Source organism: Marmota flaviventris, chromosome 1, assembly GCF_047511675.1.
Source record: "Marmota flaviventris isolate mMarFla1 chromosome 1, mMarFla1.hap1, whole genome shotgun sequence".
NCBI lineage: Eukaryota > Metazoa > Chordata > Mammalia > Rodentia > Sciuridae > Marmota > Marmota flaviventris.
In genome coordinates, this window is record NC_092498.1 from 75,594,775 (window position 1) to 76,171,490 (window position 576,716).

At 33.2% G+C, this 576,716-nt stretch overlaps 2 protein-coding genes and 2 non-coding genes across 4 annotated transcripts; all 4 read right to left on the reverse strand.

The window, feature by feature from the left end:
• Positions 1–2,955: 2,955 nt before the first annotated feature.
• Agmo (alkylglycerol monooxygenase) lies at positions 2,956–330,274 on the reverse strand. The gene is made up of 13 exons (XM_071608010.1): positions 330,149–330,274; positions 328,538–328,668; positions 319,130–319,281; positions 220,072–220,175; positions 190,133–190,228; positions 168,975–169,041; positions 166,820–166,885; positions 166,649–166,728; positions 162,924–163,058; positions 161,251–161,367; positions 143,878–143,960; positions 143,228–143,333; positions 2,956–3,450 (listed from the first exon to the last, which is right to left on the reverse strand). The coding sequence occupies exons 1-13, from the start codon at positions 330,272–330,274 to the stop codon at positions 3,376–3,378; spliced, it is 1,338 nt and encodes a 445-aa protein (XP_071464111.1). The 3' UTR covers positions 2,956–3,375.
• Positions 330,275–387,840: 57,566 nt separating this feature from the next.
• On the reverse strand, positions 387,841–452,782 carry Meox2 (mesenchyme homeobox 2). The gene is made up of 3 exons (XM_027932776.3): positions 451,929–452,782; positions 402,258–402,430; positions 387,841–389,182 (listed from the first exon to the last, which is right to left on the reverse strand). The coding sequence occupies exons 1-3, from the start codon at positions 452,440–452,442 to the stop codon at positions 388,958–388,960; spliced, it is 912 nt and encodes a 303-aa protein (XP_027788577.1). The 5' UTR covers positions 452,443–452,782; the 3' UTR covers positions 387,841–388,957.
• A 40,408-nt stretch (positions 452,783–493,190) lies between these two features.
• Positions 493,191–493,320, reverse strand: LOC114090543 (small nucleolar RNA SNORA42/SNORA80 family). Its single transcript, XR_003582373.2, has one exon. It is a non-coding gene; the product is annotated as a small nucleolar RNA SNORA42/SNORA80 family (small nucleolar RNA).
• A 74,142-nt stretch (positions 493,321–567,462) lies between these two features.
• Positions 567,463–567,535, reverse strand: Trnav-cac (transfer RNA valine (anticodon CAC)). The gene has a single exon. It is a non-coding gene; the product is annotated as a tRNA-Val (tRNA).
• Between the last annotated feature and the right edge of the window lie 9,181 nt (positions 567,536–576,716).

A 576,716-nucleotide genomic window follows, 5' to 3' on the forward strand; every position in this document is an offset into this window, starting at 1 on the left:
TATATGTCTAACAAATAATTTGAAAGAATTTCTCTGGCATTGGTTTCTTAATTTAGAATACCACTCTTGTCATCACACTGTAATACACCAAAATTTTGTTTTTATATTACAGAACAAAAATGTTGTGATCCTCATAACATAGCATAAATTTTCTTGAAGAAAAATGCAATACCTAATTGATTAAATATGCATTTTTAATGGGGGGTGCTCATCAATGCAAATTTGTAGTCTGGTGACTTTTTGCATCTTGTAGACTACTGTACAGGCTTAAGCAAAACTTTCTAATGTTTTGAGTGATGGCTGGGGCCATGATTAAATGATTTTTTAACATCTGTTGCCTTTCCTGAAGGAGCTAGCTGTTCTTAGGGGCTGAGTGTCCCATCTAGCATGACTTTACCAGTGAGTTAAAATGCATTTGTGTACTGTCTCTCAAAGGGAGGGATTGTGCAGGCTATGAGTTTGAGAAAATAAAAGGAGACATAAAAAAGGGGGCTCATTTAATTACTACCACTGCTTTCTAGTAAATCATATTCTATACACTAACATGTATGTACCATACCTTAAAGATTGCCACTCAGTGGTCCTATTGCAGTTCCTTCTTAAGCATTAAATTATATGTCACAAGTAGAGTGAAATTTGGAAACCTCTAATAAACAGTAATGCAAACTGATAATGTTAAATATAATGAGGAAATTCATACATTTTGGTCATTAATTGAACATCTGATACACAGTTATGGATTGACATATTGTTGAATATCATGTCCCAGAAATGATTTAACTAAGTTTAAAAAAGATGATTAGAAGAAATGAGATGGTGGTGAAGTCAATGACATATAAATGGGAATAATTCTAGAGAAAATTGACAAACCAAGTATAGGGATGGCTTTTTCACATACATATGGCAAGCCTATTAATAAACTAGGGCATTACCATTCTTAAGTAGGAAGTTTAGAAGTGCAGAACTCACTTACTTTATTAACTAATCCTAGAACCAAAATATTTATCCTTCAAACTTTATTTTGTACCTTGAACATCAAATTAAATGGGAAATACTCTGAACAGAAAACCCTGAAACCACAATTATAAAGATTTTTGCTCTGGCTATCTGATAACATGAAACATAGATATACCATGAACTTTGAATTCAGAATTCAGAGAGTTTAAAAAAAAAATGGCCATTTATTGTATTTAAGTTATTTAACCTATTTCAGATTCAGAATTCTCTTCTGCAAAATGGTATTAACAGCACCTAAGTAACAAGGTTTTAGAGGCTAAATTAGATAAACATTGTTAATATACTACTACTCAATAAGTAAATGCTCCTTCCCATTTTTATGTACATTAGCAAAACTGTCCTCATTTGCAAACGCTATTTGCATCTCTCTATTAGAAGTGGCAGGTTAGTGATGGGTCCTATTTTTAATGCTTTTCTCTCGAGAGAGAAAAAAAGGAGAAAAAATTAAAATTCTTCCAGTCAACAGTAAACATAAATTACATGGTATCACTCAAGATCAATTTACAACATTACTAATAGTTATATTATCTGTCATCATGTGTTAAGAGCTCTGAAAGAGAAAACTAGGCAGGAAAATTAGCAGGGCTGAAGGTGAAGAATAAAGTGCACAGAGACCATAGGGACACTATTTATCTGGGGACCACATCTACTTTCACAGGCCTGGAAAATCTGTGGCTTGAAAATATCTGCATTTCTAAAAGAAGACTATTCACAGTCATAGTGAATAAAGGCAAGAGAGAAAAAAGAAAATGTGGATAAGTTTGATCTTACTCAAAGAAAACTGAAAAAAGGATCTTTTAAATTATTTATTTCCATCATTAAACCTATTTTTAGATTAGTCCTATAAAGCCCATATATCAAGCATATATACATATTTACGCATCACTTCTGGGGAAACCATTAAACTTTTTTGACTTGCTAAAATTTCATTTGAAGATTTGTGGAAAAGTCTCTCTTCTTTGTCATTACTGAATTATGCTACTTATTAGCTGAAATGTCTTTAGAATATAGAATCTGGGTCTTGACAATTTTTTATACTTTATGTTCAGTAATTTCAAGCCAGTAGAGGGCTCCCTGCTGCAATGTGATTCTATAAATGTAAAGTCCAGCAAGAATTGTTAGTAATGAACCAAAGTAGGATTTAATATTTGTTATGGGCTTAACTATTTGCTCTAACTCTGTGTTTAATTAAGAAGTATAAAAAAGATGAACGAAGTAAAACCAAACCCTACTTCTGATGCTTGAGATATAATTTGGTAATTTTTCCATCATGCAAAATTTAATCTTTTATTGCTATTCCAATTTGAAAATTAAATATTCATCAGTCCTGCATCATGAGCCTACATAGACACCTGCAGTCTGATTCTTTTAATAGTTCCATACTTATTTTCTGTTCATTGTTTGATAATGTATTTATTAAATGAGGCTAACCAACTGATCAATCTCCTTAATCCAGTAATCAATAAAATCAAAGCTCAATGAATGACAACATTTTTTTCAGTTTAGTACTGGTTCCTTTTACTATTAAATTGTAACTCAAATCTAAAAAATATTGGAGAAAGAAAATACTTTTTTTCCCCAACATTTTTTCAATCTTTTTTCTCTAAGCCTCATTTTGCATGAGTCTGTCAGTTCCCACCTAGTGAAATGCTTGGCAATTTTTGCATTCCCAATAATCAACATACACACAATGCCTTGTGCAGATTTACTTAGAGAATTTTATTAACAATATTTTGACAATTTTTAATAACATAGAATTACTTCATGCTCCTCAATCTTCCAAAAAAATTGAGCAAACATATTAGACATATGTATCACAAATTAGTCTGTTGAACAAACCAATTCTGTCAGATTCATTCATTTCCATTTCAATGATGTTTTTCTGCATCATGACACTTGGCATTACATAGTTTGCAAAGGCAAATGGAGTCCTAGGCAGATAACTATTGTAGTATGTCTTTTTGACTACAAATCTGTATTAAGCATAATTTTACCAAACATAAAAAAAAAGAGCATCCAACAATAGAACAATACAAATTCAATATCCATTCCTCTTTACTGTTGGTAAATTTCCTCCCTTCTTCTTATATGCATTGTCATAGATAGTACCAGTAAATATAACATCAGTATATTTGAAATCATTTGCTTTTCAATGGTAGAGCAAAAGGAAAGTAATTGTTAATTGACTTTAATAGAAAATAATAAATGTAAAAAGCAAGGATAAGTAAGTACATTTACTTTTCATTAGAGAAATCATCCCTATAAGCATTGTATAATATAATTGCATTTCCATATTCAGTGAAAGTATGTTGTGGCTATGGAAAATTGATTAAAACAAGAGTGCTGTGTACACTTAGGTTATTTCCCAGGACCAGTGGCAAGAAGTTTCATGCTTCTTACTCCCCAGAATGTTATGCAAATGGAATAAAAAATCTAAAGAAATAAAACATAAAAAGAAAAAAATTGAATTAATACTTTTGTTCCACTGAGTTGCAAATATTTCCTAGGGGAAAATAAACATAAACATTTTAGACAGTTAAATTAGTTAAACTAAATCCAGAAATTGTTCACTCACAGCTTTTAACCAATTTAACTTAAAACATGTTATGTGAAGACAGGAGTGGGAGTAAAATGTTTTGTTTTTGTGTTTTTCTTCTCCCTTATGCTCAGAGATCTGGGCCATTTCAAGGGATGGGCCTATCTGAGTAAGATACTGAACGAAATGGAACTTTGTTCTGGCATTTGGGGATATTGCATGTTGTATATGTTGTATGAAAAGCTCTCATTGATTAAATAGTTAAGAAGCCTTTAGAAAAGGAGAAATTAAAACATTGTTCCTCTTGGAGGCAATATAATCTAGCCTATTATGAATTCCATCCAATATGAATTTGGTTTCAAGCATCATGGCTGATTTACCTTCTTTTTTTAAAAAAATCTTATTAACATAAATCTAGCTGTAAAATTCTTTTTAAAGTTGAAGACATAACTAAATTATAATAGGTAACCTCAGAGTGCATCAAGTTTGTTGCCTTGCTTTCAAGTAACATCAGACACTCACAATAAATCACCAAAAATTATCCATGCAATTCTCTTGGTTTCTAGTTATCTTAGCAAGAAGCAGTACACAATCCTCCTCAGAAAGAATTACAGTTGTAGGATTTTTTTCATTCCATGTAACCTGAAAACCATGACCCCATAATGCATATATCTGTGCATTGAGGGTGGTTTTTGTACCATCAGGCTTTCACTAGACAAACCTTTCCTCTTGCCTCTCCCTACTTTCCAATAAGTAAGCTAAAATTACTTCATGATCTCCATTTTATGTGGGTGAATATTAGAGAGATGATGAAAGAGAGCAATACTCAAACAGCTAGCTGTTAGGATAGGTGTTTGAGAGTTTCTTCATGTGTAAAATTTTTGTGTGTATGCAAAATACTTCTAGCTATTACAATATGGCCAGTTGCCTCTGGCTAGGAAGATGATAACTATGCCTAGAAGATCCATGGGAGTGCACAAAGGAAGAGCACTACTAATAAGACGGAGGCATGGAGCGTTCTGGGGTTAGAGACTGAGATGAAGCCAAAGCCATTAACTGAAAGCCATTAATACACATAAAATATCTTAAATTGCACAGTGCTTCCTATTAAGGCCTGAATAGGGGAAAAGAACATCACCACCACAACTAATAACAACAAAACCCTGCCAAACACTAATGTTTAGCTTTGTGAACTGCCCGGTTTCATCTGAACCTTATGGTTCTACCTTATGGATAAGGCAACCCTTATCCTTCACATCAGACAATTAGATGATTTTCTTCAAATCCCTGCATTCCTTTCAGATTAAAATACCCATAATATGAAAAAAATACTAAAAAAGAAAGCCAGCAGTTATATTGAAGCAGAAGTCAAGAATAATATTAACATTATGGAGTTGTCTTGGAAGTCAAGTACAATATATTTAAAGGCTGGTTTTCATTTTGTTACTCTTGACTGTAATTCAAGAGGAATGACCTCATGGGATTCCTCATGGTAGTGCCAGGTAAAATAATACCAAGATTAGGGTAGTATTTGTGAAAGCTCTTAGACCTGTGCAGTGAGTTGCTCTTGTCTCTGAAGATGGTTTACTGATGACAAGATAACCAAGAAGACAACCTTTCAAAGGGGACAGAGATGACAAATCTATAACATCAAATCTATAATCAGTTTGGATCCAGAATATTCTTTGAGCAACTAATAGGTACTTTGTATTGTACAAGTTACTGAGACCAAAAATATATTTGGCAATAAAAGCTTTTATTAATTTTGAATATGGTGTCTATGGTCACAGGATTATCTCCATGGGGGGAGGCTCAGGAGAACTATTTCAGTGAAACCTGAAAAACTGTAAAAGTTTGTATGTCATATTTTCCTTTTCACCACTTCCAAAAGAATGGATAGTCCCTTTCAGACTATCTGTATCTGGATTTAATATTCAACATTATTTGGATTCCCAGTAATAGTTAAAATTCTGACCTAAATACAGAATGAAAATAGCAATTTTAGCTTATGTCTTTGTTATTAGTCCTCCACTTTACCACCAAGTCTTTCCACCTTTGAAACTATAATTACAGTCCTTATTTCCTGCAGTCCTGATCCCAAATACACTCACAAAGACCTTCCCTTTTTTCAATTTCTCCATCTTCCTACCAAAAATTCAGGGTTAAATTTGCAGTTTTATTCAGTTGGTTTGTTTATCTGTTTCAGGCTCCTGTGCATTATCCCTCCCTAAAGACGTAAAGCAGTTGAAGCTGATGTATCAGAATTGGATGACAGTAATGTGCAATGGTGATCCTTGCTTAGGCCAGTCACTGTCTTGGGCGTCTTTAATAGATTATGATACCTATCATGACAAACTTCAGTGAACTGGTATCAAGTTTGTTGATGAGGCAATGGAAAGTCAACTTTTAAGTAGTTTATTGAGGAATCATACAACTACCAAATATTAGAGCTGGGATCATGCTTTACATTTATAGTGTCTCACAGAAAATTTAACTGTGAGACACTATAAATGAAGTCCATTCCATAAATATGAACATTCATAGTGAATTTATTTCCTTTTTTTATAGTAGTCACCTGTATTTGCTTGAGTATAATAGGGATTGAACTAGGGGTGTTCTATCGCTGAACTACATCCATAGCTCTTATTTTTTTTTTTTAATTTTGAGACAGGATCTCAATAAATTGCACATATACCCTTGAACTTGTGAGCCTCCTGCTTCAGTCTCCTGAGTAGCTGGGATTACAGGCCTGCACTACCACACCCAGGTGCTTAGATTTTTTTTTTTTTTTTTACATCAGTAACTTCTAGGTTTCTGAGACCTTTTCATAATATCTTGAGGATACAAATTAGAATTCTTATGTATTGAAACCCAGATTGGTATGAAATGATAGAAATAAAATATCCTTCTAAAAATATATATGACCCTGAAATGTTCACCCTGTGCTATTAGAAATATTCAAGCAAGGAATATTTACTGCTTTTATATTTTTATATATGCATAGATATGTAAATTTAAATATGTTACATATGTAATTTTGAGTTAGAAAATTATTTAACATGGGCCCAACCATTGGTTATTGTAGGCGCTCCACTTAAAAATGTCCCATGTCTAACCTTTCTCTTGCCTTCATATTAAGTTATTCATTTTAGGTTTCCATGTTTATATTAAATGTGTCACATTAGATAATATTTCATTAACACATATTTCCATCAAATATTTGTAAAATGAAGCCAGCAGAATCTCTACTTTGGTTAGTGGAAGAATAAATGGAAATTTTAGCATTTAAAAAAATGTTTTTTTGCAATATTCTTCTCTAATCTACAGATATGTGGTCCAGATACATACAAACTCAATGCACACTTTTTTCCCCCTAGGACTGGGCAAGTCCCATGATTGTAGCAGCTGGATGCAAAATATGAAACAGAGGAAGTTCATTGTTAGAGTCAAACTCTCCTTGCACTAACACATCATTAGTGGCCCTTGTCTTCAGGCTATTTCCTTGGCTTCCCAGGGATTTCAACTCTGATGCTTGAACTCTGGCCTCCACAGATGCTCTCTCTGTTTCCACCACCTCTTTCCAAAAAGTTCATCAATTGGCAGGTGGCTAATCTGAGCAATAGTCCATATTAAAACCAGTGGGACCTGGTGTTATTCTGTAGCTCCTCCCAGTATGTCTGTCTTTCAGAGGCCTTATTCGATATGGCGCTTATGAGAGCAAATCAGGCATCCAATTGTGAAGGACAGAGAAGAGAATCAGAGGAGGTATTTGTGTGCATGTGGCCTGCCCTCAAATTTTAAACCTTCAAATTACAAATAAAGCTAGTGGATTTATGTTGTGTCTATGTACATATGTGTGTTTGCTGGTTTGAGTAGACATTCTACTTATTAATAAATGACATAACAAGAAAAGAAAAAAATGTTACCCTGAGCAGTGGGAAGTTTCAATTATGTAGCAAAATCCCATAGCTTTTATGGAGGTGATAAAATAAAAAAGGCTTCTTATGTCATTTAACCTTTACAAAAACTTACAAGTCTAATGAAAACTTTAAAGTACCTGAATTATTCACAAGAGAAACAAAATATCTGAAAAAGTTAAATTTATTTTGATTCTCAAGCATGTATTGATTATCATAAATATTTAAACAGAAAATACTGAGATGTCTCATTTAAATGTATGCCTACTGGCAGCAGCAGTATAATTGTATATGCATCCTGAATTGGCAATAATAGGAATGAATATGTCAAATGAGTGAAATCATTTTGTTGATAGGTAGAGCTGCTTATTCTACTTGTCAAGGAAGGAACTTAAATCATTTTAAATATCAAATAGCATTCTTGGGAAGATTACAGGATTAATCACTTTATAAAAATCATTGTTTAATTAACTATAAATTTACAGCTAAATTTGAATTTTTATATTGAATTACTAATATTCCCCTGGAATATATATTATCTCTAACAAATCATATATTGCCCATAAATACCAGAATATATTTTACCTAAAAATTATTTATTTGATACAATGAGGTCCATAACACTAGGTAACTGACTACTACTAAATAGGACTATAACAATCACTATAGCAAAATCTGTTTTAATGAAAACACATTAAACATGCATTATTTTTGATCAAATTTATTCAAAGTAAAATAAAACCCACTACTTTCAAAATATAATTTTTAACACAATGTTTTGGCCTTGGTAGAGGTGACCATTATCTGCTGTACAGTAAGAACTCAAAGAGAAATCAATCCTGAATTGCTACAAAATATCTCTATTTCTTATTATTTCAAAAGAGCAAATAAACACAAATATTACTGGAACATAAATTGAGGCCAAATGTACTGAAGGTCCTTTTGAAATTAAAACATCAGAAAGATATTAGGTAGTGACACATTTTCCCCCTAGGATTTTGCAACAACTTAGCAATAAATGTGAACTAAAAAGAAATTGAGAATTTTTTTCTTAATTTCAGTATAGTATATAGAAAACCAAAATAAGTCATATGAGGAAAGAGGCAAACAAAATTCTAAGAGAAATAATTTCCAGACACTATACACAATTTTTTTTTCTTTTTGTGTATTTCTATGCCTTATTCAACAAAAATACAATCACAACTATTTTAAAAGTAAAATTGTAGGAGAACTTATTACTTAATTTTTTAAATAAGCATTTTTAATGTTAAATTTTAAATACATATTAAAGTTCTTAGTTGAGGAAAAGCAATATAAAAAGAAAGTTCATGTGAATTTCCATATATATATATATATATATATATATATATATATATATATATAAACAGTCATAAAATATCTACTGATCCTAATTTTTAAACAAGAGAATATACTAGATATACCATCATCAAGCTTTATAAGAACACAAAATAAACTTTAGAAGAGAGTTTTAAAATTCTTTAGATGACTTCTAAAAACTGAAAAATCCAATATTTAACTATTTTACTACTCAGTAGAGACAAAGGACACATCATTAGAGTTAAAAAGTATCCTCTTTATTTACACAACAAATGCAGTATCATTCATTTCAACCACTTCTTCAGTTCCCCAGAGCTGAGTCTCTCTTTTGGAGGATAGTTTGTTCACTTCTAAAAGTCTAAACTGCCCAAGAAGGTCCACCCTTTTCAACAATATTCCTAAAGACTATCTTGTCTGTGCAGAACACATTTGAGCTACCAGTGTAATACTTGAAAATCATAAACATTACTAGAAAGATTAGAGATCACATCGAGGTCTCTAAAGCCCACCTACAATCCAGAGAACATATTTGAAGACAGTTGGCATGAATTAGCTACCGTGCATGCAAACCCATCTGGTTAAAATTGTATAAACCATAATTAGCATAAAGTGAAAATACATGCTACTTTTCTCAAAAACATCTGTGGAGTTTTCATCTTTGAATTCAGAGTTTGAATAAAAGTATCTTTACTGATGTACAACTTCAAAAGTTTCCAGTATTGCCAACCCTTTTAGAGTATGGCAATGTGTTAATCTCAATTTTAACACTGTCTTTGATTAATCACTGGATTCTTACTTTTCCTTACAAACAATGATACATTTCAATTTTGATTTTTTTCCCCAGGAAAATTTCTTTACATTTTGATATGTATAGTCTCCATATCCTGGTGTCCTCCTCAGTTTTTCCAGGTTAGATTTTAGGTTTTGTTGTTGTCATTGTTTTTAAGTTTGAAGTTTGTCAAAAGGACAAAGAAATGCCTAGGTCACCTCAACTACCACATAGAGAAAAATTAAGAGAGAAGCAAAGTCACTGAGACAGGATTTATGTTCACTGGGTGACCAGAACATGTCCCATGTTAAAACTTATGCTTGATTTTATGTTTCTAGTTTCTAATACCTTAGAAGAATAAGACCTTGTAGCACCATTTCTTTAACTACAGGAGAGAAACAGTAAGGATACATAAAGAGAGTTTGAATAAAGTCAAATAAATAAAGGATCACGTATCATTTGTGAGGAGAGAAGTTATGGGGAATGCTGACAACTGTGCTGGGGAAATCAGGAAAGATAGCATATTTTCCAGAAACAATCATTTTTCTATAATAATCTTTCACTTGTACTCACCATAGAGCCTCATTTTTTTCCCTTTTTATAGATTTGAGAATGAAATTTTAGAAAAACAAAAGGCAATTAAAAACCTTTAAGGATGGCCTGTTTAGTTTATTAAAAGTTGGGAACAAAATAATAATAGAATAAATAACAAGGCACTTAATTACTATTACCTAGTTTGAGTCTGTACTAAGACTTTATTAAAATTAGAGATGGGTGAACCATTCAGAATAAAACAATTCCATGCTCTAAAGCTAAACCCCGAACTTTTTCTTTTTTTTTTAAGTATAATTTAGTGAATTTAAAAATTTATTATTCAAATTTATTTTTACTTCCATATTCCTGCAAAAATGTTATGATTACAATTTTAAGTAAAATTTTATTTAATTTTTTTGAGTATGCTTACCATCACAAAATTGTTTTGTGTCCCACATGCTTTGAAAATAAAAATATTTGAATAAAATTAGCTACATTAATCATAATCCTTAAGGGTCCTAATAGAACTTTCTCTAATGGTGAGAAATACAGTGCATAGCTTAAAAATCAAAGTGATAGTCCTTTCTCAACCCTTTTATTTCTGACTACATAAATTTAAAACATTTATCTTCTAAAATTGGAACTGTTTCGACAAAAATTATCAATGATATCATTCAGTCGTAATTTGCCAAAATGCCATTTATGTGCTAAATGAGTGGCAACCAGCCCTTTCCCCCAATAATCCTATCACAACAGCACGTTGATCTTTCAGTGTATTCAAAGCAAATGCTTCTAGCATCTCTGACATAAAAAAAAGAGCCTAAGTTTTCTCACATAGATAACGATTTTTAAAACTTGATGTGCAAAAACAGAATGTAGAAGAATGTGTGTTTACACATGCACAATACCATTCAGTACTGCTTATCCAGGATATTTACTGTGTCATCAAAAATTTTTTTTTTTGTATTTGTCTTCTATCTAGGAAACAAAAAGAACATCTCTTAAAACAAATTCATTTTTAGAAGAAAAAATGTCATGTTTATAGAAAAAAATAGTGATGTCTAGTTTTAAAAATAGGATAGTCTATCTTGGAAAGATGTGTTTTGAAAAGGCCCTTTCCTAGTGTTTTTGCTTGTGTCAAAGGGATGATTAGAGTATATGGGAACCTCCCAGAGTAGGCTAATAGAAAGCCAACAGCCCACATATGGCTTGCAGGTTGGGGGAATTCTCTGTGTTCTGCCAGAGATGGGACTGCCCAAATGGTTTCTCAGGTAAGTCCCAAGTCATAAACTGCATCCTACTAGGCCAGCCATGCCAGAACTGGACCCAAGGGTATACACAGTCTTGGCTGATGGGAAACAATGACTGCTTCCTAAGGAAGCCACAGCTGCTTTTCTGAGAGACACCCCAGATGCCTGAATTTTCCCTTACTTTCCATTTTTGACTACCTGTTCTGGCAACAGTTCCAACAAAGGGAGAGGCAGGCAGCAGGCACCCAGCTGTTTTCAATAAGGCTTGGCAACTTAGGTACTGATTATATAAACACTACAGACATCCAGAGAGCATATTTTCTAGCTTTTAAGCTATAAAAAATGTGTGAACCCATACCAACACCCCACGTTTTGTCTGTTCCAAATAAGATGATGAAGAAGAAGATGATGATGATGATAAGACCTTTAATTATGAAACAAAGATTAGTAGAGGCAACATGATATTGCAAACTGTTGGGAAGAAGTTCAAATTATACAAAGTTTTGAAAAGATATGAAATCTCCATGTTTGAAGGACAAGGAGAAACATAAAAACCACTATTATATATTCTTCCATTCTTCTATTATCTACCTATTATAATAATCTTCCACATTAATATTGAATTCCCTATATCTGAAAAAGTTCAACATAATTGTTGTATTTACACAGATCTTCATCCAGGAGGATCCTGAGCAACCTAATGAATACAATATATAGGCATTTCTTTAGTGGCAGTGTCTCTTGAAATATTCTTTGACATATGTAGAAAGAAATACATTAAGCAATGCTGAATTAATTCTGAGAAATACCAACCAACATAATGGAATGATAAATTTTTAAAGTAGGCAATCAACAGCAAAACTCCAAAAGAAGAGATGAAATTTGAAGGACATAATGAAGGAAGGAAAGTAAAATATTACTCAGCCTTAAAGAAGAATGAAATTATGGCATTTGCAGGTAAATGGATGCAGGTAGAGAATATTATGCTAAGCAAAATAAGCCACTCCCTCCAAACCAAAGCCCAATGTTTTCTTTGATATGTGGATACCAATCTATAATGGGGGAGGGGTGGGGCTCGGGAAATATGGAGGAATTTTAGATTGGGTAGAAAGGAGTGCATGGAGGGGTGTGGGTATGGGGGTAGGAAGAATGGTGGAATGAATGGATATCATTACTCTATATATACATGTATGATTGCATGAATGGTGTGCCTCTATATCCTGTACAGAGAAATGAGAAGTTGTGCTCCATTTGTGTACAGTGAGTTGAAATGCATTCTGCTGTCATGTGTAACTAATTAGAACATTAAAAAAAAAAAAAAGCCTTTTGAGGGCGGGGCCTGTGGCTTATAGGTACAGAGCTTGCCTAGAGTGTGCGAAGCCCTGGGTTCAATCCTCAGCACCACATAAAAATAAATAAATAAAATAAAGGTTTTGTGTCCAACTACAACTAAATATATATATATATATATATATATATATATATATATATATATATATATATTTTAAAAAGCCTTTTAATAAAACATTTGCATATGAAACATTTGCATATGAATAAAACATCTACACATATGAAGTATGTGTAGAGGCTGAAAAGGAAAAACAGGGATAGATACCCAAGTCATCAATTCCTAGGTATCAACATCTCTAATTAAAAAAAAATAAATAAAACTATACATAAATAGTAGAAAGATCAATAGAATAGAGGGAAGGGGACAGAGGCTGGAAGAATGGGGAAGGGAAAGGAAAATGCTGGGGACTGAATTCTAACAAATTATATTCCATGCTTTCATAATTATGTCAAAATGAATCCTTTTGTTATATATAACTAAAAGAATCAATAAAAATAATTTAAAATAAATGATCTTCAATCTCCATGGACACAAGCTGGTCTCCTGGCATTCTTCTGCCTGAAATTTTACAAAGTTAGGGCAAACTAGACTCATCTTTGAAAAATGACCTAGTGGTTATTGCCAGAAAGATGAGAGGTAACATTTCAGCAGGGACAGTGATCCTCACACTTTGCAGAGAGGAACATACTGAAGAAAAACAAGTCATGGAAAATTGTAATGGTTATTGGTAAATGATGGTGAGTTTTAGGGACAACAGAAATTTTGGAGGTAAATATTTTGCTTGTTTGTCTTTATAGCTGAAGAAACACAGTTTGTACATTAAAATACTGTCTTGGTTGCTTTACAAAATAAAAACTTCAAAATGTTTACCTTTTATCTAGTCCATAATTTGTGGATGCTTATTTCATTGATGAAAGAAAGGAGGGAAGGAGTGAGAGAGAGGGAATGAATTACTAGAGTTCTTAAAAATAATGATGTTAAAAATAAGCAGGAAAGTTTTAATATAAAATGTTGAATAAAGGACAAATTATACTTTAGTACTGTATGAGTGTTCAGAAAGTGACTTTGTAGCTTCAAATTTGTTTATCATTTTGTCAAATTATCTTTTATGGATTCTGGGGAAATGTGTTAATAATTGTGGTGAATAAGTAGGGAGCAAGTGGAACCTCCTTGGTCAGCTTCTGAAGTTAGCATGTGCAACAAAATTGCCCAGATTTCAATTACCCTAGAAAATCCTTAAATATCCCCCAAAGCACAATAAACATGGTTTGGATACACAATCTTATGGTAATTCTTTTACATACTCAAGTTTGAGAACCACTATGCTAGACTGAAGACATTGAGCAAAGTAAAATCTATACATAGATGTGTGTCAGCTGAACATAATCCTGACTGTAAGTAAGTTGTAAAATTCTCATCAGAGAACAGAGAAATGGATAATAAACTCTAGCAAGCTTCTGTTTATGTGGAGGGTTTACTCAATTATGTTTGAAATTGTTTCTGTTACTCTAGTACATGTTAAATGTATGTAATTGTTTTGTGAGGATCAAATAAGATAGTGGAATACGTCTTGATGTTAGTGGTAAATTCCAATTTCTGAGAGTAGCTTAATTGTGCAAATTATGTTACTGTACTTTATCTTCATATCCAGGAGAATATTCAGTTTGGCTTCTTTGATGTAAAAAATTCTGTTTTAAAATGATGTTTTAACTGCCTGTATTTTTGTCTATTGCTACTTCTGCATCTTTGACAGCAATGATCCTATAAGAGCCTAGGCAGGCAGAAGTTTAATTTCAAACATTTAAATGAATAAATTCAATATAAATTCTGTCACACCAAATGTAACATATCAAGAATTTGTTATAAGCAGAGTTAGCCAATTTTAGATCCTCTGCAATAATCCAGTCTACCAGAGTGTATTTACTTCAGGGATTCCCCTTTTTATAAAGCAAGAGTCAGAGAGAAACTTCCAGAATCCTAGCACAAAGAAATTGCTGTGATCCTTAACAATTTCACCAGAATAAATATTGATTAAATTGCATTATAATGGGTTAAATTTCTCCATACTCTAATCAAAAGAAAGAACACATTCAGAAATAGTCTTTGTAATTTTTTTTTTTTTTTTGTGGTGAAGTGAGTTACAAGCTCCCATAAGACCTAAAGACTCAACACTGCTTGGGTATAGACCAGAATTCTCCCACATGGGTTTGGTGGCTGGGTCAGTCAGAATGATATTAGTATGTTTAATTTTCAAAACACATACAGTTGGAACAGATGTGTTTTATAAGGACTGCAAAATGAAGTTCATGAATAAGGAGGCCTGGGTAATGTTTTAGTAAAATATGGTTAGAGATCACTCTATGAAACTAATTCCTGCTGATAATCATAACTTGCCTCTGTGAAAACTAGTTTATAATATTTGTGTATAGCACTATTGAGAATATCAAAGCTACCAAGATTTGAAACACTACAGCAGGAGCTCCAGAACTTTATGTAAATTAACCCCGCAACATGGAACACATTAACTTGAGGGTTTTTGGAATTTGGAAGTCTGAATGCCTAGGATGTGGGTTTAATTGAAATGCAGTATTATGACAATCAGTTTTCCTCTTGAGACAGAAGTTTTTAAGGTGCATGCAAATGTATAATTGAGCATTGACATATTACATCATGGCGATACATTTTAAACAAGCCATACCTGCTTTATAATATTTACTTCATGAAATACCCCTGGATATTCAAAGATTCCTCCTTTAGAGTCCAGCCGTCTGAATAAATGAACAGTGTGCAGAGGTGAGCCAGTCAATTCTCAGATGAGGCCAGGCCTCAAAGGCTCACACAAACACAAAGCCCTTCTTCTGGAAAAAACATTTCTGGGTTTTCAACATAAATCAAGGTCAACACATAATACAATCATATTCTAGTGCATTGAAAAGCTGGAAAGCAGTCTAACTGGGACTGTGATGCTTCCAGAAAACTCGTAGGGCAAACAGCAATCAGAAAGAGAATTCAGGAATTTGTGTTCAAACCCCATGCCTGTGAAGGGGTTGCCTGCTCTCCTGGGGAAATTTAAGTGGGTGTTAGAAAGGGACACTTACTCCATACTTACTCCATGGCTAAGATTTTACACACTTTCTTTTTCTTACTTAAAAAAAAGGGGGGGGGGGGCTGGTGATTTGGCTCAAGCGGTAATGCACTCGCCTGGCATGTGCAAGGTGCTGAGTTCGATCCTCAGCACCACATAAAAATAAAATAAAGATGTTGTGTCCACCAAAAACTAAAAAATAAATATTAAAAAATTATCACTCTCAAAAAAGAAAAAAAAACTAAACTAAACAAACCCCAATAACAACTGTGGACACAGTGGGAGGTAATACTAAATTCCAAGAGCTTTGATTTTCACACTGAAAATTAACTAATACTTTTGTGGTACAAATCTTTTGGTTGTAATCCTATGTGCATCACTCACAAAGAGTGGTAATAATAAGATTGAAAACAGTGACCAAAAATTTTGAAGGGTTACAAAAATTCTATGTAATAATAAAAAACTATGCTTGGTAAAACTGCATACTGGATTCAACTATATGGCAGATAAACTAAACATTTTTATTGTTCGATTTAAAAATATAAAGCATCAAATTAACAGTTGCTTATTGCACTGTAGAATTAAAAGCTCTATGATCAATAAACAAATATCTATTGAGTAAGCACTATATTCTTAGAATCTACTAGAATGAAAGTGACAGAGAAATTTTATATCCATATTCCAAAATACTCTTGACAGTGTTGAGAAAATGCAAGATATAGATACATCGCATATTAAGAAAAGGACTAGGAATTCCTATAAAGTGACATATTACATAGTCATTTTTTTTCTATTACAAGTACATTGAAATGCTAGATAAAAACAACCTTTGAAGACCTAATGTATACCTTATCTCAAAAAAATAAAAAAATAAATTCTGGATTCTAGGCTGAAAGAACAAGAGATGAAAGGAACAAAAAACTGAAGCTTTGATGCTCTGATCAGGCCATGAAATGTAGCCGTGATTATTGGGAAGTTGTGGTAACTGGAAATAATCCTAAGAATGATCCTACAAATAGTCCATGAAAAGGTACTATAAAAACAACCACTGGCCCAGAGAAGTAGTGAAGAAGTTTTTAGTTGACTCCATGCTGCTGATGGGGGAATTTTGTGGAAACCGAAAAGCTGAAATTTTCTACAATGGGAGTGAAAATTAACATAAATTTCCATCTCTCACATGAAATTGCTGAGGACCAGAAGAAAGAAATAAGTGCTAAGTAACAGAGAGATCTTTCATAAACCAAGGCATATAAGAAGCCCAGGGATATAACAATCCCAGCTGAGTATGAGCTAATATAACATGCCTGAGTGCATGTGAGCACGCACAAAGACATCATAAGGGAGGATTTAACCTACGGGAAAATGGAGAATTTAAGCCACAAATATAAGAAGTGATGAGAAAGTTGGAAATAGAAATTAAGAATTTTTAAAAGTTTTAAAGAGATCCAAAAATAATAGAAAGAGGGAAAAACAAAAAAAAAAGTGATAAAATAAAAAGTAATAGGTACATTTAAACAAAAACCAAAATACCTCAAAATGTAGTTGTTAAAATGAAAGTCAAAAAACAATAAAAAATAAAGTTATTAATTTAGAAGATAAAAAAAAATCACCAAGAGTTAAAGAAGATATGAAAATGAGTTGGAAATATGGAATTTAAATAAGAAATTTAGGATGTGTTAAAGCTCAAGAGAGGAAATAGAATGTTGAAGAGGTAACATTAGAAGTGATAATGGATAGTAATATTTCAGAACTGGAGAAAAAAAGGAGACAAGTATCCCCTTAAAATGAATTCCAAGAAGCTTAAAAAGAAAGAAAAAGTTCAGATATATTTTAGTGAAACTACAAGATGCAGGAAAAGAGGATAAATCTAAATGGAAACCAGACAGGCATATTATATTACCAGAAAAAATATAAATATTGCTATGTAGGACTTTAAGTAAGAAGGACATACTTTGAAATCTCCACACATCTCTTTAAATTTCATGTGTCAACCTGAAACTCCACAGCAGACAGCCTGAGAAAGATTAAGGGCATACAGGGAACATTTTCAGATGAACAGAATCAATTCGCTAATCACAAACCATTGCTGATTAATTGCAGAAGGATTTATACTTCAGAAAGAATGAAGTTAAACAGGAAATAAAGATTAGAGATAGAAAATAGAAAAGAAAAAGAGGAAATCACAATGCAATGGGCGAGGGGAGATTTTGATAAAGCAAGTGAATCCTGACTCATTTATAATAAATTGAGCAATAAAATTCAATAGTAACTAGTAGAATTAACACTAGGTGGAATTAAATACTACAATATTGAAGAAAAATGAATTAGACTTAAAGCATTACTAAATCCACTGAACATTAAAAATGTAAGATTAATCACTAACAGAATTGAAATTATGACTTCCAAATTAGTAAAACACAAGTTTATAAACACACACACACACACACACACACACACACATACACAAAGCATAGTGAATGTACTATATTGTATGATGCAAGGAGGGAGAGAAATAAAAGTACAGAAAATGTATCACAGGTTAAAATTGAAAAACAAATTAATAGACATGATATCAAATATATTAGGGATTGAAACATATGCAAATGAATTTTACTTGCCAAATAAAGGAGATTCTCAGAATCTCAGATTGAATAAAATTTTTCTAATCATATGTTTATCATGTGTATATGTATGTATAAACACAGATATATAAAATACATGTATACATATATACATATGTATATATGTATACACCTCATAAAACAGATACCTGTATATACACTTACAATGATGTAGAAATGCTTAAAGAAAAATGACAAACTATGTTAAGACAATTGAGTAAAAGAATATCAATAGAATATTCAAAAAGTTAGATTTAAAGCAAAACATTTTAATTATAGAACATCATCTCTTAATATTACAATGTTGAAAAAGAACAATTATATATAATTCCATCCTGTATCTGAATATGCCAAACAATATTAAATCAATGCACACAAGATAAAAATGAAAGAATTATAAAAATGAATCAAGTTCCTAAATAACTGGAAATTTTAGCATATATTTCTCAGAAATGTATATTTTTAGCAGCAAGAATTCTAATAAGAAAATAGATTTAGGCATGATTAAACCCACATCCATATATACTCGTGTATGCATCTATTACATATATTTAAAATTCATACTAAATAATAAGAGAATATTATTTTCAAGCACATGTGAATTATATTTTAAAGTCCATGTAGTAAGAGATAAAAGTTGTTACTTTTAAACCAAAAAGAAATATACAAACAAATCAATTTTATGCACATATGAAGTTGTTGAGATGAACCCAACAACTATGTATAACTATAAACCTCTAATAAAAAAAACAATGTATACATAAAATTTTTAAAAAGAAATATACAGATCACAGTTTCTGATAAAATGAATACTAATATAAAACTATTACAAAATTAGTAAAAACCAAATGCCACTATCAACATACTGTTATTTTATTGTTCTGTATGATGTACAAGAGGGTATTATAAATAACTAAATGACAAATTAAATATCAAATATCAAACTTATAGGATGCATCTGAAATACATAAAGGAATTATTATACTTAAACCAATAATAAAATATATATAAAGTATGATATACACAACCAATTAAATATTGCAGGTTAAAAACTAAAATTTCATTTTTCCAGAGTGGATAAATTTTAATAATAAAGTTGAGTGGAAAATATAACTACAGTGTCATTTGTGCAATTGTTTTCTTTGCTGTCAGTGTGGGGGTCCTCAGATCCAATGTCACTCTCAGGCACACAGAAGTATTACCTGTGTCTAGAAAATTTCCTGAATAATTCAGAGCCTCACATAGGCTAGGCAAGTGCTTTACCACTGAGTCACATCCCAGTCCCTGTATAATTTTTTAAAAAGTAGAATACACTGCTATATATTAAGGTTATATAATGAATGGAACCACATTATCATGCAGATGAATGGGAAACATTAATATCACATTGACTATTATATGCATTATAAAAATTTTTGTTATACTATTTGGAAGACATATGTTTTAGTTCTTCTAAAGGTTAGTCTTTCTATGACTCTTAATAGTTTGCAGAGTGACTACACTACAAAGAAAAGAAGATGAGATTGAGGGCAGAGAGCTCCAAGTGTTCAGATAAAATGTGTATTTTCCTTAAATAATCTGAACAAAAAAAGTAGCTGCTTAAATTTGTTTAATGTCAAATTATAGATATTTTGTTTTATTTTTCTATTTTTTAAGCAAAGTATAGTTTAAAAGACTTTAATTTCTAATTAATATAAAGGGGCCCAACAAGACTCATAAAAGTTCAGGAAATCTTCTAGGGACAGGTAATACATCGGTGTGCCTGCGAGTGAGATTGGATCTGAGGTGGATAAAGGAGGACTATCCTGGGGGGGAGGCCCAGTGCGTAGAGTGCACTATCAGCCATGTCAGGAAGGGCTTGACTTGACTCTCCATGGACATATTTGGGAGTAAAAGGAAAAAAGATAAAGGAGACATTCCATAGGACAATTCCATGCCAGACTAAATATCTCATTTGATATTTTAGGTAGAATGATTCTAATAAAAGCTAAAAATAGGTGTGATGAATTGAGATCAAGTTAGGAAAAGTTGGTAGAATCATGTTTGGTGATTGATTGCCAAAGCAATGTAGCTTTGTTTAATTTATTGATCAAATTTTTATTGAGTACTTCTACACACACATTATCCACACAATAGTCATCAACATAAAGATGGTAACAAATATATTCATTCAACAGATAATTACTTATAAAGTAATATTTACCAATCAGGCCATTTTGACTATTAAGGGGTTTGAATTAGAAGCAACAATACAGATTGCTGGGCTGGGGTTTTGGCTCAGTGGTAGAGGGCTCATCTCGCAAGTGCAAGACCCTGGGTTCGATCCTTGGCACCACATAAAAATAAATGAATAAAATAAAGGTATTGTGTTCAACTACAACTAAAAAAAATAAATACTTTTTAAAAAATACAGATTGCTGTGCAATCACAATGTGCATGTATAGCAGGGACACATAGGACCACCTGGAAGACTAAAGTGTCTTGGAAGAATTAAGTATACAGAGCATGACAGTTGCTCATTTAAGAATTTATTGATGAATGAATACATAATCACATGAACTAATACTTAAAACTAGACCGGAGGAGTGATGGGGAATTTGCTAGTTGAAAAGTAGGAAAGATTGCAGGGCAGAGACAACAATCCAGAGAGGGGAAAAGAGAAGAGACAACTTAGGAGAGGAATGAAGAAATACTTGGAGAGGTCTGACCCCAGTAAGTTGCAAAAAGGGAAGGGAGAGATGTGTAAGACAGGGTAGGGAATTGAGGGGCTCTCACCATGGTGTCATGTGATTGGATTTGTCCTTAAACACCTAACTGGTATGGAGAACAAGAGGCTGGCAAACTGTAGGAGGGGAACATTAGGACCCTTCTCAGGAAGATGATGATGACAGTGGCCGGAATTAGAGTGGTATTGGCCTTGGGGTTGGAGAGTGAGGTGGATTTAAAGCATTTAGGGGATTATACAATGAGAATGAATGAATGATTTCTGCAAGGACTGTATTCATACAATTTTTATCTTCCTTTGGTAATTCCCTGACATCTTTACAGACAAACTAGACAGTGTGTTCCGTGTTTCCTGAACACAATCCAGCATTTTTATTGGATAGCTCCCTTCACACTCACTTCCTTTAATTCCGTCTTCCTCCAATTCCATTTCTTTTCTTCTGATGGGCCTCAGTGATTCCTTCTTTATGAAATCTTCCACGATCTCTACAAAGTCTCTTCTTCCTCTAAATCTCCAGAATTTCTTTTACCTCATTTTATTTTATACTATTTACAACAAATTGCCTGCTATCATGGCAATGGTGCATCTTATATGCCTGCTCAACTGTTAAGGAAAGGGAAAATATCAGACACAAGTTGTCTTCCTCTACCACGTTTGACATGTTGTCTTAAGCATTATCAAAAATTTAGCACTAATAACGTACGTTATTAATTCAGACATACTCCGTTAAATTTGGATTTACAAGTTATTTCAATAGAAAATTAGCCTTATTTTAAAGTTATTGCAATTCAGCACTGATTGTAAAACTAAGTCTAGAGCTAACAATTGGTTGATATCACTATATGCCATTATTACTATAGTTATCATATATAGATTTTAATCTGTCCTCTGAATTCATGTAATTTTTAAATAGTTCAAAGACACATAGGCTGATAATGATGATATTCTCTGTGATGATACTCAAAATCATATAAGGTATTAAAACTAAAATATTAAATTGTTAAAAAAGTTGGAAAAATAAAATTAAGCCATTGGAATGCTTAATAGGATGGTATAGTTTTATACCCCCAAGATCAGGAGAAAGAGGAAAAAAGCATAAACATTTTTTTTTTTCCTGAATCAGTATGTTTCCTTGGTACTGTGCCAATAGTAAACATAGAAGAATCATTTGGCCCCTATTTGGCTTCTGGATATTGAGGACATGTGTGTTGGATCAGAGTTGCAGGGTGATTTCCATGAATATATTCCAACCCCTCTGGAAGAAAACTCCATCTGTCAGTTCCTTGAGCCAGAGCTGAGCTCTTGAACATCATCTATCAAAACTCTGGAATCTGGATGATAATGCTGACGGCTGCAGAGGTGATTTTCATGAATAGCAACTCTACCTACATCATAATTTCAGAAAGGGAGGGGGAAATGATGATTTTTAAAAATCCCTTCTTGTTTTTCCTTTGAATTCTTTATTTCCCTTGCTGAGACAAAGGGCAATAGTGGCAACTGTACATAATCCCCGCTTCCCCTCAAAAATCCAAGTACAGAGTCTTGATTTCATAGCAGTCAACTTGTATTTTTTTTTCCTTGCTGAAGAGCAGGGTATGTTGCCTTGCCTTTGTTTGCATTCACACTAGAAGTAAGCTGTAGAATCATTTATAAAAAGACAATGAGCATATGGAAGCTCTTTTTTTTTTGGTAAAACTATTGTTCAACCGAATGTTAAACATGCCATCCATGAAATTAAACTTAAGCATTTGCTTCATTGAAAGAATAGCCACTTGCCCTCCCTCTAGAGAGAAACTCAACAAAAAAGTTTTGCCTCTTTTGTTTTAGCTATAATCAACTAGCAGTTGATTACTAGATATATGGATGCAGTTGTGGCAATTTCATAGAAATTTTTGTCAATATGAAGGTCAAGGTTTTTAGTACTATATAGCATTATCTTTTTCACTTTAAAACAATATCAGACTTTACAATGAAGTGAAACATAGCTTACATAATTATCATGTAGTTAATTAGTCAGGTGGAGAGCACAACTTCTAACTAATCCTGAAATTTCCTTTCAAAATATTTTAATCTAAAATACTATTGATGAAAGAGAAAACAAGATGCAAACTTCCAATTTTTCCATTGTACTATTTATTAATCCCTCTATTAAAGCATTTTGGAAAGAATGTTTTCAAAACATATTAGGTCCACATATATTAACAATCTGATAACAAAAATTTTAGAGTCTAGATAAATAGAATCCTGAGGTTACTCAAGAATTGGTGGTTAGTTTAATTAAGTAGTGTACAGATACCTGTAATGTAGCCTTAACTTTGGGTTTGAGAAATCAGAATAAACTCAGACACAGCCTGACTAACAGAAAACTTAAATAATAGGTTCCATATATTTTGAAAATAAAATGGAGAAAAAGACAATAAGAGCATGAGGTAATTGGGGTTTAATGGTCTCTAAGAGTCCACCAAATATTCTCTTCAAGCAAAAGACTTTTTTCAATAATAGTCCTGTGTTCAACTTACTTTATGTCTAGTTATGAGCAATAGTTAGTAGATACCAGCCATGATAGCTGAATACTGCTTTAGGGAGGAAATTTATTACAACTATGGTACTATTCATTTTATTTGATAAATTACTTTTCCCTCCCTCTTATAATGAATATTTTCAAATTTAAAGAAAATAGAAAGAATAATATTACATGTATCTCTGTATGAACCTTTACATCTTTCATACATAAAATACTTGCCCCTCAGTGTATGTGATGGATTGATTCCAGAATGCCCCCTGTGTATTAAAATCCATGAATACTCATTCCCTTACGCAAAATGTGGTAATGTTTGCATCTAATCTACTCAATCCTCCAGTATACCTTAAGTCATCTTGGAGTTACTTAAAAGTTGCTATACTATTTTGGGGGTATAACAACAAAAACTGTGTCTGAACATGTAGGGAAAAGATGTAATTTTTTCTGATTTTTTTGATCCCAAGTCGGTAAAATTCTTGGAGTTCACAGATATGGATAACTGACTTATAGTTTATCATATATATGTACTCCCCCCATCACAACACTTCTAATATTTGAAGTTGTTAATAGATAAAAATTTACCTTACATACTTTACTATGCATCTACTAAGAACTATAACTTTCCCCTACATGTTTACAAAAATATTATCACATGCAAAGAACTTAATACTACTAATAATTATGTAATACATCATCCATAGCCAAATTTATCTATCATGCTTCAAATTATGACCTACATAGGTTGTGCATGCAGACCTGTGTGCATACAGGTCTGCATGCACAACGTGGACATACACAAGAATCAAGCATTGCATTTGGTTAAATTTTTATATAATATAAACACTCCTTTAAGATTTTATGGACATAAATAAAAACATAATAATTAGAATCCAGTAACTTCAAAAATTTAAAATGAGTGGTTCAAAGAAAATACTAAAATTTAGTTGCTACCCAAACTTACATGATTTGAAGAAAACATGAAATATCACAATAATAGGAACTTCTTACTTTATCATTAGTGATGTTCAATTTAGTATCGAAACTGTTACTAGAAACGCTACCATTATTTAATATACAACACACAGTGATCAGACAACAAATTTTAATCCAAATATAGTTTCAGTGATATGTTTTACCAACATACCTTATCTTTACAAAAAGATAGTTTTCAGAAAAATGTGATTCTCATAAATATAAGAACAATAATTTGTTAAAAATCATATCCAGTGAGGAAAACAGAAGTTACAACTTGTTCAAAAGAATGTGAAGGACAGACATATTTATAGAATGTGAAAATAAATGTTCAAAGGGAGGCCAAATTGCCTCCTCCACAGGGGCATGGGTAAGGCCAGATAGAACAGAATTTATGTCCATGGTTAAGAATTATGTTACATCGCTATCAGTTATAAGTAATTTATAGAGTTGTAAAGTACCTTCTGTAGAATTATACTCTGTTACCCAAACCAGTCTTCTCTAGTGTCTAGACAATGAATAATTTTGTTTCACTGAAGCACATATATTTATTAATGCTTTCTCCCATCCATTTAATAATTTTTACAATGATGACTGCATTAACATCAGAAGAATAACATCACTTTGCATTTGAATTTTTCTAATCCATGCAATTAATGGACTCTTAATAAGGGATCATGAATATGCAAATTCCTAAACTGTTTTCCTCAGCAACTTCATTGGGAAACTTACTAAATATAAGTACTCCAAATAAACACAGCTGGAGAAATCTCTTTTGGGCTGTCAGATAGAAAATTTATTAATTCCAGAAATCTTTGATATATAATCTTTTATTCACATTGATGCATCAGGGTTATTATATATGGGTAATAAGAACAAATACAGATCTAACTTAAACAGAAGTCAGGCATCCATTCCTTCTGAGGAGGAATGGTGCAGCTCCCTATTCTGAGGCTTCCAAAGAGTTCTAACATATGATCATAGGTTAAAAGAAAAATTAATCATACAGCTAGATTATTTTTAGAGAATCTCTGCATTCTGTTATGGACTGAATTTTGTGAGCTCAATTCCCACCCCTCACCAAATTAGTCACTGAAATACTAACCCCATTGTGATGGTATCAGGAGAAAGTAGCTCTCCTTCTCTCAGCAGTAAGGGCACCTAGCCCACCATCTGACACAAAGAATATTCTCCAAAGTAATTTTTGAATGAATGAATGAGACAAGTCAGCTTCTATTGCAATGTGTGGATTCTCACTGAATATTCTACATGCCTAAATGTGGCCAACATTTGTTCTTGCTTTATTTGGCCCAGTCCCATTCATCCTAAGTCCTAATAAAAAACAGCCTTTCTCACATCAGATATTATTGAAATTGGGTATTATTGACTAAAATCTTATCAAACCTGAGTCTGGAGGATGTCCAAAAAAGCAGAACTTTGAACTCTATATTACCTCTTCATAATACCTGCTAACACATTCTTTATTTCAAATATTACTAGAGTAGATTCCATATGTAGAATCACACTAATGCACAGGAAAAATAGTTTTACATCTTGATTACAGGGACTTGACCATATGAGATATGACTTTAGAAGTTACTTAAGCTATGAGATGGCACTTTTTTTCTGACACAAATTCTGAGGACAGTCTGTATTTACTTTTAATGAGAAAATAGTGAATATAAAATTAACCACAATACAATTTTCTATTGTTTGCATACTAACATAGTCTTTGCTAGCCTATGGTGTGACTTAGTTTATAGAACCATGCTACATTTTTGAAGAGTGGAAATATGGGGTCAGAATTTCTGTTTAGGCAGATCTAGCATTTGAAAAAAAGTAATATCTCTACATAGGACCTTTATTTATTTATAGCCCTGGAGAAAATAGCCCTGGAAAATGTCATATTACACAGTGACCCACAGCAAATCATTCTGGCACCTAATAGCACACTACATTAGCCTCAAACCTCAATCTGCAACTATTTTTACATTGGATCCTGATCATTGAAGATAAATCACAATTAAAAACATTTTCTGAAGAATACTGTATCAATGAAAAATGATTAAATGGAGTACTTCATATCAGATCAATTAAATAATTAAAAACACTTCCTTCACATGGGATATCTCTGACCAAACATCATATATTATAGGAAGGTGAGGACATTTAATTACACTTAGGGAAGAACATTGAATTATTACCTAATTACCTGAAAAATCTAGACAACTGAAAAATGTCTGCCTTAATTGCATCTGTTTTCCTAGAACCAGCTTAACTCTATTTACAGGTTTCCCCTATTGTTAGGGATAAAACTCATGTTTCTTTCCATAGTGTTTCTTTCCACGGAGAATCAAAGTCTATGCTTTTCCAACAGGCAATAGTATAAGTCTCTACTTTGCGGGCAAGTGATAAAATGTATCTTAATAGGTAGCTTGAGGCACATGGGGTCAAAATCTGGATTTGAACTTTCCAAATGTTGAAAGAAGACTTCATGCAGGGCTTGGAACATCCTAAAGCTCATAGAGGAAAGGTCCACCAACTAAAAAAAAAATTCAAGCTGGATAAGGTCTTTAAAAAACAGAGTACAAGGAAGGAGAGATACATGGAGAGACAGGAACAAAAGATTGCAGAAAAGGGGCTGAAAGAATATGAGTGAAAAAGTCAAATAGAATAGCCAGGGTGCCCAAGTAGAAAATAAAATGATAAGAGCTAGGCAGAGTCATATATTGGAAATGCATGCATGGCAGAAAAGTGAAAGAGAAAGTCACTAGGAGAAGAAGAGGAAGGGAAAAACAGAAGGAAACAAAATCACTAAAGGAAAATAAAGAAGAGACACCAAGAGATATAAATGATCACTTAAAAAGCTATCTGGCATTTATTCATGTTTTGCCATGGTAATTATCTGCCAAAGCTGAAATTACAGTATTCCTCTGTGATTCGCCATAATAGACTCAGCCAGGTGCATTATCTGTAAGCATTCTCATCCAGGAGAAAAAGTAGCCAATCACGGATCTGGATGTGAATTTAAGGGACAAGAATAAGTGAAAGCTCTCCAAATGATATTTACGTAGTGGTCCAATCAAAATTGCATAAATTACTGCATTCGATTGCCAGGAAAAGGGGTTAAATTTAATACAGCGAGACAGCTGAGCAGCTGCTTTCATGATTTAAATAAAAACAAGCTGAAACCCTTGCTGTCAGCTCAGTGATATATGACTTGTAATGGGATGTTTCCAACCTTTACTTCCATATGGCCGCCTACACTTTAGGTAATGCTCCCTGCCTCCAGTGCAACCAACTTTCCAGAAAACATCTGGGTCCCATTCCTGTCTATTAGCAACCAGGATGCCTCCTACAAACACAAATGATTCATTGGACAACATCCTTTTACTTCAGGATCAAATTAGAGAGTTTCATTGATAATTTTATCATGTTTACAACCAGAGATACTATATGTAAACTTGGCATGCTTTCAATCCACACAATCCCTTAATATAGTGTTCATACTCATATAGCTAATGTATCTAAATGAAATGTGAATTTTAATCATTGGAATTTTTCAAGAAATTAAAGGCTATCCCCAAAAGGGTACAATTTTTTTTTCTTTGCTGCTTTTACTACTTTATCCTTGAAACTTTCCTTCCTCTACATATTCACCCTCATTCTTCCAAAAATATGACAAACAGTACTCTGAAAAGTACATTCAGCAAGGGGAAAAAAGATAACTTTGCCAACTTCACAGCACTTGCAGCCATTTGAAGTTAAAAATAAAGAATTGGTTCCCTTGTAAGAATTAAAATGTAAGAAATGCCAATGCTTATGGAAAAAATGACAATAAAAATACTCATTTGAACTTGCAAATATTATGCAAGCCAAATAGGAGGCTACATTTTCTAATAAGATATGCATTGCTGTAGAATCCAAAACATGCGAAATGATATTCTGTAAAGAGAATGAGAAATATCCTCTTGATACTTGATAACTTGTACAATTTACATTAATTCTTTATTCTAAAAAATTAAATATTTACATAAAAGCACATAAAATTTTAAACCAAGTTTTCTAAAATGATCATTTTCCCCATTAAAAGATGACAATAACAAAGATAAAGGAAAAGGAAGAGGAAGAAAAAGTGGAAGAAAAGTGGGAACAGTAGCAGCAGAACTTTGAAGAATTTTGTGCCGAGAAAAGGGGAAAAAATGGCAAAAATTGACCATTTTCTTGCATAACAAAAAGGACAAGTTTCCTGCATTTTTTCCCATTAAACTTATAAGCTTATTTGACACTATGCAAAATTCACATTCAAAATTCACCCATGAAGATAATTGAGCAATTGGGCCCCTGGTGAAAACACTTTGTATAATTTTTCAGGCCTGAACACAGGAACATAGAAGCTTTATCTGAAGGGGCCTCAATGGAAAACTGCCCTCCTGGCACCAGGCTTGGTCCATAGCCAGTGCATGGCAGCTTCTAAAGGTATTTCCAGGAAAAAAAGATGCAAGGCTCCAGTGGCCAGTGAGCTCTTTGACATATTTACATTCCCAGTCTAGGCCTCTTCATTCCAGGAGCTCCTTATCTGAGGACTTGGACAGGTCTTCTGCTAAAACCTCTGTATGGAGGGAAGAGGAGGAATTCTTGAAGACACTACCCTATTCTGACTCAGCACAGTACTTCTCACTCCCACTCCCAGCTCGCTTTATTCTCTCCCTACCCATCACTGACAAAACTGCTGAAGCCTTTTTGTTCAGGGACTCTCTCAACATTGACATGACCCCCATGTCTGTGGATCCACCTTGCCCTTTACCAGAGCACTGTTCCAGCGGGGAGAAGGGAAAGGGAGTACCCAATTTCTATGATTTTAGACTTCCACTTAAGTCATCATAGTTTATTGTTGTTGTTGTTGTTATTATTATTATTATTATTATTATTTTTTGCCTTACAATTCTTAATACACCTTTATACCACAATTTATCCCCCCAAAAACAAATGCTGAATGTCATCATAGTTTAACTACCTACCTAATTCTTTCCTTTTTTGGCTTGTTACTTCAATCAGCTCTTCCAGTGCATGGTGGCTCAGGTATATGCAGAGTTGAGCTCCACATAGTAAAAAGGAGCCCAATCAACTCACATTGTGATTTAGAGCATCATTGGAAGAGGGTTTTTTTTTTTCCCCCAGAGCATCACAAAATACCTGCTCTCCATATTTTTCTAATCCTTGAATATATCAGTTTGATGGCTATTCTACAGCAAAGAAATTGCAGGAGAACAGAAATATGATCTCTACTTTTCTACAAAAATGGGAATCTTACTTGATTCTAATAGCTTCCTGTTGCTTTTATTTTACAATTTAAACCCATTAATACGTTAAGTTTATGGGCTCTGCTTTCCCCTTGGCACAAAATTCTTCAAACTTCTACTACTTATGCTGTTCTTACTTCTACTTCCTTTTCCTTTTCTTTTATCTTTGTCATTGTCATCTTTTAATGGGGAAAATGATGATTTTAGAAAACTTGGTTTAATATTTTGTGTACCTATGTGTAAACATTACTTTTTTAGAATAAAAAATTAATATAAATTGTAAAGTTGTCTTTCATTGACCCCAGTGATATAAGTGGATGTATATTCTCCTAGTTCTCAATTAGGTCCCACGTAGTGGAAGACATGGATCAGATTGGTATCTTTCATATTATGCACTTTGTTGGGAGTCCCCTTTCTGTTTAAGATAATTCAAGTTTTCTATTATATTTTATGCTAGGTTTTTTTGGAGATAAGATAATGTGTTAAAAATTATGACATGAAAGCAGTCTTTATTCAACAGTTTTATATAAGAAATGATAGCAAACAATGGACATGCATATTCCAAGTTTCAAAGCATTTCTCCCTCCTATCCCAATTATGCATTTGCTCATTCTGTACAAAAAAGGACCAAAACTCTAGTCATGCCAATCATACATGGGTTAGGATTTTAGATCAGGTAGGCATTCCTAACTTATCTGTGAGGATAAAGTTACCTGCCTTGCAGGATTCTGTGAGGATAAAATGAAAGGTGATCTTCAACACCTATTTCTTTTCTTTCCTCTGAACCTCTCATCACATGTAGGTGGTAAAAAGCTATGCAACTATTACAGTTTAGATATGAGGTGTCCCCCAAAACCTCATGTATGAAACAATGCAAGAAAGTTTAGAGGTGAAATGATTGTTAGGAGAGCCTAAACCTAATCAGAGCATTAATCCCTGATAGGATTTAACAGGGTGGTAACTGTAGGCATGTAGTGTGTGGCTAGAGGATGGGTCACTTGAGACGTGCCTTTGGAGTTGTATTTTGTCCCTCCTGAATGGAGCTCTCTCCTTCCTGATTGCCATGTCCTGTGCTCTCCTCCACAACAGCATGATCTTTTGCTTCATCTCAGGCCCAGAGCAATGAAGTTGGCCATCTGTTTACTGATACCTCTAAAACTGTAAGCCCCAAATAAACTTGTCCTCCTTTACATTGTTCTTGTCAAGTGACAAAAAAAAAAAAAAAAAAACCTGACTAAAACAGCAACATTAAGGCTCAGATATAGCACAGGGTATCACCAAAGTAACACCAATCTGACAATGAAAAATAATGGAGCAGTAATTTATGTATTTAATGCAGACTCAACAAAATACCAAAGGGTATCCTACATAGAAAACAAAAATGCTTTAAAAATGCTCTTAAAAAATACTGTTTTTTATATCTTACCCCGGTCATATTTGTGATATAATTTTATCTGCTCTCAAGCTTTCTCACAAAAATCTGCAGAGTGACTTTTTATTTTTCCCCCTCCCACCTGCTGAAAGTGTTATTCTCTTCAACTAGCAAACTGGCCTCTTTGAAGCATTTCTCCCTTCCATCCCAATTATGCATTTGCTCATTCTGTACAAAAAAAAGGACCAAGACTCTGGCTGGCAATTGCCTGGGTGTAGAGGTTCATGAATATCCACAAACACTTGGAAATTAGGATGTGTGAGGCTTAGGGACTTGCACAAGGTAACATACTTCAGAAGAAAAAGACAGCTTTAACATTCACATATTCTTCCCTTTCTACCACTCCCACTGTTCCTGTTGCAGTGTTGTTTTAATAACCCAAACCAACTAATCATATAGGAACACATCAGAATACATGAGGCATAAAAATGTGGGTCTTGCACGGCCGCTAACTTGAAGGGCCAAAAGTTTGATGGAGTTTTCTTTTCTGAAGAGTAGAGCTTTGCCTTTGTAACTTGGAATGTCTATGCAAAGATTTGAAGATCATACACTAAACAACAGTAAATGAAACATCTGCCAACAAATAGAGTCTAAGCCAAAGGAACTTCTACCTAACAAAATTATTTTAATTACAGTTCAGCACTTCAGTACTCTATAAAAACACAGTTAAATACTCCAGTATGTAATATTAAACACACAAATCACAGATACACACATACAAGTAAATAAAAGTTCCATTTCAACCTATTCTGAGATTAGGTTTTTCTAAAAATAGCAAGTGGAAGGAAAGGAATGCAGAATAGAAAAGGGAGACGGGAGAGAACAGAAGTTCCAAGAGAAAGGTAAACAAATAACTTTAAAGAATAAATGGAAATTACAAAATAACAAGTGGTGGCAGAGATGGAATTTTGTACAATTATTTGTATACAAAAAAAATCAGACTGCTGTTCTAAATAAATAGCCATTTATTTGATTTAAATCAACTGTCCCAAAAGAGAAAGAAAAAGGCCATCATTTTAAAAGTTGGAGACATTAGCAAAGGAGAAAAGCAATGAATATTCTTTGAATCTACAGATTTTTACATGAGCATTTTACCTGTTTGTTTGGGGATACTATTAAGAAAGGCTTATTAATATGTATAGGGTAAATAAATCTACCCAAAGTGGTAGTCACAGCTTGGTATTAAGAATGCTTGTCTGTGTGGGTTTAAGAAGCTACATTCTCTTCCTGGAATCTTAATGTGTGTCAGAGAAGTTCAGATAAGAAAACACAGCCTATCATTGGGGAGATTGAAGGGAGGATTTGAACATGTTGATCGTACACTTAAAAATGGTCAAACTGGTAAACTTCATATGGTATATATTTTACCACAATTTAAAATAAAAGAAAGGCTGGAAGTATAGCTCAGTGGAAAAGTGCTTGTCTAGTACATACAAGACCTGCATTAAATGCTTAGTGCCACAAAATAGAGAAACAAATAACATCATCATCATCATCATCATCAAATAAATAAAGGAGCAGCCAATATAAAAAAAAATGTGATGGCAGAGCATGAAAAACAACAGAAGGTGATGGGGCAAATTTAGAAAATAAGAACAGCAGATTAGCTGTAGCAAGAAGCCTTTGCTACCTAGGATGGAAAAACCTGAGGAAGGAAGGATGGGGTTACCAAATTCGGGGAGCCAAAGTTCTAGCATGAACCACAATAGAGGCTCCTGACAAGAGCTGGGATCCTGAAGGAGACACAATCACTGATGAAGATGCTGAGAAAAGGGTAAAAAAATCTGGCTTCTCCTTTTCCCCCCAACTACTAATGTCTACTGGTGACTTACAGTGGCCCAAACTAGGCAGAAGACTGGAGGTTAAGAGGTGTGGCAATGCAGCTCGCAGAGTTTGGTTCTTGCAATAGGGTGTAAGTACAGAAAGGAAGATAGAGGAAATGGATCTTGGAGCAAAAACGCACTTAATGCTCATACAAAATATATCTCTGCAGTGTGCAGTTGGGCACATTTAAAAGGATTCTGATGAAAACGTTATATGTATTTGACCAAATTATACAACATACTGGAGAAAGAAAGGTCAAAATAAATCTTCACTGGAAATCTGATCACTAACTACAACTTGGAAATGGAATTTTTAAAAAAATTCTTCCATCCTCTTATCTTTTTTGACCACATACAAATTTATGTTTATTTATTAAAAAAAATCATTGAATCTTCTAATTTGACATTCTTTCAATGTTGCCTTTCTTAAGAGAGACCAGTCTGTTTCTATGCTATTTTTTTTTTTTTTTTTTTTTTTTTTTTTTTTGCGGAGGTGTGGGGGTGGTACTGGGGATTGAACCCACGAGCACTTAACTGCTGAGCCACATCTCTAGCCCTTTTTATGTTTTATTGTGAGGCATGGTCTCGCTATGTTGCTTAGGGCCTCACTAAGTTGCTGAGGCTGCCCTCAAACTTGAGATCCTCCTGTCTCAGCCTCCCAAGCCACTGGGATTACAGGCATGTGTCACTGTACCCAACTCTATGCCATTTTTAAGGACTTTATTCTGTGTGAATGCCTCTCCCTCCCAAGGTTGTTATCACACTTATTTTTTTTTCATATCTTCCACACCTTCCAAACCCAGGAAAGTTCCAAAATATATTTACTGATGTACTTTTACTATATATACTTGTATACTTACTTATCACTGATCTTGTTTATAAACTATTTTCAACATATGCCATGTAAGAGAACAGTTGACAAAACAGCTCTTACTAAGAGACATTCTCACTTTTAAATTTCATCCATAGTTTTTTTCTTATAATGCAAACTCTTAATGCAAACTCTTGTTCATAGCAGGGGGTCAGCATAAAATATCTAGAATTTTCTGGAAAAGGCCAGATAGTACAGTCCATATTGTCTCTGTCTCAACTACTGGACTCTATCATAATGCAGAAATAGCCAAAGACAATCTGGAAATTAATGAAGGTGACTATGTTCTTATAATGTTAGATTATTCAAAAATGATGTTTTGAAATTTGAATTGTATACCATTTCATATGTTCCAAAATATTCTCTTTTTTTAAACTTTTATTCTATTTAAACATGTAAAAATCATTCTTAGCTTGCAAGCAGTGCCAAAACAAAAACCAGGCTGTATACCCTGGTTTATAACAAACTCTAAAGTCCAGCCCCTACTTACTTTTGTAGTTGTACCTGTTCCCACCTTCACTCTTACCTTATGATTCAGTTACTCTGAACCACTTGCAATTCTCTGTAGCTCATTATGCTGCATAATTCCTCTGCTTGAGTAACACTTCTTTCTATGTATTTTATAAATCCATATTGAGAGACCCTCCTCAGAGGCCTTTGAGCTCATTTATCCAGTAGTTTTCTTATAATCACTCAGGATCTATAATCTATATACCTATGTAAATATGATTCTCACTGTATTGATATTACTGGTATATATTTGTTTTCACCACTGATTCTTCACAAAATCAAGACAAAAATCTTGGTTCATTTTTCATTCCTAGAATTTTGCAGAATTCCTGGGCTGCAACAAATGCATAAAGAGTACTTGTTCATTGAGTGGAATTTTAATTAAATTTAGCGATGTTTTCTCATCCACCCACTAGTAAGTTTGGTCCAGATAATCAGAATTAAAAATTCTGTTCATAAATAACTAGAACAATAACAGGAGTTTGGTGGCTTCTGCTAGTATGGCTATAATAAAAAAAAAAATGACTTGTGTTTTTGTTTTGTTTTCCAAAAGATTAAGTTAGTTATTGCTTTAAAACACAGATCCTAAAGAAGAAAAATAGCAATTTGGATCACAATAACCATGAATAGCAGGGACACTTGGAACCATGCAGTTACAATGCTCAGAAACCCCACCGGTGACTTTTGTCAATTCAATACTCTTTAGATAGGAGAAGGAAATAATTCACTTTTGAAAGTAATTTAAAACATTACTTTGATGGAACAAACTGGTAAACAAGGCCATATTGTTTCAGAATGCAAAATCTGTATGATTTTCTTTTAAAGGGTAATTTAGGAGACTATAAAGGTTCTCCCCACCAAAAAGTGGTTTAAAGAAAGATTCGTAGAAACATTGTGTTACTGGATGAAGACTTCAAGAGCAACCTCATAACAAATGCTACAAAGAAATGGTAAGTGAAGGAAAATTATATGCTATTCTCTATATACTGAGCAAAATACATAATAAGCATAAGGAATTCAAGTTATACTTTGGTAAATATTACTAGGATACAAAAATTTAAAGACATTGGAATAATTCCTAAACTGAAAGCAATAATTCTGAAGGTTTTAAAGAAAAACTTATATGAGTGTGGGGTGGTTGGATCATACGGTTTAATTAACAGGATTTTATATAGTAGGATAACAGTAGACTTTGTTAAAAACTACATTTACTTGCTGATTGTGCATAGGACTTCATTATATGTCTATAAATGTAAAGGAGACACATAATGATCATGTACTTACTAACAAAATTATTCAGTACAACAAAAGAAAAAGGATTTTGATAAGTACATGTAGCAAAGGAAGACAAAGATCCCTGTTTTGAACTGTCACATTAGATATTAGAAATGAAAATGCTGTTTTAAGATTCCTGCTTTGACATGGACTTAAGAAACATGTAAGAAGAGAATAATTGATTCCAGGAGTGAAGTTTGTATCTCAGTAGCTTGAAGAAGCCAATAATAAGGTGATATAATTGGAAGGTTCAACAAAGATAAAGACAACTAAGATGTGGTTGAGAATACATAATTTAAAGATGAAGAGATTTGTGGTTGCAGCTCTCTTGTATCCAGTGAAAGTTGTGCTAATTAAAAACAGAGAACTGGAATCTCATTACAAGTTAGTAGTAAAATGTTGGCCTGACACTTTTTAGATGCCTCAAATTTTCATGCCATTTTTTTCACTCCATCCTACCAAAATTCTCTTAACACTTTCCCAAATGCCATAATTGAAAATGTTCAATTTCACTATAAATGAAAACCAAACACTAAGGTACTATAAGCATATCCATGAACTAAATTCTGGTCAATGGTCATCTAAGAAATAGAAAATGTTCAAATCTCAGTTAAAAAAAAAAGTAATGAGATTTTTATGACTAAGGCAAAGAAAGACTCTTTGAACACTTTTCTTTTACAACCATTGAAAAATCAACTTCAAACTTGCCCTGTAATTCTTGGAACTTCTCTACTATTTGCTCTGTGTCCACATCATATTCACAGCAGACAATGGAGAGAGAACAAGAAGTAGCTTCCAGAAGCAGCAGCTGAGATCCAGAAGCTGTGGGTGGAAAAGTTATGTCTACCATGTTGTGTATTCTTTCTTCTTTGGAGGGTCAGGCTTGTGTCAGAGTTTTCAAAGACATTCCTACCAGAACAGATGTAAGAAATATGAAGGAAGGGAAGAATCTCAGGCAGGCTCTCTTTCTTCATACTTTTCCTATATTCTTTTCATTGTGAAAATTTTTTTTAAAATATTCTAGGTGGTATTTAAGAACTTGTCTAAAATTCTATGATATCACCTATGTAATATTTGATTACACTTATATTTGGATTACACTATGATTTGGATATGAGACTGTGTCCCAAAGTTTCTATGTATTGGAAACTTGGTTCTCAGGGTGGTGATGTGAAAGGTGGTAGAATCCATAAGAGGTGGTGCCTAGTGGGAAGTCCCTTAGGTCATAGGGGGCATTTCCCTTGGAAAGGATTAAGGTTATTCCTGTGGGGCTCCTGCATTTATACTTGAGAAAGCAAATTTTAAAAGCTTGACTTCTGTTTTGTGATGTAATCTCTTGCTAATGAATGTGGTCCCTTCATTGTGATGTTACCTGCCATGCAGACTTCAGTGTAGGTGAGCTGATGCTGGTGTGGTGATATGCTCTTGAACCTCAAGAAATAGGAGCTAAATAAAGTTCTTATCTTTATAAAGTTACAAGCTTCAGGCATTCGTATGGTAATGAGAAAAATAAAATAATACAGGTTAGATCTAGATAAAGTTTTTTTTTGTTCTCTTTGCATGTAGGATCATTTAAATTTGAACTATGCCCACAAAAACCACACAGCATTTAGAGTCCATTTTAGAAATTAAAGGGCAGGAAGCCCAAAGATATGCTTTCATAAGAATAACATCAAGATAAAGTTAGGATATATTAGTGGCAGGTATAAAATATCTGCAGTTGACCTTTAAATAATAGTTATATACATACATGGATGTATTCATATAAATAGACATAGAGACAGTCTTAATATTCCCCTCAGTTTGACCAAACTTTAGACAAGTTTCTTCCTGAACATATGCCCAACCTCCCTCCTAACTCATATATATATTTTTTTACAGATTTTATTTTAGAAAAGTTGGCATTATAATTTTTTTCTCCACCTCTCTGTGATGTAAATATTTTCCCACCCAGTTTTACAAATCAGGATTGTCTTTGTGAGACCTGGGAACTAATTTTAGCTATCTACTGCTAAACACAAGTCCTTATCTATCCCAGTTTCTGTAGGAGGGTTGGAGCCTATCTTTTTTATTATTTTTTTAAATAAATTACAGTGGAATGCATTACAATTCTTATTACACATATACAGCACAATTTTTCATACCTCTGGTTGTATATAAAGTATGTTGACACCAATTCATGTCTTCATACATGTACTTTGGATAATGATGTCTATCACATTCCACTATCCTTGCTAATCCCCTGCCCCCTCCCTTTCCCTCCCACCCCTCTGCCCTATCTAGAATTCATCTATTCCTCCCATGCTCCCCCTCCCTACCCCACTATGAGTCAGCCTTCTTATATCAGAGAAAACATTCAACATTTTTTGGGGGAGGATTAGCTAATTTCACTTAGCGTTATCTTCTCCAATGCCATCCATTTACCTGCAAATGCCATAATTTATTCTCTTTTATTGACGAGTAAAATTCCATTGTGTATATATGCCACATTTTTTTAATCCATTCATTCACTGAAGGGCACCTAGGTTGGCTCCACAGTTTAGCTATTTTGAATTGTGCTGCTATAAACATTGATGTGGCTGTGTCCCTGTATTATGCTGTTTTGGAGCCTATCTTTGACAAGAGCTAAACAAGAAACAGAGATGGCCTGATTGCATTGACCAACCTCCCCTTTAATGGCCTCCAGTACTAATCTGTTTATTCACGTCATCATATAAAACCCTTCTGCCCCAGTTTAGTGGAGTTCTGAAAGTGGCATATTGAGTTTTTTAATCACTATATAAGAAAAGATTATATATTTAATGGCTTAAAACAATACCCATTTATTGTTTCAAAATTTTGTAAGTCATAAGTTCCTTTTAGGCTTAGATGACTTCTCCGCCTAGGGTCTCATAAGGTCAAAATGAAGTTGTAGGCCAGGCTGGGCTCCAATATGGAGGCTGTAAGGGAAGAATGGACTTTTAAGCTAGTAAAGTTTGTTTTAATGTAGTTTTTTGAGATTTTTAAGACAAAGGTTTCTTTTTTGTTGTATCTGTGAGCTTCTAGAGGTGCTCATATTCCTTGTTACATCTTCCCTTCCTATTTCAAGCCCAAAGTAGGTCCTGGGAAATTCTGAAGGTTAGCATTTCTGAAATGTCCTCATCTCTCACCAGCCAAAGAACCGTTAAAACCTTGTTTTAAAAGTGCTGGCACAATTAGATTAGGACCACTAAAATGTCTTTCTTTCAATAAATACAAAATAAAATGATAAGTAGACTCAATTATATCTTTGCCACATATAAATTGGTCATGACATCTCATATTCACAGTTCTGAGATTAGAGCAGAAAATCTTAGAGGACCATTTTAAGATTCTACCTACTCTCTATGACATCTTGGACTCCAGAAAATATGTGCAGTGGTGCATGGTGCAATCCCAGAGGCTCAGGAGGCTGAGGCAAGCGGGTCACAAGTTTAAAGCCAGCCTCAGCAACAGTGAATTGCTAAGCAATTTGGTGAGACAATGTTTCTAAATAAAATACAAAAAAGGGCTGGGGATGTGGCTCAGTGATTGAGTGCTCCTGAGTTCAATCTCCAGTACGCCCCCATAAAAAATATTCAAGGAGTTTAAAAATGATCTAGTTCATGGATAGATCTTATAGATTGAATTGGATTCAAATTCTAATTCATCCATAGACAAGTACTTTATACCATAGGGTTCTAGGGATGAAATTAGGTATTGGATCTAACTTATTTTTTAACCACAAGTTTTAGAATCAAATTATGTGTTGGTAATTGGAAAATAAATAGTCTTAACTAAATGCTACAGTAAAATATAAAAGGCTTATGAGGCTGTGTATATCAGTTCCAGAACAAAATAGTTAAATTGATCAATTAACAACTGAATTACAAATCATGTTCATATAAAAGGAGTATCACTAAAACTGAGATTGTATTAGAAAAGGACCTACATATTCATGTGATTACCACCTTCCTCATTATAGAGTAAAAACTTTCAGGATAAAAAAACACATGATAAGCAAAATATGTAAAATATAAAATAAACATGTGAATAATAATCAGGAATAATGTCAGCTAATAATTAACTTATCTGAGCTATACTAAAATAATAAAATAATTTATTAAATTAAAGAAGTCTGGTAAGTGAAATTATATAAATATATGTATATGTAAAATAATAGACAGTCTTGCAATATTTACATTTCAGTAATTTAAAATATAAGACAATACCAGAAAACTTCTAGAATTAATAAATGAATTCAGCAAAGTAGCAGGATATAAAATCAATGCTCCCAAATCAAATGCATTTATATACATCAATGATGAATCCTCTGAAAGAGATATTAGGAAAACTACCCCATTCACAAAAGCCTCAAAAAACAATTAACTAACTAAATAAAATCAATCTAACAAGAGAGGTGAAAGACCTCTACAATGAAAACTACAGAACACTAAAGAAAGAAATTGTAGAAAACCTTAGAAGATGGAAAGATCTCCCATGCTCTTGGATAGACAAAATTAATATTGTCAAAATGGCCATTCTACCCAAAGCACTATAAAGATTCAATGAGATTCCAATTAAATTCCCAACATCATTCCTCATAGAAAAAGCATTCATGAAATTCATTTGGAAAAATAAGACTGAGAATAGCCAAAGCAATCCTTAGCAAGAAGTCTGAAGCAGGACGCATCACAATAGCAGAACTTGAACTATACTACAAACCTAAAGTAACAAAAATGGCATAAAATTGGCACCAAAATAGACATGTAGACCAATGTTACCGAATAGAAGACACAGAGGCAAACCCACATAAATACAGTTATCTCATATTAGACAAAGGTGCAAAAACATACATTGGATAAAAGATACCTTCTTCAATAAATGGTGCCGAGAGAACTGGAAATCCATATGTAGCAAAATAAAAATAAACTTCTATGTCTCACCAAGCAGAAAACTCAACTCTAAGTGGATAAAGGACCTAGGAATTAGACCAGAGACCCTGCACTAATAGAGGAAAAAGTAGGCCCAAATCTTCATCACTTTGGACTAGGTCCAGACTTCCTTAACAAGACACCTAAAGTGCAAGAAATGAAATCAAGAATTAACAAATTGGATGGATCCAAACTAAAAATATTTTTCTCAGCAAAAGAAACAATCAATGAGGTGAAGAGACAGTCTACATTTTGGGAGCAAATGTATGCCACACACACGTCAGAGCGAGCACTAATCTCCAGGATATATAAAGAACTCATAAAACACCTGAAAAAAATTAATAAATGGGCTAAGGAGCTGAACAGACACTTCTCAGAAGATATACAGTCAATCAACAAATATATGAAAAAATTTTCAACATCTCTAGTAATTAGAGAAATGCAAATCAGAACTACTCTAATATTTCATCTTACCCCAGTCAAATGGCAGTTATCAAGAATACAAACAACAATAAGAGTTCGCGAGGATGTGGGGGGAAAGCACACTCATACATTGGTGGTGGGACTGAAAATTGGCATAACCAATCTGGAAAGCAGTATGGAGATTCCTTAGAAAACTTGGAATGGAACTACTATTTGACCCAGGTATCCCACTCCTTGGTCTATACCCAAAGGACTTAAAAATCAGCATACCATAGTTATGCAGCACATCAATATTTATAGCAGCTCAATTCACAATAGCTAAACTGTGGAACCAAGCTAGATGTCCTTCAATAGATGAATGGATAAAGAAACTATGGTATAAATACACAATGAAATATTAATCAGCATTAAAAGAGAATAAAATTATAGCATTTGCAGGTAAATGGATGGAGCTGGAGAATATCATGCTAAGCGAAGGAGGCCAATTCAAAAAAACCAAAGGCTGAATGTTCTCTCTGATAAGTGGATACTGATCCATAACGGAGGAACTCCGGGCAAAGGGGAGCATGGGGAGCATGGGGGCAGGAAAGATGGTGAAATGATATGGACATCATTACCCTACATACATGTATGACTGCACATATGGTGTGATGCTAAATCATGTACAACCATAGAAATGTAAAGTTGTGCTGCAATTCTGTACAATGAATCAAAATGCATTCTGCTGTCATATATACCCAGTTAGAGTTAATTAATTAATTAAAAAATTTAAAAAAAGACTTCTCTGAAGATCTGGCCCTTGCCATGACAGTGCTAAACTAGAGAGAATTCCCTTCACTCACTGGCTTTTAATATCTAATGTCTGGGGAAACTCACTGGCTAAATGCTTTGTGTGGCTTTATTACACCTAAATATAACAGCACTTTCTGCAACTCTATTAGGATACATTTTTCATGTGTCAATAAATGAATTATGCCATTTTCAAAATAAAATATAAGACATTTTAAATTAAAATTAAGCATTATCAGTAGAGATTTGTGGAAGAATGTGTGGGTAGAAGCTGCTGAGAGGAGTTTCTTGTAGTACTTTAAATGCCTATTCTATTACTTTATATTTATAATTATATATACTCTTAACAAATAGAGAATTAGATGAAATAAGTCTTATATTAATGTGCAGAGAAGGATAGATCTCTATGGATTACTTTTGTAATTCTACTCACTAGATTCAAAACATTAGAAAAATGAGCATCATCAAATTAAATCCATGTAGAGCATCTTTATAAAGTTGGGTGGTAAGCATTTATCAAAGTTTCTTTGTTTTCCTAAGCAGCCACACCTTTGTTATTCTCTAGACTATCCTATTATTTTATCATCTAGAGACCCAGAAAAGCATCTGATTAAAATAATCTTTTATCAGAAGATTTTTGGTTACATAGAAATCCTATGAGCTAGGTTTTTTTCCCCGGAAGATAGAGCAAATATCAAATCAACCCAGATTTATCTAGTTTACTTACTTTTTGGGACTTGGAAGAATCTCTCTTTCTCTAGTGTTGGCATATGACCAACAACCATAGATAGTGTAAATGCCATTTGACACTAGGCTGAGATGAGTTTACAGAGTTCATGGCTGGAGAGCTTCAAAAGGGAAGTTATACAGTGATCAAAACATATGTCAATTAACTTTTAAATTGGATTTTAGATATTCTAAGTAGTAACATCAAAACCATCAAGTTGTTTAGACAAATGAGATGTTAACAGTTATCAAAACTCAGAATGTCTATCCAAGGATGCACAATCCACTTATTTTTTCCAGGCACATGAAATTTTAAGCAAAAGTGCCCACAATTCCCCCTAAATCTCTGATCCATGTTTGTCTCTCACTACCTTCTCCATTTACAGTGCAGAAACCTAATTGAAAATTTCTGACAATTCCTTGTACTTCCACCTTCCTGCCGATGGGCTTTGGCTATATTTTATATATGGACTGCTTTCCCCTTCATCTCCATATTTGAGGTCATAAATCAAATAAGAACTCTTCCTTGGAATATCCTCAAGTCTACTGAGCTAGAAGTAATTTTCCCCTTTTGTCTTTTCTAAAGAATTTTGCTTAGACGTTCCAGCAAACTTTATATGAGATCAAAATGGCAAATGTATAATAAATTAGCCTGTGTTTAAAAAAAGGGAAAATAAAACGTATATACATATTTATTTAAATTTTCACAAAGAAATAGAAGGATAGAAAACATAATTTGAGAGGGAATAACTGTCCTCCATGTGTAGATTTGTCTATAGTCTTGACTTTTAGAACAGATTTTAAAGTGTATTCAAATATTTAAACATCCTCTCCCACACTTTTATGTAAGTTTCCTTAGAAGAGGGACTATTCATTATTGATCCTTGTGTCCCATATTTATTTATTTATTTTAGTTTATGCATCATTAAGGGCATCGCAAAACACCATCACCCCCACTACCCCTATGCAGTATATATTCTGGAACAAAACCTAATAACAAATTTATTAAAAAACAAAATCTTCCCATTCTATTAAAGTAATAGTTTATACTATAAATACATTGGTGATGAGGTTAGAGATTCATTCCTATCTTAATCAAACACATTAGAGAATGTATTCATGCCAAAAAAGAATGAAAACATAACTAATTTTAATTGATTCACTATCTTGAAAATAATATTAAATGTCATTATTAGTCTATAAAAGAAAGCCTTTTAGAGTATGAAGAATTAAAAACAAATGTTAGTGTGGACTCCAAGGATAAAAATATCAACAGTCTGAGTATTCCAGACTACTAGGAAGTGCTAGTCCACTAGTAGATCATGATATTCTATATGATGCATTCTATTACAAATCTTTGTTTCTGTTTCTGTTTTTTGTTTTTTATTTATTTTTTAACCACTGAAAGGTTCCCTCCTTCCTAGTTAATCTCCTGTTTTACCAGATTACCAATGTCATCACTCCCAACTCCCATCCACAAGCAGCTCTGGGCTTAAGAATAGACTTAAGAATATACTTCTCTTTCCCTTTTGACCTGGGAATAACTAAATATAGTCTAAATTGGAGCCTGAGCTAGCCTAGTTGACTGAGAGGGAGACTGAGATTTGCAGCCTTCTAAATTAGCCCTAGATTCCTAATTAGCTCAACAGGGAACAAAATAACATTCAGCCTTCCTTCCTTCTTCTGATCCTCCCCCAACTTGGCAAGACAATCTGTAACCCATGAGGCTCAGTAAAAATAAATCACCATCACAAAGGTATTGTGCACCATAAATATTCAAAGCTTTACAATCGTGAACCTACAAATTGGAAGGGTTTCATATATATGTCCCGAATTATGGATCATTTTCTCTATTAAAAAGGCAGAAAATGTCACAATGATTACTCATAATTTAACCACTTTATTTTTAGTTAATTAAGAATATTATTTAACTCTTAAGTCTAATTTGCCAATCCTAAAATACTATAAATGCTTGTTATTTTCTTCCTAGGATTATAACAGAAACCAGAGCTTAAAGGAATGATAGAGGAAGAGAAGGGAATCCCCATAAGCATTGAATAATAGGTCTGCATCTTATAGATCATCATCCCCAGACAATCAGACACTACATAAATGTTTCCATTGTTCATTTCCTTTATTGCACATACAATGAAACTGTCCAGTATGATTAAGGGATGTCTTATCATAGAAAATAAAAACATTTTCCTAGAATACATCATTGATGGCATTTTTTAAAGCTGATTAAATGGCTCATCTGTTTCATCACAAACCTTCACTTACTGAAGATAAAGAAATCATGCAGTGATTTAAACTGTATTTTTAGGGATTAAGTTTTATGCCAAAGTGATTACATATTCCTGCAATAGCTCTCCAAGGATGCTGGTTTTGCAAAATAGCTTCCAGTGGTTAAAATAGATAAGCATTTCCAAACAGAATATGCTACATTTGGTATGCAATAGAAATTTGTTTAATGAATAAATTTTCTCTGTGACCTGCTGTTAATTAAAGTAGGTCCCTAAATGATGTACTGTATATTGACATTTATAGGCAACACTACTGGTTAAACCTTGTATCTTATATTTCTTCAGAAAACAGATTTTTAAAAAAATGACATTGGTGTTAATAGACAATGACATGGAGTTTATTCACAGTCTACCCATTATGTTGCATTCTTTTCCAGCAGAAGATAGAAGCTATCTTAAATCCTTGTGACCCCACAAATACATATTCCCAAGCTTTATGTTTTAGTATCTTTCCTTTCCTTCCCATGGTAAGAGGGTCTTCAGTTTGTGGTTCAAACCCTTTGCTCTATACCCAACTCCTTTAATATGTACCTGGATGCATATCAAATGCCATCTTATGTTCTTGATGCAGAGCTTCTCATTTCTCATCACACCTTACCCCGGCTTAAGGTTCTCTCTACTCATCCTTTTTTTTCTCTTTCCTCTTGAAAACTATTCTTCTGTAAAGCATATTCCATAGTCACTGTCCTACTTTCTGCTTCCCATTATGCCTCAGCTCCCAATAGAAATCAATTTCCCATCTCCATCCTAAACTTCTCAAGAATGTTTCACCAGTGGCCCCTTGGTCATCTTGCTGTCTTTAAAATATGTGACCTCTAGGATGCATCTGCCATTGGCAACAGAAACTCATCTGTTTGGTTTCTGGAAATGATTCCTGTTTTTCTCCTGATCCTTTTAACAACTCAGTTTCAATTTTCTTCAAGGACAAATGCATGTTTTAATGACAAATTCACTGGTAATTAAAGAAATAAAAATTAGAATATCACCTATAATTTGTGCTGTGGCTTGGATATGGTTTGGTTTTGTTTCGTGAAAGTTCACATGTTGGAAATTTGGTCTCCAATGTGATGATTAGAAGTGGTGAAACCTTTAAAAATAGGGGCCTAATAGAATATAATTAGGTCACTGGTGGCTCTACTCTCAGAAGAATAGTTAATGTAGTTCTCATGAAACAAAATTAGGTCACTGGAGAGAAATTGTTATAAAAAGAACAAGCCTGGCCTTCTTGCTTCCTGTTTCACCATGTGACTGTGCTCTTCCTCTTGCATGTATACCTACTATGATGGCATCTGGCATGTTGTGATGTAGCTAAAAAAACTCTTACACCAAAGGTGAAACCAGTGGGACTGCCTAATCTTGGACATGCAGGCTCCAAGAACATTAGCTAAATAATCCACTTTTCTTTATATTTATCCAGCTTCAGACATTTAATTATAGCAAGTAAAAATGGGCTAAGACATGTTTCTAATAAAACTTATATGAAAAAGAATTCATACATAACTAGTAAGAATAAAAATTGAAATAATCATTTCAAAAGGCAATTTGGCAAAGTGTTTTAAAAATCTAAAAAAGACCTATAATCCTTGAGTTAATATGATTTTATTGTTAGGGTTAGGGTCTAAATAAAGAATAATGAACATTTGAAATACTTTATTTAACAGAAAATTTATGTCACAGCAGTATAAATTAATAAAGAACTAATGATGGAGAAAGAGTTATAGTTTTTCAGTACAAATAAGTGCTAAAAACTATTTCAATGCAGCAATTATATTTGCTTATATTCACATTTTCAAATTGAAAAGACAGACAATAAAACTATGTTAAATATAATCTTGCTATTTATAAAAGAGCATGTACACAAACAAAATATTGGAAGGGTATAGATCCAGTCATTCACTGTTATTTCATCTGGTTGATGGAACTACTATTGTTTTAATGTTGTGATTAAAAAGAATCCTACAATAAGCAAATAATTAACATGTTTTCAAAAGTATTTGTATTTGAGTAAACTAAAGATAGTAGTGAATGTTTAATTTGAAACATTGAACATTTAAACTTGAATAAATGTATAGGTTTTTTTCAGACATATGTTTACTAGTTAATAAGTGATTTTTAAAAATTTTCATAGTGCAGCAAATAGTATTTTAGAATATGTTAACTAGAACAGGGATGACAAAGAGTTTTAACTTGAATGCCTATTCCTAGTAATCAGATATGACTGTGTTAAGAAAAATTCCCATCCCCATCTAGACCACTGGTAAGGCCATGCAGTGCCCTGTGAGCCTTTGTTCTATCTCTGAAAGATGGAAATTTCAGAGCTGCTACCAAATCTACTAAGAATGAATGGACACTAAATTTGAGAGTGGTAGTACATAAAATTTATGTTGCCTTGTGACTATTTCTGGACCACAACATAGGATGTATCTGGGAGAGTGACAGGAAATAATGCTGAATGAATGGGCAGAAGCCCTAAGAAGTTTGCTCTATGGTCCTCAGGAGTCTTGAGTCAGCCAAGTACATAGCCATACAGGGGACCAGCTTTGAGGGTGCATGCCTGTAATCCCAGCTAGTCAAGAGGCTGTGGCAGGGGCTGGGATGTGGCTCAAGCGGTAGCGTGCTCGCCTGGCATGCGTGCGGCCCGGGTTCGATCCTCAGCACCACATACAAACAAAGATGTTGTGTCCACCGAAAACTAAAAAATAAATATTAAAATTCACTCTCTTTGGGGAAAAAAATAAAGAGGCTGTGGCAGGAGAATCACAAGTGTTTGAGGCCAGCCTGGGAAACTTAGAAAGAACTTATCTCAAAATAAGAATAAAAAAGGGTATGGGATGTAGCTTAGCAGTAGAGTGCATATGGGTTCAACCTCTCGTTAAAAGGACAACTTGATAATTCCCTTTCTACAATGAAAGTGAATAGCATGATATTAAATGCCTTGTTTTACTTCTTTATTCCTTCATATACCCTAAAACTCCTTGATAACAAGAGAAAATGCATATTTCTGACTCTGCAGTGAAATAGTCGATTTGTTGGAAGGATATTGACAAGGTTCCTTTCCAATATTTAGCAAAACAAAATTTAAGGACAACAAAGAACCTCCAAGACCATGGTGACTCTAAGAATGAAGAACTGGACAGAGAAATAAGACACCATTAGGTGCCACAGAAATAAAGAGCATAGAGATTATTTTTCAAGGAGGAATTAATATTTGTGTAAAAATCTTCAGAGCAATCACACAAATATCTAAATCAGCCAGTGAATTTAGGAATTGGAAGGATAACACTGACTTTAATGACTGAATTGAACCCATGATTTCTTTGTCGATGTTCTAAGAGCAGTGGGTTCAGAGTGAAGACATAGGTGACAAGGCCTGTAGCCTATTTCTGTGTATAGGTGTGGAAAGAGAAAGAATGGTAACTAAGAAAAAAAAAGATGAGGGTAAGTTCATTTAATTAATAATGACTTCAAGATTAGAGCACCTATAGAAAGATGCAAAAATATTTCATATAGTATTTTGTCTTTGCTTTCCTGATAGTCCATTTATTTTTGTTGAAGAAATGACAGGTTTTTAGTATTAAAAAAGATATTTAAAAGGTAATATGGGCTGGACACAGTGGTGCACACCTGTAATCTCAGTTATTCAGGAGGCTGAGGTAGATTTGAGACCAGCCTGGGCAACTTAGTGAGATCCTGTTGCAAAATAAAAAAATAAAATAAAATAAAAACGATTGAGGATGTAGCTCAGTGTCAAAGCACACCAAGTTTAATACGCAGTGCTAAAAAAAAAAAAAAAAATCAAAAAGCCAGGTAATTTGGGAAGCATGGCACTCTTCCATGAAAAGCCATCCTTTAGCTGAAGGTAGGCCTGAGCAGAATGTGCAGATCAAGGGACAGAACAGAGTGAAGGCAATGGGCATTGGTAAGAAGAGTTCCCAGAATGGGAAAGAGGAAAAGAAAGAAGATGGTAGGATGTGAAAGATAAAGTACTTCTGTTTCCGCAAATTTCCTAGAGCTATCCTTGTGTCCTGGAGATGGGTAGGAGATTTCCTTCTCCAAAAACATTTTTCCCAGATGTGAAATCAGGAAAGAATTATGACCTAATATCATAAGTTTAATGGTTTCTAAAATTTAGCTTGAGAACTTTAGACTTGCAACATTTTCTCTTAGGAAAATGTCCAAAGAAAGATTTTAAATCTTGACTTAGAAAGTATCATTTGATAAATAGCCTTTTACAAGGTTGCATCTGTCAGGATTTATTCTAGGCTAGTAGACAAGTGATTGCATTCCACTCATGGGTATGTCCTCAATCTTTTCGTAATTGTAGTTGAAGTCTTCAACAATTTAATATAATTGTGCTGTTACCACAATTTGTAAGATTATTAACTTAAGTCCAATATTCACATTTGTTGGCTGACCTAAACTGCCCTAGATGATCCCTGGAGAACAACATCTGTAAAGTCTTGTTTTCAACCATCATAAGTTATTAATTTTTCTTAATAATCAAGTTAGTTGTCAACAAAAAAGTGTTTAATGATATTCCCACCATTGCAGGAACAATCCTAAGATACTCAAGAAGTGGCTAGATTTTCTGGGTAAGGAAATCAAACTTATATACATGAAAAACTAAAGCACACAATAGTAAAGTATGTGCTAATTATGAAAATTAATGACCTGTTTATTTTATACTAGGTAGAGCCACAGTCTGGTAGCATTCAAGCATTATTCAGACTGTCTGATACTTTGGTAATATTCCAGTAAGTAGAAGGCACAGAAGGAAATGAGACTGAACGGAAATTAAATCACACACACATGCACACACACACACACTGGTTATGTCACTGAATTGATTTGCAGATAAAAATCTAAGGCTGAAGAAACCCCAGAGATGACCCACTTAAAAACATTTGAAAAGACTCACCTTGCATTACACTGTGAGGTTAAACAGAGAAAGTTCACTGAGATGAGTAAGTGAAACATGAATACCTGAATGTTTTAGCCAGCAAAAATTGTTTCTGAATCAAGAAACTCTGTTCATATGTATGTGCTTCTTTATTCAGGGCTGTTTTCCTTTAATAAAGAAATAGGATATGTAACAGCTCAATTAGAGCATTATGTTCCCTAGCCCAGCTCACAGTGCTCTCTCTTTGAGATACCCTTCCCCAAACCCATCTGTCACACCCTTCCTGAGTGGCTCCGTTTCTTTGTCCATACCTAACAAAATCAGACATGGATACATGGCCAAATATGAACCATTGAAATTCTCTCTCACAGAGATTTGGAATTAGAACTTAAGCAGAGACTGGGAGGTTTGTACCAATCAGGTTCCTACCAGGGAAATAAAAACTATCCTGGGTAATTAAAACAAAGATAATTTAATGCAAGAAATGTGTTACATCTGTAATGAAAGAGCAAAGAAGCCAAATGTGGGGGAGTGAGTCAATGCAGAAAGGAAGTTGCTGTATCCCTAGACTGAAGGGAAAAAGGAGAGGCTGGTGTTTTTAGCACCAGTTGGGAACAAAAGATTTAGATCTTCTCACCCTTGTGAAGTTAATGCTCTACAAAAGGGAGACAATAATTACACAATATTATTGGGGGACTTTTGTTCTCTATTAAATATTCAGATTCAACAGACTACCCAGTCTACACAAAAGGATATAGGACAGTATCCAGAGATTGCTGGAAAGGCAGTATCAGACATTCCCCCAGGGGAATCCTCACACAGCATCCCTGTAACAGATAAGGTCAGTGCCAGGAAATGATGTTCACGAGGGGTAGATGCAGAAAGTGGCCAGCATATATCTGCCTTACAATTTTATGCAGCACAGAAGTTATTGTTGCCCTTAACAAGTCCATAAATATAATTTTCACTTTCTCCTGCAACGGACATGCTATTTGAGACTCCTGGGATTCAGACAAGCTCAAAATATAATACATTTATCAAGTATTTATAGTTCATTCATAGATGATCTCATTTTTATGGAATTTACCAATCAAGGGTCATTATTGGTATAAGCAATGGCACTTCACAACAAAGTTGACACCATTTTTAGGTCTTTTCAGAGAAACAGAGCCAGGAGTTTAAATGAAGATCTGATTTTGATGCAGTGGAGAAAGAGGATTTGTTAGATTATCTGCAATAATCAAAATGAAAAAAAAAGATACAATGTATTATTTGTTGATAAATATTATGTACAAAAGTGGAAAAGGATAAGGACAGAAGTTCAAGGTGGGTACAATGATAAGTAGGGTGGTCCAGTGTGATGGGCACACTGTAATATGGGCTCCATGATTCCTACTTTCTGGTACTTGTGCCCTTGTGATATCCCCCCCCATTAAGGGTGGAGGGAACCTGTGACTTGTTTATAACAAAGAGCAGGGTGGAGGCTGCAGGCTGTTACTTCTGTGATTATATTACATGTGATCGCAATGCCTTCCCTTTTCTGGTTTTTTGGAAGAAATTCTTCACTTTGGAAAGGCCCATGTGGAAAGAAACTGGAGGAAGATTTGAGCCAAGAAAACAAGGCCCTCATTCCAATATCTTATGAAAAATCGAAAGCTTCAAACTGCCATGTGAGCAAGGAATATAGATTCTTTCCCAATCAAGTCTTGGATAGGATTGTAGGCCTGGCTGCTTAATTGCAGCCTTGAAGAGGACCAGGTAAAACCATTTCTGAATTTCTGGCCTGTAATAATTATGGAAGGAAAAAAAAACATGCGTTATTTTAAAGTCTTAAACTTGTAATGATATTGTCATGCAGCAGCTAATACATCTAAACAGTTCTCAATGATAAGGTGCTTAAATATCATGTGATTCTCAGAGTGAAGAGCATTTAGGGCAGATGGAAAACAGAATGAAAAAAAAACACTAAAGAAGAGTTTAATATTCTAGCAAGGAGAGAGACAGTTGCAATTGAATGAGCAGGAAGAGAGTAATAAGAGAAAAAATAGAGGAATATATAAAGATTTATAAGTGATAGTAAAGAATTGGAGTGAAATGGAGATGGCGAATGTTTTGAATGAACTAGCAGTCTATGACTTTACATTGTAATAGCTGCATACTTCATATATTGAAAATAGGTCAAAATAGCAATAAAAGAGAACTGATAGGTGATTATCACAATAGTTTAAGTGAAAGATGATGATGACCTGGAACAGAGTGAGTGATAGAATATGTGGTGAGAAATGGCTTGGTTCTGGTTATATTCTGAAGATACCATTAACTGGAATTCCAGATGACTTTAATACATAGTGGAAGGGGGAAAAAGACTCAAGAATGAATACAGGTTTGGGGCAGAAAACCAAAATAGAGAATATTGTGAGTGAAAAGGATTTTTGTATTGCTTTAGTTTTTATTCAGAAGGAAAAAAGATTGGAAGTTCAACTGAAGAATGAGATAACTTTAACTGTCTATTAGACTTCTGGCCAAAGTGTTATATTGGATGTATTATGGTATTAGTAGCATTCAGAGGGGAGGTGCAGTCTGATGGATACGTTGAGGTATTTGAAGCCATGAGGCTAGATAACCTTCTAAAGGAGGGACTGGAAAGACGAGGTGGCAATGGATTAAGTCTTGGAGCATTTCAATTTTAAACAATTTTCAATAAATATAGAATTAGTAACAAAACCTGAGAAAAGTGAAGCAATGAATTAAAAATAAAACCAAGAGATTGTGAGAGACAGAGTCAAGTGGACAGAACATGCCTAGCATAATGATTCGATCCATGGCAAAGGCTGGTGAGAGATAAAAAATAAACTGAGTATTGTTGTATGTATGTACGTGGCCATATAACCAATATGATCCTGCAACCTGTACATGTGGAAAAATGAGAATTCATACCCCATTTGAATCAAGTGTATAATATGTCAAGATCATTGTATTGTCATGAGCAACTAATAAAAAATAAATAAGTAAATAGAGAATCACTTAATTCAGTTGAAGTCATTGATAAATTTCTTAAGAACAGATTCAGAAGAGTGATGAGATTAAATTTGATAAATACATAGTAGGTGGGAGAAAGAACAAATATTAGTTTGCTACTGTAATTTTGAGATAAGAGGAATGAGGATATTCTAAAACTCCAACATGGAATAGAGAGAAAAATTGCTAGAGTTATATTTGTGTGTGGATGGGAGAGGGTGGATTATTCTCAAAAGCAAAGTCCTGGGTAGGAATAGAAGTAAGATTTTTTTTTTTTTTCAGAGCAGGACACATGGCAGTATACAGAGATAGTCATATTGGTGGGCAGGAACTTACTAAAGTTCTTTCCTAATTACTAGATATTTTCAATTAAATAGGAAGAAAGAAAAATATCCAAGAATAAGCATGAAGGGAGGCTGTTGGCAGTTCAAGTAGAAACTAGATGTTATTGAATAATCATTCTGCTGTCATGTATAACAATTAAAATAAATAAGTTTATTAATTAAAAAAACATCCTGGAGAATGGGAGAGAATATGAATGTGAAAGAGAGAATGATATCAATTTTCATTTTCTGATCTTTAAGTTTAGATGATTCAGGATGATATTTTGTATTTTTGGTTTTCTTCTGTTCCATCCAGCTGGTCAGGTACATACAAGGATGGGTAGGAATTTAGAATTAACAAGGTTTGTGGTGCTATAAAGTACCATGAAAGAATAAAGGTAATAAGAGTATAGAGAATATATATAAAATGTGGAAAACAATGACTGGCTATAGGATTTAAACTGAATAACAGCAGAAATATTGATATCAAGGATATGAAGATAATGAGCAGGCAATGTATTCCATCAAGCCAATGTCATAGTGTAATGGAAAGACTGCTACAGTTGAGATACTAGAGGTTGTAATTTCATACAACAGGAGGTGGTAGTCAAAGAGTAGGATTGTGACACTGAGAATTTGGAGGTATCAGCAGTTACTGGTAATGACAAGATTATTGGATCTAACCAAGGGAGTAAATTTCAAGCAGGAGATATGACTAGATCATTGGAAGAGAGTAGGCCACCATTTTGGAAAGAATATCTTCCTGTGTATTAAAATTGTCCAGAATTTGGTGGGATCGGATAGGGTGAAGATATCTGGGTGATAACAAACATTAGAAAGTGAGTGAGTCTGTCCTCGAAGCCTACAGAAGGCAACTGTGAGGTGGTGGTGTCTGAAGCAGTGTAACGACATGAGAGTAAAAGCTGAGTGCTTTTATGGTGGAGAGAGGTAATGGGTTCAAGTCATTGGTAAAGAGCAAGGAAATCACCTCACTCACCCCTACACTCACTGGTTCATGGCTAAGAAAGAAATAAGAGCTTCCACCTGGAAGTGTTATGGATGAAGCAGAGTAACTGGCTTCGTTTAGACCAAGAAAGTGAAATGAATTTTTCATATTGGTTTGTTTTGATATTCCATTTTACAAAGTCCCTGGTACCTCCAATTCATTCTCCATAGCATGACAAAACGATATTTTTATAAAATAAGTATAGTTGTAGGAATACTTCTTTAAATTATTTTACTGGCTTTTAATAACTACCAGGATAAATTCTGAACCCCCACAGCCAAAACAATCCAGTTCCATCTGGCACTTGCTTACATTTCCAGCCTCAACTCCTAGCCTCTTCCACACTACATGTTGAATACAACAAAGTACTTCAAGTTTCTTGAAAACTCTACCCGTGTCCCCTGCCTCTCACTCTTCATAAACAAACCCTTTCTAAATCTCCCTGTTCCAAAATACCTATCACCCAATTCATTGTCAAGATCCCTTGAGTTCCTAGATTTTGAATAGCTAAAACATTAATATCTTTCTTCCATGTTTACCCACCAACTGGCCAGTTCAGGACCCTCCTATGTACTTCAAGAACAGGCACATCTCCATTTACATCATTTCACATAGCAATCCTTAAATTTCAGGAACAGGTAGCATATCAACATGTTTATTCTTGTAAACTGAACACTGAGCACCTTTCCAAGTAACAGATTCTCAGTATGCACTTGTTATTACATTACAAATGGCTGATAAACTCTACATTGGTACATTGATTTTAAAAGAGAAAAGTGAGAAAATGAAAAAAGTGCCCCAAATGTCCACTTTATTTGTATTCAAATAAATACTTTGCAACAATAGAAAAGATTATAAATCTTAATTTGTTACTAACATATTACTGTACTCACAGAAAACAGTGAATCAAAGAAATCCAAAGGAAGGGAAGGCAGGGGATGTGGGGATAAGATAGATAGTAGAATGAAACAGACATTTCATATATGTATATATGTGACTGCATGACCAATGTGATTCTACAATATGTATACTCAGAAAAATGAGAAATTATATCCCATCTATGTATGATATATCAAAGTATATAAGTGCATTCTACTATCACATATATCTAATTAAAACAAATAAGAAATTTTTAAAAAAGAAATCCAATTCTAAAACATAGTACAAACAGTTTTGCTATTTAATTACTTGAGCCCAAGAAATATCCAAAGACACTAGAGAAAATAATACAGGTGCTCTAGTATTCATCACACAATCTTCTAAATTAATAAAAATCTTACATTTCTAAGATTCTATATTTTTAAAAGGCAAGAATGATTAAAAGTGATTTTGCATTTAACTTTTAACAGATTTTTTTGTGAGGTTTAATTTTAGCATAAATTTTACTTTTAAAGAATCCTACGAATCACAACACAGATGATAATTCATGAACTCAAAAACATTAAAAATGCTTCAAATATGTTATTTACATAAACAATATGGACAAATATGAAATGAATGGTGAAGAAAGAATTCTATGTCTAACAAGAAATCCTTTCTTGAGTAGACTTTATATAATCTAAATATTAAGCTATGAATAGGATACCTATTACAGATATAATAATAGATTAATGCAATTATTGCAAAATAAAATTGGGGGGTTATTTCACTGAAATACTCTATGCTCTTCTCATAACAAAGAATTAAGCTGATTCTTAATTTCCATGATTATAAAACATAAAAAAATTCTACTTATTTAATTCACAGGATACTTTTAAATTTTTTCTCTCTAATGACTATAATTTCTCTAGGGCACATGAAATTTTAAGACTATCCAATGTAACAGGAATAATAGATGTAACCAACATTTGACCCAGCTATCCCTCTCATTTGTCTATACACAAAGGACATAAAAACAGCATACTACAGGAACAAAGCCACATCAATGTTTATAACAGAACAATTCACAATAGCTAAACTGTGGAACCAACCTAGATGCCCTTCATAGATGAATGGATAAAAAATATGTGGCATATATACACAATGGACAGTTACTCAGCAATAAGAAAGAATAAAATCATGGCATTTGCAGGCATATGAATGGAGTTAGAGAAGATAATGCTAAGTGAAGTTAGCCAATACCACAAAAACCAAATGCTGAATGTTTTCTTTGATATAAGGTGTCTGATTCATAGTGGGATAGGGAGAGGGAGCATGGGAGGAATAGATGAACTCTAGAGAGGGTAGAGGGGTGGGAGGGGAAGTGAGGGGGCATTGGGTAATTAATTATTATCCAAAGTACATGAATTGGTGTGAATATGCTGTGTATACAACCAGAGATATGAAAAATTGAGCTCTATATATGTAATAAGAATTGTAATGCATATTAAGTATGTTCATGCCAAATTAATGCCATTATACATAAGCTCTCTTTTTTTGCATTACAATTCTGAATACACCTTTATACCACAATTTAATAAAAATAAAAAAAGAATTGTAATGCTGTTATATGTAAATAATAGAGAAAGTTAAAAAAAAAATTCATTGGTACTTCAAAATCAAAAAAATAAACAAATAAAATAAAATCTGGTGGGAGAGAAAAGACAAAAAAAAAAAAAGAATAGTAGATCTAAAGAATATTACATTTTATTGATAAACATAATTTACCTGAAACACTCTCTGTTCAGGAAGTTATGGTAATATAGAAGGCAATTAAAAGCCTGAACAGAAAGGACAAGGAAGGACAAAGAAGAAAGGCCTCAATGGCTACTCTGTCTAAATCAAATCATATGCTTTCATACTACTTTCTAAAACGTCTGTGTACAACTGTTGTGGGCAGTGGAGATTACCACGCATGTAATAATTTATGCTAGAACATAAAACTGCTGTTAGTACCACACCCAATCACATATCCTGAACAGATTTTATGTTATGGAATCTTTCTTTGTAGTTAACCAAAATTGTATTTAATTAATCTGTTTAGCGTAATATGAAAACCCAGAATAATAAATCAAAAACACATGGTTCTCCATTCTTCTTTAAATTTATAACATTCCTAACCAGATGATCATCTCTTCATAGTTTGATTTATTCTATTCATATAAAATCTTTAGTTTCAAGGTGCTATTTTAGGTTGTGATTTTGATAAAGGTGTCATCTTTAGTTATAAGCCAGTGTTTCTACTTTGTTATGGCTCCTAATTTTGAAGCATTCAATATGAATCAAAAGTTTAAAATAGGTATATGTTTATGTGGGACTAAAGATAAGTTTTCTAGTTAGAAGGTTTGAATAGTTTGTTTTTGTTTTTCTTTTCTCTTTTAATTTTAATTAGTTACATGGCACTAGATGGCACACACTATGGTGCATTTAAATATATTGATCCCCTAAAGTTACATTTTTAGTATGCTATAAAAATCTCTATGTCAATCTAGTGTATCTTTTGTAACCTTTATTTTTTATCCAAAGTGAGATCATCATGGGTTTAAGTGAATTCTTTTTGGAAATTCCTGCAGATTTCCTTGATGAGTATAACATCAAGAAAACACAGAAATTATTTCCAAATAGAGCCATGAAAGGACTTATTACCATGCAGGCAATTTCCCTGAAAAAAAGAAATGAGGGTATGACACAAAGAATTAGAAGATTTAATAATAAAAAGATAAAATGGATATTTGAAATATCAAAAAAAAAGGAGAAGAAAGCAAACATTGTCTTAAGAGTATATTTATTAATTATGTGTATGTATGTAAATAATGCGTAAATAAAAGTTGTTAAAATTGATAATCACACATTTTCAAATAACAATTATAGGAAAGCTCAAAAGATATTCTTTCATTCCTTCAATCACACTCAGTCAAAAAAACTGACATAAAAAGAATTTCCTCATAAATAAATGTCATAATTCTATCTTTTCTGCAGTAAAACCAAAATAGTGGGTTAGCCAAAAAATAATTCAAGTTTACTTTGGAAAATGTAGTTTGTGCTACCTGATCAGCCATGTTTTTCTGAGGTATTAATTAGTATTGAATGTAATAGTTTGATACTGATTGCTATTTATATCACCATTTAAATTGTAATTTTCATTAACTTCAAATGGGCAATTATTATGGAATATTTCTTCTGGTAACTTCCTGATATTAAATTTTTACTAAGTGGAAGCTTTTCCTCTGGACAGTGATTTATTTCTCTATCTGGGTTATTGCTGCTTCTAGTTCAGTTCATACTCTGCTCAGTATTTGTAATTTTCTAATTCTTTTCCAGGAATTCAGTTTTCTAAAAGTATTCTTGAAGAGTCTACCACACAGATATATACTTTTAATATGTAAGTAGCTTTCTTTCATAAGTTTGCATGAAATAATTATCCTACTAATATAATACAAAGAAAACTCTTCCTTTATTCTTTTGTATTTATTTCCCTACGACTATCAAAAAAATCAGGAAATTCCAAGTATCTTACTAGTCAGCAAAAGACATACAGATGGCAGAGCACAATATCTAGGGCAACAAAATACTCTTATCTAATGAAGTCAGTAATCTAAACAGGCAATTTTGGAAACTCCAAAGAAGGAGAAATCTTCGGGTCTGACACATTGATAATAATACAATAATAACCCCCTTTACTTTTCCTAACATTGTAACTTAATGGAAGAAAGAACACACATACACACACAAAAAACTGTACTTTCTTTCACTTCCAGATGAAATTGTCCCATTATATGTACTTACTTTGTTTCAAAGAATTGCAGTAAGTGGGAGGTTTCTTCTCATCAAGAGGAAAGAAAAAACTCCCTTGAGGGTTAGTTTAAAACATTTGCCAAAAATATTGTAAATGCCAAAAAAAAAAAAAAAAAAGAAAGAAAGAAACCTAAATGTTTTATGTGTTAGAGCTAATCTTCATTATTTTCTTACTTAGAAAAAAAACTATTACTTTCATTATTTCTCCTTTGTTTTTTATGGAAAATATATTATGACTCATTACACTGAGATACATTGACTACACTGGAATGTGTTCTATATATTGATATAAAGATGGAATCATAATTAAATGAAAAACAAAATAAATTCAAAGTATTTTCAAATATCATGAAATAAAGTGAACTTCTCAAAGTGTTAAAAGTACTTAAAGATGAAAAGACATCAAAATTATTAGATTGATATGCTCCAACAACTGTTCCATCCAAACCAATGTATATTTATCTCTATTGAGTATTTTACTTATGGTTAGGACTGTTGTCTAGGGACAAACTGGATTTTACATTTTTATACAACTGTTCACATCTCTGTTTTCCATGCCCATTTTTCATTTATCATTCATTATGGCTCTATATTCTCAAAGAGTGTGGAATACTACTTCTATCTGCTTAAGTCAGTAACACGTTTGGAAAACAAAAGTGTACTTATGAGAACAAGCTCATAAACAAAAACTGATAGTGTTTAAGAGTAGTCATTAAACAAATTGAAGGCAAAAACTTACATTGGAATGGGAAGTGAAATTGCATGATTTTCTCCCTAAAATGCTAACACAGTACATCCCAATATATTATAAATATTTCCAAATTTAGGAATATAACAAATTTGTAAAAATTATAAGTACTGCCAGAGGCAATATGTAATAAGGTATGATCAGTCAAATAAATTTTACTCTAAATTAAGTTTATATATTATTCAGCTGAAATCTAAACCAAATATTTATTGAACAACTAATATGGGTATGATACATAACCTGCATGATCATCAAGAATAATTTGTTCTCAACAGAAGCATAGATATAACCATACTTTGTGGTATTTTAATTCTGGATCTGCAATTGAGAAAACATGTTATATTAGTATCCCTTTTCAGTTACCAATTATTGTTAATATAATTAGAAAAAAATTCACCCTGATCTTAAGTTTTAGTAGCCTTATGTGGACAATAAGGATATAGATCTGGATTGTGTTTCAAAATCCTTTGAGTAACTAATTTTCTAAGTTAGACTTTCTTCTAAGATTATTTATTTTAAAAGCAAACTTTCTTCCATCTCTAATTCTTCTCTCTGCTCCTCCAATGATTTATGTGATTACTAGTATGGTCCTCCTAAGTCTATGAAGATTTAAATAAGTATCTTCTAGCTATTGCCAATATTTCAAAGAGAAAAATGTATTCATGCATTCCATATGGTCATTTAATTATTAGGTGTTTTTGGTTGGTTGATTTTGGAGATGTCTGGAATTATATTAACTCAGTGTGTCTTTCAAACAATAATTTAAAAAAAATAGTACATCCACTATGGAACCAGTATGGAGGTTCCTGAAAAGGCTTGGCAAGCATCCACTGTATGACCCAGCTATACCACTCCTTGGTATTTATCCTGATGAATTAAAGTCATCATACCATAGCGATACATGCATAACCCATGTTTATAGCAGCACAATTTATGATAGCTGAACTATGGAACCCACACAGAGTCCATAAACAGATGAATGGATAAAGAAAATGTGGTAGATTTTCCTCTTGAAAAAAAAATAATTTAAAAATGTGAAAATGTATATATATTATATATAATACACACACAATGAAGTTTTATTTTGGCATAAAGAAAAATGAAATTATGTTATTTTCAGAAAAATTATGGAACTAGAGACCATAATGTTAAGCGAAGTAAATGAAACTCAGGTCAAGGGCTGTATGTTTTGTCTCATACAGAACCTAGAGAGGAAATAGGAAAAGAAAGGTGGGTGCAGATCTTATGGCAATCAAAGGGAGATTAGTAGAGGAAAGGAACCAAACACTGGGAGACAGTGAGGGATGGGGGCAAGGTTGGGAAGTGATACTGGCCAAATTATATTATAATATATATTGTGTGCACGCATGAATTTTATGTAACAACAAATCCCTATAACTTACCAATTAAAAATGTTAAAAAATAATTTTAAAATAGTAAACTGCTTAATAGTGTTCTTATAAAATATGCTCTATCAAAACATAAAACCATACCACCAAATTAACAGAAAGTATCAAACTACCAGGAAAAAGACAACTGAATTTTTTCGGACTTCTATTAAGTGTTCCATGTTTGATATTTATATTTGTCTTCTCTTTGACAGTAGGTCTTCCTCCTTACCAGGCAGGGGGATATTTTTTGTCAAATAATTTACTGTGTTTAAGAATATAAAACATTAGCTCTGAAGTTTTCTATTTGACTCTCAAGACAATTCTGTTGGTCCTGTATCCGGCACAAGATAGATTCTGTGTCATGACTGATTTTTGTCAGTTTATAATTGGGAGAGATCAAATGTTGAGAATACATAGAGTCAATTTTAAGAAATGAGTTGTGTCAATTTAATCTAACATACACTGAGAACATTTCTTCAGTATGTATATAGTTAAGAATACTTATATGAAGGTCTCAGACTTTTAAAAATAATTCCAGTGACTTATCAAGAATTCTTATTGTCAACACTGAATATTTTAGATGCATTATAACAGTTAAAAATAATTTTTCATATGATAAATCTGGCATTTTAGACTATCTTGGTTTACCAATTGTGTTCTCAATGCAAAAAGTTCTTTCCCAGAATATGTAAGTTATTAAATAATTATTGGCAATTAAATTACTGGCATTTTGAATCACTCAGCAGTTATTTATCTATAATATTCACTTTTAGATGCTCTAGAAATCTTGGATATCAAATTAATTCAACTAGGTTTATTATCTCCTTTAAAAATGATTATTATTTTGAAAAAAATTTGATTAATGCTTGTTTCAACATATAGAAATATACCGTCTTTAAACATGGTCCACTCTAAACTTTAAATTATATGTTCCTTAATTTTGAAACTTAAGATGTACAAATGCAAGATTTAATTCTACTCTATGAAGTTTATCTGGTGAGCTGGAATTATATGTGGATGAATTTCTTACCATGATTCCTTCTTTTCAATAATAACTTATGATATAATAATCTTCATGAAAATTATGGATTGTATCTTATTTTCTTTTTTTAATTTAATATTTTTTATTATTAGTTGTTCAAAACATTACAAGGCTCTTGGCATATCATGTTTCATACATTTGATTCAAGTGGGTTATGAACTCCCATTTTTACCCCGTATACAGATTGCAGAATCACATCGGTTACACATCCACATTTATACATACTGCCATACTAGTGTCTGTTGTATTCTGCTGCCTTTCCTATCCTCTACTATCCCCCCTCCCCTCCCATCTTCTCTCTCTACCCCATCTACTATAATGCTCCATAAGTAGGAAAGGATACATTAACAGTTGTATGAACTGGTAAATGCAGAATTCTTTGCATTCACATTGATCTTCACACAAATTACTAAAGAATGTATTTATGAAAGGAAAACAGAAATTCTATCTTGAGCCTTAAATATTGGTAATTTTCTTATGCCTTTATAAAGATTCTGATGCATAACTTTTATTTCTAATTAAATCATATCATCTATTATCTCTCTCCAAAATAAGTTTTTTAGTGTGCTATCCTAATAGATTTTAGGAATTAAATCATCCTGGAAAATAAAAGAAAAACTATGCATGGAGAAGAAAGACTATTTCTATCTTTATAAACACAGATTTTTTTTAAAAAGCATTTTTAGGGGCTCCATCAATTCTGGCAAGCATCACACAAGTTTCATCCAACTTCTGAAGCTGGAGATGATCCAAAACTTTTGGTAGGAAGATATCTGCTAAGTGTGTTGTTGTTCTATTACCTGACATTTTTGGCTCCATTTGAAACTTTTTTAAAAATTATTTCTTCATATTCTTTTCCTATTGTTGTTGAATCTTTAGAGTAATGGAAGAACTACTTCATTTTTCTTCTTTATTAAAGATTATTAGCACTGTATAATCATACACAAAAAAATATTTAGTACTGTAACTCCACATATAAATGATCTTCATACTGTAGCCTCATACATGAACCAATTCACTTGATTCATAATTCATAATATGGATACATTTCTGGCTCCGTTTTTGATTATGCCAAAACAAGGGGAATTATAGTTTCAAAAATCCTTTCAACTAGTTGCCTAAATTAGTGTTATTGTATTCCTTTACAGAACTCATGAATTATTATTTATAGCATTAAAAAAGTAAATTTATCTCTGTGATTAATATTCTGTTTATTATTAAATGACACATTTTATGAATATTTAGTACACTATACTTACACCAAAAAAAATCAAATATTACTAATAAGCACCCAGTTTTACCCCAATAACTCTGGCTTAGCGATTACTTTGATAATATATGCTTCATAGTGTCCCAAGAATATATACAACCTGAAAAAGAAATTTAAGCATCTACTTACAAATCCATTTAATAGAGACTATTGAGTCCATCTGTCTTCAAGCATTTATATTATTTCATGAATCCATAAATTATTTATCAGTAAATTCTGACACCTTAAGAAATGGAATGCACATAAAGGAAAATTCAAGAAAGAAGTAAAAACTGAATTCTGGCATTTAAAATTAATTTTTCCAGTGTCTCACTTGATTTGTTGAAACATAAAATAAACTATGCTAAAACATATCTAAATTCACTATAATAAAAAGTGGACAAATGGGTATTTTCCTTGAGATCTATATGACTAATAATTTGCCTTAATTTTTTACTTGTTATCTGACACATACAAGAATATTATTTATTGTAGAATTTTCCAAAATATGACTCTTCGAGCATTGTTTCCATAGGTATTAACAGATGTTGATGGTGGAGAAACCATTGGGCTAAATAAAAATCCTTGGAATTTTCTTTCTGAAGGACTGCTTACAGCCTAGAAGATAATCAAAAGCAGACTAATCAATTCCTCCCATGCTCCCCCTCCCTACCTTACTATGAGTCAACCTCCGTATATCAGAGGAAACATTTGGCTTTTGTTTTTTGGAGATGGGGAATTAGCAAGGATGGTGGAATGTGATAGACATCATTATCCAAAGTACGTGTATGAAGACAGGAATTGGTGTCAACATACTTTATATACAACCAGAGATATGAAGAATTGTGCTGTATACATGTAATAAGAATTGTAAACCATTCCTCTGTCATTTATTTTTATGTGTTTTTTAAGTCAATAAAAAAAGACAAAAAAAATAGTGAACAATATCTTGAAATTACAAACAAAACAAAAAAAGCAGACTAATCTCTTATGAGATGCTGTTTAGTGCCTCTGTGTGCTTTCCATTGTTCTAAATGACTCAGTCTTGCATATAAGGAGCAGAGTTCAGGCCTCACTGGTGAGCTGGGTTGTCATGATTTTGCATGTTATAGGAGGAATTCCCTATAGAAAAGGTTTAGATAGGATACTTCCCAGGCGCACACATTCGATTATCAAACCATTTAAAGAAAACAACTTAAATTTTACTTCTGTGAACAATTCCCAAACTTCTATGATAAAAAAATTCGTTTGAATTATGACTAAAAACAAAGATTTCATGATCTTTCTGATTCAGAATCTCTGGATGAGGAGTCTGGGAATGTGTAATTTTAACTTATTCTTTTCCAGGATTATTATTAAGAAAAATAGAGCTAGGATATAATCTGTAAGAAAAGATAACAGAGGGTTCTTAACATAATTTAGCTCTTTATTATTGACAGTAAATTTTATTTATTCTCACCTATAACAGATCGTAAGCTTTACAAAATTTCTGGTGCAGCCATTCCTCTAGTATTTAGAATATCACAATATGTACAAGTCAGATGATATATACAATTTCAGATGGTGCACATTGTACTTCTTATAACATGTGAATTTTTATTTTATTTCAAATATTTGTGGGGGTTTTGTTTACATAAAAAATAAGATAAATACATAAGTATATAACAAAACAAATGCTTTGTCAACTTTTAAAAAAATATTTGTAGTTGCAGATGGACACAATAGCTTTATATTTTTTCAAATGGTGCTGAGGATCGAAACCAGTGCCTCACACGTGCTAGGTAAGTGCTCAACCACTGAGCCACAACCCCAGTCCTCTTTGACAACTTTTTATTCCCTGAAGAAGAAAAACCTTATAATCCCATTCATCACATGTATATATTTCTGAAAATGTGAATATTTATGCAATGCAGAATTTCTTTAGGTCTGTTACATTTCAAACTTTACAGGAATACAAGTATTCTCTGTTTAATTGAAACAAGACAGCATATTTTAACAGTTATTAATTCAGTTGATACAATTTTTAAGTACAAATAATACTGAAGATGATGATAATGTTATTAATAATAGTAATGATAACTCAGTTAGCCCAGGGTTTTCTATGTGTCAAGCACCATTTAAGCACTATTTAATTTAATACTCACAGCAACCCTACCATAATTATTATGTCTTTTTTTTTTTTAACAGAAAAGGAGCTCAGGGAACAGAATTCCTTTGCCAAGCATGAGTTGCTGTCATGTAACATAGATGAAATTCAACCTCAGATCTCATGAAAAGAGTCTGTGTTCTTTATCATGTACATTTTGCTTGAGGGCAGACAGTGGTCAGGATGTCTATTCTGATATGTGTTTTCTGGAATTTGCTTGTTTGTATAAAAGAAGACTGTTCTATTGTTCTTTTCTGTCCTACTGTACAATCAGACCAGGGACACTAGTTCTTAATGAAATAAACCTTCCTCCTAAAATATGACTCAGTCTTTGTACTACAGAAGTTTTTTAAGAAGAACAGAAAATATTATAATTATTTATCTATATATTAAGGACGAAGAAACTTTTTGCAAGCTATAAAATTATCTTTTTTAAAAAAATCATTATTCATCAAGACAAAAAAAAAAATCATTTGTACAGTCTTTAGATGACAAGAACCATGCAAGGGCTCAACAATGGAGAGGTGTAACGAAAGAGTCCCTACCCTAGAAATTCTGCTTAGTGCCAAAGACATGCAGACATACAATAAAGTATCATGTGACAAACACCAAGGAATTCGGAAGCCTGTGAGCACCTAGGAAGAACTTACTTACAAAGAGCATAACTTTGAAAAGATGGAGTAAAGTCAAAGTCATTAGATGGAGAAGAAAGAGATTAACATTCAAGGGGAAGTGGGGGAAATGTGAGAATTGTGAATGGGCTTGAAGGGTTTGACCTGCAAAGACTGTGGTGACAGAGTATGAAGCATGAATATGATCAGGCACTAAGATTAAAAGGTAGACTCAAGGAAAGTAAGGGATGAAACTTATTAAAAGTCTTTCAGGTGAATTTGGAGTCATTTTGTTGTTTTGTTTTATTTTTTTGCTTTTGGGGGATGAACCCAGGGGCACTTAACCAATGAGCCACATTGGTTATATTTTACTTGTAGACAGGGTCTCTTCAACTTGCTTAGGCCTTGCTCAGTTTCTGAGGCCAGAGTCAAAGCTTTTTAAAGAATAGGGGTAGATGTGAGGTTTGGGATAAGGATACAAATTAGAAGAGGCTGTGATATGCTGGGCAAGAGAAGATGAGGGTTTAACCAAAAGCACTGAGATCCATTGTTCTTCATCTTGGCCGAACAACTGAATCACTGGGGGTACTGGAATAATATAATGTCCTGAATATAATCCAGACCAAATACATAAGAATATCTAAAAGGGGTGGAACTTTTATCAGTATTTTGAAAGCTTTTCAGATAAGTTTTAACATGAAGCCACAACTGATAACTATTGGGTATAATGGTCTGAAATGTAAGTCATGAGATGAAAGGAAATATCAAGATTGACTGTTGAGATTTCTTACTGGAGGAACTGAGAAAATAGTTAAGTCTTAATACTGATAAAAATATTAGAGGGCAGATATAGTGAAATGACTATGGGGTTCAATTTTTAATATTTTGCATCTAGAAATAGGCATTATGCAGTATTGTATAGATTCCTCTTGCAGTTGCTTGTGAAATTTTGTTGGTTTCAAAGAATGGGAAAAGTCCTAAGAACATAAAGAAAGTCAGGGAAGAATTGAAATATTAAGATTTCCATATGTACAGTGTTTGGTTCTTCAGCCTCCACTTCTGCATTTAACCTAAGTTTTCCTTTCCTTAAATCTTATTTGAATATATAATCACATAATCATTCTAAGCCAAGTTTTGTGGTACTATCCAAATAAAAATTTAGCAGGAAGTCTAAGTAAAGAGATATTGCAGAAAAAGAGAATTAGGAGCTTAATGTTGGCTAACATTATAATGATTTATGAAGAGATGTCTTAGGTCAAAGCATTTATATTTAAAGAATAATTAACATTTTAAAGTTAAAAATCCTGAACGAATTCAAGAAAATTAGGTAGAGCTATCAAACCATGTGACAAGCAGCCAGCAAATGCTACTTAAATTAATAATATAACATAGTTGGTATTTAGTCATAGTGGGACAGATGTGACCTTTAACAAATTAGTTTTTCTTAAGATCTTGGAGCATACAGTACAAAATCACCACAGTCTAGGCATAATAAGATAAATTATTTAAAATTGAATCATGTAGATATATCTGTTAATACGTTTAGATGTCCTTAAAAGTATAGTAAGATATTTAAGAGAAATGAGAAATGTAATTCTAATTGCAAACTTGGAATTACAAATGCAAGAAAGTAAATTGTTAGTTCACATAACTCCAAATTCATAAATTCAGAGCCCATTAAAATTACTAAAATGGTCAATAAATTACCAGATAAATGTATACTAAATTTCAACATATCAAAAATATCTGTGGCTGGAGTTGTGGCTCAGTGATACAGCGCTTGCCTGGCATGTGTGAGACTCTGGGTTCAATCCTCAGCACTGCATATAAAAAATAAAATAAATACGATCCTTTGACAACTAAAAAAAAATTTAAAAATCTGATTATCAAATATATAGACCTCAATTGTAAAAGCAACAAAAATATGAACTACATTGAAATTATACTAACAAAATTGTGTGATATATAAATATATAAGACAATATTTTGATACTACTAAAATATTTTCTTAAGAATATGAGTAATGTAAGACAAATATTAATCTGGGAAGACAGGAAAGTTGAATGTTTTTAAAATGCCCTACATTTTCACATTTATTTAGAAGCTGAAAACTATTCCCCTATTAACAGTATTGGGAATCATTGGAATCTTACCAAAATATTTTAAAGTACATCTCAGGTTTCGTTCTAATCAATAAGAAAACCCAATAAATGGAAAATAATATATAGAATTAATATGATAATTTAATACTTCATATAGTAAATATAAAAGATATAAAAGTCATGGAAGTGCCTCCAAAGTGGCCCAGTAACAACTATAAAAACATAACTTTAAGTTCTACACCATAAACCTAATAAATTAATTTAAAAATATTGGAAGAGACTAAAATCTAATAGAAATCATTACCAAAAAAAGACTTCAAAAAAAGAAAATCAGAGCTGGGGATGTGGCTCAAGCCGTAGCACGCTCGCCTGGCATGCACGGGGTGCTGAATTCAATCCTCAGCACCACATAAAAATGAAAAATAAAGATGTTGTGTCCGCCAAGAACTAAAAAAATAAATATTGAAAAATTCTCTCTCTCTCTCTCCCCGCCCCCCACCTCCCTGCCCTCTCTCTTTAAAAAAAAAAAAAAAAAAAAAAAAAAAAACATCAAGGAGAAATTTCTAAATCTTGTGATATGGACATAATTGTAATTGCAAAAATAAAGATAAGCAGGTATTTGAGAATTTAAAATATTTATAAAGACAAAAATTAATATACAATTAAGTACCAAAAGACAAACTAGGAAAATATTTTCAGAACATAAAATATAGAAGATTTATATATTTGTTTTATATCGGTTTCATTCACATAAAAATGCACATATTCTTCTGAAGATAAATGGGCTTAAAATGTCATCAGAAACATGTAATTAACCAAATATTTACTGAATATATAGTACATGATAAGCACTGTTATAAGTCTAAAGAAAAGTTGCAAGCAAATAAATAATAAAGTATTACTATTATTAAATAATAATAAAAATAAATAATAAAGCCTAATGCAGGCTAGAGACATTAAATGAGGTAAATATATTTTACTGTTAGATGGTGTTAACTGCCATGAAGAAAAATAATCAGGGGGAAATAATAAGAAATTTGGAGTGGGAGGGAAGGAGGAGACCAGAGTTTATAGTTCTAATTAGTCAAAAAGTGCTTTAAGAATAACAATATTACCTAAAAGTTAATCCTCACTATTAATACAAAAATCTTGAATTAAGATAATATATAGATGTTTTGAAAATACACAAAATGAGCATTTCTCACTCATGTAAATGTATGAAATTTTAATGGTCTTAGAAAGCAGAGTGGCATATTTTTCAGAATTGTTCAGAATGTACATAACATTTTCCTTGGAATGCCAATTTTGTAAACATATCTGAAGAAAATATAGAAATAGCCTTTAGGAACAACAATGCTGAACCCAATTTTATTTATAACAGTCAAAATTTGAAAAAACAAAATTAGAAACCTGAACATCCATAAGTAGTGGATGCTTACAAAGAACTCAATGACATTATTACTTATTTTTGTGATCATTAAAAATTATGCCTTCAAGTCCTATAAACATGGAAAATATAAACAAAAATCAGAGTATTTTATTACATATGAAATTTTCTTCAATTATCTCTATCATAAACATTCATAAACAAAATATTTCATGAAATAAGATATACAGAAATAATCTGACTTAAAATGATAGTGCTTTTTCAGATTCCCAAATTTTCATAGTAGAGGGATTATATAATCAACAATTTTAATGTCCCACCCATAGAGAAACCATTCTACAATGATTCAAACACCTTTTTGATAATATCAGTGACAAAAATTTGCTCCACTTTAAGAACAGACTTTTACGTAACATTCCATATGCCACAAAATCCAGAGTTAATCTAGCTGAAGAACAACTTTCATATTGAATTCATGTAGGTGGGAATCAAACAAGCTGATTTATCTCATTTGTCTAATGAAATAGGTTTCCAACTATAAGTTCTGATAGTAACTTCTTCCCCACAGTCCTCTTAAGATCCATAAACTAGAAGAAATCTCTCCTTTCCCTGTTTCTCTAACATATTTTGGACTAACATAATTTACAGATTGTTGTATATTGTGTGTATCTATGTGTCTTGAGATTACAGATACCTGACTTTCTCTTAATGCCCAATTACATCTCTCTCTCTTTCTTTCTTTCTCTCTCTCTCTCTCTCTCTCTCTCTCTCTCTCTCACACACACACACACACACACACACACACACACACAATCAATAGAGAAAAAATGCTTGCTCACCAAAATACTTCTGAACTAATATAAAGAGAATATTTATTTAATCTATCACCATTAGCATTTCCCAACATTTCTACTTCCAGTTAAAGATAGCATGGGCAAGAAATCCTGGAATATACCATCGAAGACTATTCACATTGACATGAGACTATAAAGAATGTAGAGCAGTGAAAATGGAAAATATTTTTAATACTTCTAAAGGACAAGGGTATATAAATCCTAGGTGGTGCTACATTTTACTATTGTAGCTATTGGCATTATGGAATACAGTTTTCAATGGCCTTTTTTCAAGTCAAATATCTTAATAGAAATGGGGATATAACTGTACAGTGTGGTATGTTTTCAGCATCTAATGACTCATGAATACTTGCCAAAAACCTGCAGATTTAAAAAGAAAAGGTTCACCTCTTTCTGAATTTACTACAGAGTAAATCACAGGCAAGTTGGTGTTGCATTTGGCCAGGGAGTCAAGAATAAAACATACAAATCAGCAAAAAGAAAAATATCTAACTAGCATATTCCCTTCCCCAGGCAACACTGATCATTATTGTGTGAGGATGTGAAAGGTTTTCAAATGATTATTATAGTATTTGCTCTAAGAATATTCCCCTTAAATCATTGTCACGTAATGGAAAGAGAATTATGTACATTAACAAGTTGATGGAACTTTGGCAAACACATGTGAATGATCTGAGTATTAAGAATAAATAATAAATATTGAACTAACACAAAATCCAATAGCCAAGAAGACTATTCTAATTGTTTAAATATTTCTTCTTAGGTTGGATGCTGAATACAATATTGACAGGAAATACTTTAGCTTAATGGTTAGAGGAGTCCCTTCTAATGGGAATACTTTAATTCAAGATAAGTCAGTAAAATATTCAAGTACATTTAAAATGCAGTATTTGAATATGTCAAAGAAAATATTTGAGATGTAAAATATCATGTCCTCTAGGCATGGACTATTTTTAAGGAATTATACTGGTAGACAATGTGCTAGCCAACTTTTCTTTAAATTTTATTAATGTGATATAAAATGCATTAACACTATTAGTTCACTGCAGACTTTTTACTTTATCTAGTTCACTGAATTTGCTTTATTTCCCCTTCATTATTTCCCTTCACAATACTCCAGTCATGTAAGTCTTATCTACTTTTTCTTCTATTTCATATCTCTTTCATGTTTTTTTTTTTCTGTTATAAAGTCACTCACACATTTCAGCTACTAAGTCTTTTAATTTTCACATTTGCCTTCACTATAAAGCCATACAGCAGCAGACTCTCTCTCCTTGGCAAAATGCCTTGACCAATGTATCCTGCTTAAAATTCATCATTATAAGATAAATATATAAATGTCCATGCATCAAGCGCCCTCTATGATTTTCTTTCTAGTGCATCTCTCTAATTCATCCCTCTTTGTCTCACTTGCACTGAACTGTTTTCATTTTACCTAATTTCCCCTGATGTCTGGTTATTGTCCATGAGGCCTTCCTACTTTGCTATTTCCAAGCATCTTTCAAGACTCAGCACAAGCATGACCTCCTCATGGAATTATTCTCTAGCTACCTTCATCATTATCCCAATCTGTTAGGTTCTTCTTTCTATCTTCTAGCTAGACCTGAAATTCAGAGCTTGTCTTTGCTGTTTATGGGTTACTTACCCTGATCAAGTAAAACTCTTTGAGCTTCAGTTTTCATATCATGTACAATTTAATAACAATACTGTTTCAATGAAAGTTAAATACAGTATCCAGAGTATTTAGTTCCTTTTCTCTGTTCCATGCTCCCTGTTCATATCTCTATGATAACACTAATAAGAATGCTTTGCCAAAATTTATTTGTTTGTTTGTTTACTTTGGTGTTCCCAAGTAGATTCAGAATGACTTGAGAGAAGTTGTGTAGTATTTTCCTCAATTCTGTATCTCGGCACCTAATCTAAGTGTAGCTAAAAGCTGATAGTTAATCCTTATGTGAACATTTATTAAGCACAGATGCTGTGCTGAGTTTTGTGGGTTAGAAATATATATTCAATTTATCCTTTCCACTTACTTAGCAGATAAGCACATGTAAAGAAGAGAAGATGTGAACAAACCGTTTTAAAACTGTGAATACCATTAAATTTTGACCACCAAGGCATGGGATTTAAAGAGGAAAAAAAAATGCCTCCACTTTGGTCAGGAAGAACAGGGTGTCGGGAGACAGAGGTTGAATTAACTGAGAAAAAAATGAGGAAGATTTTAAAGAATCTGTAGCATTTCAGTTAAGACATGGAAAGTTAGGCTTTAAACATAGAGATACCCTAGAGGTAAATTTGGCAATATCAAGCACAGGAGTAAAATACTGAGCATGCTGAAGTACGAGTAAAGAGCACTCCCATACACAGTGCACAATAGCCAAAGTGAATAGAGTCTTCCACTAGTAAGAATGGGGCCAGGATTGCTCGGCTAGGACCTTAACTGGATGTGGCTATGTCAAATCTCAGGCAGAGCAGTTATGTGACAAGATGAATTTATCCTACTAGTGTTACCATCTTTGATGTCTTGAACTACTAGCACTGTTAATTAATAAGGGAAATAAACACTCAAAAAATTTCAAGAAAATATTTTGCTAGAATTATCTTAAAATCTAAAAAGAGTCAAAGCACAATAAGAAATAATCTTCAAAATAAAAAAAAATCAAAATTTTCTTTTTTTTTCCTTTTTTTTGTGGATATCATTTATATATACTGCTCATAGTACATTTAAATTTGAATAGTACTAGAGCATTACCTCAACTGATGAATGGTAGAAGCTATTTTTCTACCAGTAACTGGCATGAGAAATAGTCAGTATAACCTCCTGGAGGAAATTAGTAAATCTTAAAGGTGTGGATGACATTCTGTAGCATGACTTGTCCAAAAAAAATGACAGAAATTATGGCAGTGAACTCTAAAGCCAAACAGCAGCAGATACTCTCTCCATGGCAAAATGCACATTTTTCCAGGGATTAATGGCCAAACATGCCAACATTTTTTTTTGTGTTATTTTCATTTATTACTATATTTTTCTTACATTATTTTACTTACATTAAACAGAAATATTCCTATCATTCTTTTAGTATACTTTATTTACCATAAAATCATTGCCACCACATTAATGTATATTTGCAAGTATTCTGTGCATCTCAATCTTGCACCAAAGACAATTTAGTAATAAATGATTTTTAAGTAATACCAGCAAATTAAAAAAAAAAAAATCTTCACATAATCATTGCAAAAAATAATTGGCATAAAATCTGTGACAATTATGTTGTGAAATACTGTTATGACTATTTAGCTTTTGAGAAATATTGCAACTGTATTATTATACGATATATAATCATAATACTATGATTACATAAATATTATCACTGAAGAAGAAAGATGTATGATTAAATTCATTGATTTATAAAAACTAAAAATCTATGTCATTAAGCCCATCATATTCAAAACAAAGATTCCAGGCCTAATGCTATGTTAGTTTCCCTTTCTGTGCTGTATTTATTCCTCATTCCATCATTTCACCTGTTCATACTGGTGTCATTTGCCTATCTCTCTCCCTCCATCGCTTTCTTTGTCCTTCCATTTCTCTCTTTCTTCCTCTCCCTCTCTCCCGCTTTTTTTCATGCCAACATTTTAGTGTATTTTTTCTGCATATTATAAGTTACACTTAGAAAAAAAAAAGACTCAACTAACACCTGTCTCTCAAACACATATAAACACACAGAGATGATTTCTATACTGGAGAACATAAGAAAAAGATTTCTTCTGTTCTATGAAACAATAGGTTACTAAGAAGTCTTTCTCATACTTAACATTGTTTCAATGATTGCAAGCATTTGTGGGGGTGAAATTTAAAGTGTCTTTGGTAGTACTTTATCCACACACATACACAAAAGACAGATTTTTAACAATGCCTGCACATGAGGAACAAAATAATGAGACCAGTTGTCAAAATATCCAAAATCCAATGATATAACTGGTAATTCAAGAACTAATCATAGATAAATAAAAAAGCGAGAACATAGGAATGTTAAGGGCTAAATTTGGGGCTGATTGTCCTATAGGTACAAAAGTCACAGTGCTGAGACCCTATGATACTTTTAGAGGATCATGTAAATGTTTTAATTTAAAACCAAAGGGGAAAAAGTTAAAATACTAGTAATCAATAAAAAAACACAAAAATTCATCTTTATACCAGCATGATTAAATATAATTTTAACACAGTTAACGTACTGATGTAGAAATGGGCTCAAGAAAGCAAGTGCCCAGCGCAGATGAAAGTCAAAATGTAATCCTACCTGAAGTTGCTGAAGTAGGCAAATGGTATTATATTAAAGAATAGTATACAAACAGAGCTTTTCAACTTGAGTTTATAATATTTTATTTACTTTAAAATACCTGGAGCAGACATAGCATAATGAAATTTGATAAAACTCATTTTAGTACCTCAAGTTTTCTGGGTTTTTTTTTTTTCTGTCATTTTATTTTGTTTTGTACTAATTCACAATTAAAATATTTATAGTTAATCTTTTGTTCAATAAATATTTATTTATCATTAGATCTTTTTCAGGGTAAAATTTTAGAATTTTCTTCAAGATAAACGGTTTTTTGGTCTTCATAATTTTTTTTCATCTGTCAAATAAAATTTCTGTGGAAAGATATAGTTTATTTCAAGGGAAATGTGACTTTAATTTGCAGACCTATTCCTCTAATTGAAAAATTAGACAATGGAGTTATTTTTTAAAATCTCTTTGGTTATGGATTTTTATAGGTTATGAATATTCTCTAATAAAACAGACATGGTGAACACACATGTATGGCGTTCTGACAGATTTGTTATCTCAAAATGCATTATTTTGTTTCAACTTCAGAATGTAATAAGAACTAATTTAGGAAAATAAAATAGATGGGAAGGATAAAATATATCAAAATTAAAATCTTCCTATTAACTAACATTACAAATACATTTAAAAAAAGTACTGTGTAGGACATTTGGCTCAGTGCTTGTTACAAAGCAAATATTTATTTTCTAATATGTTTTCAATTAGAAAGTCTATTTTCACTAGACTGTAAGCTCCATGAAGAGCAGTCTTCTGTTTTGTTCTGCTCATGATCTATCCCCATCATCTGGAATAGTACCTGAAATTTAGTAATATTTTTCAACTAATATGTACCACATGAGCCCATTAACTACAGTTGATCTTCACAAAGATCAGGTTTAAGTCATGACATTTTTGTTCAGATTAGTAATTTCTGTAGATTATATCATTCTTTCACTACTCCCTTTTTGTTTGTTTGTTTGTTTGTTTACTAGGGATTTAACCCAGGGGCATACTTAACCACTGAGCCACATCCCCAGACCTTTTTTAGTATTTTATCTAGAGACAGGGTCTCCCTAAATTCCTGAGGCTGGCTTTGAACCCGTGATTCCTCCTGCCTCAGCCTCCCGAGTTGCTGGGATTACAAGTGTGAAAACACCACATCCAGCCATTCACTACTCTTATCAAAGATAAACTGGCAAATCATTAATATATGAGTAATTAGTGCACAAATCCTGTGAACTTGATTGTACCATATATATTCAATGAGAAAATCTGAAGGATCTCAAAAGACCCAGGGTATTTGGCACGTTCAATCAAGAGGCAAGAGGCCTAATCCACACAGGAAGAACAAAAGTAAACACATTCTTAGAACTCCATCTCAAAAAGTGCAAAATGCAGATGGTGATGAAAAAAAGTTCAGCCCACAGATGACATTAAGATGGCGACACAGAAGCAGAGAGAAACATACTCAAATGACTTTATAAAAATGCTGAAAATATCACAGGCACTTTAGGATTATATATACAAAGTGAAAAAAAAATAATCTATTCTCTCAAGTTTATCTAAATATCTGGCTTTCATGTTTGTTTTTGGTATCAGTGTTTGGTTTGGGTATTTAAAATACATTAGGTAGAAATAAAGATCACTGCTTTACCAACAGAGTAGGAGATAACTAGCAAGATTAATGTCTGAGTATGTGTGTTTGGCTTCCAACAAGGAAGAGAATGAAAGAGAGAAAGAGAGAAGGGGTGGCGAACATCTGGGGTGGTTTCCTTTCTAGGAAAAGGAAAAAAGGTCGTATCCCACCCAGTGAGAAGAAGTGACCCCCTAAAAAATGTAAGTGATCTTGCTTGACCTGTGACGCGAGCACAGGGACGACCTCGGCTGTTTAACTGCAATGTGTGTTTCTTGTTAGAAAAAGTGAGAGAGTTGTGCTCTGCCATGAAAGAATGTGAGGAAAATGAAGGTGCTGAAAAGCAGAAGAAAAGAGCAGAGCATTGGGAACTGGATGCAAGCTATGGAAAAAAAAAAATTGGAATATTACGTTGGCCCTGATCTACAAACATTAGGTAGAAAAGAAAAATAAGAAGCATGTGTACATAGGCTTCTAAGTGCATGTGCGTGCACCCAGATTTTTTTTGTTGTTATTTGTTTGTGAGGATTGATTCTCTAATTAATCTTTTACATATATCATTAAAATAATGATATTTATCTGGATGAGAATAGGTCTGGGGAAATATCTCCAATAACTCAAAATACTCAACAATATGTTCTATGAATTCCTAGAGTCCCAAGTCTAAGGTAGAAATCAATGTTAGGTCTACTTTCAGGTTTTTTTTTTTTTCCTCCCCAGATAATAATAGTAAAGTCAATATCCTCATCTAATGTTTGACAGGATCCTTAGAACTTTTTATTCTATAAAATAAATAGGCTTTCTTCTCAAAGAACAGAAAATCCCCACATTACAATATAAATGAAAGCAAACTTCAAATGTCTTGACCTACATAAACTCTAAACATTTGTTTCATCTTTTAAAGTCTCTTTCATCCCTTTCTCTTTTTCAGCTCACTCTGTCCATGCAAGTCCCTTGAGTCTTCTCCACAGAGCCCCATTATTTAAGTAAGAATGCATCCAGTGAACAGCTGTGGAAGGGAAGAGTTGGGCTGAAGTTCATGGCCAAAGTCAGAAATTTGGGTATACTCTAAAATCGATTGGCATAAGAAAACCTAAAAATGCTTGATATTTAAATGTTATTATTGTTAAAAGATGGTGATGTAAAATGCTCTGTAGCCTCTGGTTTATTATGGAAATAGAGGGGAGGATTTAGAATTGAAGGATTTGACTTTCCCGTTATTTTATAATAAAATTATTATTTATTCAGTTATTGGTTATGAGTCAAGGGTTCTGTTTGTTTACTGCAAATGTCCCTGATTGAACCTTTAGAAGTCATGGTTTTTTAATAGTCCAATGAAATCAAGAAACAGAATTTTTTATTTTTATTTTTTAGAATACTGCCTGAATGAGCAAATATAAAACTATTAATGAAGATATTTAAACAGGACTGGGAAGTAATAGGTCTTCCCTTACCCAATTGCCCAAATATTCTCATGAAAATGAGGCACTGTTACTCTTTCAGTTACAAAAATCATTTTAAGAAGGAAGTCAGCACTAGACAATGATTTAGTTAAGCCTTGGAAAGTAGAGTGCCTAACAATTTTTTTCTTGTTTTCCCTTTCCTCTGGGATTCTCTCTTGCAATATTAAAGCACAGTGAGCCAGTTGATATATGGTAGCTAAAATTAATTTAATATTAAGAATAGGGCTTTATTTTGAAAAATACAAATAAAATTCTCACTAAAAGCAATCACCCAATTACTTGTGGTGATACCTGTCTTCAGTACTTATTCATCATCTCTCCATGACATTTCTGCCATGTGTCTTTCTCCTTTACTTTCTTTTTATTGTCCTGCTGTTCTCCACGAGAGGGCAGGCAGGGACAAGGACAAAGCAACCCTTTTTTGAAAATCTCATTTAAAAAAACCTGATAGGACAGGAAGTAAAAAGTATTGTCTAAAATATCATTTAAAGATTATCTGCAGGGCTGGGGATGTAGCGCGCTCGCTTGGCATGCGTGCGGCCCGGGGTTCGATCCTCAGTACCACATACAAACAATGATGTTGTGTCCGCCAAAAACTGAAAAATAAATATTAAAATTCTCTCTCTCTCTCTCTCTCTCTCTCTCTCTCTCTCTCTCTCTCTCTCATTCTCTCTCTCTCTCTCTAAAAAAAAAAAAAAAAGATTATCTGCAGATTTTTTATATTCTTCCATATCCCCTTTTCTTCTTGACACAGGAAAATGAAAATAGGCATATTATTGGAATAAAGAGTTCTCTGTTTGGGTTCACTGGTGACACATGCATGATCCAAGTTCACTATGCTGCATCAATTCCTTTTCACCTGGCAAAGCCAGTGACTGTGCCAGTTCTTACACATTGTGATTTTGTAGTTGTTTCCTTTGTGTCAGATGGTTATATTAAATAAATCATAATATTTCACAATTTTACTATGAGGGAACTTACTTCCAAAGTCAATTCCTATATATGAGTTGGTACACGTGGCCTAGAATTTGGAATGAAGATCCAGACTCTACTGTCCTCATGTTGCAAATTTACTCGCATCCCATAGCAGTTCAATTTTTCTGCTGTGTCAGTGTAAATGATGGCAGTATAGTTCTAGAGAAGTCAGAGAGAGGATTCTATGAAAGAAACACTTGGTTTCTTTCATAGAAATGTACTAATGATATTCAGTGTATCATGGGTAAACAGCATTACGGATATGTCACTGGGCTAGAGAAACAAGTTGTATTTTCAAACACAGTTTTTCATTTTTGAATTCTGGGAAATAAAAAAAAAATTGAAGCAATTAAAAAAATCAAGGATCTTTTCTAGAATTTTGTAAGTTCTAAGCATTTAAAGATATTTATTCTATTGTGATTAGTAAAAGAAAAAAGTATGATTCCATCAAAGAAAATAAAAGGTCAATTTAAAGGCTATCTGAATGCATTCTCTAATATTCTGTTTTAATTAGCCAGCTTCCATTTTCCTCCTTATATTTCCTTTCACATCTTATTGTATTCATCCTAAATAAAATGGAATCTTTCCACATATACTCACATTGACTTCATTTAATATAAAGTTTTGACATTTTTTTAGAAGAATTTCCTTATTCCATCCTAATAAATAGAAGGGTTTTGAATTTCAATGGCTGAAAGGAAGTCAGATTTTTGTTATATGAATCCAGGGTAACTTCATTCATGGATCAAAAAAGACCACTTGGGGCTTACAAAATCTTTATTATTTTCAAGCTACAAGAAATAGTTTGGGAGAGAGCTAGATAATAGAAAACATATTCTTCTACAATCAATCCACTTTAGGGTGCTTTCCAACTGTGAGACAGTCCTTCAAACTTAAAAATTCTCCAAAGTTCAACTTGGCCTAAAGCCCAAATTAACTTCTAACAGACTAAACTGTGGGGAAAAAATGTACTGCAAAATATAGCAATTTTTGTTGCCTTGATAAAAAGTTAATATGATTTATGACACTAGTAAGGGCTGTTAATGCTTTACACAGTTAGATTTTAATGTTTAGAATTAGCACAATTTAAATTTTCACCTACTATTTTAGATTGTACTAATTCTTATAAGCTCAATGATATGCCCCTGAACTAAGATTTCTACTTCATTATACCAAGTATACCTCATTGAAAAGGGCTATTGAAACAGAATTTATACATCTAGCACATAAATTATTAAAATAAGTTATAATAAAAACAAAGTCAATGAACTCCTTTGTAAAAAGTAGTATACCATTAAAAATCTATAAGTTATAATCAATAAGAATTAAAGCACATTGGATTTGGGGATGTTTAATATTAAAAAGTTGTCTACATTAAATATTATTCAAATGTAAAATGATGAGGTGATTCCAAAAGTTATGATACAATATTTTATAATTATACAATTCTATCATTAGTAAGACAAATCTAACACTAATGATGTTGAGACTTACATACTATACTATTTTATTGTCTAGTCTAGTCACCTAACTCTTAATAGACTTGTGAGAGACAAAGATATAATTTATTTCCATTAAAACAAACTGCTTTGGGCCTTTAAAATATGGGAATTCTTGTTTGACAAGTCTTGTCTTCAAGCCAAACCCATTTATTTGAAAGAAATCTTGAATTACCAATTTTATCACATAGTAAAATGTTAAAACAGGCATACACCTTTACTTCAAATTATAGCTCAACATAATATAAAAGCGACAACGCCATTGGTAGATATAGAACTGTTTAATTTAGAAGGACAACTCAATCCAAAATCTAAAATAGTATGACTCTTTAATCAACTTATTCTAGTGTTGATGCACTGAAAAAAAAAATCAATGAAGTATACTAGATTTGCTCTCTGATGATGTTATAGGGAGAAAACTTGATAATTACCAACAATATAGTTACACCAAAGTGAGGGACAATTAAAATTTTCCAAGATGATCACTTTAATGCATGTGGTTTCAATCACCATACTCAGATTCATGTTCAAATCTACACCTTCAGGTCTGATATATTTTTTCTAAGCTTTGAACCTGCAATTGAGATTCAATTTCACAAGTACTTCAGTATAAATGTGCAAATAAATAAATTTAATTTCTCTCCCTTCAAATCTTTGCTTTTCCCAGGTCTCTATTTCAGTAAGAGTATGAGCTGTTCAATCCAAAAATTAAATAAGAGACCAAGACAGACTCTTCTATCCTTCACTCCCACCTTTGACCAATGAGTAAACAAATACAGTTTCTCTCTTATGTGTCTCTCTTGTCAATCCTATTTATTTCTAATGCTTTCATATAATTCAATTTTATTCTTGATTTCTAAGTACGTAGAACTTCCCCCCACAAAATATATACCTCTATTCTTGCTTCTACTTTTCCTCACTTTTCCCTTTCAGCTCTTCATCCATCACCATAGGCCACCAGGAAAATGATTGAAAATAAATCTATTATATCCCTTCTCTATTAAAAAAAAAAGTTCAATTCTCCTCACAATTTCAGAATAAATTCGTCTTATCCTGTGTGTACAGTCCCTAAATATCAGACTCCTCCCACTCCTCATGCAAGCTCCACCATTCCAAACTACTGATAGTTCTTTTTCATACAGAGAACTCAGCACAACTTTGCATGCTTATCTTTCCCATTTAAATACTTGTCTAAATCCTCTTCCTCTGCTTATTTTATTCTCATTCTTCTTTGTTAAGCTTTAGATCAAGTTCACCTCATTTGAAAAGACTTTTTTGAATTCCCAAAATTGAACTTCCCTTCTATATCCAGTACATTTGCTTAATATCTACCTACATCATGATGGTTTTCACTATATATAGTACTGAAAACATATTGGCTTATCTCAATTTCGTATATACTTCTCAAGTATAGGTTTAAGCTTTAATTTTCTTTTCAAAGTTTCCTGAATAGGTCAAAATGTTAAAACAAATAAAATCACATTAATACTCACATCAAGTGCTTTGATTTTCTTATATCTGTTGATATTATTATAACATGTAAAATGAGAATATAAAAAGAAAGATAATATGTTTTATACCCTACAACAGTCTTCACATAACTTTAGGAAACAAAATATTTTCTATATTTTATGAATAAGGAAACAAAGTTTCATAATGATCACATAATTTATCCAAACACATACTGTCAGTATATGGTAAATCTGACCTTCAATGCAATTTAAGTTTGACTTCAAAATCACTAACTTGATCCAAGAAATTAATTTGGCTCCCATTTACAATATAAAAGTGGAATAAAATTAATAGTACTATTAATATTCATAGCATTACACTTATCCTATTATCCCAGGTATTCAGGTATTAGGCTAAAAGTACTCTTTGAAAAGCCACATTAAGCAATAGTTTTTTAGAACCAGAAAAGTTCAGTATAAAAGGGATATGGCCTATTATATAAAGTCAAGTCCTACTAAAAATCCTTTGGTGGAACCTCTTAATTGCAACTGCAGGCACACATTAAGAAGAACCATCATTATCCTCACTGAGCAGTTTCACAGACAGGCAAGAGGAATGCCAACATTTTTTCCATAGGAGGACATCTTCAAATTTTTGAATAGGTACCAATAAAAGAAGATCACCAGAGGGAAATACTTTATACTTTGTAACAGCTCTCTACAGTAGTATGATCTCCAACTATATCAAAAGAGCCATAAACAAACGCTCAGGATGGAAAGAACCTAAGCCGACATTGAAGTCCATTGCCCTAACCACAAGGAAATATACCTTTCTCCATCTCCCCCTCCACAAAAGATCTCATGTAGCAATGCACTTAAGATAGTATTGTCATTAACTTTTATTTAAAAAAAATATTCAGAATGTTAGGAAAGGGTTCTAATTACTGTATTACCTACAATATCATGTGTTCATAAGTGTGTGTATGTGTGGGTGGATACACATTATTTAATGTAGAATATTAGGGAAGAACTTTAGTTATTATTCCATTTATTCCTGATTATTTTAGAGATAATACAAGTAAAGCCAAGAAGAGTTAACTGTCTTGTCTAAGGTTGTTCAATTACGAAGCAGCATGCTATTTAATTAACATTGTTTATTTAATAAACCTTATTACTTATTGGAACATCTGCCGATTCCAGGATCAGCGGAATTAAAATCTAATTCTCCCAATGCCATCTTTACTGACACTATACACATATACATCCCTAACAAAATATGCATCTATATTTTTTGAGCTTCATTTAATTTTCCAATGAAAACAATGTATCATATGCTGTCTGGAGGAAATTTCTGCTCATCATAATGTGTCATAGAATCCCATTCCCAGGCTCCTCACATGCTCTGTGCCAGTCCTTTTAGGATTAGCAGCTGCTATGAGCAAATACATAGCAGTCAGGCTTAGTAACTTGGCACACTTTAAATAGATCAAGTTTGGTTTTAATTTAAAGAATAATTTGATTCAGTAATGTGATTTAAACAAATGTAAAATCTCTCTCAAGAACTCACATGTAGTGAATGATCAAAGCTGTGATTATTTAGATTGTTATTTGTTAAAAAAATGTCAAGATAACATTTTTAGCAAAATTCTCTATTCCCTTCTTAGCTATAACTTTTTAGTGTGGGGCCCAGCAAAAATTTCAATTTCTATCACTTTGCCAGAGATGAGTATATTTGGTTACCATTTGGAAATTTTTCTTCTTTTGGCTTCAAATAAATAAGTATTTAAAGTAGGGTGCATCAATCACTATTACAAAAAAAAAAAAAAAAAGAAAGAAAAGAAAAAACAATTTGTTAAAAAATTGGATCAAACAAGCAATTCCCTTATTCTATTTGTTATCACACCATAATATGTGATAGTGTAATGTTTTAAATAATAATGCACTTAAAATAACCAGAAAGATGGAATAGTGCTGCTATTATCATCTTATTTTAGTATTTAACTACACTCTTTACAATATATGCAGGATCAGCTTCTAGTAAATTGGATATATTGTTGTCCTATTGCTGCTATTGTATGTTATCACAAATTTAATGACTTAAAACAGCACAAATTATTATTTTCTGATTCTGGAGGTGAGTAGTGTGAAGTGGGTGTCCCTCTTCCAAATTCACAATGTTGGCAAGGCTGTGTTCCCTTCTGGTGTCTCTAAGGGAGAATCTATTTCCCTGCTTTTTCCAGCTTCTCCAGGATGCCTGCATTCTTTGGCTCATGGCCTTCTTCCATCTTCAAAGTAGCAACAGCCAGTTGAATCCTTCTCACATCCCTTCACACTGACTCTACTGCCACCTTTAACTTATAAAAACACCCGTGATTACATTGGGCCTACACAGACAATCCCCACTGTTCTACAGATCTCAGTTTCAACCAATTACCATCCATAACTCCATATGCCACCTTAACTGTTCCTTGTCATATAATCACAGGATCAGAGAATTTCAAGAAAGACATTTATTATTCTGTCTACCACACGGAGTAGAACAACTCTGCTAATCAAAACAAAACCAAAAATGCTAGAATTTTTAAATTTTCTATTGAAAGTTTTGAAAAGTTAGCAACTGAATTACAGAACCAAAAATTCAAGAGCAATTGTAAGTCAGAGAGTGCAGAAGCTACTTTGGGACCAAGGGTATCTATCTGTGCTCTACCAAATGGGACTTGTTTATATACATACTCACCTGGGTGAAGCAGGACATACATGAAAATCCGGGAGACACACAAAGCTGGGAACTTAACAAAATCCTCCCCACTTTAATCTGGAATATCAAATGCCCCACCCCATTTTTAAATTTTTAAACCCAGGCTACTACAGAGAAAGTTCCTTAGACCTTGAACAGAGATGGAAAATAAATGTCAAAAAATAGTAGCAATCACAAGCCACTAAGTTCACATCATTTAGGTAGATCAAGCATCTGTTCCATTAGAACCCCAAGTTACCTTACCACAGAAAACACAAATAATCTTTGAAGGAAGATGCCCTTTTCCTAAGCCTTAATGAATCATTATAAATAATCTCTTAAAATTAGTGACAACCAGAATAAAAAGTAATCAAATTTACAAGAAAACAAAACATCTGAGCACATACCCAAGTAGTAGAAAGTAGAAACTTCTTTGTTGAAATTACTACACATTCTAATAAAACTCTACCATGTTCAAAGAAATGATAAATTTAAAGTATTTCAGAGAGCCAGGCACAGGGATACACACCTGGAATCCTAGTAACTCAGGAGGCGGAGGTAAGAGGACCACAAGTTCAAAGCCAGCCTCAGCAATTTAGTGAGATCATATCTCAAAACAAAAACAAAAAAACAGAAAGTGGCTCAGTAGTTAAACACCCCTGGTACCAAAGTAAATTAATTAATTCATAAAAAAATAAGTATTTCTGAGACTAAGAAACCAGGAAGTAATATATTTTAAAGAGAACTTCTAGGAATAAAAAATTTATAACAAAAAAATTTGTAAACTACTTGCATCGTTTTAACATCAGACTAGGCACACATGAAAAAAGAATTCGTGGCTGTAAAAGAAATTATCCAAATGCAGCAATGGGAAGGAAAAAAAAAAAGAAGGAGAGAGGAAACCAACTTGAAAATCATGAAACAGAGTGTGAGGGTCTAACATATTTAATCAGAGATTCAAAAGGAAAGAAAGGAAGAATTGGGTAGAGGCAATAATTAAATAGAAAAAGGGCTAAAACACAATTTTCTGTCTTCAAGTCAGATAAACATGAGCATACTAAATAAAAAGAGAATCATAATAAATAAAATATTAACAGACAAAGAGACAATACTTCAAATTGCTAAGCTGGAAGGAGGATAAAAGGCAGGCTTTCTTCAAGTAACTGACAGTTGGGATGAAAGCTGACCTCTCAACAGCAGTAAAGGAAGTTGTAAGATAATTAAATATACATTTAGTATGCTGGAAAAAAAGGGCTGCCAAAGCAGAATTCTATACCCAGCATGTTCAGGGGTAGATTGTGGTAGAGATGTTTCAAGAATAAAGTTGTGAAATAAAGCTATTTTAAGACATAAAAAACTTGAAAATTCACTGCCAGCTGACTCTTACTGAAGGAAATTTTGAAGAATGAAATTCATAAGAATAATAATAAAAAGATCTGATAGCAGGTCAGAGATGGAGAGAGAATACAGAGAAAGGCATTGAACTACACGAACATATCTATGTGAACATTACTGTGTAAACATAACTGTGCTCAATGCTTTGTGGGATTGAAAATAAAAGCCACTTTTTTAAAAAAAAAATATTTATTTATTTTTTTAGTTGTACACAATACCTTTATTTTGTTTATTTATTTTTATGTGGTGCTGAGGATCGAACCCAGGGCCTCGCATGTGCTAGGCAAGCGTTCTACCGCTGAGCCACAATCCCAGCCCCACACCAGTTTTAAATGCAGAGAAAACTCTTCCTTGATTTGCCTTCTTCCATGGCAACAAGCTTACTTTCTTCACTAACCCCCGTAATAATAGTCTTCTTCATAAAAATAATACCCTCCCTCATTGACTTTCTGTTAAACTATATTCTAAACAGAGGGGTAAACATTTTATGATCACTATCCACCATCCTACTAGGTAGGTACAACTAAAGTCATTTGCAAATGAGGAAATATGACAGTGAAGTTAGAGTAGAGGAAGATCCTAAATCTAGTAAGTACTCAGGATGACATTCAATCTTACTTTCATTGCTTTGGAAAGCCCATGTCTTAACAGCAGGGTTTCCTGAAAAGGGCTGGGCAATTTTTACTAGCAGATGTGTCTGTATTTTGGAGAGTCAAGGAATTTATTCTTGTCAAACACTAAATTTGATTTAGTAAAGGAACTGTTTTGTGAACTCAAACAAGAGAGAGCTAGGAGATAATGACATCATAGTAATATAATATTCATAATTATGCACATTCTCTGTTCAGTAACGTAGGAAAAGCAAAAATAACACTCAATTGTGGTATGCGTGTGTGTGCTTAAAGTATGTCAATTTTATAGATCTAACTTTCAGACTTTTAACCAGATTCTGTTGCATCTAAAATTACCTGAGGTTCTTAGTTCATTAGATCATAGACTGATGAAAGTTTTCTTGGCTTATTCCGAAAATTTAATTTATGACAAGCTAAAACACAAAATACAAAAATTTACAACATAATAATGACATGGTTTGGATAATGTCCCCCCTAATGATGTCCATGTTCTGCTCCCCAGAAGCTGTAAGTACATTAATTTACATAGCAGGAGACATGTTGCAGATATATATAACTACTGCCATAAACCTTAAAATAGAAGATCAGCTTGAATTATTCAAGTAGACCCAATCTAATCAAGTGAGACCTTAAAAGCAATGAACTTCCTATGATTAGAGGCAGAAGAGAAAAAGGATGTGGAAGAAGGAAAAAAAATCAGAGATTTTCAGAATGAGAAGAACCTGAATGCCATTGCTGGCTCCAACATGCAGTGGACACAGGGTAAGGCCTAGAGGGAGCATTAAGGAGATAGTTGCAGCCCCCTGGTTAACAGAAAGCAAGGAAATGGGAATAAGGTTCTGCCAACAACCTGAATGTCTGAATGGAGTGAACTTTTGATTTTGCCCTTGTGAAACCTAGAGCAGAGAAACCAGTTGAGACAAATAAACATCTGACATACATAGGTATACAATAATAAATTTGTACTCTTGTAAGTCACTAAGTTGTTATGGTAGCAAATGAAAAAATACAGCAAATCTTTTAAGTAAAATTTAAATACAAATCAAAAGAAAAGCAAAACATGGATAAATATATGCCACATATTTAACAGATTGTTAGCAACCATTGCAAAAGGAAAAATAATGTCTAGCTCTAAAATTTAACAAATGCAGATATACATGATATGAATATTTTACTCCAGTTTCATAGTTCACTTTATTGAAATCAGAAGAAAATTCTCCTTCATAAGGAAAACTACTCAACAAAACCCTCAACTACATTCATGGAGTAAAACTGTTCATCACACAGTTCTTCATAATTTTCTTAACTATGGTTAACTTCACAATTCTTAAGCAGATCAGAAAACGTCAAGATCACAAGATCTCTGATATCTGAAATTTCAAGTATATACAAGAATAATTTCTGAATGATGTTCCAAGAAGCTTACTTTTCAGAGGTAGCCTGAGGAACAATTATACCAGGCAGAACACCATGCAGCAGTTACCAGTCCCAGAGGAGGACCTTAACTTCATGGATGATAATGCAGATCATTAAAACAGCAGCCACCAAGAATATAAGTCTAACTACTTCTGATCATTACATCTTGGTATTAGAGTCTCCAACATAAACACAACATAGGTATGCAGTGAATGGAAAAATGCTTTTACAGAGAAAAGCAAGATCAAGAGGAGCAATATCAGCTCCAGTGGTGTACATGGGTCTCTCATTAATAGCAGACCTCCTTCCTCCACTCCTCCGGACTCTCTCACCTCATAATGTTTCAGCTACTGAAGGAGAATTGTCTTACATGGAACCTCTGACTACAGGAATTGATCCTCTGCCTGGGAAGTATGAAAAACTGAAACCTGGGGGCACACCTGATGGCCATTGACTGGGAACAAATGAGTACTTACTGAGTCTGAAAGGAGGATATTCCTACTTTTAGGTTTATGGATAAGGTTGGAATAGGTCAGAATAGGTAACAAAGTGTTTCAGCCTCAAGACCCATTCTCATGTGACCTAAAGTGAGATCTGAAGACTGTTCTCATGAGGATACCTTTTCCAAGAAATTTGCTAACAATAAAAGTCCATTAGATAATTAAGTCAAGAGAATCTCCATAAAGTGGGCATTTTTTTTTTTTGCTTTAAGACATGCAAAAGTCTTTAATAGAATTAAAAAGCTACTGTGTATATTAGCCTAACTATAAACAATGTAATTTCAAGCAAAAATATCCAAGATAAAACAGTTATGGGTTTTAGTATAGAAGAAAAATGTATTTGTAAATTTATTGACTATTAAGTGAAATACATTTAAATTAATGATTTTCAGTGGTTTATAGACAGTATAATTCACTGTCTGCCAATGGCAGTTCAATTTTATAGCAAAAAAACTCAAATTGTCTTTGTTAAACAATATTCAGGTTTTTGCTCTCTATGAATGATAGGATGAACATAAACAAATGGAAATGCATCAGTCAGATCCACACATGTCATTGTTATTAAAGTAGAAACCTTTTTAAAAAGAGTAAGTTTACAACTGTTTTCCCCTCTTATCATTCAAGTGAATCTTTAGGACTTCCACCATAAAAGTAGAAACTTTGACTTTCAACTTATTAAATTCTGTTGTTATTTCACACAAAACAGGGCACTATTTCAACATCTTCAATATTAACTTGATCAATAATAACTTGAATCTTCATCCTTTAATTTTTTTCTGATGGGAACTGTAAATATTATTCTATCTAACCTATATAAGGTATGAATTTATGGCCCAGAAAAGGTCAGTTCCATAATCCCAAGACACTGTAAACACTTATTTAACTGTAACCTGACCATTGACAGATGTCTAGATGAAACCAGATGCTTATATTTAGTCTTGGGACATAAAAATAAGTACAGACTAGAATAAATCATGATAGAGGAATACAGCTTTCTTTATTAAATCAGGAGTGGGGATAGGCAAAGAGGGTCAAATTCCACTCACGTTATTGGATATAATATCACCTTGAAATTAGAGATGTTTCCTAACCTATTGGTTGGTCTAAAATTACTTATCATTTTAAACACCTGTTAAATTTCCTTAAGAACTTGATTGGAGTTAACATGAACACATTATTATTATAGCTACTAATAGTAAAAAAGTGATTTGAAATAAGTATCTGGTATAGCACACAATAGAGGAGAATTTGCCATCCAATAAGACAATAGCATTTAATAGAAAACAACATTAAATAATTTTCTCTAGATGGGATTTAGAAATGTTTCCATTCTTTTCATGTATACAGTAAAAAAGTCATGAAACTTTACAATTATTACTTCTATGAATTCTGTCCTATTAAAAGTTCATCAGTTTCAAATTTCTGCCAAAAAGGATAGGATCTTAGATGGAGGGCTGTCACTCAAAATGATATTAATTTAAAATGGATCAGTTTAAAAATAGAACATTTTACTGATTTAAATCTGAGTCTACATGTTCAAACAAGCTGATATGCTCGACTCAGATGAATTCCCAAGCCAGTGTCTATAGATATTTCACGTGTTCACAGAAATTACATATTATGAAATATATTAAAATACAGAATATCTAATACTCTCATTCCTTTAACCCTCTCAAAAGGTTCTGATAAGCATTATATGTGGGGTCTATTTATGAAGAAATTTTATTACAGTTTAATCATGCTATTATTTAATTAATCTGTATTTAAATGTGTGTGCTAGAATTACATTCAGCATTGACCCAGAACTTTTTCTTGCTCTTATACAACTTCTTGAAGAAGTTGCCAAATGTAGTTTTTATCTAACTAATGCTTTTGAAAACCCTGAAATCAGGTTTATTAAGCTGCTCACATTGAGCTCCCTAAAGCATTCCTAGATATAAATGTGATTACATTTTTCTGAGGATTTATATTATTTGATTGTTCTTACAGTGTTAATCATTGACCATTGACATCTGAAACTCTCCTTTTGCCTTCCATGATTCCTTCCTATTCCTCAGATTATTGTAAAAGTCCTTCACTGGGTCTTTTTCTTCATCCCCTCTTTCCACTACTACACCTGCACTCTTCCAGCTTTCTCTCATCCACTTCTCTCCTCCACAAAGGTGACTGTTGTTGCCTTACCATATGACTGCCTTTTGTGTAATAGCAAACTTGGTAACTAACTGCCCCACTGCTGGGAGCCATTAGCCAAGTAGGTATGACAATTTCCTTGCCAGCTACCCCATGTTGCAGTGACATTGAATGTAGGTGACCTTGCTCAAGGACCAGGGCGGATTAGGGTGTTCCCGGTTTAGGATAATCGGGTTTAGGGCGTTCCAGGATACGCCCTATTCCCAGCAGGAATAATCTTAAACCTGGAACGCCCTAAACCCCACCAAAGCTACAGAGGAGGGAGAATAATTTTAAGTTAGGTTTATGGGACATCACTGAATGCTAAGGTGGAATTACCAGAGCAAGAAATGAAAGAGAACAGAAATCCAGAGAGATGAGTTCAACATCCAGGACTACTTTACCCTCATGGAACTTATTAGCTGAAAGAGGCTAGAGGAGCAAAAGCAGTCTGGGGTCTTCTAAAGCAGTGACCCTGTTGGGGCAATACTGAACTTAGACTTGGACTCCAAAGGGATATACCCCAGAAGTGCTCCAAACCCTAGTCTTTAGTTATATACATATAAAAACCCATATTATAAGGTTGAACTAACATGACTTGTCAGAGATGATGGTCATGCAAATTTAAAATAATTTTTGGTGGAAAAATGACATTTTTTTTTCTTAGGACTAAACTTATTTCTAAATGAACCTTTAAATATAATGTTCATCACACAAGGATGTTCAGTAGCCAAAAGAAAAAATGCCATGAGTAAGCAGCAAGAGCAGTGATAGACAATAAAATAAACTAATAGGTACTTCTAACTCAAAACTAAAATAAAAGAAAATTAGAACTAATGACACGTATTTTATATATAATTATTCAAGATATATACAAAAACTAGACACACACACACACACACACACACACATACACACACACATGTTATACTTACTTATATATTATTAATGAGATAGATGCCAAACTTTAACCTTGGAAGTAGAATATAAAGTTACAGAAAAGATTTAGAAAAGGATTATATAGAAATTATAGAACTGAAAAATAAAATAATTAGTATTAAATATTTAGTTATTTAGCAAAAAATAGACATAGAATTAAGAATAAATGAAGCAGAATATAAATAAATAATCCAGAATGAAACCTATAGCAGGTGGAGCAGAGATAGGAAGACAGAATAGAAGGGATTGTGAAAGGATATATAAACAAAGTGTTTAAAATGTCTAATTAGAATTTCAGAAGGAGAGAACAGAGGATGAGGCAGACATATTTGAAGAGAATAAACAAATATTTTTCAAATTGCTGAAAAACATTAATTTACATTTTTCAAAAAGTTAAAAAATCTTAAACAAGATAAGAGAAATTTAAAACTAAATGTATTTCAGTAACTACAGAAAACTAAAAGCAAAGCCTTTAAAGTAGACAGAGAGAAGCCCTACCATAGTCACCATACATCATGAAAATTCTGGATTCTTTCCCAAGTATTCTCATGTCAATTTGGTAACTGCTTAGATATTTTCTTCTAAATATTCTAAATAGATTATGGCTAAGTTTACAAAAAGTGAAAAAATAAATTTCTCAATCATTCTTCATTCATGCATTAAAAGGTTCACACTCCATCTTCATAGTTGGGAAAGAAGAAAAAGAGCATTAAATACAAATTTACAGTTGGTTTTCCGAATTGTTAGATTTCAGAGTAGCTGAACATTCTCATTTATTTTGTCTGTGATGAGAAGCAAACCAACAACAATCATTAAATGAGATGATAATGTCACAAAATATTCCTATTAAGTGTATGGATATGTAAATAAGCTTGATAAAACCTAACTTATAAAAGAAAAAAAAGTCTTTCCCTTTTTAATCAAGGGCATCAAATGGAAACAACTGCATTTAACTAACTTGTCAAGTATATGTTACATATGGGTTATGTAGCTGGGCCTTTTAATAAGCAAACTTCAGCTGTTAAATAACTTGTATAAAGATTTTAGCTAAAAATAGTCTCTCACATCATATCTACCTACCTGTTCTGTCCTAGCAATAGATGGAGAAAGATGGCAAAACTCTTGAGTGTGTGATACAAATTTATAACTATTTTTCTACAATTATGAAACCCAAAAGTTCTGAATTCTAACTATTTTTTGCTTTGTTTCCATATTTGAGTTGGCCATATTATCTAAATAGAATTTACAGAATCCTACTTATATTCTCATTTAGATAATTCAAGGGTAATATTCATACAATTTTAGACAACAAAATGTTGATTTCTCGACAAAAGGGACTGACACAGACCCCATAAGCATATTTCACAATACGATTTACTTTTTTTAACACTCTAAAGTATACCTAATTCAAAACCCATCTAGCAACACAGGTTTCCAAGATGGATTTTTTTTATACTAACAATATCAAGAATCTATGAGTGAAAATGTTTCTGAAGACATCACTTCAAGCAATAATAGGCACGTCCACAAGAAAGAAGTTGTTGAGGATGTTTTTTAAGGGGACAAGGGACATAATGCAAACAAGATATAGAGAAAGATTCCCATCTCCACACTTAACCTCTGTGGATAAGACAATTTACAGTTTTTATCAGTGCAATATATAAATATTTTAGTGAGCATTTCGCTGCTGTGACTAAAGGAGAAGAACTGTAGAGGAAGAAAAACTTATTTGAGGGCTTACCGTTTTAGAGGTCTTAGTCCATAGAAGGCTGGCTCCATTCCTCAGGGTTCAAAGTGAGGCAGAACATCATGGTGGAAGAATGTGGCAGAGGCACGCAGTTCACATGACATCAGAAAGCAGAGAAACTCCACTCTCCAGACACAAAATATATACTCATAGTCACGCCCCCCAACAACCCACTTGCTCGAGCTACACCCCACCTGTCTCCACCTGTTACCACTCAGTTAATCCATCAGGGGTTTAATTCACTCCTCAGGTTAAGGCTATAACCCAATCATTTCTGCTCCAATCCTTCTTGCATCTTCTCACATGTAAGCTTTTCGGGGACATCTCATAGCCAAACCATAACACTAAACATTTCTAAGGGACAGATTATCACTTCTACATTTAGAAGACAACTGCCAAGCAAAAAAATTATCTTTAAACTTAAATAGAAAATAGAAAGATATAAGAGGACTGAGGCTTTTTTTAAAAAATAACTTGAACTCCTGAACATTCCAAAAATAGGTTATTGTTCTCCATCAAAAAATAAATTGCCTATTTTGTCTACTTTAACCTTTATAACAGAGCCAATTCTCAGATCCCAAATCTTAAAACATGCAGTATAAAATCAAAGTTCTATTTAATATTTTTTACTGTAATATAAATTAATTGCAAATGAAAATAACCAAATGAAGTTAGGACAAAAAAAAAAAAAAAGATTCTAGTTTCCAGAGGAATTTTACTTCTTTGTTAAGCAGGGATATATAATAAGAGAAGTGAGATGTGAAAGCACACATCATTATCAGATACCATTCATAAGCACTTTATATAAACTTGGCAGGAAACAGGCAGATGTATTGCATGCCAGTTAGGAAGGAGTGGGACAGCAAGTGGTGAAGAAGATAAAAGCACAAGTTACCAAGACTGATGACCCCTAATTTAAATATATACATTGATTTTAAAAAATTGTGTATAAAGAAAGAGTAGGTAATATACACACTACCATGAAGGTCATCTTGTGCAATTGAAGGATAGAATTAGCATAACTAATATTAAAATAAACATGTTTAAATAATAGTTCAATACTTAGAGTTATTAGAATTCTTTTCAATTTTCAATATAAAGAGGCAGTAAGCAAGTGTATAAGTACAGAATGATCTTGTTTTCCATAATTTAGATTAAGAATGAGATAATTTTATTTGTTGAATAACTTGAACAGATATAGACAATTTACTCTAAGAAAATGTTCCAATGGTCACAGGCAAATTAATTCTGACTGTTTGATCTTTTGTTTTTACATTGTATTTTTACTGCTTTGTTTTGCTTTTTAATTGTTTAAGATGGAGGAATTGGAGGAAAACAGATGAAGGGTGAAAATAACCAGAATGAGAGAAATTCCATTACTTTTCTTTTAAGGCAGAATAAGGAAAAAAAATAAGAGGGGAAATACAGCATATACAATGTAAACAGTTCTCAACTAGATAGAAGGGATGAACTCAAAATTGCTCTCATCTTTCATTTGTTTTGGAATGCTATTTGTCCTTTTTGGTTTGTTTCTTTTAAGAATCATATATCTCCAACTTCATGCTACAGAAAACCAAAGAAACATTCAGGTGGGTCACTGAAACACTACCGATTTCCTGTAATGTTCATACACAGAATAACCTGGAGAGTCACTGATCTTTCATGGATCTCTCTTCAGCGTGACTTTTTCCAGAGCAAGAAGCTGTGTGATAGAAAAGCTTTCTTCCAAACTTCTAGCAGCTTTGCAGTTGATAACAAGGCAACAATCCATCGTGTTGTACTAGGAGCATTGACTTATTTTTACTCATTTTAATGAGTAAAAAAAACAAGATAAAAATAGACATAGGAATCTGTCAAATAGGAGATTTGCTTTGAGCTCATTTTTACTGTAGAGAAGTATATTAAAAATGAATAATCTTGTTACTACCCTAGAGTGAAGCAACCTTAAAACTCAAGGCTGCAGCAGACACTATTATTTTTCCAGGACAAGGCTTTCTGTAAAATTGTATTTCATATTTCATATTCATAATCATGTGTACGCATGATTACTGCATATAGAATTATAAATATACGTGTAGTAGGGTACGACTACTACAGGCACCTGCTTCTGTTATTGTGATCATCACCCCAGGGCAGTGCCACCACTGAGCAACTCCAAGTGACCTTCAGAGGAGGCTTTGCCCATTGATTCTCCCAAACAATGATAGAAATTACATAGTACATTGAGGCAGAAAACTGCCTCAGTTTCTGGGATTTTATATGCTGCTTTCAGGCAGTTCTTTGTTTTACTTGCTCCTTGTCTTACAAATTCCAAATCTCAAGTTTCTCTTGAGTTGCTGATACTCCACTTCTTTAAGTACCCATCCTGGGTTGTTCCCACAATTCTATCAGGATCTTTCATGGCATATTCTCTGTAGAGGCATTGGCTCTTTGGTACAATTAGGATGTCTTGGAAGTCTTTTCATGATTTCTGTTTTGGTACCTGACTTCTGATCCCAATATGTCCAATGAACCCATGGTTTGTTTGTTATTCTTCCACTTAAAGCCCTTAACCCCTGAAGTTTTTCTTTATAGGCTACTTTGAATCAAATCCAAATTTTGTATCAAAATAAAAACGACTTTATTTTTTAAAAATCAAATAACATTTTAACACACTTTGAAAATCACGCCTAGAAACACTTTAATTATTTCCTATTGATAAGTAAAATTTGAAGGAAGAGAACTTTATTATATCCAATTTTAATTTTACTCCTTGAGAAATATATACTGGATATACCCAGTTGCTCCTTTGCAGTGATGTTTAAATTTTATTTCCAAATTAAAACACATTTTAAATTTACAATGTTATCTTTATTGGGAAGGTATGAAGTCAGTAATTATAATTATTTTATCTACTATATTTTCACATATATACACTTAATTGCGTATATCAGAAGTTATTCAATATGTAAAATTTAATATATAATTTTATCTGTAATAATTTAATCAGTGAAAGTATAATGACATCTCAGATTAAAAATTACAATAAAAAGCTTATGTTAATTTTTTAAACTAAATATCTCACAAAATTCAGATCCAAGCTCTACTCCAGTAAAGTGTAAAGCATTACACATATTCATTGCTTTAAATAATACTGCTTTAATAACACATCAGATTTTTTTAAAAAAAAATAACAAAAGAAATTATTTGAAACAGGGGAAAAAACAACATTTAAAGAAATGTTATGAAATAGTAAAATGTTTAAATTGAAAACATGGTATTTGTAACATTTCAAATCCCAATTTTATCCACTCATTTAAGATTTTTCATCCAATTTTTTTCTAGCCTCATATTTGTTTTATTTGTTATTGTGTTTTTCTTTTCTTTACTTTTTTTCTTTCTGGGACAGGGTCTTTCTATGTTACCCAGGCTTACTTTGAATTCATGATCCTCCTACCTCAGTTTCCTAAGTAGCTGGGACTATAGGCACACGTCACTGAGTCAGGCTTTATTATTGTTTTTGTAAGTTTTGCTATTTTTGTTATACATTTGAGGTGTAACTAAGCTTGTGAAATTTTAAGTTGGTGGTTCTGCAATTTTTCTGTTCTCTTAAATGGCGAGAGAGAGAGAAAAAAAAACAATGTACTAAAAACCTATATAAATGAATATTCATCATAACAACTAAGTCAAATTTTATAAAACAGAATATATAAAATAAATATTCTCTTTAGAAGTAAAATGGTGAACACAAGTTTTAACATTATAAATTATTCTTAGGATGTGAAACTTAGAATATGAAGCTCAAGATACAAATTCTGTTTATGACTCTTGAATAAAAGGACTTTTTGTTTAAATGGGAGAAACCTACAGTGATTACCACTAGATGGAGCCCAGGCATCTATATGCCAAACTTGCTAAGTTTACATTTACACATTTAGCTGTATTGGATGACTGACAGAAACTGGCAAATGAGCAAGATAACCTGAAAGGGTGGCAGGCAGTAGCTATTTCTTAGAGTAGCTTTTTTTAAAAAACTAATTAATTAATTTATTTGTTCTAATTTGTTATACATGACAGCAGCATGCATTTCAATTTATAGCACACAAATGGAGCACAAGTTTTCATTTTTCTGGTTGTACAGAAAGTTCTTAAGAGTATCTTAGCAAAATGCTAATTAATGAAAATTAGACATTGCTTCTTTTCTTGAGGGTAGTCTTCCCCCAACGCTGATTCTCCTCCACACAGAACACACAGACCTCTCTACTATTTGTGCCTGACCCTCCACATTCTGTAAAGGCCCCTCTATAATGATCAATATTGCTCTTATTCCAGCTCTTACTCTTTTATGAACTCGCTAATCATCTGAAACACTCCTTCTTGATTTTTATCACATATTTTTTACATGTGGTTATAATGATTTCAATTAAAGAAATGACCTTCTCCCCCATGACCAAACTCTGATCATATATATTGACTTGGGACAAACAGATGTCATCTATTTTTTTGTATCTCTAGCCTCTGAGAAGTCAGGAAGTCATAAAGGATGGGTTCCTATGTACAAAAGGTGTGGTGAGAAAGAAGTCACTAGAGAGGCAGTGCCCCTGCCTTTAGTCATTAAACTGATCACGCTTCTGGAAAATACCTTGGAACGGTTTCAAAAACTAACAACTCAGGACCAAGAGATAGTAAAATTTTGTAGGTTGCTGGAAAGTTTGCAACTTTCCACCGAAAAGAATTTTGGCATTTGTAGTTTTAATGTAAATTATTTAAATTGTTCTTGATCAATGCTGAAAGTTCATGACATACAGTATTTGTAATGTCATACAGGCAGAGATCTGAATCCCACAGTCTGTTGCAAAGCCTTTGTGCAAGGAATGAGCCTGTAAGTTCAAGAATAAGTTTAATTAACTAATTTGGATATGCATCAAAACTTTTCTCTGTTGTTCTCAACTTGCTATTCATGAACAAAATGGTTTTGGCTTCATCTACTAAATCTCTTTTTATATTTGTGGATTTTTATCTCTTTTTCCTACTTGCAGTTAGTAGGAGAGTCATAAGTTTATAAAGGATTGAGTTTAGTCTTCAGGGTAGAAGACAACAGTGTTGGAGTTGACAAGAACCCTGCAATAGAAAGACTATATCAGCTAACCAAAGGAGCGCTAGGTCCTGGATGCCAGAAAGGAGCAAGAATGAGAATGACTAGGCTGAGTCTGAGGAATCTTCCTGGAGTTTCATTTACTCACAGGGCAAAAATGATTTGTTCAGCACCTACAGTATCAGCCACTGAGTTAGGACTGTTCTCTTAAATGGCGAGAGAGAGAGAAATATATAAATATGAGACATCCATAAATATGAGACAGTTAAGAAACTGAGTTTAATGAGACAAGAAAATTAGAGAAGAGACTATTATAGCAGATTACATAGGAAATGTCAATGACAACAGAAGACAGTAGAAAGTTTACCTACCTTTGGGGTATGCATTGTTGACAAGAAAGGTAGAGAGAGGGAAAGAAGATTCCATGAGAGTGTGATAAGCAGATTTCTTAAGTTACAAACAATTTAGGTAAATTAAAGAAGAAGCTTGTGATTGGAGGCCTAGGAAAGTCTTCCTACAGGATCAGAGTTAACTATGAAAATATTAAATATTATCTCTTTAAAAAGGGGAAGAACAGGGATAATTGAGAAAGCAATCCAATAATAGATAATCTAACAAAAAGAGTCTTATTATGCCATGCTTAATGTCCAGAAGCAGCTATGAAGGGCTTTAGATAAGAGAGAGGAACTCATATTTTTATTTTAAAATAGTCAGTATTCCTTTGGAAAAAAAATGAATTGCAGCTGTGCTCTGTGACCCATGCCTGTAATCCTAGCAGCTCAAGAGGCTGATGCAAAGAGGATAGCAAGTTTGAGGCCAGCCTGGGCAATTTAGTGAAACCCTGTCTCAAAGGAAAATAAATTGAAAATGGCCAGGGATGTAGACCAGCACTTAAACCAAAAAACAAAAAACAAAAACAACAAATGATAAGTTGCAGGCTGATCTATTGAAAAGTCAATCAATTCACATTACTCATCCACTCATAAATCTCCAAGTTTCCGACATGCTCCTTATACTGTCAACAAGTCTGCACAGATTCTCTTCCCTGTGCTCCATCTTTGACCTGTCTCCTACTCCACTGCCCTTGAATTAGTTCTTTCCATCATTTGCAGACAAGTTGATCTTCTAGCTCTTTCTTGATCATGCACTAATCAGCCCTACCTTGGAACCATCCTTCTCTCTACCTTCCTGTTCCCCCAACAGCAGTGTGGCTGGCTCTTATGTCTTTCAGGCATCTGCTCAAGTTCACAGAGATCAACATGTGATACTTTCCTAAATGACCTTCCTCTCCTGCGTCCCAGCTTTTAGTCCTTGTTTTGTTGTCCCTCACATATGACTTATTACCGAGTAGGATACTCTACATTTTATAAGCTTATCACTTTAGTCTTCCTCTTTTAGAAAATAAACTTCCCAGGGGCTTTGATTTTTATCTGCATTGTTGGTATATCTTTAGAGCCTAAGATAATTCCTGACCCTGACTTGATGCTTTTTGAATTTTTTCATTGAATTAAATTGCCATTGGTGCAAACAAATGATTAAAAAGTTCTAAAATCTAGGAAAAAAAGGTAATGATGTTATCCAAATCAAATTTAGTAATTCAAAGAGAAAACCTTCCATGATTAAATGGGAAAATCCTAAAGGCATATCAAGAGATGTTTTATCCTTATGTAACCCTGGACCAGGTAAATAATAAACACTTGCTTGATGGGAAAATATTTGCTTTTAGAATTAAAATGATAAAAACAATTCAAATATTTGTATTTGAATTATCAGACAGGAATAACCAAGGAACTAGAAGATACCATTTTTATATAGGTAACATATAAACTTCATTGACAATATAGGTGTCACTTATCAGCACTTATATTACCTATATTCTGTTCATTATCATATTTAACACTATCACCTGCAATGACATTTTCCTATTTTCTGGAAAGGAAAAGAGAGATCAAGTCACTTGGTCAAAAGTATGGGTCAGGAAGTGATAGTTTGGAATTCAAATCCAACTCTGGGAATTCTGATGGTATTTGCTAAGAGGGTAAGGGAGTTCCCTATCCCATGAACATTTCTTCTCTGCTGTTTGCTAGAGAGAAGAGCTCTAGCTCTCTAAAGTTAATGAAGATCAGCACTGTGTTTTAGATATGAGGACTGAAAAGTGAAAACCACACACATCTTGTACAAGCTCAAGGAACTTACAGTCTGGAACTTACATTACAAGATGTAATGGAATTATTTCTTAAATATTTTTTAATCTGCTGCTTTTTAACAACACATTATTGGTAGCGCTCCACCAATGATAAGCTGAATTGTTTCAGTGTTTTAAAACTGATACATGCATCTGTCAAACTACTATTAGCACTAAGAATATAGACTCTTGCACCTATACTTTAATTGTGAGCCCCACACTTGAAACAGTTGGTAAATATTAACTTTATCTTAGGAGGAGAAGGAAAAAATGGAACAAAGTTCAAAATGAACATGATACACTTTGAATTCCAACTCTGTGATCCTTCTCTGTTAATTTGAACATCAAAAATAAAACTGATGACTTACTTAGTATTATAATCTGTATGTAAAAAACACATACTTTTAATAATCATGTGTGTTGTCATTTCTGGTTATGGGTTACTAGAAAGTTTTGAGACTTTTTTTTTTTCTTCTGGTGGTTTATGTTAACCACTCCCTTTACTTCACATTATGACATCCAAACAATTTGAATTTCTACAGAAGCCTTCCAATCTTTTTATGCTCATAAGATGCACACATCTTTTCTGGGAAGAACACATGCTGGCATGATTCACTATCCCAGTATAATTCTATGGGTAATTAACATGAAATGGGATAACATAAATGAAGCAGGAGATCCATAAGAGTGCCTGGTACTTAGCAGATGCTTAATACATAATATCTATTATTGTTCAAAATAGAAATTACTTACCAAAATGGCTTATGTTAACATCAAAATGAAAACATATTTACTTTTTTTGATATATAATAATATTTTAAACCCTACACGTTCATATCATATACATAATGTAAAATATTTGTAATATTCCAAATCTCAGACAGCAACTACAAATATTTTACATTACAGTATATATTACATGATTTCTAGGTATATGAATATCAAATGAGTTAATTCCTTTTTTGTAGAGTTTTTCATTTTTTCTTAATTTGAAATCTCTCTGGCAATAAAAACCTTTCGTGAACACTAGAAGGAAAAGCTTCAGTCCAAACATATAAGCAGAAAATTGAACTCAACTCTACTTTACCATAATATCCTGCACTAATGTGATGATACAGCTGACAAAATTTAACAAGCTTGCTGATATTTATTTCAGAGGACCACTTTGTAGCCTGAAATGGATACTCATCCCAGCAGGTGTCAAGACTCAACCACAATCCACTTTCAAAGTTAAATGCAAATTACACACTGGAATTCTACAGAGAAAACAACTCCACTCCTTAGACCTAAAAAGCCTTCTTGTGTGCTATACACTAATGAGAGCGCACTTAACTGATAGACTAAGTAAATTAGAAAACTGTCTTCTGGTCTAAGAAACATTAAAGTCCATTTTACAAATAAAAAATAAAATGTGATTTCCTTTCAACAAAACAAACAACTTGATGATGATACTTTTCCACATCAACAGGGATTTAGAGTCCTTAAATTCCCTTTGAACTTGGTGGAAAGTTTCAGTGTGTTTAGCATGTTGATGTTAAATATAACCTTGTCAAGTGCTAATGTATACCCTTTGGATTACTTGATACTCTATAGAGATGCACTACTGGATTAAAATGAAAAAACAAAACAGAAGAAAGAATAAAGTTTTTGCCCTGAATTCAAACATTAGCCTGTAAGGAAAATGTCAAGAAAAAGCTATCAACATTTAAAGTATTTGGAACAGTATTGATTATGCAAATTATTTTCCAGTAATCTATACATCACAATCAGTAGTCCCCAAGATGACTGCAATGAATATCTGTGAAAAGCAGATAAAATAATTAGTTTGGTACTAAACAGTTATTTTCTTTGAAGAAGTCATCTCTTCCGCTACCCATCTTGATATAGCAGTACTTGTAATGCTTTTTATACTTTAAATTTTACATACAATTCACTATAGGATATAAGTAAGCACAAGTAAGTGTGCAGGAAATAATTTATCAAAGAAAGGAGCTTCCCTAACATTATCATCAATGTTCCAGCAGATAAAAAGGAAGTTTCATAAATGCCTATATCTTCTTCTTATCATCATTTATATGCAAAAAACTAATAACCAATGACTCTAAAGCACAAGGGAAAAGAGGCAAAAGGGAAAAGAAGGATTCATAAAGCAAATTTAAAACTCTTTACATCATAGTGAAATGACATATTGGAATATAGAATGAATGAATATATTCATATCATTCTGAAGTTATTAGCAATTAAAAGTGATCAAAAATGTTTTATTCATGTTCTTACTCATTTATTTTAAGGACTATACACATGGTATCTTGTTGGTTTAGAATGACAATGACCTGTTTTCAAAAAGTCCTCTTTGGAACATTAAAAAATTGTCACTTAATTCTATCTTTTGTGATATCAAAGTGACTGAAATGTAGTTGATTAGAAAATAACAATCTGTTGGAACTTCAATGCCTTGCTTTCCCCTGGGGCAGTGGATTATTCCTTCATCATAATATCTGTTAGTTAATACCAAAGGCTTTGCCCAACTTCAAAGCAGAGATATTAAAGGCTCACTTTCCACTACAAGGCAGGTGTATTTTTATTAGCTTTCTCTTTCAAAATTGCTATGACTTCACTTGCGGATATCCCGCCAACAACCATTATTGAAAGCCTTACTATAATTGCTAAGTTACATGCAATGTCTGAAGCCCAAAACCAATGTCACTTGCAGCCCTCCAACAATTGACTGAAACCAAGTGTTACATCATTAAAGCTGAATTACAACACACTCATGGCGTGTTTTCCATGTGTGCTATATTTTAAACAATGGTAGAAGAAAACCTAGCTATAAATTCACAGATTCCCCAATTTGTTCAAATTCATGAACAATAAGAGCTGTCCGAGAAACTTTTCTGGCTCAATTTTAGTCAGAAATGTCATGCACCAAAATTAAATGTCTGTTTGGATTTTATTGGAGGTGGAAATGCTAGTTTTATGTTGTAAATTTAAACAACCTGCCACAAAGGGAGACTCACATTTGTATGGCTTGGGAAGAGCTATTCATCTCTAAATTGCTTAGGGTAACACAAATAAACGAATGTAAAGTGTTCCATTTCTTAACTAGTTTTGTGCAGAATAAATCAGCTGAAGTGATGATGGCATATGTTTTCAGTAGGTCCACATTGGATTTCATTTTTTTGATAGAGTTGGGTGTGGACTCTATGCATTCATCTATTGTTAATGATTAGGAAGTTTCTGGAAATGCATGAAAATTCAATAACACAGTCATTCATGCTGATAAAAACAGTATTGGCAGCACATTTATAGTACTCTTTTTTGTTGTTGTTGTTTCCTAATTAGGTTCAACCCATTTAATTATTTGGTGATCTAAGTGGAAATATTTCTTCTGTCAGAGTGGTATGCGAAGCTATTACAATTACTTTTTTAGAAAGGTCGACAACTTTTTTTTTTTTTTATTTGGCTTCAGTGATTTTATGGTGCCTAGATTCCACCGGAAAATATTTAGTCACTCGCTTACTTGGATAGAAATCCATCACCTGGAATAGAAATCATGGTAAGCGTGCCAGCATCTTTGTGCAGACAGCCCTGAAAATATATACTAGGCAGGGCCACTGCCAAATGACTTGTGTCTGGCCAGAACTACCTTTGAAATGTTCTCTGCATACCAGTTACTGTTAAGATTTATTATACCATGTGTAGATAAATATATTTTTGCTTTCATATCCATAACTTGGATAAGACAGTAGCAATCCATGGTCTATATATTACATCTTCAATTGTGATTTTAATAGAAATTCATAATATTCAGATTTCTTACCCAAATTTAATAGTGTTCTTCATATTATTTTAAATAGATCACACTCAAAGGTAGAAATTTCCAAATAGTTTTACTAACCCATAGAGAAATTAGTTTAGTTTTTTAATATGTCCCCATATGAAAAAACACATAGTAAATGAGAGATCTGCTCTAAAATACCTGGGAGAACTGGGGCCCTGTAAAGTATACAATAATGTAAAGCTATGTGGTTATCTACTATGTGAGTTTAAGTCAACTACTCTGCTCTTATACTTTCTATTATTATGTGATTGTAATCATTTAAAAAGTAAATATGCAAATTCTGCAGCTCATCTCTTGTAAGACAATAATTCAGGGCAAAAATTATGACAGTAAAAGAAATGTATCAGACCCACAGTGGGGTATGCTCTTACCACAAATATAGGTCCACTCAGTTCTTTTCTTTATTTAGAAAAATCTCAGTGCCAACTGAATTAAGGCAGTCATACTATTTTAAGGTTTATTTGTTTTCTTTAAATCTGGCGGACATCGTTCTTTCCTATTAAATTGGTTGACTCAGTACGGAAAAAAAAATACACCATTAACTTTCCACATACCCACTTACAATTCTTCAACTTGAAATTCCCAAATTAATCTTACTGGCTCATGTAGAAGGATGACTGTTGAATGAAAAATATTTCATGAAATTATGCATTCACAGTTAATGATTTGTGGAATTTTCAAGTTTCATTTAATTGTGTCATCAACAGTATTAATGAAATTCTTTACATTCTAGGATATGAACTGTTATGTTTATCAAGTATTTGTAATTCTGCTACTTTGTGTGCTTTGATATGCATTGAGAGTCATAGAGAAACTTAGGTGTGTCATTTGCAATTTATAAATTGCTAGTAAGTCTTTGGCTATAATATTTACATGATTTGAACAGCATTAAGTAATTGTTTATCAAATCCTACATATATTTCAACAAAAGTATGGACTAGATTGTATTTACATTTAGACTATAGAGTAGTTTTTCCAAACTGCATAAACAAAATCATTTTGACACCTGGTCCTTTAAAGTTCATGAACTTCAACATCTAAAAACACGTGTGGAATTGTCAAACATTCCAGTGTCCTCCCTGGGGGCACCCAAACATATGTAACTGTGTATATCACAATGTCATATGCCAACAAGTTTTCTTGAAAAAAAATGACTGTATCCTTTTATGAGGGCAGCAAAATGTCACAGCTCTGAATCTATGAGATAAGGAGAAAGGGTTTCTGAAGGAGGAAGAAGTTTAACTGCAACCATAGTCTGCATTAAATATCACTACTCTTCCCAAATTCAGCATTATTTTCCAAATATTAATGCTGTATGGGTGCAAAAGAGAAGATCTTATGTTAAAATCACATTCCAATAACATAGTATATTTCATAATTGTGTAATTAATATTTCCAATCATACCAGGAAGGGAGTGAATCAGGAAAAAGGAAGACAATAAAAGGTGTGATTACTCATAAAACAGGGGTATGTCTGATAGCTTAGCACAACTGAAGGGGACATTTAATAAAATCCACCCCAGCTACTCAGCTACTCCTCTCTTCCTTGTCAGAGATCTTCCAGCTGAGGGAATGGTTTTGGAAAAGGGGGCAGGTGGAAAGGCTGATTAAATTCATCACTACCTGCAATGCATAAGCAGCATTTCCCCAGAGAAGAGCTCTTTATAATTCTGCCAGGGGAAATGGGAGAGCAAATTTTAACCCACCTGCTAACCCTGAACAATCTTAATGCTCGATAGTAATAGCTTCACAAAATGCAGCAGCAGCTTTCAAGGGGCAAAATCTCTTTAGCAGTCTTTGTCCACCTGTCTTTGAGTGCAAGGAGGGGCTGAGTCCTGCCAGCTGTTTCTAACATCTACCAGATTGCTAACCCTTTTGACTATGGGCAGATAAATCAAGCCACCTGGGTTCCACCTTTCCAACTTGAGTTGTAAGAGGAAACTTCTCTTTAGTGGATTTTAGCCCCAGCAATTAACTGAAAAGGGCGATTAAAGGAGCCAAGACAGACATAACAGAAGATCTGGGGTTGTAATTTAGCATTTAGTGAGTTAGGATGGCTGAAGAGACTATGTCACAAAACTTTATCTCAGGTGGAGAAAACTGTTTTCTAAAGCACTTGATGAATACCTTGATGTACAAGAATAAATGAAGAGGTTTTTATTTTTGTACTACCTAGAGAAATTTTACTATGGAGATTTCATGTTTCCTCTGTGTAATATTATGTTTAATCTTTTTTATTGAGGTGCAATTCACATGACATAAAATTAATCATTTTAAGGTACATAACTCAAGGGCGTTTAGTATCTTCACAAAGCCATGAAACCACTACATCTCAAGTTCCAAAACATTGTCATCACTTCTAAATAAAAAAGTGAATTTTACACATTCCTATGATAGACAAAACGTAAAAGCATAAGTGAATTTAATTTTAATTGTAGACAAGGATAACTGCATTTTAATCTTTCAGATTATTGTCAAGTAAAGTATTTTTCAGCTCACCGTCCTGAAATCTGGTGACTAAAACTCTGTAGGTCTCCTGTTACCTCAGTGCAGTCTGCTTAAGAACCAGGAGACTTAGCACTTCTATGCTTTCCACAAATTAAACCAACTTCACAATAAATTAATGAAATGTAGATAATATTCCTAAAGATTTGTCTATGTGCAAAAAAGGGAAGGTATGAAGGGTTGTGTGCAATTAGCTGCATGTATTCCCGGTATTGTCATTGTACTTGTCTTGCTCTTTTGACCTCTTCTAGCTGGTTTTACTTTTTCTGGAAAGGGGGCTCTGATCCTGGAACATTTCACCTTTACCTTCAATTTACATATCTTACTCATCAATAGATACACAATATCTTATCATTTCAACTGAAAAAGAAGGCATTTCTACCTTAAACAGCACAAGGGAGTAGAGCATTTGTTGGCAGGTGGGGAGCAATCTCAGTCCTCTAGATACATTTCATACCTGGCTGAAAAATGGAATCATTAGGAAAGTTTGTGTCTATGGGTCTTTAGTGTTGGAATCAGCATCTTATACTTTATCTCAGTAACTGTTGTTAATCAGCTTTCCATTGCTGTGACAAAATACCTGAGATAATCAGTTTAGAAGAAGGAAGTTTTTGTTGTTGTTGTTGTTGTTTTGTTTTGTTTTTGTTTTTTCTATTGGCAGTTTCTGAGGTTTCAGTTCATTATCAGCTTGCCTCATTGCTTCTGTGCTTTTGGTGAGTCAGAATATCTAGGTCTGAGCTTGTGATGAAGCAATGTTGCTCACCTTGTGGCAGCCAGGAAGCAGAGAGAAGGGCAGGGATCTCAATATCTTCCTCTAGGAAAAGCCCCCAATGACCTCACTTCCTTCTATGAGGCCCCAGTTCCTTCAAGTTCCATCCTCTCCCAATAGTGCCACCATCTGGAGCCAGAAGTTTTAACACATGAAACTTTGGGACATTTTAGATCCAAAATAGAGCAACTGTACTGACGACTGCTCTTTAAATGTGGAAAAGTGCATTAGGCTGGCCATAAATAAAGCCCACAAGAGAGTCAGGGAGAGGGGTAGCAACAGGAGGAGTGTTATAGGTCCAGATTATTAGTTGATAAGCTGTTGCTGAGAAGCCTGCAAAAAATATTTACAGGGTCAATGCTGTTTGTAAGGAAGGCAAAGATCAAATACTGTTGTAAGGAAGGCAAAGTTTGCATAAAATCATAGTAATTACTATTTACAGAATTAAAATCAGAATGAAATGCTTTCTTTTTTTTCTTTAAATTTGAAGTAGGTTGCAATGAATGACTTATGTAAAGATAACTGCCATTAGCAGGCATACAATCCCTGCAATTTAATTTATATAAGAATACCTACACTTTATTTTTTTTCTCTATATTCTAGACATTGCTGCATGCATTTTGGATAACGGCCAATGGTTATATCTGTCAATTCATAATCTACAGAGACAGTGTGATATTATTTGTATCCTTTTATCTATCCAAACCCCAAATATAATACCAAAGTAGGTCACCTAGCTTTATTTCAAAAAGAGGCTACCCCAAGTTTTGTTAACTTGTAACACTGTAGGGAAGAGATGAATTTTTATTATTGAAAAATGGAGCACACTGACTGGCATGATGAATATCAGAAGTAGACTTCCCACAAAGAAATTAGAAGTATTAGAGATCTAGCAAATGGCTAACAGACCTTACGTTTCTATACTTGTATAGAAATGGTATAAAAACTAGCAAGTTTTGTAACCTTTTGTCCTTTAGGAAAATACCTCAGGCAAAACCTCCTGTAAAGTTTCTCTTAATCCAACCAAGTTGAGTGAATGTGAGTGTGGAATTTTTTAAAGTCTTCTTTCTAAATTGATATCAATTATTGATTATATATCAATTATATACTAGCAATTGCTGAATTCATTTTTGAGAATTGGGCAATATTAATATTTGTTAAATTACTAATTCAGACTACAAGTTATAGGATATCTGCATGAGACTGTGACCAAGTTACAGATGGGATGAATATCATAACCCAGATATAAGTACAATGACTCTTAGACTTTATATCACCTCTTTAGAGGTGCCCAGGACATCCTGCTACATACCCAAATATTTATCAACCAAGATACAAGAGAGATCAAGAGTAAGAGATAAAGGCAACCACACACACAGTATAAAATATTTAAAACTATTATTAGTGAAGAGTATCATGTGTTATCATACTAATGCCTATTATTAATTATATTCTACTTTAATCATTTATATTATTTATAAACTTGTATGTATATATTAGTTATTTATTATGTGTTTTTTTTTTATAATTGTGACTTGAACCTCAAGGTAAAAACCTTGTTTCTCTTATTTCTTTCCTTTTAAAATAAAATTAGGAGTGGTCATCCTCTACTTAATCCTTTTACAAAGCTATATTTCAACAACAACTTGATTTTCTTACTCAAAGATTCATCTTTAACAGGTACTGTCCTTCATGTATCACCCTATGGTAGTTACCCCTTAGGAATATTCTCATGGAATTTCCACTGCTGCTGCTATTGCTCAGTACCCATGTCACACTAAGGACTGTCTCATTAAATTTAACAACTTCTTTCAATGTTAGTTATACAATCTCTTCTACTAGATGGTCATTGCTTTGCTTTCAATGTTTAAAATAGCATTTGAGATTTTCAGGACACAGGGAAAACTGTCTGACACTATGAAGGCTTGCCAGTTACTACTTGAGTTGTAAATGAATGAAGGAAGGAATGAATAAATGAAAGTTTGTTTAACAATAGAGTAAATCTCATTACCACCTGAACTGTATTTTTCATTAAGTATGTACAACACATGTTGAATCACCTTCAGCTAATCGCACTCCCTTTAAATGTTTATAACTGTTAGATCTCTAATACTGATTGGAATTTGGTTTAGGAAACAGAATCCCAGATGCTTGATAAGAAATTAAAGAAAAGGAAATGACACCAAATTGCCTCATCATTCTCTTCTATGTAAATTAGTTATGCTGTAGTTTTTAAAAAGCAAATACTAACTGGTAGTTCTCAAATTGTTTAAATTATAACTAATCATTAAATAGCCTCATCTGGCAAGAAGGGAGGGAGAAACGAAAAGGGGAAAAAAGCTTAATTGGGCTCAAATAGATAAATTCAAAAAAGTGATAGGAGTTGGTGCTGAAATGGCTTTGTTTGCATTTTGTACTTAGGATAAAAAAAAAGAAGTATACCCTATCTCTCCTTACTTATTAATTCTCATGCATCTTTAATTAGATTTCTCCTGACTTTGCATCTCCAGTTAGAGAACTATCATTTCCATGACAATATGTGAGCTCATAGATATGGAATTAGTGTGTATATATACATATATACATATATGTATATATGTGTGTGTGTGTGTATATATATATATATATATATATATATATATATATATATATGGGTTTCAAAATGAGGTAGCAGAGCAGGGTACATAAAACTTTATGTCAGCAACATTGAGAAAGCATCTGAACACATGGACTGAGTTGAGACTAGTAACCAAGAGGATTATGTGCTAAAACACTAGGTAAGTTGGGAGTTGGACAGAAAATAGGCCTCCAGCAGCTGAGAAGGAGTGGACAGGAAGGCACAAATAACCATCTGCAGGTATTGTCTTGGAAACCTGAGGGAAAGAGGAAGGAGAGAGCAGTCTACGCTGTTTCTCTTCATGCCTTCCAAATCGCCCTCGATTTAACCAGAATTTACTCATCCTTAAAATCCAGTGCTGTTGACTTCAGTGGTAACCTCCTCTGTCCTCCAACCCACCTCACATGTCTGCCATTCGTCAGAATTGGGTTTGCCACAGTGGATGGAAAGATTTGTATTCAGCCTCATCAGATTATTTTTTCTCAAGGTTGAGTCAGGTTCATCAATAAAAATGCTTTGTAATGGAAATATTCAATGATCAAGACATCTGAGCTTATTGTCCTGATCTGAATTTTTAGAAAAGTAGCTTATTGTATTTAATGTATATATTTAGAAAACAAATCATCTGTATTAATAACACAATTTACATACTTGTGATTTTTATTTTGTATCTGGATGTATAATATAGCCAAAAAAACAGACTGAAATGGATCTGACTTACACTTTATAACTGTATGAACTTAGACGAGATAATTAACTCTCTGAGACTCAATTTTCTCATTTGAAGAGTGTGAATAACAATTACTAAAAAGCAAGGTAAGGAATAAATAGAAACATACTTAGAATGGAATAAAAATTTGATAAATATCAGTGTCCTTTTTTATGAAGGCTTTGTTTTTATATTTCATGTGCTAGGTATTATTGTACTTTTACAAATAAAATACTTTGAGAAATTTCACATTTTCCTATAGTAAAGATTGAAACCTGAAATGTATAAGGTATTCAATTAGGACGCCATGAGCACCACATACTAGGGTGATAGTATTTCTTACCACTCTCCATTGTAAAGCCATCATTTCTATTTATTAATAACTATGTGCCTTTAAGTGTAGAATATAATGGTGACTTTTTCACTTAATACTTTTTTCTTTCTGTCAGTCAGGTCTTACTTTATCATTTGCCCTATTTCATTTAAAAAGCAGATTTTGATATCATATTATAATAATTATAGACTATATTCTGTCAGATAATTAATGAATTTCCCATCCTAAAATACCAGCATACCTCAAAGTAATGTGAAATGTAAGGCAGATAGTCTCAAATCTTGGGATTAAAAATTTTAGAAAGAAAGAGATTAGGAAAATTATTTAAATAATTTTTAGTAGATACAGGTTTACTTTTTGGCATTCATGATATCTTAGTCTTTCAGGGTTTAACATGGAGAAATAAAAAAAATATATATAATTCAAAAGCTCAAATTTCAATGGCAACAGAAAATTCTGAATTGCATACCCAGCCTGTCTTCAGCCTGCTTGCTCCACCTCACTGCTGTTTTCGTTTTATCTGTATATGGTTGAATATGACAAGATCCTTGTGGTTTCAGCTTACATTTTGCTAGGATATTAACCACAAAGTTTCATATGGTGGTGCTAGTGTTTACCTTCAGCAATGACTCTGGATGTGAAAGAGATCTGACCCATCCATCTATTACAGTGGATTGAATTAAGTGATAAAACTTGCCCTTTTGGTAGTACATCTTAAACAAACATAAAATCTGATATGTCTACTCACTTATACACATAAGTAAAAAAGAGATTTCAAAATATCCTGTTTTTTTCTTTAGCAGTTCATAGAATTCACTGGAAGACACTGGCTATGATTTTCTTTTTGTGGATGTGGGAAATTAAAAACAGAAAACGTACCTGTCACTGGGGTTGATACAAATTTAAAAGATATAATTCAAGGGGAGGGAAAAGGGAAGTAGTGGGGCTGAAGTGGAGCAAATTATATACCATGCATGTATGCTAATGTCAAAATGAACCTCAATATTATGTATAACTATAACCCATGAAAAACATTAAAAAATTACAATCCCAAAGTGGAGAGTAAATAAAAACATTTCTTAATTACTCACTTAGAATATAATACATATGTTTAAAAACATATACCAATGCAGTTATTATAGTTTTTGTTACTGTTAGTCACTCAATAATATTTTCAGGATGCATAAATTTCATAAACATATATAGGTATATTTGTGTACTAAGTTTCTTATGCAGTTTAAGATTTTCTCCATAAAGTAAACACAACCCTGGCATAGTTGATTTTGTAGCAGGACCAATTGTTTCTGATCTAGATTTCATCTTCATAGTAAAAAAAAAATATATCTTATAATTTGAAGTTAAAAATGTGGATGCAGATTTTCTTGGCTTTTTATAGGAGACATTTTCTTCTGAAACAAGTTAAGGCTACCTGAATGTTATACTTTTTCAAAGAATGAATATTTCTCTAAATTTAAACAAAGCACCTTTTAACATTCTATCTGAATTAGTGGGTTTATTATTTTTCTCCTATTAGTTTTATATTCTTGGTAAATCATCATTTTCTTGAGATTAAAAAGAATGAGTTAAATCATCCTATATCTCTCAGTTTCCAGACCCTATGTCTCTGTACTCACAGTGACTATACTAGTTTATGCCACTGTCACATCTTAACCAGGATACTTCAAGAGATGCCTAATGTTTCCATGACTCTTACCCATTCCACTCCAATTTCTTCCTTTTGAAACAATTTCAGTGATTATACTAAAATTCAAGTTTAATAAAATGTCTCTTCTGCTTAAAATTCATCAACAACAGCTGGAGTGGTGCATAACTGTAATTCCAGCTATTCAGCTGGAAGGCTGAGACAGGAAAATCTCAAGTTCAAGGCCAGTTTGGGCTACTTAGCAAGACCCTGTCTCAAAATCAAAAAAAAAAAAAAAATCAAAAGGTCTGGTGATGTAGCTCATGGTAGAGTGTCCCATGGGTTTAATCCTAATTTCAGTTTCAATACCTCAAAAACATTACAGTGCCTTGAAGAAAAAGTCCTACACTCTTCTTGTATATTTCTGAAGTATACATATATTTTTTCTGATGTTATTCTTGTTCATTTTTCTGGTATTATCTCTTGACATTCTTCCATTCTCAACACTGTAGCCATAAGGATCCTCAATTCCTCAGAGTGAGAATTTCTCACCTCCTAGCCTTAGCTCAGGTTCCTTGGTCTGGATGCCTTCTCTCATACCCTTCAGTTGTGAAGGAAGCTTGGAGAACTTCTACCACCTCAGGAACTCTTATCACATACCACTGCAAAATGAGCTACTTTTCTATTTTATCTCAAACCATGCTATGTATAACTTTAACATTGCATTTGTTAAACTCTGCTACAATAAGAACTTCTTAAAGACTGGGATGATGTCTAATTTTTCTTTTCCCCCTATATTTCTCTCACTACTTGGTACTGAGGATATTCTTATTGTTGCTTCTATCATCATCAACAATCAGAAATTGTTCAAAGTTTTTACTATATAATATTTTCTGTCATATAGCATGCAGAAACTGTTAATATTTACCATGTACTCTAAGGATTTTTTTAAAAAATATTCCATTAACTTCAAATTAACAATTATCTCCAGAAAGATTAAAAATGGTACTTACCAATACCTACACATCTGGTAAATATCAAAACCAGGATCCAAACCAAATCATATAAGTCCAGACCTTTTATTCTTAACCACTATGCCAATAATTTCATCAAAGTTGACACTTAATACATTTTGAGTATGTGTGTGGTGATGGGTCTACATAATCCAAGCGAAGTACTCATGAAACATCAATGTTTGCTAATTCTATTCTATTCAATGTATGCTAATTCTATTGAATATGTTAATGCAATTATTATTAAATACAGCTTAACATTTTCCTTTGAAATAAAAGAGTATACTTCATTGCTAATATGAAGAAAGATATTGATTTTTTTTTGGAAGATACAGTCAAAAATGCCTCAAATTCAGGTAAATTTTGGAACCAAATGACAGTATTTTTGCTATACAAAAACTATATTTTCCAGTTTGGAAACAAGCATCTCAGAATGGCATATACTGTATATTAGCTTTCAATCAGCAATGTAAACAATGTAATATGAGCATTACATGGACTCTACATTAAGATAAACCAAACCACTTTTGCCAAGACAGATGTAGTCGTTCAAATTCCACTGGGAAAGAAGTAATAGCATTATTTGGTCTAGGTCCCAAGTACTTTATTTAGTAAATAACTTGGGCTTTGTATACTCATTTCTTCATAACACCTATTTCCAACATTTAAACAACAGTGTTTCAAGTATTCTTGGCTTAGGGTTCAGTTGTAAAACAGACACATGTTCATCTTCCTTCATTGAGCCATTATGTAAAACATAATATAGTAACAAAAATAAGTTACACTCTGAAAAATTCAACAATTTGACTTTAGTCAAGATGCTAATTTTAAAGTGTTACTCAGGGTTAAAGTTCAAAAATTGACTTGACAATATGCAGCAGATGACTGTAAAAATTTTACTACTGACTATAAGTACAAAACCAAATTGTCTTAATTGAACCACACTTCATAATTATCAAAATTAGATTTGCTTGTTTAAATTAACAGAACATTTTCAAATAACTATTTTATATATGTGAATTCACATGTTTGATTTGTTTCTTATGCACTCACAGAAAATTTACTTTTGACTGTCCATATAGGTTCTATTTCTTTCTTTCTTCCTTCCTTCCTTCCTTCCTTCCTTCCTTCCTTCCTTCCTTCCTTCCTTCCTTCCTTCCTTCCTTCTTTTTTCCCCTTTCAATTGTCTGCAGAAGATTGTTAACAGTTTTTATATGTGTATTTCCTGACAAATTTTCTTAACGTACAACAAAGACCAAGGCTGTCAAGGTCAAGCCCTAAATCTCGGGTCTTCACTGTCCATGTATCTGTACCAGTCACTCAATCTCTTTGATGCAGTTCCACATATGCAAAATGAAAGTGCCAAAATAAATGATTAAATTTCTCCTCAATCTAAGATAGCACAGTGATGAAAGATGATGAAGCAGCTTATCTCTCCATTTATTCTTTTAAACATGCTTCTTTAAACTATGGTAGGAAATCTGGTCATTTTCTTCTGTGTCTTAAAAGCACAGGGATTTATCTTATCTGTCACCTCTATTTGTCTGTCCAACTTGATGTTTTATGGCCTGAAAGAGATAAATATCTTGCCTACAAAATGATTCCTCCACTCAAAAGAGTCCCTCAGCCCCAACTCAGTGATGACATGGGGAAGTGCAGGCTCAGGGTGGCCAGATATTTTTAAAGCCCTTAATATCTAATATTATTTTATTTAATATAAACTGATAACATAATACAGTGAAAATATGATATTTTGTTATGAATAGAAAATATGTTTTGTAGTCTTAAGACATTCAGTAAGCATTGTATTAAAGTTAGGAATAATTTACACTCAGGCAAAAATTACAGGTAGAGAGAGTTGCAAAAGAAAGAAAACATGCCTACTTTTGCAGTTCTTTTTGTATCTCTTTTGCAACTGCATTAATAAACAACACATTTTATTCTGATGTGTGCCATGAGTTTTTTCTGTCAATTGTACATCTTTCTTCCTACACTCACAGTACAATGATCAGGTGACAGCTCTCAGCAGTTGACATTGGTGGGAAAGATTAGCAGGAGTGTTGACTTTGACAAATAAGATACAATTGACCTTTGAAATTTTCAAGAGAAACCATTTACATAGGTTCTTAAAGTCTTTTGATTTAAATATTTTATCAAAATCAAATTTTAAATGAAAAACAATTAGTTCTATGCAGATCAAACAAAATCAAGGATTGAAATTGTGATTCCTGAGTTTATTTCAAATTAAAAATCAGCTGACTAGTAAGTAGACAACTAAACTAAACTCTGTTACTGCAATTCTTTGACACAAGATGGAGGATGTTAATGGGAATTAAACCTATCTTTATATTAAATGTAGCTACTTATAACTTTCTTGCCTTTACTCTTAAAAAAAAAAGTTATCTTGTATCTTTTATTCCAGAAACATTTCCATGAGGTTCACTATTTCTCTTTCTGACTTTTGTTCTTCCAGGATACCTTTCCTACTTATGTTGTCACTGAACATACACAATGTTTCATCAGAAGTGGGAAGAACATAGATGCTCTCTTGACCTGTGAGTCAGTGGAGTACAGTTTAACATTTCACAGTCTTGTACTCTAAGAGCTTGGGTTCTAATGACCTGCTCCAAAGGATACCTGAATTTATTAATCTATATCATGTCTGTTGGCAGAATCTCCCATCAACATACATCTTCAGAGTACAAAAGCTAAACAAAAGGTACTTAGAATTATCCTGTACAGAGATAAGCAAGTAAATAATCAAAGAAAGAGTTTTGGTATTCACAGCTAAAGAAAACGTAGGAAAAATGTCACTGTTAGAAAAGATTAATTGAGGATCAGATGAAAAAAGGCTAAAAAGAATAGAAAACTTAGATAAAATGAAGTAACTTAGAATATGCTCTATGGCTTTTGAAGAACAGTACTTTTCAAATGTGTACTATTCTCCTATAACTCTGACTTGATTCCTTTGTATCTGCTGGTTTGAAACAAAGGAATATTTGTATAAAGTGTTTATTTGTTAGGGATCATTTTTACTTGAGTTCAATATAAGTAAAAAAAAAAATCACCCCTGAAAATTCTCCATAGGATGATGGAAAAATCTCAAGATAAAAGTACCACTACACAATGAAGTCCACAATTTTAGTTAGAGGGCAGGGATGGGTTAACAGTAAAGGGAAATCACATGCAAAAATATTTATAGCCTTCAGCAATCATCTTAAGAACATTTAGCAATGTAAATAACAACAACAAAACAAGTTTTGCATAATGATTTCCACACAGTATCACTAATAAAAAGTGGAATTGCAAATCTCAAAAGTTCTTTAAAATTATCCGCCTAATGCATTTAGATTAAACACTTCCACATGCTTATTATAAACCAGTAATGTGTCTCACGTTGAGATTTCTTTCTGTGAGTGACATCTCCATGATTTATATGTACCACTTTATAGGGAAAAAAGTAGAAGGAACATATGCCTCTGGTGCTGCCTTTACTCAGGCACATGGGTAATAACTTAATCTTACAGCTATCATCAGTTCTTGGCACAAGGATTCTCAGAGAGCCTTCTTACAGGTTTGTTGTCATTTACATCAAAGATATTGGCTTTAGTGTTTTAATATTCAGTGTTCTCCCAATTGCACATTTGTTCCTGGCTCCTCTAATAATCTTAATTCATTTCCATAGAACTGGAGCCCCTGTTAGTCACATCCTTGCCAGTAAATGGGTTTGTCTGAAAGATGGATTTACAGCAAGCAAACTTTTAAAATCTATTTTGATAATTCATTTATTTTGACTGACTTTGTAGTGGTCACAGTGCTGATAACATGTCAGAATAGTTAAATTCATACTAGGCACAATTAAAATCACTATTGTGTCAGCTTTGTCTTTTATGTGCTCATATACTAGAAAGTTTCATAGACCCTGTTTCTATCCTCATTGCTCACAAACTCCTTGGAATCCCATTCTCCGTGAGATAATTGTATAAATGGTAACCAATAATAGCTATTTAATCTTTTTAAAAATCACACATTTAGTATGAAATCTTAAAGGCTGGAGTAACATTAGAAAGTTACCTCATCCCTTTGACTGAACAGATGATGAAATGAGAACTGAGTGACTTTCCTCACAGTGGTAATTCACAACAGCCATGGCCCTGGAATCTGAGTCCAGTTTTTTCTCTATCTCATAAAATACGTGTTCAAGGCTGGTCCAAGCCAGTCCAGATACTGGCTTGTTGAAAGTGTAAAGACCAAACACAACTTAAAACAAATACTACCTTGATTTGCTATGTTCTTGGTCCCAGAAAATTATTTCTCACCATTTTTACTTGAGTTCAATATAAGTAAAAAAAAAAAAATCACCCCTGAAAATTTTCCATAGGATGATGGAAAAATCTCAAGATAAAAGTACCACTACACAATGAAGTCCACCATTTTAGTTAGAGGGCAGGGATGGGTTAACAGTAAAGGGAAATCACATGCAAAAATGTGTTCTGATTTCTGTTAACAATGTGTTTAGTCAGTTTTTTGCTGCTGTGACTAAAATATCTGAACAGAACAATTTTAAAGTAGGAAAAGTTTATTGGGGGGCTCATGTTTCAGAGGTCTTAGTCCATAGAAGGCCATCTCCACTCCTTAGGGTTTTAGGTGAGTCAAAATATCCTGGAGGAATAATGTGGCAGAGGGAAGCAGCTCACATGGTGATCAACACACACACACAGAAAGAGAGAGAGAGAGAGAGAGAGAGAGAGAGAGAGAGAGAGAGAGAGAGACTGACTCTACTTGCCAGATACAGATATATACCCCAAAGCCATGCCCCAATTCCCATCTCCCTCAGCCACACCCCACAATTTCAGTTACTACTCAGTTAATCCTATCAGGGATTTATTCACCGATTAGGTTAAAGCTATAACCCAATAATTTCTCCTCCAAACCTTCTTGCATTTTTTCATACATGAACTTTTGCAGGACACATCACATCCAAACCATAACAAGATGTAAAATGCAGTCAACATAAAAGACATTACAAACTGGGTAGAAAATCCATATTAGCTTTTAATTTTTATATCTACCACCTCCCTTGGATTATGTCAACTTGTACAGAGAGGAAACTATTTAAAGAGCAAATTTATGAGTGGCAGTGAAAGTTTCAAGCAGTAATTCAGCACCAGCCAGATGCTTTTTTTTATTTTTCTGATATTGTACATCCAAGTAGTTATTAGAGAGGTTCCAGTCTCACCTGCAGAACAAGCCCTCATATATGAGAGTAAGAAAGAGTAGATTTTTGCCTCCCCCCCAGCACAGAATGTTTCAACTATCAATATATTTAATACTAAACAGGTTTCACTCTTAAATCTGAATACACTTAGAAAAAGCTGGCAGGCAGGATGCTTCATCTCAGACAGAAGGAATGAAAAAATTATTTGACTTTTGCTTTCTTTAACAATCACAGTGAAGTAAACTCTAGAATACAGATAAAGATTGTGTATAGCAGTTTTTCTTTTTTTCTTAGTAGAAGGAAGTTTGTCTCATCAATGACAGGCTGAGCACATGGAGGACATCAAGAAAAATATACTAGGCGTTATTTTTGAAAGATGGTAATTAAAGATTGTTCAGCCTTGTTTCTTTTTGTTCTGGATGCTGTTGATATGTGTTAACTTACTGAGGGAGGTTTTAGGCAAAATATGACTTTTTAGCCAACTTTATCTCATTGTGTCATGCTTCTAAGTAACTGAATTTTTCAACCTACTTAAGATTATTTCATGGCAATAATGAAATTTTAGGAACACTTAACCGGTAATACAGTTAAATTCACTCCATGTTACCATTTGTTATCTTACTATAGACAAAAATCTGTACAAGAAAAAAAAAGATCCTTATAAGAACACAAATTCAAACATGCCTTTGATGTCTAAATACATAGATCATACTAGAGGAACATACACAAAAATTCTTCTTATTCAACTCTTGGCATGTGTGGGCAGAAATTGCAACACTTTAAGGGAAAATAGCAGGTGCTTAGAATTTCAATTTGACTATAGAAATAAGAGGTAATTGTGGGATCTAAAACTGCATTGAGTATTTGGTGGCAAGGGGCAAGTTAATAGTATTTTTTGAAGGTATGAATGTAAGTTTAGTGATTAAAATATACACTTGAAATTGTGCCTATATTTTAGAAAGCAGGAGAAACAAAACAGAGCTACATGAAGTATGTCACATACTAGAAGAAAGAAATGGCCATGAAGCTTGCCAAATAGACATACTTGAAAAGAAAAATAAATTCTAGTAATCTTTAAATTAAATATCATTCATACTTACACACACACACACACACACACGGCTACAGAGAAAGAAAGTAGGCAAACATTCAGTGGGTAATTTCTAAAGATGCTTAACTTACATGAATCATTGGAAAAATGTTATGATACAAATGTGAATACTAACACTATGAATTATATGGAGTATATATTGCTATATAGCAGTATTTGAGTTGTGTAACACTGGCAAGTTAAAGACTAAACAGCATATACATTAACATCTGCAAATAAATAAGCCATCTGTTAATTCATATATTTTCAGAAAATGTGTTCTGATTTCTGTTAACACTGACTATCTTTCCTTGTCAAGCAATTAACAGGACTAAAGAATGCTTCCCCCCACCCCCCTTAACCATTAACCTACATCAAGGGAACCCTTTTTCCAGTATTTATAACCATTGGACACAACCTATCAAGGCAAACGAAAGATCCTCCAATCAAAGAGAGCTTCACTTTGCTCATTGTGGATAAAATAAATACACGATCTAAATTTAACCTCACTTTCAAAGGCATATGAGACGGTATCCCGACATGTTTTGCCTATTTAAAAAATTTTCATGATGGTAAATAAACCCTGGAAAATTCCTTCTCAGATTTAACCACCTGAAAATGCAGCTGTTGGCTGCCGCTATCAGAGCTGCACAACTCCAAACTCACGTGCAAACCTCATCAAGGGCAGACATTTCTAATTGATTCCAGAAGTATTTCTTTTGCTTAGATCAGGGGGCAAAAGAAGAATAATGAGCAGCTTTTCAGAGGGAATTGGGGGTTAGGGTGTTGAGGGGTGGGGGAGGGGAGCTTTTAAAACCTCAGCCTTGGCCAGAAACGCACAGCAATTTTACGGTCAATTGGTGAGCGCATCTGGAACCAGGCATTCTGGCCTCATAGTTGATGGTAGTGAAACCAGCTTACAGGCAACAGCAAGGCCCTAATGAGTCCCTGTCATGTACTAGTGGAAACCACGTTGGTCGGCTGCCAAATATCCCTGCGCCTTTTCCTCAGTGACAGGATTCCTCTGGAGCTCTGGTCTAGCATCTGCAATCCTCTCCATAGTGGAGCTTCACCTATTTCAATCGTTCTTAAAGTCAATGTAAAAGAAAAGAACACAACTCAGAACGTGTATGTGTTGGACTCCTTGTGTGCTGACAAGGCTTTCTATCAGAAGACTGTGTTTGCTTTCATTTGAGGGATATATTTTCAAACGCAGCGGGCCATCTTGTTAGTGCATGGAGTGTCAGATGCTCAGGTCATAAATCATAGCACAGAGCGTGGCACACTCACAAGAGAGGGGCTAAAGTGTGAGGCTCTTTGTTATTTCAAATGAAGCACAGGTGATTATGAGAAAAGAGGGGCATGGTTTCCCTTTTAAAAGCCAACCAGAAAACCAAGAGTGATATGGAAATAATTTCTTGGGAGTAAATGATGTTTATTTTAAGCTGCTGCTCGTAATTCACCCTGTGGACTCTGTTAGATTACACCCACAAATAAGTCAGGTAATAGGACAGCCATGAAAAATGTAGAGATGTGAGTCCACAGGGTGGAAACTGGTTCACTGGTGCAGAATGAGCCATGCACAAAGTAAGACTTCTATCCAAACATTGCAATTAAGAGGAATTGTATCCATTTGAAAACTCTTAAAATTCTAAAGTCAGTGATGCTAAATTCAACATGTTTGCCCTTTTAGTTGATCTACCCCTTGGCAGGAAATCGCTTCCTATTTTCAAACAAAAGTAAAACAATAAAAAATGCAAGACAAAATGAAATGAGCCAAAAACCAAGCTTGGAAAAGAGAAAGGGGTGGAGTGGGGAAGAGGGAGGAAAGTAATGTGTTTGGAATGCTTTCTTTTGAAAACCCTTTTTTTTCACTGCAAAATTTTTCCTTAAAATACCTATATTTTGATGATCTAGTATGGTCATCAGAAATACAGAACTAGTGTTATCCAAACTACATATAATGTTAAAATGCACAAGATATGCTAGATGGTGAACATCTATTTGAACATAAAGTATGTGCAAAAATAACTACACTTGATGGATACCACCACTAATACTATTGAAATAAGGGACTAAGGGAGAACTTTTAGGTGGAAATGAATATAACCTATATTCAGCCCTCTTAATTTTATATTATCTAAAAGATGATACATAGAAAACTACCATGCATTAGTATGTTCATGAATGTGGCTTCAATATTTTAAAATCCCCCAGGAAGACCACTGAATTTTAGGAAATTTTATGTGATCATTTATAATTTATTATATCAAAACTAACCTCATATAAACCAGAACATGAGTAATATATTCTACTATTCTATTTTATTTATGTAGTACTTTCTTGTTTATGGGGATATAAGTGATTATTTTGGAAGAAACATAGGAAGGGGACATTATTCTTTTAAAAAGAGAAACTGCATATTTTTCACCTCAAATCAATTATTTTCATTAATTAACCTTGTACTTGACTCACCCTACAGTTCAGTATTTTGTACTGCTTCTTTTGAGGATTGTCTGTTTAGTTTATTTGCCTAATTAATAATTGAGTTATTTGTGATTTTGCTATTAAGTTTTTAGAATTGTTTATATATTCTGGATATTTATCCTCCACTGGAAGAGCATGTAGCAATTTTTTTTTCTCATTCTATAGGTTCCCTCTTGACATTTTTATTGTTTTCCTTTGCTGTGCAGAAGCTTTTTAATTTGACACTACTCCATATATTAATTCTTGGTATTATTTCCCAAACTTAAGGAATCTTACTGAGCAAGCTGTTGCCTAGGCCTATATATTGCAGTGTTGACCCTACGTTTTCTTCTAGAAGTTGCAGTTTCTAATACAATTCCCAGGTCATTGATCCATTTTGAGTTGACTTGTGTGCAGAGTGAAAGATAAGGTTCTTGTTTCATTCTTCTACATGTGGATAACCAGTTTTCCTAGCACCATTGGTTAGAAAAAAATTTTCCTTTTATGTATGTTTTTGGCACTTTTGTCAAGGATAATATGACTATCTGTGTGTCTTTTGTCTTCTATTCTGTTCCCTTGGTCTTTGTGTCTGTTTTTATACCAGTATCATGTAGTTTTTGTTACAATACCTCGGTAGTATAATTTAAAGTCAAGTGTTCTTTCAGCAAGTTTTGTTTGTTTTTTGTTTTGTTTGTGTCCTCCCCCCCTTAAAATTGCCCTGGGTATTCTGGGTCTTTTTTCTTCCAAATTAATTTTGGAATTTTTTTTTTTTCAGTTCTGTAAAAAAAGTCATCGGTACTATGATGAGTACTGCATTGACTATATATATTGCTTTTGGTAATATAACCATTTTAAGAATATTAGTTCTGCCTATCTGTGAACATGGGTAGACTTTTCATCTTCTTGTCTTCTTTGGCTTCTTTCTTCAGTGTTCTTTTGCATTGTAGAGGTCTTTCACCTACTTGGTTAGATTTATTCCTTGTTTTCTGTTTGTTTCATTTTGGGTTTTTTTCAGGGTTATCATAAATGGGACTGTTTTCCTGATTTCTTTCTCATCAGACTAATTGGAATGGGAAACTTGTTGATTTTTGTATGTTGATTTTGTAACCTGTTACTTTGGTGAAATTTTTTATTAGCTCTAGTTGTCTTCTAGTGAAGGATTTTGGATCATCTAAGTATGGGATTATATCGTCTGAAACAGTGATAATTTAAATTCTTCCTTTCCTATATTTATTCCTTTTATTTTCTTCTCTTTCCTAATTGCTCTGGCTATGACTTCTAGTATTATATTGGGTACAAATGGTAAGAGTGGACAAAATGTCTTGTTCCAGATTTTATAGAAAATGCTTTCAGTTTTTTCTAATTTACTTGACATAGGCTTTAGATTTGTCATATATAGCTTTTATAATGTTGAAGATAGATCCTTATATTCTTAGTTTGTTCAGTGTTTTTATCAGGAACGGGTGCTGAATTTTATCAGATTTTCTCTGTGTCTATGAGACGTTATGTAATTTTTGTCCTAATTTCTATTTATTGGTGAATTACTTTTATTTATTTGTGTATGGTAACACATCCTTGCACCCTCCCCCCAAAAAAACCAACTTGGTCATTATGTGTAATCTTTTTCATATTTGTTGAATATAATTTTCAAATATTTTATAAAGAATTTTCACATTTAAGTTCATCATAGATATTGGTGTACAGTTTTATTTTTTAACCCCCTTGATATTTCTGTATCTGGGTTTGGTATGTGTGTGATACTGGCTTCTAAAATGAATTTGAAAATGTTCCATCCTTTTCTATGTCATGGAATAATTTGAGAAGCATTGGAATCTGTTCTACTTTAACAGTCTGGTAGAATTCAGCTGAAAATCCATCTGGTCCTGGGGTTTTCCTTATTGGAAGGCTTTTTTAATATTGTTTCTAACTCATCGCTAGTTTTTGGTCTGTTCAGATCTTCTGTGTTGTCTTTATTCAATTTTGGCAGGTTATTAATATATAGAAATGTATCCATTTCTTTTAAGTTTTCCAGTTTGTTAAGTTATATGTTTTCAAAATAGTCCCTAATGAACCTCTGGATTTCTGTGATGTCTGTAGTTATTTCTCCTTTTTCATCTGTATTTTTATTAATTTTGATCTTCTCTCTTTTTTATTGGTTAGTTGGGATAAGAGTTTATCAATCTTATTTATCTTTTCAAATAATCAATTCTTCATTTCATTGATTCATTGCATTGTCTTTTTAATCTCAATTTTATTGATTTCAGCTCTGCTCTTAGTTTTTTCTTTTTATCTACTGGTTTCAGAATTGAGGTTGTCTTGTTTTTCAAGGGACTTTATATGGATCATTTGATTGTTTATTTGGGATCTTTCGAACTTTCTGAAGTAGGCCCTTATAGCTACAAAGTTTCCTCTTAGGTCCACCTTGGTAATGTCCTATATATATTATGACATGTTGTGTCACTATTCTCATTTCAGTCTAAGAGTTTTTTAATTCTCTCCTGATGAGCATTTGAAAATATCTTGTTCAATCTTCATGTGTTTAGTTTTGTACTTTTGTGTGTTAATTTCTAATTTTATTTCTTTATGATTGAATAAGATATAAGAAATTATACTGATTTTTTAAAAATTTGCTAAGAGTTGCTTTGTTGCTTAAAAAGTTTCAATTAGAGGAGATGAAAGTGAATTTAGCTGTTATTGGATGAAATATTCTATAGATGTCTGTTAATCTATTTGGCTTAATACACACACACACACACACACACACATATCTGAAGAGTGCTTACTGAACTTATGTATGGATCACCTCCCCAATCTATTGGTGAAAGAGATACGTTGAAATTATCCACTATTGTTATATTGGGGTCTATCTCAGTCTTTAAGTCAAGTAGTGTCTGTTTTATGCAATTAGATATACTGACATTTGGAACATAGATATTTACTATTGTTATGTCTTATTGCAGAATTTTTCCTTTTACCACTATGGAATGACCTTTGTCTATTCTGATTAATTTTGGCTTAAAACCTTTTTTGTTGGCTATGAGAGTAGCTAATCTTGCTTGATTTTGGCCTCCATTTTCATGGTTTATCTATTTCCATTCTTTTACTTTCTGCCTGTGGTTGTCATTGATTTTAATGTGAATCTTTTGTAAACAATATATAATTGGCTCTTGTGTTTGCCAAAATTGTCAGTTTGTCTTTTACTTGGAGAGTTGAGATGATTTACATTCAATATTAGCTACTCTTCAAATAAGATTTTTCCCCATTTGCATGCTACAGAGTTTATTTTTTCTTTTGTGTGTAGTATTTCTTAAGTATTTTTCTGTAGGTTCAGCTTAGTAGTGATGAGAATTTTTTTCTAGTTTCTTTTCATATTGGAAGATGTTTATTTGTCTTTTGAATCTTAAGGATAGCATTGCAGTATATAACAATATAGGTTTACAGTTATTTTCTTTCAGAGGTTGGAACACATCATCCCAAGCCCTCCTCGACTTCAAAGTTTGTGCTGCGAATCAGAAGTAATTCTGATTGTCTTGCCTCTGAATGTGACCTGATATGTTTCTCTTGAGATTTTTAAAATGCTATTCATATTCTGTATATTAGGCATTATAATTATAATGTGTCATGAAGAGGTTCTTTTTTGTTCTTGTCTATATGGGGTTATGAATGTTTCCTATATTTAGATGTTCATCTCATTCTCAAGGTTTGGAAATTTTCTCTTAAGAGCTTGTCCATGCCATTAATCTGCATTTCACAACCCTCTTCAATTCCAATAATTCTAAAATTTTGTATCTTAACGTTGTCCCAGAGTTCTTATATATTCTGATTATGCTTACTTATTTTTGTTTCTTTAATACTGTCTGAATGTTCCAGACAGGCAATTTTGTCTTGCAGCCTTAAGATTCTGCCTTCATCATAGTCTACTCTATTATAGAGACTCCTTCCTTCCTTCCTTCCTTCCTTCCTTCCTTCCTTTTTCTTTCTTTCTTTCTGTATATATGTATTTTATTTCCAAGATTTCTCTTTGGTTCTTTTTCAGCATATCTACTTCTTTATTGAATTTCCCTTTGATATTCTGTATTTACTACCTTAATTCATTCAGTTATTTTTCAGTACTCCCTTGGAATTCATTGATCATTTTTAAATCATTTTTGAGTTGTTTATCTGGTATTTCATCCACTTCAGTATCTTCATTATATTTGCCGCCAGTTGATGGTGAATTAAACTTTAAGAGGCTTTATGTTACCTTGTTTTCTGATAGTTCTTGCATTTCTGCATTGGTTTTATGCCTTTATTTGGATGTATTTTTCTTTAACTCCTATATGTGGGCCTTTCCATGGCACAGCCTTCTTTTGCCAAAGTGTTCTGTGTTATCAGATTGTAGTAGACCTTTTAATGTATTTCTAAGAGTGTTTTATAGTATAGTTTCCATGCTAGTTCTTTGGTGATAATTAGTGTATTTTGATGCAGTATATATTGTGTCAGAGCTTGAAATTTCTACTTTCCCTGTAGTTCTGAAAAGAGTAGATGTGTAGATATGGCAATCGTGTGTTATATAGAGCAGGGCATATGTGGTACATGCCTCTGTGGTTGCTTTTCTCCACTTACTAACTCTGTGTACTCAAAAAGTATAAAGGAGTGATCTATATTAAGATCACTTGTATGTGGTATACACAGTCTTTGTGCTAATTCTCCCTGTTTTCTGCTTTAGGAGTGGATGTCCATATGTGTGGCCTGGGGAGACCTCCCCAGTCATTCCTACTTGCAACCTTGTCATTAGTGGTGTTTTTTCCTCTTCTATTCATTGTATTACAATTTGAATATGATTAATTTGTGTGTACAGAAAGGTGCACTGTCTCTTGGCTGGGTTTTGCATTGTAGTAGTTCTCTATCCTGTAAACTTTTATTGTCCTAGTACAGTTTGAGCACCTCACCAAAAAAGTGGGAAATAATAGCAACAACAGAAGTAAACAATATAGCATCGAAACAAATACCCTGTTGCCTACTATGAAATCTACAACATGAATTACCACAAAAACAGGAATGATGTTGTCAGGAATTGCTAATAGCAAAAACATCTAATAGCTGTAAACTAGATATGGTTTTAATGTATATAGCAGGTGTCAACTATAATATCCACAGAATTAATAGCTTCAAAAACATGAATTTTGGAGCGCAGGAAGTACATAAACCAAATAGTTCAAAAATATAGTAAAATGAAGTTCATTAAGAGAAAATAAATGTGACAGGAAGGTAACAGAAACTTTTTAATGTTCCAAATGTGAAGAGAGAAAGCAGAAGAAATGTATAAAGTAAAGATTATAAAGGGGGGGGGGAATGAAGGAAACAAACTAAAGAGATAGAAAGGAAAACAAGAAAAAAAAGCAGCAAAGGAAAAAAATCTCAAATAAACAAACAAACAAAAAAATACTCTTAACCCTCAAAAGGGAAGACAAAGAAAAATAACAATAATAAAAAATTCTAAAACTGAGGAAAAAATTAATATGGAATTATAAGTGGGGAGTCCCAGGATTTAACTCTAATGAGGCCTTTGAGGTTTTATCAGGTTGTTTCTGCTCAGGAGTTATTAGATCAACACATCCCTTGGGCTGGTCAGATGCTGATCTCCGTTGGAAATGTGAACCTCAGGAGCCTCTTGAGAATTATCCTTATAGAATGAGGGAGCCATTCCTTCAAGGTTCTCTACATTCCACTGCCCATGAACATAGCCTTCCCAGGCTCAACCCCCAAGGGTAATGACACCACCTTCTCAGTTTCCTGACTCTCTTTAGCTAGTTGCTTGAGCTGCCAGACTCAAAGGGAAAGTGAGTTCACTCCCCTACATATCTCTGACTAGAATCCTCCTGGATACAATTTTCTCTGTGCCTATTTCAGTCTGTTCTGCTGGACACACCCTATGCCACATGGTAGGTGCTTACTGAGGCAGTGTATCAATATTTGTTACTGTCTCCTGGGTTCCTGCAGCCAGAAGTTGCAGCATGGCCTCCTCAAAATGGTTCCTGGCCTCAACTCTCCATTTGTGAGTTGAGAAACATGGAACACTTTTCAAATACCAGTTCACTGTGTAGCTTCTGCTTCAGCTAACTTCACACTACTTTTCTATTCTACAGGTTTTTCATATCAAATTTGTTCATTATGTTCCTCTTTCTGCTTGAGTTATCCCTCCCCTTTCCAGTGAAATAGCACCACGTCAGCTGTTGCAACTGACTTGGCTTCAGTATACTCTTTTTTAGTCTTTTGTTCAATGCACCAGAATACTGAGTCTGATATTGGATTTCAGTGGAATCTTTCTTTTACTTACTTCACTGAGAAGCAGTCCCATCATTGCTTGAACTACCAGCTAAGAAGCAACTAGAAATGCAACCTTCCTCTAAAATGCCTCATTGAATCTACTGACACCACATATTTTGACTGAATATTGTAATAATGGACATCTGAATATGCATTCATTATAATTTAAAGTCAGTAAATATTAATCCAGCTTTCTATTTAGGGTTAAAGTTTTGGAAATGTGCTCACCTCAATTTTTCAAATTTAATATTAATGGAATAAATAAATAAATATTGAAGAGTCTTATTGATATTACTATGAGTTTTGGTTTGTATTCTGTATATAAAATGGTTGACAGGTAAATTGCTAACCTAGGTTAATATTTTATCAAAAGAGTTGTCCACTCAGGATAATAATGTGGAATGATTAATGAGAAGGTGTGATAATTAGATTCTAGATTTGTAGGTCAATTGGCATGTTTCTTAAAGGATGAAATGTATACTAATGGTGTGATTTCAACAGAACTCAATTATGTAGCTAAAATTCCTGCCAAAGATTCCCTCCTGGGATGTCCTTTCTGTGGTCAAAACTGAACCAGTTCCCAAGGTTCTTGAGACCAGAAGTTCTATTCTCTAGCTTAGTGGGAACTTGTACAACCATGAGAGAGCATCCTATACCAAACTGCCAGATGACTCAAATCCAAATATCCTCTGATATTGAAAGGAATGTCCAGAACATGACCTCAAAGTGGAGTTATTATACACAACATTACTGAGAGTGAGACACAGAAATTCTCTGTGACTTTTGAGACTGTATACTTGCCTTAACTTTGTGTGTTTGTTTTGACCATATTCATTGAAGTTTTGAAGATGATCACTTAAACATGAAATTTTTAAAAGAAAACAGGATTTGGAGTAAAATATATGAATACTAGAAGTGGCTTGTAAAATGTCACTGAGGTAAATATCCATATAATACAGATCACATTCAATGCCACTTTTACAAGAATTTTATTTTCAGATATGATAATTTGAGAATTAATTATATTTTTTAAAATTTACCAGTCTTTCTTTTATTTTTACTCATAAAAATAAAGACATTTTAAATTTTGTGGGGTATTTCTATTTGGGAGCATTCAAATTTATTGTTTTCAATTATTGTATTTAAAGGTCTTCCATGTAAAATAGATATGCTTACATTTTAAAAGATAAGAAATTTTAAAAAATTAAGTAGAATCAGTGCTACAGGTATGCCATTTTATTTTTTGTAGAAGTATAGTTTTTCTAAGAATTTACTACGTATAAAGCCAATAAAAAAGTTAATATTTCTCAAGACACTATTAGGAGTCACATTCTGTATATTATAGTCACATTTTCTATGTTAAAGCAATGACTTCTTTTATCTATTTATTTTCTTTATAAACTTAAATTTCCAGATTAGGGATGTCTACAAATGTTTTCAAATGGCAAATTTCTCAGGTACTTTTAGACCATGGTAAAAAGTTTGAATTTTATTCTGAGTGCAATCTAAATCCATTAAACAATTTAAACTAAGTTTAATCATATATGTATATATATATGATAGTAAGTTGTCAAGAATAGAAGTAAGGTGGATACTACAGTATCTTCTGTTGTTGTCCTGGCAAGATATAATGCTTTAAAGTAGAGCAAGTTATAAAACGTTAAAGTAGGATCATAACATGTGAATTTAATAGGAGATATGTCTTGGAGTAGGAAAAAACAGAAGTTTTAGGGGAATAAGTGAGTGGAACAGAAACATGTTAAAACAGGATGATTCTTAGATCTGTGGCATGAGTAACTGTTGATGATAAATGGTTTTTGAGGCATAAAGTCTTGAGATACAGGATGGTTAGAAGGCTCACTTTTAGATATGCTATTCTGTAATGTGCCTATCCTGTTCAAAAGCAGACCTTACTCAGGTAGGAGAATGTGTGATTCTACCCTTGAAGGTGGAGGAGGTCCTATGCAGATAAACATGTGAGAGTCACCGTTCATCCATGGTTTTACAAGTGATAAAAATAAACAAAGGTGGGTAGATGAGAAAGGTTGCTTCAGGCTCAGGCCCCATGGAGTTTTAACATCAATGAACACAAGATTCAGACAGTTCAACTTGTAATGCACACTCGAGCTTGCCTTGTAAATATATGGGCTTCAGAGCCACACTATGGAGATTTGAATCCTGTTTTACCTACATAAAGTACTGGGGCCTTGGACAAATGACTTCAGTTTCCTCATTAAAAAAAAAGCAACTTATAATACATTCTAAGGTTATTATGACTTAAAAACTAAATTAATAAATTAACAAATTAATTGATATTTGCTAACCATGTAGAACATGAACTGCAGTACTTAAAATTACCCATGACATGTATTTGAAATATTTAAATAAATGATAATGCATACAAAAACGACCACATTATGCACAAAATTCAATTGAAGCTTACTGAACTGATCGTTTTCATGAGCCATAAAGTCAACTGAAATTCAGTTCTGTCCCTGTCTTGTTGAGCCACATTACACAACTCATTTATTGAAAATCACAAAGTTAAATGTTCAATTTCTTTTTTTATGATCACTAATCATGATTAATTTTATTATATAAAACAATGGATATAAAACACACCCAAACTTTGCATAATATACTGTATTTGAATGATTTAAAAATTTTAAAAAATAGTATAAATCTCTTTTTCAAAGACAATTTGAATACTCAGAGAAAGCAACTGGGGGGAAAATAATTTTAATTTCATATTCCACTATGTCCCTTATGAAGAGCTATCTCAAACACCATTCCTAATCCAGAGGAGTTAGAAATAAGTATACAAAAACTATAGTAACTGATGTTTTAAAATCTAGCAGTTTTCAGATCAATAAAGATCAATAAAGAAATAAGTATACAAAAACTATAGTAACTGATGTTTTAAAATCTAGCAGATCCCAGATCAATAAAGACTGTATATCCTCATGTACACATCTAAGACAACATGCAAATAAAATTGGCTTATAATACCCATGAAAATTTTTAAAAAAACATAAAAATAAACAAAGCATAGATAAGAAATCAAAGTGTAATCCTTCTGCCTTCTTCATCTTAGTGAAGTTTTATAGCTGGAATTCTGATATTTGTGGCTTAAAATAATTCTAGATATCAAGATCCAGACAGTTCTTATGATAATTTGGATATGAGGCATCCCCCAAAGCTTCTTCATTAATTTAGGAATGTCTTGAGGTGAAATGATTTGATCTCAAACCTAATCAGAATATCTGAGTTTGAATGGGCTAACAGGGTGGTAACTGTAGGCAGGTGGGTCATCACTGGAGAATGTAGATAACTGGTATCACACACTGGAAGCAGTCACCTTTCCTATGGCCCCTTCTCTGTTTCCTTTCTACTTTGTGGCCATCCATGAACAAGGCAGCCCTTCTCTGCTACACCCTTTTGCCCTTCCATCACGATGGGCTGCTTCACCTTGGGCCCAAAGCAATGGAGTCAGCCCACAATAGATTAAGTTCATAATAGATTATGATACCATGAGCCCAAATAAACTTTTCCTCTTCTAAGTTGTCCTTGTTAGGTACTTTGGTCACAGTAACAAAGACTTACTAACACAGGAATTGGTACTGAGAGGTGAGGTTATTGATGGTAGTAACCTGGCCATGTTGTTCAAAAAATTTTGGAGTTGATTTATGGGAAGAGTTTGATAAATTTTGGAAATTGAGGATAGGGAAGTCTTAGAATGTTGTAAGCAGAGCTTACTGGTGATCAGGGTGAGAGCACAGAGGACCAGAATGCCTACAGAAATGTGGACTGTGTTCTTATGTTTTCAGAGACAAATGAGAATTCCGTTGAGAGTTGGACTAGAATTCATTCACACTATATTTTGTCAAATAATTTAACTACTTTTGCTCACAATCTAACACTTTAATTAAGGTTAAATTTAAAGGTGATGGACTAATTACTCTGGTGGAGGAAATTTCAAGGAAGCACAACATTTGGGAATGGCATGGATATTGTTTTCAGCTTTTAGTCAGATGTACTATAAGAATCAGAAACAGAAAGTGGGATGGAAGATATTTAAAACTTGCACTTTGACCAGAAAAGTGCATGTAAAACTTGGGCTGATAAAGTGTGTTTGTTGAAGAGATTATAGTTGCTAAGGATATGCTAAGTACTTTGCAGAAAAATAATAGAAAAGGTGGCTTGAGGACATCTCAGAAATTTGGTGCAGCCACTCTGAGGCTACTGCAAACTTAATTCCAGTGAGCTTGACTTCTGCATGAGCTAGCAGCAGACCTTAGTATCTATGTAGTGCTGGTTCTAACTAATGTAGAATACTTGAGTTAGGGTTCATGGAAGCTTTCACTGAGATTTCAGGAGAAGACCTGGGAGGCCAGGCAAATTATAACAGGGTTGGTGTCTTTGTGTGTGTCCCTAAGAGGGTGATCCTTGAAGTTGTATAGGAAAAACTGAAGCTGGAATAGAGATTCCGGTAATTAAGAGATTCCAGTAACATGACTGTCTGCCCAGAAATGCCGCTGGCTATAAAGACAGCCAAGCTAAAAGAGAGACCATGTGCTCTACAAATGGCAAGGCCAAGGGGTGGGGCCATTCAAGCCCTTTGGGGACAAGAACTTGCTACCAGGGTTTAAGTCTTGCTTTGGTTCCATCCAATCTTTCTATGACTGTATTCATGCCTTTTGGAAAGGAAATATTTAATCTATGGCATTGAATATTGGATATATATAAGTTGTTTTTTTTTAATTTTTACAGGGGTTCACAGTCAAGATTTTCCTTTTAGTCTCAGAAGAGACTTTGGACTTGGACTTGGGCAATGCTGAAACTGTTAAGATTATGGGACTCTTGTAAATGAACTAAATGCATTTCACATTGTTGTACACACATGAGATTTTGGGAGCCAGAGATGAAATGTTAAGATTTGGATATGAGTTGTCCCACAAAAATTCCTGTGTTAATGTGGAGAATTTTAGAGGTGAAATGATTGGATTTTGAGAGCTGTAACCAAAAATGTCCATCCTAGTTTGAATGGACTGACAGGGTGGTAAACATCAGTAAGTGAAATATGGCTGCAGGAAGTGGTAACTGGGGACATAACCTGAAAGGGCTCATCTTTCCTGTGGTACATCTTCTCTTTCTCTCTGCTTCCTGGACATCTATGAACAAGGCAGTGCTTCTCCACCATGTCCTTCTGCCCTTCCACCATGGTGTGCTGCCTTATCTCAAGCCCAGAACAGTGGATTTGGCTCACCATCTTTGAAACTGTGAGCTAAACTACAGTTTTGTTTCCCTGAATTAATTTCTTGTTAGGTATTTTTGTCACTGTGATAAAAAGCTGACTAACACAAGGCCCAAGAACATTGATATTAGAAGCAGGTTCCCTGTACAGTGGCCCTCTCCATCATTTTCAAAAACAGGGTAGTGTCTTGACGCTGTGACAACTCTGGTCTTCCAATGATATTTTCATTTATTCTTTTGCATTTGAACTCAGGGTCTCTTAACCACTGAGCCACATCCTCAGCCCCCCACCCCTTTTTAATGTTTTATTTTGAGACAGGGCTTAAGAGGATCTTAGGGCTTCACTAAGTTACTGAGGTGGGTCTCAAACTTTCAGTCCTCCCACCTTAGCCTCCTGAGTCACTGGGATTCCAGGCATGCACTACCATGTCCAGCTCTCTCTCTCTCTCTCTCTCCCTCTCTCTCTTTATGTGTGCGTATATATATATATTTTTTTTTTCTCAGCACTTAGTATAAAACTCTGAACATCAAATATTAGCTGAAAAAAAACTATGAGGTAATGAATTAAATGTCATATAAATTCATTAAAGAGTACATGAAGAAAAAATGAGAAAGGAAAAACATTTAAATCACAAAACATAAATAGAACCATTAACAAATCGTGGGCCTATGTTCTTATCATCTATTTTGTCTACATTGAATAATTAATTTCTGTATGCCAAATGTATTAAAAATTATGTCTAGAAGAATATAACTACGAAATCAACAAACACAATCCTTCCAAATGAAATAGACATACCACCTTTCACTCCTAGCTCTTTCTCCAAGAGTTTCCCATCCCAGTTCATGGTGATTCCATTGTTTCATTTCCTTTGGCCAAACAAATCCCTTGCATTCATTCTTGACTCCTCTTTTTTTTTCACACTCCTCATTTGACCCATGAGAAAAACTTACCTCCTATACTTTAAAGTCAGCACCTGAATATGATTACTTCCCAAGTTCTCTAAAGTATCATCCTAGGACACCAACTCTGCTCATCTGCCTGCTACCTTATATTCTTGCTTCACTTCTTGCTATGCCCCTTTCATTTGTCCTCAACCCAGCAGTCAATGTGATCTTAAAATATGTTAATTCATATACTTCCTCTGCACAGATTCTTCAGGGTATTCTCATTTCACTTGGAGTAAAAGCCAAGATAAGCACATTAACCCAAAACACCTACATGTTACTGTCCTGATCTTACTTGCCCTCTTGCTTACTCTAGTTCAACCAAGGATCCCAGGTACTAAATACTTCAGTACGTTTGCACTCAAGCCTCCCTTTACCTGAACTTTCCCAGGAATTAACATGGATTTTGGTTGAAATAAAGTCTGTACTGAAATGCCACCAGACATCCCTGGGTACTGTTTGGGGTTTTGTTTATTTAATTTTCTAATTTTGCCTCTTATATCCATTTTTCTCTATAGTACTTACCATTACTTAATAAACCATACTTATGTAGGCACATATACATGAATATGTATATAAATATTTTTCTAAGTTATTTTCTACCCTCTCTCATTACCACTGATAGAAACTAGGTGGCTCTGTGATTCCTACCTCTGCTATTTATGACCTGTCACTCTATATAATCCCCTTTTCTTGAATGTAGATGAGACCCATGACTTGCTTCTAGTCAAAAGAATAAGGCAAATATTAAGGGATATTACAGATGTTACCAAGGCCCTAAATCTGTCTATTACAAGATTATCCTGGATGAGCCTGACTTAATCAGGTGAGACTTTTAAAAGAGAGACTGAGTGATCTCTGTAGCAAGAGGTTATTCTTGCCAGCTTGATAAGTAAGCAGTCATGATTAGGAAGGCCATTGGGTGAGGAGCTGCAGGCATGCTTTGGGACCTGAAGGCCACCTCCAGTCAGAAGCCAGCAGAAAGCTGGGCCCTAACCCATACAGCTAAAAGGAAATGAATTTTGTCAGCAACCTGAATGAGTAGGAGAGTGGATTTTTCCTTAGCTGAGCCACCAGATGAGTGTGCAGTCTTCCCAGTATCTTAAATCTAGCTTCTAGATACCATAAACAGAGTATTGAGGTACACTGACCTCTGATCCACAGAAACTGTTAAATAAATTTAAAATGTGTGTCATTTTAAGCCGCTAAATTTGTGTTTATTTGCTGTTCAGCAATTTTGAAAATTAATACTAACATCCAAGCTCCACAAAGATAGTACTTCTGTTGTATCTTTGGTGAAACAGGCATTTAATATGTATTGGATAGACTCTTCTGCATGCCACTGAAAACACCAGCAAGTTGGATTTAAGTTGCATGAGCTTTTATTTGTCTTTCCCTGGGACCCACGTTTTGCTCTGTTGTTGCTAGGTTCATCTCACCCCTTGCACAGCCATGGTCAACTTTGCTTCTCAACTTTTCTCTGCATTCTTTCCCTTCCCTTCCACTTGTTCAAATTCTCTCCATCTCTTGGTGCACATTTTCAGATGATACAAGTTGATTTGTCATTTAAGGGTGATATGCTCTCATTTTTCATGACCTATACTAAAAACTGAAAGTCAAATTTTAAAAACAGAGTTCTAAATTTAACATGATCACATATAATTTTGTAATCCAATTACTTTGACACCAATAAGCAGATATTCTCAGGTTTATCTTTTTATTGCTCAAAATATTATTTCTCAAAATATTATTTTAAATGTGTGTGCAGGTGTACGTACAGTATAAATCAGGAGATATAATTATTACTAATTGTGCTTGGTACTTATATGTCAGATACAATGCTAGATTCTATAGGCCATATCTTCTTCATTCTTTTGAATCTCAAGACAACCTCTTAGAGTTTATATTTTCCTTTTTTTGTGAAGAAATTAAGCTAAGAGAACTAAAGCATGGTTATTTTAGATAACTTTTTAAGGCCACACAACCAATTAAGTTGCAGAACTGAGCCTGACCCACAGATTTATGTGAGTAAAAACCACTGAGGCCTTCATGACAGATTAAATCATACATTATCTCCTTTATTAAACTCTGTTTAATTGAATTAAAAGTTATATGAAACAAAATGTGCATAAATAACAAAATGTAAGAAAGTATCTTCTCATTTTATATATGCATATAGATTTTCTTATCTTTTGATAGTGGTACATCCTCATAAACCCATCATAAATTGAAAATATAATAAGTCCAAATAGCCTGCTAAATTACCCAAAAAATACTCATCTTTCCTGCACAGTGGAATGATGGTTTTTCAGAATCCTGATAGTGCATCTGATTGGAAGTTGCACCTTGTAGCCAGTGTTCAGCATCCCAAGAGATCATCATGCCACACACTATTGACCAAAATTCAAAATTTAATGGATAGTTTCTACTGAATGTGTACCACCTTCACACCACTGTAAGGTCTAAAAATCATAAATCAAACCATTGTTAGGTCTGGGATCATCTGTGTATTTATCCAAAATGACTTCTCAACTTGGACCTTATTTTATTTTCTTTATTTTAAAATTCACCAGGTTAAACATTTAGGAAGCCACTGATAAGAAAAGCAAAATAAATCACAAGTCCACAGGTGTATCTTACAGCAAATTACATGTGAGCTTACAAACACAAAATATATGAGTGAGAAATGAGTGAATGAAAGAATGAACAGAGTATTCTTCTGTCAAGTTTCTTATAAAAAAGCAAGCTTTGGAAAGGTATGGAAGGTGGCGATCAACGTATTTGCCAAAGCAATCAAAGCAAAAAGTCCAAGGCCTGAGATAATCATTGCATACACAGATTGGTGGTTATGTATTCACTCTGTATTACCTTTATAAATAACAAGAGCCCTTTGCCCTTATTCAGTATTCTTGTGGTCATAAGCTAAAAGAAGTAAATCTTTAACATACAAGTCACAGTATCAAATTCAAATAATACCTTGTATTTCTGAACCAGAATTGTCATTACTCAATCGCAATTTTGTAATTTGAGTGAAAAATAATTTAAAGCCAGTTTTCCAGTGTGTGTGTATGTGTGTGTGTGTGTGTGTGTGTGTGTGTGTGTGTGAAAGAGAGTGAAAGAGAGAAAGAGAGACAGATATTCAAGTTGTAAAATGTAACTAGAAGTGTCTTTTGGTATAGAAGAACTATTATGAGCAAACTTATAAAGTTTGACTAACATAATAAAGCACTGTAAGAAAATTTCCAGTCAGCCTTCTAGATAAATAAAGAAGAGTCACAGGGCTGCAAGCTGATGTTGCCAATATATACAACACTGATTTATAAGAGAAAGGCGATTAATTGCTTCACTGACACGGATTCATGTGATAGCTTCAAAGAAAAATGATGAGAACATTATGTCCTTATAGTCTAATGACTCTAGTCAGTCAGTCCTAATTCATATTGAATGGAGTCACTGAGGCCATTTATTAAGTTTCTATACTCCTTATATGGGGCAAAGAACAGTTTTATTAAAACTATGATGAATGACAAAGATTTACATAAAGTTCTAATAGATAAGAATGTGAAAAAAATGCAATTTTGAAATGTACAATTTTTTAAAATATAAGAACTGAGACTGACAGTAATTTTTAATGCATTGAACTTTAAAAGGAAGCAAAAAAAAGAAAAGGCTACTTCACAGGTAAAAATACCCATGGGAACATACTTGCCCAGTTTTTATTCTGGCACATATGTATTGAATTCTGATCACAGAAGACTTGTTCAGGTTTAACCATTTGGAATTCAATGGCTTAGTTTTAATAATTGTCTTAATGTAACCAATGATAACAACCAAATTTTATTGAATGCTTCCTATGTCCTTTGAGGCATTTAATTTTCCACACAGCTGTATGTGTTAGTCCATTTTCAATTACTCTAAGGAAATACCTGAGGCTGGGTACTTAGGAAAGAGCTTTATTTAGCTACAGTTTTGGAGATTGTACAGCATGGGTCAGCTCAACTCTGGCAAGAACCTCATGGCAAATAACATCACAAATGACAGAAGCATATACAAGAGGGAGAGATGATATCATCAGACAGTCAACCAAAGAGACTAGGGAGTGGTCAGGCTTATTCTTTAATGATGACCCTCTCACAAAAACTGACTCAGAGGTTCCATGAGACCAACATTAATCTCTCCAAGGGCACACCCACTTGACCTCCCATTAGGCTCCATCTATTAAAGGCCCACCACCTCCCAACATTGCCACACTGAGAAGCAAGCTTCAGAACCAATGCCTGACTAAATGCAAAAACTACATACAAACTACAGAGCCATGTGATGTCAATGTTATTATGCATATTTAATAAAAAGTTTTAATGGCAAATTGCAGGCAATGTCTACTTTTGAAGAACTAGTTATGTGCATGCCAAGATGTACAGAAAAATTCTGGAAAAAGGAGGTAAGCACCCAGAGAACATGTGTCATGGTTTCCTCCCTTCTTTGAATAATAAACCAAAGATAATTCAGAGGTAAATTATTCAAACCACTTGTTTTTCAAAAGTACCTTTGCAATTAAATTTAAAAGCCATTTATTATAGTTTTTTTTTCCATTTTCCAAGCTCTTACTGCTATATTGCATCTGTCTTTCTCATCTGGAACCTTTAGGGAAGTTGAGTACTGCTATCATTACATAGAAGAAAATGTTCCTGGATGATTAAGAAATATGGTGTCAGGCTCCTAAGTCTGTATCCTGGGTTGTTCCCTTACTAGCTATGTGTATACAAACAAATTATATGCATGTGTGTGTGTGTGTATATATATATATATATATATATATATATATATATATATATATATATACACATACATACATAAATTTGGATTTTGTATGAGGATTAAGTGAAAAATTACAAGTAAAACATTTGGAACACAATAAGGGCTCAAAGGATTCAAAGGATGTTATCTCTTAGTAAACCTGTTTTATAGATGAATAACCTAGTCACAAAGTCCAATGTCATACAATGAGTTTCAGACTAAAAACTAGATTTTTTGTTCAACATTGTTACTTTTTCCCACTTCTCATACTAGCTGACCCTAAATATGATTAGTGTTTCTTGAGACAAACCAAGCAATTATTTTGAGGATCTTCATGTTAATATAAAATAATAATACCAACATCAAAAATAATAATAGCACCTAATATCACTTATTATGTGTTAATTGCTGTGCCAAATTTCTTACACATATTATCTCATTTACTTCTCAAAACCTTATTAGATAGATGTTATTACTCCCACCTTTTACAGATGAGGAAGCTAAAGCCAATTATTTAAGTGGTCAAGTGGTTTCCCAAGGACCCACACCAAGTAAGTTCTCAGAGTGGAATCAAATTCAAGCAGCATGGCTTCAAAGCTCATGTTTTACTCATTCACTTTCACCTGTTACTAAATTAGGAAATTAACAGCATATCAACTCAAAAGCTGCATATACTATATTGCTCTCTACCACTCCATCATTAAAGAATTCCAAATGCAATAAAGTTTTGTAAATATATACTCCTATTTGATTAAAACCAGGGCTAATTTAAAGAACCCAGATACTTTATTTGCTTCTGGAGCATGCAAGATTAACTATTACCATATATCCAACAGTGGGGTTCATTAAATGGAATTAATTGCTTTCATGCCCATAATTAGAATATGCCTCTTATTTAAAGTTTGACAATCTATTTTGTTTGATTATAAGTCTTATTTTGGTATGTAAACTTCTGAATTTTCCTAAACATGTATAATTTATGCTTCTGAATTTTTCTTCTAGTTTATAATCTCAAGAAACAACATAGGTATGATACTATGTAAACTTTAATGTCTATTTTAATGCAAATTATATTACCTTAGATTATATCCAAAATCCTGTTACTAAGAATTTGCCTCATTATCTAAACATCATTTTTTTTAAAAGTGAAATATATTCCCATGCTTCATAAACTTTGTTTCCAAAGAATACTAATTTGAAGAACTGTTCTTCAATTTCTTTCTTATAGCTCATAATTATCATTCCCTTCATACAGAAAACCGTTAGGTATACTTTTATCTTCCTAGATATATTAATACACATACAATAAAATACATTTATATATGTATATACAGAAGTTTCTCAACCTGTTTTTATATTTGTATACATTGTATGGTAGAATACATCATATGTGATTCAGTATCATGTATTATTTCATACATAATATATCATATATTATTGCAATTACTCTTGATTTGTACTAAAGAGTTCTTTATCTTTATTTTCTAGACATTTTTTTAAATAATTAGATTTTTTACAGTCTAATACCACTACAAATGATGTCCCAATGAATAATCTTTCTATGCATCAATGTACATGTGTGAATGTACTATTTCTGGAGTATAAATTACTAGAAGTAGAATGCCAAGTCCAAGGGTATTTGTATCTGCAATTTTGATAGATATTTTCAAATTTCTTGTAAATGAGTTTTCCGATTTATAATTATTTCTATGTCAGTTTTTACTTTGAAGTAGGGTGATATGTTGTTAGCATTTTTTTTTCCTTAAATAAACTTTCATGTTGCACATTCTAGTGATACTGGCAGGTTGCTCCACACCAAAATTAACAATATAATTCTAGATTTTGAAAACACACTATTAAAATACAAATGATAAGAAAAAAATTTAACAGTTGCCTAAGATCTGAAATTCCAATGTAGTTTTGGAGAAATAAGTTTTATTCATAATATATCATATTTATATAAATTTAGTTGTAGGAAAATCTCATTTGACCTCTATTAATTTATTTATATCTTTTCATTTTAAATCATCATAATATAGGGATGCAGCCACATTAATATTTATAGCAGCACAACTAATAATAACCAAGCTATAGAACCAGTCTAGATGCCCTTCAACAGATAAATAGACAAAGAAAATGTAATAAATTAGATAATGGAGTATCATTCAGCTATAAAGAACAACAAAATATTGTCATTAGTTGGAAAATGTATGGAACTAAAAATTATTATGCTAAATGAAATAAGTCAGATCCAGAAGGTCAAAGGTTGAATTTGTTTTCTGGTATGCAGAAGCAAGTCCACAATGAAGAAAAGAACAGAAAAGTTTTGAGTGATTTCATCAAAATAGAAGATCAGTGGAGTAGAGTAAGGGGGTTGAGGGGAGTGGAGAAGGATGGGAAAGGGAAAATGTGGAATGAATCTGACCCAACTTTCCTATGCAGATATATGAATATACTACAATGAATCTCACCACTATGAATATCTGTTAGGCATTAATTTTAAAAAACTGTAAATAAATAGCAGAAAGTTCAGTAGAGTACAGGCAAGTGAATAGGAAGGAAGAAAGAGGAAAGGAAAAAGCAAGTACTGGGGACTGAATAGAGCAAATTATATTTCATGTTTTTACAGTTATGTCAAAATGACTCCTAATGTTATGTATAACTAAAATGAACCAATTAAAAATTTAATAAATTAAAGTTTTAAAAAATTCTCAAATAGTAGAATCCTTGACAAAAATTTCTTATAAAATCACTTTTACCACTTCCTTACAACATGCCATATGTCTTGACATTTCTTTATAAAAATTATGCAACAAAATTTTTCCAAAAACTATATAAGCTTAACAATATTGATCCAAATTTAGGGACTAGAAAACTGTGGCTCAGCAATATTAGCTAGCCCAAAGTAACACAACTAACAAGTACTGCTACTTAAGTAAACAGACACAAATTCTCACAAGTACTTCTCACAAATTAAGTAGAGAGGAGACATCATATAATGAATGAATTAAACATGCAATCCATGTATAATCCATGCTATAGCTGCCTATGGTGAATGGCTTACCTCAAAAACAAATGATAAGGCGGGGACAAGAGGCTTAATGTGACCGAATCTGTACAGCATCAGGATCACCAAGCAACGGAGAGTTTCCATAATAGCTGCCTTAGGTCTGAAATGACATATCAATAACTTTCATTAGCTTTAGCTAAGCTCTTCATATGTATATATTATAATTAATATATAGATTGCATTTTCTTATGATTTTCAATAAATATGTAGTATTTTAACATATTTGAGATGTCCCTCTGAAGTTTTTTTTAAAAAATAGGCATTAAAGTAAAAAAGAAAATTTATTTTTTTAAGAAAAATCTCTTCTTTATCAAATTTTGGCTTAGTTAAAGCATTGATGGGTTAGGAAGAAGCTTATTTTCAGCTAAAATTAAAATATTAGACAATTAAATTGTAGAGCATAATGTAAATGAGTCCCCTCACGGATCCAGTGTCTTTTACTTTACATTAAAAAAAAAAAAAGGTTTCTTAGGAGAACTGACATATCTATCTATTCTAAAATAATGAAGGGTAGTTATCAAGGTTTCATGTTTATTTTAAAACTATATTAAAAAGTTACATAACATACTATTATTTTCATGGCTTTATGGAAAATTCTTAATTTTAGTAAAAGAGAAAAATAATGAAAACATTTCAGTTCTTACCTTTGATCCAGAAGAAATCCAATGGAGGTCAAGGTCAGGATGATGAAGAGAACCCTCAGAAAGAGAGTTACCTGTGATAATGCCTGTAAACAAACACAGAGATCAGTGGATCCTTCAGAAGAGTTATTAGAGGAAACACTAGGAGTTAAAACTTACAAGAAAAAAGCCCCAACTGTATTTTCTGTTATGTCATTTGTCACTTATTCTCTTCATGTAGGTTGACTAATAGAAGATATTTTGCTTTTCCTAATGTCACTTAGTTACCCTGTTGAATGTTTGGAGAATGAATCAGATAATTTCATAATGATATCTGTTTAATGTGTTCTTTCTACAAGTTCCCCTTTGAAGTTTTAATTTTTATATTATTTGAAATGTGTTAAACCCATGTGTCAAGAATTATCATTCACATTATTACAAATAAATGCTACATGCCAATAGCACCTCATTTTTTTTTTTCTGGTACCATGGATTGAACACAGGTGTATTAACCACTAAGCTACATCTCCTGCCTTTTTATTTTGAGCAGGGTCTTACTAAGTTGCTTAGGGCCTTGCTAATTTTCTGAGGCTTTTGAACTTGGGATCCTCCTGCTTCAGCCTCCAGAGCTGCTGGGTTTGCGGGCATGCTCCACTGTATCAAGCTCCAATAGCTATTTTTAATGTCACAAATTATTTGTGTTTTTTACATCCAAAGCTGTCTAATTCAGAAAATATTTAAAGGAGAATGCCCTTATGCATGAGAAGACATATTTGAAAGAGATTATATACATACAATCACTCATCTCTAATGAAAACTAAATATTTATATGTGCATATCAAAAGTTGCCTTATAAGTAATTGTCACAAAATATTTTACTATCAGACTTATAAATTATTATGTATTTTGTTTACATGTCAAAATCTAACAATAGTGAATATTGGACATCTGCTGTATTGCAGCTTCCTATACTGTGTTTCTTATACTTTAATCCTTTTTATGTACCCAACAATAATTCAGAGTAGGTGTCTTCATATTTGCTTTATATATATATATTAAAACCTTGGAAATCAAAGGATTATGTAACTTTTCTATTATGACACAGAAAATAAGCTGTGCTTCTAAAATTCAAAATAGATCTGCTTGACCCTAAAGTATAACAACAATAGAATACAAATGAGTAAGAGACTTAAAGGGGTTGGTGGCAGAAATATTGTTATAGTTTAGATGTGAGGTGTCCCCCAAAAGCTCATTATGTGAGGCAATGCAAGAAAGTTCAGAGGATAAATTATTGGGTTGGGAGAGATTTAATTCAACCAGTAAATTAAAATCCCATAATGAGATTAATTGAGTGAAAACTGAAGGTCTGTAAGGATGTGGCTGGAAGAGGTGGGTACAAGGGGGCATGCCATTGGGGTACATATTTTATATCTGTCTAATGGAATCTCTCTGCTTCCTGATCATTATGTGAGCTGCTTCCCTCTATCACACTCTTCCACCATGATGTTGAGTCTCACCTTGAGCCCTAAAGAATGGAACCAACTGTCTATGGATCAAGACCTCTGAAACCATGAGCCCCCAAATAAACTTTGTCCTCAAATGTTGTTCTTGTCAGTTCTTTTAGTCACAGCAGCAGAAAAGCTGAGTAAAACAGATATAAGTTAATGTTACATAGCCAATCTGTAGGGCTGGGTGAATACTGCTTCAGGTGAAAAGGGAATAAGTAAACTCATAGGTCCAGAAAGATTTCCCTAATCAGCAAATGTGCTTGAATTTCACTTTATGATAATATTAGAGATGTGATAGAAAAGATTGGTAAAATAGGTATCTAAATATTTTTCAAAAACTTTTTCTCTTTTTTTCCCCTAAAATAACTTTAATTTTAAATCATTAATAGCAAGTATCCCTACCTACAATTACAAATGTCCAGAATCATAAACAATATAAATATAATTATAAATAATTATAAACAATAAGCAAAAGCTGCTTGCAATTCCTAGTCACATGTAGTAATCTGGCTCCTTATTATCACAAACCAACCCTGTTTCTCATGGCTAATTTCCTGGGATGACAGCCAGAATTGTAAAGGGATTTTTACATCCTCCAAAGCAATAGTTCAGTAGAAGAATATTGCTGAGTGGTCAAAAATCTAAATAAAAAGTGTCAGAACTTTGAGGGATATGGGTTATAGTAGGTGTCTGATACAGGGTGGGAAGCTCAATGGAAGTCAGAATGTCTAGGAGGAAGGCAGGAGAGACATATTTTTAGGTATGTGAAAGCCAGCAATAGCTGCTTTGGGACAGTAAAGCACAAATGAGCAGAAAAATATTTTCTCAGTGGTAGAAGTAACCAAGGTGTGCTGCAGTACACTAATGTTCAGTTAAGGGAAACATTTTGTCTTTAAAGAAAAACACTTCTTTCATCATATTGCTTCATTTTTATTTATAAGAGAAAAATCCATATGGAAGAGAAATGGTTTGTGCCAGAAAACTATGGTATGATTGCAAATGCTTTATAAAAACATACAAATTTTGAGGGGTTGCACAAACCTATAGGCCCTGTAACCACAGGCAAATTATTTGACATTTCTAGGACTTGGATACACATGAGGTACATTTGAAATAAAATATGACTTTGGGAAGGACTGAAATAAAACATTGAGAAGAGTGCTTGGTACAATGAAAAAAGTCAATTAATGGTCATGATTACTATCATTGTTACTATGTTCAGGTGCTTAGGCTAATCTTAATTAATAACAATAAAATGGAAATGAGATACTTGAATAAAATGTTTTTTACCTCTTCCAAGTATCAAAGGAAACTCACAGAGCAGAATAAAATAGATCTTTTGTTTTGGTTAGGAAATTTATGATCCATAGGCAAAAGAATGAACTTCTCTTTCTTAAATTGCTTCCTGACTACTGGGATCAGAGAGGAAACCAACTTAATGCAGAAGCTAGCTGCCTCATCCTGGGCTTGGCTAATATGCGTCTGAAACTTGGCATGTCTAAAACGCAGCATTTGTTTTCCTCCTCTATACTACAGGTTCCCCATTTCCCTCTTCTTAGGAAATGTCAACACCAGGTTTTCAACTACTCAAGACAAAAATCTGTGACTCCTCCTTGACACACACTCTCTCTCTTTCTATTTACCCCTGTCTATTTTTAACATATCAGAGATATATGTTGGTAGTTATTGAGTATATCTCAGTCAAAGGCAATTGGCATAAACAGCATAACTAATCCTCTGTTATCCCAGTATGATCTCCACCACAACTGTTGAAATATACTCCTAACTGGTTTTACCACTTGTGAAACTGTCTGTCCACCTATCCTTCCCAACCCCAGGGTGCCGAATTATACTTTCAAAGTGTAAGTCAGATCATATCATTTATGTTCTAATTTCTCTAGGGACTACAGATATCAGTCAGAATGAAGTTCAAAGCCATTATTATGGCCTATACATACTCTCTTTTATGCTTAAGCAATATCAGACATTATGGTGCTCCTCAAACATAATAAGCATCCTCCCCACTCAAATCTATCTTACCTACTCTTCCTTCGGTTGGGAATGACTTTCCAAAAGAATCCTTATGGTTCATTTCATTCAAGTATGTATACAAAAGAATCCTTATGGTTCATTTCATTCAAGTATGTATACAAATGCATGCCCTTTTCCACCTTAAATAAACTAGTACTTCTTCATAGTTTCTATAAGCACCATGCTTTTTTTATTTTTGTCCTCCATATGAATTATCACTTCTACACACATTGTTCGTGCATTCTCTACTTGTTGGCCATAGAGATGAAAACTCCATGAAAGCCTTTATTTCTCTTTCTCTTTTCACAGTGGTGGGGATCTAACCCAGGACCTTGTACATGCTAGGCAAACATTCTATTGCTGAGCTACACCCCCAGCCCAGGTTTGATCTCTATTCGCTGTTGTATGCCAACTGCCTGGAACATTGCCTGACACATAGTACCTAATATATGTTTGTTCAAAGACTGAGTAAATAATTTGTATTTTAATAATAATAATTTCATTAAAAGTGGAATTCATCAATAATTTTATATTATATTTACTCATAAAATTAATATTTTGAATCATTAAGTTTTAAAACAAATTAATCACCAATTTATCATTAACATATTAAATGATCTTATATGTTAAATATTTAATGTTAAATAACTTAACTTTTATTCATTCAATCCCACAAAGAACAAAATTGAAAAAATAGTGTTTGAAAGAATGGAAAGAGGGAATTCAATACAGAACACATGTGCTTCCTTCAGAGAGTCCATTTTCATATTAAACTCAGAGCATGTTCAAACAGCATGCTTTGACTGATTAATAAAGATTAGTTGATTATGTATTTTATATGTATATGTGATATATATGCATAAAATATATTCAAAGAACATTTATTGAACATGTGTTGGGTTCTATGGTAAATATGAGTTTAAGAGACTGAGCAAGAAGAACAAAATCCTTGCCCTTGAACCCAATATCACCTCATTCCTCTACATAGAATCACAGGTCAGCTACAAAAGAGCAAAAAGTGGAAAAAATAGAACTTATTATCCTTGGCCACTGTAAATATTTATTCTTATGCATTCAAAGAGTTTGTTCAATCAGATATAGCTTATGAGTTTTTCATAAAAAGAAAAAAAATTATTTTTTATTGGGTTGACCATGATTTCACATCATCCGTTGCTTATTTTTCATATCAAATATGTCTGTCCTAAAGTGCTAAAATGGAATGATTCTACATTGAACTCAGTATATTATTAGGCCTTATCATAAAGAGCATGATAAATGATATAACCATAAAAATTTATTGTTCAATATTTCCATGTTACCTTTCATTAAATAATAAATTTAAAAATTATTTTTAAAACTTTATGGTGAATGGAATTATGTTTTCCCCTTTAAGATACCAAGCATTTTCAGTTACCCTTTCTTCAAAGATTTTTCCAGTGAGAGAATGTAGTCATAAATATGCCAAAAAATACTACCTACCTACCCTTTCTTCAAATAGATGTAAAAACATACATAGGGACTTCAGAAATACATGAATGATGATGCAATGTTGCTTAAACAATTCATGTACATATAAGAATCCTTCTTTCACCCACAGACAAAGTGAATAAAGCCCAGTGGTTCTTGAAGAGAGCTATCATCCTCTTACTTTTCCATGGAAAAGAGCTGGTGGTTAACATAATTACCTTTCTTATTTCTCCATCCAACATATCATACAAAGAGAACTACCAGCCCCATATACTAAGTCCGAAAATAATAGAATGCTTCTATATAAAAAGTTTTTTTAAATATGCATTATCAATGATAATTTGATAATATTTTCCATGACTTAATTCTAAAGATTTAGAAATAAAACATATGAATTTGGTTATTATTTTAAAAAGGTGGTGCATTTTTAGAAGTTTCTCTAAGAGGTGTCTAACAAGACCTATTGGAGTCATTATTTTGATTCAAAAGCCCATCTTCCAAAACATATGCAAAATGGGATTAATACTGATGAACATGTAATCCTCTGAAAACTCTTACTTGAAGACAGCTGACTGGATTTGCTGGCACACCCAAAGGACTGCCCTCCTCATACCTATTGTCTGAGGGCTCCACCTTCCAGATACCTTTAGATTCTGAATTTGTCATGTTGAATCTTTAGGTTTATGTATGCTTCCCAGTACTGCATCACAAGCCCTGGCAGCAGAACACAATATAATGAAACTTATAATTCTATGTGGGTCTTAAGAATCCATCTTAAAATAATATCTTGCTTTTTTAAAGAATTTGTGAAATTGTCTATCATGTTCCTTTTTTCTTTTCGACTAAATTTTCAGAATTCTTTAGTTACTGAGGCATACTAAAAGGAATATGACTGAAATAAAAATTTTCCAGAAAAGCAAAATTAATACATGTATTAAGGCTGAAAATATATTGTTTAAACAGGATATTAGTATGCACCTCACAAACATTGAATTGATAGTGTCTACAAAAATTTGTAAGAAATAAAAGCTAAAAATTGCATTTTAAAAACTTTAATACAGAAAGATTAGATATATTACAGTTATATTTTAAAGTATTACTCCACTCCATTAAAATATGGGTGTACATCCAACAATATGTAGAAATAGAGGTTAGATTTTCCCCTATGTTCTTAAAAAATACTACAATATCTGAAGCAATTATTTTCAAACACTGGACACCAGGCAGCAACAGACAGTGATGTCAGAGAATGATCCTTTTTGTCTGAGCTTATGACTTTAAGACTTTTTAGGTCATAGCCCAGAGGAAACTCAGAGAAGCCTGATGAACTCCTTGAATTGAACAGATGCAGCTGGGACTGAAAGAAACCAAGAAAATATTGTTTGGAAGACAGAGTACCATATGTGAGAGAGTGGCAGAGAGAACCCTGGAAGTCTGCAGAGGATACTGACCATGTCTTTAGTATATCAGTTCATGCATGTCAATAAAACATCTAAACCCAGGAAATTTTATATCTTACAATGCTCAGCTCTGTGTTATACATATTGCCTTCAGCAAAGTAGAAAAACCTCATGATCCACAGACACTGACTAGAGACCATGCAAGGGTCATTCTTTAGTATTGGGTAATAATCAGTCCAAGACTGAGCACCATCAGCAATGAAAGATCCTACAACTGTTGCTGGAAAATTACCATATTGACATATCATCTTCCTGAATTCTAAGTAAGCCTATTTTGGGGTCAGTGAATCCTCCAAATAAACAGAGGCTTGAAGAGTATATTTGCCTTAAGATCTCACTGAAATCAGTACATAAACTTTCTTTATACTACCTATAGGATACTTGTTTTTTTCACTGAGAAACAAGTGAAGATATGTTTTGTAATTCTTAGGTCCCCCCACCTTCAATAAAAAATAAAAAGAAGTTAAAAGACAGTTTTATCCACAGAGATAAACTTCCTTTTTATATAGATTCCTTTTAATAAGTAAATATGATTGCTGTCACGTTCTGTGATGTACACCTGTAATCCCAGTGGCTTGGGAGGCTGAGGCAGGAGGATTGTGACTTCAAAGTCAGCCTCAGCAATTTAGTGAGACCCTGTGTCTAAATGAAGTATAAAAAAGGGCTGGGGATGTGGCTCAGTGGTTAAATGTCCTGGGTTCAATCCAGGTACTAGAAAAAGAAAAAAAGAAAGAAAGAAAATATGACTCAATGAAAGTTGGGTTTAAGAACATGAATACAAACTGAATTAAAATGCTTAACTGCTACATATATTTAATAAGTCAAAACAAGATTGAAATTCAAGTTATAAGCAGTGTGTGGATGATCATGTTTATTATATAATAACTTTAAAAGGAGCTGATACTGAACAATTTTGGGGACAATGCTAATGGATACTCCAAAAGTTAATATTTCATTATTAGATGCATATATTTTAAAATGTACAATTTTTCACTTCATTGTTTTATTTCAATATAGTGTATATATATATATATATATATATATATATATATATACACACACACATATATAAAATCCCACATATATATATATATATATATATAATCCCATCTGTGTGTGTGTGTGTATATATATATATATATATATATATATATATATATATATATACACACACACAAATCATCACCTCTCTACATTTCTGAAATATTTGCTGTTGTTTTCAATATGGAGATTGAACCCAGGGCCTTATGCATGCTAGGCAAGTGCTCTATCATGGAGCTACATCCATACTGCTTTTATAATTTTATTTGTTATTTTGAGACAGGAGCTTGCTAATTTCCCAGCCTGACATTGTAGTTACATTCCTCTTGCCTCAGTTTCCCAAGTAGCTGGAATTAAGGCATGCAGCACTGCACCTGGCTAGCTAATATCCTTTTTGTAATTCCACATTTATTATGTTCATTTCATGGCTTTAAGTTATAATTGATGCTCATTTGGCTCACATTTACTTTTTTCACATCACTGGCTACCTAAAAACTTTAGGAAATTAAATGAAATCTCAAAGGCCTGCACTGGAGAATAACAGTATACAATGATGTTGACTTGAGAGTTTTCATGTGAGTCCTAAGCTACATCTAATTTACACAAGGAACACTCCCTGTTCTGAGAGTAGAACTGAGTATATTGATTTTTTTTTCAGGGGGTCTATTTAAAAATGTCAATATAAAAACATTAGTTACAAAATTGAAGTGCCCATAATGTTTTACAGAGCTCTACATCCAGGGCAACTCAAAACCATAAAAATCTGCTCCCAAATTTATATTGGAAACTCTCAGATGACTTATTAACTTGAAAAACAGCATCAAAGTAATCCGTGTTAAAACATATTTGCACTAACTTTATTACACACTCCATTATAAGACCTTATTAAATATTCAAACTGTTTGTGTCTAGTAAAAGGTAGCGTTGCCTTTTCTGTTTTGGTTTGTAGAACATGCTAGCACAGCCAATATTTTTATTTCAAGCATGCATTCATGATATCACCCCATGAAGTAGACCTAGCAGCTGAGGAATTGATTTCCCAAGCATTACTAAACCAAAATCAACATAAAAGACTGTGGGTCATATCACTAAACTAAACACTATATATTTAAATCTATGCTGCACTAGTTATAGTAAGAAAGGAATGTGCCTCTTACACCTTTGTGGTGGCCATCAAATCGCTTTTTTTTTCACTCCAAAAATTATTTATATAGAACTTGCACCCATAAAACAAGTAAGTATTTATCTACTCTAGTATATGCATAAACAGAAAAGGCCGTGGGACCACAGCAGGATCCTCAATTACAAGTCAGCCACAACTTCTCTATGTGATTATTGGCCACAGTGAATCTAGAAAAAAAATATTGCTGTTGGATTTCAAAGTTTTCATATGCTTTTAGACATCCCTGAGACTAGAAAGGCACTATAGAATTTTTCAAATAAGCAACCTTTTTTTTTCCTAGTCACACAGCATGTTTTAAGCAAAGAAAAACACATGTGAGAAATAAGCAAATGCACCTTTCAAATTTAATTTGTGTCAATAGAAAAGCTGTCTCCAAGTCTAATTTCAGTTTGAAAAGGGTTTCAACACTTGATATTTCTCTTGTCAATATAACTACATGAGTTTCTCATATAGTTTTTTTTAATGACAATAGAAAAATTCTTGGGAACACTATGGTGTAAGTCACATCTCTTAATATATACAGTACCTACCTATGTTTTTACCCAGGAAGCATTCACACATACTCAAGCATTCAAATCTTTTGGTGAACCCAGTATTAGGCCTGTATTTCAAAACCAAGCTGGAGACTGGAATAGCTTAAAATAAGTAAGTTTACATTTTGGATTCTATGAATTAATATAATTTATTCAGAGATTTTATATAGTATAATAAAAAAAATCAGTACTGTAAACTCAACATTGGTTCACATATCAAGAATTTCATAGTTTAATGCACATGACCCAGCTTTTCTTTTGGCTTCATGCAACTATCTGTACTCTATTAATGCACATAAATCTTACTGCTGCTTTGGGTGAACATGTTTAGATCATGTATAAGCATAAGTAGTGAGAGATAAATTATGTAGTATTTGAAGAGATGATTATGAGACCATAGGTTAAGCAACTACAGTGATCCTTTTATAACTGTGGGTTCTACATGTACAAATTCAATCAAAAATAGAGGGAAAATACTCCAAAAATATTGTGTTTGTATTGAATATGTACAGACATTTTTCTTGCCATTCTCTAAACACGACAGTAAAGCATTAGGTGTTATAAGTAATCTGGAGATTTTCAAAGTATACAGGAAGAGGTACCTATGTTATATAAAATAACAAGCCATTTTATTTTATCTTGTTATTTATTTATTTTAATTAGGTCTATATGACAGTAAAATGCCTTTTGATTCATTGTACACAATTCCAGAACAACTTTTCATTTCTCTGGCTGTACATGATGTAGTGTCACGCCCTATGTGCAGTTTTACATGAATCTAGGGTAATGATGTCCATCTCATTTCCACCATCTTCCCTGCACCAATGCTGCTCCCACCCTCCTTCCCCTTTGCCCAATCCATGGAGACATGCCTCCTGTCTCCTTGTTTTGGATTAGCATCCACTTATCAGAGAGAACATTTGGCCTTTGGTTTTTTTTGGCATTGTCTTACTTCACTTAGAATGATATTTTCCAACTACATCCATTTACCTGCAAATGCCATGATTTTATTCTCTTTTCATGCTGAGTAATATTGCATTGTGTATATATACCATAGTTTCTTTATCCATTCATCTATTGAAGGGCAGCTAGATTGCTTCAACGGGTTAGCTATTGTGAATCGAGCCTCTATGAACATTGAAGTGGCTGCATTACTATAGTACGCTGATTTTAAGTCCTTCCATCATTTCATCATTTCATCAAATGGTGGTTCCATTCCAAGTTTTCTAAGACATCTCCATACTGCTTTCCAGATTGGTTTCACAAATTTGAAGTCCTACCAGTAATGCATGAGTGTGATTTTTCTCTCACATCCTTCCCAACATTTTTTGTTGTCTGTATTCTTGATAACTGTCATTCTGACTGGGGTGAGAAAAAATTTACAGTAGTTTTTATTTGCATTTCTCTAATTACTAGAGATGTTAAACATTTTTTATATATTTGTAGATTGACTGTATATCTTATTCTGAGTAGTGTCTGTTCAGCTCCTTAGTCCATTTATTGATTGTTTTTTTTTAAATTTTTTTTCAGTTATACATGGACACACTATCTTTATTTTGTTTATTTATTTTTATGTGGTGCTGAGGATTGAACCTAGTGCCCAACATGTGGGAGGCAAGTGCTTTACCACTGAGCCACAACCCCAGCCCCGGGTTGTTTGTTTTTTTGATGTTAATTTTTTTGAGTTCTTTATATCCTGGAGATTAGTGCTCTATCTGACATGCATGTGGCAAAAATTTGCTCCCAAAATATAGGCTCTCTCTTTACATTATTGATTGTTTCTTTTGCTGAGAAGAAGCTTTTTAGTTTGAGACCATCCCATATATAAATTCCTGATTTTATTTCTTGCACTTTAGGAGTCTTGTTAAGGAAATCAGGGCCTAATCCAACATGATGAATATCTGGGCCTATTTTTTTCTCTGTTTGGCTCAGGGTCTCTGGTCTAATTCCTAGGTCCTTGATCTACTTGAAGTTGAGTTTTGTTCCTGGTGAGAGATAGGGGTTTTTCTTCATTTTGCTGCAAATGGATTTCTAGTTCTCCCAGCACCATTGGTTCAAGAGGCTATCTTTTCTCCAATGTATGTTTTTGGTGCCTTTGTCTAGTATGATATAACTGTATTTATGTGGGTTTGTCTCTGTGATTTCTATTCTTGACCATTGGTCTACATGTCCATTTTGGTGCCAACACCATGCCATTTTTGTTACTATAGCTTTGTAGTATAGTTTAAAGTCAGGTATTGTGATGCCTCCTGCTTCGCTCTTCTCTAAGGCTTGCTTTGGCTAGTCTGAGTCTCTTATTTTTCCAAATGGATTTCATTATTGCTTTTTCTATTTTTATAAGAAATGACATTGAGATTCTAATTGGAATTGCATTGAATCTGTATAGTACTTTGGGGAGGATGACCATTTTGACAATATTAGTTTTGCCTGTCCAAGAACATGGGTGATCTTTCCCCTCTTCTAAGATCTTCTACAATTTTTTTCTTTAGTGTTCTGTAGTTTTCATTATAGAGGTCTTTAATCTCTTTTATTAAGTTGATTCCCAAGTATTTGATTTTTTTGAAGCTATTTTATTTAATTTATTTTTTAATTTTTTGGTACTGGGGATTGAACTAGGGATACTCGAACACTGAGCCACATCCCTAGCCCTATTTTGTATTTTATTTAGAGACAGAGTCTCCCTGAGTTGCCTAGCACCTCGCCATTGCTGAGGCTGGCTTTGAACTTGTGATCCTCCTGCCTCAGCCTCCCAAGCTGCTGGGATTACAGGCATGTGCCAGCATGACCAGCATCAGGGCTATTTTAAATGTGGTAGAGTTCCACATTTAAAATATGGTCAACTGATGTATAGAAATGCCTTTGGTTTATAGGTATTGATTTTATATCCTGCTACATTCCTGAATTCAGAAAGTTTCTGGTGTAATTTTTTTGATCCTCTAAGTATAGAATCATGTCATTGGCAAATAAATGATAGTTTGTGTTCTTCTTTTCCTATTCACATTCTTTTATTTTCTTTCACCTGTCTAATTGCTCTGGCTAGAGTTTCACAGACTATGTTGAATAGAAGTGGTAAAAGAGGGCATCCCTGTCTTGTTCCAGTTTTTAGAGGAAATGCTTCCAATTTTTACTATTTAGAATGATGTTGGCCTTGGGGTTAGCATAGATAGATTTTACAATGTTGAGGTATGTTTCTAATATCCCTAGTTTTTCTAGTGTTTTGAACATGAAGGGGTGCTATATTTTGTCAAACACTTTCTCTGCATCAATTGATATAATCATATGATTCTTGTCTTTAAGTCTATTGACATGATGAGTTACATTTATTTATTTCCATATGTTAAACCAAACTTGCATCCCTGGAATGAACCCCACTTGATCATGGCACACTATTTTTTAAATATGTTTTTGTGTGCAATTTGTCAGAATTTTATTGAGAAATTTTGCATCAATCTTCATCAGGGATATAGGTCTGAAATTTTCTTTCCTTGATGTGTCTCTGTCTGGTTTTTGTATCAGAATGATACTAGCTTCATAGAATAAGTTTGGAAGGGTTCCTTCCTTTTCTATATAATGGAATAATTTGAAGAGTATTGGTATTGATATTTCTTGTAGGTCTTGTAGAACTCATCTGTGAAATCGTCTGGTCCTGGGCTTTCTTGGTTGGTAGGCTTTTGATAGCATCTTCTATTTCCCTGCTTGAAATTGATCTGTTTAAATTATGTATGTTCTCTTGCCTCAGTTTGGGTTGATCATATATACCTCTAGAAATTTGTCAGTGTCTTTGAGGTTTCCTATTTTATTGGAGTATAAATTTCTATATTATTGGAGTATATTTCCTTTTTCATCACAAATTTTGTAATTTTTTAGTTTTCTCCCTCCTTCTTTTCATTAGAGTGGCCAAGAGTTTGTCAATTTTATTTATTTTTTCAAGGAATCAACTTTTTGTTTTGTCAATTTTTTGAATTGTTTCTTTAATTTCAATTTCATTGATTTCTGCCCTGATATTAATTCTTTCCTGTCCTCTTCTACTTTTGGTGTTGGTTTATTCTTCTTTTTCTAGGGCTTTGGGCTATAATGTCAGGTCATTTATTTGTTGACTTTTTCTTTTTTTTTTTTTTAGTGAATGAACTCCATGCAATGAACTTTCTTCTTAGTACTGCCTTCATAGATTTCCAGAGATTTTGGTAAGTTGTATCAGAATTCTCATTTACCTCTAAGAATGTTTTATCTCCTCCCTGACATCTTCTGTTATCCATTTGTCATTCAATAATGTATTGTTTAGTCTCCAGGTGTTGGAGTAGCTTCTCTTTTTAATTTGATCATTGATTTCTAATTTCATTCCATTATGGTCAGATAGAATGCAGAGTAGTATCTCTATGTTTTTTTTTATTTGCTAAGACTTGTTTTGTGGCATCACATGGTTTATTTTGGAGAAGGATCAATATGCTACTGAGAAGAAAGTCTATTTGCTCGTTGATGGATGGGATATTCTATATATGTCTGTTAAGTCCAAATTATTGATTGTGTTATTGAGTTCTATAGTTTCTTTGTTTAGTTTCATTTTGGAAGATCTATCAAGTAGTGAGAGAGGAGTATTAAAGTCACCCAGTATTATTGTGTTGTGACCTATTTGGTTCTTGTATTTGAGAAGGGTTTGTTTGACATACATAGATGCCCCATTGTTCAGGGATAGATATTTATGATTGTTCTGTCTTGTTGATGTATGAATCCCTTAAGCAGTATGAAATGTCCTTCTTTATTCCTTTTCACTAGTTTTGGCTTGAAGTCAACTTTATCTGAGGACTGAAACCTCTGCTTGTTTATGAGGTCCATGTGAGTGATACACTTATTCCCATCCTTTCACTTTCAGACTGTGGATGTCTTTTCCTGTGAGATGAGTCTCTTGAAAGCAGCATATTCTTGGATCTTTTTTCTTAATCCAATCTGTCAGTCTATGGCTTTTAATTGGATGAGTTTAGACCATTCATATTAAAGGTTATTATTGAAATATGATTTGTATTCCTCAACATTTTGGTTTATTTTTGGTTTTTTAACTTAATTTGGTTTCTCCTTTGATTAGCCAGTTCCTCCCTTTGTTGATTTTCATTATTGTTTTTCATTTCCTCCTCCTGAAATATTTTCCTGAAGATGCTCTCTAGTGCGGGCTTTCTCACCGTAAAGTCTTTTAACTTTTGTATATCATGAAGGTTTTTATTTCATCCTCAAATCTGAAGCTTAATTTTGCTGGATATAAAATTCTTGGCTGGCATCTATTTTCTTTCAGAGATTGGTATATGTTGTTCCAGGATCTCCTGGCTTTGAGGGTCTGGGTTGAACAATCTCCTGAGATATGAATTGGTCTCCCCCTATATGTAATCTGATTTCTTTCTCTTGTGACCTTTAAGATTCTATCCTTATTCTATATGTTAGGCATTTTCATTATAATGTGCCTTGGTGTAGATATGTTGTGATTTTGTACATTTGGTGTTCTTTAAGTCTCTTATATTTGATTTTCCAATTTATTCTTCATATTTGGGAAATTTTATGTTATTATCTCATTGAAGAGATTGTGCATTCCATTGGTTTGAATCTCTGTGCCTTCCTCTATCCCAATAACTCTTAGATTTGGTCTTTTGATGCTGTCCCATAATTCTTGGATGTTCTGTTCATGGTTTCTTATCATCTTCACTGTGTGGTCAACTTTATTTTCCAGATTGTATACTCTGTCTTCATTATCTGGCATTCTATCTTCAAAGTTATCTAGTGATGCTTTCTATTGAGTTTTTAAATTTGGTTTATTGTTTTCTTCATTTGAAGGATTTCTGACATTTTTTTTAAAGAATTTTTCTTTCTTGAAGTAATCTTTTGCTACCTATTTGCTCCCTTATCTGTTTGTTGGTGTGATCAATTGTTGCCTGTATTTGTTCTCTTGTCTCTTTTTTGGAGTGATCAATTTTTGCCTGTATCTGCTCATTTACGTCATTCTTTAATTCACACATCATTTTAATTATGTACATTCTGAACTCCTTCTCTGACATTTCATCAACTGTACTGTCAATGGGTTCTGTTATTGTAGTATCCTGGTTTGTTTGGGGCACTTTCCTCTCTTATTTTTTCATGTTGTCTATGTGTCCTTCTTTCTTGCAGTGCGGATCTGACATATTATATTGTCTTCCCTATAATATTCTAGCATCCATGCAAAATTATCTGTACCTCACCTTAAGGGTTGGGCTTCCAGACCCTGCTGGTGTCCCAGGATGGCTGCTACTTCAAGTATAGGTGGTGGCAGCAATAGCAAAAGTAACTGGAGATATCAGTGGAAGTGTCTAAAAATGAATGCAACCACTATCAAATGAAAGGGTGAGCCTTAAACTGGCTTTGGGATGCCTGTTCTGAGATGCAGCTGCTTCTAGGCCCTGTCTGTCCTCCCATGTGGAGGTTACTGAGTGGAGAATGCCATGGCAATGGCTACAGTGTCCCAAGATGGAAGTGGGTTAGGCCTGGGCTCCCAGGAGTGAGGGGCGGTGGACCTTTGTCTACCCTGAGCCTGGACTCCCACACAGGTTGGCAGGGGCACTTCTGGGCCCTGGCCCTGGCCTGAGCTCCAGTGTGGGTGTACCAAGCCATTCTATATAAGTGAATTGAGCATCCACAGATATTGGTGTCCACAGAGTGAGGGGATGATTCTGGAATCACTACTTTGTAGATACCCAGGAACAGCTATATAAACTTTAATCATTTTAGTAGTTTGATATCTGCATGTTACTCCTAAAAAATGAGGTGGTTCATGCTGCCATTATGACAGCTTTGCCCCTGAAAGGAATTCTTGCATGCAAATTTTGTCTTTTTGGGGAGCTAAAGACAAACCAGCAAGGCACAATGTGTAATTGGTTTTATCATTAGTTAAAACACATATAAGAGGAAATAACAAGCATGTATATATTCAGTAATAATATTTTCACGATATTTCTTGTCACATTGCATTCTAGTTTGTAATGGCACTTAAGAAAATGGAAATTAGAATCCAAATCATTCTTTTCTGCTACAATCAGGAAAAATCTATTAGATGTTTCCCTGTAACTTTTTCTTTATATTTCCTTAATTACATATAGAAAGAGAATACATGCAAAAATATCTATTGTCCAAAACTGAGGTCACTAAATGGAGAAATATTTGGTTACTAAAGTTGAATGCAAAAATATAAATAAAAATTTAAAAACACACACACATAAACAGACACACAGGCCCCCAAACAAACAAAAACCCAGAAATACCTATATAGCAACTGTTATGGCTTGGATTTGGGGTGTCTCCCCAAAGCTTACATTTGAAACAATCCAAGAAGATTCAGAGGAAAAAAATTGTTGTATACAGTTTGTATCTGATGACTGGAGTCTCTCTCTCTCTCTGCTTTCTGATCATCACGTGAGCTTCTTTACACTACACTCTTCTGCCATGATGGTCAGCCTCACATTAAGCCCTGAAGAATGAATCCAACTTACAGACAATGAATTCATGTTTATGAACTGAGACCTCTGAAACCATGAGCCCCAAATAAACTTTTTCTCCACTAAAATTGTTCTGGTCAGATCTTTTAGTCACAGCAGCAAAACAGCTGACTAAAATAGAAATTGGTACTGAGAAGTGGGGTTGTTGCATGACAAACTGACCTTGTGGTTCAGAAGCCTTAGAATAATATAAATGCTTTAGATTGTTTTAAGTGGAGCTTAATGGCCAATTCTGGTGGGAGTTCAGAAGACTAGAATGCCAATAGTACTGTGAATAGTGAAGGTGGAGCTCAAAAGGGTTCACAGAATTGAACTCTATTGGAATTTAGGTTAGAGGCCGTTTATGGTTTTATTTGGCTGAGAAGTATAACTTTGAAAGTATATTTAATGCAATTGTGAAATTTACATGTGGAAAAATTTTCTTATTTATCAGATTGATAGTATAAGATTCGACTAATATGTTATGCAATAGTTTGGATACATTTAAGTCATTCATATTTACTATTCAGAAGGATTAATTTACCTGTTTAAATGTGAGATGTTTCCAAAATTATAGCAGACAGGTAGAAAAGAATAGAGCTAAGTCATAATGGATAACTTATTTTCATTTTCTAACAGAATGACAGAAAACTTATTCACACCCAATTTTAAATGGATATTACTCACGGCAGTATTTGCAAAGGTCTCTTCATAAAATGCTAGCATCACAGCAAACTGTACAACTGTGTATATCTTTAATAACTGAGAGGCAGATGATGAGAAGAGAACTTCTTTTCCTGTAACCTAGATAGAAAAGAAAAAATATTTTATTTTGTTCCAGGACTTATTCCTCTTACTGAAATTCACACTAACTTAAGAGATGTGTGGAAAGTTCTAACTAAAATAAGATATAATTCCATGCTTACATAATTATATCAAAATTGACTCTGCTGTCATATATAAGTAAAAATAACCAATATATCTTAAAAAAGAGATATGCAGAAAGAAGTGGAAGTATTTGCCCTTTTTAATTTTTTTCCAAAAAACTCGAATATTCATCTGTCTGGATAGCAAAATGTCTGTAAGTTGCTAGACTAACAGGTCTCATGGTTTGAAATTTAGTCTGCCTTAAAGATTAAAGTAAGAATTGATTCAACAATCTATGCTAATGACAAAGATTTCACAAAAGAATAGGTCGGATTTTCTGCAAATGGGAATATATGCCCATGAATATATTTAATCAAAGAAAAACATAAAAGGAAAAAAGGAAGTTGATTCTCAGTAGTGTAGGGAATCATGCCTCAAAGAGAAACATAATTTTATTGGAAGAAACTTTCTCTACTACTGATTTTCCCAGAAATGCCACACTTCTATTATTATAATGCAGACTTCAGCACCTACATAACCTTAAAATATTAACTTTGAATTATATACTAGAAAGAAAAATTATAAATGGATCTTTTCTTACTAGGTTTTTAGATCTTTCCTTACTAGATTTTTTTTCACTTATCTCAAGATTCCTGCTTTATAAATAATTGTGACTATAAACAAAACTATATGGAATATTTGTAAAATAATGCTCTTCAAATGAAACATGAGTTTATTTCCTTGAAATATCATAGGTTAACTTTCATACTTAGTATCATCTCTGAGATCAACAATAGTTTGCTTTCCCTATTTTTCCTGTATTTCTATTTATAATATTTATTCAATGAAAAATTATAATATGTATCCTAAATGGTTGAAAAGAAATTCTTTTTCTTTTCTAAAGGGGGATTTCAGATAAAAATTGAAATTTTCTTTTGGTTTTCAGGATGTTTAAATCTTTACAACTTCATTCTTGGTTTTAAATGTTATTGCTGTATTTAATGCTTCTATTTTACTATCAAAGGAATATAGTCATGGTCTAACCCAACAATGACATTGTCTTGATGTGCCTTTAGACCTATTTGGGGTCCTTGAATTTTCATGAGCAAAACCAAGGATAGACCAAATGATTCCTAAGGCTCCCTCCATCTATAGTGATCCAGGACTCTCCATGTGAGCTGCATGAATTTGTGAAGTTTTGCTCTGCACATAGGTCATTGGCTTCAGGCTTGATTGGATCTGATAACTAGCTTCTGTTGCTCTGCTCACCAAACTGTACTCTTTAGAAAGAGCTTATATCCAACTGGTTGAAGAAATCCCTCTATCATCCCTTTGCTGGTGTCCACTTTTTAAGTTATGCTCCACCACGCTGCATCTGACTAAGGGAACATATTTTAAGAGTTTGCATGACCATAGCATATATGCAGACTCGCTCTAAACTGAACAAGATGACACTAATCTCCACCATCTCCAAGTCTATGAAGTGTATTTACCTCTGGGATCTCTTCACTCAGCCCAAGTCTTGGTTTACCTGGACCCCAACCAGGTCCTTTAAATATCACAGAAAACTTATGGAAGAATCCAGGTGTAGCCCAAAATGTAGTCCAAATGTAAAATAAATGGTGGAACTAGAAAAAAATAAAATATACCTATTTAAAATAAGGAAAACATAATGAAAAGGATTAAATATAAATATGTACTATGCTATTGTTCAATATAATTTATATATTTTTCTTCAGTACAGATTTCATGCGTGATTTGATTAACACAGTTTAATATGCAATTACATTCCTTATTGTAATTTGTCCTATAAATTCTGTGTTACTTGTGTTCTTGTCAATATTTCTGAAGTTTAACTCAATGTCAATTTTGAAATAAAAAATAGAACAAATGGTTAGAAAATGAGCAAAGTAAAAAAGGCAAGTTATGAAGTTATGCCTCAAGAGGGATTAACTAGCAGCCTGTATACTCAACATCTTTGTCTAATGACACCTTTTCTGAAGTCTAGCTAAGTGGATATTTGGGTTAAACTTGAAAACATGAAAAGATTGCATAAATGTTTGAATATTTAAAATAAAATCTCTGAAATTTCAAAGCCATTTCATATGATAGACTTCTGAGTATTAAATAGCTCATATTCTGTAACTAGAAAATAAGTTTTTACTAAGAAAAAAAAAGTTCTCTTTCAGTCTCACAGCAGGAATCCACATTCTTTAAATAACTTACATTTGACATGTATAGAAGTTAAATATATGCCTACACAAGGGTGTTCAATAAGTGTTAGCTCTTAGGAATTTTGCTATATATCCCATATTTGCCATAGAAATAAAATGTTCATAATGTGCCATTGGAATAAAAATAGTCCTACAGTGTGGACATCAGCTACAGACTATAGAGATAAGTTCCACAGTAACTATAGAAATGTATAAATGGAAAAACAAGTTTTGGCTTTCAGAATTTGTGGTCTTACTGATACTTGCACTTTCTCTGAAAGAATTTAAAGTGTGTGTTTATAAAACTGGATTTCAAAATTGCTTGAAATATTACAATAAGGAATAAGAAGCAATTAAGGAACTACATGGGATTTAATAGATTAAATTTTGAGGACAAAGCAAACATTAGATGGAAACTTAACCTGGGACTTTGTATTCATGATAATACAGAAAAAGTAACGTGTTTAGGTGTTAAAACATATATTAAAATAATTACATTTTTTGTGATTTTTGAAAACTGAACACAATTTTGTTGTATCATTCTGGATGGAAGCCATGAAAAATACATGGTGATGTTTTAAAATAGAGTATTTTCTCATTTATTTGGCACAACCCAATGCCTTGAAACTTTTGGATGCCAAAGAAGACCAAAATAAATGATTTGTACATCATCATCATCATCATCATCATCATCATCATCATCATCATCACCCTCTATCTAACACAAGTCCATTCCAAGTTGTTTTTGATGCCCCTTGATGATAAGTGAAAAATTTAGCTGTAAATAACTGAATAAAACTAAAAATAACTACATTTTTATACATTTAAGAACTCTTAATTATTCTAACTTGTAGACTTGACCTTTCTGACAATATATGAGAGCATGTGGGATACTAAACCTTGGTGATTTCTAACTAAAGAAAGGGTTTATATAAGGGCAGAGATCTGGTAAATGTTCCTCTCACAGATTCACCAGTGGCTTATAGATGCCTGTGTCTTGCTGCAGCCTGGCTGGCTGGGCAAAATAACCGGGGGGTGACGAGCAACTTGTGTAGATTGATACAGCAGGAGTGGGTGCCCTTTATTGTAGGACTGGAGCGATATTTATACATTCCACACAGCTTATCTTAATTAGCATAAACTAGATACAGCAGTCAACCAATAAGAAATCTCCACACTTAATGGCTCTCTGGCATTACTTCACAAACCACTCCCTCTGGCAAAATGCCAGGCGCCATCCAAACTTGTTTACAGACCTTAACATTAACCACTCCCTCTGGCAAAATGCCAGGTGCCATCCAGACTTGTTTACAGACCTTAACATTGTCTGTCTCACTATTGTGCCTCATCAAGACCTAACCATCCAGCTCTTAGTGCAGCTCTCACTGTATACAATAGCAACTCTCTTATTCTGTCTCAAATATGAATACTTTTCCTCAGCAAGAGTGTACATTTCCAAGGCTTACTACTTACAGATTCATTTATCAAACATCAGCATTGGCACAATCTAGGAACTTGGTAGAAACAGAATTGTAGAACTTAGTCCTGCTGGATGGGGTCTACATTTTAGTAAGATTCTGCTGTGATTCACATGCATGCTAGATTTGGATAGCTCTTTCATAGAGTACAGAGATCAATTGTCTACTTTTTTTGTTTGTTTTATTTTTAATCTCCACAGTAAGGAAACAAACCCTTTGTGAAGTGAAGGAACAGTAGCTTTCAATGTATTATTTTTAACTTGCTTTAAATCATATAAATCTTATCATTAAAAAGTTTCTTAAAATATTTGTTGTTCTCCTGAGAGTCATATCATGTTCTTAGTAAAGTCTAACCAAGAGAGACAGAAAGAAGTTCAATGTAGTTTAGAAAAGAGATAATTAGCTTTTCTTTTTTGGTGTATGTGTGATAAAAATGCCTTTCACTTAAATGTGAAGGCAACTTGAGACAATCTTTTATGTAAAGAGGCAGTATAGGGTAAATGTTAAATCGAGTCTTGGCATTGGTCTACAACCACCTTGGTTAAGTTCGCAATTGACAAGCTGTGTGAACTTGGTTGAACTAATTAAATCCTGAAGAACTCAGTTTCTTCCACCAGAAAATGGGAATAAAAAGAGCTTCTGTCTCATAAGATTTTAGTGATGCTGACATTAAATATTTGTGCCGTGCTATTTGCTGCATGCTGCACATAGTAGAAATTCAGCAATGTTGACTTTTTGTTATTTCAACTTTCTGTGAAAATTTGAAGTAGGTTTGAAAAACAGACCCAACATGAACCTATAGTTTTGTCAGTTACTGAATGCTGTAACCAGTACCTTGTATAGAACTGTTGTTAACTAACCTATTCAGTTCTTTGAGCATTCTTATCTTTTTCTTATTTGTGAGTCCCTAACCCCAGGAGTCTCTGTGATGGTCTGATGCTGACATATCAGAGCCTCACAGACATTCTTGATTTCTCTAGTGCCAACCATTGAAGCTGGTGAACAACCAATACCATATGTCTAACAGAAAACTCGACCAGTCCAACAAGTCTTATCAGGTGAGGTAATGTCAGACCTAACCATTCTGTAATAGTTCTTGACACTTAGGTCTAAGAAGAGCAGGGCAAAGGCCTCATGTTGAATTTCTAACTAGAGACATGCATCCTGGAAGCAAAAATTGTTCTTACTGCAAGATCAGCTTTAATTCTACACGTTACTACTACTTCTGAATACATGAATATATTTCAAGTCTATTCTGAGAAAGAGCATGTTTCCTAAGGAGAAATAATTTTTATAATAGAAAATAGACATATTCAAAAATTCTTATAATGAGTTGTTTTTAAATGTATTTGCCCAATTTTATTGAACTTTTTGCTTGAGTAACAAAGTCCCACTCCCAAATTCTTTTACAGTTAAGCATTTTTGCAGCAGTGTAATATACTGCCATCTTTCAATAACTGATTTTTCTCTTAACTATATATTTATGAAATAATACAAATTCAGAATGAGTATGACCAATCTTATTACCTGCACCCTGAGTGGGTCAAAGGTATTAATTGGATGTGTAAGACCATATATAACTCTTTCTTTCTCTGCTTCAAAAGTCCCTGGAAGACAAACATTACAAGGATATTATCTTTGACATTCTGTGAATAAAGAAGTAAATTTAATTGTTTGATTTTTGTATGTTTTACTTACCAAAAATTCTATCCCAAATAATAAGAGTGCCACCATAGTTTTTGTCTATGCAGTAACGATTTTTGCCTATGAAAGAAAATAATAAACAATAATTTTTCAATAAAAAGGAGCTTTGGCATTTTGAAATATTGTTTTCTTGTTTTTAGAACAAGATTTTAGTGATGTTGACATTTTGTACTATTAAACTAAGATTTAAGTAACAGAATAATATTTCTGAGAGTATCTTGGGCTTGACGACAACAACAGATTTTTCCAGCAATGGAGTTTCATTTTATTTATTTTCAGTTAATTTTACTAAAAAGAACAAGTTTTTTTTTTTTAATTATATGCACTTTCCACAAATTTCAGTTTAAAAAAGTGTAAGATAAATCTACATGGTTATTTTTTCAAGACTACTAATAAATAATTTAAAAAGTAAATGGGTACAGAGAAAACTGGGAAATAAGGAAATAATATATGTATGTTTTTTATTTTTAATTTTTGATGTGTCACATCATTTGTCCTTTTCTCTACATCTGTTTAAGAAGAAAATTAGAATAAATCTTGTTTAATTTTAAATAACTTTAATAATTTAATTAATAAAAGACATAAGTAAAATTTAAATTGCTTTTGGCCTTTTTAATTTAACATATGATGCTTTTCCTTATCCAAAGTACTCAAATTACAATTTGTTTAATATATTTTTAATTGACATGATAATATCATTATGAATACAAATCTAAAAAAGAATAGAAATCCACCAAGCCACTACTCCAATAAACTTAACTATCTTCACGTGTTCTCATTCCCTGACAAACTTTTCTTACATGAAAATATACATTTGAAGCATAGATAAAGCAAAAATCTTCCTCACAGCAAAAATAGAATGAGATTGGCAGTAAAGACGCTCAACCCATCACATGGTCTAAACAATGGCTCTCTTTTGGATGAGGGAGTGTTTTGCCCCTCAAAGGACATTTGACAATATATGGACACATTCTTGAAAGATACAGCTCAGAAGGAGCAGCAATGACACCTAATGCACAGAAACCAGTGCCCAGAATAGCCCTCCAACTAAGTATTGGTCCACAATGGTGAGGTTGAGAAACCCTGATAGAGAGCAGTAGAAGTAAGAAAGTGAAGTCAAACAAAGGGAACCAGCAGCTATTTGTTTTTAAATCTAGACTTGTTTTTTTCCATTGCTTATTTTTCCTTCTATACATAGGAAACTGCAAGAATATAATGCTCTTGACCTCTCCCCCTCTAACTCTTCCTTGGGAATGGGAGAGTGACAGTTGGATTTGGAAGAGTGTGACCCATTCTCTCCTCTGCCTGTGGGAGCTTGTGCTGCTCTGTCCCCTGTTCTAGAGGAAGGATGTACCTCCCTTGAGAAGGCAGGACTGCAGTGCTCCTATGAAACCTGGATATATTAAAAACAAAGCTTAGTTTTTATTCCTTTATTATTAGCTTTCTTCTCTCAACATTATGTTTGTAAGATTTAATCATACAATTGAATATAGCAATTATTTGAGCATTTTTATTGATAAAAATGAATTTTCTATAATTTATTTACCTTTTGTACTGCTGATAAACATTTGAATTATTTTTTTTGCATCACAAATAATGTTGATATGCACATTCTTTATAGTTCTCCTGGTGCACAAATGTAAACATTTCTATTATCATTTAAGTTGTTGTTTCTAAACATTAGGCACTAGCCACGTGGGATTTGCTCCTCTGGTAAATGAAGCTTATATTTAGTTTGTTTATAGGAGTTCAGCAGGAGAGAGGAGTGTGGCTTATTAGACTCTGTACAACTCCCAACAATTTTCAAGACTAAGTACTCTCTGGTTATAGACAGAAAAGACCTTCAGAACTGAGCCTTCAAGACACTGCTTCAATACATACAATGTTATCTCCTCAGCTGATTAACACATTTTCCCTCTACAAGGAGACTGAGATATAATAAAGGGGGGAATTCAAGAGCCAGATGGAGAAAGTGCTGCCCCACCACAGACCATGATTCAAACCTGAGACTGATCTAGGTATAACAGAAGAAATATAGCTATGTAGACAATGTGTGCTGACTATATGGGAGATTTACATGAATTGAAGCAAGACAAAATAACAATTATAGAATTTTTAAAGAAATAAAGAAGAAATAGAACTTCCTTACCATGATGAACCCTATGATGGCTAGGAGTATTAAGAATCAGTTCCAAAGGACCAAGGTTATTGATGATCTGTTTAAACAAAAGAAATATTTCCACACATAGCTATTATTAAGTGAGTTTATAATATACAAATACATTTAAAACCCACACAGTTTATGAATTATACCAAATTTTGAGGTTGACATTAGAGAATAGGAAGAAGTCTCCTTGTCACCTGGAGTTCAATAAGGAGACTAATGTTTGCACAACTCCATTCCCAGAGGCAGTATGGTAACATGGTGAAGAGCAAGACTGCCTCAGTTCAGTTCCTAAATCCACCACTTATAACTCTGTGATCTTGGAGAAATAGCTTAGATTTTATCCCTTAGTTTTCTCACCTTTACCATGGAAATGACAGTAAGTAGATAATGATATGTTTCTGGGATTACAAAGGTTACTATATTTATGCATCACTATTGGCAAGGAACACTTCCTTCAAGTTTCATGCTACTTTGTTTTTCACTTTTCATCTATGGCTTTATTTATGTTAGCAGAACATCATTGGGTTGGTTCTACCCTGCAATGAATCATCTAACTACAGTTTTCTATTCTGGTAATTACTGATTACACTAGGGTAATCATGCTTATTCAACTGGAATTCTGAATGGAGTTTTACCTGTAGATGAACCTTCCACAATTCCATCTTACAGGTGTAATTCAAAGTTTGGTTGAAAGTCAAGTTACTTACAACAAGATCTGGTCCCTAACTCTTTAAAGGTCTCTCAACATTTCTCAGGAGGAATACCCTGTTCCTCAGTCCAAAAATCCTGAGATAATAGAAAACAAATAGGTGCCATTAAAAATGTACAGTAAGCTTTATGTAAGACACTTGATGTGTTATACAAATATTGAGTAATGATAAATCAATTTCTTGTTACGGTATTTCAAAAAATAAAACACCTTTAGAATTATTTTCCACTTAAGTGACTTTTGAGGAAAACAGGAATAAATTAGGTGGTGTTTAAGGGGATGAAATAGCCACTGATAAACATGACTCTGTTGTGAATTTGGTCACAAGTCAGGAGAGCAGGGGGAAAATAGGGAGATGCTCATGTTTAAGAGAACCAAACATAATATATGAACCCTGTTTGAATACCCACTTGAACAAATCATACATAAAAGATATTTTAAGCAGTGGGAAAATTTTATTATTATCAGAATATTAAATGATAAAAAGGTTTTATTGGGAGTTAAAACAGGATTTTATGCATGAAAATGCAATTGGTTTTAAGAGTTGTGTAACTGAGGAATACATAACACAAGATCCAAATTTTCTTCAAAATATTTTGACAATAAAAATGTAAAAGAGAAAAGGATAATTTATGCAAATGAAGCAAAATCTTGATTTGTGAACAAGAGCAAAAGAGACATAAATTCATTCTGTTTTTCTATTTTTATGAGTGTTTGGAAATATTTAAGATAAAAATTTAAATAAAAGAAATTATACTATTTTAATATAGTGTAACATGCACAAAGCCAATTGAAAGTATCCAATAGATCTCCAAGTTCCAAACCATACCTCCAAATCGAAACTCTTTATCTACCTGGGTTTAATTATTTTTTGGCAAGCTCTTACTTTAGAACACCAAATTTACAATTTCTCTGTAAATGTCAGCAGCTAGGGTGGCCACACTGTCCTTAGTTTGTGGCCTCCTGTACCCTCTTAAGAGGAAGCCGTGACAATGCTGCCATAGAGTAGCAGGCATCCTTCAGAACCTTCAGATGCACAGGTGCCACCAACATGTCCCTATTGTCCCACTGTTCCCAGATATGAAAGAGACAGTCTTTGCCTTTTGCTCTGCTGCCCAGCTTTTAAGGGTTTCTCAGTTTCTATTACGTACTGGACAGAACTGTCTGCCTGCAGGGTTAAAAAATAATAATATTATGTACTAGATGATAGTTGAGTTCTCTCTTTTCTCCCCACTGCTCCCTTTTTCTTACCTGGAGTCTCATTCACCATTTTAAAGTTATTTCTATGAGAAATGTATTCTGAGCTCAAACAACAGACTTTTTAAATAATTCATAGAATAAGATCTCTTTTGTATACCAAAGACCATCCGTATTTTTAAATTTTCAATAGTTCAAAATATTGTGAACATATATCTCATTTCAGACTATATTCCTATGAAATAAGGCAAAAAGTATCTCACAAATACTATATTAATGACTGGGAGTTGGGAAAGGGTTATGTAGAAATTGTATTACATTATGCTCATTGGTGGAAAAATATTTGTAAAGAAGAATGGTAGTGGACAGAGAACAAGAAGGTGGGGGTTCCTCAGCAGTTGGAACATTGAAATCTGATGTTTTGGTTGGACTGTGTATCTCTGGCAGACAACCAGATGTAAAAGGAGAGAGCCATTTTATCCTCGTTTGTCTCTTTGGTGCCTAACATGTGTTACAAAAACAAACAACAAAAGGGGGTGGAGGGCCTATGCTGACCAGCTCCTGCTACCCAGATGCAGCTCTGATCCTTGGTCCTGGCATGTCTGCAGCCAGATTGAAAGCCACAGAAAGGGTGAGTGCATTCAGATGACTGGAGCCTTGGCTGAGGGCATTATTATTATTTTTTTTTAATGTCGAACTCTTCCTTGGAGAAAATTTTTTGCTCTTGCAGGCAAAAACATGGTGATATCAATATTAAAAGTCCCCCCCCTCCATTTTTTATTAAAAGCCAAGTATAACACCGTTAACCACAGTTAAATTTCCTGGTAGGGCCTATGAGTACCTTGGAGCTTGAGAAGACCACCTCAGAGGGGGATATGATTCATCATTCAGACAGCTGGGTCAGAACCCCTCATGTAGAAAACCCTTCTGATTCAAAGTCATGGAGAATTCATTAATATTTAATAAGGGTTGAGCGTAACGATTTAATTATCGCCCACATTTGCAAATTCAGCCATTTAGTAATTCAACCACATCTAGCTTGAATTCACTTCCTGAAAATGTTACTCTGGGAATAATTGCAGCTATTCTTCTTTGTTAGAAAAAAAGTTATTTATTTGTCTTTATTAGATTTAGATGTGGAGTTCATTTAAATTATGGGCTTTTAGAACATATAGGGATCCTCAACATAGTATTATTCAAGAGTCTATTTTAAAAAAAGTGTAAAACTGAAACTCAGAAAGGTTACCCTACAAGTATATAGTAAATAGCAAATATATTATTAAATGCCTATTATGAATTTTGGTTGTAATTTTTTTACCATTATATAGTTCTCAGGTATTTTCTCACTCTCTGCCCTATCTGAAAAAACATGCTTCTGTAGATCTTTCTAATTTAAATCGAAAAAAAAAAATTAGACTAGAACTCTATAAAACCTCAAGTTAATTATTCTAAATAAGTTTACTTTTATAAATTATTTCTTAAGAAATTAACCTCTTTCATTTTGTGTAATTTTGAAATATGTAAAAAGAATCTTTTGATTAGAAGACATTGACTGGGCTAGATTTCTGAAGCCCAACAGAAAGTATCAAAGCAATAATCTAATGATTGAGTTACAGGGCAAAACATGATTTTAAGAAAAGTATTTTGATAATTCAAAGCAAATTATTTCAATTGTTAAATTTGCTCAAAAATTTGCCTTGTCTCACTTTAATCTGACAACTGAGGTTGGAAAAGAGACTTTCTAAATCTAATAATGAAATGTGTAACTGAATTCTGTTCACAAGTTTTAGAAGAATAATGGGAATATCACACAATATTTCTATCCTTTGTTTTTTCATCTGCTAATGAGTATGAAAAAGGCTAAAATATGTTGAAAAGTCATATCAGTATTTAAAAGTGCTTACTTTTTAGAAAGAAGTTATGAGCTTATAGTTAATTGTAAAGTTAACTCTAAATTAGAGATTCCTACAAATACTCATGTTTCCTTTCTGAGAGGGAAAAATCTAATCAGGATAATATGTCCTGAGATGCTTTACTAGAATTCTTATTATAACAGTGAATGTGCAAACAATATGACTGAGGTGTGACTGGGTTGAGGGTGACGTGAAATGAAATCTCCATTGCAGGAAAAAATGCCTGCATTCAGATGAGCACAGGTTAGAGTGATGACATTGGTGACATTGACTACAACCAGTCAAGACTTTCTTTACAGCATCGTGTATGATTGATGTTCCAAAAAGTACTACACCACTGTGGGTCTCCTTGTTTCAGTGCAGTCGGTATGTAAGAGAAACACTAAGCCAGTTCCTCATACATTTATCATCTAAAATAAAAATCATTGTCATACAGGATTTAATTGAGAAAGATATGCCTCGAGAACAGTTCAAAAGTGGCAAAACTGTCAGATGAGAACAGTGACAAGATTCTGTGCAAGCCTAAACTAAGATTAAATGGACTAATAGTTAAACCATGATTAGCTGACTTTTTCTTGGCCAATCTTCCCACTTCCTTTCCTATTCTTTCTCTTTCTCTTTGTCTTCCTTCTTTGTCTCTCTCTCTCTCCTGTTTTATTCCTTTATACATCTAACTCAATTATTTTTATAACTACCTACTTAAACATGTTTATGTGCATGTATAAAAATGTAGAGAATCTTTTCTTTGGAAATATATCCTTTACTACAAGCTCATATATATCTTTTTGAAAAGTGAGTGGTTGTAAATATTTGTTTTTGAAATTTATTATATATATATATATATATATATATATATATATATAACAATAGATTATATTTTGACATATGTATACATGGAGTATAAATTTTACTAATTAAGATCCCATTCTTATGGTTATACATGATATGGCGTTTCCCTGGTGGTGTATTCATATACGAACATAGGAAAGTTATGTCAGATTCATTCTACTCTCATGAATCATTTACATGGTTCATTGTAAATATTTCTATGCCATTTCAATAATATATCCCTATATTTAGCCTAATTTATAGAGACTCTGAATAACAAAAATATTAATGTAAATACCTATATTTATCCTTCTTAAATATATTTATCATACATGTTAAATATTAAATATATACTCAAATTCCAAAGAGCTATTTTAAGCAACAAGCTAAAAATAAGAATTTTCTGTGAGCACTAGAAATAATCAGAGCATTAAAGTATGTATTTTAAAATCTTATCAGAGTCTCTTATTAAAAGCTATTTTCATAATCAACAGAGCAAGAAGTCTCTCCTCAGCCAGCACATTCATTTTACAAACATTTATTGAATATTTAGAGAACTTCCTAGGTTTTAGAAGCAAAATGAAATAAAGTCACAGTCACTGCCCAAATGAAAGTTATGTACACTCCAGTGGAGTCTCAAATGAAAGTTATAACTATTTCAGAATAAAGGTATTACTAAAAACGTTACCTTTTTCAAGTAATTTTTTTTCCTCTTGGGACCAATGAAAAAACCATTCAATTAAAAAATCAATTATTATTGCACAATAAAGGCTTAAATTTATACTCAATTTGAATTTATAATTGACATACACAAATTATCCATTATCATATTGCATTCCTTTTCCAAATTCCAAGCTGAAAATTATCTGGTAGTAAAGATGCATGCTTTTCCTATTCGTTGTTTTTTTATTTTGTTTTTTTATCTCCCTGTAGTACAACTTTGCAAGTAGCCCAAAGGACTGTTCTCAAAAAATATTTTAGAAAATTCAGAAGTTCATAAACTTCTTCAATGGATTACATAGAAATCAAAATTATCTGCATGGTTTCATTTATTCATTTGATTTTACTGAAGACATGATACTGTTCTAAGACTTTGAAAGGTCACAAAGTTCAACAATGGAAATTACAGTTTAATATCAGATAATTTACTGTTTCTTAGAGGTAGAATGAGTGATGGTATAAACTTTGTTCTTTAAAACAAAAAATATATATATATATGTATGTATATATATGTATATATAATTCTCATTTAAAGTTTTGGGGAGAAAAGTATAAAATCCATGAACACTAGAAAGTCCACATATTAAAATCATTTTATTTTTTGTGCTAAATGAGTTGATCTTTAACATTGTTTTCCTTGTTAAAAGCTTAATCAATCTGAACATTTATGGATGACTTTATGTTGTAGAGCATCTGGTGATGAAATGTAAAAATAAAATCTTAATTACATCCCCCACTAGTTCTGCTATGTTAATTCAAGACAACACACTCAAGTGTTTAGACAGATGGCAGAGGCGGCCATATTGGCCCCTGATTTCTCTACAGGGAAGTAGGAGAAAGCAGAGCTCCTAGGATATGTGCTTGTCTGCCTAGTTTCACACTTTGAAAAACTCAACAAATGCTGATTTATTCACAGCCAAATGTTTTCCTACCTGATTAGGCAGTTTTCTACTTCAGTAAGCATGTAATATGGAGGTAGCTGAATTTCCACAGCAAGGAGTGAAAAAACAATATTTATAGTTTGGAAATGAAACAATCTCGGGGAATCAAGACTGTTGGGATCATAAAGAGCTTCATAGGGAGTAAAGTTCTGATGAATCCACACCACAGGGTTAAGGAGCTAAAGGCTTGGTTTTAACAAAGACTGGGACTAGGCTATGTTTATATAATAAACAACAGTTTTAAAGAACTAAGTTTAAAACAAATTATCTGGAAGGCTAATTCTTGTCACTGGTGATTACATTATTCTTCAAACAAGAGGTTAAATAACACTTTGATTTCTTTTTGGAAAAATAAATACAAGGAAATGCTAAACATGTTCCTTCAAAGGGAGGTGGATTCCAAATGACTTATTTTTAAGACCAATTTAATTGACAGAAGGAGAACTGAAAACATCCATAATCATAACCATATAAATTTCATTCCCTTTGTCACATCATTTTATATTTCTCTATTTGGGCAGCCAATAAGAAAGATATGCATGATATTTTAAATAATATTAACTCTATGTTAAAAAAAAGCAATTGAAAAATGAGAGGTAATCCATGTTTAACAATTCAGTCCAAGTGATCTTATAATACATGCCCATATTTCTGACTCATCCTAAAACTCATTATATTGTGATCACTTAATCATCATATTACCAATTTAACATGTGACTTCCATGTTTATTAACCAACAAATATTAATGAGTTATTAACCACATGCCAAGCATTCTCTAAGCATTAGATATTTTAGTGAACAAAACAGATATGAATATCCATCTCAACTTCCATTTTCAAATATTAAATCTCTTTATTGCCATGCAATACAAATTTTGGTCTGTTAAAAACATTTACAGATACTAATCTTTTGAAGGCAAATATACAAAATATGTTTTCAAACAGTAGAATAGAATATACAAATACCTGTATATCTTTAGTCTCTTTGGCCTGCTATTAAAGTCTACTGTGAATACTTTCTTCTTATTTTTCCCTCTGCCCTATCACCTATCCCATACATGAATTGTAAAGAATATAGTTAACACAATCAATCAATTCATTCATTCATTCATTCAAAAGATGTTTATGTTTAGTTATCTGGACATTGGGGAAGTGAAGGAACATAAAATGTAGACTTTGTGTTTGTCCTCAAAAAGTTTACTGTCAACTCCATATGCCTGATATTCACACTTTATCACATCAATGTTCAGTCTAATCTCTTGAGGTGCTTGTTCAACATACGAGTTCTGAAGCTCAAATTCCAATCCTTTCACAACAGACATTTTAAAATGGAAATCCACGAATTTGTAGACAGTCCTCAGATGAGCTTGGAAGCTCAAGAAAATTCTCAAAATTTTGTTATTTTTGTTACTATTGGGAAAGAGTCACTACAACTGAACAGATTCTTGAAGCAGGATGTGACCCTCAAAATGGTAATGAAAAAAACTGTCAGTTCAGGTCAGAAGTTTCAAAGATTCTTTGCCGGGCATTACATTATATATATATATATATATATATATATATATATATATATATATATATATATATATATATATATTACATTTGTATAAACACTAGAAATTTATACATGAGAAAGTTGAATTGGGCAAAGTCCAATTTCATCTTCTTTTCATTAAGTCATGCTAATAAATCCGTGATTCCTGTTGAATAAGCATTTTCCAAAACATATATTTTGGAATATAATTTACTTTTCCACCAAATTCCCTTAAATCCAAACTATGTCATCATAAGCCTGAAAAACATACACTATTAGGGGGAGATATGGAATAAATATATTTATGACAAAAATGTAAGTACAAACATTTAAACACACATAGATAATACAATGTAGTTATTAGTAATTGACACTAAAAATAGTATTAGTAATAAGTATTATTTAAATGATTTCACAGATATTATATATATTTTTTTTAAATTTTACATAAATACTTTTAAGGTATTTATGTAACCTCTCTAAAAGAGGTTAGAGAAAGTGCCTAATGTTACAGCTCGTTAATAGGAGATCTGTGATTTAAAGCCTGATAAGCAATTCTTTCCTGTACACTGTACAAGTGTACAAACAAGTTTTAAGAGAGTGCAAGAATGTCCTATTATCCATCAAGCCAAAAAAAAAAAAAAAAAAAAAACAGCATTCAGCAGCACAGATCCAGGCAATATGGGATATATAGACACTCTAGCTCTAAAAGATAAAATTAGTAACACAGGATTTCAGAGGAGGGGGAAAAATTGCTGATCAGGCTTTTAATCACAGATTTTCTATTAACTAGCTATAACATTAGGCACTTTATAAAACCTGTATATACTTGTTTCCCCCACTTCAAATGGGGACAAGTGTTATCTGGAAATTAAATATGTAAACACAGTCATCCCTAGGTATCTGTGGGGAATTGGTTTCAGTACTTTCCTTTGCAAATACTCAAATATGTGGATTCTAAAGGACTTTATTTAAAATGGCATACTATTTTCAAATAATCTATACATATCTTTCTATACTAAATTTCTAAAATCACCTAGGGATTTCTTATAGTACTTAATGTAGTGTAAGTGCTATGTAAACAGTTGTGATTCTGAATTATAGAGGGCATGCTGACAAGAAAGGTAAGTCTGTAAATGTTCAGTTTGAAAATAATATTTTTCCAAATATTTTTGATACTTGGACTTTTGAATCATGAATGTAGAACCTAAGAATACAGAGGGATCACTGTGTGTGTAAAATACTTAGTACAAGGACTTATACATGGACTGAGCTATGTAGGTGTTTGCTTTTAATAAGGGAAAGAGCTTATGAAGTGGAGGAATTGAGATGGATCTAGTTTATGTTCTAGTCTAACCATCAGAATGGTGCTTGACACAAAGAAAGTTTTAAAAAATGCTGTTAGTATTATTTGATATAACTATATTTTTTAAATAGATACCTTGATTATTATATGTAGTGTACTATGCATCTCTAGACATCATTATGACTATTTATGTGCTTTTTTGTGACACAATTTTAATGTGATCTATATTTTAATATAAATTAACAACATAAAAAGTTGAAGTTCAGCAAAGAATAAAAATTAATGGAATGTAGATCAGGAGATATAGGTGTGCTGTCATTGAATACAGTTTATGAAGAACATAAAATGCAAGACATTTTTAATTTATTCAATAAGCAGCAGAACATTATCAAAGGATTTGCGTCAGCACTGGCATCTAAAAATAGGTAAGATTTTTAAAGGGAACAATAGGAGTGGACAAAGGATATGTAGTTGTTTGGTACAGGTGGGACTAAAACTGAGCTGTCTTAATCAATGGCCTTGATCTTTTCACTGTACCATATTGATTCTTCATAAATTCTGCTGCCATTCATTGTGGTATACTGTTAAGGTCTGTAAACAAGTCAGGATGGCGCCTGGCATTTTGCCAGGGGGAGTGGTTTGTGAAGTAATGCCAGCGAGCCATTAAGTGTGGAGATTCCTTATTGGTTGACTGCTGTATCTAGTTTATGTTAATTAAGATAAGCTATGTGTAATGTATATATACCTCTCCTGTCCTACAATAAACGGCTCCCACTCCTACTGTATCAATGTACACAAGTTGTTTGTCACCCCCCGGTTATTTTGCTGGGAACACAACAGGATAAATGTATTGCTAAGAGAGTAAGTGTGCAAGAGGAGTAAAGCTCAAAAGTCATCTCTGAAGCCAGCTATTGTCATATTAAGTAAATCACAGAATATCAATATTCTTAGCTTTAAAATGATGGTGTTTGCTTACAGATTTTGATGAATATAAAACTTCAATTTTCTGAAAGTTTTTCTATTACATTTCAGAAAAAAACTACCTGCAGTATGAATGACTATATATACCATTAATTTAAAGGCCCATTATTAAGATACTGTGAACTTAAATTCATTCTTTTAACCTATTAAGGTTTAATTCACCTTTAGTGTTTCAAATTATTCTGTGGAAATTCAGTGAAATTTTTTTACTTGGCTCATATTGGATGGTTAACATGGTGGGTATTTTATGACAATGTTAAGACCTAAGTGTGCTGTCTCAAGGGAAGCTGCAGAGTGTAAGGAATGACAACAAGGCATCTGGAGTTTGAATACTCTCCCTGCAGGAAAACTCCATTATGACACTTACTAATTGCGCATCCCAGGGCAGGTTACTTAGTATAATGGACTTAAGGTAATATTACTACCCATTCCAAAGAGTTTTTATAAAGATGTAAGGAGGTGACATTTGTTGAAATACTTAAGGTACTCCCTGAAAAATGTGAGTGCTAGGCAAGTATATGCTGCATAAAATAAAATAGACAAATACAAATGGCATCTCATGAAATATTTCTTGAGACATGTCACACAATGACAACTATATATAACAGAATTCTTGACATAAGATGATTGCAACTTTTTGCTAAACTTCAGACCTGGTTTTGGTTTCAGATTTTTGGTTTTGTATATTCCTCAATATCCACAACTTTTCCTTCATGCAGAATATTATAGCTTATTATTCTACCATTTTATCCTTTTTGTTCATAATATATACATGACTAGGAATGCCACAGAGACTGAATAAATGTCTGAAGGATATAATTGAAGTATTTAATTTGTCAAATTTCGTAGTTCCTATATTAATCAATTTCTGAATTAGGAAAAAATACTAAACATTGCACTCATTATCATAATCTCACACTCATATTTACATATGCATTTTTCTCAAGTAAATTTGCACATTGATCAATTATTTTTGATTTTTAAGATTTTGTTTATTATATTGGTTAATTCCTATTAAAATATAGGCTATATTCCAATTATATCACAAAATGTGTGTAAATTATCATGATTGTGGCTAGAAATGGTTTATAATTTGCATACAACAAAATAGACATCTAGTTTTCAAAAAGAACAATGCTGAAAACATTTGTACTTTCTATGTGTTAAGAACTATTCTAATTGTTAGACTAGAACATAAACCATCATCTTTAATCCTCAATGCTATATATTATGATTCTTTATTTTACATATTAGGAAACTGAGGTACAGGAAGGTAAAGTAAAACTCCAAGTGCATATTTAGAATAGCAGATAAAATCAGGATTTCAACTCAGGAAAATTGACATCAGAAACCACAAAGGAAAGAATACTGTTTACATTATAAAAATGGTATTGTTATTTGTAGTTAATCTTGATTAAAAAAAACACTCAGGGAACTAATTGTGTGCTTCTAATATTCAAATTTAAGTTTTCATAATCATAATATGTAAAATATTCCCATGTCTCACCTATCTTTACACAAAGTAAATATTTGTTAATGAAAAATATATGCTGACGTAATAAATTCAATACATCTCCCACCTACACAAGGGACAAAATAACCATGTTTCTTACAAAATACCTATTTTTCTCTGCCACTGTAAGTTAAAATTCATATCACAAATATTTATTTTTTTCAATAGAGTAATAAAATAATAAAATAAAATGAAGCATCTACTTAAAAACAAACCTTTACACATGACAAAGTTTTAAGTAGACTATAAGGTTTTGGAGAGTAGATATACACTTCCAAAGATTAGGAAACTGTAATTTTGGGGAAAAGGGCAGTAATCAAAATGCTGTATTAGTTGTGTCCTTAGGACTCATTTTTCCTACATTTCTGCCCAAGCTGCTACCACCCTATGATTTTTGCTGCTTCTAATAGAGTAATATTTTAAAATTTTTATTTGTTCAAATTAGTTATACATGACAGTAGAATGTATTTTAACACATCATATATGAATGGAATATAACTTCTCATTCTGGTTGTACAGGATGTAGAATCACATTGGTTGTATAATCATATATGTACATAGGGTAATAATGTCCAATTCACTCTACTATCTTTCCTACCCCTTTACTCCCTCCCCTCCCTTCACTCCCCTCTACCTAATCCAAAGAATCTCTTGTTTTTTCCTAGTCTCCTCCCTTATTGTGAATTAGTGTCTTACCAGAGAAAACATTTAGCCTTTGTTTTTTTTTTTTTTAGGATTGGCTTATTTCTCCTAGTATGTCATTGTCCAGCTCCATCCATTTACCTGCAAATGTCTTAATTTCATTCTTCTTTAAAGCTGAGTAGTATTCCATTGTTTATCCATAAATTTGTTGAAGAGCATCTAGGTTGGTTCAGTACTTTGGCTATTGTGAATTGAGGTTCTATAAACATTGATGTGGCTGTGTCACTGCAGTATGCTGATTTTAAATCCTTTGGGTATAAACCAAGAAGTGGGATTCCACATAGCATCCCTGTAGTTCTATATTTTAGTTTTTACTGTTTAAGTCTCTCATAAATATATTCCCAGATAAAATATCTGGCTGTACTTATTGCTTGACTACGGAGTGCTGAAGAATTTGTTTTCCTCATAACTTAGCAACTAGGTCACTACATGGGCAGTGTGCCTTGCAGATAGAGTTCTCACAGTAAGATCCTATTAGAATGCTTAAGACATGTCAGACTGCAAGAAGGGGAGGCAAACTCAAAGAGTGCCAGTTTTACTAGATTAGGAGCCAGACCTCGAAGTTTGTGAGTATGAAAGTGACTGGAAATTGAAAGAGGAAATCTCAGAAAGGAAATAGACACACAAAGGGAGCCACAATAACTGCATAAGAATCTCCTTCCAGCCTTGGCTGGCTCTTGCATAGGACTTGACACTGAGGAACTTGATGGAAAGCAAGGAAGGTGAAAAGCCAAAGAAACCCTGAGCAGGAATTTTGATTGCTGCCTCAGGCCAGCAAGAAAGAGAATTTAGAGTTTAAATTCAAATGAGAGGGACTTTGTAAACAACTCAGGAATTTCATTAAGAAAGAAAGAAAAGAAAAAGAAACAGGTCTTGCCCTAATATTCTAGACAGGGATAAGGACATCTTAGGACTAAAAACAATGACAAAAGGCACAACTCCAGACACAATCTAAATTAAAGTTTCCAAAATACAGAATAGCTAGCCAATTATTTCAACACCTCTTAGAATAAAAAATTTAAAGAAGTGATCAGAGGACCATAAGAGAATCTAGAATCTCTATAATAAATGTGTCATAAATTTAGCATATAATGAAAATAAATTACTAGACATACAAAGAAAAAGGTAAATGTAATACATATCAAGTAACAAAAAAGTAAAAAAAAAAAAAAAAAACAGTTGATTGAAATAAATCTGAACATAACCCAAATATTGGAATCAGCAAGAACGTAAAAATAGCTATATAATTAAAACTTAGAGGAAAAGATAGTTGTAACGAGTGACAGAGAATTTCAGAGAAATAAAAACCATTAATATATAAACTGAAATTCTACAATTTAAAAAAGTATCTAATGTGAAAATTATACTAAACGTGCCTAGTAGCAGATTGGAGAGAGCAGGTAAAGGAAAAATAAATTTGAAGGTAAGTTGATGCTTTCAAAAATGAATATGAGAAAACATAAAATTTTAAAAATTAACAGCATTCTTGGTCTCTGAGGCAATATAAAGAAGCCTCAAAATATTAATGTCTGAAGACAAAGAAAGAGAAAGGTACACAAATAATGTTTAAGGAAATAATGACCAGGTTTTTGTTCCCAAATTTGCCTTAAAAAGTACATAGCTATGCAGTCTAATCTATTTGATGTACGAAAAAATACATATGAAACATCATAGCAAAGAAGAATATCAATTGAATTATCTGATACCAAGAAAATATCCAAAAGTGAAGAAAAAAATGGAGATCTCTTTTAAAAAAAATACAATTTGAATAAATTTGTCGGTACAAACCTCCATTAGAAAAAAATGGCAAAGACTAATTCTTTTTTTTTTTTTTGTTTCTTTAAAAATAATCAATTTATTAAATTTAGAATAATAAAAATATTTTGAAATTTATACCATATGAGAATTTGTCATGGAAGAACACTAGCCAAAAGTTTGAGAGGGCTTTAATAGAATTATGCTTTAAGACCATCACATTTATGATAAGTGGTATTTATATCAATTTAAGATAGAATGTCTGCTAAATCACCAGAAATACAACAACTACTCAATGCACACACATATGTGCATGTACACACACACACACACACACACACAAGCAAATCAGTAGAAGCTGCCTATATCTTTCTATAATCACTTTGACCTTATACTATAGCTCCTCAACAGAGCAATAATAAAAAGAAACTAGTGATGTATATACAGAAAAGAAAAAAATAAAATTGTTTTTTGTTAAGAGTATAATAATTTTTATTTGTTCTAATTAGCTATACATGACAGCAGAATGCATTTTATTTCATTGTACACAAATGGAGCACAACTTTTCATTTCTCTAGTTGTACACAATTTTGCATCACTTATGCAATCATACATTTACCTAGGGTAATGATGTCTTTCTCATTCCACCATCTTTCGTACCCCCTCCCCTTTTCCCAATACAAAGTTCCTCCATTCTTCCCATTCTCTCTCCCCCCATTATGGATCAGCATTCACTTATAGAGAGAACATTCAACCTTTGTTTTTTTTGGAATTGGCTTACTTCGCTTAGCATGATATTCTCCAACTCCATCCATTTATGTGCAAATGCCATAATTTTATTCTCTTTTAATGCTAAGTAATATTCCATTGTGTATATACACTACAGTTTCTTTATCCATTCATCAGAGATATTGGTTTGAAGGGCATCTAGGTTGGTTCCACAGTTTAGCTATTGTGAATTGAACTGCTATAAACATTGAAGTGTCTGAGTTTATGCTGATTTAAAGTCCTTTGGGTATTGACCAAGGATAGAGATAGTTGGGTCAAATGGTGGTTCCAGTCCAATTTTTCTAAGGAAGCTTCATACTGCTTTCCAGATTTGTCGCACCAATTTGCAGTTTCACCAGCAATGTCTGAGTGTACCTTTTCCCCTACATCCCCACCAACACTTTTTGTTGCTTGTATTCTTGATAATTGCCATTCTGACTGGAGGGAGATAAAATCTTAGAATAGTTTTGATTTGCATTTCTCTACTTATTAGACAGGTTGAACATCTTTTTCATATATTTGTTAATCGATTGTATATCTTCTACTGAGAGATGTCTGTTCAGTGCCTTAGCCCATTTTTTGATTGGGTTGTTTTTTTGATGATAAATTTTTTGAGTTCTTTATGTATCCTGGAAATTAGTGCTCTACCTGATGTGCATGTAGTAAAGATGTTCTCCCACTCTGTGGGTTCTCTCTTCATACTATTGATCATTGCCTTTGCTGAGAAAACGCTTTTTAGTTTAAATCCATCCAATTTATTGATTCTTGATTTTATTTCTTGTGCTTTAGGATTCCGGGTAAGGAAGTCAGGACCTAATCCAACTTGATGAAGATTTGGGCCTACTTTTCTTCTATTAGGTGCAAGGTCTCCGGTCTAACTTATAGATCCTTGATCCACTTCGAGTTGAGTTTTGTTCATGGTGAGAGATAAGGACTTAATTTCATTTTGCTCATATGGATTTCCAGTTTTCCCAGAACCATTTGTTGAAGAGGCTATCTTTTCTCCAATGTATGTTTTTGGCACCTTTGTCTAGTACAAGAAAACTCTATTTTTTGTGGGGTTTTTTTTCTGTTTCTTCTATTCTGTACCATTGGTCTACACGTGTATTTTGGTGCCAGTACGATGTTGTTTTTGTTACTATAGCTCTGTAGTATAGTTTAAGGTTTGATATGATGCCTCCTGCTTCACTCTTCTTGCTAAGGAGTGCTTTGGCTATTCTGGGTTTCTTATATTTTCCAAATGTATTTCATAATTGCTTTTTCTATTTCTATGAGGAATGTTGTTGGAATTTAATTGAATTGCATTGAATTGTATAACAGTTTTGGTAGTATGGCTATTTGACAATATTAATTCTGCCTATCCATGAAGATGACAGACTTTTTTTTCATCTTCTAAGGTCTTCTTCAATTTCTTTCTTTACTGTCCTGTAGTTTTCATTGTAGAGGTCTTTCACCTCTTTTGTTAGATTCATCCCCAAGTATTTTATTTTATTGAGGCTATTGTGAATGGAGTAGTTTTCTTAATTTCTCTTTCAGAGGGTTTATCACTGATGTATAGAAATGCATTTTATTTAAGGGTATTGATGTTACTTTGCTGAATTCATTTATTAACTATAGAAGTTTTCTGGTGGAATTTTCTGGATCCTCTAAGTAAAAAATCATATAATCAGCAAATATGATAGTTTGAGTTCTCCTTTTCCTATTCCCATCCCTTTAATTTCTTTCACCTGTCTAATTGCTCTGGCTAGAATTTCAAGGACTATACTGAATAGGAGTAGTGAAAGAGGCATCCCTGTCTTGTCCCAGTTCTTAGAAGGAATGGTTCTATTTTTTTCTCCATTTAGAATGATGTTGGCCTTGGGCTTAGCATAGATAGCTTTTACAATGTTGATGTATGTTCCTACTATCTCTAGTTTTTCCAATATTGTAAACATGAAAGGGTGTTGTATTTTTTTCAAATGCTTGTTATGCATCTATTTGAATGATCATATGATTTTTATCTTTTTGTCTACTGATGTGATGAATTATATGTATTGATTTCTGTATGTTGAACCAACCTTGCATCCCTGAGATAAACACCACTTAATCATGGTGCACTATCTTTTTAAGATGTTTTTGTATGTGATTTGCCAGATTTTTATTGAGAATTTTTACATCTTTCTTCATCAGAGATATTGGTTTGAAGTTTTGTTTCCTTGATGTGTCTTTTTCTGGCTTAGGTATCAGGGTAATACTAGCCTCATAGAATGAGTTTGGAAGTGTTTCCTCCTTTTCTACTTCATGAAATAGTTATAGGAGTACTGGTATTAAGTATTCCTTGAAGGTCTTGTGGAACTCAGCTAAGAATCCATTAGGTCCTGGGCTTTTCTTGGTTGGTAGGCTTTTGATGGCATCTTCTATTTCATTGCTTGAAATTGATCTGTTTAAATTGTAGATGTCCTTCTATTTATGTTTGAAAGAGTATAAAATGTTGCAAGAAGAAAATTCTAGTGGATTGTAAGCAAATTATTTTATAAACTGTATAACTTATTTAAATAAATAATATAATAACTATATTATATTATAAATAATATAACAATTATAAACAATATGATAACTCTGCTATAAATTATAGTAATACATAAAATATGGGATTGATATAAAGGAAAACAAATCAATGAAAGAGAGTAAAATGAAAAAAAAAAAGATCCTACCATACATGGTTACTTTCTTTTCAACAAACACACCAAAGCCATCCAATGAACAAAACTATCTCCAAATAAATGTGTCTGGAGCAAGTGGATATACACATAGAAATAACTAATCTTGTTCCCTACCATATTCTCTATATAAAGATAATTACAAGTATGTCACAGACCTATAGGTGAATTCCAAGTATATCATAGGCCTAAAGGTAAAACTCAAAACTTTAAAGTTTCAAAAAATATTCTAGGAGAATATCTTTCAGAGTTTGACACAGTTAAAATTTCTTAGAAAATTTTTTTTTAAAAAAAAGAAAAAAAATAAGAAATTAAAATTTTTCTAAATTCAGTATTTCTGTTCATCAAATTTACAGCTGCTCAGTATCATTATTAAAGAAATAACAACATACAGAGATCACATTTTACCCAAAGTATAATGGTTAAATTCATATTAATGTCTTACTCTGATTTTTATCTCTTAGCGATCCCCCAAAAAAAAACCCTCCTACAGGAAGAGAAATGGCTACCCTATGTCTTTCTAAAGGCATTTTACGTATATCTGAATATGCAAAATATATAATTTTATGTCTTTTAGCATAAATATTAGCACATAATATACATAACACATACTATATACTTTGATTTATTTGGTATTCTATTCATATCAATATACAGAGATTATTCATTATATTTCTTTTTTTTTTTTTAGAGAGAGAGAGAGAATTTTTAACATTTATTTTTTAGTTTTCGGTGGACACAACATCTTTGTTTGTATGTGTGCTGAGGATTGAACCCGGACCACACGCATGCCAGGCAATCGCGCTACCACTTGAGCCACATCCCCAGCCCTATTCATTATATTTCTAATATTTGCATAGTGTTACATTTAGGGGTTTCAGTTTAGTATTATAAAAATCATCAAATAATTTGATTCAAATCTTCAATACTAAAGTTTTAAATAATTTTGTTTGTTATAACATTTTTGTACTCAAGTATCATGTGATATATACATAAAAAAATAGTAAATTTATGATCAAAGGTAGCAGTTATTGTTAGTAATATTACTGCACCATGTAAAATCAGCTAGCACCCAAATAATGAAAAATATCTAAAACTCTAAAAATGTTGTAGTTACTAAGTTAAAAATATATATTAGATAAAAAGTTTCTTTTATTGAACTCAGCAAATTCATAAGAAGTTACACACACTTTAGATCAACGAACAATCTACAAACAAAATGTCTTCACAAAAATTAAGCAAGAGAATATAATTTAAAGCAAAATGTTTTGTAACTTTCAAAAAACAATATGTGACTAAGAATCTGTTGTGTCTTCATTAAAGTACCCTAAGAGTAAACAGAAAATTTCAATGAACTATTCAATTTGTTTAATGACCCATTTTTTTTCTTCCTATAAACAATTTTTTAAAAACATGATTTAAAATTGTTTTTATTTTTCCTTCCTCTCATCTTAACTGGGTTGATTGAAAGGAAAAACATTTTTCTTCTTCACTTTTAGAAAATCCATACCACCTTAAGACTAGTTTACCCTGAGAGTGAGAACTGATCTTCATGAAGGGAAAGAACTGAGAGTCACTTAGGATAGCACAAATTGCATTGGCCAACACTGTCACATCTATAGCTCACACATGTCATTTCTGTGCCTGGTCAGCTATATCCAGGATGCCTGATCTTAAACAGTGTGCAAGTAACTCAGCGGGGTTAATACTTTTTCCAGTCATAAAGTAGATATTTTCCTACACTGAAGGTTATTGTTTTCAGTCTCCATTTTTATTTCCTAATATGGGTATTAGCATTATATGAAAAAGTCCAGCAAACACATGTTAAATTTTTTTTTTTTTAAATAGTTTAATCTTCTCCTTACTCCAGTTCTTCCAGTTCTGTATTCCATTTACCCAAAGCAGCCACTATGAAAAATATCTTGATTCTAACCCCTGGAGAATTATTCTATTATTTGTAAACAAATGGTGGTATATTATGTACAATAAACTAGTGACATCACACAGTTGTGAAAAAAATTTCAGAAATGTATCCACAGCTAATAACTTGAATTTTGAGGATCCAAACCATCACTTCCATAAAGTGTCTTCATGCCTCTCAGGCCAGTCCAGCTGTTGTAATTACACATGGCAAAGTACTTTCAAAACTAAGAAGTAGAGCACAAGGGAGAGATTCTAAGGCACTGCTTTTGAACTGGAAAGGAAGCCACCTGGAGGTTCATTCTGAGCTTAAAAGAAAGAATTTTCACCACTGGCTTTTCCTCACTCTCAGTCTCCCACTTCAGGGAATGGAACTGAAATCCTATTCAGGGACATTTCTGAGAGACAGGAAAAAAAAATGGAAGTTACTTAGGCACCATTGTTCTGTATCCAGACAAAAAGCTGACCAACACGTGGCACGACCTGGGGCAGAACTGCTATAAAAGTGTAATTCTCCTTTAACCCCTCCATGTAAATCATCAGAAAGTTTCCATCCACTGATTTAAACAAATTTGGTCCTTGACCTCTAGAGTCAGAATTGGCCTCAACAACTCTTTCAGATGGTTGTAGTATTGACTGTTTGATGTGTGTCAACTATCATAAAACACAATAGTATTTCATGAGCGATCTTCAAAAAATGCAACATATGTTCAAAGTCAGGGTAACAGTCTCTTTATTCCAAGCAAATCAGTAGCAAGAAATATTGCAGATTAATGAAATAATGCTCTTTGTTGTATCAAGATTTGACATCTTATGCAGCTGTGATTTGTGATATTTTTCAACCAATTGCAACACCTGTCAATGTGCTTCCTATCGTAACTTCAAAAGGCTTCCAATAAATACCAAATGCTTGAAAGGGTTCTCGAGTGTATAAGTAGGAATTTTTCTGGGTCTGTGATTTTTGATACTTAACAACAAGATCAGTACAATAGTTCATAAACCAAACAGTTGCTTAATGATCTATCTGCAAACATTCAAGTCTGACAAATTGAAATACCCCAGAAGAAACAAAAAATTCTATTTGTTTAATTTTTTAGAAGACAAATAAAGCCTTAACAATATATTGAATGCCTTTAAATAAAACGTAAACTATATAATTAAAATAATATTTTCCAAAAAAAAAGTATTTTTCTAATTTGCATAAATATTAATTTTTTCCAAGGAGTTTTCAAGAAGTTTCTACTGATATATCTATATAGATGTCTCTAGATTTTTTAGTATATGAATATATATAAATATATATCTATATAAAATGTATAAAAATTTATATCTCCAAATTGAAATAAATTTTAACATCTCTTAGTAATATTTAATAAACTGCAATACAGGTAGATATTGTATTGAATATAGTATTAAAATGTTTTGGTACTTAATAGTTCAAAAATTGTTTTATTTAATCAAGACCAACTGGCCTCATTGCTTCTTATAAACTTTGCAATATATATTCAGAAAAAAGGAATAAAAATGAACAGATGTTTCTCCTTAAAGAAGGCAGACAAAGATTTTTCTTACACAATAAATCAGCTTCTAGTGGATTTCCAGGACATTACTTCAGGCTATTTAGATATAAAACTTAAGGGGTAAAAAAAGTTACCTCAGTATGGATCCAAAATTGGTAAAGTAGATTGAACTGAAGATGAACAGCATATACAGAGGGTGGTATGAAGAGGGCCATGGGAGAGTAGAAAATCTTAAAGATAAAAATAAAAAATAAAAAAAAAATTACATACAGTATTTCTCAGCATAGGATTTATCAATGGTTCAATATTCTAAATATACATTTCTTTATAAAATATACCTTTGTCTATATATTTTCTTATTATATTTGACATTGTGGCATCAATTTTTCACATTGTGATAAAGTTGCAGACAAATAGTAGCTAAATCCACTAACCTTCTATTTTTGCATTTAAGGTTGTTTAGTAAAAATGCCATATGTTGTGTATATTATTTGCTTAACCTTGAAAAGCTAGATGTGTTTTCTGCACATAAAGAAATTTCTTATACACATAAAATCTTACCTTATGTAAGTAAAAAATTGTAGAAACATGTGCTTTTGTACCTTTGACAACCCCTAAATTCTGTGTTATCTGGCATTTTTAATAATAAAATGAGATACAATAAACAAAAGTGTCTTTGAATAAAGAAAGGATATAATATATTTTTCATTTTAAATATTTTTTATGTAACTGATTAAAGGTATCATAATTTCTAATACTTGGAAGTCATTAAGGTAGGAGGTAATATGTGGTGGCACAGTGGAAACAAATTCTGAAGTCCATATTTCCTAACAGATGGAATGCCTCTGCCTTGGAAAAACAAAATCTTTTGCTTAAACCACAGAACTGTTTAGAATCAACTAAAAAGCGTGATCTACTGTGTTCTCCTAATGACTTTGATCCCCAAGAATGGTTTCATGTTGGTAGAAAACATTTTATTAAATGAAAAAAAAATGAACAACCAAAGAAGAATAAGAAGAATCTTACATGCACTTTATATTTCTGATATGAGAGTCCACATTTCTAAAAGGCCAGATATATTAAAAACATTTCTTCTAAACATTACAACTTGATTTCTAAATTATGCACTTGAAATTAGATATTTACATAAAATCTTCTAGCTTCTGATTCTAAACTTAAGTCATGAAAAATATGAACTATTGGACTGGGGTTGTGATTCAGTAGTAGAACACTTGCCTAGCACATGTGAGGCACTGGGTTGGATCCCAGAACCACATAAAAACAAAACAAAATAAGATAAAAGTCATTGTTTTCATCTTTAACTAAAACAATACTAAAAAAAAATCAACTATTATCACAAGCAAGGTCAGTTTAATTATTTATAAATGGGTTCCTGATAAATGGAATAAAGTGGTAAGCAAATAAAGAATATAGGACCCTTACTCAAGAGATCATCTTTTAAGCTGTGGTTCCACTGTAGACTCTCTTTTTTATATTCAAAATTTTCTTAAGCTTCTCCAGGACTCAATTTTCTCAGACTAGTGGAGTAGTAGAACACCATTTGAAATCTAATTATCCTTGGGGTTCCAAAAGATCTATGTCTTTATGACTTTTATAATATATTATAATAGGTTAATAATAACCATTGTTTACAACACATTTATGGCCTATGACAAAGGGATAATCTGGAAACTACTCTTTAGTATATGAGAAAAAATGTAAAACAAATTATTTGGGTGCTTAACGAATAGTTCTGTTTTTTTTTTAAATAATAAATGGCAGATTAATCAGATTAATACTTATAGTTAATTATAATTTTTCAAATTCTGGGGAATAGTCCCATGAAATATTAACAGCAGTTATGGAAAAAGCAGTTCTACAGTTAAGAGGTAAAATGGTGGATTAAACAGGTGAAGTTTCTTTACAAAGAATTTTGAGAGCCTTTACCACACCTGTTAGCCCATGGAATAATTTCTTGATGAATTTCCCAAAGGATTAGATTTCCTAAAAACTCATTTTATGAAACAATATCCTAAACCTTACCAATCAGTAAATATAATGATGAACTGACCATTGGAAAAATGAGTTCACCAGGCATTAAAAAACAATCACACTTTTAATAAGTAAGAGTATAGATTGTCAATAAGTCACATTCATTGAGTGATAATTTTTGGGATTAATATAATGTTACAAAAAAACCTAATTATACAACCAAGATCATAATTTTTAAGATTCAAAGGAGTTTAGTAAACGTAGACCAATTAGGAGAATTCTCACATATCGTTTTTGTTATTGTTGTTTGTTCTTTCACTTTTAAGGTCTGGGAATCAAATCCTGGGTCTCCCATGTGCTAAGCAAGGACTCTACCACCAAGGGATATCCCCAGCCTACTTATCTTCTTTTCCACCTCAAATCTTAGCACTCCCAAATCGTCTATAGCCTTTAAAACCAATGAAAACTCCATTTCCATCATAAATCCTTGGTTGTACTAACTTGACTAAGAAAAATTTTTCTTCCTCAGACTGAGTTTAGTAACAGTAACTGGGCCAAGGGACAGTATACTGTTTACCAAATATATCCATTCTTACCATTCACACCTATGGCATTCTGAGGCCAAGGCTCTTTAGCCCTGTTATACTGTTTGCCCTGAGTTATTCTCTTACCTTAGACAGAAAACATATATAATAGGGTCATAAAGATGGAATAACCCAGACAGATCTGTACGTGTGAGGAAAACATGTGAGTAAGCCTAGAGGTGTCCCTTATCTAACAGAAAGTAAGCAGATTTTATCCATTAGGAGTGAAGCAAGCACACCTGAGGTAATATCAGGGTGCCAGGAACCACATGGCCTGTAGGGGGCACTGTAAGTATTTCAGCCTTGTTGAAGGTGTTGGAGATAGGGTAGCAAGGGACTGGATTGGATTCTGCTATTTCGGGGCAGATCCCAGGAAGTTCAGAAACCCTGAAACCATTACAATAATTTGCATTGTTCTAAAGAAATTATCCATCACTCTTATTGATTAGGGAGTTTCCAATGTGCCGTGACTCACTATAGAAAAAAAAAGAAAGAAAGAAAAAGAAAAAGAATTTAGAAAGTGACTAAATCAAGAGGGAAGGCTTTTATTACCATTCTAAGTAATGGACATAAGGAAACAGTTAACATTCATCTTGTTAAACATGTAAGAAAAAAACAAATATAAAAATATGTTTGGAGCCTATTTCAAAAGCCCAGTAGAAAATGATGTGTTTTTAATCACATCAGCAACTATTTAATCATAGGAGTAGAGGGTGATAAAGAGGTATAAGACCATATCCAGATTTCTGGCTTGCAAACCACCAGAATCTAGGTGAGGGGTCTAGAAGTGATTCTCCCTCAGAGTATTCACAGTGAACAGGAGGAATAGCTAATGAAGGTCAGATTGGGGAATGTTGTGTTGAGATATACCCCCAGGAAGCTACGGAGTGAGCAGTTGGAACTGTGAGTGTGGAATCAAATATCAAGGAATCAGAAATTATCTGGGTTAAGCTTGCTGATGTGGTACCATGTAAATATCAATTGTATTCAAACTAATGAAGGTATCCACAGTGAGAAGATAACAGCCAAATGTGTAACTCCATGAGCACTTAGAAATAAGAGAGGAAGCAAATTAGGCTAAAAAAAGGACAGTTACGAAGATGGAAAAGATTACTTGGTGTCATTAGACACAAATGAGAAATTCTTACAATGGAGAGAAGATTCCCAATAAGTGTCTAAATAATAAAAGAATTTTTAAAAATTACACTGGATTTTCAGGTGTGATTAGAACAGCAGTAGACTTGAAATCCAAACCTCAGTAAGTATAAGAATAACCCAGAGGATGTGGGAGATAATACAACAGAGGGAGAGATCATCACTTGCTTATCTTTTCCCTGAGAAAAAGAAAGAAGAAACCTAGAAATATTCCTAGAATAAAACAATGAATGATGAAGGAAATTTTGTATATTATGTTCTAAAATATGAGAGACATGAATATATTTATAGGTTGATATGAAAGACACCATTGAGAGGAAAAGAGATAAATGTGCTGGTGGGACTGCAAATTGGTGCAGCCAATATGGAAAGCAGTATGGAGATGTCTTGGAAAATTGGGAATGGAATCATTGTTTGACCCAGCTATCCCTCTCCTCGGTCTATACCCAAAGGACTTAAAAACAGCATACTACAGGGACACAGCCACATCAATGATAATAGCAGCACAATTTACAATAGCTAAACTGTGGAACCAACCTAGATGTCCTTCAGTAGATGAATGGATTAAAAAAATGTGGCATATATACACAGTGGAATATTACTCAGCAATAAAAGAGAATAAAATCATGGTATTTGCAGGTAAATGGATAGAGTTAGAGAAGATAATGCTAAGTGAAGTTAGCAAATCCAAAAAAAAAAAAAAAACAAATGCCGAAAGTTTTCTTTGATATAAGGAGGCTGATTCATAGTGGGATAGGGAGCAGGAGATGAACTCTAGATAGGGCAGAGGGATTGGAGGGGAAGGGAGGGAACATGGGGTTATTAATAATGGTGGAATGTGATGATTATTATTATCCAAAGTACAGGTATGAAGACATGAATTGGTGTGAATATACTTGGTATACAACCAGAGATATGAAAAAATGTGCTCTACGTGTGTAATAAGAATTGCAATGCATTCTTCCGTCATATATAAATAAATAAATTGGTAAAATTGGAAAAAAAAAAAGAATAGCTTATTGGACAAAATCCAAGAGAGGCAACCAGAGTCAGGTCACCAACCTACAAATTAGACTTGTTGAAGAGAGGTGAACATTTTCTCTAAAATGAGAGGTAAGAAAAGCATGTTCACCTGTGAATTCCCGAGTCTTAATTGAAGACAGGTGAAAAGAAAGTAGAGCCAGGGAACACTGGAAAAACTCACGCTTCTCTGTGAAGTTTTAAATATGTTCCTCAGGCAGCAGTGGAGAAGAGATGTTGAGGGGGCTGTGAAATTCTAGAAAGGCTTTTCCAAGGCATAGAAAAGAAAATAGAGTGGCCTCATGTTGAGCAGTCTCATGTTGCTGGCTTGGAAGGCAGTGTGGAGTTGCTGTGTCTGGAAGCCATACGTGGAAGGGCACCATCCTGGCCAGTGTTGGAGGATGTCCCCAGCACTCAGCAGTCTGGGGATGGGAGGGAAGATTGTGGATGGAGCAGTCCTTCATGCACTGGGGACTTCAAGGCAGATTAGCAGAGAATGCAGGACAGGCTTGCCAGGGTCATGGGAATTAAGCATATTAATTTGTCTGAGGCAGGAAGTAGAGCCAGAAGGAGATGACAAACTGGGAGAAAAGGCAGACTTTTAGAGAAGAGAGTCTTTCACAAATACACTGCAAAAAGCAAAATGGTTGAAGTTTAAGGGTATAATTAGTTTGAAAGAAAAACAATTTTTTGAGCTCCAGGATTCTTTGTCTACTTTAAGTAGTTGAATCAACTTTTGTAGTGTCTCTACCTCTGGGATTCTCAATTATTTTTAAAACATTGTTTCACAGAAAAAAAAAAATTTAAATTTTCCTTCAGACTTGAGACACTGATTGAAGAATCAAGTGATAAGTCCCACCTTCTTTAATCTATGATTTTTAGTGACAAAGAACCAGATTCTTGAATTATAGAGAGTACTGATCTCTATCCTTAGAACATACCTACTTATATTTTACGTGTTTGGAATTCTTAGTCATTATCTTAAAGGAACCTAGGCCTATGTTCCTGGACCCATGCCTCTTCTCTTACCTACTTCCCCTTTACACAATCCACCTTCTCATGTGTTATGGCCATAATCATACCACTATGGGTGGCATTATGTCTTCCCCAAAAGATATGTGAGACCTTAGCATCTAGTAGCTCAGAATGTGGACTTTTATGGAAATAGCATCTTTACAGTAGTAATCAAGTTAAAATGAAGAAACTTGGTGGATCCCAATCCAGTATGACTGTTGTCTTACAAAAAGGGGAAATGTAAATATGGAGATAGACATACAGGGAGAATGTCAAGGGAACATAAAGGTGGGAACCACAGTGATGCATCTACAAGGCAAGGAATGCCACATGCTGCCTGCAGAACACCAGAATCCAGGTGGGAGGACTGAACTGCTGCTCCCTCACAGTCTGAGCAGAGAACTGGCCCTGCTGACAGCTTGATTTCAGACTTCCAACCTCCAAAACTGTAAGACAATACATTGCTGCTCTAAGCCACCAGTTTTTGGTCCTATGTTCCTGAAGCCCTCAGAAAGTTAACACACATACCACACATGTACTTTGTTCCTCATTAAGTTTATCATATTTGTCCATAGTTTTGTGGTTTTGGTTGTGTGTGTGTGTGTGTGTGTGTGTGTCTTTGTGTACCAGGGATTGAACTCAGGGGCACTCAACCACTGAGCCCCATCCCCAGCCCTATTTTGTATTTTATTTAGAGACTGAGTTGCTTAATGCCTCACTGTTGCTAAGGCTGGCTTTGAACTCGCGATCCTCCTGCCTCAGTCTCCAGAACTGCTGGGATTACAGGTGTATGCCACCATGTCCAGCCATAGTTTTGTGTTTCTATAGATATTGTCCCTCTACCTTTAATGTTTCATTTACAGAACCTATGGCAAAATTTTACCAATCTTACAGATCTGACTAACCATTATTTCTTCTGTGAAGCTTCACTGGACCCAGAGCCGTTCTCAGTAGCTTAACAGTTTGTAACCACAGCTATATATTTACCTGATTCCCTCCGAGGAAAGCAATCACCTTGAGAATACGAATTCATACTTTATATCCTCAAGTGGATGAACTTCTTCAATCAAAAATAACATGTAAAGGAAGTAGAATTTTTAGCCACTTGTAAAATGTTTAAATGTGACAAAAAAAAAAAAATAATGCTACCTCAAGTACAACTATTGTTTCATTTTATTCGCCCTACACTGAAAAGATTGCAAATGACTATCAGATTTCTGTAAAGAAAGACACTGATAATTAGAGAATGAACAGTATTAGTCCTACACTTTAGATGACTTGATAAGCTACAGAATAATTCCATTTTCCTGATGTGTGCTAGATTTGAGGCTCTGAAAATATTTACTTCATGGGGGCTCAAGGTCTGCTTTCATTTTAAAAAGAAGACTTATGAGAATTTTATCCTCAGCACATTCAAGTGCATTACATCAAAATTGTTAGTTTTTTGCATATTTATATAATCACATTTGTCTTTAAATAACTCCAACTGCAGCAACTGAAAAACACTTTGTTTATGTAGTTTGGCAGAGAGTGCAATGTAATAAGAAGATCTGAGATTTCACAGAGGTTCCTCTGTATTCTTATATGTAATATAAAAATAATATCATACATGAGAAATATACTTGATATATTTTGCAGAATTTCCACACTCATTATTTAAGGTGCTATTCAAAATAACCATATGAGAAGTCAGAGCAAATATTAATAGCCCCATTTCATGCATAAAATCATCAACACTCAAATGATTGATTGGCTCAGAGTGGCAAAGCTAGTTAACAACAGGACTAGGGCTGGGATCCAGATTTCTTTATTTCTAGTCAATTTCTCTCTACTATTTCCTAAAAGTAATGAAGGTTTTTTAAAAATTAGTATCCTCGCCATGGGCAGTGATGCAAACCTGTAATCTCAGCAGCTTGGGAGCCTGAGGCAGGAGGATCACAAATTCAAAGCCAGAAAGGCCCTAAGCAATTTAGCCAGACCCTGTCTCAAAATTAATAATAATAATAATTAATAATAATAATAATAATAATAATGAACAGACTGATATAGTTCAGTGGTAAACACTCCTGGGTTTCATTACTTGGAACCAAAAAAAAAAAATAGCACCCTCAAAAATAAGTCCACAAAACCAGGCACAGTGGCACATATCTGTACTCCCAGAGACTTAAGAGGCTGAGGTAGGATAATTGCTAATTCAAGGCCAATCTCAGCAACTTAGTGAGATCCTTTCTCAAAAGCACCAAAACTGGAGACCCACTGAATAGAATAGAAGACAAAGAGACAAACCCACATAAATATAGTTATCTGATTCTGACAGAGGGCCCAAAAACATATTTTGGAGAAAAGATGGCCTTTTTAACAAATGGTCTTGGGAAAACTGGAAACCCACATGTAGTAGAATGAAATTTAACCCCTCTCACCCTTCATAAAACTCAACTCAAAGTAGATTGAAGACCTAGGAATCTGACCAGAAACTGTACCTACTAGAAGAAAGTGTAGGCCCTACACTCAGACATGCTGGCACAGAAACCAAGTTCCTTGACAAGATTTCTAAAGCATGAGAAATAACATTAAAAAAAATAAAATAGACCAAGAAGGGGAATAGCTGGGTCAAATGGTGGCTCCATTCCCAGCTTTCCAAGAAATCTCCATACTGCTTTCCAAATTGGCTGCACCAATTTGCAGTCCCACCAGCAATGTACAAGTGTACCCTTTTCCCCACATCCTCGCCAGCACTTGTTGTTGTTTGACTTCATAATGGCTGCCAATCTTACTGGAGTGAGATGGTATCTTAGGGTGGTTTTGATTTGCATTTCTCTGACTGCTAGAGATGGTGAGCATTTTTTCATGTACTTGTTGATTGATTGTATGTCCTCCTCTGAGAAGTGTCTGTTCAGGTCCTTGGCCCATTTGTTGATTGGGTTGTTTGTTATCTTATTGTCTAATTTTTGGAGTTCTTTGTATACTCTGGATATTAAAAAGAGCATGCTACAGTGACACTGCTACATCGATGTTCATAGCAGCTCAATTCACAATAGCAAGACTGTGGAACCAACCCAGATGCCCTTCAATAGACGAATGGATTAAAAAAATGTGGCATTTATACACAATGGAGTATTACTCTGCATTAAAAAATGACAAAATCATAGAATTTGCAGGGAAATGGATGGCATTAGAGCAGATTATGCTAAGTGAAGCTAGCCAATCCCTAAAAAACAAATGCCAAATGTCTTCTTTGATATAAGGAGAATAACTAAGAACAGAGTAGGGACGAAGAGCATGAGAAGAAGATTAACATTAAACAGAGATGAGAGGTGGGAGGGAAAGGGAGAGAAAAGGGAAATTGCATGGAAATGGAAGGAGACCCTCAGGGTTATACAAGAGGAAATGATGGGAAAGGGAAAAATAATACAAGGGGGAGAAATGAAGGTCTGTAGAGGGGGTAGAGAGAGAAGAGGGGTGGGGAGGGGAGGGGAGGGGGGATAGTAGAGGATAGGAAAGGCAGCAGAACATGACAGTCACTAGTATGGCAATATGTAAATCAATGGATGTGTAATTGATGTGATTCTGCAATCTGTATATGGGCTAAAAATGGGAGTTCATAACCCACTTGAAGCAAAGTGTGAAAGATGATATATCAAGAACTATGTAATGTTTTGAACAACCAACAATAAAAAAAAAACCCCTGAAAAAAAAATAAAATAAAATAAAAAAGTGGAATGGTATCAAATTAAAAATTTCTGCATAGCAAAGTTAACTAAAAGCATGAAAAGAGAATGGGAGAAAATGTTTGCCACCTGCTCCTCAGTTAGAGTATTAATATCCAGAACATACAAAAAACTAAAAAACACCAAAAAAAACCAAATAACCCAATCAATAAATGAGCAAAAAATCTAAACAGACACTTCTCAAAAGAAGAAATGCGAATGATCAACAAATATTCAACATCTCTAGCAATTAGAGAAATGCAAATAAAAACTACACTGAGATTTCATCTCACTCCAGTCAGAATGGCAATTACCAAGAATACAAGTAATGATAAATGTTGGTGAGGATATGGGGAAAAAGGCACACTCCTGCCTTGTTGATGGCACTACAAATTAGTGCAACCACTCAGAAAGCTGTATGGAGGTTGCTCAAAATAGTAGGAATGGAAACACCATATCATCAAACTATTCTACTTTTGAATAGATATCCAAAATATTTAAAGTCAGCATACTATAATGACACAGCCACATCAGTGTTTATAGCAACACAATTCACAATAGCCAAGCCATGGAGCAAACCCAGGTGTCCTTGAACAGATGAATGTTTAAGAAAATGTGATATATATATATATATATATATATATAAAATGGAGTATTACTCAGCCATTAAGAATGACTATGACATTTGCTGGCAAAGGGACAGAACTGGAGACTGTCATGCTAAGTGAAATAAGCCAGTACCCCAAATTCAAAGGTGTAATATTTTCTCTGATATGTAGAAGCTAATTCAAAATGGTGGAGGGGGGCTGTGGCTGTAGCTCAGTGGCATAACCCTTGCCTAGCATGTGTGAGGAACTGAGTTCCATCCTCAGCACCACTTAAAATTAAACAAAATAAAGGTACTCTGTTCATCTACAACTACAAAATTAAAAAAAAAATAATTTGGGGCTGATTTTAAAGAAAGAGAGAGGGGTGAGAAATTGGGGTGGGGATTTCATCCAAATAGAGGAAGGATCATTAGAGTAGGTGAATAGGATTGATGAGGAAGAAGAAGGAATGGGTGGGGGAAGGGAAGAATAGTGGAATGAATCTGACCCAGCTTTCATATATGCATGAGCAGATGTGGCATGGTATATCTCAGCTAATTATAGAAACAAAAAAAGTAAACTATAATTGGATTGAAGAAGAATTGGTGGAATAGAGGGGGGAAGGAGGAGGCCAGCAGGGTGAGTGCTGGGGACTGAAGAGCAGGTCGGGGTCCATGCTTTCAAGATTAAGTCAAGGTATATCCAGATGTTGTAGCAATCTAAAAAGAATAAAAAGGAGGAGGGGCTGGAACTTAGCTCAGTGAATGACCCTGGGTTTAATCCCCAATACTAAAAAAGGCCATTTTATATTTATATACATATTTTCCAACTTACAATAATAAAGCTTTTAATAGAAGTGTTCTTAATTTGATGTTATGTTTCCTTTCTCTTAAAGTGAGTAAGATTTACCTCTCTTAAGATTACTAATATGTGGTATTAACATTGTATTCATTCTTATAAAATTAATTTCAATACTAACCTAGAGAACAAAGCAGTTTTACAGATTGAGAGACAAGACAAATCTAAAATATATTCACACTAGTCATTTAAATTAAGTGCATTCATCTTTAGTTTACTATACTTTTAAGAAAAACATACTCAGGTCTTTGAAGGTACATAGTTGAATATTTCCCACTCAATTCTTATACTATATATATGAAAGAAATACTTTAAAATATATTTTATTGAAAAAGGTAAATAAGTCATATCTTAAATTCTAATTTTTGGAAAGCATATTAAATAAAGAATTTTAAATGACTGACAAATATTTTCATACCTTGTGCCTTTATCAGTTTCACATTGGCCTTACCTTAGTTAATTTAACAAAGTAATTCTGTTGTCGCATTTATTTTGACAATTACAATTTTTTTACTCCATTCATTCAAGTAGCATACACTTCTTGAGCACTGACTGTGTAGTGAACACTTTATGCATACTAAGTGTTCAGTGAAAATAGCAGATTTAGAATCTTGTCTCTTTATAGGCTATTATGAAAAACAATAATGAAAGGCATTAAGTACAATTGTAGATATATGCAAGGGCTTTAACAGACAAAACAATAAGAAAGAGATCTGCTCAAAGCTAGGAGGCATCTCTCTGAAGAGCAAATAGTGAAATAAATCATGAAGAATATACCAATCAGAGGTAAAGCAAAGAAAAATTTCCAGCTAGTGGTAACTCATGTGCAATGAACTGCCAAGGCATCATGGTATGGTACATTCAGAAAATTGAAAATCTACTTTTAATTCAAGATGGGATGACAATGAAGTTTGTGGAATGACCAGGTTTTGACTATCTCTGCATGTCTTAAGGAATATATTATATTTGTTCTCAAAACTATAGAGGGCTTTAGTTTGATGAGAATTGTGTTCTGAAAAGGTAATGGGGAGTTGTACTGTGGGATTAAGATTGAAAAAATGACGATTTTTTTAGATTAATGGCCAGTTGAAAATAGCACTGGCTGATGAGTTCTTTATGACAGCCTAGGGCTCCCAGGCATCAATGTCTGTTTTGATGGCTTGCTATAATTTTGTTTTCTGGAGTAGATAGATAATCTACATTGACTCTGAGTAAGAAAATGTATATATGTAGTTGTGCTTCTAGTAACCTATTTATTTTTTAATATAGTTAAGACAAAGAGTTGGAAAGGTAACATGGCATTGTCTGTGCCCTTCACCTAGCTCTGTTGTTTACACACTGCTCGGCAGTATTTGCCACAACAAAGAAATCAACATTGGTACATTAGTATCAACAAACTCCAAACCATGCTTACATTTCACTAAGTGTTTGGTGTAGTTTCCTTCCTTCCTTCCTTCCTCCCTCCCTCCCTCCCTCCCTCCCTCCCTTCCTTCCTTCCTTCCTTCGTTCCTTCCTTCTCCCTACTGTCTTGTTTCAGTTTGAGGATCCCATCCAGGACACAGTACTGATTTAGTCTTTGTATCTTTTACTTCCCCTGATCTGTGACAACTTCTGAGATGTTCTTCGTGTTTCTTGAACTTTAGAGTTTTAAGGAGTACTGTAGAAGTACTTTGTAGAATGTCCCTCAACATGAAATCAACACATCTGCTATCATGGTTAGATTGGGATTATGGGTTTTAACAGATAAAACCATAGGGCTGAAGGGCCATTCCATCTTATCCTACCCTGGGCGCATGCTATTGACATGTTATTACTACTGATGTTAACTGTGACCTAAGATCATATTTGCCGAGTTTCTTACTCTAAAGTTGCTCCTTTTCCACACTCAGTCCAAACTCAGAGAAGGGAAAGCTAATTAAGCCTCACTTCCTGTAAGGTACAATATTTGCATATAGTATTTGAAATTCTTTTTTTTTTTAAATTAGAGCTTTATGCATGTACATAGTAGTTGGGTTCATCCCAACAAACTCATACAAACAGAAATAAATTTTAGCTCATGAATCCCCATTTTCCTTCCCCATTTCCTTTCCACCCCCTCCCAATCTACTAGACTAGTTTTTTGCTCTTCTATTCATTTATATTTGATTAGTTCCTTATGTTATCTTATTCTTCCCTCCCCCTTTCTTTTATTTTACTCTAGCTTCTGCACATGAGAGAAAATATTTTACCTTTGAGTTTCTGAGTTTGGCTAATTTCACTTAGCATATATTCTCCATTTCTATCCATTTACCAGAAAAAATGTCATAATTTCATTCTTTTTAATGTCTGAGTAAAACACCGTGTGTGTGTGTGTGTGTGTGTGTGTGTGTGTGTGTATCAATCACACTCTCTTAATCCATCCATCTATTGATGGGCATCTGGGTTGCTTCCATAACTTACCTATTGTGAATTGTATTGCTATAAACATTGATGTGGCTGTATCATTGTAGTATGCTGATTTTAGATCTTTGGGGAAAATACCCAGGAATATGATAGCTGAATCATATGGTGGTTCCATCCCTAGTTTTTTGAGGAATCTCCAAACTGTTTTTCCAGAGTGGTTTCCCTAGTCTTCAGTCCCACCAAAAATATTCAAGTGTTCCCTTCTCCCCACAACCTTGCCAATATTTATTGTTGTTTGTATTCTCCATCATTGTCATTCTGACTGGAGTGAGATGAAATCTTACTGCAGTTTTGATTTCATTTCCCTGATGGCTAGAGATGTGGAACATTTTTTCATGTATTTATTGGCCATTTGTGTTTCTTCTATTGAGAACTTTTTCTATATTTCTTTTGTCCATTTATTGAACGGGTTATTTGGGTTTTTGTTTGTTTTCAGTTAAATTTTTGTGTTCTTTGTATATTCTCAATATGAATCCCACTATTAGAGGAGTAGCTGGCCAGAGATTTGCTCCCATTCTTTTGATTCTCTCTTCATACTCTTAATCATTTCCATATCTGTGAAAAAGTTTTTATTCAGTGGCATCCACTTTGATTCTTGGTTTATTTCCTGTGCTTTGGGTTCTTGTTAAAGAAGGGTGTGACAGCAACTATATGATAGAAAATTGACACTATGTTTTTTCTAGTAGTTGGAGGGTTTCCCGTCTCATTCCCAAAATTTTAAAACATTTTGATTTGAGGGTCATGCAGGGTGAAACGTAGGGGTCTAATTTCATTTTTCTACATATAATTATCCCATTTTCCCAGCACCATTTGGTAAAAACATTATTTTTTCTCCAGGATATATTGTTGGTACCCTTGTCAAATATCAGAAGGCCAGAGGTTGTAGGTTTTTCTCTGTGTCTTCTAATCTATTCTATTGGTCTTCATGTTTATTTTGTTGTCAATACCATGCTGTTTTTGTTACTACAGCTCCATAGTATAGATTAGGTATTATGATGCCTCAAGCTTCACTTTTCTTGCTTAATATTGCTTTGGTTATTCTGGGTCTCATATTTTTTCCAAATGAAGTTAAGAATTGTTTTTTTTTTTTTTCTAATTTTGTGAAGAATGTCATTGGTATTTTGATGGGGATTGCATTAAATCTGAATACTGCTTTGGTATTATGGCCTCTTTTTCTTTTTCTTTATATATATATATATATATATATATATATATATATATATATATATATATATATATATATATATAAAGCAAGGACTGAACTCAGGGGCACCTGACTACTGAGCCACATCCCCAGCCCTATTTTTGTATTTTGTATATTATTTAGAGTCAGGGTCTCACTGAGTTGCTTAGTGCCTCAATTTTGCTGTGGCTGACTTTGAATTCTCCATTCTCCTGCCTAGCCTCCCAAGCTGCTGGTATTACAGGTATGAGCTACCGTGCCTGGCAGTATGGCCATTTTGACAATATTAATTCTGCCTATCCAGGAACATGGGACATCTTTACATTTTTTCAGGTCTTTTTCAATTTATTTTATCAGTGTTCTATGATTTTTATTGTAAAGCTCTTTTACCTCCTTGGTTAGATTAATACACATTTTTTTTAGGTTATTGTGAATGGAATGAATGGAATGGTATTCCTGATTTCTTCCTTGACTGAATCACTATTGAAGTATAGAAAAGCTATTGATTTATGAGTGTTGATCTTGAATCCCACTAATTTCATTTCTAAGTAATGGAAGTCTTCTCCTGGAGTTTTTTGGACCTTTTAGATATAACATGATATCACTGGCAAACAAAAATAGTTTGACTTCTTCTTTTCCTATTTGTATACCTTTGATTTCCTTTTCTTGCCTTATTGCTCTAGCTAATATTTTGAGGACTACATTGAATAGGAGTGGTGAGAGTAGATCACCTTGTTTTGAATTTAATGGAAATGCTTATAGTTTTTCTCCTTTTAGTATGATGTTGGCTTATGTTTGTCATAAGTAGCCTTTACAATGTTGAGGTAAGTTCCTTCAATTCCTAGCTTCTCCAACACTTTTAATGTAAGTGGATATTGGATTTTATTAAAGTTTTTTTTTTCTGCATCCACTGAGATGATCATGTATGTGATTTTTGTTCTTTATTCTGTTTAAATGATGAATAGCATTTATTGATTTGCATATGTTGAATCAACCATGCATCTCTGAAATAAAATATGCTTGATCATGATATGTATCTTCTTGATGTGTTTTGAATGTGATTTGATGATATGTTATCTAGAATTTTGGCTTCTATATTCATCAGGGATATTGCTCTGGAGTTTTCTTTCCTTGATGTGTCTTTGTCTGGTTTTGTTATCAGATTATACTAGCTTCATAAAAAGTATTAAGGAGTGTTCCCTCTCCTTCAATTTCATGGAATAGTTTGAGAAAGACTGGCATTAGTTCTTCTGCAAAGGTCTTGTAGAACTCTTCTGAGAATTCATTGGGTCTAGGACTATTCTATTTTAGAAGACTTTTATTGTTTCAATTTTGTTACATAATATGGGTCTGTTTAGGTTTTCTATTTATTCCAGGTTCAATTTTTGATAGGTCATATATGTCTAGAAATTTGTCCATGTCTTTGTATTTTCCACATTACTCAAGTATAAATTTTCAAAATAGGATCTGATAATCCTCTGAATTTCAGAAGTCTGTGGTGATATCTATTTTATCATCCCTGATCTTGCTGATTTTCTTCTTCTCACTCTTTCTTTAGGTTAGTTTGGCTAAGGATTTGTCATTTTATTTATCTTTTAAAAGAATCAACTCTTTGTTACATTGATCCTGTGTATTATTTTCTTATTTTCAATTTTATTGATTTCAGCTGTGATCTTAGCTATTTCCTAACTTCTTCTGATTTTGGAGTTAGTTTGTTCCTATTTTTCTAAGGCCTTGAGGTGGAGCATAAGCTTATTTATTTGAGATCTCTGTATGTTTTAATTGTAGGCACTCAGTGCTATAAAAAATTGTCTATTAGAACTGCTTTTATACTGTCTCAGAAATTTTGACATGTTGTATCTTGGTTCTCATTTGTTTCTAAGAATTTCTTGATTTTGGTTCTCATTAGATCTTTGATCCATTCTTCATTTAAGAGAGCAGTATTCAATCTCTGTGTCTTTATGTGGTTTCTATTCTTTTTCTTGATGTTGATTTCTAGCTTCATTCCACTCTAATCTGATAGAACACATGGGATTATTATTATTTCTAATATTTGATAAGATTTGCTTTGTATCCTAGAATATGATACATTTTGGAAAAAGTTCCCTGCATAGATGAGAAGAAGGTAAATTTAGCTGTTCTATAGATATGAATTAGCGCCATTTTATTTATGATGTTGTTGAGGTGGTAGATAACATTGTTGATTGATTGTTTTGAAGGTCTGTCTATTGGTGATAAGGGGGTATAGAAATTCCCCAGTGTTATTGTGTTAGGGTCTATGTGGTATTTAATGTCATGGAATATTTTTTCCATGTATTAGGTGGATAGACATTTGGGCATAAATGTTTACTATGGTTATATATATATATTTTTTTTGTTGGAATGTTCCCTTTACTAGGATGTAATGGCCTTCTTTGTGTCTACTGACAAATTCTTGTTTGGAACCTACTTAATGATAATAGCTATTCCTGTTATTTTATTGGACCATAAGCCTAGAATATTTTTTGCCATCCTTTTACCTTCAGCTTATGGGTGTTTTTACCTATATGATGGGTCTCTTGTAGAAAGCATATAGCTAGATTTTGTTTTTTGATCCATTCTGCTAATCTATGTCTTTTAATGAAGGAGTTGAGACCATTAACATTCAGTGTTAGTGTGAATATGTGGTTATGCTTTCCTGTTCTATTGGTTTTTTGCTATATTTTATTCTGTCATGATTCTCATTTAGTGGATTATTCTTCTATTAAACAGCCTCAGTTTGTGTGCTTTGGGAACTGTATTTTAGTTTCTTGGTATGAAGTTGTTCTTTGGGTACTCTTTGTAGTGCTCCTTTGGTGCTCATGAATTCTTTTAATTCATTCTTGTCATGTTTTTTTTCACCCTTGAATTTGAAGCTGGGTTTTGCTGGGTATAGTAACTTTAGTTGACAGTTGTTTTCTTTTAGGTTTGGAATATCTTATTCCAGGCCCTCCTTGATTTTAGGGTCTGGGCAGAGAAATGAAATGTGAGTCTCTTTGGTTTGTCTCTAAACGTGACCTAAGGTTTCTCTCTTGTAGCTTTTAATATTCTTTCCTTCTTTTCTATGTCAGACATTTTGATTATAATGTGCATCATTCACTTTCTCATTTGTTTGGGTCTATTAGGGGTCCTGTAAGCCTACAATATGTGGATGTCTATCTCATTCTGATATGGGAGAAGTTTTCTGTAACTATCTCATTGAAAATATGCTTTATACCTTTAGTTTATATCTCCATGTTCTCTTCTATCCCATTGATCCCCACATTTGGTCTTTTTAAGTTTTTCCAGAGTTCTTGTATATTTTGGTCATGTTCTATATTTTTTTCCTCTTTATTGATTCTGTGTATTCAAAATCATATAACCTGGCTTCAGTGGCTGAAGTTCTGTCTCAAAGGTCTGAGGTTCTATTTTCTATACCATCTAGTCTGTTATTGATGCCTTCAATTGGGTTTGTAATTTGAGTGATTCTATCTTTTATTTCTAGGAGTTCTTCTTGTTTTATTTTCACTATGTTTCTTTCTTTATTAAAATGGTCTCTCATATCCTGTTCTTGCTCTCTTAATTCCTTTCTTAGATCATCTTTTACTTAATTGAACATTTTGATAATCAATTTTTTAATAACCTTTCTCTGGGTTTTCATCTACTTCACTATCAGTGGGTTTATGAACTTAGTGGGGAGTAGAATTTATTTGCCTGTTATCTCATATTTCAGAGGTCTTGGTCTTATGCATCAAGTGAAGTAGTTGTCCTCTTTGGGGGCATGTCCTTTTATGTGTATTTATTTTATTTGTTCTGGACGTTCTCTCTGTTTTTGATGTATGAGTAGAGGTCAATGGGTGGGACCTAAGTTTCCTGTCTACTTGTTCCTCCTTGGGTCCTTATTGATGGTTTGGGGCTTTTGTCTCCTCCCTTTTTTGATTAAGAATACTGTGAGGGAATGTTTACTTCTGCAGCATAATCTCTAACCTGTGAAATTTTAGTGTCTGTCCCTGTAGGTTCTCAGTAACTCACAGAATATGGGAAAAATAAACAATAGTAAAATGGTTGTAAACAACAAAGAGTATTAAACAGTGTTAAAGTAAGCACTCAGAATCTACTACTTCAACATTAATTGCCACCAACCAACAGGAATTGTGGGTTCAACAATTGTCAGCAGTCAAAATAATAACCATGAACTAGTTCTGGCTTTAAAGAAAATAGCATGTGTCTGTTATATAATCCAGAGCAGTAATGACTATATTAGCATTGATAGTGCGGGCAGGGGATATATAAACCATTTAGTTCTGAATAATGGTAAAAATATGGTTAATTGGGGGGAAAGAAATGTGTTAGAAAGTTAGAAAGAACTCACAATTTCAGAAAGTGAACAAAGAGATGCTGAAGAGCAGTATCAGGTTATGTTTATACAGAAGGAGGGGAAAAATAGGAGAAGCACAGTATTGGGAGAGAGTGAGAAAGAACAATAGAATTAGACTGAAAACAGAATATAAGGTTGAAAGAGAAATAAATACATAGAATTAATACAAGTTCTAACTAAGATATACAATCCAATGTCCCATCACAAGACAATGCTAAAACAAAAAGATAATTACACTAAAAAATGCAAAATAAGTGCATGTATAAATTATCAGGGCCTAAAACTTATCTTTTAAGGGTATATATATATATATATATATATATATATATATATATATATATATATATATATGAAGGGTGTATATATATTATGTATAATATATATACATGAAAATATAATATATGAAAAAAGAAAGAAATCTAATATCCTGGTGCAAAGTAGTCAAAATAATTGACCAGAATGGGTGGTCAATGTCTATCTTCAATATTCTCAATTATTCTTAAGTTAAATACTGATAGAGAAATCAAGGGGTAGGAGATATCAACCATTTATGGGTTTTTTATTGCTCTCAGTTACCAGTAGCAGTGGCCTAAGATTGAAGCTGTCTGATATAAGACTCCGTTTTCTCTCATTTCTCTCCCATTATGTCAGCCACTGCCTAGGTCTGGTACTAGGTGCCTGCTGAAATACAGTGGCTGTGTGAGGCTTTTTTTTTTCTTTTCTTCTGCTATTTCAAGTCCTGTTAATGTCATCAACGGTGAGCTAGCCACCAACTTGCTCCTGCTCTCTGTGACCAATCAGGACACAGTGCATGTTAATTAATACCCAAGTGTGCTTGTCGTGAACCTGCATTGTTTGCTATCTATTGGTTCAGATAAGTTCAGGTAGTGTTTTTTTTTTTTTTTTTTAACATTTATTTTTTAGTTTTAGGTGGACACAATATCTTTATTTTTTATTTTTATGTGGTGTTGAGGATCGAACCCAGCACCCCGTGCATGCCAGGCGAGCATGCTACTACTTGAGTCACATTCCCAGCCCCCAGGTAGTGGTTTTGATCTCAAATTTCTCTGCACCAAGACATACCAGGGTGCTGCCTGAAATGGGGCTTTGTCTTGTACCCCTCCTTTTGCTCATGGTGGGTTGGCTCTCCGCCACTGGCTTTCTTCTTTAGTTTATTGTATCCAACTTTCTAAGCCTCCACCCTGCTTTGAGTGTCCAGTATCAAATCCCAGTGAAATCCCTCTTTCCCCACCTTACTCAAAAGCAGTATATCTGCTACCTCAGTCTCACGCCATGGAGCAAATTGAAAAGCCACCTCCTCTACTCTGCCATATTCCCAGAATCTTAATGAAATTCTTTAAAGAAATTTGTCTCCAAATTTTTTGTCCCCATTTAGTTTTTCAATCAATCATTTATAGCTAATTTCAAGGGTATTTATTTAATATTTTGGATTATAACTCTGTTATATATTTTATCTTTTAGTTGTTTCATATTCCTGCCATTGGATGATCTTTTCAGGTGGATCCTATGTCCCTTTGGCAAAAATCCCATTTTTTATTTTTCAAACACTTCTGTCACTGTTTTGAAAATAAAATTGAAGTATTCAGATGTTTTTATCTATGAAATTAGAAAACAGTGAAATGTTAACCTTGACACTATTATACATTAATAACATCCATGGGTCTAAACCTATTTTATTATTTTCATCAAGGCATAATATTAAGATTTATAATCAAAGATTGAAGTGTTTTACAAAACAAGATATTACAGTATATAGTAAATAAAGAGGCACTTACCATCTACTTTAAATAGCACTCTATACACTGCAGCTCTTTTTAAGATTAAATTTCATTTAAAACACATATAATATGGCTATAAATTCTAGAAAATTGAATTCGTAACTTTAACTTATTTACATGATAGATCTGCCACTCTGATTTTTATGATAATATGGAAGAAACATACTCCGAGCTTAATTTTTCTCTTCATTTCACACATTAATTTTCTTTTCAAAGACATGACTCATTTATTTTTTGTTGTAAAGTGCATTGTTACCTGGGTAACTGCCAAATTGTAGGCTTTCTATACTAGTGCTGATGAGGAGAATCTTACAAATGAATCCAAGAAAATGAAGAGACCTGAAGTCTGCTCTTTGATTTTAATATCTTGAAATATCTATTACATACCATTAATTATCAGGGCCTAAAACTTGTTTTTATCTTTTAAGGGACATAATAGTGATGGTCAAGAATCCAGGGCTGGGGTCCTGGCTCAGCGGTAAAGTGCTTGCCTAGCACATGGGAGGCCCTGGGTTCGATTCTCAGCACCCATATAAATAAATAAAATAAAGGTATTGTTTTCAACTACAACTAAAAAATAAATATTAAAAAAGGATCCAGGTTGACTTACAACCCCTACAATTCATTGCCCTATGCTCAAGTTTGCTCATCTCCATCTTCAAAATATTAGCATCTTATGATAAATTCCCAATGCTCATTTCCTTATTCTGTACTTTTTTTCCATGTGCCTGACAAAAGGGAAAGAGATTATAAAGGGAATATTTCCCCAGAAATAAGAAAGGGGTGAATCTGCATTTCACTTAGATTTTTAATTATCTGTAACTTTGGATGCCATGACTCTATAGCAGGAATAATGTAAGCGAAGCCAGGATAAAAATTCAAAAAACTGGCATCAGGCATCTAGACTTGATTTCCAACCCAGCAATGTTCAATATGGTGTGACATAGTGGAGTTTTCTGAGATTCATTTTTTTAGCCTTAAAAATAGATGACCTAAATATATTATATCCATGATTTCTTTAAATTCTGAAATATATGACGCTCTAATAAATTTTTCCTGTGATGATTCCTCAGATATTAAATTCACGGAACATGTTGATTTGCCCCTAAGAGAGACAAAATGTTTTTCAGAATATTTTAGTAGACTATATATTCAGCCTATTTTGTACAAGATTACAAAAGACTGTATTAATACAGGTATTGCCTAAAAAGGGAGGGTGGGCCTGAGATTGCATCCATCTGGTCTGTGCAGAAAAATCTACAACTAATAGTACTTCTCATTTTACCCTACATTATACTGGGGAGAAGAGAAGCAGAAAATTATTTGAACTAACTTCAGTCTGAGGAAACTCCAACTGGCAGTCTGGTAAGCAACACAAAAAGAGAAAGGGGTTAATGACCACCCACCCCTCACTCACAGTGCATAGCCCATGAAGAAATGGAAAGACAGTCAGGTATAGACAGTTCTTTCTATTCTCATTGACTATTTTGACCACTTCAGTGGAAACAATTCCTTAATTTTTCAATAAGAATCATTTTTTTCTTTGTTTCTGTTTCTGTGTGTGTGTATTTTAGCTGTGTTTTTGGTTCATGAACATATATAATATACATATTTGTTTCATTTTTTACATTTTAGCATTTTTAAAATATTATTATTATTATTATTATTATTATTATTATTATTATTATTTACCTTGACTATTGAGGGTTAGGATTTGGGGTTTATATATTTTGATTGTGTTTTATATTGTTTTTCCTTTGTTTCTCTTTTTCTCATTCTCTTGTCTTCTGCTAATAGCCAAATTCTATTATTCACTCCTTCATTCTCCATTTACTTTGTTATTTCTATTATTTCTGATCCTCCTTATGACCATAAAAAGATACATCTCATCTGCATTACCTGTTTACTTTTTGAAATTACTGACTCTTTTCTACCTTCCTGTCACATTTTCTTTTAATTGACTGTTTTCTTACCATCTTTTAATACTAATTGATTTATATAACTCCTGCTCCCACCATTAATGTTATTGCAATTATTACTGCTATGGCTGATATAGTTGACACTTGTTCTTTGCTTTAATGCCAGATATAACTCATAGTTACTTATTGTTTTTTGGTGTTGATAATTGCTGAGCCTACCATTTCTGGGTTTTGTGGCAATTAACATTATAGATATCATAGTATAACCCAAGTATTTAGTTTAAAACTGTATATTCTTTGTGTTGGTTGTTACTATTGTTTGTTTCCCCGGATTCTGTGAGGTGCTGGGAACCTATAGGGACACTATAAGTTCATAGGATAAAAACTCTGATGCTGAATGCAACTCAATCAAAAGACATCACACCTTGTTTCACACACAAATTATTGACAATCTTCAGCTATACTCTAATGCAAAGAAGAGAAGAGGCCAAAATACATTCTAATGACAAGGCCCCAAGTAGAAACAATTAGGGGTAGGCATCCAGATGCCACCTACAGTTATCCATTGCTATATCAAAAACAGAGAAATAATGAAAAGGCTATGGACACCACACCTACAAAGGGGTCTCAATCCAGATGATTATAGGATATTTTGGAAAGTGAAGACTGTGCCTACATAGTTCTACACATAAGAAGAGAAATCCCTTTCGAGAGATGCAGAAAACCTTATAAATGGATACAAGAAATATGAAGAATCAAGCAAACACAACACCTCTTAAAGTTCATGATTCACCAGCAAATGACCCTCCAAATATTGAAGTAGATGAAATATCAGATAGGAAATTAGAAAGAATTATTATAAAAATGATCAACAAATTTCAAGAGAACATAGAAAATTAACTGGATAAACTAAGGAAGTCAGTTTGAATATGAATGTGAAATTCAATAAGGAGATAGAAATACTGAAAAAAGAACCAAACAGAAATCTTGGCAATGAACTACATACAAAAATCAAATAAAATATTTAACTGGAAATCTCTCTAGAGTAGACCATGCTGAAGACAGAATCTTAGACGTGGAAGTTAGAGTGGCCAGTCTTGAACATTCAGACAGTATTAAAGAAAGAAAGAAAGAAAAAATAGCCATGATCAGAATGTACAAGAAATTTGGGATAACATGTAAAGATTCAATTTAAAGCATCACTGGAATTGAGAAGGGATGTAAAATGTGGGCTAGTGGAATGGATAAAGTCGTCAGGGAAATAAGAACAGAAAAATTTCCCAACCTTCATAATGAGATGGACCTATCTGAGATGAATTCAGAAGCCCAAAGAGATGAGATCAAAAAAGAACATTTCCACAATACATTGTAATAAAAATGCCAAACCTAGAGAACAAAGATAGAATTTTAAAAGCCTCAAGAGAAAAATATCAGGTCATATTTAGAGGCAAGACAATCAGAAACACTTCTGATTTCTCAGCACAATTTCTACAAGTCAGGAAGAGTAGCAGTGATGTGTTCTAAGCCCTGAAAGAAAATAATGTCAATGAAGACTGCTACAATGAGCAAAGCTGTTATCCATAATTGAAGATGAAATAAAAACCTTCCAAGAAAAGCAGAAAATAGAAGAATTCATGACTACTAAACAGGAATTTCAGAACTTATTAAAGAAATACTGCACATGGAAGAAATAAAAAGTAAACCTCAGAACTCAAAAAGGAACAAATCTCATTTGAAGAACAGTTAAGCAAGTAAGAAACAGGACTAAATTAAACATGATAAGTAAATCAAAATGTCAGTAATTAATAAACAACCTCTCTATGATAACATTTAATTTAAATGATCTACACTTTCCAATTAAGAGACATAGGCTGGTGGATAGACCAAACTATATGTTTTTTTGCAAGGGATGCACCTTACATAGACAAGCTGAAAGTGAAAGGATGGATACTGACAAACCATGTGAATGAAGCAAAAAAAGAAGCAGGAGTGGCTAGTCTCATTTCAGAAAAGCATATTTTATACCAAAATTAATCATAAGTGACAAAAATGTCATTTTATATTTGTAAAGAGAACAATACAACAAGAATATAAAATAATAATAAATATTTAAGCCCAAAGCAAGTGTGCAACTAATTACATAAAAGAGACACTACTACTTCTCAGGTCTTCTTCAATTTCTTTCTTCAAAGTACTATAGTTTTCATTGAAGAGATCTTTGACTTACTTGGTTAGAGTTATTCCTGTTTTGTTTTTTTTGAGGATACTATGTACAAATATGTAACAATAAATCACATCAATATGTATAACTACACTTCATCAAAAAAATGTGAAAAAAAATTATTCAGAAAAAAAAAGAGCAGACATCTCCTCCATCCCAAGACCTTGTCTTCCTTCCATTCAATAATCTGGACATTTATTAAATACATTGCCATATTTATTAAATACAGCTATAAAATAAACTGTATTTTCTTCTGTGTTTAACGATCCAGAGTTCCAGGACAAACTACAGGTGATGAAAATATATGTTTATTTATTTTCCATGTTTACTTCTTAAAGTTATGTTGTGTATTCTACTGTACTCCCCTCCCTCAAATTTACACATTGAAATCACACCCTCTACTACCCCAGAATGTTACCTTGTTTGGAAAAAGGGTCATTGCAGATATAATTAGTTATTATATGGTCATACTGGAGTTAGATGAGCGTTAAATCAGGATGACTAGTGTACTTATTTAAACAGGGGAAATTTAGACAAAAAAAAAAAAATAGGCATCATACTATATAGCCACTAGAGTTATGCATTTGCAAGCCCAGAAACTACTAGAGCTTAGAAGAGAAGATGCACTGTCTTGTCAATATCCTGATTTTGACTTTTGGCTTCTAGAACTGAAAAGCAATAAATTTTTGTTTTTCTAAGCCAGACAGTTTGTTGTGTTTTATTACAGTAGTCCTAGGAAATGAATCTAAGTTTTAACACAGGTTTGTGTTATGATGGGTTTGGGCTGGATTTCTTAGAAGATCCATTCCAACAAATGTATTACTACTATAACAGGCTTATAGATTTGTTTTGCCTATACTCCTGTGCAAATTTTGGGGTTATCACCCGTGCCATTATATCTTTTATCAGTTTTGAAGCATTGGGTTTCAAGTACTTGACTTTTTTCTAACTAGATGTATAATTCAACTCATTGATCTTCAGTTCCCTGATGATAATGATATTTGACCTAGAAAACCATAAACTTATTTATGAGGATCAAAAGAGATAATAAGCAAGCCTCAGCAATTTAGTGAGGCCCAAAGAAATTTGGTGAGACCCTGTCTCAAAATAAAAAACATAAGAAGGGCCTGGGGATGTGGCTCAGTGGTTAAGTACCTCTGGGTTCAACATTCATTTAAGGACAGTGTTTTGATAGCCAAAAAGAGCTAAGCAGGGGAAATCACAGAAAAGGATATTATCAGGTAGCTCAGGGTTGTCCAGTGAGACAGAAAAACCTTAGAACCAGAACCTATTTCTAGTCGTGGTTGTTCTTACTCCCCTTGTGTAAGGAGTTTTTAGAGAACTTTGTTGAGCATTGTATTAATCCACTGCTGTCACTACAAATAAATACCCAAAAGAAAAGATGACTTATAAAGAAAAGATGCTTACTTATCTCACAATTTTAGTTGCTGGAAATCCAAAAATATGATGTGGGCTCTGCAAAGCTCCTATCTTGGCTGTGTAAGCTCATGTCAAAAATGGATGTGGTAGTAAGCAATCACATTCCAGACAGGAAACCAAGGAGAGCAAATGGGGATCTACAATTCCTTCTGGGGGCACACTTCCAAAGGATTAAATACTTTCTACCAAGCTTAAACTCTTAAATGCTCCATACAACCCCAGTATCACCACCATGGGGATCAAGCTCCCAACACAAGAGCTTAGGTGTACCATATCCAAACCATAGTAAGCATCTTACTAATTGATGTAATATGATTAAAAGGAAAAACAAAAACAAAGGAGACTGTCTTTCCAGATGTGCACTCTAGGTACTGTTATTGAAAGTCAGTTGATCTATTTGTGGACTTATTTCTGGGATTTATATCCTATTCTACTGGTAATATGTCTGTTTTATGCTAATACCTTACTGTTTTGATTACTGCAGATCTGTAATGTATTTTGAAATCTCTTAGTGAGATGCTTTCAGCTTTGTTCTTTTGGACAAAGACTGCTTTGGCTGTTTAGTGTATTTTATGCTTCTACGTGAATTTTAGAATTTATTTTCTGTTCCTATGACAAAAGACACTGGAATTTTGATAGGAACTTTATTGACTCTAGATCAATTTGGGGAGTAGAAAATTATAATATTGATTCTTCTAAAAATCTATGAGCATCAATATCTTTCCATTTATTTTTTTCATTGATGTTTTATAGTTTGCAGTGTAGAGCTTTCACTTCCTTAGTTAAGTTTACTCATAAAGTAGGTTGTATGTTTAATTCTTTTTGTTGCTATTATAAATGGGATTTTTTCTTAATCATTTTTTTCAGACAAATTAGTGTTAGCTTATAGCAATGCTGCTGAGTTTCATAAGTTGATTTTATATCCTGCAACTTTACTGAATTTGTTTATCAATTCTAATAATTCTTGGTATACGTAGTATTTTCTAAATATATAATAAATGTTTTCACAGAACAATTAAAGTGGATCTTTATATAAGAAACTTGGAATGGGCTAAAAACTTAAACATAAGACCTGAAATTATAAAGCTAATAGATAAAAATATAGGAGAAAGCCTGCATGATATTGGTCTGGGAGAGATTTTTGAATAAGATTTCAACAGCACAGGAAACAAAAGTAAAAATAAACAAATGATATTTTATCAAACTAAAAAGCTTCTGCACAGTAAATGAAATACTAGAGTGAAAATACAACTCACACATTGGAAGAAAATGTTTGCAAAATATATATTACATAAGGGGACAATATTTTATATATAAGGAAGTCAAACTATTGAGTTTGAGTTAATATAAGATAATATAACAAATAGCCCAATTAAAGATGGGCAAGGAACTGGAATAGACATTTCACAAAAGAAGAAATAGGAATGATCAACAGATAAATGCAAAAGTGTACAACATCTCTATTCAGAGAGAAATGTAAATTAAGACCAAAATGGGATATCAAATGAATTATCAAATGATTAAACATAAGAAGTGTTGGCAAAGATACAGAGAGAATGGAATGCTTAACACTGTCAGTACTATTGTATATTAGTAGAACTATTTTGGAAAACATCATTGAAATTTCCTCAAAAAATTACAAGTAGAATTACCTTATGATCCAATAATCCTGCTACAGGGATTATATCGAAAGTAATTGAAATCCACATGCCAAAGAGATGTCTGGACCCACATATTTATTGCAGCATTATTCACAATAACTAAGATATAGAAACAATCTAAGTTTCTATCAGTGGATGACTGGCTTAAGAACTGTGGTACATACACAATGGAAAATGATTCAGCCTTAACATAGGAAATTTTGTTATTTCTGACAACATGAATGAACCTAGAGGCAATTGTTATGGTAAGTGGAATAAGCCAGACACAGAGAGATGAATAATGTGTGATCTCACTTATATGTGGAAGTTAAAAAATTAAAATGGAGAGTACAACAGTAGTTAACAGAAGAGGGGCATGTCAGTGTGAGGGTAGAGGTGGAGAAAAACATGTAGGCACTTGTCATCTGGTACAAAGTTAAAGAAGCAATTTCTGGTGTTTCATTCCTTGGCAAGATGACTATATTTAGTAGTAATATATTGTATATTTTTAAATATCTACAAGAGAGGGTTTAAATGTTCTTCCCTTAAAGAAAAGATAAATCTTTATACCTATGGATATGCTAATTTCCATGATTTGATAATTCTGAAATGTAAATATGTAAAGAAACACCACATTGTACCCTATAAATATATACAGTTACTATTTCTCAACTAAACAATGTCAAAAAGCAAGGGGTTGAAGTAGATGTTACCTAGGCATGCAGAAATAGGAACTGACTTTTTAAATTGCTCTTAAAAGTTTCTAATGAAAGCTGTTTGTATGTATTTGGATTGGGATACATTGTTTGTACATTACCTTACTAGTTGAGAGTAAATTTAAAATGCCAGTCACTTTCTCATATTGCTGTATATGTCAAGGTGTGTTTTTAAGCCAAACAAAAGACTGCCATTTGCTTCATGTGTGTCTGGTCTTGCAGAGAAGAAAGAAACGTTTTAGGGGCTGACCTCACAGAGGAAAATTTTGTAAACATCTTCTATTAGTTTAATAGGAGGAAATAGAAATAGTTGAGCCTAGCTGAGAGTACTTGATCAAGTGACTTAATTGCTTGAGTCACCAGATGATTTTTCTATAGATTGAGAAGTTTGGACCCTATGTTTCTCAAACTAAAATACTCCTAATAAGCATTTTACTCCACAATGTTTGCTTTGATACACAAACGTTTTAAATTATTTAGCATTAAGTAAAGAAGGTATTCCAAGAAAATACTCCATGATTTTTCTGGTGACTTGACATAGTCCCTAACATACCGTTTAATTTCCTAATTGTAATAGTATAAGAATAGGTAATACAATATCCCTCTGGCTATAAGTTTTTGGTAATTTTATGTTTTTCTAAATAACTTTTTTGGGTTTTCATTTTTTAAATGTTCATTTTTTTTAAAAAAAATTGTAGTTGTAGATGGACAGAATGCTTTTATTTTATTTATTATTTTTTCTTTTTTTAATTTATTTGTTTTAATTGGTTACACATGACAGTACAATGATCTTGACATATTATGCATTTGAATCAGATGGGATCAAGTACTCTCAACTAGACACTAATAGAGCAGTGTCAATAATGCAGATGGTTTTATACCTATTCCATTACAAAACACCAATCAAAGTCATGAGATATTAAATACTAAACCCTAATGCCAAATCACAATCTGTTTTCTCTTTGCATGTAGGGTTTCTTAGAGCTTTTATTTTAATCCCTAGAACTTTCCTTTTACTCCATATTACACCATGCTTACAACCTGAAGCTAACTCAAAATAGTATTCTATACTCTTTTTTAAAATATGTTCAAGGGCTGGGGTTGTAGCTCAGTGGTTGAGAACTTACCTCCCATGTGTGAGGCACTGGGTTCGATCTTCAGCACCACATTAAAAAAATAAATAAAATAAAGATATTTTAAAAATATATGTGCAATGTAACATCAGGTACATCCTTAAGAATTGGACTATAACAATAAAATCTATTCCATGCTTGTATAATTATTATATCAAAATGTATTCTGCTATCATGTATAACTAAAAAGAACCAATAAACTTTTTTAAAAACGGTGGAAAAAAAGAAATAGTTGAGCCTTAAAAAACCAATCATTATATCACATTTATTCAATTTCATATAACTTACCCAGGAAGTATATATCTGGAGGACAGATTGCCTCAGTGCTGTGGACAAGTTATAGTCCTCAGAACTGTGGTGCACTTGGTGTCCAGCCCAAATAATGTTAACCTCTGCAAAACACATAATTTGAAAGCAGCCATGAGAAAAAGAACAAAGTAACTTCCATGTCCAGTTATGCATGTTTCTCTCTTGAGTGAGGATGAAAAATCTGGAATATCTCTGGAAAAGCTAGCCAACACCATGATAATTGAAATAAGGCTGCTCAAATCATTTTTTGGAAACAGGAGCCAACAGAGTATAAATAAATAAAAACTTGAAACGTAGCCAATAAATATGCATAGCATATATGACATAATTAATGCCTCTAGCAAACTAAAATAACTTCTGAAATTTACACTTTACTAACATATTACAATATGACAGATCATAAAAGCCAACTGGAAATGGGGTAACAATGTAGTCAATGGATAGTGATGATTTTTCAGTATGTGATAACATTTCTAATTAAAGAAGATTCCTGATGGAAGAAATTAGTACATAAATTTTGGAATGAATTATTACATAATATTATTTCCTGATGGCTTTTGAAAAGTCTTAAAAAATGTTGAAATAAGAAGAAAAATAGCAATATTCGGTCCTAAGATTTAAAGTTTTCCTTTTATTTACAAAAATACATTAAATAATGGTTATATAGGGTTCTTCCCATACCTTACAAAGATAGTATTATATTTCTAAAATTTTTCCAAATAGTAGATATTGTTCTTATAATAAAGAAGACAATGAATGTTTTTATTTTTATCACACACACACTCAAAAGGAGAGTGGCTTGTTTTGCCTACAAGTATGACTTCATAATGACCCTTCAAAAAAAAAGGAACAGAAGAGGCCAAGTGACTTTGTATTCTGCCCATATTTTTCTCTGTGTAGATATTTTTCATCTTAAGAAAATCCCAGTTAAAAATGTCACATTATATATAACACTCAATTAAAAACATGTATTTGTTCTTACTTAACTAATTTATGTTTGGTCTTTTGCTACAAATCCAGGAGATGGAATTAACCATATGATATGATCATTGTATCATCAGTATAGATAATAAATTAAAAAGCTTAGGATTGGATGTATGGGATTGTAACTATGGACCTTAATTGTGAAAATACCAGTCTACTGATCTGGGCAGTTGCTGTATGCTCTCTGACCACTTTGTTTAGGGAGTTACCAAACAAAACATGGAAAGCAAAATTATCTTAGTCAACAAGTGATAGCTCAGAGATATAAGAAGAACTTAACTTTGTGAGAGTGAAAATATTATAAACAGGATTCTGAATAGGTAGGCTTATCAGATTTTTTCTATAAAAGTATTTTCATTACCCAGCTTCTGATAAGTAACTTATATACTGAATAATTAATGTTTTAATCATTTCTAAAATTGACACTATATTTCTACCCAAGAAATTTAGAAAATTGTTCCTATACAAATGAGGACTAATTCACCATGATGACCTCTCAAACTTCCCTGCCATAATCTTTGAAATAATTTAGAAGCAAAATCTCTGGCTTATTGATTAATACACACAGCTATATGTAAGAGATATAAGAAACTCTGTGGCACTGTTTCTCTTCCTGTGTTGTGGGGTGTGAGTTCAAGAGGTAATAAAGTTGATGAATATCCTAAGGTTTTAAGACTGTTTACAGATTGAACACTTGAAGCAATCTAAACACTGTTTTCCCTTTAGAACATACTCAGCACCATGCTTTTCAGAACTTACTACTTATAAATCTTCCTTATAAGTCAACACATTGTATATTTTTGGACTTCTCAGAATTTAATTTTAAAAATTCATCCTAATGCATCCATAAAATAATAACAAGGGGATGACCTAATTAGATAAGGTTTCATTAGAGACTCATAATATATATTGGAGCTACTTCCTTATAGTCTCTACAGAAGAGAATGGTGGAACAAAGAATCCACAAAGGTGGAGGTTAAAGACCTGTCTTTTTAGTTGTTTTAAAAGCATTTACTTCCTATCACAAACTGTGTGTAACACAAGCCTTCCTTCAATGAAGTACAGCTGTATAAACAGGGTACAGTAACAGGATCCTACCACCTTACCTCTGTCACTTTTTAGAAATGGGAAAAACAAGTAGGAAAACTGGACTTTATTATTATTTTTTTTTTTGCAATTTATATTCAGCCTGGAAGAAAGTTAATTTTAAAAAATGTTTACAAAAATCATTTTATAAAAAAACTGTTCTAATAATTCTTTTGAGAACTAAATGAGAAAAAGTTAATTGTGCATTTACATGTTTATCTTCCCTAACACTTGCACTGACAAATTGTCTGTTGTAAGGAAAGAAAACAAAAGAGGGAAATACATTATTCTGAATGAGCTTCTTTCTATGAAAGAATTAATTAATATAATTACATGTTCTTTTCAACAACAATATTTTTCTTTTCCTATAAGCAAATTATAGACTGTATAAGTTATACAATGTTATTATAATTTTTCAATGACATAATTAGAAACAATTATACTGTTTTCCAGTGAATGTCAAAGTGTAGATTTGCATAAATATATATTATTAATACTTAGTCAACAATTCCATTAATTTGGCCAAAATTTAAGTAACATGCAAGTGTACTATATTCTTGAGATGTTAACTTTTAAAATTTTTAATAAAATATAAATGACAATAAAAACTATCCTTTGAATATTCAGTTTTATAAGATTTTAACAGATACATCTATGTAATCACTACCACAGTCAAGATGTAATCAGTTTCATCAACCCCAAAGTCTCCCCAACCCACTTTGTGGAGGAGGGAGACAGAATCTAAGATGGTCCCTGACTCAGATGATGATATCATGAACTTAGAATTTATAATGCAATAGGGCAGAATTTTGTGACTTTGGGAGAGGCCAGAGTCCCTTGAATGCGGAGGAAATATGAATGAGTGGGATTCAGGGAAGTGTTGAGGGGATGTTCCCTGGTAACTCTAGCCCACTGGTAGTCATGCTGATTTATAATTCTCTCCATTTGGGTGTGAGCTGATTTAGCAACTCCCAGAGAATAGAATGGAAAAGGTAATAGGGTGCCCTTGCTGATATTAAGTTGCAAAAAAAAAAAAAAAAGACAGTAGCTTATGTCACAGTTGCTCACTTTTGCTTTTGCATGCTGTCTGAGGAAAGCCAGTTGTATGATGTGAACTGCATTTTTTTAATTTTATTTTTTTATTTCATCTGTTTCTTTATTTTATTTTATTTTATTATTAGTTGTTCAAAACATTACAAAGCTCTTGACATATCATAGGAAGGGCAGCAGAATTCAACAGACACTAGTATGGCAGTATGTAAAAAAGTGGATGTGGAACCCATGTGAATCTGCAATATGTATATGGGGTAAAAATGGGAGTTCATAGTCTGCTTGAATCAAATGTGAACTGCATTTTGGAGAAGTGCAGGTGACAGGGAATTGGGAGAGGTGTCTGACTGCCCAGCCAGGAAGGAAATAATCTTCTGAGTCCAAATGCCACAAGGTACTGAACCCTGCCAAGAATTGGTATGGGGTTTGGAAGCAGATCTTCCCCGAGTCAAGCCTTCAGATGGCACTGCAGATTATTGACAGCAGCACCATTGAACTGCAACTTTATGAAGCTTGAGATAGAGGAATATCTCAGCCATCCCCATGTTCTGACTCACAAAAATCATAAGGTGATAAAAGTACCTTATTTTAGGCTACTAATTTGTTATAAAGCAATAAAAAATTAATGCAGAGGTCTACTCCGATCTCTACTCTCTGCCCCTGGCATTTACTTATTTGTTTTCTTATAGTTTTACCTTGAGTATGTCATATAAATGGAATCATAAGCATTTAGCTCTTTGGCATCTGACTGCTTTTGTTTATCATAATATGTTAAAAAATTCCCCCATTTTGTGGTGATTATTGTAGTTTGTTCCTTTTTATTGCTGAGCAATATTCCATTTATATAAATGTGCCAAATTTGTTGTTGTTGTTGTTTTTATTTATTCATGTGAAGAACATTTCAGATGTTTCCTGTTTTCTGACAATTACACATAAAGCTTCTGTCACTATTGTCATTGAGATTTTGTGTGAACAGAAGTCTTTACTTCACTGAGGAGTAGGATTGCTAAACTGTACAGTATGTTTACATTTAGTTTAAGAAACCATCAGATGCTTTTCCAAAGTGGCTGTACATTTTTGTATTAGCACCAGCAGTGTGCAAGTAGTGTTCAAGTTGTTGCACATCTCTGGAAGAACTTGAAATCATTAATTTAATTTTTATTTATTTATTTATTTGATAGTCATTATGATAGGTATCCCATTGAAATGTTAATTTGCATAGCTGTCGTGGATAATGATAATGATTCATGTGTTTATTTGCTATCTGCAATCTTATTTTTGAAGTAACTATTAAAAATGTATGCCCACATTTAGTTGTATTGTTTTCTTCAGGAGATCTCAATATATTCTCGATATAGTCGATATATTCTGCATACAAGCCCTTTATTAGATATGAGACTTCCATCTATTCTGTCCTAGGCTGTAGTTTGACTTTTCATTTTGTAATAGTATCTAATAAAGAACAAACTTTTTAAAAAATTTTCATGAAAGTTAATATACATACTTGAGAATTGTATTAAGTTATAACTGTGTTTAACAGAAAACAAAGATTATTTTGGAGAAATGTTTTAGGATAATGTGAAATCTGTTAGTGTCTAGAAGTTAGTTGTCTATATAGGCTATACATCTAAATATATATATATCACTCTCAGTTCATATGTTGTCACCTATGGATTGGGGAGAAGTGACCCTTTAGGTTAATTCAAGATATAAACACGGGTCTACATAGAATTTCTACACTTATATATGACAGCCATTTAATTCCCAATACTGGGCAGGCCAGAATGTCTTAGGGCATCTTTGGATTGATGGTGTTGCCTTCACTCATAGACTGGAAAAAAACAACAATAACAACAACAACAAAAAAAAACAGTATGGGGTCTGGGGTTGTAGCTCAGTGGTAGAGTACTCGCCTAGCATGTGTGAGGCCCTGGGTTCTATCCTCAGCACCACATAAAAATAAATAAATAAAATAAAGGCATTGTGTCCAACTACACCTAAAAATAAATGTGTTTTTTTTTTAACCCAGTTATGAAGACAAAAGATGTTACAGGAATTGGGCAAAATGTTAGTATTCTTGGCTACACTAAAAACATGTAAGTCATATGTTATAAATCATTGGCCTACTCTTCAGTGACCATGGAACATACAAGCTGTGTCTTAGACCTTAGTTTTGTTCTGCTATAACAGAATATCTGACAGTGGGTTATTTACAAAACCAGAAATTTATTTCCCATGATTCTGGAGGCTGAGAAGTCCAAGATCGAGATACTAGTAAATTAGAACCCATTCTCTCTTCTCCCAAGATGGCACCTCTGAATGATGCTTCCTCCTAAAAAGTGGATGCAAGTGTTCTCATAGGGCCCAATAGAAGAAGAGGGCAAGGGCAAATATAATCCTATAAAACCCATTTCATATTTGTGTTAATTCTTTCAGGAAGGTGGAGCCCTGCATGTCCCAAACACTTCTCAATGGAGACCACCTCCTAACAGTGTTGCATTGGGGATTAATTTTTTATACCTGCATTTTGGAGGAGATAAAAATATTTAAACTATTGCGAGCTGCAAGAGTCTTTAGGAGTCATATAGTCCAAACTTTAATTTTATATATAAGGAAAATAAGCTTGAAAAGGAAAATGGAAAAAGAGTTTCATTGAAGTAGAAATTTTTTTCTCTCTCTCAGCAGGGATTTATTTGATTCACTCTCCCCTAGGATTTTATTTCTCCTTCAGAAATGGAGATGACTGGATTCACAGTTCTATTAGAGTTAGATGGCACATCTTTGGTAATTTCCAATATGTGAAAGATATATGAAACTCAAAATATACTATTGAATGATAGTGCTAAACCTCTTGAATTGAATCAACTGTGCATTGTCTTTACCAAGAAATCTAACAATACACCAAACATTTCACTTTTGAATTTTTTTTGAGAGAAAGAGAGAGAGAGAGAGAGAGAGAGAGAGAGAGATTTTTTTAATATTTATTTTTTAGTTTTCAGCAGACACAACATCTTTGTTTGTATGTGGTGCTGAGGTGCGAACCCCGGGGCTGCACACATGCCAGCGTGCTACAGCTTGAGCCACATCCCCAGCCGTGACTTTTGAATTAAAAAAACTGCCACTGTAAATTTGGGACTAATCAGCACAAGTGAATTATTGAGAAGTCCATTCCATCTCTTCCCAGTAACTAAGCAGGATTGATATATCATTTCAAAAAATTAATTGAGCTAAGCAAACAAAATAAAGCAACTGATGCAAATTATCAAACTAAATCTATCCTGAGAATAACAATGAAAATACTCCCAATACATTCCATATCTTCTGCTCTTTGACTAATAATGTTATCAATTGCATTATCCCAATTTCAATGACTTCCCAATGTAGCAAATGAAGTTATGATGACAAAATCGATGATATTGTTAATTATTATTATTATTTTTAGTACTAGGATTAAACCCAGGGACACTTAACCATTGAGCCACATCTCCATTCCTTTTATTAAATTTTAGTTAGAGGCAGTGTCTTGCTGAGTTACTTAGGCTGTCACTAAATTGCTGTGGTGGCTTTGAGCTCACAATCCTCCTGACTCAGTCTCACAAGCCACTGGGATTATAGGCATGCATGATGGTACCTGGTTTATATTGTTAATTTTTTACCAGTAAAGCTTGACACTTCCATTTTTTTCTAAGTTTTCTTCTGCCCACTTAATATTAAAACACAAACTGCTGAGTATTTATAAAATAATCAATTAGAATAAAACTGGTAAGTTGGCTGTACCTCCATATTTTATACATTTTTCATATTTCCAAATATTCCATCATAGAAACCACTCATCTGGAAAAAATGAGCAAACTTTTTATCTTTTATCTAGACGTATGACCACATGTAGACATTAAGTCATCTCTCTAGAGATAGTAACAAATGAATGTACTAAAATTGTCATGAATACTAAACTGTCCTTCTAATTGTTTTGGGAATCACACTTTAATTCATTCCTTTCTTTTTATTTAAGTTTAGTGGAAACTTTTAAGTCCTAAAATGCAGAATTTTAAAAAAGGCTTTTCCATTTGTTTGACTATGCACTTTCAAAATTTAAACAAGATACAATAAGAAATTGCTTTTTAACATAAAGCAAAAAATAAGAATTTGTCTTTCCAATCAACACTTTTGTTTCTATTCAGTGTAAAAGTAAGAAGTAATGTAGGGCTCATCATTGACTTATGTGAACAAAATGCTAAAAAATACAAATTGCATTGATAATTATGTTATTACAACCTAAAGAATTCATTTGTTGTTTTCTCTGATAAGTAGATGCTAATCCATAATGGGGCAGGGGGTGGAGCAAGGGAAAAATGAAGAACTTTGAATTGAGCAGAGGGGAGGATGAGAGGAGTGGGAATGTGTAGGAAGGAAGATGGTAGAATGAGATGGATGCTATTACCCCATGTATGGGTATGATTGCACAAACAATGTGAGTATACATCTTGTACAACCAGAGAAATAAAAAAGTTGTGCTCTATTTGTGTAAAAATTAATTTTTTTAAAAAGAATTAATTTGTATTACAGATAAAAAAGTAATTTAAAAATATCAGAATTTCAACATATGCTCATTTTTGTCCATTTTGTTCTATATTAAAACCATTTTACAGGGTTTAAAAATTAAGAATATATTTTAAAAGACTATATTTCATGTGTGAGTTTCTAAAAATTAAAATAGTTTTAGCACTAGTTTATTGAAATTCTAGCATATACAAATCTTTGCTTACATATTCTAAAAGATGAAAGCACAGAATAAAAGAACAAAAGCAAAATCTAATAGCCCTCACAAGGCCTATCATAAGATAAAAACATAAAAACCAAATGTATGTCTGATACTAGAAAGAAATAATTACAACCTATTAAAATAAAAATTCTATGTAAATTGCTTGTCTTGTGTCACTTTATGGGATGCCACATATAACCAGGGCTTCCTAGTAGGAAAGAGTACATTAGTTACTCTATGCCTAATAAGGCTAAATGACCATTTCCCTGTCTTTCTATTTTATCCATTCTCAGAATGTCCTAGCAATGAAACTGCAAAATGTCTCATGCATTCAAATTTGGGTCATTGCCCTAATTGTCCCAATAGTTAGAATTGTCATAAAAGTCATTCTGTATCCTTATTCAAATATGGAATTAAAAATAATAATTATAATAACAGCAATGATCATAAACCCAAAGAGCACTTAGCATGTACTAGGGAATATTTTAAACATTTTCCATATATTAACTTATATATTTCCCTAAAGGTGTCATTTTATAGAAGAGGAAATGGAGATACAAGGAGATTTAATAACTTGCAGAAGGTAATTCATTGTTTTTATTCCTATTGCATATTAATAATTTTTGTTATTAGTTGTAAAGTCAGTGTTTTCTAGCCCCATTGCACCTAAGTGAATTTATAGGATCATTTCCTAATGTAGTGTGAGTGGAAATGCTGTGTGTCATGTGATTCAAGGTACAAATCCGGTGTGCTCTCTCCACACTTTCTCTCTTCTCTAACTGCAAGCAAGATGCAGAGTGGTCAGTCGAGGACACTAAGGCCCTGGGACATACAAGGACACCAGATGGAGGGATTCTGGGTCCTCGAAAAGCAGCAGGGAGAACAGCACCCCTGTTCTGGGATGTGATTGAAATTTAAATCTTTATTGTGTTAAGTCACTGAGATTTGTTCTCTTTTAGTGAACTAACTTTAATACCTCCTCACAGGTAATTTTTCTTCTTAATACAAATGAATGTGATGTAATAACCACACAAAATACCAGTGATTGCACTACATCTGTGTTCTACCACTCAGTGTTTCTACAGACTGACTTCGATAGGGAAAACACTTTATTAGATGCCAGGCAAACTCTTATGTCTTAAAGCCACTTTCAATTAGCATAGCTAATTTTCTTATCACCAACTTCCCAAAATGACTGCTACAAAGATATGGCTCTAAGAAATCCAAAACTACCCTGTGACTTTTTGCTCCCTTTATTCTGTTACCTTGAATCATCCATCACTTCATTCTAATGAGGAGATTAGCTTTGCCTTGAAGCAGTTGATTATAACAGGACTGAACATACCAAGGAAAGAAAAAGAAGACTTGTGTTTTATTGTTAGCATGTACAACTCCAGCCCATTCCCATTTTCTGCCCAGAATGCCCATTGTCTTTTCTAAAATTATTCCTGTTCTTAGACCTTAGTCCTTTTATCATTATCCTGCTTTAGAAAACCCAAGTCTGACTTTAAATTTTTTTTCAAAAAGATGATGAATTGGATTATTGTTTCTACCATTTTATTAGATTCATATGTAACATTTTTTTTTTCCTTTTACTATCTAAGTGTGTAAGGGATAAGGTGGCAGAATGGGCAAGTTGCCAGGTCAAGCGGTAACAACTCCGAAAGAACTTCAGCAGGATTGAGGGGTTGTCTTGACAGCAGCAGGAGGGAAGCTATATGACTGCTTCTATTCCCTAGGAGACAGAGTAAAATGCTAGGGCAGAAGGTCCCAAGGCAAGCAAACCTATTAGGGGTGGCAAGGGAAATAGGTCCTGAGGAGCAATAGAACTGGGGTGGGGTGGGGTGGGGTGGGGATGGGGGTGGGTGGGAGGGAGGGTGGAGACCTGAATGAATGTTAAGAACAAGGTTGAGATTCTGCTACATATTGGATGTGGTGTGTCACTAAAAGTCCATGTGAAACTTGGTGTCCAGTATGTTGATATGGGAGGTAAGTGAACTTTGAATTCGAAGGGCCTAGAGAGAGGTCTTTTGGTCAATTATTGGAGAAAACGCTGAAGGGATTAAGATAGTTCTTATGTTATTGTTAGTATATCTCATGAGAAGGTTATTAAAAAATCTGACCATGGCCCTACTCAGCTCTCTGGATTCATGTTTCTTGATGTGATCTGTTCTTCATGCTCAAGGTCCTGTTATTAACATCTACCATGTTGTAATGCAGCCAAGGAAGGTCCTCACCAGAGCTGAGCCAAGGCTAGCACCATGCCTTTGAACTGCCATATAACTGTTAGCTAAGTCTATTTTCTTTGTAAAGTTAGCCCATCATTGATATTTTGCTATATCAATTTAGTCAATACAAAATTGACTAAAACAGACCTCTATAGTCTCTTACTTCCGATTTCTCTGAACACTTTATCATCTTTAACCAATTCCAACTTAGAGTCCTTGTCCAAAGCCACAAAAAATTCAAACCAACTATGTTTTTTTATTTCTATTTTTGTTGCTGTTCTTGTTGCTGTTACTGGGGATTGAAACCAAGGGTGCCACATCCTCAACTCTTTCTAATTTTATTTTAATACAGGCCTCCCTAAGTTGCTTAAGTCCTTGATAATTTGCTTAGGCTAGTCTTGAACTTGTGATCCTCCTGTCTCAATCTCCTGAGTCACTGGGATTACAGGCTTGCCCTACCATGTCCCCAAACCAACTATTTCTTGAAATTAACTCCATATTTCCCTTATCCTGCATCAGGAAGGTAGAAAAGAAATTAAGAGGGAGTTTATCTCCTAAAAAGGCAGGGAGAAAAAAATGTTCCTTGGTTTCCCAAATGGAAAAGCAGTTCTCACAGTATTATTGAGTATGGTATTTACATCACATAGTACAGTATTTCAGTTTCATGATAGTTATAAATCTGTATACCAGCAGATCTGAGAACCTAAGCTTACAAAGATACTTTCTTTAAGAAAAGATCTTTCAAATAACTAAAAAGCCATTTTGCAACCACGATTTCTGGCACTTTTTCTTTTTAATGCCAAGGATCTAACTCAAGGCTTGTACAATGTAGGCAAGGACTCTACCACTGAGCTCCACCCATAACCAAAATTTTTAAATACCACTCATTCATAGCAGGAAAGTGTTTGCATATATGTTTTTGGAACTATAAAAAGGGAAGGATAAAGGTATATCTATGAAGTGAAAATGAAAAAGGGAAGATTTGGTACATTTTTTTTCAAAAACATAATAAGACAGAGAAAAGATACAATGTAATTTTCATATATAGGCATGCATGCTACATATTGTGCCCCTGTGTGTATTTATGTATATTTGATAAGATACATGCTTTGATAGCCAATGAAATATATAAAGATTTATATTTCAGTACTATAGATACATAGTATTATGTTAATGGTTTTACCAATGGACAGAAGGTAACAGTGTATTATTCAGGCATGAGAGCAAAGAGTGCCACTTTGACCCACAGTTTGAAGCCACTGAGGTTTACTGCCGCTTGTCAGTCTGTATATTCTATTTAACACTTTCAAACCATGAGATAAATTGGCTGCCTACTACCCTAAGAAAAATTTATAATATTTGACTATATTATCTATTTTATTAAAGGTGATTGTCAAGGTTGACTAAAAGTCATGTTATGAATAAGAGAGTCTGATTTTAGTAGATAGTCTTCCTCTTCTTTGTTCCATCATTCTGCATTTATTTCCTTCTACTGCCAGTCATTCTGAATATTAATACTGAACAAGATCGAATAATCATCTCAACTTCTCTCAGTTCAAACGTATGTGTCCCTAGACCCTGGCCACAAACCCCTGGGGAATTCTGCATTGTATATCTGAGGATGTGTACCAAAAGCTCTTTTGTCCTCAGGAGAAATATGTGTTGTTGAAACTAAAGGACTCTTAATTGTTATGAATACTGAAATTATACAAAATGCAACAAATGTTTTAGCTTTTTTCGCTGCTATGACTAAAAGACCCAACAAGAACAATTTTAGGGGAGAAAAAAGTTTATTTTAAGGCTCAGGATTTCAGAGGTCTTATTCCATAGAAGGTTGGCTCTATTCCTTGGGGCTAGAATTTAGGCAAGACATTTTAACAGAAGAGTGCGGTAGAAGGAAGCAGCTTACATGATGGTCAGGAAACAGGGAGAAACTGTACTCTACCCTACAGCTACATCCTCAATGCCCACCATCTCCAACCACACCCTACCTCCCTTTAGTTATTATTCAGTTAGTCCCCATCAGGAGATTAACTCACTGATTAGGTTAAGGCTCTCATAACACAATCATTTTACCTCTGAATGTTCTTGCATTTTCTCATGTATGAGTTTTTTGGGGCATCTATTATCTAAACCATACTAAATGAAATATTTCTGGTTAAGATGGATTACCATACTTCTCAACCATGGGGAAAACAAGCTCTGTATGCAGAAAAGTTGGCATCGTCGAATAAGAGAAATTTGAAATCAAATTTATCTATCGGTATTAACAATGTAAATAATGATGAATTTGACAATTTGTGTATCTCATGAAGTTAATTTCTTAATGAAGTGAAAGTGCCAGACTAGATCAGGGCTGAATGTCCTAATTGAAACAGGTCAGCCTGTCTTCATTGTAACCCTCAAATCCGAATGTGTGTCTGATTTAAAAGGCAGGATATGCACCATTACTGGTTCTTGTTACAGGTGAAGAAAGAGTGATAGTCCTTGACCTTGGGACACTGAGGGATGGAAATGATTATTCAGAAGCATTGCCCCAGTAATTATAACAGGGGTAACCTCATATTCTACTTCTTTTGTCCCCCCAATCCTAACCCCATTTCCACAGATTCAACTCTAAATCTTCTTTTTTTTAACTGATTCATTGTCTTCTGTTAATATTTATTAGTTTGGGTTTGGTGTTTTAATATGACTATTAAACCTTTTTCTAGTCTTTCTAACTGCCTTCAAGATCCATATTTGCTTCCCTCCATCCACTGTGTCATGGATATACTTCTTTCCCATTCCATATTTGCTTTCATAGATTGAGGCCTCTTAGCTTCAGTACAATCATTATGCAGGCGCTGGGAGCTAACTGTGAGTCAGATGTGCTGCCCTCATGGCATTCAAAATCTGTGCAGGTCTTGATGAACATACACCCATGACCAAATCTAGCCCACCACTCGATTGGAATTGCCAGCAAGCTAAGAATAGTTTTAAATTTTTGAAATGGTTGAAATAAAATAAAAACAATAGCTTTGGACACATGAATATTATGTAAAAAAATGCATATCTTCCTCTTCCTCTTTCTCACAAACCTGCCCTCATTCTCTGGTCTCTTTGAATACTCTCAACATTGTCATAGTCCTCTATCTTTGTGTCACCTGACAAAATATTCTTCATTTTTTAAGAACTACTGCATCTGTCATTTTCTTCAGGAAACTATAATTATTTTTTCCCCAGACAAAATTATTCCACAATCATTTTCCTTAGACAGGCCTCTGACAACACAAATGCTCTACTATTTTGTATCTTACAGTATTTTATGTGTATTCTAATGAGAGGAAAACAGCTTTGTAATTTATCCATCTTTTTAATTTGTCCATTTTTGTAATTTAACACAGTACCTAACCATTGTTTCTTTGGATAATACATACTAATAATTTTTTTCTTGACTAAACATACACTTATTGGATAAAACTGGTTCATTTGAATGATCAATAATGAAGTTATATGGTTTATTTGATTACAAAATCAATCCCTTTTCTAACTTTTCTTTTCCTTTATTATGATTCACTCTAATTTCAATCCTATCCAAACATTCCATTTTGTGAAGTCCAATCCCTTGACCCTTCCTTTCCCTAATTTGTTTTTATCTCAAACATTTGAAAAGGGTGGATTATTTACTTCTTTACCCCCCCCCATTCATTCTTAAACTCATTGTTAATGTCACTTGAATCTCTCCAAAAAGTTATTGTTGTTCTCTATATTGCCAAAATCAAAGGCCTCTTTTGAGATGTCATCCTACTTGAACTTTCTGAAATGTTTGACCATCGTTTCTGTTTGAAAACTGGAAAAAAATAATTTGGCTTCAATAATATTGCCAGCTCCCTGCTTCTCCCCTCTCTATGTTCCAACTATGTACATTCCCCTGATACTTCCCTTGTTTTCACCCACTGTCAAGGGATCAACTCTTGTTTTTCCTAACTCCTCACTCTTCTTGTTTTTCATGGTTGTGCTATCACCTACAATGACTTCAATAAGCACTAGTCCAAATGTTGACCTCTCTCAAGCATAATCCCCCTTTAGACATCCAGACCTGAATTCCTTTTGCAGATTCTATACATAGGATTCCCTGAACTAACCTCATAGTCTTCCCACTTGTCCTGTTCTTCTTTCTTGCTTGATGGCATCACCATCACCTTGGTCACTCAGGCCAGGGAGCTAAGAGCCAAGGACAGCTTCTACAGAAGAATTAGATCTTTTCTTTCTTTCTTTCTTTCTTTCTTTCTTTCTTTCTTTCTTTCTTTCTTTCTTTCTTTCTTTTTCTTTCTTTCTTATTGTTCTTTGGGTATTTATGTATTTAACATATAATCAGGACAAAAATTAATATTACTGAATAAATAAAATTTAAAAGATAAATTCACACTCCTCTTGCACTTGTCTTTAATATACTGTACTAAATATTACCCAAAAGTTTGGTTTGATAAGTAATGGGAACAATTGTATATTTAAGGAAAATATTAAGAAAAATGTGGGATGAGAGATTTTTAAAAAAATATTTTGTTTTTAGTTATACATGAACACAATATATTTATTTTGTTTATTTATATTTATATGGTACTGAGGATTGAACCTAGTACCTCACATGTGTGAGGCAAGTGCTCTGCCACTGAGCCAAAACCCTAACCAAAACCCCAGCCTCAGGATGTAGGATTTTTGATATTTTAGAGGAAAATTTATAAGGAAAAGTTTATGAAGGACCTCAGAAACTATATTAATATATGAATATTCTAAAGAGACAAGATAGCTCTCATACTAAAAGATATTTTCTCTAGTTCTAACAAAGTTCATCCAATATTAGCACATGGTATATTGCTGTCTCTTTGGTCTCAGAGATTAGACTCTCAAAATTGGATCCAATCCAACTGGATGCTGCCCTTAGATTTATTAATACTTTTCTGATGCTGATGTCACTATTAAGGCAATGTCACTTGTTCATAATAAAGGTTATCTATAGTAAACTTAATATTTCCCTGAAGATATACATCATATTGTTTCTAATGTACTTTTGAGGTTAGAAGAATATGAAGATGATACATAGCACTATCAATCATATTTTCTCTCATGAAACATTTAATATGAAACAAATAAAAAATATGGCTACACAAGATCTCTTAAACATTTGTAAATCCCCAAAGAAAGAAGAAGGAAATGGTCAAAACACAAAGGGATGTCCTGTCCATGTGTTCTGTAATCTCTGCCTGCTTTTAAACTCTGGAGGAAGTCAGTCATGGTTTTGGAAAATCCCCTCCCACCCTCCCTGCTTCTGCCACAAAACATGTGTGAACTTGATTTACTCTTACCACATTAAAAAAAAATTATTGAATAATACACTTTCCTAGGATTACTGTTTGTATTCAGACAGAATTTCAAAAACAAGACTCTAGAAAAATTTTATGTAAGGTCATTAGTGTCAGAAACTATTATTTAAAAAGTGATATGATGAAAACCCACTAAGTGAGTTATATGCAAAAGGACATGAAGCAAAATATCATCCAAGTCTAAGGCCCATGTGGTACAGTCTAATACCAGAGATTATTCAATACCTCGCCTTGATCTCTGAACTTTTTAGTGCCATCTGACTATGAACAGTCACAAATCTATTAGTAAATAAGATGAATTAGCATAGGTCAAAAGAAATGATTAAAACAACTTTCTCCTAATAATAAACTCTTTCCCTATGATCAACTTGTATGAAACCTTGTTAACTGATGAAAAAAAATAACAAAATAAAATATTCTCCTGGGGTTACAGAGAGTTACATAACACTATTTCCTATAATGATGTCACCTTTGATGCTGAAGACCATGTGAAACAGATTAACTGTGACCAAATTAGCATTTTTCTGGAAGGCCAGCTGATATGCACATGTAAAACACGACACACACATACTCTAAGATGCAATTAGATGATTCTCAAATGCTATGCCATAAATAATTTTAATCTCACAAATATATACATTATTTTTTAAAAAAGATTTGTATGTTAGTTGTCTCTTTAATATGGCAATCTAAGTAATTTCAGTGTGCATTCATCTTTGAGAAACTTGCTAAGAAAATGCTTTGGTAGGAGCTTTTTTTTTTTTTTTTTTTTTGGTTGGATAATGTCTCATTTGTTCTCTCTAAATAGTTATTTTCATGTGTTCTGGGCTGTCTTTAGGAAAGATTGATGTCTGGTGTCACTGCTAGGAAGTGCAAACTGTTCAGCCTCACTGCAATCTATGTTCTCATCCTCTTGCTCCACAGGATACCACATACTTGGCAGCCAACATTTTGAAGGGAAGTTCTTCAAGGGCAGTAAGTGGTGCCAGTGAAACCTTTCCCACAATGCTCAAAACTCTTAGTGGTTTAACTCTGAGGCACCAAATGGCAAGACGAAAGGTTATAAATGAATGTTAGCTAAATGGTACCATTGCCGTTTTATAGCCAATATTAAGAGAGATTTAAATTCAAAATTTCCTCTATTATTAAACTTTATACCAAAATTTCATCCCCATGATAACAGGGGAGAATCTGGATCTGTTTAATGATGCTTTGACCCTCTTCTTCCAGACATAAGAGCTTAGTGATCAATTGCATTAATAATAGCAATTGTCAGTTGCATTTTAGAAGTAATTTCCACAGTATAACATGTTCCAGCTATACCTCTACCCCTATGGAGAATATAGCAATAGGAGGGAAGCTTTAGCAATGTAAGTGAAAGAAATTTATATAAAATGACATGCAGCAGGTGTTTAAGAACCACAAAGCCCAACAGTGGGGAAAAAAATGCTATTGAAGCAAGAAATTCAGAAACTGCAATCATGTTAAAGTCATGTAAAGTCTGAAGCATTTTCAGTTTTATGGGTTATTTAAGGTATTACCTTTTATGAAGAACAATGTACCTATTTCATATTATTGAATAGGAATAGGATGTGGGGTTTTCTTCCTTATCAATGATTTGGATTTTGATTCATTATATAAATTATTCTCTTGATTGGCTCAGGTTAGAAAAGTACTCAAAACTATTGAACCCAGGGAAAATAATGAACTTCATGGGGATTTAACCTGCTACCTTGCTATTATTAGTAATTCAGTTTAAAGAAATAGCCTCATGCTTTACACCATCCAGTGACATGGAATTCTATGATTTGAATGTCTTGTACATATATTTATGTATGTCTCATACATATGTTGAAGTCCTAATTTCCACAGTGATGGTATTAGGAGGTAGAAACTTTGGAAGGTGACTTGGGAAGTGATTGGTTAATTAGAGAAGAGAATCAGTGCTCTTATGAAAGATGCCCCAGAGAGACCCTAACCTTTTCAGCCAGGGAAAGTGACAGTTATATGATGGTCATGTATGGACAAGGAATGGGCCTTTGTCCATTCATTAAACACTGAATCTAGTGACACCTTGATTTTGGACTTTTTTTTTTTTAATTATTTTTTACATCATCCAGAACCATGTTTATAAGCCACTCAATTTAAGTTATTTTGTTTTAGCAGCACAAATGAGCTAACATATGAATGGTAGATAGATTGTAAATAAAAACTTGAAGCACAAAACTCAAATTGATTCTAATAGCAATTAGTAATTTTTCTAGTAAGTTCAAATTTTATTCATAGTTTTTGCCTTGGCCACTGACAAGTCCTTATCCAACATAAGTAAAATTTTTGCTTTTTATTCTGCTTTTGAATTAGGGATACCAAAAGCCCATCATTAAAATAAGGGGGAAGAAGTAAAGACGGGGGAAAAAAAAAAAGATTTGTGCCAACTGCCAACTCGCTAATCTTTACAATTGTCCGCACTCATTTTCTCTATTTAAAGAAGAGGAAACTGAAAAAACAACTTTTTAAGATCACAATTAATAAGTGGCAAAGCTGGAAAAGAAATCTAGCCTCACTTTTTGTTGGCCTCAGAACTGCTCTATGCTTAGTTTTAATATCAGTATCTGCCCTCGTTCATACACATAAATAAAATGAAGAGGGCCTGCTTTTAAAAATTTGTTCTTTAGGTGGAAAAAGAAAATGAAAATGTTCATATGAAAATGTAAACAACACAAAACAGTAAATCACTAGTGCCAGATTAGCTATGCAAACATTGCTCAAGTGAAAGGAAAATGAAGCTCAGGCCTGACTGATCAAGTAAATCCTCAGAAAGGAATAGTGTTGAAGCTCTGGATGAAGGGTGAAATAATTTAGCATATTAAGGATACAACTCTGTGTGTGCCTAACGCAAAATATTTGTTACAATTTGTCTTTTTTTCAAAACAAATTTGAACCAAGGACATTGAAATTAACCCAACTGATGTATTTTTTGACTATTCCAAAAATAAAGTACTAGTTGATGTTAAAAAAACTAATTTTATATGCATTTTTAGGAACTATTACTTATGAGTAAAGTGAAGTCTACAAAATAAAAAAATCTCAGTATGGGGCTGGGTTTGTAGCTCAGTGGTTGAGCACTTGCCTTGCATGTGTAAGGCACTGGGTTCCATCCTTAGCACCACATAAAAAATAAATAAATAAATAAAAGATATTGTGTCCATCTACAACTAAAAAAATATTTAAAAAAAAAAAAACCCTCAGTAATCTTCCATTTAAGAAAAGGAAAAATGAGATTCAAACATCATTTAAGAAGAACCATTTAAATCACATTTTAAAACCTGCTTTTGCAAATGAATTAGTATTTAAATCCTTTTCCAAGTTAAATTTCCAACTTAATTTACATAACTATGGACCTTAATTCTTTAAAAGACTTATTGGAATCTGAGTAAAATATCATATAGGTCAACTGTAGTGTCAACTGAACCATCTTAATTGCTCTTTCAATTAAACTTACCCAAAATACTAATTTTCCCTCAAAATATTCATGCTCATACACTGAACTTTTCACCAAAAATATATACTCAAATATACTTTTTTTAAAAAGAAAGTAAAAAACAAGACCATCTTTGCATTTAAGAATAATGTTTACATAAAAGAGATGATGAATCTCATTCTAGTCAAATCACATATACATACACATACAGCATGTCTGAAATCCTATATGCATAAAGCACTTGGCTTTTGTGCATTTCTAGTGATGAAATGCACATTAATATTTTGGGTTTGAATGAAAGCTCTGTTGCTGGCTCATTCATTTCCTTTTATAGAATCAACCAATTTGACAAGTTTTTACTATCATTTGAAGAATATAGTTAGAAATCAAAATGTGCAATATAACAGCAAAATTAAATCAAAGTTAAATAATTTAGCCCAGTTTTGGAGGGGACAAAAATAAAATCAGGAAAATTTCAATAGATTATGCTGTTACATTAATCATTTAATTACATTGTTTTAGATCAGTGGGAATGATGTTAAATGTGTTAGGAAAATTGTTTATCATCATATTTTGCTATGTCAAATTAAAAATTGCAGCAGACGGTGTTTCAGAATCAATCTTCTCATCACTTTTATTCAAATTCTTAGCTGAGATTTTATAGCTTTTTCATAGGGGAAAGTTAAATAAGGATATATAATTTAATGAAAATAAATCTGATAAGATTTTTGATATAATGTAAAACACAAAGTTCAAAGACTAGTTTTGTAATTCATTGTCTATATTTTAAAAACGAGAGAATAATTGAAATATTTCTAAAATAGGCAATAGAATTTTGGCTAATTAGATATTCTAGTTAATAGAAACAGTCTTGGCCTATTTGACATGCTATAACAAAGTACCTTACAATTTATAAATAATAGAAATTTATAAATAATAGGCAATTTATAAACAATAGAAATTTGTTGATCATAATTCTCTATCAGATAAGATGTAAGGAGGATGTAAGGGGATTCAGTATTTGATGAGTGCTTGCTCTCTGCTCTAAAGATAGTGACTTCTTGTTGTAACCTCACATGGCAGAAAGAGCAAATCCCCTTGGGTCTTATATAAGGGCAATAATTCCATTCATGAAGGTAAATCTCTCTCATGACCTAATCCTCTCTAATCTTATCATTTCCCTAAGGCTATACCTCTGGTACCGCTTTACTGGGTATTAGATTTCAACATATGACTATGGGGGAAACACCAACATTTAGACCATAGCGGAGAGATCTCATTCATATGAATTAGCAACTTCAAAAGAATTAGTCTAACATAGAGTAGACTATATTACACTAAACTGAAATAATTAAATCTTCTTCTCCTTTTTCAAAAATCACACAATACCAGATCACCTCAGTATCATTTTATACTTGAAGAATATTATACAATGTTTGCAGATGCTGTGTTTAGTGAGAAGCCCAGAGTTACTGAGAGTCTCAGTCACTGCCTTTAATTTGATAATATTTATCTGTTATTATGTGTTGTTTGGTTTTCAGGAATTATTGCTTATCATTTTAGAAATATCATATTGACGTGTGTTATTTGTTTAGAGCTACTTCCAAACAGTCTTTCATAGGTATTAAAAAAAAAATAGCAAATCTTGATCCACTCTTACCTTACTCTGGTTCACACTGTCAAGAAACAAACATATGGAACTGCTCTAGCTGCTTCCTTGGCATTTTTCTCCACTTTTTAAGTGACATTCTTACATTACTCTTTTTATTTTTTGATAAAAATAATAAATGTGTGCATTTTTGTGACTATGAATATATCCTGCACTGCTGAACCATGCTATATGTAGTATATTTTCTCCTTCCATATTTTGTTTACACGAAGTTTGTTTCTTTCCCAGTATCTTTATCATTAGTTTCTTCCCAAATTCTGCAGCAGAAATGTTTCCCAAGGAATATATGCAGATATATCAGTTGTCTATGAACATTTTTTTTCCACTTGATATCATTCAAATTAACTTCCCAACCTAGAATGGTTGGTCTCGGGTTGGTTTTGGAGCTATTACCATCAAATGAGAGTTTCCTTTATTATTTCTCCCACTGGATTTTCTGTCTCCAAGATATCATTTCTTCCTTTGTGATTTACTCAATTATATTGATAAATACCTCCTCCATTCTACAGGAGGTAAGGTTTAAGACTGGCCACTTCTGACCATATCATTCTAGTCATATGCATTATTGATAGTTTAACCAGGTATGTCAGGTAGGTAATGATTTTCCTTCAGAATACTGGTCTCCAGCACTGGTCTCCAGCATCCAGTTTCTTATGAGAAACATCATGCTAGTTTAATTCCATCTACTTTGAACATCCTGACTTTGTTCATGTCTCTAAAAATGGTTGTGCTATGTTTCTGTTTCTGCTGTTTGGAAATTCACTGAGATGCTTCAAATATAAATTCTTTTACCCATTAACTCAGTTCGAGTTTGCATAATTTGGCAAATATAATCTATTGGGCATTGGAAATTTGTTTATTTTTATGAATCTTGTTTTCCATTGCCTCCATTCTTGATCATTTTTTTTTTTGAGGAAAAAAAAAAAGCTGATATACTTCAAACTCCCTGTTATAATTCTCTTTTTTTACCATACGATTTATTTTTATTTTTTTAGTCATACATGACAGCAGAATGTATTTTGACATATAATACATACATGGAATGTACATACATCAATCATATTGTCTATTCTATTCTGCTGCCTTTCCTATCCTCCTTACTCCTCCCCTCCTCTCCCATCCTTTCTCTCTATCCAATCTAATGTGACACACTTTTTTTTCTTTTCCTCATCACAACATCATACATGTATTCTCTATAACAATGAAGTTCTCCTTCCATCTTCCGTGCAACTCCCCTTCTCCCTCTTTTTCCCTCCCACCTCTCTTCCCTATTTAGTGGTAATCTTCTTCTCATGCTATTCCTCCCTATCCCATTTTGAGTCACCCCCCTTATATCAGAGAAGACATTCAGCATTTGTTTTTTAGGGATTGGCTAACTTCACTTAGCATAATCTGCTCTAATGCCATCCATTTGCCTGCAAATGCCATGATCTTGTTATTTTTTAGTGCTGAGTAATATTCCATTGTGTATAAATGCCACATTTTTAATCCATTTATCTATTGAAGGGCATCTAGGTTGGTTCCACATTCTAGCTATTGTGAATTGTGCTGCTATAAACATTAATGTGGCTGTGTCCCTGTAGTATGCTCTTTTTAGGTCTTAAATTAGCACTATTTGCTGATGACATGATCCTATACCTAGCAGACCCAAAAAATTCAACCAAGAAACTTCTAGAACTAGTAAGTGAATTCAGCAACATGGCAGGACATAAAATCAATACCAATAAATCAAAGGCAATCCTGTATATCAGTGAAAAATTTTCTGAAATGGAAATGAGGACAACTACTCCATTCACAATATCCTCAAAAAAAATAAAATACCTGGGAATCAACTTAACCAATGAGGTGAAAGAGCTATACAATGAAAACTACAGAACCCTGAAGAAAGAAATAGAAGAAGACCTTAGAAGATGGAAGGATTTACCTTGCTCATGGATTGGTAGAATTAATATTGTTAAGATGGTCATATCACCAAAAGCACTTTACAGATTCAATGCAATTCCCATCAAAATCCCAATGACATTCCTTGCAGAAATAGAAAAAACAATCATGAAACTCATCTGGAAAAATAAGAGACCCAGAATAGCTAAAGTAATTCTAAGCAGGAAGAGTGAAATTGGTGGTATCATGATTCCAGATTTTAAACTATACTATAGAGCAATAGTAACAAAAACAGCATGGTACTGGCAACAAAACAGGTTGGTAGACCAATGGTACAAAATAGAGGACACAGAGACAAATCCACAAAATTACAACTACCTAAAGGTGCTAAAAAAACATGCAATGGAGAAAGGATAGCATCTTCAACAAATGGTGCTGGGAGAACTGGAAATCCATATGCAACAAAATGAAATCGAATCCTTTTTCTCTCACCATGCACAAAAGTCAACTCAAAATGGATCAAGGAGCTAGGAATCAGACCAGAGACTCTACGTCTAATAGAAGATAAAGTTGGCCCTAATCTTCATCACATGGGGGCAGGCCCCAAATTTCTTAATAAGACACCTATAGCACAAGAGTTAAAACCAAGAATCAACAAATGGGACGAATTCAAACTAAAAAGTTTTTTCTCAGCAAGAGAAATAATATGTGAGGTGAATAGGGAGACTAAATCCTGGGAACAAATTTTTACACCTCAAACATCAGATAGAGCTCTAATCTCTAGCGTATACAAAGAACTCAAAAAGTTAAACAACAAAAAAGCAAATAACCCAATCAACAAATGGGCCAAGGACTTGAACAGAAACTTCTCAGAAGAGGATATACAATCAATCAACAAATACATGAAAAAAAAAATGCTCACCATCTCTAGCAATCAGAGAAATGCAAATTAAAACTTCTCTAAGATACCATCTCACTCCAATAAGAATGGCAGCCTTTATGAAGTCAAACAACAATAAGTGCTGGCGAGGATGGGGGGTGGGGAGAAACACTCATACATTGCTGGTTGGACTGCAAATTGGTGCAGCCAATGTGGAAAGCATTATGGAGATTCCTTGGAAATCTGGGAATGGAATCACCATTTGACCCAGCTATTCCCCTTCTCAGACTATACCCCTCTAAAAAGAGCATATTATAATTCTCTTTTTTATTTAATGATGGATATTTTTAGATTTCTCAACATTTCTTCTAACCATTGTTTGAAGAATATTTGTTTTCTGTTTTATATTTAATTTCTAACTCTCACTTTAGCCCTATGCAATTTTCTCTAATATAACACTCCATACTTTTTCATAAATTATAGTATATCTACTCATCCCTCTCCTAAAATTAATTATAATGGAATTTAAAAGCTATTTCTGCTCTTTGCATTGTTTCTGTTTCCCTGAGTTTTTATTGATGTTATTTTTGTTTAACCCTATTTTTTCAGTTACTTTGAATATTTATAGGTGGGGAGAAATCTATCATTGTCTTAGGGATTATGTGAAATTTTCAGGGATTCTTTAAATCAGTGAGGAAACATTTGTTTGTTCAATTTTTCTTTCTTCTGTTTGTCTTGACATCAACTCTACCTGTTATTTGTAAGTCCAAGGACCTTCAGTCCTGTCCTCAGTGAGCAAATAGTTTATCCAGCTGTGCTGAGGATCTGAGTGTTAATACTTCTTATACAGAATTTCAGCTGATCCTCTGGTTTTCAATCCAACTACATATCTCTTTTAGATGCACCTGTGGTCTGCAATTCTTGAGATTTTTCTGCAGTTCTGTGGTACTTCTTGCCTCTTCTTGGCTCCATACCCTGTAAATTTGTGTTTCAGATTTTTGTTGTTATTGTTCAGCTAATTTATCCATCAACTTTTAGCTTTCAAAGCTTTGTTGCAATATTCTCCACTAAGTGCTCAATATTCTTGGGACCTAAAACTTTCTTTTTTTCATATTGCTAATTTACATGAGGCCTTCTGAAGGAAGAGAGATGAAAGCAGTGGCCACTCAGTCATATTTGTGTGGAAGCAGGTATCCATGTCTTTGTACTTTGAATTAGTTAATAATCTATGAGGTTATCTTTTCATAACGTTTAACAACTTAACATACAGCATTCAGTCATTTTTAAATGAATTTCAATGCTCCAATGAAGGTTTGAGATTTTTTATTTTAAGTCTATCAATTTTCCAGCACAGAACTTGATTTATTGATTCAAAGTCAGTTTTATTTAGAATTGTACTGGTCACTCACTGTTTATATAACTTTGATGAAGTTATCTCTGCCTTTTAGAAATATATGGTTTTTGTTAAGATAACAAAGTTTTGGCTATATCCTTCAATAGAGACACATTAATAAATTTGTTTAAACTCCAGTTTCCTAAAGTTATTCAACAATTTGACGATTTTTTTGCAAATTCCTATCAACATCCAGTAGAAGATTTACTCTTTGCAATATGTTTTGAGACACCCTGCTGTGAATTTAATATTTATCCAGGCAGAATTTTCCCAGACATAATGTGTAATTATCATTCATTGCAATTATGATCAATTCTTTTAAATGTATTAGAAAATAACTGTAGTAGATTAGCTTGCCATTATAATATTACTCATCTCAAACTGGTTGACACATTCAACAAGGATAAGACTATATAATCAGTTCTTTAAAATGCATATACATTTTCTAGGATATTAGAAAAGATATGCATTTCAGTTAAAGTGTCATTAATATTTGAATTTAATTACCAAGCATGACAATTATATCCTATTCTGAAAAAAAATAAAGCATTGGGAATAAATTGGACCTGCTATCATATCTACTATAGATCTATAGTTCACACACAAATCACACCCACAATTGTTATGTTTTACACTTCAGTACAGACAAGTGTTGAATACATAATACACTATTGATGCTAAAAATTGCTCTTCTAATATAAACTATATAATGATGTAAAATGTGGGTAAATTTGCATAAAAACTATTCATAGCTATAAAGCAAAAAAGAAGTATTTAAATTATAAGATTTATTCTTTCACTTGCCAAAAGAAAGCATCATTTGATTTACCAAAGTAGCTATTTTTCTGCTGTTAGCTCTTAAGCAAATATTGGCACTGAAGAGCACTGTCTCTCCTTCAGGAGATCAAGCCAAATACAACTACAGCCCAAAAAAGACATCCTGTCCTGCCTTCAACAGCTAGAAGTCTCCTCTCACAGTTCCAAGGAAAAACAAGAACAAATTTTTTGCAAATATTTTTGTCTTGTAGCAAAAATTTGCATTAATAAAATCATGCTTAGAGGAAAGTACTGAGTGTGAAAAAATTGATATTGCAATTTTAAAGTGGGAAACATTAATTCATAATATGCAAGAGTATTTTTAGATGGCACTGACAGTTTGCATGAAGTTTGGGAGTGGTGTGACTTGCTTTCATAGGAAAGGAATGGCCTAGCCTGGGAATTTTATTGGCAGATATCATAGCTTAAAAATGCACATGGGATGTTTGTCTTATAAAGCAACAAGTATAATATTTTACATTTTTTTTATTTTATGATAGGAATCAGTTATTATACAAGAGAAAATTTTCTTGCTTTTCTCATCATTCATCTCACTTTTGCTAGACAGTATTAAATAGAAGTCTGCATCTTATCTTGGAATTTTATGGCTCTCTATGGTTTGTAAAGTACTTTCACATACATCACTGTCTTTAATCCTTGCAACAACTGTTGAGGGTATTATTAACATCTCTTCTTTATCTATGAAAAATGTAGTATCAAAAAAGATTAGTGAATTGTCTAAAACTAAAAAACCACTAAATAGAAGGGCCAAGTCCGGAACCCTGGATTTCAGTTTTCAAATCCAGAGAAAAGAAGACACTCCCTTCTAAAACCCCTGTGACATGTTCTTCTTTCTTACAATTAAGAGCATAATTTCATACTTTCCAAAACTTCAGCCTACATTAGAGAGTTATTTTCCATCATCTATTAGATTTAAATACACAAAATTATTGATTTTTTTTCAGGTTCAAAAGAGACAAAAATCACCAGTTTTAGACAATTCCATCTAATTGCTACATATTGAAACCCTAGAAAGAAATTTGATCATTTTCAATGCTGCTTACACATAAAGCTTCCATTTTACCAGTATACCATAAAATTCAACAGATTTCTTTTCTTTCTTTCTTTTTTAATCTTCAGGTCTAGGCCTTGGAACTGTTTACTCCTGGCTTTGTCAATTTGATTGGCTTAGGTAATCCAATTCAAATAAAGTCATTAAATGAGTTCTGAATGAAAACTATTTTAATTTTTAATGAATAAATTAATAAAATTAATTTTAAAAGGTTTATTTTAATGAAAACCATTCAAGTGATGCAGTGGAGAAAAGGTGCTTCTGGGTAGGGTTGGAGAGGGTTCTCAGATGACAGAGACCCTTCGGCAAGGCCTCAGGATGCTGTGAGGAAAGGAAGAGTAGTCATGTTCCGAATGCTCTCATTTCCTGCCCACTCCCCAGGGAGGGATAGATATCATAAAAGGTCCTGGAATGAACTCTTGTGAATCTCACAATAATCCTTTTTCAACTTTTTAGGGATCCGTAAAACAGATTTGATCTTTCTTTAAAAATAAGATTGTCAGTGTTTTTTTTAAAATTCATACCACACAAGCTATGAGTTTAGTAATTTTGCTCATAAAAATGGCTCTAAACAAAATTACGGTTCAACAATGCATACACTTGACTCATTTTAAATTGTGAGAGAAAAATAAATGTAAATAGAGTGAGATATTACAAACTGATTGGGCAAACTGTAATAATATTGTTTAAGAGATGAGTGGCCTCATTACAGTAGATTCCATCAGATGGATTGCATGTTTTATAAGATATGATTATCACTACATTTTAAGCGATATTATGACTAATATGTAAGAATTCTCATTAACTAATTAATTAACTTGCTTTGAATTCATTAATAACAAATATTTGTTGAATACTTACTAAAGATTAGTAACTTTACCCAGGTAAAGTTAAACAGTGATGGAAAAAAAAAAGATACAAAAAAGTCTTAAAGCAGTTACTTACCCAATGTCACATACATTGTTTAAATGAAATTTGTTTATCCAATCTTAGATATAAGGCTCCAATTTTCATAGATTCAATATCTACATCTATCCATTTTCCAGCAATATTTCTAGGTTAGTAAGCATTTTGTTGCTGTAATAAAACTACCTGACAAGAACAACTTTGAGGAAGAAATATTTATTCCGATTCATGATTTCAGAGGTCTCAGTGCATGGTTGGTAAACTCATTGCAGAAACATCAAGGTGGAAGGATACAGCAAAGGAAAGCTGCTCACCTCGTGGCAAATGGGAGGGAAAGGGGGCAGGAAAGGAGAAAAAGAAAGAAAGAGAGAGAGAGAGAGAGAGAGAGAGAGAGGAATGTGCCAGGGGCCTATATAGTCTCTAAAGCTACACCCCATCTGCCTACATTACCACTCAGTAGTCCATTCATATCATTAATTTATCAAATGAATTGATCCAATAATGAAGCTACATCTGTCATTATCCAATCATTGCCTAAAATTCTCATCTCTGAACTTTGCCACATTGGGGACCTTGCTTTCAAAACATGAACTTTCAGGGCGACATTCCACGAATCATAACAGTTTCCATTATGACAAACCTCAGACAAGAATATCATATTCATCATGATTATGGAAAATATTTTCTTTCTAAATCAGACTGTGTTCAATTATATTTAGTATTTTAAGAAATAATTATGATTTATATAATATCTGAAAAAAATAATTTTAATAAGATACTTTAATAAAATATTTAAAAAATTAGCCAGGCGCATTGGTGCACACCTCTAATCCCAGTGTCTCTGGAGGCTGAGGCAGGAGGATCATAGTTCAAAGCCAGACTCAACAAGAGCGAGGCACTAAGCAATTCAGTGAGACCCTGTCTCTAAATAAAATACAAAATAGGGCTGGAAATGTGGCTCAGTGGTTTAATGCCCTTGAGTTCAATTCCTGGTAACCACCCCCCAAAAAAATAAATATTGATAGAGGTTTATGTTAATTGAGAAATTAGATATTCAACTCACATTGAAAGAATTTAAAAGTAAAGCATTAGTATAAAAGTAACAAATATATATGCATGTACTATATATATATATATATATATATATATATATATATATGTACATATATATGTACATATATGTATATGTATAATTAGAAAGCTTTATAGCAAATTGATCAGAGAAAGTTGGATCAGATCTATTCAGAAATATTTTAGATGAAATATAAGATAAAAAGAAACAATTGATAACTTATAAACTGGAAATTAATATACATTCTGGAGAAAGCTTAATTAAATTATATCTTTAATAAATAATAAATAAATATATATTTTAAATAATAAATAAATTTTGTGAAAGTTTTGTGATTTCTTCCTGAATTATAGTCAAGAATGTTCTCATGATTTAAGCAACATACCTTTATTGTTGACCTACTATGTGACCTAGTCAGTGTAAAAGAGAACTGGTATAGTACCTGCTCCAATAGGTTGCTATATAAGGCCCAGAGATGAGGGGCATCTCCAGCGGAGACATGAGTCATCAAACAAAGAATCATTGATTCAAAATATTTCGAACTTTCTGCCATCCAGTTAGCTGCCTCAGTATTACAATTCTGTATAGTTTTGATATTGTCATTTATTTAGAATTTTATATTTGAAGATAATAATTATTCCATATTTTACCTTGCAAATCTAAATATATTTGATCCTCCTTTTTATTTTCAAACATTATACATTCAAAGAGGCTTCCAAGACAAAGTATCATTAACATTTCCCCTGAATATTAGCACTCCATCTTAACTCCTCTAGATAATAATAACAACCATAATGTGTTATACGTAAAGTCCAGCATAAAGTGCTTTAGAAAAAAATTATAGGACATAGTGATCTACTTAAATGTTGCTGTGGTCACGAAGGACCTATTTACTAGAGCTCTAACTTGACAATATCTGAGCAGTAGAGGTTTTAATTAACATTCACCAAATCCTCCGGCAGAGAGACTCAGGCTGCCGGTCTCCCTAGAATGAGTATGTCTTTTGGCACTTTGTTGATCAGAGCTCTGGGAGATCAGAAGGAAAGCATATTCAGTAAATGATTCAGGATTTTAGAATTCATTCCCTTTGCCAAGAAAGTAAAACCAGTCTTTGGAGAACTGAGAAGCTCACATATTTACACATGTATTTACTTGAATAAGTATAGTGCAAATTCCCAGGACTCCTAGGAAAATAAGAATAGAGTTTTGTGGTCATATTTGGCAAAAGGTCTAAAGATTCAATGTCATGATGGACAAATACAAACACTGAAATAAATGAAATAAGACCTTTTCCTTATTTATGCATCACAAATGTTTCACATAATTCATAATAGTTTTATAACTCTCCACAGATCCACAAATGTAATGCTGAAAGATATTAAATTGGATGTAGAAGAATCCTATTTTGAAAAGGCAAAAAATGTTCTAAAATGAAAACAAGACAGAATATATATGCTACTGTAGGCAAATTTTATCACCTACATCTATACAAAATTCTAATACAAGTTTTAGAGAATATTAGAAAGTTAATTTCATTTATTTACTCCCCAATTCACTCAATTATGTTTTACATACCATTTGAGCTCAAGAAAGATCAGTTGACAGTGATATATTGTAAAAGTTTGTAAAGTGAAAATTACTATTTTCTAATTTATTACCTGTTCTAAAAAGCCAGAAATGTGTTTTTATGAAATTGTTTGATTAGGTATAAGTCATCAAGTTTATTATTTTTTCTGGAAAATCAGTTCTACTAATGTCATAGACATTTTTTTTTCATTTCTATAAAGCATAATCATTGGGGAATATTTCCAAATTAAAATTTCTGATTAAGTAACAAAATGCATAAAGAGATAACTTAAAAGAAATCATACTTCCCATTGAAAAATAAGCATTGTCTACTCTCAAAAAGTTAACAGGCAAGGCTAAATAATGAGTTGAAAGACATGCTGGAGCTCTAGACCTACATCAACTCCAAATATTTCTGTATTTCTGGTCAGGTGACAATAAAAAGCTTGAAATTTCTCATCATAAAATTCTTTCATAAATGCAAGGAGAAATTAAGCTCTACCATGTGATTGGTTTTATATGAAAATATCACATATCCGATATACCAAGTAGAATAACATTGATACATAAATGAGACCATGCAAAATACGAAGAGAAAGAAAAAATGGTATAGCCCTGAAAAGAATGTTCTAAAATTCATCAAGTCATCTTTCCTAGAGGGTAATATAAATTAGGTAATTAAAATAAGTTACAAATAGAATACATGCTGTCAGGCTGTCAGATTCTCTGAGAAGGATACTTTTCACAGAATTTTACTATAAAAATGTGAATGAAGTTAACTGGATGGAAATATATGGGGTAATATAAATTAGGTAATTATAATAAGTTACAAATAGAATACATTGCACTATTCCCTCTTCTGAATCACCCAATAAAATATTTGTGTGCCTTTTAGGGATACACTGATTCACAGGTACATAGTCTTCAAAATTAGAGATAAGGGGCCTGGGTTGTGGCTTAGTAGTAGAGTGCTTGCCTAGCATGCATGAGGCACTGGGTTCTATCCCCAGAACCACATAAAAATAAACAGGTAAAAAAAAATAGGGAGTAAGCACAATATACTAAATAGCAGACATTTTTGTAATAATTAGCAGCAGTGGACCTGAAACTCAGTAACAAAGTGTGAAAAAACCACTGAGATTATACGAGAATTTTGTTTGCTTACTTGATGCTTCCCTCCCTTTCCTAATGTGGCCTAATAAGATGAACTGTTATCATTATAGATTCATAAAGGGAAACACCTGAGTTCTCCCCCCTATATTCTAAACCCAAAATTGGAAACATAAATACACACAAATGTGCAGAAATAATAATCATGTATTTAGCTGTCCTTATTCTATAATTTTTATTTCTATTTCATTTTAAGAGAATACTTAACAAGTAATTTTGAATACATAATAGACTAAACTCTAGACATATAAGGACAAAATTAGATATCTTTTCTAAGGAAGTTCATGTAAGTATTTGATTCAATGTCCTTCTTGAGTCAAGACATATATATAGTGGTGTGAAAAATGAACAATGCACTAACCTTTTTGAAAAATGTAGAACAGTAGCAAAACTTGAGTTTTTTATCAGGTAGTGAGAGAAGAAAGATATTCCATAGGGGTAGAATGAGCAGTTAGTATGCAAACAAAGGGAATGGAAAAATGAGAATGAATATTTTCGTGTGAAGTGAACAGAAACATTAAAAGTAATAAGGAAATTATTGTTCAAATGTTCAGTTTTAGGACTGACTACTCAACCATTTTGAACAATCATGCCTAGAAAAACAAAAGAAAAGCCTTCAATTTGCACTTGATTATTTTTAGCCCTAAGTTTAGATAAACCTCTTTTGTGCAAGGCAGAAAAATCACCCTTAATATTTCAGCAGGACTGACTGAAATTTTGAGTATAAATTTTAAACATGGAACCCTGAGAAATCTATTGGCAACTTCTTCCAAAACTATTCTCAAAAATAGGTAAGGGTATTCCTTAAACCTTCCTTGAAAAAGATAAGTATAATCCTGATCACTCAAAGTTAAATTGCTCAGGGCTTCGCTAAGTTGCTGAGGCTAGCTTTGAAATTGAGATCCTCCTACCTCAGCCTCCCAAACTGCTGGGATTACAGGTGTGTGCCACTGTAATTTAAAGAAGGCTTTGTTCCCCAAGTTCCTCAGCTAAGACTGACATAAATACACACCCATTAGGGTTCACATTCATGCAGTGCTTTGGCTGAACTGGAAAGAACGAGGTCACCAGATCCTTTTTGCTCATCCCTACTTGAAAATATGTAATGTTAACCAGAGCTGCTTGGTCAATGCCATAAACAATCTATGCAGCTAGCTGCTGACACTCTTTAAAATACTAAAAATTATCTAAAGTATAAAATATAGTCTTTAGCTAATGCTTTTAGGCAAATTAATCTCTAGTGTGCTGCATATGATATGGTATGACTAAAACTTTTTTTAAAAATTATAAAAACATTTTTAAACAAATAAGTCATTCTTGTTCATAAGTTACTTAATTCCTCTGGTAGTTTGCTTTATACTTCCTTCATAACCCAGGAAAGATACCAGCCAATTTAGTTTCAAGAAGAGTTAGGTGACTAATCTAACAGAAATGTATTCCAACATGGAAAGATTCAGTGAAATGAGCCTGGTAAAATCTGAGGTGAGCTTAATGGTTGTTTGTGAGTTCCAGGTCATAGTATTGTTTGTAGACAAAACAGTAGTTTAAGAAATGGGTGTAGTTCAATAGTAGAGCACTTGCATAGCATATTCAAGGCTCTGGGTTCAATTCTTAACAGTGAAAAAAAAAAAAAAGCAGAAACAAACAACAACAAAACCAGTGGTCATTAACATTGTGCATTGTGTTATACTTGCAAAGCATAGAATTTTTCTTACAATGGACATGCCAAATTATTATAATAGAAAAAAAATAACACTAATAAGAAGACTCCAAAAGCAATTATAGGTCTTCTTCATAGACAATAACTCTTGAATAAAAAATAATAATTTAATGTATTTTTATTAATAATATAAATGAGGCAATTTTGGACAGAAGTGATGTTCCATGTTCCATACTAATTGCAATTTTCAAGCACAGAAAAGAGGTCAATGTTAGCTTAACACATCACTAAGTTCACATTGCTTTATGACTTATTTTTTTCTATAATCATAAAAAGTAGCTCAGGAAGCATTTCCTTTTTTGGAGAAATTTACTGCAGTAGTAATATGACCCCAGAAAAAGCTTAAAGTCTTTACCATGCTTTCTGAGAAGTAATTTCATGTCCCTGGATTTGGTGAGTATCAGTCGCTGTAAGACAAACCCGCTGGTGAGGGATCAGTAGCCCCAAATTATGCTAATACATCCTTTCTCACTACTGCTTCCCTAAAACAAACACACTTATTTTTGAATTTCATGTCATAAGAAGTACAGAAGTCTTCCCATAGGTCAGAGGTTGGTATGTTAAATCTGATATTATAAAGGTAATGTATAGTATTTACTTTTTTTTATTTTACTCTTTTTTTATTATTATTATTTTTAGTTGTTGATGGTCCTCTTTACTTAATTCATTTATTTATATGCAGTGCTGAGAATCGAACCCAGTGCCTCACACATGCTAGGCAAGTGCTCTACAACTGAGCGATAGTCCCAGCTAGTATTTACTTTTAATAGTGAAAATATCATCAGGAGACTATATCCACCTTATACAGAAAAGTAAATTGAGTTTCAGAACCTGCTAAGATTGCTCAGATAATAAGTGCACCACCAAAACCATTTCCAAACTAAAGTTAATCAATCTCAACCTAATGCTTATTGGGTTCTTTGTAATAATCAATTTGATTTTGTCAGAATTTCTTCTTTGTGTGCACCCATCATTGAATGATAGTTTACTATACAGTAAAATAGTAAGTGTAATCTCTTTGTGAAATTTAAATCTCTGAACACAATTTAAATGCAGAAAAGTAGCAATCAAAAAAGGACAATATTGTCTACATCACAAACTTATTATCTACATAATATCAGATGAAAGATCAGTAACTTGATTTTATGAAAATACATAGTTATGTTGGAAAATACCACACTTTAATTTGTAGCATTCTTTATTCAAGGAAAAACAAATTATTCACCTCATTAATCAGTAGAAACAATTTCAGTAACATCAAACTTTTAAATTTGTTCCAAAGGATGTTTTTAGCACAGGAAATACTCAGTGTCTTACATTTAAGATACATTTAAGAGTCAATCTGTGCTTTCAATAACTGCTAATCTTTCTTTACTTGATGTTATTTTTTCTAGCAATTAACTAGGAAAAATATAATTAAAATTCATAGTTTAGTATTTTAAAAACTATGGAAAAACCTCCCCTTAATGCATTTTGTCCCATCATCCCACATAATGGAACATCTATAAAAAACTTAAACTGATAAACAAATATAACTCTTATGGTAACTTTGAAATAGTTATTATGTTTTAGAGGTCTATTAGTTTGAGAAAATAAGTGAATCAGTGAATAATTAGAGTGTTTATAAGATATATATATATATATACACACACACAAATATATATATATATACATATATATATGTATGTGTGTGTGTGTGTATATATATATATATATATATATATATATATATATATATATATAAATATTTTGTAGACTATGATTTCCAACCTATATTAATGTACCTGTGCCAATTTCACTGACATATTTATGGAATTAAAAACTTGGGACTTCATGGGTTAATCATCATAAGATACAATTTTGAGAATACAAATGGAACAAAAAATGTTGACATTTCTTCATTCGTCTGATCATGGTGAAGATCTGTATTGAAATACCTAATATATTTACACTATTCCTTTAAAATTTGGAAGTACAACAACGAATTAAGATGACCAACATCTCAACGCCCAGTGATGTCTTTTCTGCTGGCACTTGTTAACTGTTGCAGGTACAATGCTGCACAGTAATGTAGTTCATATTTACTGAATGCATCTGCTTTAATATTCACAACAGTCCCATCTGAATCCCGATGCTCAAGTATGGACACACAGCACAGAGAGACAAAGTCACTTGCCAAAGGACAAAATGATGGTAATAGGTGAGGCCAGGAGTCAAATCCAGCTAATCTGTATCAATTCTTATGGTCTAATAGAGGAATAAGAATTAATGCAAATAATCTCACATCTAAATATGTAATTTTAAACTGTGGTAGATAAGCACTGTAAAGCAAAAGAGGCCTGGAAGGATGCATGTGCACACTACTTGTATCTTGCACCTCCATCCCACTAATTTGTGTGATTGGCTAGCTTTATATCCTGATATCTCCTAACTGTGCTCTTCCTCATATCACACATGCTGCTATTGCTGCTGAGCCACCTGTAGCCGCATTACACATCAAGGGTCTTGCAGTGCTCTCCAATTCTGTCCTCATGCAGCTCAAGGGCAGGCACAGACTAGGTCTTAACCTCAGACTTTGAAAAACACCTCCAACCATTCACTCTGTAGATTTGTTGTCTCCTTTAAATCAAGAGACATGGGAGATCTGTGTGGTATGTATGATGCACAGAAGGATGAGAGTGAAAGCCCCCATGAAACACATTTGACTAGTGGAAAATAAGAATCAGCAGAATAAATTATTTTCTTAACCCTGATGGACTGCTCAAGGAACTTAGATCTAAGTACTAGGAAGACCTACAAGGGGACCCTATAATCAGCTTATCAAGAAGCTGGGGACAGCTTAGTAATGTACTCCTTTGTGTTTGTTCCTTTCTCCTTTAATGCCTGCCTTTCATTTTCCTCACACTCTGGGTTGTACTTTCTGGGAAAATATTTGGCCACATACAAACCACATATCCTTTTGCTCCAGGCTTTATTTCCTAAGGAGCCAGCACTAAGAGGTGGGGGTAATGCTCATCTGGTTTGGGAGCCAAGGAAGGCTTCTCTGAGAAAGGTACATTTATATTGATCTCATGATGAACAGGCCAATTAAACTTGAAATTGGGGAGGATTGCAGGCAGGGAGGGGGAGAATTCCCCTTGTGTGTGCAAAGCTCTGCATGGGGCAGTGTGGGGCTTCTGAAGAAATAAAAGAAAGTCAGAAAGGAAAGCAATGTAGAAAATAACAATAAGTTAACATGATATGAAAAGCATCGCTCTAAATATTTTATCTTATTACCACATCTGAAGTAGTCCTGTTTTATAGATAAAGAACTGCTGAGAAGGGATCTTTTCCAGGGTTTTATAAAACGTAGAGGCAGCATAGAATTATTTTTAAGAACATGGACTTTAACGCTAAGCTGCCTAGGTTTGAATCTGCTCTTCTACTTAGGAGTTATCTCATTGAATTATCTGTGATACAATTTCCTCATTTGTTAAATGGACTGATAATAGTATCCACAACATAGAATTGATACTAAATAAGTTGATATTTGTAAAGCATTCCAAGCAATTTTAAGTATGTTCGTTTTAAGTTTCATGTTTTAATAGAGGACAAAGTCAGTTCAAGCAAAATTACGATTCCAGATTCCGTACTTTGTACTTCATATTCACTCTTCTGTATGTCTTTTAATATGTAAATAGTAGGAGATAAGATTAAAAAGCAAATGGAAATGAAAAGGAGGACAATGACTAGTAATAACTTAGCCAGGTAAGTGTAAATTAGAAATATATAACAGTGTTTAGTAGCATGAACCTGATGATTCTTAAGTACTGTTGCAATAATATTCTAAAATATGGATTATGTGGTTTTACAGTACTGCTAAATTTAAAAATATATAACAAAGAGTGGAAGAATATAAATCCTACTCAATGTATTAGTCTTGGGGGATTTTTACATGGAAAGCATAATCCAGACAACAATGAAATGTTGTATTTTTACATGCCTAATAGATATTGAATTTACTGTGGCTTCCCCAATTTCATGTGGACATGTGGAACAGATTGAGCAGCATGAAGGTATGTTTAGGGAATGTAGAAGGCCTAAGAGCAAGGGGTTTCTGTTGTGGAGGAAGACTTGCCAGACACATGAGACTTAATTCATGAGAAACGAAGGTCAGAATGGCAGTTACAATATTTGTCCTGACAATATCATTAGCTACATTATTTTTCTTGTTTGGATATCAGTGTTTCTTACCTAAGCTTGTTTTAACTGAAGACATTGTTATGTTCTTCATTTTTCAAAAAACAGAATCAGAAATACTTGAAATATATATGAAAGCATTAAGACTTCACAATGGTGTATGGAAACTTAATAATAGTAGGATTCCTGAAAATATTTACACCCCGACACTGCGTCTATAATGGCTCTTCCAGGCAAATAGAAAATCCAGAATTTTACACAGGGTATTTGCACCATATTAAATAACAGGTATCAGTATTTTTTGAATATTATTTCTGAGACAGTTGTGGGATTTGTTAAGTAATTTTACATTTGAAATTACTAAGTCTTGTTCATAATTATATACTTTCAAGAAAATATAATTGAAGATGAAAATATTTAATCCTTTTACAAAAATGATTTTATATATTCCTGCTTTGGGATAATATCCCATCATTCAAAGTAGTATGTTCCTAAAATGCTGGAAGAGAGATTTGTTCTACCCTTGACTCCCAAAAGCCCCCACCACCTTTTCACACAAACTCAACTTCCCCTTTGACCTCCGGAGACCTAATAGTCTGTTTCTCATTTGTAGCTCTTCCTTTACCTAACTTAACAAGATTTTCTAACCAATCTGCTCACCACAGCTTCTCCCTCTTCCTGACTGAGCAAGGTGGGCAATTCATTAAATTCTCACATGCTTCTGGGATAACCTCTCAAGAAGACACCGCACTTAAGCGTGGGCTCCAGTTTCTAAGCCTAAATGATGATTGCAAAAATACTGTGAGAGTGCTACACTACACCCAACATAGTATTCATACAAGGTTCACCATTATGTGAAGACTGCTTTCTTTTTTGTTTTTGCTTGGATGATTACACTATCACACATTGGTATCAGACTGATTATACCAAGAAGATATTTTCTACATAACTCAAGAATAATTTTATGAATATTCAAAGGCAGCATCATTCATACATGTAGTTTCCCATACTAACAATTTCACCATGGGAAAATACACAGTCATATGGATTGTATAATGATATGTACATGTGTAATATGTCTAGGCTTATGTAATAAATATGTAATAATTATAAATGTGGATTTATTATATGTATACATGTGTATGTACATGTTTATGTACACAAAATTTGTATATACGATTTTGTTCTATACTTGATAAGAAGGTATTTTAGAAATATAAATTCAAAGAGAGATTAACTTCAAAGATATAGAACTATACAGTTACATATTAAATATATAAGCAAAGCATTTACATATATTTTATAGAAATAATGTATATATGTATATGAGTGTGTATTGTTTATTTATGGATATTTATATCTGATATACGATAAATTCTTGTTAAATCTCTAAAGCTTGCATTGACTTGGGGTAAAATATGTAGAGATTGATGACTTGATTTTCAATTTTTTTATAGTACTGTGAACTGAATAATAAAATTCATTAAAATGCTGCTTTTATTGTATCATAGTATATATTTTATATTAGTAAAGATACCATAATAACTCAGTAAACTAAAAATTCTATTTGTGGTTTAAGTCGATTTCTGCTTTTTTTCCTGAATTTGTTTACATGTAAACATAAAACATATTTAAAAAGTAAACTTTCAGTTAGGAATGTGGGCATTGTTTTCCTTTCACATTATCCAGTCAGAGTATACAACTTTGTCTGAATTGAGAAATTACCACAAACTAAAATTTTGATGACCTAAAAACTGAAGCCTCATGCTTAATGCTTTAGTGTTCCAAGCTCCTGGAGGTAACAAGACTACTGTTGATATGCAAATAATATTTTATTTTAGCTTTGAATTTTATTTATGAAATGAGAACTTTTAAAAGTCTTCTTTTATTAGCTATTTAAAACTTGTACTGTGTATATTTGAAAATTCATCTAGAAACCCCATATGCAAAAGCATAGTTTATTTTTCTTATCAAAAGGTAGGGAAATGGTTCTTTTCATGATAAAATAATTTGATATATTATTTTAAATTATTAGAGTTGAAGAAAGATAAAATTTTATTCAAAGTGTCTAACTCCAGTTAAAGCACATGTTAACAATAGCAACAACAAAATCAGCTATAACACACAAGTTGATTAGATCACTGTTTATCTGAATAAATAACTAGGGTCAGGGACACCCTGGGATTCAGCCACCTATTGAGACGCTTGCTGGTTCTGTAACTTTGGTTGAACAACTCATCTCAGACTGGGAAGATAGTCTGAAATAGAAACCACAGAAAAAAATGAAAATGGATCAGGAGATTCAGGACAGTCTCAGCAGTAAGTTGAGGAGATTTTGTGACTGGCTGGATGTGAAACATTATTAGAGAAAATAGTCTTGGATGACTGTGAGATGCTTATGTGAGTAATGGAGATAGAGAATCCAAGGAGAACAGAGAAGGAAGAAAATTTCATCTTAATCCAAGTCAATTTTGATGAGCTAGGAAATAGCCAGCTGAGTCAAGTAGACATAACTAGAAATAGAAATCTAGGTCACAGGAGAGAGAGGTCAGGTGAGAATGAAGATTAGAATGGCTGTCATGTCTGTCATAGTTGGAAAGGCACAAAATATTAGAAAAACAAAACAATAGATGGTGTCATTTGAGAATAACTATCTAAAGGGGGAAAGGATCAAGTAACTAAAACCTAATGGAAATAACTTTTTAAGGTTTAGGCTAAAAAAAAAGCAGGAGTGAATGACTGAAAAAGGTAAAGATGGAAGAGAACTGGAAACAATATAATGAAATAGGAGGCAGACCTTCAAGGATGGTGTAATATGCAAAGAATTGAAATAAAAAGATAAAATGAAGTAAGTCTGGAAGTATGCTATATAATTTAAGAGATTATATTCATTCCTTGCAAGAAAGAGCTTTTGGTAGAACATTGGAAACAGTAATTAGAAAAGATTTGAGGAATCAACAGCAAGGTGTTTGAAAATGAAGGAAGTTTTATATTAGTATATTAGTAGTTAAGACAGTCATATTGTCATGAAGTCTGTATTTCAAAATTTTTATTTTATCTGCTGTATGATCAGATAAAGAACTTTACCTTCAGCCACATCTCCAGCCCATTTTTATTTTTAATTTTGAGACATAGTCTCACTAAGATGCTTAGGGTCTTGGCTAAGTTGCTGAGGCTGGCTTTGAACTTACAATACTCCTATCTCAGCCTCCCAAGCATCTGGGATTACAGTCATGAGCCACTGCATCCAGCTATAAATTTTTAATAGCATGAAAAAATAGATTCAATCTGTTTCTAAAATGTTTCAACATTGAATATTCATAATTAGAACCTCTAAAGATCAACTTTGACAAATTAAATCTCAATTTGTAACCACACTAAAGATCAAAAAAGTCCAATATAGTCTCATGTTACCTAAGTGGAACTTCTCAAATCAATGTAATACTGGCATTAAACTTTAAGCAATCATAAATACTTTACTATTATTTTTTGTTACTATTTTTGAATTTTTAATTCTCAAGGAAAGCAAATGATAGGAATAGAAACAGTAATACCTATATACTTACTGAGTTTTGAAAAGAACATTTTCAGAGAAATGTTATTATTCTTTCTCAGAATACCCATAAATACAAATATTAATTTCCAATGTACCCTATGGTGTGTGTGTGTGTGTGTGTGTGTGTGTGTGTGTAGTGAGTAGCTAACACATTTTTTTCCTATTGTACAGATTTTTCTGAATAATAAATATATTCACTATCTTAGACCCAAATTGAATGTTTTTTAAACGCATAACTACATCCTTCTGGGACAGCTAACTGCCTCTGAGTAAAAATTTAGTACTCATAGAGATACATTTGCTCTCTGGATTTAGTGATATATTGTAGCTCTAACACATTAAAATGAACACATTTCCCTAAGTGGTTTATTTGTACTGCTAGAACAGCATACACATAAATCAGAGTCATACTCAATTGTCATCATTATCATTTCCCCATTTCCTCCATAATGCTTCATGCCGATATCACACACTCTGGCAACTCTGCAAGCTGGTGATGAGATATTAAATACCCAGGCCAGTGGTGGACAGGGGTAATACCCTGAAGTACAGAACTTTAAATTTAATATTATCTGACTGCACTATATATCTAGATATAAGCTACGATAAAAATAGTTAAAAAAGGAAATGCAATATAACAATTTTGGGCTTACATGGAATCTCTTATGAGCATATTCCAGTTTCTCTAGCTTTAAGAATGATATCATTGCCCAGTATCCTTCTTTCTACTTTAATTATCAATGAATAATGTCACGATCATCATGTCTCAGCCATACTTGGCAGAGCAGGGAGAAGAATCTGGATTCTTGAACATTGTTTAGTAGCTTGAACTATAAATGAGGATTACCCTACAATAAAGCAGCATTGTTTCAGAGACAATGTTAACTTTGTGATTAATGAGGTGATGGATGAGGAACATATGACTGTTTCCAGGTTCATTCCAGCATTTTTCTTAACTTCAACCCCAGCCAAAACTGTCAGTACTAATGACAAGATGACCAGATAATGTTTCACCTGCAAGTGGGGATCTTGACTGCAATTTAAAATTTCCAAAACTTCCACAAAGCAGAGCTCTTATGTGATGCCAAGATTTTTTTTCTTTCCTTCCAAAAAGCTTAAAAACAAATGGGACTGCAAGTCTCTGAGGAGGAAAAGCAGCAGTTCAGTTTGCACTCTTGGAACTCTTAGAAGTGTAGGCTGATTAGCAGGGTGACTATGCTGCCCGGAGGCTGGAGCATAAAAAAAAAAAAAAAAAAGAATTTTGTACTTAGAAGAATCCTAACAATAAATATGGGCCTAATTCTGAGTGCTATGGTCATTTTAAATGCTGGAACACACAAGTTTTAAAGAAAAATTTTTGAGAGGTGTATTGAATTTAATCATCTCTCTATAGACTTCAAACACCTTGAGGTTAGGGACTATATCTAATCAAATCTACAAACTTCATAGTATCTAGTACTCGGTGATGCAGGTTCTTGTTAACCATTTTTGTTGAAATTCTGGCTTAGAGACAACACAATTTCTATCATCATAATCACAGTATCATAAAGTCTCATGCTATGATCAACATTCTCATTAGTTAATTTAGGAAGAATAATTTACAACGTATCCATATTTTCAAACAGTGAATAGGAAAGTATTTCCAAACAAGAAAGATCTACAGTTAAACTCAGATGCATGTAATTACCAAATTACATTAACCCAGTTTTTTTTCATCAAAGTAAAAATGTAGTATTAAATGTGGGAGATCCAATCTAGCACACTAAAACACTTGAGAATCATATTTAGAACTGAGAGGAATTTCAAACGTTGTACAGTCTCAATTCTCAATTTTGTATATAAGAAAGTAAAGTCTATTTCTGCTCTGAGAAAGGTCAGGTCATGCAGTTCTATTGCTAAATTACAGAAAGAACCCCATGTCACAGACTATTTGAAAATTATTTCTCTCCTGAAAAGGAACTTGTTTGATTTTTAACAACATTGCATGATCTTATTTTTTAACATTATATAAAGAAACATTGTCACGGCAATATTAACCTGCATACTGCCAATAACACTAAGATTTTTAAACATAATATAGACATCATCAAACCAAAATATTCCATGTCTATATGTGAATTTACTCTTTTATAAAAGTTATCTCAGCATGTTCAATATGAGTGAATAGACTTGAAAGTCACTTAGGACTGTCTATTTAGAATGAAAGCAAGTAGAAAAACGAGCAATAGGGAATCTGGCACCTTCCTTTTCAGTTGTACAGTGAACTCTTTATGGGTTTGTCAGATGTTTCATTGATATGGCCAAACTTAATTTTCTTCAGTGCAAACAATCAAGAATATTGTAAATCAACATTACAAAACACTTATTAAGAAAGAATTTAATTTTTAAAATATAAATCTATTGATGCTTTTTTTACTCTATTTGGATTTTTCTAACATAACTCGCCTAGGAACAACTGTAGCCTTAAAACTATAGAAGTAAAAATGAATTGAAAAGCAGGATTCAAAACGAAACGACCTGTAAATATAAATGATTATATTCTCTACCTTCGTTCTAAATATCTGTGTTAATTTGTGGGCATTAACCTCAAGGCCTCAGGTAGAAATGCTTGCAAATTATCACACAAAAGACATCAGTATTATTAGTTTAATCATCAAGGTAAGTAAGATGCTGGATCTGGTTTAAATTCGACTGAAGCAAAACTTTTGTCTAAGTGATACAGTGTCATTTTCAGTGGAAGCATATTGATAAAAAATATGTACAAAATGGGAACACATTTTGAAGTAGAAATATGGTTTCACTTCAGAACTGCCTAAGAAATGGGAGATGAACTCTTTATCAAGAATCCTTGCTGTTTGAGTGAGGAGGGGACATTAAGGAAGGATTGTGGAAACCAAGGTAACAGTTTTCAAAACAGCTTCTACAGTTTCAAAGATTTCTGTGAGGTCATAGTCATCCACATATGGGTTATATCATTCTTGACATTTTACTACAAGTAGTGAACTAGAAATTTCATGAAAATTTCAGTCTCTACAGATACTTTTTTCCATGAAATACTTCTTCCTGCCACAAATGCATGTTTATTTTATAAGAAACTCTTAAGTAGGGCAGCTCATCAGCCCATGGGTAAGGGAGGTGGTGGTAGGTATTTTGTCTTTATCTTCCTATGAGCATGAAGTAAGTTATTGTCTCTGTAACATTCCATATACTATTAGATTCTTTCCAAGATGTGGAAAAAACACAAATCAGGGTTTGTGGTCATGGTCGTTTATCCTTGTTTTTTTTTTTTTTTTTTTTTTGTGTGTGTGTGTGTGTGTGAAGTGGTCTTTTTGTCTAGTTGGTTTGCAGTTTCTGAAGGAGGATGAGGTGCCATGGAAACAATAAGCCAAGTTTCAAGTTTTGAAAATTGTTGATAAGGCTATGTCTGCTGGACTTTAAAGCATATTGAAACATGATTTCAAATATTGTGAACTATATGTAAAACAGAATAGCTAGAGGACTGCACCATTTGAATGATTTTGCATGTCACATAATTTAATTCAGGCCTCTGATGTTAATTTTATTTTTATTAATTTCCCAGTTTTACAAGTGAAGAATACACAGAGATAAAGTAGCTGACTAGTTGAGCCAGGATTTGAACTCTAGCATTCTGAGTCTAGAGACCATCTCTTCCCCATGATGATATACTTTTATTTGAAGTGATATCAGTTGGCACTAAGCAAACTAAGTATATATAAGAAAATTATTAGCATATAGATGACTATATTTTTAAAATATTTTTTAGTTGTTGATAGGCCTTTATTTTATTTATTTATATGTGGAACTGAGAATCAAACCCACTGCCTCACACATGCCAAGTGCACTACTGCTGAGCCCCAGACCCAGCCCAGATGACTATATGTTTTTGAAGGCTTCTTTTACAAACAAATTCACAAACTGCTTTATGTGATAAGCAAAGTTGATAATGTCAAATTAAAGGTATGAATGGAACATTAAAATAAGCCATGGAAAAGCAACAACCACAATCATATAGTAAGAAATAATTAAATGTCTTTTGGTAGGAGATGGTACTGAAACATATTACTGAATTGGATTACAAAATTTGCCCCGTAGATGGTTTCACCAAATAAGTGTTAATTTTGTATTCAGTCTGTCTTCTCCTATGATCCTATCAGGTTTCAAAGCATAACTATGATGAGAAGAGAGGAGTATATTCAATGTCAATGAACAAAACTCTAGATCATGGAAATGTGGAAAAAATTGTACATATTTCAGTAGAATAACAATAAAAACATTGAAAGAAAAATTAGAAAATTCTTGTGAGCTACATAATATTTATCTGTAGCTAGTATTTAAGATACTAACAAAGTGTAAATAGATCCCTGCTGCTTGGTAGCCAACAAAAATTAACTTTTTTGGTCAGATTCCAAAATTGTTACCATAAATTGATTTGAGAAAATATTATTGCCTTGGTATCCCAGGCACTTAAAAGTGATGTTATCTTTTCTTTTCTTTTTTCCAATTTTCTCTTTTGTTTCAAAGTTAGTGCTATAAAATTTGTTTTTGTATATGAAAGTAGTAGAATGATTAAGTAAATTTTCAAAGTGAATATATAAAAATCACATAATCCTTGGTGATTTTGATACCCAACCAAGATTGATAACCCCTTCTATATAGCATTTTTTTTTTAAATTTGGATCCACCCAGCAACCAAACACTTTTATTATTGGTAAGGAATTCCAAAATATCTACCCTTGCACTTTACCCCATATTCAAGAGATATGTATTCTTGAGAGAATTTCGGTTTTGGGCAGGCATCAGTCTTTCATGAGTGCAGAAAACTAAAATCTGATTTTGGAGACAGTTTAATCATACATACAAATTACATATAGATGTAGCCTTAATTGCAAAATGAGCATATAAAGAGTAAAGAAAGGCATGGACTAGGAATTAGAAGAAATTGAATTCAGGCACCTAACTCCTCTGATTTGACATATGACATTGAAAAACAAAACAACAACAACAACAACAACAAAAAAAAAACACTAAACCTTACCATTCTTTAATTTTCTTATCTACAGAATAAGAAGGCAAATTTCAGAGAGTCCATCTATACCAAGAAGGACCAGATCTTCCAGGTACCATTGATTGAAACGTTTAACTACTTTTTTTTTTCTTTCTAAACTCACTGTGGATCTCACTGTAAAGTGATAACTGAAGCAAACCAGCCAATGCACTTTACAAAAATAAGGAGAGTCCAGCACATGCACACAATGTGTCTGTGACTTTCCTGTCTGCTGACAGACATCAGATCTTGTCACTAGTACACTCAATGGGGTGCAAAATCCTGTGGAATTTGCTGAACTGAACAGGACACCACACATAATGCTGGGAACCTCAGACACCAGCCATGTCAAGTGTTGTCATCACTGATCGTGTTCCTGTTCTCACTCCAGGGCCAGCCAGAGAGTCTGCTTTCTATATTAAAGTAACGGCTCTTCTGATCAGATCAGTTCTTAAGCAATTATTTTGACTTAATCAAGAGCTTTTCTTTATTTTCAGGGTTAATGATTTGGTTTTCTAAAATACATACACCAGATAACTAGAATTGTCCTAAATTTAGTGCCCTAGAACTATAATCAGTCATGCTGTTCATTATCTAGGATAGGTACTGGAAACTTAACCTTGTATAGTAACCCTATATGCTGTAATGTAAGACAAATGAGCTAATAACCATTGCACCTGCAGGTGATACTACTCTGAGGCTCAAGCTAGACACACAATTACTTATGCATAGTTTTCTTTGAACCAATATAAATATCTATGGAGAGAACAAGGATGCATTTTTTTTCCAAAATTGTTGCTATATAGAAATGACTGATATTAAAATAATTTAATTAGTATGAAAAATAGAGACATCACAAAATAATTGCTGTTGCTGCTATGTTTAAGATAACAGAGTTGAAAGAGATGAAAGTGCAAGTGCAACAGGGCAAGATTGGGAAAGGAATGAAGGCAACCAGAGCACAAGAAAATAGAATAGACCTGACACAAACACAGGTGATGTGAAGGTCCTTTGGTAGAATTCTGGAATTGCAAAGACCTGATAAATGAAACCTGTTGGAATAAGAGTCTCTGAGAGATGAGGAGACTTTCCTAAGGTCATGGGACTAGAAGTAGAATCTTTGGACTCCAGTGTTCTTTCCAGGATATTTCGTAGTCACAGTTTTAGGTTTTCAAAATATTTTCACAGAACATAAATCGTTCAAATGTAAATGAGATCATCTTTTTTTCATGGACCAGCATGGAATGAAAACAAAGCTGTGTTTTAGATTAATACTTGAAAAGACAATTTAGTAAGAGTCACTTAAATACAAATATGCCTTCCTTCTCGTGCATCATGCATTCCATCAACACTGAAGCCTAGCTCTGTTCCTGTGTTATACTATATGCTAGGGATACAAAACCAAAGATGAATAGCTCCTACTCTTGTAGTGTGCCCTCTCTAGGAAAGGATACAAGCATATAACAAGTTGTTGCAAAAGGGTTAAGATGTGAGTGGTGATGTGATATTAGTAACAGAGCTGGGATGGTAAGGGAGATCCAGGATTATGCAGGATGTACCCATTAATAAGGGATTTAAATTAAGTTTTGGCAGCCAAGAGCCTGTGAATGACTTAAAGCAAAAATTTGACATGAACATGCCTATTTTTTTTTAATTTACCCTGTTTGGTAGGACAAATAGGAGAAAATGAGATTGACAGCAATTGACCAGGTCAGAAGTAGTTATAATAGCTGAGAAGATGTTGGGTTCACATTAAAAGGTACAGAAATGTCTGAGTGAATAGTAGATAAAAAAAATATTAGTCTCAAAAAGTTAATTAAAAGGGGATTGAAAACTATCATAGTGAGTAATTAAGTATGATTCAGAATACCCAGATTGGGAGTACAGGAGCTTCAGATGAGTGGAATACAGTTTGGATGTATGAGCATACGTAAGTTTTGTTAAGGATGTCTGCAGTGTGTGGTTCTTGTGATTCTGATAATGATGTTTAGAGTCAATTGAAAATACTTTTCCATAGTTTGGAATGAAGGAGTAAAACATGAATTGAGTACCCTTCAGCTAGAAGTTGATACCATGGAGGTAGAAGAGAACACTGGAAGCAAGAATAAAACTAGGATCATTTGACAATGAAATGTAAAAGGTTCTAGGATTTTCTACAATTAACTGGCATTTAAACACAAAGATGCCAAATTCAGAGTAATGTTAGTTTTCAAGACTCCTGATTTGGGCTGGGATTTTCCTTTCTGTCCATATATCAATTCAAATACTTTCCAAAAATGTGGAACTCTTTTGCATTCAAGCATAAAATACCTGTGAACTGTATTTTCTTTATCTATTCTCCCATTTAACAAGAAATAACCTAATAACCTAACTGAAAAATATATAAGAAGAAGGAAAAAACTGAAGAAGAAACAGTTTGGATCTTAAAGTTCATATTTTTCTTTGTTATCTTAAAAATAAAATTAATGAATTAATAACCTGCCATTGCTACAGAAAACTGATCCCTTTTGGATGAAGCCACAAGCAGACACCCTATGAAATGAGAACCAAGTGTGTGCTGGCCATGATGGTTCACAATGAACATGACACCTCATAAGTGTGGGTTCTCAGGAACCAGAGAGAAACAGAAGCAGCCATAGCATAGCTATAAGTTACCACACCAGCACAGAACTGTGGGGTTAAAGAAAGATTTCTTCTAGAGTTTAACTTTGCTGTTTCAAAGAAAATATTGGCATAAAAAATGTCAAGAAAATGTAGGATAAAAGAAAGAGTTGATAGTTTCGAATACAAAGGGCCAGTAGTTCTTACTTCAAGGATCCCATCCATAATTCCTAATGATGGGTCAGTCTAGAAGAGTACAGTGGAAGCTTTGTCAGTAGGGAAGGACTTTGAGAACACTTTGAGGGTGACATAAGTGTTGGGAGTTACCACCCATTCTGTGATACACTGCCAAAGACATTAGTGCTTAACATGGAGAAGAGCTAGACAGTTCCCTTGTTTTAAAAAGGCACAAATCATCTCACAACAATAAAAAGGAATATTCATAATAATAAAAAGATCAGCCCTCAAAAAAACTGTAACAATACAAATTTTATAAACATAATAACCTAACTGCAAAATATATAAGAAAAGGAATTAAAGAAGAAATGGAAAAATTCATATTTAATGAAGGAAACTTAAAACATATCTCTAACTTGGAAAAACAAGCAGACAAAAATGCTTAGTAGGGACATCAAAATGGGTCAAATTCGTTTATTGAGTTGTTTAGGATTCATCAATACATCATTCAGTTCTTTTAAGGGCTTCTATTGTATTTGGGAGATAAGTCCAGGGTCAAAAATCAAGTTCAATAAATTTTAAAATATTGAAATAGCACAGCATGTTCTCTGAACACAGTGCGATTGAGCTAGGAATCAATAAGAAAAATCTAACTTTAAAAACTCTCAAGTGTTTAGAAGTTAAGCAATATTCTTGTGACTAACACATTGGTCCATAATGTAATCACAGTAAACATCACAAATTGTTGGATGCAGATAAAGCTGTAATTTGAAGTTAATTTACAGTTTTATTGCACATATCAATGAGAAAGTAGGCTACAACTTGATGACATAAATATTCACATTACAGAGTTAAAAAAAAAAGAAAGAAGGAAACAGTAAAGCTAAGAAAATAAATAAAAGTTACAGAAAACAAAACTACAATAGAGAAATTCAACCAAATTAAATGATGGTTTATTGAAAGGATTGAAAAATTGGATGCAACACTAAATAAGAGTAATTTGGAAAATATAAAGCCAGTATACATTAATAAATCTGGAATTTTAAAAATAAGATATACCTAAAAATCTTACAGATCTATAAAACAAACAAACAAAAAACCAGATATGGTAATATTATAAATAATCTCATGATAATACATTAGAAAATTCACATAAATTTATTTTCAAATAAAAACTTACCAAAAGGAAAACAGCTATTAGAAACTCTGTATAGTGGCATATTTCCTAAGAAAATAAAATCTGTAATAAAAAATCTGACCCAAACTAAATATTTAGACCCAGATTATTTCACACATAAATTATCACAAATATGTAATGAAGAAATAATGACAAATTTAAATACTTTTATGGAATATAAAAGGTAGGGATACTTTTCTTCTCTATTTTTGAGGTTAGCATTTCTTTTGTACCAAGTCCTAAAGAAGAGATTACAAAAGGAAAGAGGACAATTTCTGTCATGAAAAAGGAAAGAGATAAGACAATTTCTGTCATGAAAGTACATGAACAACACTAAAAATATCAATGAATATAAATTGTGCTATATAAAAAGTAGAGTGTGACAGGATAATTACCCTATACTTAGCCAGGCAAGTTTGGTTCATGTTTGAAAAATCAAAGAATTTTTTTTTTAATTGGGAAAGAAAAAAAAGGCCCTGTATTCAATAACCAGTACAAAAATAAATAAAATAAATACAAAATACAAAGATACATATGAAATGTTGAAGTAGAGGTAGAATAAAGGAATTCTCAGGGATCATCATATATACTTTTTGCAAAATAACATCTTATATTCTCTGGTCTGGTAAGCATGACAATAGATTCAGAAAAATCATTAGAGGAAATTCCAAATCCATTCATGATGTCAATAAATTAATAAACAAAAGTAGAGTTTATTTCCTTTATTATATAAATATTTTAAAACACTTACTGATTATTGTTCAAGAGTGCAATGAGGTAAGATAAAACTAAACATTGAAAGACATGACACTCTTACATTAGAATTGTGTATTTAGAATATCTTGAAAAAGTGTAATTGAATTACTAAATCTGAAAGAGAATTTAATAAGGTCACTGTATAAATGTTTAATACCACACAGTTATTATATTTATATGTCTTGCATTAGTCCATTAGGTGTATAATTTTAATAGTAAAATTTTTAATGATATACAAAAAACAAAACTCCTAGGAATAAAACTAGGTCTATATGGACAAGTCTTTTTATACAGAAAATTTGAAGAGATGATTGAAAAAAGAAATTATAAATTATACGGAGAGATACACTATTTTCTAGATTAGAAACCTTAATCCAGGAGAGATATCAAGATCCACAAGTTGATTCTGAAACTCACTAAAATTGCAGTTTTCAGAGTAAAGGACTCTGATAAACTTGAAAAAATAATTAAAATTTATACCAAGAGTCATGGGGAGTAGGAGTGCCAAAATAAATTTGAAGAAGAAAAAATGATGGAGAACTTATACTACCTAATATTAAGACTTATTATAACACTCACCACTGGTGTGAGGATAAAAGAAAAAAAAGGTTTCATTGAACATTCTAATACATCTTTTGGTGCATGCATCTACTTACTTTCATTGGAGATAGTCCTTTATAGTAGAATTTCTGGGTCCTCAGGACATATTCAGGTCTAATATTAGGAATTATTGTCAAAGAAATTTCCAAAATGATTGAACCAGTTGATATGTCCACCAAAAAATAAGACTCTATCAAAGTCCTTTAAATTAGCCCAAAATACTCATGTAATTCCAGCTGCTCAGAAAGCTGAGGCAGCAGGATTGCAAATTGGAGACCAGCCTGGGCAACTTAGTGAGACACCTTCTCAATGTAAAATAAATAAACAAAGGGCTGGGCATGTAGTTCAGTGATAGAGTGTTTGCCTAACATTTGTGAGGCCCTACATTCAATCACCAGTACTACAAAAATAAATAAATAAAATGAAATAAATATAAAATACAAAGATACATATGAAATGCTGAAGTAGATGTAGAATAAAGGAATTCTCATGGATCATCATATATATTTTTCGCAAAATATCATCTTGTTTTCTCTGATCTGGCACAAGAGTATGTACTAGCGAGTCCACTTGCATCAAATTTGCAAGTGGGCAAATATAACCTAAGAAATCCATAGAGAAAGTGGTCATGTTGAGGGGTGGATAATTGATGGGGGACATGTAGGAGACTTCTGGGATGCTAGGAAAGTTCCATAGGTCTACCTAGATGGTGTGAATGTGTTCTTATAATATTCATCTACTGCACATCCTTGCAACATAAATCTACTTATGAGTTATGTTCTTTCTTGTAATGTATGTTATAATTGAAAAAAAAAATGTTTATCAGAAACTAAAACATTAAAAAGCACTAAGAAGTTATTCTACTCCTGAAACAGTTTTGAAAGGACTAAAATCTTTCATCCTATATGGAAAAGGCAGGGAAGTAAATTGGATAGGACTGGGAAAATAATAGAAACAAGTTGTTAAGAACACATTTTGATAAAGGGGAAGAGAGAAATTGCAGGGGGTCAAAGGATCTCTAAAAGACAGCAAAGAAAAAGCACAGAATGTCCAGGGGCAGGTAAAAAGGTATACTGTCACATACTTAAAAATAGAATTCAAAACCAATTGATTTAAAGGGTATTATGATTTCTGGTCTGCTAGATTGATTGATACATCACTGAAATATGTAGAGAAGTGGACAAGAAATTCTAATGACCAATGAAGAGAAAGAAGTAAATGAGATATGAATGTAAGATGAGTGCAGAGATTACAAGAAGGATGGTGATAAGAAAAATCTGTCTTTTCTTTGAATAAGGCAAAATTTGAAGAGCAAAAATAGTTATAGTTATAAGAGTCATGGTCAACAAAGTCAGTTCAGAGAATGGAAAACAAAACCAAGAAGCCCAAATTACCTATATCTGTGTCATGAGCTTTTAATGGATTTCATCAAATTTCTCCTGTAAAGATATAGTCTCTGGGGTGGTTAGTGCTTTGGTGGTCAGGAAACCCTGCTCAGTGTTAACAAATGCATATTATAACTCATTTCTTAAAACATAGCAAAGATATTTCTCCCACTTTGGTGAGGGGTATGTGAGAAGTTGGGGCCAGATGGAGATTGATGGCGGCCTTAGAAGAAAACGCAGATGACAAATGACTGGCTTCACACTCTGCACGGTGCCCCTCTTGATCATTACCAGGACTGTGTTACTCCTCACTATTTTATAGTTCAGGAGGGTGACTTGTTTACAAGCAAGGCCACTTTCTCAGTGAAGCCTGTTTTATTTCCCTATATAGACCACTCATTTCAAGTAGCAGTATTTGGGATTCCAGAGTCTGAACTAATCTAAGGATTTCAGTATAATCATAGGGTCATGTTCTGACAATCTTATTAAGCAAAGTTGGATTTTATTTTATTGCAGTTATTCAATGTCTGTGTTTTGTGAGGTTATGAAAGGCTTCTCACCAAAAATTCTGAGTTCCACATTCAAAACAAAGCAACAGTTTTTCCACTGTGCCACATGGCCATGCGCTATAGATTCTTGCTATAGCAATTCAGAGCCGACAGGAACTGCCCTCCCTAAGTACAGAGGTGTTGCTATTGTTTCCTAGCAGAGTTGGGCTGAAGATTGCTGTTCAGTATCTTACCTTTATTACCTAAGTTCAGTGGTCTCCAGGAGACCATCAACAAAATGTCTCCAGAAATCAGGGGTGTAATTTGGACTTAGGAGGCAAAATATTTTTCTGAGAGAGTGATGTGGCCATGTGCAGTTTACACCTGTGGGTCTGAACTTTAGAAAATTCACTCCCTTAGGAATTGAACCAAATGAATTTGTGGAAATGACAATACCTAGAAAACATGAACACATGGAAATTTTGTTTGATAAAATAAAACACTCAAATGAATCCTGAATTTTTGTAAGCTATTCTTAATAAATACATAAGGAAAAAAGGTAAAAGCACCCATAATGTAAGGCTTATAAAATCAGAAAATCTAAATATGCACAGGCTGGCAGAACAGGGTAGTTAAAAAAGAAATAGGGATATAATTAATTTAAGGAACAATAAACTTGATCATAATATCTCAATTACAATAAACTGCATCGTAATAGTGATCTTATTGCCATGGCAAGCAATATTAATAATGGTCACTTTAGATTTCTATAAAACTAAAATGCCTTCATATTTATTTTATCTCAAGATAAATCATAATAATTTTGACTAAAATATATTCATTATGGGGGAAAATCTTTTGTTACTGTGAAAAATTGGCAAAATTATTTTGCTTAATTAAACTTTTTCTCTATATTCTGATTCACACACACACACACACACACACACACACACAGGAAAAAAAAAAAAAAGCAAATGAGACAAAATGAAGAGTCCTGGAGGCAACAGTGTCATTTTATTGCCCTGCTTCCAGACATTCACCAGTTATCTCCTGTACCTTCCACCTCTTAATCCTCTCCAGGGGAGCTACTAAATGACATTCAGCTTTATGTAGATGATGGAGAGTTAAGAATTAATAAAATTTATTAAATTACTTATTCTAAAAATTTTTCTATTACATTTAAGTAATGAGGGATCTATAGTTCTCTTAAAAAGATTTTTAAGTAAAAAGTTTTATTTTATTCTCTAACTTGGTGGGGAAAAAGAATGAAAATGAATTGTAAGGAATAATTTAATTAAAACAGAAAAACATCAGTGTAAAATAAAATAAAATTATTGAAAATAAAAATTATAATACTAAGAGCTAGAGATTAACCATAGGGTAGAACACAGGTAAGGAGATCAAAAGACACATAGTCACATAAACTTTGTGAGTAAAAAATCAAGGGCTTCCTTAGTATTGGCAGGTTTAATTTGGGGGATAAGTAAATAGATTAAATAAAACTGAATTACACATGTAATATTGGTAAAGATTAAGATTGCCATGTCACTCTCATAATCAGATTGTCATCTGATCTACTGGACAGTGATTTTATTTGTATATCATGATCTATCTGGGTAAATAACTTGCATTTATCTGTATCAATCTGTTTATATCTTTTTATTTTTAAAAAATGGTCCCTCTTCTTAAAAGGACACAAGTCATTAGGTTAGTGCCTACCTTAGTGTAGTATGACTATAACTTTCCCTGATTAACCTGATTTTATTTGCAAAGGTTGCATTTCCAAAAAAGTCACTTTCACAAGTACTGAGAATTAAGATTTTAGCATATTTCAGGGTGAACAGGAATCAACCCACAGAAGGGGGAGGTAAATTCTTATATAAATTTGTTTGAAGATAAAATTTCCAATTTTATACTTAAAATACATGTACAAAGTATATTTAAAAATCACAAACTGCATAAATACAGAGAAGCCCATCTTCTTTCTGAATATGATAGAAACTAATATCAAACTTTACTATTTCATTTAAATACATTTCTTAATCACATCTTTGGTTTTACATTTAAACCATCTTGCCAAACTGTATCAGATATTTTGAGGGAAAAAAAAGCACATAAAAATGGGCATTGGCTTTCCAAAGTAATAAAAACTATATTCAGAGTTCTTACAAATATTTGGAAACATTTTATAAGTTCTTGGAATGTCTGTGGCAACCAAAGTATATTTTCACCTACAGTGTTATTAGAAGAGACATGGGGAATAGAATATCACCTCCTAAGGATAATAAATTAAATTTCTCATAAAAAAATTACCAAGAATTCATGTGTACATCTTCAGTGTTTTCTGTCTTTGAACAATATATATATATTGTTCAATAATATATACATATATATATATAGTTCAATAATATATATATATATTCCCAAGATCTACTAAGAATGAACCTCTGTTACTACAAAGCAAAGGAAGCAGCACATTTTATTGCTGGGCCATAAGCAAAGAGCAAGGCATAAAGTAACCAAGTTTATTGAAATGTGGAATACATTTTCCCTAAGTTCTCAAAAGCCATTCAACCTGAGCTTTGGCAGAGCAGAAGGTAGAAGGTAGTTTTAAAATATTACGTTCCTAGTAAATCTGTTTAGCTTTTGATATTAAAGATGTTTGGAATTCTAGTTGGTTTATTTAAAAAAAAAAAAAAAAAGGTTTTGTCCCTGTGATTACTCACAATAGTTATCTTAGTATGCAAAAGAAGCAAAGTTTGCTTTGCTTTCGTTTTACTAAAGGGTAGTTGGTTTCTATAATACTCTTTAAGTTCATGAAGATCACTTTAAGCTAGCAGTCTCAATAAATTTTAAACAGCCAATTTTTGGCATTATCTGGTTCATTATGGAGCATATAACATAAAACTTATTTCATCATCTGTTTGGCTAAGCATGGGGAATTATTGGACTTTGACCAAACTTAGAAAATCATTAAGCACCATAGCAAGTATTTTATTTTTAGGCCACAAAATACCTAAAGTGCTGAACAGATAGTAAATGATTAATAAATATTTCACAATTGTTTCTTTTGAACTCTTACAAACCTTTCCTAAGGTAGTTGACTATACAAGCAAGAAAGATGATACCTTGGACATTTCCTGCCCAACAAAAGTTAAATGAAGACATTCAATTTGTACCCTATATTTTATGTAGAAAATAATAGAAATTTAAGTCGTACTATTTTTTTTTCTTTATCTTAAAAATGAACAGGAAAAAGTGACCATATTTTCAAAACTGTTGAATTGGTTTACTAAAGGTAAGGATTTCTATTAAAGTAGTCAGTAACTTTTTTAGAAAAGTTACACTGCAGCAATTTTTGCTTCCTTTTATTTGCAATGGTGGGTAAAATACAGATTCTTGCAAATTACATCCTATGCCTTCAAATTATGACCACTGCTATAAAAAAGATGAAGTCTATAGTTTTTACTGATTGTTTTTGAATTTAGAAGAGACTCTTAAACATGTTCAACCCAAATAACTAAGAAACATGACCTTTATAGTTGTCATAAAGTAACGATAAAATTACTAATGTTTATTATAGAACTGTGCAGAATCATGGGGGGACAAAACCCTAAGTGGCTTAATGAAAACTGGTATAACTTCAAGAATTTTCTTTAAAGCAGGAGAAAAAGAAGACTCCAATTAAACTGTTATTAGAAGCAGTTGAAAGCAGGCAGGAACTGAGCCTGTGCTGGGCGGTCTTGGCTATTGTTATATTATTGCAGAGTCCCATAGGCAATCTTCACATGTACAGTACATCCTGGATCTTTTGATTCTTTTGTCTGCCCTCCAACCTGCTCGGCCAGGAACCTTCAGCCAAGAAAGATTTATGGAGCTCCTACTAACAGGGTCAACCCTGTTTTATCACCAGAGGCCTTCTTTGTAAAAATAATAACATCCATCTATGGCTCTGTTGGGCTGAGTCTCTTGGCGTCAACATCTTGTGTTTATCTTAACAACCAGTGCACACTCAAAGCCCCAGCTGAAATGAGTGTGTTCATCAATTCTACAAGGCACAGTAGCCCAGAATCCTGTAGTTTGTCAACTCAATGTCATCTAAGCTAATGGATAGGTCAGAGAGTTTGTACACTTCACAAGGTCAATGAGGTTTGCATATTGAGATGAAGATAATGAGTTTCAATAAGCATTTGTAATAAAAAGGTCAAAATATTTCAAAAGAATCATGAGTATATAACCCCAAAGTATAATGCATAAAAATTAATATGACAAATAACTAAAGTGAAAACATTTTTAAATACACTATTTTAAAAATAATTTTGATGCACATGAGATTCTGAATTGAAAGATACATAATTTGAGGAGATTTATCAATAAGTTATTACAGCATAATCCCTGTTCTTCTAAAATTCTTCCATAAGCAATTTTTTAAGTATTAGATGTATATAAAAATAGATTCCTAAGCTGTAAGTATTACATATTTTAAGATGGGCAAAACTCACTCATTTTTAGCAATTTAGTATTTAGGATATTTCTTAAAGCAATTAAAATTTTCCCAACATTCAATAATTTGTTTAAATCATTAATTCCACTTTCTCGTAGTATAAATTTGTAAGATTTTAAAAATTGTTTTGGGATTTCCTCTTGGAAAGGAATGTGCATAAAATCCAGAGAAAAGCTCCATATTTTATTGTAATTGCATAAAGTAGTTCTTTCACAAAGATCATTCTTAACAATCTTAGTCCCCTGTGCTATGATGAGAGAGATTTTTCATGGGTATTTGGCCAAAAGTTTTTTCTAGAGTTAATACTCCCACTCTTCTTCCTTAAATGTCTTGGGATTTTTAACATCCGCAACACAGACAGGAACTTGGTTTTATGCCTCAAGAAAAGAATGGATCTTTTTTTCATATAATGATCTGCAGTGCAATTACCAATGAAAAAGTAATATTGTACACCATAAACTGAGCAATCTGCAAGGAACATTTTAGTAATAGACAATTCTAAATGCAGAAAGCATAAGGAATTTAAATCAAGTGAAGAGGAAAATCAATATAAAAAATAAAAAAATAATCCCACTATTTCATTAAAAAAAAAAAAATGGAGGGGAGCAAATAGAATACTTATTGTCTGCTCCAGGCCTTGAACTCCTCAGCAATCCATGTTTAAAAAAAAAATTCTTAGAATTTAAAAATCAAGTGTTATATAATGATCAAAGGCAGTTAGTAATCACTTATGTTAATGAAACTAGTTATCAATACTAGCAAGAATCAACATTTTGGTAATAATGTTCCCTACCATCTGGACTTTAGGTCAAGTGAAGGCCTAAACAAGAGTCCAGATGATTTAAGGTCTACAAATCTAGGAACTCTAATCTGCTCATTCTTATAATTAAGTGGCATTATACTCATATATACTATTTCATTCATTCCTAAGGCTCTGAATCAGAAAAGACATATTAAACAGCTACTGGATATCCAGGCTCCAGAAGATACAGTAATGTGGAAAAAAGATCCCCACCCAGCAACTCCTACAAGAAAAGGAACAAAACTGGGGATAAGTAATAGTATTCAGTGTGATATGTGCAAAACTAGGCAAATTACACTGGGAATTCGGACATAAGCTTGCTAGTAAGAGTCTCAGCTCTACAGTGAACATAATGTCACCTGCTGAACGGCTCTCACACTGATTTTTATTCTATTTGCTCTCCATTAGTTGTCAGACTGAAAATAAGTGACTTCACTTCAAGTTTCTTTTATTAAACACTTAGATTTAAATATAGTACTGATTATGTGTCATACCAAAAAGTAAGTACTATATGTGAAGTTCTAAGGACTTTAGCAATATTAACTCATTTTGTTCACCTCATCATATTAGTGATAGAAAATAAATTACCATGTCCTATGGCTAAAATTTAATGGCATGGCCCCAGATGTAACCCCAGAGGCAATACAATTTATCATATGGGACATTTTAATGGCATGGTATTTACCAGTTCATACAAAATTCACACTTTTACATCCTTGGAACCATAGGACATATGAAAGGAAATTGGGAATACAGAGAAGGGGGAGGATTTCTATCAGGGTATTTTTAACTTTCTTCATGAATAAACAATATGTATATCTTCACAGAGGAAGGAAACAGCCATTTTATTAATCCTAAAATTAGACGGATAAAAAGTCTACCACCTTTCAGCTTGACGGAGGAAGGTGAGGTGTTGACCTGTCTTCAAACCAATTACTCAATTAATTTTAATTTATTATTTTGTTTTGTTTTGTTTTGGTGGTACTGATGATCAGTTCCAGGGTCTTTCACAGGCTAGGCAAGTGCTCTATCACTGAGCTACATCTCCAGCCCAAGTTAATGAGTTTGATAAAAAACAAGAAATGCTTGCAGTACAGTTCCAGAATGAAGGAGAGTGGAAGCAAAGTTCTTTTTCTCTTTCCACTTCGGCCTTGCATAATGACAATGTCAACCATGATGGCAGCACTAAAACATCAGAGGCACAGAGATTTTCCTATTTTCTAAAGTGGTTGCAAACACTGCAACTTACTGACATTCATGCTTGGAATGTAAATAGAGTAATTTACATTAATCAAGTAAAATGACTTGATTAATGTAAAATATAATATGGTTATAATGAGATTAACAAAGAAGTTCAGTGTTTTTACACCCTACATTATATTCACATTGTATAGCTCACCCTTGGAGGTAAGACAAGATGTTCTGCTAAGCTATCAAATTGGTATACAGTTTGTTAGAAGCCATCACAGTATTTTTGAGGTCTTACAGAAAAAAAAGTAATAATAATAAATTGATTCACTAGCAATGGAGAAGTCCTGACTTTTCACAGGGCTGTATAGGTCCTATGTAGGCAAGAAATAGAATCCTATGGAATTGTAGCTTCTGAATTTTCTGCTTAGGTGACCTCAAAGTTATATATCTGTCTGATAACACAGAAATTACAAATACAAAGTGTCTACAGTTTCTATATTATATGACACTACATTTCTTTCTTCTTCCTCCTCCTACTCCTCCTTCTCCTCCTCCTCCTCCTCCTCCTCCTTTTCTTCTTCTTCTTCTTTTTTTGTAATTGTAAGTGGCCAGAATGCCTTAATTTTATTTGTTTATTTTTATGTGGTGCAGAGGATTGAACTCAGTGCCTCATGCATGCTAGGCAAGTGCTCAGCCACTGATCTACAACCCCAGCCCTCTACATTTCTTTTCATAGCAGGATTTTTTTTTTTTTTAATTCAGAGCCTGCTCTGGTAAGACACAAGGCAATGTAGGGAAGGACTTGAAAGCATTTGTATGCCATCTGATTCGCAGGTTCAGGGAACCATGGTACTCAATAGATGTGCATAGCTCTTTGTGTTTAAGAATGAAATAAATATTCTCACTGTGTATTTATTATTTATTTCAGTTACTAAAGTTGGTAGAACATGAAGGTTTTTTTAAGGTGTTTAACCCTAACTGCTTAATAAAAAGAATTGCTGGATACTTCTTTCAGTTATAAGTGACATGAAAGTGATTACATTAAAACCAAGGACTTGGGAAACTTCATTCCTAGAACAGATATCCACTGTTCCTAGGATGTGGTTTCTAAAGGTTCTTGTATTAAAGAAAGGGGAATATCTTTGTAAAAAGAAGAACATTGAAAACATTACCTTCACCAAATTATTTTCTACTTTTCCAAAAACAATGGATATTGGACTTTTTAAAAACCAATGCTTTTTCTTTTAACAAAAAGTGGAACATGCTCACATAGGAAAAATTGAAATATTCAAATGTACCTACATGGAAGTGTGCACTTCCCTTTCATACCACATATTCCCTGAATGGATGTGAATATAAATATTTCTCATCTTCTCTATGTTCTCTCCTACTCAAAGTTTTTGCATTATTAAACACTCATTATCACTTCCTGTATGTTATTGTTTTGTTGTTATTCTTACTAGACCATAAGCTCAATGAAGACACATATCTTTTTACAGGTTTTATCATTGTTTCACCAACACTAATACAACATAACACTTGAGATTTAGTAGGCACGCAATATATACATGTTGAATTGAAGGAAGGAAGGTTGGTTCATCTCAGAATAGTGCTTTCATCCTGGTCCCTCACAGTCCACCCTTCCGGTCCTGCTTGGGCTGTTTTGCCAGCCACTTTGCCTTCTAAATCTTTATGGAAGTTCTCCATTTTGGATCTCATCACTTTTTTCTCTTAATATGGGATATTTAAGATAATTTATATATTTTTGCTACTAAGGCTACAAAAATCAATTTCCTGATTATTTTTGTAGAACTGATCCCCCAAAGTAGAAACAGTGCTTCAAACTTCATGTATAAACATTTTAAAGTTATAGATCAAGCAGTTCCCAAAATGGGATATTAAAGGTTTATACCAGTGCTTTATCTGTTTGTATTTAAGTTCAAACTCAAAGTTGTGGACAAGATAAAGGAACTCAAATGTAATTGTTACCCAAATACATTGTTTTTTTTTTTTTCCTTTTTTTATTTTCATTTTGCCCCCTTTGCATCTATGCGTGCATTCAAGCTCGAATGTGGTTCTGGTTCTCTCTCTTTCTCTCTCTCTCTCTCTCTCTCTCTCTCTCTCTCACACACACACACACACACACACACACACACACACACACAGACTTTTTTGTGTCTCTCTATCCTAAATCCTTTTGTGTGCATTTCCTCAGGACAAAGACATTTAGTTACATAATCTTGGTACAATTTTCAAAATTAGGACATGATTTTACAGATATTTATTCATAATATGTGTTTCTTATTTCCTCCTCACTACAAAATTAAGGCTTTTAAGATTAATGAGTGGGTCCCATGATATTATATGCCTTTAGCATCTGGCACAGTATACCAGACCTAGTAGACTCTAAATAAATATTTCCTGGCAACATTCTTAAGATAGAGAAAAAGGGCTTTAAAAAGGCACTCCTCCACAAAGTTTGGATTTGAAAATGGAGGCTCATGAAAGCCAAAGCACAAGGGGTTCAAGACACTTGAGCACAGCTATTCGCAGGCTGTGGCATATGTTAAAACAGAATGTAGTACCAGATATAGTGCATTAACATTGATTATATTCATGCTACAATTAAAGTAATTACTTCACTTTAAAATTAATGCATACTAAATATGTTTAATGACTAAAATTAAAATGTGTAATTATGGTATAAGTACATGAATTCAAGTTGTAGAGTGTTTATACTAATTATTGTGTGTCAGCTAACATAACTGGACCAAACATTTAAATAAGACATTCATGAAGTTGCCCCCTCCCTGCCTTGCAAAGGTACTCTTGGACCAAGCACCATCTGGGAGAAGCACACTCACTGTGAGAGAAGTTTTAAGGGGAGAAAGTTGCCTTTTTCCTCATTCATGTGATAATTATGCAAATAAATAGCTAGTTAATAGAAAATGCCTGCTGCAAGAAAATCCTTTTAAGTATTACAGAAAAGTCTTAACTGGAGAGCTCCATTTACAAGAAGGAGCCTAGAGAAATAACCTCCCACACTAAATACAGTTTCCTGGAGAAGAGGTAACACTGATGCAAAGACCCTTCCATGTTGCAATTACTGGAAAATTTTTAGAAGTTGCCCAAACAGGCAGCTGTCACAATTATAAACAAATGCTGATTAACATTACCTTGCATTTGATGAATCTAGGAGCTAATAAATTTTACTGTCATTAGAACCTGAAGTGTGACTTTTTGTTCATTTGCTTTAGACAATAACACTTAAGTTAATGTGTTTCTCACAAACAAAATTGGAAGTCTCCATCATTGATGTCTCTGCTAGTCGATGCTCACCTTAAAGCATGTTGCCTGGTGGTTCAAATTTTTAAAATTCTATCACCTTAAAATCCAGGGCATAGAAGACTTTGGTTGCTCCTCTAGAGTTATAAAATTCCCTTTCTCTTCTTAAACTAGAATTTGGCACACTTCCAAATACAACCCCTACCCCTTGATGTTTATATTCCAGTGTATTTCGGAGATAATTCAATCCATGTGTTTCTGATTCATTTACTCTTATGTCATCAAAAAAATTGTTTACTTAGAATTGCTTGATGCCCAAGTAGTCTCACCAAACTAGTTCATACACCATTTCCTTTCAACAGGAATCGAGGCTTTGTGCCTTGTGAGGTAACTAAGGTGGGAAAGTGGTTTTGATTTTAAATTCCTGTAGCTCGTAATTTACCATGCCCCTGTTTTTAAGCTTATCTACTGTATTCCTTATTAAGCTTAGGTTACCATAACAAAATACCATACACTGGGTGGCTTTGACAATAGTCATTTGTTTCTTATAATTCTGGTGATTGAGAAGCCCAACATCAAGGTGCCAGCAGATTTGGTTGCTGATGAGTTTTGGTTCCTAACTTGTAGACAGTTACCTTCTTTCCATATGCTCACATGATTTTTCCTAAGCAGGTTGGGATGGAGGAAGCGCGTGTTCCCCCTACCTTCCTCATATTATAAGAGCATTGGCAGTATATATAATAAGAGTACCATCACCATGACCTATTCAACATATGAATTTTACGGGCACTCAAAAATTCAGTACATATTATCTAAACAACACTAAAATTACATTAAATGGACAATAGAATTAGTAATAGTTTTGCACAACCTGAGAGGCACCATGAGCAGCATTCCTCCTAACTGAGGTGTGCCTGATCAGCTACCATACATTAGCCGTAGAGGGAATGCTGAAAGAAAATTTGTGTTATACTTCAACACCATGACAAATTGCTACATTTCAGATAAAGATTCTCTTTGGAACAAAGGGCGGGATGCCTATTGTCTATTATAAAAGATGTGAATTCCCTAAACTCAGTCATGTAACCAACTGTGTGATCTGGTAACCTCAATTTTCATGCTGGATTGTGCTGAGGAACCAGAAAAAAATGCTAAATACTCTACCTATTGCAGTTGCCATGCAGAAATGGGCAAACTGAAATGAGATAAAGAAAACGGCAAAACTTCAATTGTAGAATGCATGTAGCAGTGGTTATATGGCTATTCACTCATTGAAATCCTGTCAACTTTTATGGTTGATTGAAAATACACATAATAAAACATTGGTCAAATGCATATTTTTAAAACCCTACTTCAAAATCAGTAGTAGATAAGAAATTGAATGAAATTATCAAAGTCCAATTGCATAGTCTCAATCCCCATGTAATATTCATTGGTTCACAATCGTTCCCTTTTATCAGTTATCAAACAGGCTCCCAGTCCATCAAATCCACATCATATTCATCAAAGACTGTCCCTCAAAATTCCCCTAGTTCTAAACCTTGTATTATCCAACTTCCCAGCATGGTATTCTATTCTTGTACAAGTTCTCTGCTGGCTGCAACATTTGAAATGATTCCAATAAGAAGCCTCTAGGATGTGCTTTGGAGTAAAAAACGAAGACCTGGAATTCAGAAGACTGCTTTCACAAGTTCTTCCATTTATTCCTGAAAATATTCATTATTGAATAGCAAATTATTTTCAAGTAATATTTACACACATGATCTTTATGACAACCTTATTACTCCTATTTAACAGATGAGAAAATGTGAGTTGGTGAAGTATCTTGCTAAGAGTCTCATGACACAGTATAGGTTTGAATCCAGGCAGAAAAAACTCCAAAGCCTGAACTGTAACCAGTTATTTACATTATGTACCAAGCCTCATAACTTGGTCCTATCCATAACAAAACTATCTTATTTCAGAGATTGTTAGTAACAGCTAATATATAGTTGATAAAATATATTTTAAATTTGAAAGAATTATTAAAATATGAGTAAAAGAATCATCAAGGAGTAAAGAAACTTTGAGTTGGTTTAACAAGTGAAATGTGCATCTCATGACAGGCTTCAGAAAAATGTCTCTTTACTTAACAATTAGACATTCATTCCTCTTACAATGATAATACAGAATAGCAAATACACAGTCACATTAGCTCTAAAGCTCAAGTATAAACACAATTATTAGTTTAAGTAGTGTCTAACTCAATGGATAAAATTAAAAGAATATTATCTTAGTCAGCATTTTTGTCACTGTGACCAAAAATACCTGATAAGAATTAATTCTAGGGCTGGGGATGTGGCTCAAGCGGTAGCGCGCTCGCCTGGCATGCGTGTGGCCCGGGTTCGATCCTCAGCACCACATACAAAGATGTTGTGTCTGCCGAAAACTAAAAAATAAATATTAAAAAAAAAATTCTCTCTCTCTCTCTCTCTCTCTCTCTCTCTCTCTCTCTCTCTTAAAAAAAAAAAAGAATTAATTCTAGAGGAGAAAAAATTTATTAGGCACTTACGTTTTCAGAGGTTTCGGCCAATATATAACCAATTCCTTTGCTCTGAGCCAAAGGTGAGTCAGAACATCATGGTGGATGGGTATGAAAGAGGAAAGCAACTCAGAACATGGCAATCAGAAAGTAAAGAGCTCCCCTCAATAAAGACAAAACACCCCAAAAGCATGCCCCAAGGGACATATCTCCTCCATCCAAACCCTGCCTGCCTAGGTTTACCACCCAGTTAATCTATGACAGTGAATTAATCCACTGATTAGGTTAAGGCTCTCATAACCAAATCATTTCACCTTTGAAAATACTTGCATTGTCTTGCACATGAACTTTTGGGTATACCTCATTATTAATTCATGACAGATATAAAAATCAACATTTAAAAAATGATTCTTGGACTCATTTCTAGGAAAATCTTATGGAGCAGGATTGGAGTGGACTTAAGAAATTGAGTTTTAAAGCTTCAGAAAACTTTGTGATTTTGATAAATAACAGATTTAGAGACTGGTGCCTTAAATAAAATGAACATATTTGAAATAAAATCTGTGGAGCACCATATCTTGCTTGATGAGAGGAATATGGGGTGCTAAGGCTTGTCTGGTTATGCTAAGTAGGTTTCCTCTGTACTGCATGAAGGTGGATAGTTTTGTAGTTCCTCTTGGTGAACAACTCACACCAATTAAACATAGTATGCCAAAAGTTTAGAGATACTATTTTAGTCAGCATTTTCAGTGCTGTGACTAAAATACCTGACAGGAACAATTAAAAGAGGGAAAGTTTATTTGGGGGCTCACAGTATCGGTGGTCTCAGTCCATAGAAGGCCAGCTCCATTTCTTGGGGCTTGAGGTAGAGGCAAAACACCATGGTAGAAGAATGTGATAGAGAAGAGTGGCTCAGAACATTACCAGGAAGCACAGAAAGAGACTCCACTCACGAGGTACAAAATATATATCCTAAAGACACACCCCCAATGATCTACCTCTTCCAGCCACACACTACCAGTCTTCAGTTACCACTCAGTTAATCCCTATCAGGGGATTAATTCACTGATTGGGTTATGCCCATAACTCAATCATTTCACCTCTGAGCCTTCTTGCATTGTCTCAAATATGAGCTTTTGGATGACACCTCATACCTAAACCATAACAGATACATTTGCAAGGGATCATAACCTTTTATTTTTTATGCATATAGCCACTTAAATGTCAATTGCATTTACTGCTACAGAAAAAATGCAAAATATTAATGTGTTCCAAAGACAAGTTTTCAAAAGAAATAGTTCAAATTTCTTAGCACTCAAAAATAAATAGTTATAATCCTTTGAAAATATTTTTCATGTAAAAAAATGTAATCATGATAATTTATTTTGTACATCATCAAAAAGGGGTAGGTAATGGGACTATTTCATGGTTTCAATTCTAACTCTAATTTTCCCATCAGAAAACTGATGAATGCCTTTTTTCTGAGACATTATTTTGCTCATTTGCATTGTTTAAGTTATTTGTATACATAGAGGAAGCAAAGAATGGCTTTTTCATGCTTATGCTTCTGCAGTTTGTTACAGATGAAAAATAGTTTCATTTTGTATGCACAGAATAAAAGAGGTTAGAAGGTTACAAATCATGTTTGTATAAGGTATTACTGCATCTCTCCAGTCAATTGGAAAATTAAACTTACTGATGCACTGACCAAATCAAAACAATGTGCTTTATTTTTTTCCCTAGAAAATCTCCAGCCTAAAGAGCAATTTGGCTTCCTATCCCTTCACTTAGAAAGTGCATTTTGATTTACCACAAGTGTCTAATTTAATCAAAGGTACAAACATGTACAGGGTGTCTGGTTCTTGTTTCATTGTGTTTTCAGAATATAAATGAGAAACAGTGAGAAATGTATTTTCTGAAGACATCTATTGTATATATTCCCAGAAGTGTTTATAAATTTCAAACTTTTTTAGGAGTATCCAAAATGTTGGAAAGTTTTTTTTATTCTAAATATGAAAAAATTCTCTAGGTTAAAAAAAAATCATTTCATCCCTGAAGAAGTTGTGAAGTTGTACAAGTCTAAGGAGTTAAAAGTAGAAAAGAGGAGAATGAACAGAATCAGAATTTTTCTTATTATTGTGCTTGAAAATGAATCAAAAGTAAAGACATGTAAATCATGATTTGTAGGTATTTTCAAAGCAGAGCATTATTAGGTGACCATAATACAGCATATCTGTACCCTCATTTCCTGTCTGGAGATAAGTTAAAAAAATAGTGTAGATAAAGCTCTTATCACACTTCAGTCTCTCTATAAGAATTTATTATACCTCAATAGAGATGGATTAAAAAAAAAGTCTACTTAGGCTCTTACTTCATGTGTCCCCTGCAATGTGCTGAAATATGAAAGCTTATTCTTTCTGAATGTACCTTTTCTTAAAGTTTTTGCTATGGATTCAAATGTCATATTTAGTTAAGAAACAAATTTTTAAAGCAACCCTTAGGAATTGGAAATAAACCTAGCTTTGGAACAAATCATAGCTCCACATGTATATAAAAAAAAACTGTAAGAGAAATGATTACACTTCTGCTCAACTAGAGAAGTTCCAATTGTTTCCATGCTACTAAAAGTATTTCATGATTCTATTTTCATCTATCAGGTTGGCCAATATTAAAAAAAATAATAATATAATATAATATAATATAAAATAATATAATTGAGGCTGTGAAAAATCTGATTCTGTCATATAATGCTAATTCACATAATAACTTGATCAAATATGAGGGAATTTCATAATAACTATCAAAATCGCATATTTATTTTTCCTTTGCAGCCTCCTTTCTAAAATCTTAGATATATACTGCCAAAAATCATAAGAAATATGTGGACAAGTGATAAAAATATTACTACCAAAGATTGAGATAATCCAAATATTCAACAATATAGAAATAAATGCCTGAATAAACTATAACATCCAGAATGTACTAAGTAACCATAAAACAGAACCAAAGTATATTTCTATAAGCTGCCTTAAAATGATCTCCAAGACATATTCTTCACTAAAAAAGCAGGCAAAAATTATACTTATCATATGCACTTTTTTCGTTTTTTGTGGTGCTGGGGTTTGAACCCAGGGCCTTATACATGTGAGGCAAGTGCTCTACCAACTGAGCTATATCCCCAGACTTCATATGCAATTTTTGTGAAGGAGTGGGAATATAATTATTTAGATACACACAAAGACTTCATTTTTTTTTTCTAAATTAAACAATTGAAATTTGAAATAAGAATTAATAAAAATATTTAAGAACATGGGAATAAACAGACTTAGGTATGAGGGTATGTGGGAAATATGAAAGCTTATTCTTTCTGAGTGTACCTTTTCTTAAAGTTTTTGCTATAGATTCAAATGTCATATTTAATTAAGAAATTTTAAAGCAACCCTTAGAAATTAGAAATAAAGTGGGATCAATTGAATACCTTATTAATAAAACACCAGAGAATCTTTAATTCCAGTAATTTAAAACAGAATATTTTGAGTGTCTATCTCAAGTGGGAAATGCCCAAAGGAAAAAAAAAGAGCCATAAAATAGTCTAAAATTGCATTTAGTGTTCTTGTTTTTAGAGAAAGCTTCATAAAGTGGATAAATAACTGTGTTCGTGTCATTAGGAGCATTTTCATTATGAATGAAAATGTTTTTGAAAAATAATCCAAGGAATCAAACATTACAAAACTTATTTTTATTTATAAGTATCAGATACATTCATGTAAGATGTTTATGTGTATATGTATACTTTCTATTTTTATATAATACCAAACTTATATAATTGTGTAAGGAACTCTGATAAAGTCTAATTTCTCTTTTGTGATTTTTTTAAAAGGAATAAAAGTATTTTGTACGTATGTCCACTACAATGATGCTTAAGCAATGATAATCTACTAGTGTTGAGCACCCTAGAGCCTGGAGTGTGACTTCTATGCACCATTTCCCATAAGTGAAGCCAGTATCTTTGGAGAAATAGCTGATTCTTGGTTTGGATCAGGAGATGTACACTGTGAACCTGGGGTGGTTTATCTTGCCTGAAAGTAAATACCTTATAAAAGACTACTAAGATCCTATCAAAAAGTGGAAGGGGTATTTGAATATGAAAGCAAATAATCAATCTAATGCATACAACCCAGCAATGCATTTATTGAAGCCCATAAAGTATGGCTATTATTATGATATTCAAAATATATAAAATTATATATATATATATATATATATATATATATATATATATATCTCCAGTAAGACACCAATTCTTTATTCTGAAAAATTAATACATAATGGGAATGAACCAAGCATGTTTTTTTCTTTGTGGAACTAACCAGCTAGTTAACTAACCAAATATATAGTGAAAGTAATTTTTCCTTTATGCACATTAAATGCAGAAGAAATAATATATTTAGAATAGTGTCATTTTAATGAGATTGTAAATTGGAACATAATGTCCCTGGGTGCTACAATCACTGGGTTAACAGTTGGTGTGACTCTTAATAATATGAGGATCAACCTAATACTAGTCATGATATGGTAACATACAAGTGGATAAACCAACTTGGAAGTATGTTCTTGTCTTTGCTATCCCTCAAAATTCAAATTGAACTTAATTCTTGGGATCTAATTATGTGTTCATAAAATATCAGGGTACTAGAAAGTATAAGTTAAATGACATTAAGGAAATTAAATCAACCAAATGGGAACAAGAAAAGGTCTTCAGTTAAAATAATTTCAACAGATAAATGGTATAAAAAGGTGTGAATCGGGCTGGGATTGTGGCTCAGTGGTAGAGCGCTCGCCTAGCACAGGCAGGACCCAGGTTCGATCCTCAGCAACACATACAAATAAAGGCATTGTGTTGTGTCCATCTACACCTAAAAAAATAAATATTTTTTAAAAAGGTGTGTATCATGGGGTTATTATATTGATTTAAAAATATTTTATAGGCCATATTAGATAAATGCACTATATTGACCTTGTTTAGATACTAATTCTTTGTTCTTTTTAAAAAAAGAACAAAGTGTTTTATTAAATACTATTAATGGATTTTTGTAAATTGTGTTGAAACTATTGTATTAAAATAATTGTGTTATGATTACAAATTGAATTAATCACAGATAAGATGATGTTTGGGATTGGCTTCATAATATTTAGAGGTAGAAAGTACATGCTTGTGATGGGTAAATTAATAATAATAAAGTGCATGACAAAATGACTCAATTGATTTAATAACTGGTTTTAAGTCAGATTAAATTAACGTATATGCACTCCATTATTACAACCCTCAATGGAGTGAAATGAAATAAAGTCGCACAATAAGAAGGATATATGTGGTAGCCTTGTGATCACAGGGGAAAGAATATCAATAGTGTGTGATTTTTTAAAAAACAATCAAGACTAAGCTTAACACATAATTCTAATTCAAAAATAAATGTAATTGAACAAGGAAAAAAAACAACATAACAAAATACAGACAGAAAATTCTCTGAAAAGTTGAATCTGTCAAAATGAAATATTCTAAGAATGAATAATCCTAGAGGAATAAATGAAAACCAACTGTTAAAGAAGCTTACAAGTTTCAAGGAGTTTTCCCTTTTACAATAGTTACATGAATTCTATATTTTGTTAGCTTTGCAAAGACATTTAACGTTTAAAAATTAATTTCATTAAAACTATCTAGTGAGGATAAGATATTAAAAATTCAGAAAAAAAGAGGTGTTTCAAGACTTGTAACCCAAAATGTAAGCCCAAGTCTCAATTTTGAATGACAGATGAATCTACTTATGCTCTCTGAACATTGCTTATCTAAGCAAAATCAGGGGTTTAAACAAATAATCTGTTAGTGTTCTAAGGATCAATGCTCTATAGTTAGATGAGTCAAGTTCAGTTTTTTACACTTTTCCAAAATTGTCCAATCTTTTGCATTATTTCAGACTGAAGGAGATTGACTGACCCCAGTTGTTCCCCTCCTCCTGCATTTCTAAACATTCTTTCACTTCCTCCTGATCCTGGGCCCCCAACAGACACACATTCTGGCAGCATGGGTGAGTGCCAGAGGCAGGAGACTGGGAAGCAATTTATAATCATATATACCACCCCTGTCACCTCAGAGAGAGAGACGATTTATAATAAACAATGAACCTCTTAAAATTATCAAAGCAGTGTTCCTTAACATGCAGGGTCAGCTCCCCAGAGAGTCACTGAGTTGTGAGGATCTGGCTAACATTTGCATCCTGTGTTGCCTTTTCATGAAGCTCACTCTCATCTCTTCTCCTGGAATCTGTAAGGGCCACCCGAAGAAATGCCAGGGCAAATTACTTTAAGAAATAAAAGTTGAACTGCAGAAAGGAAGACGTCAGTTTGGCAATTCAAAGGAAAAGCAATGTTTGGCGTAGGTAGATGCTAGGCATATAGAAACAAAAATGTGGAAAGCTGATCAGGCAAATACATTCAATGGAATAGAGAAAAATGTTCTATTTTAAAATTTAGTTACTAATGCAAGGACTGTGTAAGAATAATAAGAAGAAGAACACTAAATTGAATGCCAGGAACCTGTGTTCAAATTGTAACTCCATCTTGTATTAAGTTTCTGACTCTTCACTAGTAATATGCCTACATATTAGGGGCACAGAATAACTATGACTTTCCTCACACATCTGCCTTAACCTATCCACACCAATGCTGTAAATCCACCACCACTGGTTCCATTTATGCAGTTGCACTGATTCAGAAAGACAGGGCAATTCGGAGCCCAATTTATCCACCATTCCATAATCATTCACTCATTCTCTCAATTCATTTACTCATTTGTTTCTTTCCATTGAAAACAACTCAGTACAAGTCATTGATCTAGATGAACCAGAGTGAAATGTGTATATGTTAGTCTAGAATAGAGGTCACTATAGAACAAAGAGTTGGTCCTAAACAAACAGTTAGTCACTTAATTCTCACAATTATCTATTTGATAGGAAACTTTTATAGATGAGGACAGTAAAAGAAGATAGATAACGGGTGCAGTGGCTCATGCCTGTAATCTCAGTGGCTCGTGAGGAGGGTGGATGGCAAGTTCAGATCCAGCCTCAGCAATTTAGTGAGATACTGTATTAAAATTAAAAACTAAAAAAGATATAAAAATAAAAAGTATTGTGGATGTGGCTCAATGATTAAGCACCTCTGGGTTCAATCCCTGGTACAAAATAAAATAAATAAACAAATTATATTTGGGCATATAGTTGGTAAGTGGTAAAAGAGGGATTTGAGGCCACTCTTGCTTATTGTTTATACTATTTATTAATTTAGTAATTAAAGATATAATGGAAACACTTTTTGTTTGTAAAAACCTGACTCATGGCATGCAATGAATGTAAAATTTTTATTAGTAGTCCTGTAATAATACTACATTTTTTTCTGAAAACACTATGAGAAAGTAAATCACATTTCTTGCCATCAATTCAAAAAAATATTCATTGAAACATTACATTTTCCCTCATAGTAAGTAAAATAAGCATATTTCTATTTTTCAAGTTACATAGTCTGATTCTGTGCAATATGGAAAAATATTCTTTCTTCAATCATCCCCAAAGAGATCATAGAAGCAATTCTACCTAGTATAAGTAAAAGCCTTACCAGTCCTTCAAGTAGAAATTTAGGGAGTGATTTAATACCAGTAGAAGGAGTAGAAATCTAAAAAGGATCTGGTTTTGGATGGAATATAAGGAAACATTCTTAAAGGCAATCCTTATTTTCTGACATAGCACACCAAGTACAGAAGTCATGCTTTCAATGTGTAAATTCCAATGTAAACACTGTATCTTCTCCTTCTGTCTTCAGTTGAATGTATCAAAATTTATAACTACAAGGTTTATAAAGATAAATTTGATTGGGGAAATTAGTACTATTACTCTCCAAAGAACATTTGATATGTTCTAACCCTGGCCTTCTTGATGGTTTCCACAGTGCAGTGTGTTAAGAAGGAAGACTTTAATCTGTAAAGATGAATTTCAACTTCAAAACCCCCACTGGTTTAATGGGAGTGACAAAGCTAATGTGTCATTACAGACTTTGGAAAGGTACCCCTGAGTGTCCAATTATTTAAAGTGCTTTTCCTATTCACCGTCACTCAACTGATCATAGTGGATTTATTTGGCAATAACATTCCTGTGACATGAACTTCCGGAGGAATTGCTCCATAATTCAACTTCAGTTAATGTTGCCTTAAAAATTAAGTGTTTCCGTAAGTTTTAAATAGATAACAGTACTTTCTTACAACTACATTCTTGGATACAAGTTTATTACTTAGACAGGGTTAAAAAAAAATCTGGCCTTCGTTTTTCCTTTTCTAGTTAAAAAAAAAAAAAAAAAAAAAAAAAAAGTTAAGGGAAAACATCCTGTTCTAAGTCCCAGAAGAATGTCCCTAACTTGAAATTGGCATTGTAATCATTTTCCAATATTGCCTCCATAAATATGAAATTATCAGTTCAATATTCACCTCCTTAAAAAATTATAATATTTTTCTGTACATAGTTATCGCATCCCCTCAACTATGATTTTTCTGTACATAGTTATCGCATCCCCTCAACTAGAATTTTTCTACTTTTGTTTATACTTTGAATCCTCCATTGTGTAATGTCAATTTTAATCTCACAATTATTATATATGTCATTAAACTAGCTCTTAAAAAATGGTCTATAGGTCTGGGTTTACCTATATTTCAAATTAAACCACCCAGTGCTAAACTGCTACATTTTTTGTGTAGTAATGAAGATTTTCGTGAATGGAATTCCTTTATTTTATTCATAAAAAGAGAGATGGTATGTATTTAAAATAATACGAGAAATTGAGCCCATTTTACTCTTCTTTTCCTGTTCTTGTCAAGGTCCTCGGGATATCTGGCTAATATAGATAATGGGCCATATAATCCAGTTAGTGAGACAGAGGCTTTGTATTTATGACATGATAAAAAGCTAACATGTGTCTGTCTAGTTGAATGAATCAACAATGTAGCGGGATGTACAGAAGTTCTTGCTTGCTCAGGTATATGTTAAAACTATTCTGTGCCCCTTAACCAATCAGGCAGATATTCCTATACCATCCAAATAAACACGAGGTCTATGTCACTATTCCTTCCCAATAAACAAAAATAGGCATTATGCATGTACTTGTGCTACAGAATTGAAAAGTGTTTTGAATTTTGTTCCTGGAGAACATAAATATGAACATAATAGATGTGATTACTTCTCTAAAAATGAACTGATTTCACATCCCCAAACAATTGCAATTTGAAAATAGTTTGGGTAATTACAGTTTCTTCATAAGTTTTGGAAATATTTTTCTTGTTTAAGTACTTAATAACAGAAACAATTTAAGAAATCCAAACAAACTCTACACTTCTGTTTTTACCAAAAAAAAAGTAAAACAAAAATTACTATCAGATGAGCCATTTGATGACTTTTTAAAGTTTAATAGTTTTAGCATGATACCAAATTCAGTATTTTAAAAAGAAAGTCCTCCTACATACTTGGGAAATTGCCAAAGTCTGGACTACCACAATGAAAAATTTGGAAAAGAACAGGAAAAAACAATTTTTACATTATAAGTATCAAAACTACCAAGAAAGAATATTTATTTAAACTTAATTATGATTTGTCTAATATTTATTAATTTTTAAAAGTAAAGTCAAATTGCTAAATTTACTTGGAAATGTACTTTGAGCTCAACAATTTGAATTTTCTTCAAAACCCTCAAAGATACTATGAGGCATGATTCAGTAATTGAGTATTTACTCTATGCCTGGACCTGCATATAAATGATACAAATTAGCTACTCTTTCAAAAGAAGATTATTATTATTATTATTATTATTATTATTATTATTTGGAAAAGAAGGAACTGAGATAGGGAGGTTAAAAATCTTTCCTGAGTCATACAGATTCTAAGTGATAGAGCTGGGATTCAAACACTGGATATACCATCATCAGTGATATATCTGCCCTTTTTGATAGAGTGCTTATGACACAGGTGTCCCCAATGACCAAGTGTTTGTGTTCCATTTGCATGCATCACTCTCAGGGAAGAATTACCCACTGATAGATAACTATGCGTAATACTAAGTGTGTGTTTCTGCCTGTTTTTGTTTTGAATATAAAAAGAAAAAAATATTTACTTGTGTACAAACAAAAGGAAAGGTAAATTTTTCATATAATAGTTGGCATTTAGAGTGCATATGAAATAGTCTGCCTTATGTGCATATTAATTCCAGTACTGCCACAGATGTAGAAACTACTACAAATGATAGGAAATGGGAGAGTGAGGGGAGAAAAAAAATCCAAGAGATCTCAGAAAGTATGAGGTGAGTTATATGCACACACATATGTACACACACACACTTACACACACTCACACACACACATTTCATAAGAACAACAAAAAAGGGAAAGCTAGTGCTGGGTGCTGAGAGCCATCCTAGCTTATGCTTTCTACTAAACTTAAGGAAAGTAATTTGAAATAAAAATGAGTAACAGAAAAGGATCATGGTCTCATACACCAAAGAATTGACTGGGTTGCTTAAAACAGGAGAGGAAATAAAATTTCTATCATGTGTATTAACAATGATGCTTTGTGCCAAAAAGAAACAAAGAACAAGGATAACATTTCAGATACTCAGGGAAAGAAAAGGGAAAACAAGGATTTTATATGCAGCCAAAATGACTTCCAAGTATAAAAGTCAAGGACAAACTGTTATCAGCATACAAAAAAGAAGAAATATTGTTCTCAGTAGACTCCACTAGAGAACAAGCTTTCCAAAACCACAATGAACTAAGAATCATCAATGTATAAAGGCTAGTGGCATGAATATCACTGTTAACCCCACAAAAACAAAGAACACATGACAGCGGCTGCTTCACAGGGAAGAAATAACACCACCAATGGGGGTTAGTCCCCAAATATGTCTTGAATCCTAACCTGACCTAGAGGTCACATCAAGAATCCATATAGGGAACAGAGAGGAATCGTAGGCTGTATTACAGGAGTGGAGTTGGCAAAACCTAGACAGTTGTACCGAAGAAGAGAATGAGCACATTTCCTTCAACAGACAAATTGCAAGAAAACAGAACTTACCATGAAAAGAGGTTTAATAAATAAAGTAACAAGTGGAAGGTGTTGACTGCTGCCTCCCTATTAAAACACTAAGCTATAAAAAATGTTATGACATTGTTGAAACAATGAAAAATTTCAACATTGAATGAATAGTTGATGATATTGAACAGTTATTTTTAGCCATTTTGTAGATTGGATGGGTTTATATGTAACAGAAAATTTTTAAAAAGCTTATTCATAGATATTATAGTAAACTATATAGTAAATCTATTCACTAATAAAATGTCTGAGTTTTGCTTCACACTACATTTGCAGGCATGGATGTGGGTATAAAAGAAGAACAGTGAGAGGGGATGGCTGTTTGGGTGGCTGATAGTTTCTAAACACTTGTGCTTGTCATTATTAAAAGTTAACCGTAATATAATATAAGATGGAATAAAGAAATTCTGAAGGAAAAACAGAGATAATTCATTACCCACTGATTATGTTAAGAGTAACACCACAAGAGATTGTCAGGAAGGAAAATTATACTAGAGGAGCACAAAATAATGCAAAAACAAAGTAAGTCTCTGTAAAAATGGAAGTGGCAAAATCAAAATGAATATTAATTGTTTGAGATAATAATGATTGCCCTGGGGGTTGAAATACATGTAGAATTACAGTATTTAGCAAAAAATTGAGCAAAATTTAGAGGAATTAATACAGTTATTCTGTAAATTTTGCATTTTCTGGGAAGTAGTAAAAGCATTTATATTCAGCTGTAATGAATCAAGACTCCAAGTTGCCAAGGGTAGGATAACTTCCTCTTTTCTTTGGAAAATTAGAAACAATAGTGGGCTGCTTATGTATTTATTTTTGTAAACAATGAAACTATTGAAATGCACTTGTTTGGGGCAAATGCTCCTTCTAATAAAAATTCCCTTTCATCTTCCTAACATGTTCTATGAGGAAGTGTGTGATAAACACATGCAGGGAGGGAAAAAAAAAAAAAACAAACAGATAAGAATAAGGTTAACAAGATTTAACTCAGTCAGGGAAAGGAAGAGATACAGATGCCAAGGAAAGATCTCTAACAATAATGCATGAGTGATGTGCATTCCACACAACAGCAGATTTTTGTTAATTCTCAACCTTCACCCTTACTAGGTTTGAAATAGTATTTAACCTCTCTCTTTTTTTTTAAATTAGAGAACAAAAGTGAACTATATTTTTGTTATCTTTGTGTTTCCTCAAGTCATGTATATAATAAAGTATGAAAATTTAATATATCTTTAATACATTTAATTTTTATTTTAAAGGGAAAATATCTTAATACATACCATTCATGTAAACATAATTAAATCCTGATAATTTTTTCTAGATAATTTAGCTTTTTAAAAAATCTCAATAATAAAAGAAAATATAGTAAAAAATGCTAAAAAAATGGCATAAAAACATTGCCTAGAGGAAGTTCAGAAGCTCTGCATGCAATTATCATTTACAATTTATAGCTCTTAAAAGTCTGGCATAATTTGCTTCACTTGAGATTTACAGGGAACCACATCCAATCAGATGAAAGGGACTAGTATTATGGTTTCCAATGTTTACATGAGAAAAGTAGAGCAAGAAAAGTGAAGTGTTGGAAGATTAAGTTATCTACCTATGAGAAAATAGATACTATTGAGTAAGAGAACGAATACAAACAGGATGGTATGATCAGAAAATATACATGTAGATCAGTGGAACAGAGTAAAGATCCCAGAAAGAAACCTAACAACATGTGGCTGAAGAATGTTTAACGATACACACAGAGGCAAGGCTAGTTTCTTCAACGAGTTGTGCAGGGAAGATTAGATATGTATATGCAAAAGAATAAAATTGGACCATTATTCTGTATGTGAAAATCAACTTTAAATGGCTTAAACACTTAAACATAGATCAGAAACTGAAAACCTCCCCTGACAAAAAAACTGAAAAGCTTGCTAACTTCCACCTTAGAAATACTTCTTTTGGAAATGACTCTAAACACTCAGTCAACAACAGCAAAAAGAAGCAAATGGGACAATATCAAACTACAAAGTTTCTCCACAGCAAACAATTAACAAAATGAAAAGTCAACCAACAGATTGATTATTTTATCTAATAAAAGGGTAATATTCCAAACATAATGAGCTCGTGTATATAAGCTACTCAATAGGGAAACTCCTGAATAGAAATATTTTCAAAGACATACAAATTGCTAAAAGGCATATGACAAAGTGCTCAGTATCACTAATCATCAGGGAAATGCACATCAAAACCGCATGAGCTATCACCTACAACTAATTGGGATGGTATTGGGATGGATGTTATCAAAAAGGCAATAGATAATTATTGGCAAGAGCTTGGATAAAAGGAAATTGTGACACACTCAATAGAAATACAAAGTTGTCATGCCTTTATAAAAATGGTATGGTGGTTTCTCAAGTACAAGTAGAGCTATCCACCAAAAGATCCAGAAATCCCTCTTCTAGGTTTATAACACAAAGAGCCGAAATTAGTACCTGAAAGAAAGATATTCATTTCTTTTTATTGTAATATTATTCACAATAGCCAAAATACAGAAACAACCTAAGTTCGAATTTATACATGAATGGATAAAAAATTGTGATATGCATCTGTCCCCCAGCATCAATGGGAGATTGGTTCCAGGACTACGGTGAATACCAAGATGCTCTGATATTCAAGTCCTTACATTAAAATGCCCTGGTATTTATAAATAATCTATGCACATACAGTTTAAACCATCTCTGGATTACTTAAAATATATAACGCAATGTAAATTCTCAACAAAGAGTTGTTATACTATATCGTTTATAGAATAATAACAAAAAAGTTTGGGCATGTTTAGCACAGACACAATATTTCCTAATATTTTCTATCCTTCACCTTTAAAAAGGAGATCCTGCTATTTGTAATGACATGGGAAAAAATTAACATTAGGTTAAGTAAGTCAAATAAGAAAAAAAAAAATGCTTCATGCTCTCACTTACATAAGGAAACTAAAAGAGCCAAATACTGAGAGAGTAGAATGGTGGTTTACAGAGGTAGGAGGATGAGGAAAATGTGGAGAGATAGGTCAAAGAGTATAAACCTGAAGATAAGTCCTGGAGACCTAATGAACAGCATGGTGATCACGACTAACAATAAAGTATTGTATACTTGAAGTTTGCTAAGAGAGAATATCTGAAATATCCTACTCCCTATAAAGTAATTCTGTGTGGAGATGGATACTTAGCTTGATTGTGCTAATCATCTCACAAAGCATATACATCAAACATATATACAATATATCTCTTGAATTGTATTTGGCCATCACACTTTAACAAAGCTGAAATTTTTCAAAATGAATTTAAAAATAAAAATGATAGGAAATTTGGCACAGAGACACATGAATGTATACAGAACAAAAGACATAATAGCAAGAGAGAAAATAACCATCTGTAAGCCAAGGAGAGACCTCAAAAGTAAGTGAAACCTGCAGGCACTTGATCTTGACCTTATACTTTCCAGAATCATGAGAAAAGAAATTTCTGTTTTCTAAGCCAAAGGATGGAAGGGACAGAAAAAAAAAAAATAGGAGAGGATGGGAGGTGAGAAAAGGTGAGGAGAGAGAGGAAGGAATAAAGAAATGAACATGAAAAATAAGTTTAGTAACTTAAATGCCATCCATTTTGTAGCAGATGTGTCAATTATACAAATGTTGCAGAATCAGAATGATCCAGCAGCTCATGCCATTTAAATTTTCCAATCTTTTTTTCTGTTGTCTGTTTTAAAATAAGTAACAAAAAACACTGATCTTTTCTCATTGCTAATCACTGATGTTGAAGTCAAATTTCTTTTTCAATTGAGAAATACATATACTAGAGATGTGCCCACACCTTTTATAGAACTGATCACTTGAAGTAGCTCAAATAATATCACTTAGAACATTGTGCAACATTTACTATTTAGGATGCTGTTCTCAGAAAATATTTTCTAAGACTTTTTCTATTTCAATAATATTTTCGTGTGTGTGTGTGTGTGTGTGTGTGTGTGTGTGTGTGAATAACATTGGAATTAACTCCAGGAACAATGGAGCCTTAGAGAACTTATACTATTCAACATGCTTGAGGTTTCATTCTCTTTATGCTTCCTATCCTTTATTCCATATTTTCTTTGCTTTGCCCCTCCATAATACATTCTGAATCATTTCTTTTGATCTACTCTAGAGAAATTTTCTCTTCTGCTCTACATAATCTTATCAAATCTAAGTACTCATTTCTAGATTTAATTTTGACTTTTTCATTTCTAAAACTTCTATTTCTTTTTTGTACAAATCTACAATGTCACTTAAAACTGTTTTTTAATCTATTTGTATGCAAGATTTTCTTTTCTTTCTTTAAATATATTAAATACTTCTCCTGTATCTGTTGCTTTTGATATTGGGATGAGTTTCATCTGTCTGTTGTTTTTGCTGCTAGTCAAACATAATTGCTTAATTCACTGTGTACCTGGGTTTGTTTGATGTGTGTTGATCATTGCAGTTGAAAAATTACTGAAGCACAGATGAGCATCCCTATTTTTCCAGAGGTATTTTGTCAGGTCCATGGAACCCCACTTCAAACCACATTCATGGCTTGAAGTGTTTCAGTTAAACTTGGCTCTGTGCATCTTGGCTATGGTTATCTGTTTAGGCTGGTGTTTGATTTTCAAACTCTTAGAGGCTAGATTTGTTTCTGGTTTTCTTTGTTTCATCCATCTCCCCCAAATTAAGACAACTTCCCCTACACTCTGATAGGAGTGTGTATGAGAACATGCTCTCATTTTTGACCCTTAACTTTTGAGATCTCAAATAATAAACTCCCCATCCTGGGCTGACCCTCAGCTTTTACTTCCACTACCCACTATCCTTCAAGACAATGAAAATAACCCTGATTTTCATACCTGTCACTGTAGGATTGTCATATGCCCACACAATAAACATGTATTGGAGTGTGACCTTAATTTTCAGTCCTCAGGATCTTCAAGATTTGGCCTGGTGATTTCTCACTATTTTGACATTTCTCTGAAGCTACTAAGACAGTTTCATATTTCACCCAGCAGTTTTAATTACCATCAGAGGGGAAATCTGACCCTATAAATTGGCCTTCCATTCCTAAAGCAGGAACGTCTGCAGTATTTGACATGGTGGACCATTCCCTTCTTCCTGACACACATACTTTACTTCTTTCAGAGTCTTAAACCACCACTCTCCTGTGATTTTTTAAAATGTTGCTTCCTGATCTAATTTTCTTGTTTCTCCTAGCAATCCCTACCCCTGCCATTGGGACAACACTGGGACAAGCTTAGGAGTGTGTCTTCTGTCATTTCTTGGGATCTCAATCTCTCCACAGTTTTTATTGCCAACAACATGAGAGAGTTGCACAAATGTCGAGTTCCAGGGAGGCCTGTTCCCCACATGCCAGTCTGAAGTCCAAATTCCTCCTCAACACTTCCACTGGAGGTGGAGGTTAATAGATCTCTCCAATTCACATATCCAAAATGACCTCATGAACGTGTGGCTCACTATTTCTACTTAACCTTCTCTTTTGACTTACTTCGCTTTTCTTTTTGCTGTCAAGAAAGGTTCTGAGGTTGAGTATGGTATCAGCAAGGTAAAGTACCTTAATCAATTAGCACTATCTTTTTATGGATTCTCAAATAGATTCCACCTATTTGTTTCATATATGAATAAAAATAGTTTTAAAAACTACCATGGATAGGAATCTGCTAACAGTCACTGAACATACAATTATTTTATTTAATCTAACAACCTTTGGAGAAGTATATTTGTGTCCATTTTGCAAATAAAATCGAGACTTGGATACATAATTTATACAGGCTCACAGTAGTTTATAAATAATTCAGCATTTGAAATCATGTCTATCTAACATTAAACTTCTCTTGTAATCCTCCACATGACACTACCTCTCTGAAATCAAGGGCATCCAAAAACCTAGAAAGCAAACTAATGCCTTGAAAGAGCATAAATGTAAGTGAAAATTAATTTATATTATAATTAAAATAATTGTCCTATGAATAACTACATAATATCAGGGAGGGAAAAAAAGAAATAGCTCTAGTGGTGTATTTTGCATGAATAACTAAATTACCCTTTCTACTCAGCATCTCTTCCTTTGGATAGACAAATCACTGGTTGAAGTATGGAGACTTTTCTGGAGATAGGTCAACTTTTGGGAAGGTTCCTCACTACCCTCTCCTCTCTATCTCTGCACTAATATACAATTAAAAGGAGAGAAGCAACATATATGGTAGGATTAGGAGGCCACAAATGAGTCACTAAATGCCTTATGCAGTGTTAGCTTCCTCTTTCTAGAAGTTCTCTATTCTTTTCTTCCCCTGTTCATTAACCATTGAAGTTAAAACCTAGAGAAGTAGTTCTTCCATTGAGTGCCTTTACAAAGATTAGAAAGTAAGTGCTGTGACTTTTAAAGTCATTCTTTTAATGTGAGAAATCATTTTCTGACTGTTTATGCTCCTGAGACTACTTACTACAATGTTTCACCCTAGCCTAAATCTCCAGTGAATTTCCACTGACAACTTTCTCTTTATTAAAGGCTTCCTATTGAATTCACTTTGAATTTGCTTCCTATTATCTGAGTAAGTTATCATACTTTAACTTTGGACATAATTTTTATCCCCAGAACTGCATGAACTTTAGGAAAATACAAAACCAAATGGCTCCTTTCTTCTCCCTAATTCAGTTGTATGTTGGAACTCAGCCAAAGAAGTGTCAACTTCAAATCCCAAAGCCCTTTCAAATCCCCAGAATTAGGATGTTCTTTGTTGTCATTCCCATGGATATATGTTTTGGCTTCTCAGAAACATGTAAGGCATGGTAACCATGTACAGCATAAAAGAATATTTCACTGTATACAAATGAATATTAGGATGAGGACTGTCTCTATCTCAAAGTAGAACATTCTTTGCAGTATTCCAGTAGCTCTCTCAAATATAAAAGACTGTTATTGTTGTTTTGTTTCTTAAGATATTATTCATATTAGTTCCTAAGAGAATTAAGAAATAAACTGCTAAAGAATGACACTGTTCTGAGGATCTTATAAGCAATGGAGTCATTGTGTTATTTCTCTTCAGTGGTTTCCTGAGTGGCTTTAGCTTGTAATGTGTAGGACCATATGAGGACATGAGGAGTAAGCACAAACACAGTGAAGAGTACAATGGTGCTTGAGAAGAGATCACAAGGCATTTTGACAGGTTGGTCAAAGAAAAGAAAATTCCAGATAAATAGGAGGAAGAATTTCAGGATACATGCTATATGTTACACAAAATGATGACTATAATTAATAATAATGTATTTTTTTTGAAAATCACTGAAAGAGTAGATTTTAAGTGTCCTTGCTGCAAAAATAGTATATGAAGTAATACATATGTTGATTAGACCATTGAGCCCTTCTAACAGGTATACATATTCTAAAATATCTTATTCTGCAAAATAAATTTATCTAACTTTAAGTCAAGTAAAACATGAGATCAAAAATATTAAAGTAACTTGGCAAAGACCAAATAACAAAAATTTTTAAATGATGACAATAAGTATTGCACACTCCAAAAACCAAAGAAAAATAAAAAGGAGGAGAAAAAAGAGGAGGAGGGGGAGAAGGAGAAGGAGGAGACAGAACAAGCAATCCCAGGTATACATTAAGTTAAAAATAAATAAATAAATAAAGTTATTTCCATTTTATTGTAAAAACAAATTCATTGGAAATATCCATCCATATATTAAAGATAGTATTCCAAGATATATCATTTTATAAGTCTTCACTTGAATTTAATTCAGTTTATGATCTTTTAAAAACTGGTTTTACACAAATAAGGATTTTTAATTCACTGCTAAATGTTTGAAAGAAATGAAAAACTGTTTCTTTGAAAAAGAATCAGTCATTTTGAAAATCGTATAAAGTCAGATTACACCTGATAGCTGAGTTATGTGTTTACTATTTACAACTTCCTCTCTGAAGACGCAGGTATTGCACTCTTGTCTTTTGAAATGTGACCTTATACATCTGCTGAGCACACATCTGGACATGTCGCCCCACTCATCATTTCCTTCTGTATATCCAAAGACTGTCAGTTATTTCAAAGGAGATTCAGCCCATGGGAGAACTGAAAGAGTTACATCCTTTTTTTGTTCAGGTTTTATAAACTCTTTTTTACCTTTTCCCCAGGATATCAGTAAGTATAAAAATAAGCAGTCTGAATTCCATCTGACTCTGGAGAAAGCAGGATGGTAGGATGAGGAGTATGTGCTTAAAAAACATTGGCTTGTATAGGAGGAAGAGTAAAAATCCGCATACCAAAGAACAGACACTGACTGTCTACAGTTTTAAAACAAGCATCTTTAATATTTTTGCAAAGTAAATACAATTTGAATACAGGAAGCAGATAGTTGAAACCCCAAAGGAGAATAACTATACTTAAAAGGTAAAAATGTTAAAATTTTAATAATGTTAAAATTTGCAACTCATTCAGAAAATATAATAATTTCAAATATGTATACACCTAATATCATGGCCTAAAAATATATAAAGTCAAACTTGACCGAATCATAACTTTTTTAAATGTTATAATCAGTGTAGGACTTTAGCCCAACTCTCTCAATAACTGTAAAAGGACAAAAAGAGACAAGAATTGTATGATTAAGAAACTAATCTACTCGTGTGTATGTGTTTGTATGTGTGCACTTTTCATATTTTATTAAGACACAGGAAAAATAAAGCATAGTGAAGCATTCAACATATAAAATGATCAACTATATTAAAACATAATAAGGTTTATTAGGGACCAGCAATGTCTGAATAACTATTTAATATACTTTTGATTATTTTTGTACATACTTCTCAAAATAAAGAGAAATAAAAATAATATAACCAAAAACATTAATTTAATTATATTATCAAATTATTTCAACTAGGCAAAAGAATTCATGTGACTTTTAAACAGTTCTGAAAAATATGTAGTAAGCTATACTATAACAAAAAAACAAAACTGAAAAAAAACTAAACTCCTATTAGTAAACTTTCTACTTCATTTGTTATTATGAAAAAAATTGTAAACTCTATAATGTCACCAATAATTGAATATAGTATTAAAAATTAATATTTTCAGTATTACAGAATAGAAATAAAAATAAGAAAAAATAAAAGAAAAATGGCTAAAATATTAACTTGAATTTGAAATACATATACATATGCATGTACATGTACAATTATTCTGGCTCTGTTCACTACAATTGACAGAAAAATGCTGGCTAATAGTTGCAGAGAAATAATATATTTTAAAAAAAATCATTTTGCAACTCCAGTTCAATAATTGATTCCAATATTTTTCAAAAGTGGAGACTAAAATCACTATATATGAAACTTTTGATGGAAATCAGACAGACAGATACACACACACACACACACACCAAAATATAGATTGATTATTTACAAAAATTGCTAATTTTTGACAGCTCATTGAATTTTTAATTATTTGTAGGAAATTTATATTTTTCTTAGACTAGTGAATCACTTTGAATATGCAACTTTTTTCTAAAAATTTGTCTTCTATTTCACACAGAGATAATATATAATTATTATATTATGTGACATACATTATATATATGTTATAATCATATTATTATAAAATATAATTATATATTATAAAATTAAATATAAGGCAAACTGTTACGGGTATCCTGATTTGAAGCACTTAATATCACTTAGGAATCCTCTTTCCAAAAATATTTAACCTGAATTTAATCAATTTAGTCTAGATTACATAGTCTTCTGGGCATTTAGAAACAGATGACAACACTGGAGGAAATAGAGAAGTCCTGGGCTCTTTAGAAATCAATGGCATAAAATAGTAGGGTGATATCATCAACTTAAAGGACACAAAATGAGTGAAGAAATAAGTAAGCAAACCCTGGGGTAATCATTGATGTGATCTAACTAAAAATTTAATTAAAATATATCCTTGGCTAAATTTAAAAGTATGGATTAGGAACACTAAATAATAAAATGAATTTATTGTTCAATTTCTTAAATTCAAGTTTTGCTTTTTAAGAAAAAAAAGTTGGGATATATCATGCAGCACTTGATGGTGAGTTTTATTTTCATGTGCATAGAAATCATGCAAGTATGCATAAACACATAAACACCAAAGTATTTATCCACCCATCAATACATCATATTTAAATATTACTGTTGATTCATCTTCCAAAGAGCTAACATGTTGTTTGTTTCATCTGTAAATAATCTTCAATGAGTAGTTAATATTACTCAAATTGGATTACACATTCAAATAACTGGAGAACCTAAAATACATAAATGGCAATTAAAAAAAAAAAAAAACTAAGCCTAGATTTCACATCAGAGATTCTAATTTAAGTGGCTCTGTTTATAGCTTAAGTATCTATGTTTTTGAAAGCTTTCAAAATGATTCTAAGGCCCAGTCACTGCACAGGTTAATCAATAAGAATCTGTGCTCTGGGCTTGAGAGGACTATGATGTACTGCTTGGGAGAACAGGAAGAGAGTGCTGATTTATCCATCCTAATGTACTTAATCTTTAATTTTCAAAGAGTTTTTGGACAACTTAACCAAATCATTACATTTAAATTTTTTCCTGCCAAAATATTTGGCAATTTATATGTCAATTTATATATTACCTAAAAGATTTAAATGATATTAGTATGTGCCGCATTTAGTGAAAAATTATAATTCTACCGAGTCTAGAGAAAAGGAAAAGCACTTAGATTTAGAGATCAATGGCCTCAGGTCAACAAATCAGGGAAATCAACTCTAAGAATTTGGTATTACTTAACTTCCTTTGTTTCAGTTTGTTTTGTTAAAAGTTATGTGATAAAAAAGATCACATTGTTTTTCAAATTAAGATGAAAATGTATACAGAGCATTTAAAATACCTAGTTAGAATTCAGTAAATATAGCTAATTACTCATATTATTTCCTAGAGTAGCAAGTTTTAATGCAATACAGGACAGGAGGGTTTGGTAATTATTTGGTCTCTATATAGTTACAGATAATTCATTTTACTATATTTGATTCCAGTGAAGAATGAAAAATCTGTAGTTCCTCAGAAATTGAAAATGTCAAGCTGTCTTGTCACCTGTATACAAGTTCCTCATGTTTCAAATTCAGTGAAATTTGGTGTTTCCCTCTAACCTTCAGCTTTTGGCAAAACCCATCAGAATGAGATCCTTAAGTTATTTTCTTTATTTGCTCTAATTTGTTATACATGACAGCAGAATGCATTTCAATTCATAGTACACACATAGAGCACAATTTTTCATGTCTCTGGTTGTTCACAAAGTAGAGTCACACCATTTGTGTCTTCATACATGTACTTAGGGTAATGATTTGTGCACATTGAAATAAATATGTGTTGAGAGTCACTAAAACAGGATACTTAAGATCTAAGTATTGTGTATGGTTTTTCCCAGGAGTTCCTGTTCTGCTGTGCTCATGTAGTTTTTTTACCTTTGACCTATCATCATTTATCTCCAGTCTCATTAAATATCCATCAACCTCTTTTCTTCACATTAATAACTGTATCTATCTCTTTTCATTTCTCACTTTTTCTTATGATATTTATTTAGTCAAATTTAAGCTGTGATGGTAATTTAAGTGTCTCTAATGCTATTATCTGGTTTATTTTAAATTAGGATTATACATACTAATCTTTTTGTGACAATTTTAATATTTGTTTTATAGATATTGCTGTAAATATGATTTATATGTCACTGCCTCCACTCACATATACTCAACCTAACCTCATTTACATTCATGCTTCCTGCATATTTCGTTTTGTGCTTTATGTGCAGTTCACTTTGTCCTTTTGCTTAGTTCCTAAGCAGTGTTATCACCATCCGGGAGCCCACCAAATCCTGCATAATGACGTATTTTCCCACTCTATTAGTATATTTCTAAAGTAAAAAAAAAAAGATCACTACTAATGAAACCTAATACTCATGAAATATGATTTCTTATTGATTTAACTACCACCTGCACATCTGGTGTATTTTTCTGGGCTCCTCTGCACTGTTTGTTTAACTCACAGGATAAGCACTGCTCATGGAGGATGTGTCTTCTTCAATGCTTTAAACAGCCCCAAAGTACAAAGCTGGCATTGAAGATTAGTTCAAAAAGATGATGTAGCAAAAGCTACATAATGTGATCATACACAGTTGCGAGAGTTTTGTATTTTGATTTGGGAGTATGGAAAGGAAAAAATTGTGTATACACTCTATAAATAAATGCCAAAATTACATTTTGGAAGGCATTTTAAGAAGCATTAAAAAAATGATGAAATCAAATTATCTATTAGTGTAAGAAGAAAGAACAAATCTGTTTTAGTAATTTTTTTCCAAGTCATTCTCTTGTTTCTGGAAAAGAGATTTTAATCTCTAGCTGGAAAAGGAGCTTTGTGTCAGGCTAATAATTAAGCTGAAAAAGCAACAAAAGAAACTTTAAAATGCAAATATATGTACAACTTCTAATGGGCTTTATTCTAAAAATCTTTCAATATTTTTAAATTATCAAATAAAAACATTGAAGAATTTAAAATAAAGGAACATGGACAAATTTGAGCTACCAAAAAATTCAAATTATATACTATTCACTTAAGGAAAAGTAAAAATTTTTAAATAAAAGTACATTGTAATTTTATTTATCATAGTGGACAATTGTTTATCCAAGAAAGAAAAGACTGTTATTACCATGTCATAAAAGTGCAAGCCTAAAACACACTCTGAGTCATCTCTCGTCTCTTAAATCTGTGGTTTAACCTGAAATATTCATTTTCTTCTGCATGCATGTTATTAAATATAGAGATGATTTCATTAAATTTGATGTATGATTTGCTTTATGTGATGTAAGTTCTCTAGTTAGTTTTATGTTACTGACACATGTATATATACCTAATGATAAAATTATGATTTTTTGACTACTAGGGTATATCAACTATCACTTAAAGAAAACATGACATTTTTATGTTTTATTTTACTATGTACATTATTTAAACAGAGGCCAGAAAGCAATAATCAATACTTATTTTCCACTAATTTTATGTCAGAATGTGCCTTATTTTCTCCATTTAAATTCACTTAACTCATATAATAAACCTGTGAGGCTTATACTATTGCTACTTGCCTCTCAGGAATAAGGAAACACAAAGACAAGACGTATCTTGGTCAATATGACACCATTAGGAACTAGTGCAGCTAGGATTGAGATACAGGCAGTTTGCCTCCAGAGTTTACTTTCTCACTCTACAAGTACAGAGGCGGTCTCTAGGGTATTCATTTTGATAAATCTTTCACTTTCTACATTTTGCCCATTTGTGCTTTTATTCTGCAGATTTTACAGACATGGAATGAGAAAAGAAGCTATTCCTATTTTTTATATGAACATCATTAGGTAAATTCACAAGGCCCTCTCCCTATTTCTATATTCATAATAAAAGAATCATAATTCTAAGAAACACATTATAAAATGAAGTAAATGTGAGTCTTGTTGGGTTTTGAACAAATAGACTAGGAAATTAAGTAAATTAAAAAAAAATAAAACTTTTCTAATGAATAACCTGGACTTTTTTTTATATTTAATTCATGGTTTGGACAAACATGGAGGAATAACTTCCAATATTTACAAAGTTTTAGGAAAAATACCAAGAAAATATATAGCATTTTAATAAATACACTAAAAATAAAAGGATTATTACTCTGATTCACAAATGAGGAAGAAGAACTTCTGAAAGACTAAATGGATTGGGAACTAAAAGTCTGACTCTTACTGTGTCCTTTTTTTTCACTAAATACATTCTTTTCCTGAGGTCAATAAAATAGCTCTCTATATGATCAGGGACAAAGAACAATACTGTTTCCTCAGTCAGATAAGTGGTTGTTATGAGGTGAAAGGTATCTTCTAAGAATGCATATGTTGAAGTCAAACCCCACTACCTCACAACATGACTATATTTGGGCAGAGGGTCTCTTAGGTAATGAAGTTAAAATAAGGTCATTACAGTAGGTCCTAAACTAATATGATCAGTGTCCTCATAAAAAGAAAGAGTACCAAAACAGAGACATACTAAGAAAGCTCACAAGAAGAAACAGGGGAACAATGACAATCTGTAAGCCAGGGAGAGATGCCTCTAAAGAAACCAGCCATCTTGATCTGAAACTTCCAGTCTCCAGGATAATGAGCAAATAAATATCTATTGTTTTTTCTTACCCTGGAAGCAGCAAAATTTCCAAAACACTCAACAAAATAACCAATCTCAGCTTAAATATCCTGTGGTGAAAGAAAATAATCAGTATGGAAGTTCTTCATAGAACTAAAAATAGAACAGCCATATAATCCAACTATCCTATTCATTTATTCAAAAGAATTGAAGTCAGTATACTTTATAGATACCTGTAAACCATGTTTATTGCAGCACAATTCAAAATACCCAAGTTAGGACTCCTCCTTGGTGTCCATCAACTGATAAATGGATAGAGAAAATATAGTGTGTATATATACACAATGGAGTTTTATTCAGCCATAAAGAAGAAAATTTTGTTATTTTCAAGAAGATGGATGGAATCAAAGAGCACAATTTTAAATGAAATAGAATCATAGAGAAAAGAAACATTTTTTTTATCATATGTGAAAGCCATAGTGGGAAAATAAAAACTTTTTAAGAAAGGATGCAATGAAAGTAGAAGGTAGACATCTAAAGTAGAGGTAGAGCATCAGGAGAGAGAGGAAAAAAGGATGGGAGGTACTGGAGAGTGACATTGATAAAATTATGTATGTGTGTATTCAAATGTATATGTATACATGTAAATATACCAATTTACATGGAACCCACATTTCTATATAAATTTATATAGAACCCACCATTCTATATAAATAGTATGCAGCAATACAAAAGTAAATGAAATTACTTCAAAATTAAACTTTACAGTGTTTCTTCATTCAAGCTTTTTTTTTTTTTTTTTGGTACCAGCGATTAAACCCAGGGGTACTTAACCACTAAGCCACATCCTAAGGATGGCTTTGGACTCTCAAATTCTCCTACCTCAGCCTCAAGTCGCTGGGATTAAAGGCGTTAGCCACCAAGCCCCACTTCAAGCATATTTTTAATACTAATTGAGTCATGAAATGCATTTATTATGTTGAAAATATATTTTAAGGGAAATGATGACTAAAATAGAATAAGATACATGTATCATACACGTAGGATAAATAATACTGTTTTGTGAAATTATGTGTATTTGCCAGGTATATTGTAAAATTTTACTTCTATATATTAATATAGAAAAAGTATATAAAAAGTTTCAAATCCATTGAACCAAAGAAATGATTTTGAAATATATATCCCATCAGGTCTCCATTCACTCTGAATAATCTTTTTTTGCAATGTTTTACCCAATGTTCCATAATCTGCCCACACTGTACCTCATCTGACACACTCTACATTCCATGCAACCTTATTTCTCTCTCTGACATGATTCTAGGTACAATGATATTCTTGCATTTGCTCAAATGAGTCAATTCCGCTTCTGCCTCAGAACATTTTTACTTTCTGGTCTTCTACCTGGGCCTTCCTTTCCACAGAACCACAGGGATCACCTTCTTGGAAAGCTTTAGCTCTATGCTTAAACATCACTTCATCATATAAGCATTCTGGATCATTCTGTATAAAATTAACACCCACACTAATCTAACACTATTTCTAATAACCTACTTTATTCATCTTATTGCACATTGCGAATATTAATCTTATTCATCTGGTCATTGGGCAGGAAACCTCATAAGACTTTTTCAGATCTGAGGATCCCACATATCTTTACAAGTTAAAACATGTTGTAGGTCTTTGGTAAATTATTTGTTAAATGAATGAATGTCATTCCTTTTCTTAAAGTCCTCCCCATAATTTCATATTATACCCAAAATAAGTATGTCAGAAGGTAGGTAGTGATTTTCCAGTTTTATTATAGTTGGTCTATAAAGATCTAGTCTTCCCCAACTTCTTTTATACAGTTCTGCACTGGTGTCCTCCACATGTAATTTCTCAAGAGTAACAAACATATTCCCTTCTGAAATACTTTGTACCTGCAGATCTTCTGTCTAGACAGCTCTTCATTTATATTTGCATATGCTATTTTCTTCATCTTATTCCATCAGAATGACACCTCCTCACTAAGGCCCACTGGAGGTCTGGGCAGACTACAGGGACCATTACTCTCTATTCCATAGCACACCTCACCAATTATCATCCTGCTACAACATACACACCACACTCGAAGCTACCTTCCCTTGTCAGGATGCGATCTCTGTAACAGTAGCATCATTCACTGTTCACTGTTGTATCCCCAGCAACTACAAGGCAACCTAATGTACAGTAGGGGTTACTGGATCTCTTACCAATGAATGAGACCTACTTTATAGGAATGTTCAGGTAACTAAGTGATAGAAGGGGTCATGGTATTAATATAAAGCAAATAATCCAGTACCTAATGCTATAATAAACATTAATTCAATATTAATAGTAACACATATAGTATTTACCATATATCAGTCAATTTTCTATGTTTTTAAACTTTTAAAATTCCTTGAAATTCTATTGTGTATATAATAATAGTATTATTATCATTATAAAGATTTGGAAACTAAGACACATATTAACCTGCTGCAAATATCAGTCAATAAATGGCAATACTAGAAATTGAATTCAGGTTATCTGGCTCCAGAATCTATGCTTTTTGCCATCATGTACATTGCTTCTCCAGAAATAATAACATTTTCATTATTATTACTATTACTAGCATCATTATTTCTGGAGTATAATCTTCGAATAGACTTCCATTGGCTATCATGCATATCACTGAAGCATATTCAGAAATTTGGAAATCTAAGAAGGACAAAGTTTCTTTCATTAGTGTCGGATTTCATTACATAGTCATCTTCATATTTCTCCTATCATTATTGTAATCAATCTTGGCATCTGTGATCCACAAGCAATCAGTGAGTATATCATCTGTCACTAAACAATCTATCTCAGGTGCCTGGAGTAGGGTTGATACAACAGCAGTGGTCTCCGACATTTGTGGGAAAAATAAGGCATAAATAAACAGATGTGTGAATGAAGTTTGTGACAGCAGAATGATGATTACTCTAGAATTTTCACTTGTTGTACTCTTTCAGCATTTCACATAGTAGTGTTTCTTCATTGTGTCATTTTAACATGGCAATAAATTCAATCACAATTATAGTTGTTTAATCCTAAGGTTATATGTGACACTGGAGCTCTCATCATTCTGAATCTCTGATGGAGGCCTTAGAATTTCCACTAACTTGCCTTCCATGTTCTCATCATTCTTCCCACTAAGAAACATGGCACCAATGTTAACCATTGTCCTCTGAGTTCATTTCAATGACAGGGTCCATCCCATATTTAATGTTAAACATTGGTTGGTAGAAACACTTAATATATACATATACACTAAAATATCACCATCATTTCCCCTCAAAGGGCTGTATTTGAGAAGCTGAGAGACTGGGAGACAAGAGAAGAATGGTAATAACTCATAGTGGCCTTTGCCCTCAGTGATGAAACAAGAATGAAGTCACAATACACTTTTTTTTAATATTTATTTTTTAGTTTTAGGTGGATACAATATCTTTATTTTATTTTATTTTTTTAATGTGGTGCTGAGGATGGAACCCAGTGCCTCACAGGTGCTAAGTGAGGCTACCACTTGAGCCACAACCCCAGCTCCACAATACACTTTTTAAATTTTTTTTTAGATGTTGATGAACCTTTATCTATTTATTTATATGCGGTACTGAGAATCGAACCCAGTGCCTCACACATCTAACACTGAACCACAACCCGAGCCCCACAATACACTTTTAAAATAAAGTAGGAGACATAATATATAGCCAAGAATCATAAAAATTCCTAAGTATATTCTGGTATCTATTTTAAAAAGAAGTACAAGTGCAATGGAATGTAAATAAACTATTCTTCATTGTGACCCAGAATCTTGACACCATCACAAGATAAAATAATTTCTAATCAATACATATGCTTATTTTCTCCTTTTAAACAATTATGGAAGTAAAGATGATCTAAATTCAACTCAATTTACAAGTCAGAAAAAAATGTGTTATGCCAAATTGAAGAAGTCCCATACAGATGCTCACTTACTTAAACCACAATAAAGTTGTGACTAATTATACAAAAATTGTAATCACTTGCTTTGTTTAGATACAGAAATGAATAGAAAACAAATTAAATAATTTATTTTTCAGATAAAAGATTTGAAGTTTGAGAAGATTTTATAGGTTATTTTATAAACATTATATAGATAGATATAGGTTCCTATTTGGTGATTCAACAAATTGTATTAAAGATGAAATGCATAATCAATACCTCAGAGTGGACAAGCAAAGATTTATTTGAATAGATACTAATTTTTTATCATATATAACATACTTGGAGTATGCCTGTGTCTAATTTAGAGTTGAATTAGGAGACAACAATCACACTAAAATTTTAATAAGTATAAAGGATTATAACTAGAATGAAAGTTAGTTCACTGTTAAAAGAAATAGAGTAATGTTTCTGTGCTACAGAGGTATCAAATAAAAAACAGAGTTACTGCCTATAAGCTGAGAGAGAAAGAACAAGGCAAGTGTTTGCAGATTTAAAAGAACCTTTCCTCCTACCCCACCCCTTCACCCCTCATGCACAAACATACCACCATTGAGTTTAAGACCTGCGCATCTCCGGAGAGGTTATGATTACCACCAGAACTCTCATGATGGTTAAATTGCTAGAGTGTGGGGACCTCAGAAAGTAGATGTGGCCTCTGGCAAGCAGAGAATCTTCACAGAGGGTGTCACCTATAGATGAAGTGAACAGTACCAGGTCCCTTACACAACAGTATGCTGAGTGTCAGAGGAAGAATATGGAAGCAAGTGGAAGTTAAAATCCTGTCCTTACAGTATCTCTCCAATCCCTTAAATGGCAAGGCCTAAAATTCATTCAGATGGCAAAGGAGAAGTGTCTACAGTGTCCAGCTTGGACAACACAGGGAGGAAGCAGAAGGGTAGATGTGGAGAGGAACCAATATCTGGCTTGTACCTGCCCCATCACTGAGTGTGGAAACCAATACTGAAACAGACTGAATGAAAATAGGAGCCCCTCTAAAACTGAGAGAAGCTTCCTCATGCCAAGAGTGAAGGCTGAAGAGTTGCCCCCACACTGGCCTGACAGATGCCAAGGAAGCTAATAATGGAGACTACCCCCTGTCCAAGCTTGTCTAGCACAGCTAACACAATATGTATATTTCCTGGCTTTTGATTCTGTAAATTGTAACCATTTCTGTGGCATCAGTAGGATAAGCAATCTAACTGCTTTTCCCCAGGTTGAACAAGCTGCAAAAAAACACAATTTTCTCTTTTCCACATATTGCATATTTCTTACAAGAGCAGACAGCTAGATCTACTCAGTCAGGATCCTGGCAGTCCCTGGGTTAGGCTACACATAATAATACAGTCATAAACTGTATAAGGTCATCTTTTTATGCTTACAGTCACAATTTATAACTTCTTTATTCCTATTTCTAAATTTGGTTACCTAATGTATCAGTCTGAGGTTAAGTATTGAAGTATATGTAGATAAAGTGCATAAAACCTGACACACACGAATAACTGAATGAACTTACCCCAAATGGTACCTGCATGTAACCACCATCTAATGCAAGAGATACTCTATTACTGACACCCTCCAATTCTCATTCTTGCTCTTCCCCAGGGGTACTTATTCATTTTTAAATATTCCCCTAAACTATTTACTGGTTCACATGCATATTTAGTATGACTAATAGAAAGCACAAGGACAAATGATGCATCATTACATAATGGAGGATAAGCAAGCAAGAAGGTACTTTAAATTTAAGACCTATCTAATCTTATCATTCTATATTTTTAAAGTTATCAAAGCAATCTTTAGAAATCCCTGTGCTACTCTTACTTTTGTATGAGGATGCAATAATCAACAATGTCTTTTTTATTCCACAGGGAAAGGAATGAAATATAAATAATACACATCTCCAAATATCCCTTTGATTTTTTTCCCACAGATATAGAGACGGAGTTCAAATTTTTGAAAATAAGTTTGTTTTTTTTTCCACTGCTATCAAACTGTAGCCTAATGGTAGAAAATGCTATATACATTTCATAAAACGGCAACAACACAAACAACAACAAAACACCTAGCAATGATTTGGGTTACTAAATAATCTAAATGCAAGTGAAAAAGAGAATTTAAAGTATACAACATATTTTGTTCCTTAGAACTCATAGCATTTAACATGTTAACAAATATGGAATGTTTTTATTTTATCATTTCATTGAGAGTAGTAGAAGAAAAGTTATATGGTAAGCAGAAAATGTCTTATTTTTTTTTCTTGCTATATTTTAAGATGACATTTGGATTTGGGATCTGTTGAAACTTTTTCAGTTGAATAAATCTGACCAGTTATTCAGTTTGGACTCAGTAATCCTGGAGACTCACGAAATCTGATATTGTAAGATTTTCTTATTTTTTGTATTTATAGATTTTTAATAACCTCCTTTAATATGTTTCATTATTATTTGCATGTAAAATTTAAAAATCAACTATCATGTTGAAGGCTGAAAATTTAACTACCTAATTTATTTTTTTCCTACCAGCTTTCCATTACAAGTCAAAAGTCTTTGAACTTATGATTAGGCTCCATAGCCTCAAGGTTGTGAGTGTTTTTCCAGAAGGTTTTCAAAAAAAATTTTTTTAAATGCCTGCCTCCTTCACTGGATTCAGTTCAAAATATTCTAATGGGAAGCATACTTTAAATAACCTTGATTCCACATTTTTAATATGTTATTTTATTTTATTGCTCTTCCTAAGTAAGAGCACTTACAATCAACATATTTTTTAAAAGTTTTATATTTGGGAATAATTTGTTGGGTCTTTGTTTCCTGTTATAATGGGCTTTCAAAGACTAAGCAAATTTGCAGATTTTCCAAACAAACACATCTGTACAGGACAGTGTGCTATTAGAAGGTTCCTGTTAAATAATACAATGTGAAGTCTTTCTGGAGTACCCATTTGTTGCATAGAATATGAGGAAGATTGCCAATGAGTTCATTTTATGAAGAAAACTACAGCTCTGCAATAAAAACCAAATAGATTACTACATAAACCATTTTTATTGTTAATCCTGTTGGACTTGGGTGTATTTTCTTGCATTTATACAAAGGGAAATGATGTCAGGAGCTGACCTCTTATTTTCAAAGACAAAGGTTCTTTTTCTAGCTTATATTTACCTTGAATTGTTTCAGCGAATTAGCGCTTCTTGTAATTCTATTAAATGCACATGTTTAAAGTACTTAAATGTTATATTTAAGGTTCATCAGCCTTATGTATAACACTCAGCCGCACTCCTCCTATTTCTTCCTCCTTTCCTTGGGAAGGATATGTGGTCGCATGTACTCCTACACACATAACCCTGATCCAGGTCTCTTCATTCCATCTCCCATCTATTTTTTATTATTATTCCAGGTTTCTTCCTCTTCCTTCCTTCCTCCCCACCTACTCAACCCAACCACCCACTGGAATCCTGAGTTCTGTTCTTCAGTAGTTTTGCAAAATTAGTACTTTCCCGCGGTTCCCCTCAGAACTACTTTGGCATGCCTTAGCTCTCCACAGAGACCACTTGCTCACCTTAGTTCTACAATCATCCTTAACTCCCACTTATCCCTATAGAAATTCAGACCCAGACCTGGTTCTTGCTTTTCCATTTCCCTTTTCAAAGCAAAATATTTCTTTGGAAGGTACAGCTAAGAATCCCAAAAGGCAAAATCATTGAACCAGTGCAGTAAGAGGGCTTTGTATTAAATGAGAATTTTTGCTAAACTACAGTAACACTGAAGTGCGTTATGGTCAATGCCTAGCTGATTGCATTTTCATTTGTAATGTGGAAATACTGCCAAGAAATTGAATCAAGCCCACTCTGACAGCACATGTTACCTAGAATTTCTTGCTGCAGTACAACTTTACTAAGTGACCCCTCATAATTGAGAAGTTTGACATTCTGAGCAATCGTCTGTAGTCTACAAAGCATAATGTAATAAAACAGTGGAAGCCAACCCATTGAAAAATTATGCATAACCATCATTTTCTAAACTTTTTTAAAAATTAGAATCATAAGGAAAATGTACTTGTAAAAATTTTATATATTTTCTTGAAAAATGGCTTCAGATTGTCTCCACTTAAATTTTAAATTTTTATTATTAGTTTTATTTGTTTATTCATTCAATAAATACTTAATGAATGCCTGCTATTTATCAAAAGCACTTGAGCAAAAATTAACAGTAACTTTTATTTGTACTTACCATGGGCCATGCGATGAAACCAGTAGTAGGCAAAGTCTACTCCTAAAAAGGTGAGATACCAAGTCCATGGAGAATCCCAAGGCAAACTGAAGAACCTATAGTTCTCCCAGATATAAATGTAACTGGTCACTTCAATGCTCCTGAAAAACAGGCTGGAAAATAAGAGTGACAAGCAAGGATTATACCTCACTTTAGATACTCAATTTTGCTAAAATATTCCAGAAAATGTTTTCCAGTTTATATAGCATATGTAAAAATTAAACTATTTCATTATGCTGCTTCTTCCTGCTATTTCATCACTTTTACAGGCTTACTACATAGTATCAAAATGATTCTCATGATATTGCCTTCTGTTTCATAGCCACTATGGATGCTAGTTGTTTGTACTCTAAAATTTCATGGAATTCAGGAGATCATTCCTTTCTCATGTCCTTTAAAATACTTTTTTCATGAAACCCCTATAAAATATACAAAACAATTAATTTTTTTGTGATTTTCATTTCTAAATTTTAATGAAGAACACAGTAAACATGGCTTATAAAGGAAGTATAAAGGGCAGAAAAATATAGGGCATATTTTTAAGACATCTGCAAATTTCCTGCTGCCTTCAAATATGTTGATTTATAAAATTTACATTCAGATTAAAATAGCTTATTTCTAATTCTATTCTCTCTCCTCTCCTCCCTCCTTCCTCTCTTTCATACATAGTTAGGGTTTTGTAGATTATGTTTAGTATCACATATTGGATTCTTACAGTATTTTAATATCTCACTTATGGAAGAAAAATTAGAGCTTTCAGAATGTTAGATATATATAAATATAGAGGTATAATACAAATATAGAGGTATACAAATATAGTTAAAATAGATGTATAAGCATAGTTAAAATAATTGTTTTAAAACTGAATAATAAAAAATCTGAATAACAGACTATGCCTTGCCATCTATTCTATTAAATGTTTTATTTAAATAACTTTCAAAACATAAATAATATACATTAATTTCATATAGCATTTTAAAAAATTTTCTGTGATCAAAATTTCTGTAATCAAATTCAATATTAGATTTGACATAACCATTTGCTTTATTATCATTTTTATAAACTTGAGTGAATTGCCTTTTCCTTTTCTTTTTATTGTTATTAATCAAAAGCACTTGAGCAAAAGTGGTCGTTCTGTCTCATAAAGTTTAGTTATAAGTCAACAACAAATTTGGTTTTCAACTTTCTGTGAAATTTCTTAAATATTATAATTTCAGAGAAAAATCAAACCATAAGCTCAGATTATATTATTAAAATTCTTCATTTTAATAGTATTTTCCTTTATAGGTCCAGTTTCTATGAATTAGCATGTTTCTGAGTCATTTGGAGATCTTAGCCTTTATTCTTAACTTTATTCTTGAGTTCAATTATGATGGAATTTAATCATGATTCACTATATTTAAAATAACCTCATATACTTTGTTTCAAGTTATTATCATTTAATCTGCAAACCAAAATATTAGGTGACTTCACAATAACATTAATATGCATAACTCATAAAATGTCAAGTAGTTACCATTTTGAGCAGGATTATACATCATCATATGTTAAAACTCAATTTGAAATTTTAGATTACATAGCTGTAAGTTTTGCTCCTGAGTGAAGTCCGTAACCCAAGAAAATTGATCTTGCTTAACGCAATCCCAACCTGAGCAATGCTCTGAATATACCACAATCCCCTGATAAAGTAGCTTTCAGTCCTTCCATGGGACTCTTTCTCATAAAGTCTTGCTGAGGGTAGACCTCCACAAGTGTCAATCCCTAGACCTCACTATGTTGCCAAGAGTGGTTGTTTTGGGACATGTAGACAAACAGAATTGGGACAAGAAGTCTGGAGTTCCTATGCATGAGTGATCCTTCATGGGCCAGGGAACACCCTGAGTCATGTTCTCCCACTGAGTATGGAACTCTGAGAAATCTAAGAACTGGAAATTTAATGACTGTCTTCCAAGTTTTTTATCAAAGATATCTGTCAAGGTGAGGAATAGAATAAATTTTATCTTCAAGACTGTTAGCTTAGTTGGTATCTCCATGTATTACTGAGGCTATTGACATTTGTATGCTATTGACATTTGGTCATGAGAATTCTTGCTGTATGACACTGTCTTGCACAAACATTTCCTCCAACTGTGAAATCTTAAAATTGCTCTAAATTGCAATTATTGGAGCATTACCCATATAAAATTAATGTTTTAGTCAAAAAAATTATAAATATTGTCAGCTTTATATAGTTCAACCTAATAATTTCTCTAAAGAAGGGATTCTCACTCTTGAAACTGTTGCCATTTAAGGTCAGATAATCCCTTGGTATGAGGGCCTGTCCTGTGCATTATAGAATGTATGCCTTATCCCTGTTTTCTATCCACTAATTTCAGTAGCATCATTTCCCACATCATTTATGACAACCAAAATCATTTCCAGACATTGTCAAATGTTTCCTGGAGAGCAAAATTATCCACACCTGATAATCAGTGTTAAATAAAACAATGAATCAAAAAAGAAAAATTAAAACCTAGAAAATGCAACAGAGAGTTGAAATATCTACAGATTGTTATGTACAGTTCAGTACATGGTATTGAAGCAGACTCATCCATGGATTCATTCAGTCATTCAAATAACCCATATTACGAGTCCACTAAGTTTAAGGCATAGCATGATGAACCGGGCAAACATAATCACCTGCCTCATGGGGTTCTCTAATGTATATCATTTAAAAATTTTTTTCTATGTCCTTTGTGAATTCCAATGACAACTAAAATATGCATTATGGTACCAAGATTTCAATAAAAGAGGGTCCTTGAAAAAACTTTCTTTCATAAAGTAAATAGAACCTGCTTGCAACTGAAATTATTTATTTCCTGTACAGGTGCCAGACCTTGAGCAGTCACCCAATTTATTACTCTGTCAACTGACTTATTAGGGTTGACACAAATCTAGTTGAAATATGTCTGACATAGTATAGTCAAGCCTTTTTTTTTTCACACTTTAGCATGAAACAAACTTTCTTCAAGGTGAGGGAAAGAGGGGAGAAGCTGTGGGAGTTGTATTCCCTCCTTTCTATCAGCAAGATGAATATGATACTGTTCCATTATTCATGTGAAAGACTAACCAGGCAGTGCCCACAATTAAAGACAATTCACCAAAGTGATATAGCTTGGAAATGATTATAAATCTCTGAAAAGTCCTTGATTGCAGGAAATAGCACCTACATTCTCAAAAATGTTCCCACCAGACCCTGAATCAAAGCCAAAACTCCTTCCTTTTTTTCTCTTTCTAATTCCTCTGCTCCTTTATCCACCCTAAAACCCTATGTATGACTCTGTACTCTGGAATTCAAACTTGAACTCTCTAAACCCCTTCCTGTGAGAAAAGGCATGTAAAACACAAGTGTATATACATAATGAGCTTACTATATCACACAAAGATGGAATATTGGGTAGCACAGGCTCTTGGAATTACAAATACTAAATACTCTTTATGCATTGTTTGGATGTGAGCCCCCAAAATGATCTCAATATAAAGAGACATTTGAAATCAAAATAGGCTCTTCTCCCAATGTCCTATTTCTTCATAGATTCCCCCCACTCCCCAAATAGAGGTAGTCTTGGATCAGAGATAATGTCTTTTGGCAAATGAAAGGTAACTCACTTATCTAACTAGTGTGATGATTCTTTATGTGTTTTACATAATATTTTCTCTCATTACTAAAACTTTGTCCTGTCAAAGTTCAGTTACTGTAAAAAGCTAATTAGTATGGTACAAAGTTGCTATTTAGTAATGACCTGGGTTTTCAGATAAAGTTCATTTATCATGATGAGATTAAAAATATTCAATAAAGTTGAAATAAATATTATTTGGGAGTTGAGAGTTTCAAACTATTAGTTTTGAAAGTCACCTCAGCCTGAATCCATCATTACCAACAGTAGAAATGTGACACTGAACATGTCATTCAGATTTTCAGTACTTTGGGGTTTAATTTAGGATATGAGAACATTAGGATAAATGAGCCCTAATATTATCTAGCTCTCAGACACTCTCAAACTCTAATCAGTAAGAAAAGCAAGTGAAACTTAATGTGATGCTCCCATTGCAAATGGTTAGCATTTCAAAGCAACTCTCAAGAGTAAGAATTATGTTTCCAGACTTCAAGGCATCCAACAATTTATACTACTTAATAACTATGATCATAATTGTGTTTACTGCCTGATTTAGCCAGATTATGCAAAAGGCATAGAAATAAATTAGACATTTTTATTTTTAATAGCCTTGTCTTATAAGCTAGAAAATAAATGAATATTTAATGGGACCAATTAAAAAGATTCTTTAAAAAACACTAGTAATAGATAAATAAGTATGAATAAATATTTTGAAATATATGCATATGTCCATATAATTATATACATATATTTTTCTGAGAAATTTTATTATATATTTATTTCAAAATCTCTTAAAACTGACCCAAAAACTTGTACTGCCTTTCTGTAAAGCTACTGCCACTTTTGCTCCATCTAGTGGAATATTGATTTTTGCTCAGTAATAGTAAGATAGATAATAAAACTTCGATCTCCCAAAAACAGATAAAATGTGTACAGTGATTTCTTACTGCTAAATTATATTACAATTCTAAAATATTCACATATAGTTTTTTTTAATAACCATAAAATTATAAACTTTTATAAACACAATGAGGTAAATTTTTGGAAAAAGTAAATTTACTATATTCTTTACAGGAAAATGTATTACTCTATTGAATAAGCAAAGAAGGCTGCATAGAGGTTAGTCTCACAATAATCTTTAAAGTTACATAATTCATAAAAAAGTCTATTTATAAGTCATCTAATATAAAAATTAAGAGGAAATGAGGTATTCTTCCCAGAAAATGTAACCAACAAACCAAAAAAAATTTTAAGTGAAATTTTCCTTATATGGTGTTTTAAAAGTATTTAAAATTATTCTTTGAGCAAATAATCATTTAATATTAATAATAAGGTGCTATTCTAAACATTACCTTCATTCACTTATCTCTGATTGGAAAAGTGAATACTGTTTATTAAATTCATCATCCAAAATGATAAACACTCATTTGTTAGTCTAATGTTGCCAAAAGTAGTAATGCCCCTTATGGCTAATGTGTATAAAAACCTCGTATTCGATTTTTCTTTTTTCCCAGCCCCACCCTAAGGAGACAAAAGTATTTCAAAGTAGTTTAATAATTTCCTCCTTTTTTTTTTTTTTAATGAACTGAAATGTTTTTGTCAGGAATGGAAAATTCCATAGCAAGCATGGTCAGTAAAACTGTGCATATGTATGGTTGAACATTGCGGGAGCTAGCTCCATACTAAAAATTGGCAGAGACCCATACATATTAAAAGTGGAGTGTCCCCAACTTATTTGAAAATTTACCTACTTAAATTATCCCTCCAACCTATTGCAATTTGATTTATAATCTGCTGTTTCAACAGAATAAATGAACCCATTAAAAACAAACATACTGTAGATATTTATATCGGGAATAAAGCTTCTCTGGGGAGGATGCAATTTATGGAAGCAGAAACATTGGAAGGAAGTAACAAATTGAGGTCCTGGTTCTCTAATGAAGGATTGGAAATTGAGTTCTGGTTAAACAAGAAGGAAAAAAAAAAAACAAAGATGCGATTATTTTTCACTCGTTAACATTTAAGTCAGTAGCAAAATATGCCACAAGTTTTAGATAGCATTTTTAAAAATAAATTTTGTATCTATTTTGTTAAATCAAATTTAATTTTTATACTTGTAAATTATGACAGAAAAGCAGATTATTTCCATGATAAATTGTGTTTAAATATGATAAATAAAAATATCTATTTATAAATTCAGGACAAAATTCTGATTAAGAAGTCTTCCTACCAGGTTTCAGAAGTGCAAAACAAATGGAGGAATACCCAGAATCTGGTTCTTGGGACATATGGACTTTTATTACAGATCATGGTCTGTCCGACAGGCTTGTAAACAAGATATAATCTTGTCCATGGTTAATATTTTTTCTTATATAAATATTTGAAAAGTGCAGCATGTTTCTTTTTTTATGAATGTGATAAGTTCGCTATCAATCTTTAAGACACTTCAAATTTTATGTAATCATTTAATTGAGATCTTCAAATAAACATTGCTTTTCCTCAAAGTCTGCATACAACATTTCCATTCTATGAATGGCGAAGCGGAAAAACATGTTCACTTTGATTTCCACTTCTTTTTTTTTTTTTTTCAGGAGCCACATATCTACTTACAATTATTATCCAAAGCACAGCTTTTCACAAGTGAATGGTATAGTCATTTTTTTTCTAGCAATTACATATTTTAAGGATGTGGCAAACTCTTGTTGCTAGCGTAGAAAATGAAATTAGTCCCTTGGAGAGGATGTGATCAATGCTGTGTTAATCTAACCCTCGGCTGTTAATGATTTGCACAGGGATTCCCCTTGATGCAGTGGCTTCAGCTGAAATACTGTTGTAAGAGTTGATGTCAGCTTCCCCTTCATATTCCCCGCCCCACGCCCCGAAAAAGGATTGAGTGGGGTGGACCCTGAGAATCAGCTTTCCATTTCTGCTTATACCTTGTCTTTGTCTGATAGTACAAAAATAAAAAGAGAAGAAAGTATTTTTATATTTCACTTTCAGATAATTTGCTTTCCTCTATCTTTCAGGTAAAAGGTTATAGAAGATGAAATTCTTTGCAAAATCGAAAACTACACACATTGCTCTTTATATGGTGGGGGGTGGGGGAGCACTTGCTGTTCATTTTTGAGATACAGCTATTGAAAATATTCGCCAAATTCAAGTTCATAACCTTTTACCTTTCTCTTTAAAGGGTACTGGAGTTAACAGTTTGTGTTAGCTTAAGGAGTGTTAGGAGTAGTGGATAAAGAAAGAGAACTTCATGTTCTGTCCCTGAAGGACAGGTGGGTTTGTTTTTGTTTTGGTTTCTTTCTTTTATTCTGTTTCCTTCTTCCTCCCCTCCCCCACCCCCACCCCTCCATTTCTTTGTCAGGTGTAGAGGATGGAATTAGTGTGTTCCCTTTTTGTGTGTGTTTTTATAAAAGTATGTATTTGATTTTTGTTTTACTTTTTTATAGTTCTGTATCTTTTCTGCTAAGCAGAAATATTGTACTGAGGATACGATGTTGCTTATACTAGTTACAATGCTATGAAAAGAGAACAATCTAATTTCATTTGCAGTGAAAGTCAAACTTGAAAAAGTAAAAGAAATGCTGAATTCATTCACTTTACTGCCTCTCTATGCTCTTAACATTTTTACTTCAAATCAGTAAAATATGTGACCCATAATTGCACCTGCTAGGTTGCAATTGCACCTTCCAGTTATCAAGTGATTTTTATAGTTGATCAATCTTCTGATTTCCAATAACCTATACACTTAATTGTTTTCAGAATAAGTTACAGTAACAAATGTGACTTTTTTTTTGGGGGGGGGGGGGGCGTGGCTACTAAGAATTGAACCACTAAGCCACATCCCAAGCCCTTTTTAGTTTTTATTTTGAGACAGGATCTTGCTACATTGCTTGGGACCTCACTAAATTGCTGAGGCTGACCTTGAATTTCTGATCCTCCTACCTCAGGCTCCCAAGCCGCTAGGATCACAGGCATGTCACCTCCACACCTGGCACAAATTGAATTTTTAAAATAAATAAATCTACCTTCAAATCTCCATATCCCTGAGTATACTGAACACATATATGTTCACTTATGTTCCCAGGAGATGTGTAATGGAGGAAATTGTCTATAATTTTAAATCTATCTTAAGGTAAGCTGGGAATTAGCTGCAAATAACTGGACTATCTTCCTCTGATTCCAGCTGCAATGTTCAACCATAACAATGATTTTTCAGAGTCATTATTACTAAAATTATTACTAGTACTATATATACCTAACCTACTTTTTTCAGAGTAACACTTGAGAGATGTTTTAAGATCAAACTTCTATCTAGACTATATTATGAAATTATATGAAGTCACTTCACCTTTTCTCAAATACATTAAAATTGTACTGACATTTTTTTTTTTAAATCCACCTTAGTTTCCCAGTGTATGGTTCATAGAAACATTCCAAAGCAATGAGCACTGGTCAGAAGTAAAGCTCTTAAAACAGTAAAAGCAGCAAGGCCTGGGAGGTTGAAATGAGAACATTCCTCAGCAGCCCAGAGTACAGGCTTCTGAGGACTGCTTCACCTCTGCTTCTTTGGTTAATCCTTATGCAGTGAAAATGCCCTTCATTCATTAGGGTTCCCCTAATACATCACTAGTTACTCTTTCTATAAAGCGGGTCACTTATTATTTACTACTACTTACTCCTTTCATTGTCCAATTTTATCATCAACATGACACACTAAGAATATTATTTTCTAAACTTTTATCACATACCAGGCACCATTCCAGGCATATGAAATGAAACTATGAGATAAGTACACCTCTCATTCTCAAGTTGTATGCAAGTGAGCAGGGAGGGCTGGAGGAAAACAGGCCATGATCCTGCACCTGCCCCGGAGTTCATGGGAACAATCTGGGGTGATCATGAGAGTTCATGGGACAATAGTGAAGTGCTGCCTAAGAGAAGGTTGGAAAATGGATGAGGCTTGTTGAGGAGAATGAAGAGAGTGACTTTTGTTTAGAAAAAAGAAATGAATTGGAGGTGGCCACATGGATGGCTTTGCAGGCAAAACAAAGCACCTGTGGTGTGCTGGCCAAGCCACATAGCACAGCATGAAAGAACAAAGATGACTAAGGGGCAGGAAAATGGAGGGACCAAAAGCAAGGACAGAAAGAAAAAGCCCTCTGTTGTTTAGGATTTGTACTTTATTCTCAGAGCAATTCAGAACCAGTGAAGCATTTCTATTAGATCCAGATGATAGACATATTTGGCTGCCAAAGGGGTCATACTAGAGGTAGGACTTTGAGACTTTGTAATAGTCCAGACCCTTATATGACTTGCCTGGGGAATGCTGCAGCTCAGGGAGCTATCTGTGTGAATTATGCTAGAGCAAAATAAAATTTTCAATAGAAAATCAGAATATGACTTAGGGCTTGAACTACAGTAATGCAAGGGCAAAATTTAAGGGTGTGCCAAGAAACTCAGAAATCAAGATAAATTATGTTCTAGATTTTTTAAAAAAATACCAAGAAAAACAATGGCAAAAATGTAAATAATGACAGGAGCTGAATTCTTTGGGGAAATACATGGAATTAAGCAAGTTCCCATATAATAGGTACCTTTCTCTTCACTCTTGGAGATGCTAAGGGGTTTTGTTTGTTTGTTTTTTGTTGTTATTGATGTTTTATTTATTTTTAAAAAATTATTGTTGCTAAACCATCTAACTTACCTTGGAAGCCGAGACAGAATACCAGCTGATAAGGATGTTAAAACATCATCCACACGACTTAAAGGCTTCCCTTTGCAAACCCAGCTGATGACCAGTTCAAGCAGCATAAAGGAAATGAAAAATGGAGTAGCCTGGAAAGGAAATTACAAAGAAGAAAGGCTATGGTGTTTGATAATGAAATTCTTCCATACTTTCTGATTAGTCCTTCCATAATTGGGAGACCCAGCAGGAGATGTGCACAGACCTATTTTAGAAGATCTTTTCCCATTTGATGGGCAAAGAGATCTAGTGTATTTATGGCATACACTAAATCTGTGGTCAAATTCTAACATCAAATTTGAAAATTAAATATAACTATAGACACAACTATAATAATTGTGCCAGGAAAATAATAAAAGTAGGAAGGACACATACCAAGTTCCAGAAAATACATTTAAAATAAGTTAAGTAACCAGAAGTTTATCATATACCTATGACTGAGTGAGACTCACTGTAAGAGGATTTCCTTAAGAATAAACCTGTTTCTAGTTATATATATATATATATATATATATATATATATATATATATATATACATATACAAGAATTACTTCTAATGATGAAATTGAAAGAGTAAAAACAATTTTCTTCTGAGAGTCTTAGAGAATAAGGTAATTTTCCATCTTGTTCAAAACACCACCAAAGTTTCATACCTTCAGTTTTAATTTTATTTTATGCAATAATAATATCTATTTTGTTTTATTTTGTACCATTAAGGCTGTAGTATTGATGAATAAATATTAGATTTTGTTTGACATTATAATATAAATAATGATTTATGAAGATGAGTAACACAATTCTCTTTAAACATAAAAAAGAAAAAGCAATATTGAATTTTGAAAACAATATGGGTTTCACTCATTTGGAGGCTGATCATGAGTTGTGAAGTTTTCTAAACTGAACTTTGGAGAACATACTCTCTGATGTCATCTTTTTTCTATTCCTGGCTTAAACTAGCAAGTGTGGTAGGAACTACTTGACAGGGTGGGGAACTTCAGTATTCAAGTTCTAATTCTGGATATTTCCACTTCCAATCATAGCCAGGAACCAAAAGTGAAAAGTGCCTCTGAACACTTGAGAGTTTCAAAGAAAACTTGGTTCAAGTTCAAATCTAGGAAGTCAGAGTTGGACTGAGTCAAGCTGCTGCATATTCTTCATTCTGCACAATTCTACCTAATTAAAGAGGTAATACTTCATTGGAGGTGGTGAGCAAGTTAAACATTTTAAAATAAAATTTTTTTACAAAGTTTATTGACGTGGTCTAACTGTTTGACACTGAGTTTCTAACTGCTAAAAGCACAATGCCATGGTGTCTAGGAAAACTTTTAAATTTTTTATCATATTCTAGAGTAACATATAAAGGAGGGGATTTATAGACAAAAATGGATATTGTATGAGAATTCAATTCAAGTAGAAATTCTTCTTTTGCTTTATGCCTTCAAGAAATTGAATTATTTTTATTGGAATATAATAATTTGAAGAATAAAAGAGAACAAATCCCCAGGATATGTTGACCTTACTTCTTTCTTATTAAGAAAAGATCAAGATTGCTTCTTTCAGTATAGTCTCACCTTTTTTACGTAATCAGGCACCTCTTCTGGAGTTTGGAATGAAGTTTCATTGGGCTTCATCATGTAAAACATCATGCGAACACCCTGGGAAACGGAAACATCCTGTTGGGCTTCTGGGTTCTTCATTCCTGCCCTCCTCTGATTCCCAGCTGGAGAGTATTTGGGATTCAGTGGTTAAAGCCAGAGGCTGAACAAAGAGGACGAGATGTGCTGCACAGCACAAGCCTCTGTCAGGAACAGCTAGAGACAAAGCTCCAGAGAGAGCCCAGCCAGCAGCAGATTCTGTACAGACAGGAAAAACAAGAATCAAGAACAAGTTCAGAGTTCACTGGACACCATCCCAAAAAGGGCCTGTGGGGGAGGAAACGGAGGACTTGTCCCCCAAATCAAAGACTCACAGTGCAGTTTGACTGTAGCCAGAGTAACTGAGCATCAAAAAATAGAAAATATTTTAAAATAAAACGAAAATTAGAGTGTGCCTTGGAAAGGAAAAGCAGGTAAGGAGAGGTGATAAAGGATGAAAGTTCACTCTGGAAAAGTGGATGGAAGTTCAAAAGTCAGAGCTTATCAGAAAGAGTATTTTATCTCTCCTAGTTTTGAAATTCACAATGTGTTTAAGTTGGTAGCCTCTTCAAAGACCCTATTTCATGAAGGATCAGGGTATTCTACCTAATGAAAGGTCCAAAGTCAGTAAGCACTGAATTTGGGCTTGTTATGTATTTCTGGATCTCAATCCAGTTAACTTTCAAATGTTTGCAATCCAATTCAAGAGCAGATGTTTACTGCATAAGCATCACGTCTTCTCTATTCTCCTAAGCACTTACAGAAGAAGCTGCCAGCTGTTGCTGTGAGACCTTGCCTCTGTCTTCTAGAAAGAGCTTAAGTGATTGTACCTTTTAGGTAGACTAGAGGGTAATTAATTTTCTGCATCTCCAGTGAATATGCGGTGCATGACAGAATAGCCTCAGCCTTTTATCTCAAAGAGCTGTGATTATCTTTAATTATTATCTCATCTTTGAAACTGTTACTTAATGAAGTTATTGATACATAAACATGTTTAAAAAATAGAAACTATAGATAAGCAACAAACAAGTTACCATTCAGAGACACTATTAACATTTTAGTACATTTTAGTCAGTTCTGTTGTAATATCACATTTGGGCGACTAAAAATCACCATACTATAAAAAAAAGTATGCAATACAAATCACAGGATTTCTGAGAAAAATAAGATTAGGGCACAACAACCAAAAACTTCATAATTACCCACAAGAAAAAAAAATTTAGAGCCTAATAAAAATGGAAGCACATTTTTACACATTGCATGATTAAGACATCCATAAGTACTAAACTAAATATAGGGTTTGCATTGAAATAGGCCTGAAATTTGTGGAAATAGACTGTGGAAGTATTGCAGATTATAGTTATGATGAAGTGTTAGAAGAATTATCTGCAGTCAGACAGAAAAATTATAATATCATGTACATATATGTGGATGTCATAGTCCACGATAACATATGTGAACTAAGAACAATGGAAGGAGTATAAGAGAAGTGTGTGCACATGTGTGTGCATGAGCTCACACTTTGTGCATAACAACACCATTCAGGTTTTCAGTTCACAAAGGGTGCAGTTTTAAAAAAGCACCTGCTGTTTTTCTCTGACAGAACTACAAATCAGCAAAGATGCATGCTCAAATTTTCTAATCATGTTGCAACAGATTTTCATTTCAAAGCAAGCATTACAGCAGAATTGTCTTTGCTTTCAGACACTTTCTGTTACAAATAAAAATGTACATATTTTATTATCTGTTCTTAATTTTTTTGAGATTACAAATGTGGGATATGACAGGAGAAAGAAAAATCCAAACAACATAGTTGTAAATAGAGTAAAATTTATAGCACCCCTTCCCTCAAGTCACACATCTCTTCCTTCAGTTTAACAGGGATAACCTTTCTTCCTAGGAGATATTTTTTTCATATCATTTTTTCCCTATGAGGACAGTTGTTATGGTAATCATATAAATGTATTTAGACACACACATATGGTTTGATTTTTGTAATGAGCTATATTAGCATATCAACTCTCCTTCTTTGAGTTAACAACTTATGAGGAACATTTATTCTTCCATTCAGTATATGGTTATGTAGCATGTTTTTAAAATCTTTTTTAAGCTAAAGGCTGAAAGAGGTGTGTGTGTGTGTGTGTGTGTTTGTGCATGTGTTTGTATATCAACTAGCTCAAAAATCATTCAAATGTATTATGTTTACAGAATTTAATATGAAGAATTTGTTATGGAGATGACAGAAGAAGTAAAAAGCCAAGCAGCAATAAAGAGGTAATCTAAGGATTAATATCAATAGAAAGCAACCAACATCATTAAGCCCAAGGGATACAAAGGAAGAGATCATATTATTATAGCACAGGGTTTGGGAAGAATTGGGGAACATTGAAACCACAGGGGTTGCCTGGAAGGCCCAGAACTTCAAATTTTGCAATTACGTTACTTTAAAAAAAATTCTTTCCAAGACACTATCTCAGTTCCTCTTTTATGGCTATTTCTTATCATATAGCTTCATGTTTTCTTTCAAAATGTTTGCAGGATTTGGTTGCTGTTCCTTCAATTGTCTGGAATTTGGTTTTGTATGTGGTGTGCAGTGGTTATTCCCCTTTCTCCCTTGTCCTGGTGGATCACACTTCTCCCCATGCCACCAGTTAGTAGATATTTTCACATTACACTTCCAAATACCTGGGCTATTTCCAGGTTCTCCACTCAGTTCCACTGACATATTTATCTATACTTGTGCTAGTACCATGGTATCTTAATTACTGTCCCATCATCATAATCTTATAACTTTGCAGGAAAATTTCTTATTCATGAATTTCATTTTTCAAAAATTATAAGCTATCTTGGCACATTTGCTAGAAGGAATCTATTTAAACTATTAGCAAAGAATCCCTTCAGCAGTTTAACTGTAAATAACTTAAATTTATGAACTAATTTGGGAAGAATTGACATCATAGACAATAAATTTGCTTTGAACAAATGGACACAAATACATGCTACAATCATTTAAACTTAATTCTCTATGTAAATGATGTCAAGGTTCACTACCAATCTTTTTATTCCTTAGCTTCTCCATTCTCAAGATATTTTTATTCACGTTAATGCATATCAAAAATTGTTTTCTTCTCTCAAAAGGTTACATATATAATTGCATATTTAATATAACTTTGTCATACCAAGATATGTGAAAGACACCTGGCTGGATATGAAATCTCTGGTTTGAATTTAATTATCTTAAAATATGAGCACTCAAAGATACAAGAGAGCAAAGAACCTATATCTAGGACAGAAACAGGAACTCCAAGGTATCTTCCAGATGTATTTCTGTGCAAATATCTCTGTTACCTCTTCCCAGAGTTTCTAATCACTGGGAACTTACTGAATGTTCTTTATTTTATCTGACTGAAGTGGAATACCATGGAAGAACCGATATAAATGACAGACATCCCATGAGAATGCAAGACATGAAGAACCTGTTTATTTACAATATTCTCATTTGCAAACAAATCGATGCACACATACACATATGCACACACACAAACACAAGAAAAAAATAGGAGAAGATTTTTGTATTTAAATTATATTTAAAAATTGATTAAGAAGCTCTGGCAATACTGCTCAACTTGGAGAGAAAAAGTACATAGAGACCCGGCTCCCTGGCACATGCCTATAATCCCAGCAGCTCAAGAGGCTGAGACAGAAGGATCAAGAGTTCAAAGCCAGCCTCAGCAACAGCAAGGCACTAAGCAATTCAGTGAGACTCTGTCTCTAAATAAAATACAAAATAAGGCTGGGGAACATGGCTCAGTGGTTGAGTGTTCCTGAGTTCAATCTCTGGTATCCCCCATACCCCCCAAAAGCATATCTCAACAGGGAAAGTTTAATATAAAGAAGGATCAACTGTAACAGAGAATTGGGTAATGAAGGAATGGCCAATAAAAATTAGGGCAAAGAAATCTGTGGATTTTTTTTTTTTAGAGAAATTATATGAGAATAGAAAATATAAGAAGCAACTAAACCCTCAGGGCTGGACTGAGGAACTTGCTTTAACTTTCAGTATTTTGGACTGAAAAAGAACAGAAATAGCTATTTGCCAGGGGTGTCTGACCTGAGGCTTTTCCCTGCAACATTTCCTGAGGAGCCAGGCAAGTTGTTTACTACACTACTTTACAAGAACATCATTGAAGAACCCATCCATGCCGCAAGACTCCTACAAGTAGGCAGAGAGCAACTAGAGAGTAAAAGCTCTTTTTCGAAAATGATTGTCCACATCCTGCTCCTGACAAAGGTTGACATCATGCCAACTAGCAAAGAAAAATATTTAAAAGATCCACTTCCATTTCATGAATCCAGCAACCAAGTGTGAATTTGGAGATGAGAGGCAATAAATCAATAACTAGAACAAGACATCACTCTTTAGTATTTATAAAAAGACTTCATCACACTATGTGAGAAGTAAGTGATGTGGAATAATCCCCATGGTTAGATATCTATATTTTCTTTTGGCGCCTAATATGTCATATAAATATTAATTCTGGGTTCAATTTGACTTCTTATTTTTCTCAAGTTACAAATTTATGCATCCTGAGTGCTTATAGAATACTTTTGTGCCTTTGAAATTAAGTAACTCTTTTTTTTTTCTTTTTTTTATTAGTTGCTCAAGACAATACAATGATCTTGACATATCATACATTTGATTCAAATGGGGTATGAATTCTTATTTTTCCACGTTTTACAGATTGCAGGATCACATTGATTATACAGCCACATTTATACATACAGCAATGTTTTTGTTGTTGTTGTTGTTGTTGTTTGTTTGTTTGTTTTTAGCTTTTGGCTTTTGGTTTTGCTAGAATATCCTGGGGAGATAAACTCACTTAAAGCTCAAATTCAAATCTTCCTTTCCTTTACAGAAATGTCCTACAATTTAATGTGGACCTGCTATCTTTGTCAGATCCCATCTTTCATGCATACCTGTTGTATGGTCTCTGTCCATTTTCATTTTCTTTCTGAATTCTACTATTCGCTGATTTCTCCAGGTCTACCTTTTGATTTCACTTTAAATTCTGCAAATTATATTATTAAAAATTTTTTTTCCAAGACATTCTCTCAGTTCCTGTTTTCTGGCTATTTCTTTTCATATATCCTCATTTTCCCTAAATTTGTTTCCTGCTTGACTTCTTCTATTGTATAAAATAGTTTATCTTATTCTTTTTTTTTTTTGGATTAATACTCAGAAAAATATCCTTCAGCTACCTTTGCCACGTCCCTTTCCCTACCTCACTCCCCCCCATTTTTTTCTTTCTTTTTTTTTTTTCTGTGAACGAATACAGGTCAATGAATACTCTTTATGTCCCTTCAAGGTAGATGGGACACTCTGGAGTTTAGGTTTATCTTCTCAGGTGAGCCTGTGAGGGTGTTAGAGGGAGCTAGTCTATAAGCATGCCCAGCTTTCTCTGCAGGCCTTTTCAGTGAGTTGGGATTGTTGTGGTGGAGGACACCTTTCCTGTTTTTGTTTTTGTTCTCCTTGGCCTCTACTTCAGACATTAAAATTAATAAAACAACAAAAACCATTTAAAGTATCCTTTTTTGTAGTTTCTATTTATTAGGCCGACAAATATCCACAACATATTGTGTGGGTGGGAGGCATTCAGGAAAAATATTTGACTTCTGCTTTTGAACAATTTGGAAATGGAGACAAAGGAAGGCAAAGTCCATGAGCTTTCTTTCTAATTCTTATAAACTCCCTGTGAATTTCTCCACCCTATCTGACTCTCTTCTGTGCTTTCATTGGCCCTGAAGACCAAAGTGACCCCAATTTAGAGAGGGTGAGTCTGATTTGTCATCCCGACCACAAGTGGGTGCAGGGTTGATCCTCCGCAGCAGAGAAAGAAAACTGCCCTTGAAAACCTGGGGTAGAAAAGTGGGTGTTTCTCTGCTCAGGCTTTAAGAAAAAAAAAATGTATGGGGTGAATCTTGAGGTTCTCAGAAAGGAGACCATCACTGCCCTATGCTGCTGTCGTTTCTCTAGACTTGACCTCTTCAAATGAGGGAATAATTGTTTGTTTTACTCTAAAATTGATAAAATTCTTTCCCTCTTGCCAAGTCTTCTTCTTTAGTCTTTTGAATCTCTGAGAATTAGACTAGACACCTCTTCTTACAATACCTTCACAAAAAGTTTGATTATATTTCTAAGTTATGAAAATAACATATGCTAACTGGAGACATATAGAAAATGAAGATATTGAAGAAAAAGTAAGTCATCATAACTGTAACAGTCAGATTACTGCTTTATCCATATTTTAATGGGCATCTTATGTTTAAGTTCTTAATTTCAGGCACATTATTTTACCTAGATCAATTTACATCGTACAAATAATTTGAGTTTCAGCATCTTAGATCTGGAAGCCTCATGATGAAGTTACAAAGCCTCAGATTAAAAGGTTTTGGATCTTTGAAATATCCAGGTCTCTCCTCACCTAGGGAACATCAGTCAAGACATTAGGTGAGAAAATATTAAATCTGTAATGTATGTTATGTAACTATTTGAGTTTTGTTCACATAACAGTTACTAATAACCAACTAATTAAGACTGAAAAGCATTGGAGGAATTGGGGAAGAATAGAATTACTTTAGATAAGGTAGAGGGAAGTGAAGGAATGGGAGAGGATGTAGAGATAAGAAGGATCATAGAATGAAACAGACATTATTACCTTATATACATATATGACTGCATGACTGATGTGATTCTATAACATGTACAATCAGAAAAATGAGCAATTATACTCCTTTTATGTATGATATATCCAAGTGCATAAATGCATTCTACTGTCATATCAAACTAATTTAAAGAAAAATTTTTTAAAAAGAAAAAAAAAAAACATTGAAGGGTTTGGAAGAAGAAGAATCCCTGTGGTCAACTTAGGCATTGAAATGGTCAGTCTGGTATCTGCTGAGAGCCATTGCCAAGTAGGTATGACTCATGGCATGGCCCAGGTTATTTGCACTGACATTGCATTTAAAGTGACCTTGCTCAAGGACCAGGGCGGATCCAGGTTTAGGGTGTATCCTGCTGGGATTAGGGAGTATCCCGCTCCTTGGGTTTAGGGCGGTTCCAGGTTTAAGGTGTACCCTGCTGGGAACAGGGCGTATCCTGCTGCCTCAGGCGCGCCCGCTCCTTGAGTTCCCCTTGAGTTCTCGCGCGGGATTCAGAGAGTTTTTTTGGGATACAGAGCCCAGTGGAGGTGGAATTTCCCCAGAACGTGTGTGTAAAGTGCTGGTGACAGTTCGAGAATAAAGAGTTGCTGTTTGAATCTACAAAGTGTGTGGTGGCTCGTGATTTTGTGCCCAGCCAGACTGCAGCAGGTATCTGTGTGAAAAACAGACTTCAGAAGGGGAAACTGAAGGCAGGGTGTTGGACAGGCGTGATTAATGGAATCCAAGCAGAGAACCATGATGACTTTCACTGGGATGGTTGCAGTAGAAGGTGTAAAAGTAGAAAGATTCTGGATATATATTATTGCTAAAGCTGACAAAATTTGCTACCAGATTAGATGAATGGAATAAAACAAAGAGGGGAAACAGACCGTTTCAAGAGTTTGGTTTAAGCATATGAAAGAATGGAATTCTTACTGTAATGGATCAACTGGGCATTCTGGCTCAAAATATGGTATGAGATGCTCATAAACATCTAAGTTGAGATGGTTTCAGCAGGTAAAAATATAAGTCTGGAGTCAAAAGATTAAAATCTATAAATAGGAGGAGAAAGTACTAACAAAATGAGTCACAAACCAAATATAAGGATGACTTTCATCTATAGTCACTTTAAGTATATTTATATGCATAAACAAGATTCATTTTTGATATGAAAATCAGGATGATTGTATTTATTTATTTTCATGACAAATTTCTTGCAATTCAAATACAAATATGATAAAATAAAATTTTCACAACATTTTAATCTTACTGTACAAATAATTGAGAGAAATATCCTATTCATATTTTATATGTATATCCTAAACATATGTTTAACTATTGAAAAATATTCAAACTGCTTTTCAGTGTATACATGCACTTAGCACTCACACCAGTATGCCAGTTCCACTTTCTCTGTGTGTTTTCCAGAACTTGTTATGTCTCAGTTTTGGTTTTGGTTTTCTCTTTTCCTTCATTTTTTTCCTGATCTAATCAGCTGCATTACTTACATATAGTTGTCCTAGTACAAAGTTAATTATTTCTCTTCCCATTGTACTCCTGTACAATTGAGGGCATTTGTTTAGGAATCTAGTTGTCAATATGTCTCTAAGTGTCTCTGAACTCTTTGTATTAATACTTTTCATTAGAAAATAGCAGCATATGAAACTTAAATCACTTTCTCTATTTTCTTAGATCAGATTTTATTACTTTTGGCCAAAGTCCTTTCCCTGACATAGAAGGAAAAGATCAGGTAGAACATGATCTTTAAAGAAATTTATGGCATACACTTGAGGTCAGAACATAAAAAACAAATAGTATTTCAGAAGTTATTTCTTTAAAATCCCATCAAGCTAATACATCTCATTGTTATTTTAACAGTAGTCAGTGCCAAAGAGGGGCTGGAAGTGTTGCATACATATCGGTGTCAGAATGCATGTAACTCTCTCTTTATAGGATTGATTTTGAGTCAATGTTGGAATAAATCCAAATTCAGAGTGCAGAATAAAAGAATGTGGGAGATCTCAAGAGTATTTCTTGAAATAGCTCATGAGATCCTCTGCAAAGAGGAGGATTTCTTTTGTAACACAAGTTTGGAAAACTCTAAATTCCACATATGCCTCTCTCAAATTAATCTTGTGTGTAAATATTTCAAACATTCTGAACAGTTCAGCAGCAAAATAAACTTATTTTACTTTGTTAAGTTACACATAGCAGTTTTAATTGCAATTTGCTACAGAATTACTGTAAATCTAACACTTATGAACATGTCTGAAAATATGTATTTGGAAGATGTTGCTCTATCTTCAGTTCTCTGTGGGGATTGCTTCTTCTGGTGAAGGAAAAAAATGGGCACCTATCTTTGGTAGTGGTATCTAATGTCCATAATTCTGGTGTAAAGTTGCTTAAAATGACTTGTCTGTGCTTGAAATAAAGCAAGTAGGAAAGATGGGTTAGTTCTACGTTCCATACAGGGCGTGTTTCCAATAATGCCAGCAGGTTAGGCAGAGTCTCTTACCTACCCATTCATCACAGGAACTGTCACCTGTTGATGAAAGGACCCATGAACCTGCTTTTATGAAGCAGAGTTGAAGCAATTCATCGTACACATAAATCCAGTTCTTATCATTCTTTAGGGCATATGGTTAGGAATTTCTTTCTAGTTTCTACCAGGAATAATGTATTTCTCCTGAACAGCATTTGTGTTACTTAATTTTATAGATGCTATGAATCACCTACCTAATCATGCTTCCCACATCAGATGGTTTAATAGGTAGCTTAGTATCAGATGTATGGCATAAATCTACAAAGTGTATAGGATTCAAGGAGTAGCATGCTGTCTTAGCCATTCTAGCCACTGTAATAGAGCACCACACTGTGTGGTTTCAAAACAGCAGTGATGTATTTCTCAGAGTTCCAGAGGTTAGAAGTCCAAGAACAAGGTGCCAGCATATTGAATGTCAGCAGAGAACTTGCTTCCTGTTTACAGATGGCCCCTTCTCCCCTTGTTGTCACATAGTGAAAGGTACAGAGAAAATTTCCAGGTTCTTTTTTATAAGGTCACAGATTTGAATTGTGACCACCCTCATGACCCAGTCATCCCCCAAAAGTCCCATCTCCTATTATCATCACCTTGGAGGTGAGAACTATCAGCATATAAGTCTTCCTTTGGGGTGCAGGGGTACAACCATTAAAACCATAGCACACACCAAGTGCACCACTGGGCACGTTGATTCCTGCCAATATTTCCCTTGCATAACTATCCTCTGTTTCATTTTTTTAAATTGAGTGTACTGGTGTAAGATGTTTTGATTTCTTCTTGCAATGAGATTAGTATTTTAACAAGTTAATAGATCAATCTCTGAATAAAAAAAAGAAATTATCTATTTAGTGCCTGGTTTGGATAGGCCTTTCTCGAGAGCCAGCTGGAAAGTTTTATTTATTATCCTCATGAGAGTACAAACCATAATTAAGAAGAGTCACTCTCTGCTAGTTATTCCAATGAAAAAGAATTAAAGATTTTTAAAGAATCACTTCAAGAAAATTGATATTTTTGTCTATTTAAACATTTATTTTAAGCATCACCTTCCAAAATAGATGCACATCAATATAGTTGACATTTACTTCAGACTTTTTCTTTGAGAAAAAGATTAATATTTATTCAATATTCTGTATAAGGAACTATGTATGCTGCTATATATTTCAAATGTATGACTCATTTGTCTCTAGTGAACAACTGTGCTGTTATCACCATCACTTAGGGATTCTTGTGTCCCACTAAAACCAGAAACATCTGAAATGAATAGTCTGTTCATCTTCACTGCCACCACCAGAACATGATTGCACACCATTGTCACATGCCCTTCAAAGGAAGAAACCATGCCTCACGATCTAAAAGCTTGCTATTTTCACTGGTGAATTAAACTCCTATGTCATGGAGTTCTTCAAAATAATAGAGGAGGTACCTCATGCAAACATATCCAAAGGCACATAGCTTGTGCACCACCCCTGCTCCCTCAGGATGACATCAACATTACTGGCACTGGGAAAGATGCTGCAAGGCAGAGAACAGGAGTGGAAGGTGGAGGGACATGATGCAAGGACATGATGAAGGAACAAGCTAATTGTGTATGGAAATGCCACAGTGAGTCCCATTATTTGGTACAATTCACACATGTTCATAATTTTTTAAAAAAATCTGCTGTTCAAAAGTTACTGTTAAGAGAATGAAAAGTAAATCACAGACTGGAGAAAATTTACAAATCCTATATTGAATAAAAGACTTGCATCCAGAATAAACAAACAACCCTAAAAACCAAAAACTCAAAATATCCTATTATAAATTTTTTAAATGGGTAAAGATTTGAAAAGATTCTTGACCGAAGATCATTCCAATGGCAAATAAGTACTTAAAAATGCTCAATGTTACGAGGCATTAAAGAAATGCAAATTACAAACACTACACACCTGTTAGAATGGATAAAATTAGGAAGACCTGATAGCAAGTGTTTGTAAGGATGGGAAGGAACTTGAGCCTCAGACTTCACTGGTGAGAATGAAGAATGGTACAAATCACCGTGGACAACTCTTTGACAGTTTCTTAAAAAAAATTGAACATACAATTACTATATGATCAAGCCATCATATTCCTAGGTATTTAGACAATAGAAGAAAATCCCATACTCATGCAAATACTAGCATACACATGTTCATAGTATATTTATACTTTTTGACAGACAAATCACATTAATTCATGGGTTCATTATAAACCTTGCTACACATACTCACTTCAATGTTTGGTTTCTGGTGACTATTCAATATTCTCTTAAATTTTACTGCAAAGCTTAGAACCTGGAGTCTTCCTGATGATACCATTTGTATACTTCTATCCTGTTTAAAATCAATTTCTGTAGGTTCTGCTGGTAAACCAGTGTACTATTGCAATGTAATAGTGTGTTGTGAATCAATTTAGTAGATCATTATAGAATAGAAAACAATAAGATGGAACAGAAAAAATAATTAAATTATTCCAAAGTTCCAATGTACTTTACCAGTCATAAAATTAAGAATCATTTTATAAATTTTGTTTCAGACTCAGAGACCCAAACATATAAATTTAATTTTTTAAAAAATTTTGAATTGCAGTTAAGAATTATTGAAATCCACTGCTCCAAATCTGAATCCATCTCTTCAGTTCTATCAGTACCCTCTATCATGCTACCTCCATGTTTTTCTTCAATCACTATAATTAACTTTACCTCCCTGTTTTATCTCCAACATACTTGGAATCCATGTACCATGTTCATCATATCAGTATATTTTCTCTATCTTATAATTTTCCCTTGATTTTGGAGCAAAGTGAGTACACATCTCCATAGCCCCTTACTCGAATTTGAGAATACCACATAAGGATGTGTCACAATGGGCAAGGGTGCGACTTATGCTGTCGAGGGTGAGAAATAAAGACAGTCCACACACTTCTCCTCTTTTCAGTGCTTTATCCACTCACATCATTCAATACAATTCCAATCTATAGGTACTTAATCAAGAGATGACTATTTGCTTTGAATTGATTACGTCTATTGCACATAATCAATTCAAAGCAAATAATTCTAAGTTAATTCTAAGCACTACAAACACACTTATTTATGATAGACTCATTACAGACATTCCCTCTACATGCTAAGCTCAAGTGCCAGATCTAAAGTCTCAAGTCCTAGTAGTTTAGTCCAGCAGATGCATACTCACTCAGACCACAGTGATTAGGTCAGGAATGCATAGAGGCTTCTCCTGGGGTGGGGCTGAAGGTTGACTGAGGAGAGGGTTCTAAGGAGAAGTCATTGTTCTCATCTGGGTCAGGATGTGGCTATAGAGTTTGAGAGCCATGAGGATGATGCAGAGGATCAGGCAAATGATGAGAAGAGTTGGGATGTCAGTCCAGGTCCTCATCAGGCTTTTGGGCATGTGTGCATCAGTATTGGCTGTCTGAATGTCAGTTCATTTGCTCCATTATTTATGCTAAATTCTGGGGCTTCTACTGGCCCTTTCAATCCCTATCAGCTGTTACTGGGTTTCTCAATGACGTCTTTTATTCTGGGGTCAGGACACCTAGTCTGGTGGTTTCCGCCCTAATCTCTCACCTCTGCCTTTATCAGGGCAAAAGCAAATGCCAGTGGATTCACTCTGAGTTTTATCAGGTTTGTGGGAAGTGACTTATTTTATCAGGCTATGCCTGATGACAATATTGGAGAGTTCCATAGGCGTGCCTGGAGGGGAATGCAGTTTTATTTTAAAATGGAGTTACTTAGGCTAACTAAGGCCCTTCTTAGATTAAGGCCATACTTACAGAATGGCTCCGATTTATCCTACATACCCCCAACTCCTCCTGGTGATCTTGCTGTCAGTATTTCAAATGTACCTCAACAATTTTAAGTCATTTTTACTCTGTCTGGAACATATTTCCTGTATTTTAGAATCTCCAGATCCTTATGGTTCTTCATGAATCAGTATAAATATGAATTCCTTTGAGTTACTTTCTTTGAAGACAAACTGATTTCTGGATATCTCCATGGATACTACACACTTATTTAGAAAATAATATGTCAATTTTGAGCTCATTATGTTTATCCTCATACCCTTCTCCTACTACCACTACCACCAAATTATACCTTTCCTATATACCTACTTCTGTGAATGTTGCTACATTTTAGAGTATAGCTATTTCCTAGAGTCCTCCTATTCTCTCCACTATCAAAACCATTCTATCTCCATATCTTATAGATTCTGCTTCAGATACTTCCAGTTAGATGTCTCTTTTCAGACTAAGGGTTTAGTATATCAGCTTTGCACACATGGCAAAAAATGAGAAGTTTCAAAAAACAAAAATTCCCAGGGTTTCTTGACTTTATAGATTTTAGTAGTAAACTATGACATGATCATAATATCAAACATGAATTTTAACACCGCGCTTGTGTCTAGGGCTGTACAAGGTCCAGTTGGCATGTACATTCATGGTTTGGGGGATAGTTCATGAGCTGAGATCATGCCTCCATTAGTGCAAAGACCTCTAAGCCCAACAGCAACAGGAACACATCTAGAAGGTGCAGCTCCATATCAGTTCCAACCATTACCCAGCTATACAACTACGTGACAATGCTGAACTTTGCTTTTTTCAAACCATCAATAAATTTGTGATTTGTTCCATCTTTTGTTCTTGTCCTCACCTTTAATTTTCTGTTTTTTGAAAAACACAGTAAATGTTTGGCAGAAGGTTTTAAACTAACAGTGAATTTAAATCAGAATTTTGTCCATTTTTTAATAATTATTGAAAAAATTATAAACTTTTCTTAGATGGTCTCTTCCTCAGTATTTGCGAATGTATGTACTTACTTAATATTTTTATCTCTGGAACACTGAATATGTCTTAAAGAGTGTTCAAAAATTTAGATATGTGGAATCCTTTTAATAATTGTATATATCTAGAACATTCTGAATTTAGAAAAAAATTGAGAAGTCTCCCTTATTTTCTATTAGATTAATAACTATGTTTTTTCGTTCAGCAAAACAAGCACTATCAGCATTCTTCCTCTGTGAGACTGTCAGTCCTGGACATGGTATTCATTTCATTTTAATTCAACTTTCTGGAAAAGTTGAATTAGTTTCTTAGGAAAGCAACTGCTGTTCTAAATTTTTTGTATCTTGTTCAATATTACACTTGACTTTTTTTTCTTACCAAAAGAAAAGCAAGATTTCTGTAATGTTGTAGTCTCAATTGAATTATGTCAAAAATATTGGAATTTTTTTAAAAATTGATCCCCTGAGGGGGTTTACTTTCATCAATGAGTGAAGATATCATTTCCAAACTCCTCATGTAGGAAAATTTGATAACAATGCAGAGCAGTTTTTATATTGCTAAATGAGTAATATTTTCAATATGCACAAAGCAATTCAGGAAAGAGAGAGAAGCTTGTGTTTCTGATTATCATAGAAAATTTTCCTAAAATACACACATATTATTGAAGTAAAACATTAATCAGATGCATAATTAATCTATCTAGTTTATTTAAAACATGGTTGTATGGTGTGAATGAAAGTTAAACTGTAAGGTAAAGACGCACTTAAGGTTATGTGTGAAATAAAAAGACAATATATTAAGCCATTAACACTAAACATTTCTAGATTAAAACTGATACATAATGATAGATGGAAATTTCCACAGATTACTTTAGACTACACTTACAAACATTTTTCTATTAAAAAAAACAAGTAGTAAATAATTTAAGCTTTGCAAACCATCCATTCAGTCCTATCAAAACTATGCAACTTTTGCATTGATGTAAGAAAACAGCTATAAATTGGGTGTGACTGAAGATTATTTTGGCATTCCAGTAAGATTATTTGCCAAAACAAGAAACAGTCTTGTTTGACTAAAGGCTCTAATTTACTAACCCCTTTTTTGCATACACTGACTCTTTGCCACTTATGATAATGATTATGTAGTACTCTCAGTTCAAAAGTAAAAATGTAGCAATTGACTATTTTATTTTAAAAAACCATTTTATAGGAAATGTAGTAACAAAAGATGTTTTGTTTTTATTTCTCGGATGTTTCTAACACAGTATGTCAGGAAAAATAAGTAAATATTAATATATATGTTCATTAGTTCAATGTTTCTCTGTTGCCACTGTTGGAGGGCCATCATGTGACACAGGAGATGATTTTTAAGATACAAAGACTAATATCTTTTCAAGCCTCACTTTGAGGCCACAGTCACTAGTTCATGGTTCTGTTGGGTTTTTGCTGCTCATACTAGTGGCCTCTACATTTGTGCAAAAGGGATGGTAAGAGCTGATACAAATGTCCCACGTAACTGGAGCTGAGGCCATGATGATCACAGCATTCTTTGACCACCAGAAATGGCAAATGTAATAATGTGGAGGAGATTAACACTCCAGGCCCTTCCGTCTCTGCTGCCCTCTCCCTTCACCAAGCTAGTCACAAACCTGACTTACTACACAGCACAGAAAGAAGGGATAAAAAATAGGTTTGGAGTTATTTTTATTTCTTATTTCTTAGAATCCGTTTCCTGAACTGAAGATTTCACAGAAGCTAAGTCTGGGCTGAATGGGTATCAGGAAGTTGATGTTGGTTTGCACTACACCCCCACTTATAGTTAGGCTGCCCACCTCTATTAAAATTTTAAGTGACATTCTGAGTATACTGTAATGTTTATTCCTATTGCATACACCTAACATTTGATGTGCCTATGCTGAATTATATCAAGGAAAAACCCTGAAATATCTTACAATGAAGATCTTCATCTACATCTTAAAAGAAAGCAATGCTGACTCCAATGCTGGTCATGACCAACTCATATTTAAGAGTTTCATTTGATTGTCAGGAATTTTTTTGGTTATGCGTTTTATAAATTAATTAGATTTTCACTAATTATATTTTAGATCTTATTTTTATTAATTTACAAACTATTTAATAAAATTTTATTTCTGTTGTGTTCATTCTTAAATTAGTGTCCATTTATAGAAAGTGATACTGAACATCTATTTGGTGTATAAAGTAAAAATTTCCTTTTTATATATTGTATTTACTTTTAAATGGAATTGAAAACATGATAAATCATTGGTCTGGCAAAATTTCAAAAATTGATAGTCATATGACTGAAGTTTAATATGTTATCTTACTTAAAACAATGCTTTTGATTAAACTAAAGTTTTACTAATAATGTATTTTCTTATCTTAAGTCATATATTATCCCACCTTACAAATGAGAGAACTATAGGTTATAAAGAGAGCCTCAATTATTTAAACTCAATATTTATAATTTCCTAAAAGTGAAAAAAAGAAAACAAAGATGATTATTTTCCAGTTAAAACAAACATTCATTGATCATCACTGTATTTTAAAAGTGTATAAGAGCAGAAGATACTTTAGGAGTCTGTAGCCCTGTTAACACAATCCTATGGGCCCATCCTTTGGACATACTGTCTTCAGTGGCTTCGCAGGAAGGACTACAAAGGGCACTAAGAAGAAAAGAGAATGCAGTCCTAGCATCCTGTCTGGGAGGTGAAAATTGAAATAGCGCAGTCTGGTTTAACAGTGCCTATACTAAAACATATAATATGAATTAAAATGTTAAAAAAATAAGATTTTCCCATCTGCTTACTTCAGAGTTCTTTAAACACATTTTCATAGTGTATTTGATGAAAATTATTGAAATATCTAAAGTAATTAATGATATCTGTCAAATTTCAGTGAGACCAGAAATTTAGCCAATCCTCCTTCTCCCTGAAAGCAGACAACTCTCACTTCTCTGTTCTATTCCTGACACATCCATACTTTAAAGCAGACTCCCCAAATGCTTCCTGTTCGATTCTCTGAGTACTGGATGAGAAATAAGCACAACTCCTAAAGTACAATTGGAGGGAGGCTAGACAGAACAATGTGAAATAAGCAGCTTCTCATTGGATTTGAAATACTATTCAGAACTCAGCCACTGCTATTTATTTCTATCATTTAGCATTATCCTGGAATATTAAAACAAGTGGGCAAAATAGAGAACATCCTTGAAAATATGAATTTTATATTGTTTTTCCTAGACAAACCATATCAAAGCTTGCACTGCTCTATTTTTAGGGATTCATGTGACATTTATTATTAGTCTGGTTACCAAATGTAGCACAGATACTTGGTACAGAGTATGCCAAACCAAAAGCTGCATTTTGGATAGCAACTGTTGGTTAGGTATGGTTTCTGTTTTGTTGGTGTGTGTGTGTACATGTTTGAATGTGTATATAAAAAATAACTTGACATATCTAACTGAAAATGGAATGTACTTAGATTAGGTCATCATGGCTGAGCCAAGTTGTTTGGTAAGCTTCAAAGTCAATCATAACTTAAGGTCGAGTTGATCATTATTCCCTAACATTCCACATGATAATAAAACATGTAGTCAGATTTATGTAGGTTTTAAGAATATTAAACCTAACAGCTGCTGTTGCTTGTACCTCGATTTCCTGCAAGCTTCTTTATGGAAGAACTGGGCATTCAAAGTCAATATTGTGATACTCAGTGCTGTAGCACAGACTAGGAAAAGATTCAACCTGTTAACCACATGTGGAACAGACATTGTTGTTATTCAGTAAGATTGTTCAAAGATCAGACATAATGACATTTCTTTAAAGTCAAATAAGACAAGGCTAATTTAGAAAATACCACCCACAATACTGAGCTATCACACAGAGCTCCTAGGCAAATTCCAAGTGCCACACCAGAGTATAAAGGACATCCCCAGGCTCTAGATTTCATAAGAAGTACATTTTAAAAGACTTAGTGATACTCTGAAAAGTTGTCTACATTTTCTGATGATTTATGTCCACTACATTTCAATGGAAATAGGATATTTTATTTATTCAATGACTTTTCATCATTTGTGTGGCACCATACAAACAGAATACAAAATTATTGCAATGATCTACAGAATTTATACTATGGTTATAAAAGTTAAATAAAATGCTCAGGGAGCATATAGTAGTCACTGCAAAGACATTATTTCCCTTCTTTTATCTTCCTAAAAATGGGAAATCACTACCAGATTATATTTCCTGTATGTGCTCAGATTCTCTGGAATTACAGGGGGGAAAAGGAAAGCCTCATCAGAGGAGATACTTATAAGATGTCATAGTAGTCCTTGGAGCTATAATATTACATGTAAGTTCTGTATTCACTGAATATTTATTGAGAAGTTTTCATATGCTACACATTGTAGTAAGCATTAGAACATAAAAAAAACAAAGCCTACATAGATTAGAAGGGATTAAAGACTTGTTACTATGAGAGTCATTGGTATGACTAAATCCTTGAGAAAAAATAACAATGATTCATACAATAACTTATGCATTTTATTTATATCATTATTATGAAATTCTGCAGTTAATTATATTTATAATCTTATATAAGGTACATAAAGCCAAATACAATTTATAATTTAATTAACATGTAATCTATATTCTTCATTTTTATATATTATATACTCTACATTATTTATATGTTTATTTAATAACTGTACCTATTTGAAGAAAGCATTCATCCCTTCTCCTCACTTCAGCCATATTTCCTACAAACAGGATTCTCCCTAATTCTGGTAGGGACTGTCTTCCATGACCATTATACTCTGCTCTTGACTTGTCAGTTTGGGTAGTTAACACTTCTCTCACCTTTTGTTGGAACCTGAAGGTCCAGCTCACTCATGCCATCACACTCCTACACATTTTATTTCAACGTTGCCATTTGTATTATTGCCTATATTGCTATTACAACTGTAACTTTGCATAGTTTATTTAAAGTGTGAAGTTCTTCAACCATTTTCTAAAGGTCTCCCTTGCCTCCTGGGTTTTAGCATCTCATTGATTCCTCTATCTTTCCTGCCTAGTTACACTGCTGTGCCCTGGGATAAGCACTTTCTCTAGGGGAAGCAGTTCCTTCACACAGTCCGTGTTAGTACATGACTCTGTTACACAATCTCAACCAAGTCCTGTATGATTTGTTCACTCTAATAGTTGAAAATCAATAAACTGTATCCAAATTACATGGATATGTAACAATTTTTCACTGCTGGCCAAAAAATACAAAGAATTATAATTTTTTCTGTTAAATCATGAGAAAAACCAGATTATGCAAGGAAAATATTACTGACATGGTTGTTTAAGAACTTTCAACTCTTTAAAATCATGTTACATTTAGAGTGTTTCATATTAGCAGCATAATTTACTTGTACAGGTTTTAGATTTTTCCCAGGTATTTTACCTTTTTCTTTTTTGTTTCTTGCAATATATCCCTTATCATAACCTCAATATTTTCTATCTTTCTGTTATATCCTCTTTTCTAAGGGTTCTCAAAGTGCTGTCTGCAAAACCCTGTGGTTCCCTAAGAAACTTTAAGGGAGCTGAAAGTTACAATTACCTTATAATAATACTAAGACATCATTGTCCCTTTTCACTCTGTTTAAGATCAATGATGGACAAAACTGCCGGCAACAATCTATACTGAGAATCAGCACACCCTTCAGAGTACAACAGGGGGGAAATAAGGGTGGGGGTCAAAAAGAAAAAAGAAAACATTCTGGTTATATATAAGAATGTTCTGACTAAAGCAGTCAAAATGCTTATTTTATTAATTTTCAATCCTGAGTGTCATCTTTTAAATATTCCATGTGACAAAAATGGAGAGTGTCCATAAAGCTCTGCTGTTGGATTCTGATGTGCAATGGATGGCTCAGGATAAACTACTTTTATGACTGATTCTCTTGGGAAAATACCTAGTTGTAGAAAGGCCAGATCATGTGGTCAATGTGTGTTTAGCTTTTTGAAAACTGCCAAACTGCTTTCTGAAGTAATCATCATTTTACAATCCTACCAACAGTACATGAGAGCTCTTGTTCTTCTATAACCTTTACAATGCTTCTTAATTTTAATCTTTCAAATAGGTATAAAAATATCATTGTCCTCTTATTTTACATTTTCATATTAATACTGATGCTGAGTGTCTTTTCATCTTTTCATGGTATCATTTGCCATCTATATAACTCTTTGGTGTACTAACATTTAAATCTTTTGACCATCTTTTTATTTTTATTTTTTTTACTTTTAAAATTTAATCATAAGAACTTTATATGTCTTTATGTAAATCCTTTATTATATGTATGGTTTTAATTTATTTTCTCCCAATCTGTAGTTTATCTTTACATTCACCTAACATTGTATATTAAAGCATTGATGTTTTACATTTTGATAAAATCTGACTTAACAACATTATATATTCTATATTGTGCCTTCCATGACACCTAAAAATTATTGAAATAAATGTTTTCTTCTATATTTCAGAAATCTTAATTTGTTTCACATTAGGCCTATGGAATGGCTTAATTTATTTTTTGTGTATAATACGAGTATTCACCAAAGTTTATTGTTATTGCTTTGCATTTAGATAACCAATGCTTTCAATGCCATATTGATGGAAAACTCTAATAACTCTCTGCTTTGCTTCTATATTGAAAACCAGTTGTCCAATTATGTGTGGACTTATTTTTGGACTTTGTTTTCCATTTCATTGATGATTTTTCTTTTCCTCTTGACACCCATATATATTTCTTAATTAATGAAATTTATAGGGAGTACTGAAACCAAGTATTATTAGTTCTCAGACTTTGCCTTTTTTATTCAAAGTTATTTTGACTATTCTAGGTCATCTGAATTTCAACATGAGTTTTAGAATTTTTCTAAATAGAAATAGCATACCTATTTCTACCAGCCAATGGGGCAGAGGAGATCTGATAGGATTTTACTGGAATTAACTTTAAATCTAAAAGTTAATTGTGTAGAATTAGTACTGTAACAGAGTGGCATCTTCTCACCCCGTGAACTTGATATATCATTTATTTCTTTTATTCTATCATATAGCTTTCTGTGTATAGCTTTTCTGGGTAAAACTTTAGTCAAATTTACCTGTAATTGCCCCCATAATATTGTGACGTTATTCTAAAAGTACTTATTGTTTAGCTTCAATTTTTAATTATATCTTATTAAGTGTTTTCCAGATGTCTGTTATTGATTTTAATTAGATTCAATGTGTTTAGAGGATATATTTTGTATGACATACGTTTATTGAGATTTGGTTTATGACCCAGCAGATGGCCTCTTTAAATGTTTCCTATGCACAGGAAAACCCAAAACGTATTCTGCTATTGTTGACTACAATGTTCTACAAATGTCATATAAACCAAGTGGGTTGATAGTGTTCCAGATTCTAAGTCCTTACCAATTTCTACTGGGGTAATTTATTTTGGAGAGTTATATTGAAATATCTGACTATAATTGTGGATTTCTTTATTCTTCTTGCAGTTCTGTAAGTTTTCTCTCATGCATTTTAGAGCTCTATTACTAGGTGATAAATATTTAAAATCACTATGCTACTTTAGTACTTATGCTCTGTATCACTCTATAGCAGTCCCCTTTATCAATGGTTTTATTTTTCTATAAAATTTATCTTTTCTAATATTAATACAACAATATATAGTTTATTTATTTATATGTATACGCATGTCATTCTATCATTTTATTTTGAATCTCTTTGTGTCTTTATATATAAACTGTGCTACTTGTATATAGGATTCATAGTTCAACCTTGTTTTTATATCTAATCTGACAGGTGCTTCTTGTTAAATGTGGTACATAGAGCATTTATATCTAACATGATTATTGTTATGGTTTCATTTAAGTCTATCATCTTGATGTCTGTTTTCCATTTGTTCTCTCTGTACTTGGTTATTTTCTTTTCTTCTTTTTATTCCTAGCTCTGTACTGCTGAAAAATCATTCCAGAAACAGAGCATCAAAAAAAATTAAAAATTTTTTGACATAATTTAGTTCTAATGATTATCAGCAGAGGTTGACATTAACATCTTTGCAAAGACACTTAATCATACAATGTAATTATTAAGGGTGCCAATTAATTTATTCTAATCTTTTGCAATCCTTATTAAATTGCCAGGGTGCAGGTCTTGATATTAAAAAGTAATTTTGAAATGAACTTATTTCTAACTCACAACCAAAAATCTAAAGGGCATGCTTTTTATAACACCTGCTACAAATAGGTATTACATAAGAGGTTTCTTATTGAGTCAAATATAAAAATCCAAAGAAACTTTGGATGAACTGAGGTATATGAAGTATGACTTTTACAGAACTCATTAATTTATAGGCATCATCACTAAGTGCAAACCTATTTCAAAGCAAGCTAGACGAAGCTGAAAGAAAATTTTGACATTATGAACTCTGAAAATGGAGATGTCTGGATGACTTTGTCCTTATGGCTTATGTGTTCTTAAAATAGGAAGGCCTGTTCTCTAGATTTCACTAAGGCAAATTGGCTTAGACTCCAGCCTGCCTGGAAAATCTCCATTGTGTTGATGTATAAAACAGAGTTAAAGACTTGTCTCCTTGGCATAATATGGCCACATAGGGAAGGAGGCATATGGCTCTAGTTTAAATAGTTATTTTCCTCAATGAATGTTCATGCTGCTTTGAGGTACAAAGATTCCTCCTGCCCCAACTTTGCAAATATTTACACAGCAATGAGTGATAGAGGATTTTTTAAAGGGCTAGGCCTTAGAAAGTTGAGAAGTTACAACCCAATATGCCTAGAACAATAATTAATGAAAGCTCTAAAGTGCTTTCTTCATTGCTGGTATCCCAGTATCTGGCCCAGATTCTTACAAAGAGTAAACTGTTAGTATCATTTTTAATAATATAAGTGTCAAACCCTGCTACCTTTTCTACAGAAGAGAAAATATCTTCATGCCATTTTCTCTTATTAGACTTTTTCAGACTGCAAAGTCACTATTCAGTTGTAGGAAACACTGAACCCCATCATTTAAATCATGACCATTATCTGGGCTATGGACAGGGAATTCCCCTTGTTATTCCTAACAAGAAGTTGCATTGGTGGAAACAAGACATAAGAAAGATGAGTCATGATAAAATGAATTAGTAGAATTAGTAAGGAGCCTGAAATTAAGACGTAATTAGGGAAGAATTTAGAGAGGAAAGTATAATATGAGCAGGATGTTGACATTTGGGTGGACAAGGGAATGGATGTGAATGTCAATTAGGAGTGCTGGACTTAGAGTCCTGGAGGCAAGTTCTATCAACAAATCAATAGTTTGTTTTGCTGGAGTTATGCTGGCACTTTTCTGTAGTAAGAAAGAAATATGGGGAAGGGAGGGGGTTTGGGGATAGGAAGGATAGTAGAATGAATCAGACATTATTACCCTATGTACATATATACTAACAGTGGGGTTATTCTACATCATATACAACCAGAAGAATAAGAAATTTACTACATTGTACATGATGTATGAAAGTGCATTCTACTGTCATGTATAACGATTTAAAACAAATTTTAAAAAAATTTTAAAAAGAAAGGAATATGAAGAGGTCATTCAGAGTAAAATTAGGAAATAATTATGAATGCCAATTTAATAACTGAACTCTTTGTTAAGAGGAATGTTGATGTTTGAAAATGGTATGTGAAAATTGATCTAGCAAAGTTTGATAGGATGGAATGGAAGAAATAAAAAGTAGAAGCAGCATGATAATTAGCAGACTCTAGCAATAGCTTCAGATATGAGATACTCAGGACCTAGTGGTGATGTGGGAATAAGATAAAAGGGACGGATACAGCTATTACAATAAAAGATTGGATATGGGCAAAGAGGAAATTTGAAATACTGTAATTATTCCAAGAATTCAAGAATGTTTTCCTATAAGAACAAGGTCATATTTCACCAGAATTGAAAGATATATATTTTGAAAACCAATAATAAATTCGGTTTTAGAAATGTTGAGTTTTTGAAGTAAAAAGTAAAGTGGGAAGAATTTTATAGCAAGTTGTGGAAAATCCACGTTCAAAATTTACATATAACTGAATGAAAAGGATAACTGTCTAACTGCATAAAATTGACAAAGATACAAGCCAGGGTGCAAATAGGAAACTGTGCAATAAGTAACGGACCAAATTTAAATGGGAGTGTTGAAGTAGACAAGATAGGAAGAGGTCAGAGGAATTGAGAAATGAGGACATTTTGGTATGATATGAATCAGATAATCACACCTAAATTGCTTCACTGTAGTTACAGTTATAGAAATGCCAAAGGAAAATGAAGCCTCTAAAAATCCATGCAACTGATGATCAGAAGGAATTTGATTAATAAATATGAAAAGGATGCTAACTAATTTGTAGACCAGGGCTTCGTTACATGCGACCAATAATGCAGAACAATGGAAAACAACAGTACATTGAAAAGATTATTTTAATGCAAATATAGCATCTAGCTTTATTTTTATTGTTATAACTATTAGCTTATATCTAAAGTCACTTTGTGTTGTGTAGTCTGTGAATTTTGAAATATGCATAATGTCATATATCCAAGAGTACAATTTCATCAAAATAGTTTCTTTTTTTTTTTTTGCTTTTTAAACAATTAATATTTTTTTTTTTTAATTTTTTATTGTTGGCTGTTCAAAACATTACATAGTTCTTGATATATCATATTTCACAATTTGATTCAAGTGGGTTATGAGCTCCCATTTTTACCCCATATACAGATTGCAGAATCACATCAGTTACACATCCATTGATTTACATATTGCCATACTAGTGTCTGTTGTATTCTGCTGTCTTTCCTATCCTCTACTATCCCCCCTCCCCTCCCCTCCCCTCCCCTCCCCTCTTCTCTCTCTGCCCCCTTTACTGACATTCGTTTGTCCCCCTTGTATTATTTTTCCCCTTCCCCTCACTTCCTCTTGTATGTACTTTTGTATACCTCTGAGGGTCTCCTTCCATTTCCATGCATTTTCCCTTCTCTCTCCCTTTCCCTCCCACCTCTCATCCCTGTTTAATGTTAATCTTCTTCTCATGCTCTTCGACCCTACTCTGTTCTTAGCTACTCTCCTTATATCAAAGAAGACATTTGACATTTGTTTTTTAGGGATTGGCTAGCTTCACTTAGCATAATCTGCTCTAATGCCATCCATTTCCCTGTAAATTCTATGATTTTGTCATTTTTTAATGCAGAGTAATACTCCATTGTGTATAAATGCCACATTTTTTTTATCCATTCATCCATTGAAGGGCATCTAGGTTGGTTCCACAGTCTAGCTATTGTGAATTGTGCTGCTATGAACATCGATGTAGCAGTGTCCCTGTAGCATGCTCTTTTTAGGTCTTTAGGGAATAGACCGAGAAGGGGAATAGCTGGGTCAAATGGTGGCTCCATTCCCAGCTTTCCAAGAAATCTCCATACTGCTTTCCAAATTGGCTGCACCAATTTGCAGTCCCACCAGCAATGTACAAGTGTACCCTTTTCCCCACATCCTCGCCAGCACTTGTTGTTGTTTGACTTCATAATGGCTGCCAATCTAACTGGAGTGATAGTTTCACTGCCTTAAAAGCCCCATTGTTTTTCTCTGTGTACTTACTCTTTTCTTCAGTTCCCTTCTACTGGCAGTCACTGATCATTTTATTGTTTCTTTTTTCTTTCTTTTTCACCTTTTCCAGGATGTCATGTAGTCGGAACTATACAACACCTAGACATTCAGCCTGACTTCTTTCACTTACCAGTATCCCCCCCTCTTGCCTTATGGTGGTTTAATAGCATTTTTCTTTTTAGTGGTGAATAACACCCCATTGTATTGCTGTACCCCAGTTGCCTACCCAGTTATCTTTGAAGGGACATCTTGGTGGCTTTCAGTTTTTAATGACTATGAATAAAGCAGTCATAAATGCTTATATAGTTTTTGTATGTATGTTTTCAGATTAATTTAACTCATATCTAGGTTCATAATGGTTGTATCCTGGTAACACTGTTTAGTTTATATGAAACTCACAAACTATCTCATAAGGTAGCTGTGGCTTCTTGTATTTCACCAGCAATCAAAGAAGTTCTTGCTACAGATTCTTACCAGTTTTGGCTGTTCTTCGGGTTTTAGTTATCTAAATATTTGTGTGATTGTATATTATATGTTATATAGTGTATCTTATGTATCATAATGACATATGGTGTTGAACATATTTTCATTTGTTTATGCATTATTTATATATTTCCTTTGTTGAATGTCTGTTGAGATCTTCTGCCCATTTGTAAATTCAGTTGTTTGTCAAACTTCATGATTTATTTATATATTTTGCATATTCCATTTTCAATTATGTGCTTCACAAATAATTTATCTCAGCATTTGATTTCTTGGTCTCCTAAAAGTGTCTCTCACAGAGAACTTTTTCATTTTAATAAAGACCGACTTAACATTTTTTCTTTCAGAGAATGTATTCATCTAAGAATTCATTACTACTAAATCCAACATCTGATAGACATTCTAACCAATCTTCTAGAAATTTTACAGTATTATATTTCATCTTTAGTTTGTGATTAACTTTAAGTTAATTTTGTTAAGGGTATAATTGTGTGTGTGCGTGTGTGTGTGTGTGTGTGTGTGTGTGTGTGTGTGATATGAATCTCTAGTTCATTTTATACTGTTTGTTGAAAAGACCATTAGTTCTCCTTCATTTAAACTGTTTTTACACTATGTCCAGAATCAGATGACTGAACATTCATGGCTTTATTTCTGGTCTCTCTCTTTTAATTGACTCATCATAGTAATGTATATTTATTGATTACAGTGATAATTTTATACACATATAAAATATATAATGATTAATACAGAATAAGTAGCATTTCCAGCTCTTTAAACACTACTTTTAGGTGTGTTTTGAGAGCCTTCAAATAATCTCTTATAAATTGTTTAGAAAATATATAATGAATTGTAAACTATAGTCACTCTACTGTTCTTTAGAACACTAAAACTTATTCCTCCTGCCTTAATTGTATTCTGGTACTTTTTATCCAACCTCCCTCCATATTACCCCTCCCTCCCCTGTGAAGTCTCTAGTATCAACTATTCTACTTTCTACTTGTGTGAAATCAAACTTTTTAGCTTCCAAATATGAATGAGACCATATGATATTTGTTATTCTGTGCCTGGCTTATTTCACTTAATAACATCCTTGAGTTTCATCTATTGCCAGAAATGACAGGGTTTCATCATTTTTTATGGGTGAATAATATTTCATTTATACCACATTTCTTTACATTTTTCATCTATCAATGAATTCCTTAGTAGATTCCCTATTTTGGCTACTGTGAATATGATGCAGTAAACATGAGGATATAGGTCTTTGATATTCTACTCAGCAAAGGAAATAATCAACAGAGTGAAGAGACAACCTGCATTATGTGAAGACTCTTCATCCAACAAAGAATTAATATCCAAATATATACCACAGTTAAAATGGCTAATAACCAAAAAGGCAAAAAAGAAATGTTGACAAGGATACAGAGAAAAAGGAATTCCTATAAACTGTTGGTTAGAAAGTAAACTAGTAGACACATCATGGAAAATAGTTGTAGGTTACTCAAAAAATTAAAACTAGAATTATCATATTATTCAGAAATCATACTTCTGGGTATATATATTTATGGGCTATGATTATTTTTTTCAAATGATGTAGCTTTCTTTCTTTTGCCTATACCACACTATATTAATTATTGTAGCTAGAGCTACAATGTAAACATAAACACAATGTAAACATGGTGAAGCAATGAATTCAGGTAGTGCCAGCCCTTGAGTTTTTTTTTTTTTTTTTTTTTTTTTTAGTATCATATTGGCTAAGCTTTTTAATTTGCTTTTCTGTGTAAAATAATTTATTTGGATTTTGATTGAGCTTGTGTTGAATAGATCATGAAGGGAAGATCTGACAATTTAGCAATATTGACTCCTCCTAAGAACATGGAATAATTCTCCATTTATTTTTATTTTATTTTGTTTATTTTTTTCTGAATTTTATCATTTTCCTCAAATAAACACTGAACATATTTTTTTTATTTCAAAATTCAGTACTTTAAAATATTTTGTTGTCTTGGAGCTAACATAAGTAGTATTATGTTTTAAATTTTTAATTTCAATAGTTAATTGATGAAATATAGAAAATCAGTTGAATTTGTATATTAACCTGTTCTGAAAATTAGTATATACTCTCAATTTGTCTATACTTCTTGAATGGTTTGTTGTCCTAATTATTTGCAATTTTGCGTTAGTTAGGAATTCCAGTATGATGTTGAATAGGAATGGTAAAAGGGTGTATCATTGTCTTGTTTCTATCCTTAGGGTAAAAGAATATAGTGTTTCAACACTAAGTATATTAGCCATAGTTTTTTTGTAGATGTTCTTTATCAAATTCAGCAAGTTACCCTCTATTATTTGACTTTATTTAGACTCATATTTAGAATTTTATGTAATGGTCCACAAATAGTTCACTAAATTTAGGATTGGTTTGTATGATTATACACAACTAAGTTTGCTCTTTTATAGGTAGATTGGTTTCTGCAAGAGACCACAATGATATAACTTTGAGTCAATCTGTTCAATTGGGTATTTACTTTTCTAGTATGCTGTTACTTCATTTGAACATGCTTTCTTCTGGGCTAATTAATTTAAACATATTGCAGAAGGAGAAGCTTAAGCTACAGTTAAAACTTAGAATCCACTGGAAATAAATGTACCACCCTGGTGCAGATGCAGATGGTTAGGAGGCTACTAGAGGTGTGGGAGTCAAAGGCAGAGAGTATTCTGTACTTTTTACTCTGCTTATCTATTAACCCAGAATCTCTTCTAAAAATGTCTATTTTATGAAACTTTATATAATATTATTTGAAAAAATTACAAAATATTACTTATATTAAAGAAGATAAAAGTAACTATGTTTATAGGTTAGAAGATTTTCTATTATTTTCTTAGTTTCATGAACTGGTAGACTTACTCAAAGTGATCCATATATTGAAGACAATCCCTATCAAAACTTTAATATCCTTGTTTGCACAAATGGAAAATCCAATCTTCACACTCAAATGGAATTGCAAGAGTCCCCCAAATAGTCAAAACAATATTGAAAAAGAAGAAAAAAATTTGTACTTACACTTTCAATTTTTGAACAACAATTATATTCTTCAAGAATATATCATTAGCTGTAGTAACTACCACAAGAAAAAAAAAACCCACTATGTGAGATGATGCATGTAAATTGACGAGGTGTATCCATGTCATGATGGATATATACCTTGAACATTGAATTGTACATGATAAACACATGAAATTTTCTGTCTACTTAGAAAGAAAATAAGAAAAAATGAAATACAACAAAGCTATAGTAATCAAAACAGTTTAATAGTACTGAGTAGACAGAGTCAGGAAGATGACAGAGTGGAACTAGGTAGCAAATATGAATGACTCTGAAGTCCTCCAGAATCATAGCAGAATTAAAACAGCAGATCGGAGAGGTGTGTGTCCAAGGGAATGCACTAACACACAATACTAGACAATCAGAGACTTAGAGTGACTCGGAAATTCTGGTTAGTGGAACAGAAAACAAAAAAAGAATAATTTAATTCTGAACTCTGACCTGGACAGTCGGAAGTAGCTGTAACAAAGTGATTAAGAGGAAGCAAGAAAGCTGAGTTACTAACTTCCATAAGAAAGACTGAGTTACACCAGAACAGGAGCTGCAAAGTCACTTAAGGAGGAAGAAGTGCACAGCATATCTAAAACTGCAGGCAGAAAACGGTGCCAGGCTCATCTTGCAGAAATCTAAGCCTTTTTCTTTAGAAGGAGCTAAATCTATACAACCTCATCTCATCTACCTAAAGAAGCAATATCATCATGAAGACGGCCTTTCAAGAGGCTGTACCAGAGGACATACAAGGATTGCTGCTAGTTGAATGTTCCCAACCCCTCCCCACCCATGGATGACAAGGGGAGTTGGGTGTAGTAGAAGAGAGAGCAAATTGCTTTCCAGGAGTACAGCACCTGGGAAGCTGCAAGTGTCCCAGCATCTGACCATAGTCGTGTAATCCCCAGCATCTGTCAGAATTCCTGGTCATTTTTGTAATCCATCAGGGACACATGACCCAGGGAGGTGGCTTGCACATGCCCACCCCCAGAGACACCTGTGGAGCCTGAGCTATTGATCATGCTCTAGTGGCCAGCAGAAGCTGCAGGGTCCATAGCAACTGGCAGAGGCCACCATGTTCCAGCAGTGTTGTATGCCCCAACAGACACAGGAGCCACAGACTCAAGGTATGGATCATGTGCAGGTGTGGGCTCACTGACTGAATTCCCTAGTACAGGCAGAAGCTGCATGACCATTAGTAGCCAGTAGAAGTGCCCCATACCCAAGAGGCCAGCATGCCCTGCAGAGGTTACCTTTAGATGAGCACCCAACAAATGTTGGTCACTATCCAACATGCCCAGATGCAGTTCCACTGACATGTGTGTCATCCAGAAGCAGCTGCCCTGCATCTCCTATGGGCCATACAGTACCACTTCAACTGAACCACCACATCTCTGCCTTAGGTCACCACAACCTGTGGACCCTTAAATCTATACAGGTGAGCTCACACCTGTTTTGACAACTCCAGAAGCACAAAGTATTTTTACAAGTTGGCACACAAGACTACATCTCCAACCAAGGAGAGATCTGGCTGCTCGTCTACAGATAATTAGGGGTTATCTCTTCTGAACCACCAGAAAGCTATTAGGTATCTGAACACACTAAAGAACAGAGGAAGACATCAAGGTTTGTATCAGAGTTGGGGTAATGAGATTTTTACCTCTATACCCAAAGAAACTTAAAGCTAAAATGAGGATATGTGGGCATTTACTAAGCCTCACAGAATGATGAAATACAAATAAGAAAGGCCTAGTAAGGAGTTTCTCCATACCTTGACATGGAATAAAATAAGTCTCTCTAATGTTGGTTTTGATTTCATAGACATAAACTTCCATATTAATTTCATAGTTTCTCCCTTATTATTTGATACTGCATTTCTTAATACAGTTTTATGTGTTTTGTTAATGTTTTAAAGCAGTTATTGGAATTATTCATTCTATCTTCTTTTCCTTGCCTGTGTTCATATTCTCTCCATTTTGTCTCTCTTACTTCTTGCATTATATTTTTTGTTCTTATCCCTTCAATTATTTCTTTATTCTTTTTTCCTTTTACCATTGTATGCCATATATAACTTAATAGACACTTGATTTTCTTTAATACCTACTCTCTTACCCTATTCAAGAACTTTACTTCTATTTTTTCCACTTGAATTTGTGGAGTTGTAAAGAAGATTTAAATAACACTTTTAAAGGTTTATTACTATATGGTTTTATTTTGATGTGGTCTAAATGGTAATTAGTATCTCCTCTCAAAGTGGCACTGGAGACTATACATAGTGCTATCATGTTGAGTGGGAGTATTGACAATTAGAAATACACCCAATCCAGGGCACATAGTAAAGAGAAAGCAGCTCAACAAATGTCCCTTGTATAACACAAGAGAATAATCATCCTAGCAGACATGGAAAAATCAAAAGAAATACAGTTATAATGACAAACAAGGAAATAAGATACTCCCCAAAGTTCTCAACACTCCATCAACTGACCTTATAGACATCCAAGTGGAGGAAAGGAAAGATTAAAACAAAATTGATTGTTAAAATGATCAGTGAACTAAAAGAATATCTAAGTAATGAACTAAGGGGAAAGTACAGAATAAAAAAAAAAAAACATTTCAATTAAAAAATTCTGAAAAACAATCAAACAAAAATCTTGAAAATGAAATACCTCAATGAATCAAATTTAAAAATCAGTTGAAAACATCACCAATAGATAGACCAAGCAGAAGACAGAATTTTAGGCCTTGAAGAAAAACTCTATGAATATAAACACTTAGAAAGCAATGAAGAAAATAAACAAGAAACTGTGATTAGAATTAACAAGAACTCTGGGACAATATTAACAGGTCAAAGTTAATAATTATGGCCATCAAGGGAGGAATAATGTCATTGATAACCAACCTATTCAGTGAAATGACACCACATTTTTTTCAGACCTAGGGATTTATTTGTACATTCAGCCATGGGATGCATTTACAGCCACAAATAAAAAAGATTAAAAAATGATCCATGATACAGTACAATTAAAATGCCTAACATACAGAACAAGGACAGAATTCTAAAAACCTCAAAAGAGAAAAGTGTAAGGTCACATTTGGAACTAAGTCATCAGGATAACATCAGATCTAAGTATAAACCCTAAAATCCTAAAGGGCTTGGAATGATGTGGATGGGTTTCAAGCTCTGAAAGAATGTTCTAAAACTAAACACAACATATTATAAACTGAAGGAATTTATGACTACTAAGCCATCAGTGCAGAAAATACTTAAAGAGCCTCACTTATGGAAAATAATAATAGCAAAGAACAGAAGTCAGGAAAGGATGAATCTCAATAGAAGAGTAGTTTAGAAACTGAGAATTAGAAGAAAATTAAATATTAGAAATAAATCAAAATGGCAAAAAATAATAAACAAAAAATAATAATGAATGTAAATGGTCTTAATTCTCTAAGATATAGACTATTGAATTGAATTAAAAAGCAAGACCCAACTATATGATGCTTACAAGAGACATAACTCACAAGCTGAATGTACAAGGATAGAAAATTATATTCCATGAAAATATCTAAAAGCAAGTAGGTCTATCTACTCTCATATTTGACAAAGCAGTTTTCAAGCAAAAATAAATCAGAAGAGACAAAGAAGACCACTTCATACTGGTAAAAGGAACAGTCCAACAAGAAGAAGCAATAGCATTAAATTAAAAACCTCTGAACAGCAAAGAATCAATTAAGAGTGTGTAGAAAGAGCTATCATAATGAAGACTACCTTTTCCAGTTACTCTTCTCACAGAGGAATAATATCCAGAATACAAAAACAACAACAACAACAAAACACACACACACACACACACACACACACACACACGCACATACAAAGAAAGATAAAAAAACATCAAAATAAAACACAAAAACAAACAACAAAACACCCTTGTAATCCAATCAATGAATGAGCAATGAATTAAACAGCAATTTCTCAAAACAAGAAATGTAAAAGGCCAACAAACATATGAAAAAAACTCTTCAATGTCTTTAGCAACCAAAGCAAACATGAGGTGGTATCTCACTCTGGTTAGAATGGTCACAATCAAGAATATAAATTACAACAAAAGCTGGTGAGAATGTGGGGAAAGGGGAACACTTATACCATTATTGGGATTGTAAATTAGTACTAGCACTATGCAAATCAGTGTAGAGGTCTCTTAAAACACTAGGAATGGAATCACCTTATGACCCAGCTATATTATTCCTTTTTTTTTCCCCAAAGTATTGAGTTGCATAGTATAGTGATACAGCATAGCCATGAGTATCGGAGTAAAATGTACACTAGAAAAGTTATGGAATCAAACTAGATCTCCATCAGCAGATGAATAGATAAAGAAAAAGTACATAAACACAATGGAATTTTATTCAGGCATATAGAACAGAAAAAGTATGTCATACTCATGGATATCTTCACATTCAATGACATAAGCCAAACTCAGAATGCAAAGCATTGCATGTTTTCTCTCATATATGGAAGCTAGAGAGAAAAATAAAAAATAAAAAGTACCTCACAGAAATATAAGGGAAAACTTCAGAGTAGAGAAAGGGAATAAGGGAGAGGGAGAAGAGAAGGGAAGGGAGGTACTAGAGAATGAAATTGATCAAGTTATTTCAAACACACATATACATATGTCACAACAAATTCCACTATTATGTACAAATATAATGTACCAATAAAAATTAAAAATAAAGAAAAACTGGTACATGCACAGGCTACAAGTTATTACAGTGAAGTATAATTGAGAGTCTAGACATAAACCCATAAATCTATGTCCAACTGATTTTTGTTAATGGTGCTAAGGTCATTTAAAGAGGGAAAAATAGTATTCTCCAAAACTGGTATAAAGACACCTGGATATCCATATACAAAGGAAGAAAGCTGAACTTCAAACCAGATTAATTATCTAAATACAAGGGCCAAAACCATAAAACTCTTAGAAGAAAACATAGAAGTGAGACTTTATCATCTTATACTTGACAATGGATTCATAAATATAACAATAAAACCATAAGGAACAAAATTTAAAATAACTAAATAAATTGGACTTCTTGTAATTTCATACATCAAAGATATATTCCAGAAAGTGAATAAAGGACTTAAAGAATGTGGAAAATACTAGCAATCATATATCTGAAAAGAATGAAAAAAACACAGTAAAAGCGTTAGGGACATGGGGAAATTGGAACTCAGACATTAGTCATAGTGATGTAAATTGGTTCAGCTACTGTGGAAAATAATTTGGTGGTTTTACAAAAAATGAAATGCATGATTACCACACGACCAGGCAATTTCACTTGTAGGTACATACCCAAAAGAATTGAAAAAAGTTATTTAACAAATATTTGGACTCTCCAGAGAAACAGAACCAATAGAAGAGGGGATTTATTAGATTTTCTCACATCATCATAAAGGCTGAAAAGTTTCATTATGACCATCTGCAAGTTGGAGAGCCAATGCAGCCTATAGAAGCAGGATATTTCATAACAGGGACCCAGTGATGTAGTTCTGAGTCCAAGGCCAAAGTCCAAGAGTATCTCACCTTGGAGAGCCACAGCCATAAAAAAGAAAAGAAAAAAAAAAGAAGAAAAGATAAGAAAGCAAGAAAGATAGAAAAAGAAAAATGGAAAAGAAACCAACCAACCAACTCCTGAGGTCTGATGTGCAAGAGCAAAGGAGAGAACAAGAGCTTCCCCCTTCTTCTGTTTTCTGATCCCATTCCTTTCATGCTATTTCATCTGGTCTCCCAAACTACTAGAGGATGCTAATCCACATTCAGGGTGGGTCTTCCCCACTCAATTTTCTGGCCCACAGTTGGTCTTTTCTGAAAAGACTCTCACAGGTACACCTAGAAATATTCCACACCAATTCTCTCAGCATCTTTCAATCTAGTCAAGTTAACACACAAATTTACCATCACAGACACATATGCTTACAATGGCATATGTTCACAATAACCAAAAACTTAAAACAGTCCAAATGCCTATCAACAGATTAAGTAAATACCCAAAATGCATTCTATGCATACAATGGATTTTTTTTTATAAAAACAAATGACATTCCGATACATAATACAACATAAATAAATTTTGAAAGTATTCTATTAAGTGAATGAATACAGATATAAAAGTCACATATTGTGTGATTGCATTCATATGAAATACTCAGAATTTCATGTTAATTCATGTAGATTCATAGACACATAAACCTGGATGATGTTTTCCATGAACTAGAGAGTAAGGGCAGTGTGAATGAGGAATAATTACTTAATGTTTTTTTCTAGGATGGTACAATGTTTTGGAATTAGATAGGGATAGATATTGCGCAACATTGTGAATGTCAAAGATGCCACTTAATTGTTCACTCTAAACTGAATTCATTTTATATGTTTTATTTCAAAAATATTTTAAAAGTACTTACAATTGTGGATATTAAAAGGCAATAAATGTAGGTTAATCTTTGTAAGCCAAGATTCTGCATTGAAGAAAAATGAATGTAAGTGATCATGACATGTAGTAACTCTCTTTATCAAACCATAAATGACTCCAAGCATCAACTCAAAACCTGAATTGTAACAGTGGTCCACTTTATGCTTTGAATATAATCCTTGCTGCTCTGCCACTGCAATTTATTTTTAAAATGGACATGTTTCTTTCTTTTCCTTTCTCCCTGTTCCTCCCTAATCTCTCCCCCTCCCTAATCTCAGGGGAAACCAGATTATCTTTTTTCCCCAAACTAGGCAAGTTATCTGTCCTTGAGTACACACCCACCATAGGAACAAGGTAATCCAGACTTTGAGGGTGGTACCAGAAGATCTCAGAAATGACAGTCTCCCAAATTAACAAGTGAATTACAACTCCAGACACAGACCTCTTGGAATGTGTCCTTTGAATCACCTCTTTAAAAGCCCCCTGTTCCTTCTGATGGGCAGAATCATAGTCTTTGGGATAGGAGTCTCCCCCATGTTTCTACTTTGCTAGCAAAGCAATAAATCTTCTTTTTCTTTTTTCTCAAAACTGTGTCCTCATTATTGGATTGGCATCAGGCACAAGGACCAAGCTTTCGGCAACAGAAGGACTGAGCTGAATGAAAATAATTGACAGGATCTGAAACTTAGCACAAATGAATAATGGATCAAAAATGAGAGACCCAAGGATTTACAAGGAAAAATAAGAATCAGAAGTACACTAGTCACTGAATAAACTAAAACTCAGCTTTGAATTGCCTTATTTTAAATGGATTACAATTATATACTGCAGACTGAGGCCAGATGGTGGAGGAGCGGTGGAGACCAAGAAAACACAAAAATAGCTTCTCCATAAAGTGGGTGAAAAGAAAAAAACTCACTGGGATTTAATACTGGACTCTCAGAACAGCCTAGGGACTCAGAAGTGTGGACAGAATAAAATAAAAATAATAGAAAGAAAAACTCACCACAGGCAGTTGCCAGTGTGGATCAACTGCAGACAAATCAGAGAGGGGGATTAAGAAAATCTGCATCTCAGATGGCACCATGGCATGTCTGGAAATGGAGAAATCAATGATCAAGGACATGGTGGAATTGATCCAGCGGGTGAGCTACAGTAAATTCTTATGTAAAAGCCATTGTATGGTAGCCTGCTGAGAGCCAAGACAGCTGCCATTATATCCTGCTACATTATGGTGGCCGGCAGGTATAGATCCAAACCCAGGCACACAGACCTGTGTAATTCTACCTGGGTCCAAAAATCTGACCTGGCAGAGGCCCACCACAAGACCCATTGTGTGACTAGATGTCACCATGGGCAAAAAGTGAAACTTGCACAGTCAGGAGCAGAAATAAAGAATGTCCACGTCCTAATGCCCTTTTCAATGCTTTATTCACTCAAAATCACCAATATGGATCCACTGCAGACAAATCAGAGAGGGGGACTAAGAAAACCTGCATCTCAGATGGCACCATGGCATATCTGGAAATGGAAAAATCAATGATCAAGGACATGGTCAAACTGATCCAGCGGGTGAGCTACAGTAAATTCTTATGCACCTAATAGAGGAAAATGTAGGATTAACATTCCATTGTATTGGCTTAGAAACTAACTTCCTCATCAAAACTCCTAAAGCACAAGAAGTAAAATCAAGAATCAATAAATTAGATGGTATCAACTAAAAAGCTCCTTAACAGCAAAGGAAATAATCAAGAATGTGAAGAGAAAGCCTATAAAATGGGAGAAAATCTCTGTCACCTGCACCTCAGATAGAGCATTAATCCCCAGGATACATAAAGAACTCAAAAAAACTTAACACCAAAGGGGGAAAAATAACCCAATCAATGAATAAGCAAAGGAACGACACAGACATTTCAAAGAAGAAATGCAAATAGTCAACAAATATATGAAAAAATGTTCAAAATCTCTAGCAATTAGATAAATGCAAGTTAAAACTACGCTGAAATTTCATCTCACTTCAGTAAGAATGGCGACAATCAAGAATACAAGTTACAATAAATATTGGCAACAATGTGGAGAAAAGGGTATACTCAAACATTGCTGATTGGAGTCAAAATTGGTGCCACCACCATGGAAAGCAATGTGGAGAGTCCTCTGAAAACTTAGAATAAAACCACCATTTGACCCAACTATCCCACTTCTCAGTATATACCCAAGGGACTTAAAATCCGCATACTACAGTGACACAGCCTCATCAATGTTCATAGTGGCTCAATTTACAATAGCTAAGCTATGGAACCAACCTAGGTGCCTTTCAACAGATGAATGCGTAAGGAAATGTGGTGTATATACACAATACTCAGCCATATTAAAGAATGACTTTATGACTTTTGCCCATAAATAGATGAAGCTGCTGATTATTATGCTCAGTGAAATAAGCCAACCCCCAAAATGTGAAGGTCAAATGTTTTCTCTGACATGTGTATTCTAACATGCAACAAATGGGGGTGGGGATAAAAGTTCCATAGATTAGACAAAAGAGAGTAAAGGGAGGGGAGGGGATGGGAACTAGAATAACAGTGGAATCATTCTGACATATCTTACCTATGTACATGTATGAATAGACCATAGTGAATCTCCATATCATGAACAACAAAAAGACTGAAATTCTAATTAGAATAAGATGTACTCCATATTTGTATAAATATGCCAAAATGTACTCTACTGTCATGTACAACTGAAAATAACAAAAACAACATATTTCTCTCCCTAACAACATGTCAGAAGGAAACTTAAATACATTCTGACAGAAAATGAAATCATTCAGATCTCCAATAACAAGGAAAGTCATCTTCAATATTGTAGAACCAAAGATGGAATCAAAAGGATGAACTTAAAATGAACTGTCTATTATTAGTGTGAGTGTGAGGGCAGGGAAAGAAACAGAGAGAAGAGGCAATTCATATTCAGAATTATAACTTGGGCATTCAAAAGATGGTAGTTAAATAAATCGAGTCAGATACAACCCTAAAGGAATGGTTTATGATATGTAAGAGGAAATAAGTTTGGTTAGATATTTATTAAACTTTGAAGTATCTGTGGATTTACTCCAGGAGGAGATGCATCCTATTACAGGAAGAGAGTCTAGGAAAACAATATTTTTATATGTCTGGGCCTGACTCTTTGCATTTACCATCAGTGGCAGCCTAAATGCACATGATGTGAATGTTTTGCCACCTGTTACAGCTCATCTGAAAGAGCTATGTGGTGAAAAGACTAAGACACACAAATGGTCGTATTAGTAGTGAACTCTTCTAAGTGAATAAAGAGAAGGCAAATTTACAAAAGTTAAATTGAAGTACTACTTCACATACTTGAAGCAGAACTCATAGAACTCAGAGTTAACATTTTAAAATCTCAGTATAGTTTTCCCATTCAACTGGAAGCTTGATGCTACTGAAACATCAACATGTGGAAATCTATTTGCCTATTCTGTTTATGATTTTATAGGTATCCTTCCTATCTCAATTCCAAGTAATATACAAAAATTTAATAATATTTTAAATGGCATAGCTAAAAATACATTTTTGGTGGATGAGAGGAACTCACATTATCTTTGCAGCTCTCTGAGAATGAGTTAAAACAGCAGTTCCCCAGTGAAAACCAAGGTAGGAAGATGGTGGGGAAAAGCTGGTTGGCAACACAGTGAGCTGAAATTCAGAAGAAAAAGTATTGATTACTAGAATAGAAAAAAACTATTTAAAAGGTAACAGATGGCCACAAATTTAAGTGTGCTATGGCACTGCGTGGGAGGGGAAGCTCCCCTCTGAGGAGTGGAAAGACATTCTCCAACCAAGTTTACAAAAAACAGATGCTCACCAATATATCCACACTCTGAGAAGAAAATGAACTCTGAGAAGCCAAGTTGAGTCTATCTGGACGAAAGTCCTGGAGTTCTCTGACTAGAGAGAGATCCAGCACTTCTGAGAAGTGATTAGAAGAGGCTAGCAGGCAGCTACAAGGAGCAATTTGTTTGGATTTCCCTTGCCAGCCCACCAGAAAACTTTGCATTTTACCATTGTTTTGAGATTTTGTTTTTTATTTATTGCCGTGTTCTTTGTATATATAATTCTTGAATACCTAAGACCAAATAGTCCCTCCGGTTTTTACAGAAGTTAAGAGTGGGACTCCTCTAGGGAGAAACTCTGAGTGACTAGTCCATCAATCTGTAGAGCATAAAAGAAGAAAGAGTACTTTCATTTAAAATTATCAGTGATCTTTAGGATAAGTAGCTTGGTGGACAAGGTGAAAGTGGGACAAATCAATATCGGGAAGAAAGTGGAGACTCCAGTGCCACATCACCCATGCTCAGAGGCGGCTGAAGGATAGATTTGCATGCCCCATATACTACTCCGCAGCACACAAATGGGGACTCTCAGAAGAAGCACCATGATGCAAAACAAATCCCTCTACAGATAGGGCAAGTGAAGGAGCTGGTCATCAGTACTGCCAGGTATGCCCTCTTAACCCAGATTTATTATCAACTCCCAACCAGCAGAGATAACCAGGCAAGAAGAAGGCTGAACTCAGCATACATACTAAATGTTTGGCCAGTTTGGTGAGAGATGAAAACAAAATAGTATGATACATGCATCATAGAGACTTTCTCACTGTTAGGCGTTTCTAAAACTGAAAGTCCTCTATTTCAATAACCTCACCAACAGTAAGATCAAATGTCTACATGTTAGTTACTGCACTAATTGTTTAATATTAACTGATCCCCCCACCCTGACAATTTTCATTTTTTTCTGTGTTCTAATACTATATGTTTTGTCAACTAATTAGGTCATCTCTCCACACCTCTTTTCTTTTTTTTTTTTCATCTCTATTCCCATCTCAGCTTCTACATCCATTTTACTCTCCCAGTTTTAACTCTGTCTTCTGTCTCTTCACACCCTTTTACTTTTACTTTTTTTTTTGCTTTTCTATTTTTTTTTATCCCATCTTCTAACTCAATTTAGAATAGTATCACCAATGCTTAATCATTTTAGTCTAGTCTACATTCACCAATTAATAAAGTTATAGAAATCATTAATAATAGCACTTATATGTTGATATGTGATTTTTTTGTTTTGTTTTTTTGGTACCAAGTATTGAATTCAGGGTAGCTTAGCTGCTAGGATTACAGGCATACACTGTGAGGTTTGCTCTTAAATTATCATTGTTATGTGGGCATTCTTTCTTTTCAAAGGGGTATTGGGGGTTGAAATTAACACTTTGATTATGCTGATTGAATATGTTGAAGCTGATATATGTCCAGCCAATGACATATTTTAAAGATATAACTACTCACCACAGAACTTCCACATAAAAGAGAAAGAGGAATCCAACTAGACAGATGTGCAATATCAGGCCTCAGTAAACATGAGGAAACAGGCCAATAAGAAACCTCCAAAATTACTGCATCTACATTGATGTAGATGAAATCCCAGAGAAAGAATACAAAATTTTGACTATTAAAATGATCAATGAATTAAAAGATCTAAGGAATGACTAATAGAGAAAATATAGGATGTGAAAGAGCATTTCACTAAAGAGAGAGATTCTGAGAACAATCCAAATACAGAAATTTAATTACACAATAAATTAAATTAAAAATTTCAGTTGACAAACCTTGCCAATAAATTAGACAACATAGATAATGGCATGTTAGGCCGTAAAGACAAGGTATATGAGTGTGAAATAAAGTAAAATAAAGTAGGCAGAAATAAAGTAAAAAATATGCAAGAATTCTGGGACAACATTAAGAGACCACATTTAAAATGATTAGAAATGAAGAGGGAATTGAGATATAGGCCAAAAGCATTCATAATATTTTCAGTAAAACAAAAACAGAAAATTGTCCTAATCTGGGAAATTAAATGTATACACAAATATAGGAAACATGTAGAGCCTGAAATAAACAGAATCAGAAAAGAACCTATTCATGATGCATTATAATTAAAATACTTAACATACAGGACAATAATAGAATTTTTAAAATCTCAAGAGAAAAATACATTTAGTGGTAAATACAAAAAAAATATGATAAAGGAGGTATCGTTACAGAAAATTCTGAAATCCAAAGATTATGAGTTACTATTCTGAAAACATATATTCCAATAAATTGAAAAACATAGATGGAATGAGCAAATTTCTAGTCACATACAACCTAAGAAAATTGAACCAAGGAGATAATGCAAATCTCAATAGACCAGTAATAAGAAATGAGATTGAAACAGTAGTAAGAAGTCTTCTACCAAAGAAAAACCCAGGACCAGATGAGTACTCAGTAGGATTCTACCAGGGCTTTAAAGAAGTAACACTAATGCTGCTCAAAATTTTCCAGGAAAAAAAAAGAGGTGGAACTCACCCAAATTCTTTTGATAAAACTTGTATCACCCTGTTACCAAAGCTATATTAAGTATACATAAATGTAAGAATACTACAAATATCTTTCATCAAAGTTACAGAATTTATAATAAAATATTATCAATCCAGATTCAACAACAAATTACAAACACTGTACACCATGATCATTTGGTTTTATTCTAGGGATGCAAGGTTGGTTGAATATTCACAAATAAATGAACATAACTCATAATACAAATAGCATCAAAGTCAAAAATCATACTATTTCAATAGATTCAGAAAAGTCTTTCATGAAATTCAGCACCTGTTCTGTAACTCCAAGATTGGGGATTCTATAAGTGGCTTGTGATGATACTTATGATGATACCTTAATATTTTCTCTGTGGTGTTAATTAGAAAGATGATGAAATAAATAATTGAGATATCTGGACTTTAGCTATAATTAATCATACCAGTATATCCTAAATTAGTAAAATTACTTTGTACATTTAGCATGAAACCTACTAATGAGAAATGTACAATTAACTGCATATTGAATTATGTAAAATTTTCCAAATCCTTAACATAGGGCCATAATTTTTGTTTATTATATATGAAGATTTTGTAAAATGTTCTTTTGGCTGTTGTTATATCTGAGGTCACCCCCAGAATTCGTGCAAGGTAGTGTAGAGGTGAAATGATTGGATTATGAGATTCTTAACTAATAGTGGTGTTTTAGTCAGCTTTTTTTTTTTTTTTTTTTTTTTTTTTTTTTTGCTGCTGTGACTAAAAGACCTGACTAGAACTACTTTAGAACAGGAAAAACTTATTTGGGGCCTCATGGTTTCAGAGGTCTCAATCCATAGACAGCAGGCACCATTCCTCTGGGCTCGCTAGAGGTGAGGCAGAACAATGTGGCAGAAGAGTGTGGAAGAGGGAAGCAGCTTACACAATGATCAGGAAGCAGAGAGAGACTCCACTTACCAGATACAAGTATATACCCCAAAGCCACAATACACTCCCAATGTCCCACCTCATCCAGCCACACCCCACCTACCTTCAGTTACCCCTCATTAATCCTATCAGGCTATTAATTAAACAATTAGGTTAAGGGTCTCATAGCCCAATCATTTCTTATCTGAGCCTTCTTACTTTGTCTCACACATGAACTTTTGACAAACAATTCACATACAAACCATAACGTATGGCATTAATCTACTGATACAGAATAATTAAGTGATGACTGTAGGCAGGCAGGGTGTGGCTCAGAGAAACAGGTCACTAGTGGGAAGCCTTAGGGTTTGTGCTTTATCCCAGGTGAACAGAGCTCTCTGCTTCCTGATTGCCATGTCCTGAGCTGCTTTCCTCCACCATAATAGTCTGCCTCACCTCAGGCCCCTAGCAGTGGAGTTGGCTGTTTATGGACTAAGATCTCTAAATGTTCAAGTCAAATAAACTTTTCCTCTTTTTATTGTTCTTGTCAGGTCTTTTGGTCATGGCAACAAAAAGCTGAAAAAAAAAAAAAAACAACTGTGAAAGAAACATTGTCTTAATTGGCAATTTCTTCAGAAGAACTTAATATGCAAAACCAAAATACATTATACCTAGTTCCCAGAATCTGGATATATAGACATTTTAGAAAAAAATACCTAATAGAGTCAGGTGCAGTGGCACACACCTGTAATCCCAATGGCTCATGAGGCTGAGACAGGGGGGTTTCGAGTTGAAAGCCAGCTTCAGCAACTTAGTGAGGCCCTAAGCAACTCAGTAAGATCCTGTCTCTAGGGAAATACAGAAGTGGGCTGAGGATGTGGCTCAGTGGTTAAATGCCTCTAGGTTCAATTCCTGGTACCAAAAAAATAAAAATTAAAAACTAGTACCAAGAGAAAAAGATAACCATTGGCTAAGTAGGTAATGACAATTAAAATATATATAATAAATAAATAGGTAACAAATAAATATAGTAGGAATGAACAGTAAATATCTTTCTCCAACAAGGGAAAATCTAGCATCAAGCCAATGCAAACACAGGAGTAAGATATTTTAAAAAAAGAAAGAAAAAAAAAAAGAAATTGTGTTTGAAATGAAAATATAAACTAAAAATGTGTCAAAATATGTTTTTATAAAATGCTATCTTTCGCCAGGTGTGTTAGCGCATACCTGTAATCCCTGTGGCTCCGGAGGCTGAGGCAGGAGGATCAGAGTTCAAAACCAGCCTCAGCAACTTAACAAGATCCTGTCTCTAAATAAAATATAAAAAAAGGGCTGGGGATGGGGCTCAGTGGTTAAGCACCCCTGGGTTTGATCCCCAGTACAATCAAACATACACACAATCTTTCATCAGTCTTGAATGGCCAATAAATCAATATTCTGAAGTTCAAGAGTTATATCTTTAGTACCTTCTTGCTCTGTTCAAGTCACACTCTTTTCCTTGCCATGTTTCCCATACTTGTGAGAACAAGTGATTTGTATTCTCGTGTCTCATTTCCCATTTTAGAAGGAAAATGATCACTTTCAGTGGATTTATATGTTAATCTTCTAGAAAATTGTATTTTCTCCAAAGGTTAGATCCCAAAGTAGCAGGTTGTTTTTTTTTAGGGGTTGGTGGCGTACTAGGGATTGAATTCAAGGGCACTCAACCACTGAGCCACATTCCAGTTCTATTTTGTATTTTTTTTTTTTTTTTAAAGACAAGGTCTCACTGAGTTGCCAAGGCTGACTTTGAAGTCTTGATCCTCCTGACTCAGCCTTCTGAGCCTCTGGGATTACAGGCATGCACCACTGCACCCAGCCCCAAAGAAGTAGTTTAAACAGAAAAATATTAAATATTTAAGGAGATTAAAAGGCCAATCTCCTGCTTTCTTCTGATGCTCAGCCTGTGTTCCAGCATCAAGGATTTACTAACAACTCACTTGTGGTTGACAACAGATTTTACTCTTTTAACTACACTAGATTCTTGAGGTTATAAAGCATATATATCAATATTGACATCTGGGGAACCAACCAACACACACCATTTTACCCTGCTAGATTTCCCACAGACAAGATGGAATTAAAAGAAGTCTAGATGTCATCATAATATCAGGTTAAGGGAATAGTTTCAGAAAGGAAAGTTAAGATTATATACAATGTTATGGTTTGGTATCAAATAGGACCTACCTTATTATCAACCAGAAGATGAGAAATTGTTAACCAACTGACATTTTTATCTTAAATTTTTTATATACTGCCTATTGCAGAAAGATTTCTAACTAAAAGTTTAAAGAAAGAGTTGGAAAAATGAAGTAAATGAAATGAAAGAGAAAATAAAATAATTGCAATTCCCCATCAAATAATAAGTTAGGTCCTATTTATCAATTGTCTTTAAAATGAATTAAAAATGCTAAGTAAAAGTAAAATTGTCTAAAAGAAGATTAATAAGAGGCATAAAGAAAGGAAGAATGTTTATATTGCTAACAGCAGATGATTTCCTGATTATATTTCTCACAGATCATACACATTCAAGGTTTCCTTCAACTTACTTTTCAGGTGTCCTGGGGTCCCCTCTTTACCACAAGGAGTCTAAAATGCTCCCTGTCCTGTAGTCTAATACTGCAGCACCTGTCATTCTGCATTTAGCAACCCATGCTCTCCATTGTTATATTTAGGATGTATTCTGATTTTTGCTTAGAAATTTTTACTTTTCAGCAAGTAGGTATATGGAATTCACATGGTGCTTATTTTTATCTGAATATGAAGTATTTTCTTCATATGTATGAATTTTCACAAATTTCCAACTGTTTATAAGGGGATTAGGAGAAATAGTTCCTGGCAAAGGGGGAGGATTACAATGGAAAATAATTAAACCTCTCTCTCTATCTCTCTTTGGTTTTATTTTATTTATTTTATTTTTTGGTGGGGCGGGTACTGGGGATTGAACTCAGGGGCACTCAACCATTGAGCCACATCCTCAGCCCTATTTTGTATTTTATTTAGAGACAGGGTCTCACTGAGTTGCTTAGCACCTCAACATTGCTGAGGCTGGCTTTGAACTCCTGATCCTCCTGTTTCAGCCTCCTGAGCCACTGGGATTACAGGTATGCGCCATCGCACCTGGCTGAATCCTTTTCTCTTGAAAACCTTTCTCTCTTCATAAATTCTTTCCAGTCTCCTATCATATGATGTGCATAGATGTGGTGTTTTATTAGTAGAAAAATATTGGAGAAGACTATAAATATTCTGTTCATGAAAGAGGTTTCTTATTACTATAAAAGTAAAGTAAGAACTAAAATCTATATCTTTGAGATAGTACTTGGACATTGTATTACCTCCTTAGGTACAGAACAATAATAAATTTTATTACAAATCACATTAGTCTTTTGCATTTTATAAAAGCTACTCCAGCATATTAAAAAGGCCTGATTTGTTTGTTGAAAATAGTTCTTGCAACAATTTGCAGGGATGCTTCAAAATCATACACTCAGGTGAAAACCTGGGCAAATCCATTGACATTTGAAAAAGACTGAACCTATAAAGGAAGATTCTGTTGGATCTGATTTCTACCCAGAATTTTTTAAAAACCACTTTTACTTTTCATTGAGCAAACAGATATTATATAAATTAATGGCAAAATTCAGTTATAAGCCAAGCTGCTCACATTAACAAGACATTGAATTCCCTAGACAGACAATCAGACAAGGTCTAGGGAAGAGAAAGCTCCTATAATCTTACAGATATAACCAATCACCAATCCAACATTGTTTAAGTCATGCAGTCTTGTTTAATTGCAATTTTTTTTATCATATCAGTTAAAAATGTTTTATAGTGTTTTCCTATTGAGTCACTCATTATAAACATACAGGATGGGTTAATTTCACAATTGAAAGAATTCACAGTTCCATCATGTTGCCATTATCTCAAAATACCATATTTGGTAGTTGCTTATTCCATGAGGTTAGTAATACCAGGATTTCTCCTTGAAGCTTATATACTATTTGTAGGGTGAAAACAGTGGGATAATTTTCAGGATGCTGGCTAGCGTATATAAGCAAAGGAGAAGAAGATATTTAACTATTAGCAATAATTTAAGAAGAAATGGAAAGTTAGTTTGGACTCCACATTTAAACATCAAGAAGTTTGGAGTCAGTTGTTTTACAATTTGGAAATATTTCTAATCTGTATCATTTTCCATTAAGCGAAATTCTAGTTCTCTCTTCTCTGCTGAACAATCATACACAAGATGAGCTGGTCTTACTCGTTTTAAAATATTTCAGGTCATTCTCTGCTTAATGTGTGGATTCAGATAACATCAGCTTCACTTGACTTGGAGAGATCTAAAATGATAAATGTAGAATGAAATCTATGTTAAGAATTATATTTTTGAGGTGTTGTTATGTTCTCATGGCTACCAAAGAAATAATAGAACTTCTCAAGTTTGGTCTTTTTACTTTTTAGTCTACTTCAAGACTGCAAAAGTGCAATACTACTGTAAACGGGGGATTAACTACTTTAAAAATACATAAATAGCACCTATTGCATTGACTTTAGTTGAGTATTAAAAAATACACAAATAGTTCTTGTTTCATTGACTTTGGTTGAGTATTTGTATATGATGATGAAATAAGGGATTTCTCCATTTGATGTGTTTTATATTTAGCTACCTAATTTTCATTGGCCCTGGGCTTAAATGCACATCCCACATTATGAATTTGATACAACAAATATTACCCCCTTTTCTTTTTTTTGTGCTTGTGCTCGTAGTAGGGTTTTGGTACTTGGAACTTATTAATCATAACTAGTATTTTTTAATAATTAGATATGAATCTGAAAGCCCATATTTGTATATGTACATGTGCATATGTGTGCTTATGTTTTCTACTAATAGAAATAATATTTGCTGTTCCAAAGTAATTTTTGTTATATAAAAATATTTTTTATGTATCTTCCAGAGATTTCAATGTGACATGTGCCTTAAAGCTCCAAACTGGTGCCCATGTCTTATATATAAATCAAAGGAGATTTACTTCATGCAATTCACTTTCTTGTGGCAGTTAAAAGTAATTACTATTATATGGGAAGCTCAATATTTTTCCAAATTTCAGATAAGTGACTTGAAATAATAAAACACATCATGAAGTTAGTCTCAATATATTAGTATTTTAGGGATTTGGCTTTCCACTTGCCAATGTAAGAATAAATCTGGTTTCTGAGATTTAAAATCAATTATACATTTAAAATTATTTTAAATGTCAAACAACGTTTAAAAATTGTTATTTATCACATCATCACAATTCAAAGATACTTTCTGTTGGAAAATTACTATTATTTACTAGCATGATACATTGCTGAGCCTGTCTTCATAGCTTTAGATTCAGAAGGTCTGGATGAAGCCTGGAAAGTTGCAAGTTTCCACTTCAATAAATTTTCAATTCATCCATAATAATGAACTGATTCATCTTATGTTTCTGTAATAAATAGATTTTTTAAAATATAAATTTAATGATTTCCAAATTACTTTTTATTATTATTTTGTATACTCCTTTGATATTTAAACTGCCAGTTCTTCTGTTGGTAGCCCTGTGTCCAACAGCAAAACTTTCTGATTTTTTCTTGAAACTCTGTGATATTTGTGGGCTGAGAAATGAGATAACTTGGTCACCTGAATTTGGATAGGAAAATAAGCCTTCTCATGTGAGTGAAATCATGTGGTATTTACTCTTCTGTGCCTGGCTTATGACACTTAATACAATGTTTTCCAATTTCATCCATGTCATCACAAATGACAGAAGTTGTTCATTTATACTGTTGAATTGTAGTTCATTGTGTATACATCCCAAATGTCTAAAACATATACATTCACGGATGGGCACTTAGGTTGATTCCATATCTTGAGTCTCATGGATAATGTTGCAATAACTATGAAAATACAGATATTGCTTTGACATACTGATATAATTTCCTTTGAATATTGTGGTAGTCAGCTTTTCCATAATTATAATAATCACTTGGAATAATCAACTTCTAGTAAGAAAAATGGTTATTTTGGCTTACAGTTTTGGAGGATCTCTTTCAAGATTGAGTGCCCTGAGGCTTTGAGCCTGTGCTAACGTAGCACACTGTGACACTGCTTGCCTTGTGAACAAGAAGCAAAAGAAAGAATGAAAAATAGCTGAGAGTCCAAAAAATCTCCTTTGAATACATGCCCCCAATGATGTTAGTACCTCCCATTAGGCCCCATCTTTCAAAGGTTACACTATCTCCCAATGGCACCACCCTGGGGACTATGATTTCACATATGAGTATTTAGGAGATATCCAACAACCAAACTAGTGCAGGTATCTACCCACTATTGTGATTGCTGGATCATATAGTAGTTTTTGTTTTGTTTTGAGGAGAGATGTGTCATCAGGCACAAAGATATAGGTAGGAGGAGTAAGTTCTACACACATGCATAACTACAAATAATGATATTGTGTAGTTCAAAAGAGCTTGAAGACAGGCTTTTTAATGTTCTTGTCACAGAAATGATAAGTGTTTGAAGTGGTAGAAATATTGATTAACATGATTTAATCATTACACATTTCATACATTATGTATGTATGAAAACATCATACTGTGCCCATAAATATGCACAATGACTGCATGTCAATTAAAAATAAAACTTAAGAATAAAAATGACTTCTGATTTAGTTCTCTTTGTTTAGCATATCCACTCTACATCTGATGAGAGAAGGGCTTAAACTTCCTGTTTGTGGCACTGTTTGCCTTGCCAAAAGTGGCTGAAATTTTGACTGTTACCAAGTGTTCAGTAAATTAAAATCATTTGCTATGTTAGTGAAGTTTCCTTTGAGATTAGATGAGGCTAATAAAGGAAATTATATTTTTTGCTGTGGAAAGAAACTATTTTTGGAATAATCAGAATACAAGCTTTGGGGGTTACCACATATATGTATATATCTAGAGATATAAGCTCTGCCCAGTTACTGGAATGTGTAAGGTATACTGCAACTTTCTGTGCTCCAAAGACCTCATTTGAAGATGATGATCTCACAACACTAGAACCTAACTCATGGAGCTGCTGTAAAGATTGAATGACATAATGAATTAACCACATTGCAAATCACAGAGAGGTCACAGATAATAGGCAAAACTAAGGTTGGATTCTCATAATAATATTGAACTTCTTATTGTAATATCATCTATAATTATGCTTTGAAATATGCCTCATGGATTTTTTTTACTTGCTTTGTGATTTAGAGCAGTATTAACTGAGTCACCACAAGTATGTAGTAAAACCGAGAACGCCTGTAATACTTCTAGTAATTAGTATATTTTTAAAAAATAAAGTGGTTCATTTTTGTCCTGTAGGGAGCTAAACAATTCTATTGAGGCCCATTTATTGCCATTATATAATGGGTTCCAATTAATAACTATGGAAGACTGATTTTAACTAATTTAGCAAGTTATGTTTTTGGAATGGGTCATTGCACTTTTCAGCTCACTGTTCCTTCATCAACTTCTCAGAAAAAATATGTAATTAATATGGAAGATATTTCAGCAAGGAATGTGTAACTTTGATCTACCCTATATTCTTGATTCAAAGTAAAGCTTCTTTCATTGTTGATGGTGAAAATAGTTTGAAAGTTTTACAGCTTTGCTATGCAACCTGACCTTTGTAGCACCCAAAAAATGGAATGCTTACATGATATGCTTAAATTCTTTTTTACAATATGGTATACCATTCTTTCTTAGCATTAACATAGTCATTTTAGGCAATTGTAAGCTTGACACCTGATTTCACTTTAACAGCACCTGCCCAGAATATAATTAGCAGTCCATTTTTTAAAAAGGACTTCCATACTGCACAGATGGCATTCTTCATAGCAGTCAAGCAACAATATATATTGGAAACTAGCCAAACCGTCTGCAAAACATTTTGAGAATTTCAAGACAGCCATTTGAATGGAAGGAAGATTTTTCTTTTTTCCTCCAAACCATATATGAACATTTGTTAAAATCTGTTCTTCACTTTTTTCTACCTTTTCTTTTCTATTGGGTGTATTATTAGTGTACTTTCAAAATCTTTAGTCTTTGTTTTAGTTTGTGATTTTTATATACTACCCATTTAAAAAGATATTCTTGGCTCTTTTTTTCAATTTTACCAATTTAGATTTACAAGTATTTACTTGTATGAATCTTGTACCATCTCATTCATGTAATTATTCAAAATGTTTCTTACTGCAAGTTGTCAAGTTCAGAGTCAGTGCTCATACTTTTCAAATTATGTTATCACACACTTCCAAGTGTTATAATTTGCTTCACATAAACTGTAGCATTCTACATTTATCAGTATGGTTTCTAGGCATGGAAGTCCAGTGTTTCCAGGCAGTAGTTACCTTTTCTATTTTACATGAATTCAGAACATGCATTGGTCCTGGACTATTAGAGACTGTTCAAAGTTCTAGGGACATAGAAATGAACACAACAGGCAGAGTCTTTGTTCCCATGAAGTCTATATCCAAAAGGGGGAAGAAATTAGTAGATAGCTTACCTAATGGCTAATGGACAATACTTATTAAAAGAGTAGAATGTGAAATAGTGCCATTTTATTTAACAAGATTAAGGAAGACAAAAACTAAAAGACATAAGGAAAGAAGCCAACAGCATTATGGAAGAGCATTTCAGGAAATGGGACTAAGGAATATAAGACCTGCATGAGGAGTGGACCCAGCGTGCTGACAGTCAGCAGGAAGTTGGAAGTGTTTGGAGCTGAGGATATTAAGAAAAGTGTTAGCATACCAAATGTGTGACCACTATGTGATTAGGTATTGGGTGTTTTGAGGCCCAGATAGAAGTAGTTTGGAAATTTATTCTGTCATTGAAGTATTTCATACAAAGAAGGTATATGATCTCATCTGTCTTTTTTGAAAACACATACAAATGTTTTGTTGTGGATTATAGCCACCTCTTGGAATTTACATTTAGGAAAATCACCATGAACTACTTATTAATTAATCTTATTTGTAATTTTAAGTTGACCACTCTGCCTGCAATGTGTATGGAGAATTGATTAAATGTAGCAGAAGAAAGGAAAACATGGAAGATAACTATTTTCCTGTGCTATCTTCGCTTAAATGGTTTACAAAGTCTAGTACTAAATCATTGTATTCTTCTGTCCAGGTAAACTATCTTGAAATTCCAATGCTGTGTGGAGAAGAATCACTCTTTCATAGAGTTTTATTAGTAGAATGACTTTTTAAATTACAGAGGGCATTTCTTGGAGTTTGAACATTTTAATCCAAATTATTTTGAATCAATCCATGATTTTAAAATATGATTATTAATAAGTGTATTAAGATGTTCAACTTTGTTAGAAATTAAACATTAATATTTAAATATATTTTCATTAGATTCAAAAAATTAGAATTCAGATAGTTAAAATTATTTTATATATGGGAAAAGAAGAAAAGAGTGTGAATTTACAGTGGGAAATTGGCAAAGCATATCAAAAGTCCTAACATTAAATATAGCACCTCATTACAAATAGTTTCTTTTCTAAAAAAAAAAAAAAAAACTACTATGGGAAAAACTAGATTTTGCTAAGAGGTACATGAAATGTTCTAACACTATATAAGGAAAACTTGAAAAAAAAAAAAGGAGTAAATATCCAACACTAGGAGATTTTTTAAGTAATACAAAATAAATTCATATATGACAATAAATACTGTTTAGCTATCAAGTATATTAAATAAAAAAAAAGCAGGGCAGCATGGATGGTATATTAGCACTGTTGTTCAAAATATGCAATTATATATAGAGATATATTTTTTAAAACCTTGTGTTATATGAATAAAAAGTTTATTTTATATAAATTTAGAAAATAAATAAGGATGCCTTCAAAGGAAATATCTGAATATGATTTAACGTATTGCTAGATATACATGCCTAAATATACATGAGAGTATCAGATAAGAGTATGGTCATAGCTAAGCACCTTTTCATTTAACCAGCTTGACTTGTGGTCTGTCTTTAAATTGAACACTAGGCAAGTCTTAATAGCTTTTGATTTTTTATCTTATAAATTGCATAACATTTATTAAATATAGGAGCAAATGAAAAAATTTTTCTAATTGTCATTCTTTGAAGAATTTGTTGATTTGATTAAAAAAAATCTGCCAGTCATAAGCAAATTTGAAATTCTTAAGTTTCAAAAAAGTTGATAAAACTTATAGAATGTGCAGTGTTATGAAACAATTTTTCTTTTTCTATTGAACAATTCAAGAAGGATTTTTAAACCATATTATTTAGAAAGCAAATTCTCTATCCATTTTTTCTTTATTAACCCCAGTATACTGTGTTATACCATATAATCATGTGAACATAAAAAATTACCACATTTTAATGTTGGTAAATGCAAAGAAAATTGAACTCTGCCCTAAATAAAATGAAAGCCAAACAAATATTTTAACTGGCATTAATAATTTGGACCTAAATAATACTTTTGGTCTAACATTTTATCAAACTGTGCAAGTAGTGCTGTATTTTCAAAATCAATAGACACCAAATGTAAAAATTGACACAAAGATTAATATATTCAACTATTAATGTATAAAAGGAGAGTGTGTGCTTAAATAATTTCAAGATAATTTGAGCATTCTAAAATCCTGTGACTACTCTTTAATTTAAAGAAAATACATATTCATCTCAGTAAACTATATCAAAGGGCAGAAATGAAAAGTTCAGCATAAGCCTGATATTACTATACATTAAAATCACTATATCACCCCTTACAAGAAGTGTGACAGTCATTAATTTACAAATTAATTTAATAATTTTATAAATTCATTCTAATTGGGGAATTGTTTTGGAAAAGTATTTTTAATAAAAGTAAACAATATTTTAATGAAAGGTGACTGAGCTTAATAAGTACACTATGAAGTAATCAAATTTTTTTCTGGAATTCTTGAGTGTGGTTTGAAGCTGGATTTAAATAAAATCTTATTCAGGGGAAAATAAGATAAAAAAGAAAAAGAGATTTTGCTCTCAAATGCATTTTAAATAAATGCATTTAAATGCCAAGATAAGAGAACCATAAAAATACATGATAATACAGAATTAGTAGATGAAGAAGAAATGATGTCTGAATCTTAAGCAAACTACTGTTATAGGCTATGAAATTTGGAGTAGCAATCATTTTTTTTCTGGTGCCATTTTTATTTCTCTGTCCACCGGCCCTGGTATCATTCTCTAATAGCTAAAAGCAGAAATGTTGAGAAATACATGAGAATGTTATTTAGTTATTATGGTCAGCTTTAGCCAAAAAATATAAAAGTGGACAAAACAAAAGCAAAATTAAAAATTTTATAATGATATTTACTGGCCAATCCTGAAGATTTTCAGTATTTAGAATAGAAATTCAATGACTAAGCAATCTGTAGCTCCAATTTTTTTTTTAGATTCTCTCTTTTTACTGAAATAATTCAATGAAGACAACTGATGAGAAATACACAATTATTTCTCAATTGATTCAAAGAAGAATTATGCCATTTAAGTACTATTTGATATTTTAAACATTACACTGTACTCCAAGTACTTCTCACCTTAAAAAATACCTGAATTATTTCAACAGCATTATATTTTAAAATATTTAAAACTAGTTTGTTTTTAAACATCATCAGCCTACCAGTCATGGTGGTGCATGCCCATAATCTCAGTGACTCAGGAGGCTGAGGCAAGAGGATCACAAGTTCAAGGCCAGCCTCAGCAACTTAGCAAGACTGTAAGCAACTTAGGGGAAACTTGTCTCAAAATTAAAATAAATAAATAAATAAAAGGTTTGAGGTTGTGGCTCAGTGGTTAAGTGCCTTTGGGTTCAATTGCCAATAAAAAAAAAAAAAAAAGAACAAAACAACTTTCAAATTATTGACCTATGACACTCAACTGCCTTGTAACAGATTTTGCTTAGTTCTATAGGTCCTATAATCATCTCTAAGAATAAAATTACATTTACCATCATACATATGACAATAATTTTTAAATGTTTTGTGAACTAGCGGCACTGAAAGTGTAGAGCATTAATTTTTATAGTTTACTTCATTTTTCTATCTGCTCTCTAATCTTACCTTACTAAAGAAAACAATTCCCAGGTTTTTTTTTTTTTTCCATGCAAAGTAAGTCACCAAGTTATTAAAACTGTCATTAGGATTATCTTAAACTCATTTAACTCATTTTAAAAAAATGAGTTCCATACTCAACTCTTATATATGATCTCTGAAAAAGAAAATGTAGGCAGACAGCTCTAGGCAAGTGTGGGAAGTAAAGAATAATTGAGGTCATGTCAACAAAGACTTAAAATAATATGTGGATCAGCTTGTGAGGAAACTCTAAGGTTCATCCCTCTGAGTCCTGCTGAAAAACATCATCCTATGATTCCATATTATTTTGGGGGAAAGCTCCTCTCACATTTTTATGAGTTCGTACAGAGTAACAAGAACTAAGAATTATGTGAAAGAAGCATTTATCTAATTAGATACAATCACAGTCACGTGCCAGGATTCTAGTGAAGATTAAAAAACAAACCCAGCTATATTTTATTTTTATTTTTAATTTTTTTAGTTCACTGGTACTTCCAGAGAAAACTAAAAATAGATTGATAGTATATGAAAATATCTTAATTTTCTTCATGGAATTTTAATTCTAGACCGATAATGAGGAATATCTAGCTAACCTATGTATTATTTAAAGATAGGAGAATACAAAAATACTGCAAAAAGGTAAGTTCTTATTAATAATACTCTGCTTATTTACTTGTTAATGTTTCCAGCATCTAACATAGTAGATCATTTTAATCCTTTTGGTGGGGGCATGTGACCTTTAAACCTCTTCCTGTTCTCCAAGTCAAATTTAATTTTAAAATGGCTTAAAATTTTCTAATGAAGGTATGATGTATGCTACATATGCCTCGCATTTCCTAAATGTCATATCCATTCAAAATCACTTTTCCTTACTTTATCATACTAAATTGTAATTTGTAATATCTTTCTATTTCACTGTAAACATTAACTCTCTCTTTAGCTACTATTAAGCAGTTCTTTCCTATTATTTCTGGAAATTATTTTCCTGCTCAAATAAATTATCCTCTACTTTGTTCCTATTAAATTCAATTTGATTTATATCTTCCCATTTCTCCAATTTGTCAAGATGTTTTGAATTTAAATACTCTTTCACTATAAGAATGTTGGTCCACCCAAATAGATGTCATCAGTACAAATATACTTTGCATTCATTTAAGTGATTGATAGAAAAGTACAGTTTATGCCAGTTTGAATGGTCTCTCCCCAATGTTAATTTAGAAATATTCCTAACTAATGAGATAAAATTTATATCACAAAGGGAATGTGTGATACAAATTACATGATTGTTTATTTCTTGATTACTCTATATCATTTTCAACTAAGTTAAAATAAATTATTTTTACCTGTTTAATCATTCTAAACAAATAGAATCAACTAAACAATGAAGTTTTGTTTTAAAGTCTTTTTTTTTTTTTTTTTTTTTTTTTTTTTTTTTTTAGGTGTAGATGGACACAACACAATGCCTTTATTTTTATGTGGTGCTGAGGATCGAACCCAGGTCCCGCCCCGCTAGGCGAGCGCTCTACCACTGAGCCACAATCCCAGCCCAACAATGAAGTTTTTAAAATGTTTACTGATCATTTCCCTCCATTCCTATCTGTAAGTAATTGAGGAGGGAGGTAACATTGGCAATATTTCCAAGTACTTCTAGCTAAAACATGTAATAAATGAAAAACAATGTAATCAAGTTCTAAGTAGAACTTTGGCATCCAATGCTTGTGCAATCATGCATGACACAAAATGTGTTAATAATCCTTTACTTGTATCAGTAATATCCATTAGGACAGAGAATTCTCCTTAGATTATTTGGTTTATATTTTATATCAAATACTAAATATTCTGGCTTTAAAACAACTACAGGCAGACTGGGACAGTAGCTTACTAATAGATCACTTCCCTAACGTGTATGAGGTTTTGCATTTGACCCCCAACACTGGAAAAATATATAAAAAAATAATAAAAACAACTATTAGATTACATCAAATTTATTATATTAAGCTATTAAAATATGACTATTTACTTCATTGTGCTGATTTTCACTTTTTCTTCTACTTTTCAATTCAAAATCATATAAATAATTTTATTTCCTTAAAGTAGGGAAATCTCTTATTAAATATGCCTATTCTTAGATGTTTTTTGATTATCCAAAATTAATTTTCCCCATCATAATAAAAATATTCAGAAATGAAAAATGTAAGTGACATAAATTTTGATCATGTGAGTTTACTTAAGAGATGAATTTGAGTCTTTCTTAGACATTGAAATGAAAATTTCTAAATATTTAAGAAATCACAGTAGGGAGGCCAACATTATTTACAAAGGATCATTTATTAAACACTTTTTTTTTTTACAAAATACAAAAGTTGTTCTGCTTGAATACATCACATATGAAAAAATAATATATTTTATGGAATTAAATTTGAAGACATTCAGAATTTTGTTTTTCATCATGTTTAACACCACTTCCAATCAAGAAGAAAACTTTTCCTTATTCATTAAATCATATTAATAACAACTAAAATGGTATAGAAATAAAATCAGACAATGTCTGCCATACAAAGCTCCCTCTGCAAGGTAACTGATTTGCCTATGATCCTAAAATTTTTTCAAGCTATAAGATAGGAAGAGTTGAGGAGCAAGGCAAGTTTTAAAATAATGTATTAGCAGCAGTTGATAGTAGATGCAACATAAGATTTGTTTTGTCTGTGGTACAGGAATATGTCCTATCAGACTCTACCATATTTTTTTCTACTTGAACACAAGTAAGCATATACTGATAGTCTCTGAATGACGAAATGTATAAAACATACAAGAAGCTGGTTCTGGTTTTCAATGTGAGTGGCTATTTTCAGCAGCTAATATGAATGCATTGCTAAAATTAGTGAAGACAGGAAAATGACTTAAGGGTAATATATACAGAGTTAAAATACATGTTTTATCCACTTGGTGATTTCAGGCACTGTGGCTGTTCAGGATAAAATACTTCATGATTTTTCTTGATAGCAATTTAATTATCAGTGCAAGCAAAAGCAAATACCTGCCCACTGTCACAAAAATGACCTTGTACATTTGGAATGTTCAAAGCAAGTTCATCTTCAGATCTTCACTCTGCAGGCATCTTGAATAAAAACGTCTCATAGTTTGCTCTTGATAGCAATTTACTTTTCAGTGCAAGCAAAAGCAAACCCACACCTGCTCACTGTCATACATATGACGACCAAACATATATGCAATATTCAAAGCAAGTCCACCTTTTTCATCTTCACTGTGGAAGCATCCTCAATAAGTGGCCCTTAGTGTAAACTCTCTATAAATCATGAAACAAACTTGCAATGCCTGAACTTAATATTAAACACCACTGCCATAGTCCTCTCTGTGTAAACGATGTTTGGGTAAGGCTTGCCATCACAACATTTCTTTCCTGAGAATGGAGCTGGTCCTCTCTATGTGGATCATAAGTGTGCGTGCTCTGAGCTGTGATCACTATCATGACTGTCTTCATTTGCTAGCGAGTCCCCTGTCTGCTGGAGGGTTGCCGCACCAATTCCTGAAAGCTCTGACGGGAGAAGTGTTCCTTTTTTCACGTTCACCAGTTCCTTTTCTCGAGCTGCAGCTCCTTGTTGTCCTCCTTTTACCCTCTTCCACTTCATTCTCCTGTTCTGAAACCACACTTTCACCTTGAAGCAGGAAAGGAAACAACATAAAGAGAGTTAAAATGACACGTTGATCTCTTTTTTGGGCATTGATGAAAAAACAGTGCTTCAAAGGTCTATACCAGACCTCCATAAAACAGTAGTGATAAAAATGATTCAACATTGAATTTAATCATGTTGTAAGGCCAGAGTAATATTTCTCAAGCTCTCAGAATGTGCCAACAACTGTGCTTCATATTTTTCAATATACATAATAAAGATATAAACAGATGAGAAAGAACTCTATCATGAAAGCTCATCCAACAAGATTGATTCTCTAAAGAATTTCTATATTTGTCTAGTCAAAGTTTACCCACCTTCCCAAGTACTTCTTTGCCTTGTCATCTATGTGTCAATTCCTAAGTCAGTTTAAAACATGCTTGGGGAACTACAAAGAAGCTGTCTGAAAGGCCTTTCTATGCCATTAGAAGTGCTATTTGGATGAAATATTGAACTGAGACATTTCTCAATCTGGACTTTTGTTGGTTTCATTTGGGGCCATAATTGAAAGAATGCATTATGTATTTCCCATACATATATGAATCCATTTGACAACAATGGATAAGAAAATACAGTAAGACAGACTGATTAAAAGCTAACTGATGGAAGGACTTGATGGTATACCTCAGTAGTAACTCACTTGCCTGATATGTGCAAGGTCCTGAGTTCAATCCTTAGTACCGCAAAAACTAAAACAACTGGTTGGTGAGTGTTCACATATGATTACTACCCCTAACCAAAAGTCTCAGTAGTTGCCTTTTATTTATCCCTACTTGGATATAGGTGTCATACCTGTACTGATAGTTGCATTATTTCTACTACTTTTCTGTATAATATAGCATTATTTTTATTTTACAGATGAGGAAGTTGAGACAAAGGTTAAATGAGTTGCCTAAGATTATGCAGATGGAAAATGTCTTAGCAAGATCTAACCCAGGGACTTGTTTTGTTCCAGATTCTGGGGCTTTTTCCCCACTTTGGGTCCTGCTATATTTCAAACTGCTATTTTTAAAATATTTAGTTTTTTTTTTTAAATAAAGCATATAAAGTATGTGAACTCCATCCATATGATTACTATCATTCAGGTAATTCTCATACTTGATATAATTAGGTTTGTAAATATGACACTGAATTTTCCTGTGCTATAATTTAGGTAATTATACTACTCAGTTTAATTACCTTTGCAAGCTTGACATTGCATGTTGCGTTAGATCTGTTCCACATGAGCTGGGTCCTACTTTTGGCTTCACTTCTGAGTTTTTGTGTGAATTTGAGAAAATTATACTTCTCTCTGCCTCAATTTTCATATTTGTAATACTGGAATAATGAGCCCTTCAAGATTCTCAGTAGGGAGATTTTCTCCATCAACAATTCCAGATGGAAGAAACACATAAGTCATTGCCATCATCATCACTGTCACCAAAAGTTGAACAGTCAGTCAAAATAATCTTTGCAGAATAAGAGGAATAGATCTCTTAAATTCTGCACTTATTTCCTTTTCTAGGATAAAGAGTATAGTAATTCTGTAATACCAGTATAAAATGTGCAAGTTTAAATGAGAAAGAGTAAGAGTGTCGTATTGATTTTAGAAATACTTTGGTCTACTTTGTGTTTTCTGTCTACCATGTGGAATTGTACCTTTAAAAACAAAAATAGACTGAGAGATTTCATGGTTTTCCATGATATATATATATATATATATATATATATATATACACATACATATACATACACAGAGAGAGATGTTTATATATACATTTATACACACATAGATATGCACATGTAAATATGTTAATATATATATATATATATATATATATATATATATATATATATATATCACCTGCACATATATATCCATATATATATATATATATATATGGATATATATGTGCAGGTGAAAGCATTTGATGATACATCTTAATTCTAATTCCTTATACTATTTTCTTTAAGGGTGAGATTATATATTGAATATTGGAACTCTATGAAGTTAGTAATGGGACAAAAACAGCAGCAATCACATAATAGACTCATCTTCCAGAAATGGAAGGAATGGTGAAGATCTCTAGAAGTCATGGCACCCAGATTTATTATCCAATATATTATAAAATAATGAGATGAACTAAAATAGGCAAGGAATTTTTCTTTTTTTGAAAAAAAATCCCACATTTCCATATTAGCAATGTAGTATTAGCAATAAAAGTACTCCAAAATATAAATCAATATTGCTTCTAGAATAATAGCACAGTAGATTTATAAATAGAATTTATAATAATATCACATTAGATTTGTAGATAAAAATGTTATATTTTAATTTAGTATCACTTCTTGAATCCTGCTTCATTGGCTGAAATTTTTTTAAAAAGGGTAGGTTTTTTTTGTTCTTGATTTTAAAATGGACAAAAGCATAATTTCCAGGTACTTTACATTTCATTTTTTTAAAAATTAAGTATTCTAATGCTTTCTATTAAAATTTACATTTCATACAATAAAATAAAACATAGTCCTGCACTTAAGGAATTCATACTGTTAAGAAAAGGGAAACTTCATAACAGGTACTTAGCTGGTTGTATAGGAGGCATTAGGTATATACTGAGATGTATAATTGGTAGCTCCAGATTTTACAGAATATTCTTGAACTGCTGCTGTTGTAATTGGTGTCACTGGCACATCTTGCTAGGAGATTCTCTCAGGGCTCCACGATACGGCAGAGAGCTCTACCACTCCTCTCCGTGCCCCACACTGCTGTTGCCACATAATTGTAGAAAGGGATTCCTTTTCTCTGGGAATCGCATGCTGTTGAAGTTCTTGGCATCCTGTGAGCCTTCTGAGCTCACAGGATGTTATTAATCTGTTATTAATTTGCTTGAATTTCTCTACCCTAGTACCCAGGGTAGAACACTAGGTGCTTGGAAATTATTATCAAATATTTCATATACAACTAAGTATTTTATATATAATTGAAACTCAAAATTGAAATCTTTGATCATGATACATGAATTTTGTGAACTATGATTGTTTTGTTTGTGCTTCAAGTCAATTGTATCTTCTGTTATACAACTATTCTAGAACTTACAAGACACATAAGGGTATTTTTTTGTTGTTTTTTAATTTATTTTTTTTATTGGTTGTTCAAAACATTATAAAGCTATTGACATATCATATTTCATACAATAGATTCATGAATTACAGTGGATGGGGTAGTGAGACATAAGGGTATTTTTAATAATATTTTTTTTCAAGCATAAATCTAATGTAAGATCCCATATAAATTGTGTTTTGTCATATAGGATGGTTAAATTAAAGCCTCCATCCCAAAATCTGAGTAATAAGAAATGTTATTTTATTTTCATGAAATCACAGCAGTATAAACCAAACCTTATATTCTATTATAGCTCTGTGGGCACATAATTTTTCAACAAAATCTTCATAACAAAAAATAACTAAAATGTATAATAGCTTATTGTCATGATAGCTAATACTTAAAGTGTAAAATTCCAGACTTTAATTTCCAGAACATTTTTTTATTATGTCTCGTTTCTCCTGTAGTCAACAAACTATTTAGTGTTTACAATGCCTGTGTGATCAAACTACTCTTTAATTAAGTACAAAAATATTTAATCCTATCTTGACTCTTTTTTACAGAAAAAGGCAGCCAAAATATTTTTTCTGTTGTTAATTTGCTTGAATGATGAGAGAATTCAGAAAAAAATATTTTTGTCTCTCACAAAAATATTGTGAAGGAGTATTATTGTTGCCATTGGTGAACTATTGATTTAGATCTTTATTTAACTGATTTAGTCATTTATATTACAGCTTTCTCTTTTTTTTACCTATTTTATTTTATTTTTTTAATCTTTTTTTAAAATTTTTTATTGTTGGTTGTTCAAAACATTACATAGTTCTTGACATATCATATTTCACACTTTGATTCAAGTGGGTTATGAACTCCCATTTTTACCCCGTATACAGATTGCAGAATCATATCAGTTACACATCCACTGATTTACATGTTGCCATACTAGTGTCTGTTGTATTCTGCTGCCTTTCCTATCCTCTACTATCCTATATATAAATTTATACCTGTTTTCTTAGGTTTCAAAATATATCACAAAAACAATAATTAAATATAAAACTGTACTATCACACAATTTACTGTTATCCAGAGGAAAATAGGTTTTTAGAAATTTCTACCTATATAATGCTCTAACCCATATTTATGTAATACCATAAATGTCTGCCTTTTGAAAGAACAAATAGACATAACACCAAACATCTGGATGAAAACTGAAAATTTCAGTGACATATCCAGTTATTTCCAAACATCTGGAATTCATAGATTTAATATTCCAACTGTTTCCATTTTTATCTTGAAATATTGTAGACACTGTCTAACAAATATTTATTAACATCTTTAAGATGTGAAAACATGCAAAGAATAATTAAACAAAATTTTCAGATTTAATGATTACATCCTCGGTGATTAAATTTGTTCATGGCAGTTATCTAGTAAACCCACTCTAAATAGGCACAAGAAAGACCCTCCCAGATAATTCAGTGGCAAAGTCAGTAGTGGAACTGAGAAATTAGAATCACAAATGCTTTATGTTACGTACAAGAAATTAAGGAAAGAAAGCCTCTGCCCTGTCTATTTGAATAAATTTATATCTGATTAGAAGAAATCCTTCAGCTACTTCTAAGAAGCATGTTGTAGCTCCTAGTGGACTCTGCTGTTTCTACAGCAGTATACTTGGTTGGAATATATTGTGCTTTTTGGTATGTTTTGGCGGTGGGGTGGAGAGGGGAGTTAGGACAAGTTTCATGCTGCCCAGTGAATTCTCCATTGTGGTGATGCGTCTCACCATTGTCCTCCATTATAGCACAACATCGATGACAGCATTTTCCTGCCTCTATAACTTTCAGTTCTGAAGCCTCTTTTCTCTCTATTTATAGTTCTTATGAACAGGCTCACTAATTTAGTGAATAGTAAAAGTTTGGTATTTTGAGTGTTTTGTGGCTGGTGGGGTGGGGATGGTGCGGGGATTGAACTCAGGGGCAATCCACCACTGAGCCACATCCCCAACCTTATTTGGTATTTTATTTTAGAGACAGGGTCTCACTGATTTGCTTAACTATTTCTCATGTTTTTAAGCAAACAATACACATTAGCTATAGGCAAGTCATATACTGAATGGAAACTCTTTTGTGGGAGGCCACAAATGGAATTCTCTATAATTAATTTTAGTCTTATATGGACATTATTACATGTTAATATTATGGATCTCATTCTTTTTTCAAAAAAAAAAAGAATTTAAAGTAGCATTCACATGATGAACAAAAATTGTTAGAGGATTGATAGAAAATGCTAGTAATTATTCCTCTTTCTGTCACAGTTGATGAAATTCAACTCACAGGGCCTATTTCATTAATATCAAATAACAGTGTAATTTCATTACTCCTAACCTTACTTTTTATACATCTTTCAATTAGTATAAGTGAAATATTGTTTACCCAAGAATATCATAAGTAAATGACTAGCAAATTGAGTGAAAATATCAAAACTAGACACTTTTCTTCTATATTTGAATTACTAAACAAATTTATAAAGACAATTATTACTATCATATTCATACACACTGATTCTCAAAAATAGTCAATAATTTCGAAAGCCAGGAAAAAGTCACAAATCAAATAAATAATTGCATATATACAAAAATACAAAATTACAACTACAAAAATAAAAATTAAAACTGATAAAGGAATTAAAAGTTCAAAATCTATTCTAAATTAAAGGTACTTCTGAGTTTTTATATGAGGAGTCATGGGGATATGGAGAATGAAGATTGATAGAAAGTATTTTATTGCCAAGTCTCCAGAAATTGCCAGTTCTTTTAGACCTGGATTTATTATTTTATAGATGTCACAGAACATTTGCATGTACTTCTCTATATACTTGTGAAGATAATAGGAAAAATCTTGTTAAAATTAAAGGCAACATAAAATTCACACTAGCTTCTCAATATATAATCCACTGATCCCTAATCATTTACAAATTTTCTCCTTGGATAATGACAGACATATAGAAAGCCATATATATATATATATATATATATATATATACACACACACACACACACACACATATACATACCTGTGTATATGTATGTGAGAATATATTCACATATATACTATATATCGGTATATATGAGCTTTTCAAATAAATGAGCTTTTATTTGAAAAGTATTGTTGATTATTTTTTATTTATTTGAAAGGTTCATATGTACAGATATATATTATATATAAATAAATTCTTGCGTATGTATACGCAGGTATGTATATTTGTATGTATATGTGCATGGCTTTCTGTATGTATATCATCTATCCAAGGAGGAAAACAATAACATTTTAAAAGAAAATGGATTATATATTCTCAAGTGCAGTTCAATAACTTAGGATCTTATTTTACTCAGGTTTCTTTTTCCATATTATTTCCAATATGCATATTTAATTTGTAAATGACTAGGGATCAACTGCTTATTTCTTAGTCTTTTACACATAATATTTCGGATTTAGGAAAGGGTTGAAACATTGATTAACTCTGTGTAGATTTTGCTTTATTACTGATCTTTTTTAAGTTACCTCTCATATATCCTATTTTTTTCTGAATCAAAGGTAATTTTGAGTTTTGCTCTTAGGGTCCATCCATAACATTGATATATATTAGTTATTAAAAAAAACAGAATTATCAGAAATATCTCTCATCCCAAACTAAGACTCTTTCTCTTACACCACTATTATCCCCTCCAACTTATGCTAAGCTTATTTCTCCAGTTGGAGTCAAATCAGATTTAACCTTTCTAAATATCTGGAACACCATGAGTTAAGCAAGGAAAACACCTTAATAATACTCCAGGTAACTGTTAAATACTGCTGTAAAGAAAGGAAAGAATATTCTAAATCATTGACTACACAGATATTCTTGGATTAACTTGAATCAACAATATGTCTGGTCATGGAGACAATAAATTAATGACACAGTGTATTCATATAAATGTATAGAAATAAACCTGTGAAGAAGAAGGACTATGTAAAAACATGTTGGAGCAAAAGGAAAAACTACTAGACACTTGGCATACACACACACAAAAAAAATCTCCTCTAGACATCCAAAAAATGAATGGCTATTTTGAAAATCCTTGGCATTAGGCCATTTAACAATTTTTGGGTAACAAACAAAATATGATGTCTCTCATTTCTACTAGTGAAATCTTATCCAACAAGGTGATATTTTTCCATTGATTTTGGAATAGGTATCCTGAATCAGTCTGTTTATTTCAGTAATTTAAGCTAGTTTACAAATCTACAACATGGAGCCTTTGATTAGCTCTGTGAGAATGTTTTATAAAGTAGAAGAATCTCATACTGCTTCTATATTTGGCAGCCTTAACTCTATGAAAACGTCCATTTTACCAGTCTATGTGTACTCTCATGCAGCTGCTGTCTTCCTTCCTTCCACTATGAGATATTAAAAATCCAACAGGAGCTTTCTCCAAAATTTTCTGAATAGAAAAAATAAAATTTTTGCCTAACTTAAAAATACTTGTGAGAAGAGGCCTTTTAGATTGACTGGCTCTGCAAAAAGTTCTAAATTACCCTGACAATTAGAGATTATTTGTCATTTATTGTAAAGACTATGTGAGAATATGTTGTCAAGTGGAAACAGCGTGGTAGACACTAACAGACTACTGGAGTGATTCCTAACCCATAAAACAACAAAAGAGTTTTGTATGATTAAACATTTAACCATTTTCTTAGGGTCTCTCTTTTCATCTAACATAAAATAATTTTCTTTCATACCTATTTGCTAGCAGGGAATTAGGAAAACCCTCCCTTTTCCTTCTTTTTGGGCCAAATGATGTTCAAAGAGAATTATAGATTATAAAAAAAGAATTATAGACTCCTTGACATTGCATTATGGAAGACACAAATCTGAGTTTGACTCCTTCATGAGATTTTATTACTGTTCTTCAGATGGGAATTGGAAAATTCAAGTTTGAATGATATGTAAGGTTTTAACGTATATGACTTTTATAAAAGAACACCTGATCATTATTACATATCTTTATAATGACATAAATGTGGTCTATCATAAAATGTGTGGCAGGTGTACTGATCATGATATAAATGAATCAGGGGTAGCTACAAATAATTTATAGCTTGTAGGAATACATGTTTTATAGGCAATCACATAAAACTTTTACATGAAAGTATGTTAAAAACCAGTTCAGGTTATAAAGTAAGTTTTCATACTGGAGAAAATTATTTCTCTGAAACATTCTCCTATAGATTTAGATCATTTAATATGTGTTGTTTTTTCCCCTTTACATGGTGTGTGTGTGTGTGTGTGTGTGTGTGTGTGTGTATATATATATATATATATATATATATATATATATATATATATATGACTTCTGTCACTTCATTTCAACATGAAAGTTCCATCAGTCAAGAAAAATATTTTAAAGAATACTACTAACACTAAGAGACACTGAACAATGTAAATTAGATTTAATATTTTTTGGTGCGTATATTTAATTTACTTTACTAAATTTCATATTGTTTTAAGGTGTGGAAAAATAAATCTTGCAAAATGACTAAAAGGATATACATTTATTGTCAAAACAGTTTACATGTGAAAATCATATATGAACTTGCTTTAAGGAATATATGGGGCCAAGATATGGATTACACAGATAAGCATTTATGATATGAGAACAAAATAAAAATAATGGAATAGCTGTATTATGGTCTGGATGTTTGTTGCACAAAAATTCCTATGTTTACATCCTAACTTTCAAGGTGATGGCATTAGGAACACGGTCTTTGGAAGATGATTAGATCTTCAGAGAAGATCACTTATTACTGGATTATCACCCTTATAAAGGAGACTTCAGATAGCTATCTAGCCCCATGAACCATGTGAAGTTAGAATAAAAAGAGAACCATCTATGCAGAAGCAGTCCCTCACCAGACACTGAACTTGCAAGTGCCTTTCTTAATCTTGGACTTTCCACCCTCTAGACCTTTAAAAATTTCTAATGTGTGTAAGCCAGTATTATGCTTTATATAATTATTTTGTTATAAAATCATATGTTATTATAATTCTATAATTAAAATTGGAATATTTATAATAATTATAATATTATATTACATTAATAATTATATCATTATATTGTATAAAATTATTAGAATATTCATAACAATTATAACATTTATAATATTATTCATATAATCATCATATTATGATATAACATATAATACTATTATATACAATATAATATTATATGTAATACATTATATATTATAGCATTTTATTATAGTAGCCCCAATGGAGTAAGACAAGCTGTACCCCAATTTAAAGAAGATATATTTAAAACAATTTATTTTATAATTCAATTACTATAACTTTAGAAGCCCAACCTCCAAAAAACAAAAAGAAGATATTTCACTGGGTGAAACACCTGGCATTTTGGAGGAATTTGCCTTTGAATGTTCAAGAACAGCAAAATTAGAGATACAATTATATACAAGCAAGAGACTTTGAGGTACTGTTGCACAGTATGGTAACTGTACACTACAGTTATGTAATGTACATTTCAAAAAGCTAGAAGAAAAATTTGTAAGTTTTCACCATAAATAAGTGATAAATAAATAAATATATAGATAGATAGATAAATGATAAATAAATGCATCAAATATTACATGGTTCCCCATTAATATGTACAACTTTTATTTTTTGTCTGCTAAAAATAGAATACTTAAAACAGCAATATTAATGGTTGAAGCACGCCATATATTTTTAGATAAGCTCAGCACAGCAATATGTAGCCCAGAAAATAAAAATAAAGCTTTAAGATTCTAATTTAAATTACTTTATGAATACAGAAATATGGAATAATATGTTAGTAAAACTAATATTTGACATAATAAGGAATATTTTTCCATTCAGCCCTCTTTGATGACGTTCAGCACTCATCCTAATTGTTACTGCTTGTTCAATTTGTTGTCTCTTCTGTGCATTCTAGTGTTTTCTTCTCTAGCTTATTTTGACTAAATTTTACTTCTAGCACCAGCTCAACAAATATTTGTATTACAAGTGAATTAATTCAACATGTCTTGCATAGCAAAGTTATTTCCCCTCTGGGTGATAGTTCTGTTTTCATGTTTATGTTAAACATTTTTTTTTTCATATCCATCGTGACATATATAAATCTGAGTAGAGAAAAGAACAGGAAATTTTAGTTTTAATTCTGTGCCTCAAGGAGATTGTCACTTCTCTGAGAATGCACAGTTCCAAGTGGCAAATCTTGGATTTTCATTCAGATTATTTTTCATTAAAATTTAGGTTTTTTTTCTTATCAATCCACACATCCTCTAAAGACTTAATCTTGATTAGGAGTTTAGATTTCATATGTGTATATCATCTTTTCACATTAATGTGTAAAACTGCAAATGTAAACTTATGAAATTAAAAATTATCTTCTGCACAATATCAAATTTTCAATCCTTTGGAACTTAATTTTTCTCAACTTTTTGTTTCTTGGTAGCCAGTTAGATTATTTCAGGAATGGTTTCTAGTGACTCCTACATTGACACTTAATGTGAGATGATTTGCTTTAAACAATGGAACGTTACTAAATATGATATGAACAGAAACTGAAAAAGCCCCTCATGTTGGAGTTTTCATTCTCAGTGGTCCTAGGGATAGTCCTACTACTCACTGAAGAATACCAGGCCAGCCTATTTGAAGACAAAACCATATGCAAAAGAGACTAGCAGTCCAAACAGAGGGCCCAAACAGCTTTTAGTAACTGACAGTTGCATGCAGCTCCATGATAGATCTGTGAAAGTCTGACAAACCCAACCAAAACTCTCATCCCCAGAATTCTGAGCAAACTCAATGTTGGTTATTGTTTGAAGCCACTAATGTTTGGGGTGGTTGGTCATAAAACTAAGGCTAACTAACAAATTATTATTTTAAGTAAAAAATTGATTAAAATCGGGTATGCATGTGTATATATATATGTGTGTGTGTGTGTGTGTGTGTGTGTATATATATATATATATATATATATATATATATATATATATATATATATATAACATTTTTGCTTATAACTTTCCCAAACATGTCAAGTCAATTAAGAAGAAGAACTGTCCAAAATACCTTCAAATCCTCAAGCCAGATTTCTTATAGAACTGCTTCTAAAAAAGAAATTATTCTTAGACAAAAGCAAAACTTCTGTTCTGTGACCAAATGATGGAAGATAACCATAAAACATCTTGGAATAGTAAACACAGAATCTTGACTTTGCTCTTGGCTAACAGCACATACCACATTTGTTGTTTCTGTAAATTGAAAGTAAATTCTAGTTTCTTATTTCCTTCTTATATTCTATAAAACATGGTTATATTTCCTGGAGTTCACTGTCTTACAGAAGGGCATTAATGTGTAAACCAGCCTCCCCTTTATTTTCCTGTTACCATTTAAAAAATAAATAAGTAGAAATAAAAGAGAGTCTGATGATGTAGATTTTGGATCCTGCTTTCCAGTGTGCCAAATGCTCTACAATTATAGAAGGAACTTTGTATGTGAAATTCAACGGAAGGAAATATGTTCCATAACTTAGGTACCAGTCAAAATATTTAATAAAATATAAGCTGCCAATAAATAAAACCACATAAAAGTGTCCCTCTGTATATTTCCACAATCCAGAAATAACCTACCAAAGCTGAAATTTGAAAATTCACAGAAAGAAGATGATTTAAGAAATTGGATAAAATAACTTGCTCTCATAAACTATGTATTCATTTGTCCACACCCTATTGCTATTTCCTTGGTTCCAGTGGGACCCCTGGAGGAGGTATGTACAGTGAAAGAGGAAATGAAATTCTAACCCTGAGTGCCAATCATAATCACACTGTCCCTAAAGATGTTTGCATTTCCTTTCAAGAATGTTTTTGTAAAGATGAGTAACTGTTCACCAACAGTAGGCTAGATTCTTTCAGCACGAATCAGAATCAGTACAAGAAGTACTCTGTGAGCGTTGATGCAAAAAAATAAGGAAAAAAGCACAAAAAAAGAACAGAAAAACACAAAAATCCAAAAAAGAACCCGAAGAGTAATTTAATTAAAAATATTATTTATGCCTTTTTAATTGAAGTCCACAGATCATTAATAATTTAAAAGTGTTCTTCAAGTGGGTACCAGAATTTTGAATTAGTGACACCAGTACAATTACAAATATATTTTGAATAATGAGACAGAAATAATTACCAATGATCTATGTGCCCCGGCCTTCCATTATTTCCCAGGCTTTCTCTACCAAGGCTGCATCATTTAACTATTCTTGAACATTAGAGTGTAAATGGAAGTGACATGGGTCACTTCCAGGTGAAAACATTCAGAGGTCAGTGCATGAACTTCCACTCTTCCTTACCTCCTGTGGTGACCAGGGACACCACATGTTGAGACTCCAGAGAGTCAGATTGGGCCTGTGAGTGAGTATTTGGGATACTGCACTGGTAGAGATTTTAGAAAGAATAAACAAATAATGAAAAAATTTTAAAGTTAAAACAATGAGATTTGAGGGTTAATAAGTCACTGCAACATGCATGCACTATCCTACGCAGTACAGGAAACTAACGTGGGGTTACTAACTTTTATATTCCAAATAAGAAGATTTTTAAATATAAGCATACAAAAATCCCTTACCATATGCCATCATTATGTAAAATAACTAATACATTTAAATAAAAAATAAGGAAGGCTATCATAACAGAATAAAGGATTCTTTCTAAACTACATTATGTTTTTTTAAATAACACTTTATTTTCTTTGATTTTGTCATTTTTCTGAACAAAATCTTCATCATGGAATAGTACACCAGTCTTCCAAATTGGTATTTAAGAATCAAAGATCTAAGTATTTCAAAAATGGCAAAAGATTGTTGACCCAAAGCAATTAAAAAGCTCATGTGATGACAATGTCCAGCATTACCTGTCTTTCAGTAAGATCTAGATTCACGGCTATCTCATATCGCCTCAGTCTGGTCAAATAATTATGATGGGCAAATTCTGCTTCAAGTTCTCTGATTTGCTCTTTGGTAAAAGCCGTCCTTTCCTTCCTGGGTTTGCTGTTGACTTCTGACTTGTAATTGCCTTCCTGGGAATCTAGAATTAAAAAAAAAAAAAAGAAAAAGAGGATTACTGCTAATGCATTCACTGTCATCGTATCATTTATTGTTATTGAGGAACTTCCAAGTATTGAGCTGAACAAGGGGCAAACAGAGAGCAAAGACAGTAAGATTGATCTCATATTAACAGAGCAAGAAACATTTCTTGTTTTGTTTTGTTTTGTTTCAATCTACCAGTAATTCATAGCCTGTTTGGGGGAGTATTTTATTTTCTTCTTTCAAAATATGAAAAGAATTTTTGACTGCTCATAATATGGTATTATTATAACAAAATAAGCCAAAGACTCGCCAGAAAACAACTCTAATTTGCCTTAACAAATAATATTTACAGCTAAATAAGATTGAATACAGAATCCTGAAAAAAAAAAGTAGCAACTTATTATGTGAATATTTTAGCAACAAAATGTTTAACAAATGGGCTATTTGAGCATTTGGATTCTAGACTGGTAGGGTTGTTGTTTTTTTGTTTTTTAAGAGAGAGAGAGAGAATAAGTAAATAATTAATTTTTTTTAATGTTAGAACATTGACATTTGAGGACTTTGAGTTTTCAGCCTGAGCATACGTAAAAGTATACGTGTACTTATTGGCCTTTTTATTGCTATGTAAGTATGGCCTTGACAATAGCCATGCTCTTCTTTTATTGGGTAGCATATTTAGTTCAATGTGGAACTCATAAATAAAATTGGGTTCATGTAACTTAAAAGATGAGCAGAGTTTTAAAATACATTTTTGTTGTATAAATGGTAAACATAAGCTGCACAACATCTAGCATCAACTATCCACAACATCAAATCTTATAAGGCCATGTAAAAATAACAATCATAATTTGAAGTATCTGATTCCAACTTTTTTCTTGAGGGATCAAGACATAATTAACATATAGCATTTAATTTAATCTATCCTTATAATATTATTGAGATGTAAGTTAGAAGACATTCTTAATACACTGAAGAACAGAATGTGTTTATAATGGAAAAAAAAATCCTGCATATACCAAGTAAGAAGTAATCATACTCAGCTCTAGTAAATCAAGTTCCCTTTTTCTTCAGTGAAATATCAACATAATCAAGATAAAGGAAATGCTAGAGCTTTCATCAAAATTATTTCTGGTTTCAAAGTTTTTTGATTTTTTGAGCGTGTACACACAAGCTGCAAAACGTTTCTCAGGTGGGAGTACAAATAGCTCTTCTATGAGCCCAAACAAGAGAAGTGATTCAGGAAAAAAAATGTTTAACTAAAGGTTACAGAGTGACATTTTGATTATTTTTAATTGACAAATATAATGTGGTATGGTTTATACATTATCTTTTAAACTACATTTGTTTTTTCATCCAGTGATGCTTAATTATGCCAAGAAGTACAAAAACAATTTTTTTTTTCAGTCTTCTTTTCCTTTCTGTCTGCTTGGAGGAAGTCTAAACTGGAGAGGGCCCTGCATAATGGAAACGTGCTAGACAAGGCACTTTAATGTAAACACTTCTGTTTTGACTTTTAGCAGAGTCTGAGCTGACCAGATGTACAGTTGTGGAGGCCCTGCAGCAGCCCCAGTCATTTGCATCAACATCTTGGCACACTGGGCACTCCTTTTCCTCTGCCTGATCACAGTGTGTTTCACTGACTGGTGCACTGGCACTGTCTAAAATTCTTCATCATTCACTGACTACATTTCTGGGCTTGTCACTTACCTCTGTGTTGACTGGCTCCCCACCTTGGCAAGCAGGTGGGGCTTTATTCTATTGCAAAAAGTATTTTGTGATATGTCACACAGAGGTTGATTTCATTTTATAAGAATCCACTGGGACCAGGTGAGTCACATAATACCTGAAGTGTGAGCTCTCAGGTAGATCTGCTTACAAATGCAAACCTAGCTGCTTCTGAGTGGAACTGCAGTCCACCACATACCTGTTTTAAGCTACATATTTGCCAACATCCACACTGTTGGAGCATTTAGCTATATTGGGGTTGTGTGGATAAGTCTTCCAAATGATTGATTGAAAAAAAAAAAACCTATTTTCCCATGGGCTGTTCTGGCAGATTGGAAAGTCAGTCACAGCATAGAATATTCTGATAACAAGTCCTTCTCACAAGAATCTATGTTCTCACGTGAGCAAAAAGAACTTTTGCCAATTTGGAGCCACTCTGCCTGAAATCTGTGGCTGATTATTCTTTATGTGGAGACAATGCTCTTTTCCCCTTCAGTTAAGCAGCTCTGGAAACTGAAGGCAAAGCCAGCATATTTTTTCTCATGAGCAATTTAATTTGAATGATTCATGGTTAGCACATTCCCTTATGTAAGCATGAATGAACAAATTCACATTGAGAAAAGCCTATTAACTTGAATTTATTTTTGTTTCTTTGAAACTGATCTCCTCCAACTTTTGCAATATTCAAAAGTACTTCATAAATACCACACATACACACAAACAAACACACCAAACGTGGACCAGTGCTTGGAAGGACAGTCCATGTAAAAGATCTAAATATGCATTCCTTACAGCTAGAAATATACAACAGGAGGTTTATGTATTCAGTGACTGGATTTAAACAAAAATCTGGCTATACCTCAACACTTAAATCCAAAAACAATTTACTGAATGCCTGGAGTTCGAACCAAAATTGCTTATGAAGTGAAATCCAATGACTAAAATGAAGTGAGCTTTGCACACTTACGTTGACAATAATCACAGGAGTCATGAAATTGCAATTAATATGACAAGGAGTGGGTATGTGCTTCCTGACAGTATCACCTAAGAGGGATGTCAACATTGATGAGGTAGCACCAGTGTTGATGAATCCAGTGGACACTTTTATCCTAGTATAGGATTCTATTGCAGTTTTCACCCAGAATGCTCCCACTTTTATTGGAAACATGCATTTGGAAATGCATTTCTGGACTTGTGTATCCCATAATCTTGGGACCTTAAACCATTTAACCTATTTTGTTTTAAGTTTCCAAAGTTTATCATTTGCTGATTCCAAGACCTCTACTGTTATCACCCGACAAGCTATTCATTGGTGGAAAATGGGTGCGAAATTTAGACAAAGCTTTTGGCAAATTTCACATCAGCCTCCATCTGTTTCCCAGCTGTTTCAACTGAGGCAAAGCACCCTCCGTTTTCGCCAGCCTCCCATATCCTATGCCAAATGGTAGGTGTTGAGGGGGAAATTAGGGAACTGCCTTCCTTTCTTCCCTACAACCACAAACAAAATGTCACTATCTGTACAGTATATTCCAAGGTAAAATAGTGCAATTGTTGTTTCTCTCTCTCAGTATTTTAATGCACCTGTGAGTGCACCATTGTTGACTTATGTGTTCAGGTATGGTTGGGAGTCCCAGTTCCCTGACCTTTTGCTCCCTGGGACTATGCTAATGGAAGAAGTCTGCAACACTTCCGTGGAGGATAAAAATTGCCCTCCAAGGATCATTTCTGTCTAGAGTTTAGAACTTCTCCACATGTGACTTTTTATTTCCCTTAGTGCAAGAGGACGCCAAAAGACAATAATGTTTTATGGAAGACAAGTGATGTGAGGGCTTGGTGTGTTCACTCGTGGCACAGAATGTTTTTTAACAAAAGAGAATAAAGTATGGTTGAATGTATTTTTGGCTACTCTGGGTAAACTTTATTAACTTGTTAAATGAAGAACATAATTTACCTATGTCTGTAAAGCATTAAAATGTAATGGAACATCTATATAACTTGTTCTAAAATGAATTCTTGTTTCATATCCTGAAGAATGTATGAATACTAAGAGTAAGCATATTTTAATCTTTTCAACTTCTTATATCAATGTTTTGTAGACTATTCACAATGAGAGAGATTCTGCTATTTACAAAGCTAATAATCATCTGTACATAGGAAAATTTATAAAATAATCTTATAAATGCTAGCAATTTTCACATTTGAACAGGAAGTTACCTCCTTCCTATGGGCATTCATCCAACTTGTTTTTAATGAGTAGACATTTAAGCCTTTCCATTTTTCTTCAAAGTAAATAATCTTCTTCAGGACTGCTAAAATCCTCTTGATCACCTACTTTCCAGATTTGAGAATCACAGTCATAGTGAACTACTTATTACTAATAAATGCATCTATTACATACTGAGGTGTGTAGTGTGGAAAAAAATGGAATTGAAAACCACTGTGCTAGATCTAGAATACAATAGCATTGAAAACACCCATTACTTTTTGTACCTCTGATTTTTAAAATGTACATCCATGATAACAGTTTCTCTTATAAAGCCAACCCAAATTTACATATCACAAAAAGGGAACTTCCACAGATTTTAAAGTGAATTATCATAATGACAGTTATCTTTAAGGTTTCACTATTCTCCCATAGGTCCAGTGACTGTCCATTGGTAGATGTTCTCTTTCCACCTCTGGCCTACCTGCTCTCTACTCTCTTAATTATTTGTGGGACTATGTAACATATTCTCAGGGACAAAATAAAACAGATGAATTTCAGTTCAGTGAAACTGAAGTTTGATCAGTTTTATTACATTTGGGTAGAGACTGTATGTTTTGAACAAAGAATTTGTAGAAAATATCCTATTTATTTTTAATAAGACCAAAAAGTTCTTAGTTGGTGAGCTATATTGAAAGATGAACTGCACATAGGTTAAAACCATTTATATGTTAGGCTTCATTTTTATTTTAAAATTTTGACTTCTTCCTTAAAAAATTATAAATGCAATTAATTCTGAAAAATGAGATTAATGAACTTCTAGTATAATGTATTCTGTCAATATTACTTAAAAATACTATATTTTCTAACTTATACAACAAATCATGCAATACAAAATCACAATTTAAAGGGGGAAAGTATGAAGATTTGAAATGCTTTATAAAATGTATATATTTTCAGATTGCATTTTAGAAGGGAAAAGAATTAAGATTTCCAAAAATACCTTAATATTAATGCATCATAAAATATGAAAATTTAAAATTTACCAAAAAATAAAAGAAATAAGACAGGTTCAAACATGTGTCTCTCTCTCTGTGAGTGTGTGAAGTATGTGAAGGTAGACAGAGTGAATGTGATAAATAGCAAAAGATTATTATTCAATTAATACAAATTTTAAAACTAAGCATTAATTGAATATGACAAATTTCAAAACAGATGCCTCATAATATACATAAAAATTAAATAGCCAGGTCTCTAAAGTCTACTCCCTTTCTTGGAGTCCATGGTGATCCTGACTTGGCCTTGCATTGCATTCCTGAAATAGACTGGCCAGTATCATAACAAAGGCTTTCTTTTTTCTTTCTTCTCTCTTGTCCATAATTTTGTTATAATGGCAGTTATAGAAAGTTTAGTCAATTTAAAACTGATACTTAGTCTATAACTCCTTTTAATTCCCTACTGTTTGTAGCCATCAATGTATGCATCCGTTTTACCTTGCAGCTTATTCTGAGTGGAGTTCCTCTACTTCTAAATAATGTAATTCTAACTCTTAATTTTACTTTAATTTCTTTATTCTGCTTTCTGTGATTCATTTACTATGTAATTATTACTGGTAGCAAGGAGATAGTCAACTCATTAGTTTCTCCTCTGTAACATAAGTACAAAGTGAAGTCCACAAAATAAATTGATAAAATTAATAATCATAATTGATGTTGTAAAATTCCAAATACATATAATAAGGCAATATTTTTCATAAAAATCCTTAAAAGAAGCCAAAGACACACAATGATAATCTAATACAATTTACATGAGTCAAATTTGACATAGATTTAACTCTTCTCACTACAAATTTCAAAGCATTTAATTCAAAAACAAACCAGTACATATTTTGTGGGCATATCTATACTTGTAGATTTTGTTGTACATGTCTAGGCTCAGAAACTGGATGCAGATACTCATAATTGACATTATGCTTCTTGTTTTATTCCAGAGAGAAAACACAGACTACAAAAGATCGTGGTTGTGCATCTAACCAAGGAACATCAAATTCTTCTTGTTTCTTTTTCTTAAATTCTTGCCACATTCTGCCACTATATCAATGCTTTCTCTCCTCTAATGCAATGCAAATTATTAATGCCAACCTCTGTCTTAGTTTGTTCAGACTTTGAGGTTTAATGAAGATAACATGCATGCATTGCAGTATATGCAGAATAATTAGGTAAGTTGTGAAGAGGATTCAAACCCTCCACGTGTACCCCATTCATCTCCTATTCAGCTCTTGTGTAGCAAATGGCTTGGAATTACTTGGTGTTACTGTTATCTTTAGGGAGATGGAGAGGGAAAGAAACTATTTCCACAATTTAGGGATGATAGGTAATTTGGCATATGGCCAGAATTGTGACACTTTTAATTTATAGCTGTCCACAGGCCAAGAAGGACTGAGCTCTTTTATGACATAAGACAACAACATATGCATTTGCAGTGAGGTGCTAGAAAATTCAGTACCCATTCTGCCAGTAGCTTGGTAAATCCCTTGGACCTGTAACAGGAGAACTTTCATAGGTTTTTCTTTGGATAAAATCATAGAAAATGAGTCTACATCTTCTCAGAGTACGAAGGCATGCATTTACACTTTTCTTAGCCCACTTTTTAAAATAAACCATTGTAGTGGCATTAATATATTTTTGTAGTTGTTACTTATGAATTGCTGAGCTTTTCATTTATCTTCATATCTCTTTTGCTCTACTGGATTCTACTATCTAGGAAAATGAAGGTTATGAAGTTTTTCCTTATTTATCTTTGTATTATCAGTGCTACACAACTAATTCTGAAACCATTCATGCATTAGGATTTCAGAGATATCCCCAAGAATTTTCTTTTCTCTTAGAATTCAACTGAAAACCAGCTTAAAAATGGAAAAAAATCACTTAATACTGCTTTATACTTAACTTTCAAAGTACTTTTGCACACCTCTTATTTAATTTATGAAAGATGGGGATGGGTAATATTACCTCCATTTTTATATCTGTAATAATATTTTAAATGTGTTAAAATAAAAGAGTGCCAAATCAGTGTCACTATGGTTAAGTTTAAAACCCAAGAAATTGAATCTTATGATCCAATCATAAGATTCAAGTGAAGGATTTCCAGTGTATCAGAATTCCTAAACACATACCACTGACATTTTGGACTTGATAATTATTGTTACATTCATATTCAGTGGTATGTAAAAACATTCAAGATAAAGCTGTCAGGGGCAAGGTTGTCCTGGGCACTGTAGGATGTTTAGCATCATATCTGGCTTCTGTTCCCTAGATATCTGTACAAGGCCCAACACCATTTTTAGTGTTATCAGAAAAAATAAAAACTTTCAATTCAATATAAATTTCAGATAAACAACAAGTAATTTTAGTCCATTCCAAATATTGTATATATAATATTACCTAAAACAGTACTGACAATTGACTAGAAATTCAAATTTAACTGTGCATCTATATTTAATTGGCTAAATTTGGCTACCTATCCTAGTTGTAACATTAAAAATGGTCTTCAGACATTGCCAATGTACTCTAAAGGGGAAAATCTCCTCCAGTTGAAGGCCAATGCATAGTGTTTGGAGAAAGACATCAACAATTCCAAGTGGTACAGTTCTCTAAAGTTGGTCAGTTTTAGAGATTGATTCATAATTACCTATCTGTAAATAACATCATCTTTATAATTTGGTGACCACCCTTGTAGGCAAATCTAATGTCCTGCAAGTTAGTGAAGATTATACACAGTTAAAATTGCTCAAAAAGGGGTTTTGTCAGACCACATTTATTTAAACATATAACTGTAGAATGAGTGCCTATAATAACTCCAGAGAATTAGCCATGTACAGAAATAGTACATGTGACATTACTATAGAAATTTTTTGCCATTTCCCTGTGTAATTCTTTAGAGGTGATATAGTTTCAATAGATTTCTGAGGAGGTGTTATGTTTCTACAATACATGACAGTATATAATAATGAGTAATAAACCAATTACTTTATTATATTCATATTATTTAACAAATAGTAATGGAATTAATAATATATACCTAGTATGATTTACCTATTAATAATATTTACTTATATGATTTTAGAAACTGAGGAGATTTTTACAAATCACCTATTTCCACTCACTCTATTTATAATAAAATAGAAGAAAAATAAGGCTCAGGGTGGCTACAGGATCACCAAAAGTTCTATAGTCACACAGCACTTTTAGATCTTGAGTTTCATTCAGTTACAGAAACAACATAAATACATTTTCTGAATTCTATCAATATACTATACTTATTTCATGACCTTTTTCACAAGAACAGAGATTAGAGAAATAGCCACACTTAATTGTGATGGAAAATATAACTCTGAAATTCTCAAGAATCTTGATTAACCAAGATGACAAATTTGCACATGTTAAGAGCATGGTCAACTGCTTCTCTGCTTACTCAACTACTACTACCATCACTTTCTTAATCTTCAACACAGAATTAAAGCAAAGAGCATTAAATTCTAAAAATTATGTGGAAAAGTGGCTGCACATTGTAAATACTCAGCAATCAGTTGCAAGTTCTCACCATTGTTAGGTGAGGACTGCGGTCTCAGGCCTCAGTAACTGAAATGACTTTGACAGAATCAGGAAGGAGTTAGAATACTTTTTGTTTTTTCAGATAGGAAAATTTCTGTCTTAAAGTGGAGCTCAATCTAAAGCCTCCAAAGGGTGGAATTTATGCAGTTACTAATAATGCTCCATTTTTTCATTGAAGATGGATGAGTTCCTAAAAGGATCTATATGCTGTTTGGGCTGTTGTACGAATAAAGATGAAGGATTAGTTATGATTTTCCACCGAAACCGGAGGTGGTACTTTACAAGGCCCAGTGGGATCAATGCATGAATATTTGTTTCCTTCAGAAGTTTTATTGGAAAATTTGATGAAACATATCCAAACCCAGCAAACATAGTAAATTGAAGTCTGTGTGTACGTGCATGTGTGTTTGTATGTGTGTGTGCATGTGATCAAATATTTTTTCCTTTTTAAAGAGTCCTAGAAAAGAGATCCATGTATTTAGGATGATAAAAGTCAATTTCTGCCTAGATATTAGAGCATACAAAATGCTTAACCAAGACTTTTTTTTTTTTTTTTTTTTTTGTGGCTCTGAGTATTGAACCTACCTCCTCATAGATGATGCCTATCTGTGTTCTACCACTGAGCCACATCACCAGCACTGATATTATTGATAGATTTTTTTTTCAGTCAAAATAAGAAGGTATTTGTGTAATACACACACACACACACACACTTAAAAAGCTCATCTGTAAATATTGTGCTCTCATTCATGTATGTGGAAATATTATCTATAACTTCATAAGGAGGACTTAGGAAAAAATCACTTAGATAGTGTTTAACCACTAAAATAGGCACATTGAAAGATTTATGGCCAATAACTCATAAGTTGATTTGACTTTAATTTCATAGTACCAAAGACAAATTATAAGATAGTAAATAATATATGAGAGTAATAAAATAAAAATGATTTTTAAATCCCAAACAAGCTGAGGTTCCGACCCGTACAGCAAACAGTCTTTTCTGTTGCCTACTCCTGGCAAATGTCAGTGTTCTGTGATCTGTTTCTCTGTCACGGTTGTACTGGTAAGAAGGAAACAGTCTTGGGGTGACTCATTTGTGTTATAGTCAGTTGTATAAAATTTTTTCCAATAACAGGAGGTAGTCCTTTAGACATGATATTCTTTCTATAGATTTCTGAGGCAAAAGTTTAAAATTTTAGAACTTAATCTATAAAACACTCTTTAAATACCTCCACAAACAGAATTCTGTTCACTTCAACCAAGTACTACTGCTTTCTTATAAAATAAAATAATAATAAATTCAGTGCCTTACATTTCAAACTACTTGTTATATGATTTAATACTATCCTGATAAGCTTGATGTAAATACATTTGGACAAAATAAAATGAAAATGACAAAAAGTGCTGATGTTTCCCAAAATGTACAATCACGTCCTCCTCCTCATCATCACCATTATTACTGCTAATTCTCACTATTTATGTATATGTTGAGCTTGGATAAACTTCAATTACTTTTACTTGAAAAGAATTCACAAATGTAAGATCCACAAAGAGAGATGAAATGATAATCGAAAGGATACTTGACTGTAAAATATTACAAAGTGCTGGCTTATCCCAAACAGATTATGCAGAGAGCAGTGAAACTGAATGGTTGCAGCATTTAAAAGATTATGAATAAGAGAGGTAAAGATAAAGGTGAAGTTTAGTGTATGGCTGTTAGGTGAAGAAAAAAGTTGAGATTAGCACAATTGATTCTATTGTTCTGCTTCTTGGACAAAAAAGGGTAAGGATGACAATAATATTTCTTGTCTGTGGAAAAAGAGGTATTGAGAACTGACCATATTACTGAACTGTGAGGTTCAAAAATAAAGTGTCATTTACATAAAAGAATATCGATGCAATCCATCTTAAACCATATACAGAGAGCCAGTACCCTGTGGTGAAAGTGTGGTATATGATTTTCATATGTTAGTTGATGGTGTAATATTTGTAAAATACATTCCTATGGCATAGTACAGCTATTGTAAGTAGTTTACAGTCAACTTAAGAATAGAAACTGCTCAACATTAATCTACAAGTAATTATAAATTTTAATTTTGAGAGTACTATCACAAAAAAAATTCTATAGAAAATTGATATATTTGCATTTAATCTTTGATAGGGAATTTATGGAAAATATGTACCTAAATCACTATTATTCCATTTCATGTTGGGCAGTTAGAGAAATACATGTATATTTGCATATGTAATAAACTCTACCTATCTACCCATGAGTCTTTCTTTTAATCTCTCATATGGTATGAAAGATTTTGTAATGCCTTAAAAACTCCTGAAGAATTGAGACTAACTTGAATGTTAGGTATACTTATTAAATTTTATGAGAAAATAATTTTCACTGACATCCAAAATACTAAGGATAAAAACATACCAAAATTTAATATTTTACTAAATATGAATGGTCTTCTACATCTATTTCTAAGTATCTATCAAGATAGATGCAAATTGAGGCACTCCACAAAGACTCACAATAGAATATTTTTTCATGTTTCATAAATCACAGCCTATATCTTTTGTAATGTTTCAAAGTTTAGTAGGGTTAGATGTTAACAGCCAGTGTTCCATTACACATTGGAGGGAAAGGGGAATAAAGTATAAACATTTTGCTGCACTTAATACCTACCTGTACTTGCATCCACTAAAGAGTATGTGATTTACTTCTAGAATATAATTTTCTAATACACACACACACACATACTCTCTCTCTCTCTCTCTCTCTCTCTCTCTCTCTCACACACACACACACACACACACACTGGAAGTCTATCACCTGCTTATCTTGCAATAATTTAATTAGTAGAAAAAATATAGTAACGGCTCTATGCATGTTTTAAAGTGTTACTCCTATTAAACAGAATTGTGGATATCATTAAAGCTATATAAAGTTGTATATATTTGTTTGCAACATTTACATATTTAGAATGAAAGGCTTGGGAAAAATAGCAAGAGCTTAGTAGCCAGGTCATTGCAGTTGGAAATCTGTTGTACTACTTGGTAACTAACTGTGTGATCTTCTAACCTGTTAAGTCATTTGCAATTTAGATTTTTCATCAAAAGAACCCACACATGATTGTTATAAAGAGGAATATTAGAGAATTTAAATTATATATGCTGATACATACTTGAGAACATTATTATACAATAATATACGCTATTTTTAATGAGATTAAAAGGTGCTGTTAAAATTTAATTAACTGAAATGTTTACTGTCATATTTATTGGTCTTTTAATTTTACTTGAATCACATATCATTTCACACCTAGTATTTAGAGAATATATATCTTTTGTCTTTTTTGTGAAATTTATTTTAGAAAAGAAAGTTTATTTTCTGGCTTTTTCTACCAATATGTGTTTTAAATGACCCATGGTGCTAATAATTTCTTTGCCTATCAAGAAGAATTAAGTAGATTTGCTTCTAAAGAAATAAATGAACTTTGTATGTTTGTATATTTTATTTTTTCCATATTTTCTTTCATAGCCTCACTATTTGAAAGTAGTCAAAAATAAAGCTTAAGTTGTTTTTTCTAAGTTTAACAAGTGGCATTGTCTTTTATTTTCAAATTCAAAATAAATTGTGAATACGTGTTTGTGTTTATGTACATATATTTATATTTTAAACATTTAAAATGTTTCATTTGGTCATTACTGGTCACATATGCATTGAATCTAATTCACATAAAATTTTCATATCTATTTATGTAAAGCACTTATAGACCTTTTTAAGTATCAATCATGTAAGTGATATTTTAATCTCTTTTTAATACAGGGTGAGTTATGCATAGTTGTGTGCTGATGGGAAGAAAGATGTGCTTCTATCTGTAAGATTTGCTGCTTTATATAATGCAAATACACTCACCCTAGGGAATTCCAAGCCAGCAAGCTAAAATGATGCTAACTGGCTCTCAAACATCCTGAAAATTCAACAACTGGCTCCACTGAGTCCATGCTAGATCCGTGATCTCAGCATACACAGGGCTGCAGCACCTTACCGTTTCATACACTAAATCCTGGTCTTCAATAAATATTAAATAATCAACACTGAAACCCTAAGGAAATGAAAATGGTGAAAAACTTGTCATAAAAACCTCATTTCTGCTCCCTGTTCATTATCCTAATATTGTAACCCCTCTACTCTTAGTTTATTGCCTGCTTTTCAGATTTCTTAAATGGGCGAATGGGATAGTTTATATGAAAGTACTTTATAAACTACCTCGTAAATAACATATAACTTTGTGAAAAGCTCCCATAACACTATGAAGATGAGTTTGCATGATATACTTTTTTCACTTCAGACCTCTTATGAAGTGACTTTGGCTTTCTATTATCATCCCTGTCATGCATCTACACACCTAGCTCTTTCTACTCTTGAATATATCTCTCAACTAAAGGAGAGATCCTCTTTGTAACACAAGAAAGTTTTGAACTTGAGTTTGATAAACTATATCAACATTCTGCAAAATCTGTGATCTTAAAACTCTGGACTACTGGGAATATTGTTACTTAATTGACTATATTTAAAATGTTTACTTTTATTTTATATGGGCTCTGTCACATGCTTAGCTACAAATCAACATCTTGTTAAAAAAATATTTCCACTTTCCTCTCTAGCTTCCACATGAAAGAAAATATATGACCTTGAATTGTACTTATTTCACTTAACATAATGATCATAAAGTTCCATCCATTTTCCTGCAAATGATATAATTTAATTTTTCTTTATGGCTGAATGGAAATCCACAGTTTATACATACCAAAAATGAAAAGAAACGTGAGGGTGTTATCAAATGAAAAGCAAAATGAGATCAGCAGAATAGAGGAAGGGGTTTAGCGGGGAAGAAAGGGAGGGAGCCAAGAAGCACTGGGAGGTATTTGGCCAAATTATATTGTTAAATTGTGCACATGTACTATAATGCAACAACAAATCCCGTTATTATATACAACTATAAGGCATCAATGAAAAAGAAAAAAAAATATTTCCAGGAATGTGAAGTTTCCAAATGGAAAGAGAAATGTCTATAATTCATAATTACATCTAATCATAAATTTGAGAAGGGCTCCTATAGAAAAATCACACTGACATGGACCTAACATCTAGAGTATGAAAAATGATGAATGAATTAACAAATCATTCACCTTTCCTTTCTATAGTAAAAACTGATTTTCATGAGTGTTCACTCTGTCAACATCCTGCTATCCTCTAGGTATTATATTGACTGTGTTGAAATACTTACATCAGATTATATTTGCAATATGAAATGTAATTTACATATAATATTATTTATACATTTAACAGGTTCACATACATAGTCAAACTTACAGGGAGACAAATATTACAAATGTATTTATTATGCTAAACCTTACCTAAAGATCAAATTTTTGTTTAATATTTTCAGATAAGATCCAAATATCAGAAAATGTCCTTAATTTAGGTATTTCAATGGTTCAATTGGACTAAAGTTTTTATTAATTGAATTAAGGTCTTTTCTGATAAGTAACATGCTTTAAAAATACTGAAGTTTCTGGTGAGAAAAAGAAATCATCATGCAATTCCCAGATATGCAAACACATGTAAAATGGATGTCAGAAGAATCTGTCATTCTTATTTTTTACCAATAATCTAGATTTGTTTAATGAACACATCATACATACCTCAGGGAGATAAACACGCTTTTTGCATTAAATAGTAAGATGTTTCCAGACATTTGACTCAAGAATATATTTTATTCAATTCTATAGCTAACTAAGCTCAACAAGCATTCATATTTTGCTTTATTACTCAAGTCTATTTTAATAGTTTAATTTATTTATTTTTTCCTCTTTATACTATTTCCTTTCTTGAACAATTTTATACATTAACACCACAGTTCTCAGGGTTCATGATCTAGGTTGTGAAAAGTAAAGACTATAAAGTTGTGAGCCACAACCCCTGTTCCCAGGACCTAACGAATGGCAATGCATATGACTGGAACTTCATAACTATTTGTAAAAAATCAGGAAAAAGTTTTCTTACTGCAATTTTCCTAATCTTGCTAATGTATAATATCTCATTTTAAAAGTTATTCATTTTATAAAACAATAGTTCTTCTACAATTTAATTAAGTTTTTTTCCTAGAATTAACATGCATGCATTAGCTCATAAAGCAATGACTTCAGAACTCAAATGTTTAAACTTCTCAACTTGCAAGCAGTGTTTTGGAGAGCTCATAAGACAAAATCAAATAATGGTAACTTAATACTGTCTGAAGAAATTTCTTTGCCTGTCCATTGAAGTGGGGAAGTCTCGGGCTTCAAGATGCTGAATATTCACTTGATGATCTTATCAGTGTGTGATATTTCAAAGCATTCAAAGTCATCCTTAATGACTTTTTGAAAACTAAATTAATACATACCAAATTAATACATAAACAAGCTTTGTCTCTTCTGTATTTAATGCGTTTAAGACATAACATTTAATGTAATTTTGCCTCTCTGAATTTATCAATACTAGTTTACAGGTAAAACACACAAAAGTAAAACTTTATTAGCATAACATAAAAGAATAAAAGAAAGTTTGATATATAATCACAAAATAAGCAACCTTTTTCTTTAAAAATATAGATAATAAAATATAGCATAAAAATAATTTTATGCTGTTGAGGATGAGGGCAGAAAACAAGAATGCAACGTTATATCACACAGCATATAAATGAGAGGTTGTATTGGAAGGTTTCAGATGGCTCTTTTTCGGAACCTATATAATCACTGCTGGATACAGAGGAAAGGATAGCAGGCCAAAGAAAAAGATCTGGGTCCTTTATTGTTACCATTAAAGTCTTACATAAAACTGTCTCCACATTCCATAAAAATGCCATGGTGCTTCAGGAAAAATACAGACCTGAGACAATAGTTTATTTTGGCTGGAACTAAAGTTCCAGAACTGAAGAGTAACTGCCAGAAATAGGAACCAGCTTTGAGAAAAATTTCACTGAACTAGGATGCAGCGAAAGTGCTGCAGCATTAATACCCTCGCGCTTGAGGATCTGAATCAAGGGTCCTTTGTTAGGAATTTTGTGACATAATTAATCACTCAGAGGAAGCACAGAGGCTTGAGGTTGTAGTCTAGCTACCCAGGGAATTACCTCTTCCTTTGGCACCCACTTGCCAGCACAGCTATAAAATAGAAGCAGAAATGTTTCACTCTATATATGATTAATACTGGCTGATTTACATGAAATGATCTTGTTAAGACCCAGTTGATCTAGGATCTGGGAGGCCTTCCTTCAACTATGAATAGTCAAAACAAGTTACCATCTCTGGGATTCCAAATCTCCCCCTTCAAAATGAGGGACATTTTACTCTGATGTTTTTGTAATTGCCCTATCTTAAACAGGTCACGATTTTCAAGGTATTAGTTACCATATGAATCTTCCCCCCAAATATTTATTGAAAATGTACAATGCAAAATATTATGTTAATCACTAGGATAAGAACTGGTGAGTAAAATACCATGTAGTTTCTTAAAGGAGCTTATGAAAGTATGCATGGGGAAAGGCAGCAGACACCGGGATAAAAATAATTTCTGAAATAGCTAAAAGCATCAAAGAACATACTTAGTGCCAGAAGACAGATACATGTATTAAATGAGGAAAATCCCATGAAGTGAAGGAATCATGAAGTTTCATGAACAGATTGCATTCATGATGGTACTGGGGGCAAAAAGGACAGAGCTTCCTCGATGGCAGAAGTTTTCCAGGTAACTGAAAAATAGGAGCAAAAACATAAGGCTAGTCACCAGTGTGTGCAGAAAAAAGTGAGCCTCCAGAATACAGAGTACAGATGACAGAGATGGTGGAGTCATTCCACGAAGAGTTGAGGTGAGATGTTTTGAGCAAAAAGTGTTCTGTTACAGCAGTGAGGAAGGAATATTGCAAATGTACACGTGTCTGACCTGTGTGGTCATGGGGCCATTAGTGGTAGAACAGGACATTATGCTGTTAACAAACCAGCAAGAATTCAGTGAAGGGCTTGAGGCCAGCAGAGGCTGGACTAAATATGCCTGGGTAAATAAGGCAGCTCTCTTCAAGTTAATGCTGTAGAGATTAAATTGGGAGCTCAATCTAAGTATTTGAACTGTTACAAAGCAATTCATTATAAATTCTTAAAGTTGGTGACCAGATAGGCCCAAGTCTTCAGATCAAAGATTTCTGAGGATCCACAATTAAGTTTGGAAGTCACCAGAGCTCTCACTTATCCCACTCTTTGAAATGCCTATAGGGATTTCCCAAGTGGATGGTTTGCCATCTGCTAAAAATCAGCAAGTTTTTGAGTTCAGTTCTTCTTCACAAAAGTTATGCTAGCTTCCTTCTTTCTACAACTGACACAAGTTTCCCATTTTCAAGCTCAAAACCCTTGAACAGTTTTAATTCTTTCTACCTTTCTCAATCCAAGATAAACTACTAGTTGTAATGTTCTGTGTAATTTTCCTTTGAAATGGCAAATATTCGGCAGCTGGTGCTAAACCTATTCCAGTAACCTCTTAGCCCAATTCAGACTTTTTTTTTTACCTGTTTTCTGGGTCCTTCCAATTTGCTTTTACTCTACCTTCTAAAAATGTTTTTATTTTATCTTGCTAAGTATCATCTGTGCAAATGATGATCTCATTACTGAATCTCAAGAACATTTCAAATCAATTCCATCTCTTGTGAATCCATTATTCATCAAACGTTAACTGAGCATTTCCTATGTGTCAATAACTGTGCAGGGCAATGAGGGAACACAAAAATGAGAAAAAAATATTCCATTCTGGGCTGGGGTTGTGGCTCAATGGTAGAGCACTTAACTAGCATGTTTGAGGCACTGTGTTCAATCCTCAGAACCACATTAAAATAAAAAAAAATAAAATAAATGATTTCATCCCTTGAGGGTCTCAGCTTTGTACACAAAGAAAGAGGGAGAAAAGAAAACATTACACTCTTCTTGGCACTTTTTCATATTTAGCAATTTTCTTTTATAAAAATGAACTAAAAAATAAGTCAATACAGTGAGAGGTGGCATTGCCTTGGAGTGACGTATTCTATTGTCCTGCCTTTTATTAAGATGGACTTCCAGAACACAGAATAAAATACATTTAGATCAGAGTAAATAGAAGATTGAGAAAGAACATATAGAATTTGTTCCTTCCTCCAAATGCAGTAGCAGGGGAGTGAATGAAGAAAGGAGACGAGACCAGAGTCAACCTGTGAGAGTCTTTGATTTCTATGCTGAGAATTTTCTCTTGGTAACAGGAAGCTATTTTGACTTTAAAACAGAAGAGTAGAAAATTGGTTTGTGTCATAGTTTGGGGTTTTTTTAAAATATTTTTTTAGTTGTCAATGGACTTTTATTTTATTGATTTATATGTGGTGCTGAGAATCAAACCCTGTGCCTCACACGCACTAGACAAGTGCTCTACCACTGAGCCACAACCTCAGCCCATAGTTTGAGAATGAAATGTCCTCCAAGACCCATGTGCCAAAGGCTTAGTTCCCAGTTCATGGCACCACTGGGAGACAGTAGAACATTTAGCAGGTGGGGCCTACTGAAGAAAAATTACATCATCAGGGGTGTGTCTTTGGGAGACATATTAGGACTCTAGGCCTTTATCTTCCTTTCTCTTTTCTTCCTGTCTGCTATGAGGTGAACAAGACCCTTCTACCATACACACCTACCATGATGTTCTGCCTCACTGTAGACTCAAATGTGATAGGGTGAAGTGACTATGGATTGAAATCTCTGAAATGATAAGCCTAAATAAATCCTTCCTCTTTATAAGCTGGATATTTGAGGTACTTTGAACAGCAATGAAAAGCTGACAAACACAGTTTGAATTTCCAATTTTAGGTATCTATAAATGAAATCTATTTTTTTTTGCTACACTGCTATGAAAATTTCTGTGTTCCTTTGATATTCTGAGAATTCCTCTTATCAACATTATTTAAAGGCAGGGTCCTTTATATATTTTTGCCATTCATGGTATACGATAGGCAATGAACAACAGCAAAAAAAAAAATCATTTAATTGTGGCATAATATTGATAATCAAAAGATTTTTGTTCTTCAGTTATATTTTTATGTGCTAGCAATTAACATATGGACTCCAAAATTAAAACAAAATTCAATTTCTAATACCTTAAAATTCTTAAATGTAATTCTAACAAAACATGTATATGCTGATGAGGAATATCAAAAAAGATCTAAACAAATGGAAATATGTAGTGTGTTTTGGGGGTGGAAAACTTTATGTAGTAAAGGTGTCAATTCTTGCAGAATCGATATGACAGTTTCATGCAATTTCTATCAAAATTTCAACAAGATCTGGAAACATGAAAAGAGTTTTAAAAATGTATATGGAAAGGCAAAGACTAAAATAACTAAAGGATTTTTTAACAAGAAGTATACATTGGTAGGAAGCCCTAATCAAGACTATGTGGTATTGCTTGAGAGAAACAGATCAATGGAAAAGAATTGAAAAGTTAAAATCTAGACAAAACCAAAACAAATACCCCTAACTGATTTTTGACAAGGGTGGGAAAGCAGTGTATTTTAACGAGTAGTATTAGGGTAATGGAACTACCCTAAGCAAAAAATGCCTTGCCTTAAACTTTTTACTTTATAAAAATAATTAACTCAAAACAAATCATGCCCCTAAATGTGGACTATAAATAAATCTATGAAATTTGGACTAAAACTCTTGAGAAAATATTTTAACTCGAGAATTTTTGGACATAATACGAAAAGCATGATCCATAAAATTGAAAACTCAGACTTGATCAAAATTATAGACTTTTACTTTGTGAAGGACCATATTAAGAGGATGCAAACAAAACTGCAAAATAGGAGAATATTATTAGTCAACTCCATACCCAACAAAGGACCAATATTTAGAATACACAAAGAACTCTCAAATCTCAACAATAGAAACTTCAATCTGAAAGTGTATAAATGATATAAAAAGACATTTAACTAATGGGATATGAAGATGGTAATAATATGTGCTACACATTATTAGCACTCAGCATCATTCTCTGGAGAGAATACAAATTACAAAGTGGGGAGGTACAAATTACAAACACCCTATGGCATCACTAAATAGGCATCATAAGGGTTGAAATTTTAAGAAATAGTGATAATACCACATGATTTCTAGTATGTGAAGAAATTGGGTCACTCACACAGAAGGCTGGAATTTGAAATGTCCTATCCACTCTATAAAATAGTGTTGCAGTTTCTTACAAAATATTAAACATGCAACCACCATATGACCTACCAATTGCTCTTCAGAGCATTTATTTCAGATAGATACAAACTTTTATTTGTAAAAATATTTGTGTTTTAATTCCCATAGCTCTTTTAACCATACTAACTCAAAACTGGAAACAGTAGGTAACACTTCAATTCTATGATTGGTTAAACAAACTATGATATATTCATACCACTTCTCAGCCATTAAAAAAAAAAGGAACCATTAATTCATACATAGCAACTTGGATGAATCTCTAGAAAATCACAGGAAGTGAAAAAGCCAAAAGGTTAAGTACTGTATTATACTATTTAAATAACATAAGTGAAAGGACTAAATTATAGAAATAGAGAATCTGCAGAAACGTGGATTCAGGTGAATGTTAACAATTCATGTTAACAATTATCTCAAAATAACAAGGTTAATAAAATATGGCTTTTTAGTTCTTTAGAATATCTTTACATACAATATAATATAGATACATTTAGCTATTTATAAGAGTTATGATAAATTTTATATTTTTAGTAGATATTTCTTTTCCAATGTGTTAGAGCTGCTTTCAAAATAAGAACTAATTCTCTGTCTGAGAATAGAAAATCTACTTCAATTACTGGTGTTTACAAAAGATATTGTAATATATATGTTATGCTTGTATGTCCACATGTATGTATATATTTTTAAATATTGTGAATTACTTAGTATATTCAGTATATTTACTTAGAAGTTTTATATTTTGTGACAGTTATATGCAATTCTAGCTAGTTCATGTAATACAGTGTCCTTACTGGGTTCTGTATATTTATCCTGTATTGTGCAACTTAATTCTAGGGTTTAGAAGGAGTTTTACCGATTTTATAATTTTTCTATGTAATTACACATGTCATCTGCAAATGCAGATAGCTTTTTTTTTTTTTTTAATTCCTTTCTTATTTGTAAGTGCTGCAGTCCGGCTGCAGCAAAATAACCGGGGGGATGACGAGCAACTTGTGTAGATTGATGCAGCAGAAGTGGGAGCCATTTATTGTAGGACCAGAGGGGTATATATACATTACACACAGCTTATCTTAATTAACATAAACTAGATACAGCAGTCAACCAATAAGGAATCTCCACACTTAATGGCTTGCTGGCGTTACTTCACAAACCACTCCCTCTGGCAAAATGCCATGTGCTATTCTGACTTGTTTACAGACCCTAACATGTAAGCATGTAATTTCTTTTTCCTCTCTCATTGTAATGGCTATAACTTTCAGTATTCTGTCAAATAACCTTGGTGAGAGAGGCAATGTTGCCTTATTTCTAATCTTATGGAAAAAATCATTCAGTCTTTTTAGTTTCTTTTTTCTTTCTTGCTTTTTTTTTTTTTTTTTTTTGTTAGCTCTAGGATCTTTGTAAATGTTCTTGAGGAAATTTTTTCCCTTTCTAGTTTCCTGAGAAATTTTATCATGAATATGTCTAGAAGTTTGTCAAATAATTTTATGCATTAATTTATATGAAAATAAGAATTGTTTTAATATAGTGGATTACATTGATTTTTAAACAACCCTTAAAATAAATACAATTTGATCATGGTATATGATTACATTTATGTACTATTGAATTTTCCTTGCTGATATTTTGTTTTAAAACATTTGTATCTATATTTGTGAGGGATGCTGCTCTGCAGTTTTGTCCTTTAAAATGGATGTCTTCTTTCAATATCATTATACCACTTCCTAAAATGAATTTGGAAGTATTCTTTCCTCTGCTATTTCCTGGAAGAAATTGTGTAGAACTGGCATTATGTCTTATTAAAATATGATAGAATTCCCAAACAAAATCACTGGGGCATGGAGATTTCTTTTTTGGACATTTTTAAATTAGGAATCCCATTTCCTTAATAGATTGAGATTATTCCATATATCTTTTTTTCACTTTTGGTGAGTTACAGTGGTTTGTGCTTTCCATCAAATTGTTTCATTTCCCCTACATTATCAAATTTATGAATGTTAGTAGTCCACAGCATCTCTGTTTTGCCACATTGGTGTCTGCAGGATCTGTGGAAGTATCTCCCGTATGGCACCTGATGTTGGCCTTTAGTGTCTTTGCTTTTCATTGTCTGTCTTGCAAAGGGATCCTCAGATTCATGGCAATTTTGAAGACTTAGTGTTTTATTTCTTTTATTTTCTTGTTGGTGTTCTATTTTCAGTTTCAGTGGTTTCTGCTCCCATTTACATTATTTTCTTCCTTAAGCTTTCCTTGAAGTCATTTTGCTAATATTATTCTAGATGTTGAAGTGGAAGTTTAGATTATAGGTTTGAAACTTTTTCCTCTTCCAATATGCATTTAGTACTATAATTTCTTTCTCAATTTTTTTTTCTCAGTGCTGCTTTAGTCAAATCTCATAAAAATAAACATTTATATTTTTATATAAATTTTAATTCAGACCCATGTATGACTTCTTCTTGGAACCATAATATTAAGTAATGTGTTGTTTTATTTCTAAGCATGTGAATGTTTTTCTCTTATTTTATTTTATTCTTATTTGGTCAGAGAAAATGTTCTATAGGGTTTCAGTTCTTTTAAGTTTGTTAAGGTTTGTTTTATGGCCCAAGTGATGATCTGTGTTGATGTATGTTCCATGGGCTCTTAAAAAGAATATATGTTCTACTGTTTCAGGGTAGAATATTCTATAAATATCCAATAGATTCAGATGGTTTGTGGAATTAACTTTTTCTATATTCTTGCTTGTTTCTTGCTCAGTTCTACCAATTACTGAGAGTAATATATTCAAATTTTCAACTATAATTGCAGTTTGTCTGTTTCTACTTTCAGTTCTATTGATTTTTGTTTTATCTACTTTAAATTTCTATTTTTTTTTTTTGATGAATGGAAATTTAGGATAGCTATATCTTCTTGGTACATTGATCTCTTATCATTGTAAAATGTCTCTTCTGTTTTGTTTTGTTTTGTTTGCTCTGAGTTTAATTTATCTCAAATTAATATTACCACCCCTTTTTATTAGTGTTTTCTTGATGTATTTATCCCATCCTTTTACAGTCAACCTACATTTGTTGTTTTATATTTAAAGTGAGTTTCTTATGGCACAAAATGATTGGGTCATGTTTTTTTAATCTGGTCTCTAACTTTCAATCAGTCTGTATTCAGACCATTAACACAACATGATTGTTGACATATACTAGTTTGAGCATGCCATTTAACATTTTTGTTGTTGTTGTTTCCTGTTTTTCCCATCCCTCTTCTTTTTCTGTCATTCTCTTGGTTATTTGAACATTTATCTAGAATTCAATTTTTCTATGTCTTGGATTTTTTACCCTTTCTTTGCATAGCTTTATTGGAGTTGCTGTATTATTATAAGCCATCACAGACTCCAGATATCACCTGTCCTCTATTTTTGTCTTTTTATTCACCCCAGTTTACAATATCATTGACTTCAGTGTTTTCTTTGCATACCTTTGGAACCATGTCAGAAAATGTTATGTTTGGCTTCCTGTATCAATCATAATTCAGAAAATTCAAAAGAGAAGGAGAATGTATCTATATGTAATTTACTCTTGCCACTGTTCTTCCCTTCCATGTTCTGAGGTTGCTTCTTTTATCATTTTTTTCTATTTAAAAAATACTCATTCTGAGTAGTTTTACTAGAAACTTCTAAATTTTCCTTCATTTGAGCATGTTTTAATTATCCTTTCAGTTCATAAAAATTATTTTACTGGATACCAAATTCTGTGTTGATTATTCTTTTATTTCTCCCCCTGAAAAAAAAAGTTAGGCCACTTATTTCTGATCCCCATGGTTTTCAGTGGGAGATCCTTTATCATTGAAAACTTTCTGCTAAAGAGGAAAAATGCCATTTGTTTTTTACTGCTTTTATAACCTGATTTTCTTTGATTTTTGTTTTTAAAGTTTGGACTTGTGATGTGTTTCATATGAATTTCTTCTTGTTTATCTTGTTTGGGTTTCTCTCAGCCTTTTGTATCTTTAGGTTTGTGTCTTTATCCAAATTATGAAATATTCAGCCATTATTTTTTTTAAGATACTCTATCATCCTTACCCGCTTTCTCTCTTTTCTTTCTATAATCCCAATGACACAGAGATTAGGTTTTATTTCCCCCTGTAGGTCTACAGACCCCAAAGCACCATTTTTGAGGGTTTTTTGTTGTTTTTGCTCTTTTTTTTAGTTGTTGATGGATCGTTATTTTATTTATTTACATGTGGTGCTGAGGATCAAACCCAGTGCTTCACATGTGCTAAGCAAGTGCTCTATCTCCAAGCCCCATCCCCAGCCCAAGGCACCATTCTTTTGTTCGTTTTTCTATTTTCTTTTGGCTGTTCAGATTGATAAATTTCTGTGGTTCTCTCTTCTTGTTCACCGTTCACCAATTCTTTCCTCTGTCCTTTTCACTCTTCTCTTGAACCTATCCACTGGGAATTTTCTGTTGGTTTTCCTTTTTTTTTTTTTTCAATAAGTTCTAAAATTTACAGTTGATTCTATTTTTATATCTTCTACATCTTTGTTGAGATTATTTACTTCTTCGCTGAAATGTAGATTTTTCCTTTGCTTCAAGCATGGCTATTATTATTTTTTTAAAAAAGAAAGAAATTTGTGATAACTTTAAAAGTCTTGTCAGATAATTCTGACATCTAGCTTCCCTATTATTTCAGTTTTAGTGTGCAATGATTGTTATTTCCCATTCAAGTTTAGGTTTACCTAAACTCATTGATAGGAATGTGATGAGTGATTGTTCCATAGAAACCTGGATATTGGGTATTATCATGATACTCTGTAAGTTACTTTAAACTCTGATTCAAATGGCTTCTTTTGATACTGAACTAGCAGAGGTGAAGCAGTGCAGCTTCTCTCCTGTTGGGTGAGAGTAGAAGTGCTCATTCCCTACTTAGCCTCAGTTGATACCAAAGGTGAGGAAGGGATTCTGATTACAGCAAAATGGGAGTAGAATTTCTAGCTCTCACTAGGCTTCTGATGACTCTACCTTGGCCAGAAAAGATAACAGAAACTTGTTACTGACAGAACAGAGGAGAGGAGACTTGTCTTCATTGTCTCTGGGTAGTGGTAAAAGTCCTGACCCTCCACTAGACATCATGCCAGAGGGGCAGAAGTGTGAGACTAATCATTACTGCCAAACTGGTGTGCAAGTCAAGTCTTGACATACAATCTCCATTGATGCCCTGTGCGGGGAGTGGCGAGGGACCCATTAATGCCAGTTAAAGATGAGAATTATGGGTCCTTTTCCAGTCTTCTCTGACATCAGACTGGTGGGGATAGAGGGCAGATTCGAGTGCCTTTTTAAAGGCTGCTGAGAGTAGAAATCTAGGTTATTGACTCAGCCTTTGCCAGTATGAAGGCTGAGGTGAGGGGGCACAGTTCTGTGGTGTTTGGCTGCAGTAGAGAGGTTGTTGTACTAAAGTATTAAACTTTATGAGACAACCTTTACTATGGACCTTTACCTAAAGATCGCAGACTTTGGTAAGAATTATTTTTTGTGAATGTGACTGTTTATTTTTGGGGATTGATAACTTCTTCAACTCCAAGTCTGCAACAGCTGAGGCAAAAAGCAACCAGGGAACTCACTACTATATCCTTTATGGGGTTTTAACGTTCCTAACTTCTATGGACCAAGAATTTGTATCTCTCTAACTTATATGTTGACGCTTTAATCCACATGTGATGGTGTTTGGAGATGCGGCTCTTGAGAGGTAATTAGATCATGAGAGTGGAGCTTTCATAACTGGGATTGGCACCCTTCTAAGGAAAGACAACTCTCTCAACCATCTGAAGGCACAGTGAGAAGATAGACATCTGTAAACTTGTAAGAGGGTCTTCACCAGACACCAAACCTGCCAGCACATTGACCTTGAGCTTCACAGCCTCCAGGATGATGAAAATTAAATATTTGTGTTTCAAGCTGCTCAGTCTATACTACTTTGATATTGCAGCTTGAACTAAGACCTTAGTCACTCTGTTTTCCTCTTTGTACCTTTTAGAATCTTCTTATATTTGTTTGTATTTAATGCCCCCTATTTTTAGCTGTTCTCAGTGCAAGGAATTGAGAAAAGTAAATGTATTACATTTGCCTGGAAACAGAAATACAAAGCTTATTTTTAATATATAAACTTATATTTATAAGTTTGTTGATGCTATTTTAAACTGTGAGGTATGGAAACTAGAATATTGTGTCCTTTTTTTCTGCAAGAAACTTCCATGTATTTATTTGTAAGTATTAGAGATAAGTAGAAGGATAAAACTGATTTGCAGTCTGGTGTGTGTAGATAGAATACAAATTTTACATCTATGTATGTTTTATGACAAAGGATGCATAATGTCTAAGCCCAGAATTTCAAACAAATAATAATAAGAATCAAGCTTATTTAGTTTCAAAGATCCCATGCAATATAAACACTTTATTCTCTTTCTATAATTACTCAGGTTCTTATTTTATTCTTTCATCAAATGTTTTGAGTAGAAACTATGTATTGGTCACTGGGCTAATTACTTGGAGCTAAAGACTCCATCTCTGTGATGTAGTTTAAGAGATATTGTTTAATTATTTTTATGCAAAAGAATACATTTTAAAATAAAATCATGCACAATAAGTCACAGGATCCTTGACATGAAGGAAGGAATATCTTTCCTCCAGTGAGTTAGGGATGGCTTAAAGGAGAAAGACTCCTGGGTTGCATATTAAAGAATGAGTAGAATTTTTGTAGATGCAGAGAGCTTTCCAGACAAAAGAAATAGCACAAACAAAATCTAGAAGTGCAGAAGATCTCAGAATGTCCTTTGAAAAGCCATATTCTCCTGGGGTTGAGACTCAAAACATGGCAAATGTTGCAGAACAAGAGGGGGAAAAAATAGCAAGGGTGTGAGTCATGAACAACATGAAATGCAAATACATTAGCTCAAGGGTTTTAATCAGGGCAGAATTAGATGGTCCTCTCTGCAGAAAAAGAACATGATCTTGTTCTTTTAGATACTCTCTGTCCCTTCCTCCCTCCAGCTTCTCTCAACTTGAGCACTCTAATGAAACAGGTGGATCCTGGTGGATGACTGTCCTGTACATTATAAGATAGTTAGCTGCATCTGTGATCCGTGACCACTAAATGACAATACAACACTCCACACGTCCAAGTTGCGACAGTTATTTGTCTATAGTGTTACCAAATGTTTCCTGGGAGACAAAACATACTCTGATTTGGGAATCAGTGATCCAGCTTAAAGTTCTATCACCTTGCTGGGCACATATTCAGTGTTCAAAGAATGATGGTTAAGTTCATGATCACAATTGTATATTTTTAAAAATGAGAAAACATTGGGATAAATTAAAGAGGAGCTGTTGTAATGACACAGGTGAAAAATGTCACATAGTACACTAATAACTATGTGCAACATGATCTGCAGCTAAGTTAATTATGATTTGAGAGAGGGATATTCAAAGTTTCTTAATTTTTCTCTTAATTGATTATTATTAACACATTCACTAAATTGATTTGATCAAATAGGCACCTCCATAAAATGTGAGGCCTGAGTATTCCACTTCCCTTTTTAAAATCAAGTACTCATTGCTTTAGAAATATATCACTTTGCCAACGGGAGGCACTCCATATGTACTTTATGAATGACCAAATACCTGAAGGAGTGAAAGATAAATAAATCACTCTAAAACTATGATAAACCATTCAAAGCGGCATTCTTGAGTGGCTTTCCATTTATGGCTAGCAAACACACACACACACACACACACACACACACAGAGAGAGAGAGAGAGAGAGAGAGAGAGAGAGAGAGTTCTCTGTGCAACAGAGAATGTATTTATTATGTGACTGGTAATGATTAGAGTCTTGCTCTACATCCACAAAAGAAAGTCATTATCTGTGAGAAACTAAGGTCACAAAACCTAAACCTGGGTTTTTGGCATTAGAGTATCACTCCCCACACTTCAGCTAGTTGACAAATTTTGCAGTAATAGATAATAACTGGCTGGGTTAACATATATAGGTGTTATTGCCACCACATTTGTACAATCATATTATATGCAATGGCATTATACACTGAAGTCAAGTTAAATAGAGAAAAATAAAATACAAAATAGTTTTATAGCTAGACAGATCTTTGCAAAGTTCACTATTTTCTTTTCATTTTTAGCAAGACCATCCTAATTCTTATTCTCTGTAATTAAAAAGAAAACTATCAGTGCCTTTTCTCCCCGCCCTCCCCCCGCACCCCTACATACTACCTTTTATTCATTTTTTGGATATTTACTAAGAAAATATTGAACAGAAGCTCAGCACTACTACTGCTGTTTAGCTTGTGGTTAATTATTTAAAAGGAAAAGTAAAACAATCAAAAACTATAACTTAAATTCCTAAATTTAGCAGCACTGAGGTCTTAAAATAAGTGCACTATATTAATGCAATATGCAATATTTTCTCCTTATGGGTGTGTAGAGTTTTAGTGTTTTTTTTTTTTTACTTTTGAGTTCTCTATTTTTCTAAACTAAAAGTAATTAAATAGACATGGAAGAAATTTTCCAATTTTCCTTATAATCGGTAAATAATGTATAGATTAAACTGCTCCAATAGCATGAATATCAGGATTGTTATATACTCCAATGAGATTGAAACTATCAGCAGATCAGAAACTTTGAATGATACTAGATTCAAAATAAAGGAATAAAAAGAGAAGGACTGAGAAAACTGAACATACTTTGTAGTTGCCAGGCAATATAATTTTTCAAGGTTGAGTAATGCATTAATCCCCTATAGGAATAAGCAGACTTTTATTTTCCATAGTGTTAGAAGCCAAATTTTGATATTTTTGGCTTAGAACAATGGAGCAGGCCCCCATTCCTTCAAAGTTTTTCCATATCCTCTTTAATATCCACAGTGTGCAGTAACTGAGAGTACTTTTGGTAATTTATTTGTATTTCATCCTGAGATTTATAAAGAATGAAATCACTCCAACAATTTTATGATTGAATGCAGTGCATATGAAAATTTTAAAGCACAGTTCCATTAAATCAAGCTATGTCTTCCATAATTTGAAAGCAATAACCTAACAAATAATGCATATTTCATGTTCTGGAGGCCAAAATGTAAGGCATGATCAATACTGTAGGAGCATAAGTTCCAGAATTAAAAGGCCTCTATAATTTTTATCAAATAATTCAGAAATATGAACAATTCAAGCCTTGAGTATATTAGCATAGTCATCATTCCCACATCCACAAATAGCTATCTGTGAATTTATCCTCTGAATACAGAGTCAACTTATCACCAACGAGGGATCTGAGGAGGTCCCTCCAAAGAGGAAATTGGGACCTCAACTGGGCCTTTGCAGGTTCTTCACTTTCCTTGCTGAAAAGAATTCCACAACATGTCAAAAGCAAGGCACCAACAACAATTTATATGCACACCACAAAGGTGGAGAGTGGGCAGCCTGCAGCCCTTACCCCTCAAAGAAAATACAAGTGACCCACAAGAGCTGAGCTCTCTGATTATATATATGATTATCCTGAGAAGAAATCATCAGGTTTCATGCAAGCTTCTTTGAAAATTAAGTCTTATGACAAGTATTTGATATGTGGGGTTTGGAATATTTCTTTTTGGTTTAGTAGTCTAGCCATAAATCAACTGTGGGCACATTGTATAAGTTTCTAAATCTGGTGACATTTAAATTAGTTTTTTTTTTTTGTAATTGATCTGTTGCAAGCATATGCTGGATGTTTTGTTCATCTAACTAAAGATTATGCTCGTAGATCCAGGTCTTCAAATACTAAGGGTCTCTTTTCCTCTCTCCCTGAGATTCTACCTATCTCAAACTTTCCTATAGTGGTTCCCAGTAACTGAAACCACACAGAAAAGTGTATGGCATGACATTCTTTCATAGATACAAACTATATTTTGTTTAAAAAATAAATCCGGAACATCTCAAAATTATATCTGAAAAACAATAATTATTAATTTATTAATGAAAGTTGATGAGTAGAACGATTGAATATTAAAAAAATACAGACTCATCTTGTGTTCAAACCTGTTAACATCAAGCAAGAGAAATAACCTTTAAAATATACGAATGGCATGCCACTAAAATTTATTTTTGTCACACTGCGGTTCAAATTCAGGGCCTTATGCATGCTAAGCAAGCTGTCTACTACTGAGTTATATTCCCAATAGTAAGTTTAATTTTGAAAGAAAAAATGAATGGAAAGCTTTTTGAATTCTAGAATTATTAAAAATAGTGGCACAGTGGCTGGCATCCTTGAGAGAGACTAGAACAGGCAGATGTTAAGGAGCAGAGGAGACCAGGGGGTTAAAGTACCAGCATCACTTCATCCCTGAGCTGCTGGCAGAGACAGAATGACTCAATGTTTTGATCTCCTCAATCACACCCCCTGGTCCTTTCAACACCTCTGTTTGAAAAAAATGTTATGTACCTGAGTTAAGGAGTTCATCAGATCTTGAAGAAAATCTTTAACACAAACAAAAATTTAAATTCTCATCAAGTGTTTTTGGGGGTTTGTTTCTATTTTTGCTTTGTTATCATAGGAAAAAAAATATAAATAACAGTTCATTATGCTCAAAGAGATAATAAATACATATGATGGGGTTAGGTTAAGAAAGATCTGCTGTCATTGGCACGAGTAAGTTTTGTAACAAAAATTAAGAGATTAATCTCAAAGGGGAAAGAGCAACATATCATGTCTTAAAATTAGTTTGGGGGCGAGGAATGTAGCTCAGTGGTAGAGCACTTCCCTAGCAAATGTGAGGCACTGGATTCAATCCTTAGCACCACATAAAAATAAACAAATAAAATAAAGGGATTCTGTCCATCTACAGCTACAATTTTTTAAATTAATTTGGAGACATACTTTTACTTTTCCTCTTAATGCCTGTTTATTTCCTTTGACTCTCACTTGCTTTTCAATCTTTCTAGGTGTAATGAAATTTGGCTTCTTTTTTCTCTTGCCTCTTACCCTTGTATTCCCTAGTGAACTGCTGGTTAAAATTCATGTGAGTTTCTTTAAAGAAGATGCTTTATTTTTATTTAGATAGAAAAATAACGAAATATCACTCTGAAACCTTCTGAAATCAAACTTGTAGGCCATTAGATTTAAAGTAGAATATGGAATAATTTAAAGATATAACTAGTTCAGGGCCAATTCAACTGGGACCACAGATCTCCAGATAAAATTCCTTTCTTTTCCTCTTAATATTCCCTATGCTTCCACAAGTCAAGCTTTCTACCTAAGAAGTTTCCAAGAGCCTTACAAATTTCTTTCTTGGCTTATTCTCTGCACTTTTGCTGAGTGTTAAGGTTTGAGGTTTGTTTGAATTTCAGCTTTTGGGGCATCTCCTGGACTTTCTAGCAGGTGTGAAGACCCCACCACTCCTCTGTTGCCTCTCATTTCCATTTATTAAATATTTTATCTTGGAAGATGAAGCAAAAGTGACTTTCGTTTTCCTGGCAGTCTCCTGTTTCAAAGAACTCAATAGTGATTTGTTTATTTCAGAGGAAATGGAGACCAGTTAGTGATGACAGATTTATTAGTAAAGTGGACATCACAAAAAAAGAAAAAAAGTACTTTTCTTACAGTTCAAGCTCCCTTTAACCACACTCTGAATGTTCAAGACAATGTTATACCTTTGGGCAAATCAATTCCATGAGATTCAGTACCTTCAGATTTGCAAATTTATATTACTTCCTTCACATATACTTAGAGAGTAATCTAAGGCAAAGAAAATGAGCAAAGAAAACCAAGGTTACCCGAAATTAAGAGAAATATACCACCCTGATGAGATGGTAACACTGGATATCTTTTCAAAATAATTGAAAGAATATTAGAAACAAAAAATGATAAGTTGGCTGGGGTTGTGGCTCAGCTGTAGAGCGCTCGTCTAGCACGTGTGAGGTACTGGGTTTGATCCTCTGCACCACATAAAAATAAATAAATAAAATAATGATACTGTGTAAAAAAAAAGATGAATCATAGGATTCATTGAAGATGTGTAATATCTACAAAGAGAACATAGGAAACCCTCATATTTCAGATCATGAAGTATTTCAAGTATAAGAGTACTATAGATTTAATAGTTATTTCAGTCATTGATGAAATATTTGTTAATGTTCTTCCAAATTTTCACAGTAAATCTGAATAACATGCATCAACTCCAAAATGGTGCAAATTATTCCTTCTAAATGAATGACCAGTTTTACCAGGAAGTAAATGTTGTGCAAGGCAGACATCATCCTTTCATCAATGAAAATTCTACAGCTTCTAGATTAACTTTTTAAAAATACTAGAAAACTGATATTTAGTTATTATTTAATTCCTGCTGTAAAAATCAATGGATAGCAAGAATTAAATAATAATAATGTTGGACCAGGAAAGTAGAGTTATATGCTGTCAATCACCCTCAGCAATATACAAAAGTAAAAGCTCAGCTCTTTGACATCTTATTAAACATATAAGTTGAAATTTTCAGACACTGAATTATAAAAATAAGAGAAAAGTACTGAATGGGAAATTATTAATTATATCTCTAATGTCAATATTTAGGATATCATGCTCTGTACCACAATTCTGTCATCTTTTAAGACCAAAAGGATGGCTTTGATGGATTCTAGAATCCATTAAAATTCTAAGATTATGAGAATGTGCTCAAATATAGCCTAACAGGTTTCAAGATGAAGTGTCAGGCCTCTAAATATATTCTGTGGTATCTTCCAAGCACCTAATTTTCCTTTGTCTTATTAAAGTGACATTGATTTAATACCAAAAATAGCAAACATATTTAATTAATGAGCAAAATTTCTTTTTCACTGTGATTTTATCAAATGATACACTGGAAAATTCTTCTTTTGTTTTAACCCAGAGCTTTGCACCTGCAAGGCAAGTGCTCTAACAAAGAGCTAAAACAACATTCCTGAAGCCGTAAGTTTGAACTGTGAAGTTGAGCTATCTTGGATGAATTATTCTCCCACTAAGCTTGGTACATGAGATAAAGGAATCATAAAAACTAAGAATATGAGTAAAAATATCATCAGAATAGATTTTATGCACAATTCTAGGAACCTAAAATCTAACCTGCATATGATACACTCATCACTGGATAGAACCCCTCACTTTTTCCAAGAACAATAGTTTTTGGATTGTAATGCACTGATCATTTTAGAAGTAACAGGATAGAGAAATTGAAGCAGACACCACATGTTTATGAAAACTTCCTTCATTACTTTGTATATTTTCAACATATTCCTTGCAAGAATTAATTATATTCTTTATCACATTGTTGTGATTGATTTTTACAACTTTGTCTTTCCTACTACATTGTGGACCCTTCCAGGAACATTGAGGTATTCATCCATCTTCAAGTGCCCACATCACAGAGTCATAGTAGGCACACTGCAGTGGGCATTCAGGGAATTATGTATAAATTTGTGAATTGTAGTGCTACTGAAACAGCTATTGCTTTGGTGTGAGGATAGGGTAGCTGGGGTGATATGGGCTACAATTTGACATGAATTACCACTTATCAAAATAGCTCTTTCCTGAGATACCTTCTAAAATAAGTCAGCTTGATCTAAAATACTAATCTTCCTGAAGATTGATCTAAAATACTAACTGCTCCCTGAGTTTAATAAGTAATTCAAAATGAAGTATTCCCATTGGAAAATGTAAAATGAGAAAGTTCCCCCAAAAATATTTGGAGAAGTGTAGAGAAAAATGTGAGAAAGTATTTATGTCTGACCTGTGAATAACACAACTACTTCATGAGGAAATCCCTTAATAACATTCTGCTTGTGCCACTTGTGTTAAGCAACTCCTCCCTAGTTCAGCACCTCTTTAGGACACAGTTAAATTATGGATCCACTTATTCCAACCTCTTTGAATAACATATTTGAATTTCCTATTGGTTTAGTTTGGCTTTCTCACATCCTGAGTTTTCAGGGCAAACCATTCAATGAGCAAATTACCTATTTCTACTGTGTACTAGCGTACACTTAACTATATTACTGTATTTAATTAACATACTATAATTAGTTTCTCTAACAGAGATGCTTCACATATATAAACAACTTCTTCTAAAGAGTTTCTATTAAGAAAATAACCTCTTGCTTCCACTATGTCCAAGGGAAAAGCAATGAGGCTTTTTGTTGTTTTTTTTTTTAATTGGGGAAAATCACATTTATTAATAAAAAGTAAAAAACAATTAGCTTTAATCACATAGATTACCATGTCCACACATTTACATACTGATGGCTGCCAATAACATATGAGCAGAGTTTCAAAATAAAAGTAAACCCATAAATTTCACTCACTGAAAACTATAAAATGATTTTCCCTACCCTTCTACACTGCCAATAAAACTTTATTACAAATTATAGTTGGTCTGGATTTATTCTATTCCAAAAACCCTTATAAACAATAATAGTTGCCTGGGATGCTTATTTATATTTGGCCCAGTGCTATTATGTAGTATATATTTGTTTTCTGTGTTCCTAAGATATCATGAATCTAATCATTAACATTTTTCTACATTTCCATATTTTAATGCATTCTCTCAACTCATAAATTCTAACATGAATACTCCCAGGGATATCTTTGCTAATGTGTAATACTAATATTGTCTTTCATACCACAAATCACTAACAGTTCAATCCCCACTTAATTCCCAATTAATCTCTATTTTGAAAAAAATGAATTCACTAGTGAATAGTCTCCTGCTTCCCACAGACTCAAAACTCTGTGGTTGTGGCAGCTTAATTGCGTAATGTATGGCCACAGCCAAACAGGCCCAGATGTTCCATAGTATAGATGTGAGACTCCCTGTACTTTAGTCTTCTTTGCATTTGCTCTTTTTTCTTGCCAAGGTGAATATTCTATCCCCATTTTTTTCCTAAAAAATAAAAAAATTGTCACTAACTTTTGTTTGTCAGCTACCTGACTTGCAATTTTGGAATTCAGACGAAAGATTACAAAAGACCTAATCATTTGAGAGGCTTTAAAAGTTAATAATTCTATGTCATTAATTGCCACTGTCTGATTCTATTAAGTTTTCATACTTTCCCCTGGAAAATCTAGCCTAGTTCCTGGCATGTTCCCCACCCTTTCCCAGAAAAATGTTCTCCTCCCTATTCCTCAAGAGGCCTGGAAGAATCTCCCTAGTTGACCTTACATTTTTGAATATGCTTTTATTGTTTGCTTTCCCATTTCCAAAATTCTATTTTTTAATAATCATATCCATTGTTATGATGTGTTTCACTTCATTTTGATTGTGTATCTATAATTTTATATCTCTAATTTTGTCTTTATTTTGATAACTACCCAAATCCCAGGCTTATATATTATATTTAATTACTCCTTGTTTTAGGATATACTTTAGGTCATTTGAAACCATGAACATATTTTATTCTAAATATTTAGTTGATTGAACATGAGTATTTATAGCAAAGGCCTTTAGTAAAATAGTGCCCTTTGTATTTTACTTTCAGATATACTTCTACTTCTAATTATATTTGGCTTCCTATGGTATTTGAATTGTCAGTCTCAGTATTTGAATTTCTCTGCTGAGCAGGTTCCCAATCTCAATACCTCTTTTAGTGGCTAAATGGTAAGTTCATCTTTTTGTCTTAAGCACCATCCAGTTGAACTTTCTAATAGATGGAAATGTTCTATGTTCACTCTGTTCAATATGTACAGCCAGTTGAATCTGTACACATATTGCATACTTGGAATGTGATCAGTGGAATCTAGGAATTGAGTTTTTAATTTTACTTAAATTTAAATAGCCACGGTAACCAGTGGACAACACAACAGAAGAGAGTATCACACTAACTGGTGATAAGCATAGATAATTAACTATTTCTAGTAAATCTGAAATATTTTACTGAGCATAATATCCACCATTGCTGACCACGTGCTGAAAGGTATAATATTTAGAATACAAAGTCTCTTCCTCTCAGAAATTATCAATCAAGAATTAAGACTATTATAAACTGATGATAGGTCTCATTCCTGACTGTACACTGGAATCACTTAGGGACTTTTTAAAAATACCAATATTCAGATGGGAAGATAAGGTGACATTTTTTCAAAATAATTGAAACAATGTAAGGGAAAATTGGGATAGCATAAGTAGAATAAGGTGTGCCACACATGAGATAAAGCATCATATACACCCATATGGAAATGTCACAGTGATGCCCATTAATTTGCACAATTAATACACATTAATAATAAAAAGTAGAAAAAATATACCATGTGTTAATTAATAATGAATATAATGGGAATATGAAAATGCACTATACTATTTTTTCTACACTTGTGTTGTAATTTTGGGATTGTTAAATTCAGTATTGGAAATTTACATTCCATTTAATATTATCTTAATCATAATCTATGGGATCTCAATATTTTATAAAAAGTGAATGAGGCATGGTGGTCCACACCTATAATTTCATCAACCATTGATTAGTGAGGCTGAGGCAGAAGGATTGCAGTTTAAAGGTAGCTTCAGTAACTTAGAGAGGCCCTGAGCAACTCAGTGAGATTCTGTCTCAAAATAAAACATGAAAAGGGCTGGAGATGTGGCTTAACGATTGAGTGCCTCTGGGTTCAACCCCTGGTGACAAAAATAAATTAATTAATTAAACATTTTATAAAAGCGTCCATATCATTCCATTGTAAAATCAGTTTTGAGAATTATTGGTCTTAATAAAGTAGTATATTAACGAAAAAGTGTGGAGAATCAAATGGTTGTTTTTTTCCTTATGAATTAAAGGAATTGGTGAAATAGAAATCAATATCAGAGTCAAGGAAAACAGAATTAAAAAAATAAACTTGTCCAAATAGATTGTGGTATGGATTGATATGAACAGCCCTACAGGAAAAAATGCTGACTCACCGCCCAAGTAGACTCATTGCAACCTTTCCTTCCCTCAGTTTATAGAACTAAGCTTAGAACACTCAGTGAGATGAGTGTTTTCAGCTTACCCACGCCTTGCCATCACTGCTCTTTCCTTCCTAGCCAGGCTACAGCGGGGTGACCGTTGGTGTCTCGACTACATGTTCTCTAATCCAGTAGTCTTCTTTGGTCAGCAAGTCATACTCAAGGCAGAATGATATCAGCACAGGTATTATGGATGGAATCAACCTCATGAGAGGGATTTTAAATTAATTTTTTAAAATTCAGCCAACTTAAAGTTTTTGAAAATAACACATTTTAAATTTTTCAAAACAGCAACTCTTTGTGCCACTATCAGATAACATGTTGATAGCTTAATATATCACATTTTTCAATTGTCCAGTCATCCATAGTTTCATTTAATTTTTTTTTAAATATTGTGGTTACTGACTCTGTAATGTTCAAAAACTTAATAATCCCAGTATGACACAAAAAAACAAAAAATTGAACAATGCATAACATAATTCTGCCTAGAACATTTACATTATTCATGTTTCACTTCAAAATAATGGAATAAGACATTCCTACATATTAGTTAACAGGCATTTTGAGTTTAATAGTTAACCAAATTGTTGCAAATATAGATAACTTATCTTTTAAAATGTAGATGATTTTTGCTCAGTAATAGTAAACTTCTTAAATAAATACTTTTTTTGTCCCAGCTAATCCACAAATAGTAAGTATATAACACAAAATCAAAGGTATTTTACTTTAGAAGGCATCCATAGATAATAATCATATAGCTAAGTTGGATAAGTCTCTTCCGAAGACTGTCTACGTACCTTTCAAATTGTCTCTACTACTGGAAACCTGGAAGCAAGATCCTTGGAAAACCCCTGAGATGGATGATTCAGTCATTGTTAGTGTAGCATTATCTATGCCAGAAGTAGAATTGACCAAGAAGTTCCTTGCACCTGGCCCTATGATGGATATCACACTAAAAGAAAAGGAGATGTGGCCTTTTCTTTATACAGAGTATGAAATTCAAATTAGACACTGAAGACACTTAATGAGGAGAGAACCCCAAGGAAAAATGTAAGTGCATGATTCTGCATTGTATAGATATTAATGTGGTAAGGGGAATGTAAAGATTAGTTTGGATTGGTGTTGTTCTGAGAAGCTGTTGCCATCCATACTTAACAAAAATAATGCAAATGACCCAGAAAATATTATAAACTGTTGTATACTGTTGTATAAAAATAAAAAATGAAGTGGCCAACAGTATAGAACCTAATACACATCCATGCACACGTACGTGCATACGTGTGAGTGCACATAAAACTAGTGAAATCTATATACATTTGGTGGACTGTATTCATATAAATTTCTTGGTTGTGTTATTGTGCTATAATTACTTAAATAATTCATATGTGAGGAAAATAGATAAAATATGTGTCTATTTACTGCTTATAACTGCATGTGGATTAACAATGATCTGAAAATAGCTTTTTTAAGAATGGATAAGTATAAATGAATCCATTGAAAATTTATTATCTGAATTCTTATCAGAGGAAATAAGATATTAAGATATATCACATAACTGATGGTTCTTGACTAAAGAGGGGTGGAGAAAATCTTGTGGACAATAAATAGTTAGGTACTCATACTAGAAAATACCAGAGCACTGCCTTAATCTCCTAACATTTAGTATTGTTTTCTAAAACTAAATTAAAAGATTGCTATGCCAGAAAATCATAACTCTAGGTATGTGTGTGTGTGTTTACAAGCCAAATCTAGTAATATTTCATTAAAATACATTAATACCTGTGTCATATGCATCAAAGCTGTAATTGAGCATTTATGTTTTAAGTGTCTAATAATTTCAAGTGAATGTAGAATTGCAAGAAGAGGAATGTTATGTTTAAGTTTTGATATGTGCTAAAATAACAAAATTGATAAAATTCTATTAGGGAAGCATGAAAACAGATAAAGATGCTCATGGTACTGTTACCTCAAGACTCCTGGAGACAGAGAACTAAATTAAATGCAAATGATATGTATTGATGTAGCGTCTATTATTTAGAGCAAAGTTCATATACTTCAAAATGCTATGGTATATCATATGAAGTAACAAAAATATTCTGGCACTTTGGTCAGTGATAACAGAAGCTAAGTTGCTCAGTATCTGTATTCATAAAACAAGAAGGAAAAGTGACTGAGGGAATCATAAAAGCAGATTTGTAGTAATTTACACCCAAGTAAATGATTTTGTCAAATTACATTTTGTTCTCTCAAAAGCAGTAGCCAACATTTTAAATGATCCTGAAATTTATTTTTACTGGGAAGACTGAAAACTTAAGGTTTCAAAATATTTTATGAGATTTTCCTTTTAAGAGCACTGGGCTGAAGTCAGGATATGGAAGTTCAGTTGCCACTACTTGGCCAGATGGGCAGACGTTACTTAACTTCTCTGGGCACATGTCTTCATCTAGGAAATACATTTGCTGAACTGGGTAATGTCTTGAGTCCCTTCTAGTGCCATTGATGATCTGTTTAAAGATTATATATTAAAAGCATTGAGAAAACTTGGACAAATGAAACCCACTCTGAAATCAAAGAGTTCATGAACGAATTGAGGCAGCTGGGCCTTTCTTGTCACCCCTGTGTATCATTGAACATTCAGTATTTTGTCCTTTCAGTATCTTGATCTCTCCTGCCTTCCTGCTCTTCTATTATAAAGCAGAGAAGTTCTCACTATGCCTTTGAACTTCTCTCACTTTAGGGACCAAATTGCTATGAATTTTCAAAAGAATTTAACTCTACATTTGGGATTTTAATGCAGTATCTGGTTCTATTATTTATTCAAAAACAACCACTGAAGACCATTGCATATAATAATTTTAAATCTGCCTCAAGTACATTTCTGAATTCTCCACAGTGCACAGGGTGTAGGAGAGGAGACTAAATTACATAAAATGAATGTGGCCAGTTCCTCAGGACTTTGCTGCCCTGTATTACCTCAAACCTAAGCAGTATTTCTCAAGAATTTATTAACTATAAACAAACAAATAAAGTATTTCCTTTGTAAAAAGAAGTGGCCACTGAAATGAAACTTTTCTTGTGTGTTTTATGTGAGATGTGTTTTTAGATTTTAGTAGTGTTTGCATATTTGCCATTCATGAGGGTCTTCAAATAGAACCACTAAAAATAACAAAAAGCTACGATATATATATATATATATATATATATATATATAATATATAAATATATATATATATTTATATATTATATATATACACATATACATATATGTATGTGTATATATGTATGTATATATATATTCTTTCTGCAATAAACTTAATAACATAGTAAGAAAATGTCACACTCACTCTCCTAGTTAACAGTTATAACAGAGAAAGGAAATTCAATTCTCATATTTGAATCCATTTAAATTCTACTTCCTTTTGACCAAATGTTCCACTATTTACTACTTTTTTTGTATGAGACTGAGTTTTTTTTCTTTGATTTGTTTAATATATGCTTTTATTGAAAACAGACTTTGATGAACAAGTGGCAGGAGACACCTAATAATGGGGAATAAGAATATCCCCCAAGCAAAGGAAGCTACAGAATAAAGATTTTAAGGGTCATGAAGGCAACTTGAGCTTGTTATAAAACCTGGCTGGAAATCACCACACATTTCAGGAAAATAGCATGATTCTTTCAATTCTAGAGATAGTGTAGGCTATTTTAAATGTATATCAATAATTTAGGTAAGCAACACTTTTTTATGGGAATATTTGTTTAAAAATAAAATACATAGGGGTTGAGGTATGGTTCAGTGATTGCCTAGCATGTATGAGTCCCCAGGTTCAATCCCTAGGGCCACCAAAAAAAGAAAAAAATAGGTACTGTAAGACAGAGATAGTTTTCAGAGCATGCACACCCACCACAAAACTGCATCTTTATGGATAGATTACAAAAATAACAACAAATACTTACTGAGTCAGACATTATCCTAAGTGTTTTATGTATATTCAGTCAGTTTAATTTTCAGGAAACTAAGGTAAAGAGAAATATATTGCTGGCCAAGGATTGACAGTTAGTCAGAGAAAATGGGAGGGTTTAGCCTTGGCTGTTGTTTTCTCCAGATCTACTCTCCAAATGTCTCCTATGTGGCCCACATTCCCTTAGGTTCACTTTTATGCATTTTATCCATGAGGCTCCTGTGCTCCGGCTTCTGGTTATATTTGGCTTATGGGAGGCAACAGAAGGAGACTGGAGGACTTAAGGACAAGTTTTGGGATGATAATTGATATGAGCTGCAATCCTCCAGCTAGGCCCGGACTTTGCCAGAAGACTTCTGTCCTGTTGCTCTCATTGGATCCTGATGAGAGCTCTGGTCCATTTACCCTCTCAGGTTTTGGGGAGCTAATATTTTCCAATTAGGGATAGACCCTGGATAATTCCTTATTTCCTGTTTCTTTTTCTCCATATAATAGCACCCAACATCAAACCATCATTATCAAATTCTCTTCAATTATCACTGAGTGTGCCACCCATTTCCTTCTCTTTTATGCTAAGAAAATATGAGATATCATTTACAATTTATCAACTAAGAGCTGAATCTGCAAAGAAAAAAGACAATGTTGCTGCTTTTTCATATTTTCCCAAACATTTGGGTATCCAAGAATAAATTTGATTTCTCAGGACAAAGAATAGTCCTAGAAGGAAAAGCATCTATTATTCCCTGAAATTTGAGCGTGAATGTTCACAAAATGTTAATCCTGAAAATGTGGGCGGCAGCAGGCCCCCAGATTTGGATGCCTGAACTCTGGCTTTCCTGTCATTTCAATCTGTCTCAACAGTTTATATCCACATGCTGTCTAGTTTAATACATCCAGACCCGTTTATATTTCAAATGAGAAAAAAAGTTCCCGTGTAAACACAGCTATAGTTGGGAAGATTTTAATTGTTAAAGGCAGTAAATATACTGAGATCTCATTTTACTTTTGAAAAAATATTAAATAAGGAGAAACATCACTTGATTTCATTCTACCCAGTTAGTGGGAAAGCACTATTCTGATGGTTCTTCAACTGTGAAAGCCATTTGCTACATTACCGATGTCCCACAAAATCAAAGCTAAGTTTTACCCCTTAGTTCCAAGTTTTGAATGACATAATTCTATTTTTCTAAACCATGTGTTTTAGCTACCAAACAAATCAATAATTTGCAAAATTTATTTTATATCCACTGTTCATTTGATAAGAGTCATTGCCCATTTTATTTTAATTTTTCAATTACTAAGAATATGCCTCAGTTTAGTTTACTAGTTATTCAGGCAGCTATGAATAATTATCCAAATGTTGACTATGCAGTCCAGACAGTGCAAGAAGCCGCCTTCACAGACACTGAATACGTTTCACCACTGCAAATAACTATCGCTTTGCAAAAATTAGTTTTTATTTGGGTGTCATTTCTGGCAAAGCTTTAAGGCTATATTTTCAAAGAGTAAAATTCCAGGCCTTTAAAATTCAACTGGCATCTGCCAACTTAAGTTGGACTCTCCTGTACATTTCCGCAAAGCCTGCAAGATGACTTCATCTTAATTATTTTCTTGCCCACAGTCATGCAAGACAAACTAGGTTTTTTTGTTTGTTTGTTTGTTTTCTGTTTGTTTGTTTGTTTGTTTTTTAGCATTATGGGAATCTCTTGAATTGTGCAGAGAATAATGAGGAAAAGAGAAAAACAAAAGAAAAAAAAAAACTGCAGGGGACTTGGCAGGTTGGAGTTTCACAACTATCATTGATTACCAGCTCAGCCTCTAGACTCTCCACACAGCTCTACATGCTTCAAGCTTAATATTTTATTTGTAAGTGGAACATTTAACATCATATTACAGCATTTAGTGTGGATGCTCTGATTCACTTGTACTATTAGAAATTCTGCTTCAAATTCTGTCTATTAATATACATACACTTTCTATATACCTATACATTAAGACTTTATGTAAATGCACTGATTTAACATATGCTTTAAGTATAGCTGCCACATCCTAGCTAATTAAGCACCAGCCCTCTTATCTATTCTTTGCAACTTACAAAAACTAAAAACTATGAAAAGGGATCACCTCATATTTCATAATTTCAAACAATAGCCTAGGCAAACTGCAATTACCAAATTAAAGGCCTCTTAAAAAGTTCATGAAAACAAATGATACAGTATTGAAATATAGTTGCAATACCCACACCAAATTTATTTTATAAAATTTTGAAGAGCAACAAGTTTTGAATTAGAAGTTTTAATCAAAACCTAGAGTTTTCACAACTATGAGTCATTACGTAGTAAACATATTATATTTTTGATGAAAGTAAAAATTCCAAAGATTTAATAATTAAGTTACTTATATACACAAGCATCTTAGAATCATTATTTTAAGTACATGCTAAATTTTTAAATGCCATAGCAGAAATATCATGTGAAATGAATATAGCATATAAATTTTTAAAATCTATCAAGTATAGAGAAAGCAAAGTGATCATTTTAAAGTCTTTTTTTCCTGTCTTTCACAAAAATCTATTTATGAATGTGTAGATATAACATAGATTTTACCTGATCATTCTTGCTCATATGTGAACAGAAGAGGCCAATGAACATACACAATACTTTTGGAATCCGTAAAAACCAAAATATCAATACAAAGTACAAAATTTATAGAGAACAATATGCATAATTGCAGAAATACTATATTGCTGTGGAAAATACAACATTATAAATGAAGATTTCACTAGCAATGAAATACTTTTTATTGTGTATTTAAGTTTTCAAAAGTAGAGACAATTTATAATTAATTCAAACTCTCACTACATAACTTTCTGTTAATTTAGTAAAACATATGTCAAAAGGTTTTAAATAGAAAAGCTTATTCAGAGATATAAAAATAATATCTGAGACTTGAAAAGATAGATCAGTAGCTATGTTATTGATTAGCTTGTATGATAAAATACCATGTAACACAACTTTCTTAAAGGGAAGTAAATTCACTATATATTTAGACCTTAAGTGAAATAAAGGAGAATATTAAAGAAAAGGGCATCAGTTTTAGATTAATTCTGCCTTAAAATATGTAGGCAAATTGAAGGTTGAAACCTCAATGAACTTTTATCATTGTGAGTTTTACTACCTAAAATATTCCATAAGGTTTTCTGCAATTGGATTTTGAACCTCATAGTGACTCTGATTTAGGATTAGTGAAAAGCTCTACATCCAACTATCCTGTATGCTGTTACTCCTTCTTGACTTGGGGGCTTCTGTTCAATACAACTTTTCAAAGAAGTAGTGATAAGGGCACAATAACAAAAAATAGGGAAATGTCAGTATTTCAACCTTTACATCCTTTACAAAACAACAACAAAATTATATAATTATATAATTATATAATTCATATATAAAATTATATATGAATCAGGGAACTTTATTTATGATTAAAACATAATATATAGAAACAAATTGAAATAAAATATGTTGTCACGTATGTTAAATAGGAAATACATCTTACCTACCTATTTCTAATTTGTGGACTTTGATCTTGGTTTATGTTTATTTCTTCCTTACATACTTACTTTTTTCTCTTTATACACTGCAGTTGTTCACCAATACCATAAGCCAAGAAATGTAATTTAACTGGCCAGTCAAGAGTTAGTCCTTCTTATTTTATGATTATAATTCAGGGAGAAAAATGCTATTGTTGATAGTCTTACTTCACATGATAACTTCACTCACAGATGTGTTATTAGTATAAAAAAAAGGCTAACTGAAAAGTTTGAAGGAAATTGAAAATTTAAGACCCAGAAATTTGGGAGTGATAAAACATCTATAATTATTAACAAATTCTAGTGTAATTTATTTTCTATTGTTTTCCATCCTTATCATTGATTTATCGTAGATAATTACAATTCTTATAGCAATGCTTGAAAAAGAGGTATGTTCCAAAATTTTAGATATAAATCAATGAAGCAAATACATTCTAAAACTAAAATATGTTACTGTATTATATTGTTTTTCCCACTTGAAATGAAAATCTAAATAGTACACCTAACTTTGTTTTATGTTTCAAGCTGCCCCTTTAAACATAATAAATGAATAAAATCATCCACACAAAGCAAATTACCATGTCAAGTACATGTAATAGAATCATAAATAGGAATTTTACTTTACATAAATCAACTGTTAATTCATTCATAGGTTGACATTTTTCAATGAAAAAGATTAAATCTTCCATTGGATATGGAATTAGTGTCCCAAATTTCCCCAATTCTAGAGATAGAATAGATCCTTTCTGCTGTTTCATTTTTATTTAAAATCAATTTCTTCAAGTGATCAGGTCTTACAATAAACATTATAACATTACATTCCAGCACTAGGATGAAGTATCTGTTTTCAAACACAGAAGGAAAAATGCAGAAATGATTAAAATGTTCTTCTTCTTCTTTTTTTTTTTTTTCAGTTCCTTAGTAGGAATCAGCTTACAAGGGGCCAACATAATGGTTTCAACTGATAATTACTATAAAATAACAGTTAACATTTTAAATAGTTACTGTTGGGTTTCTAATCTGAGTGAAAGCTTGTGTGTTACCTTGCCTTACTTTAATGGTTTTCCTTTTCAAATAAACTATAAAGAGGTTTACGCAGAACTGGGAGCTAGTCCTGTGTATATTTGCATTCTTCCTTCCATTCATTGCTTACATTCAACCTTGAATCACTTCATTCTAAATGAATTTCTGCTCTTGACTTTTGAGTGTAGTCATCTATGAACACTCATGTTAGGTCAATGATACCTAGAATAATAATAATAACAACAACAATAATTATAGTAATTACTATTATTAGTATAATTACTATTAATATCAGGTCACAACTTTAGAATGTTCACACCTAAAATTAAGCTAACATCCATAAAAAATAATAAAATGTTATTCTATATTCCATACCTTTATGTCATTTATATTGTCAATATTCTCCTGTAGTTTTCAAGATCCAGCAAACTAGTTTTTATTTTAATACAAATAAGGAAAAGCCATAATATAGTAACACAGACATGAATAAAAAAGTTACATTTTTTTTCCTCAAAAAAACCATGATAACTGAAATAGCTAGGAAAATTTACACTATAATACCTGAAATAGTTTGAGTAAGACATTACTCTGGGTTTAACTTCCAGAATATTAAATATAATACTTGCTTGTCATTTGGTATACAAGCATGTACACATACATGGAAAACAAATGGTTCATGATCTAGCGACTATAAATAAAATATTTGCCATTTTATAAGAATATAATTATGATTCAAAACCTAGTAAAATACACCTCTCCAAATAATTGCTTGCCTATCCTCCCCTATTTTTTGGATATGTTTGATTTTTTAAAATAAAATATATGCTTACTTTTTAAAAAAATAATTCAAATAGAAAATATTTACATATTTATGTTGTATATTGCCTACCTGAAAGCTAAAGTTACTTTAGTTAATTTTGGTTATTTTAAATGAAAGTGGGCAATTTATACCTACCACTGCATTGCTTAGAGAACAATCTAATGTAATTGAAGCCAAGTAATTCACACTGTTTATAGACATTTTTCAGAATCACCTGCTTTGTACTGATTTTTTTAAGTATAGTTGTAAAGTTTTGTTTTTTAAGAGTCCCTTTGAAGATGTCGCAGATGTTGGCTTTACTAATAATACTGGAAAGCATAGCAGGCTAAAAGTTACAAAAATGTTTAACACTTATAAAAAATAATGGTGTACTTTCCTATTAAACTTGGTTATTTTCAATTGTCAATAAACTATAATGGAAGACCAAAGTCTATAAATGCTTGCTTCTAAACTACTAAGCATTTTAAGTTTGTATATGTGTTTGAGTTTGTTCATGTGTGTTTGTGGAAGGAAAATGCGTATAAATACATACTGAAAAAATGTTACAAATTTTAAGTTTAGCACTAGTAGTAAGGATAAAAATGTAGGTTTATAAATATTTCAGTCATTCATCAATATTTTCTGGCACTAAAAATTCTATTAGAACTTAAAGTAATGAATAAATACACATGTAGTCTGGGTATTAGATACAGGAATTCAGAATTCTGGTTCCAACTTTACCTTAGATTTACGTATAGCACTAACTCTCAACTACAAGTACCTAGTAATTATAAATTGCCTGACAAAATCAAATGACCTCTACTATGTATGTTTTAATTTTCATCTAATACAATTTTAAATTGCAAAGTTTCAAAATTAATTTAATTTTTAGAACTACTGAAATATCAAAACCATGTTATAAGTAATGAGATATATGCTAATGTACCAGAATCATAATAATCTTTTATGTTGCTTTAGTTTCTATTAGATCAAGATCCTTATAGTACTATAAATAAAATAATTTGAACATAAATTGTGAATTACCAGATGCAATATCATTGCAGGAGAAAAATATTTTAAATTCAAACTTATCTAGTGTTCTGATAAATATTAACTCAGACATTGAAACTGGTAAGTTGAATTTTATTTTCAACAAGTTTACAGTACATAGATTTAACCAGAAACTTTTGTGGTACTTGCTTTTTGTTAGTCAAACATTCTTTCAAAATATCCTTCAAAGAAAAAACTCATTCTAAGTCCTCAGTGATTTTGTCTTGTTATGCAGCTGATACAAATTTTTATTTTTGTTTGTTTTTCCAGTACCCTACTTATCCACTTCAATTATAAAACTAAGGTTTATTTTGTTATTGTGTTATTTTCCAATGATGAAGGGGGATGGTTATTAACTATTTTTAAATGAAAATTTTTATTAAAATAATTTAAGGGCGTAAGTTCTGGAATCCCACTTTCTCTGTTTCCCCCAACCAGAAGTAACATGCTTGTATGAAAATTATTTTTGCCCTAAGAAACTTAAGGGCATTGATTCAGTTCAGGAAGCATAAGGAACAATCCATCACATAGGTTCCTCATTGCAGAAAGTAAAATGAACAGTAAGACTTTCCAGTAATTTTAAAAGTACTCTGACTAACCTGCACTGAGATATGTGTACCCAAATGACTCATCTTCAATGCCCAGTCTGTGAAATGCTCACTGCATTCTAAAATTTACTTTTTTTCTAATGATAATGGAAACATTTATCCTATGGTTAGCCTTTCAACTCATTGTCTTAAGAGAATTACATTTATAGTTAGTAAAATCCATAAAAGTGAGTGATAAAGCTGGTAACTTTGTTAGATATAAACTAATTTGTGAGGGAGCATTAAAAGTTCACCCCTGACCTTTGAAAGTAGAAGTTAGATTTTGAGACCTTGACAGAAGCATCCATTCCAATCGAACACTAAAGAACAATTGATGCCATCGCTACAATGTAATATGAAATAGCTCAGTTATTGTTACTCATAAAGCATCTTAGCTAAAGTTTTATAGAGAATAAACATTTTTCAATTTTTCAAACTAATACCTGAGATTATCTTTTAGGACTAGTGACACAATTGCTCAAAAAAAAAAAAAAAATCAAGCATTGTAAAATGACACCTTCCAAAAAGATGGAATTCAGGTTGCGCTATAGCCACGGCAGAAAACTCACTACTTCTTCCCTTATAAACTATCTTTTAACAGTTGTATGATAGAGATAGCTAAGGGCTTAGAAGAGTTGTCTGGAAAACTTTCAGTTCCTCAGGATCCTTAAAATCTACTCGGTAAAACAGCACCTTCAGACACCAGAGTTCAAGGAGGTTCTGAGGAGTCTGCTCAATTTATTCGCTTATAGATCAGTGCTCTAGCGCACACGCTAGCATATCACCTTTAAGCCAGAAGTGAACCAGCACTACCCAAGTTGCTGTTTGCTTCTCGGTACTTGTCCAGATATCGTCCAATTGAGAGAGGATTTTATTTTCTACTTTTGAAACTCGGATTCTTTTTTTTTTTTTTTTTTGTTTAGAAGATTAACACCACACAAACATGAACTGTGATTAAGAATGGTCTTTCCTCAAGACCACCCTAAGCATCTATTTATTAACAATTCTCTGAAGCATTCCTTGAACACTAAATTCCTAGATAATGTCTTCTTTCCTCCGCGAAAAGGAATATTTTACCATTTGGAAGAGGTTACTATTTAAAGAACTCTAAAATCAGAATATTGAAAAAAAAAAAAAACTAAAACTTTTTTTTCTCATGCACTCTGCCAAGTTCCACTACAAGTTCCAAACATTGTGCAATAATTTGGAAATCCAGTTAACGATGGGAAAAATCAAGCCACTCGGAGTCGGGAATGTGTAAGCAAAAAGTCAAGGAGCAGCACCCCGCACGCACGCCAGCCCAACAGACGCCGCATCCCAGGGCACACACCCCTCCTGGCGTGTGTGTCTGATGGACTGTCATGCTTCGCAATCGATTTCACATACTGTCGCTTGCCCTTTTTACACAACCTTCTGGTAAACTAGTTTGGGCTCTTGGAAAGCTTAGTCCTGCTGGCCATGTATGTGTTACCCTCAGGAAAACACGTGCCTCCAAATAACCGAACCAAAGCTGCACCGCCGGATTTGGCCACCGGGAGCCAGGGGGCAAGACTTTTCTCATCTTCCCAGTCCTCTCACAGTAGTGCGAGAATCTTTCCTGGCATCTCCCCGCCCCCTTTCCAAATGGCATGCACTCTCTCGAAGGGTGCTCTGCACGCTCTTACCTGAACTGTCGCTTTTCCTCTTGCCGCCACTTCTCTTTTCCGCCTCCGCGGGTGACAATGCTTGGCGGCCGTAGTCCCCAGGAGCACACGCGGCCCCGGTAGGAGTGCTGGAGCCCAAGCTGGAAGAGTTGGAACACAAGACCGGCGGGCTGCTCCCCAGCTCCGGCGGCCCTCCGGAATCAGGCTGGAGGCAGAGGCTGTGCCGAGCCGCACTCGGTGGGGAGGACATCTGCGGGAGGTGCCAGTTGGTTTGCAGAGCCTGATGCTGCTGCTGCTGATGGTGGTGGTGGTGATGGTGGTGGTGGTGGTGGTGCCCCCTGTGATGCTGGCTAGCAAACATTCCCTCCTCGTTGGGGTATCCTGCGATTATGCAAGACGAGGAAGAAGTAGAAAGTTCGGGGTAGGACATATGGTCAGATCTTCCATGGAGGGCAAGAGAGGACTGAGAGAATGCGTGCAAGCCCTGCGCTGTGGCGTGCGGGCTGCGCAAGCAGCCAAAGAGCGGGTGTTCCATAGCATGCAAGTCTTGGAATCCAGGCAGAAGACTTCAGGACGGTTCCAAACACCACCACCCTCTGTCACTTTTCACTGGAAATCGTGTGACTTTTTCCCCCTTCAAAAGTAATAGCCTCTCGCTTTTCTGCAGAGCTTGGATAATCCCGGTCCTGAGCCCTAGCGGCCAGTCTCCTTTACATATAAACACTCGGACCTGGAGAAGCTTCCCTCTGAGCAGCTCAGATGTCAAGAGTGGGAGCAGTTGAAGCCAAAAGAAGGTGGTCCCAGAGAACTGCATTCAGGGGGAAATGACTCTGAGAGGTTATAAATAGAGTGTAATGTGAGCTGGGGGCTGGCTTAGGAGCCCAGCGCTGACCACATGCAAACTCCCTCCAAAACTCCTGCTCAGTCTGCGCCACCACGCGCTCTCACTTCCACTTCGCATAGCTTGCTGGACAGACGCCGCACGTCCGCGCCCGCCCAACCCAGTCAGCGTCCAGGACTACACGCCGCGCGCCGGGCGCCTAAATCCCGCCGGAGCTGGCAGCGGCCCCGCGCCTCAGGCTCAGGCGGCCCCCTCTCCAACCATGCACCTAGTTTGCTACCCATTCACTTGTCCCAGAAAATGCGATTTGTTAGTGCCGCTTATGAACTGTCACCTGCAGGAAAGCTAAGCGTGCGCCTAGCTCTTGAGGAGCACGGAAGACGTGAACAGAGCTAGTTTGGCGCACGCTCTGAAGTTTTTCAAACTTTGTATCTCCCTCTTCTCTGAGCTCAGAGACGCACCTATCTTTTCAACGCTAGTGTCTATAGATGGGTTGTTAAAGAGCTGGGACTCCAAGTCAGAGTTATGTACGAACGGATGGCAAAGGGAAGTTCTCTAAACGGAAAGGAGAGGAAACTGGCGGGAAAGCGTAAGGGCAAAGAAAGTTGTGGACATCAATGCCCCGCATCCTCACGTGCGATGCTAAGGGGTGTCCCCTTTCCTGGACCTTACAGACCTTACTCCACTTTTCTGATCTCTCTCAGTTTCCTAGCCACTTGTCTACCAAATTTTCCCTGGCTCAAAATTATTTCAAAGCAATTTCATCCCTGTCACATGAGAAATGTAGATCGCACGCATATTTCAAACCTCACTTTCTTCAGTAACCACCTCATTTCCTTCCAGTAGTTCACCTTCTCTTCCTTAAAAAAAATAAAATAACTAATCGCACTCCTTCCCACCACCACTGTTCCATTTACTGAGAAAGATTACACTTCAATACCCACCAGAATTTGCTAGCTCTTCAGGTCGCCCTGGTTAAAATTTGCATCCCTGAAAAAGGGAGTTAGAAAATTTGCCACCAGTGAATTTGTGAAAGCGGGGACTGGGGCTTCGTATAGCCACTTGCTTGCGGTCTGCTGGGGGCAGAATCCTTTACACACAAAAAGCAGCAGCACCTAATGAGACGCAGGAACAGCCAGGTTCTGTTGGGAAGTGTCACATCAGGAGAATATCTGCAGTCACCTATCCTGCTTGGACCCTGAATGTGCCACCAGCAGTGTTGCCCCGTTATTTTCATTGTCTCAGGTGTCCAGAGGATGGTGACCAGGTCTTTGAAGTTGGTAATGGGATTAATGGGCACAGCAAACTGGGCTAGACATCTGGTCTGAATTAGAAAAAAAGTATTGATTAATCTTGGAAGGGTGTCCCTAAGGCAGAAACTTTCCCCTTGCCCAGCCCCTCCAGCTTCAGCCTGACTCCCTTTTCAAAAGTTTAAGGAGTGCTCCAGAATAGTGGCTTCGAAATAAACCTTCACATCCACGTAAAAGATCGAATTGTTTCCCATTTCTTAGAGGTGGGGTGGAGTGGGGTTGATCAGGAATTCTGAGATTTGTAAGTGCTGCTTTCTTTAACGGAAATTGAGCCCTATTTTGAGGGAAATTAGTTTTGCAGACTTCGTTTAAAAAAAAAAAAAAAAAAGAACTAAAACTTTTGCTCACCAGCTGCTCAACTCCTCAGTCTGGGTCTGAGCTGGGACCTGCAGCAAGCTTTTTGACGGTAAGACTTTTTGCTGATATTTGGGGAATCTAATATTGCTTTAGATTTTGAAAGGGGGTGTGGGGTTGTTCTTTACTTTGCAAATTTTAGGGGTTTAATACTGAAGGATGGCGTTCAGAACTTACATCTTAAAAATATTTATTCCTGCCACTCCCCACGCCCTTGGCTCTTTAAAAATAAAGGGGGAGGGTATTCCTCCAATATCGTAGGAATAGGTTTTGGATTTTCATTGTGTTTATGGTTTCAATATGTGTTCTGATATTAAAAGTTGAAGTACAAAGAGTAACACTAAACTTCCCTAACTCCTGTAGCTACTCTATGGCTTCGGGGTAAAAGCTTTAAGTTTTTATTCAAACTAAAATTTAGGCAACCACCTCAATATACATAACCAGAAATATTTACATAGTACAATGCTGTCAGCTAGAGGCAAGGCAGAAAGTGTTAGACAAGATTAACTAAAAATAGACTTCATCTGCAGACATCAGTAAAAAAACATTCATAATGGTTCTTTAAATTTGCATTACATGTGTTTGAAAGAAGTTAATTAATAAATTAATGAATTTGAATTAACCAGTGAGTTGTAGGTAACTAGCAACAAGCAAACAAAAGCTTTAATCTCCAGGAGCTGTCACTTCTTGAATCAACCCAGGGAATGGACTAGCTTTTTTTTTTTTTTTTCATTTACTGCATCAGATGTTAACAATGTGTCTAGAAATTTCTCCACAACCTACCTCAGTCCATCAACTTCTGTGAGACCAGCAATATGGGAAGGGAAAAAATGAAAGAGAAAAGAGTTAGAAAAAAAAAAATCACTTCCAAAGTCATGCAATTAAAATAAAGCTAGTAAGAAAGGACTTTTTAATTGAAGACACAAGATATTTAATATCAATAAAAATTATGAAGTCCAGATTTCTAATAGAAAGTATAAAATAAACAAAATGTTATTTGGATGGGGAAAAAGTGATACACAGAAAAAAGAAGTGAACGGGAGGATTCGTTGCCTTTCAGAATTAAATGTGACTTTAAAATTTTCTCTGTATTTCTAAATATGTGTTAATTATTCCATACTTTAAAAAATCACATTTATTAGAATATTTGTAATAAGGTAGAATACTGGTTTTTATTCTGTAGGCCACTGAGGTTTGTTTTTTTTTTTAATATAATAAGAGAGAAAAAAAATCCTCATAGTTCCTATAATAGCCACTTCAGTGTTTGTGTCTATAAAATTCAATGGCGAAAGATGTCTTTTCAGTAATTATATTAAAGATGAATGGTAAAAGTTACAACAATTATAAAAAACTGTATAAGTCATTTTAAACTATTGATGACATAGTATTTATGCTATATCTACAATATATTAAATGTCCTGAGGAAAATATTATATCAATGTCAACATACTATGCAAAGTTTTAATATCAAATAGCCCATTACAAAGAGACTGATTATATGAAAATGTAGCTAATTATCTTGTGGAGGATACTTGACCAAAATTATTTTAAATACATTAAGTTCTTTAAACTTTTTAAGTATGTATACCTATTGTTTCCTTCACTTAAAAGAAATGAGATTCAATAGTAAAAACTGAGATAAAACTCACACACACACAAAACTATTTTAAGAGGGATTAAACATATCAAACATTCCAAAAGTTTAACATAAAGTCTTATTTCAATCTTTATGATGATTCTTTTAAAAGATGTCATTCTTCTGTACACCTGTAATTTGATATGAGTATCAAAATATTTAAAATTAAACTCATTAAAAGTATATTTTGCATTTTATTTGATACATACACTTTAGTAATATAATCATAATACATGAATTTAAGTGTGGATGAATAAGTTTTAACTGGAATTTTTCTCTGAAACTTTGTATATAGAAATATTATTTCTGCTATATTTTCACCAGAAATACTGATATGTCCTTTAGTTATTCTGAAATTAAGAATTTTGATGATATATTCATATATGCTAAGTAGTCAATGGTGATTTATGTGATTTATGATGTACTCCATTTTATTTCTGTGTTTTCCAAGAAATTATGCATTATAAAATTTCATGAACAAATCTACTATTATGCTGGATACTAATGCAAGCAATCTACTGATTCCATATACTATTACAGGTTATTGAAATGTTACTGTTTTTACATAATACTAATTGGTGCTTTTATGATAAAATTTGTTACATTTCTACATATGTTAAAAGAATGCTTAAACATTACCTCTGAAGTGTGAAGCAGTACACAACATATTTGCTTCCTGGTTTCCATTTCTTTTTAAATTTAGATTTATGATTTCTTTCAGAAATTGGTGGTTTTCTTCAATTGAAGTACCTCATAGTAAATGTAACTATACTAAACCCTAAATATAACTCTGCCTTAAGCAATGATATATAAAAATTACAACATTTTAAAAGACAATGTTCAGAAAACCAGCATGTTATGACTGATAAAATTAAAAGATTAATTAGAAATTCAAAATATATTCAATCATCCATAATTCAATTGCCTTCCACATGCATTTTTAAAATTTATAAAGTCATAATAATTTTTTTCTTTTTCTTTCTCTTTTATCCTGTGAAGTGTTAAAATCAGGAAGACATTGATTACTTCTCAGATTTCAAAAATTTTAACTATTTTTTTCCACCTGCTCGAAATCCAGTTACTGGACAGTTAATTTATAATGATGTAATTGGGAAAGGACTATGCTAAATTCCTACATTTTCACCTTGTAAGTTGTTTTAATTGACAAACATGGGTGTTTTCAAAATCTCATAGTTGCAAATTGCCTCTTTTCCATATATAAATGGAGGTATACAATGACTCTAATACAGATAGTTCTATAAAAAAACACTATACATTACATCATATATTCTCTACCAAAACTCTTAACAATTACATTTCTGCATGCCATAAAAAGTATTGCTGTGTTTTTAAATGGATTAGATTTAGAATGAGTTCATAAATCTCAGAGAACAAAAATTCAATTGATACTAAAGATGGGAATTCTAGATAAAATTTTACTCTTCTGTTTTAAGTTTTCAACTTGAAGAGCTTAGCATTATTGAAGTCATTTTAGTAGTATGTTATGCTATTCTTTTGTAATTTTATTTATCAGACTTCATCAATTTTTAGAATGTTTTATTTTTAAAGTGGCTTTTTCCCTTTTAGCCTGGGTTTATGATTTGAATTACTAAAACCTCTAGTGTAGCTGTGTTAGTATAGTTCCCCTAAAATATTTAATTGGACAATCTACTTTTATATGACTCAAACTCAGCAAAGAAACCCAGTTGTCTTTAATGTCAACATTTTTTGCTTTATTCTTAAAAACATTTCTGTCATATCATATAACAAATGAGATAAAAAGGCCAAATATATGATGTCTTTTTAAAATTTTCTAAGTTTAATATTAGTACCTCAATTTAGCTTAGGTTGTTTTCTTTTAAATATTTAATTTTTTTTAGTTATAGGTGGACACAATCCCTTGTGTGTGTGTGTGTGTGTGTGTGTGTGTGTGTATATATATATATATATATATATATATATATATATATATATATATATATTGGTATGGTGCTGAGGATCGAACCGAGTGTCTCGTGCATACTAAGTGAGCACACTACCTCTGAGCCACAACCCCAGCCAATAGCTTAGATTATTTTTTAAAAGAAGTGATATGGAATATATTATGTAGGTCAATAGCCATATGAAAAAGAGTCAAAACAAGAATTAAGATGATTAAATGACGACTTTTTACTTATGTTTTGGTTGACTTAAGTAATAAGAAAGATTATAGGAGATCAGAATAGACTAAAGGAAAACCAGAAGAGACTGTTTAGCAGGTAGAAAAAACAGAATGTAAGATAACTTTACTGATGTGAGAAATAATTTATATTTGTCAATATAAATATGTAAATCATAAGCCACATAAACTATAATAACTGCAAAAAAAAACCAGGTGCATATCTTGATTTAACTGGAATTTTGTAACCTGAAGCTTATTGTCATCAAATTTTTTCTAAATGTTATTTATTTTTTAGAGGATGATTTGTGCTAACTTGGGATAATAGTATGTAATAGGGAATAAACTGGTTTTAAATACCTGTCAGTAGCTGAATGAAAAAAAAAGTATGGGGTCAACTGTACCCTAAGTGCTTCAAAGCACAAATAAGACATTTTTGGTTGTACCTGGGCCCTTGAACTCCTTTCTTGGACCAACAGGAAACAATTATTTTCACCCACAAATGATACAGACCTGTAAACCCAATAAAGTTTTCTCTATACTAACGTTGAGAGGGGTAAATATTAAATAAATCTTTTTCAACACTTAAAGGGACTGGTAAAGATTCTTCTCCAGCTGGAAGAATCTTTTGCAGGGCCTTTCCCCCAGAATCCGAGTTTCCCTGTAATCTCTGTGTTATAATTTTCTGCCTTGATCCAGCTTCACATTTCAAATTCTTGATAATGTAAATAACCAAAGGACAGGAAAATAGAACAGTGACTGAAAATAAGTTAAAACGTGCTGGAATACTTTGTGATTAAAATACAATAAAGTTTAATAATGATGTTGAAAGAGGCCTGAGTATGGCAAGTGAGTAATGGGAAACCTGACAGTTCTTTCCTCTGATTTAGAGCATCTGCAGTGATCTGTGGCAGCATTTCTGTAAATACCTTACTAATGATGATTACTGTGCTGGTTACAGTGAGGTTAATGTTTCTATGAAGACATACACAAGGTCAAATTAAATAAAGGTGGTCCATAATTGGATATCATAACACCTGTATTTATTGCCAATAACTTTATTAATATTCCCTGATTTGATAAAGACAGGGAAGTAAAAATATGACAATTATAACCTTCTAGGACAATTGCTTCATTTTTTTTCCTTCATTATACTTATCATCTAGGGGCTAGTGGTACCTTTTTAAAAGCTTATGAGATGCTTGATCCCCTCCAAATCTTGCATTTATAGTCGCCTTTCACATTCTACACTGTACAGTTAATGATGCAATTAGATCAGAGTCAGAGACTGAGTCCCATTGACGTTTTAAGGTAAGATCTTCCAGTGTGTGGCATGCCATTATCTAATACACCCTTCCACAACAGCTGGCTCAGGCTTAGCATTTTCCAAACACAAAGACAAACACAAAACTATAAAACTCTGCAAAAATCTCCACTATTTTATATGGGGTGACAAAGCTTAGAAGAGATATGAAGAAGCACATAGAAGCTTGTAAATGTCACACACTGAAAATCCAAGGGTGTTGAGTTAGTTGCTGGTGTTCCTCTTTCTGTAACAGTATTAAAGACTTGCCAATCTACACACAGTTCTGTGACATAGACACCATTTTTCTTCAATAGCAGTTGTTAAATCACTATCATCTGCCACTTATGCCAAATATAACATAGTTATGGCTAAAACAAAAAGTGAATTAGATCCTTACACTCGACTAGCAATTACAATGATAAAAAAAAATTATTACTAAATTCCAATTCCAGGTTACTAAGACTCATGTCAGTCTCTCTGCATAGCATGATTGATAACTCGATTGCTCAAGTCAGAAGTAGGAATTCATTATTATAAAGCCCCTACTTCCTTCTCCACTCCCACTACATGACATCCATCATTAAGAAGAGTATTCTCAATCATAGCTCTTTAATATTCATTAGTTTACTCCTCTCCATCACCAACAGCAGTACTTTATTGGAGCCTTCATTTTTCTCCCTTGAATTACACAGTCATTCCATGGTATTCTACCTGCCTAGAATATTGCTCCATCTCCCAGAGGCAGAATGGAGAGTTGGTTTGAATCTCAGCTCTATCACTTTCTAATTCTGTGAGCGTATTCATTTGTTAACTCAAAAGATATTAAAATACAGCTAGGATGTGGAATGCATGAGGCCTGGGATTCAATTATCAGTACTGCAAAAATATACATATGTGTACATTAACCAACAGAATATATCAGTATTATTAATGTATATATTAATAACATAATGAAAAAATTAGATAGTGTTATGTGCACGCCTATCATGATATCTAATATAATCTCAAATGTTGAATAAATTAGGTTACATTTTAAGCCATGCTGCCCTTATGTGGTATTTAAGTACTTGAATATTGACTATTCCAAATTAATATTCACCTAAAGATTAAAGTGCATACCAGATTTCAAAAAGGTGTTGTGAAATTAATGAAGTTTTACATCAATTACATGTTAGAATTATCATTGGATACATAGAGCTAAGTAAAATATTATCTAAATTAATTTTTTTTCTTTTTTATATTTTTGGTATAACCACTAGAACATTTAAGATGACATGTGTAGCTGACATTATACTTCTCTTGGACAGTGCTAAGTTAGAGGATGTCATTTAACTTTTTTTCCTCGTTTATTCCCTCCCTTGCAAATAGGTACCAAATTACATATAGGTCTGTCAAAATGATGTAGGACCTGAAATCTTTCTGTAAGTTGATCCTCTTGACCCCATGATTAGAAGCTTCACAATGTGGTACCACACCTGGAAACCTCCAGAGCAAGATCTCAAGGAAACACAGGAAATTCCTGGGAACAGCAAAACATCCTACTTGAAGACATTGAGTTATTCCTCTGTGTATCAGGAGCATCATTGTTAATTAACTGTTCATGTGCTTGAAAGAGTTTGCTTGGCAATGGCCTTTGTGAAGAAAGACCAGTGAGGTGTATTATTCAGGATGCACTGGATAATGCTGTCACAATGTGTTAAGCTAGACCTCTTATTGCCTTAGCAAATGTTTAGTTCTTATTCCTGCAAATGCTGGTGCAAGATGGTTGGCTCTCCAGACAGCAATTGATCTTGTGAATTAGTCATCTCAGCATGTTTCTCCAAGAGACCACAGCAGGGGAATCGAGAAGGGGAGGGTCACATACTTGATCTTATATATTCTGATGCAGAAGTGATAGGTGTTATTTCTGCTCACAGCTCCTGGGCCTGAACAGTCATGTATAATTTCAAAAGGACTAGAAAATACTCTGGAGCATATGCTACTTGGTGAGTAGCAAATGTCTCTATTATATCAAGCTACGATAAACTTTGAATTTGCTTCTAACAGATATAGTTCACACCACTAAATTACATATCTTGAATCTTCTTTGAATCCTATGTTGGTATTTTCTAGAATAGTATCTAACATAGAGTAAGCATTCAATAAATATGCTCAAAAGACCATTTAGATCTTCAATTTTCACTTTATCATGAGATTTTTGTTACCATGCATCCACTGTTACCACATCAAGAATGTGTAACTGCAAATACAACTGCAAAGAAATTTTACCTGATAAGATACTCATTCTGCCTTCAATATTTTTAGTTTTATTTGGATGAGGGTTTTTTGGTTTTGGTTTTGATTGCGGGGGGTAGGGGGTGGTGGTGGTGTGCATGTGTGTGTAGAAATTTTGGCTTTGTTTTCTTCTCTAGAGAAGGGTTTCATTCTCAATCCTCATTGGCATTAGAACAACAGTTGTGTACATATGCAGTGACAGTGGTTCAAATTCTTTGGGGAATCCGCCAGGAAGTGTCTGACATCAAGTTATACCACCAATGTCTATTTGTGTAAATCATATTTATAACTTTCAAGTATGATATTTTATTTTTGATGAATTCTGTAGGTTCTGTAAGAGTTCCTTGCATGAACTGTGAAGAGGAGACCTTGAATTGTGTCTTGTCACTTACTATCACTTTGATTGTGACCAAGTTAATTAATATTTTTGTGTCTAGGTTTCCTCATCTTTCAAATAAAGATGTCTATTTATATTGCTTCATATTGCTAATTATATTATATATAATTCAAATGATGTATTTCATATGTGTGTCTATAGTATTCTTAATATGGTCATTTTTATGAACATTATCATTATCCATCCTCTGGCCCACATTCTGTCTAAAATGAAGTCACCTTCTGTATAAAACAAGCTGGTAAGAAAATTTTGGAATATTTATTTGTATCTATTCATTCCCCATTTTCCCCAATAAACACTAATATCTTGAGAATTCCTGTCTAAGATATAGATACAACATAAATATATATTGAATGAGTAAATAATGTTCTAATGACAAATGTAACTTTAGTATCTCAACATTTTAATATAAATCAGATGTTTAGATTGCACATATTTCAGTTGACTTTTCTACTTGTTTCAAATTAAGATCAAAAAAAATTGTCAGCATGTAAAATCTTGAATGTGGAATGAATAATAAAAATATTTCATGTGACCAAAAGAAGCTATATGCCATTGCTTTATCTATAGCAATTTTGGAAAGAATTTATAATGGCATTTGATGTTTTGATTTGGGGATTTATTAGACATTAGTTTTAAAATAAACAGTCCTTTAACAACAGAGGTTTAGTTGCATAATATCTACTAGACTAACCCTGCCCACAATCTAGAATTATATGCAACTCTTTTAATTGAAATAATGAAATTTACTAACAATGAAGTAAAATACCCCTCAAATATCACAAAATTTTACATTAAATATCTAATTAAATATCAGGGTGATTTATATAGCGAATATGTGTCATGCTAAAAAATAATCTAACTATATGCTTGGTATTGATTAAAATGGGTTTTATTTTTATAATTGAATTGCTTCCTAGGTCCAGAATGGTATCGTGGGGATTTATAGTAAAATTTGATGAAACAAAATTGTGTCAAATAAAGACATAAAGGCATTCTAAATCAGTGGCTCTCAAAAGTTAATTATCACCAGAACCACCTCTGATATTCCTTTTTCTTTGAGAACACTCATTATAGAACACAACTGTGTAAAGTACACAGTGAGAAGCAGAGCTGTCATGATGGATGTAGGTAAAGGGAACCAGATATCACTTGCTCAATGTACTCTTCTTACCCACTGCCAACTCTGGTGGCAGGGACAAAAAAACAAATAGATCGTGGATGCAACCTGAAAACCATAATCACTGTGATACTTGCAAAATGCCCTATCTATGTTTTCTTGGTCGATTAATTCACATTTGATGGGCACACTCTTGGGGAAAATATTTGAGCAACCATATTTTCCTTTATTTTGTCTGCAAGTATCTAGTCATCAATTCTTTCACATTTTCTGTGTTTTTTTTTTTTTTTTTTTTTTTTGTTTGTTTGTTTGTTTGTTTTTGTTTTTAAATACTGGAAATGGAACCAAGGATTTCACACATTAGGCTAATGCTGTACCACTGAGTTATCTCCCCTTTTTTACTTTTTATTTTGAGACAGGGTCTCACTAGGTTGCCCAGGCTGATCTCAAACTTCCTAAACTCCTACCCATCTCCCAAGTAGTTGAGATTATAGGTCTGGGTCATCATGCCCAGCTCTAAGTATTTGGGAATTTTTTTCATATATAAAACTAAATTGACAAAAATTATGGGTGTAGAAATACTTTTAGTGTGAAATTTATTGTCATATCTCTGTCCTTATCAAAAGTCAAAACTAAAATTAAAAAAAAAAAACTTTGTGAAGAACATCTCTGTAATGTTTGAAAAGCAAAATACTACCTAATACAATCTTTTTTTTAAAAAAAAATTGAATATCATGGAATTCACAGCTAGAAAAATACATTTCTTTTAAAAAGGGAAGTAAAGGGCATGAATTATTATATTATCAATAAAGATATATATATATATATATATAAAACCAAAAACTATGAAATTACTGAAACATTACAATAAAAATGCAAGGAGATAGCATTTTCTACCCATAAATGTAATAAAAATTTAAAAATTGATTGTGATGATAAGGATTTAGAAAAATAATAAATCTTATTCACCATCAAGAATAATTTAATTAGAATGGATTTCCAACAGAAAATTACAGTCAGTAAAATTCTAAATATAATTCAGTGATTCAGGATGAATTGACTGAAAGTGTTATTCAAAGTGACATGAATTTTTTTTATTGTCATTATTTGTTTGGAGGGATTAATGGGTATTTGTATTATTTTCTAAAATATTTCAAATTTTACTATAAATTTTTGTAATGAATATATGCACTTCGTTATCAAGAAAGTGAAACTGTATTTCTAAAAAATTAAAAACTATCCTATGAAGTAGAAAAACTTTCTGAGTTGAGGAAACTTTTCATGTATTGAATAGGTCCATTATGTGTAGACAGAATCATATAAAATTATTGATTGGCTGGCAGCTGTGTGAAATGCATTATCATTGCTGAATCATTGTCTTAGAAACTGTTGTTCCTCTTTTTAAATAATACCACTCTAAACTACACTGTTGTGCAATCTCCAGTTCCCATGTGAAAGATTCAATTGTCTTCCTTTGCAGACAGGTAAAGCATGTGGAGTGTATTACAACTAGACCAAAGTCTGCACTCACTGCTTGGTAGCGTTTCAAGTAGAAACTAAGGTGTTCTCTTAGACAAATACAGTACTTAATGGTTTGAATTATGGTAAATTTGAAACCAATTCTTCTCCCACATGTGAAAATAGAGATTGGGTGAGATATTTTTCCCCCCAACAGCAGACTTTAATCTTTAGAGGGTCAGAACAGTAGAAGGTGTTCTCATATTAAGGAATGACAAGGAAAAGTTCAGAGTACAACATGACACCTTCTATTGTGTAGGAGGCATGAGCTGCTGCAGGGTTAAAGGGAAAGTTCACAGTTTCAGAGTTTTGAGATTTTTCACACTAAATCTCAAAAAGGATTGACGGTGTTTCCTTTTCTTCCAAGTTGGTATCATTGTGCAAAATACATTTTATTTAACTAACAAGGCAAAAATAAGTACATTTGAATTTCCAACATATAAGCAAAGAAATGTTTTTTTCTTACCTAATACAGGATATATTGCATGACAATTTAACTTTTAGTGGTAGTAAAACAATTCTACCTCCTCCTTCCCCTTCTCCGCTCATTTTCCTCCCCCCCACCCCCCCACACACACTCTTCATTGATGTCATTAATATCAAAATATTCTTCACACAATAAGATCTGAAACTATGGTAAAAATTCATTGAAATGTAAAATTGAAAACAATTTGTTTTATTATTTAGATATGGTTTAAGTATACACTCCCAAAATTACATATGTTGGAGGCCTGATCCTCAGGGTGGTGCTATTGGGATATGGTGAGATCTTTAAGAGGTGAGAAATAGTGGGAGGTCCTTTGGTAGATTGGGGACCTGCCCTTGGAGGTGATTTTCAGACCCCAGATTCTCTGGCTTCCTGTTTCAAGGTGTAATGTCAGAACTGGGGAATGCAGTTGAGTGGTAGAACAAGCTTGCTTAATATGTAAGAGGTCCTGGGTTCAATCCCCTAATACAGAATAAAACAATCAAGATTTGATCTTTTCTCCACACATGTTCCCACCATGATGTGATACAGCCAAGAGGGCCCTCACCAAAGCTGAGCTGATGCCAGTGCCATGCTCTGGATCTCCAAAACTGTGACAAACAAACTTCTTTTCTTTATAAAGCTAGTGTGTCGTAGGTATTTTGTTAGACTAAAACAAAATGAAATTGATACAACTTAGATGGAAGGGAATTCAGAGCTCATTTTAATCAAATGTAATGAGCATTTTCTCCTTATTCTGGGATGAGTATTATACATTTACTAAGCAAATATCTCTGTTCTCATTCCTCTATGATTTCCTTATCATATAACATTCTTTATTTACACAGAAGGATTCATAGATCATTGAAGCAAAAGAAGTGCAGCAATGGAATTTGTTCTTATTACATTCCCTATTATCCTGAAGTGGCTGGCTTGATAAATGCTGGAATAACATTTGGAAGACTTAGTTACAGTGTTGGCTATGTGGCAATAACTCGCAGGACTAGTGCAAGATTCTCTGGGGGTTGTTATGCTCTGAATCAGCATCCAGTGTATGTGATGTTTCTCTTACAGCCAAGGTTCATTTGATCAAGAATTCAAGGGTAGAAGTGGCAATGGCATCATTCACTTTTATCCCTAGTGACCCATTAACAGAAGTTTTGTGTCCTTTTCCCATAACTTTATGTTATACTTGCTTGGAGACCTTAGTTCCAGAAGGAAATATGTTTCTGCCAGTAGGCAATATCTCTGTTCTCATTCTTCTATGATTTCCTTATCATATAACATAAGTGGTTGGCTCTATATAATTATTTAAATATTACAAATTTTATATCCTACTATCTTGGTTTCAGGGTATCAAGAGAAGAGTAAGTATCTCTCAAGGTTGTTCTTCTCTTCTTGGGAAGATATTAACTTTTAATTGCATGCAGGGTAGTTGTATTAGTTTAGGCAAATTATGAACCTATTATTTTCTTCATTTGGAAACTAAGTGTGATCTGAAGAAATGCATATGGGTGTCAAGTTGGGAAGGGGTGGATTTGTGATGGTTGATTTCCTGTCAATCCAATTCAACCAAGATGCTCAGATAGCCAGTAAAAAAAAAAAAAAAAAAAAATTGTTTCTGAGTGTGTCTGTTAGGGTGCTTGGGGAGAGATTAGCGTTTGAATCAGTAGACTGAATAAAGATATAATGAAATGATAGTTTACAGGATGTTGTTTATCACAAATGCCCACAGTTTTTTTAACATAAGAGTTTTTGACATTTGCATAATGAACAAATTACTTTAACCATGTGCCATAAAAGAAAATTATGCTTTTGGTCAGAATATACTAATACCAAGTACAGTTTATTTAATAACATAAAATTAAAACCACTTTTTCTATTTTTGAACACAAGTATTACTGCTTTATTTGAGAGATAATATACATATAAACCATGTGTACCCTACTACTTTTTTAAGGCAAATCATACAAATCATAGAGTCAATTTTAATAGCTTGACTTTTAAAGTGAAAAATTCAGGTTAAAAGTATTAAATAATTTACCTTAAAATAAAATATATTTGTATACATTTATAAAAGGAGGATAAATGCTTACTTCAATATGACTTAAGTTTATAGATTCTTATATTTGTAAGCATTTGGTTTTACTGTTTCTTTTCTGAAATGAGTAACAAATGGATATTAGTACAGATGGTTTCCTCTGGTTTATTTTTTTTCTGTTGAACCTCATCATTTTATTTAAAAAATGTAATTTTTATATGAATAATTACTAAAACATTTCATATTTTTATGATAACTTTAGTTACTAAACACTAATTCACATTTGCTAAAAATTAATCAACTAAGATTTCAAGTCCAATAAGACCTGATGAAATGTGATGGCAGCTCCAAGGAAGTGCTTAGTCATAAAGAGAGCACTTTCAAAGTACAGAGAAAAGCCTTTCCTGAGGAAACTTGCTGCATTTTTAGGCAGACAAGATTTACACATACGAAGCAGCTAGATAACAATTGAAGGAGAGAGAAAAGAGAAATTGACTCTATTAAGAATATTAGAATATCGTGTAGAGGCTCTGTCAGAAGATAAAACAGCATAAATTTGAAGGGTGGTTGAAATTTTACTTATGGCAAATGCTTCTGACTTGCTTAGAGCATCAAATTCAGTAAGAATTGTTGTTTATATCTTGAGATCAAAAGAGTAGTGATTGATGACCACACAGTACATCCTGGTGGGCTAGGAGAATTTTATTTATTTGACAGAATTTGAAACATCAAAAAGGATCCATCTTAGGAAGGTGGTGAGTGTTATTTAAAAAGCATGAAATTTCAGCTAATGGTTCCATATTGAATGTACCCTTACATTTGATGAATTGGAACTTGAATAAGAAACAAGGACAAAAACGATTTTTGGAACCAGAGCTATGAGATGGTATGAAGGGAAACAATACAAAGACAATGCTTTATTTCTGAGTTAGAAAGAGAAGGATAAAAAGCTATGAGGAAGTCTCCTCAGAGAAGTGATTAGAGAAGAAAAGGCAAGCAAACAGTATTTTGAGTAAGACAAATTTTAGAAGTGGGTGATGAACATTTTCAAGTAGAGTACAGATATTTTGGAGCATTATATTTGAGAAAAGACCCAGAAAAGCACGTGATGAGGTGTACTGAGAAGGTTACATCAGAGCAGCAGGGGACCCAGAGTGCAGCAGGCAAGGTGGAGAGGAGTGCAGTGATGGTCAGAAATTTAGATGTGACTAGGAAAAAAAATTATTGCGGTATCTGAAGGAGAGGCAAAGAGTCGAAGTATTTTGCTGTTGTTTGTTTTCTGAGAAAGATTCAATCATTATGAAATTTAAGCATGAGGGAGGAAACTAATAATCATGTTGCTCTTCCTTAGTATGTCTCCAGGCTCAATATTTATTGAGTGGATAATTGAGAAACAGCTGGAAAGACAATAATTATGGAAACAAGAATATATGGGGAAGACAGGGTGAATACAAGTGAAGCAGCTAGATAATTATTCAGAGATAAATGATGAAGATATTCTTCTGTAATTCATGGAAACTTTAAAAAGTGTACAAATCATATCATTTCTATATATTAGGATGAGATTGTAGAATTTTGCATGATTATCACTTTGTTATTAAAGGTGAATTTGTAGAATTTTGATTATCACTTGGATATTAAAGATAATATATTGCTTGCCGGTCTTGGTTTCTTTTTTTATGTTTTTTTTTGTACTCAGCATTTTACAGATGTTTGAGCTTTATATGCAATATTTTCTTTGTGTATCTGTAATAAAATCTACAATAAGTAATATAATCAATAGTAAAAAATATAATTACTAAATTTTATAATGTCATAATGCATTAAAAATATGGGCATGAGCTGGGCATAGTGGCACATGCATATAATCCCAACGATTTGGGAGGCTAAAGCAGGAAGATTGTGAGTTCAAAGCTAGTCTCAACAACCTAGTGAAGCCTTCAGCAACTTAGTGAAATCCTGTCTCTAAATAAAAATTTTTTAGGGACTAGGGTTGTGGCTCAGCGGTAGAGTGCTCTCCTAGTATGTGCGAGGCCTTGGGTTCAGTCCTAAGCACCACATAAAAATAAATAGACAAGGGGCTGGGGATGTGGCTCAAGCGGTAGTGCGCTCGCCTGGCATGCACAGGGCACTGGGTTCTATACTCAGCACCACATAAAATAAAGATGTTGTGTCCACTGAAAAACTGAAAAATAAATATTAAAAAATTCTCTCTCTCTCTTAAAAAAATTTTTAAAAAATTAGACAACAGTAAAAAATAAAATAAAATAAATTTAAGGGTTGGAGACATGGCTCAGGAGCAAAGTGCCCTGAGTTCAATCCCTGGTGCCAAGGCTGGAGGAACGTGGGGAGTGGGGAGAAGGGCATGAAGATCCTGACCAAAAAGAACTTGAGATAACAAAACTCAATTTAATAGCCTGGTATGGTGGCACATGCCTGTAAACCCAGCTACCTGTGGAAACTGAGGCAGGAAGATTCCAGATTCAAAGCCAGCCTCAGCAATTTAGAAAGGCTCTAAGCAAACAAACAAATAAAAAGGGCCTGGAATGTGGTTCACAGGTTAAGCACTCCTGGGTTCAATCCCTAGTACAAAAAAAAAAAAAAAAAAAAAAGTCAACTAAATATTTTTTTTTCATTAAATCTCAAAAAACTATGAATCAAATTTTTAAGCACATGTAAAAATAAAATAAAGTGCTTTGCAAGTCACAAATTTTACAAAAGAGTCACATTTTTACACAAATTTGCAACTTGTTTTTTCAACCATAAATTACAATTCAGCATCTAAGAATACATTGATCTGGAATTAGGGAATATCAAGCAACTCTCATGTTTGCTCAAACATAAGATAATGAATTTTCTTAAAATGGATTCTCCTAATAATATCTTATAGGAAATGGAATGTCGCATTTTAATATTTTAAATACTTGCAAAGTTTCATATGGGTCACTCTCAATTACTTTATTTTGAACTATAAATCATTATTCATAAAGGCATGTTAATGTGAAAAGAACTCAATGAGTTTAAGTGTTTAGAGAAATTATATTATGAATAGAGAAAAAAAAGGAGGAAAAGAAACAATATGATTTTACCTCCACAACCAGAAATGACCTCAGAATTGCAAGAGTTACATTTTTAATTTGTTTATAGTACTATAAAACACATCTTCAAAAATTGCTTAAAACAGAAAACAATTGAGTTGTTAGATCAAACATACATACTTCACAAAAACTAAAATAGTGTCAAAGTATTTTATAAACGGATACAGTAAGAATTGAGATAAGTGAGCATTGAGTGAGAAAATTAAACACTGTTTAAAGCTCTGTCTTTCAAGTAGTTTAAAGGGATGTGAAGGTCATGAATTCTTGAAAAGTGCTTTGAAAGACTTAAGCCATAATTTTATTAGGATTATGAGTGAGGACACCTGTGTGGAAGGTGCATATGAAGAGTGTAAGCCTGTTCCTAGGGCTTCTATAACAAATCGCCATTAACTATATAGTTTAAAACAACAGGAATTTATTCTGTCATGGTTCTGAAGGCTAGAAGTTTGAAATCTAGATGGTGGCCAGATTACCCCCAAGGCTCTGGGGAATTCCTCTGGTGGGTGCCAGCAGTCCCTGGTGTTTTTTGGCAGCAGCTGCATCCCTCCCGCCTCCATCTTTACTTGGCCTTGTTCACTGTGTCTCTTTTCCTCTTTTAAAAACATTGGCCATATCAAATTTAGAGCCCACTTTAGAATGACCTCACTTTAACTTTTGTGTCTCTAAATATTCTATTTTCATATAAGTCACATTCCGGTTTTCCAGGTGGACATGAATCTTGGAATGTTACTGTTGAAACCAAGATAAGGCATAAAAGTATTTCATAAAGGTACACAATGAGACAAAAAAAAAAACATTTCTCAATCATATATCATTTTACATAGCAATTTCTAAATATGCTTTTGAAAATTGATACTTTAAATAGTATAAAGAGTTGTGATTATTTATCAACATCCACAAAAGCTTATATATCCCAAATGGTCAGAAATTTTTCTTTTGAGTCTTCTGATTGAAAAGAAAATGCCCTTGTATTACGACACAGAGGGTAATCAGGTGATTAAAATGCTTTCTTCCTTTTACTTGATCTCCTCAGAAATGTTTCTTAGACCTAGAAGAACTTTTTTTTTAAAGTTCTTAAAAGTTCTTCTTAAACTTTAGAGATAGTTATATGTGGAAAACTTTCCATAGAAATGCAAAATAAATATTCCCATCATAAATTTTGAATTCAGATCTAATTTAGTCCATAGAATTAAATTTCCATAGAATTTCATGACCATTTCTCAGCCTTCTCCCTTAAAGGCAGGAGAATGTCTATCCTGTTTAGATGGATGCAGCTTGGAGGTAGAGTGTCCCTTCCTTGGCTTTTTCACTTTCCATTTTTCTTGCTTTCTAAAAGCTGCAAAATTAAGTCCAAGACTCACTTTTCCTATATTTTTTTAGTCATCTACATAAAGGATTTGTTGCTTCTAAAAAATAACCCTTAACTAGAGAAGAGTTATTTCTCAATTTGACAATAAGTTACCAAAAAATAATTTGTCTAAATTTGAAGAGCACTCAGAGGCAAGGATTACATTGCTTCAATACTTTAAAATTACAACCAATATCCTCATGATATGAGAGCTTTATTGATTTTCTACTTTATCTAAGCACCTACAGCATTTATAATCGATAATGTGAAACTGCTAAGTGTATCTCCCTAATTGTTTCAGTTATGCTTGTCTGGTCTCCATAGATTCCCCTGCAGGAAGCAGCAGTTTAATGAGTTTGAGAGGCAAAGAGTTTAAGAGCAGGTCAGAATGCCTAGATTTGAAAGCTTTATTATCAGATGCTAGTTTCATGACCTCAAGCAATGGGCCCAATGCACCTCAGTGTCTTCATCTATAAGCAGGATGTAATGCCTGAACTGTTATTGGAGTGAGGACTTACAGAGGTGCTACATGTCTGGTAAATGGAGCAATGCCTAGCAGGAATAATGCTTAATAGCTATTAGCTGGTAGTTGGTAGCTCTCAAACTTAAGCATGTATTAAGTATCATTTCTATACTTTCTCATTTGTTTTCTTTCTTTCTTTCTTTTTTAAAAAAAAGGTTGGGCTGGGGATGTGGCTCAAGCGGTAATGTGCTTGCCTGGTGCTGGGTTCCATCCTCAGCACCACATAAAAATAAAATAAAGATGTTGTGTCCACCGAAAACTAAAAAATAAATATTAAAAAATTTTCTCTCTCTCTCTCTCTTAAAAAAGGGGGTAATTGAAATATTTCATTTGATTTAAAATCTGATTTAATGTTTTAATTTGGCTTATACTACAATGTAAATTTAAAACTAGTTGAAAAAGATATGTTCTAAAATGTCATTTTAGTGAATTTGAGAATTCACTATTCCTGATAAATAGAAGAGATGGAAATACACATAATTTAAAATGCTTTAAAAATTGGCCTTCTAAGCACATTTCTTCAGATTCTCCTATTTGAGCTTTGCTACTCACCTATATTAATTTCCAAATTGTGGTGATTTGTTAGATGCAGGATCTCAAACTGGTTTCAGAACCATCATTCAACAATACCAACAGATTTTTAAAAAATTGATGAAAACATTAATGTCTTGTGTGGTTAATATATATATACCATAAAGGTATGGAATACAAATTGTGTGTGATATATATACCATAAAGGTATGGAATACAAAGCTATGGAAACTAATATATAAGAAGGAAAATCAATATTACATCAATGAAGCATGCTATATATACCTCATTAACTGAGGGTAATAAAAATTCCTATGGAAGCAGAATTACTACTTAAATGAAAATCACATGAGATATTGAAAGCTTTGGGACTGAGGTCACTGAAAAACTTGAACAATATTTTATACCCTTTGAAATGAAACTATAATACATGCTATATGGAAATTCTCTAGCATAGTTCACATTTTTAAAGTAAGTGAAGTAGATACAAAATATTTAATTTTATTCAGCATATCTGCTCAGTAGGAAAATTTTAGCACTCATTGGAATTCCAATGAGATTTGTATAAAATGTATATTTGGTTGCATAAAATCTTGTGATTGAACAATCTATAATTGTGAACCTTCACTGCATGCACTGAGGGATATGAAAATCAGATTGCCTTTATTCCTGATACATATGCTCTGTCCAAGATTAATTCCTGACAGAAACTAGACAGTGTTTTTCATTCTGATCAACCCTTCTTACTATGACTAGGTCTAAGAAATAGTTCATTATAGAACCATCTATTTCTCTTAGCCATAAAACTTTACTCATTGTTAAATCGTACTATTCTCTCTCTTAAACACGTTTACTTCTTTGTCTTCATGATCATCTCTATAGTTGAGTTCATACAGTAACTTCTATGTTATTTTGCTTTTAGTTTAGAGCTCATCAAATTCAACCTAAATAATACTGCCAAAAGAACAAAATCCAAATCTGGTTCTGATTATTTTAATGCATACATACAACTGATTTGGAGTGGCACCTAGGCATGGAATTTTTTATTGTTTTAGTCGATACACAATTGTACATATTTATGGGGTACAGTGTGATATTTTGATACATATAAACCTGTGTAATGATCAAATCAAGATAATTCGTTTATCCATTACTTTATTACTTTATGTATGTATGTATGTATGTATAGTACTGGGGATTGAACCCATGGGTGCTCTACCACAAAGTTTCACCCCAAGAACTTTTTATTTTTTATTTTGTGATAAGTAAATAAGTCTTGCTAAGCTGCCCAAACTGGCTTTGAACATGGTATTCTCCTGCCTCAGCCTCCTGGGGGGCTAGGATTACAATATGCACTACCATACCACACTTAGTCATTACTTTTAAACATTTATCATTTCTTTGTGGTGAGAACATTCAAAATCTTTTATCTAGTTACTTTAAAATATATAATTTCTTATTATTCCATTACTATACTATACAAGAACACAAGAATTTGTTTCTGGTCTCTGTAACACTTTACCCATTGACCAAGCTCTCCTCATTCCAATGGATGAGAATGGATAAAGTAAATACAGTATATGTGGTGGATTTGTGGAATGGAATACTATCCATTCATAAACAGGCTGAAATGCTGTCATTTTTTAACACATGGAGGAGCCTGGAGAATGTTAAGTGAAATAAACCAGGCACAGAATAACAAATACTGTATTATCTTATTCATATGTGGAATCAAAAAAAAGATTGATTTCATGGAAGTAAAGGGTTGAATAATGGTTTTCAGAGGCTAGGGAGAATAGTGTGAGTCGTTTTTGTTTTTTAATTACTAGGGTGATTCTAATGTGAAGTCAGGGTCAAAAGCCTGCTCTATTATGTCACTAGCTGCGTCTAACTATTTCTATACATTTATCTTTCTCCTCTACTAGACTGGGACTTTTTGAAGATAGAACAAATTATTTTTTCATCTCTGCAGCCTGAGCACCAAAAAGAATGCCTGATATAAAGTCGGTGTTCAAAAGTTAGTTGACACAAAGAAAGATTGTTTGAAAAGATACTTATTTTGATTCAGTCTAACAGTTATTAATCAAATGACTTCTGTGTTGCACACATATGAGGTGCTTTGGTACAAAGGTAGATAATACAATGTTGTCCTTTAGGAGAATCTCTATTCATTTTGGTGCTCAGATTAACAGTGACTAGCAAAAGACTGTTTCCTCTAAAATTACTGTTCTAGAACCTCCAACAGTCAGTCTCACAGAAGTCATTCTTTCCTTAAGTAATATGCCATTATCTTAAGTGATTAATTACTCATTAAAAATAATTTTAAGAGTATATTTTTAGGAATGTGCAAAGTCTAACTATAAATAGTTCCTTCCTTTTTATTTCTTTATAAATATTTAATATTTTTCTATTTTTATCTGGGTTACAAACAAAATCCAACCAGTTGTACATTAGTTTAACACCCAAGGAAAGGCAGGTGTTCACTAAATAGAATAAGAAAATTAAAAGCAGCCTAACTGCAAAAACCCCTTTTGAACCACAAGTTTAAACTTTTAATGGTTTTACAACCTTCTCAAGCTGTCAATGGAAAAACGTGGCTTGACATTGAACACATACCAAGTCAGTAGCATAACTATTTTATAATGTCTGATTGGTCATTGAAAAAAATAGTTTAAAATTCAATCCATGTGATGGAAATGCCACTTAGAAAAAGACCATTCATAACTGCTGTGGTGCAGGAAAACTGTGGTTATAATAGTTCCCATTTCATCCAGCAGCAAAAGGATTTTTAAAGGCTTACAAATGGAATGGTTCCTAAAATATTGCATGTTGAGTATTGCTAATATAAATTTTACTATCATAAAATACACCATTAGAAAAAAGAAAAAACATTTTTCTCACCTTTATGGGTTAAAAAACTTCATGTGTTAGAGGAAGATTTTCAGATTTATTTATGAGAACCCTTTGGGAATGTCCATTCATAATTCCACTAAGTCATTCATTCATTAATTTAACTGAAACATGTTGAACACTTGCTATATTGTTTCTCATCGTGGAAAGGATTTGCCTAGTCTTCTGTCCAACTGTCATTTATATTAGTCATGGATTTTGTGCCGTATCTAGGAAACCTCTGAGCAGATATTATTGGTTCCAATTGTAGAAGCATAAAGTACACAAAACAGAACTGTTATATCCGAGGGTTTATTATGTATTACATAAACAAAACCAAACAAACTTAAGTAATCAAAATAAATCAAATGTTTAATTTTTTTAAACTCAAAACTATTCTGGAAAATTATACAAAAGGAAATGGACTTTACCTACCTTTAGGAATCAGATTCATCACATACAGTTCAGTACCAGACAAGTTTAGAAGAATATAAATTAGTACTTCCACATTTTTTTTTATAATTTCAGCTAAAATTTAATTGCCCAGTTTTGAGAAATCCAGAACTGTTGAATTTATTTTATGCCTATTTTCCTATCTTCTTCTAAAATTTTCTATTGTTAATTAGCAGATAATTTTTCCACTGTCAATTTAGTAGTTTCAAAAAGGGCAGGGAAAAGGAAAAAAAGAAAGAAAAGAAGAGAAATCATTACACAGATCAAACAGAATTTGCCTTATCTTGCTGGTTAGCTCTAACAAAATGATTTAGCTGAAAAGAGGTTGTAATTCATGGCTAAAATGAAAATGGAATAATATATTATTTTAACTCTCTCAGCATTACAGAAAATCAAGTATTAGTTTAACATGTAACTTTCCAATTCATTCACGTTCCCATTTATAAAATGAATTTAAACATTAGGATCTATTTCAGTATTTGTGATGGTGATGATTAGTAAAAACACCTGTGAAGTACTGACAAGACTTCAAACACCTTATAGTTAGAATACAATGCATAAAAAAGTATTTTATATCTTGGATGGAAAAGTGTTTTACACCTATGTTTTTTTAAAAATATATAATTTACTTGGTTTATTAAAGAAAAGCATTCTCCTAAGTTTTTTGTTTTAATTTTGTGATATACTTACTTTTTTATAGGAATATCAGATTCACAGTAATGTTGAGCAGAACTTTCTGCTCATATAACATTTGCCACACTCATAAACAATCTCAGGTAGTGTTAAACATCCAGCACCAGAATAGTACATTTGTTACTATCCATAAGCCTACACAGATACATAATTTTCACCCTAAATTCATTCTTTATATTAGGGTTTACTTTTGGTATTTTGCATCATTCAGTGACCTCTGACAAACATATAATGACATATCTCCATCATTATAGTATCATACAGAATTGTTCACTGCCTTAAAATACATCTGTGTTCTTCTTATTCATCCCTCCCTCAACCCAAACCTAGTGAACTGCTGATCTTACCATCTCTAGTCTTGCCTCTTCCAGAATGTCGTATAATTGGAATCTCAACAATGTATAGCTTTTTCACCTAGGCTTATTTCACTAACTAACATCCAATTGAGTTTCCTCCATTATCTTTTCATAAGTTGATACCTGAATAATATTTAATTGTCCTGATGTTTATTGTTTAAATAATAAATAGAAACAATTAATGTTGTTTATTGTTTCCATTTACCTACTGAAGGGCATTTTTGTTACTTCCAAGTTTTGGCATTATGAATAAAGCTCCCATAAATATCCATGTGCAGGTATCATAACAATGCAAATTTTCAGCTCTTTTGGGTAGATATCAGAGTGTGATTGCTGGATCATAAAACAAACACGTTTACTTTTATAAGAAATGTAAAATCTATATTCCATTATGTCTCTGCCATTTTGCATTTCCACAAGCAATGAATCAGAAACCCTGTTGTTTTGTATCCCCACCAGCACTTGGTATTGTCAGTAACCTGGATTTTGATCATTCTAACACACATGTAGTATTATATCTTAGTTACTCTCCATTTCCCTGGTTATATGTGATGTGGCACATTTTTTCATATGGTATTTACCATCTGTATATCTTCTTATTTTTATTAATTTATTTTAGTTGTCAATGAATCTTTATTTATTTGTTTGTTTGTTTGTGTATTTATTTATATGTGCTGCTGAGGATCGAACCCATGCCTCAAACATGCCAGGCAAGCACTCTACCACTGAGCCAACAACCCCAGCTGTATATCTTCTTTTATGAGGAATCTGTTCAAGAGTTTGGTCCATTTTTAAGTCATGTTATTTATTTTCTTATTTTGAGTTTTGAGGGTTCCTTTTGTACTTCTCATTGAGCATTACTATGGTAAAGTCATGTTGGGGCGGGGGGTAAAGTGTGTGGGAGGGTACATGTGTGTGAGTACCTGCTCTTTTTATGTATACAATGAGGAGGTCAGTAAGGAACATATTCCCAGGACTTTGGGTACTGTATACTTATGTCCCTAAGTTAAGTACCATAAGATGATATTTAAGATGATGAAATGTAATAAGAAATATTGGGAATAGAACCCAATGACAGCAGAATGACATAATATAAAGATGAATTAAATATCTGTGCAGTGGAGTTTAACAGATTAGGTTTTCCTGAATATAACTCCATATACACATTATTTCCATAACTTATTCATTTTGGTGGGGGGAGGAATAAAAGAATATTTTGTTTTTTTTTTTCATCCTGGGTGTATTATTAAAATAAGCACATTGCTTCTTACTCTTCTCTCCAACTTTGATCCATATTCCAATTCCCCACTGATTCCATGTCAGCATGCTCTGTTTTTGACTAGACAAATAATACACAGATTTATTCCTACAGAAACAGTCTGGTAAAATCATAGAGTGCCTAGTTGAATAATACCCAAAAGTTAACTGCGTGCTTTCCACTGGCTAGAAATAACTCACAGCAAATGAATCCACTGAGCAGTCAATGGAATATTGTAACCCTCTTAGGGGAGCCATTGTACTATGAGAGAAGCTTGAGGCAGTGAAGCAGACACATACACACGCACACACACGCACACACACACACACACACTCTATTGTATATGGTACAAATTATGTTAATATGTTAGACTTATTGATCTGTGACTATTTTCCACTTAAAATCTTATAGGGTTAGCTTAGTATTGCTTTCATTTACATAATATCAGAATGCCACTTTATTCAAGAGAGTATTTATCATTGTTGTAAGCCTGAAATAACCTGGATAGCAATAATTCTAAGCCAAGAATGGTCTTGTTACTCATATGTAAATCCACACAGATTGGAAAGTTGATACTATTGGAACTGTGTTCCTTAAACTGAATTCCAGAACATATTTGAGGGGAAAATAAAAAAAAAACCCTCACACTCTCAGTGTATGCACAGGATTTTGTATTTCTGGGATTAACTAGATGCATTAATTTAGCAAATTTCATTTACTAAAGTCTCTTTGGAATTTGAAGAGAAGGTGAGAGCTGAAAATATGGAAAAATGAAGATGGAAATGAAATTTGTAGAAATAAACTCAATTTTTTTCACATAGAAAAGAATTGTTACAATGCAAGACTATTTTAATATATACATGCTTCATTCAGTCTGCAGGTTCATTTTTTTATGCTGACAAGTGTTACAATTTTTCTGTTATTCTTGGAAACATACACACTTCTGTAACTTTCTGTGAACATTCTGGGAGAGTGTGTAATGTGGCTGAAAACAAAGAAAGGCAATCCTTTTAAGGAAATCAATGCACGATTTAAAAATGGAGATGCATTCTCAATATGCATCCACCCAACTTAAATATGTCCCTTAAGCCCAAATGTCACTGAGAATCAACAGTCTTCTTTCTAGTTTAGAGATTCGGAAAAATCTTTTAAATGATAGTCCAGGGGAATTCCTCACTCCTGACCTTCCTCTCCTATTACACTGATTTCAACCTGAAGTTGCCTAAAACATTTACAACACACACACACACACACACACACACACACACACACACAATTTTATTAATTTTGTTCCCTTTGACTCTAGTCACATTTCTTACTTCATGTAATTTTGGGGATGTACTTACTTCACTTTAACTCTGGGTAAGGAAGGGCAGTTAAGGAAGGGCAGTGTTTATGCCATCAGGTCTGGTAGTGACAGAGAATGATCAAGGTGAAGACAGAAAGCTTTTGTCTCCTAGCCCACCTCACTTCTCCTGGGTATATGAGTCTCATCCATCACTTTTCCTGCAGAGGTGATGCTCCAAGAGATAAAAGAAGATGCTCAGAGATTTGTTGCCAATGAGAATGCCTCAGAGTACTCAGGACTCTACAGGAACCACACCACACATTCCCATACCCCTTACAGCAATTGTTCCTGTGTGCTTTTAAGTCTCTGTTTTCTCTAAGTGGAAGACAAAGGGAGGAAGAGGAGGAAAATTAGAGGAAGATAAAAGTGGAGCCCCTCTTTACAGCTTTCCTTTCTGTTTGTTAATAGCTATGAAGATTCTTTTCAATGCTAGTGGGGTTCTGTGTTCTTCCTTCAGGAAAAGGAGAACAGAAATAAAGATGTCAATTATATTCTGTTTGAAGAAAGAACTAGAGAATAATTGGAGTTTGGTGGGAACAGGCAGAGCTAGCAGAGGGGAATCATGCAGCCAATTCAGATCTCTGAGGAGCATCAACAAGGTGAAAGGAGGACTCCTTGACAGATAAATTCATCCTAATTATTAACACAAATGACAATTTCCCTTTCTCACTCTGTGTTTGTGAGCATGCATATCCACACACCACATCAAAGTAGAATAGGAACCAAGAGTGCAGTGTTTATTTTTGCCATACATATGATAAAAAGAAAATGACACTATGTGAAAACATGCTTTCTTCCTATTCAATTTTCATGTTTATTTTAAATTCATAAGATACCTTATTCACAGGAAGAAAGCAAGCCTGCATTTAAAAACTCTATGCCTGAAAATTTATTTGAGTCCAACTCCAGATACAGAGAAATACTGAGATATTTTATCATTAATCAATGTGTATGAAGTAAAATTTCACATTTACAATTACTACCACATGTAATTTAAGCATCTATATATTATAATATAAAATAAATTATATAATATGCATTTTTCAGCTGTATTTTAATTTTAAAAAAAAATTAAGCTTAATTTCAAAAGAAAGGAAGATATTGAGGCAAAATAATATTGATAGAATCAAAGAAATACTAGCAGCAGTCAGAAGCTCTAAGCAAAATTTCTGATGCCTTGTCAAATTCTATTCAATTGTTTTAATTTTACATTTAGAATATTTGAATATGAAATATTTTCTTGTGAAGGAGTTTGATTTAAAGATATGTGACATTTTTTACAACACCTATAAAATGCAACATTTGTATTTGAGCACTGTTTGATATGCTGAACAACAAAACAATTTTTCCTGAACTAATTAGGAGATCATAAAATGACACTTATTTTAACTAAAAAAAAAATTATTTCAGACCAGTCTCTTTAAAAAGGTATATTACACTAACAAGGCCAAATCTGGGAGTTTGAGGAATGCTTATTATTAAAGGAGAGATGCTCATGCAGGTTTATGGTACAGAGGCTGATGCAAATAATAGTAGCCTCAAGGTGCATAGTTTATAATCACCATTGCTCTAATGACAAATGTTCGGGTACATATTCTAAATATATATGTAAATACATGAGTTTATAATGCAATTAATATAAATTTGTATATATATATATATATATATATATATATATATATATATATGTGTGTGTGTGTGTGTGTGTGTGTGTGTGTGTGTAGATCATCCCCCCCACTCACACAGCAATAAACCCACTATTAGACTATTAGAATAAAACAAGAAAAATAACAACAACAACAGCAAAAAATTATAATGAGTAACTGAAAGTCATTGACTTGATTTAAAATGAGGTCAAAAAGATCACAGTTCTTTGTAAACAAAGAAACTTATCCTGTGTGACTACTGTCTCATTCTTTCCCACAGTTCTGTCCTGATGTCAGGAGGATATATATGTGGGTTCCCAAATTCTTGTCTCCCTAAGGGAATTTTAACTTATATAATTCTCATCAGTAAATATGAGCCACCACTTTAAGCGGCATAACATTTCTTCAATATAGCAGATGCTAAATATTACATGTTTAACTAAGTCACACATCCAAATGATGCAATAAGTATCAGGTTATAGCTGGAAATAACAGTAATCTACACAGATAAACAATGCTAATGATATATTTTATTTAGATGAAAGGATCTTTTTATATTTTTTCTTTTCCAGTTTCATAATTTTAGCAAGCATATAATATTTTCAGATATTCCAGAATTGAATTCTAAAATAAAAGTCAAAATATTAAACCATCTACTTTTATAGGTTATAGGTATTAATGACTCAAATAAAGAATGCTTCTTAATTAAGTGCCCAATATATACGTGGCCTACATTAAATGCTGTGTGACCTTTACAGAGAAAACATGAGACATAGATATTACCTTCAAGAATACTCCTTACTTGCTTTAAATACGGAAAGCCAATCTTAAAATATTTAAGGTGCTTTTTATGAATTTTTAATCTATAACTATGAGAAAATAGGCATTTTTGGGTAACAGATGAAACTTCTTAATTTTGTAATCCATTGAACAAAAACATTTTTTCCAAATACTGTATTTGTGCATTATTTAAATGTTTGCATTTTAAATTAGGAATATAAAACAACAGGGGATAACTCCTCTAGGCAATTAAATTTTAATTTTTAATATTGGAGTAGATTTAGGGACACACTTCTAAAAAAGTGTTATATTATTGTTATTATTGTTGTTATTTAAAAAATGACCCATAATATGTAGATGTGGAAAATCCCTATTTTTCCAGTGGTCAGATGTTTTGAACTTGTGTTGACTGAACCATGAAAAATGGCTGATTTTACCACTCTAGCACTAAGGAAACTGTACCTGAAAGATATATTTCTTTGTTTAGTTCCTGTGTTTTTTCCCTCTGAATTATTTGCTTTTCCTACAAACTTCAGAATCCTTTCTCTTACATTTTCAAATTATTTGCTAACCTCTTACATGAACAAGATAGTCTTCAGTGCTTAAGATGAGAAAAAGGAATTTACTATTTTTTTTTCTTTTCCTTTTTTTTTAGCGCTGCATGAGTTTAAAGGTTTTATTCTAGAATGGAAAATTTCGCTGAAGATAATACAGTCACAGATGTAGACAAGAAGGGTCTTGTTTCTTAAACAGCTTCAAATGTCTACATCTGCATAACTCATCACGATATCCCAAATGTGGGGAGAAACACAAGACAAAAGAAAAAGAAAAGAAAGGAAAAATTGGAAAATATGCTTAAGTGCTGGTGAAGTGAGCTTCTGTCAGGAACACCAGAATACAACAATATCTGGAACAATAATTAACCCCCAAATACTTCACAAAGTATAATGACATTTCTGATAATTACTTGAAAAATTAATTCTCAGAATGTTTAATACCTAAGAGAAGTCCCTAAACAGACTGCAAATATGGAACTGGCTTCTGAAATTCTGAGAAGGATGGGAAATGTGTTTCTCGGTAACCTTGAATCACATCCTGACAGTGCCATCTACCAGCAGCAGTGTAAACTGCAGTGGAAAAGCCATCCTATAACCAATTTCTGACTATAAATTACGCAATTTCTGAGGTCATGAAATATATAGTTGTGTCTAATACACAAAGCATTTTATTTTTAATTTATAATTGTAAGCTTTTGTTGTGGCCTCATAACAAATGATGGAAGTGGTTTCTAGTTACCAAGAGGGTATCAGATAATCTATGAATCACTTCATGTAGATCGACATGGCAACCAAAATACCACCTCCTGAACTGTTTACTATTCCACAATCCAGTTTATTTTAATCACTACCAACATGTTCTCCAGGATAATAATGAGTCCTTTGTCCCCGACCTTCTGTGAGGGTTTCTCAGTCAGTGAACACTGGTGACTTCCTGCATCACTAACTTTCTCATGGTATCCTAAAGTCCAGAAAAGTCCCATCTTTTATCCTAGCACTGATTTAACTTGATTTTAGAACTGGAAAATTAGTCTTTATTTCCTATATAACTTTAAAGTAACTGAAATTAATTACTATTAAATAATCAAGGCATTATCACAATCTGCTTTTGTATGATTTGATATGGAGCTTGTGGAATGGGAGGGGCACCATTCTAGAGTTTCCCTTGGAGTGCTGCTTCAATGAAAAGACATTAAAATCTCTCCTGAGCATGTGGTATAAACTTTTCCGTCCAAAAATAATAGTCAAGTGGCTCCACACTCACTCATTTCCTTCCCTCCTTTTCATCCTCTTCCTCCTCCTCCTCTTGTGACAGAAGCAGAGAAATTAATTTGAGTATTTTAAAATACATGTCTTGTGGAGGCCATAGTTTTTTCTCTTTTCTGGACACAATTAGAAAATCAGGAGAAAAAGTAAACTGGAGGACAAACATATCTATGAGGCTGAAAAATAAGCATTTTTGGAAGATGAAATGCAAATGCTTCCATGGGTAACTGAATTGGCTGTGGCTTTTGGTCTACTCTAGGGATTAAAAAATTGTTTGTGGGCATAAACAATGAAACATTGTAGACATTAGTTACTTGCCTCAAGGTATTTCTTATTTTACATATAACATTCTTTGTGGATTACAAATGAAGTGAATGAGGAGGGCGTGGGGTTATGGCTCAGTGGTAGAGCGCTTACTTAGCATCTGTAAGGGACTGGGTTCGATTCTCAGCACCACAAATAAAAAAAAAATATAATAAAGTCCATTGACAATTAAAAATATATTTTAAAAAATGAAGTGAATGTCCTGCCTCCTTCCTTTCCCTCCCACCCCTCTTCTTCCCTATCTGGAATTCATTTATTCCTCCCATGCTCCCCCTCCCTACCCCACTATGAGTCAGCCTCCTTATATCAGAGAAAACACTAGGCTAGGCTTTTTTTTTTTCGGGGGGGGGGGGATTGGCTAACTTCACTTAGCATTATCTTCTCCAATGCCATCCATTTACCTGCAAATGCCATGATTTTATTCTCTTTTATTTCTGAGTAAAATTCCATTGTGTATATATGCCACACTTTTTTAATCCATTCATCCACTAAAGAGCATCTATGTAGGTTCCACAGTTTAGCTATTGTGAATTGTGCTGCTATAAACATTGATGTGGCTGCGTCCCTGTAGTATGATGTTTTTAGTCCTTTGTGATGGACATCATTATCCAAAGTACATGTATGAAGATGAAGATATGAATTGGGTGTCAACATACTTTATATACAAACAGAGATATGAAAAATTGTGGTATATATGTGTAATAAGAATTGTAATGCAAAAAAGGTACATGTATAAAGACAAGAATTGGTGTGAACATACTTTATATTCAAAGATATGAAAAATTGTGCTCTATATGTGTAATAAGAATTGTAATGCATTCTGCTGTATTGTATTTAAAAAAATAAAATCATTTAAATTTAAAAAAAGTGAATGAAAAGAATATTTTCAGGGCATAAAGCTCAATTTGGTAGACTTCTCCTTCAAAAGCTTCATGAAGAAGTTCGAAAGATCACAAATGTCACATTTTGCTTTTGTTTTTGGAAGAAAGAATATCTTGATTGTACTTGTCATGACCTCAGTAACATAAGGACCTATTCTTTTTGGAGAGGATGCTTTCTATATCCTTGGTAGACTTCACAAAAAAAGACACTACCTGGGACACAAATAGAGGTGATTAAACCAGTCATTTGGGTAGAAATCTGTCTTCATCTCACTCAAAATATTACCTAAATGTAATCTGAACCATTTAAAGTAGCTGTACTTAAATCACATTATGTTTTCAGTTGTAAAGACTGATAACTTGATAGTTCCCAAGGGTTCGATGCTTACAGTTTAAGTACATACTTAACATTGCATGTGCTTTCTCTGAAAATCCCCAGGGCTTGACAGAGATAAGTAAAGATGTGTAGAACTGTGTAGAAATCTGTGAGTATCTCCAAACACAATATTATTAGTCAGCTCTATATTTTTAGTCATTCTTACATAATATAATATTGTTACTGGTAGTTAATGGAAGATAACAAAAACTTGATCTCAGCATTTTAAATATTTATATATTTGGAAATAGAATTCTTGTGAAAATGGAAATTACTACACACTAAAAATACACGATAGGTATTGTTTTGTGTAGGTTATGGGTTCATATTTTCACTCATTCTCTATCATAGAATTAGAACTTTATTTCCGAATGGCTTTCTCCTCTGGACTATTGCTTCAGTCTCTAACTGTATCCCTAAGAATCTTACCATTCTTTAAATGGCACACCTAACTAACTTTGCAGCTACTGGACTGATCTGGCTAATCTCATTATACCACAATCAGTGCATAAAAACACACATTGACCCTCAACAATTGTCCCTCCTGTTGAGACTTCATCTTCCCAGTTCTCTATCTCAAATGTGAAATTCAACCACACTGAAATTCAACCAAAAAACTTTAAAAGTTTTGCTCTCACTGTTTGTTTGCCATGCCACCCTTGAACTTCTTATATTTGTAACATCTTCAGTCATTTTTGAACACTTACCTAAGAGAAATCTTTCTTGACCTCTTATGGTTTTCTATTCAGCTCCCCGTATTTCCAACTCACATTGCACTATAACCACTTACTGGGCAATTCACCAGACTACAAGAATTTTGTAAGCAGTAAGTTTGGGTGATCCATATAGAAAGCCTAGCCCTGAAAACAATGTTTGCCAAGAGATTGCTCAGCAATACCAGTTCATAGAATAAATAAGATGGTTGAGTAACTTGAGAAGCAAAGATATTGAGAGGCAGTTTGATTAAGGCACTTTTTAAGTCTACTTTCTGGAGGAAAGACACTGAGACCCTGGAATCACAATTACTTCTCAGTATTCTTTCTACCCCTTACCTTAGCTACATAGTGAGTGTCTCAGTAAGAATGACATACTGTATTTCTCTCCGTATTTAAACAGAGTAGGTGATTAAAGAACAGTGCAATTGGAATTCAATACCCTCTGCTCCATTACTGAGATGGAGAACACAGCTTTGGAAGTTGTGACTGAGGGACAGCCTTCCCTACCAAGGAATGGCCTGCTTTCTTCTTAGCCCTCTTTCCCACGGTACTTGGAAGCATAGGTTTTTGTTTGTTTGTTTGTTTGTTTTTTATTGTTTTTGTTGTTCCCCTCCTCATTTCCTCTGGATTTTTTTCTTTCAGTTTTTCTTCTCCTCTTTCTTTCTTTTTTCTTTTACATTTAGAGAAATAGATCCTGTTGGCTAGAATCTGCTTCCAATGTGTCTTTATAGCTTTTCTTAAACCTGGCTACGTATTAGAATATCTAAGGTAACTTGAACAAGAAATGAGTAGATTCACAACCAAAGATTCTGATTAAATTGACTGGGGGGTGGATCTGGGCTACTAGTAGGTTATAAACTTCTCATCTGAGTCCATCTGATTTTAATGTATGGGTAGAGTTGATCATCACTACTCTTGATTTATTTTCAGATGGAATGCTGAAATGGCCTGGGCTTATATTTGATTTGTACATCATTGTTGTACAAAACTTCCAGGTCAGAGGATGTTGCATCCTCAATGATACTGATTAATAAAATATGTGATGAACAATATATCTGAAAAGATTGTTTTCCACTTGCACTTTAGTTTAAAGATGTAGCCTGTCAAAAATGTCTATGAGGATCAATAGGAAAAGAAGGTATCATGGGATTCCTTACCATTAATGTCTAACATTGTCTTGAAAAGAATGTACCTAAGTCTTGGAAAGCCCTCTTACTGCCCCTGGGAACTGAGGCATTTGGTGAAAGAGGTTAAGTAAAAAACAAGATAAGCACTTTCTCCAATTTCTCTTTAATTCTTTTTTTAAAATATTTTGTTTTTTAGTTGTAGTTGGACACAATACCTTTATTCTATTTTTATGTGGTGCTGAGGATCAAACGCAGGGCCCTGCCCATGCTAGGGGAGCACTCTACCTCTGAGCCACAACTCCAGCCCCTAATTCTTGATATTTTAAAAATAAATTCCCATTCTCCCAAATTTTAACTAAGTTAAATTAAAATTTTATTTAATTGAATATGAGCCTAGATTAATGTCGATTGTTAATTAAAACTTTAAACTGTTATTTTTAACATGGTAGAAGATAATGAAAAATGGAAAAAAAAAAGAGCTGTACTTGGCATCACAATAGAAGAGCAAATTGCACTCTGGTGCCTTAAGAATGTTTTAAGAATTATTGTCATTGATGGAGAGAATGAGGATTATTTTGAGATATTGATTAGAGTGTTGGTAGGTGTTTAAGGAAAGCAGATGTTGATAATGTGCTAGTCAATTCACTAGTCTCTTCTTTTTTCCCCAGAGAATTTGCTGTGGCCCATGGATTCTGCTAATGAGCAACTGATCTAAGACCTCTGTTCATTTTTGATTGGACAATGACACACATTTGCTTTAAAGCTATTCAGTTTGTTGGTTGTGTAAGGCTAATCCTATTCTATAAAATTTAACAGTCCCAGTGATATTCGGAGGATTTTTGGACCCAGGTATCTTAAGGTTATATATTCCAAAGGCTGATGGCCAATTTCAGCTATGCCTAAAATAAAAATAAACAGATAAATCAGATTTCAAATAAAATGTATTGAGTTTTCAGTTAATAAGTATGCCTGGGAATGAGTGTCAGAGAGAAAATGGAGAGAAAAGCCACCTGCTGACTCTAGTTCCTGGGAATCCCAGCTATACTTCCTTTGAGTCAGTAGGTGAGATTCCCTTTTATTCATTAGACACATTCATTTTTCCTTGGTGAATTTTAGTTCAATAAAATAATACCATTCTTAACCAGGAATAGTGTTAAGGAAGAAAAATAAAATATTCCAGAGCACAGATATTTAGCTTAATCTGTGCTCTGAATTTCTTTTGCCTTGGATTAATAAAGTTTTGAGGAAGGGTTTTCACTTAGAAGAACAGACTATGGAAAGAAATATATGTATACATTATGGGGAAAAAAACAGAGCTCAAAACATGAGGAGAGCATTGTCAACGTCAAATTCTGCATCACTTCATACCAGTAAGTTATTTCTTATTATGTAATTTACACTGTAATATTTTTTAAATGAACAAAAATATTTTGAATATTTTTAGAAGTCTACATTTATACACTGGTAAGAAACAGTTAAAAAATGAAAGAAAAATGCTAAAATTCCTAAAAATGACAATGAAAGTGATAAAAATGTTTAGGAGCATTTATGTGCCAGGCTCTGTGCCAAGTCAACAACAACAAGAAGCTAGGGATGATAACATTATGAAATGAGAAATATGATTATGGTACTTTATGGATAAGACAATCAAGGCTTAGCAGGGTGATTCTGGAGACTAAGACAGAAGGATCCTGAGTTCAAAGCCAGCCTCAACATCTTATTGAGACCCTGTCTAAAAAAAGAAAAAGAAGAAGGAGGAGGAGGAGGAGGAGGAGGAGGAGGAGGAGGAGGAGGAGGAGGAGGAGGAAGAGAGAGGGTTAGCAAATTAGGGATGTGGCTCAGTGGTTAAACACACTTGAGCTCAATTCTTGGTACCAAAATAAAAAAGAAAGAAAGAGAGAAGAAAGAAAGAAAGAAATCTAAGCCTAGAGTGGTTACTTTACAACCCAAAGTTGTATATTTGCAACATAATGTATTTAAATTTTAAAATCAATTGAGTCTTGTTTTAGACCCATGATCTTAATCACTCTGTTTTATTATACTTAAAGGAAAACTTTCCTTAATTTATGGAGATGAAGAAGTGGAAATTTATCCAGGCTAGTGGCAAAGAACACCATCTGAGAAAAGAGAGTCTGGGAGTGGGGCTGCCTGAGAGAGGATATTTCATCACAGCTGGTATTCTTGGGAAGAGTTAGACTTTATAAGAAAAACGTAATTTGAAAAAGATGTCTTGACACTTCTGTAGAGGGTTGATCAAAAAAAAGGAAGAAAAGGCTCAAGATTATTTTAGTAATTGAAATAACAACGTGTGGTTTTGAGTTATGGTTGTTAAGGTTCATAGAAATTGGTAAAAGAGAAAAAAATGAACTATCTGTGATTTTTGAGAAGCAAAAGACAAATTGGAGAGCATCCATATTTTTTGACAAGGAAAGGAAAATGATTACTTTTTACTAGTGGTATAATGCAATTGTGAATAAAGATGTGAGAAAAATCTTTCTTATTCAAGTGAATTGTCTTTCTGTCATGTTATTGTCAAGTCTCCTGAGCATTTAGTTCAGCAAGTTAACCTCAAATTAGTATTTTAGCTTATTTCATTGTGTCTTTGTCTTGTTCTTCAGACTTTGCCTTCTCATCTCTTGGATTTTTGACTTCCTGACTGATATACCCAATCCTCCTAGTGCAATATTCGGCTCAGTTTACAATATATCAACTTGATAACTATCCCTAGGTAACCTTGATTTCCAAAGGGACATCATCACAGATATTTATCTAGTTTTAAGAGATCAGCTATTTCTAGTGGAGCTAACTATTCCTTGGCCACAGTCCAAACACTTACTTTCTTTGAGTTCTTCATATTCAGAATACCTTCATTTTATTTAGAAGATCCAATATATTTATATACATATATTGGTTAGTAGACAATTTGCTACCATTTTTTCTTTATGTACTTTTTTCCTTATTTCTTTTCTTCCTTTGTGGTACCAGGGATTGAACGTAGGTCCCTATGCATGCTGGCAAGCATTCTGCCACTGAGCTATATCTCCAGTCTTGTCCTGCTTTTTCAACTTGTAATTTTAATAAAGAAAAATGATGGGCTGGGATCATGGCTCAGCGGTAGAGCGTTTGCTTAGCACGGGCGGGACCCGGGTTCGGTCCTCAGCACCACATAAAAATAAAGGCATTGTGTTGTATCCATCTACACCTAAGAAATAAATATTTTTAAAAATGATAGCCTAAATAGTAGTTCTGTAGTATTTTTTTCTGCAATTCCTTCTCTCATTTTATTGTTTATTAACATTGTAACTTTAAATTCTTTGCAACTATTCTTTTGAATGGGAGTCTATGATTAATTGCATGTGCATGCATGTGCTTTCATGGTTAGGCAGCTATACCAGAGAAAATGGATTATTAGATGTTGCATTATTGGCAAAGAGTATACAAATTTAGACATTATGAACATATTTACAGATTACTTTCCAAACCTATGTCTATGCACACCAAATATATATGAAGGCACTTTTTACCATGTCCTTGTAAGCTCTGAATGGTACCAGTTTTTTAATTTAATTAAGTAGTTATGTAAAAAAGTATAACATTCTTTTATCAGGTTAATAATCACATATACCTCTTTGTGAGGTGTTTACTGTGAGTTTACTGGTTATTTATAGTTATTTTTTTAAAAAAATTTATTTTTTAGTTGTAGTTGGATTCAATATCTTTATTTATTTTTATGTGGTCCTGAGGACCGAACCCAGGGCCTCGCACGTGCTAGGCGAGCGCTCTACCACTAAGCCCCAACCTCAGCCTGATATTTATAGTTCTTATGCTAATTTGTGCTTTCTTTTCCTTTATTCACTTATTAAAGTAGTTCTTTTTAATTTTTTTATACAAATTCCCAAATTTTTCTCAGTATTACAAAAAAGATCTACTGTTTATTAATGTGTTATGGCATCTTTATTTGGGGGTATTTTATTAAGATTAGTTAAGTTTATTCCTCTATTTGAGTGAATCTTAAACTGTATACTTGAAATAATTGTATGTGGAATGCTTAAAATGTATTAAAGCAACCATGAACTTGTTGGTTTCTTCTTCTTTTTTTTAAAGATTATACAATAAGTAAAGACTACATGGAAAAAGAGACTTAGTTTACCTAAATTCACATATAATTCAACAAATTCATAAAGCATGCATTCTAGACTTAAAAAACATGTAAGAATACATCAACCTTGTACTATTTTTAATTATTGCAGTATGTTAAATACAATTTCAAACTACCTAGAAGACAAAATTGAAGTATTTAAAAAGAATAAGAGAAATGAGATTATGCTTGCCATAAGTTGTATTTTTGTATATTTCTTCATATGGTCTATTTTAAGGCAGGCAATTTTTAGCATATTGTGAACAGCATATATGAATAAGTATACTGTGTTGTCTCCCAACAAAACATTGTGTCTGAACTTCATATTGATTTCAGAATAATAGGGGCTATAATGGGAATTTGGGACTAGATTTATAGTCCATAGTCAGATTTTTAGTAACTGTGTTGTAATTTTTTTTTTCTAGTGCTAAGGATTGAGTCCAGGACCTTGCATAAGCTTGGCAAGTTCTCTACTACTGAGCCATACTTTCAGCCCCAGTGACTATGACATAAAAAATGAAGCTGAGGAATTAAAAGAAAAATAGAAATTGAGGACTTATAGTTGGAGAGAAATGCTCAAGGAACAAATCCCAAATTATTATGGGAGTCAAGATAAATTTACTTAAACAAGAGAATTTTTCCCCCATTCATTTTCTTACTTTACTATCAGCCAAATATTTCTTCAGGAAAATGAAATCAATATATAGAGTTGATTATGGCCATGGACCTACGATAGCATAAAGCAATGCCTTTCTCTTATTTTTATTTCTGCTATCTCTTTCTTGGTGGGTAAAACAGATCAACTAGAAACTTCTTTGATCTCTTCAGGACATCTTTTAAAAAGATATTACTTAAGAGTTTCAGAGATTAGTTCTTGGTACCTGAGAATTGTAATCAAGAAACAGGTCCTTTTTCCCTTAAGTACATCATTGGTTCACATTCAGGATAAATAATATATATGTTCAAACCAATCAATATGGGTACATAAATGAATGAGTCACCACTACTTATTGTGTACTTATGATATGTTAAATAATATATTGTTGAGCAAAAACATAAAGTTTATCTTAGGAAATTCAAATATATTTTAATAAAAATAAATTTTATTTTGTTTTATATGGAATATAAAAAATTACAGTAGAATAGTATAAATTAATGGGTGTTGGAGTGTTGGATATCTAGAGTCTTGTCCCAGCTTTGCCACTTCCTAGCTATGTGACATTGGGCAATTTATTTGACCTACTTAAGTGGTCTTCATTATGTTGTCAGAGATTATTTCCTCCCGTCATTTGAAAAGCGTAATGGAAAGAACACTGGACTAGGAGCAGATCATGGTTTGTGGTTTCTGCTCCTGGCTCCAGGATCTACCTGCTCTGGTCTCAGTTTCTTATTCAATAAAATAGAGAGATTGGATCAGGTAATTTCTAAAGCTTCTTCCATATTTTGGGACACAATTAGCTTTGTCTTCACCCAGAATTTTATATTCATGAAGGAAAATGAGTTTTCTTAGTCCTCCCCTTTCATAGTCCTTTATTTATCTACTTATTTATTTTCCAATGTGCAACCCCTTTCAGTGCCAGCAGCCTTAGACTCAGAGGCCAGACAATGGTTCGGGGCCAGTTTGCTCTGGCATGGGACACTATGAGACTGACAGGAAAGGCCTGCCATAAATTCAAACCTATGCATCCCAGTCCTTTATATTAAAAGATCTGTTTGAATCTAAGAGCAAACTATGCTGAAAATTTTAAGGTTTCAAAATCATTTATGTACCAGAAAAGACCTTTGCTTGGATTTCAAACAATGGTAGGAGTGGTTTTAGGAAACAGTCCACAGTACAACTTATTTCCCAGGGGTTTGGAAAGAAAGACCTCTCCTAAAACTTGCATTTTTGAGAAAGGTGGAGCTGAGCTCTCATCTGTAGAAAACATCTGTCAGAATCTATGATTCATTGCCAAAAGCCTTCCTTTGGAATCTTTTCTTAATAACAACACTCTATAACAAAAAGATGCTTCATGTTTCAGTGATGCCTGTATTTAGACCACCTTCCTAATCCATTTATAAACATGTCTAAGAAACAGGCTATGTCTAGACTACCAGAGAGAAAGGCACCCAAATCAAAAGAAACAGTGACAGAGCATTGTGGAGCCAGCCAGTGCCATATTAGTATATCCATAGGTTATTTTCCTAAAGAATGCAAAAAATACATAAAACCTTATGGTAGTTGATTTCACTTAAATCATTCTGTGTTAGTTTGGACATATTTAAGACATCTTTATCAGCTACAATTGTGCTAAGAGGCCCAAGAAATGTAGGCTATTCAGGCCTTACCAACATAAAATATAAAAATCAGAACAAAAGAATCTGTTAAAATATTTTGCCCATTTTAAAATTATCTCTTTATTGAGTTAGAAACTTTTATGTATCCTAGATACAACTTATTTCTCAGATGCATGTCCTACAAATATTTTGTTTGTTTGTTTTATAACACTCTCTTTAGAAAAGTAAACATTTTTAATTTCTCTGATGGCTAATTTCCTGAGCTTTTTCTGTTTTTTTTTTTTTTTTTTTTTTTTTTTTTTTGTGTGTGTGTGATAATGATAAAGTTCTGTGTCAACCTCAAGGTCACTAAGATTTTTCTCTTGTGTCTTCTTCAATGGTCTTATAATTCTTATATTTAGTTGTTATAATCTATTTGAGTTATTTTTGCATATAGCATGAAGCAAGAATTGAAGTTTATCATTTTGTATATAGCTTGTTGTTGAATTTTTCTAGTAGTATATATTGAAATGCTTATCCTTCTCTTTTGAAATTCCTGTGAATATTTGGAAGAAGTCAGTTTTCCATAACTGTGTGAACTGATCTGTAATACCTATTGACTAATCCATTGATCGACTTGTCTATGTTTATAATATTACCTCACTTTCTTGATTATAAAATTTGTACAATCCTGAACTAGGTAGCATGAAGTCTTACAAACTTCATTTTCAAAGATATTTCATTCTTCTAAATTCTCCATAATTTTGTATAAATCTCAGGAAAAAAAAGTTGTCAATATCCACAACAAAAACTACTGGAATTTCAGTTAGGATTGCATTGAATGAATTTTCAGGAAATTGATATGTTAACAATATTTTCATAAAATAATGAATTCATGACATTTCTCCACATATACAGATATTTAATATGTTTTAGGTATGTTTTGTAGTTTTCAGTGTATAGGATTTACCCATCTATCAGATTTTTCCATAGATGTTTAACAATTTTATATAGTATAAACAGTATTATATCTACAATTTCAATTGTTTACTGCTAGTAAAATAAAAGTATAATTAATTTTGTATACTGATTTTGTGCCTGGTAGCCTCATTAAAATCATTCATCAGTTCTGATAGTTTTCTTTGAAGAGTTTGAAGGATTTTCTACATAGATGATTGCTTTTTGTTTTCTTTTCAACCTGATTCCACAAGCTGGAATCTTCAGTATAATGTTGAATAGAAAAAAATGAGATAAATTGTCTTACTTTGTTCCTGACCTTAGAGTAATAGCATTAGGTCTTTCATGGTAAGTATTATCAGGTGTCTGAGAAATACTTCACAGAGTTTTGCAGGGCAACTATTTGCACTCATATATTACATATGTACCTTGCTGTATCTCCAATCAAACTTGTCAAAGTGGTTAAACTAATTGCAAATATCAGTTTAAAAAAAGACTTTGCATCATTACTGGAGTTTTGTACACTAAAGTACACCTGAGACACTACATTGCCTTGTTTAAGAGTCATAAAACAAGTATCTCCATAGATAAGGAAAGGATTTTTCCAACCTAGTAATAAACCAACTGAACTCCTTATAGTTTGAGGAATTTGACCTCTAACTTTAGTATTCTCAGTGCTTTTATCAGAAAGGGATTGTGTATTTTGTTAAACACCTTCTCTTGAGCTGTTCAGATGATCTTTGGCAGTTGTTAATAAGGAGAATTACATTGTTTGACTTCCAAATTTTTAACCAAGCAGGCTTTCCTGGCATGAAAATCAATTTAGTCATATGTCCATAAACATGTACTTGAATTTGACATGTTAAAACTAAGCACTCCTCTATTGTGATGTATATAAGAAATAATAAAAAAATAAATTACAAAAAAATAAGATAGGATAATTTTGCATCTATGTTCATAGTGAACATTTTTCTGTAGTTTTATCTGATTTTGGTATCAGAATCATAAGGACCTCACAGATTTTGAAAGTATTCCATCCTTCTTCAATTCTCTAGAAGAGTTCAATTCTTTGTAGAACTGATATTATTCTTTCTTAAATGTCTGGTAGAATTTTCACATAAAGCTCCCTGATCCTGGATGTTTCTTAATGAGAATGAAAAATCCAGAATTGGGTATTTATATGTGTAGGAAGCCATCCGTGAATTACTTGAAGGTCTTTTCTCAGCCAGGGAGATTTAGGTTTGGCATTGTGAACTATCATGGCACTCCTATGACAATACATTGCCCAATGCATGTGACCTTAATCTCTTTTTTGCTAGGAAGATATATACCTCATAGTTGCTCTGGAGATGGGCGCAACCTATTGAGAACTGGACAGCCCACCTTTAACCTTTTTTGGAGAAGAACATTCTGTGGAAAGTCTTTGATGTTTCCCAATATAAATAAAGCAGGTGCAGGCTCCATTTTGCCAGAGTATAGAAGCTTGATCAGATCAGCTTGCCCTTCCTGCCCCTGTAGTTGAAACTACTTTCTGTGTCCTGTGTTTTTTTTTTTTTGTCCTATTTTTTCTACCTTTTATTTCTTAGTCAGCCCATTCTACCCAGGGGAACCCCATTTCCACTGCCCACATGGGATGTGGGTGGAATATATGTATACATATGCATATACATACATATACATGTATGTACATACACAAACATATGTGAATACGTGTGTGTATATGTGCCTATGTATATATGTATGTATAGTTGTACATATATGTATGTGTATATATTCATTTAAATAAGTTTTGTTGGCTTGTATATTTGAAGAAATTTTTCATTTAGTGCAAATAACTTATTATCATGAAATTTTTATATTCTTTTATTACCTTTTCATATGCATAAAATTTGTAGTAAATATCACCTCTCTCATCATGAATTTAGTAATTTGTTTCTTCTCTTTCATATTCATTACCAATTTGGTTAGAGATTTAGCAATTTTATTGGTTTTCTCAATAATGCAGCTTTCACTATTTTTGAGTTTGTGTTTTTTCCTGTTTTCATTTACTTGTGCTTTTTACATTTAGTATTTAATTTCTTTGCCTTTTCAATTAATATCCTCAGATTTTATTAATTTATTAATATAGAAGTTGAGAGCACAGATAATAATTTTCTTCTTTCTTTGCATGTTTACTGTAGTATCATTAGTTTGCCTCTAAGCATAGTTTTAGCTATATCTTAAAATTTTTGATATATTGTGCTCTCATTTTTATTCAGTTAAAAAAACTTTCTCGTTTCTCTTTTGATCTCTTCTTTGACCCCTGTGTTGTTTAAAAATTTGTCTTGAAGTGTACAGATATTTGGGGATTTTCCAGTTATGACACTTATTAGTTGTTGATTTAATTTCATTTTAGTCAGAAAATATAGTCAAATATAGTCTATGTGACCCGAGGCCCTTTAGATATGCAGAGACTTCTTTTATACTTTAGAATATAACCATTTTTGGTAAAAATTCTTTGGGTACTCAGATGAATATATATTTTATTGTTGAATGGAGTGTTCTATAAATATCAATGAGTTCTTATTGATAAATAGTTTTGTTTTGTATTTAAGGAGGGATGGAGTTTCATCCCATATATGTGACTCTGTCAATATTTTTCTTGTAGTTACATCAATTTGGTCTTCATATGTTTTGTAGCTCTGTTATTTGGTACATATACATTTTGGACTATTTTCTCTATTGATTGATCCCTTTATCATTATGTAACATTCTTATTCCTTTCCTATAATATTCTTAATTCTTAAATCCACTCTGTCTGAAGTTAATGTAGCCTTTTTAACACAGTTTTTATTAATAGTAATATGGTATCTTTTCCCATTCAATTACCATTATCCCATTACTCTCTTAATATTTAAAGGGAGTTTCTTTCATTCAGTGATAATTGAATAATACCTAGTCTAGCAATATTCTCCTTTTAATTGAAGTGTTTAGATTATTTGTACTTAATGATTATTGATATTAATACTTCCTATTTGTTTTTTTTTTTCTGTTTCATATTTTCCCTCTTTTATCTTTTTGGTTAGTTGAGTATTTTTGTGATGATGACATATCTTTTTTGTTTATTCATTGGTACTCTGTAATTATAGCAATTAAGTATATAAAAAGATGATCATTGTTACAAATCATTTGATAAAATTAAAATTAACAGTATAATGAGATAACCACTCTACACTCACTAGAAGGAGTAAAATTAAAAATTTTGGGAGGTTGGAGTTGTGACTCAGTGGTAGAGCACTTGCTTAGCATGTGCAAGGTCCTGGGTTCAATCCTCAGCATCACATAAAAACAAATAAAATAAAGGTATTGTGTCCATCTACACCTAAAAATAAATATTAAAAAAAATTTTGGATACTAAATGTTGGTGGAAGAGTTGAATAACTGAAACACTTATACACTGCTGATGAGACTGTAAAAATTATATACAAACTTGAGGAAACATTTTGGAAGGTTTTAGAAAGTTTAACAAATAATTACCTTATGACTCAGCTATTGAACAAGTAAACATTTTTGCAAGGGAAATAAATATATCCACAAGAATAATGAACATAAAGCTGGGTGCGGTCATGCACACATATAAACCCAGTGGCTAGGGAGGCTGAGGCAGGAGGATCTTGAATTCAAAGCCAGCCTCAGCAATGGCGAGGCACTAAACAAGTCGGCCAGACCCCATCTCTAAAAAAAATACAAAATAGGGCTGGGGATGTGGCTCAGAAGTCAAGTGCCCCTGAGTCCAATCCCTAGTACTGTAACATAAATATTTACAACAGCTTTATTTGTAATAGAAGTTTGAAAACAACCTAAATGTCAATCAAAATGTAATAAATAAATAAATTGTAGAATATCTGTGTAATTGAATCATGTTCTGCAACATGAATGAATAAAAAATATGCTGAGAGTGAGATGCCAGACAAAAATGAAATCTTAGGGAATGACTCCAGGTACACCATTTTTCAGGAAATTCATAGCCTGCAGTGAAAAAGACAATGTGTCCTCATCATCTCTACTTCACCAAACTTGTTAACCCAGGTTTCTATCCTCTCTAGGGTGAAAGGAGTTGGAAGAAAGGAAAAGGAGGAAAGGGACAGGGTAATGTGTCCAGAGCATTTGTGATCTTGTGTTGTCAAATGGTAAATCCGACTTTCTCTCATGGAGTGTTCTACTGCATTTACTGTTGCTCAGAGGACAAGCTACTTGTTCTTCCCTCTCTGTCAACAACCCATGATTCCTCCCTCAGTCTTAGAATTCTAAATATCTGTCCCTTTGTTTGAGTAACATCAAACATGCAGATGATCCTCTTTGTCACAATTTAAGCATACCACTAGGCAGCTCTTTCTCATTTGACACAACTGTAGATTACAGAAAGCACCCATTGCAGGAAATCCTGCAATGGCTCCCTAATATCTATCTATCTATCTATCTATCTATCTATCTATCTATCTATCCATCTATCTATCTATTTATCTATCTCTTTCTTTCTTTTTCTGTCTCCCCACCCTCAATTCCTCAAGTACCTGTATATCTTTCCCTCAACTTCAGGATATAAATTAAGCTCTTCAAATGGTTAGATCAAATTTTCCTTAATTAATTTCAGTTAAGAATAAAAAGCACGTTCCCCACTTTCTTGCTATTCTTCTTCTTTCTGGCAGGGAGGAAAAAGAAAAAAAAAATAATTTCTTAGCTTCTATAACCTCAAAACTTATAATGTAAAGATTATTTAAGTAGGGTTTGAAAAGAGTGCTTTCATTCTTATCTCCACACTGTTTTTTTTCTGCTGGTCTTATACAAGAAATAGATCACCCTAGTGAGGAATGTGGAAGCCCTTGCTTGCTATTGTTTTCTCCTTGGAATTTGAGGTCTCAGCCAAAACTGGAAAGAAAAGTTTTCATTTTCACATCCTGTTATAAGAATGTATACTGCCAATGACAGGATGTAATTGAATCTGACTATCAAAATTTGTGGTTCTCAGAACACAGGACTGTAAGAAGCATCAATTATGAGCATCTTAAAAGAATGTGCAAGTAGGGTTAGGATATTTAATTTTTTGTTTATTTGCACTTTTTTCAGACTCTGAGCTAACATGGTATTAAGATTTGGACTGGATCACAAAACTCTAACTCTAAAAATGTCAAAATATTGGCAGGCAATCTTATTAATATAAGACCTTTCCATGAAAGTTGTCTAAAATAAAAATCATGTCTTGAAAATAGTTTCTTATTATAATATTCTAGATTTATCTAAATTGATATTAAAATCATGATTTGCTTCTTGCAATTAACAATGTATGATTTATTATTTTGGGAATTGGATAATATGTCTAAACACCAAATAATTTTATTATGTTTTAAAATTATTAATGACAGTTTAATGTTGAAAAACTCATAACACATTAAAATGATAAAGGCTTTAAAACTTTTTCACAAAGCTGGCAGAGAATAAGTATATATTTACTAGGAGGATATGTCAAAAGCAAAAATCCAAATAAGCAAGGAATTTTTAAAATTCATGTTATTGCAATGAGGAAGGTAGTCCATGTCTGAATGCCATAGGATCTCAGGTAGCTAGTTTTGCTTTGGCACTTATATATAGGAATTAACAAGTTATATATCAGGCAATTACATAGTCAGAATAAGTTTTCCAACTGCAGAAGTCTCATCTAGTCAACTCAATAAAAAATGTTTACCTCTGTGTCTCAGTAATGTCAGGAGAGAAGCATTTCAGATAATCAATTATGAACTAAAGAATGGGGATTTATAGTGATTCTATTGGGCCTTATTGATAAAGTGGCTAGGGAGTCTGAGTCAGGAGGACCTTGAATTCAAAGCCAGCCTCAGCAATGGATGAGGCACTAAACAACTCAGCGAGACTCCATCTCTAAAAAAAAAAAAAAAAGTACAAAATAGGGCTCATGATGTGGCTCTGAAGTTTAGGAGAGTCATAAGAAACAGTAGATGGTGGGTCTAATCTAAGTCAAATAGGAAAGGATAGTTCTTTGTAGTAAGATTCTTGCCAAGACACTGGAAGATTTTAAAAAGCAAATGGTTATTGGTGTTTCTTAACCACCATTGTTTCTAGGAGCAAATGCTTAGGTAAATTTTGACTTCTTCAGTGAAAGCAAAAATAACTGAAACAGGGAAAAAACCTCAAGGGATCAGCAAGCTTTCTTTGTTAAGCAGTGGAATGGCACATTTTCAGGGGAGAAAATGACAACTGGTTACAAGAGGAGTCTAATTATTACAGGGTTTAAATAAGAGTTAATCACAGCAGAATATTTAATGTGACTTAATCACTAGAGACTTTATCATAGTAGAATACGTTGTTGGGCAGTCAGGAAAATAGTTGTAGAACAGGAAATGGTGAAAGTTTAGAACCCCTAGTCTTCTCTCCCTGGGACCCACTGTCCTCTTTTCTCCCTGAGAGTTGTTTTCCATATTCTTAATTCAGTGCTACCACTGGAACGCAATTAGCAAACCTTTATGTATTTTTTTAAACTGATGACATTGTTATAATTTTAATTTTTGTCATTTGCAAATAAAAAGATTCTCCTTTTCCAATCCAATATGTAAAGAGCTTAAAAGTAATAATCTCATCCTTATAATAGAAGAAGGCTAAACAGAGGGAAAAATCAACACTTCTACTTAGAGTCATGAGATAATTAACTAAGAGGTAACTGAAAACTGAAGAAACTGGAATATAGAGAATCCCAGTTTGCTAGCAACAGAAGCAGCCCAGAAGACAGAAACTGATAGTGACACTTAAAGGGTAATTAATTGTTGGAGACTGACCGTGGGCTAGCTTGAGACATAAACTCTCCTGGGGTACAACTTTCAAACTGCCACATGTTCTGGAGGTTCTAGAGTTTGGCTTCCAGGAGTCCTCCAGGTTCTCAGAACAAAGATCAGAGGAAATCCTGTCATGCTTTTGGCAGGTGGAGAGGAAAAGCAGTTATTTGAAATATGCCTTAAGAGTTCTCTTCCTCCTAACATCCTAACAAAGACCTGCCCTCAGGGGATACTATATTACCATAGCTAAACCAACTTGGTTCTTTTTTTTTTTTCTTTTTAGAAACTGAAGGACCTTAGGGGAAGGCAAATACCCAGTTCCAACCATTCTAAACTTCTGGTCTCCTCACCTACAGTAAGGAAAAAAAAACAAAAACAAAAAGAAAAGAAAAAAAAGAAAGAAAGGTTAAAAAGCATTTGGGAAGGTCACAGGCCAGGGGCACATGCTTACTAACATATTCATCATAGAATTATAGGCCACTTCCTCTCCTCCTACACATTTCCAATTCAACTGCTATGTATAATGGGGATTGCAGCTAAAAGAAGTACAGAGCTCAGACCCTATTTGACAAGGAGTCCAGAAGGAAATCCAAAGACAAAAGAGTACACACACACACACACAAAAAAAAAAAAAAAAAAGACAACAAAGGAAATTTTAGCCTCTGACACCTACAGATACAACAAATAATAAAGACAGCTTAACCCTAACCAGACACATAGAAAACTTTGCACTAATGCAAAGTTTTGCACTAATACAAACTTTGCACTAAGGCAAAGTACTACAGTCTGAAGACGCAAAGTAAATAGAAACAAGACAGAGATGGCAGAGATTTGAGGATTTTAATACTGGAGATATAAAATAGCTATGATTAACAAGCTAAGTGCTCTAATGGAAAGAGTAAATAACATCCAGGAAGAGAAGGACAATCCAAGCAGGAAAACAAACCCTATGAAATAGTTTTTAATAATGTGAAAAATCAAAACTGCTGTAACAGAAATGAAGAATTCCTTGGCTGGCATGAACCAACAGTGACTAGACTGGGCTGATCAGAGAGGCTGAAGAAATATCATTAGAAACTTCCCAAACTGAAAAATAAGGAGTAAAAAAAGCTGAAACAAACAAAAATCTAAGGACTGTTGGAGAATTGCAAGGGGTAACATACATGTAATGGGAATTTGATAAGAAGTAAGAAAGAGAATGAACACTTGAAGTAAAAGTGGCTTAGAATTTTCTAAAATAATGACAGACATTAAAACAAAGAACTAGGAATCTCAAAAATCACCAAGTAAGAGGAATACGAAATATATACACACTTATGTATGTAATATTCAAACTGCATAAAATCAAAGGAAAAGAAAATCTTGAAAGAAGACAAAAAGGATAGAAAAAAACTATAGAATAAAAAGAATAATAATGACATTAGATTTCTCATTAGAAACTATGAATAAAAAGGCCAATCTAAAATTCTACATCCAATAAAATTCTCTTTAAAATTCTCATTAGAAGGAAAAACAAAGACTTTCTCAAACAAACAAAAGTTGAGGGAATTTGTTGCCAGTAGACCTACATTGTAAGCAAGATAACATGTTGCTCAGAGAAAAGAAAATTTTTTAGGTCAGAAAATTTCTATGCAAAAAAAGAAATGGTATCAGAGAAGGAATTAAATGAAGATACAACAAAACTTTATTAAAAAAAACAGAAAAAAATGTTTTGGGTGCTTATGTTTATGGGTAAGTGGAACAAATGATGGCAATGTTCCAATGTAAAAGAGGGATGAATTGAGAGTGTTCAATTATAAGATACCTAAATATACATGAAGCAATATCATATTATTTGAAAATAAACTTAGATTATTTATAACTGTACATTGTGAAGCCTGGGGCATCATTAAATATTTTTTTAAAAAGGAATATAGTTGATAAATTTAGAAAGATGGGAAAATGGAATCCCAGATCATGATCGATTAAGCCGGAGGAGGGAAAAAAGTAAATGAAGGAGGAGAAAAGAAGGAGGAAGAAAAAGAGCAGGAGGATTGGAAGACAAAAAAGCAAGAATGAGAGAAAACTTGGGCCAAGATAAATGTCCTAGCAATGAAGCTTCGGAGAACTATTCAAAGTCAATCTTGATTGCAGTCAAGAGATGAGTGCACCACAGGCTAAGGACATCAAAAAAACCATATAGTGTGCTCAGTGTCAGCTCTTCTTTTTTTTTATAATCATTCAGAATTTTTTACTGTAAGACACAAAAACTAAAAGGACAGAGGAGAGAATATATTCTAATGCATTCTAGGATTGCTAAAAATTATATAAAGGAGAACTCTATGAAGAATGTATCTTTTTGTTTCTTAAGCATCTTATACTTTTACAATAGAAAATTGCAGACTACCCTCCTCTGTGAATCCATTAGTCATAGAAGGAGTTCTACCACCACATTGTTAGTCTTTTGGGGTGAGTACTTGTTAGCCATACAACCAAGTTGAAGCAGTTCTGTCAGGTGGGCTTTCAGACCAAGGTGGATGTTTACTGTGAAGACCCAATGCTCTTAAGGGCACCTGGATATAACAGTCTTGACTTGGTAAATATGTACTCTGGGATAAGAATCTCTTTCTTCATGGACGAGGAAACCCATTTATACACAAAGCTTCAGAGCAAGGGTCTTTGACAATTTTGTAACACCAGAGAGATAATATTTCTTTGAAGAACGGAAAAAAAAAATATGAAAATGATTTATTATACAAAACCCAAAACAATCTTCAGAAAAGTTACTTAATGTTTTTGCAAAACAAGAAAATGTTTTCTGAATCTTTTCTTAAACTTGTTATGAATATGTCACTAAGTATGAATTACAACTGAAGATTCAAACTGTGTTATGGTTCTCTGTTAGGACAAAATACAATTCATGGTAAGAACCCTGTCAAGAACCATCTCTGGGTAAAGAATAGTGGAAGAAATGGTCATATCCATTGCACCTATATGAGTGTTCAGGATGATCTCATTCTTTTATAGTGTTAATTTTACAATTTATTTGCAAATATGGGTTGCTACCAGATGCTGAAGTTCAGTTAAATATTACTATACCTATATTAAAAATCAGTAATGCCTACTGTAGAAAAGGTACCTTATGCAGTATGTACCATTCTAGCAATGTTATTAACCATGTCTAATTTAGTTAGCCATGTATGTTATAGTAAATATAATAAAAACTTTTGTTAATGATTACCACTAAATAAGCCCAATAACTAAACTCTTGAAAAAGTAATATATAAAATGGTCTGATTAAACACATATTACAGAAGGTATAAGCAGATTCTGTCAAAGTATATCCTATGAAACTCTGAGGTGCATATGATTTTTATAAATATGTTATGTATTTCACTGAGTTAAAATCAGCAGCATATGTTTAACATTACATGTTGAAGAAATTCCAAGTTTACATTCAATAGTTAAAGTAAACAAATGCTTAGAAACACATAATATTCTTATAAACTGTCACTACCTAACTGTCACCTGTCAACATCCACATTTTAAATTTAACAGGTATACATTCACTGACTGGAATGAACACATGAAAACCATGCCTAGATAAAGTTAAGGGAAATTAACATAAAAGTTTCATGTAGGTGAAAAAAGGTAAAAGAGATGTTCCACCAAATTTGAAGAGATCTCAAGTAGTCCCTTTCCTTTATGTACTGCTTGAGCAGGATATCGAGGAGCTTTTCAGGATTCTAAAGAGGGAAAAAGGTTCTGCCTAGTGTAATCTAGGAAGTTCTATGAATCTGAACTGGCCAATATGTCTGACCAGTAACTACATATATCATGTGAGCATGCCTGGAGTTATCAGGATGTAAGAGCCAACAATGTATCTTGACTCTGATATGTCATTCTGGGCTGCTAGCTTATCCAGATCCTCAGGCAGGTGATTGGTAAAAGTATGGGCTGTGTCATTTCTATGTAGATGGTGTAGTGGTACTTTGCAGCTGGGATGTTGGCAGAGTTGCTGAGTTTTAACAGTTCATTTTGGAATTCAAACTCCTGTTATGCCAACAACAGTTCATTTTGGAATTCAAACTCCTGTTAATCCAGCAATACATTTCTTGCTTTGTATGCCTGACCTAACTTCTGCTTTCCTCTCTGGGCAAGTAGATAGAAAATGAATCTCTGGAATACATATCATACTCCAGTCAAACTGGACACTAGGAGTTTCTTCATCTCCTAACTCTTCCCATCTTCAACTTGGGAACCTTTGCATGTTCTATTCCCAGTAGTTTCTATCTTCCTCTTCTAGAGTCTGAGGGAATTCAAGTCATGGTTTTATCAGTTACTGGTTTGATGACTTTTTAAACCTCTATGTACCTTACTTAAATTATATAAAGGAAGGACAGTAATAGGATCTAACTTTTAAAAGCTCAGCTGCATATTTTCTAGGTAATCTGGGTGTCTCCATTTTTTTCTTTGTAAAATGGAGATAATAATGGTTTCTAACTTGTAGAGGTGAAGTGAAAATCAAACACTCGAGATAACCTGGAACACATTAGATACAATATAAATGCTTGCTATCATACCATACCTTTCATCACCACCACCACCATCATCATCATCATCATCACATTTTTCCAGTATTCAATTGGAGAGTTCTTCATGTGATTATTGGATGTCTCTGTCTTCACTGGTCAGTGTAATCACATAAAAATTACACCCAGGTGAAACTTTAGAGAACATAAGTAAGTACAGAGATAAATAATGTAATATATAGGCTATAATATTTGAGTCCCATTTTAGTGCATTACTTTTTTAAAAAATTGTTTATTATTAAAAAATTATAAAGCACTGTGTTATTTTAGATAAAAGCATAAAGTTAAAAATGCCTATAGATCACAAAGTAATTATAAGCACATGGAAAAATTATTTAGCTTGTGGTGGACAATTGGCTGCTTCTATGAAAATAAATTTCCAATGAAAGAAACAAGTTTTGAGAAATCAAATAATAAAAAAAGAAAAGAAAGGGAGAATTAAAAATTTTAAAATAAGTTTTATAAGGTAACAGAAAAACTCATCACAACAGTATTTTGGACTTGAGGCAAGAGTTCTGGAACAGTGAACTGGGGACTTTGGTAAATACTCTCACCCACAAAAGCAATATAATATCAGAAAAATAGACTTTTTCAGAACTTTGTAAATAAACAAAATGTTTACAATAATCAGAGGAGCGATTAGTCTAGAAAAACTACTGAACTTAAAAATAATAGTGGGTTTTGTGATATTTTAACTTGGCCTGATCCCATCCCACTGTCTGAAGAAATGCAATTTAAAAGAATAATAAGATATCATTCACACCTACTAGAATGACTGTAATAAATGAGCAGACATTAACAAATGTTGGTGAGGATGTGAAGGAACTTAGCTGATAGGAAGAGAAATTAGTGCAACTACATTAGACAACTGTTTGTCAGTTTCTGAAAAAGTTAAATATAAAATTACTGGTTGCCTCAGAACTTTCATTCCAAAATCTCTACCTAAGACAACAGAGAACATATTTTTACACAAAGCCATATTCACAGCTATTCACATCATTCTCCAAAATGAAACACTGAAAATCAACTAGACAGACAACATAGATGGGTGAACAAAATGTGCCATCCATACAGTGCAGTATTATCCAGTAGAAAAAGTATTGACATGTGCTGGATCAGAGATAAACTTGAAATATTATGTTAAGTGAAAGAAGCCAGATAAAACATTCTGGGTGTTTTATGATTCTATTTATGCAAAATATTTACAAGAGGCAAGTTATTGGAGAGAGAAATTAGATTAATGGTTGCAGAAATCAGGAATGGGAATTAACTGAACATGAGAAGCATGATTCTGTTGGAGTGATGATTCTAAAACTGATTAGTGGTGATATTTATACCACTTATTAAAGTTACCAGTAACCACTAAATTTTATATTTGCAATAAGCAAATTTTAAGATATGAAAATACACCTGAACAAAGTTAACAACAATGAATATTTTAAGCTAAGTCCCTTTCCCAGAAATCAGGGAATACTTTGCTTGGTACATTCCTGGACTGATGGCCTAGAATCCTGGTTGGGCAGAGAGGCAAGGTTTCAATTGCCAATAATTCATTGTGCCTGATGTGGACAGACAGGAGAATTTACAAAGAATTGTTTGGGGGAATTGTGTTAATTTTTATTTAAAAAATGACTTTTCTTCACTGGGCGTGGTGGTACACACCGATAATCCCAGCGGCTCGGGAGGCTGAGTCAGGAGAATCAAGAGTTCAAAGATAGCCTCAGCAAAAGCAAAGGTCTAAGCAATTCAGTGAGACCCTGTCTCTAAATAAAACACAAAATAAGGCAAGGGATGTGGCTCAGTGATGGAGTGCCCCTGAGTTCGATCCCTGGTACCAAAAAAAGAAAAGAGAAAAAGGCTTTTCTTTAAAAAGAGATTTCTACATGTAAAACTTAATTACTATATGACAGAGTCAAATATATTTAAGAAAATTTGAAGGCAAATTTAGGAAGCAGAGTGTGTCTTAAAATGAAAAAGACATAGCTGAATGGCCTTTGACAGATATAAATGTACTATAGGAAGTAAGACTGTATGTTAAGTATTTTTCTTGGGATATTACAATAATCATAATAGATGGTAAATTTTGCTCTTGTTGAATAAAAATATACATATTTTATAACATAAATAAAAAATAAAATAAATAAAAATATATCAAGTAAGTCAGATAGAGATAATGTAGAAAGATATAATCACGGAAGGGTTATGGATAGTGATATAGGAAAGGGGTTGTGGTTTCCCTTAAGATGTCCAAAACATTTTCACAGATATGGTGGGCAACTCTGGGAAAGAGAACTACATTAGTTGAGGAAATTCTCTGCATCTAAGGCAGTTCCAGTCACAATGGCTATACAATAGCACCCATGTATCTGCCTTCCCAGTCACAATGGCTATACAATAGCACCCATGTATGTGCCATTTCACTTTCTACTATTTAAGTTACTTAATGTCAGCAGCAATACAAAAATAGTAAGTTGAAAATTCCAAAAATAAATGATCCTTAAGTTTTAAATTATGCACTGTTTGGGGTAGCATAATGCGATTTCATGCTATACCACTTCATCCTGAATAGGATATGAATAATCTAGTGTTTCCATGCTGTATGTATTACCTGTCCATTAGTCACTTAGTAACCATCTGGTTGATCAATTTAACTGGCAAAGTACCACAGTGTTCAAGTAACTCTTATTTTACTTAATAATGGCCCTGAAACACAAGAGTAGTGATGCTGGCAATTCTAACTGGCCAAAGAAAAGTCATTAAGTGATTCTTTAAGTGAAAAGGTCAAAGTTCTGGCCAGAAGGAAAGATAAAATGTTGTATACTAAGGCTGCTCAGATCTACAGTAAGAATTAATGTATCTGTGAAACTGAAGAAGGGAAAAAAAATGTGCTAGTTTTGTTCACATCTCCACCTGCAAAAGTTATGGAGATAATGCCTGCTAAGTGCTTAGCTAAGGTGCAAATAGCATTAAAATTTTGATTGGAAGACCTCAAGAGAAAATGTGTTTCAAATGATGGCAACATGTCGCTTTAGGAAGCATTGAGCCTGTACAAAGACTTCAGCAAGAAATTCCCTAAAACACATAACATCAAGTCATTACTACAAGCACAGGATTTTTTAGACATATTTGGATGATAAAATATAAAAATTATTGGAGATGCTACACTTGTCAATGTAGAAGTTGCATTCACATATCCAGCACAGGTGAAGATGATGATTAACAACTTTATCTTCCAATGTATGTCTTTGCCATGAAACCAAACTTTTCTTGAAGAAGAGGCCCAACAGAATCCACATTCATAAAAGAGCAAAGGAAGCACGAGGGCATAAAACATGGAAGCACAGGTTATCAGTGGTACTATGTGGCAACACTGCAGGAAATACAATAAAGCTAGGTATGGTGTACAGGTGAAAAGCCCACAGACTCTCAGAAACAAAGCAAAAAATATCTTTTTGTGTTCTGGCAACATAAAAAGGAAGTGTGGGTGACTGTCATCTTTTTAGTGAATGGGTTCCTTCAGTAATTCAACTCGGATGTGAAAAATAGCTTGAAAGGGGAAGGGTAAAATTTAAAGTCCCATTAATAGGAGATAATGTTCCTAGTCACTCAGAATTTGTTTGCCATGAAAATAAGACTGTTGAAGTTATATTTTCACCTTCAAATGCAACCTGATTGCTTTAGTCCTTTGACCAGCACATAGTTAATTTTAGTCAAAGTTACATTCAATTAGGTATAGAAGCAGACCCTAATCTGTACATAATACAGTGCTGGAAATAATTCTCTGTTGCTGATGTAGTAACATCATCAAAGTTGTAGTAGATAAATTAAAAACAGCAACTATAAATATCGAATAGAAGAACTTATGGAGTGAAGTTGTGAATAATTTTGAAGGCTTCCCAGGGTTCTTTAGAGAAGTTAGGAAATCATTTATGTAGCAAGACAAGTTGGTGGAGAAGTATTTGCCAATAAGATTGATAAAAAATGGAAGGACATTTTGAAGACCATGAAGAAGTGTTAACACATGATAAATGGAAAGAATTTCTTCATGTCTGCCATTTCTGGACCTGAGGTGAGGCAGAACATCATGGTGTTAGAGTGTGACAGAGGAAAGCAACTCAAGACATGGAAACCACAAAGAAGAAAGAGTTCCACTCACCAAGAGCCAAAATAAAAATTTCCTCATTTAAGTTGTTCTTGTCAGGTCTTTTGATCACAGCTGACTAGAACACCCATCCTCCTTAATATTCTCAACCTAGGGAACTACTAGAATGAGTTATTCTTTAGTGATTCACTTATTAATCTCCACATACAGGTGTTTAGGCCCTATGATTGCCAAACCAGTTGAGGGAGTGAGGATGTTTTTGTTTTAAGGCTGAAATCATATATTCCAAGGGATGCTAACAGCCATGAGGGACACATTAGGAAAAAGTAACATGTGAAATAATTATCAGAAAAACATGAGTGTAATATTTTATTGCTAGATTGTTAGGGAGAGAAGACCGCATAAGAATCCAGAAAATTTAGCAATAAACCAGTGGAAGAAAATCATCAAAGCATGGATGGATTCTGATGTAGGCATTTGCCATCTCTTTAATTAGTTTCCACGAAAATAAATAAGATTATTGGTATGTTGCCTCTCTTTAGTTTCAAGAAATTTAAAGTATAAGCAAAAAAATGCAGTCACACATATGTTTTTAAAGGTCTGTTTACTTCAATGCATTATTAGATTCCAGTTCTTTAATGTTTATAAACACCCTAATGCAGGATAATTTAGGTAAATTATTAGTTATTTCACAAACTCTTTTAATGAGTTTTTTTAGAGAAAAATAATAGCTAATAGTTACCTTTTGTTGAGTAATTTCTATATGTTGGACATTATGTGGAACACTCAAATATTTTATGTCAAGGGAAGTGATACATCTCAGCAGTAGAGCAATTGCCTACCATGAACAAGACCCTGGGTTCAATCCCCAGCACAGAAAGAAAAAAAAAACTAAAAAATGAAACAAAACCAAAACCAAAATAAATAATTTATCTCAACCAATCCTTATAAAAACTCTACTAGAGTTAATTATTCATTAATTATCCTTACCAACACAGGAGGAATCTGAGTTAGAAAGTCTAAATGGCCTGAGATCATGCAGCTACTGAGTGGCAATCTAGGATCCAGTCCCAATCTTGGAGTTAAGTGCAAAACTTTTAAGAGCTTTATCACAGAAAATCTTCTCTGATAGCAATAGGAGAAACATTCCTGATAGGAAGCTTAGTCTGAGTAGCAGAGATTGTAGTCATATATCAATGACACGGAAAGCACTCCTTAGTCCGGCCTGAAGCCCCAAGTACACCTTCTCACTTCAGACCTTGAATGGACAGTCCCCCACAATGAAATCATTCACTTTTGTGAGAGGAAGTTAGAGAATCGGCGAGCTAAAGATTTGATCAACAACACAATGAATAATGATAATTTGATAAAAACTAACGAAGACAGGTCAGTCCCTTAAAATTTCACAGTGAAAAATTTATGATCTTTAAAATGTGCTGTGGGAAAGAGTTAATTCTCTGAAGATATATAGGAAAAAATCAGTCCAGTATTGGAGAAATGCAATGCAATATTTAAAGAGTGAATTGCTCAAAAGTGAATTCAAAATGGATCAAGGAGCTTGATATCAAATCAGAGATACGCCCTCTGATAGAAGAAAAAGTTGGCTACGATCTACAGTCGGTGGGGTCGGGCTCCAAATTCCTCAAAAGGACACCCATAGCACAAAAGTTAATAACTAGAATCAACAAATGGGACTTACTCAAACTAAAAAGTTTTTTCTCAGCAAAAGAAACAATAAGAGAGGTAAATAGGGAGCCTACACCCTGGGAACAAATCTTTACTCCTCACACTTCAGATAGAGCCCTAATATCCAGAGTATACAAAGAACTCAAAAAGTTAGACAATAAGAGAACAAACAACCCAATCAACAAATGGGCCAAGGACCTGAACAGACACTTCTCAGAGGAGGACATACAGTCAGTCAACAAGTACATGAAAAAATGCTCACCATCTCTAGCTGTCAGAGAAATGCAAATCAAAACCACCCTAAGATACCATCTCACTCCAATAAGATTGGCAGCCATTATGAAGTCAAACAACAACAAGTGCTGGCGAGGATGTGGGGAAAAAGGTACACTTGTACATTGCTGGTGGGACTGCAGATTGGTGCAGCCAATTTGGAAAGCAGTATGGAGATTTCTTGGAAAGCTGGGAATGGAGCCACCATTTGACCCAGCTATTCCCCTTCTTGGTCTATTCCCTAAAGACCTAAAAAGAGCATGCTACAGGGAAACTGCTACATTGATGTTCATAGCAGCACAATTCACAATAGCAAGACTGTGGAACCAACCTAGATGCCCTTCAATAGACGAATGGATAAAAAAAATGTGGCATTTATACACAATGGAGTATTACTCTGCATTAAAAAATGACAAAATCATAGAATTTGCAGGGAAATGGATGGCATTAGAGCAGATTATGCTAAGTGAAGCTAGCCAATCCCTAAAAAACAAATGCCAAATGTCTTCTTTGATATAAGGAGAGTAACTAAGATCAGAGTAGGGACGAAGAGCAGGAGAAGAAGATTAACATTTAACAGGGATGAGAGGTGGGAGGGAAAGGGAGAGAGAAGGGAAATTGCATGGAAATGGAAGGAGACCCTCAGGGTTATACAGTGGAAGGGGTAGAGAGAGAGGAGGGGAGGGGAGGGGAGAGGTGGGGAGGGGGGAGGGTGGAGGATGGGAAAGGCAGCAGAGCACAACAGACACTAGTATGGCAATATGTAAATCAATGGATGTGTAACTGATGTGATTCTGCAATCTGTGTATGGGGTGAAGGTGGGAGTTCATAACCCACTTGAATCAAAGTGTGGAATATGATATGTCAAGAAATTTGTAATGTTTTGAACAACCAACAATAAAAAATTAAAAAAAAAAGAATGAATTGCTGAAAAGCTGTCATTCCAAAAATATTCTGAAGTGTGCCACTGCTTTAGTTAAAGCAGATGGAGTTGATCATGCCATGTTCAAGATTTTTTTCACCCCCTTTTGAAATAATTAGCCATGAAACTATAAGTACATATTTCATGTCAAATGGAGAGTGGCTTCAAAGAAATTGGAGGGCAGAAATGCAAGAGAGTGAGAAAAGAAGACTGACTCAAGGCACGAAAGATAAAATATCAACATTTCTTCAACAACCACTGAATGTGAGTAAGCACACATAAGGCCACTTGTTAATTAGAAACAATAGAACTAAAGTAGGTAGTTTGTAATGTAAGAGAAGCATCAAAGTGAAGCTTATCTTGCCTATCACCTCCAACTTTTTGCAAAATATTGGGGAGAATTTCAGAGTTTATTTAATTAAAATGCTATGAGTGAAAGTACAATGAAATTGCTAGAAAACAATGTTAAGTAGGATACATGGAAAACAATAGAAAGAAGGCACAGTAGGAGCCCTCTAATTCAGGATTATCAAACATGTATTAGGTTAGTTAATCAAAATGTCAATGCCAGCGTCTTGTGAACTTGAAGTTTTAGTAAGGAGAGGTCAATGAGTTTTATGAGATTCAGTTTGGTTTCTGTCAGATTACAGTTACATTAATAGAAAATGAGCACAATTCTGGTTTGGCCATGCTTAAACTACTTACTGTGAAAACCTGTGTAGGGTATTGTCAACCACAAATAATGAGAGTGAAAATTATAATTTTCTGGTTAAAGCACTTTACTTATATTAAGTTCTATAATTGTAATAGTGCCTTTCAAAGACCTATTATTAAATAGCTATTTTATTAATAAGCAAGCAGAGATGCTGAGAGGTTAAGTGACTTCACTACATCACAAAACTAGTAAGAAACAAAGCTGAGGCTGTAGAAGTATATGCTCTTAACCACACGACCATAAACTATGACAGCTATACTAAACCCACTCAGCTATGATGAATGCGTATTCTCTCTCCTGGATCTAACCAGAGGATTCTTACTGGCTATTGCTGACTATTCTGTGGAGTATCTCCTTTTGCCTCTTCTCCAGAGAGATCCAAGTTAACATTTATGAGAATGCCATAATTTACAGGTAGCCTCAGTGGAATCGAGTTTCTTTTCTTCAACATTACAAAACAAGATCCTGGGAGGCCAGAATGCAAAGTCAATGAAAATTTACCCAATTCAAATATATAGCATCCAGTATATCATAAAATAAAAATGCTCAGAGGGGCTATATCTAAACTCTGCTTACATAAACCAGGAATAATGATTGAAAAATGTTTTCTGAAAAACTCACAAAAAATGTTCTAAGCAGTTCTGGAATGAGTAATTGATGTTTGTAGTATCCAGGGACATATTAGTCATTCAGAATTTAAGAAAGAAAGAAAAGCCCCAGGGATATTTCTCCAAATCTTATTTTTCTTCTTGTTTCCTGTTGTCTGTTGCAATGACCTGTCTGAATTTTGAACACCATCATCTGCTCTCCATACAGCTAATACCACTTGAGGGACACCTGCTTATTCTGACATTTCTTCAGGTGTAGACCCAAACTTGCAACTTATTAGCTATACTCTAAGGAGTGGTAAGCCAGAAAAGTGAACTCAGTTCTGTTTTAAGCTAGGCCATCTCTCTCGTTGTGTTTCCAACAATGATATACCAGATGGACATCCCTTGTTTTACAAGCTTAGCAAATACTGTTTTCATCTTCTAGGGCATGAATACATCATTCCTTCACTCATTTCCCTCTCCCAAACTAAAAGTAATCACAGCTATACCTTTTGAATTTAAGTCTTAAATTTAAGGATTTAAATTTCCTGCTGATCCCAAGCATTACCTGGACCTCCCTAGAGAAAACTGTCTTTCTAAACTCTCTTTTGAGCACTATCCCTATTTTAATTCTTGACAGAATATCTTGGTGCTGACTGCTAGTTCAAAGACTACATGATTTCTTTTATACTTTCTCATATTTTTTTTTTTAAATTCATAACCTTGCTACATGGGAGTTCTGATCCATGACTTTCTCAACCTCCCCCTTCATCATGCCATGTCCTCAAGCCAAAAGCCTACCCTAGAGGACCTACTTATTTTTCTCATGCTCTTCATATTCCTTTTCAGGGCTAATAAGGTTATAAACTCTGTTTCCAGTCGACCATGGCTCATTATTAGATGCCTGATTCAAAGAATGTCTGGCATTTAGGCTCCTGTTGACTGAGGGTACTCGTTTTCTTTCTTTTTTTAAAAAAAAATATCCCCTGGTGTATGTATATTAGCATATTACTGCAGCATAGTGAACACTTAAAAACTTGTGTTGAAAAATATAAGACAGGAAAGAAGTGAGGCAGGTAGGAAGAAATTCTAGATTGGATGCTTAGAAAACTTAGAACTCATTTAAGAACTAGTAATAAAAGATGAAAGGCTAAGATATTTCTTGGTTTCTGCATTTTAAAAATAAAATAATTATTATATTTCAGCAGTTAGTTTAATCTGTTAGGATTACATTTAGATCAATAGTCATTTACAAGTTAATGGAAAGATTTAACCATCATTTAACTATAATCAATGTTTATTTTGAAACTAATGCTAACATTGAAAACTGACACTTTGATAAATTCCATGTGGTGAGGTGGACAGAACATGAAGTCATACACTCTTGTGTTCCAACTCAATTTAAGCTGTTGCTAGATTGTGTGAAATGGATAGATAAATTAAGCGTAGATTACCTCATTTTACTCAGGATAAAGATGGACTAAGACTTTTAGTAGACATTAGGAAATAGTAACAATTTTTGTTCTGAGAACAAAGTACATATTTAAGTAAAGGAAGAAAAAAGGATGATGTTATAAAATTTAGTTACTTAGTATTTAAGTATTAGAAAGAAAAAAGGATGATGTTATAAAATTTAGTTACTTAGAAAAATGTCATTAATATAAAATAATTAAATAAATTAATAAAAGTTTATAGAGTTTTACAAGATCATTTTATATGATCACCTACAAAATAAAAAACATAAAAGTATTTTTCCAAAAGAACTAAATTAGTTATCTCATGTTGTGGGTTTATTATATTTTCTTCATGGAAAATTTATGTTCATCAATACCTATTATACTTACAAATTGAAAAGAGAGAGAGAGAGATAAATAGATCGATAGGTTGAAGGGAGAGGAGAATTTGAGACTTGTCAGAACAATGTCTTTAACACACTTGTTTTCCTGAGTACCAGGTATTTGATAAAAACTTACTCAAAGTAAATTATTTGTATTAATGCTATATTTTAACCAATTAGTAGTATTTTAAATAAAATGCAAAACATAAGTTTTTACTACTTGCACTTTTTAATTCTAGATTTTAAACTAACAAATAATTTGGTATGCTGTACATTCATTTTTTTTTCCTTGTAAGAAAAAGTACACTAACTTTATAAAGATAGAAAGCATAGCACGACAAAATTTGAGAAAAGTTTTGTTTTTTTGTGTGTGTAGCTGTTAGTTACAATAGTGGCACAAGAAGAGAAATATGGATGCAATATAGTTTGTACTCCCCAACATATTGTGTCATTTGGCCTACTAGCTACACTGATCTATTTCACTTGTCCTCATGGCAAGCAAGGTAATGAAATAGGAAATTATTTGAGCCAAGTAATTTCATTGGAAATGATACAGTTCAATTGTAGTTGTTGAATCTTTCCAGGACAAGTTAAAATACACCTTAACTTACAAATATCCAAAGTTTTGACCTTTGGATTTTTCATAAATTTTTCTTTACTGACATGAGTTATTCTTCCCACCCTTTTCCAGTTAGCAATTTGGATTCTTTCCTGAAGAGGATTTTTCCATGCACACCACATAAAGCTATCCATCAACTTCTTCCCATGCCTAGGTTTTTATTCATTTTACCAATACCAATTTTTGTTGGAAACAAATCAGAAAGTTAGGGAAACTACAAATGGAAAAGATATGACATGTCAACTAGTATAACTTCCTATAAACAGGATTGCTTCTTATAATTTATTTTGTTTATTATATCTGACATCACCACAATAGCACCATTATCCTTTAATTGTAGAGAATGATTTCCTTGTTTAATGTTTAATATAATATCCAGTTTTATATTTTCTCCCTTCCCAGAGTTGGAGGAAAAAATGAACAGAAATATTTTGGCTGAATAATTCTCCTCCCATCCCTGCCCATGCCAAGTCTTTTCTTTTGAGCTCTGAACCATTAACTCTTAGAGCAAACAGAGGCATTTCTGAATGAGCTAAAAGAGATTTTCCTCACTGGGAAAGGAAAAGGAACAATTATTTTTCTTTTCTAAGGAAGGAGGAAAGGGAAGTTATCAAAAAGGTATTCATTTTCTCTGCTTAAAAACCAGCCAACACCATGATTCCCTTTCTTATCATCCCCCTCTCTCCAAACTTCCTTGTCTATGACTGAACTCTCACTCAATTACTCAGGAAATATACAAGTAGTTCATGGGATGTGGCATGCATTTTTCTAAACACAAGGCTTACAAAACTGAAATTCTTTAATCCCATCAAGGTGGTGGTGATGGAAATGGCAAACAACAGTTGCACACTGCGTGAAAAGTGACTTAAGAGAAAAGCACATAGTGGATGGAGATACCCAAGGACACTGTCTCTGGGATTACAGAAAGTCATCAGAAAATGAGTTTTGAGTTGTGACTTGAAAAAGACAAGAAATTCATACATCAAGCTGGCCAAATTAAAGGAAAATATTATGCAAAACCTAGAAGCTGTGAGCAAGTGTGGCCTGCTTAACAAACAGTCTAAGTCAGAGGATAGCGGCCTAAGTTCTGTGAAATAACTTATAAAAGATCTGATCTGAGAGGGTTTAAATAATAGGGGATCCCTTAGCAAAGTTTATATTTCTAAAAGTTTATTCATTTTATTGGTATAAATTATCTTCTGCAAAGATATAATTCAAAATGTTTGATTAAATCTAGATTATGGATAATCACAGCCTGCAATAAGAAGAGAGGCAGGAAGGAACACTTCCAAAATAGCAAGAGAAGAAAATTTGAAAATCCTTTCTTCCATGAAACAATTAAAATGAAAATAGTAAAATTATTTTTTATAGAGCTCTGGAAATTTACTAAGGCTTAAAACAAAATTTAAAAAGTGGTTGAATCTCAATAAGAACAAAGAGCTCTGTAGCATTTCATCCTATTCCCATTCCTCTCTCCCAACTCCAAGGTAGCTTTGAAAACCAATAGACTTGCATCTTTGGCAGCTGTGGCAATCAACAGCCTACCTGCCAATGTAGATTGCAGAACTGGTTTGCAACACCCCCCTACCTCAGACTGTTTCCTAGAATTTGCCACTATTTTTTAGTCTGGCAGCTACTTAGGGAAGTTTCAGGGCTTGTGTTTCTTTCAGGTGACTAAGATTACTCTGTGGGAAAGTCCCATCTGTAAGTTGTTTGTTAGAAACAATCAACCTTGAGCAAGTAGCTATTTAGCACAGATATGTCTGAGATGATGGTGATACAGGCTGACCAAAAATCTTCAAAGAAGTAAATGTTGATAGAACTATCTATAGAGTCTTTGAAAAATGCCAACATATTCCTGGGATTCTAGGAGACCATGTCATGTGCTAGGCACCTGCCAGAAAAGAGAAAGACACTTGTATATATCTCTCCTATTATTCACTTTGAGGCTCTGCATAAGTAAAGATAAGGGTATAGTCATAAAATGCATTCAAGGCACACTCCAACACATACAGGGAGCTCCTTGGCAAAGGCTGAGTGCTGTATTTGTTCATTGCATCTAGAAAAATCTCTGTCCACGTATGAGCTTACCACTAAGGTAAAAGCAGACACTTCAGTGGTCAAACATGAAAAAAAAAAAAAAAAAAAAAAACCCAAGAAAAAAACAGTCTGCAATTCAAAATTCTAGTAATTCAACTTAAACACATGGAGACACATGACAGACAATCAATCAAAAGAGATCCGTTCAAGAGTTGCATTAGGAAAAATGAGTAATCACATACTAGGAAACTTCAATATAATAGCTGGCTTTCATCAGAAACCATCCAGACTAGAAAACAATGGAAGGACATTTTCAAATTACTGAAAGAAAAACACTGTTGATCAAAAATCTAATATTTGAAAAAAATCATCCTTCACAAACAAAAGAGAACTTAAAATTTTCTCAGACACTAAAATTAATAGACTTTATTATAAACAGAGTTGTCCTACAAGAAATATTAATGAGAGAACTTTGGGCTCAAATTAATGAGCATTACATAATAATGTGATTCAATCTAAAGAAAAAAATGGTATACATGGATTAAATAGATGTCACAGTGTACATATCCATTTCTTTGTAAATCTTCTTTTATTTGATATAAAAGTTAAGGCATCAATCAATAATTGTTAAGCTATGTTGGTGAATCATAATGTGTAGGGATTATTGTTTTCTTCCTTCTCTGAGCATTAGGTTTAGTTTGATATTGTTTTTCTAGTTTCATTAGCAGGTAGTTTAGATTATTGATTTCAGTTTCTTTTTTTTTTTTTTTTTTTGGCGGGGGTGGAGGGCGGTCCTGGGGATTGAACTCAGGGGCACTGGACCACCATGCCACATCCCCTATTTTGTATTTTTTTGGAGACAAGGTCTCACTGAGTTGCTTAGCATCTGGCTTTTGCTGAAGCTGGCTTTGAAGATCTTCCTCTCAGCCTCTACAGCCTCTGGGATTACAGGCATACACCATCTTTCCAGGCTCTTTTGTTTTTTTTTAATGTAAACTTTTATAGTTGACATTTTACCTCTAAACACTGCTTTAAGAATGTCCTGAGAGTGTCAGTATGCTATGGCTTCATTTTCATTAATCTCTAAACCATTTCATATTTTTGCTTGTGATGTCTTCTCTTGATCTATAGGACATCTTAGAAGTATGTCATTGCATTTATCTAAATTTGTGAATTTTTTATACTCCGTCTCATTGACATGTAATTGTCTTTATTTGTATCATTAAAACTCTTCAAATTGAGGCAGATTCTTTTAAGGACCTCAAATGCTGTTTGTACTGGAGAATGGTTCATAAGCACTAGAGAGCAATGTGCATTTCACTGCTGTTAGACCAAGTTCAAAAGATGTCCATTAATGCCTAGCTGGTTTAAGGTGCTGTTTGAGTCTTGCCTTTCTTTTGTCATGTAATTCCTACTAATTCTATCCATCATTGAAAGTGGAGTGTTGCAGTCTCTGCTATTGTTGAATGGTCTCTTTTTTTCAATTTTGTTAGTTTTTGTCACTGGTATTTGGGGCTTCTGTTCTCAAATTGATACATGTTTATTATTGCTTTTTCATCCTAATAAATTTACTCTTTTATCCATATAAATAGCACAATGAAGAAAAATAGACAAATTAGACTTAACTCAAATTAAAACTCTTGTTTTCAAGGAAGACCATCAAGAAAATGAAATCCTAACCCAAAGAATTAAAAAATCACTGCAAGTCTAAAAAATGGTAAAGGACTTGGGCAAAATGCTTGAATAGACATTTCTTCAAAGAGGATCTACAAATCCTAAATAAACTGATAAGAAGACCTCAACGTTATCATTCTCAGGGAAATGCAAATCAAAGCCCCCAGAAGTCTCACTTCACATCCATTATGATAGAAAATGAAAAAGATGGATAATAAAAGGAGTTGGTGCTCATACTGTGAGGATATAATGCTCAAAGAAATCTCTGGAGACCCTCTCATATTCAATTAAGCAAAATTTATTGACAGTTTCGGCCTGCCAGGCTGCCCAGTCAGTGGCATAGCAGCCAGTCACTTGTATTGAGGTTTATATACCCTTTTCAATAAGAAACAAGAGCAAGCTGGAAATGACCTAGGGTTCAGTGAGCTAGAATTGACCTTGGGTGCAGGTGGTTGGGTAACAACAGGTTTTTGTGTTTAGGGATCTTGGGGTGGTGGGGATATGGGAACAGGATAAAGATCTTAAGTTTCTTTTTCTTGGCAGTCTATAAGTTTCAGTTTGGGATTAAGAGGGAGTCCCAGAATTAAAATGGTGTTACTAATGTCTAGAATACCCCCATTACATCACATTTCTCACGAGATAGTTAAAGAATTCAACATACACCTTGGAAAACAGTTGGGTCCTCAAAAAGCTAACCAGAGACCTACAATATGACCTAGAAATTCCACTCCTCATTATATTCTCTCTAATATATATATTATGTAAAGGTATCATAATATATATATATATATATATATATATATATATATATATATATATATATTATGATACCTTTACAGCTGTTTGTAACAGCGTTATTCATAATGGCCCAAAAGTATAAACAACCCAAATGTTCATCAACTGATAAATGGGTAAACCAAAGTGATATATTTATCTAATGAAATATTATTCTACCAAAATGAATAAATTCTAAAATATGGAAGAGTCTTGAAAATTATGAAAACTATAAAATGATACATACTGTATGATGCCTTTTACATGAAATATCCAGAACAGGCAAATCCCAAGAGTCTTGGTCAGTACTTTCTAGGAGACAGGGAGTGAGTATTTGAATGGATTTGGGAGGGGATACAGTTCAGTCCCTAATATTCTACCCTCTGGCTCTCCAAAATCCACGTCTTTCTTACATCTAAAACTCTTTCATCTCACTGCAGCAACTCCAAGTCTAAAGTCACTTCCCAAGCATCATTTGGATCAGTATGGGTGAGACTCAGGTATGATTGTCTCTGAAGCAAAATTCCTCTTCAGCTATGAACCTGTGAAACTAGGCACAGTATAATAAGCTTCCCAAATACAATGGTAGGTCAAGTACAGGATAGACATTCTCACTATAAGAGGTAGAAATTAAAACATGAGAGGGACAATAGATCACATGCAAATTCCAAATCTAACTAATCAAATTTTATTACACATTAGGGTCAGAGAATAATTCTGTTTGGCTGGATACTCTGCCTTCTGAGTCCACCTTCCAGTTCTATGGGAGTGGCAACACCAACTTCAAGGCCCATTGAGATTCTCCTCCAACCCTGAGTGGTGGTCTCACATCCTCAACTGTAGCTTGTGGATTTGCCCAGAGGTGCCAGGTTAGGTAAACCTGAAACACTAGGCCTATGGTGACAGTGAATTAATTACTATTCACTCTAAAACAGGTACATACCTAACAGGGAAATTGCTGGGTAATTTGGTTCCTCCATATCTAACCTTTTGAGGAACTGCCATGTTATCTTCTAAAATAACTGTGCTATTTTATATCCCCAACAATGAATAAAGGTTCCAGTTTCTCTACATCTTCAGTAGTACTTTTTATACTCCAAGGTTTGTCATACTAAAGAAACTCTTGTGCACACCATCAACAACCTCTTATATTTTTTTTCCTCTGTCATTTGCTAGTTCCATTGTCTTCCTCTACCATTCTCTATCATCAAACTAGTGTCAGCTTAGTCCCAGAGAACAAAACATAAGGAGAATCTAGTGAGGCCACATAGAGTTTTTATTTGCCTATTTTTAAAATGCTTTGATTTTAGTATTAGTTCATCTTCTATCACTAGGTTAATTTAATTTTTCCATGTAAGTTCTCTGAAGCCATCTAATTCTGCTTAGAAACCCTTGCAACTTTTTACTTCCAGATAATTTCTGGTTGCCTGGACTTCAGCTGGAGTGAGCCTAAGGCATCCACTGTGTAGTATCATAGCATTTATGAAGAGAAAAGTAAATTTTTAAAAAAATCAACATAACTAATTAGCACAATAGCATAAACTACATAAGTGTTCAGTAGTTACTGAAATTTATATAGTGAATTAACTTACGGTTTTAAAACAAATTTATGCCCTTCAAATAACCTCTTCACAAGCACCAACATGGGATATTTCTAAATACCAAGGGGAAAATAAATGAGTTAGAATAAATATTTTTTATTCAGTTAACTGTGAATTTTCTTAATAGCCCAAGTAAAACTGGTGCCTCTGGCTTCCAGCTGTGTAGTTCCTGTCTGCAATTTTTTTTCAAAAATGATTTTGTTTTGGTTCACAGTGGTCACATAAACCTAGGATATCCTCTAAATTGAAGATTATCAGTATCAGGCTGGAATTAAGTCATAAAGGATTATTGACTGATTCATTAGAGCTGGTGTTGTAATGTTTCTTCAACTCATAAAATTCATTTACTGTGAAGCCAGAGCTCACAGATTTTCTGACACACAGAGTTTTCCATGGTAACAGAGATGATCTTGTCACTTTGTAATTTACTAGACTGAAGTAAGACTCAGGCCAAGCACGTGTTTGAGAAAGTTAGCGGATGCTCACAGCATGCAGAATCAATTCCAGTCCAAAAGTAAAGGCATTATGAATGCCTAAAATTACAGTCTTTATCTCTAAGGCAGGTGTTTCAAAACTGGAGTGGTCCCAATTTTTTTTTTTCCTTTTTGGTTATTGTTTTTCTACAAGAAGTTGAAAAGGATGTTAAAGATAAGGCAGGTGTTAAGATAAGATTCCTCAACAGGAATGACTCATCAGCAGCCAATCAGGGATTTTATATCTGTGAACATGAACAGGGTGGTGGCTTGGCTATAGCTATGAAAACTCCCTTTAATTCAGGAGAAACAAATATTTTTAAACAAAAGGTTGAAATATTTCCCACTTGAAGGGGAGAAGGAATCTCAATTTCCACTTGCACTAATTAGATTATGAAGAATACTCTGTCACCATAAAATTAGTGGCTCTGTTGTTGCCTATTACATGAAGGGGTATATACTTATTACTTAAAATTTTATTGGGTGATAAACTAGGTCTCCTAGTACATTTAAGTTAAGCATATAAAAATGAAATATATTAAGAGATTAATGAACCAGCAGCAAAAGGGAACAAACAGAAGGCTTAATACGTTCAAACTAGTGCCTATGCTATGTTATTTTTCCTAGGAAGAAAATGGACTAATAGATAATGTTGAGACTGAGGTTCATTGGCCCCTTTGTCATTCACCTCCCCTGGGAATTATGGCAAGGAACAGTTGCCCTTGTTAACCTGCGAACATTTTTCACTCCCTTAGGTCACTGACTCTGGCTCAGGGGTCCAATTTTCCTTTCATTCATTAAGTGCATTGGGAAGCAGAGTTCCTAACCCTTTCCAGTCTAAATGTGGAACAATCACATCCCCTCACAATCAACTGCCAGTGTGCTGGGACCTGTACATTTCACCATGCTCTTGCAGTGACGCAAGTTTTTAACAATTGAAGGATATTAACTCAAAAACTTGTTTTCTAATTGGAGGAGCTCAAGGGATTTCAAATAAATGAACTTGTATAAACTGGAAGCTAGTACATGTGCCTTTCTAATTATTTTTGTTCAAATTAGGGGAGAAGGCATTGCTAATCTCAGAAAGCAGATTTCAGAACTTGTTGTAGCTGGGAAGCTAACTCAGAATAACAAGACCAAGCAGTTGTGAATTGTTTAGTTAATTGAAAAGAGTTAATCTTGTCTTTCATTTTATTAAAAATACCTATATTCAGAATAATGTTATTTCATTACTTAAATATGTGCATTGATGTTAATTCACTAGATTATTTCCTTTCATTAGAACAACTGCAAAGAAATAGAACTGTTCAATTGAATATTTGATGTTTGGTAGACTTCACTTTCCTCCAGTTTTCATATCTTGTGGATTTTTAAGAACAAAATCATCAACTTGTAGCAAGTATAATCCTTGACAGTAAACAAGACATTGAAACAGCTACATTGCCAACTTCATCAGGGAATATCTTCCCACACTATTTAAGTTAAGCACATCCCCTTCCAAAAACTGAAAGCTATATGTCAAACAGGACCTTCTAGGAATTTTCAAAATGTACACTAGCATTGTTAGTTAAGGAAAATTGGTTTGGAAGAATAATAGGGAAATCCTCAGTGTTCTTTTCATCATTTCCTATTTCCTCACAGGAGTGAAAGAGTGTGTGTGTGTGTGTGTGTGTGTGTGTGTTGAGAGAGAGAGAGAGAGGAAAAGAAGATGGGGCTATTATTAATTAAATGTTTATTGATAAAACAGTGGATACATTGTTTTACAGAAAGAACAAATTTTATGCATGTTTCTTAGAATCTGTGATTAATCTTCACAATGGAATGTATTCACTAAGAAAATAATTTATTTGCCATCCAGAACTACATTTAATGTAAAACTATATGTTAATATAGAATTCATAAATTCATCCCAAAATTTGATATTAAAAAACTGCTGGTGGGTGTGGTGGCACTCACTTGTTATCCCAGTGATTTGGGAGGCTAATGTAGAAAGATTTCCAGTTCAAAGCCAGCCTCAGCAACTTATGAAACCCTGTATCTAAATAAAAAATAAAAATAAAAATAAAGCTGGGGCTATGGCTCAATGGTTGAGCATCCCTGGATTCAATATCCCCATACCAAACACAAAATAAACAACAACAACAAAAAACCTGCCGATATATGCACACACACATACATACACACAATATCTCTAATGGCAAAATAGTGTCTTAAGCAAAATTTCTTGGGGCTGGGGTTGTGGCTCAGCGGTAGAGAGCTCGCCTAGCACATGTGAGATGCTATGTTCGATCCTTAGCATCACTTAAAAATAAATAAATAAAACAAAAGTATTGTGTCCAACTACAACAAAAAAAATGTATAAAAAAAAAGATTTTTTTCAGTCAGCTCCTTGATTTAAGGCACCTTCTGGGCTCATTTGTCAAGTGTCCATAATTGGGTATATGATTGGAATAATTAACTATTCATTATGTCTTTTTCAGTTAAATTATAGAAGTAATTCATGAAGACATATATCCTGAAGGATTCATACAACATAGAACAAAATTGAGCAACTAGTCCTGTGAACTAGATTAGTAGTCACAGAATTTTTGAAAAAATTATCTCTGTTTTGCATTTCCTTATTTTTTTTTCCTAAAATTGTTTACTTTGCAATAGACTACAAATTACCAATTTACAATTTTTACAGGAGTATTCGAGAGTGTTATGTTTTCACATAGTTACAAAAAGACACAGTGTTGTTCTTCATGTTGTTCAAAGTTGTGGATTAAAGTCTTTTCTTGCTTTTTTGGTTTGTCTTGGTGTGTTCGAGCTTTTTTTCAATGGATTTTTAAAATTTATATGTTACTTTTGATTGCTGTATGGTACGTTTCACTTGTATCTTTTAGATTGTTTTAATTTTTGTTTGGTTTTACAAAATATTTCATACAGTCTTAACTTGAAGTAGTTCCAATGAAATAGTGTATTTTTTCAAGGTACAGTTATTAAGGATGGTGAATGCAATAAGAGAAATAATAATAAAAAGATTTTGATAAGTCAGCACAGACTAAGAATAATAAACTAATTAATACATAAAATAATTTCTATGAAAACAAGTTATAAAAATTATGACCATAAATTTCACCCATTGCTGGCATGAATTTTAAAAAAAAATGGTACCATCACTTTGACAGCTCTTTTGGCAATTGTTTTACAAGCTGTACCTACTCTTACTTTATGGTCCAGCAATTATGCTTCTTGGTATTTACTCAAGTGGATTGAAAGCTACGTACACACAAGAAACCTGAACACAAATGTTTTTGCAGCTTTATTCATAATCACTCAAACTTGGAAGCAACCAAGATTTCCTTCAGTAAGTAAATCAATCACTAAATCATGGTATCACCAGAAAATGAGACATTATTATTCAGCACCCCCAAAAATGAACTATCAAACATAAAATGACATGAACGGACTTTAAATTCATAATACTAAAAAGTATACTTAAAGAGGCCAATCTGAAAAAGAGATATACTGTATTATTCCAACTATATGATATTCTAGAAAAGGCAAAATTATGGAGATATTAAAAGATCACTGGTTGCCCGGCATCAGGGAGAGGGATGGCAAAACAGATGAAACCCAAAGAATCTTTAGGGCTGTGGACCTCTGCTGCATGATACTATTTATCATTGTGTGTTTCTCAGAATCCATACGATGGAAGAAGTAACATCAGAAAGATTATGAAGTAAGAATTTCCAGACTCATCCAGTAGTTCTTTTTTATAGAACATCTATAGCAAAATGTATGAGCATTTGTATTTTTATAACATCTGTATATTTAATTTTCTAATGATCAACAATTTGACAGTATATAAGGTTAAGGTTTAAATTCACAATTATATATCCTGTTTCTGGTGCTCCAACATTTGCTATGGATGAAGGCCTGATTTACTCTAATTTTTTGTTCTTTTTATATGTAAGTTGATTTTGTTTCCCCCAAAGGCTTTTGTTTTCCTCTTTGTCTTTGGAGCTCTTCATTATATCATGGTATTTCAACTGAAGTTATTTCTTCATTCATCAGAGGATGTTGTTGTATATGTGTTCATGATATGCCAAGTTTCACTGGAGGATTTTTTTTCTGTTACTGAAGGATATGGAAAATGACAACCACCAGGACAGGGCAATGACAACTCCCCAAAACTGTCTGACCTAGAGGAAGATGAAGGAGGATGGCAATCATTAATCCTTTCCCAGTAAATCCTTTCCCAGTCACAATGCCCGCCGCCCCCCACCCCCCCCCTCCCAGGGAAAGAAAGCAAACTTTCATCCCTTCCTGGGTTCACCCCCAGCATCTCCACCAAAAGCAAACATTCATCCCTTCCCAACCAATGGGCTCCCAAGGGAGGAGGTGGATACTGAACTGCTGGGCCCTGGACTTTTACCCTTTTCCATTGCCAAAGAGTCCTGGAAGGAGAAAAGCAAATAGTGAGGCTCTGGGTAACAACAGGTCCCAAAGGAAGAAGATAAATAGTGAACACCGAGTTTTGAGCTTTCCCCAGTGACAATGAGTTTCAGACTTTGTACAACTTTTTTTTTTTCCTGACGGCCCAAACTGAAACATTCTGTCTCCAGTGATTAATTCACCCTCATTGAAAACTATAAAATCCACACTCACGTAACCAGTGGCCATTTTCCTACACAGAAAATAACACCCCCCACCCTCCACTCACCACCCCCAACGTCTGATTGATTGACTCCACTAAGGAATAAAGGAAAGCTTGCCAATCCATTTGAGGTCAGCTTCTGTCCTGGTTATTTTTGTTTTCATAATGGTGCCAAAGCCGTGTTGGTTATATTTGCTTACGGTTGTATTTAATTTTTTTTCCTTCTATCTTTGTTGATTTACTATCCTTTGCTCATTGTTAAGCTTGGGAACATTTGCTGAAATGTTATTAGAACTGTTCCTCATGAAAGGAACCAACCAACAGTTTCAGTGAAGTTTGCATTCAATCAGTCCAACAGATTTCTATGTTATATTCGGGCCCTCACATTGAGTCACTTTGGTGAATCTTCCACAATAGACAACTTATTTTTCAGGTGTTTGTGCTACTTTATGCTGTGGTTTCCTTGCCAATTTTATTCTATCTGGTTTTTATCTCACAAAAATTTCTCTTAATCCAATCCATCCAATGCAGGGATGCTGTATTATGTGTGGTCCCTTGAGTCAGGCGTGAATACCCTGTTTCTGTATGTGTTGAGCCAGACAGGCATTGAAGGCACTTGTTTTCATTTCCCAAAGCTGTTGAGATTAATTATCAATTTTAAAATGTTTTTCTTCTGATTTAAGGGATTTAGTTAGGAAAAAAGCCAGAAATATTTTATTAGTCTGACATAGCTGATCTCCTTACTGATCTTATCAATTGTCTGTTGTCATCTGTGTTCCATAAACTAAAATTTATTATTTTTTGAAAGGATACAGAAAGATCTTGCCTTGTTATGAAAATGAGACTGTTAGTACAAAAAAAAAATCAAAGTCAAATAATAAGATTTTCCCCTCTTCTCCACTGCTTTTGTTTTCATACATATATATATATTTACTTATCATGATGGCCCACTGTCCCTAAAGAATTGGGAACACATTGGTTTCACTCAAATGACTGTGTTCTTTTAGCATTATCTAAAATTTTGGAATTAGGAAAGAATTGTGATTCAAGAGGAAGGAAAAGGAAAGAAAAGAATTCATATGATTTCAGCTTTTTCTGTAGTGCTCTGGCTTATCAAACTGAAGTCTGAAATGACTGATTTGATATTAAAGATTTTTCTCTGGCCTACCTAGTGAAGATAGTGTGTTTCTGAGTACAGTGGTTTAGGACACATGAATGTGGCTTTCTACCTAATTAGAAAAGAACTTCGGAAAATGAAATGTGTTCCTTCCTATCCCCTACATCTCCCACCACAGGAAAAGGAAAAAAAAAAAAAAAAAACCTTCAGAATGTTTTAATCTTACCTAACCTGACTCTGAAGAATGAATCACTGAACTTCCTCCTATACACAGCCCATTACTCCTCAGTACTTCACCTACTAGTCAATCCAGCTGAAACTTTATCTAGTCACTTGCCAAATCCTCTTTTTTTAAAAGATATTCTGACCCACCTCTGAGTCTTAATTTCCTCCCACTCTACTCAAGTGAAGAGTTCTAACCTCCTCCTCCAGCTGTCAAACCTGCCTACTCCCCTGAGATAAAATAATCTGCCACAACCTCGCTTTCCTACCAACCACTCGCAAAGGTAAAAATGAATTTTTATAGCTCCTTGTCAAGTGTCAAAATGCCGCTGGCTCTCAGCATCAAAAAGACTATTTTCAACTGCAAAACTTATATGCCCTTTTAAATGTATCATTAGTCTACCAAATCAGTCAATTCAGATGTAAGAAATTAGTTTATCTGATTCTTACAATTTTTTCAGTGAACATAAACATGCACACACATACATTCATGATATTTATATGGCATCTTAAAAAGCCCTTTCTATGTAATAAATTATGAATAAATATCATATCATCATTATATAATTTAGATATGTGATATCTTCCAAAAGCTCATGTGTAAGACAATGCAAGAAAGTTTAGAGGTGAAATGATTGGGTTATGACAACTTTAACCTATTTAGTGCATTAATCCACTTGAATGGATTAACTGGGTGGTAACTGTAGGTAGGTAGGGTGTGGCTGGAGGAGATGGGACACTGGGGTAATATATTTTGTCCCTGGTGAGCAGGGCTGTTTCTCTGCTTCCTGATGTCACATTCTGAGCTATTTTCCTTCGTTACACACTTCTGCCATGATGTTCTCCCTCACCTCAGGCCCAAAACAGTGGAGCCAGCCATCTATGGAATGAGAACTCTGAAGCAATAAGCCAAATAAACTTTTACACCTCTAAAATTGTTCTTGTCAGGTCTTTTGGTCACAACAATGAAAAAACTGACTAAAACAATCATGATCCTGAATTATTTGGAAGTAGGTTTCTTAAGTCTTCCTCACACATACCTGTATTACTCTGCTTTGTGTTACTACAAAGAACCTGACAGGCTACTTATTAAGTAATGACAGTGTTGCTTAGCTTAGTTTTGGAGGCTCAAACCTTATATCAGAGAGGGGAGGTGGATGCTGGTAAAGTTTATGTTATGAAAGTTTGTGTATAAAGTAAAATTCAATTTTGACCCATATTAATGTGAATTATAATAGTGTTATTAATCTTTATCTTTTCAATTTTATTGTTTCTGAAAACGGTGTTAAAAATCTCCCAAAAAGAATGTTCATAAAAATTTACAATTGCTTGTCTTGTCTTCCTGTTGGATCCTTAGCTTCATCATTGTGAAAGAATATTTCTCTGTATCTAATGGTACTTCCTACTTTAAAGTGAGTTTTATCAGATATCATTATAGCCGATATCAGTTTTCTTTTGCTTAAAGTGTGCATGATTGATAGCCAAAATTTGTAATTTTAAACATTCAAGGGCTATACATTACATAGCATATAAGACTTTTTTTTTTAATCCATATTGACAACTTTGAATTCAGGCTAGATAAGTTAATTTAAATTTAAAGGTTTGGGTGATGAATTTATTTTAATTTAATATTTTATTATGCTTCTTATTTAACAGTGGTTATGCTCTTTTCCTGTTTCTTTTAAATCTATTCATCTTCTTATTTTATTTACCATCTATTAGTTTGTTAGCTTAATTATTTTGTGGTTGCCCTGTAAATTGCAAAATTTAGCATTGATTTATTATAAATACTTTTCAAAATAATATGTTTGCCACTTCCTAGAAATATTAAGCTCTTACCTTCTTTAATTTAATTTAATGCTCATCTTTTCCCTATTATTATAATGTATTTAAATCAACCAATATTTACTTAGAGTTACATTTAACTTTTCTGTTGTTTTTCATTCCTGCTTATATTACTGTGTTTTAGCCTTCCATAAATTTTCCTGGGACAGAAAAATTATATTTTAATGCTAATTTCTTGCCAATGAATTTTTTTTTGTCTGAGAGACTATATTATTTCGCCTTGATTTGTGAAGTAATTGTTCTTGCTTCAATAATTATTCTTGCTTCCAGGTTGTTACTGGGGTTTTTTCAGTGCTATAAAGATATTCCACTGTGTTTTGTATGCTGAGAGGTTGACTCTCAGTCTTACTGTTGCACGTACCAAAGTAATATGGTCATATTTTTCTGATTACCTTTAACATGATCACTTGGATTTTGGTTATCAACAGTCTTTCTAGCCTATACCTAGATGTGTTTACTGCATATATCCTGTTTGGAGTTCACAATGTTAGTACCTAGTTTTATTTGATGGCATTTGATAGATTCGTGTTTTATAGCAAAGTTATAAATTTTATACCTATTATTCTTGAACATGTTAATCATAATTATATTAAAAGTGACATCTGATAAATCCAATATCTGAATCACCTATGTGTCTATTTCTATTTTCTGTCCCTGGTTTTTCATCATTTGATTCTCTCTCTCAAAACTTTTTTTTTTTTTTTTGGTACCAAGGATTGAACTCAGGTATGCTCAACCACTTCAGCCCTATTTTGTATTTTATTTAGAGACAGGATCTCATTGAGTTGCTCAGTGCCTTGCCCTTGCTGAGACTGGCTTGAACTCATGATCTTCCTGCCTCAGCCTCCTGAGCTGCTGGGATTATACGCATGCACCACTGTGCCTGGCTGTATGTGAAAATTTATGAAGCTTTTTCTTGTAAAAAGAGATTTAACTTTTACCTGGCAATTAATTAGAATATTTTTGTGTTATATTGTTTCAATTAAATTTTGAAAAAAATTGAATAGAATTCATTTTCTTTGAGGGCTAATTTATTTCTGGTATGTTCTTAAACCTAGGAAGGATTTTTTTAAGATAGGGCCTCAATTACTACATCTAATATCATGTTATAAATAAAAATCTAGATGTATTTTTGGCTCCTTATCAGCTATTTTGTCTCTCTCTCTCCCTCCCTTCCTTCCTTCCTTCCTTCCTTCCTTCCTTCCTTCCTTCCTTCCTTCCTTTCTTTCTTTTTTTCTTTCTTTCTTTTAGAAATATGGACACTTTTATTTAGCCTTGCATCTCTGTGACCAAAATACCCGAGAAGAATAACTTAGAGGAGTTTTATCAGGGACTCATGATTTCAGAGGTCTCAGTCCATAGATGGCCAAGTCCATTGCTTGGGGCCCAAAGTGAAGCAGGACATTATGACTGAAGGGTGAAGAGGAGAAAAGCAACTCATCTCATGGTGGACAGGAAGATGAGAGAGAGTGTGAAGGGGCCATAAGGAAGATGAACCCTTCCAGTCATGCCTCCAGTGATTCACCTCCTCTAGCCATGTGCCAACTGCTGACAGTTACCACACAATCCATTAAAATTATGATGGACTGCTCAGGTTACAGCTCTCCCAATCCAGACACTGCACCTTGTATCATTTCTGCATTAACAATACAGGAGCTTTGTGAGGACACCTTATATGCAAAACATAGCATAGCTCACATAAGAGTAGGTTAAGTGTTGGGATATCTCTTAAGGAGAAATTTGTTCAGAGAAGATTAGATTCATGTTGTGTGATTTTCTTTATTATCTGCCATCCTGCCCTTCAATCTTGGTTGTCTGGGCTATTTGATTCCAATTTTTGTTTTCCAGACTCAGGTTGATGGCAAGGCTTTTAATCTTATGGTTTCCACTAGCCTCTGTGCTCAATGCTTTGAATTACCAAATGTCCCAAGGGATAATTGCCCTGGCAAATTCATCACTTATTTTGATGTGTTTTCTCCTCTCTTAGGTCTCTTTTGTTGTCAACCAATCCATTCAATTGGCTGTTTTAGATTTTTGTGTTTTGCATTTTCTTTAGCTTTCTATTTCTTTTTTCTTTTTCTTTCTTTCTTTTTTCTTTTTTTCTTTTTGATACTGGAGATTGATCCCAGGGGTGTTTAACCACTAAGCCACATCCATAGCCCCATTTTTAGATTTTATTTAGAGACAGGTTCTCATTAAGTTGCGTAGGGCCTCATTAAGTTGCTGAGGCTGGCTTTGAACTTGCTTTCATCCTGCCTTAACCTCCTGAGCTACTGGGATTACAGGTGTGGGCCACCGTGCCTAGCTTCTTCAGGTTTTCATCATTAGTTTAAGCAATAGCATTAGTCGAATTCAAGATACTATGCTATAGCCAGAAGCAGAAATCTGCCACATATTTTTCATATGCTATCATTTAAGGGTTAGACTATAGGTATATGAGTCAGATTATTGTGCTTAGAAGGCCAACTTTACTTTTCTAATATGTGAATATAGGCAAGTTAATTACCCACTCAAGGCCCCGGTTTCCTTATATGTGAAATGGACATAACAAAGTCCTAACACTAGAGAGTTGCAAGAAGGTACTACTAGATTAACGTATGTAACATTCTGAGCATAGAACTCACACTTGTGAAGAATATGTACAAACTACAAATGTAAATATCAGTTTCTATTTCGAAGGTGTTCTTTTATTACTCAGCAGACAGTAGACTTTGCTCTATATTTTAAATGAACTAATTGTAATGCTTAGCAGTTAAAATTTTCTCTTTCTTATGATAAAAAGATCTTTAATAATAATCTTTATAAGAATGTATTCAATAATTGCTGCCAGAATAACTAAATTATATTTTTAAATATATCTTTTAGAATCTGGCTTTTTTACTCTACTCTGTCACTTCAACTGTTCTCAGAATTTCTTTAAAATGAAATGAAGTGATATTTTTTATTCTACCTTTCACCCAGTGTTGCAGACAATTTAATACTATTTTATGTTTTATGTTTTTAAATAATCAAAATTTAATTTAAATAATCAAATTTTATCAAAAATCTCTAATCAAAATTTATATCACTGTGAGTTTTGATGTTAATATTTCCATGAGCAGATTCTGAGTTTATATTTGACACTCAATAATTATTTGTTGATTTAATTGGGCATGAGTTGAAAGAAAGAAACAGGAAACAAATTCTCACTGCAGTTTAAAAAATTCAGATGACATATAGGAATTCTTATAATTGTGCTTTCAAGAAAAATTTTATTTCTGTTTCTTTGGATCAGAAGAAATTATAAAATATTGTCCATTAAAACAGGTCATTTATTTTATATATTTCAAAATATAGAAAAATACTTCTAAATTTTATATTTATTAATTTATGAATAAATTAGGCAAGACTAATTTTGGCTTGTAATAAGGAGAATTAGTTTTTGCTAAACATAATGAGACCCACTGCACCATAATACGTGCATTAGCATCATTTGTTACTTGAAAACAATTGATCTTACAGTTTGGTTTTATGATTAAAGTTCCCAGGCTCTTTGGTAAGAAGGACAACTCAGGGAAGACATTAAAGGAAAAAGCCTTCCTAGAAAGCCCTCTGGCTGCCCTGGTCAATTAGACTGGCTTCAGACAAGGCCTGGCTTGTTAAACCAGATCTATCTGCAACAGGACTTCATCTAGCAGTTTGTCTATGCTTAGTTCTGATAATATTATATATATTATATATAATATTATATAAATGTTGGAACATTTTCATTTTCTAACATTTTCTACAAAACATTTGACTTTTATTAAGGTCATCCTCACTTTCAGATTCCTTCCACAAAGGGTTTAACATCACATTTTCTACTTAGGCTCCCTCTGTTTTTGCAGTACTCGCCAAAATGAAGCTTTTACTAATATGGTATAATGAGCAGCTAGAACTTTCTGGACCAGATCTTTCTCTCCAGCTCCCAAGAGATATCTTGGCCACAACATAGCCTAAGAAATCAAAAGTTTCGTTTAAAAAGGTAAATCCAAATCTCTCCATGGAAAAGATACACAGTGCTGTTAATGATGATTTAAACAGTAATAGTCAAATCATGAAACTCAATAGACTTTGTCCAGCAACAAGTGGCTTAGTTAAAAGAAATAACATGTGACAAGGTGCAATACAGCATTGCAGCCATAGGATATAACTCCCAGGCACAATTCTTAGTATCCTAGTTATTTCACACTTGCATGGTCTGTAGGCATGATTTGTAGGCATGGTTTGTAGGCAAGTTTATTGTGTGAATACATTCGGCTTACAGAAGTCTTTGCTTCTGAAAACCTTCTCATGATTTTATACATGGTAAATCAGGTAACTCCTCCAGGAATATGTCATTCTCCTGAAAGTCTGGAGCAGTTGTATCTCATCAGTACCTTCTACTCATTACTTGGGAACAAATGCTTGGTGTAATACTTAGCTTTTGGACCAATTCTTATCTTAGATCCAATATGTATAAAACTCCTATTAATGAAATTGTAAGGATAATTGAACAAGGATAATTGTTCTGAGGCCACACAAAAGGCTACAGAGTCAACTATTAAACAATGATTTCAACACTGAATATAAATTGATAAATAATGGACAACAATAACATCTATAAATATACCAATTATGATTAGTCGATGATATGTAAGGGAACATTTATTCATTGCTTGCTATATTTTGGCATTAAACTGGCGGCAAATATAAGAATTTCCGTTCCTTTAGATTTGTAGTTGAAATCCAAATGATAGAATCATATTTTAATGTAATACCGCTGTGATCATTTACAATGGAGTTATTGTGTCTTTTTGTTGATGTAGCACTGAAGATATTTTGTTTGTAAATAAGCTGAGGTGTATGGGTTTGGCTAATTATGCCTTTGTTTGTTATGGTTTGGATCTAAGGAGGACCTCAACAAAGCTCAGATATTAATGCATGAGAAAAAATGATAAGTTTAAAAAATGCAAACTAATAAGTGGATTAATCCATTTGATGGATTAATAATTTGAATGGATTACTGAGTAGAAACTATAGACAGGCAGGTCATGGCTGGAAGAAGTAAGTTACTGGGGCCATGCCTTGGGGATTATATATTTTGTCCCTGGCTACTTGCATTCTTTCTCTCCTTCTCCTGTCATGAGCTGAGCAGCTTTCCTCTACCACGTCTTTCAACCATGACTCATCACAGATCCAGAGCAATGGGGCTGGCAGACCATGAGCTGAACTTCTGAAACCATGAACCCAAATAAAAGTTTCCTCCTCTAACTCGTTCTTGTCAGGTATATTGGTCACAGTGTTGAAAAACTGACTAACACAAATGTTCAAAATATTTATATATTTTATGAGGCTCAGAAAGAAAACAACTTTTTTTTTTACTCCATTTATTGAACAAATATCAATTATGTGAATCTAAGCAACAACAACAACAAAAATCTATAGTTGGTTCTCTTTAACCACATCAAAGCAAACAAAAATGTTATCTGTCAAAGGCATGGTTAATATAAAAATATGGTAATAAGGGCTGGGGTTGTGGCTCGGAGGTAGAATGCTTACCTAGCATGTGTGAGGCGCTGGGTTCGATCCTCAGCACCACATAAAAATGAAAAATAAAAAAGATATTGTGTCCACCTGTAACTAAAAAATAAATATTTAAAAAAATATGGTAATATCTTTAATGCATTATAAATTTTGTTAGTTAAAATATTATAAATAATACATTCACTGACAACAAAATATTAAAGTACTTTCATAAAAAAGTTCAAAAATACATATTATCTGTTTTGAATTTCCCTTTCATTGCAATCATTCCAAAAAAGTGTCTCTGTACTTGGGTCTGAAGATCTCATTATGTATTTCCAAGTAATCTGCTTATTATTTGCTGAAATCCTTCTGGAATTCTTCCCAGTATTGGGTTGCAACTGTTCTGCAAGAAGAATATATAGAATAGCCAATCATCTTGCCAAGCTCCATAAGCATTTTAATGCTGATAATTAAGAAAGTCCAATGACTACATATTTCACCAGGTGATAGTTTTCCAGTCATTATAATTAGTGAAAATTCAGGAAATCAAGCTACAAAAAACATATATATTTCTCATCTAAGAACATTTTAGAAAGGTCCAGTAACCACCCCAACTGACAAATCAAGTCTTTCTTTATATGCATTACAGGGATAGTGAGGATGGAGGGGGAAGATAGGGTTAGGAGGAAAAAATTATATCTAAATATTTCTGGAGATGTATTTAGTTCCTCTACTGATTGGGACCTGGGTCAGTCTCATTCAACTCACCAGTTCTTTTCACATGTACTATAAGGATGGGTAGATCTCTTATAGGATGTAGTCATTAGAAAGGTTGTCCAAATTACAAAAGAGAAAGTGAGAGTGAAGCTTGCCAACTTCACCATGTAAGGTGATGCGATGTTCATTTAGGGCTCTCCAAAACTCTCCCAGAAAGTGCGGACCACTCTTTAGGAAACTAAAGTCTCACTGAATTATTTATTAGAGTTAGCATCTGTGACAGTGATTAAGATACTATATTAAAATTTTCTTCATAAAAGGGAAAAGAAAAATATTTCTAGATTATACATACTAATTTTCTTCAAATAAATGTATGTCTCTCTTAGCTAAAGAGAAAAGTTATTTTCTGCAGTCATCAGTTTTGATGCTTTTCAGGATGGTCTTAGGAATAATATGTGTATCTTTGGGGTTTTATTTTATTTTTTGATGCAGGGTCTCATTCAATTGTTGAGGGTGGCCTCAAGCTTATGATCCTCTTGCTTTAGCCATCTGAGTCTCTGCAAATACAGGCATGTGCCATCCCACCGCTCCCAACAAATATGTATATTTTCTAGGATTACCTCCCTGTTCCTGGAGTAATCCTTTGCATAGCTCCACCCTTCCTTATGTTTTCAATCAAAGAACAACAAATTCTGCATAGCAGATGGATAAAGGGCTCATAAGCAATGATGCTTTGTATGGGCTCGTTACCCTTCAAAAGGCAGTGAATTATTTGAGTCATTATATCCATCTTTCAGTATGTATATAAGTTTCTTTTTTTTCTTTCTTTTTTTTTTGTGGTGATTAGGATTGAACCCAGGGCCTTGCGTATGAGAGACAAGCACTCTACTAACTGATCTATATCACCAACCCCTTATATATAAGTTTCTACTCTATGACCTATAGTTCTTAAAAATAAATTGAGCCAATATAATTTTTCTTCTGTTTTTCACACTGTGCTCAGAAATAAAAGCCTAAAATAAATAAACTGTGAATCTGGGGCACGTGAGTCTCTTCTTTTACTAAGACTATCCTTTGGAAGCACTTTCTCCCTCCCTAAAAAGTTTATGCGTGGGTCAGGAGTGGTGATGCATGTCTGTAATCCCACCAGCTCGGGAGGCTGAGTCAGGAGGATCCTGAGTTCAAAGCCAGCTTCAGCAAGAGCGAGGTGCTAAGCAACTCAGTGAGACCATGTCTCTAAATAAAAATACAAAATAGGGCGTGGAATGTGGCTCAGTGGCTGAGTGCTCCTGGGTTCATTCCCTGGTATCAGCCACCCCCTCAAAAAAAAAAAAAAAAAAAAAAACGTATGCTTTTACCAGCTAAACTTAAAAAAAAATGGGTCTTTTTCATATCATTCCCTGGATATTTTTTTCTTGATCCAAATTATTTTTTTCTCTGCCTCTTATGTAATTTTCAAATAAATCTCATTATGCCCTAGTATATATATTAACATATAAGATAAAAGATTAAACCTGTAAACAGAAAAGTCAGCAATAGAGACTCTCTCTCTCTCTGTCTCTCTCTCTCTCTATCACACAAACACACACACACACACACACACACACACACACACACACACACACACAGGTTAAAAGATTGCAAAGGAAAAGAATATGAGATTTTGGAAGAAGCTTGAATATAAACAGACCCCTGACTTTGGGTTCAAATAAGGGATGAGTAGAAGGGCTGGATAAATGCAGTTAGGCAGACAATTTGAAAAAAAATCAATCCTCAACTAAACAAAAAAAAAACATCCAAGGAAAGCAGTGTTTGAATGTCTACCCTCAAGTACAAGAGGAGGAATCTCTGGGGGTTTTCTGGAGAGGAGAAACTTTATTACAACATTTTCCTGGCCTGAAAGCCTAGTTAGGAGGAAGTGAACAGAACCCAGCTCCAAGGCCAAATTTCAGGCTCAAGTGGATGGACTGCCAGGACATCCTACACACCGGACAAAGACAGTGAAGCCAAGACTACCCACATTCCCAGGCTTTTAAAGACAGGGGAACCTCAAGGGGGTGCTTGATTTATGTGGAATTACTGACCTGCCCAGATGCATTTAAGAAACAAAACCTCTTCCAACATGCTCACCTGGGATTGAAGACTCTGGAAAATGGGGGTGGAAGAAGGAAATAGATTAACTTGTTCCTTGGCTAATATATTAAGACTCTTGGAAAACAGCCTAAAGTTGAGACAATAACAATAGCCAGCAGTTATTGAGCCCTATTTGCCACACTGTTGCAATTTTACATGTAAAACCCCCTTTTATCCTCAAAAATATCCTACAAGGTATATGTCCTTAATTTATCAGTATATATATATATATATTTGGAAGCCTGAACCTAAGTTGGTTAACTAAACAACCAACATGCCATACATAGGCAATAAACAGCTAGCAAATAGTAAAGATGAATTCAAACTTAGGTCTGCCTCCTTAGGACCTGGATCCTTGACTACCTATATATAGCATTGGATAAATGGGCCACTACAACATACATAATCATGAGTTAAGTTGAAAACTTGATATGCATATAATTTGTATGATTTTTTAAACTTAAATTGATGAAGCTAATGAGTGAAGATATCTAAGAAGACTACATTCACCTGTAGAGCAGTAAGAGTTTGGAGGGCCTAACATTACAAGGTATGATTTGTAAATTTACTCTGGCTCTAAAGTTGGATTTCTGTGAATTGATCTAATTCCTTTATCAACTGTTATTAATCTAAGTCATTGATTTTTAAAATAATAATAATAAAATTTAAAATTGAACAACTACCACGTTTCCTCTTGTGCTGTTGCTGTGCATTTGCAGATGTTCTCTTTTTAAGACCAGTGCTCCGTTCTGTGGTCAGCATAAAATATGCATTTGGTAAGTATTTTAAAGTAATGAAGTAGGTAGTATTTACCTCATTTTATAGATGTGACAACTGACACTCAGACAAAACTTACCAAATACCGCAGGACCTCATGTAGGATTCAAATTTAGTTTTTCTAATGTTAAAACCCATACATTTGGTACAATATAAAAAGCCACAAAATTACAAAATCATGTTGTTATAGAAATAAATAAAGTGAATTGAAAAGAGATTTCACTTGAGCAGGTCTTAAATAATGAGCAAAATCTGTCACAGAACAAAAATGGATTGTATATGGGGATGTGGAAGTATGCAGAGGGAAATATTCTTGGCCATGCTTCCAAATTTGTTCATATTATGACATACATAATAATATTTTTGTGGCACACATTAGGAAATTGATAAATAATTCTCAGCTGGAGACAACTTTCCTGAATTCTCAGTCTACACCTGGCTCTCTGATCAGGTACTCCATGAGCTAAGGGATTCATATCACACTTTTAGCCCACTGATTGCATACAAATAAATATTCAGGAACTGCTAGTTGGAAAACTTATATGTATTATATGTATAATATAATACATATATATGTATTATATGTATAATATAATACATATATATGTATTATATGTATAATATATGTATTATATGTATAATAGAATGCAAAAAGTGCAAATTTGAGGAAATGCATGAAATATTTTGGGACCTTGAGAAGTTCAACATGGTTTAGGAGAAATCATAGATGATATTAGAGAAGTAGCATAGAGTCATATTATAAAGTCTCTCATATGCTGTTCATTGGGATTGTAAAATTACATTAAATAGGTACAATAACTCAAATAGCACAAAACCTCCCACTGAGATCCAGCATGAAATATCGATTTTAAAAAAAGAACAGAATGCAACTGTTTAAAGTTACTGGAGATTAACTAAGGCAACACCAAATTCAGGAGCCAAGTTCCCAAAGAAAATAGAAATACATTGGAAGGAAACTTTCCTTTGCCTGTAGTTTTTCACTTTACCATCCAACAATCAGCTCTGAACATAGAAATGGATTACAAAGCAGCAGTCTAGAAATCTGAGGGACAAAATCAGGGGATTTCATTAAAACAACTCTGACATTCAGCACATAATTTCTACTCTAAACATTTACTGACTTTGAAATTCTGAGGAATTTTGAAAATATGCTTAGAAGTTAAACACCTTCACAGAGACTTTGAAAATCTTATGCTCAGGAGACAAAAAGCAGTGTTTAGCTTCCCCAAATAAGAATGATCCCATTTAAACACCTACACTCATTTTTAAATGAGACTCCTGCAAACATTGCATACAAGGAGTGAAAACAAACTAAAAATTGGCCAGTTTTGCCTGGATGTACTTTGTTTTGCATTGGAAAAATAAACATATTAAATCCTCTTTGGAAGAAGATATCATCCAGATCCTCTCTAATTTTTTCTACACACTTCCCAGTATTCATTAAAAATTGATAAAGCATGTCAATAAACAACCAAATAACCAAAAACTAAGAGAAAACAGACACAGATGCCTATGTGATCCAAATTTGGGATAGATAGACAGATAAATAGATTGATTTTAAATAAACTGAGTTTAAAATGTATGATAGAGTGACAGTTTGAAAAATATCAAAAAGAAGTCAATTTGTAAGGTTAAAAATTGAAATTATAAAAGACAGGTTTAATGTTTTCTTAGAAACTATGGAAGATACAATCAGTGGTTGGACTATTGATTAATATAAAATAATTTGGAATGAAGAAAAAAGAATAGAAAAGGCAAAAATGTATAGATAAACTATGTTGCTGATTATAAGTTCTATGTGGATTAACTACATTTATATACTAACTACAAATATTTAGAAAATAAAAGTTGAAAGATAAATCAATTTTAATAGGCTGAAAGTCACCCAGTACATAGTAAAAAAATAATAAAAAAATCAAGTTCTCTGGCTAAGGGCCTATATATGCATGTAAGGAAAAGTCACAGTGAAACATTAATTTGGATAATTAAATTTAATGAATAATTATAATAAAAAATAGAGTTCAGAACCATACCCATTCATATATACTCACATGATTTATAACAAAAATTATTGCATTTTTTAAAAAAAGATAACATGTGAGGTAAAGGATTTTTTAACCAGTTTGATTGTAGTGAAAGTTTAAAATGTACAAATACATGTAAATCAAACTATGCATCTTAATATAAGTAGTTTTTAATTGTTCTGCATGCCTATAATGCTAGGTACATGGAAAGCTGGGGGAAAAGAATCACAAGTTTTAGAGTGGCCTGGGCAACTTAGCAAGACATTGTCTCAAAATAAACTTTAAAAGGGGTTGGGGTTACAGCTCAGTAGTAGAGCACTTTCCTATTATGTACAAGGCTCTGGGTTCAGCTCCCACTAACACACACACACACACACACACACATACACACACACATTAAATTGTCAATTATACTTCAGTAAAGTTTTATAAAAAGTTCAGAATAAAAAAGGTTGTCTTTTCAGTAAAGAATGTTGAGTTAATTAAATTTTCATTAAAAAATTGGTCTTTTATTCCTCTCATTTCAGTCAGTCTTGATAGAATATAAACCTAAATGTAAAAAAAATTGTAAGATCCTAGAAGATGAAAGAATATGAGCATGTCCATTTGATAGAAAATTTCTTAAAATCTTTCTAAAAATAATTTATTATAATCACAAAATACAATCCATAAGAAAAAGAATTGATAAATTAGGCTGTATCAAAATTTGAAGAAATTCTGTTGATCAAGAACATACCATTAAGAAAGTGAAAAGCAAGATGCAGTGTTTAGGAGGAAACAATATATTTGGCAAAACAACATGCACTCAGAATATAAAAATAATTCCTGTGAATCAATTAAAAAAAAAAGACAACTGATTTGATTTAATGTTCAAAGACTTGAACGGAAATTCTCAAAAAGAGGATTTCCAGATGTCAATAAATTTGCCTCAAGGTTCTCAACCTTACTGGCAATCAGGAAATGCAATTTAAAATTAGAAGGAGTATCAAATGTTAGTAAGCATGTAGGGTACTAGAATGCCAATACACAATTGGTGGGTGTATAAATTTATGTAGCCATTTTGGGCAATATTTATGAAGTTTAGTGTACAACGCCTTATCACGCTATCACAATTCCACTCCTAGTTATATACTAAAAACAACAAAAAATAACATTGTACCTCAAAATATAAATGTGAGAATATGATGGGAAAATGGATGCACAGGAATACAAAAGGAAAACTCTCTTGCTATATGCAAAAGCAAAATGAACATCACTGATAGTTGGGCCAAGGAAACCAGGCATAAAAAAATATCTATCATCTATAAGTCCATTTAAGTTCAAAACTGGCAAAAATGAAGCTAGTTGATAGGAATGAGCATATTGGATACCATGTAGGTGCATTTTTACTAGTCAAGTATCAGGAACTAGTCTCAGTGTTTTTAGTTGTTCCAGAATTACTATATATTCTATTTTTTAAATTTGGTTGGTGCATAAGTATGTTCTCTTAGCAAAAAATTTATAGGCTATGTATTTCAAATACTATACACAAGTTATATTTCAATTAAAACTAAAAATGCATTCATAAATAATATGTATAATCTTTATACATTCTATAATGCATGTATTTAAGCCATCCTTTTTGGTCTTTGTATTGTCACTACTCCAAACTACCCATATGAGCTCATTCTGTCTTCAATTTTGACCACCTACTCATATCTCTTTCTCCTTTTTTCATGGATTCTTATAGGCCATAAAAATCTGGAAAAAGTTGACTTTTTAGGGTCCTATTTTTGTATAGATTATAATATAAAAGATGAGCTAATTCACTTCAACCTTTCTTTCATTTTATTGAAACTTTCTTCATATTATTTTGATTCCACTCTTGCTTATCTAGAGCTTCCATTACTCTCCTGAGTAAATTCTGATAGTATCTTAAAATTAAATACAGAACATTCTGTTTAGCTTTGAATTTCTACTGACCTATCTTGCAGACTTATCTTACAACTCCCAACAATATGACTCTCCCCATTTTTGTTTGTTCAGAAAATTCCATCCTGTAATTCCTACATACTAAATACTGTTATATCCTTGCTTCATTCCTCTCCTTGATCTCTGCTTGCTGTTGGAGGACTCAAACCTTCTTTTTCCAAGAAGTGTCACCTTACTGTTCAGGCCCTCATTTATGTAATCATTTTCTAAATACTTTGCATGTATAATTTCATGCTGTCATACATTTGCTTTACCTTTGATGTTTTATCCATCCTATGAAGTTTGAGTTGTTTAAAGATAAGAAATATGAGTTACATTCATATCGCTAATTTAGCATGTATAGTCTATAGATGCAAAATACCTCTTTACGTGTATTTGTGTGATTAATTTACTTGAATATTTGGAAAAATTTGGTCATCAAACTTCTAATTGCGTTCTTCATTTGTGTTCTTCAATTGTGTTCTAATTGTGTTCTTCAATTGTGTTTTTTTTTTTTTTTTTGGTCTATCTCTAAATCTTGCACATACAATATGCTCAATAAATGAATTAAGTAGAGATAAATAAATGAATAAATGGATTAAACACATACTATAATGATTGAAATAACCTTCTAATCAAAACATAGGTTCAGAATCAATGCTGAAGATTCTGAGGGACAGAGTCAACTATAGAAGAAAAAGAAACAAGTTCAGCATCTGCAGATATAATTAATAAAAATAGGGTGAATTTGAGTTGTGGGTAAATTATCTGTGCAAAATGGTATGACATGTAATAGTACTTTCAAACTTCTGAATTCAGCCTAAGCTGAATATTGAGCTATATAGTAAACAATGAATAAAATTCATTATTTATCTATGTCTAGTCTTATTATAAAAAGCAGTACATCTGGGATCCAGATGACTTTTAGAATCACATTATAGACAATAACCCCTTAATTCTTCAATATAGGTGGAGACAGCAATCATTATCCCATTTAGCAGACTTTAAAAATTGAGGCAGTAAAAGAAAATGATTTGTCTAATGTTTCAAACATTCATTTTAGAGTGTCATGTTGAATTTCAGTTTGTGGCCACATGTTTGTTCCTGAATTTATTACTAAGTTATATTACAAACATAAATTTTGACATAGTAAGGGAAGCATCACACTTTACAATCTACAATAGGTTTCTCTTCCATAATCATTCAATTATGGGTAACCAGAAAGGCAATGAATATAGTGTGAGGTCTTGACTGTGAGTGGACGTTTCCCCCATTAACTCATTCAAAATGTGTTGTCAGGGAGTTGGTTCAGGTTCAAGAGTGAGCTGACTTGTGGAGAAACAAATTCAAGTCTAAATATGAATCTTAAAGGAAGTATAAAACAGAGAAAATGAATTTGTGATGGCAACGTTGCAGTGAATACCAATTTGATTATTCCTCACAAATCACACAGAAGCCATTTCTAAAAAAAATTTAAATCAAAAATTAGAATACTGATAATAGTTTTTTTTCTTTTTATATTCTTATATATCATAGATTTATTCCCTTATTTTTACTTACTGCTTGCTTTGAGATATTCAAAATCCTCCTGAACCCGTTCTCCCCCAAATTTCCAGTCTCAGTTGTTAAAGTAAAAACAATTGTTGTTAAATGGAAAATAGGAGCAATTTTTATCATTGGCTCACCATGGTTTGGCTCAATTCTTCCAGGCTCTGCTGCAGTGAGAACGAAGCCAGACCACACACTGAGGTTGAATTATAACACTTCAAAAAGAAGAAAAACACTAATGGAAAAAGTCAAGTGGGTTTCCAAATAGGAGGTGGTAGACAGTGAAGAAACCCTCTAAGCACAGCTCTTACAAGGCTGAACTCCACGTCCAAGGCCCCAATAGGCACTCATTAGCTCACATTCCCACTCTTCTGTGGTGGTAGGACAGCAAATGTCCATTCAACTGCACACTGTCCATCGGCTTATGTGTAAATACATTTTTAGCCCAACCCCCACTTTTTTTGCAAATTAGACCTGTCTTTTATGAAAATAAAATAAAGTAAAAAAGGAACTATCTGGGATATTTTCTCTGGTAAAATGAATGCAAAATTAAGAAATGACCAAGGAAGCAAGACCTTAGGCTGCTAATGATAGAGAGACCTAATTCTGTTCCTAACTCTTCAATATCAAAGTAGGTATTGATAAGTGAAACTGAGGGCTGTTGAGGAGTGTAGAGCAGTTTCCAGAAAAATTCAGAGAAGTTACTTGATTTCTTCTGGCATATTCTTCATCTATTATTTCTGGCCTAGGCACTTAGGATACAATACTGAGCAGAAGAAAAGACTTTTCCTTCAGAAAGATAGATCAAAATTTAAAAATAGGCAGTTGCAAAAGTAGAATTCCAATGAGTGATTTGTATGAGGATACAACACCTACTTTTATATATAATTATAATGTACTAATTTAAATTTTACTATAAAAGAGAGACCAGTAGAGTAGAGCAAGGAGATGAGGGAATAAAAAAATGAAAGGGAAGGTATTAGGGACTGAGGTTGATTAAATCATATTATGTGCATGATGAATATTTCACAATGAATTCCACTATTATGTGTAATTATAATGTGCCAATTAAAAATAAAGAATTGCTGAGAATGCTAGAAAAGACAGGTGCATGTTAATATTAGGTTGTATAATATTAGGGTGTATGTATGAGTGGACTAAAGGACAGGGAGAAGATATATAATAGAGTTGACCCATGCTATGAGCAAATAAATCTCTGAATCACAAGAAAGTTTTTGCATTGAACACAGTAAACTGAGAAGGGCTTCCCAATGCTATAGGTTGGCTAGAGAAAGTTAAGTTCATTTGACTAGACATATGTGTTTTCATGGAGTTTTTAAAATAAATATTATGCAAACTTCTGAAAATATGGATCTAGCTTGGCACTTAAGGAGTCCTTTGGGGGAAGAGCACAAAAATAGAGGAGAGACACAACAGACAAGAAAATAAACATGTTTAAGTGGCAAGAAGAAACTGAGTGCTGCATACACATTACCTCACTTAATCCCCTCTAAAACTGTAAATGTTGGGTATAATTATCCACCTTTCATAGATGTAGAAACTGAGGTTCCCAAGAGTTTGGTGACTTACTGATTGAAAAACCCACCCAATAGATGTACTTGGATTTATCATAGGACCTGATTCCATATCCTTGCTACTCATATTTGCACGCACAGTACATCTTTTCTGGAGAAATACATATTTTCTGTAGACATGGATAAGATGTGTCATTCTAAATTCTATCTCTAATTCAATTTAAATAAAAGGAAATATTCCTGAAAACCCAGTCTTATTGTCATAAGAGAGAAATTACAGAGACTTGCCATAACTCTGTCATTGTAAACTATTGTTTCTGCCAACATCGTCATACTTTGACCTTTTTTTAATCTTTTGTGAAAATAGATTGTACTATCCTCTGACCACAGAAATATTCCCATAATTAGGGCTATGGTTTGGATATGAGGTTTCCCCCAATAGGTCTTGTTAATGCAGGAATTTTCAGAGTTGAAATGATTGGATTGTGAGAGTTGTAACCTAATCGGTCCATCCTAGTTTGAACTGACTGTGTTGTAACTGTAGCCAGGTGGGGCATGTCTTGAAAGCCTGCATCTCCCTTATGGTCCTCCTCCACCACCACCCCCCCCCCCCCGCCCTTTCGGACAACATCGTGAGCTGAGCAGCTTCCCTTCATCACACTCTTCCCCTATGGTATGCAGCCTCACCTTGAGCTCAGAGAGACCTCTGAAGTCCTGAGCTCCAAGTAAACTTCCCCTCCTCTATATTTTTCTTGTCAGGTATTTTGGTCATAGCAATGCGAAAGCTGACTAAAATACCTAATCTGAAATAATAACACTCCCCTTCCTTCAGTCATAGTACTGCTGAGTATGGCAGACACTGTAGGTAGGCTCACCTCATATTCAAACATAATCCATTTTTCTTCTTTCTAACTCCATATCAGATTGAAAATAATGAATTTCCCAGGCTCCTCTGGGAAGAGTGACATTGTGACCAATTTCTAGTTAATGAGAAATAAGCCTAAATTTGCCAAATAGGATTTCTGGGAAAAATTTTACTCCCTTTGTATGAAAAATTAGACTCAGCTGGTTTGTCCTTTTGCTCATTCATTCTCTTTATAACTTAAAATTCAAATGTAATATCTGCAGATACAGCATCCATTCATTAATCATGAAGCAAAAAGCATGAGGAAATAAGTTAACACTGAGGATGATAATACAGAAAGATGGTTCCTGTGTCTCTTCTCTGGCCATGGATTTCTAGTCTTGTTATATTCAAAATAGTTTCAATTGTTTAAGCTATTATTATAAATTATATTTTGTTTTACTGCCCCAAACAATCCTGACTATCAGAAATGTGTGTATTAAACAAGTTAGACCAATTGGAACCCTTTATCAAGGTTTTTCTGCTTGATCTGGAAGAATGACACTCTTAACACTTTGCCTGGAGGAAGTCATGCTTCTTGCAATGGAGTTAGTTTATAAGTCTGGATTGATGAGGTTCCACACATACCGTACAAGGGATTAATCTGGCAAAACATGCTATACCTGCATATAGAAACCACAAAATATTTCTAGGACCAAGTCTTAATGTATGATGGACCTCCCTTGTATGGGGCCTAGAGAACTCAAAATTTTAATATATAAGTTCTCCCCAAATTAATTTTTACTTTCAAATCCATTACAATCAAAATCTCAGTAAGCTATTTTTGTGGAAAGTAAACTGATTTCAAAATGTGTATAAAAATGACCTACAATAGCTGAAATGAGATTTGAAAAGAATGAAATAGTTGACTTATAAACTTATACAGCTAAAGTAAGCAAGACCACATCAAAGACTAGTATCAAAATAAATACATAGATCAAAGAAATATAAGAAAGTTCAGAAATAGACATACATGTATAACTGATTTGTACAATGATGCAAATTCAATTCAGTGGTAAAAAGAAATAATAAATTGTACTGGAGGAATTTTCTATCATGTAAAATATAAAATTAAATTCATACCTCACACCATGTACATAAATTTAATTCCATATAGAACATAGCCCTCAATGTAAACTTAAAACTATAAAATTTTGAGAGGATAAACATAGGGGAAAAGTCTTTATAACATTGGATCAGGAAAAGATTCCTTACTTACAATACTATTCCTGCAGATGTGTAACGGAGTTTCATTGTGATTTTAGTTTGCATCCCCCTAATGACTTAGGATGGTAAGTATTTTTTCTTGTGATAACTTGCCATTTTTATATCTTTGGTGAAAGGTCTGTTCAAATCTTTAGCTCACTTTTAATTATTTTTTCTTATTGAGTAATATATATATATATATATATATATATATATATATATATATATAGACACACACACACACACACACACACACACACACACCACATATTTTCCAGGTACAAGGCATTCACCAGACCCTTGCAAATATTTTCACAGTTTGATTCTTGGCTTTTCATTTTTTAATAATTTATTTTATAAAAGTAAAAGATCTTAATTTGATAAAGTTTATTTTCTGATATTGGATGATTTAGATTTATATATCCTAAGAAGTCTTTGCTTATGCCAAGATTATAATGATTTTCTACTATATCTGCTTCTAGAAACTGTATAGATTCAGTTTCAACACTTAGGTGTCTAATCTTAAGATGTGAAGTGGATTCAGGTTCTTTCTTTCTGTGTAGATATTCAGTTGTACCATCATTTGTTCTGGAAGTCTTTCCTTCATCCATACTTATCTTCACACTTTTGACAAAATTAAACTGTTCATATGGCATGAGCATAATTTTAGATGCCTATTATTTCTATTTGCATGTCTTTAGTACCATTTTCACAATGTCTTGATTATGGTAGATTTAGTAAATTCTTAAATTTGCATACTGGGTTAACTGACTTTTCTATTTCGAAGTTATGAGCATATTCTATGTCATGTGCATTTCCATTTACATTTTAGAGTCACCTTGTACATTTTTAAAGATTCTTCCTCTGTAGTTTCCTATACTTTCTTCTGATTCACAAATTCCAGCACCTTGTTTTTCCAAATTTTGTCTTTTAGTTTGTGAATCTGCAAGACCACCAGCCTCCTCTTAGGCTCATTCTTCTTACTCTGCAGCCTTGACATTGCTTCCAGGAGGACACTGGAGATTGCATAGGCCCACCTTGTTGTTTTCCTTCTCTCAGGGATGCCAGTCTTCTTCTGCCTGTTGTTCTATATCTCATTACAATTGTTTCACATATTTGGTCAAGTTTTCTATGCACATTTAGAAGTTAATCCTTACAGCAGTTTTTCCTTCATGGGGAGAATTCTTGCAAGCATTTTAATATTAGTTTGGCTAGTGTATATGTGTGGTATCAGATTGTGATTTGGATTTGCATTTGCATTTTCTGAATGATTCATGATCTCATCCAGCTTGAATGTGCATACTGATCCTTCATACATCTTCTTTTATGAAAAGTTTTTCAAATCTTTTGCTTTTTAAAATGGTGTTTTCAATTTAATTATAGGAATTTTAAAAAAATTTAGAAACCAATCCTTTGTAAGGAATATGAAGATTGTTTTCCAGTCTATGTCTTTTTCACTTTTTAATGATGTCTACTCAACTTAATAAAGTATAATTATTAATAGTTTTTTGTGAAACATATTATTGAGGCTCCAAGAAATATTTATCTATACCCAATATTTTCTGAAAGATTTTCTCCTATTTTATTTTTCTAGAAGTTTTATTGTTGTAATTTTTATGTTTGTATCTATGATTCATCTGAAATTAATTTTACATGCATAGTGTAAGTTGAGGATTGAGGCACATATTATTTTTCAAGTACATATCCAGTTATAAAAGTATTATTTTTTGACAATAAAAGCTTTCAATTATCTTAACACATTTGTTAAACAGTGTTAACTCTGTGTGTGTGTGTGTGTGTGTGTGTTTATTTTGAGGTACTGTTTTTTTCTTACTTGATATGTATTTATTACATATTTATTTATATACTAATGCCTTAATGCTATGATTTCTTAATTATTACACTCATATAGATAATTCTTGAAGTCAAGTAATGAAAAGTTTTCCAGCTTTATTCTTGTTCAAAAGTATTTTGACTATTCTTGTTGTTTGCATTTCTATATAACTTTTAAAACCAAGTAGCCAATTTCTGCAAAACAAAACAAAACAAACCCAACTAGTTAGAATTTTGAGTAACATTGCATTCAATGTTTAGATGGACGTTTGGAAAACTGACATCTAAAGAGACTTCCAACCCATGAGGATGTTTCACCAATTATTTACTTACTCTTTATTTTCTCTCAGCAATGACTTATATTTTTCAATGTAGAGGTATAAATGTGCTTTGTTAGGTTTTTTTTCTAAATAATTTTTGGTTTCATTAACAGGTCTTACAAAAATTTGGTTAAATTTAACCCTACATATTTTATACTTTAATCCTGATTCAAATTTAGTTTTTTACTAGTATATAGAAGAACAGTTGATTTTTATGTTGATATCTTATTTGATGACCTTTTGAAACTTGTTTTAATTTTTGTATATTCCTTAGGATTTTCTACTTATGCATTATGTCACCTATGAATACAGTTCTACATTTTCTAACATAGCTTTATTTATTTTCTTCCTTTATTGAACTACAAGGACCTCCAGGACAATGTTAAGCAGCAGTGATAAAAGCAGATATACATTCCTTGTACACAATACAGTCTAAGAATGATATTAGGTGTAAATTTCTTATATGTAGGCTCTTTATCAGATTGAGGAAGTTCCCTTCAATTTTTAGCATACAATTTTTTTAACTTAAAAATATTAGATTTTCAGAAAATTTATAAAACATTAGAGTTTCCTTGTGCCTCTCATTCAACTTCACCTAATTTTAACATTTTAAAGGATCATAGTAAAATATGAAAATCAGAAAAATAAGATTAGTAAAAAATATTACATAAATTATAGACCAAATTCACATTTCACAGTTTTTCTACCAAAATTATTTTTCTGTTCCAGGACCCCACATTAAATGTATGTGAAAGACCCCAAATCTATACACAAATAATGTTCAAAAGTAAGTTAATTGATTTCTATGTGTTAGCCTTTCTATCACTACTTTATATATTAAGATTGAACAGTGGTAGAATGCTCACCTAGCATGGACAAGGCCCTTGGTCAATCCTCAGCACCACACAAAAATATATAAATAAATTAAAGATATTGTGACCAACTACAACTAAAAAATAAATATAAAAAAAGATTGAACAAATAATGCAATAAGGAGATGTTTCTCATACAAATCTGAATAGGGGAGCCAGGCACAGTGGCACATGCCTGGAATTCCAGTGGCTCAGGAACCTGAGGCAGGAGAATCACAAGTTCAAAGCCAGCCTTAGTAATTGAGCAAGGCCCTAAGCAACTTATGAATACTCTGTTTCAAAATAAAAAGGGTTGGGGATGTAAAAAGTTGGGGAGATGTAACTCACTGTATTCGATCCCTGTTTACTAAAAAAAATAAAGAATGGGAGAAAAAGTAAATTTCATAGTGTTGAATTTAAATCAATAGTATCAGTATAAATGTATAGTTCATGCATGTGCATATATATATATATATGAATTTATAGCTATTATTAATATAGAATAAATACAGATGTATATGCTATATTTTATTTCTTAATTAATAGAACAGATTTCTGGAATAAATTATGGATTTCACAGCTAGAATAGGCAAATTAAAAGATGAGCATGAACTCAGTGAGACCCTGTCTCTAAATAAAATATAAAATAGGCCTGAGGATGTGGTTCAGGGGCCAAGTGATCCTGAGTTCAATTTCTGGTAGAAAAAAAAAAAAAAAGATAAGCGTGAACCCCTATGTCACCAAAATATAAGGACTCATTTAAAAAAAAAAAAAAAACAAATCAGAAGATCACAGGAACAATCCTGAAAGAATGCTCCAAGTCCAAGAATAAAAAAATTAAGAAAATAATAATTACAATGTTGAATTTTAACTCATAAAATGATGTTATTTCTCCATATTATTATAAGTAAATAATTTAAAAGCCAATTATCTGGGCAAGAAAAGACAGCTTTTCCTTATAGAATATTTCCAAATAATAAATGTGGAAGGAATGAGGGTAACATTACAAAATTTTGTCAACAAATGCCAAGTTATATCATCTATTGAGGTGATTATGTGCTATTCTTTTTTAGTTTGTTTAATACTGAATTAAAGTAATTGTCAATGTTAAAATAACTAATATTATTCATATTATTATGAAATATTAAAAGAATATTACTTATAATTTATTTTTTTAATAATTGCATTTTTGTAATGTTACATTTACTTGAATTTACCTATTTATAAATTTCCTCCTTATTATGATAATAACACTTGGTAAAATTCTAATTTTCCTAATATTAATATAACCATTTCTACTTTACATTAATGGTATGAATGGTATATCTCGTTCTACCCTTATATTTTTAAATTATCCTGTACAAATTCTAGATCAGTTTCCTATAGAAAGCATAGAGTTTGCTTTTTGTATGCAATCTGACATCTGTTTTCTAGATAATTGAATTCATTTGGATTTCGTGCAATTATATATACATTTGACTAGAGTGTGCCATGATTTTAGCAGTTTTTCAGATGACCTATTCACTTTATATTCCATCTTTCTCATTTCCTGAATTATTTTGAATCATGTGGGTACTCCATATGCTATTTTATTTCCACTATTACTTTATTATATATACATACTATGATTTTTTAATGTTTTAGCTTGTTCTAGAGTTTCAACTATGCAAATTTAGCATATCATAAAATACAATTAGGTCATAAATCAATTAATATAGATGTAACCTTTCTATGATAGTTTGATCTCTTCCTTCATTCTTTATTCAATTATTTCCTCATGTCTTTTCAACATTTACTGTAACCAGTGCAATATGCAGTTACTAATTTTATTTTAAAAAGTACATCATTTTGGATTTAGTGATAAGAAAAATTCATATTTTATGTCTACACTTGTGTTTACTATGTCCAATGGTCTTACCCTGTTGGGGTTCCAAGCTTCCAACTGTTCTTTTTCCTCTACCAAGAAAAAATTCCTTAACATTTCTTGCTGTGTAACATCTTAAAACAAATTATCACCTTTTTTTATTCTATTTTTATTTTGTCTTCATTTTTGAAAGATGTTTTTATTGTGTGTTCATTATTCTTCTTTTGAAAAGTTTCTTAAGCAATCTGTTGTCACACTTATTTTCTTTGTGTGTAATATGTGTGTAATAATCCTCTCTGCTTTTAAGATTTTCCCTAGTATCATTAGTTTTCAGTAATTTAATTAAGGAGTTCCTTAGGTATATGTGGTAAGCAAAACAATAGCAACCCAAAGCAGAAAAAGCATCCAGAATCTGTGAATAGGTTACCTTACTTGGCAAAGGGGCATTAAGTCTACATATATAATTAAAGTTGCCTTAAAATGGTGTCATGGATTGCTGCAATCAGCACAGCCAAACTAGCAAATTCCAGCAAGGGACAATGGGAGATTGGAAGAATAAAGACTCACATACTCAGATCTTGAAGACTAAGTGGAACACTGCTCTCTGATGGAGAAGAAGGTCTAAAGAATTACACCAGCAATCTTTATTATATATGTCTCATTAATCAGATTAAAGCTATGCAAGCATTATTTTTTATATTCATGAAAGTTATAGAATTGGCAACATTGTGCAGCTTATTTGTCAGTAACATTCTACAGTTGCAATGTGCATTGTTAGGAGCATTGTGTAACTCTCAAGAAAGTCCATTGTTTGAAGTTACTATTATTTTGGCAGTTTCAGGAGCAGCAGAGCTGGTGAAACATTGTGGTTGTCTTAGCAAGAGAATTCCTTTATTCCCAGGAATTGTGTTTCTGAGAGCAAAGTTGAGGCTGATAAGACTCTAGCAGAGAGCCTCCCCATGAAGGGCATTACTATAGCAACTGGGCATACTACACCTTTGCACAGAAACATTCCCAGGCACCAAGCATGCCATAGCCAAGAAGTTATCAGGGACCCCATCTCAGACACTGGTCTCTCAATCACTGTCACTGATTCCATAATGGACATATTCACAAGGGCTTTTAACAGTGGAGGAGAGATTCAGAAATTAAAAGGATGTATAGTTGAGAAAGGCTTGCACAGTGAGACACAATGCTGCTGGCCTTAAGACAGAGAAAGTAGGCCATGAGTTAAGGAGTATGGGTGGAAATAAAACCTGTCAAAGTAAAAGAAACAGACTTTTCCTTGGAACTTACGAAAAGAAATACAGCAGCCTTGCTGCCTTCTTAATTTTGGCCCAACAGAACTATGTGCAACTTTTGATACATGGTTTTACCATAATTCATTTCTGTGCTTTAAGCCAATAAGATTTTTTAATTTGTTCAAGTAACAATAGAAAACTAACACAATGTAATTTTCTTTGTTTATCTTGTTGTGGGTTGTCAATCTTCATGGATCAATGAAGTCATAATTTTCATTAAATGTGGAAAATATTCAGCTATTAATGTCTTCTAACACATCTAATCATTCTAAGTTCTGAGATTGTGCAATATTATTTGATATTGCTTACAAAACCTGTAGTCTCTATTATTATCTTTTTCAATCTTTCTTTTTTTTTTCATGTCCAGATTTCATTTTGTAGTTTTGATTTCTGTGCATTCAAGTTTACTAATTTTTTCTCTAATGGTGTCTAAGCTGCTGTTACTCTCATACAGTAAAATTCCTTTTCAGACCTTGTATTTTTATTTCTCAAAGTTTTCTTTGGTTCTTTTTCAGACCTTATGTATTTTCATATATGCTAATTTTTTCCTTTAAATACTTGAATATATTTGTAACAACCTTTTAAAAAGAATCTGCTTATTTCAGTTTTTCTGTCATTTTGTTTGGTTTTGTTTCTACTACTTGTTTTGGTAACATGCTCTTGAGTCTTTTTATGTTTATTTTTTTTAATTGAATGATGACATTTGTGAATTCTATGTTGTTGAGAGCTGAGTTTTTCAAATCATTTGATATGCAAAAACAACAGTTTGTTAATCAGTAATTAGTATAATTTATTAGTATAACAACACTAATTATAAATAACACAATTATTAGTATAATAACACTAATATTTGGAGTATTTTGAATTGTCTCTGTTTTCACTTCACTGAGGTTTGGACACCATGAATTATGAATAAAAATAATATTCAAACATTTTGTTGTTTAACAGGAAACAGACAATTAATTCCTTGATTATAGGCACTTAATCTTAAGTAGTTGATTCAGGAAATTACATAGATAGAAGTTGAATACCCAGAAATTTTCCATGTTTTTAAAGCTATCATGTTTGTGTATTTGAATATCTTTGTGTATCCCTTCAAATCACAGATCACAGGTGTAAGACCACAGAACTGGAAGTGTGTGTGTATGTGTGTGTGTGTCTATGTGTGTGTGTGTCTGTGTGTGTGTCTATATGTGTGTGAGTATGTGCACACATGCATGTGTGTGTGCCTGCACATTGGCACCAACAGATATATGAACTTTCTACAAACAGCTTTAGGCATTATGCAATATAAAATCCAAGGTGTGAGCTCTTGCTATAAGACTACACTTGGTTTAGAAATACACTTAAGCTGTCTATAAATGTAAGACTGTTCTTGTAGATGAATCAAATTAAGCTCAGAAAGTAGATGCAGCATGCTCAATTTCATGAGTAGGCAATGGTGGACCCAGAGCTGAAACCTTTTATTTGTAAAGCTGTGTTCTTTCCTAATACTAACTTCCAAATCACCAGAAACAAACAAACAAACAAATGGAATAATTTGAAAATGTTCATACATGAAAGTAATTTGGTGTATTCTCTGGCAGTCTACATAAAGAGAGACAGGCAAAAAATTTTGGCCTTAAAGACTGGGGAGGATTTCTGTAGGTAAATACAAAAAGCTGGATAAGCTTGGGGATAGTACAAAGAAGTTAGGAATGTGTAAAGAACATTGTAGGAGACAGGGAAAATAAAAACAGTTAGAGAGGGAGTTTATTTGGAAAGTACAGAAAATTGGCAAGTTGCTGTGGAGTCAGGCATGGAAAATCTTAAAACAATGATTCTATTCTTAAGAATTAGGAGTAGTTGATGGGTTTTGAACAGGAGACAGGGTAAAATTCATGTTTTAGGAAGAATTATCTGGTAGCAGCCTGCAATATAGTTTGAAAGCGGCTTTGACAAAACTACCTAAGTAGGCAGTTGTAATAATCCAGATGTCAGGTTATAAGGGAATAGTCTAGAGTGTGAGCTGTGGGAATATAAAGAAGAAGACAAATACCAGAGACAGTATGAAGAAGGAAATCACAGGCTGAGGTACATAACTCATTGAGGAATAGAGAAATATTAGGCAAGAGGGACTGCCATAGATTCCACTGTGCCTTTAATGCAAGCTCAGAGCTCTGGATATTACAACTAGTAGATCCAAAAAGAGTTTCCAGCATGAAAGGAATATTAATCGTGAAATAAATATTTTTATCTTATGGTACAGCAATAAAATTAGAATATAGCTATAAAAACCCCAGAACCTGTAATCTTAATTCCATGAATTATGGACTTCCTTCCCCAAATAGTAATGTAAAGTGGTTTATTTGTCACATTAGATCACAGCCAGATTGTGTCTGCTATTTTTTGTTTAAAAGAGTGTTAGGTGATGTTCAGTGAGCTTTTTGGATTACTCTGGAAATGGCTTCTATTGGGAGACAAAGAGGATATAAACAATTTTAGTTCAGACACCCTGTCTAGATAGGAAAGCTTTCGAACACCATCTCCAGATAAGAATGGCTGCTGCCCCTGACTCTCACCACAAGAAGCACACCCAAGAAGGCTGGTTACTGGGTGACAGTCTGCACTACCAGAGCAGGAGCTGAGCCAAGCATGGAAAGACAAAAATTAGAAGTGGATGTTCCAGGTCAGGGAAAGTGCAGGAAGACTTCCAGCAGAGTTTGGAAAGAATTTATCTGTAAATCCCATGAGGCAATCAGAATCTGAGGAAGGGTGGTCCTGGCAAGATCAGGCAGGACTGATTGTCTTCCATAGCATCCATTTGACTTGGAAAATTCATGCAGGCCTGCAGCCTCACTTGCTCTCCCTCCCACTTGACACTCTCCTGTTCCCTCCTCCTCCAGTGAAAAGGCAGATTTGGCTAATGCTCTGCAAATATCTATCTTCCAGATACCTAACTGGAAGATAGATATCAATCTCTCCAAGTTGCTCTTAACAAAACACCTTGCAAGATCAGAGGTAGAGAACATTGTATTCACTTCCCGAACTCTATGAAATAGTGAAAAATTTCCCACTGACTCAATAAATGACTTCAGTCATTCATTCCTCTTCCTCTCTGTGTATAGAGGCTGAAGAGGGAGGTAGCAATAAAAGGATATTTGAGGGAGCAGTGATTTAGTATCTTCTTAAGAAGATTATAAAGGATCTGCCCTAAAATTTTTATTATTGTAATATTTATTTAGATGTGATGTCACACATTTAAAAAATAAATATATGAAAGAAAAAACCTCTACCTAGACTAATTATTTATGTTATTATCTATCAATCATCTGAAAGTTGAAAATAGTAAATTATCTTAATTGCTAAATATTACATTGTATATTCTCTAAGACATTTAACTCTTTTCAGAATATGATAACAACAGAAGTTTGTCCCCAGGTTTTGATTTTAATAATAATAAAAAACTAGGGCAACTAAAATAGTTTTCTTCAACATCCTACTATAAAAACATTATGTAAAGCACAATTCTCTTAGAAAGTGAATTGATAAAGAGTAATGTCCCCCAAATTCAACATAATATAAAACTACATATTAAGATTTTAAAATATACCAGGCATTGTATGATTCATTTTATATGTAATTTTTTGCTCTCCCCATTGTTTATACTCATGATATTCTTCACAATATATTTACAATAGAAGCCCTATTTGATCAAAATCATCACTGAGTAGTTTATTAAACAAGGAAATTCAGGAAGTGTCATTAGTAAATATTTAATTCATTAGAAATTTAAGCCTCTTTGTATCAGAAGGGATAAATTTTATATTCTACGAATGCAAATGTCAGCAGATGATTGTGAACATACACAAATTCTACAGGATTGCATCAGAAAGGTCTCAGCTCTGACTGAAGGTGTACACTTTGCACAGGGAGTTGAACTGGTCTTACTTTGATTTGCCTTTACTCTGCTCTCCCCCTCTTCATTGCATGACCCTGTAGTTCTTTATTCTTGGACTTTATACTTAACTACTTACTCACTTATTTCCCAATGTGTGGATATTTACTTCCATTCCACTCTTCTGTTCTCTTTTCATGATCATACCTGAGGAGGCCTTAGGACCTGGCTGGCATAGATGAAACACAAACAGAGAGTCAGATATCTACAAAATGATTAGAACTTCTGAATATCCCATGGTAAATCATGCTTACCATAACTCCAAGTGACAATCTTCTGATGCTTTTCTCATCTATTAGTGTCATTAATAACGATAGAAAGATGGTTGACTTACTATTTTCTCTGCCATGTACTGTTCTCTCATAATGCAAGTTAATCTTCACAGTAATTCTCTGAAGGAAGCAATGTAATTAATAACTAAGGAAAGATTACCATTGAAAGATCTGACTAGAATACAAATAATATATTTTATATTCCAATATAAATATAATAAGGTATTAGCATGCAAGTAAGATAATATAGTAAATTTAAAAACTCACTGTTTAAAACCTGTTGTCTAAAATCTTCATTTTCCCCCAAATATTATATGTGTCAGTCTGAGGAAAAATTCTCAGAAACTGAGATTCTCTTCTCTCTCAACTCTCACCCTTTATTTTCTCTTCCCACTACCTGTTCCACAGGTAGCATAGCTGGAGCTCCTGCAACCCTCTTCTACCAAAAGTAACTTTAAGAAAATCGTGTGCTAAGTGTGGCCAAGCAAGAAAAAAGGAGATAGAGTCCTCAATGACATTGTGAAACTTCTGTTATCATTCTAAGTCTGCCTACCTCTAAACTGTTTTTTTATGAGAAATAGAAATGCAATTTTCTCTTCTATAAGTTGTTCTATTGTCATTTAGGGTTTACTATTAAATCAAAATAAACCCAAAGTTCCTAACTACAACATAGTCTATTTAAATATGCTCTGTTTTTAGAGGTTTGTATTTTATTTCACCATAAGCTTCATGGAGATATTAATGGGTATTAGGCAGGATAAAATATGATCAGACTTTTTGTTTAAGATATTGTCAACTACAATATAAGGTGAATTTTTAAACAATGTACACACACAACATTGAAGGCAGAAAACCATTTAGGAGGATGTTACAGTCACACAATAAAAAGATAATGAAATACAAATTTAGGAAAGCAATGGTTGAGATGGAGGTGTGTAAGTCAGAATAAACAAGTACTTCAGATCTAAACTGTCAAGAGTATGGGGATAATTGGAAGTAGGATTAGGGAGATGAAATGGACAAGTTCTAGAGATTCTTGGGTTTCTAAAACCATGGTATAACCAATAGTTAGTGAACACTGAGAAGAAGGAAGTCAGTGGGAATGTTCAACTTTGCAGACATTCAATTTAAGTTATTTATGGGAAAGCCAAATGCATGCATGCAGGATACAACTGAATAAAAAGAGTGTTGCTTAACATGGGAATTCTGAATTTTGCCTTCCAGAATGTGTGTGTGTGTGTGTGTGTGTGTGAGAGAGAGAGAGAGAGAGAGAGAGAGAGAGAGAGAGAGAGGAAGAGGGGAAGAGAGAGAGAGAGAGAAGAATGAAAATTATTGAGCAGAGAGAGGATAGAAAATGTGAAAATATGTGAACACTTAACAAAAACCTGGGAACATCAAAACATAAGGGTTGATGGAGGAAGTCAGCATTCACAATGAGACAGATAACCAAAAACTAGTGAGAAACAAGGTCCAAGAGTTATTTCAAGAAATGTCATTTCAAAAAAGAGTGAATAATAAAATCTGGTCAGTAAGCAGATTGTCATTGATGTGGGCAATAAGGAAATCTTTATTGTTAATTGGAACAATTTCTCTTGCATTGTCGGGTTGAGAAAGTACTACAGTAGCTTAGAAGTTAATGATAAGTACTAATGGTCGACAATTCTTTGGAGAAATTTGAATGAGAAGAAAGATAAAACATTTAGTAATGGAGAAAAATCTATATCAGAAGATGATTAAAAGACAACTAGTTTAAAAATACGAGGTTTGAAGCTATTATTATTAAATACTATTTGACTAACGGAATTTGGAAATCCGCCTGTATCAAAATGATGGGTCACATAGTAATCCAGAGAAATTCAGTCTCACTTTTAAATATACTAAAGAGAAAATAGCAACTCAGTACAAATTTCAAATTCTGTGTAGCAATGTGATGAGATTATTTTGATAGGAAATTACTCATAAATTAACTCTGATTGGATTTTGACAACAGGAGAAAAGTGAAATAAATCAAGATGATGGTTAGGTAAATGATGGGTTTGCTGATGTTTCCAGACTTATGCTAACAGTTAGGAAAACCATAGACCAATTACATCTGTACTTTCTCACTTAGAATACAGATTCAAGAATAGACCCTAAATTAGTTACTGTGCAGTCAGCAAGCTCATGCAAATGTCAGAACTCACGTTTTTGAATTTCACTATTTCCCAAAGAAAGCTGACCCAATGATCTATATTTGGTGGTGATTTTTATTCCCAGATGTTGAAAACAGCATCATTTTTGGAAACATGTCCTTGAGGATGCATTTTCTCTAAGCTTTAAATAGCATGCTTTAGGGAATTGGTATTACCCAAGATATAAAAAGATTAATAAGGATTTAAAATTGAATAACTCCAGTAAGTCCTTTAATGAATATGCATCCAAACTGTTTCCTTGGTTAATATCATAACTGTATGTTTATCACAACATTCCTAAAAGATAACTCTCTTAAGTTTGTGCCCATAGGGTTTGAGACAAAATGCAGTGCTCAGTCTACATGCCTTATTTCTTGGCATATTGTAAGCAACCTTGCATAAGTCCATGTGTGAGACTTTGGGAGCCCTTCCCATTTGGTCCCCTGTGTAAAATCATTTTTTTTTTAGAAAAGACATCTGAATTGTATCTGTGTCTTTCTGGCTTTCATTGAAAATGTTTATTCAATTCAATGTGAGAGAATTGAAATCTCGACAAGGAGCATGATGAATTTTCTAATTCAAACTGGGTACCAAGAGGTGGCCTGTCATCATTTCCCTTTTGTTGTACTGCAAAAAAAAAAAAAAAAAAAAAAAAGCAAATGAGTCTCCTTAAGAGCAGTTCCCACTTCTGTTTCAAGTTCCCCCACCAAGTCATTAAACATTCTCTGGGTTTTGTCAACAGCCTGGTAAACATCCAGAGAACGAATCACAATAAGATCGTTTATTTAACATTCTTCTCCTCCAACTGCTGATTACGATAAATAGTTTGGATAAAACTTCTATCTGATCCAACAATCACAAAAAGAAAGCATTTAGATATTGGTGAAGTTTAGATTTTAGAAATGCTTTAAGCAGCAAAGAATTTTTTTGCACACTTTGAGATATATACGTGTGTGTATTTAATCTTTAATTCATTTTTTTTAAAGGCAATACCAGAGATAAACATTAATGTTGAACAATCACTAGGACAGCTCCTTTGAATCTAAGTGAAAATGTAGGCAGAGATTTCTAGGACTAGCTATAAGCTGGAAAGCCTCAAACACAGTGGCCTATTTAATTAACTGAAAAAAAAATTGAGTCTTAAGAAGCTGTTTCCAAGAAGTGCTTTTTCAGACATTGGGTAAAATTCGTAATGGTTCTACTTGTATCCAGAGAATCCAATGATTTAGGCAAAAGGGGGAAAATAAAGACTTTTAGATTTGTAGATTAGGTTTAATATTATAATACATTATTTAAAATCTCTCTGAAAGCTTTCTTCAAGAAATAACTATTGTAATACTCAAGAAAGATCTAGTTATATACATTGCTTAATATGTAAAACAAAACTATCATTTTATGACCTGTCATTGAGATTTAAATAAATTTCAATAGATTATTTGTGATTCAATAAGTAGAGCAGATTTTTAACTTAAATTCAAAGATTCTACAATAGGTCCAAAATCTCCTCTATGTTTTGCTCCTTTCAGTTTTGCTTTTATTTATCTTATGTTCCACATAAAATAGCACAATAAGAGGGTCCACAGATGCTACTCATTTAAGACTTTTGTGTCTTTTCTAAGAAATGCTCTTTTTTCTTTTTTCAAGGCTGAGTATAAACCTATTATGTCTTCTAGGATAACCTCAAATGATACCTAAAACATTCTTTTACTTAAAATCTCTATTGACAGACAGACTATCATTCATTAGACTTGGGTATTGGGCAGACATTTCCTCAAAAATGAATAAAATGAGCCTGGCACTCCAGAGACACAGCTGACAATAATTGTGATAAAATTTAGCTGTCAAAGGTAAATGAGAATTTTGGAAACTTTTTATCTACCACCATGAGTTTAGTAGTTTCCTGATACTTTAAACATTTCTCTCATGAGATTGGTGATGACATAAATGAATATGACTTTTTGATAATGTATAATGAAGTATGCCAACCTTTGGAAAGACAACATAAACCAGAGATCCCGTTTTCCAAGTGGCCCAATGAATGAAGTTACCAAATAACATATGTGCAAAAGAGCCATTTAAATTGTAAGATGAACCAGTGAATTTTGCTATAATGGTAAGAAACTTCATCGTGATAGCTTCAGGTTCCAAATTCCAATTAACTTGAAAGAAACTACTGCTTGTCAGGTTTTGGCATAATATCAAAGAATATCTGCAATTATCTGAAACTTCTGCTCCCTTTTCAATTTTTCAATTATGTATCTGTGTGAAATGAAATTTTCTTCATATACCTCAACTAGAAAAAAAAAACATGCTCCTGCAGATGGATTGCAGAATATAATGTAAGGATCCAACTGTCTTTGATTAAGACATCAAAGAGTTTACAAAAATGTAAAATAACACCACTCTTCTAAGTTTTGGAATATATGGCTATTATTCAAAATAACTGCCATTAAGAACATTTTAATGTAGCAATTATAAATCTGCATTAAAAAATATAAGGACATACAGAGGAGAGTGAAGGGACGGAAGGGGGAATAGGGGTAGGGATGATAGTAGAATGAATCAGACATTATTACATTATGTGCATGTATGATTTCATGACCTATGTAAGTCTACATCATGTACAAGCAGATGAATGAGAAGTTATACTCCATTTATGTACAATGTGTCTAAATGCATTCTACTTTCATGTATAACTAATTTGAACAACTTAAAAAATTAAAAAAAAAATATAAGAACATAAGAAATGCAACTTTATAAACTCTACCTCAATTTATTTTCCTGAAGACATATATGTATATATACATATATATGAATATATATTAGCATACTCACATACACACGCACGTGCGCACACTCACACACATATTCCTTACAATTTCATTTAAAGTCAAGGATTTCTTAATGATTTTAGGATTAATACAAATCATTTCAATCCATTTATTTCCTTTTTGGTAAAAGGAAAGAAGGAAATAGAGATGGGATTATGCAAGTGCTACCACTCTCACTGGAGCAAGGTGGTGTGAACTTTGTGTTATATGCAGTATATGATCATCCAATGCTCTGCATAGCTGGTACTCAAGATTCCTTCAGCACTACAAGATGGGTATTAGGGAACAAGTGAAGTGATCTGATGTGCAAAGGGAGGTGAAAACCATGTCCATTAGAATTTTGAAATACTGTCATAACATCATTGATAAATAAATATACAACTTTTGGTCTTCTGTTTTCTGCATTACATAATACATAATTTTAATGTATTAGAGATATTTTTGCTTACATTAAATATTCCTCTAAATTATAATTTCTAGGGATTGCATAATATTTCATCATATTCATCCTAAGGACATATTATGCTTGACTTAAGAAGTTTTTTTTAGATATTTCCAATTTATTATTATAAACAATCAGCTTAAGTGAACATCTGTTTATCTCTTCATCCAAAGCATTGTACTGATTCATGATTATTTCCTTAGGAAAATTCCAAGCAAAGGAATTCTTGAGTCAAAGGCTACACACACACACACATACACACACACAATCAAAAATTTGAAAATTTTTTCAAGATTGTTTTCTGTAATAGTTCAAGTTGGCATTCTACCAAGAACTTCAGAAAAATAATTGATTTAGTAGGAATTAACATTATTTCCAATATATTTTGTGAATATCCTGTCTATATTTATTATGTATTTTATTATTTGCATGTTACACTCTTTATTGTTAATTAATAATTTCTTGAAAGATTTTAATAAAATCTGCCTTGCATTCTTTTGGTTGTACTCACTGTCCAACTTCTTTATGTTTAAACTCTCTCCATCATTTTATTATGAATGTATTATTAAATAGTAAATTCCAGGATTTGAGGTCTTATCAAATTTAAATAGAGAAATTTCACTTATTCAATTGTTTTTAAATCTGATAAATAGGTTTCATCTTAATTCTGTCACTTTCTTTGCTTTTTTTGTTTGTTTTCTTTTGTATGCTTTTTCTTCTCTTTTTTGCTATGTAAATAATGTTTTCTTTGGCAATTTGGATACTTTGTGTTTTTCTTCTTATGAAAGTTATAGTTATTTCTAGCTTCTAAAATGCATTTTAATCACAGCAAGAATATGTACTTAGCATCTGTCTTTTAGTTAGCTAATAAAAATTTCTGTCTTAGTCTCATCACTAATCCAATTTTTCACTTCCTATAAAAAGCTCTGAATTTGTGTGTGTGAACATTTTTGTTTAATTTTAATATGACAATATTAAAACATAAAAGAAACTCAAAGAAGTTCCACAGACACATCATCCAGATTCCAATACAGCTTTGCTACAGCTATGTCACTGATCTCTTGATACTTAAAAATATTTAAGCCAATGTTTTCCTAATCATCATTGTCAGTAATCAAAATGAATCTAAGTAATATATTTTGAAAAATAACTCTTATTTTATTACCTATTTACTTTACCAAGTCTTCTTAATATATGCACCTTATTATTAATTATTCCATTCATTATATATATGATAAGTATGTAATTATTGTATAATCTCTAAAATCAATTCTTTAGACTTAACTCAATGTTTACTTGTTTTGTGGTTAATCACAAACTTTTCATACATTATTTTTCACTCTCTTAAAATTTGATATTATTTTCCAATCTATCTATTGTATCATGTTTGAGTCATCTCTACCAGAAAAGTATTGGATATTATCCTTCCTAAGCCCATGCATGTCTGATGTCAATCTCTTTATCTCACACATAAATGAATTCGTCTGGTCAAAGAATTTTGCCACTCACTGAAAACATAGGCCATTGTTTTCTGGCAGTTAAAAGGACTATGGGATAAAATCAAAACATTTCAATTTATCATCTCAGGTTGGTTATCATATAATTTTTAAATGGTCTCTCCAATTCCAGCTTACAAATCTCAATACAGTTTTTGTTCAAATGGGATCTCCAAACACACATGGTTGAGTATACCTAGACATGTCTCTTACATTGTATAGTTGTCTGGAATACTCTCTATGTTGTAGGCAAATTCTCCTACTTTCTTCTAAGCAATCTGTTTCAATGAGCTATCTAAAGTCATCCCAGGTTACATAGATTTTCTTTTCCCCCTGGGTTACTCTGGGTAGTAGGTTGTTGTTGAATATTTTGTCATTCATTTTCTCATTTAGATAATATCTTTTGGTTATTATTATTATTTTCTTTTTTTGGTGGTGCTGGGGATTGAACCCAGGGCCTTATGCATGTGAGGCAAGCACTCTACCAACTGAGCTATATCCCCTGCCTTAGATAATATCTTAATAATTGACAGTTAATATTAACACTTGTTGATATGCATTTTACCCCCAACATTGTATAACATAGTAACACAAAATAAATGCTTACTAAATAAATGTATGAATGAACAGGAAAAAAAAAAGCAGAACAAAAGACTTAGAAGTTGTTTTTCACTTTAAGATATCTTACACATTTGTAGAAAAAAATTAAATTTATCATTGGAAAATTAAGCAAATTTGAGAGTGAATGAACATTTTTTATGAAAAGTTAATTTTATTGTAAAAGATAATTAAACCAAAGGTCAATGTATCATTTCTAAGAAGAGATAATAATTGCCTCATTATGGAGGCTTAATGGTACAATGGGCTTTTAAGGGAAGTGGTTCTGATTTCGACTCCTCTTTCTGATTTCTGCCATTGTGTCATGATAGCATCTTGGTCAAGTTTCTAATCCCACTTTACATTATTTTTCATCCATACTGCGGGAATAATAATGGTCCGTGAGTGATGTATATGAAACTCAAATGAAAGAAAAGTAATTTTTTTTTACAAATCTCTAGATTCACAATGTGTAGTAGATAATAGTAAAGCCTACTTTTTAAGTATGTTTCTAATCCTTTCAAATGCATTAATTCACGAATTGCAACTTGATGAAGTACGGAAGAGTATTAACTCAAAGAAGATGAAACAGAGACATATAAGTAATTTCCCAAGTACATACAGCGTTAAAAAAAAAATAGAAGCAGATACCTTTTTCTCTGTACATGCAGAGCCCACTCCATTGACCAGAAGGCTATGGTTCCACCTGAATGCACAGAGATTTTTGTTCTCTCTTTTTTTATTTTTATTTTTTTCCTCCACCTGGCTTACACTGGCAGATGTCATGCACATAACCTACCATCTCCGTGGAGCTAGTGTAAGCCTCTTGGGATATTAATGGGAAATGATAATCCTCTATTTCCCTTGAGGTATGAACAGGAGACAGGAGGTATTTAAGAAAATAAATCACTTTACAATAGGAAGTCATAAAATCTCTTTTCTGGAGGTTCCCAGCAATGTTATTTGGAAATATTTAGGTATTTCTGGATGAATTTTATGACATTTCATGGTCTCCTTTGAGCCCAAGGTTATATAATTTTATTTTAAAAATCCACTCATGTATGAAACAGATGAGTTCCCCTTCATATGGAAAATGAAATGGCTGGTATCCTAAAGAGAGAAAAAAACCAGAATTTCTTAAGTGCTCTTATATTTATTTATATTTATTTATATCTTTTGAAAAAATTAAAAATATAACCACATATGAATTTAAATGATAGTATGTCCTTTAATAATTAATGAGGGGCTGGAACAAAGTTCAAAATATCTAATTTTCAAAGTCCTTTTTTATTATTTTAATATACTATATACCTTTTGGTTGTGGCAATTGAGTGATCAGCCTGGCATCTAGCATCATATATATTGAGTGATGCAGAAGCAGTTACAGGGAAGGAACAGAAGAGGAAGTGACAAGACAGCAGTGGGAGAACTTACTAGGCTTGAAACAAGGGAAGCCTGTGTACATCTTCGCCCCTGTGTCCATAACAGAATATGATGACAACTGTAAAGGCAGCTCCCAGGATCAGACATTTGGATGTGGGTGGCATGAACATGAATGAGTCAATGAAGGATTTTCTTGGCTGCACAGATATTTCCCCTCTTTTGCCAAAGCCATGTTGTGTGTATGAAAGATGAACTTCCCATTCCTAGTGCTGTTAGAGGCACCAGGAAGCAGTAGGAAGGAGCCAACTCTTTTGGAAAACCAGGCCAATTCTTGGATAGAAGCCTTAAAATGTTGAGGTAATCCTTGTGTACAAAATCATTCTTTTGGCATTTTATATCAAGTCACTTAAATATCCTAAAATGGAGGAAGGGAGATAGCACATTTTAAAAATAGATCGTAGTAGCCTTTTAAATGCTCATTTGGATCAAGTCTATGATGTTGTCATAAAGCCAATAATAAAATTATATAAGAAGATGAGCCATTTAGCTTCCATAATACAAAAGGAAATGACTTGGTTTTCCTTTGTGAGGCTTTTCCTAAGTTTTATTACTTTAGGGTAATAATTTTTTTTTTTTTACATATAGTGAACATAGATGAATGTGGGTATACGATGTGCAACAACAGGAGGAAGGGAAAAAAAACAATTTCAATACACAGCATTAGGCACATAGAAGATTCTCAATAAATAGCAGTTCTTTTTCCTTTACAAAAATCCTCTCAATAGTCCTTCAGTGTTGATATTGCACCCATTTTTTCAGAAAGAAAAATTGAGGCAACTCATAGGTCAGCTTCATCTGCTTGACTACAAACCCCACATATGAGCTTGCCACAACATCAGGATGATTCTTCTGATTGTATTAATTTTCCCCAAACTATAACAAAGACTCCAATTTCCCATTTTTAATTGGTATAGTTTTCTAGAGAGATATCTGATCGAATAGGCCTTTCTCTCTTAAGTTATTATAAAGTAGAGCTTAAACGTTTAGGTCTGTGGTGTTGACTTTATCAACTACAATTGTGCATTCTTGGAAGTTACTTTGGAAATCTCAAGTTCAGAACAGGAAAAGGACATTAGGTGAAAGATAAGGGACAATAATATTTCAGAAAGTTAGAAGAAGGAATTTTGTATAATTGTACCACAAAGAAATTATATTCAAGAGGTAGGTATATTTAACCTAATTGATACATTCTACAATATATACATGTATCCAAATATCACATGGAACTCCATTAATACCTGCAATTTTTATGATTGTAAGTGTCTATTAAACATAAACTTAAATAAAAGAGAAAAAGAAAATATGGACAGTGAGGATTTCAATTGAGAATAGCATGTTAATGATATTTGTTCTATATTAATAATAATTGTCTCTTAGTTACAACCTTGATACTGTTAGATTTTAATACTATTAACTGATATCCTTGGGTGTGGGATATTTGGAAACTTCCTATACTATCTTTACAACTTTGTGTAAATCTAAATTTAAAAAATAAATAAATAATTTAATTAAAAAAAGACTGCTTCACGGTCTTCATGGGTTTTCTTGTAAAAACTTATGAATTAATACATTAAGTACTTAGTTTGTACTAAATTAGAACATGCAAATGTTATTTTTTAAAAAGTGTTAGCTTTTTGAAGGGAAGTATGGAAACACAAGAAGTTCTGAGAGGGAAGGAAACACATTTCCTTTGAACACACTTACTCAAGGTGTTCAAAGGATCAGTAATCAGACTAGAGTCTTTACCTTCCTATGCACCAAAAGTTTGTGTAGCAGAGGTCTCGTATGATGTACTTTTTAAGATCAATAAGCATCCCTACATCTTTCAAAGAAAGTTTCCCTCCTGCTTGTCCCCACACAAAGAAGAGTCAGGGATTATTGAAAGTAAACACAAAGAAAACGATTAAATCTCAAAGAGAGCCAGACTAGTCATACCTATAAGTTAAGAATATTTTGCTTAAATACAGTTTGACCTTGGTTGTCTGTACTAGGAAGTGTGTTGGAAACTCAATATTCTGCTGTCTAAGATTCTCAGTCACCAGTCACCAATCACAAATCCCTTCATTCCTTGATATTTGGCTCTATTGCCTTCTGTTGCAATTTTCTTACATAGGATGAAAAATTCAATGTAGTGCCAAAGAAAGAAAGCATATGTGAAAAGATAGCGCGTTCATTAGGAAATGAAACTAGGTGTCAGATGAAAAGAATTAAGGACTGAAATGAAGACCTATGAATCATCCTTAGAGAGCTCCCACTTGGAGGACCTCCTACACACTGGGGGAATTGTCCTCCTGTCCTCTTCTTAACTCAGTGCTCATTTCATTTTCTAATGTAACAGTGGATCACAAAAACAATGAACCACTAACTTCAAAAGATTTTCCTATGACTATTATATAGTGATTCTTTCCAAACATGAATGTGAATGCAAATCTCCCAGAAGAGTCTTGTTAAAAGCCATATATAACATTTAATGGTTCTTCAGCATGGCTTAAGATTCTGAATTTCTAACAAACTCTGGAAACCTTTGAACCACATTTTGTTTAGGAAGTTCACAAGGGTTAACTTAAGATGTCCTATACTATGTCTGCATAGGAAGTTCTTATGTCATATTGTGAGTTTAAACCCAACATGGACCAACAGTCTGACCTATCATTTGATAAATAAACTCCTATGTTTTGAAATTCTAAAGATGTAATATGCCTTAACTTTTTGTAATATAAAAGACCTCTCAGTTCAATAATTGTGTGTGTGTGTGTGTGTGTGTGTGTGTGTGTGCGTGTGTAGTTCTGGGGATTGAACCCAGGGCCTTGTGTGTGCAAGGCAAGCACTTTACCAAATGAGCTATATCCCCAGTCCTAGTTCAATAATTTTCAACCTTGTTTGCATTAGGGAAACTTTTAAATATGGCCCATACCTAGTCTACAGGGATTTTGATGTGATTGGCCTAGGAATGAGTAAGTTTCAAAGCTTATGATTTAATTCTAACCCATAAGCAAGATTGGAACCCCTAGAACTGAGACCAGATTCATTAATGCCTTTCCACTTTCACGTATTCATTGATTAGCTTCTTCACACATCCAAGTGGCTCTAAGTTCTGAGGTAAAACATTAAATAAATGACCACTGGCCTATAGGATTCTGAAATTAAATACATTTGAGTAAAGTTTTATATTTCTTATCCCTTCCTTACAGATGTACAATGCATATATTCAAGCTTCATATGGATCATCAGAATTTCTGTTGAGTGTACAAGAAATGCAAGCTCTCTAGGGCTCTGTTAACAAGGTGATGGAAAATGGACTTTGGGTAGACATTTGTAGAGCTGTTATACCTCTGTGGGTGTGTTTAAAATCAACTTCATTGAGAACCAGCTGGACTCTAAAGACAACTTTGAGAAGATCATGGATAATAGAGAATCACTCTTGTCCAGTGAAGGACATGGGTACCAAGTTGGCATCAAGGAGGTACATTCTAATAACATATTTATCATAAGGTCTCTAAACAGCACCACTACAGTTCCTGGTCATCCTACCTGGCTATCACAAAGCAGGGGAAAATGAAAAAGGTGTTCCAAACAGTAGGGAAGAGACTTTGCCTTCCCTGGGAAATCTGTGCAAGGAAGGAAATGAGGTGTCCCTGTGCTCAGCATAGGACCCTGAGTACAATCAGGACCAGCTGCTGGACAAATTCTCCTTCACTCCACCCTTGGAATCAGGCCAGAGCTGGGCTTCAAAGTATATTTGGAGTGAAAGTTCATTTCAGCTTTATCAACAAACATGAGTGTGGCCAAGTAATGCTGAATTGCCCTTATGTAAACAGTGTTTATCTGTTATTTCCCTTTGAAAATAACTATTGTGTTCTTGAATAAGCCAATAAAATATTGTTTTTCTTGGTGATTCCTATTTTTTTTTCACACAGATTCCACCCTTAAAACCTACTTTTGAAGATTCCCAAGGTTTGAAAAAAAAATCAGTGCTTTTGTCCATGAATAAGAGTATAAACACAAAGTAGAATATTCGGTATTGTTGAATATTCAAGAGTGTTGTGTTATGAAATTTTATCACAAGCATTTCTCCTTCCTCACACATCAGTTTCTATGTCTGTAAAATTTGCATAATGCAGATTAAGTGAGAAAACATTCACTGTATTGAATACTAATAATGCTTTCTCCACTAATGGTTGGCAGTGTCATCCACAACTGATTCAAAATAAGCCTGTTGTATGCCCAGGTTATACATGACTCATTGCGGGCGGGCAGCTACAGCACACTGGAAAAGAAAAGGATTAAATCAGGGAACTTCATGAGATTCCGTCAAATTCCAAGGCAAACTCAGGTTCCACTCTCAAACTTACTGAGATTGATTTTGCTTTTTTAATTTGCACAGGCAGGACCAAAGGGTTGCATTTGCAACTCCTTTGTGGTCTGTACTTTTTATAATCTGTGGTTTCTAAAAAAAAAAAAAAAAAACAAAAAAAAAAACAGAGGCTATCATGGAGCTGAGCACTTCTTCAGAGGTGTTGGCTTTGTGGAGTATATAGTCAGACAGGTCAGGCTGGCCCTCCAGGTATTACTAGGGCAGCTTTGCTCCTCACACTTCTTGCATTAGACTGAGACTTCTAGGGAGAAAAAACTTGATAATATGAATTGGATACCATTTAAAGAATCATAGGAAGAGCACTAACCCAAATCTAACCTATGGTCTTTATAGAGAAACCACTGAATGAATAAATGACCTCATCTTTTTCTAACAATTATGATTTAACAAATGGCACTGGTGAAAATGGATATCCATATGTTAAAAAAAAATTATATCCTGTACCCTGCACAAAATTGGAATCAAAATGTATCAGACTTAGGAATTAGACCAGAAAATGCAACTGCTAGATGAAAATACAGGCTCAACACTTTGATATATTGGCACAGACACAAATTTCCTTAATAAGTCCTCTAAAGCTCAAGAAATAAAACCAATAATCAACAAGTGGGATGGCATAAAATTCAAAAGCTTGTATTCAGAAAAAGCAACCATTAAGAGTGTGAGAAAGAAGCCGACAGAAAGGGAAAAAATCTTTGTCAGGTGCTCCTCTGATAGGGGCTTAATATCCAGAATATATAAAGAACTAAAAAAAAAACTTAACACCAAAATAACAATCCAATCAATAAATATAAATACATCTTTGAAATGGCAACTTTAGTGGAGATTTGTATGTTAAATTTCATTTCCACCTTGATTTCCAATAGGCTTTCAGATCTTTGGTTCCATTAAAAAATGTTTGTTTCTTCCTGGAAAAATACTTTCGTCAACTTGGTTAAAATACTTCTATTTTAATCTCTTTTTTTTTTGAAACATGTTACTCAAGCCTTCTTCTGGTCATTCAACTGTTTGAAGTGTGCAGAAACTAAATCAAGAACAGAAATGGCCACACGAAGAAGCTTTGGGGGGCTGTGCAAGAATCTCCAACATGTGTTCTGAAGGTTCCTCTAAATTGCTGTTAACTTTTCAAAGATATTTGCTGATCTATGCACAGCAGCTTTTGTGTGTTTGCTGTCAGAAATATAAAGAGAGAAGCATTGGATAAACAAATCAAATTATGGTAACACTTCATTAAATGCAAGGATGTGAAAGTTCATATAATAAACATGAATACAACAAAATGACCTATTAAGCATGTGTCTCATTAAGAGACATGAAACTCAAATATTATTTTTAAATATAAAATATAAAACTTGCTAATGTTACAGAAGAAGTTTTGAAGCATTGAATTATTTACCAAATTTGACTCAGACCATTTGTATACATTTGGACTAATTTTCCAAATAATCACAGGAGAAAAACACAGGGTTTTTTTTTGTTTTGTTTTGTTTTTTATCAAGTTAATCTAACTAGGTTTGAGGGCAATGGAGATAAGGTCCTATTTCTCTTTTTCAGAATATCAATGAAAGGAGAATATATTTCTTTGTTTCTCTTTTTTCATTCTCTTTGTATAAATCAGTTTTTGACTCTAGAGAGTACTACAGTGAGAAGGATGAATTATACCAATTATTTCATGGGACAATCTGTACTTTTCAGAAGGTAATCATAAATAGTTCTTTTTCAGTCTTCCTAAGGGCACCAAATAAATAACAGAAAACTTGAAACACCAGTAGATTTCCATTGGCCAAAGTTTGTTTTAAAATATACATTGGTAGTACCTGCCTGAAAATTGACATATGCAGGTCCATTGGGCACATGAAAAGAATGCATATCCTAGCATCTTTTTGGTGGGAGTAAATGGAGACAGCCTGGGAAATCATTCCTGGGATAATGAATAGGTAAATTGTGAAGGATTTGCTGTATGAACAGTTGTGGAGCTGTCAGATACCATGCATTAGGTGAATCAAACTTAAAGACATAATGGTTCATGGAAAGTACAGAAGAGAATGATATATAATATATATTTGGGAACCAAATGTGTTTGCATTCTGAAAGAGAATACATATTTTCCTAGAGTACATATAAATAAAAATATATGCAATGACGGAAGAAAAAGATTATTTCAACATCCCACACCACCACAGGCCACTAAAAATAGATGTGTGATGTCAGACCTTAAATATATGTTGTTTAAGAGAAACAAGAAACAACAACAACAAAAAGACAATTTAGTACTTTATCACCCCATTTCCCATTTTCTTATATATAATTGTTTTTAAAAGAATTAACACTTAACATTGATAAGACTCATAAAAGTCATGGTTGGAGTTGACCTTGAAGTTAGTTTAATAGAACCATCCCACTGATATTGAAATTTGCACTGTAATAGTCCCTCCCTATGCCTGTCAGGTCACCACAGGAATACATTCACTAAAAAGGACTCTGAATCTTTGGAAGAAACACAATTTTCTTGAGTGTACAAAGACTTCCCCAGTTCTGTACAAAAGCAAGACAAAACAATAACAACAACAAAAATTCTGTAATACGGAAAGAAATGGAGGCAGGAATAAGGCTAATCCCCTTTGTGAAATATTTAATTATCCATAAGATTTAAAGCAATGTTTACTCAAAGCTGAGTAAAAAGTTCCAATGGCATCAGTGTCCAGAGGCAGGGGGCAGAAGAAAATTGTTTTAAATGCAGATTCCTGAACCATACTTCATTATACTTACTCTAGACTCTCTGGTCTACAAATTTGTATTTTAAATAAATTCTTCACTCCCAGTAAGTGATTCTTTGCCTCATGAAAGTTGAAAAACTACTGTTGTAAAGAAGCAGCATTAAGTATAATTTTCTCTGCTAGTACTCCTACTCATGAAAAAAACATTTAAGGTGCTCTGGTGGAAAGATATTTTTCCTGTATATGAAATTCACACTTCATCTCTCTTCTCAATCATTTCTCTAGGATATGGGATTCACATTGCAATTTAAAATAGAAGAAACAGAACTCCATTAGCATATTTTAAGTTTATGGGTTTTTATTCTTGTTGTTGAGGAACAAAAAAATAACATCAGGAATAAACTTAAAACATCATGATTATAATTATATGCTTCCATTATGGTTACAAAAAAATTATTCCTTTAGTGAATGTCTTTGTAGTTACCCAATTCAAAAATCATGTTCCTCTCTTCAACTGTTTAAGAAACAAAACAAAACAAACACTCATTCACT

Bases quoted from the DNA above. Each gene is read 5' to 3' on its own strand.
- Agmo (XM_071608010.1), bottom strand. From the start codon at position 330,274: ATGAAGAACCCAGAAGCCCAACAGGATGTTTCCGTTTCCCAGGGTGTT. The intron at 166,729-166,819 runs GTAAGTAAAACA...TTTGTCTTCCAG, and splicing joins TATTTGGGATAGAATTTTTG to GGACTTTTGAAGCAGAGAAA. The intron at 161,368-162,923 runs GTAAATACACTT...TTTTCTATCTAG, and splicing joins TGAGTGAAGAGATCCCAGAG to GTTACAGGAAAAGAAGTTCT.
- Meox2 (XM_027932776.3), bottom strand. From the start codon at position 452,442: ATGGAACACCCGCTCTTTGGCTGCTTGCGCAGCCCGCACGCCACAGCG. The intron at 402,431-451,928 runs GTAAGAGCGTGC...TTTTAATTCTAG, and splicing joins GAGGAAAAGCGACAGTTCAG to ATTCCCAGGAAGGCAATTAC. The intron at 389,183-402,257 runs GTAATGCTGGAC...TCCTGCTTCAAG, and splicing joins TAGATCTTACTGAAAGACAG to GTGAAAGTGTGGTTTCAGAA.